Genomic DNA, 576,716 nt, shown 5'->3' on the forward strand with positions numbered 1-576,716 from the left:
CAATAGTCATTTCTGTTCTGATTTTGTTGGCTTGGCTGCTATTTAAGTCTCCCATCTCTAATTCTTTAGGTAGATTTAGCCCTTGATGATTTGCAAAATAATTTCACACATGTCATTTTTTGGGATATTACAACACTGTCACAAGTTAAAATTAGGGATTAAAAAAACTATCTCCATACTACAGAAGAACAAACTGAGCGGCAAACCATTACCACAGTCTATGCTATAAAGCTATCTGTCACCTCAAAATGATTTCTCCTAGTCTATTATTATTATTTTGTGTGCGTGTGTGTGATAAGAACTCTTAACAGATTTAACCTATTAGGAAAAAAAATTTTTTTTTGAATATACACATTCATATAACAAAAATTCTTTGCTATTTAATAACTCTGTGATGTGTTTTTGAGAATATGTTTTGGCTTTTCTAAAATAAATGTAAGACCAGAAACTATAAAACTCCTAGAGGAGAACATAGGCAAAACACTCTCTGACATACATCACAGCAGGATCCTCTATGACCCACCTCCCAGAATATTGGAAAGAAAAGCAAAAATAAACAAATGGGACCTAATTAAACTTAAAAGCTTCTGCACATCAAAGGAAACTATTAGCAAGGTGAAAAGATAGCCTTCAGAATGGGAGAAAATAATAGCAAATGAAGCAACTGACAAACAACTAATCTCAAAAATATACAAGCAACTCCTACAGCTCAACTCCAGAAAAATAAATGACCCAATCAAAAAATGGGCCAAAGAACTAAATAGACATTTCTCCAAAGAAGACATACAGATGGCTAACAAACACATGAAAAGATGCTCAACATCACTCATTATCAGAGAAATGCAAATCAAAACCACTATGAGATATCATTTCACACCAGTCAGAATGGCTGCGACCCAAAAGTCTACAAATAATAAATGCTGGAGAGGGTGTGGAGAAAAGGGAACCCTCTTACACTGTTGGTGGGAATGCAAACTAGTACAGCCACTATGGAGAACAGTGTGGAGATTCCTTAAAAAACTGGAAATAGAACTGCCTTATGATCCAGCAATCCCACTGCTGGGCATACACACTGAGGAAACCAGAAGGGAAAGAGACACGTGTACCCCAGTGTTCATCGCAGCACTGTTTATAATAGCCAGGACATGGAAGCAACCTAGATGCCCATCAGCAGATGAATGGATAAGAAAGCTGTGGTACGTATACACAATGGAGTATTACTCAGCCATTAAAAAGAATACATTTGAATCAGTTCTAATGAGGTGGATGAAACTGGAGCCTATTATACAGAGTGAAGTAAGCCAGAAGGAAAAACATCAATACAGTATACTAACGCATATATATGGAATTTAGAAAGATGGTAACGATAACCCTGTATACGAGACAGCAAAAGAGACACTGATGTATAGAACAGGCTTATGGACTCTGTGGGAGAGGGTGGGAAGATTTGGGAGAATGGCATTGAAACATGTGAAATGTCATGTATGAAACGAGATGCCAGTCCAGGTTCAATGCATGATGCTGGATGCTTGGGGCTGGTGCACTGGGACGACCCAGAGGGATGGTATGGGGAGGGAGGAGGGAGGAGGGTTCAGGATGGGGAACACATGTATACCTGTGGTGGAAAAAAAAAATTTAAAAAGCAAAAACAAACAAACAAACAAACAAAAAGAATTTCAGGCCAGGGGGACCCAGAAAGTACAGTCAATATGGGTTTGGACTCAGGAATCAGAAAAAAAAAAAAAAAAAAGAATGAGGATGAAATATTTTTTGTAAACAAAAGCTAGAAGAGTTTATCACTAATAAATTGTTTTCTAAAATTTTTACTTGTTTATTTTAAAAAAAATAAATAAAAAAAAATAAAAAGACCCTTAAAAAAAAAGGAGGCAACATATGTATACCTATAGCTGATCCACGTTGATATATGGTAGAAACCAACAGAATATTGTGTTTATCCTTCAATTAAAAATAAAGAAAAAATAATAAACATTTATTTTAGAAAAGGAAAATTTTAAGTACACAGTACAGTACTGTTTACTATAGGCAGTATGCTATATATCTCTAGGCTTTCATTCATCTTGCATAACTGAAACTTTGTATTCTTTAGCTAATATCTCCTGTTTCCCCTCCTTCCAGCCCCTGGTAACCACTATTCCACCCTCTGCTTCTATGAGTTCGACTATTTTTGATTTCTCAGTATAAGTGTTATCACATAGTATTTTTCTTCCTGTGTCTGGCTTGTTTCACTTGGCATAATGCCCTCCATGCTCATCCACATTGTCATAAATGAAAGACTTTCTTTCTTTTTAAAGGCTGAATAATATTCCATTGTAAGTACAGAATATATATTTTTTTAACCCACTCATTTGTTGATGGTCAGTTAGGTTGCTTCCATGCCTTGGCTGTTGTAATTAATGCTGCAGTGAACACAGTAGTGTGGTGTCTCTTTCATATCTTGGTTATAATTTCTTTGGTTATATACCCAGAACTGGATTGCTGGACCATAGGTTTACCAATCTCTTGAATGGTTTCCAAAGCATATTGATGTCTGCTTTCAACCATTAACACAAACCATCATGCTAACCATTGCTTAATGGTAAAACCTTAAGTCATCTGATTAAAAGCTCAAGAAAAAGAAATGATTTTGTAAATTCCTTCGTTTGTTTTCAGTAAACCATATTGGACTATAAGGCAAATTTACTAAGCCCAAGATCTTAGGGTACAACTTGTGGTTCTCTTCATGGTTTACAGAGAACAAGTCTGGGAAGAAGATAGATGAAAAGCAATTGGGATTTCCAGAGTAGATGAGCAGAGAAGGCAATGGTACCCCACTGCAGTACTCTTGGCTGGAAAATCCCATGGGCAGAGGAGCCTGGTAGGCTGCAGTCCATGGGGTCTCGAAGAGTCGGACACGACTGAGCAACTTCACTTTCACTTTTCACTTTCATGCATTGGAGAAGGAAATGGCAGCCCACTCCAGTGTTCTTGCCTGGAGAATCCCAGGGACGGGGGAGCCTGGTGGGCTGCCGTCTATGGGGTTGCACAGAGTCGGACACGACTGAAGTGACTTAGCAGCAGCAGCAGCAGCAGAGTAGATGAGATGGGAATTTTGGCTCTGTGAAATATCACTGCCTACTCAACAAGAAAAAATATAAAATGGGGATCAAGGAAATGAAGAGAGAAATAGGCTATCATATTGGTAGCATGACTGTGATTTAAATTCATATTTGGTTTTGAGTTTACTGACAGATATGACATAAATGAAAAATGGCCTGAATTACCTCTTCTGTCTCTGATAATGTGACTAGTGCTGGAGATACATAGGTATTATTTCTTTGAAACATTTGAAAAACTTCGTGTCATTTACTTTATCTACCTCTGAGTCAACCACATTTTTTTTTTTTTTTTTTTGGTAAGAGACATATTTATGTCTCAGGAAAAATAAATAACTGGAATTTTGATGAACCCAGTACTTTAAAAAATACATTGATATGGCTAATTTAATTTATCCATCTGTGCCATTCATTGGCTTGGAATTTACTTTTGGAAGCAGTGAGATAAGATTCTTTTTGTTGCAAAGATTTACTTATGTAAATATGAAAAGTAATATGCATGTTACTTGCAGAGTGATTCTACTTCAAGGGACTAATTGCTGTAATTCTTGTTATTCTGACAATGCTTCTTCACATTGGTGACTCTTTACTGTCTATGTTGTTTACAGTCTCCGTATACCCTTTGCTATATGAGGTTAACACTCCAGAGGCTGTTTATTTCACCCTTGTTTTATCGGCAATTTGAATAAGCTGCTGACAAGTGGAAGGTGTGTTTTGGTTATGGTATCATGTCATGAACAGATCAGCATGATAAACAGAATTAAAGAGAATTTCATGATTTTCCACTAATTTACATTTTTTTCATACAAGAGAACACTTTACTAAATCAACTGTGCATAATGGTAACTAGTATTAGCATAAATACTAAATATAAATAGGATATAATTTAGAGCAAGATTTAGGGAACTACAAACACCTGGGTACAATTAGGGATCTTACGCATCTTTGTTACAAATTTTAATTCTTTTACTTGTTTTGCATCAGGCTGTAATGAGAAAAATATTTAACTCTTTGTCTTACCTGTCTGCCACATATGAAAGGGCTCTGGTCTTGTATTCAGCATTCTAATTGTTGGAATGAAAGTTATAGCCTTCTTCTGGTGTGGGAGATGGCTGCAGGTAATTGAGTGGAAAATTAAGAGAATTCTCTTTGATTCTGTGAATATATCTTAGTGAGCTATTGTTATTTCCCCAAGCTTCCTTTTCCACAGAGATGTTCTTCCTTGTAAACTGCTTTACAAAAATTAGGATAGAAATATTGCAGTCATGGGCCAGATCTCACTATACTTGAGTCCTATATTTTTTATTGGAAGCTAATTGCTTTACAATGTTGTGGCAGTTTCTGCTGTGCAACAGCATGAGTCAGCCATAAGAATACATATATTCCCTCCCTCTTGAGTCTCCCTTCTACCTCCCACCCTATCCCACCCCTCTAGGTCATCACAGAGCACTGAGTGGATCTCCCTGTGCTATGCAGTGGTTTCCCACTATCTATTTTACATGTGGTAATGTATATGTTTCAATGCTACTCTATTTCAGTAAGTGTTAGTTGCTCGGTCGTGTCTGACTCTTTGCTACCCCCATGGACTGTAACCCACCAGGCTCCTCTGTCCATGGAATTATCTAGGCAAGAATACTGGAGTGGGTTGCCATTTTCTTTTCCAGCAGATCTTCCCAACCCAGGGATCGAACCTAGGTCTCCTACATTGCAGGCAGATTCTTTACCATCTGAGCAACCAGGGAAGTCCCTATTTCAGTAAATGGTACCACTATTAATACAGTTGTTTAAACCTCAAACCTAGGGATCATCCTTGATTCCTGCAATTTCCTTATCTTCCCCAGAAAGTGTGTCAGTGTGTCTTCTCAATTCCATTTCTAAACTTTATCTTTAGTTCATCTGCTTCTCTTCATATCTGGTCATCATACTGTGAGAAGGCTCTGGCAACAGCTTCTGGCCTGAGTTCCCTGCCTCCTTCAGATGTTGTCTCAAATATCCTTCCTCAGAGTAGTCTCCCTTCACTCTCTACCACATCCTTCACTTTTATTTCTTTATTATCACTTGCCACAACTTTTATTTACTTGCATCCAGTATATTTACCCCTTACTAGAATGTAGGCTCCTGGAGGAGAAGAACTGTGTCTGTATTGGCACTTCCATACTCCATAATCTTAAATCTTTACCAAGAACTCATGCATACTTAAGCTTTACCAAACTCTGAAGGAAGGAATACAAAATGTTTATCACCAGTAGTATGAATACAATATTTTAAAAAATGAAAAAAAAAAAAAAAAACAATATGAGAGTATGGCCTTTCATCTCTGTAAGCATTTCTTTAGGATGTATGTGATTAAAGTATGCTGAATAAGATCTTTTCTGTTGTGTTCAACTCTGTCGATGATAGCTTCTGAGTAACCCTATGATCTAAATTGCCCTATCTTTGCACACATTCCACAGGACTAAAAATCACTTCCACATCTAAGTAGAAAGGTAGATCCACAGGAGGGAAGGGTTAGTTGTCAGAGGGAGAATCTCTATCTCTACTGGGAGAAGTTTAGCTGCCATTGGCTGAGGAGGGGAGGGTCTGAGATTCAAATTTACAATTGATTGAATTAGCCTGTAATAGAGTTTTTCATGCTGCAAGTGACCTGAATGCTGTGAATTTTACCTGAGATGTTATCAGAAGACAAAGACATCGTCAGGGCAATGGAGGAGGGGAAGGGTTCATGTTTATAGCTCACTGCCTTCTGACTTATCAATAATGAGATTAAAGTTACAAAGCCCATGTTTCCTTAGCACTAAAATGAGAAAGCCAGAGAGGAGCCAAGATGGCGGAGGAGTAGGATGGGGAGAACACTTTCTCCCCCACAAATTCATCAAAAGAGCATTTAAACGTCGAGTAAATTCCACAAAACAACTTCTGAATGCCGGCAGAGGACATCAGGTACCCAGAAAAGCAACCCAACTCTTTGAAAGGAGCACGACTGAACAAGTGAGCCTAAAAAAAAAAAGTGTCCTCCACCATCCCCTTTGTGTCAGGGCGGAAACCAGACACTGACGAGACCAGCAAACAGAAGAAGTTATAACAGAGGGAAACGCCTCGGAGAATAAAACCCTGTGGTTACTACGGACTACATAGGAAGGGGCCTATAGATCTTGAGAAATATAAGTCGGACCAAGGAACTAGCCAAAAATGAACTGAACCCACAATACTCACAACAAAACCAGAGAAAGTTCTAGATATATTTTTACTATTTTTACGATCATTCTTTCTTTCTTTTTTTTTTAATTAAAAAAAAAAATTTAAGTCCTCTATTGTTCCTTTAATTTTCACTTTTATAACCTATTACTTTGCAAAAAAAAAAAAGACCCTATTTTTTTCTTCTTCAGCAAACTTCATATATATATATTTTATAATTTTTTGACCTTGTTTTTTTTTTCTCTCTCTTCTTTTCTTTAACATTGTATTTTTGAAATTCCAAACTCTATTCTAGATTTTTAATTTTAGCTTTTTGGTATATGTTATCAATTTTGTACCTATAGTTTTTTTTATAATTTCTGTGACTTTTTTTTTCTCTGTTTCTTTCTCTTCTTATTTTATATAACATTGTATATCTGAAATTCCAAACACTACTCTAGATTTTTAATTTATGCTTTTTGATATTTGATATCAATTTTGTACCTGTATTTTCTTTATAATTTTTGCGACATTGTTTGTTTTTGCCTGTTTGTTTGTTTTCTCTCTTTATTTTTCTTCTTCCTTTTTTTTTAACATTGTATTTTTGAAATTCCAAACTCTACTCTAGATTTTTAATTTTTGCTTCTATGTATTTGTTACCAATTTTGTACCTTTAAGAACCCAATCTTCAGGACCCATTTTTCACTAGGGAGCGAGATTACTGGCTTGACTGCTCTCTCTCCCTTTGGACTCTCCTTTTTCTCCACCAGGTCGCCTGTGTCTCCTCCCTAACCCATCTCTACTCTACCCAACTCTGTGAATTTCTGTGTGTTCCAGACGGTGGAGAACACTTAGGGAACTGATTACTGGCTGGATCTGTCTCCCTCCTTTTCATTCCCCCCTTTTTATCCTTCTGGCCACCTCTGTCTCCTTCCTCCTTCTTCTCTTCTCTGTATAACTCCGTGAACATCTCTGAGTGGTCCAGTTGTGGAGTGCACATAAGGAAGTGACTACTGGCTAGCCCACTCTCTCCACTATTGATTCCACCTCATCTTATTTGGGTCACCTCTAACTCCCTCCTCCCTCTTCTCTCCTCCATGTAACGCTGTGAACCTCTCTGAGTGACCCTCACAGTAGAGAAACTTTTCATCTTTAATGTAGATGTTTTACCAGTGGTGCTGTATAGAAGGAGAAGTTTTGAAACTACTGTAAAAATAAGACCGATAACCAGAAGCAGGAGGCTTAAGTCCAAACCCCGACTCCAGGGAACTACTGACTCCGAGGAACATTAATTGACAGGAGCTCATCAAATGCCTCCATACCAACACTGAAACCAAGCACCACACAAGGGCCAACAAGTTCCAGGGCAAGACATACCAAGCAAATTCTCCAGCAACAAAGGAACACAGCCCTGAGCTTCAAGATACAGGCTGCCCAAAGTCACCCCAAAACCATAGACATCTCATAACTCATTACTACACATTTCATTGCACTCCAGAGAAAAGAAATACAGCTCCACCCACCAGAACACAGACACAAGCTTCCCTAACCAGGAAACCTTGAAGAGCCACCTGTACAAACCCACACACAGCGAGGAAACGCCACAATAAAGAGAACTCCACAAACTGCCAGAATACAGAAAGGACACCCCAAACTCAGCAATTTAAACAAGATGAAGAGACAGAGGAATACTCAGCAGATAAAGGAACAGGATAAATGCCCACCAAACCAAACAAAAGAGGAAGAGATAGGGAATCTACCTGATAAAGAATTCCGAATAATGATAGTGAAATTGATCCAAAATCTTGAAATTAAAATGGAATCACAGATAAATAGCCTGGAGACAAGGATTGAGAAGATGCAAGAAAGGTTTAACAAGGACCTAGAAGAAATAAAAAAGAGTCAATATATAATGAATAATGCAATAAATGAAATTAAAAACACTCTGGAGGCAACAAATAGTAGAATTACAGAGGTAGAAGATAGGATTAGTGAATTAGAAGATAGAATGGTAGAAATAAATGAATCAGAGAGGATAAAAGAAAAACAAATTAAAAGAAATGAGGACAATCTCAGAGACCTCCAGGACAATATTAAACGCTACAACATTCGAATCATAGGGGTTCCAGAAGAAGAAGACAAAAAGAAAGACCATGAGAAAATACTTGAGGAGATAATAGTTGAAAACTTCCCTAAAATGGGGAAGGAAATAATCACCCAAGTCCAAGAAACCCAGAGAGTCCCAAACAGGATAAACCCAAAGCGAAACACGTCAAGACACATATTAATCAAATTAACAAAGATCAAACACAAAGAACAAATATTAAAAGCAGCAAGGGAAAAACAACAAATAACACACAAGGGAATTCCCATTAGACTAGCAGCTGATCTTTCAATAGAAACTCTTCAAGCCAGGAGGGAATGGCAAGGCATACTTAAAATGATGAAAGAAAATAACCTACAGCCCAGATTATTGTACCCAGAAAGGATCTCATTCAAATATGAAGGAGAAATCAAAAGCTTTTCAGACAAGCAAAAGCTGAGAGAATTCTGCACCACCAAACCAGCTCTCCAACAAATACTAAAGGGTATTCTCTAGACAGGAAACACAAAAACGGTGTATAAATTCGAACCCAAAACAATAAAGTAAATGGCAACGGGATCATACTTATCAGTAATTACCTTAAACGTAAATGGGTTGAATGCCCCAACCAAAAGACAAAGACTGGCTGAATGGATACAAAAACAAGACCCCTACATATGTTGTCTACAGGAGACCCACCTCAAAACAGGGGACACATACAGACTGAAAGTGAAGGGCTGGAAAAAGATTTTCCATGCAAATAGGGACCAAAAGAAAGCAGGAGTAGCAATACTCATATCAGATAAAATAGACTTTAAAACAAAGGCTGTGAAAAGAGACAAAGATGGTCACTAAATAATGATCAAAGGATCAATCCAAGAAGAAGATATAACAATTATAAATATATATGCACCCAACACGGGAGCATCGCAGTATGTAAGACACATGCTAACAAGTATGAAAGGAGAAATTAACAATAACACAATAATAGTGGGAGACTTTAATACCCCACTCACACCTATGGATAGATCAACTAAACAGAAAATTAACAAGGAAACACAAACTTTAAACAATACAATAGACCAGTTAGACCTAATTGATATCTACAGGACATTTCATCCCAAAACAATGAATTTCACCTTTTTCTCAAGCGCATATGGAACCTTCTCCAGGATAGATCACATCCTGGGCCATAAAGCTAGCCTTGGTAAATTCAAAAAAATAGAAATCATTCCGAGGATCTTTTCTGACCACATGCAGTCAGATTAGATCTCAACTACAGGAGAAAAACTATTAAAAATTCCAACATATGGAGGCTGAACAACACACTGCTGAATAACCAACAAATCACAGAAGAAATCAAGAAAGAAATCAAAATTTGCATAGAAATGAATGAAAATGAAAACACAACAACCCAAAACCTGTGGGACACGGTAAAAGCAGTCCTAAGGGGAAAGTTCATAGCAATAGAGGCACACCTCAAGAGACAAGAAAAAAGTCAAATAAATAACCTAACTCTACACCTAAAGCAACTAGAAAAGGAAGAAATGAAGAACCCTAGGGTTAGCAGAAGGAAAGAAATCTTAAAAATTAGAGCAGAAATAAATGCAACAGAAACAAGAGACCATAGCAAAAATCAACAAAACCAAAAGCTGGTTCTTTGAAAGTATAAATAAAATTGACAAACCATTAGCCAGACTCATCAAGAAACAAAGGGAGAAAAATCAAATCAATAAAATTAGAAAAGAAAATGGAGAGATCACAACAGACAACACAGAAATACAAAGGATCATAAGAGACTACTATCAACAATTATATGTCAATAAAATGGACAACATGGAAGAAATGGACAAATTCTTAGAAAAGTACAACTTTCCAAAACTCGACCAGGAAGAAATAGAAAATCTTAATAGACCCATCACAAGCACGGAAATTGAAACTGTAATCAAAAATCTTCCAGCAAACAAAAGCCCCGGTCCAGACGGCTTCACAGCTGAATTCTACCAAAAATTTAGAGAAGAGCTAACACCTATCCTGCTCAAACTCTTCCAGAAAATTGCAGAGGAAGGTAAGCTTCCAAACTCATTCTATGAGGCCACCATCACCCTAATACCAAAACCTGACAAAGATCCCACAAAAAAAGAAAACTACAGGCCAATATCACTGATGAACATAGATGCAAAAATCCTTAACAAAATTCTAGCAATCAGAATCCAACAACACATTAAAAAGATCATACACCATGACCAAGTGGGCTTTATCCCAGGGATGCAAGGATTCTTCAATATCCATAAATCAATCAATGTAATACACCACATTAACAAATTGAAAAATAAAAACCATATGATTATCTCAGTAGATGCAGAGAAAGCCTTTGACAAAATTCAACACCCATTTATGATAAAAACTCTCCAGAAAGCAGGAATAGAAGGAATATAGCTCAACATAATAAAAGCTATATATGACAAACCCACAGCAAACGTTATCCTCAATGGTGAAAAATTGAAAGCATTTCCTCTAAAGTCAGGAACAAGACAAGGGTGCCCACTTTCACCATTACTATTCAACATAGTTTTGGAAGTTTTGGCCACAGCAATCAGAGCAGAAAAAGAAATAAAAGGAATCCAAATTGGAAAAGAAGAAGTAAAACTCTCACTATTTGCAGATGAAATGATCCTCTACATAGAAAACCCTAAAGACTCCACTAGAAAATTACTAGAGGTAATCAATGATTATAGTAAAGTTGCAGGATATAAAATCAACACACAGAAATCCCTTGTATTTCTATACACTAATAATGAGAAAACAGAAAGAGAAATTAAGGAAACAATTCCATTCACCACTGCAACGGAAAGAATAAAATACTTAGGAATATATCTACCTAAAGAAACTAAAGACCTATATATAGAGAACTATAAAACACTGGTGAAATAAATGAAAGAGGACACTAATAGATGGAGAAATATACCATGTTCATGGATTGGAAGAATCAATATAGTGAAAATGAGTATACTACCCAAAGCAATTTATAGATTCAATGCAATCCCTATCAAGCTACCAACGGTATTCTTCACAGAGCTAGAACAAATAATTTCACAATTTGTATGGAAATACAAAAAACCTCGAATAGCCAAAGCTATCTTGAGAAAGAAGAATGGAACTGGAGGAATCAACCTACCTGACTTCAGGCTCTACTACAAAGCCACAGTTATCAAGACAGTATGGTACTGGCACAAAGAGAGAAATATTGATCAATGGAACAAAATAGAAAGCCCAGAGATAAATCCACGCATATATGGGCACCTTATCTCTGACAAAGGAGGCAAGAATATACAATGGATTAAAGACAATCTCTTTAACAAGTGGTGCTGGGAAAACTGGTCAACCACTTGTAAAAGAATGAAACTAGAACACTTTCTAACACCATACACAAAAATAAACTCAAAATGGATTAACGATCTCAACGTAAGACCAGAAACTATAAAACTCCTAGAGGAGAACATAGGCAAAACACTCTCCGACATACATCACAGCAGGATCCTCTATGACCCACCTCCCAGAATATTGGAAATAAAAGCAAAAATAAACAAATGGGACCTAATTAAACTTAAAAGCTTCTGCAGAACAAAGGAAACTATTAGCAAGGTGAAAAGGCAGCCTTCAGAATGGGAGAAAATAATAGCAAATGAAGCAACTGACAAACAACTAATCTCAAATATATACAAGCAACTCCTACAGCTCAACTCCAGAAAAATAAATAACCCAATCAAAAAATGGGCCAAAGAACTAAATAGACATTTCTCCAAAGAAGACATACAGATGGCTAACAAACACATGAAAAGATGCTCAACATCACTCATTATCAGAGAAATCAAATCAAAACCACTATGAGGTACCATTTCACGCCAGTCAGAATGGCTGGGATCCAAAAGTCTACAAGCAATAAATGCTGGAGAGGGTGTGGAGAAAAGGGAACCCTCTTACACTGCTGGTGGGAATGCAAACTAGTACAGCCGCTATGGAGAACAGTGTGGAGATTTCTTAAAAAAACTGGAAATAGAACTGCCTTATGATCCCCACTGCTGTGCATACACACTGAGGAAACCAGAAGGGAAAGAGACATGTGTACCCCAATGTTCATCGCAGCACTGTTTATAATAGCCAGGACATGGAAGCAACCTAGATGTCCATCAGCAGATGAATGGATAAGAAAGCAGTGGTACATATACACAATGGAGTATTACTCAGCCATTAAAAAGAATACATTTGAATCAGTTCTAATGAGGTGGATGAAACTGTCGCCTATTATACAGAGTGAAGTAAGCCAGAAGGAAAAACACCAATACAGTATACTAACGCATATATATGGAATTTAGAAAGATGGTAACAATAACCCTGTGTACGAGACAGCAAAATAGACACTGATGTATAGAACAGTCTTATGGACTCTGTGGGAGAGGGAGAGGGTGGGAAGATTTGGGAGAATGGCATTGAAACATGTAAAATATCATGTATGAAACGAGATGCCAGTCCAGGTTCGATGCACAATACTGGATGCTTGGGGCTAGTGCACTGGGACGACCCAGAGGGATGGTATGGGGAGGGAGCAGGGAGGAGGGTTCAGGATGGGGAACACATGTATACCTGTGGCAGATTCATTTTGATATTTGGCAAAACTAATACAATTATGTAAAGTTTAGAAATAAAATAAAATTTTAAAAAATAAAAAAAAGAAAAGTAGCATGTGAGTGCCTACTGATCAGTAAACATATTTTATTCATCAAAAAAAAATGAGAAAGCCTACTTGACGTTTACTACCTTGTTTCTTAAACATCCATTTTCAGCTACAAGAAGCAAACTCTTCTAGAATATAACAAAAGATAGAGGTTGGATCAAAGTGGGACTGAGTACATGCCCTTTCCTACCTCAAAGTTCTTAATACTTTGGGAAGATTTTTAAAATGAGATAAATTCAAAACAACTACAAAATAAATGTTTACACAAGTAGTGGCCAATAATACAAAATTGCTTTTAAACAGCAATGAAACTTTAAGAAATTGACTGTGTTTTAGGATATCAGAATTTTTACTGCCTGTACTAATCAGAATTGGCTTGACTATGTTGCAATTACAAATAAACCTTGATATCTCAGTGACTGAACAAAGTTAAGGGTTACTTTCTACACAGAACCTGATGTGGGTTGGGTGTCACATTGGGGGAAAAATCTGCCTTGTTCCCCCCTTGAACATGTGGTCTCCATGTCACTAAGGCAGGGGAAGAGAGGGGTATAAACCACCTCAGCCCCAAAGCCACACATACTAATTGATATAACAGTAGATTTGAACCATAAAAACACAATCTCTTTTCTTAAAAGTTGTGTAAAGTAAAATTAGTCAGGTGTGATTTAAAAAGCAAGAGAAACACAAATGATATTAGAAATATCAACTGAAGTGTAGCCACAGACTCTGCTGCTGCTGCTGCTAAGTTGCTTCAGTCGTGTCCAACTCTGTGCAACCTCATAGACGGCAGCCCACCAGGCTCCCCCGTCCCTGGGATTCTCCAGGCAAGAACACTGGAGTGGGCTGCCATTTCCTTCTCCAATGCATGACAGTGAAAAGTAAAAGTGAAGCTGCTCAGTCGTGTCTGACACTTCACGACCCCATGGACTGCAGCCCACCTGGCTCCTCCATCCATGGGATTTTCCAGGCAAGAGTACTGGAGTGGGGTGCCATTGCCTTCTCTGACAGACTCTGCTAGGAATTTTTAAATTTAGAAATTTTAAAAATGTTCAAGAAGAGATATAAAACCTAAACAGGAATAATTCTTGAGTTCCTAACAGAATTTGTGAATAATTGCTCTATGAGAATAACTAAAGGACAAATTAAAAACATAGCCAAAAGTTAACACTACAATAATAATAGGTCCAAGTGTTGGGCTGCATCCTATTGAAAGCCATATTACTGCCTAGCTTCAAGACCAAAGAATGAGCTTGAAGACAGTGACAGAGACATCAGTGGTTTATTGGACAGGGGCATCTTACACGTCCAAAACAAAGGCTCCTGTAGGGACACCCCTCGGTGTATAGCAGACAGCTGGAAGGACATGGCAACCACCTTTACTACTTGGGAGAGAAGGAGGTCACTACCGTTTATAGGGAGAATTGACGTCAGGTGGGGGCTCATCAGTCACCAGGGAAAACACTGACCTAGGGCATGGGGCAAGCCTGTAGGCAGTTATGGACTAAGCCCTATAATTAAGAGGGTTGGATAGTTGCGTGAGTGAAATAGAACTGTTCGAGCTGGGGAAATGTACAGAGAGCAAGAGAACAGTCAACTGGAATGGCCTGACCATACAGTAAGTAATTTTATGGATGAGTTCTATCAACTCTTCAAGGCATAGATAGTCTCTATGTTATATAAAGAGTTCTGGAGGATAGGGAAATATGCAATGCTATACAACTCGTTTTACAAAGCTGTCAGAATCATGATACTAAAGCTGTCTAGGATAACACAAAAAGGAAACTATAGGCTAATTTCATGTCTAATAATATCAGAAACTTATTCAGTACATATTATTGTGCCAGACACAGTTCAAAGCCATTTAGCCAGTATGCTGCCTCCCAAAATAATGGAGAAAATCCACTTCCAGCAATGTTAGACTAGATTATACCCTACCAACACTTCCACTGAAAATAGCTAGAGAAACTGGGTGAAATATTTAAAAACACTTCTTTGAAAGGGAGCTAACAGAGAAGAGAAGATTTTCAGGGCCATGATTCCAGAGAGGATGGAAGCCTGGGGAGGGGAGTCTGGTATCTGGTGGGGCTTCAGCCTTCTAAGAAATTGCTGATTCTGAAAAGCTGTGGATAAGAAGCTAAGCAGTTGAGCTGAGATTTTGGCAGACTCATGGAAATCAATGAATTAAGAGCTTAATGGGTAGGTTTAAGAGCTGATTAAATATATCTGGAGGGAAAACTAGTGAACAAGAAGATAATTCTGAAGAAGAAATCTCAGAATGAAGCACAGAGGAATAAAATGATTAAAAATACAGAAATAAAGGTAAAGAATTATATGTGAAAAAATAGAGCACGTGGGATTGGAATTTCATAAAGGAGAGGCAAGAAAAACAATGTGGAGATAATGATTGTGGAGATAACAGTTGTGACTTTTCTAAAATTCATGAAATTCTTACATTGAAGCAAAAATTCAAGAAGTCTTGTAAAACTTAAACAGAATTTCTCCTACATACATCATAGTCAAACTGCTTAAAACCAAAGACAAAGCAAAAATCTTAAAAGCAGCCAGAAGTGGGGGGGGGGTGGGGCGGGGAAGATACACTCTTCAAAGGAAAAAATATGATTGAAACAATAGAAACCAGAAGCAAACAAAATGGCATCTTAAATGTAATGAAATAAAATAGTTGCCAATCTGGAACTCTCTATTCATGAAGCTATCTTTTGCAAATGAAGGCAAAACAGAGACATTTTATTTTTATTTTTTTAAAGTTTATTTATTTCTTTATTTTTTAACTTTACAATATTGTATTGGTTTTGCCACATATCAAAATGAATCCACCACAGGTATACATGTGCTCCCCATCCTGAACCCTCCTCCCACCTCCCTCCCCGTACCATCCCTCTGGGTCATCCCAGTGCACCAGCCCCAAGCATCCAGTATCATGCATCCAACCTGGACTGGCGACTCGTTTTATATATGATATTATACATGTTTCAATGCCATTCTCCCAAATCGTCCCACCCTCTCCCTCTCCCACAGAGTCCAAAAGACTGTTCTATACATCTGTGTCTCTTTTGCTGTCTCATATACAGGGTTATTATTACCATCTTTCTAAATTCCATATATATGCGTTAGTATACTGTATTGGTGTTTTTCTTTCTGGCTTATCAGTTCTAATGAGGTGGATGAAACTGGAGCCTATTATACAGAGTGAAGTAAGCCAGAAAACAGAGACATTTTAAACTAAAAAAGACATCACCAGGACACTTGCACTAAAGGAAATACCTTAAAGGGTGTTCTTCAGGCAGCAAAACTTTATCCCAAGTGGAAGCTGTTAGATGCAAGAAAAACATACATATTATTATAGGGAAAAATATAAATAAATATTGATTGCATTAAATATAAATGACAATGCCATGTAAATATAAATATTATGTATTATAAATAGCACAAGTAGCAGGAGAATGTAAATGAAACAAGTGTTTTAAGGTCCTTGAATGGTCCTGTACTAATTTCTATTACACTCTGAAAATTCAACCATGCATGTTGCAATCTCTAAACTACTCAAATGAATAAGTAGATTAAAAAATAAGTATATAGAATGTGCAAATATGTTTAACACACTTGATCTAGTTGACATTTTTCATAGAACACGGCATTTAAAAATGGCAGAATATACTTTTTTTCAGTGCATATGGAATGTTTACCAAAAGTGACCATATATTGGGCCATAAAGCAAGTTTCAAAGGACCAAAATTATGCAGAGTACATTGGCTTGACCATAGTAGAACTAAGCAAGAAATCAAAAAACAAAATGATAACTAGTAAATCCCCATAGGTCTGTAAATTAAGCAACACATTTCTAAATAACCAGTGGGTCAAAAACAGAATTACAGTGGAAATTAGCAAATACTTAGAACTAAGATAAACAATATAAAAACATATTGGAAAGGAAGAGGCAAAGTGTCATTATGTGTGTTTCTAATTATAAAATCCAAGAAAATCAACCTGAAAACTATTGGAACTAATAAGCACTCAAAGAGATGGCTGACTACCACATAAAAATCGATGGCTTTTTCATACAGTAGCAAAAGTTAATTAGAAAATGTCATGGTAGAAATATTCCACATCATAATAGCAAGAAATACTATTAATACCTAGGAAGAAACCTAATAAGAAATGCTATAATTTGCTGATGAATAGAAAGACATGAATAAATGGAGAAATACACCTGGAGTCTTAACCCTCCAGAAACTCACCTGAAGGGTTAAGAACACCAACTTAAGCTCAAATTCAAATCCTGACTCTGCCACTTCCTAGTTGTGTGACCCTGGCAAGTTATTACTATTCAATCTCTTTATGCCTCAGTTTCCTTTATCTTTGAAATGGTGATAACATGATAGTCTCTAAAGGAAGTCAACTCCGAATATTCATTGGAAGGACTGATGCTGAAGCTCTAGTCCTTTGGCCACCTGATGCAAAGAGTCAACTCATTGGAAAAGACCCTGATGATGGGAAAGATTGAGGGTGGTAGGAGAAGGGGACGACAGAGGATGAGATGGTTGCATGGCATCACTGACTCAATGAACACGAGTCTGAGCAAACTCAAGGAGATAGTGAAGGACAGAGAAGCCTGGTGTGCTGCAGTCCATTGGGTCACAGAGAGTTGAACATGACTTAGCAACTGAACAACAACCACCTCATAGAGGTAGGACTAAATGAGTTACTTTCCCATGACTAACCTATATAAGGCTGTGACCTGTACCCTGCTCTCCTGGTCCTCAGATCCTAGTCTATCCACTTTTTTCTTTTCTGTAGCATTTTCTACCCTCTAACATGCTGTATATTTACTTATTTCTTACATTGTTTATTGACTACCTCTGCTAAAATATGGGCTTCCCTGGTGGCTCAGCTGGTAAAGACTCCACCTGCAATGCGGGAGACCTGGGTTTGATCCCTGGATTGGGAAGATTCCCTGGAGAAGGGGACAGCTACCCACTCCTGGAGAATTCCATGGACTACAGTCCATGAGGTCATAAACAGTTGGACACAACTGAGTGACTATATGCTCCTTAAGGGCAATTCTGCTATTTTTTTTTTCAATTTTTTGTAAATGTCTATATTTTTTGGCAAATGTATCCCAAATACTTAGAAAATTATTTGGCACATGCCAGGGCACATGGCATAGAATCTGGCACATACAAACCACTATTATTACTGTAAAGATGTCAGTTCTCTAGAAATTATAAATGTAATCCAGTCTCCAGATTTAGGTTTTCTGAGTGGCAGCTGTGTGGCACTGGAGTGGTGAGTGGCAGCTGTGTGGCACTGGAGAGGCAAGCAGCCAAGAGGCGATAACCCATGTCCAAGGTAAGAGAATCCCCAGTAAGACAGTACGCGCTGAGAGAGGGCATCAGAGGGCAGACAGACTGAAACCACAATCACAGAAACTAGCCAATCTGATCACATGGACCACAGCCTTGTCTAACTCAGTGAAACTGAGCCATGCTGTGTAGGGCCACCCAAGATGGACGGGTCATGGTGCAGAGTGGGCAAAACGTGGTCCACTGGAGAAGGGAATGGCAAACCACTTCAGTATCCTTGCCTTGAGAACCCCCATGAATGGTATGAAAAGGCAAAAAAGATAGGACACTGAAAGATGAACTCCACAGGTCAGTAGGTGCCCAATATGCTATTGGAGATCAGTGGAGAAATAACTCCAGAGAGAATGAAGGGACAAAGCCAAAGCAAAAACAATACCCAGTGGTGGATGTGACTGGTGATAGAAGCGAGGTCCGATGCTGTAAGAGCAATATTGCATAGGAACCTAGAATGTCAGGTCCATGAATCAAGGCAAATTGGAAGTGGTCAAACAGGAGATGGCAAGAGTGAACATCGACATTCTAGGAATCAGTGAACTAAAATGGACTGGAATGGGTGAATTTAACTCAGATGACCATTATATCTACTATTGTGGGCAGGAATCCCTTTGAAGAAATGGAGTAGCCATCATAGTTTAGTCAAAAAAATGTAGTACTTGGATGCAGTCTCAAAAATGACAGAATGATCTCTGTTTGTTTCCAAGGCAAGCCATTCAATATCACGGTAATCCAAGCCTATGCCCCAACCAGTTATGCTGAAGAAGCTGAAGTTAAGCAGTTCTATGAAGACCTACAAGACCTTTTAGAACTAACACCCATAAAAGACGTCCTTTTCATGATAGGGGACTGGAATGCAAAGAAGGAAGTCAAAAAACACCTGGAGTAACAGACAAATTTGGCCTTGAAGTACAGAATGAAGCAGGGCAAAGGCTAATAGAGTTTTGCCAAGAGAACGCAGTGCTATAGCAAACACCCTCTTCCAACAACACAAGAGAAGACTGTACACATGGACATCAACAGATGGTCAACACCGAAATCAGATTGATTATGTTCTTTGCAGCCAAAGATGGAGAAGCTCTATGCAGTCAGCAAAAACAAGACCGGGAGCTGACGGTGGCTCAGATCATGAACACCTTATTGCCAAATTCAGACTTAAACTGAAGAAAGTAGGGAAAACCACTAGACCATTCAGGTGTGACCTTAATCAGATGCCTTACAACTATACAGTGGAAGTGACAAATAGATCCAAGGGATTAGATCTGATAGACAGAGTGCCTGAGGAACTATGGATGGAGGTTCGTGACATTGTACAGGAGGCAGTGATCAAGACCATCCTCAAGAAAAAGAAATGCAAAAAGGCAAAATGGTTATCTGAAGAGGCCTTCCAAATAGCTGAGAAAAGAAGAGAAGCTAAAGGCAAAGGAGAAAGGGAAAGATATACCCATTTGAATGCAGAATTCCAAAGAATAGCAAGGAGAGATAAGAAAGCCTTCCTCAGTGATCAATGCAAAGAAATAGAGGAAAATAATAGAATGGGAAAGACTAGAGATCTCTTCAAGAAAAGTGGAGATACCAAGGGAACATTAAATGCAAATATGGTCTCAATAAAAGATAGAAATGGTATGGACCTAACAGAAGCAGAAGATATTAAGAAGAGGTGGCAAGAATACACAGAAGAACTGTACAAAAAAAATATATTCATGACCCAGATAATCACTATGGTGTGATCACTCACCTAGAGCCAGACATCCTGGAATGTGAAGTCAAGTCAGCCTTAGGGACTATCACTACAAACAAAGCTAGTGGAGGTGATGGAATTCCAGTTGAGCTATTTGAAATCCTAAAAGATGATGCTGTGAAAGTGCTACACTCAATATGCCAGCAAGTTTGGAAAACTCAGTAGTGGCTGAGTGACCTTTCCAGTGACTGGAAAAGGTCAGTTTTCATTCCAATCCCAAAGAAAGGCAATGCCAAAGAATGCTCAAACTACCGTGCAATTGCGCTCATCTCACACACTAGCAAAGTAATGCTCAAAATTCTCCAAGCCAGGCTTCAGCAATACATGAACCATGAACTTTCAGATGTTCAAGCTGGATTTAGAAAAGGGAGAGGAGCCAGAGATCAAACTGCCAACATCTGTTAAATCATTGAAAAAGCAAGAGAGTTCCAGTAAAAACATCTATTTCTGCTTTATTGACTATGCAAAAGCCTTTGACTCTGTGGATAACAATAAAATGTGGAAAATTCTGAAAGAGATGGGAATACCAGACCACCTGACCTGCCTCTTGAGAAACCTCTATGCAGGTCAGGAAGCAACAGTTAGAACTGGACATGGAACAACAGACTGGTTCCAAACAGGAAAAGGAGTACGTCAAGGCTGTACATTGTCACCCTGCTTATTTAACTTATATGCAGAGTACATCATGAGAAATGCTGGGATGGAGGAAGCACAAGCTGGAATCAAGATTGCCGGGAGAAATATCAATAAGCTCAGATATGCAGATGACACCACTCTTATGGCAGAAAGCAAAGAACTAAAGAGCCTCTTGATGAAAGTGAAAGAGGAGAGTGAAAAAGTTGGCTTAAAGCTCAACATTCAGAAAACTAAGATCATGGCATCTGGTCCCATCACTTCATGGCAAATAGATGGGGAAACAGTGGAAACAATGGCTAACTTTATTTTGGGGGGCTCCAAAATCACTGCAGATGGTGACTGCAGCCATGAAATTAAAAGACGGTTGCTCCTTGGAAAGAAAGTTATGACCAACCTAGACAGCATATTCAAAAGCAGAGACATTACTTTGCCAACAAATATCCATCTAGTCAAGGCTATGGTTTTTCCAGTAGTCATGTATAGATGTGAGAGTTGGACTATAAAGAAAGCTTAAAAAAAAAAAAAAAGAAAGCTGAGCACCGAATAAGTGATGCTTTTGAACTATGATGTTGGAGAAGACTCTTGAGAGTCCCTTAGACTGCAGAGATCCAAACAGTCCATCCTAAAGGAGGTCAGTCCTGGGTGTTCATTGGAAGGACAGATGTTGAAGCTGAAACTCCAATACCTTGGCCACCTGATATGAAGAGCTGACTCAATGGAAAAGACCCTGACACTGGGAAGGACTGAGGGCAGGGGGAAAAGGGGACTACAGAGGATGAGATGGTTGGATGGCATCACCACTCAATGAACATGAGTTTGAGTAAACTTCGGGAGTTGGTGATGGACAGGGAGGCCTGCCGTGCTGCAGCCCATGGGGTTGCAATGAGTCGGACATGACTGAGCGACTGAACTGAACTGAATCCAATCTCAATAAGTATCCCAGCGAGATACTTTATAGAATCTGAGAAGCTGATTCTAAAATTTGTTAGCAAGTGAGAAAGAACAGCCAAAATTTTTTTTCACAAAGAACATAGTGGAAGGGTTTGTCTTATTATTAATTAACACAATGAGTTATTGACACTGGAATACAAATAGGTCCATGAGATTGTGTGTATTTGAGTGTATGTGTTTTTAAAGATAGTGTGGGAATAATTGGCTGTTGGTTATTTATCTATAAGGAAACTCCCACACTCTGGAAGCTTAAAAGCAATTCCCATTAGTTTACATAGCTTCTGTTTTAAATCATCTACTACCATGTTTTTAAATAAATATTTTCTCATTACTGCTGTCAAGAATTTGTAGGTAGTTATATATGATCTCTGTTGATGTGTTAAGTTGGACCTCAAATCAAGCCCTGGTTTCAACTCTTGCATCTGCTACTACTTTTTTTGTTTCCTTGAGCAAATCACTTTCCCTTTAAGTGCTCAGTTTCATTGTCTACAAAGTGAGGTTTTATGAGATTCCTTAAGATCTTGACTTAGATTCAACTAAATCTCTCATGTTCCTGCAACTGTTTGGTGATTTTAATTATTTCTCACAACTTTATTTTCTCCATTTTTAAAAAATATAGTTGAGGAAACTAAAGTCCAGAGGAAAGAATAGCTTGTCCAGGATCTCACAGGCAGCAGTTGCTTGTTTCAGTTCTAGTTAGGCTCAGCCATTGATTGAAAGGCTTGGTGGGTCAAGATAGAAATTTATTTTCCCTCCAATAACACTGGCACAGTGTTAGACAGTGCAGGGTCTGCATAGCAGCTGCTTGGTCATCAGGGACCCTGGATTCTTGTATTTATGCTTTGCCATCCTGAGTACTGTGTTCCTTCCTCAATGTTGCTCAGAGGCTCAAGAGGGTTACTGTCATTCTGGTGATGATGTGATGAAGGATAGAGATGTAAAGGGTGTCTGTCTCCAAACCAAGTCAATTCAGTCTAAAGGGCTTCCCCAGAGATGTCATCTAAAATTTCCATCACACTGGACACTCCTATCTGCATGGGAGATTAGAAATACAGTTTTTTTGAGCTGGATATATTGCTGCTGTAAGTCAGTTATTAAGGAAGAAGGGGATATCCAAATCAACTCAATAAGTAGTGTTTCTGCTAGAATGCTAAGCCTCACATGCTGGTATGCTGACCCGTATGTGATGCTCTTTTCATTAAATCTATAGGCCTGACTCTCAGATTTGAAGTGACAGCTTGGAGGAAGGATCAGAGTATGTTTCATGGAGGGCATGGCATTTGGGTTGTACTTGCATTGATGCTGAAGGTGGATAGCTGGAGTCAGGATTTGGGAATGCGCTACAGTGATGGCAACAAAATGACCACAGACTAGGAGGTGAGGGGATAGGTGAGGAAACAACATGTGGCTCAGGTTGACTGGAGCCCAAAATGAGTAAGAGGAGGCTGGAAGGAGCCCAGGCTACTAGTTGGTGGGTTTGTAAAGGTTTATTATTGTTCCTGCCTTAAATACATTGTATGCTTGAGGAATGCCCCTCCCCACTCCCCTCTCCCCACCCACACACACACATAAATACTAGAACAGGGTTGGAACAGGAAAGAGGATGGAGGAGATAGTCCTTAATGTGGAGACTTGTCTCAGCTCATTAGGTTAGCTCCTGCTGGTCTGCCCAGGGTTTTTAATGTCTCTTGTTTGGGTTCAGGTAGCAGTTCCCAAACTTTGCTGTAAGTTGGAATAATCTGGAACCATTTTCACAAATATTGCCCACTGACTCATAACCCCAGAGAATCCAGTTTGATTGGTATGGGGTGTTAGCTGGGTTTGGCAAAGCTCCCTAGGTGATCAGAACATTTTAGCTAACCTTTGGGTTAGGGCAGGGGTCCCCAACCTCTGACATCTAACGCTTAATGATCTGAGGTGGAGCTGATGTAATAACAGAAATAAAATGCACAATAAGTGTAATGTACTTGAATCATCCCAAAACCATCCTGCTCCCATCCTTGGAAAAATTGTCTTCTATGAAACTGGCCCCTGATGCCAATAAGGTCAGGGATGTTTGGGTTAGGGCACTAAAAGCCAAATGTTAACAAAGAATGAATTATATTTGACACCATTATACTGTCATTCCACACAACATTATTATGTAATAGTACATGTAATTATTATCAATAAAATTTCCCATTGGTTTCCCCATGGGCAGATGGGCAGGCTAGGAGGCAGTGTTGCAGAAAGGTTTTTTCACACAGCAAGGAGGTTACTGCACTCCTTGCTGGAGGATACCATATTTGGCAATGTTGGACTCAGAGGAGGTGATGCGTTCTGCATTAGCACTTTTACAAGATGCTTTAGCAGACACCTGGGGCCTTCTGGGTGGGAAAGCCAACACAAACAATTGCAAAGATGGATCTTCTGGGATTTAAAAAGTACTTAAAATTAAATCTCATCTACCCCTACCTCTAATTGGTGGATCGAGTGGCCTTGTTGCAGTTCTGTGAAGGATCTGAACAGCACAAGGGTTAAAAGTACAGGTCTGGAGTTGGCACAGTTGGTGGGCAAGACTGGGCCTGCTCTAGGGCCAGTGGAGGGAGACGTGCTGCCACTGGGGTCCTGGGACTTGGCAGACAGAGCCAATTTGGGCACCTGGACCCTTGCCACCTCCCCTCCTTTGCAACCAGCTCCCAGGCTTTTCTTGTGGAGTGCCTGGAGAACTGGATGAGAAGTGATAACCATACATGTAAATTAACTCATTACCAGTAATATTTGCAACACCCTGTGTAAATTTCCCTGAGTTCAAAATTATCGTGCATAAGGATACAGTTAATCAGAAAACCTGCCTACTGACTGCTGGTTAGGGGAAGAGTGTGGGTGAGGGATTGGTAGAGGCCACAGCATGGCTCAGTCTGCAAATAAGAGAAGAGGCTGAGAGTTAGTGTCCTTCTGGCCTTGTCAGTGTTTAGATGAAAATGCTGCTGCTGCCAATAGAGACTGACAATTTGAAAAACTGAAAGTGCCCTGTCTCTTGATTGAACTTATAAATAAGCCCCGTATTTTCGAACATGAGGCAGCTTATCAAAAAGACAGGCATGATGCATCAACTATTTTGTTTAGTTTAGCAAAAGTTGAGGTAAATAACTTTTGTCATTTTGGTATCTTGTCATCAAATCTCCACCAGAACAATAATTCTGTAGCTTGTTCAGAGTGGGCCAGACCAACTACTGCAATAGAAAAGTGAAAGTGAAGTCGCTCAGTGTGTCCGACTCTTTCCGGTCCCATGGACTGTAGCCTACCAGGCTTCTCTGTCCATGGGATTCTCCAGGCAAGAATTCTGGAGTGGGTTACCATTTCCTTCTCCAGGGGATCTTCCTGACCCAGGGATCAAACCCGGGTCTCTGGCATTAGAGGCAGACGCTTTAACCTCTGAGCCACAGGGAAGCCCTACTGCAATGGAAGCCTAAGCAAAAGAGATTTGCTGCTATAGCAGTTCCTTTTTCCTGAGGCATTTCCCTGTCAATGGAAAAGGGGATAAGAAGAGTGAAGGATAAGGTGCAGGAAAGGAGAAGATGATTGTTGCTCTATAGCTGGAGGCCTTCTTGGGCCAGGTTTGTTGAAGAAAGAGGTCCATCTATAAAGGATTTCATCTAAAGGTTAATAGAAGGGTGTTAGGGAAATTAAATGAATTAGGCTTCAGAGACAAAGCAGATCAGGCCTCTGACCTTGCTTCTAATCTGCCTGGACACTGCCCTGTCTGTGAGTGACTGCCTGTTGTGAGTGCAAGACTTGTAGCACCAGAGGTAAGATGGGGGAGGAATCTTGAGAACTGTTGAGACCCTGAGGGGGCTGGCCAACCAAGGCCCAGGCTTAACTACATTCCAAGTTTTACACAAGAAAACAAACAGCATTAATCTGAAACCAGAGCTGCAATTTGGTCCCAGATTGATGATGATATCAGTTTGCCACCATCCTGGGATTATAAGTGGAACCCCGAACTGCAGTCTTTGAAGTCTCACCCACGAAGCAGATGGACATGCTGCCTGGGACCCTTTTCCCAATGGGGACTCCAGATGTGCTGTGACATGGAACTTCCTAGTGCTAATTAAGTACTTTCTGCTGTTTCTATTTCTCTTTTCTTTTAATGTTAGTGTGTTGAGAGTAAGCTAGATAATTCTCTAAAAAATATCTGTATTATTTACTTGCATATAATGAAATGTTGTTGCTATGAGCCATGAACAATACCAGGATTCTTGCCCTCCGGAGGAGGAGAATTTGATCTGGGGTCAGTGACGAGGCTTGATTTCTCAGAGCTTTTGTGTAATAAAGTTTTATTCAAGTATAAAAGAGATAATGAAAACTTCTGATGTAGACATCAGAAAGGGGCAGAAAGAGTGCCCCTTGCTAGTTTTTAGCAACTATATACCTATTCAGTTCAGTTCATTTGTTCAGTCGTGTTCGACTCTTTGCAATCCCATGAACTGCAGCACACCAGGCTTCCCTGTCCATCGCCAACTCCTGGAGCTTATTCAAACTCATGTCCATTGAGTTGGTGATGGCATCCAACCATCTCATCCTCTGTTATCACCTTCTCCTCCTGCCTTCAATCTTTCCCATCATCAGGGTCTTTTCCAATGGGTCAGTTCTTTGCATCAGATGGTCAAAGGATTGGAGCTTCAGCATCAGTCCTTCCAAAGAATATGCAGGACTGGTTTTCTTTAGGATTGACTGGTTGGATCTCCTTGCAGTCCAAGGGACTCTCAAGAGTCTTCAACACCACAGTTCAAAAGCATCAATTCTTCGGCACTCAACTGTCTTTGTTGTCCAACTCTTACATCCATACATGACTACTGGACCTTTGCTGGCAAAGTAATGTCTGTACTTATTGATATGCTGTCTAAGTTGGTCATAACTTTTCCTCCAAGGAGCATCTTTTAATTTCATGGCTGCAGCCACCACTGGCAGTGATTTTGGAGCCCCTAAATGTAAAGTCTGTCACTATTTCCACTGTTTCCCCATCTATTTGCCATGCAGTGATGGGACCAGATGCTATGATCTTAGTTTTCTGAATGTTGAGCTTTAAGCCAACTTTTTCACTCTCCTCTTTCACTTTCATCAAGAGGCTCTTTATTTCTTCTTCGCTTTCTGCCATAAGGGTGGTGTCATCTGCATATCTGATGTTATTGATATTTCTCCTGGCAATCTTGATTCCAGCTTGTGCTTCCTCCATCCCAGCGTTTCTCATGATGTACTCTGCATATAAGTTAAATAAGCAGGGTGACAATATACAGCCTTGACATACTCCTTTCCCGATTTGGAACCAGTCCATTTAATCACACCCACCTGACCATTTTTGCCATGTAAATAAGATATTCACAGACACCTGGGATTAAGGTGTGAATATTTGGGGGAGGCCATTATTGTACCTACCATAGTTTACCAGTTTGTTCTGGATACTTCTGTTTTTTTCCTGCTTCTGCAAATAGGGGTGTGTGTGTGTGTGTATGTAAATCTACATATATTTTTTTTCTTTTTGTTTTTCAGTAAACAAGGATCTTAATAGCATTTTGTTTCACAATTGACTTTTTGTTCACTTAACAGTGTATCATGGGCATCTTTGTAAATCATTACATATACTTTGGCCTCATTCTTTTTAATGGCTGTCTGTGGTCCAGGAGATGGTTTTATCACCATTTCCTTATTATATTGTCATGAATGGATATGTGAGCTGTTTCTATTTTTGTTCTTTTAAATGCAGAGGCAATGATCATCATTGTACATTTCAACATCTTTGCTGTCTGTCGTCCACACAGTAGCCAGTGTATGCTTTTAAAATGTAAGCCTACTCAATACTTTCATCACACTTAGCTAGAATCTAACTTCCTTACCATGGACTACCAGAGCCTTTAGGATGTGGCTACCTGACACTGCAACAGCTGTTATTTTTCTTTTTGCTCATTCCACTCCGGTCACAATGACTCTTACTTAAACACACCAAGCCCCTCAGAGCCTGTGGATTTTCTGGGTGGCTCACCCCCTGCTTCTTCAGTTCTCTCTGATATATCACCTTATTAAAGAAGTGTTCCCTGGCTGTCCACTCAACAAACAATGGCACTGTTGCTTTCCTCCATCAGTCTAGTCCCCTTTTCCTGTTTTCTCTTTTATTCATTATGCATCATTTGATATATACAAATGCATGCATGATAATGCATGCCATGTATATTTTAGTTATGGGTGATTATGAACAAAGCAATAAAGTGAACACCATTGTACTTTATTTTCCATCAGAGCACTGATTACCACCTGATATAGTTTTGTAGCCATCTTCCATAGTAGAATGTAACAACCATGTGAGACTGTGAGGTTGAATCGTTTACTGTTGTCTCTTCAGTGTCCAGCTCAGTGTCTGGCATATTGTAGACCTTTGGTATTTGTTGAATAAATGAATTTGTGAAGATGTATTACTACAAGATATATTACTATATTACTCTGGGTCAAAGGAATTTCAAATTACCTTTTAAAAGGTCATACTATCATATACTCCCACCAGCAGTATATTGTCTCCATTTTAATGAATTTTTATGTCGGCCATTCTTTTTGAAATATGTAGGTTGTTATAAATAAAACTGAATCACAGGATTCTGGCAGTAAAGAATCACTTTTTTTCTTACAGAGCATGGTGTAGAAAGCTGATTCTGGAGTTTATCTCTAGCTTGCTTCCCACAATTTGAGAATAGGAGGACTTCTTTCTCGCAATTGGAGAAAGTCAGTTTCCTATCTGTGAATTAAAGGGATTAGAGGCGAAAGGCAATCAGGTAAAATGTTCTATACTCACAGAAGTCTTCTCAAACTTGTCTACATAATATTGTAACCCCAATCTCATTTTTCAATCAGTTGTATTGAGGCTTCATTTACATAAAATAAAATTTATACATTTTAAGTATACAGAGTGATGATTCTTTGCTTTACATTTTGCAATGTTTGTTAATCCTTTTTACCTCTAAAGTTACATCTAATTGCATCTTTTATTTTGGATCAATATTGTGAAGAAATTTATTCTTATAGAAGAAAGGCTATTTGAAAATCTACTTAGAACAGGTTTTAAAGAGATGCAGTGTAAAAATTCCTGGGTTTTATAGTCTTCTCTCTTCTAAGTTCTCTAGAAATGACACTGCATCACAAAATGTCTGCTGTCACATCTTATTTCTACCTTTCTGTGTTTGTTTTTCAATAATTAATTCTTTTCATATGTTTACTGTATAAACTTGTAGTCCTCTTTTCTGAGGGAGAGACTAATATTCTCATTTATCTGGTGATTCCTTTGACAATGAAAACATTATTCATACTTTGATATGAAGAAAGAGTATTGAATGCAAAAATTGGCAGACCTTGATAGTGTTTTAAATGGTGTATGACTGGGAGACACCTTTCTGGAAAATTAGGTGGAGAATTGTTTCCTCACAGGAGGAACCCACTGGACTTGGTCTTTAATGACTGCACTTTAATATGAGGAGCTTGATGTAGGCAAGATAGACAACTGGAGTAGGAGATAGAAGATCTGGCCTATTTTTCACTAGCTCTTGAATTCATAGACTACTTGTGTGGTTAAGGTATATGACGTACAGCTGTGATACAAAGCAAAAATGGAAACATATCTAGAAAGTTTTTAAGATAGTTAAGATGAAGCAGAGATTAATTCCAGCTGCTGGGATCAAGTGCAGTTTCATGGAGAAGTTGGCATCTGAGCTTAAACTTTGTGATTCTTGGAATCTGGACATTTGGAGATGGAGAAACAACCTAGGCAGAGAATAATGTAAGGGAGCACAGAGGCCAGAAAATATGTGATATGTGTAGAGAGCACTGGGTGATCTTTTTCTGGAAAGTGGATTGGAATGGATGAAGAGTATGACATGGAGATGGAAAGAAAGGTTTGAGTAAGATTGTGGAATGGATTAATATCTTCCTTTAAAAATCCAACCTCCTGATCCCACTCTCCCTTTACCTTGGCTTCTTTTGTTTAGTTGAATCATATTGGTATTTTCAAAACTAACTTGGCTAAATGCTAAGAAGCTAATAAAGAAACTGTCAAAGCCCAAATGACCACATGAAAAGATGTTCAACATCATTAGCCACTGCTGCTGCTGCTAAGTCGCTTCAGTCGTGTCCGACTCTGTGCAATCCCATAGATGGCAGCCCACCAGGCTCCGCTGTCCCTGGGATTCTCCAGGCAAGAACACTGGAGTGGGTTGCCATTTCCTTCTCCAATGCATGAAAGTAAAAAGTGAAAGTGAAGTCGCTTAGTCGTGTCCGACTCCTCACGACCCCATGGACTGCAGCCTACCAGGCTCCTCCGTCCATGGGATCTTCCAGGCAAGAGTACTGGAGTGGGGTGCCATTGCCTTCTTCATAATTAGTCACTAGGGAAGTGCAAATTAAAACCACAATGAGATATCACTATATGCAGTATGTCTAAAATGAAAAATTGTGACAAAACCAAATGCTGGAGAAGGTGCAGAAAAACTGAATCACTCGTACATTGCTGATAGAATGTAGAGTGGTACAGCTATTCCAGAAAACATTTTGGCAATTTCTTTAAAAAAAATTAAACATGCAACTACAATACGACTCATCAATTGCATCTCTGGGTACTTATCCCAAAGCAGTGAAAACTTTTGCTCACACAAAAATGTGTATAAGAATGTTTATAGCCAAATACTGGGAAAAAACACCCATGTGTCCTTCAATGAGTAAATGGTTAAACATTCTGTGACACATTCATACCATGAAATAAATTCAGCAATGAAAAGGAATTTATGCATGCAACTATTTGGGTGGATTTCAAGGCACAATGCTGAATGAAAAGGGACAACCTCAAACGGTTATATGATGGATGATTCTATGTATATAAAATTTTTGAAATAAAATTTGAGAGAAAGAACAGATTAGTGGTTGCTAAGGGCCAGGGATGGGGATAGGAAGGTGGGAAGGAAGTGGATGAGGTTTTAAAAGGGCAATATGAAGAACTATTCAGTTTCTTGACTATCATGGTGTGTGCACAGTTAAGTGCAGATAAAACAAGAAATCTGAATGAGTTTAGTGGATTGAATCAATGTCAGTATCCTGGTTGTGATATCATAGACGCTTGCTCCTTGCTCCTCGGAAGAAAAGTTATGACCAACCTAAACAGCATATTAAAAAGCAGAGACATTACTTTGCCAACAAAGGTCCATCTAGTCAAAGCTATGGTTTTCCAGTAGTCATGTATGGATGTGAGAGTTGGGCCATAAAGAAGGCTGAGTGCTGAGGAATTGATGCTTTTGAACTGTGGTGTTGGAGAAGACTCTTGAGAGTCCCTTGGACTGCAAGGAGAACCAAGCAGCCCATCCTAATGGAGATCAGTCCTGGGTGTTCATTGGAAGGACTGATGCTGAAGCTGAAACTCCAATACTTTGGCCACCTGATGTGAAGAACTGACTCATTTGAAAAGACCCTCATCCTGGAAAAGACTGAAGGCAGGAGGAGCAGGTGATGACAGAGGATGAGATAGCTGGGTGGCATCACTGACTAAATGGACATGAGTTTGAGTAATCTCTAGGAGTTGGTAATGGACATTTTTGCAAAATGTTTCCATTGGAAGAAACCGGCTAAATTGTACATGAGAACTGTGTGTTGTTTCCTAAAACTACAATTTATCAATACAATCTCAATTAAAAAACACCAATGGCACCGGGTTTTTGAACCCAAATTTCTGGCCCAAAGTAACTAACATTAAGCCCTAAAAGGCAGCTGTGTCTTCATAGTTCCTTTGCCTGGCCTCTACCCTCCTAATTAATTGTCATGTGGTCAGAGTCATCTCATTTTCCACTTCTCAGACATTGGTCAATGTGTTCTCTTTTGGAACATGTGCAAAAGTCCAGAATCTGACACTGTCACCTACTTCAGACTCTCCCATTCAGCTTTGGTTTCTAATTTGAGGGAACTGCCTCATTCACAGAGGATTGAAACAATGGATGGCTGTAACTTCCAGGTGCAATTTGACTCCAGGTATGGCAGCCATGGAGGTACACTGCTAGGATCTCCTTTCAAAAAATAACTTGCTGTTCCTCTGCAAGTTGTGCAGTTAGCTGACCCTCTCTAGGTTCAGTACCTTTGTTGCAGAAGTCAGTAATCAAGAAACCAAGCACCACACTCAGAGAGTTGGAGAACTCAGGTTTATTATGCCGTTGAGCCCAGAGGAGTTAACACTTCAAACTCTGAGCCCCAAACAAAGGGATTACAGAGTTTTTATAGACACACTATAGTGGGTAACACTAGCTGCTAATAGGCTGGTTTAAACTAACAGGTTTCATGTGCACGTGAGAACAGTGATCAAGATGGGGAGGGGGATACCTGACCCTTACATGGACAGGCATGATTAAGCAGGTTTGCAGGGGCTGGGCGATTGCAAAGAGCAGGACAAAGGTGAGTGAGATAAGCTCCAGTCCTTAGTATTGTAAGTTCCTACTTTCTGAGACTACCTGAACTATGGGATCCAAACTTTGCAAGGTGCAAGCTGAGTTACAGAGGCAGAAGGAGCAGGAGGCTATGTAAAATTTTAACTTTTCCTCGTCACCTTCAGTGTCTGCCTCAGTGTCTGAGGGGAAGCCATGGGCTTCCCAGGTGGCCTCCAGCCAATGACTGAGAATGGTGTACTTACTACTGCCTGGTCCTTTCTGTCCAATGGGGGTTACTTCTAATGGGATATCTTTGCTCCAGATCTCCCCAGTGGGTTTGCCAAGATTTTCTCAGATCTTTACTTTGACCTTCTTGCTTAACTTCTTGAAACTCTTCTTGCTAAAGATTGCTTCCGTTCTGCTTTCCTTTCACATAGGTCAGATCTGCATCACAACTGGAGGGCTCTTCCTGCTTATCCTGCTTCACTCCTTTTTCATCTTCCATGCATATTACTCTCCAGTAAACCTCTTGCATTCCCAAACTCCTTTTCGTGATCTGCTTCCTGGAGACTCAAGCTTATAAACAATAGAAGTAACTTCAAAAAGTCCTCCAGTTAAAGGCCCACAGTATAGTGATTATTATTTTTTTTAATGTTATTTCTTTTTTTTTAATTTTAATTTAATTTTATTTTTAAACTTTACAATACTGTATTGGTTTTGCCAAATATCAAATGAATCCGCCGCAGGTATACATGTGTTCCCCATCCTGAACCCTCCTCCCTCCTCCCTCCCCATACCATCCCTCTGGGTCGTCCCAGTGCACCAGCCCCAAGCATCCAGTATCGTGCATCGAACCTGGACTGGCAACTCGTTTCTTACATGATATTTTACATGTTACAATGTCATTCTCCCAAATCTTCCCACCCTCTCCCTCTCCCACAGAGTCCATAAGACTGTTCTATACATCAGTGTCTCTTTTGCTGTCTCATACACAGGGTTATTGTTACCATCTTTCTAAATTCCATATATATGCGTTAGAATACTGTATTTATGTTTTTCCTTCTGGCTTACTTCACTCTGTATAATAGGCTCCAGTTTCATCCACCTCATTAGAACTGATTCAAATGTATTCTTTTTAATGGCTGAGTAATACTCCATTGTGTATATGTACCACAGCTTCCTTATCCATTCATCTGCTGATGGACATCTAGGTTGCTTCCATGTCTTGGCTATTATAAACAGTGCTGCGATGAACATTGGGGTACACGTGTCTCTTTCCCTTCTGGTTTCCTCAGTGTGTATGCCCAGCAGTGGGGTTGCTGGATCATAAGGCAGTTCTATTTCCAGTTTTTTAAGGAATCTCCACACTGTTCTCCATAGTGGCTGTACTAGTTTGCATTCCCACCAACAGTGTAAGAGGGTTCCCTTTTCTCCACACCCTCTCCAGCATTTATTGCTTGTAGACTTTTGGATCCCAGCCATTCTGACTGGTGTGAAATGGTACCTCATAGTGGTTTTGATTTGCATTTCTCTGATAATGAGTGATGTTGAGCATCTTTTCATGTGTTTGTTAGCCATCTGTATGTCTTCTTTGGAGAAATGTCTATTTAGTTCTTTGGCCCATTTTTTGATTGGGTCATTTATTTTTTCTGGAGTTGAGCTGTAGGAGTTGCTTGTATATTTTTGAGATTAGTTGTTTGTCAGTTGCTTCATTTGCTATTATTTTCTCCCATTCTGAAGGCTGTCTTTTCACCTTGCTTATACTTTCCTTGTTGTGCAGAAGCTTTTAAGGTTAATTAGGTCCCATTTGTTTATTTTTGCTTTTATTTCCAATATTCTGGGAGGTGGGTCATAGAGGATCCTGCTGTGATGAATGTCAGAGAGTGTTTTGCCTATGTTCTCCTCTAGGAGTTTTATAGTTTCTGGTCTTACATTCAGATCTTTAATCCATTTTGAGTTTATTTTTGTGTATGGTGTTAGAAAGTGTTCTAGTTTCATTCTTTTACAAGTGGTTGACCAGTTTTCCCAGCACCACTTGTTAAAGAGATTGTCTTTAATCCATTGTATATTCTTGCCTCCTTTGTCAAAGATAAGGTGTCCATATGTGCGTGGATTTATCTCTGGGCTTTCTATTTTGTTCCATTGATCTATATTTCTGTCTTTGTGCCAGTACCATACTGTCTTGATAACTGTGGCTTTGTAGTAGAGCCTGAAGTCAGGTAGGTTGATTCCTCCAGTTCCATTCTTCTTTCAAGATAGCTTTGGCTATTCGAGGTTTTTTGTATTTCCATACAAATTGTGAAATTATCTGAACAGTAACCATGACATCTACTGTAAGAATTATAAACACTCAACAATAGAGCAGCTGTCTTCTCATGTTGGTAGTTATATTCAGTACGGGCAGATGTTGTTGTTTATAGTAAAGTTGGTTTAAGGTGATAGGTGCCTGGAGTGAAATACAGATAAAGCAAGGAGGTCAGTAGGATAAAAGACTGCAGAGGAATAGTACAGTTGGTGCACTTACTGGGACACCATTATGTACGTCATAGTTCTAACATCAAAAGTAGAAGATGGGGGGAAGAAGAATCTCAGCAGTTACATGAGATATCTACTTGTTGGATTGCTTATACTTTATATTACTTGAAAATTAAGTGATGAACTCATTAAGGCCCAAGCTCACAATCAACAAAGGGCTTTGCCAAGTTCCCCCATACTGCTCTAGAGAAAGGTTTTGACTTAAGCTAGTAGCCTCATGGCTGTTTATAAAATCTATATGAGCTTAAAGTTATTGCAAAGATGTTACAGGCTCTTGATTTTAAAAAATGCAGAACACCTAGGGCTTCCTGGGCAGCATATATATATATATATAATCAGAAAGTCATATTCATATTTTACAGAAGGCACCCTCCCTGGATACCTCCCCTGCCTTCTTAGGAAAAGGCTCTATTTCTGTGACTTTCTTCAGTGTGTCAGGTTTTCTGACATGTCATTCCAATCCTATTGATCACAACTAGAATTCATGCTGGCAGGTTCTTTGAGCATAGCTGGTCAACTAGAGATAGAAAAGAACTGTATTTGGTTAAGAGGTTTTCTTCTTTGTTCCAGGTGCTGGAGTTGCCACAGTATATTAAGAAGACATCTCTACCCTAATTGAAGCTTATAGATTAGTGGGAGAGGTAGACAAACTACTAGAATTATAATGTTGGAAATTGGCGAGTGTGATGAAGAAAAAATACAGCAGGGTAGTGGGCTAGAGAGATATAAAGCACTCAGTTTTAGAAAGGGTATCTGGAAAGTTTTCTCTGAGGTGTCTGAAATGAGAATAAGCCATGAAGATATCTAGGGCAACAGTGATCCAGGTGGAGGGAAGAGCAAAGGCTAAGGCCCAGATATAGAAGTTGCTTGATATGTATGAAATATAGTGAGGAGAATATATTTGGAGTGTAATGAAGTCAAAGAAATCACCAGGAGCAAGATACTGTGTCTCTAGGCCATGGTAAGGATAAGAGTTGTTTCAGTATGACACTTCCATCAACTTTATCATCTTTATCAGTCAGTCATGTCATTTATCAGCCTTGTCCATTAGTGCCTAATTCTCTCACCCTAAATTGTCTTTGGATTCTCTAACACACATTTGGTAGGCACCTATTTTGAGTTAAGCACTGTCTGTGCTCATTGTGATTGGCTATGGACATAAAAAGAGAAATAATACCTAGTTTCTGTCCTCTGATACTAGCCATCTGATGAAGGAATGCAGAAAAATGCAATATCACCATTTGCCTTTTGTTAGCATTAAGGACCTTCAGAGAAGTATGAGGCGCTAGGGGAATACTTTTTTTCTTATTGTAAAGGAAGTGTTTCAGCATTAATACTCCACAAAAATAATTTCTTACATTTTTACAGTGTTTACTGTTGACAAGGTACTTTGCATTATGGTCATAATCCTTACTGAAATGAGCTAACTTTTAAAAACCTCTTAACAGTGCTGGGTACATAGCAGACACTTAGTAAATGGTGATTTACTTTTTCTTCACAATCATTTAGAGGTTGCTCAGGTTGCTAGATACACTCAGTGATGAAGTAATGAGTAGATGCCACATAGCCCATAAATGGCAAAGCAAGGACTTTGTCACGTGCTTATGTTGTAAGAAGAACAGAGACTTGCTCAGGCTACTTCATATGCAGGAGGGATGAGGTTATCAAGATCTGTGAAGAAATGGGCAGGAATCTCAGTGCAGACACGTAAAATAACTATATAGTTGGATTTTATGAGAATTGGAAGAAGGTTTGCTGAAACTAAAGATATTAAAAATTCAGTACAACTATAGGGAATTACAAGTTGGTGGTAACTTGTTGCAACAGAACTCCGTGGTGGATGCAGGGTGAAGAACAAGCTTGGCAACACCATTGCCTGGCAAAGTGCTTTCCCAAATTATACTACTAGCTCTAGAGACACAACCAGAGGTTACTGGCCAAGAGTTGTATGATTAAATTTGATGGATGCTTCTATTTTTTCAGATTTATTGAGGTACAATTACCAAATAAAATAGTAAGATATTTAAAGTGTGTAACATGATGAATGTGTGTATTGTGAAAGAATATCCTTCCCTGAGTTAATTAACATATCAATCGCCTCAAAGATTTACTTTTTTTTTTTTCATTTTGTGAGGTCATGTAAGTTCTACTCTTAGCAAATTTCAATTATACGATACACTGTTGTCAACTATAGTCACCATGTTATACACTAATTAGATCCTCAGACCTTATTTATCTTATAAATGAAAGTTTATACCATTTTACCAACCTCTATTGTACCTCCCAGCCCTTGCCCTGGTAACCATTCAACCAGTTTTCTACTTACTATTTCTATTAGTTTGACTCTTTTTCTTTCTCTCTTTCTTTCTTTGATTCAATATATAAGTGATACTTTGAAATATTTGTCTTTTTCTGTCTGGTTTATTTAACTTAGCATAATGCCCTCCAGGTTCATCTATGTTATTACAAACAGCAGATCTCCTTCTTTTTAAAGGCAGAATAATATTTCAGTGTTCATAGATACCACCTGTTCTTTATCCATTCATCTACTGACACATACATAGGTTATTTCCATACCTTGGCTATTGTGAATAATGTTGCTATGAATATGGGAGCACATATATCTCTTCAAGATAATGATTTTGTTTCCTTTGTATATATATCCAGAAGTGGGATTGCTGGTTCATATGGTAGTTCTATTTTTAATTTCTTGAGGACCCTCCAGATAGTTTTCCACAGTGACTATACCAATTTATATTCCCACCAACAGTGCACAAGGGTTCCCTTTTCTCCACATCCTCACATCCTCATTAACTCCTCATCACCACCGATACTTATAATCTCTTCTTTTTGATAATATACATCTTTTTTTTTTTTTAACAGATGTGAGGTGATAGCTCTTTGTGGCTTTCATTTACATTAATTGATGATTAGTGATGTTTAACATGGGCTTTTCAAGTACCTGTTGGCCATTTGTTTATCTTCTTTGGGAAAATGTCCATATAGGTCCATTGTCCATTTATAAATTGGGTGATTTTGTGTTTTTTTGCTATTGAGTTATATGAGTTCCTTGTATGTATTGGATATTAACCATTTATTAGATATGTGGCTTGCAAATATTCTCCTATTCCATAGATTGTTCATGAATTGATCCCTACACCCCAGTGAGCATCTTTAAGATCTTTATCTTGAATTCTATCAGGTAAATCATTTATCTCTATTTCATTAAGATTTGTTCCTAAAAAAAAAATCTGCTTCTGTAGATTTATCTTGTTATTTTGTTTGGAACACAGTCCTCTATTTCTTCATTTTCCTCGACTCTCTGTGTTGCTTTCTGTACATCAGATAAAACAGACACCTCTCCCAGTCTTGACAGAGTGGTCCTGTATAGAAGATGAAACTTGTCAGTCTGTCTAAAGCCTGAGCTCCTGGTTGCCACTCAAACCTTTGTGATTGTCCAACTACCTTCTTTGTCCTTTGTGGCTCCTGGTAGTTGAAGGTGTGCCAAGACCCATCAGTGTCCCAGAGGGGAGGAGCGCAGTCAGCACCTAGATGCAGGCTGGTTAGAAGCTGGGCCCTCAGGTGGTAGTTGGGAAAATATATAGTTAAGACCCTTCCAGGAATAAACTGGGAGATGGGAGTTTTTGCTTTTTCCTCTGTGCTGAGCCCTGGAGGGAGAGCCATGAAGGGGTTCTTCCTCTGCCTATGTAAAAACTGCTTCTTTAGTGTAATCCTGTAGGACTTGTGAATGCCAGCCCTATTGGCTATCAGAGCTAGATGATTTGTAGTCCCCTCCATTAGGCAGCAGCTGCAAAAGGTGGGGTGTCAGATGTGTGCATAAGCACTTTCCAGGGAAATACTGGTCATTTGGTTTTATCATTTGAACCAGCCAGAAGGAGGAGGTGGGGGAAGTTCCCACTGGCTTCCCTGGGCTCTGGGGAGGATGGCAGCCAGTCTCTAGACGCATGCTCAAATTAGAAGCCAGACCCTCAGACAGCAGCTTATGAAGTCTGCATTTAGACTCCTTTCAGGGAAAGACCAGGAGATGGGCATTTTTGTCTGTTCTTTCTGCTGAGCCCTGATGGAATAGCCACAGCCATTGCTTGTGTGCTTTGCTGGTCAAGAATTGCTTCTTTGTTTGCTATAGCGTTGTAGGTCTTATGGATGCAAGTTCTGCTGGCTTTCAGAGGTAGATGTTTTGGGGTTCATCCCTTGAGCTAGAGCTGTAAAAGTTGAGACACTAGATTGTGGTCCAAACCTTTGTTTCTCAGGGAGGAGCTGGGGTTTGGGGCCATCCTCCCAATTGTATGGCACTGGACTGGGGTGGGTTTTATGGCACCAGTGTGTCTCAGCTTTTCCTACCTGTTTTTTTTTTTAATTTAAATTTCTTTATTTTAATTAGAGGCTAATTACTTTACAATATTGTATTGGTTTTGCCATACATCAACATGAATCCACCACGGGTGTACACGTGTTCCCAATCCTGAACCCCCCTCCCACCTCCCTGATGTGGATATTTTCTTATTTGCCTGATGTGTAGGACTCACTCAGCTACTTTCTGGATTTCCTTCAGGGGGAATTGCTCCATGTATAGCTGTCCATTTGGTGTGTGTGTGTGGGAAACAGGGAAGGTTAGGAACCTCCTACACCACTATTTTTTTTTTTCAGCCCTCTGGATACTTCCTATTTGGATCAGACAGTCAGCTAATTTACCTGGTTGACTGGAATTGTGCGCACATAGGCACTGCTGGTGGCAGGAATAAGCAACAAAACCTTTCAAATAGCATTACTCTTTTGGTTTGCATGTTAGATTGTCACTGAGGAACTTGGTTCAGGCAAATTTGAGTTAAATAGTTCAGCATATTTGGTCATTTGACACTTGAATGAAAATTTGTACTAGTCCCCAGGGGCAATAGCTGAGAGAGTATTGCCAAGAGGAATTTATTTAAGGCTGAAAATCTATCTTTAAACAGGCATTACACCTCCAGCTCTGCTCTAGATTTGCCATTGCATACAAGCCTGGAAAATTACAGAGTCCAGAGGACCTGGGAGAGTGGCTAAGAAGAGCTTCCAGCAACTGTTCTCTCTGTACTCTATTTCTCTCCCAGAGTTTTACAAGACCATTTGATTTAGAATTCTATGCAAAAGAGGGATACTATTGTATCACGGACGACTTTTCCTTGTTGGATGGTCCTTTTTCTTCTTTTTCTCCTTTTGTATGTATTAAGCATTTACTATGAACCAGCCACTGTTCATCCTCCATCCTTTACAGATACATGGGTTGATTCATCCTCCTAAGGCTGAACTGATTTATGTCACTTACTAATCAGCTTAAAAGTCCTTTTGTCTCTCCATAGCACATAAAAGAAAGATTTATCTCTGCCTGGGTACTAATCTGATGCTGGGAAAGATTGAGGGCAGTAGGAGAAGGGGACGACAGAGGATGAGATGGTTGGATGGCTTCACTGACTAAATGGACATGACTTTGGGTGAACTCCAGGAGTTGGTGATGAACAGGGAGGCCTGGCATGCTGTGGTTCATGGGATTGCAAAGAGTTGGACACGACTGAGCAACTGAACTGAACTGGGTACTAATCTGGATCCTTGTTTTGGGATCTTGGACTACAGGTTATTATCTGAGACATCTCCTTCCCTGGAGTTTCTGTGACTCTGGGCTATGGTGTCCAGTTCAGGCTCTGACCTTATTTTGTTTTATTTTTGTTCAGTGCTGTATCCCTTAATTAATAGAACAATACATGATCCATACTAGACACTCAATCAATGTTGATTGAAAGAGTGAAAACCTAGGACAAAAAGAAATTGCTTGTCTAATTTACCAAGTCACAGCTCCCTGGGAGGATACAGTTCTATCTGTGGTCTTTCATCATTAATCAGAAGAAAATATATTCAAGTTCATTTAAATAAGAAAAATGCAAATTAAAATCACACCAATAGCATTTTCAACTATCAGATTAGGAAGGGTAAAAATGTTTGATAGCATACTGTGTTGGCAAAAGCTTGGGGAAGCAGACTTGTTACATGTGGGAATGTGAACTAAACCTCAGAGGGGAATCTTTCAATATTTAACAAAATTAAAATAGTTGTACTCTTTGTTATATACAGCAGTTCTATGTATAAGAAATGTTTTAAGCAAATGTACTCTCCTGTTACCCTAGTCCTTTCACTAATAAGCTCTTCTGAACAACAGTTTGATTTTTCTCTTCTGGAATGTCTAGCATTTCCTCTCCTACCACACTCTCTGCTGATGACCTTGCTTCTTACTTCCTTGGGAAAACAGAGATAAATGGAAAAAACAGAAGAAAATCTGCACATACTGCTAGCATCTCTTCAACTTACTCACATCTATGCCCAGTAACTCTGTCTTCACTCTGGTTGCTGAAGATCAACTGTCCATACTCCTAACACTGGATTCCTTTTCCTCTAGTCTGTTAGTACAATGGCAGGTACAGCAAATCTACTCTGTCTCCTATATGGTCAAATTTTCCTTCTCCTCTAATCTGATCAGCATACAAAAAAAGCTATAATTTTTAAAAATCTTAAAACAGCTAATGCCTCACATTGCCCTTTTCTCTATTTATCTTCCCCTCAAAAAAAGCTCCCTATACTCTCCTCAGTCGCTCTTTCTCTATTTCCCCTTCAACTACCTTCAATCAGGTTTTCTCTGTCACCATACCACCCAAATGTTCTTGTCCAAAGTTAGCAGTCACCTTCAGTTAACCTTCCCTTCTGGCTCAGCTGGTAAAGAATCCACCTGCAATGCGGGAGATCTGGGTTGGATTCCTGGGATTGATCCCTGGGTTGGGAAGATCCCCTGGAGAAGGGAAAGCCTACCCACTCCAGTATTCTGGCCTGGAGAATTCCATGGGCTGTATAGTCCATGGGGTCACAAAGAGTTGGACACGACTGAGTGACTTTCACTCACTCACTCAGTTAACCAGATTCTAGGAGCAATTCTCAGTCCTTTTTGGACCTATCTGCTATATATTGATCTGGTTGATTGCTCCCCACTCCTTGTAGATTTTCTTCACTTGGCTTTCAGGAAGAGTTCATTTCCCTGATTCTCTTCCAACCTTGCCTCTGGCTGCTCCTTCTCAGAATCCTTTTCTTTTTCCTCATCATCTTCTTGACTTCTAAATGCTGTGGGTGTCCCAGTGATGATGGAAGCTTGCCCTCTGTGCACTGATGTGAATAAAATTTTAGAGACAGAGCTTTGGGTGAAGTAGAAAATAATAGCTTTATTGCTTTGTCAGGCAAAGGGGGCCACAGTGGACTCCTGCCCTGAAAAACTATGCATCCCCACCTGGGAGGATTTGGTGAGGGGTTTCATAGCAATGGTTCAAGAGTGGGGTTGCTGACAAGTTTTGGGTGTCTTCAGGGACTGCACTCCCTTTGATCTTGCCTCAGAGGATTTTTTGGCTGCTCCTCCCTTGATTAGCAAGGTTTGAATCTGTCCTTTGGAACTCAGGGAAGGTCATGGAGGCTGGAGTCTATTCTCTACAGACAAGAAAACTAGGGACAGAAAGGCTTCTGTGCCCAGGGGCTCTGCAGGATCCTGCTCCATTTTACTATGGTTCAGTTAGGTGACCTCTACATTTATATTCACTCCCTAGGTAGTCTCATCCAATCCCATTACTTTCAACAGTGATATATATATATATATATATATATATATATATATATACACACACACACACATATATACACATATATATCACATATATATGTGTATATATAAATATACACATATATACATACATATACATATATATATCACTGATATATATATGTACACTGAAAAGGAGTACATCAAGGCTGTATATTGTCACCCTGCTTATTTAACATATATGCAGAGTACATCATGAGAAACGCTGGACTGGTTGACACACAAGCTGGAATCAAGATTGCCAGGAGAAATATCAATAACCTCAGATATGCAGACACCACCCTTATGGCAGAAAGCAAAGAGGACCTAAAGAGCCTCTCCATGAAGGTGAAAGAACACAGTGGAAAAGCTGGCTTAAAATTCAACATTCAGAAAATTAAGATCATGGCATCCAGTCCCATCAGTTCAGTTCAGTTCAGTCACTCAGTTGGGTCTAACTCTTAGTGACCCCATGGACTGCAGCATGCCAGGCTTCCCCGTTCATCACCAACTCCCTGAGTTTACTAAAACTCATGTCCATTGAGTCGGTGATGCCATCCAACCATCTCATCCTCTGTTGTCCCATTCTCCTTCAATCTTCCCCTTCAATCTTTCCCAGCATCAGGGTCTTTTCAAATGAGTCAGTTCTTCGCATCAGGTGGCCAAAGTATTGAACTTTCAGCTTCAACATCAGTCCTTCCAATGAATATATATGCAGGACTGATTTCCTTTAGGATGGACTAGTTGGATCTCCTTGCAGTCCAAGGGACTCTCAAGAGTCTTCTCCAACACCACAGTTCAAAAGCATCAATTCTTCGGCGCTCAGCTTTCTTTATAGTACAACTTTCACATCCATACATGACCACTGGAAAAACCATAGCCTTAACTCGATGGACGTTTGTTGGCAAAGTAATGTCTCTGTTTTTTAATATGCTGTCTAGATTGGTCATAACTTCTCTTCCAAGGAGCAGGCGTTTTTTAATTTCATGGCTGCAATCACCATATGCAGTGATTTTGGAGCCCAGAAAAATAAAGTAAGCCACTGTTTCCCCATCTACTTGCCATGAAGTGATGGGACCGGATGCCATGATCTTAGTTTTCTGAATGTTGAGTTTTAAGCCAACTTTTTCACTCTTCACTTTCACTTTCATCAAAAGGCTCTTTAGTTCTTCTTCGCTTTCTGCCATAAGGGTGGTATTATCTGCATATTTGAGGTTATTGATATTTTTCCTGGCAATATTGATTCCAGCGTGTGCTTCATCCAGTCCAGCATTTCTCATGATGCACTCTGCATATAAGTTAAATAAGCAGGGTGACAATATCCAGCCTTGATGTACTCCTTTTCCTATTTGGAACCAGTCTGTTGTTCCATGTCCAGTTCTAACCGTTGCTTCCTGACCTGCGTAGAGATTTCTCAGGAAGCAGGTAAAGTGGTCTGGTATTCCCATCTTTTTCAGAATTTTCCACAGTTTTTGGTGATCCACACAGCCAAAGGCTTTGGCATAGTCAGTAAAGCAGAAATAGATGTTTTTCTGGAACTCTCTTGCTTTTTTGATAATCCAACAGATGTTGGCAGTTTGTTCTCTAGTTCCTCTGCCTTTTCTAAAACCAACTTGAACATCTGGAAGTTCACAGTTCATGTACTGTTGAAGCTGGCTTGGAGAATTTTGAGCAATACTTTGCTAGCATGTGAGATGAGTGCAATTGTGCAGTAGTTTGAGCATTCTTTGGCATTACCTTGCCTTGGGATTGTGATGAAAACTGACCTTTTCCAGTCCTGTGGCCACTGCTGAGTTTTCCAAATGTGCTGGCATATTGAGTGCAGCACTTTCACAGCATCATCTTTTAGGATTTGAAATAGCTCAACTGGAATTCCATCCCCTCTACTAGCTTTTTTAGTGATGCTTCCTAAGGCCCACTTGACTTCACATTCCAGGATGTCTGGCTCTAGGTGAGTGATTACACCATCGTGGTTACCTGGGTCATGAAGATCTTTTTGGTATAGTTCTTCTGTGTATTCTTGCCACCTTTTCTTAATCTCTTCTGCTTCTATAAGGTCCATACCATTTCTGTCCTTTATTGAGCCCATCTTTGCATGAAATGTTCCCTTGGTATCTCTAATTTTCTTGAAGAGATCTGTATTTTTTCCCATTCTATTATTTTCCTCTATTTCTTTGCACTGAGGAAGGCTTTCTTATCTTTCCTTGCTAGTCTTTGAAACTCTGCATTCAAAGGGCCCCATCACTTCATGGAAAACAGATGGAGAAACAATGGAAACAGGGACAGACTATTTTCTCTGGTCCAAAATCACTGCAGACAGTGACTGTAGCCATGAAATTAAAAGACGCTTGCTCCTTGGAAGAAAAGCTATGACAAACCTAAACAGTGTATTAAAAAGCAGAGACACTACTTTCCCAACAAAGATCCACATAGTTGAGAGGGTAACAGGCAGGAACGCAAGGGGTCTCCAAACGGAGGAAATAAGCTGCAAGTGTCAGACATTTTTTATCTCTCTCTTAAGAGGCAGGAGGAAACAAACAAGTGTCAGATGTTTTCTCCTCTCTATACAAAATTAAAAGGAGGTTTCTCTTAAAATTCTGTGTTGCCTCTCTGACATAAATCACAGCAGGATCCTCTTTGACCCACCTCCCAGAATATTGGAAATAAAAGCAAAAATAAACAAATGGGACCTAATTAAACTTAAAAGCTTCTACACAGCAAAGGAAACTATAAGCAAGGTGAAAACACAGCCTTCAGAATGGGAGAAAATAATAGCAAATGAAGAAACTGACAAACAACTAATCTCAAAAATATATAAACAACTCCTGCAGCTCAATGCCAGAAAAATAAATGACCCAATAAAAAAAATGGGCCAAAGAACTAAACAGACACTTCTCCAAAGAAGATGTACAGATGGCTTACAAACACATGAAAAGATGCTCAACCTCACTCATTATCAGAAAAATGCAAATCAAAACCACAATGAGGTACCATTTCACGGCAGTCAGAATGGCTGCTATCCAAAAGTCTACAAGCAATAAATGCTGGAGAGGGTGTGGAGAAAAGGGAACCCTCTTACACTGTTGGTGGGAATGCAAACTAGTACAGCCGCTATGGAGAACAGTGTGGAGATTCCTTAAAAAGCTGGAAATAATACTCAGCCATTAAAAAGAATACATTTGAATCAGTTCTAATGAGGTGGATGAAACTGGAGCCTATTATACAGAGTGAAGTAAGCCAGAAAGAAAAACACCAATACAGTATACTAATGCATATATATGGAGTTTAGAAAGATGGTAACAATAACCCTGCATACGAGACAGCAAAAGAGACACTGATGTATAGAACAGTCTTATGGACTCTGTGGGAGAGGGAGAGGGTGGAAAGATTTGGGAGAATGGCATTGAAACATGTATAATATCATGTATGAAACGAGTTGCCAGTCCAGGTTCGATGCACGACACTGGATGCCTGGGGCTGGTGCACTGGGACGACCCAGAGGGATGGTATGGGGAGGGAAGAGGGAGGATGGTTCAGGATGGGGAACACATGTATACCTGTGGCAGATTCATTTTGATATTTGGCAAAACTAATACAATTTTGTAAAGTTTAAAAATAAAATTAAAAAAAATAAAAATAAATAAATAAAAATAAAAAAAGAAAAGTAAAAAAAAATAAATAAAATCTGATATAACTTATCATGTATTATTTCATTAAAAAAAAAAAGCTGGAAATAGAACTGCCTTATGACCCAGAAATCTCATTACTGGGCATACACACCGAGGAAACCAGAATTGAAAGAGACACATGTACCCCAGTGTTCATTGCAACACTGTTTATAATAGCCAGGACATGGAAGCAACCTAGGTGTCCATCAGCAGATGAATGGATAAGAAAGCTGTGGTACATATACACAATGAAGTATTCAGTTCAGTTCAGTAGCTCAGTCATATCTGACTCTTTGTGACCCCATGAATCACAGCATGCCAGGCCTCCCTGTCCATCACCATCTCCCAGAGTTCACTCAAACTCACGTCCATCGAGTCGGTGATGCCATCCAGCCATTTCATCCTCTGTCATCCCCTTTTCCTCCTGCCCCCAATCCCTCCCAGCATCAGAGTCTTTTCCAATGAGTCAACTCTTCGCATGAGATGGCCGAAGTACTGGAGTTTCAGCTTTAGCATCATTCCTTCCAAAGAACACCAGGGCTCATCTCCTTTAGAATGGACTGGTTGGATCTCCTTGCAGTCCAAGGGACACTCAAGAGGCTTCTCCAACACCACAGTTTAAAAGCATCAATTCTTCTGCGCTCAGCTTTCTTCACAGTTCAAGTCTCACATCCATACATGACTACTGGAAAAACCATAGATTTGACTAGACAGTCCTTTGTCAGCAAAGTAATGTTTCTGCTTTTTAATATGCTGTCTACTTTGGTCATAACTTCTCTTCCAAGGAGCAGGCGTCTTTTAATTTCATGTCTGCAGTCACCATCTGCAGTGATTTTGGAGCCCAAGAAAATAAAGTCTCTCACTGTTTCTACTGTTTCCCCATCTATTTGCCATGAAGTGATGGGACTGGATGCCATGATCTTAGTTTTCTGAATGTTGAGCTTTAAGCCAACTTTTTCACTCTCCACTTTCACTTTCATCAAGTGGCTCTTTAGTTCTTCTTTGCTTTCTGCCATAAGGATGGTGTCATCTGCATATCTGAGGTTATTGATATTTCTCCTGGCAATCTTCATTCCACCTTGTGCTTCATCCAGCCAAGCATTTTGCATGATGTACTCTGCAAATAAGTTAAATAACCAGTGTGATAATATACAGCCGTGACACACTCTTTTTCCAATGGAACCAGTCCATTTTTCCATGTCCAGTTCTAACTGTTGCTTCTTGACTTGCATACAGATTTCTCAGGAGGTAGGTAATGTGGTCTAGTATTCCCATCTCTTTAAGAGTTTTATACACATACATAAAAATAAAAGCAGATTAAGGGGAATAGAAAGTATATCAGGTATGTGGTTTAGGAATATATATATATATATATTTATATAAACATATTTGCATATGTATGTATGTGTGTGTGCATATATATACACGTTCTTCTGTGTGCTATTCCCTATTCTCCTTAACCTGCTTTTTTTTTCTATTACACTTAATCACTCTCTGACATCCTATTTACATGCTTGTTTGTTGTCTGTATTCCCTGATTAGAATGTGAGCCCTATGGTGGCAGTACTTTGATACCTGCTGTATCTCCAGGGTCTAGACCAGTGCTTGCCACAGAGTAAGTGCTCAGTGAATATTTGTTGAATAAATAAGAAAAAGCATGATCAGCATACTAAATTCTTTCCCAGAGAATGCAGGCTGCCATACCTAGAGCCTCATCAATAGCTTCTAGCCTGGCCTGGAGACTTATAGTTAGTTCCTGGGATTAAGGTCATAGTAAGGGTTTTTCTGGAAGAATTTAGGAAATTTTATCTTTATAGCCTTTTCTCCCAATACATGTCCCTGTGGGAGGGGAGACTGTGAGTTTGCTAGACATATACCTTAAGATCAGCATCTTTCAGTGTTTGAGTTTCTACTTGTTTTTATTTCTGTTATTTAATGCAGATGGACTTGATTACAAGTGATAAGCTGCCAGACTTTTTCCCACTTTCCATGATTCTATTAAATGTATCAAGTATGGCATGATGTGAATTCTTATGGAGCCATACCAGCCATGGCAACTCATTATAGAGTTCTTTCTAAATAATAATTATTCATTCTTATTTCAATACATTTTTAAGCATGTTTCAAAATATTAACCATTTAATTTTAAAGATGAGGAAACAAGCTCAGGAATATTAAGTCGTCCAAGGTTACATGACTAGTAAGAAATAGGGCCAGGGTTTGATCCCATCAGTCTTATTCCAGAATCCATGTTACACTATACTGTCTCACAGGTTATTACAGAAAGAGCACTGGCTTGCAACTCAAAAATCCTGACTTCTTATCCTAACTTTGCTATTTCTTTGCTATGTGATTTTGGGGAAGTCTCCTTACCCTCTCTGGAACTTAGTTTTTCCACTTGTAAAATGAAAACATTCAGTTGACGGTAGGGACTCCCATGAGGATGTAAAAGGTATATTACAAGACTGAGAATTACTTTTCTTTTGAGAGTTATCTTTTGTTATATATGATTGTTGATGGAGGGAGATTATAACTGAGTATCACTGGTTTTGATTCTCTCTTGGGGGTCCTTCCAGCTTTATGCTTATAGGGTATTACGTGTGACGCAAAATCCAGGGTGACATGTTTAAAACAAGTTCTATTTAAATCAGTATTCAAAATATAACCAAATCCTCAAGAAATATCTTGAAAATTTTCATTTTCTTAATCTCATTAAGGTCCAAGGAAGTTTAGAATATTTAACCAACTTGGAAAATTTATTGCATGGTTCATTTTGCCTGAAGTTCTCTTAACTTTCTTCCCATTTTGTTAACCTTTCCTTCTCTTATTTACCATCAAAATATCAAAATAAATGTCATTTCCTTTGGGAAATCTTCTTGGATTCAGTTTCTAGACTGTATTAGGTTCTCCAGTATGCACTTTCAGAACTACTTTGAGTCAATGCATTTCTATTTGAGGAAAAAAAGTAAACATGTGCTTAATTGACCATCTTGAAAGTGAATGTGAATGTGTTTTAAAAGTTTTCTTAACAGAGAAGCTTTTAAAAATAGCCTCATTGAGGTATAATTGATATAAAAGAAACTGCATATATTTATGTGGTACAATTTTATATGTTTTAAGTATTAACCCATGAAGCCATCACCATAACCAAGAGAAGGAACATATCTGCTAACTCCAAAGGTTTCCTTACTCCCTTTGGTAATCCTTTTCCCCTGTATGATTATTCTTACCTACCCCCATGCTGCCATTGACTTGCTTTCTAGTTTTTGAATATTATGAAGAAAGCTGTTGTGAAGATTCATGTTCAAGTCATGCTGCCATTGACTTGCTTTCTAGTTTTTGAATATTATGAAGAAAGCTGTTGTGAAGGTTCATGTTCAAGTATTTGTATGAACACATATTTTAATTTCTCTTGAGTAAATACCTAGGGGTGGTATGGCTGGGTCATACGGTAAGTGTATATAAAACTGTTTTCCAAAATTGTACCATTGTACCATTCCTACCAGCACTGAACCATTTTATCTTCCTACCAGCAGTGTATGAGAAGTTCAGCTGCTTCACAACCTCAGTAACACTTGGTATGAGCAGTCCTTTTAGTTTAGACATTCCAGTATGCCCAAAGTGGTATCTCAAGATTTTAATTTGCTTTTCCCTCATGACTTATAATGTTGAACGTCATTTTATGTGCTTATTTGCTATCCATATATGTTCTTTGGTGAATATTTTTGCCCATTTTGGAATTGGGTTGTTTTCATATTATTAAACTTTGTTGATTTTAATATATTCTGAATACAATACTTTATCAGATATGTGATTTGTGAATAATTTCTCCTAGTGTGTAGCTCATCTGTTTACTCTCTTAACAGTGTCTTTTGAAGAGCAAAATTTATTAACTTGGATGAAGTTAAATTTATCAATTATTTCATGGGTTTGGCTTTCAGTTTAGTATGTAATAAATCTTTGCATAATCCAAACTCAACAGCATTTTATTATAGATGATGTATACGTTTAGGTTTTTACATTTAAGTTTATGATACATTTTCAGGTAAGTTTTGTATATGCTGTGCAATTTGCGTCAAGGTTTAATTTTTTTGCATATACAATCCAATTATTCCTTCACAATTTGTTGGCAATATTATCTTTTCTTCACTGAATAACCTTTGCACCCTGGAAAAATTCTACTGACCATATGTACACATGAGTCTATTTCTAGACTGTATTCCTCGGTCTATTTGTCTATATTTATTCTAATATCATACTGTCTTGTTACTATAGCTTCCCTGGTGTATACAGGGAAGTAGATAGGTGTATCCAGGGCTTCCCTAGTGGCTCAGACTGTAAAGAATCCACCTGCAATGCGGGAGACCTGGGTTCAATCCCTGGATCAGGAAGATCCCCTGGAGGAGGAAATGGCAACCCACTCCAGTATTCTTACCTGGAGAATCACCATGGACAGAGGAGCCTGGCGAGCTACAGTCGATGGGGTCGCAAAGAGTCAGCTACAACTGAGCGACTAAGCACAGCACTATAGCTTTAGAATATGTCTTGAACTCCAGTACTATAAATCCTCAAACAGTTTTCTTCTCTTTCAAAATTGTTCTGGCTAATCTAGATTCTTTTCCTTTCTATCTAAGGCAATTTTAAAAATCAGCTTGTTGATATTTTATAAAAAGATCTTACTGGAATTTTGGTTGGGATTGCACTGAATTTATAGGTCAATTTGGAGAGCATTGACTCAAAATACTACTGATTTTTACAATCCATAAATATAGTATATCTCTCCATTTTTAATTGTTCTTGGAAATATTTTTGGTTTTCAGACTTGCACATCTTTTTCCAGGTTTATCTCTCATTTCTTTTGGCACTAATATAAATGATTAGTTCATTTAATTTTATTCAACAATTATTTTTTGCTCATATGTAGAAATACAATAGATTTTTATACACTGATCTTTTATCTTATAACATTGCTAACTTTTCTATAACTAGTAATTAGCAACTTCCCTTTAAGTCCTGTATGGTTTTCTATTGATACATAAATGATCATAGATGATCCCATCATCTGCAAATAAAGGCAATTTTATATCTTTCTTTTCAAGCTAGATGAATTTTGTTCCCCCCTTGTTTTGACCGATTGCAATATCTCAAGTTGATGGTACAGTATTTAACAGAAGTGGTGGGTGTGGACATTCTTGTCTTGTTTCTGATCTTGGGGAGAATATTGTCTTTTATTCATAAGTAAAATGTTAGCTGTAAGATTTTTGTGAATGAATTTTATCATGTTGTGAAAATTTACATTTATTCCAAGTTTTCTGAGAGGTTTTTAAAATCAGGAATGGGTGTTTAATTTTGTGAAATGCTTTTTCTGCATTTTTTTAGGTGATAGTATTTTTTAACCTGTTAATACTGTATCTTAGTCCATTTGGACTGATATAAGAAAATACCACATATTGGGTAGCTTATAAACAACAAAAATTATTTCTCACAGTTCTGGAAGCTATGAAGTCCAAGACCAATAAGCTGGCATGTTTGCATTCTGATGATGGCCCTCGTTCTAGTTCATATTTGGTGTTTTCTTGCTGTCTTCTCACACAATGTAAGGGGAGAAGGATCTCTCTGGAGTCCCTTTAATAAGGGCATTCATCCTATTCATGAGATTCTGCCCTCATGACCTAATTATGTCCCTTAGGCCCTTCCCGATAACCATCACATTGAGAATTAGAATTTCAACATGTAAATTTTGGGTGTCAAGAAAATTCAGCCCTTAGCATATCTTGAATTAACCCTGATTGATTTATAAATGTTAAACAAATCTTAAATTCTTGAGATAAATTTTACTTTGTATGGCATTTTAACATATTGTTGGATTTGACATGCTAATGTTTAATTAAAAATTTACACACATGTTCATGGTTGACGTTGGTATGTAGTTTTCTTATAATGTTTTGTATGGGTTTTAATCAGGGCAAAACTGGCCTCTTTAAATAAGTTTTCATTCCTGTGTAAGAAACCGCTTCAAAACTTAACGGCTTACCATATATCCATTAGGATGGCTGCTATTAAAAAACAAACCAGAAAATAATACATGTTGGCGTGGATATGGAGACACTGAAGTCCTTGTGTACTACTGGAAGAAATGTAAAATTGGGCAGCCGCTCTGGAAAACAATGTGGCGGTTTCTCAAAAAATTAAAAACATAGAATTAGCATAAGGTCCAGTAATTCTGTTTCTAGGTATATGTCCAAAAGAATCAAAAACAGTCTTGAAGAGATATTTGTGTACTCATGTTCACAGCAGCCTTATTCATAATGGACAAAAGGTGGAAGGACACAAACGTCTATGGACAAATGAATGGATAAACAAAATGTGATATATACATACAATGCAATAATGCATGCAATGATATGGATGAACCTTGAAGACATTTTGCTAAGTTAAATAAACCAGTCACACTGTAAAACTTCTAATATAGAATATAGGCAAAACATCCACTGACATAAATTGTACCAATGTTTTCTTACATAAGTCTCCTAAGGCAATTGAAATAAATGCAAAAATAAACAAATGACATGTAATCAAACTTATAAGCTTTTTCACAGCAAAGGAAACCATAAACAAAATGAAAAGACTATCTATGGCTTGGGAGAAAATATTTACAAATGATGCAACTGACAACCAGTGCTTAATTCCCAAAATATACAAAAAAATTCATATATTCATACATTCAAACATTCAATAACAATGGCATATTCAGTTCAGTTCAGTTCAGTCACTCAGTCGTGTCTGACTCTTTGCGACCCCATGAATTGCAGCACGCCAGGCCTCCCTGTCCATCACCAACTCCCGGAGTCCACTCAGAGTCAGTGATGCCATCCAGCCATCTCATCCTCTGTCGACCCCTTCTCCTCTTGCCCCCAATCCCTCCCAGCATCAGAGTCTTTTCCAATGAGTCAACTCTTTGCATGAGGTGGCCAAAGTACTGGAGTTTCAGCTTTAGCATCATTCCTTCCAAAGAAATCCCAGGGCTCATCTCCTTCAGAATGGACTGGTTGGATCTCCTTGCAGTCCAAGGGACTCTCAAGAGTCTTCTCCAACACCACAGTTCAAAAGCATCAATTCTTCGGCACTCAGCTTTCTTTATAGTCCACCTCTCACATCCATACATGACCACAGGAAAAACCATAGCCTTGACTAGACGAACCTTTGTTGGCAAAGTAATGTCTCTGCTTTTGAATATGCTATCTAGGTTGGTCATAACTTTCCTTCCAAGGAGTAAGCGTCTTTTAATTTCATGGCTGCAATCACCATCTGCAATGGCATATTACTCAACCATAAAAAACAATGAAATACGACCATTTGCAGCATGGGTGGACCTAAAGATTATCATACTAAGCAAAGTAAGTCAGAAAAATAAAGACAAATAACATATTATATCACTTATGGTGGAATCTAAAATATGACACAAATGAACTTATCTATGAAACAAGAAAGACTTAGAGATAGAGGATAGGCTTGTGGCTGTCAAGTGGGAAAGATTGGGAAAGATAAAATAGGTGTTTGGCTTCCCAGATAGCTCAGTTTGTAGAGCATTCGCCTGCAATTCAGGAGACCCTGGTTCAATTCCTGGGTCAGAAAGATCTGCTGGAGAAGGAATAGGTTACTCACTCCAGTATTCTTGGGCTTCCCTTGTGGCTCAGCTGGTAAAGAATCCACCAGCAACATGGGAGACCTGGGTTCGATGCCTGGGTTAGGAAGATCCCCTGGAAAAGGGAAAGGCTACCCACTCCAGTATTTTGGCCTGGAGAATTCCATGGACGGTCTAGTCCATGGGGTAACAAAGAGTCTGACACGACTGACCAACTTACATTTTTGGTTTAGAACTTACAGATATAGACTACTGTATATAAAATAGGTAAACAAGAAGGGCCTCCTGTGTAACACAGGGAACTATATTCAATATCTTGTAATAAGTGCTGGAGAAAACTCTAGAGAGTCCCCTGGGCAGCAAGGAGATCAAACTAGTCAGTCCTAAAGGAAATCAATCCTGAATATTCATTGGAAGGACTGATGCTAAAGCTGACACTGCAATCCTTCGGCCACGTGATGCAAAGAACTGACTCATTGGAAAAGACCCTGATGCTGGGAAAGATGAAGGCAGGAGGAGAATGGGATGACAGAAGATGAGATGGTTGGATGGTATCACTGACTCAATGGACATGAGTTTGAGTAAGCTCCAGGAGATAGTGAAGGACTGGGAAGCCTGTTGTGCTGTAGTTTATGGGGTCTCAAAGAGTTGGACGTGACTGAGCCACTTAGCATGTATGCATGTAGGATACAAGAGTAAATGCAATACAGCCTTTCTCTTAAGGAATTTAGAGTCTGTTTGGAAAGACCCATGTAGAAAGTTGGTTGCGATACTGAATGATATATATGCTTTGATAACATAAGTACAATATGCTATGGGAGTTTATGAGAGGTATCCATAATGCAATCCTGAGGATGCTGGGAAAGCTTTCAGGAGAATTAATTTCTAAAGCTGATATCTAAATGATAAATAGGAATTACCCAGACAAAGGAATGTGAGGAGAATTTTGTAGGCACAGTTCAGTTCAGTCGCTCAGTCATGTCTGACTCTTTGCAACCCCATGGAGGATTAATTAGAGGGGCAAATTGAAAGCAAGGACACCAAGTAATATTCTTTTGAAAGAGTCCTGGAAAAGGATAATGGTGGCTTGGGCTTGTGAGTAAATGATGATGCTGGGAAGAAGAGAAAAGAATTAAAAGACATTTAGGAGATATAATTAATAGGTCTTGGTATTTTGCAAAACCGTTTACCAGGACTGGGAAGACTGCAGGTGAAATGTGTTCAAGAAAATGAGGGAGAAGTTTTTAGTTCAATATTGAACATGTTATGCTGAGGTTCATTTGGGACATGATGTCAAATAGGCAAATTGATGCATAGGTCTGAAGCTCAGAGCTTGAGATACTTGGTAACAATGGACATATAGCAACTGAAGTCATGGGAAAGAGAACAGTGATAAAAGAAACAGTCAGGAGGCATCCTTGAGGGCATCTATTGGTTATGTAGAAGAGGGGGCAGTTGAGAATTAGAGACTATAGCTGAATAATCCTCACAGAAACCCAGCAAGGAAGTGATGAGATTCCCATTTACAGCTGAGAAAAACGAGGCTCAATGAGCTTAAGTTATTTGTATACAGCAAGTATACTAGTAAGCGGCAGGGTCCAGAATGGCATGCCAGTTCTTGAATTCAAATCCTTTGCTCTGGCTATAGCCCCATGCAGCCTTTCTTGATGCACAGATCTTTCCTACAACTAATTTTTAGTTTTTCTTACGGATGAGTTAAATAAAAAGTGTTTGAAAAGTTTTTATTTCTTTTCTGGCTTTTAGTATGAGCTCCATCTCTGAGAAGCTTTGACTTTTAAACTTAGAAGCTGTGTGTGCCCTGAGTCAGGCAATGACCCATGAGTGGGAGTTACAAAGGATTATGAGAGTTGGACTATAAAGAAAGCTGAGCACCAAAGAACTGATGCTTTTGAACTGTGGTGTTAGAGAAGACTCTTGAGAGTCCCTTGGACTGCTAGGAGATCCAACCAGCCCATCCTAAAGGAAATCAGTCCTGAATATTCATTGGAAGGACTGATGCTGAAGCTGAAACTCCAGTACTTAGGCCACCTGATGCAAAGAACTGACTCATGGGGAAAGACCCTGATGCTGGGAAAGATTGAAGGCGGGAGGATAAGGGGACAACAGAGGATGAGACGGTTGGATGGCGTCACTGACTCAGTCGACATGAGTTTGAGCAAACTCTGGGAGTTGGTGATGGACAGGGAGCCCTGGTGTGCTGCAGTCCATGGTGTTGCAAAGTATCAGACATGACTGAGTGACTGAACTGAACTTGAACTGGACTAAGGAGACCTTAAGTTGTAACTTTTCAGTTCATAAGAGAGGCTATTGTTGTTGCTGCTGCTGCTGCTGCTGCTAAGTCACTTCAGTCGTGTCTGACTCTGTGCGACCCCATAGACAGCAGCCCACCAGGCTCCCCCGTCCCTGGGATTCTCCAGGCAAGAACACTGGAGTGGGTTGCCATTTCCTTCTCCAATGCATGAAAGTGAGAAGTGAAAGTGAAGTTGCTCAGTCGTGTCTGACTCTTAGCGACCCCATGGACTGCAGCCCACCAGGCTCCTCCGTCCATGGGATTTTCCAGGCAAGAGTACTGGAGTGGGGTGCCATTGCCTTCTCTGGCTATTGTTGTTACTGTTGTCTTTTCCCACTGTCTTCCCACTTTGACCGTGTCTCCAAACAAAAAACCGTCCAGATGGTAGCTATAGCTAAGCAGGAAGGCTTAACACCACCTGACTCCATATACAGGTTGGAAATGTATAAATGTTTAGGGAGATGAGTCTCTGGGATTAAGTTGTTAGTTGGTTTCCATGGAAATGCTCATGCCTAACAAGTTTTTATGTAGAACCAAAATGCAACAGCTTCAGGCAGAAAATAATGGGCAATATATTCATTAAGTGTGAGTTGAGGTACAAAGTACATTGCTATTGCCCTTTAAGATGGGTCTTCAAGACATTTATTCTATGAGTAATATTTTAGAGGCTTAAGGAAAATATCATTGATAGCTGACTTGTAGTGCATCTTAATGATAGCTGTCCCCAAGGGATAGCAGGACAAGAACATATGTGTTAGAAAAACTGAGAGAAAGATTATTGAAAGGAGAGCAGAGACTGAAAAGGAGAAAGTTGAAAAATGGTTGATGAGTAATACTAATTCCTTACCTTTAAAAAATAATGAATTTTATCAGTCTTCCATATATATTAGGCTAGAAATTTGGTATTTTCTAGATGAGGAATTTTAGAACTATCTATGTTTCTTAGGTAACTTGTCTAAAGTTAGACTTCTAGTCACTGGCAAGTATTATAGCCCTAGTTTTATTCCATTTCATCAAGCTAGTCAATACTAGGGGTGAAGGAAGTCAATGAATAGCTAAAGGTAGACTTTGCAATTTATGTTTTTAAATGTTATAACAGCTTCTTTTGGGGCATCTCCCAATCACATAGGAACAGGCATATTTTGAGGAGACTCATTTTATGATGCTAGTGTTTGCCATTTTGCTAGAGCAATTACAATTGGAGGTGTCATAAGACAGAAAAATGCTTCAGGGATATACTTGAATTTCCTATTATGGAAAACATCAACATTTATTTCTTAGTGAAGAGGCTTAAAACAGAGATGATCCCAGGGTACTGAGGTCACACTATAGGATTTGGAGCACACTTGTTGAAGCCCCTACTTGAGACTCCTATGTTAAGGTAGAGAGGGATCGGAGGCCAAAGAGAGTATAAAAAGAGTTCAGGCAAGAAGTTTGTGACTAAGGACAGGAATACTGTTGAGAGTATTGGAGGGAGCCTTTTATTTGTTGATTGAATGGAGCTGAGCAGGACTATATACAAAAGAGAGAATACAGTAATTCATTTTACAATGAGGTTTCTATTACTAAGACCAAAGGCTTTCCTCAGTAGTGTCAGACATAAGATAAGAATTAAAGCCTTCGATGTTTAAAAAATTTAATAAAAAATACTTAACATATTGAGAAGTTCAGAAAAATGTAACAAATCATCTGGATACAATAGATGGTAACTTATTGAAAATATGATTCAGAGCTAAGTTCTTGCTGACCTTCCTTCCACTTGAAAAATAAAGATAGAATCTCACATCTCTTTCCTTTCCCTCTCTGAGGGTGTTCTCTTAAAATTAACATGTATCATTCCCATGAAAGCTGCTGCTGCTGCTGCTGCTAAGTCACTTCAGTCGTGTCTGACTCTGTGCGACCCCATAGACGGCAGCCCACCAGGCTCCCCCATCCCTGGGATTCTCCAGGCAAGAATACTGGAGTGGGTTCCATGAAAGCTAGAAAATTATAACTATACAGGTATAGATCCATAAACTATATATAATATTGTATTGTGTATTTAAATTTTTTTATTTTTTAAATATAAATTTATTTTAATTGGAGGCTAATTGAGTATTTTTAATGTACCTGGAAAGTATCAAACTGTATTCTAAAACATGCTCTTGTCAGTTATCAATATGTTTTAAAATATTTATCCAAGTTGATACATGGTAAGTCTAGTTCATCAATTTTGGCTACTGAACAGTGTTCTATTTTATGAAAATCAACAGATTATTTATCTATTATACTAACGGATATTTAAGGGATCTTCTCTTTTTCTCTCCCTCCCTGCTATTACAAACAGGGCTCTAATTAGTATCCTTATATGTGCCTTCTTTTACATATCTTGGAGAGTTTCTCTTAGACCATGATATCCAAAGTGTGGTCAGTGAAACATCAGTTTCATAATCACCTGGGGACTTGTTAGGAATGAGGGAAGGAAGAATGTAGGCCGGAGTATATGAATAAATGAATTAATAAAATTTGAACATACCCCAAGCTTGGTTACCACTTAAGATCTCCTCTTCCTCAATTATTACTTTCCTCTTATAAGTTGCTTAATTTTTTTCCTGTTTAGGAAACATTTATTTATTGGCTACTGTGCTAGAATTTGGCATTAGAAAAACAGTGATGAATAAGATAGATCTCTATTTTTCAGGAAATGTTCCTGTAAATAGTACTATAATTAAGAGAAGTATTTACCTAGTGGCTCTAGATGATAAAGAATCTGCCTGCAATATGGGAGACCTGAGTTCAATCCCTGGGTTGGGAAGATGACCTGAGAAGGGAATGGCTACCCACTCCAGTATTCTTGCCTAGAGAATTCCATGGATAGAGGAGCCTGGCCGACTGCAGTCCATGGGGTTGCAAAGAGTTGGACACAACTGAGCAACTAACACTTTCACTTTCTGTGCCATATGAAGTTAGGTTTCAGAGGAGGGATAGATCATATTTGGTATCAGGGAAAGCCTTTTGATGAAGTGGCATTTGAATCTGTCTCTGAAATGTGAGGATTCAGGGTGGAGGGAAGATGATAATAGGTGAGAAGTCATTTTAGGCATAGAGGACTGTGTAGTTAAAGACACAGAGATGGGAAAATCTGTTAAACGCTTGAAAAATAATAGAGTATCTAGTCTGTATGTAGAACAGAATAAGCAGGAAAGAAACCTGGAAAGTTAGGTTGGGTTAGATCATGAAATACTTTGTTTACTTCTCTTTTCAGCTTGATCAAATTTTGCTTCTCATATATTGAAGCTCTGTTATTTGGTGTATCCACCCTAAAACAATAGGATTGCTATATCTTCTTGAAAAACCATCCTCTTTATTATTCTGAAATGTCCCTATTAGTCCCAGATCAATTCTTTACTGTGAGGCCTACTTTGTCTGATAGCAGTCTAGCTCCTCCAGTTTTCTTTTTATTAGTCCACACGTTACATCTTTGTCCACCTTTTTGCTTTTCATCTATTTGTATTTTCATATTAAAAGTGAGTTTCTTGTAGACAGCATACCATGGGTCTTGATTTATTTCACCTATTCTGACAATCTCTTTTTTTTATTAAATTAGACTGTTTACATTTAAATTGCTTATTGATAAGTTGGCACCTAAATCTGCCATTTTTTTGTTTTGTTTTCTGCTGCTTCTCTTTTTCTTTCCTCTGTTTTTCTTAACTCCCTGTGGGTTACTTGAACATTTCTTAAGATTACATCTTGACTTGCTTTTAGTGTTTTATAGTATGTTTTGTATAATTTTCTTAGTAGTTGCTCTAGGTATTACCCATAGACATGTTTGGTCCACAGCATTGCTATGCATGGTGTTAGTAGTCTTGATTTTTTTGTTTGTTGAACAATTGTAAGATCTAGCAACACAGGATCTAGATTCTAACATAGCCATAATCTACTAGAACCAAGTCATGGCTATTCCTTTTAGATGGGAGATGTGGTTTCCCATTCACCATAGTTTCTACTTCTTTACTGATTCCCAAAGAGAAGCTAGTGTCACTTACTATCTATCACTTTACATACAGTCTGATTCTAATTTAGGCTGTTTCTGACACCTGTGGGCATAATCAGTTTGTGACTTATGACTTATACTCTAACTTTCCCCCAAAAAAGTGTTAGAGAGGATGATTCAGGCCAATCTTCAACCTTCTTCTCTTGCTATCAACCTATACATCTTCTTCCTTTGCTGCCAAACTTCTTGAAATTATTGTTTACACTCACTTTCTTTAATTCTTCATTCCCACTCACTTCTTAGTCCATGGAATTTTTCCCAGAGCATTCCACTAAAAGAGAGCTTACCAAGGTTAACCAATGAGCTGCTGCTGCTAAGTCATGTTAGTCGTGTCTGACTGTGTGACCCCATAGATGGCAGCCCACCAGGCTCCCCTGTCCCTGGGATTCTCCAGGCAAGAACACTGGAGTGGGTTGCCATTTCCTTCTCCAATGCATGAAAGTGAAAAGTGAAAGTGAAGTTGCTCAGTTGCCTTCTCCAAACCAAGGAACTACATGTGGCTAAATGGAGTGAACACTTTATCTTGAATTGATTGAATCTTTATCTTGTAAAGCATTTGGCATTGTTGATGTTGTATTTTTGAAATTCTTTTCCATTTGCTTCCATGATACCACATTTCTGGTTTTCCTCTTGGTTCTCCAGCCACATGTTTTCTGGTCTTCTTTATCTACTGATGTATTGTATGCTTTATAGCATTACTACAAATGTTGCATTCATAATCTCATACGTTTTAGCAACAAAGGCAAAAATATCCATAGGCTAGATTCCTTGAAATTAACTTACTGGGTTAAAATGAACCTATTTAATATTTGATAGATACTGCCAAATTGCTGTCCAAAAAGGTTTTTCTGGTTTACATTCCAATTAAGAGGAAGAGGGAAAGCTCATATCCCTCCCTATATGTCATCATCATTGCTGGATATTCTCAATTGTTAAAATTTTCTCCAATCGAACATGCTTTATTTTCTCATTTTCCTGATTATTAGTAAGGTTGAGCTTATTTTAATAAATATATTGTCCATATATATATAAATTGTCTATTATTATGCTTTGCCATTTTTGAGAGGAGGTGGTTTGAGACACTAGCTCTGGCATATATATACATATATATATATATATATATTGTAAATATTTTCCCCAGTCTGTTATAATTTGTGGTGTTTTTTGGTCTACAGCTAACTTTACCTTTTCACATGAATTTTTCAGTATATTCTTTTTATTACATATTTAAACCATCTGGAATTTATTTTAAGGTGTGGAATGAAGTAGGTCTTAACTTGTTCCAAATGGATAGCCAATTTTACCTCCATTATTAATAAATGGTTCATCTTTTCCCTACTTACCTGAAGTACCAACTTTATTATACATTAAATTTCCATGTGAATATATTTCAGTACAGGTATTCTATTTGACATAATTAGCAAAGTGAAAGTGAAAATGTTAGTCGCTTAGTTGTGTCTGACTCTTTGTGAACCCATGGACTGTCAGACTCCTCTGTCCATGAGATTTCCCAGGCAAGAATACTGGAGTGGAGTGGGTAGCCATTGACTTCTCCAGAGAAATCTTCCTGACCCAGGGATTGAACCTAGGTCTGCTGATTTGCAGGCAGATTCTTTACCATCTGAGCCACCGGGGAAGCCCATCATTAGCAAAGTGACAGCTACACATAGTGGTTAAGAGCTAAGACTATGGAGCCAGGCTACTTGATTCATGTTCAGTTCAGTTCAGTCACTCAGTCATGTCCGACTTTGAAACCCCATGAATCGCAGCATGCCAGGCCTCCCTGTCTATCACCAACTCCTGGAGTCCACCCAAACCTATGTCCATTGAGTTGGTGATGCCATCCAACCATCTCATCCTCTGTCATCCACTTCTCCTCCTGCCCTCAATCTTTCCCAGCAGCGGGGTCTTTTCAAATGAGTCAGCTCTTCACATCAGGTGGCCAAAGAATTGAACTTTCAGCTTCAGCATCAGGTCTTCCAATGAACACCCAGGACTGATCTCCTTTAGGATGGACTGGTTGGATCACCTTGCAGTCCAAGGAACTCTCAAGAGTCTTCTCCAAAAACAAGTTCAAAAGCATCAATTCTTCTACACTCAGCTTTCTTTATAGTATAACTCTCATATCCATACATGACCACTGGAAAAACCATAGCCTTGAGTAGATGGACCTTTGTTGGCAAAGTAATGTCTCTGTTTTTTAATATGCTGTCTAGGTTGGTCACAACTTTCCTTCCAAGGAGTAAGTGTCTTTTAATTTCATGGCTGCAATCACCATCTGCAGTGATTTTTGGAGCCCAGAAAAATAAATTCAGCCACTGTTCCCACTGTTTCCCCATCTATTTCCCATGAAGTGATGGGTCGGATGCCATGATCTTTGTTTTCTAAATGTTGAGCTTTAAGCCAACTTTTTCACTGTCCTCTTTCTTTTTCATCAAGAGGCTCTTTAGTTCTTCTTCACTTTCTGCCATAAGGGTGGTGTCATCTGCATATCTGAGGTTATGGATATTTCTCCCTGCAATCTTGATTCCAGCTTATGCTTCTTCCAGCCCAGAGTTTCTCATGATGTACTCTGCCTATAAGTTAAATAAGCAGGGTGACAATATACAGCCTTGACATACTCCTTTTCCTATTTGGAACCAGTCTGTTGTTCCATGTCCAGTTATAACTGTTGCTTCCTGACCTGCATACTGATTTCTCAAGAGGCAAGTCAGGTGGTCTGTTATTCCCATCTCTTTCAGAATTCTCCAGTTTGTTGTGATTCACATAGTCAAAGACTTTGACATAGTCAATAAAGCAGAAATACATGTTTTTCTGGAACTCTCTTGCTTTTTCTATGATCCAACAGATGTTGGCAATTTGATCTTTGGTTCCTCTGCCTTTTCTGAATACAGCTTGAACATCTGGATGTACACAGTTCACGTACTGTTGAAGCCTGCCTTGGAGAATTTTGAGCTTTTCTTTGCTAACGTGTGAGATGATTGCCATTGTGTGGTAGTTTGAGCATTCTTTGGCATTGCCTTCCCTTGGGATTGGAATGAAAACACTTTTTCCAGTCCTGTGGCCACTGCTGAGTTTTCCAAATTTGCTGGCACATTGAATGTAGCACTTTCACAGCATCATCTCTCTAAGCAGATTTTTTCTTTTGGTTCTGTCATATATATATATATATATATACACATATACATATATATATATATACATATTAGTAAAGATAACTTCAGTTTTTAAATTTTTTTCATTTTATACTGGAGTAGAGTTGATTTACAATGTTGTGTTAGTTTCAGGTGTACAGTAAAGTGATTCAGTTATATATATATATATCCACTCTTTTCCAAATTCTTTTCCCATATAGGTTATTAGAGTGTTGAGTAACGTTTCCTGTGCTATACAGTAGGTGCTTTTTAGTTATCTATTTTATATATAGTAGTGTATATATGTCAATCCCAATCTCCCTATTTATCTCTATGTCTGTCTTTCCCCTTTAGTAACCAGAAGTTTATTTTCTATGTCTGTGAGCCTGTTTTGTAAATAAGTTGATTTACATCATTTATTCAATTCAATGTACAAGTGATACGATATGGTATTTTTTTTTTTGCTGACTTACTTGACTAAGTACGATAATCTCTAGGTCTCTTCACATTGCTACAAATGACATTATTTCATTCTTTTTATGGCTGAGTAATATTCCATTACATATATGTACCACATCTTTATCCATTCATCTGCTGATGGACATTTAGGCTGCTTCTATGTCTTGGCTATTGTAAATAGTGATGCAATGGCAATGATTATTGTGGTGCATGTATCTTTTTAAAGTATGGTTTTCTCTGGATATATGCCCAGGAGTGGGATTGCTAAATCATATGGTAGCTCTATTTTTAGTTCTTTTTTTTGTAAGGAACCTCCATACTTCTCCATAGTGGCAGCACCAATTTACATTCCCACCAACAGTATAGGAAAGTTCCATTTTCTCTACACTCTCTCTGGCATTCGTTGTTTATAGACTTAAATTTTTTAATTTATTTATTTTAATTGGAGGACAATCACTTCACATCACTGTGGTGGCCCCTGCCACACATTGACAGGAATCAGCCATGGCACACATGCACCCCCACCATCCTGAACCCCCCTTCCCCCTCCCTCCCCATCCAAGATGGTAACAACAATCCTATATGTTTATAAACTTTTTGATGATGGCCATTCTGACCAGTGTGAAGTGATAGGTCATTGTAGTTTTTTTTTTAATTGGAGGGTAATTGTTTTACAATGTTGTGTTGGTTTCTATTGTACAGCAACACGAATCAACCATAAGCATATATATATATCCCCTCCCTCTGGAGCCTGCCTCCCACCCACCCACCCTAATTATTGTAGTTTTCATTTGCATTTTTCTAGTAATTAGTGATGTTTAACATAATTTCATATGCCTATTTGCCATCTGTATGTCTTTTGTATGCCATTTGTATGTCTTCTTTGGAGAAATGTCTGTTTAGATCTTCTTCCCATTTTTTGATTGGATTGCTTGCTTGTCTGTTTGTTTGCTATTTAGCTGCATGAGCTGTTTGTATACTTTGGAGATTAATCCCTTGTTGGTCACTTTGTTTGCAAATATTTTCTCTCGTTTTGAGGGTCATCTTTTCATTTTTTTTTTATGGTTTCCTTTGCTGTGCAAAAGCTTTTAATTTTAATTAGGTCCCATTTGTTTATTTTTGCTTTTATTTTCATTACTCTAGAAGGTGGGTCAAAAAAGATCTTGCTGTGATTTATGTCAGAGTGTTCTGCCTGTTTTCCTCTAAGAGTTTTATAGTATCTGGTCTGACATTTAGGTCTTTAAGCCATTTTGAGTTTATTTTTGTGTATGGTATTAGAGAATGTTCTAATTTCATTGTTTTACATGTAACTGTCCAGTTTTCCCAGCACAACTGATTGAAGGGGTTGTCTTTTTTCCATTGCATATTCTTGCCTCCTTAGTGATAGAGTAATTGACATTAGGTGCACAGGTTTATTTCTGGGCTTTCTATCCTGTTTCACTAATCCATAAGTCTGTCTTTGTGCCAGTACCACACTGCTTTGACTACTGTAGCTGTATAGTATAGTCTGAAGTCAGGAAGACTGATTTCTCCAGCTCTGCTTTTCTTTCTCAAGATTGCTTTGACTATTCAGGATCTTTTCTGTTTCCATACAAATTTTAAGATGTGTTCTTCTAGATCTCCAAAAAATGCTATTAGGTAATTTGATATGGACTGCAACGTTAGGTAGTAGAGTCATTTTGACAATATTTTTTCTTTTAGTACAAGAACATGGTAAGTTTTTCCATCTGTTGGTGTCATATTTGATTTCTTTCATCAGTGTCTTATAGTTTTCTGTGTACAAATCTTTTGCCTCCTTACGTAGGTTTATTCCTAGGTATTTTATTCTTTGTGATATAATGGTAAATGGAGTTGTTTCCTTAAATTTTGTTTCTGATATTTCATTATTAGTGTATAGAAATGCAACAGATTTTTGTGTATTGATTTTGTGTCCTTCAGCTTCACCAGATTCATTGATAAACTCTAGTAGTTTTCTGGTAGCATCTTTAGGATTTTCTATGTATAGAATCATGTCATCTGAAAACAGTGACAGTTTTACTCCTTCTTTTCCAATTTGCATTCCTTCTATTTCTTTTTCTTCTCAGATTGTTGTAGCTAGGACTTCCAAAACTATATTGAATAGAAGTGGTGAGAGTGACTATCCTTGTCTTATTCCTGATCCTAGAGGAAATGATTTCAGCTTTTCACTGTTGAGTAGGATGTTAGCTGTGGGTTTGTCATATATTGTCTTTATTATGTTGAGAGGTATGTTCCCTCTATATCCACTTTCTGTAGAGTTATTATAAATGGATGTTGAATTTTATTAAAAGTTTTTTATTTATCTATTGAGATGATTGTATGGTTTTTATTCTTCAGTATGTTAATGAGGTGTATCATACTGATTGATTTGCAGATACTGAAAAATCCTTGCTTCCCTGGGATAAATCCCACTTGATCATGTTTTTTGATCCTTTTAATGTATTGTTGGATTTGTTTTGCTAGTATTTAATTGAGAATTTTTGTGTCTATGTTTATCAGTGATACAGCTTGTGGTTTTCTTTCTTTGTGCTATCTTTGTCTGGCTTTGGTGTCGGGGTGATAGTACCTCATAGAATGAGTTTGGAAGTGTTCCTTCCTCTGCAATTTTTGGAATAGTTTCATAAGGATAGGTGTTAACTCTTATATAAAGGTAGAATTCACCTGTGAGGCCATCTGGTTCTGGACTTGTTTGTTGGGATTGTTTTTGATTCTTTACGTATTGTTTAATTTTCACATATTTGTAAATTTTCCTATTTTCCTCCTGTTATTGATTTTTATTTTCATTCTATTGTGGTCAGAGAAGATATTTTGTATGATTTAATTTTTAAGAAATGTGTTGAGACTTGTTTTGTGGCCTAACATATTTTCTAACAAGGAAAATATTCCATATGCACTTGAGAAAAATGAGCATTCTTCTGTTAAGGGGTAATGTTCTATGTATGTCTGTTAGGTATAGTTGGTTCATAGATTTGTCCAGGTCTTCTATTTCATTATTGGTTTTCTTTTTAGTTCTATCCATTATTGAAATTGAGCTGTTGACATCTACAACTATTTCTGTTGAGCTGTCTATTCCTCCCTTCAGTTCTGTCAGCTTTTATACATGTCCATGTTTATTATTGTTATAACTTACTTGTGAATTCACCATTTTATCAATATATGGTATTCTTGTTTATCTCTTTAATTTTTTGGCCTAAAATCTATTTTCTTTGATATATTAGAGCCATCTCAGGCCTCTTTTTTCTTACTATTTGCATGAAATATGTTTCATTTTATGAATGAAATTCATTTCAAGAATGTTTGAAATGTTCAAGAATGAAATATGTTTCATTTTTTCACTTCTGAACTATTGTGTCTGTGCCTCTAAAGGGAGTCTTCTGTAGACAGTGTATATAATTAGATCACGTTTTTAAAAATTTTGTTAAACCAATGTCTAATCTTTGAATTGGAGAGTTTAATTCTTTTAAATTTAAAGTAATAACTGATAAGTGGTTATTTACTCTTGTCATTTCATGGTTTTTTCTATATCTTACTTATATCCTTTTTTCTCTTAATTCATCCATAAATGCCATATTTTGTCATTAATTATTCCTTTTTTGTCTATCATTTTGATTCTCTCTTCATTTCCTTTGCTGTATATATATTTTTTTAGTTTTTATCTTATTGGTTACACTAAGATAAATTGTAACCTCCCCTGGCATTTACAATTAACATCTTAGCTTTGTAACTATCAAATTTGAATTAATACCAACTTGGTTTTAATAGTATACAAAAACTTTGCTCATTCACACCTCAAGTCCCCCTTCTTATATTGTTTTTTTCACAAATCATGTCTTTTTGCATTGTGTGCTCACATATATAGACTTAAAATTATTGTTTTAAGCATTTGTCTTTTAAGTAGTACAGAAAAATAAAAGAGGACTTAGAAATCAAAGTAGCAAGAATACTGTGTTTTCTATTTCCCTATATAGTAGCTTTACATTGTTTTTTTTATTATTCATATGGCTTTCAGTTGCTTTGTAGTGTCCTTTCCTTTCAGTTTGGAAGCCTCCCTTTGGTATTTCTTATAGGGCAGATCTACAAGTTTTAAACTTCCTTAGTTTAGCTTTTCTTTATCTGAGACTATCTTAATTTTTCCTTCATTTCTTTCATAGAAAAACTGTTTTATTGGAAACAGAATTTTGTTGACAAATTTTTATTTTCATCAATATAAATATGCTGTGCCACTTCCTTCTGGCTTCCATGGTTTCTGAATTTAATAGGCTGTTAATCCTACTGAGAATCATTTTTACAAGAGTAAATTATCTCGAGCTGCTTTCAAGATTCTATGTATTTGACTTTCAACAACTTCATTATAATGGATTTCCATTGAAATCTCTTTGAGTTTATCCTGCTTGTAGTTTTTTAAACTTCTGGGATGTGTAGATTTATGCCTTTCCTCAAATTTGATTAATTTTGGGCTCTTATATCTGTAAATAATCTTTGTTTCTCTTTCTCTGTATTCTCTCCTTCTGAGGTTTTCATTATGCAAGTGTTGGTATACTTGATGTTGTCCCATGGGTCTTTTAGGCTCTGTTCACTTTTTTCATTCTTTTGTCTTTCTGCTCTTCAGACTGGAAGATCTCATTGACTTAGCTTTACGCTGTTGATTCTTTCTTCTGCCTGGTCAAATCTAATATTAAACCTCTCTAGTAAAATTTTCAGTGCAGTTATTAAACTTTTCAAGGCTAGAATTTCCATTTGGCTCCTTTTTATAACTTCCCAGTCTTTATTGACATTCTCAATTTGGTGAGAGATCAATTTACTGATTTCCTGCAGCTCTTTTATCATATTTAAAACAGCTGATTTAATGTATTTGTTTGCCAAGTCCATGCCTGGGTTTCTTTTTTTAATTAAATTTATTTATTTTTAATTGGAGGATAATTGCTTTACAGTAATGTGTTGGTTTCTGCCATACATCAACATGAATCAGCCATAGGTATACATATGTCCCCTCCCACCCCATTTCAACCCCTCTGCATTGTCACAGAGCACTGGGTTTGAGCTCCCTGCATCATACAGCAAATTCCCACTGGCTATCCATTTTACATATGTCTGGGTTTCTTGAAAGACAGTTTCTGTTAATTTCCATTTTTCTTGTGAGTGGGCTATATTTTCTTGTCTTTTTTGCTTGTCTTATTTTTTGGTTGAAATAGCACATTTTAAATACTATTATGTTACAACTCTGAAAATAAGGTTATCTTCCTTTCCCAGGATTGTTGTTTCTTCTTCATGTGGGCTGTTGTTTGTTTAGTGACTCTTCTAAATTATTTTTATAAAGTTTGTATTCTTTATCTTATATGGTCATTGAAATTTAAATTTCTTTTTTTTAAATAAATTTATTTATTTTAATTGGAGGCTAATTACTTCACAATATTGTATTGGTTTTGCCATACATCAACATGAATCTGCTACGGGTGTACACGTGTTCCCCATCCTGAACCCCCTTCCCACCTCCTTCCCCATACCATCCCTCTGGGTCATTCCAGTGCACCAGCCCCGAGCATCCTGTATCATGCATGGAGCCTGGTCTGACGATTCGTTTCACATATGATATTATACATGTTTTAATGCCATTCTCCCAAATCATCCCACCCTCTCCCTTTCCCACAGAGTCCAAAAGACTGTTCTATACATCTGTGTCTCTTTTGCTCTCTCGCATACAGGGTTGCTGTTACCATCTTTCTAAATTCCTTATATATGTGTTCAGTTCAGTTCAGTTCGGTCACTCAGTTGTGTCCAACTCTTTGCAACCCCATGAATTGCAGCATGCCAGGCCTCCCTTTCCAACACCAACTCCCGGAGTTGACTCAAACTCACGTCCATTGAGTCGGTGATGCCATCCAGCCATCTCATCCTCTGTCGTCCCCTTCTCCTCCTGCTCCCAATCCTTCCCAGCATCAGAGTCTTTTCCAATGGGTCAACTCTTCGCATGAGGTGGCCAAAGTACTGGAGTTTCAGCTTTAGCATCATTCCTTCCAAAGAACACCCAGGACTGATCTCCTTTAGGATGGACTGGTTGGATCTCCTTGCAGTCCAAGGGACTCTCAAGAGTCTTCTCCAATGCCACAGTTCAAAAGCGTCAATTCTTCAGTGCTCAGCTTTCTTCACAGTCCAACTCTCACATCCATACATGACTACTGGGTGGTTTTTTTTCTGGCTTACTTCACTCGTATAATAGGCTCCAGTTTCATCTACCTCATTAGACCTGATTCAAATGTATTCTTTTTAATGGCTGAGTAATATTCCATTGTGTATATGTACCACAGCTTTCTTATCCATTCGTCTGCTGATGGACATCTAGGTTGCTTCCATGTCCTGCCTATTATAAACAGTGCTGTGATGAGAAATCTATATTTCATTAGCTTTGTGATTAGATAGTGTTTCTTTAAATGCCTGGAGCTAAAAAATAAAAGCAAAAATACCAAAAAGGAAAAAAAAAAGCCTCTTTAGTTGTAGAAGGTTGACTCTGTGTTGTGGAACTCTTTTAACACTTAGCCAGGTCATTTAGAAGTCTACTTTAACTTTTACTTCATGTTTTCATGTAGTCTGAAAGTCACTCAGAGGTGAAATTTTAGCATCTTCTCAGGCCTTTTCTGAGCATATGTTCAGCCCTAGGCATGTCTGTGGCTTTCTTGATTTCCAGCTATATGCAGGAGATTTAAATGTAGTTATTCCCACTCCCATATCTCCTTTCCCAACCTTCTCCTGACCATGATTTCCAGCTTATTGCTAATGCCTACTGTTATTTCTTGCTCCAGGTTCCTTTGGCCTATTTTGTTTTTACTTTCTGTAAATGCACTTGGGAATCCTCCCCAGCCCTGGGAAAGCTGCAAGTCAGTTGAAACAAGGACAAGTCCTTGCACTGGTCCTTTAGGATGATGACAGAGTTTGAAACAAACACACAACAACAATTCTTTGAGAATAAAGTACATAGTGTTCCCTTTGGCATTAGTAAACCTTCCTAAAGAATGTGGACTGTCATTTTCGTGGTCACTTCTTCATCTGGGGATGGAAGATGGGGAGGCATTCAAAAGTCATAGTATTCTCTTAGTGCAATGTAGCAGCATCTTTCTTCATTAAAATTTCTTCTGGCTTCCTATGTCTCTGGATATGTTCCAGTATCTCCTAGTTTATAGTCTATGGGAACTTAGATAGAATTTGTATCCCACTGTTGTGTGAAAATTATATACATCTTAATTATGTTGAATTGGTTCATACTGCTTTTCAGGTCTACTATATTCTTCTACTTCTCTGTATATTCATTCTATTTATTTCTGAGAATATGACATTGAAATTCCAACTAAAAATCTTCATATATCTACTTAAACAATGGTAATATATAGTGGAACTATATGTAGCTTTGTTCTGTATTTTCCAAGTCTCCTGTAAATGTGCTATCATATTTTCATATTTTAAAAAATAAAAAAGAAATTAAAAAATTAAATAAAGTATGGTTGATTTACCAAAAAAAAAAAATTTTCCTCTGGCTGTTGTAAGTTTTTGACTATTTTCTAGAGTCCCACAAAGTTGATTCTGAAGTTTTGGCCAGTTTATCTGTCACATTGTGGAATAAGGGGGCCATGGATTTCCCTATCCTGCCATTTTCTGGGATACCACTCTCTTTGTTCATTTTTGATATATTTATTAAGTTTCCTTATTCCATTTTTATTCTCAAGTGGCTGGTAATTTTCACTTCCTATTTTTACTCTACCTGTGGTTACTTAAAATTTTTATTTTCATCAATTTTATAAAAAGCAAACACCTGTGTTTATAAAGCAAACACCTGTGTAGTTATGATTCGGCTCAAGAAATAGAACATTACCAACACCCTAAAGGCCCACTGTGTGTCCGTTGGAAATCATGCAACTAATTCTTTCATAGAGGAAACTGATATCTTGAATTTTGTGATTAGAATGTCTTTGTTTTTATTATAGTTTTACCACCTATATGTGCATCCCTACACAATATTGTATAGTTGCACTTGTTTTTAGACCATTGTATAAATGCAATCATAGTGCCCATATTTTATTGTATTGGTTTTTGCTTCTTTTACTCAATATTAAATTTATGAGATTCATACATATTTGGTAAAGTAAGAGCTTAAATTTTTGCCCATTAAAAATTTAGGCTGTTTGCCTTTTTATTCTTCAGGTGTAAGAGTTTGATTTAGTTTCTATATAAAGTCCCTTTTCAGATAGATATTTTGAAAAAAAAATTCAGTTTGTGGCTTACCTTTCCATTTTCTTAACAGTGTCTTTGGAAACCCACTCCAGTATTCTTGCCTGGAGAATCTCATGGATGGAGGAGCCTGGTGGGCTACGGTCCATGGGATCGCAAAGAGTCGGACACAACTGAGCGACTTCACTTCACTTGGAAAAGAAAAAGCCTTTACTTTCAATGAAGTCCGATTCATCATTTTTTCTTTTATATTTTGTGGTGGTTGTCTCCTGTTTAAAAAATATTTTCCTGATCCAAAGTCACTCAATATTTTTTAAAAATTTTATTCTAGAACATTTCTAGTTTTAGCTTTTGCATTTAGTTCAGTGATTGATTTCAAGTTAATTGTTTTATATGGTGAGAGGTCATGGTCAAAGTTCTTTTTTTTGCATATGGATATTTAATTATTCCAGTACCAATTATTGAAATGATTATCCTTTCCCCACTTAACTGCATTTTCATTATTCTGTACATCAATTGGCCACATATGTGTGGGTCTGTTTCTACACACTTCACTGTGTTTCATTGATCTATATATTTATATTTATATTGCTTCTATAGTCTCTTTAAATCTGAGAAGGCAATGGCATCCCACTCCAGTACTCTTTTAAAAAACTATCACTACTCTTTTCTTTTTCAAAATTGTTTAGGTTATTTTACATTCCTTGCATTTTCATATGAATTTTAGAATCAGTTTGTCAGCTTCTATGAAATAGTCTGCCGAGTTTTTGATTGGCATTGGATTGAATATATAGAAACCATATTAACAATAATAAAGTTTCTGATCTGTGAACATAGTTTAGCTCTCCCTTTATTTTAGTCTTTGGTTTCTAAATTCTGTTTTTCATATCATGAAAATCCATGTCAAATTTTTCATTTTCATTTGAACATTTATGGATGCTATTTAGAAATATTTAATCTTTCATCTTTTGGATAGTATTATAAATGGTAATTTTAATAAAATAATGTCAATTTCTGAATATAGCTATCATGTAGAAATGCATTTCATCTTGTATGTTGACTTCATATACTTTCTAAATTTTTCATAATTTGCATGTTAGTTCTAGTAGCTTATTTGTGATTCTCTTAAGATTTTATACACCAGTCAGAATGGCTGTGATCCAAAAGCCTACAAGCAATAAATGCTGGAGAGGATGTGGAGAAAAGGGAACCTTCTTACACTGTTGATGGGAATGCAAACTAGTACAGCCACTATAGAGAACAGTGTGGAGATTCCTTGAAAAACTGGAAATAGAACTGCCATACGACCCAGCAACCCCACTGCTGGGCATACACACCGAGGAAACCAGAATTGAAAGAGACACATGTACCCCAATGTTCATCACAGCACTGTTTATAATAGCCAGGACATGGAAGCAACCTAGATGTCCATCAGCAGATGAATGGATAAGAAAGCTGTGGTACGTATACACAATGGAGTATTACTAAGCCATTAAAAAGAATATATTTGAATCAGTTCTAATGAGGTGGATGAAACTGGAGCCTATAACACAGAGTGAAGTAAGCCAGAAAGAAAAACACCAATACAGTATAATAACTCATATATATGGAATTTAGAAAGATGGTAATGACGACCCTGTATGCAAGACAGCAAAAGAGACACAGATGTATAGAACAGTCTTTTGGACTCTGTGGGAGAGGGAGGGAGGGAATGATTTGGGAGAATGGCAGTCCAGGTTCGATGCAGGATACAGGAAGCTTGGGGCTGGTGCGCTGGGATGACCCAGAGAGATGGTATGGGGAGGGAGGTGGGAGGGGGGTTCAGGATGGGGAACACGTGTACACCCATGGCGGATGCATGTTGATGTATGGCAAAACCAATACAATATTGTAAAGTAAAAAATAATAATAATAATAATAAAAAAATAAAAAATGATTTTATACATAGATGATTATGTCTACTGCTAATAAATAAAATTTTATCTTTTTCTTTTCAAGCCCCATGCTTTTTTCCCCCTCTATCTTTCCTTATTGCACTGGATAGTATCTCCAGCTCAATGCTGAATGGAAGTCTTACCTTAAAATAATATAATACCACTTTTCATGTACTATAAGAACCCTACAGCAATATATTTTCATTTCTCTCCTCAAGTCTTTGTGCTCCTTTTTGTTGCATATTTTACTTCTACTACATAGTCACACAATCATTATGTTGAAATTTTTTATTTAAATAATTATCATTTTTCCTCTTACTTTTAACTGTATTTGGCACTTCATAAGCTTTTCAGTAAGTAGCACGTAGCTCACACAGGATGTTAAAGTCATATACAGTATCCGCAGCAAATTAGAAACAGAAAAAAAAAAGAGTATTGCGCTATAAGTCTTTGTATTTTTTTTTAAGAAAAAGGAAGAATTATGTTAGGTCCAATCTGAACAGGTGAGGGTTTTAAAGGACATCACTTGCCATTTCCTTAAGTTTTAAAATTTACAACTGTGTAATTTTAAGTAACAAAGCAGCTGGTTGTATTCTATGATACCATAGCAAAAGCTTTCAGAAAGGAAACTCATCTCTATTTTCTTAGTGGCATCTAACAGACTTTCAAATACCAAGAATCTTAACTTATGAATGGTAGTATTATTTGATGCTCCAAAGTAATCTGATAAGTTAACATTAGAATAGAATTGTGCCAAGTTGGAATTCTCAAGCTAAATTTTCCATCTTTCAGAACTCCTTCTTTTAATATTAATCTTGGACCTCTGAGTTTATATTTTTTAACAAATTTGTAAATTTTGGCCACTGTATTTTCTTTTTTCTTTTTAGAGGTAGGCTACCATTGCTATTTTATTATTATTTTTATTTTTTTTAATTTAAATTTATTTATTTTAATTAGAGGCTAATTACTTTACAATATTGTATTGGTTTTGCCATACATCAACATGAATCCGCCACAGGTGTACACCTGTTTCCAATCCTGAACCCCCTCCTCCCACCTCCCTTCCCATACCATCCCTTTGGGTCATCCTAGTGCACCAGCCCCAAGCTTCCTGTATCCTGCATCAAACCTGGACTGGCAATTCATTTCTTATATGACATTATACATGTTTTTTCAAATAATTCCACTCACTTCTCAGTTTCCAGTTAAACATATATTAAGTTACTTGCTGTTGTCCAACAGCTCACTGACATTTTATTCATTTTTAAAAGTATGCTTTCTCTATTTTATTTTGGATAGCTTCTATTGCTATGCTTAATGGTTTATTAGTTTTTTCTACAATGTCTAATCTGTTGCTAACCAAAACCAATGATTTCCCATCTAAAATATGTTTTTCTCTAGAATTTTAATTTGGGTCTTGTTCATGTTCTTCTCTACCTTTTTGTAAATATAGTATTTATTTATAATTGTTATTTTATCATCTTTGTCTACTAATTCTATCATCTGTGTCATTTATGGTTCTTTTTCAGTGGAGTTATTTTTCTCATTGTAGATTATATTTTCCTATTTCTTTACATGCCTGGTAATTTTTATTGAATGCCAGACATTGTATTGTAAATTGTTGTGTGTGTTGAATTGTTTGTGTATTCCCTTAAATATTTTTGTGCTTTGTTCTGTGACATAGTTAAGTTACTTAGAAAAATTTTAATCTATTCAAGCTTTGTGTTTCAGCTTTGTTAGTCAAGTCCAGAACAGCCTTTAGTCTAGAGCTAATTTATCCCCACTATTATGATGTTTGTTATAGATTTTTTAGTAACTACTTTTCATCAGATTAAAGAAGTTCCTATCCATTCATATATTTTTTAGACTTTTTATCATCATTGGAACTATTTCTCCAACTATTGAAATGTTATATGATTTTTTCTCTTTTATTTTGTTAATGTGATGAGTTACATTGATTAAAAAATTTTAGCCACTCTTTCATTTCTGAAATAGGCCTAACTTGCTCATGATGTTTTATCTTTTTAATATATGTCTTTATTCCATTTGCTAGTCTTTTGTTTAAGATTATTGCATCTATATTTATAAGTAAGAATCACCTGTAGTTCTATTTTCCTTACTCTTTTTTATATCAGGTTTAGTAGTAAGATTATATTGGCCTTATAACATGAGTTGAAGTATTTCCTCATTTTCTCTTTGCAGGAAGATGTTTTGAAATATTGACCTTATTTCATCTTTAAATGTTTGAATTTGCCAAAGATATCTTGACCTGAAGATTTATCTGTAAGAATGTTTTTAATTAAAAAGTATTTTAAATTGTTATAGGCTTAATGAAACAATGTATTTCATCTATTGTTTTTGTGTTGATTGTTACATTATTTTACTTTCTTAGAGATTTTAGGAGAATATTCTAGCTACATTCCAGTGCTCTTGCCTGGAGAATCCCAGGGACGGGGGAGCCTGGTGGGCTGCCATCTGTGGGGTCGCATAGAGTCGGACACGACTGAAGCGACTTAGCAGCAGTAGCAGCAGCATTCTAGCTAAGTCTTCCAAATCACTAACTTTTAGCCATCTTCTTTTTCTTTATGTACCTTTATTTTGAGATTTTAATATTTTTAACAATAAATATTTCAATTTCTTAGAGATCAGATTGATGCATTTTCATAGCCATGTGTTCTTGCTTTATTGTTTTGATATGCTATTGACTTTCTCTGAGGTTGTTAAATTAACTCATTTTAAAGCCTTTTAAAAATTATCTTTTTCTTGGGGAAAATTATTCAATTTGTTCACTTTTATTACTATGATTTTCTTCAAATATTTGGTGATTCTTGATTGCCTATTCATATTCACCAAAGAAGGTCTTGGTTCATCATTAGCAGCAGATAAGGGTTTCTTCAGCAATTATGGAGAGTACATTGTCTCAATAAACTTCACTGAATGGAAAATTGAGTAATTTTCCCTGTGTACAAGTGGGAGGATATGCTGACAGGCTTTCCTCCAGAGTGCTTTGGTATGAAACTGCTAGGCAAGCCAGGGATTGTTATTATTGCCAAAGTAAGAAAGTCTTCATCTGGGAGTGGAACATTTTAGTGTATTTAACTCCTATGCAGAGCTGTATTTTTCCCTCACTCTCCCATTTTTTTGTTGTGATTTGATGATATCACTCTAGTCCCAATATACATAAGCTCATCATGGAATATATTCCATGTTTTTAAAACTGATAACTAATACTGGGGTCAAAATACTGTATCCAGGTACTATTTATACACAACTTGGTGTTTGGGATGTTTGGATGTTTATTTCAGCTGTTCTACAATATTTTATCACCTTGATGATTTTTCTATGACCTGCTTTTGCTTCCATAAAGCTTGGAGTTTCTTTGAAGCACCACTGTAAACAGTGTCTCTTACCTCTGAAACAGTTGTCTTTCTCCTGTTTCTATTTTACATTGCATAGTCTGTGTGCTAGTTTTAACAACACTATTATACTTATTTTATATCTTGCAGAAATTCTTCAGTGCTTCTGTTCTACTGATAGTTCCCCTATTTGTAGTTTTTTGTTTCTTTATTTTTTCTATTTCAGTGGAAATTTTGGCATTGAAATAGGTAAATAATTGAGCTCATTTCACAGTCTCAAGATAGAAATCCACATTATCTTTCTTTTTTTTAAATTTTATTTTATTTTTAAACTTTACAATATTGTATTAGTTTTGCCAAATATCGAAATGAATCCGCCACAGGTATACCCGCGTTCCCCATCCTGAACCCTCCTCCCTCCTCCCTCCCCTACCCTCCCACTGGGTCGTCCCAGTGCACCAGCCCCAAGCATCCAGTACCGTGCATCGAACCTGGACTGGCGACTCGTTTCATACATGATATTATACATGTTTCAATGCGATTCTCCCAAATCTGCCCACCCTCTCCCTCTCCCACAGAGTCCATAAGACTGTTCTATACATCAGTGTCTATTTTGCTGTCTCGTACACAGGGTTATTGTTACCATCTTTCTAAATTCCATATATATGTGTTAGTATACTGTATTGGTGTTTTTCTTTCTGGCTTACTTCACTCTGTATAATAGGTTCCAGTTTCATCCATCTCATTAGAACTGATTCTCATGTATTCTTTTTAATGGCTGAGTAATACTCCATTGTGTATATGTACCACTGCTTTCCTATCCATTCATCTGCTGATGGGCATCTAGGTTGCTTCCATGTCCTGGCTATTATAAACAGTGCTGCGATGAACATTGGGGTACATGTGTCTCTTTCCCTTCTGGTTTCCTCAGTGTGTATGCCCAGCAGTGGGATTGCTGGATCATAAGGCAGTTCTATTTCCAGTTTTTTAAGGAATCTCCACACTGTTCTCCATAGTGGCTGTACTAGTTTGCATTCCCACCAACAGTGTAAGAGGGTTCCCTTTTCTCCACACCCTCTCCAGCATTTATTGCTTGTAGACTTTTGGATCGCAGCCATTCTGACTGGCGTGAAATGGTACCTCATAGTGGTTTTGATTTGATTTCTCTGATAATGAGTGATGTTGAGCATCTTTTCATGTGTTTGTTAGCCCTCTGTATGTCTTCTTTGGAGAAATGTCTATTTAGTTCTTTGGCCCATTTTTTGATTGGGTCATTTATTTTTCTGGAGTTGAGCTGGAGGAGTTGCTTGTATATTTTTGAGATTAGCTGTTTGTCAGTTGCTTCATTTGCTATTATTTTCTCCCATTCTGAAGGCTGCCTTTTCACCTTGCTAATAGTTTCCTTTGTTGTGCAGAAGCTTTTAAGTTTAATTAGGTCCCATTTGTTTATTTTTGCTTTTATTTCCAATATTCTTGGAGGTGGGTCATAGAGGATCCTGCTGTGATGTATGTCGGAGAGTGTTTTGCCTATGTTCTCCTCTAGGATTCGGCCTACTTTGCCTCCCTTCTCCACTGGACCTTTCTTTTTGACTTTTTCTGAGTTATAAGGAGGTAGTAGATATTCCCTGGTTTTTGTGTTTCTTTTGCTTTATAAAATAACTCTCACCTAGTTTCAAACAGTTGGGCTAATTTAATTTTTTCCTCCAGATAATCCTCTGTAGCCCATGGTCATAGGGAGAGTCTAAGATGTTATTAATGATCAATGATTTTAAAAATAAATGAAAGTTATTAGTTTAAAACCTTCAGTAGAGCTATTTAATATGGACTGTAGATAGATGTCACATATATGCTTGACCAAGGGGAATAGGTTATTTTTTCAATCACATTGTGCCAGATCAAGGTGCACCTTTAAAGACCATTCAGCTTAACTCCTTTGTACATATGTGGGGTAAACTGAGTTAAATTAATTTTTCAACTTCATACAGCTAGCTAAAGACAGAACCAAGAGTAAATCTTAGACCTTTTGTGCCTTCTACAACATTATGCTTCTCATCATAAAATGATGATGACAATAAACCCTGTTCTTTCAGCTTATCAGAGAGATTTAAAGTCCAAATTCAAGTCTTCTAATCATTGCACTCATCTCACATGCTAGTAAAGTAATGCTCAAAATTCTGCAAGCCAGGCTTCAGCAATATATGAACCATGAACTTCCAGATGTTCAAGCTGGTTTTAGAAAAGGCAGAGGAACCAGAAATCAAATTGCCAACATCCGCTGGATCATCGAAAAATCAAGAGAGTTCCAGAAAAACATCTATTTCTGCTTTATTGACTATGCCAAAGCCTTTGAACGTGTGGATCACAATAAACTGTGGAAAATTCTTAAAGAGATGGGAATAACAGACCACCTGACCTGCCTCTTGAGAAACCTGTATGCAGGTCAGGAAGCAACAGTTAGAACTGGACATGGAACAACAGACTGGTTCCAAATACAAAAAGGAGTACTTCAAGACTGTATATTGTCACCCTGCTTATTTAACTTATAGGCAGAGTACATCATGAGAAACGCTGGGCTGGAGGAAGCATGAGCTGGAATCAAGATTGCCTCAAGAAATATCAATAACCTCAGATATGCAGATAACACCACCCTTATGGCAGAAAGTGAAGAAGAACTAAAGAGCCTCTTGATGAAAGTGAAAGAGGAGAGTGAAAAAGTTGGCTTAAAGCTCAACATTCAGAAAACTAAGATCATGGCATCCATTCCCATCACTTCATGGCAAATAGATGGGGAAACAGTGGGAACAGTGGCTGACTTTATTTTTGGGGGCTCCAAAATCACTGCAGATGGTGATTGCAGCCATGAAATTAAAAGATGCTGACTCCTTGGAAGGAAAGTTAGGACCAACCTAGACAACATATTCAAAAGCAGAGACATTACTTTGCCAACAAAGCTCCATCTAGTCAAGCCTATGGTTTTTCCAGTAGTCATGTATGGATGTGAGAGTTGGACTATAAAGAAAGCTGAGCACTGAAGAATTGATGCTTTTGAACTGTAGTGCTGGAGAAGACTCTTGAGACTCCCTTGGACTGCAAGGCAATCCAACTAGTCCATCCTAAAAGAGATCAGTCCTGGGTGTTCATAGAAAGGACTGATGTTGAAGCTGAAGCTCCAATACTTTGGCCACCTGATGTGAGGAGCTGACTCATTTGAAAAGCCCCTGATGCTGGGAAAGATTGAGGGCAGGAAGAAAAGGGGACAACAGAGGATGAGATGGTTGGATGGCAAGACCGATTCAATGGACATGGGTTTGGGTAGACTCCAGTAGTTGGTGATGGACAGGGAGGCCTGGCGTCCTGTGGTTCATGGGGTCGCAAAGAGTCGGACACGACTGAGCAACTGAACTGAATCGTGTAACCGCCATCTATCTTTTATCATATTATCTGCTACATTTATTTGTCTAACCTGGCATTTATTTGTACTATCTGTTACTTGAGAACGTGTCCTTCTGTATACTTATTCCTTCTTTTGTCTCTTTCATGATGAGTTGTTTAATTTTTATTCATTATGCAGGGATATCTTCCCCATGAAGCCTTCTGTGTCTTTCCCTGTCATCAGCAATTGTTCCTACGCGTTCTTATAGTAATTTTTCATGTGTTTGTCATGGTACATATTCCATGATGTTTGTCAAAAGTCGTGATTTGTAACATAGATTAGAGGATTTTCTTTTATGATGATCTCTTTAGATTGACAATAGGACTCTTTCACCAGCAATCTTGTGCAAAGAGATGTGAAGGAGTCATATTACCTTATAATGTTATGATGGAAGGAGGGATACAATATCATTTTTAAAACAGGAGTCAATATTCTTCTCATGAAGGACAGGAAGCTGGAAAAGAGAAGATACTAGAATAGGCGATCTACTAGAAAGAATAGAAATGGACCTGGGAAATTCCTCCTGTGGATGTCAACAATACCCTGGCGAAAGCTTATACACTTTAATTGTGAGGAGACATTAGCTGGGTAAAATACTCAGAGTAGATCTAAGTAGACCATCAAAGAGAAGACACAAACTTATTTGAGCCTGATAATGATGACCAGTTCATTCCTGAGGGAAATTTGTGATTGGTTCAAGTAATGTAACTATGCCTATGATGACACAGAAACTGAGTGTGACAACAGTGAGAAAAATGCTATGAAGAAATTTTACTTTTGAGGCTCAAAGCTTTGTCTGGCACTACTCATTGGGAACTTGAAAGAACTGGGCATATGTATATAATTTTGAAAGAACAAAGAGCATTACAGGAACATTGAGAAACTGGGGGAAATTCAATCTTTATGTATTGGTGCTTTTTTCTTTTAAATCAGATCTCTTCCTACTTTGCCTGGCTACCCAGTGGTAAATTTTTAACATTCTACATGGAGGTTCAGCCAAACAAAGGGTGATAAGTCTCCCAGTATGTAAGTCGTGTATTTCATCCTAAATAAAATGTTCTTATACTTGTGCTATTTCCACTGCTAGAATACAAACACAGATGAAGCTGATATATCAGGGAGCATGTCGCATTTGTTTCAGTGTTCCTTTCCTGGCCTCTTTTTCTACTGCCAAAGCCCTGGCTTGGCACAGAACTTGGTTCAAAGTGTTAGTCACTCAGTTGTGTCTGACCCTTTGTGACTCCGCCAGGCTCCCAAGTCCATGGGATTCTCCAGGCAAAAATACTGAAGCGGGTTGCCATTTCCTTCTCCAGGAACTTTATTCAAGAAGGTGTTTTTAACCAACTGAGTGCATGTGGGAAGTTTCATTTCATGAGCCATGGTTCTGGAGTCCTGGTCATGCTGGAGGCAAGTTGGCTTCCTAGATATTTTTCAAAAAGCTTACTGACTTATTAAGCACTTTCTGTTGAAACCCAGACCAGACCATTCACCCCAGTCCCATTAAATGATGGAGAAAAGTTCAATTTTCATAGCAGTGTAAGATGAGACATCTGTAGCTATCAATAACCTTTCTCAAAGCTGCATATGAACCAAGTAAAATTTGTATTTTAGTGATGCTTACCATAAAATAATTAAACTCCAAGAAAAAAACAGTTTAAAATTTGTTGGATAGCTTTCCTTATGCCTACAAACGAGGGAAAATCTTTTTAAGGCATTTGTCCATTTGGCCCTTATCAGTTCTAGCCAACTGTTTCACTGAAAGACCCTAGTTAAATAGATGAAGCTAGGCAGAAGCTTTGGAGCATTGTCTTAGGAGGAATGGAAGATTCCAAACAATGAAATGAGGACAAAATAGATGTAAAAATTTGCAGTGACAGAGTTAAATGGAGGAACTCTAAGAACTTCAGGAAGCTTCCTAGAGAGATTTTGACTTTTATTGTAGTTGGACAGAAGAATACACACCCAAAGAATATGAAAGCATGAATATACTTATTTGTATAGGGTAGTTTCATGGATACTAAAGAACAGAACAACTTGCTTGTTCTGTGCTCATTACCCTTGTCTTAGTTGTTATTAAAAATTCCACCAAGTTGGGACCTATTCTCAGGCTCACTCTAGTTCTTTCTGTTTTATTTTCTTTGAGGCCCACTCCAATACCACCAGGAATAGAGCCCTACCTTGAACCCTACTCTTTCTTGCTGAGCTTTTAGATGTTCAGTGGAACTCTTGAATCTCCATCTCTTGTGATCTAGATCCTGTCAATCTAGACTCACATACTGCCCTGGAAACACTGATATGCCATCCCCAAACCTATCATAAATTTGAATGTTTAACTCTTTACTTACACTAGGCCTTTACCTGAGAGACTAAATTTTGGCTGGTATCTAGAGAGAAATACACAACTCTCTAGGTTGGTTTCATTTTAAATTCTTAAACTTAGGTGGCCTGCTTAGTGGCATCCTCAGTTCCCTTTCCATTCACTCTCTCATTCAGACAACTGATGCATACTATCACTTTTATTTAAAATTCCAAAATCTCCTCTTTCATTCTGTTTTTACTGGGAAAACAGAAGCAATCAGAAGGTGATTGCCTCATGCTTTCACCACTTTATCTATCACTCATTATTTGCACCCATATAACCTACCTCCCCCCTATTTCTCTGAACTATGCATACTCCTAACTAGTATTAATCTTTCCACTTGTACCTTGAATCCCCCTCAAGGGCAGCACTGTAGTAAGCCTCACCTCTCTCAGCAGACGTTTGGTTCTGTCCAAAATTTCTGTAAGACCTTTGGTCCATGCCAAAAGGTCCTTAAAATTTGTAGTTCTATCCAGAACATTCATGAACATATTTGGTCCATGCCAAACAATTTCGTATAGCAACAAATACCATGGTTCTTTTGATGTTGAGTGTCTCCATTGCACTGCACAATTGCACTCATCTCACACACTAGCAAAATAATGCTCAAAATTCTCCAAGCCAGGCTTCAACAGTACGTGAACCATGAACTCCCAGATGTTCAAACTGGATTTAGAAAATGCAGAGGAACCAGAGATCAAATTGCCAACATCCACCAGATCATAGAAAAAGCAAGAGAGTTCTAGAAAAACATCTGCTTTACTGGCTATGCCAAAACCTTTGACTGTGTGGATCACAAAAAACTGTGGAAAATTCTTCAAGAAATGGGAATGCCAGACCACCTTACCTGCCTTCTAAGAAATCTGTATGCAGGTCAAGAAGCAACAGTTAGAACGAGACATGGCAAAACAGACTGGTTCCAAATTGAGAAAGGAATATGTCAAGGCTGTGTATTGTCACCCTGCTTATTTAACTTATATGCAGAGTATATCATGTGAAATGCCAGGCTGGATGAAGCACAAGCTGGAATCAAGATTGCTGGGAGAAATATCAATAACCTCAGATACGCAGATGACACCACCCTTATAGCAGAAAGCGAAGAAGAACTAAAGAGCCTCTTGATGAAAGTGAAAGAGGAGAGTGAAAAAGTTGGCTTAAAGCTCAACATTAAAAAAATGAAGATCATGGTATCCAGTCCTGTCACTTCATGGAAAACAGATGGGGAAACAATGAAAACAGCAAGAGATTTTATTTTCTTGGGCTCCAAAATCAGTGCAGATGGTGAGTGCAGCCATGAAATTAAAAGATGCTTGCTCTTGGAAGAAAAGCTATGACTAACCTATACAGTGTATTGAAGAGCAGAGATATTACTTTGCCCACAAAGGTCCATCTAGTCAAAGCTATGGTTTTTCCAGTAGTCATGTATGGATGTGAGAGTTCAACTATAAAGAAAGCTGAGCACCAAAGAATTGACGCTTTTGAACTGTGGTGTTAGAGAAGACTCTTGAGAGTCCCTTGGACTGCAAGGAGATCCAACCAGTCCATCCTAAAGGAAATCAGTCCTGAATATTCATTGGAAGGACTGATGCTGAAGCTGAAGCTCCAATACTTTGGCCACCTGATGAGAAGAACTGACTGATTGAAAAAGTCCCTGATGCTGGGAAAGATTGAAGGCAGGAGGAGAAGGGGATGAGAGAGGATGAGATGGTTGGATGGCATCACTGACTCAATAGACATGAGTTTGAGCAAGCTCCAGGAGTTGGTGATGGATAAGGAAACCTGGCATGCTGCTGTCCATGGGGTCTCAAAGAGTTGGACATGAATGAGTGACTGAACTGAACTGAAGTGTCTCCATGGATGTTTTGGACAGGACCAAATATAACCAGATTTCAAGGACCTTTTGGCATGGACCAAATGTCTAATGGACATTCTGGATAAAACAAAATGTCCCACAAGTCCTCTCTTTCTTGCATTAGCAACCTTTCCTTTTCTACTGAATCCTTTCCATCTGTCGACAAACATGCTATAATACATTCTATGTTAAAAATACTGAACAGAACTTGGACCTCATATTTCCCTTCCCTCCTGCTTCCTTAAGTATGTCTCTGGTTCTCTTTACAGCAAAATTTCTTGAAAGAATTTTCTGGACCTGATGTTTCTCCTTTCTGTTCTTGTTCTTTCATAAAGCTATTGTAGTTAAGTTTTCAGTTTCATCACTCCACTGGAACTTCTCTTGTCAAGTTTGCCAAGGAACTTCACTTTATCAAATCTCACTCCTCATCTTACCTGATCTTTCAGAGGCATCTAAATCTGCTTATTTTCCTTTGCTTTTTGAAACTGTACCAGTTATCCAAGTGGAAATGACTGGTTCTCAACCAGGAGAGGTACTATCCCACTAAGGAGCATTTGGAATTGTGTGTATGGGCTCTTTGGTTACACAATAACTGAAGGAAGGGAGCATACTACTGGTATTTAGTAGACAGGACCCAAATGTGCTAAAAGTCCTTCAAATTATGGGATAGTTTCTTATAATAGAGAATTTTCCCACTCCAGATGCCAGCAGTACCCTCATTGCAAAATACTAGAGCGAGTTTTTTTAGAGAAAGAATTATATTCCAAAAGAGGATGGACAATAAATACATAAATTCAATTCATAGAACAGGTAAATTCATTCATTACAGACACTAAACAAACTTTATGATATTATGCTTGAGAGAGTGTCAATCTTCTTTGAAAAGTTAATACAAACAGCAGATGAGAGAGGAGCCAGTTCAGTAGCAAAACAAGAAAATCGATGTGTTATAGACACATCTCATTCTTTATCAAAAGTAGTGTTTCTAAGCCTGATAACTCATTGTATTCTACTTTAGTTCAAATCCAGAAATACTTATTGGGCATCTTTTGCTGCTTAACCAATGGTTACTCTTCTCTCCTGTCTTACTTGACCTATCTGTCAGCAGCATGATCTTTGAAGTTCTGACCTTGAAATGTGAAGATTCTGAAATTCTGAATCTAAATGATAAAAGCAGATAGACATTACTTGAAGATTCCCCCAAGAACTTTCTAGGCAGCAGCTACTTCAAGCACTTCTGTTTGGGTTGGGTGAAGCTATACTTTGCTGTTGTAAAAGTAGTAATTGAATTTTATGTTCACATCCCTTAGGGTGGCTAAGTTAGCAGCATGGGATGGTGGGGCATATGTGTGTCCTGTTAGAGTTTTGTAGAAAAAACTAGGCACTGTCTTCTCTGGCCAGTCTTCTTTACTGATCTGCATGAAGTGCCAGCCTCTGTCATTAAAAAGAAGTATATGGTTTCTATCATGCATGATTCTCCAACTGCCTGTTACCTGGATAGGGAGGATCAGAAGGCCATATGATTGCATTTTGTTTGTGATGTGCTTTCTCCTTTCCCTGCCTGTGCATGCACTTGCTCATATGTCATTTCTATGAAGCATTCCCAAGAATCTACCATAAATAGTTCAGTGATGGCCAGAGCACCAAGGTCTGCTGCTACTTTGAGTAAACAAATCTGTTATAGTTACAGGGAATCTGAAAGTCCTTAGGTTGATGTTATTTTGCACAAAGTCTAGTCACAGTGTAATAAATTGGTGTTTGAATCTCTCTCAAGTGTCCCATATTGTGATAGTTTCTGTTCTGAAATTTTCCCAGGGGTTTTTACATTTCCCTGGAACTTTGATTTTAACTAAGTTTCAGTTGGCTGATTTTTAAGAACTTACTAGGTTATTATGTCACCTCCCAAGCCTGGTAAGTTACTATTACTTTGTCTGGGTTCTTCAATATACAAACATAGTGGTATGGCAGCCATTGTAACAGACTTGGGAGGAGACAGTTCTTCCTAGGGCACAGAAATAGAATTACAGGCCACTTCTTCAAAATGCTCAGGGACTCTACTACTACTACTACTACTACTACTACTAAGTCGTTTCAGTCGTGTCCGACTCTGTGCGACCCCACAGATGGCATCCCATCAGGCTCCACCATCCTTGGGACTGTTGTATATAGCAATGATAAGCAGTTCTTCACAGAAGCTGGTGGGGGAGGAGCAAGAGGCCAGCTCTCAATTGCTGCTAAGAGGAGATCAGAGGCTAATGTACATGTTTATAATCAAAACAATAAAGTAATAATAATAATTGCCACTTATATAGAGCTTACTACATGTTGGATATTTCTCTAAGTATCTTACCTATTATTGTTGTTGTTCGGTTGCTCAGGCATGTCTGACTCTGCGACTACATGCACTGCAGCATGCCACGCTTCCCTGTCCTTCACCATCTCCCGGAGTTTGCTCAAGCTCATGTCCATTGAGTCGGTGTTGCTATCTAACCATCTCATCCCCTGAACACACCCTTCTCCTTTTGCCTTCAATCTTTCCCAGCATCAGGGTCTTTTCCTGTGAGTCGGCTCTTCATATCAGGTGGTCAAAGTATTGGAGCTTCAGCTTAAGCATCAGTCCTTCCAGTGAATATACAGGTTAATTTCCTTTAGGATGGACTGGTTTGATCTCCTTGCAGTCCAAGGGACTCTCAAGAGTCTTCTCCAACACCACAGTTCAAAAGCATCAATTCTTTGGAGCTCAAACTTCTTTATGGTCCAACTCTCATATCTGTACATGACTACTGGAAAAACCATAGCTTTAACTATATGGACCTTTGTCAGCAAAGTGATGTCTCTGCTTTTTAATATGCTGTCTAGGTTTGTTGTAGCTTTTCTTCCAAGGAGCAAGTGTCTTTTAATTTCATGACTGTAGTCTCCATCTGCAGTGATTTTGAAGATGAAAAACTCCAAAGAAAATAAAATCTGTTACTGTTTCTGTTTTTTCCCATTCTATTTTCCACGAAGTGATGGGACCAGATGCCATAATCTTAGTTTTTTGAATGTTGAGTTTTAAGCCAACTTTTTCACTCTCTCCTTTCACCTTCGTCAAGAGGCTTTTTAGTTCTTCTTCACTTTCTGCCATTAGGGTGGTGTCCTCTGTATATTTGAGGTTGTTTATATTTCTCCTGGCAATCTTGATTCCAGCTTGTGCCTCATCCAGCCTGGCATTTCACATGATGTACTCTGCATATAAGTTAAATAAGCAGGGTGACAATATACAGCCTTGCCGTACTCCTTTCCCAATTTTGAACCAGTCTGTTGTTCCCTGTCGAGTTCTAATTGTTGCTTCTCATCTGTTGTTCCATGTCCAGTTCTAACTGTTGCTTCTTGACCTGCATACAGGTTTCTCAGGATGCAGGTAAGGTGATCTGTTATTCCTATATCTTTAAGAATTTTCTATAGTTTGTTATGATCCACACAGTCAAAGGCTTTAGTGTAGTCAATGAAGCAGAAGTAGACGTTTTTTCTGGAATTCTCTTGCTTTGTCTATGATCCAACGGATGTTGGCAATTGATCTCCTGTTCATCTGCCTTTTCTAAATCCAGCTTGTACATCTGGAAGTTCTCTTCTTTAGCAACCTCAAGTCTGTTCTCTGTGTCCTTGATTTTGTTGCTGTTTCATAGGTAGATGTATCTGTGTCATATTTTAGATTCCATGTATAAATGATATCATATGGTATTTTTCTTTCTCTTTCTGACTTAGTTTTTGAGACTAGCACATTGTCCCTTAAACTCCACCTCTAATAGGTATGCCTTCCTCTCTACTAGCTGTATAGCCTTAGGAAATCACTTTATTTCTCTATGCCTTCATTTACTTGGAAGTACAATGGGACTTTTTTGACAGGTCTTCTGTGAAGTTTATAGGAGTTGTGTGTATATAAAAGCATATTGCATAGTTCAGGGCACAAAATGTTTTGTCTTAACATAATCTAAATGTAATCATCTAATTTTGCCTTGAGCATTTATTCCAGGGACTCTCAAACTTTCAGGTACATCAGAATCATCTGATCTGTTATAAAGATCATGTCTGTTGGTTTTATCCAACACTGATTTAGTAGTCTTTTGCAGTGCACAGGAATTTCCATTTTTCAGGAGATTGTACTATAAATAATTCTGGAACTACACTTTGAGAAGCACTGGGTATGATGAATGCCCTTTCCCTCAACACCTGCCCTGTTATTCTCTTTAAATACATGTACATCTAGGCGTATGGATACTGCATTCTGGTACTGTTACATCTATATTTGGCATGGGAATACAGCCTTTATGTAAGGGCAGAATATCATCAGTGAAGGGAGAGAGAGAGTTATGTTTCAGCCTACAAACCAGGAAGCCGGATTTGAGGGGGAGGATTTTAATAGGTCATCAACATAGGAGAATTCAATTGATCTCTTCCTCTCTCTCTCCATACCATGAATAGTATTAGTTTGTCTAGGGTGATCTTTGGGTAGTAGGTTGGTGAAAACAAGATGACTCAGTAGCTATAAGGCAAAGAAAAAAATCAAGGCCAAGTGCTGTAAGATTGTGTCAGCTATTTAGAGCAAGACAGCAGATGGACTTGGTGGTGCATGTATAAACTGAATCATGTCTCCTTTTTGTGTTTTGTACTATCTATGTTTGCTTTTTCTCACTCTCTTAGTATTTGGATTTTTTTTCTTTGAAAAAATTTCAATCTGTCTCCGTTATTCTAAGAGGAAACCATGTGAAAAGGTTTGTTGGACCAAAGTGTTAAGCTGCATCCGTGAGGGAAAAATGAGAGTCAGAGCAATATAGAGTTAGTGCTTTTGATCAGCTGTTCCCGTCCTCAACCTGAGATTCAATTTCTAGTACTAAACTTTTGTCTGTATGAGATTTTAAAATAGAAGGTGCATCAGGGAACTTAATCCTACTACAAAGATGGCTGAAGTATTATCCATTCCACAGCTGTCCCGAGGGCCAAAGAAGTCATGGATAGCATAGTTTAAGATTGGTAATATGTTTAGGAAAGCCAGGTTCTTCAATAGCTTTGTGTAGAAAGCTTTGTATAGAAAGGATCCCAGGTCTAAGGCAGATCATCATCCATCTTTACAGTTATTCTTTAACAATTCTGGTGTCACATGAGTTTGACAAAATTTATCTTAAATGTATATGTATTTTAGTTCTTCAAGTCCTTGCCAGAGCATGAAATATTGTTTTGGTATAGCATATACTTCTGTAAACACTACTGAAAGATATTTTTTAAAACAGAGAAAAGTACACAAATGATTTTAAATGTTTAATGGTGAGCAAAACAGCAGTTATCTCATTGTAAGAATCTGATCAACTAAGATGTAATATCCAGGTTTGAAGACCTCAGATTATTCTGTTGTTAGTGATGGAAGGTGCTCAGTGCTGGGTGGTAGGAAGTCAAACAATGCCACTCATTATTGATCCTTTCCTTATTATAGCCCAGTTATCTTGAGTCATTCACTCCCTTAAAGCATGCCTATCCATTACCATTACAGCAGTGTCTTGATTCTACTTCATATTGTATTCAGGTCACCACATTTCTATCTCCCTATTAGACTTTGAACTCTTTAAAGAAAGAGACCATGACCTTCAACCTGAATTGTCTTCTATAATATGTTCTCAGAAAATGCTCAATTGAAAAATATCAGAAAAACAAAGAAACAGGTCTGTATAGAAATCAACTGTAAAAATCATTTATAGATCTAAAGGTCACCTTTACTTGTAGCAAGTAGAGATGAGACTAGGCTCCAAACAGACCTGAGCATCTGGTCTCAGGAGGAGAGATGATCAGGCCCAACGTTACTCTTTGCACAGAGGAGTCCTATTCATTTTCCTTACAATGAATGATTCCCAGGTGGCTTTCTTTATCCTTGTCTTCAGATAGAAACTATACTTATCTTCCATGGCTGCAGAGAAAGTAAATGCAGCCTGAGTTGCTTAGCAAAGGATTCAGAGATGCTTGTCAATGAAGGTGTGTTAGGCAACAGTGTGGTAGTAGATTCCTCCCTATCCCCATCTTAATGTCTACACAACTAGCATTCATTTCTACCTTCTAGTACCTTTCCAATGCTGGTCTGCATGGGGAGCTCTGCTCCAGTCACTCAGGGACCAGGTTGATGGCACATCACATTCCACACACGTTGAGTTGGCCAGAGCTAGTATCATGATCCTGCTTAACATGAAGGGGGATAGAAAATATATGGGAGAAAAAGGAATATTGGGTGGGCTTCACTGTCTGCCAGAGCAAGGCCAGAAGCATCTGGGAGGTGGAGTGGGTGGCAGTGAATTCTTGCATTAGGGAGGAGCCTGGGATGAATGACGGCTGATGGGTAGTGACAGATACAAACAGTTGGCAGAGAGAGTTTCCTTCTGGAAAATCTTGAATTCTATGCCAGTAGAAGCAGCAGAACATCTTTCTGCCTTCATTATGAAGCAAATTGGCCCAGTTTAAAAAAAAAAAAGAATCCTAGGAGTTAAGAGTTGGAAAACACTTTACTGGTTACCTAATCCAACCTCCTGTTTGATGCACTAATGCTCTGGGAAATAACCCTGTTAAATTGCTGTCTAGGCTCTCCTTTACCATTCATTTAGTGTGTAACTAACATGTATTGGTAGGGAAACTATACAATATATAATCCAAACTGGAATACTTTTCTGATTAAAAGTGGGCAGTATGAATAATTATGGGCTTCCCTGGTGGCTCAGATGGTAAAGAATCTGCCTGCAATGCAGTAGACCTGGGTTTGATCCCTGGGTCAGGAAGATACCCTGGAGAAGAGAAAGGCTACCCACTCCAGTATTCTTGCCTGGAGTATTCTAGGGACAGAGGAGTCTGGCAGGCTACAGTCCATGGAGCTGCAAGGAGTTGAACACGATTGAGGGACTAACATTTACTTATGAAAAATTATGCTGAGACAACAGGGTAGAACCTGGGACTTCTCTGCACAAAATAGAATGTATGGTCACCATTGATGTTGCAGAATATATGGTTACCATTGATGTTGCAGACTTAGTATCTCTTAACGTAATTCATATCATTTGGAATAATTCTTTAATTTTTAAGTACATATAGTTATATAGCACAGCCAACCCCAAACTTAGATAAATGTCTCATTCTGAAGCAGCTGAGCAGCATTGGCAAAAATTACAAAATTGGGTAACTTGGTACTTTGGTGCCAGTAAAGATTCATTTTTTTCTTCCTTTCTTAGCTAAAATGTTAACACTCACTGTCATTGTTTATTTTTGTCTTTCAGCTGGTTTTTCACAGGAATTTTTCTTGTTCAAAAGTCATACAACAAACCATGATGTCAGGCTAAGACCTAGATCCAGACTGTCTTGTAGAGACTTTCACAAAGCCTTTTTCCCCTATCAGCAATATCATAAAACATATACATGTTTTAAAAAACCAAACAGTAATATTAGATTTCTAAAGAAAAACCAAGTTGCCCTCTAATTTGCTTCACTTTTCTCTCTACCCTGACATGATCACTTTAAACTGCACACATTTTTTCTGTTAATTTCATATTCCTAAGTAACATATATAAACTGTTTAGTGTTGTCTGTTTACTTTCTGTGTGAATGACAAGGACCACTTTCTCATCGACGTTCACACTGACTAGTGCATGCACGTGCACACACATGCCCTCTTCCTACTCTCTCAGTAGTTTGGTAACTTATTACAACATGGTGACAGTTCTCCTCTTGTACAACCTATTGCTTTTCCTCGAGTTCGTGGTTATTCATCTGTTTACTTTTTTCTTGATCAATCATGAAGCATAAATATCTTTTAATTATGTTCTGAAATATTAGATAATTGGGTCTAGTGCATTTTTGTTGTTGAAGCCCTCAGTGCTGCTCCAGCTTGGACTAATTGCTGTAATCTTGAGAATATCCATTTTCAGGACAACTTGAGAATTTGCTTTTCTTCCATCTTGGGTTAGAGTTCCTGTGTTTTTTTTTTTGTTTTTTTTTTTTTTTTTTTTACTTTGGCTCTCATTTCCTTTTCTTAAATTATGCACTGTTTTACTACAGCACCTATTCCAGCAGCTCCTGAGAAAGAGTGTGGTGAAGGTAAAATTTTTTTAACTCTTAAATATATATACAAAGATATTTATTTTATCATCAGAATTGATTAGTACTCTGGCTATGTACAAATTTATAAGCTGGAAATAATTATTTTCCAGAATTTTGAAGGAATATCCCCATATTTTCTAGCTTTTAGCATTGATTTGAAGAAGTACTTTTTTCATTCAATTTGTCGAAAATTAAGTGCTCAAGTTACCTGACTTCTCGGTGTCTTAGTTTGCTAATGCATTAAAAATGGAGATAATAGTAACTACCAATTACATAAATAGTGTGACTTTATATGCAGTATCTTATTGAATTCTAATTAAGATGCTGTGTGTAAAGTGCTTAGAATAATGGCCTGGTGCATAGTAAGCAATGTAAATGTTACATATTTTATTTCTTGAATTGTTCTACCTTTTTGTAAGCTGAATAACGGCCCTCAAAAGATGTCCATTTCCTAATCCTGGGAATCTGTGAATATGTTACTTGATATGCCAAAAGAGACTTTGCAAATGTGATTAAGTTAAGGATGTTGAGGTGGGCCCAGTGTAATCACATGGGCTCTTATGAGATGGAGGCAGGAAGGTCAGAATCAGAGAAGGAGCTGTGACAACGGAGCTTTATTCTTCAACTCAACATTATGTTTGTGATATTCATTCATGTTTTTAGAGTTGTAGATCAGTGGTTCTTGAACTTCAGCATGCATCAGAATTACCAAGGGGACTAGTTAAAGCATACATTGCTGGGTCACAGCCCCAGTGTTTGATTCAGTGTATCTGGGAGTGGTTCCCAGGAGTCTGCATTTCTAACGAGTTGTTGCTGCTGCTCCAGAGATCACTCTTGTAAATTATGCATTTTCATTGATTTATAGCAGGGGTCAGCAAACTTTTTCTTAAAGGGCCAGGTACCAAATACATGTGGGCCAAGAGGCAAAACTGATGATATTACGTAGGTAATTATATAACTATTAAAGATATAACATTCTTAGCTCAGAGGCTATAGCAACAGTGGGATGGCCCAATTTGTCCTGCAGGCCACAGTTTGTTCACTGCTGATTTCTATGGCATATTATTATGTCACTAAATTAACAATTTGTTTATCCTTGAAGCTTTGATAGTGATTTGGATAGTATCCAAATCGTTTGGCTCTTACATATGCTACTTATGTGAGACTTCTTGAACACGTCTTTTGGTGAACATATATATGCATTTCTGTTGAGTATACACTCTAGAATAGAATTGCTGGGTAATACATATATGCATATTTTCAACTTTTAGAAGAAACTGCTGAAGAGTTTCCCAAACTGGTTGTATTACGTTATGCTCCCACCAGCAATATGTGAGAATTATTGTTGCTGCACATCAGTGGTGTTCTGGAGCCAGGCCATACTGTCTTTTAAAGAGCTAGTTGTGAGTGTCTCTTTCCGACTTTGTTCCGTGACCTCAGGATGGTTGCTTGAAACTGGCTGTGGTTGTAGTATTTACACTGTGGAAACTAGAAGCTACTACAAATCAGGGCTTTTATTTATTTATTTATTTAATAAATCCAGTTGTCTAATACTTGCGAGCACTGCTAATTTTAACCATTCAAGTGGGGATGTAGTGGTATCGCCTTATGGTTTTAATTTGCTTATTTGCTTCTCTCTGATGAGAATGAAGTTGAATACCTTTTAAAATATATTGGATATTTGAATATCATTTTTTAATATAAATTTATTTGTTTTAATTGGAGGCTAATTACTTTACAATAATGTAGTGGTTTTACCATATATTGACATGAATCCACCACAGATGTACATTTGGTGGACTTCTTCCCAAACGGCACTAGTGGTAAAGACCCGCCTGCCAATGCAGGAGATACAAGAGACACAAGTTTGGTCCCTGGGTCCGGAAGATCCCCCTGGAGTAGGAAATGGCAACCCACTCTGGTATTCTTGCATGGAGAATCCCATGGACAGAGGAACCTGGCAGGCTATAGTCTATAGGGTCGTAAAGAGTTGGACACAACTGAAGCAACTTAGCACGTGCAAACTGTTCAAGTCATTTGCCTATTTCTCTACATGGGTTATCTTTTCCTTATTATTTTATAGGAGACCTTTATATTTTCTTGATATATTGTTTGTTGGATATGTGTATTTCAAGTGTTATTTCCCATCCTGTGGACTGTTTTTTCATTTTTATTGGTATGTTTTGATGAAAAGGTCTTAATTTTAATGTGGCATAAGTAATAAATTTTTTACTTCATCATTAGTACTTTTTCTGTCCTGCTTAAAAAAATATTTTCCTATACCAAGTCATGAGGAGATTTTCCTTAGTTATATTTATCTATAAAACATTGCTTTATATATACATACACACATACACAATGAAATACTACTCATTCATACAAAAAGAATGAAATTTCCTGCCATTTGCAACAACATGGATGGACCTTGAAGATATTAATATGATAAGTGAAATAGGCCAGATGGAGAAAGACAAATACTATATTATTTTATTCACATGTGGAATATAAAAATAAGACAAATGAACAAACAAAATAAAACAAACTCATAGATACAGAAAACAGATTAGTGCTTACCAAAGGGGAAGAGGGTTGGGCAGGGTGGGTGAAATGGATGAAGGGGGTCAGATGTACTGAGGATGGATGGCAACTAGATTTGTTGTGGTGATCACTCTGTAGTGTATATAGATGTCAACTGTATTGCTGTACACCTGAAACTTATAAAAAATTTATTGTTTTAATTTTAACATAAAATTGAAATTCATTTGCAATTCATATGTATGTTTGGGATATAATTGCATTTCTTTTTCCATATGATTATCAGCAAATTTGGAAAACTCAGCAGTGGCCACAGGACTGGAAGAGGTCAGTTTACATTCCAATCCCAAAGCAAGGCAATGCCAAAGAATGCTCAAACTACAGCACAATTGCACTCATCTCACACGCTAGAAAAGTAATGCTCAAAATTCCCCAAGCCAGGCTTCAGCAATATGTGAACCGTGAACTTCCTGATGTTCAAGCTGGTTTTAGAAAAGGCAGAGGAACCAGAGATCAAATTGCCAACATCTGCTGGATCATGGAAAAAGCAAGAGAGTTCCAGAAAAGCATCTATTTCTGCTTTATTGACTATGCCAAAGCCTTTGACGGTGTGGATCACAATAAACTGTGGAAAATTCTGAAAGAGACGGGAATACCAGACCACCTGATCTGCCTCTTGAGAAATTTGTACACAGGTCAGGAAGCAACAGTTATAACTGGAAATGGAACAACAGACTGGTTCCAAGTAGGAAAAGGACTTCGTCAAGGCTGTATATTGTCACCCTGCTTATTTAACTTCTATGCAGAGTACATCATGAGAAACGCTGGACTGGAAGGAACACAAGCTGGAATCAAGATTGCTGGGAGAAATATCAATAACCTCAGATATGCAGATGACACCACCCTTATGGCAGAAAGTGAAGAGGAACTCAAAAGCCTCTTGATGAAAATGAAAGTGGAGAGTGAAAAAGTTGGCTTAAAGCTCAACATTCAGAAAACGAAGATCATGGCATCTGGTCCCACCACTTCATGGGAAATAGATGGGGAAACAGTGGAAACAGCGTCAGACTTTATTTTTCTGGGCTCCAAAATCACTACAGATGGTGACTGCAGCCATGAAATTAAAAGACACTTACTCCTTGGAAGGAAAGCTATGACCAACCTAGATAGCATATTCAAAAGCAGAGACATTACTTTGCCAACAAAGGTTCGTCTAGTCAAGGCTATGGTTTTTCCTGTGGTCATGTATGGATGTGAGAGTTGGACTGTGAAGAAGGCTGAGTGCCGAAGAATTGATGCTTTTGAACTGTGGTGTTGGAGAAGACTCTTGAGAGTCCCTGGGACTGCAAGGAGATCCAACCAGTCCATTCTGAAGGAGATGAGCCCTGGGATTTCTTTGGAAGGAATGATGCTAAAGCTGAAACTCCAGTACTTTGGCCACCTCATGTGAAGAGTTGACTCATTGAAAAAGACTCTGATGCTGGGAGGGATTGGGGGCAAGAGGAGAAGGGGACGACAGAGGACGAGATGGCTAGATGGCATCACTGACTCGATGGATGTGAGTCTGAGTGAACTCCGGGAGTTGGTGATGGACAGGGAGGCCTGGCGTGCTGCAATTCATGGGGTTGCAAAGAGTCGGACACGACTGAGTGACTGATCTAATCTGATCTGATCTGCTTAAAGTAGCATTATTTGTTTGAAAAACTATGCTTTCACCTTTGCACTGCAATATAATCTCAATTAAAACATCCAGTTCCAGTTCAGTTGCTCAGTTGTATTCGACTCTTTGCGACCCCATGAACTGCAGCACACCAGGCCTCCCTGTCCATCACGAGCTCCCAGAATCTACCCAAACCCATGTTCATTGAGTGGGTAATGTCATCCAACCATCTCATCATCTGTCGTCCCCTTCTCCTGCCCTCAATCTTTCCCAGCATCAGGGTCTTTTCAAATGAGTCAGCTCTTCACATCAGGTGGCCAAAGTATTGGAATTTCAGCTTCAACATCAGTCCTTCCAATGAAGACCCAGGACTGATCTCCTTTAGGATGGACTGGTTGGATCACCTTGCAGTCCAAGGGACTCTCAAGAGTCTTCTCCAACACCACAGTTCAAAAGCATCAATGCTTCAGTGCTCAGCTTTCTTTATAGTCCAACTCTCACATCCATACATGACCACTGGAAAAACCATAGTCTTGACTAGACGGACCTTTGTTGGCAAAGTAATGTCTCTGCTTTTTAATATGCTGTCTAGGTTGGTCATAGCTTTCCTTCCAAGGAGTGTCTTTTAATTTCATGGCTGCAATCATCATCTTCAGTGATTTTGGAGCCCCCAAAAATAAAGTCTGACACTGTTCCCACTGTTTCCCCATCTATTTCCCATGAAGTGATGGGACCAGATGCCATAATCTTAGTTTTCTGAATGTTGAGTTTTAAGCCAACATTTTCACTCTCCTCTTTCATTTTCATCAAGAGGCTCTTTAGTTCTTCTTCACTTTCTGCCCTAAGGGTGGTGTCATCTGCATATCTGAGGTTATTGATATTTCTCCCGGCAATCTTGATTCCAGCTTGTGCTTCCTCCGTCCCAGCGTTTCTCATGATGTACTCTGCATATAAGTTAAGTAAGCAGGGTGACAATATATATCCTTGACGTACTCCTTTTCTTATTTGGAACCAGTCTGTTGTTCCATGTCCAGTTCTAACTGTTGCTTCCTGACCTGCATACAGGTTTCTCAAGAGGCAGGTCAGGTAGTGTGGTATTCCCACCTCTTGAAGAATTTTCCACAGTTTATAAGGCTTTGGCATAGTCAATAAAGCAGAAATAGATGTTTTTCTGGAACTCTCTTGCTTTTTTCATGATCCAGCGGATGTTGGCAATTTGATCTCTGGTTCCTCTGACTTTTCTAAAACCAGCTTGAACATCTGGAAGTTCACAGTTATGTATTGCTGAAGCATGGCTTGGAGAATTTTGAGCATTACTTTACTAGCGTCTGTGAAAGTGAAGTTGCTCAGTCATGTCCGACTCTTTGTGACCCCATGGACTGTATCCTACCAGGCTCCTCTGTCCATGGGATTTTCCAGGCAATAGTACTAGAGTGGATTGCCATTTCCTTCTCCAGGGGATCTTCCCAAGCCAGGGATTGAACCCAGGTCTTCCGCATTGTAGACAGACACTTTACCCTCTGAGCCACCGTCTGAGATGAGTGCAATTGTGCAGTAGTTTGAGCATTCTTTGGCATTGCCTTTCTTTGGGATTGGAATGAAAACTGACCTTTTCCAGTTCTGTGGCCACTGCTGAGTTTTCCAAATTTGCTGACATATTGAGTGTAGCACTTTCACAGCATCATCTTTTAGAATTTGAAGTAGCTCAACTGGAATTCCATCACCTCCACTAGCTTTGTTTGTAGTGATGATTCCTGTTGTGAGATACTATATGCCTAAACACTTTACTTTTTTCATTATACCCTGTCATTCCAAATAGTATATCCTTGCACCAATATCACAGTGTCTTACTAACCATAGCATGATATATATACGACCTCCAGATTTGTTCTTTTTCTTCATGATTGCTCTTAACTATTTTAGCTCTTTGTATAAGCATATGATTTTAGAATCATCTTGTCAATTTCTACAAATATCTCTGCTGGCATTTTAATTGGGTCTTGAGGTAGATTAAAGATGCCCAGAAATTATTTCACACCTCTCATAGAGGACTACAATGTCATCATCTTTGATTGATCCCCTTTATAATTATGAAATATCTCACTTTATCTCTTGTACTGCTGTTTGATTTTTCTGATATTAATATAATACAGTATAGTTTTGATAGATTAGTTCATGGTAAATCATTTTTGTCCTTTTATATTCTTTTTTTTTTTTTTTTTGCATCTTAACATTTAAAGTTCACCTCTTGTAACTTGCATGTATTTGGGCTTTCTTAAATCCTATCTGACAACAATCTTAGTGTTTTACTTGGGAATATTTGGTTTATTTATATTTAATCACTCATATAATTTGGTTTAGAATATATCTACCATCTAGCAATACATTTTGTATTTGACTCATTTTTATATTCTGTTTCCCCTTCATTCATTCTTGCCTCCTTTTCGATTTATCAACATTTTTATTTTGCATATTTCCCCCTAATAACTTCTCAGTTATACCTTCTGCTCAATTATATCTTCTTTTAGTGATTACCTTAGCAAATATAGCAGGAATCCATGATTTATTACCGTCTAATAGAAATTATTTGTATCACTTCTCTGATATTGCTAGAACATTTAAACTTCACTCATCCCTTTTTCATCTTTTGCATTATTTTTGTCAAGAATTTTAGTTTTACATATAATTTAAATTCTACATAATATTACAATGATCATAAATATTAGTTTATACTTAACCATATTTCTGTCTGGGATCATTTTCCTTTTGCCTGAATAATTTTCTTTTTTTTTCCCTTATAGTGTTGGTCTGCTTGTGAGGAATTCCTTCAGTCTTTGGTTTTCTGAAAGTCTCTTTATTTCACCCACATTGTTGAATAATATTTTTCTTGGATATATAATTCTATATTGGTAGTTCTGTTTGTTTATTTTTACTTTAGCACTTTAAAAATGCCATAACATTGCCTTCTGACTTGTGTTGTTTCTTTTGAGAAGTCTATCTTAATTTCAATATTATTCCCTTGAATGTAGTGTCTTTTACTCTTCTGCTGCTTAAAGATTTCTTCTGAACCGTTGGTTTTTAGCACCTTGACTATGATGTGCTTAAGTGTGGTTTTCTGTTTATCTTGCTTATGGTCCACTGAGGTTCTTGATTTTGTGGATTTATATCTTTCATTAGTTTTGTAAATTTTTTGGATATTGTCTGAAAGTTGCTTCTACTCCATTCCTTCTCTTCTCTCATTACAGATATTTTAGATCTTGATTGTATCCTACATGTCTATTATTCTCTGTTCTGTATTTTTTTTCCAATTCATTTTTTTTTGTACTTCAGTTTTAGCATTTTCTGTTAATTTAGTTTGGGGTTATATGTCCTGTTCTTTTGTATCCATTATCCTATTAAACCTATGCATTGAATTCCGACATTTTCCCTTCTAGGATATCCAATTGATTCTTATTTTTATTAATTAAAATTCTCTATTGAATTTCTTGATTTTTTTTCATCTCTTTTTCTTATCTTTCTCTCTATTTCTCTTAAAATGCTAAATCACAGCTAATTTTGAACTAATATTCTGATGATTTCAATATCCGGATCATCTTTATGCATCTCTTTTCTATGTTTTCTCTTGAGGTAACATTCTATATCACCTTAACTCTTTGCATATCTTGTGCTTTTTTTGGTTATTTTTAATACACTCTATTATTTTAGAGTAGTTTTAAGTTCACAGTAAAATTGAGTAGGGAAGGCACTGAGATTTACCATATACATTCTACTCCCAGTCATGTATCAGTTCAGTTCAGTTCAGTCGCTCAGTCATGTCTGACTCTTTGTGACCCCATGAATTGCAGCACGCCAGGCCTCCCTGTCCATCACCAACTCCTGGAGTTCACTCAAACTCACGCCCATCGAATCGGTGATACCATCGAGCTATCTCATCCTCTGTCGTCCCCTTTTCCTCCTGCCCCCAATCCCTCCCAGCATCAGAGTCTTTTCCAATGAGTCAACTCTTCGCATGAGGTGGCCAAAGTACTGGAGTTTCAGCTTTAACATCATTCCTTCCAAAGAACACCCAGGACTGATCTCCTTTAGAATGGACTGGTCGGATCTCCTTGCAGTCCCAGGGACTCTCAAGAGTCTTATCCAACACCACAGTTCAAAAGCATCAATTCTTCGGCACTCAGCCTTCTTCACAGTCCAATTCTCACATCCATACATGACTACTGGAAAAACCATAGCCTTGACTAGACAGACCCTTGTTGGCAAAGTAATGTCTCTGCTTTTGAATATGCTATCTAGGTTTGTCATAACTTTCCTTCCAAGAAGTAAACATAGCCTCTCCCATTATCAACATCCCCCACCAGAGTGGTGCATTTGTTACAGTTGATGAGCCTACATTACTATATCATCATTATCCAAAGTCCATAGTTTACATTAGGGTTCATGCTTGGTGCAATATAGTCTATGGACAAATGTATAACACATTAAGTCCCCTACATACAAACAAGCTCCATTCTGAGAGTGTATTAGTAAGTCTAATTTGTTTATAAGTCCAACAAAGTCACAAAGAATCAGACATGAATTAGTGCTGAACAGTAACAACAAAGCAACAAAGTTAGTCTAGGTACCCAACTAACACACTGGGCTGTATAGTACTGTACTGTAATAGAGTTTAATACTTTTCACATAAGAAAAAAGTGAAAGTTGCTCAGTTGTATCTGATTCTTTGCAACCCCATGGACTATAGCCCACCAGGCTTCTCTGTCCATGGAATTCTCCAGGCAAGAATACTGGAGTGGGTAGCCATTTCCTTCTGCAGGGGATCTTCCCAACTCAGGGATTGAACCTGGGTCTCCTGCATAGCAGGCAGATCCTTTACCACCTGAGTCACCAGGGAAGCCAACTTTTCACATAAATAATACATTTTAAAAGGGCTTCCCTGATGATGGCTTAGTGGTAAAGAATCTGCCTGCCAATGCAGGAAACACAGATTTGATCCCTGGGTTGGGAAGATCCCCTGGAGAAGAAAATGCCAACCCACTTCTGTATTTTTGCCTGAGAAATCCCATGAACAGAGGCGCCTGGAGGGCTACAGTCCATGGGGTCACAAAAGAGTTGGACATGATTTAATGACTAAACAACAACAACAACAAAACAGTACATTAAAAATGCAAAAAATAAGGAAAGCATTTTTAATGTGATAGCACAGTACCTTGAAAAGTACAGTAGTATATAGTACAGCAGCTGACATACCAGGGCTGGCATCAAGTGAACTGGCGAAGAATTACTGACTGGAATGGGGAGAGGAGTTGGGGGGTGGTAGAACTGAAGGATCATCAGCAATAGGAGACAGAGGGCCAGCTGCAAAGTCACTCACACCTGACTGAAAATTTGTGACTTGAAGGTTTGTATGTAGGGGACTTATAGTAACATGCCTCTGCCATTATGTGATCATACAGGACAGTTTCACTGCCCTAAAAGTTCTTTGTGTTCTGCCTATTCATGCCTTCCTCCCACACCCCTTAGCAACTGTTGATCTTTTTACTGTCTATATAGTGTTATCTTTTCCAGATTGTCATACAGTTGGAATAATACAGTATGTACCCTTTTCAGATTACCTTCTTCCACTTAGTAATATACACTGAAGTTTCCTTCATGTCTTTCCATGGCTCAATAGCCATTTCCTTTTAGTGCTGAAGAATATTCCATCAACTGAATACATCATAGTTTATCTATCTATTCACCAGCTGAAGTACATGTTGGTTGCTTCCAGGATTTAGAAATTATAAACTGGTTATAAATACCTGTGTGTAATTTTTTTGTGTGGAAATAAGTCTTCAGATCCTTTGGGTAAATAACAAGGAGGATATATGATAAGAGTATGTTTAGTTTTGTAAGAAATCTCCAAACTGCCTTCCAAAGTTGTCATACCCTTTTGCATCCCCATGAGAAATGAATGAGAATTCCTGTGCTTCACACCCTCATCAGCACTTAGTGTTGTCAGTTTTCTGGATTTGGGCCATTCTGATAGGCATGTAGCCATTTTAGTAATTTTTTTTTTATTGCATGCCATGCATGACATACAAAAGAACCATAGTATTTCTAGATGAGATATTCTAGAGAGACTTCTAACTTTCTCCTTTTAGGTGGATAAGGTAAGGAGATGCTTCTCTCAATCCAGTTAGATATGGAGATGAGTCAGGGTTAGATTGCAGTTTTAATAAAATAAGCTACTGTGGTTTGCTCTTCCTCTGTAAGATGCAAAACACTGATGGACTTCTGTCTTTAGATTTCTGAAAGATTGTTGAAAATCAAGATCTGTCATTTACAGTTTGCAGCCTCCTATAACTTCAAATTCTAGCACATGTCTGTTTCCTAAGAACTGGTGGTTGCTGGAGATTTCACTTTACCTTTTAAAAGTATTTGACCTAGCTCCCTGTATTCTTGTGCAGTACCAGAAGTCAGCAAATGTCTGGTAGGGGAAATTTGCTGAGCATTTGTCTCATCAACTTTTCAATTTGTCAACCAGCCCTGTCAAACTGTTAAAACTTTGTTGGTTTTTCTTTCTCTCAGTAGAGGCTTTTTGTCTGGCTAAGGCTGATCCACAGCCTGTTATTAGAGTTGGTACATATTTCAGAGGGGGAAAAACAATTGGAGACTGTCAATTCACATTGAAAAGTATTCTCTTCCTTGAACTGTTATTTAATCCTGTTGTTTCTACCATTATTTGGTACCTTTAAAATGATAATTTTTGTATTCTAGTGAAATGAGTGAAGTAAGTCAGAGAAAGACAAATACCATATGATTTCACTCATATGTGGAATCTAAAACAAAAATGCAAACAAGAAAATGATCAAACAAAACAAAAACTAACTCATAGATACAGAGAGGAGATTAATGATCATCAGAAAGGAGGGGGCTGGGGGCTGTGCAAAATGGGTGAAGGGGGTCAATTGTATGTTGATGAATGTTAAGTAGAATTTTGGGGGTGACCATTTTGTAGAGTTTACAGATATCAAATTAAAATGTTATATATATGAAACTTACACAGTATAGTGTACCAATTTTACCTCAATACAAAATATAAAATTTCCAGTTTTTTCTAGTTGTAAAATATTGTTGTGTCTCATGACCTTTTATTCAGAAGCAATCCAAATAGGTATTCTTGATGCTATTATGACTGGGATCTTTTAATGACATAAACATTTTTTGTTCATTTAAGAAAATTGATTTTTGTATATCACTTTTCTATCCAACAATTTTACTAAAGTACCTACTTAAATGTAATCGTTTATCCATATATTTTTTTATATTTTCTAGGTAATCAATAATACAACCTGTGAATAACAACAATTTTATATTTCTTTTCCTATGTTTATGCTTTCATTTTTTGTTGTATTCTTAATACACTGAACTCACTATTATTTCCACTATAATGCTAAATAGTAGTGATAATGGTAGCCATCTTATCATATTTCCAATGTCAAAGAAAAGTATTTTAATATGTTATAAATAAGTGTGATGTTTTCAGTAAGTATATTTCTAGATACATTGTATCATATTCAGGAAGTTCTCTTATATTCCTTGTTTGCTATTTTTGGGGGGAAAGAATGGATATCAAATTTTATCAGATGCCTTTTTTTTTATCCCTCTTTGCATAATTAAAATATTTTCTCCTCTAAAATGTTAATGTGGTGAATTACATTTTTAAAATTTTTAACCAGAATTGCATTTCTGGGATAAACCCAACTTGGCCATGATATATTACAGTTTGTGTATATTGTTGGATATGATTTACGAACATTTTTAGGGATGTTTTCACTCATGACCATGAATCAGAATGGCCTATAATTTTGTTTGCTTGTTCAATTCTTGTCAGGTTTTGATCTCAAGGTTTTGTGAGCCTCACAAAATGATTTTTGGGAGTGTTGTCCCTTTATCTATTCTATGGAATAGTTTTTATTGGACTGTAATTACTTTCTTAAATGATTGGTAGAAATTGTAGCAAAGCCATTTTGGTCTAGTTTTTCTCTGAGGGAGAATTTTAGTTTTGTATTTTCTTAGTAGAGCAATATTCAGGTGATCCTTTTGTTTTTGTCTTCTACAGTACTTTCTTGTGATATATATGGATATAGTGAAAACCACACACCTTTCATAAACAAAAAGATGAATTTTGACCAAAGGATACATTCATGTAACCATCACCCAGATTGAGATAAGGAACATTCCATGATCCCTGAAAATTTCCTTGTGCCCCCACCAGTCACTGTCCCCACACCTAAGTGATCTAGCTTCTCTTATTGTAGATTGCTGCTGCTGCTAAGTCGCTTCAGTCATGTCTGACTCTGTGCGACCCCATAGGAGGCAGCCCACCAGGCTCCCCCATCCCTGGGATTCTCCAGGCAAGAACACTGGAGTGGGTTGCCATTTCCTTCTCCAATGCGTGAAAGTGAAGAGTGAAAGTGAAGTTGCTCAGTTGTGTCCGACTCTTCGCAACCCCATGGACGCAGCCCACCAGGCTCCTCTGTCCATGGGATTTTCCAGGCAAGAGTACTGAAGTGGGGTGCCATTGCCTTTTCCGTATTGTAGATTAGTTTTGCCTATTCCTGCACTAAATATTGGAGAAGGCAATGGCACCCCACTCCAGTACTCTTGCCTGGAAAATCCTGTGGACGGTGGAGCCTGGTAGGCTGCAGTCCATGGGGTCGCTAGGAGTCAGACACCACAGAGTGACTTCACTTTCACTTTTCACTTTCACTCATTGGAGAAGGAAATGGCAACCCACTCCAGTGTTCTTGCCTGGAGAATCCCAGGGATGGGAGAACCTGATGGGCTGCCATCTATGGGGTCACACAGAGTTGGACACAACTGAAGTGACTTAGCAGCAGCAGCACTAAATATAAATATAATATAGATTGTGTACTTCTCTTTGATCTCACTTCTTTGCTGAGCATCATGTTTTTGAGATCTATGCAGGCTGTTGCATTTATCAATAGTTCGTCCTTTTTAATACTGACTAGAACCCTCACTGTATGAGTGTCAACAGTTTGTTTATCCAGTTATTGCAATGGACTTCGCTTTCCCCCCATTTTTAGCTATTGTGAATAAAGCTGCTATGAACTTTCTTGCATAACATTTTCTTGTGAACATATGAATTCTTTTATATTGGTTATATACCTTTGAATAGAATTTCTGGATTGTAGGTATAGTTGCATGTTAAATTCTATGAGAATGAGTTCTTAAAGTGGTTGTACCACTTTAAACGTTCACAATTCATGTGTGAGAGTTTTATTTGCTTCACATTCTTGACAACAGTGAATATAAATTAATCTTTTATATATTCTAGTGAATGTGTAGTGATACTTGATATGTGTTAATCTGACTTTCTACAATGACTAATAATGCAACATTTCCAGCACCCATTGACCATTTGTGTATCTTTATAGATCTTATTTTGTGCAGTGTAGCTCAGTCGTGTCTGACTCTTTGTGACCGCATGAACTATACAGTCCATGACATTCTCCAGGCCAGAATACTGGAGTGTGTAGCCTTTCCGTTCTCCTAGGGATCTTCCCAACCCAGGGATTGAACCCAGGTCTCCCGCATTGCAGGCAGATTCTCTACCAGCTGAGCTACCAAAGTATTTTGCTATTTTTCTTACTTATAAACCACTTTAAACTCTAGTATAAGTGCTAAAAAATGTTAAAGATAAATAAAACTGCAATAATTGTTTAATGGATCCACAATGTAAAAAATGTAAATTGTGACATTAAGAATATAAAATGTGTGTGGTGGAGAAAAAGGCTGGAGTTTTTATATGTGAGATAAGTTATTAGATTAAAATAGACTATTATATCCACAATAAGTTTTATGTAAGCTTAATGGTAACCACAAAATGAAAATCCACAGAAGATACACAAGAGATAAAAAGAAAGGAATCAAAGCATACCACTACATAAATCATCAAATCATAAAGAAAGATAGTTGGAGATGAAGAATGGAATAATGGGACTACAAAGTAGCCAGAAATCAGTTATGAAGGTGGCAATATTAAGTTCTTACATATCAGTAATTACTTTAAACCCAAAAGGGTTACATTCTCGAATCAAAGGACACAGGAATGCTGAATGGAAAAACGTCTAAGACTCAACTCTATACCACCTATAAAAGATTCACTTAAGCCTTAAGAATACACATAGGCTCCAAGTGAAATGATAGAAATAGATGTCCATGGGAATAGTAACCAAAAAAGAGCAAAATTGGCTGCAGTTACATCAGATAAAATAGACTTTCAGACAAAATTGGTCACAAAAGATGTTATATAGGGATGAAAGGATATATTCATGAAGAGAAGAACAATTATAAGTATATATGTACAGTAAGTCCTGTACATATGAATATTCAAGTTGCAAACTTTCAAAGATGCAAACGTGTTTGTATGTCCAGTCACATAAGTTAGTTTACAAGTCGGGTGTACATTGTCATGTGTGTGCATCCTCTACAAGTGATTGTGCTTTTGTGTATTTTATAGTACTGTATAGAGTATAGTAGTATAGTATCTTTATTTCAAGCCCAGGATATCTGGAAGCAAGTGTAAAAGCAGCAGTGATGTAGCTGGTACTGCTAAGAAGTGTCAAGCAATAATGATGGAGGCACAGAGAAAGGACAAAGAGAGATAAGAGGAGGAAGAAGTAACTGAAGACCTGAAGAGATTCATGACCTAGGAAATAGCAGGGGGATTTTCTTTATTTGAGGAGACATTGTTAGTTCTTGAGGCATAGTATCTGAATGTAGAATGGTATACGAAGGTTGCAGCAGCCCTTCAGGAGGCAATCCAGTGCAAATTTCAGAATGCAGAAAGAGCTACTACCCAGACATCACTGGATCATTTTTTCAAGAGGGTAGACAGAATTGAATCCAGCAAGGAACCAGAACCTGTGCCATCAGTGACAGGCATGAATGAAATTACAGCTTGCTCTCTCTCTCCTATTGCTGATGAGCCTTCAGCTCTACCATCTCCCACCTCCTCTCTCTCCTCCAGTTGGTAACTATCATTCCCTGTTCACTTGATGCCAACTCCTGTATGGCAGCTATTGTACTATACTACTATACTTTTTAAGGTACTACAGTGTAAGATGAAAAATATTTTCTTTATTTTTTGTGCTATTTTATTTATTATTCATGTGAAAAGTATTATAAACCTATTACAGTATAGTACTACATAGCTGATTATGTTAGTTGGGTACCTAGGCTAACTTTGTTGGACTTATGAACAAATCTGACATATGAACAAGCTCTCAGAATGGAATTCATTTGTATGTGGGGGACTTACTGTACCCAATTTTGGAGTGCTTCAATATTTAAAACAAATATAAGCAGAACTAAAGGGAGAAAATAGCAAGAAAATAATAGGACTTCAATACTCTACTTTCAACATTGAACAGATCATCCTGACAGAAAAATCGATAAGGAAATAGCAGACATGAATTACACTACAGAGTAAATGAACCTAACAAACATATCCAGAGCATTGCACCCAACAGCAGCAGAATATTCATTCTTCTCAAGTGCACACGGAACATTCTCCAATACCATATGTTGCACTACAAAGCAAGTCTCAACAAATTTAAGATGATTATTTATGACCACAACAGTATGAAATTTGAAATCAATAAGAGCAAGAAAACTGGAAAACTGACAAATGCATGGAAAACAAACAATGCATTTCTGAAAAGCCAATAGGTCAAAGAAGAAATCAAAAGGAAAATCAAATCTAGAGACAAAAGAAAATGGAAACACAACATACCAAAACATATAGGGATGTAGTAAAAACAATTGTAAGAGGAAAGTTTTATAGTGATAAACACCTACATTAAGAAAAAGAGATCTCAAATGAACAATCTCATTGTATACCTCAAGGAACTAGAAAAAGAACAAACTAAATCCAAAGTTAGCGTAAGGAAGGGCATATACAAATTAGAGCAGAAATAAAAGCAATATAGACTAGAAAAACAAAAGAAAAAATTAAGGAAAACCAAAAGTTAGTTTTTTGAAAAGATACAATTGACAAATATTCATCTAGATTAAATGGGGGTGGTGAGGAAACTCAAATAAACACAATTAGAAATGAAAGAGGAGACAGTAAACATTATGACTGATACTACAAAAATACAAAGGACCATAATACACTATTATGAATAATTAGATTGCAACAAATTGAATAACACAAAAGAAATGGATAAATTCCTAGAAATATACAACCTACCAAGACTGAATCATAAAGAAACAGAAAATCTGAACATAAAAATAATGAGTAGGAGATTTAAGCATTAATTCACTGAATTCTAACAAATATGTTAAAAAGGATTAAGGCCAATCCTTCTAAAATTCTTCCAAAAAACTGAAGACGAAGGAAAATACCAAATTTATTTTTAGAACAGTAATACCATGATACCACTGCCAGATAAGTAGACTTCAAGAAAAGCAAACTATAGACCAGTATCTCTGATGAATATAGATGTAAATCTTCTAACAAAATACTAACAAACCTAATTCAACAGCACATTAAAAGGAACATACAGCATGACCAAGCTAGATTTATACCTGGGAGGCAATGATGATTCAACATATGCAAATCAATAAATGTGATAACCACATTAATAAAATGAAGGATAAAAATCATATGATTATTTCAACAATGCAGAAAAGGCACTCCAATATCCTTTTACAATAGAAACTCACAACAAATTGGGTGTAGAAGGGATGTTGCTGTTCTTCGGTCGCTAAACTATATCCAACTAACTCTTTGCAACCTCATGGACTATAGCATGCCAGTCTCCTCTGGCCTCCCCTGTCTCTCAGAGTTTGTTCAAATTCATGTTACCTAACCTTCTTATCCTCTTTCACCCTCTTCTCCTTTTGCCTTCAATCTTTCCCAGAATCCAGGTCTTTTCCAGTGTACCTCAACATAATAAAACCCAGGTATGAAAGACCCACAGCTAACATAATACTCAATGGTGAAAGACTGAAAGCTTTTTTCTAATGTGGAATAAGTGTGCCCACTCTCACCACTCCTATTCAATATAGTACTGGAAGTTTTATCCAGAGCAAATAGGCAAGACAAAGAAATAAAAGGCATCCAAAACAACAAAGAAGAATGCTTTGTTGTTTGCAAATGCTTCTCTGTTTGCAGATGACATACTCTTATGTGTAGAAAATGCTAAAATTTTCACAAAAAAATTAGAACTAATAATGAATCAAACAAAGTTATAGGATACAAAATCAACAAAGATCAGTTGCATTTCTGAATCCTAAAAATTAACTATCTGAAAAGTAATTTAGCAAGCAATCCCATTTACCAGAGCATCAAAAACAATAATATTCTTAGGATTAAATTTAACCAAGGAGGTGAAAGGTTAATATACTGAAAAGAAATAAATTAAAGACACAAATAAATGGAAAGATAGCTCCTATATATGGATTACAATAATTAATATTGTTTAAATGTCCATACTATAATCTACAGATTCAGTGCAATTCTTATCAAAATTTCAATGGTATTTTTCACAAATAGGAAAAAAAATCTAAAATCCATGTAGAACCATTAAGGTCTCTGATTCACCAAAGCAACCCTGAGAAAGAGAGAACAAAATCAGAGGCATCACAGTTCCTGATTTCAAACTATACTATAAGCTGTGGTAATTAAAACTGGATTTTTTCCTTTATCTTTGATTTTATGTATTTTGAAAATGATATGCCTAAGTACAGTTTTTTTGGCATTTTTTCTTGTGTGGTGTTCTGTGAGCTCCCAAATCTGCGATTTGGTGTATGACAATGTTTTGGGGAAATTATCAGTCATTGTTGTTTCAAATATTTCTTCTGTTCCTTTCTCTCTTCTCCATCTGGTACTCCCATTATGCATATGTTACAGTTTTTGTAGTTGTCTAAAATCCTTGGATATTCTGTTCTATTTTTTTTTAGTCTTTCGCTTTTCAGTTTTGGACAAAGTTTTCTGTTGATATATCCTCTAGCTCAGTAATTTTTTTCTGTGTCTAGTCTACTAATAAGCCCATTAAAGGCATTCTTCACTTCTGTTACAATGTTTTTGATCTCTAGCATTTCTTTTAGGTTCTTTCTTAGGATTTCTCTCTCTGTGCTTATTTGCCCGTGTTATTTTGCATGCTATCTACTTTATCCATGATAGCCCTTACATATTATTAGTAGTTGTTTTTAATTCCTGGTCTGATAATTCCAGCATCTTTGTCATACCTGTTTGTAATGCTTGCTTTGTCTCTTCAAATTGTGTTTTTTGCCTTTTGGCATGTATTACAATTTTTTCTTGATTGTTGGACAGGATATGAGGTATGGGGGGAAGGGGGGAAAGGAAATATTATACATTCCTATGATTAGGTCTCAGTCTTTAGTAAGCCTGTGTCTCTGCACTGTGGACATCACAAATGCTTCTCAGTGTTTTTCACCCTGCTTAGTTGAATCAGGATGACTAGAGCGGGCCGAGGTTGGGTATTTTTCTTTTTCCACACAAAAGACTAGAATTGAGTAAAGTTGGCTATTTCCCTTTCCCCGGGTCAGTTAGGCTTTGATAATACTCCAGAAGACTAGGCTCCAGTTATCTAGATTCTCCTAAGGGCAGGCCTTACACTCAGGTATATTTCAGCATGGTTCCTTTCCCCTTCTCCCCTGGTGAAGGAAGCAGGAGGAATTTTTTTTCTCCAATATTTATTGTGAGAACATAAGTTCCTAGAGATAAATCTTACAATTCTGTGGGGTTCCCTATTACTGGGTGCCCCTGGAATTCTTAATTCTCATACTTGTCCACACTGAGACTCCAGCAATTTATCCATTAACCCCAGCCTTGGATCCCCAGGCAGTTTCAGCTATTGAGTCTCTGCTGTGCTAAGCTTTAGCTCCCTGTATTTACCTCCATGTCTCTCCAGTCTTGGATGCAGCAGTTTGCCTTGTGTCCTCACCTTATGTATGCAAGAGCTATTGTTTTTTCAGTTTGTTCAAGGTTTACTTGTTGGTAAGATGGAGTGGTGACTACCAAATTCCTTACATGGGAAACTGGAAATTGGAAGTCCACCTTTAACTTTTCAAAGTTTCCTTAGAGTCATTGTTGCTAGATGTATTGATAGATATTTTTTTTCTTATATTTCAGCATTTTAAAGATATCTCTTTTTTTCTGATGAGAAGTCAATGGTCAAATATATTATTTTTCTTCAGTGTGTTATTTTTTTTTCTGGATTCTTTCAAGATTTTCCCTTAATATTTGATTTTCATGTAGTTTGATATGATGTACCCATTTATTTTGCTTGGGGTTCACTAAGCTCCTTGAATCTGTAAATTTATGTTTCATTATATTGGGAAATTGTTCAGGCATTATTTTTCAAATATTTTTCCTGCCTCTTTTGTTTTTTTGCCTTCTGGGACTCCAACTACATATATGTTAAAACTTTGATATTATCTAGCAGATCACTGAGGCTCTATTAATCTTTTTCTATCTTTCTCTCTGTGTATTTCAGGTTGAATAATATCCATTAATTTGTGTTCAAGTTAATTTACTCTTCCTTCCTTCACTTTCAATCTGCTATTAGGCCCACCCAGTAAACTTCAGATATTTAATTTTCAATTCTAGAATTTGCATCTGTTGTTCCTTTTTGATTGTTTCTAGACTTCTGATATGATTTTTTATTTATTTATTAAAAGTGTGTTTTCCTTTATTTCCATTAGTGGTTATGCTAGAAGACTTAAAATCCTTTTCTGCTAATTTCAACATCTGGCCCATTTTAAGGTTGGTCTCCACTGATTGCTGGTAATATTTTCCTATTTCTTTTTTTTCCCTAGCAATTTTGGAGTATACCCTAAACTTTGTGAATGATATATGTAGGATACCTATATTCTCTTTCATTTCTCTGTAGAGAATTGCTTTTTTTGTTTGTTTTAGTCAGCAATTAATGTGGCTGAACTGAAACTCAAAACTCTCCTTTGTGATGGGCAGCACTGAAAATTCTGATTAATTTTTTCAGCTATATTTAGGCTCTTTGGAAACTGTCACCACATGTGTAATTGATAGTTCCATCAGCGATTTGGGCAGTTTGTACACAGAATGGGGATCTCCCACTCTGAAGTTCTCTCAATTATTGGATTTCTCTCATTGCTTTCCAGCTTCAGTTGTCATCCTGAACTCTGTATTTTGGTTCTACAAGCCAGGGTGTGAGAATTTACACTATGGAAATTGGGAAATACTATGAATTGGGCTTTTATTTATTTTTCCTGGAGATCCAGTTGTTACACATTTACCAGCTGCAACACTTACTTTCAATTTCTCTAGAGTTTTAGTTATTGCGCTGGCCTGTGGCCCACCCTCAGGCAGACATTTTTAAAAAGGGCAAACTTAATATTGTTCCTTTCTTTCAATTGTCAACTCTTTTCCAATTTATGACTATTTATGATACATTTCCAATGCATCCGGATTGTTTTTTGTCAAGAGTTTATTATTGCTGTCTGCAAGAGGATTGGTTTGATAGAAACTGCTCCAATATCAGAAGTGGTTCTAGTAAAAAAAAATTCTGTGGTTTGCAGTGAACTGAGAACATTTATGAAAATACTATTATTTTTAAAGCTATTAATATAGCTAAAACCATACGATTTAAATTATAGTTTTGTTATGAGAGTATCTTCATCTAACTTCTTTGGATTGAAATATCTTTTCTTTTAAAAATGATGGTTTCCCAGATGGTTTATTTGTTTAGTGGCTTTAACTGACAAAAAGAAAACTTGGCCACTGTAGTTGTTCGTATACTATCTTCCCAAAATTCATGTCTGGGCTTCCCTGGTGGCTCAGACAGTAAAGAATCTGCCTGCAATGCAGGAGACCTGGGTTCAATCCCTGGGTTAGGAAGATCCCCTGGAGAAGGGAATGGCTATGCACTCCAGTATTCTTGCCTGCAGAATTCCATGGACCGAGGAGCCTGGTAGGCTACAGTCCATGGGGTCACAAAGAGTTGGACACAATTGAGTGACTAACACAACAAAATGCATATCCATCAGAACCTAAGGATGTGATCTTATTTGGATGTATATTCTCTGTAGAAGTTGTTGCTGTTGTTTAGTTGCTAAGTCATGTCTGACTCTCTGCAACCCCATGAACTGCAGGAAGCCAGGCTTACCTGTCCTTCACAATTTCCCAGAGTTTGCTCAAAATTGGTGATGTCATCCAACCATCTCATCCTCTGCCACCCCTTTCTTCTTTTACTTTCAATCTTTCTCAGCATCAGGGTCTACTCCAATGAGTCAGCTCTTTGCATCAGGTGGCCAAAGTATTGGAGCTTCAGCTTCAGCATCAGTCTTTCCAATGAATATTCAGGACTGATTTCCTTTAAGATTGACTAGTTTGATCTTCTTGCAGTACAAGTAATTCTCAGGAATCTTCTCCAGCACCACAATTTGAAAGCATCTGTTCTTCAGCACTCAACATTCTTTATGATCCACCTCTCACATCCATACATGACTACTGGAAAAACCATAGCTTTGACTATACAGACCTCTGTTGGCAAAGTGATATCTCTGATTTTTAATATGCTGATAGTTTTGTCATAGCTTTTCTTCCAAGGAGCAAGCCTCTTCTAGTTTCATGGTTGTAGCCACAGTCTGCAGAGATTTTGGAGCCCAAGAAAATAAAGTCTGTCACTGTTTCCATTTTTTCCCCTTCTATTTGCCATGAAGTGATGGGACCAGATGCTGTGATCTTAGTTTTCTGAATGTTGAGTTTTAAGCCAGCTTTTTCACTCTCCTCTTTCACTTTCATCAAGAAACTCTTTAGCTCCTCTTTACTTTCTGCCATTAAACTGGTATCATCTGCATATCTGAGGTTGTTGATATTTCTCCAGTCAATCTTGATTCCAGCTTGTGATTCATCCAGCTCAGCATTTCACATAATATATTCTGCATATGTTAATTAAGAAGGGTGACAATATACAGCCCTGTCATCCTCCTTTCCCAATTTTGAACTAGTCCATTGTTCCATGTCCAGTTCTAACTGTTGCTTCTTGACCTGCATACATGTTTCTCAGGAGGCAGGTAAGGTAGTCTGGTGTTCCCATCTCTTTAAGAATTTTCCACAGTTTGTTGTGATCCACAGAGTCAAAGGCTTTAGCATAGTCAATGAAGCAGAAATGGATGTTTTTCTGGAACTCCCTTGCTTTCTCTGTGATCAGATGAATGTTGGCAATTTGTTCTCTCATTCCTCTGCCTTTTCTAAATACAGCTTATACATATGGAAGTTCTTGGTTCACATATTGCTGAAGCCTAGCTTGAAGGATTTTGAGTGTTACCTTGCTAGCATGTGAAATGAGCACAATTGTGTGATAGTCTGAACATTTTTTGGCATTGTTCTTCTTTGGGAGTGGAATGAAAACTGACCTTTTCTAGTCTTGTGGCCACTGCTGAGTTTTCCAAATTTGCTGACATATTGATCTTTTAGGGTTTGAAATAGCTCAGCTGAGAATTCCATCACCTTCACTACCTTTGTCCGTAGTAATGCTTCCTAGGCCCCACTTGACTTCACACTCCAGGATGTCAGTGTCTCGGTGAGTGACCACACCATTATGGTTATCTGGGTCATTAAGACCATTTTTGAATATTTCTGTATATTCTTTTCATCTCTTTAATCTCTTCTACTTCTGTTGGATTCTTACTGTTTTAGTGCCCATCCTTGCATGAAATGTTCACTTGATATCTCCAGTTTTCTTAAAGAGATCTCTAGTATTTCCCATTCTATTGTTTTCCTCTATTTCTTTGCATTTTTCATTTAAGAAGGCCTTCTTATTTCTCCTTGCTATTCTCTGGAAGGTTGGATTCAGTTGGGTATATCTTTCCCTTTCTCCCTTGTCTCTCACTTCTCTTCTTTTCTCAGCTATTTGTAAAGCCTCCTCAGACAAATACTTTGCCTTCTTGCATTTCTTTTTCTTGGGTATGGTTTTGGTCACTGCCTCCTGTACAATGTTACGAACATCCATCTGTAGTTCTTCAGGCACTCTGTTACGAACATCAATCTATAGTTCTTCAGGCACTCTGTCTACCAGATCTAGTCCTTTGAATCTATTCATCATCTTCACTGTATAATCATAAGGGATTTGATTTAGGTCATACCTTAATGGCCTAGTGGTTTTCCATACTTTCTTCAATTTAAGCCAGACTTTTGCAATAAGAAGTTCATGATCTGAGCCACAGCCAGCTCCAGGTCTTTTCTTTGCTGACTGTATAGAGCCTCTTCATCTGTGGCTGCAAAGAACATAACTAATCTGATATTGGTATTGACTGACTGTGGGAAAAGGGAAATACCTGGAGTAACAGGCAAGTTTGGCCTTGGACTACAAAATGAAGCAGGGCAAAGGATTTGTTTTGTCAAAAAGAACACACTGGTCATAGCAAACATCTTCTTCCAACAACACAAGAGACGACTCTACACATGGACGTCACCAGATGTTCAAATATTGAAGTAATCAGTAAAATTTCTTGAGATGATGTCATCCTAGATTTAAGGATGTAAGATTTAAAGATTTAAGGATTTAAATCCTGTGACTGCTGTCTTTATAAGGGAAAAGGCAGGGAAATTTGGTTACACAGAGGCACAGAGGAGAAGACAATTTGAAGACTGAGGCAGAGATTGGAGTGATGCTTCTATAAGGCAAAGAATTCCAGGAGCCACCAGAAGCTGGAAGAGTCGTGGAAAGATTCCCCTCTAGAGTCTTTAGGGCAAGTGTGACCCTGCCGATACCTTAATGTCAGATTTGTGGTCTCCAGAATTGTGAGACAATAAACTTTTGTTGTTTTAAGCCACCACATTTATGGTAATTTGTTATGGCAACCCCATGAAATAATACAGCAACCTTATGTCAGCTTCTAGTATTTCTTCTTGCCATTTCACTAATCCTCTAAATCCAATGAGAATTTATGCAAACAAATACACACCTGTGCAGGAGGAATTGTACATAGCTATGTGCCCACATATACACTTGCTTTATAGTGGTCTTGGTGTTGTCACTGATTCACTATGACATTGTGTGAGCTATATTTTTTTTTCTGTAGGCAAGTTTCTCTTTCTGCAAAATGAGATGGTTATCTGTTTTTAAATTAATTTATATAGGAGTATAGTTGCTTTACAGTTTTGTGTTAGCTTCTGCTGTACAGCAAAGTAAATCAGCTATGCTGCTGCTGCTGCTAAGTCGCTTCAGTCGTGTCCGACTCTGTGCGACCCCATAGTCGGCAGCCCACCAGGCTCCCCTGTCCCTGGGATTCTCCAGGCAAGAACACTGGAGTGGGTTGCCATTTCCTTCTCCAAAGAATGAAAGTGAAAAGTGAAAGTGAAGTTGCTCAGTCATGTCCAACCCTGAGCGACCCCATGGACTGCAGCCTACCAGGCTCCTCCTTCCATGGGATTTTCCAGGCAAGAGTACTGGAGTGGGGTGCCATTGCATATACATATATACCCTGTTTTTGGATTTCTCTCACATTTAGGTCATCACAGAGCATTGAAAAGAGTGCCCTGTTCAGTAGGTTCTTGTTAGTTATCTATTTTATACATACTAGTGTATATATGTCAATTCCAATCTCCCAATTTGTCCACCCCCTTTCTCCTTAGTATCCATACATTTGTCCTGTATGTCTATGTCTCTATTTCTGTTTTGCAAAGATCATCTACACCATTTTTTCTAGATTCCACATATATGCATTAATATATGATATTTGTTTTTCTCTTTCTTACTTCACTCTGTATGAATTTTTAGGTCTGGCCACATCTCTGCAAATTGCACAGTTCAAAAAGATATACACACCCCATTGTTCATTGCAGCACTATTTGCAACAGCCAGGACGTGGAAGCAACCTAGATGTCCATCAAGAGATGAATGGATAAAGAAGATGTGGTGTGTATACACACACACACATACACACACACACACACACACAGTGGAATACTACTCAGTCACAAAAAGGAATGAGATGGTTATCTCTATGGGTCCTTACAGTTCAGTGACTGAGCCTGTAGATTCCTCTATATAAACTCAGTAAATGGGTATATGCATGTAGTCAGAGTATAGCACATGTACCTCAATGAACAGAAGTAGAGAGTTTTAGGAATTTTTTGGAGGGAGTGGATCCAATAGGATAGTGGTTCAGATAGAAATAGTACACTATTATTATTATTACAATACACTATTATTAAATTATTATTATTAAATAGTACACTATTATTATTATAGTGGGAAGAATTTTAAATGCCTTCCGTGTCCCAGTCTATATATATGTGTGTGTGTGTGTGTGTGTGTGCATATATATATATATATATATATATATATATCAGTACACTTAACATACACAATAAACATATGTTCAATCAGATGCCCTAAAGGACCATTTTGACTCTCTGACTAAATGGGTTAAAAAAATCACATAAGAGGGGCTGAACTCTTTGATAGGAGCATTTCATATTTATGTTGCCCCTTAAATGCTCAAAAGGGAATGCTTTGTCAGTGTGATTTGAGGTCCCATTTGTGGACTCATTTTTGGAAAACCTTTTAAATTTGGTAGTCTATATTTCACTCTCCACAGGTCAACTCCTTCATCTGAGATTTTCCTGTCTTAGAGCCTAGATTGTTAGGTGTGAAAGGGTCTTTCAAAATCATGTCCATCCATCACCATTCATTTTGCCATTGAGGATAATGAGGGTCAGACTTGTCAAAGATAATAATCAAGTAATTTTCAGAGGCAGAAGTCAAAGCTAAGTTCCTTTATTTTACTCTCAGTCTAGGTCTTTTCCTACCCCTTGTTGCATTATTACTATAATTTGTCCAGTTTTTTTCCCCAATGGGAATATTATTCTTTTATACTTTGAGTTAATTAATCTCCCTCCTTCCTTTCTTTCTCCTTGTGCAAACTTACATGTAGGCTCACAAACTTACATACACCAATATTCCCTTTAGAGGTTTTTGAAAGGAAAGCTTTGTGGTTCTGCTGCTTGACTGTTTTGCCTGGAGGTAAGCTCCAGCTGACAGTTCTGTATTGGGTCTACACTTCTACTTGGTTGGAGGTGGGGGTGGCAGATCAATGTGGCTGAACCCTTTCTTCTTAGTGGAGTGGGAATGGCAACCTCTTTGATGTAGTAGTATTATTATTTTTTTAGTTCATTATTGTCCTCAGAGATGTAATGTGAACAGACAGATTTGTCCAACCTTTATATGGAGCCTGGGCTAAGGCGCGCCCATAGGGATGAAAGGGAGACAGACCATTTATCTTCCGTCTAGGAGCAGCTAGCTAGTAAGCATCACACATCAAGTATGGTAATCCATACTTCCTTTATCCTCCTATTCGCTCTTATCCTTTATGCTCTCTTTCCTTTCCCTTTGCTTCCTTTGCTCTTCCCCTTCTCTCAGAGCTTCCCTGTTTCTCTGCTGGATAGCTTAAAGAATCAAATACTACTTTAGTCTTTCCTAAAACAACCACAGATGCAAACCTTTGCAGCGCTGTATTCTGAGCCCCAGCACAGCCGCGTGCTCAGCACCAAGCAGTGGTGAATCCAAAACCAGCAAAGGGGGAGGGGAAGTGGGAAGGGAGGTGGGGGGGGGGAGAGAGAGAGAAGAGAAGGGAGCGAGAGAGGGGGAGAGAGAGAGGAAGGAAGGGAGGGTGAGAGAGAGAGAGACGGAGAGCGTGAGCGCGCGCAAGCTAGCGAGCAAACCAGAGAGACAGACGGGAGAGGGACCAGGGAGAGACCCAGAGAAACAGAAGAGGAAGCCGAGCTCTGTGAGGGCTCAACCTCCAACTTGTTTCAGTTCGTTCATCCTTCTCTTCTCTCCGCTTCGGGGAAGTGACTGTGGCGCTTGGTAAGAAACATAGCTTTCCCTCCTTCCCCCTCCCCCAAGCTCAGGTCTCCTTAAGCGATAACATCTCTCCCCCGTACGGAGAGTCTCCTTGGGTTGGCCAGCGAGGCGAGACATGCTCTGCAGCTGTGATGCTATCCTGGGTTTCCCAGTGGGGCTGGTGGAAGCCCAGAGTCGGCATCTGGGCAGGGAGACACAGGGGTAAAACCTGATTTGAGGAAGAGGGGTTTGCGATGTGGTTGGTGTATGCGCTATTTGCTTCATTGTCAGTGAATTGTTTTGTTCCTTTTAGGAAGCAGGTCAGCATTGACCTTGCAAATTGCTTGGGGGGCCGGCAGCTGCTGCAGAAAGACACCGAGTGGCCCCTAGCCAGAGCAGAAAGCACTGTCATGACCCCCCAGACAGCCCTAAGCACAGGGATGGGGTAATGGCTGGAGCTTCCTTGCTCCTTTAACTCTTTCTCTGCAGCTGCTTCTCCTTGCTGGAAATGAGAAAGGAGAATACATTGTAGTCCCTTTCCCCTCTCCCTATTACCTCCCCCAGATGCAAGTGAGTAGAAAGTTGTAAATAACTGTTTCCTTTGAAAGCAGGTGGAGACCTCCCCCCTTCCCTTAAGAGGCTCTTTGGGCCTGAGTTCCTTCACAAACTTGGGAGGTTTCCCTTGCTTCTCTGTGGGAAGCCCATTGCCTGCCCACTCCCCATTCCAGGTAGTTAAGCTGATAGGCTAGACCCAGGATTCAGATATCCCACCCCATCAACTGGCAGGCTTGGTATTAGGTCCAGCTCTGTCCTTGGGAGGGAAGAAACACCTGATGGTTTGTCTGGAACTGAATTTCCAGTTTGCTGCTCTTCTGGCTGTGGCTGCGGGTGGCTTAGGCAGGAGGACTGGGGGAGGGGTGGCTGTTGGATTTAGAGAGTGCAGGGTGAAGAGCTGATTGGTGTGAATGGTATGATTTATTGAGGGTCAGTAGGTTCTGGGTGTCTGTAGCTATGCAAGGGTTGGCTAAAGCTCTTGTAGTATATCCTCTCTGAATTGGTCGGGGTGAAGATCTGGTTGCTTGATGGGGGCTCTTTGAGTTGGCGACACAGCTGTACCCGTGGTAGTAATTATAACACCTGCAATGCCAATTGCTGACACTGTTGAGTGCTTACAATGTTTCAAATCTTCGGCTGTGACTTTAACATGTATTATTCTTACATTAACCATATGAAGCAAGATACTATCATTTTTCTTAGTGATGAGGAAACTGAGGCACAGAGACGTTTAGCAATTAAATGCCCTGACTGGGAATTAGAACACAGGCAACCTGGTTCCAGAATGTACAGTCTTGACCACTAAGCACCACTGCCTCCCTGGGGAGAATTTTCTACCCTCGTCTGTTAGGCAAGTGTAGGTATACTAGAAAGGGTGCTGCCTGGCAATTCTTTTTTGGAAAGTAGTAGAGTCCTTTGTCATTGAAGGCAATGGCAACCCACTCCAGTACTCTTGGTTAGAAAATCCCACGGACGGAGGAGCCTGGTAGACTGCAGTCCATGGGGTCGCTAAGAGTCGGACATGACTGAGCGACTTCAGTTTCATTTTTCACTTTCATGCAGTGGAGAAGGAAATGGCAACCCACGCCAGTGTTCTTGCCTGGAGAATCCCAGGGAAGGGGGAGCCTGGTGGGCTGCCGTCTGTGGGGTCACACAGAGTCGGACACGACTGAAGTGACTTAGCAGCAGCAGAGTCCTTGTGTAAAGTAACAGGAATTTAGAGTGGGGCATAGTGTCTAGCTATTGTGGAGCCAAGCCTCATCTGGATTTCCTAGAGGGGCTGCCCAAAAGACTTTCCTTGGACAGCCTGCTTTCCTTTGAAAAGAATGCCAGGAAAGACTTCATTTTTCCATTGTCATGGCCTCATCCATCTAACATCCAGCTAAAGACTCCTTTTAGGACCAGCTGTCGCTCTTTTCTTCTGAGAGCTTCGAGTCACCTTGTTCTGAAAATTGTAGAGTACTAAAACCTTGGAACTGGAAGGATCCCTAAAGGTTATTAAGCTTTACTTCTCCACCCAGTACTTGAATTTGTCCTAAGCATCCAATTCTTTGACTAATTTCTATTTGAACTCCCTGGAGTGACAGAGAGCTCATTAGGTGGCTCCTTCTATACTGTCAGGAAGTAATCCCTGTTATAAGCCAATGTCTATCTCCCTGTAACGTCTCTTCGTTGGTTCTTTGGGACTTTCTAGAACAAATTTGCTTCTTAATAATAGTGCCTTAGATAGTTGAAGACAGCTGTATCTCTCCCCTCAAGCCTTGAATCTGACAGGACCACAAGGAAGGGATCATCATGTGTCTCATTTGGGGGACTAGACTTTTATTAATATGGCCTATTATACCATTCTCTTGTTTGTCAGCCACAGACTGATCATACTGAGTTTTGTAAAGCAGCCTTAATCTTGTATGTTCTCTTCCTTGGAAAAGCTTGCTATCTGGTATCAAGTGGACTGATGGGAACAAAGATGGTCTCTGTTCTTTTCCAAAAACCAGAAATCAGTGCTATTTCTTCTGAAGCCCCAGAATGTCCATATAGCAGGCAGAGAATAAGCATGTGGGAAGATTTGGGAAGAAAGGGTTAACCATAATTATAAAGGAAACATTTGGAATCTTGTGATTCAAGATTCATAGTATATAAAAGATAGAAGAATAAATTGTTATATCAGTGTCTCAGGAACAATGACATCACTGAGGGGATGGTACAGAGGGGGACTGGGTGGAATAGGAGTGAGCATGTGGTGTGTTGGAGTGGAAAACTGACCTGGTTGTTAGGAAAGTTGAGTTCTATTGCTAGCTCTGAAAAAATTGCCAGTTACGTTAGACACATGATTTCCTCTGCATGGATCTCAGCTTCTCTGAGGGGTTTTCAGCTCTGCAATTCTCTGTCTGAAGTAAATTGTAAAATCTCAGGGTTCTAAGGGACTTCAGAAATCATCTAGGCCAGTTCTTCTCAAACTTGAACGTGCAAAAGAATCCCCTGAGGATCTTGTTAAAATGTTAATTCCGATTCCGAGGGTCTGGGGTGGGAACCTGAGTTTTGCATTTTCAACAAAATGACAGGTAATCCTTAAACTGCTGTTCCAGTGCTTTTCTTTTTTTTTTAAATTTTATTTTATTTTTAAACTTTACATAATTGTATTAGTTTTGCCAAATATCAAAATGAATCCGCCACAGGTATACATGCGTTCCCCATCCTGAACCCTCCTCCCTCCTCCCTCCCCATACCATCCCTCTGCTGGGCATACACACTGAGGAAACCAGAAGGGAAAGAGACACGTGTACCCCAATGTTCATCGCAGCACTGTTTATAATAGCCAGGACATGGAAGCAACCTAGATGTCCAGTGTTTTTCAAACTATCTAGGTGAAGAACCAGTTTTTTAAAATTTCCCAATCCACCACAGATAGTTTCTTTAGTAAAATACATTAAGTATGAATTACTAGAAAAATAAAAGCCATGCAAAATATACGCTATCATTTTATTGTTAGATTCAACAGACATAAAATTAATTTTTTTCAAGTTGAGTTGCTACATTTTGTAAGTACATATTCTCAATTTCTGCATGTGTGTGCTTCTCAATTTTTATACTTAGGTCATTGCTGTCTAGTAATAATAGTTTGTAGATAAGCAATGATCCTTGGACCACACTTCGAGCAGCACTGTTCTAGGCTACCTGCCCATCTATCTAATTTAAGAGGCTCAGATTGGGCCCAGTTATAGTTTCTAAATAATCCCTGCCAAATGATCTTTCACCCTCAGGTTAGTATCTCCTTTGATGGAAAATTTAATATCCTCTCAAAGTAGCATTAGTTGGGTGTTGTGACTGCAATAACGGGTTTTTAAAAGCTTCTATAAATTCCACTCTTAGATTATATATTTCAAGCTAGTAGGGGGCTGTATCAGTCCAGTTTATTGTAACGTCAGACACTATCATAGTATATGGCATAAAGTAGGTGCTTGTTAAATTAAAGGAACAGACGAGTTGGTGCTAGTGATGACTTTTGGGGCCATATGTTCATTTTAAAAGTAATTTTGTTTTCTTTCCAGCATTTTGGGGGGCAATATTCATCGTATTTTTACAAATTTCTTATGTTGAATTAGAAGGCAAGCTCACCTGTCCCAGATAGCTACCAGGCATCTTAATTTTACTTTGAAGGAATTATAGGAAGATAAGAAAATATTTTTCTACATTCTAGGTCCCAAATTTTTACCTTTAACCCAGTCATTCATCAGTTCAGTCATTCAACAGCTATTTATTCAGTGATATGGTTAAGCACCGTGCAGATGTTAGAAAGGTAAGCTACACAGACATGGTACTTGCTTATTTGGGGCTTGTAGTCTGATGGGGAAGAGGTAATAAATCAGATAATCACACAACTGTGTTATTTCAGTCAGCAACACATGTTTTAAAGGAAAAGTATGGGTGGAGTAGGGCTAGGAAGGTATATAACAGAGGAAATCTGATCTGGTTTGGGGTTTAAGAAAACCTTCCTTGAGGAAGTAATATTAAGGCTGAATAAAGACATGCGGGTGGGGTGACGGTGATAGAAGGGATGGAGTAGTTTTCTAGATGAAGGGAAGAGCACGCATGAGGATCCTAGGATGAGAGAAGCATAGTGACTTTGGAAAATTGAGCAAACTCTGGGATGGCTGGAGTGAGACACTGTAAGGATTTTGGCCTTTATTCCAGAAACAAAGGGACTGATTGAAGGCTTTCAAGCAAGGAGGCTGATATGACCTTAACTGAATCTATTCAGTATAAGGTTATTACGAGCACATTATGGACCAAAGAAAATGTGGGAGACACAGACTGATTTAGGAATAGTCTCTGCCCTCCAAGATGACACAGTCAAATAGGAGAGAGAAGAAATATACAAACAACTATGATACTATGAGAACCACACTCATAAAAGAAGGAAAGGGCTTGCAGCCAAAGAGATCAAAAACAGCTTCCTGGAAGTAGCATTTGAACTGGGTTTTGAAAATTGGACAAACTGTGGAGAGAGTTTGGGGGATGGGAAAGGTGTTCTAGGCAGAGGCCAGAAAAATGTATTGGGAACAGTGAATTCAGTTGCATTGGAGTATGGTAAGTATGTGATAAATGTTTTGTGAGGTACTTGGAGGGCTTCACTATAAATAATATTGAATGCTAGCTTGGAAACTTAGGACTTTGCTCTTTATGTAGTAGAGTCATCTCCCTTATTTTATGGATGAGCAATCTGATCCTTGGAGGTGGAGTGACTTGATTTGAGTGAGGTCACACAGGTAGTACTATTGCTATAGCCCACCAAGAAGTACTGGGCACAGTTGGAAAAAAATATGGGATTGGAGCTCTGGAAAGAACTTATCTGGAGAGAGGGATTTGAGAGTTATCGATAAAGAAGCAAAACCTGAAGTAGAAAAAAAAGGATCTAAGGATTTCTTTGGAGAATGCTTATCTTAGGATGTGTGCATGCTAAGTCGCTTCAGTCGTGTTCGACTCTTTGCGACCCTGTGGACTGTAGCCCACCAGGCTCCTCTATCCTTGGGATTCTTCAGGCAAGAATACTGGAGTGGGTTGCCATGCCCTCCTCCAGGGGATCTTCCCAACCTAGAGACTGAACCTACGTTTCTCATGTCTCCTACATTGGCAGACGTGCTCTGTACCGCCAGCGCCACTTGGGAAGCCCAAAGTGTTAGCTGCTCAGTCCTGTCTGACTCTTTTCGACCCCATGGACTATATAGCCCACCAGGCTTATCTGTCCAAGGAATTGTCAAGGCAAGAAAAACTGGAGTAGGTAGCCATTCCCTTCTCCAGGGGATCTTCCTGACCCCAGGGATTAAACCCGGGTCTCCCACATTGTGAGCAGATTCTTTACCATGTGAGCCATCAGGAAAGGGAAAACAAATATCAGTTTGTATGAAAGCTATGAAGGAGGAGACATCAGACATGTAGAAGGAAAATTAGGGGAGTATAGTATTGTGAATGGAGAAGGCACTGGTAACCCACTCCAGTACTCTTGCCTGGAGAATCCCATGGACGGAGGAGCCTGGTAGGCTGCAGTCCATCAGGTTGCTAAGAGTCGGACATGACTGAGCGACTTCACTTTCACTTTTCACTTTCATGCATTGGAGAAGGAAATGGCAACCCACTTCAGTGTTCTTGCCTGGAGAATCCCAAGGATGAGGGGAGCCTGGTGGCTGCCGTCTATGGGGTCGCACAGAGTCAGACATGACTGAAGCGACTTAGCAGCAGCAGCAGTATTGTGAAAGAGCCAAGAGAAGAGAGGCCTTATCCACTGATTGAACAAATATTTTGTGACTACATAAGATTGACTAAGCATGTCCCATATAATAGTGACCAAAATAGACATGGTTGTTGTCACTTTGGGGCTCATGGTTTAGATGTGGAGATAGACTTTATTCTACAAGCTACTGAACTATATAATTGTATTTTGCCATCAGTGTATAGAGGAAAATGTACTGCTTTAAGAAGGAAGGTGTGGTCAACATGTTAGACTTTTCACAGAAGTTGAATGTACTGAGACACGATACCCTGCTTCTAACAGTCCTCCCCCATTTTGATGCTCACAGTGCTTCCTAACAGTTAAGACTGGGTGATGCGTATCCATTTTGCAGATGTTCAACCGATGATAGTGCTGTAAGGAAAGATTACATGTCGTGTTGCACAGCTGAAACTGTCAATGAGCCAGGACTCTTTCCAGACCTCCCAACTTTCCCCATTCTATAAATTAGAGAAAGAGGCACTTGATTTTAAAAATGATGAATAATTAGATATTAAAGATCTCTCTTAAATAGGATTTTGGATAGCCTACTCCTAGGTTCTAGTCCTGGCATAGAGGCTTAGTTTCTTGTGACAAATCACCTGTCTTATTTGAGCTTCTAACGGTAAAATGAGGAGGGTTGGATTAGACCTGGATGATTTATAAAGACTCCCAACTGTAAGGTTCTGTGGTTCATGCTCTATTCTGTACTATATTCTAATGGTCCTGTGCAGGTAGTTCAGGCCCAGTTATTTATTTAAGGAACACAGGATTTTATATGGAATTCTGAAGGTTGCTAACTTCGGTGGAATAATTCACAGGGTCTGAAAGAGATCACAGCAAGACCCTTTTATTGTTCCATTTATGAGATTGCTGAAATCATGACTGTCTTGTTAGCTAAGGACAGAACTGATTGTATTCTAAAATCTGTAGTAAATCTGGGTATTGGATAATATTTCTACTATTGCTGGTTTGAAATACACTAAGAGTACTGAAAAAAAATGGTACAGTATACTGTGAAATAGAGGCAAGATGATTAACTCATGTTCTTAAATGTTGTCTCTTCCTAGGGGGAACATATATGATAAAGGGAAATATTGGTTGGTAATAGAAAAACACCTTTTATATTTCAAACGTGGCTTTTAAAATATTGACATTTATACACAGTATGTCTCCTCACCATACACAGAAGGAAGAATAAAAATCTCCAGGAAGTATATTTTGAAGGGTGCTTTTTCTCTTTAGAAAATGATTTCTTAAAAGAAATCAAGTATTACACAGATTTTTTTGAAGGGAAGGGGAGGTGGATGGGAATGGATTATGTAAGTGATCATAGCATAAAATAACTTTTTAAAATAGTACAAGAGAAGCTCATATGACATATATTTTGAGTATCTTCTACTTGAGATACTTCAATTTTCAGTATCATACTTAACACACAGTGTCCAAATCTGGAAATCTGGACTCTGTACTCAAGGCATGGCTGATAAGTGCCATCGTTAAAAACATTTTACACATTTATTAATCTACCTTGAGGCTATAAAATCTGCCTTTAAACAGATTTTTTCCAGATATAAAAGTAAAACAGCCTCAGAAAATTTGGAAAATGGAGAGAAGCTAATACAAATCACCTCTGAATACCTAGCCCAAAGATAACTTGTTCTACTTCCTTCCAGATGTTTCCATGTTTACATGATTGAGATCATACCTTATATTCTATTTTATATGTGGTTTCTCCATTGGTATCATATTGTGAGCATTTCCCATGTGATTCAGCAGCCTTCAAACAATTCTAACAGCTACTGTACATAATTTTCAGTTGTAAAATTTATACCCAATTTATTTAAGAGATCCTATATTGGTCATTTAAATTATTTTCACTTGTAAGTTATCATAAATAGCCTTGCAATGTGTATACCCTTATGCATAAATCTTTGCTTCTTTGAACCTTGCCCCATTCAGGTTTTTATTCAATGTCACCTCGATGAGGTCTTCTGTAACAACTGTAACATAAAAATGAAAACTCTTCTCCCTTAACACTTACTTTTTTCCTTTCTTGCCTTATTTTTTCTCTCTGGTCTGTATCATCACCTAACAGACTAGATATTTTATTTATTTGTTACCTGAATCCTTGTATTAAAAGGTAAGCCTGTCAAGTACAGGGATTTTTTTTTCTATTTTGTTTGTTTTATGGGTTTTTATGAAGGCATTACTGTGCCTAAGTTCAGTTCAGTTGCTCAGTTGTGTCTGAGTCTTTGTGCCTAAGGATATTATTGTGCCTAAGGATATTACATTTTCAAAGGTTCTTGACATAAGTGTGAAGTTGTCCTACTGTATAAGATGGCCAATTTCTGCTAGTAATCCTATGCCAGTACTGGGTATTGTTATTCTTTTTTTTTAATTGGAGGCTAATTACTTTACAATATTGTGGTGGTTTTTGCCATACATTCACATGTTTAAATTCTTTGCCAATCTGATAGAGGCAAAACAGTATTCTATAATTTTAATATGTTTCTTTTATTATAGTTAGCATGGATACTTTCCTGTGTTTCCTGGTCACTTTTGTTTCCTTCCTGTAAGCATGTATTGATGACCTATATGCATTTTTCTTTTGAGAACTTAAGTGTTTCTTATTCACTTGTGGGGACAATGCGCGCATTTACTAGACATTAGATCTTTCTTCAGGCAATGGCAGCCCACTCCAGTACTCTTGCCTGGAAATCCCATGGACAGAGGAGCCTGGAAGGCTGCAGTCCATGGGGTTGCTGAAGGTCGGACACGACTGAGCGACTTCATTTTCACTTGTCACTTTCATGCATTGGAGAAGGAAATGGCAACCCACTCCAGTGTTCTTGCCTGGAGAATCCCAGGGACGGGGGAGCCTGGTGGGCTGCCGTCTATGGGGTCACACAGAGTCAGACACGACTGAAGCGACTTAGCAGCAGCAGTAGCAGCAGATCTTTCTTCTGGGGTATATGTGGAATGTATTTTCCAGATTGTGTTTTAATTTAACTTTAATGTACAAATTAGCTTTTATGTAATTATTTATGCCTCTGTCTCTTTTCATTTGTATTTTTTTTCTGATAAATTAGTATTTAAGAAGTTTTTCCTTATCCAAAATGGGATAAGTGTTTGAATGGATTGTGTTTTCATTTTTATTGCTTATGTTTAATTGTTTAATCCCCCTGGAATTTATTGTGGTGTGAGGTACTTTTCAAAATTGTTTTCCTCTTCAGTGGTTTTACAGTACCAAATATTGAATAAAGCATTCTTTCCGACCATTCTGTGATACCATATTATATATTATAGTACAAATTATTATATTTAGTATGTTCTCTTTGGGTTTCTTTTTTCTGTTTTTCATTTCTTCTAGCTTGTCTCTTCTTGATCTAGTTGCAAAGTTTAAATCTTATTGCAGTTGCAGTTTTTATTACCTCAGCTCTTCTACTTAATTTGTATAACTATATAGAGTGTATAGGGGCTTCCCGAGTGGCTCAGTAGGTAAAGAATCCACTTGCAATGCAGGAGATGCAGGTTTGATCCCTGGATTCAGAAGATTCCCTGCAGGAGGGCACAGCAACCCACTCCAGTATTCTTACCTGAAGAATCCCATGGACAGAGGAGCCTGGCAGGCTACAGTCTATAGTGTCATACAGAGTCAGACATGATTGAAGCAGTTTAGCATGCATGCATAGAGAGTATATAATAGCAGTAACATCTATTTTATGTTTTTAATTTTATGAACTGGATCTCTCTATACATACAGAGAAAATGTTATTTATAATTTTAACTTTCATTCCTTCCACTTAACTCAAATTTATTATTATAAATTTTTTACATGTTTGTTTTCTTCTATTTTTTAACTTTGAAGAATTTAAAATATTGACAAGGAGACTCAGAAGTATGTAAAACAATGAGCAAATAACCACATATATGCTTTCTCAGAATGAACAAGTGTTATTAGCATTTTGTTATTTCTTGTTCAGATATGTCTTAATGAAATAAAACATTGCAGATAAACTTTATCTTCCCTTTGAGTCTAGGCCCAGCTTCATTTTTTCCCATATCCTTTCAAAATATAACATGCAGAGCCACCCACATTTGCTTATTTTTTGTTTGGTCACTTTCTACTAACTGATTTGTAAAAGAGTTCTTTTTATATTCTGGATACTAATTATTTGTCAGTTATATATGTTGCATATATCTGCTTCTAATATGTCACCTTGGCTTTCTGTTTGTTTATAGGGTCATTTTTAGTATAGAAATTTTAGATTTTCATTATAAATTTATGAATTTTTTCCTTCATGAATTGTTATTTTTGTGTCATATTTAAGAAGTATTTTCTTATTCCATCAACATAAAAGACTTTCTCCAAATTTTCTTTAAAATTTAAAACATTTTGCTTCACTTTTTAAGAACATCTGGATTTTATTTTTACATGTGATGTGAAATATAGGTCGATTTTTTTCTGTGTCAAATATCATTTGTTAATTTATACACAACTGATTTACAATGTAAAGTCCATCATATAACCTAATTTCCATAGATGCTTGCATCTATTTCTGGCCTGTCTATATGCTCTATTAATCCATTTGTGTACACTTGTGTTGTTTTAATTATGAATGCTTTATATCAATCTTGATTATTTTGTAAGGTCAAGTTATTTTTCATTCTCTGCAGTTACCCACACCCACACCATTTTTCTTGTTCTTTCTGAGTTGTCTTGATTATTTTTGGCCCTTTATTCCCTTTAACTTAATTTTTAAAATAAGATTGTCAAATTCCAATAAAATCATGTTGATTTTTCTTCCAATTTTATTGAATATGTAGAATGAATTCAAGCAGAATTGGCATATTTTTGATAAAGAGATTTACTACTTATGAATAGTGTATCTCAATATTATTTAAATTCTATTTTTATAATCTTTGATAGAGATTTATAGTTTTATTAATACTTTTATGTATAAGATATATTCCTGCTGCTGCTGCTAAGTCGCTTCAGTCGTGTCCGACTCTGTGCGACCCCATAGACAGCAGCCCACCAGGCTGCCCCGTCCCTGGGATTCCCCAGGCAAGAACACTGGAGTGGGTTGCCATTTCCTTCTCCAATGCATGAAAGTGAAAAGTGAAAGTGAAGTCACTCAGTCGTGTCTGACTCTTAGCAACCCAGTGGACTACAGCCTACCAGGCTCCTCCGTCCATGGGATTTTCCAGGCAAGAGTACTGGAGTGGGGTGCCATTGCCTTCTCCGAAGATATATTCCTAGGCATCTTCAATTTTTTACTCAAATTTATTAAGACACACTTCTCATGAAATAAAATGTACCCTTGAGAGTACACATTTCAAAATTTCGACAGATGTATATGATCAGATAACCATGACCACCACTGCAATAAAGATACAGAAAATTTCCCTCCCCTCAAAAAGGTCACTTGTGCCTGTTTGCAGTCAGTTATCTGGGAAAGAATTTATCTGTCTTTATAGTTTTGCTTCTTCTGTAATATATAAATGGAGTCATATAGTATGTAGCCTTTTGTATTTGGCTTCTTTCATTTAGCACATTTTTTTTTTAAATTTTATTTTATTTTTAAACTTTACATAATTGTATTAGTTTTGCCAAATATCAAAATGAATCCATCACAGGTACATGTTTTTATGATTCATCTCTGTAATTGTATGTATGAGCAGTTTGTTCTTTACTATTGTTTTATTAAAATGTTTATTTATTTGGCTGTGCCAGGTCTTAGTTGTGGCATGTGGGATCTAGTTCCCTGACCAAGGATCTAACCTGGGCCCCCTGCATTGGGAGCACAGAGTCTTAGCCACTGGACTACCAGGGAAGCCCCTATTTATTATTGTTGAGTAGTGTATTTATTCATTAGTTGATGGACGTTTGGGTGTTTTCCACTTTTTTGCTATTATAAGTAATTCTGTTATAAATGTTCTTATACAGGTTTTTGTTTGCACATATATTTGCATTGAAATTCTCTCTGAGGATAATTTCTGGGTTATATAGCAATTGAATACTGTTATAAGAAGCTGTCAAACTGTTCTCCAAAGTAGCTATACCATTTTGTATTCCTACTAGCAGCATATAAGAGTCCTAGTTGCTCAACATCCCCACCTACACTTGGCATTTTCAGTGTTTTTTTAATTATTAAACTTAAGTGTTAGAGAAGTTTTAGATATACAAAAAACTGAAGAGAATGTATGGAGAGTTACTTTATCTGTTCCCCCTCAGTTTCCTCTACTACTGACATTTTGCATTAATGTAGCACATTTGTTAAAACTGATAAACTAATATTGATATAATCATGAAATAAGTCCATAGTTCTGAATTTGGGTTCATTCTTTGTGTCCTACAGTTATATGAGTTTTAACAAGTGTATGCCATGTGTTCATTATCACAGTATACAGAATATTTTACCACCCTACATATACTCTGTGTTCTACCTACCCTCTCTCTCTCCTGAACCCCTAGCAACCACACTTATCTTTTTACTGTCTCTTTACTGTTGCTTTTTCCAGAATGTCATACAGTTGGAATCTTACAGTATGTAGCCTTTTCAGACTGGCTTCTTTCACTTAGTAATGTGTATTTAAGGATCTTCCATGTATTTTCAAGGTTTTATAGCTCATTTCTTTTTATTGACAAATAATAGTCCATTGGCCAGATGTACCACAGTCTTTTATTCCCGTTTACTATAGAAGGACATTGTGGTTGCTTCCAAGTTTTGGCAATTATGAATGAAGCTGCTATAAACATTCATGTGTAGGTTTTTGTGCAGATAATGTTTTCAACTCATTTGGGTAAATACTAAGGCACACAATTGCTGGATCACATGGTTAGACTATGTTTAGCTTTGTAGGAAACTGCCAAAGTGTCTTCCACCGTGGCTGCACCATTTTGCATTCCCACCAGCAATGAGTGAGTGTTCTTGTCGCTCCATATTATCATCAGCAATTGTTGTCAGTGTTTTGGAATTTAGTTGCTCTAATAGATTTGTAGTGTCATCTCATTGTTGTTTTACTTTGCAATTCCCTAATGACATATGAGTTGAATGTCTTTTCATATGCTTATTTGCTATTCATATATTATATAGTCTTTGCTCAGGTGTCTTTTCAGATCTTTTGCCTATTTTTAACTGAGTTACTTATTTTCTTATTTTAGAATTTTAAGAGTTCTTAGAATATTTTGGGCACAAATTCTTTCTCATATATATGTCTTTGCAAACATTTTCTCCCAGTCTATCTTGTGTTTCCATTCTCTTAACAGTGCCTTTCTCAAAGCAAGCATTTTTTATTTTAATGAAATCCAATTTATCATTTTTTTTTCTTTCATGGATTGTGCTTTTGGTATGAAATCTAAAAATTCATCACCAAGAACAAGGTCACCTATATTTTCTCCTATTTTATCTTCTAGAAGTTTTATACTTTTGCATTTTACATTTATGTGTGTGATCCATATTGGTATAAAGTCTGGGTCTAGATTCATTTTTGTATTTGTGGATATCCAGTTGTCCAGCACCATTTATTGAAAAGAGTTTTCTTTTTCCAATGAATTGCCTTTGCTCCTTTGTCGAAGATCACTTGACTATATTTGTGGATCTATTTCTGGGCTTTCTATTCTTTTCCATTGATCTATTTGTGTATCCTTTCACCAATACCAAAGTCTCTTGATTACAATAACTTTATAGTAATTTTTGCCATTGTGTAGTATCAGTCCTTTAGTTGTATTCCTCTTCTTCAGTATTGCTTGATTATTTTGGGTCTTTTGCCTTTCCATATAAACTTTAGAATTAGTTTATTGAGATCCACAAAAATCTTGGTGGGATTTTGATGGTGCTGTGTGTGCTTAGTCTCTCAGTGTGTCTGACTCTTTGCAACCCATGGACTGTAGCTTGCCAGGCTCCTCCGTCCATGGGGATTCTCCAGGCAAGAATACTGGAATGGGTTGCCATGCCCTACTCCAGGAAATCTTCCCAACCCAGAGACTGAACCCAGGTCTCCCACATTGCAGGAGGATTCTTTACCATCTGAAGGGACATCCAGTAGTTTTGATTGGAATTGTGCCAAATCTGTAGATCAAGTTGGCAAGAACAGAATCTAATAGTATTATATCTTCATATCCATGAATATGAAACATCTCTCCATTTATTTAGATCTTCTTGATTTCTTTCATCGAAGTTTTGTAGTTTCCTCTTATAGATCTTACATATATATTTTTTTAAAGTTATATATATTTCATCTTTTGGTACTGATTTAAATAGTGTTGTTTTTAATTTCAAATTTCAGTTGTTCATTGCTGGTATATAAGAAAGTAATTGACTTCTGTTTATTAACTTTTTATTTTGGTTCATTTTCTTTTAGCCTAGAGTGAATGTGTAGTGGTAGCTCACTGTGGTTTAATTTGCAGAACTCTGTGACTCATGATGGGCTTCTCAGGTGGCGCTAGTGGTAAAGAACCTGTCTGCCAATGCAGGTGATGTAAGAGAGGTGGGTTCAATTCCTATGTTGGGGAGATCCCCTGCAAGAGAGCATGGCAACCCACTCTAGTATTGTTGCCTGGAGAATCCCATGGACAGAGGAGACTGGAGGGCTACAGTCCTTAGGGTTGCAAAGAGTTGGACATGACTGAGCGACAGCACAGCACGTGACTATAATACTGAACATGTTCATGTGCTTATTGGCCATCTCTGTATGTTCTTTGGAGAAATGTCCATGAAAATCGGGATGTTTGTACTCCTATTATTGAATTGTGTGTGTATATATATGTATGTGTGTGTGTGTATATATATATATATATATATATATATATATATATATAATTCTTTAAAAATATGTTTTGAAAATATTTTCTCCTGTTATGTGACCTTTTAAATTTTTCTATGTAGGCTTTCTATATGACTTTTTTTTTTTGTATTCTGAGAAGTCTTCACCTTAACTAGATTCATAATGATCCTTTCATTTGTTTTCTTCCAGAATTTTATCGTTTAAGTTCTTTGATTTATGTCTTTGATACATATTTAGATGACTTTTGTCTTTGGCGCAAGGGTAAAGTTTGTTTTTGTAGTTTTCAGGATATAGGTTTGAATATATTTTATTAACTTTGTTCTAAGTATTATATTTTTATCATATATAAATGATATAGCATTTTAAACTTTTTTAGTATTTATTTAACTGTAGTTGATTTACAATATTGTGTTGGTTTCAGATACACAGCTTCAAATTCTTTTCTATTATAGGCTTTATTACAAGATACTGAATATAGTTCCATGTGCTGTATAGTAAATCTTTGGTGTTTATCTGTTTTATACATTGTGGTGTGTATCTGTTAATCCCATATGCCTAATTTATCCCCCTCTCCCCTTTCCCCTTTGGTAGCCATAAGTTTGTTTTCTATGCCTGTGAGCCTGTTTATGTTTGTAAATAACTTCTTTAGTATCATAGTTTAGATTCTACATGTAAGTGATATGATATTTGTCTTTCTCTATCTGACTTATTTCACTTAGGATGATAATCTCTAGATTCATCCATGTTGCTGCAAATGGCAATTCATTCTTTTTTATGGCTGAGTAGCATTCCAATGTGTATATATACTACATATTCTTTATCCATTCATTTATTGATGGAAATTTAGGTTGCTTCCATGTCTTGGCTATTGTAAATATTGCTGCTATGAACACTTGGGTGAATTAGAGTTTTCTCTAGATATATGCCAAGGAGTGGGATTGTGGAATCTAATGGTAGCTCTGTTTTTAGTTTTTAGGGACCCTCCATATTCTTTTTCATAGTGGCTGTACCAATTTACATTCCCACCAACAGTGTAGGAAGATCCCTTTTCTCTACACCCTCTGCAGCATTTATTCTTTGCAGACTTTTGATGATGGCTCCACATTCTCACCCATGTCAGGTGATACCTCATTGTAATTTTGATTTGCATTTCTCTAATAAGAAGCAATGTGGAACATCTTTTCATATGACTGTTAGCTATCTGTGTATCTTCTTTGGAGAAAGGTCTCTTTAGGTTTCCTGCCCAGTTTTTGATTGTTGTTTGTTTTGTTTGTTTGATATTGAGTTGTATGTGCTGTTGTATATTTTGGAAATTAAGCCCTTGTTGGTCTCATCATTTGCAAATATTTTCTCCCAGTCCATAGATCGTCTTTTTGTTTTCTCTATGGTTTATTTTGCTCTGCAAAAGCTTATAAATTTGGTTAGCTCCCATTTGATTATTTTTGCTTTTATTTCTTTTGCCTTGGGAAACTGACCTAAGAAAATATTGCTATGATTTATGTCCAAGAATGTTTTGCCTATGTCTTCTTCAAGAAGTTTTATGGTGTTACGTCTTATATTTAAGTTTTTAAGCCATTTTGGGTTTATTTCTGTGTGTAGTCTGACAGTGTTCTAACTTCATTGATTTACATGTTGGCTGTCCAGCTTTCCCAATATCACTTGCTGAAGAGACTGTCTTTTCTCCATTTTGTATGCTTGCCTCCTTTGTTGAAGGTTGACCATAGGTATTTGGGTTTATTTCTGGGTTTTCTATTCTGTTCCATTAATCTGTATGTCTATTTTTGCACCAGTACCATGCTATAGAATTGTCTAAAGTCTGGGAGGTTTATGCCTCCCACTTTATTCTTTTTCCTCAGAATTATTTTGACAATTCTGGGTCTTTTGTGTTTCCATATAAATTTTATAATTATTTGTTCTAACTCTGTGAAAAATGTCACGGGTAATTTGATATTTAATATTATCCTTGATAATATTAAATCTATAGATTGCTTTGGGTAGTATGGCCATTTTAACAACATTAGCTCTCCCAAACCAAGATCATCAGATATTTTTTCATGTTTTTTTGTATCATCTTCAATTTCCTTTCTGTGTTTTGTAGTTCTCAGCATATAGGTCTTTCACATCCTTGGTTAAATTCCTCCCTAGGTATTTTTTTTGACATGATTTTAAATATGATCATTAGTTTTAACTTTCTCTTTCTGATTTCATTGTTAGTGTAAATAAATGCAACAGATTTACGTATATCAATCTTGTATCCTGCTAACTTACTGAATTAATTTATTAGTTCTAATAGCTTTTGTGTGGAGTGTTTCGGGTTTTCTGGACTTCCCTGGTGGCTCAGACAGTAAAGAATCTGCCTGCAATGCAGGAGACCCGGGTTCAATCCCTGGGTTGGGAAGATCCCCTGGAGAAGGAAATGGTTACCCACTCCAGTATACTTGCCTGGAGAATTCCATGGACAGAGGAGCCTTGCAGGCTACAATCCATGGGATCACAAAGAGTCAGTGTATAGGATATCATGTCATCTGCATCCAAAGGCAATTTTACCTCTTCTGTTTCAATTTGGATGCTATTTATTTCTTTTTCTTCTTTGATTCTTGTGGCTGACTTCCAATACTATGTTGAAAAGAAGCGATAAGAGTGGGCATCCTTATCTTATTCCAGAATTTAGCAGGTAGGCTTTCAGCTTTTCACTATTATACTGACTGTGGGTTTGTCATAAATGACTTTTATTATGTTGAGATATGTTTCCTGTATACTCATTTTGGTGAGAATTTTAATCATGAATGAATGTTGAATTTTGCCAAATGCTTTTTCAGCATCTATTGAGATAATCATGTGGTTTTTGTCTTTTCTTTTGTTAATGTGTATATCACATAGATTGATTTGGCTATGTTGAACCATTCTTATGACCCTAAAATGAATCCAACTTGATCATGGTATGCGATACTTTTTATGTATTGTTTGATTCAATTTGCTAGTATTTTGCTGACAATTTTTGTATCTATGTTCATCAAAGGTATTAACCTGTAAAATATTTTTTTGGTAGTGTCTGGTTTTGGTGTCAGGGTGATGGTGGCTTCATAGAATGTCTTTTGGGAGTGTCCCTTCCTCTTCGATCTTTTGGAAGAGTTTGAGAAGGTTTGGAATGAGTTCTTCTTTGTATGTTTGGTAGAATTCCCCATGAGGCCATCTGATCCTTTTGTTTGCAGGGAGTTATTTATTTATTATTTTTGTTTTAACAAATTCTATTTCATCTCCAGTTATAGATCTGTTTATCTGTTTCTTCTCGATTCAGTTTTGGCAGGCTGTATGTTTGTGAAACTTGTCCATTTATTCTAGGCTGCCTATTTTGTTGTCATGTAACTGTTCCTAGTAATTTATTAAGATTTTTTTTGAATTTTTGTGGTATTGGTTTTATTTTCTCCTCTTGAATTTCTTAATTTTTTAATTTTTAAATTTAAATTTCTTAATTTTCTTAATTTTTTCACCTCTTTTCTTCTTGGTGAGCTTAGCCAGAGGTTTGCTGATCTTGTTTAACCTTGCAAGGAACCAGCTCTTGACTCAACTGATTTTTTCCTATTGTTTTAATTTTTAAAAATTTTTATTGGAGCATACTTGCTTTAAAATATTGTGTTAGTTTCTTCTGTACAGCAAAATGTATCAGTTATATGTATCCATATATCCCCTCTTTTGTAGATTTCCTTCCCATTTAGGTCAACACAGAGCACTGAATACAGTTCCCTGTGCTATACAATAGGTTCTCATTAGTTATCTATTTTATATTCCATTGTTCAGTCACTAAGTCATGTCTGACTCCATGAATTGCAGCACACCAGGCTTCTATGTTCTTCAGTGTCTCACAAGTTTGTTTAAAGTCATGTCCATTGAGCCAGTGATACCATCCAACCATTTAATCCTCTGTAATCCCCTTCTCCTTTTGCCCTCAATATTTCCCAGCATCAGAGTCTTTTCCAATGAGTTAGCTCTTCTCATCAGGTGGCCAAAGTATTGGAGCTTCAGCTTCAGCATCAGTCCTTCCAATGAATGATCAAGGTTGATTTACTTTAGAATTGACTGGTTTATACATAGTAATGTATACATGTCAATCCCGGTCTACTAATTCATTCCCCCTCCTTGGTATCCATACATCTCTGCATCTCTGCCTCTGTTTCTGCTTTGAAAGTAAGTTAATCTAGATTCCATATACAAGCGATATTATATTAGTTTTTCTATTTCTGACTTACTTTACTCTGTATGACACTCTCCAGGTCTCTCTGTGCCTCAGCAAATAGCACGATTTTGTTCTTTTTAATGGCTGAGTAATATTCCATTATATGTATGTACCACATCTTCTTTATCCATTCCTCTGTTGATGGGCATTTATGTTGCTTTAATGTCCTAGATATTGTAACTATGTTGCAATGAATATTGGGGTGTATGAATCTTCTTGAATTATGGTTTTCTCTGGGTATATGCCCAAGAGGGGGATTGCTGGGTCATATAGTAGTCCTATTTTTAGTTTTTTGAGAAACCTCCATACTGTTCTTCATAGTGGCTCTACCAATTTACATTCCCACCAATATTATAGGAGGGTTCATTTTTCTCCACATCCTCGCCAACATTTATTGTTTATAGATTTTTTTTTTTTTTGATGATGACCATTCTGATTGGTGTGAGATGATACATCATTGCAGTTTTGATTTCTCTAATAATGTGTGATACTGAGCATCTTTTCATGTGTTTCTTCTTTGGAGAAATGTCTATTTAGGTCTTTCATTTTTTCATTCAGTTTGTTGTTGTTTTTTTTTTTTTTGGTATTGAGTTTCATAAGCTGTTTGTATGTTTTGGATATTAATATTGTTTTTTTTTAAATTTTCTATTCTATTTATTTCCTCTCTGATCTTTATTATTCTCTTCCTTCTGCTGAGCTGAGGTTTTGTTTGTTCTTTTTCTAATTCTTTTAAGTGGTGGATTAGGTTGTTATTTGAAGTTTTTTTCATTTTTTGAGGAAGTCCTATATCACTATGAACTCCCCTCTAAGGACCTCTTTTGCTGCATCCCATAAATTATATATGCTTATGTTTTTAATGTTGCTTGTCTCAAGGTATTTTAAAAAAATTCCTCCTTGATTTCATTATTGACCTGTTGGTTTTTAGTAGCATGTTGTTTAGTCTCCGTGTAGTTGTATATTTTTTTCTCATTTTTCTTTCTGTGGTTGATTTCTAGTTTCAGGCCACTGTGGTCAGAGAAGTTGTTTGAAATAATTTCCATTCTCTTAAATTTGTTAAGGCTTGTTTTGTTCCCTAGTATATATCAGTAGTGTGTTAAAATCTACTATTATTGTGTTCCCATCAATTTCTCCTCTTATGTCTGTTAGTATTTGTTTTATGTATTTGGGTGCTCCTATATTGGGAGAATATATGTTAATGATTATAATATTCTCTTCTTGTATTGATCCTTTTATCATCATGTAGTGCATTTCTTTGTCTTTATGGGTTGGGCTTTGTTTTAAAGTCTGTTTTGTCTGATATGAGTATTGCTATCTCCACTTTCATGTTATTTCCATTTACTTGAAATAATCTTTTTCCATTCCCTCACTTTAAATCTATGCCTGTATTTTTCCCTAAAGTGTCTCTTTTAGGCAACATACTGTAGGTTCATTTTTTTAAATTATTATCCAGTCTGCCACTGTTTGTCTTTTGATTGGATCATTTAGTCCATTGACATTTAAAGTAATTACTGATATGTATGTATTTATGACTATTTTAAACCTTGTTTTCCAGTTGAATTTGTATTTCTTCTCTGTTCCTTTCTTCTTTTTATTTTTCCTTTTATGGTTTGATGACTTTCTTTTGTATTATACTTGAGTTCTTTCCTTACTGATTTTTGTGAGTCTATTATATGTGTTTGATTTGTGGTTACCCTGGTTATCAAGTATGTTAACCCATAACTATATCTACTTGCTTTAGACTGATAGTCATGTAAGCTTAAACACATTCTCAAAAATATACATTTTCTTATTCTCCTCCCCCATATTTTGTGATTTTGATGTCCTGTTTTAAATCTTTATGTTTATCCTTTTGCTGATAATTGTAATTATAATTGCTTTCACAATTTTTTGATTTTTTAAGCCTATGTGCTGAAACTCCAATACTTTGGCCACCTCATGTGAAGAGTTGACTCATTGGAAAAGACTCTGATGCTGGGAGGGATTGGGGGCAGGAGGAGAAGGGGACGACAGAGGATGAGATGGCTAGATGGCATCACCGACTTGATGGACATGAGTTTGAGTAAACTCTGGGAGTTGGTGATGGACAGGAGGCCTGGCGTGCTGTGATTCATGGGGTCGCAAAGAGTCGATCACGACTGGGTGACTGAACTGAACTGGCTTATTTAAGTAATCTTCAATCCTTTTATATATTTGCCTTTCCTGTTGTGATAGTCCTTTTCCTGTAGAGTCACACTTCTTTTCTATTTTGAAAAGACCTTTCAATATTTCTTTTAAGATAGGTTTAGTATTGCTGTATTGTTTTAGTTTTTTGCTTGTCTGAGAAATTCTTTCTCCTTTTCTAAATGATAATCATGCTGTGCAGTGTATCCTAAGTTGCAGGTTTTTCCATTTCAGGACTTTGAATATATCCTGCTACTCCGTTCTGGCCTGCAAAGTTTCTGCAGAGGAATCAGCTGGTAACCTTATGTTGTTGTCATTATTTAGTAACTAAATCATGTCTGACTCTTGCAACCCCATGAACTGTGGCCCACCTGGCTCCTCTGTCCATGGGATTTTCCAGGCAAGAATACTGATGTGGGTTACCATTTCCTTCTCTAGGGGATCTTCCTGACCCAGGGGTCGAACCTGTGTCTCTGGTGTTGGCAGGTGAACTCTTACCACTGAGCCACCAGGAAAGTAGTAACAACCTTATGGGGATTCCCTTTTAACTGATTGTTTTTCTTTCACTGCCTTTAGAATCCTCTCTTTATCTTGAACTTTGCCACTTTAATTTTGATATATCTCAGGGTGGGTCTGTTTGGGTTCATCTTGTTGGGGACCCTTGTACTTCCTATTCCTGGATATCTATTTCCTCTTTTAGGTTTGGGAAGTTTGCAGCCATAATTTCTTCAAATACATTTTTGATTCCCTTTTCTCTTTCTTTACCTTCTGGTATCAGTACTAGTCCCTCATCCTGCTTGGCAGCAAGTCAACCCATGTACATTCTTCTGGGCAAATTCCAGGCCCCGGCACCTCCCTATACCTGGCTAACCTACTAGACAGTGAAGGAGGTTCCCAAGGTGAGCTAATCTTTCTTTCCTCATTCTTGGCTTTTTCTTAGGGGTGCAGGTCTCATCTTCATTTTCTTCATTTCCTTTTTTTTCCTCCTTTAGTCCTGCCCAGTTATGTGAGGTTCTTTTTTTTTTTTTTTTTTTTCTGTTATTTTCTTTTTTTTTTTTTCTCTAATTTTATTTTATTTTTTAAACTTTACATAATTGTATTAGTTTTGCCAAATATCAAAATGAATCCGCCACAGGTATACATGTGCTCCCCATCCCGAACCCTCCTCCCTCCTCCCTCCCCATACCATCCCTCTGGGCCGTCCCAGTGCACCAGCCCCCAGCATCCAGCATCATGCATCGAACCTGGACTGGCAACTCGTTTCCTACATGATATTTTACATGTTTCATTGCCATTCTCCCAAATCTTCCCACCCTCTCCCTCTCCCACAGAGTCCATAAGACTGTTCTATACATCAGTGTCTCTTTTGCTGTCTCGTACACCGGGTTATTGTTACCATCTTTCTAAATTCCATATATATGCGTTAAAATCAGGAGCAAGGCAAGGAGCTCTGCTCTGACCATTTCAATTCAACATTCTACTGGAGGTCCTATCCAGTTCAAATACAGCAAAAACAAAACAAAATAAGAAAAAATATACAAATTAGAAGAGGAAATAAAACTGTCATTATTCCTAGATAACATAATCATCTACATAGAAAATCCCAAAACTCTTTTAAAAAAAAAAAAAAAAAGCTACTAGAATAATTGAGTCTTTTAAGGTCATACTATACAAGGTCAATATATAAAAATTAACTGTATTTATGTATACTAACAATAAATGTTGAAAAATTGTTAAGGTCATACTATACAAGGTCAATATATAAAAATTAACTGTATTTATGTATACTAACAATAAATGTTGAAAAATTGTCAGGGAGGAGTTCAAGATGGCAGAGTAGAAGAACGTGGAGTTCACCTCCCCCAATGCAAGTTGCAGCTTTAGTTGCATGAGATCTTCTGCCCACTTTCAGTTGGTATTCTGTGAGAACTGTTCCAGATTTAGATGTATTTTTGATGTACTTGTGAGGGGAGGTGAACTCCACGTTCTTCTACTCTGCCATCTTGAACTCCTCCCTGACAATTTTTCAACATTTATTGTTAGTATACATAAATACAGTTAATTTTTATATATTGACCTTGTATAGTATGACCTTAAAAGACTCAATTATTCTAGTAGCTTTTTTTTTTTTTTTTTTTAAAAGAGTTTTGGGATTTTCTATGTAGATGATTATGTTATCTAGGAATAATGACAGTTTTATTTCCTCTTCTAATTTGTATATTTTTTCTTATTTTGTTTTGTTTTTGCTGTATTTGAACTGGATAGGACCTCCAGTAGAATGTTGAATTGAAATGGTCAGAGCAGAGCTCCTTGCCTTGCTCCTGATTTTATTGGGGGAAATATTCAGCCATTTACCATTCACTGTGAAGTCAGTTTTAGATTTTTCTTACATGCCATTTATAAATTTGGGAGAATTCTTTTCTATCAATAGTTTGCTGATGGATTTTATGATGAATATATGCTGGATTTTTTTTTCAAATGCCTCTTCTGTATCGATTGAAGTAATCATTTAAAGTTTGTTGATATGGTGAAAAGTGAAAGTGGCAGTCACTCAGTTGTATCCAACTCTTTGCAACCCCATGGACTGTAGCCTGCCAGGCTCCTCTGTCCATGGACTTCTCCAGGCAAGAATACTGGAGTGGGTTGCCATTCCCTTCTCCAGGGGATTTTCCCAACCCAGGAATCGAATCCAGATCTCCTGTATTGCAGGTGGATTCTTTACCATCTGAGCCACCAGGGAAGCTCTTAAAGCTATACCTACTCTTCCATTATTTTTAATCTATTGGCATAATGTTTTTCCCCTACTGCTCTAGTTATATTTTTATTTTATTTTTTATCTATACTTTTGCCTCCTTGTTCATTCTTAATACTGTTGACTGGTGCCAGTTCTCTTATTGCTGTTGTTGTTGTTTAGTGTCTAAATGATGACCAACTCTTTGTGATTCCATGGACCATAGCCTACCAGGCTCCTCTGTCCATGGGATTTCCCAGGTAAGAATACTAGAGTGTGTTACCACTTCCTTCTCCAGGGGATATTCCCAACCGAGGAATCGAACCCAAGTCTCCTGCATAGCAAGTAGATTCTTTACTGTCTGGGCCACCAGGGAAGCCCCAAGTGTTAGTTTTCTATTGCTGAATTATAAATTACCAAATACTTAATGGGTCAAAACAACACAAATTTATCTTCTTACAATTCTGGAGATTTTCCTGGGTTAAAATCAAGGTGTTTGCAAGGCTGTGTTCCTTTCTGGAGAGTCTGGGGAGTATTCATTTCCTTGAATTTTCCAGCTTCTGGAGGCCACTACGTTCCTTGGTTCATGGCCCCTTCCTTCTTCTTAAAGTCAGCAATGTCTTTTTTACATCTTATTACTCTGACCCTGACTCTTCTGCCTCCTGCTTCTACGTTTAAGAACCTTTGTGATTATATTGGGCCCACCCAGTTAGTCCGAATACTCTACCTATTTTAAGGACAGCTAATTAGCAACCTTAATTCCATCTGCTACCTTAATCCACTTTGCCATGTAACCTAACACAGTCACAGGATGCACACATTTTTGTTTTGTTTTCCTTGGAATTATTGTAGTTTAAAAATATGCTTATTTTCCATGTTGTCACCACCAATCCAAGTTCACACTGTCAGTTGTCTACATTTCTTCTCAGTAATACAGACATATATGATGTGAGTATGCTAAGTCACTTCAGCTGTGTCCAACTCTTAGTGACCCTACGGATGGTAGCCTGCCAGACTCTTCTATCCATGGGATTCTCGAGGCAAGAATACTGGAGTGGGTTGCCATGCCCTTCTCTAGGGGATCTTCCCCACCCAGGGATCAAACCCACATCTCTTATGTGTCCTGCATTGGCAGGTGGGTTCCTTACCACTAGCACCACTACTTTATTTTTATTATCATCTTTAAATTGCTCCTTGACTTTTCTGTCCTACTACAGTCTAACTGGTTTCTCACTTGGCTTTGTTTACAACTGTCATCCTGGAATAATTTATTTCCCTCAGAAGGTTATTCTACTCCCTTGTAGCTTCCAAAATCGCTGTTAAGAAGTATGAATCCATCCTGATTGCGAACATTTATACTTTGTATCTCTTTCTCATATTCTTTCATCTCTAGTGTTCTGATGATGCTGTGTTTTCTTGTGGATCTATTTTCATCCACTGTGCCGAGAACTCCATTTGCTCTTCCATTCTGAGATTTTTTTTTTTTTTTTTGATTATTGTATTGGTGAAGTACTTCCTGCCACCCCCCATCTCTATCTCTGTCTCTCCTTCCCTCCTACAATTTAAATGTTGGCTTTCCAAAACTGGTTTTTATAATTTCTTAACATTTTTTTGTCTTCTATCTTCTTGTCTAATAATGTCTATATTTCAGAGGATATCTTCAACATTATCAACCAGTCCCTCTACTGAGTGTTTTATTTCCTCTATCATGATTTTAATTTCTAATGTTTTTAAAAACTATTCATTGAATTTTCTTTTCTTATAGAAACTTGTTCTTTCTTTTTCCTGAATGCAAAATCTTATCTGCTATTTCCAGTGATATTAATGACATAATTTTTGTGCCTTTTATCTTTAGAGTCTTTTCTCTTGAAATTTATTTTAATTTTTAAAAAACTTTTTTATTTTGTATTGAGATATAGTTGATAAACAGTATTGTGACAGTTTCAGGTGGGCAGCAAAGGGTTTCAGCCATATATATATATATATGTATTCATTCTCTCCCAAATTCCCCTCCCATCAAGCCTGCCACATAACATATAGCAATTTCTTGTGCTATACAATAGGCTTTTCTTGGTTGAAATAAATATTTAAAAATATTTGTTTTGTTGTTTATATTTTATGTCAGAGGCTTTCTTCATGGGTCTTCTGTTCCTTGATTGTTTCCTTCTATTTGAAAACTGATTGGGAATGCTAAGTGAGGAGGTGGAGTATCTGCTGAGGTTGTTTTGTTGAGAATTATGATGTCAAAGTTTTTCAGTCTTTTCTCTTGTACTGAGAAGATTTAACAGAAATTTATATTCTAAATGTCTTCCTTCAGTTCAGTTTAGTTCAATTGCTCAATCGTGTCTGACTCTTTGTGACCCCATGGACTGCAGCATGCCAGGCTTCCCTCTCCATCACCAACTCACACAACGTACTCAAACTCATGTCCATCACGTTAGTGATGCCATCCAACCATCTCATCCTTTGTCATCCCCTTCTCCTCCTGCCTTCAATCTTTCCCAGCATCAGAGTCTTTTCGAATGAGTCAGTTCTTCGCATCAGGTGGCCAGAGTATTGGAGTTTCAGCTTCAACATCAGTCCTTCCAAAGAATATTCAGGACTGATCTCCTTTAGGATTGACTGGCTGGATCTCCTTGCAGTCCAAGGGATTTTCAAGAGTCTTCTCCAACACCACAGTTCAAAAGCATCAATTCTTAGGTGCTCAACTTTCTTTATAGTCCAACTCTCACATTCACACATGACTACTGGAAAACCCATAGCTTTGACTAGACAGACCTTTGTTGGTAAAGTAATGTCTCTGCTTTTTAATATGCTGTCTAGGTTGGTCATAGCTTTTCTTCCAAGGAGCAAGCATCTTTTAATTTCATGACTGCAGTCACCATCTTCCTTGGAAGATGCAAATCTAATTTCTTATATTCTGGATGGCAAATAAGGTTGAAGGTATCTTGTGAAATGTTTTTTGTCATATCTCCCTGTATCTTTGACCTTGTTGGTTTGTGAATTAATATTTCCTTTTACTCCCACTGTTAAGGCCTCAGAACAAAGCAAGAGCAAGTGCTTACGTTTGGCTATTTTAATTGGAAGAACTCTTAGTATTTAAAAAATATTATAGTTTTATAAGTTCTTATGTATTTCTGTATAGTTTTTTCTTAATAGTTATTTACTTCCTTTCAAAGTCAGTAGGTGGTAAACTCTTTTAGTTTAGTATGCATGCAAGTGGCTTTCTTGTGCCACCACTATGGTTTAAATTTGTTTAAGATTTTATTTATTTACTTATTTATTTGCAATCATCATTATTCTATACTCAACACTTTCTACCTCTGGAATTATGCCATTAATCTTGGCTGGAGTTTCTAAATCTGTTCTCTAGGTCTTTTAACTTCCCTTTTATTGTATCGATTTCTTTTGTCTCTTGGTGTTTCATTCTGAGTCTGTTTCTCAAATTTTTTCTTTGGCCATAGCCAATCAAGAGCTTATGCTGTCTTTTGAGCTTTTATTTCAGAGTTTACAGCCTTGATTTACAAGATTTCTATTTTTTTAATGTCTACCATTTTTGATTCACAACTTTTTAATAAACTCTTGTTCTTGCTTTTCATAACCTTAATCCTTCAGTTCTTTGTGGATGCTAGGCATTTATTTACCAAGTCCTTTTTCAAATTACATTATTTCTCTGAGACTGTAACCTCGTATTTGTTGAATTTGTTTACTTTATTTTCAAAATTGCTTTTGTAGTCTCAGAATTTTAACTTGTTACAAGTTTACCATAAATAAGGAAAATCATAGTTATTCTGTCTGCTTTTCTTATCCGTTTTAATTCTTGCTGGATTATGTTTTATTTGTTCAATCTCCAGTTCAGGACCAGTTCTTATGTTGGCAGCTTGAGCTATTGTTCCATGAGGATATCAAAGGTCTAATTTTCAAGCCAGTGGGTGGTGTGATACAAGTCTTGGTTTGATAGCTACTGATAGGAAGTAGCTACTACTTCCTACCACTTTGGCAATACCCTAGTTGCCAAGCTGAGCTGCTACAGTCATCATAGCATATGAAAAGTCACTCTGCATAGACAGGAAATCCCTGCCTCACCGCATGATTTCCTGGCATGACCTAACTTCACTATACTGCCACACATTCAATACTATTGGTTTATGTTATCCCCATAGGAGTCGAGCTCCTGGATGCCTCTGTGTGTTTCCTAGTAGGTGAGTGACTTTAGTCTCCTCTGTTGCTAAGTTTCTTTTTATTTTTTTGTTTCAGCTCTATGAGCATGTTCCTCTTTTTCTCTTATTTACTATTTTAAGCGATTATGGCTATATTTTTATATTAAAAGTATGTTTTGTAATTTAGCTGTCATTACTATATTTTATGTTTGGAGCTTAGACAGGATGTTTTTCCCATGTGAACCTACAGTGCTAACTTGACATGATGATCCCTTGGAATTTTTAGATGGCTTGTTGTTCAGTCGCCAAGTCGTGGCCAAGTTTTTGTGACCTCATGCACTGCAGCATTCCAGGTGTCCCTATCTTCCCTTCACTATCTCCTGGAGTTTGCTCAAATTTATTTTCATTTAGATGTATACTAATGTTTTTTTTTTTTTTTCCCCAAAAAAGTGACTACTCACTGTTTGAGACCATGGTTATAAAGAGTTTTCACTGATTAGTTTTCCATCCTTAATCTGTAATCATAGATTCTAACATTCATATATCAGTATATGGGTATCACTTTTAGTTGTGAAGCAATGGAGACATGGATCCACTCAGGTTGGGTGAGGCAAGCAGATATTTTTGACTGTGAAGGCAGGAACATTGGACTTGCCTAAAACTGGGGCCCCAGACTGATAGTAAAGAAATTTCTGTAGGACAGATGGGCAGCAATGGTTACCTCAGCAGGAGAGAATTTTTGTGAAACTAGGTGGAAGAGAGACTAGGAATGTGAAAAAAGTCAGTCACCAGGTTCATGTTGGGAGAATGGCAATCCTTGTCTTGTTCCTGATCTTAGAGGAAATGCCTTCAGTTTTTCACCATTGTATATGATGTTTGCTGGTTGGTCATATACGGCCTTTATTATGTTGAGGTATTTTGCTTCTTTGCTGGCTTTCTGGAGAGTTCTTATAAATGGATGTTGAATTTTATCAAAAGCTTTCTCTGTTTCTATTGAAGGCAGTTGGTAAAAAATCTGCCTGAAGTGCAGGAGATCCTGATTCGACTCCTGGGTCAGGAAGATCCCCTGGAGAAAGGATAGGTTACCCACTCCAGTATTCTTGGGCTTCCCTTGTGGCTCAGCTGACAAAGAATCCACCTGCAATGCAGGAGACCTGGGTTGGGAAGATCCCCTAGAGAAGGGAAAGGCTACCTTCTCCAGTATTCTAGCCTGGAGAGTTCTGTGGATTGTATAGTCCATGGGGTTGCGAAGAGTCGGACATGACTGAGCAACTTTCACATTGAGGGCAGACTTGCTGCCCCACCCCACACCCACAACTGGCTAGGAGCATATCTAGCAGCCATGGGAGGAGACTGCACTGTAAAAACCCAAAGAACATCAGAAGTGACACATCAGTGCTCACAGACTCATAGGCTCCAGCTGACGCCAGTTCCCTGCCCGCCCTGACTGATGTCTAGGTGACATCATTTAGCTGAAACAGACCTGGTGAGGCTGCTGTGGCAGGGGCCATACCCTGGATGCTTCCAGAGTAGCCAAATGAGCAGCCCTGGCAGCAGGGCTACTGTGGCCATCTCTAGAGTGAAACAAGGCGGGGACCCATTGGAATCTACCGAGCATCATATCCGTGTCTGGAGTGAACAAAGGCGGACCCAGAGAATCTGCCCAGTATCATTGGCTGTGCACTGCTGCATCTGGAGTGACCCTAGGGGGGTCCATTGGCATCTTCTGGGCATTAACCCTGGTGTGGTGGAGTGTAAGCTACTCTAGAAGTGAACCCAGGTAGTGGATCCATCCACAATCCAGCTGGCCATCACCTGCACCCAGCAGGTGGTGGCAGTAGGAACCGGCCAGTGACCTATAGCAGACCAAAACAATTTCCTGACAAATGGCATTGTGACCTTTTGGACAGAGATTTGAAGGTGGTGCTGGTGTGGATACTGGTGAATTGCTAGTGTCAAATCGGGACATTTAACACCAGCAAATGTGGACATTTGACACCACCAGATTTTGGAGTGTCCCACTGCTAATACTCAAAAACCCTTAGCGGAATTTGGAATTCTAAAGAAGGCGGCTGCGCCATACTGCCCGTAGGTTACAGTTTCCAAATAGCTGAAGTGCTCTCTGAGTGGAATGCAGATCCACCAAAAGCTATGAAACTGTACAGTGGTGTCCCTTTGGATGGCTGCCCCAGGAACATTCAGCTTATTGCCTCACAGATTGACATGAAGCACAGATCTGTGCAGAGTGTAAATTAGATGGATAACTAGAAACCATGCTTTGAGAGGTTTCAGTGGCAGTAGTGGCACCAGTGTTGCTGAATCCAAGCTCTTACTGTTCACCATTGCACAAGACAATGAATCGAAAGAAGAGCTGTTAGGGGAAGGAAGAGCTGCCTTATTTCAAAAGCCAGCAAACCAAGAAGATGGTTGACTAGTATCCCAAAGAACCATCCTGTGGGGGTTGGGTGCTTTTTTTTTTTTTTTTTTTTAATAGATCAAAGAGGGAGAGGTGAGGCAGTAAAGTAGGAAAGATGATGAGTTGTTGTAAATATTTCCTAGTTCCAGCTAGACTTCAGAGAGGATGTGTTCATTTCTTCTTTTCTGTAGTCATTCACTGGTGTGCCTTGTCAGGATACTTCCTGTGAGCTTAAACAAAGGTATTTTAACTTAACACTCAAGCACAGGAGGCAGAGATGTTGGAGATGAGCCATTATGTATACTTTAAGTTATAGGCAATATCCTTTTAGTGATTAACTTGTAGTGAATGCAGTAAAACACAAAGGTTAAAGTAGAAGAAATGGATCCACTATGGAGTCAGACCTGGGGTAGAGGCAGATGCATTGTCGGGAATTCAAAGCAGCAATTTTTTATAGAGAAGTTGGATGCCCAGCGGGATACGTAAAATACAAGAATGGACACCAATTAATCAAACCGGCAAATCTGGGTGTGGTCCAGGACCCAGATGTCTCAGTGGTGCTCCCTGGTGGGAGGGGGTGGCAGACTGGGGCTATGTGGCCAATGATGGATTTATTTCTTTTATATTTTAAAATAGGGTTTAAAATTCATGTAAAGTCTTCTTTTCTGTACTTTTCTTTAATTCTGAAACAGACTTGTTTTGTACTGATTTATTTTTGGAGTAAATTTTTCTGGTTGCTGTTGTGGCAAAGGTGGTGTTTTCACCTTTGCCATAATAGAATATGTGCTCAGTTGCTGCAGTCATGTCCAACTTTTTTGTGACCCTATGGACTGTAGCCTGCCAGGCTCCTCTGTCTGTGCGATTTCCCAGTCAAGAATACTGGAGTGGGTTGCCATTTCCACCTCCAGAGGATCTTCCTGACCCAGGGATTGAAGTGTCTCCTGCATTGGCAGGCAGATTCTTTACCACTGCACAAACCTAGGAGGCCAATAATACAATATAAATGTATGTAATGAAATTAACAATACATTAAAGGATCATAAACAATGATCAAGTGGGATTTATACCAGGGTTGCAAAGAGTTCAGAATAACTGAAAACGCCCAACATGGAGTCAGAAACAAATACTTGAATGGCACCCAGTGGAGGGCAATATGGAGAACAAGAAAATAAAAGGGAGAGGAGAGTATTGGCTTCAGATTTAAACTGATGGAGACATGGGAATGATGCCTGAGCTGGGAGCAGGGCCAGCCCAAATGTTGCTGAGGGCGCAGAGGTGATTGCCCTGGGCATAGATAAAGAGCAGGTGGGTGATGCACCCATGAACATGTGAACCACACACAGTGCCATTAAGTCCAAGAGGAGAACCCCTTTGCTTGATGTGATCGTGCTGCCTGGACTAGTAGCCTGCGAGCCTGAGGGTGAAGAGGCTGATGCAGAATGCCTTGAAACAGACCATGAGGCCTTCATGAAAAGCAGTCCTGCCGAACGAAAATGGATGATTAAGTGATTAAAACCAGAGTTAAAATTAGAAGAAGCAAAACTAATTTTATTGAAAAAGTTATAGCAGAGTAAAATATAAAAGGAAACCAAGAACCAAACAGATATTTCTGCAAAGAACACATGCAGATGGCTAATAAACACATGAAAAGATACTCAACATCACTCATTATCAGAGAAATGCAAATCAAAACCACAATGAGGTACCATCTCACAACGGCCAGTCAGAATGCCTGCCATCAAAAACTCTACAAACAATAAAGGCTGGAGAGGGTTTGGAGAAAAGGGAACCCTCTTACACTGTTTGTGAGAATGCAGACTGGTATAGCCACTCTGGAGAACAGTGTGGAGATTCCTTAAAATACTGGAAATAGAACTGCCATACTACCCAGCTATCCCACTGCTGGGCATACACACTGAGGAAACCAGAATTGAGAGAGACACGTGTACCCCAATGTTCATCGCAGCACTGTTTACAATAGTTAGGACATGAAAGCAACCTAGATGTCCATCAGCAGAAAATGGATAAGGAAGTTGTGGTGCATATACACAATGGAATATTACTCAGCTATAAAAAAGAACACATTTGAGTCAGTTCTAATGAGCTGGATGAACCTGGAGCCTGTTACACAGAGTGAAGTAAGTCAGAAAGAGAAACACCAATACAGTATACTAACGCATATATATGAAATTTAGAAAGATGGTAACAACGACCCTATGTGTAAGACAGCAAAAGAGACACAGACATAAAGAACAGACTTTTGGACTCTGTGGGAGAAGGCGAGGGTGGGGTGATTTGAGAGAATAGCATTGAAACATGTATATTATCATATGTGAAATAGATTGCCAGTCTAAGTTTGATGCATGAGACAGGGTGCTCAGGGCCACTGCACTGGGACGACCCTGAAGAATGGGATGGAGAAGGAGGTGGGAGGGGGTTTCAGGATGGGGGGACACAAGTGCACCTGTGGCTAATTCATGTTGATGTATGGCAAAACCACCACAATATTGTAAAGTAATTAGACTTCAATTAAAATAAATAAATTAATTAAAATAAAATAAAATGTTTACAAATATGGGGGAAAAAAAGGAGGTTCCACAGAGAGTTCCCTGACTACCCCTCCCCTACTTGTACAGGGGACCCAGATCATTCTTTCTGGCAAGCCATTGCTTCAGACCTCTTTGATTCAGATGCTGTGGTCATGACAACCCAAGACCCCTGGGTCCACTGTGGGCACAGATGTCCTTGTAGTTAGGACCATAGGGCACCTGCTCATCAGAAAGGTGACAGCAAATTCACAAGAAACAACATTCCAGGGTGGGCCACAGTGAGTCCTTGCTGGCTCCCCAGGCACCCATGCCCATTCAGGGACAGAGGATCCAGCAGGGCCTCTCTGTGTCTCCAACGTCCCCAACGCTAGTCCGCTTGTCAATATCCCACAGCCCTCCTCACCATCCCTATACAACAGCCACCTCTGCTCAGGCCAACTGCACCCTCATCCGCGTACCTCCGTGGTCGCTTCTGCTGATTTTGCAGTCAGCCGGTAGGTGGCAGCCAAGCTTGCATGGGAGTAACCACTGCTTTAAGTCCCTCCTCCCCCCACCCCCCAAACGAACGTCCTGCCCAGCGTGGCCAACAACGGATCCATCTAGGTGGTTGGCCTTGAGGAGGTGGTGCCCAACCTGCTGGAGATGCAAGTGGGCAGGTTGTGGTGCTGTCCTGTGTGCCCTACTTATGTGAACACTCTAAGATGGACTTCTCGTGCCGCTGGTGGGAGAAGGGTGGCGCCATCATGTATGAGGACTCCATGGCGTCCAACCGAAAGGCACTCAACTTGGAGCAGCACCCCAAGACCGCCTTCCATAAAGCCGTCTGTATTGTTTCACCCTGATTCCTTTCTTCAGGGGTCCCCAGCCTCCAGGCTATGGACAGGCACCTATTCCTGGCAAGGTAGGAACCCACGCTGCACAGCAGGAGGTAAGCAGCCACGGGAAAGCTAAGCTTTTCCATTTGCATTTACAGCCACACCCTTCTCTCTCCCCTAACTCTAATTATAGCCTGAGCTCCGCCTTCTATCAGATCAGTGGGGACATAATAAATATAATATGAAATGTGCTTTCTGCTTGAATAATCCCACCCCCCTCCATGAAAAAATTGTCTTGCATGAAACCAAGTCCTGGTGCCAAAAACGTTGGTGACCACTGCTATTCAATCCATTTTTCTCAATTTTGAGAAAGAAACTGTCTTGCTCTTCTGGAGTGGGTGTATCTATGCCATGTGTTTGCAAAAAGTATCTCATTGTCATAAGTGGCATTTTAGCTGCATTAATATCCCAACAGAAAAAAGTAAATAGTCTTAGAACTCAGTCTCCTCTCTACTGTGGGAGCGATTTACCTCTCCTTTCTGAATGCCTCTTCAGATATGTCAATAAGTGGTATAGTCTCAGAAGTATTTGGGGATCCTGGGCCATAACCATGCTATAATGCTCCTAGTTATTTGCTGAGTGGCAGCTGGAAGCTGAAATTGATGAATATAAAGATAACTTTCCTCTGTTTTTGTGTCCAGTCTCCAGATTTCCCATTTTTAAATACAGGGAGGTTGGCCAAACAGTGTGCATTGCATATTCCTGTTTGTAAATCCTGCATCTTGGGGACAGACTACAAATCTTCCAATCCTTCATCTTTCTGCCTGCAGCCCCAGGGACCTCTATTGAGAGTAGCTCTTTGGATGGGAGGCAGGACACCACAGTCGACAAGGTGCATGTTTTTTAGTCTGAGTTCTGAGTTGGAAGGGGATATGAGTTAGTGAACTCTTAGAATACTTGTTGTTCTTCAGTTGCTACATTGTGCTGACTCTTTGTGACCTCATGGACTGCAGCACAGTAGGTTTCCCTTTCCTTCACTATCTCTCAGAGTTTGCTCAAACTCATGTCCATTCAGTCATTGATGCCATCCAACTATCTTATCCTCTGTCTCCCCCTTCTCCTCCTGCCTTCTGTCTTTCCCAGCATCAGGGTCTTTTCCAATGAGACAGTTCTTCGCATCACATGGTCAAAGTTTTGCAGCTTCAGCTTCAGCATCAGTCCTTCCAAGACTATTCAGAGTTGATTTCCTTTAGGATTGTCTGGCTTGATCTCCTTGCTATCTAAGTGACTCTCAAGAGTCTCCTCCAGCACCACAATTTGAAGGCATCAGTTCTTCAGTGTTCAGCCTTCTTTATGGTCCAACTCTTACATCCATACATGACTACCAGAAAAACCATAGCTTTGACTAGAAGGACCTTTGTTAGCAAAGTGATGTCTTTGCTGTCTAGGTTTGTCATAGCTTTCCTTCCAAGGAGCAAACATCTTTTAATTTCATGGCTGCAGTCAGCATCTGCAGTGATTTTGGAGCCCAAGAAAATAAAGTCTGTTACTGCTTCCACTTTTTCCCCTTCTATTTACCATGAAATGATGGGACCAGATGCTGTGATCTTAGATTTTTATGTTGAGCTTCAAGTCAGGTTTTTCACTCTCTTCTTTCACCCTCCTCAAGAGACTCTTTAGTTCCTCTTCGCTTTCTGCCATTAGAGTGGTATCATCTGCATATCTGAAGTTGTTGATATTTCTCCTGGCAATCTTGATTCTAGCTCATAATTCATCTAGCCTGGCATTTTGCACGATGTATTCTGCATATAAGTTAAACAAGCAGGGTGACAATATATAGCATCGTACACCTTTCCCAATTTTGAACGAGTCTGTTATTCCATGTCCGGTTTTAACTGTTACTTCTTAACTCACATACAGGTTTGGCAGGAAATAGGTAAAGTGATCTGGTACTCCCATCTCCTTAAGAATTTTCCACAGTTTTTTTGTGATCTACAGCATCAAAGGCTTTAGCATAGTCAGTGAAGCAGAAGTAGATATTTTTCTGGAACTCACTGGCTTTCTCTGTGATCCCATGAATCTTGACAATTTGATCTCTGGTTCCTCTGCCTTTTCTAAACCCAGCTTGTACATCTGGAAGTTCTAAGTTCATGTATTGCTGAAACCTAGCTTGAAGGATTTTGAGCATAACCTTGCTAGCATGTGAAATGAGTTCAAATGTATGGTAGTTTGAACATTTTTTGGCATTGGTCTTCTTTGGGATTGGAATAAAAACTGAGAGCTTCCAAGGTTTAAACAAGGAAAGATATGATAAAATTTGCCTTTTCTAAGGTAATTCTGACAGCAGAGAATGAATTAGCTTTCAAGGAAGTCAAAAGTAGATATGGAGGGAGAATTAGGTGATAGAGAAATAGCAGTGGGTCTCACTCCATGGCAGTTTCAGAGGGCATGGAGAAAAGTGAGTAGAGTAGAGAGGTATTTAGAAGATAAAGATCAGTCCTGGGTGTTCACTGGAAGGACTGATGTTGAAGCTGAAATTCCAATACTTTGGCCACCTGATGTGAAGAGCTGACATTTTAAAAGACCCTGATGCTGGGAAAGATTGAGGGCAAGAGGAGAAGGGGACAACAGAGGATGAGATGGTTGGAAGGCATCACAGACTCAATGGACATGAGTTTGGGTAAACTCCAGGAGTTGGTGATGGACAGAGGCCTGGCGTGCTGCAGTCCATGGGGTCGCAAAGAGTCAGATACGAATGAGCAACTAAACTGAAGATCAGAGAGAACTGATCAAGAGGTAGGAAAGTATACCTCCCTCAGAGGGTTGTTATGCAGCTTAAATAATTTAATAAAAATACAATGCTCACAACAGTGCTTGATATAAACCACGTTTCTTTAGTTTTAAGAAGCACATTTTTCTCCCCATATTTTAATATTTCAGGACAAATCTTACCTATCAGTGATGTACTGTTATTTACTTGGTGGCACTTCTATTTTCTTTGTCGTATGTAAAATATTGGTGTGTCAAAATCAATGGCATCTTAGATTGAATGAAATATAGTAATGTTTGCTGCTAACAATATTGTTTATTATTATTACTAATATTCTGAAAAAAATCTAGGAGGAGCTAAGCTCAGGCACATAGATATATAACGAATACAAAACTGCCTAAAATAAGGGATATAATGGAGTGACAGAGTGTACAGAGAAAGTACCATCAATGAACATATACTTACCAGTTGGGAAAAACTGACTTTCATTATGGGAGTACTTCTTAGAAGTGAGATAGAATCCTGTCCATTCCTTTCCATTCCTTTCCTGTCCATTAGCTTTCCACCGGGCTTGGAACAGAGTAAAACTGAGTGTAAAAACATTATTTAAAAATTATAAAAAAGAGCTGAGTGTGAAAATGGGAAGAGTTGACTATGAAAGACTTGACTTCCTTTGGGAGTTAATCAGTTCACCTGTACTTGTGGACACATAGCAACCTAAGCAGTTTGATGTTAGAGTGCTTCTTGTAAAGACTGAATATCTCTTAATCCCAGAAGATTAACCCTGTCTTCCCCGCAGCTTCCTTTACACACTAAGCCTAACTATAGTTTCGTAACAAGAATTTAATCCTCACAATCAGTAAAGTAACTGACTATATGACCAATTTCACTTTGATGAAAATATAAGGTCACACCTGCATCTGCATGACTCCAGAATCTTTCTCCTATACCATGCTATATCTTAAAATGCCAGTTCTTTAGTTAAAGGGTAAAATTTGATCTGTTTTTGAACATCCTTAAAGCTTTTCAATTACTCAACCACTATTTTTTGGTTGCTTATATGCCAGGCATTATGTAGGGAGCAGGAGATGAAGGAATGAACTAAATAGAACAAAGATCTTGTTCTTATAGAATTTATAATCTAAAAAAAAAAAAAAAAGAATTTATAATCTAGTAGGAGAAGATAGAGGAGACATAAAAGAGGTGAGTTCGATCCCTGGGTCAGGAAGAGCCCCTGGAAGAGGGCATGGCAACCCATTCCAGTATTCTTGCCTGGAGAATCCCATGGACAGAAAAGCATGGTGGGCTACAGTCCATGGGGTCACAAAGAGTTGGACATGACTGAAGTGACAGCACACATGCACAGGAGAAGATAGACTATGTGATGTTAATTGCACAAATAAAGTAATTGAAAATTATGAGAAGTAATAGGAAGGAAACACAAAATTCTTTGATAGAGGAAAACAGAGGACACATAATTAGATGGGACAACTCAAGATAGCCTTTCTAAGAAGACGGCAAGATAGGGGCATAGAGTAGGAATACAGAGATTTTAGTGCAGGCAGATTTCCAACTGGGGAAATAAAATCAGAAACCAGGAGAGCAATTTAAAGGGCATTGCACTACACTGGAGAACCTGGCAATCACCACTTTAGCAAATTGATCAAACTTAACATCACAACATAAAAAATCATGTGTTCCCTGTTGTGATACATTAGAAAGGACACAAAATTGGTTATGTGCTGTTCTTGCCAAAACCCCATAAACCCAGTATATTCATGAAAAAACATTAGACAAACTCAAACTGAGAAACATTCTACAAAATAACTGGTCTTTTTTTCTTCAAAAATGTCAATGTCATGAAAAATAAAGACAGTTTAGGAAATATTCCAGATTAAAGGAGAATAAAGAGATATGACAACTAAATGTGAATATGATACTAGATTGGATCCTATACTGGGAAAATAACTGTAAAGGACATTATTGGGACAATTGGTGGAATTTGAATATGGACTCTATATTAGATAATAGTATTTTATCAATGATAAATTTCTTCATTTTGATAATTCTATGTAAGTTGTAATGTGTGTGTATGCACGTACTCAGTCATGTCTGACTCTTTTGACCCCATGGACTCTAGCCCACCAGGCTCCTCTGTCCATGGGATTTTCCAGGCAAGAATACTGGAGTGGGTTGCCATTTCCTACTCCAGGGGATCTTCCTGACCCAGGGATCAAACCCTCATCTCCTACATTAGCAGGCAGATTCTTTACAAATAGTGCCACCTGGGAAGCCCAGTAAGTAGTAATATAAGAGTATGATACTGCTCTTTATGAAGCATGCAATGAAATATTTATAGATATAGAGGTCAGTTCAGTTCAGTTGCTCAGTCATGTCCGACTCTTTGCGACCCCATGGACTGCAGCATGTCAGGCCTCCCTGTCCATCACCAACTCCCAGAGTTTACCCAAATTCATGTCCATTGAGTCTCTGATGCCATGCAACCATCTTGTCTTCTGTTGTCCCCTTCTTCTCCCGCCTTCAATCTTTCCCAGCATCAGGGTCTTTTCAAATGAGTCAGTTCTGTGCATCAGGTGGCCAAAGTACTGGAGTTTCAGCTTCAACATCAGTCCTTCCAGTTAACACTCAGGACGGATCTCCTTTAAGATGGACTGGTTGGATCTTGCAGTCAAAGGGATGGATTCTCAAGAGTCTTCTCCAACACCACAGTTCAAAAGCATCAGTTCTTCGGCACTCAGTTTTCTTTATAGTCCAACTCTCATATACCATACATGACTACTGGAAAAACCATAGTCTTAACTAGATGGACCTTTGTTGGCAAAGTAATGTCTCTGCTTTTTAATATGCTGTCTAAGTTGACCATAACTCTCCTGTCAAGGAGTAAGTGTCTTTTAATTTCATGGCTGTAGTCACCCTCTACAGTGATTTTGGAGCCTCCCCCCCCAAAAAAAGTCTGTCACTGTTTCCACTGTTTCCCCATCTGTTTGCCATGAAGTGATGGGACCAGATGCCATAATCTTAGTTTTCTGAATGTTGAGCTTTAAGCCAACTTTTTCACTCTCCTCTTTCACTTTCATCAAGAGGCTCTTTAGTTCTTCTTCACTTTCTGCCATAAGGGTGGTGTCACCTGCATATCTGAGAGTATTGGTATTTCTCCCAGCAATCTTGATTCCAGCCTGTGCTTCATCCAGCCCAGCGTTTCTCATGATGTACTCTGCATATAAGTTAAATAAGCAGGGTGACAATATACAGCCTTTACCTGGGGCCAACTATGGTGGAGGTAAGGAAGATAAGGGTGACCTCCTTCAAAAAGTCCCATGCATATACTGCTACACTCAGTGCCCCCAACTCTGCAGCAGGCCACCACCAACCCACACCTCCACTGGAGAGAGGTACAGTTTGGCAAATGTTTATAATTGATGACTCTGGATAACCAGTATGTTCTCTTCTTGGAAGTTATTGAAAATTTTAAGTTATTTCAAACTAAAAAAGTAAAAACAAAGAAAACAGTTAAATAAAAGTGGAGTAAGGAGGTTGTGCCTGAGTAGTTTGTGCTGGTGTTGTGGCAACAGCATGGGAGTGGAGCAATGGGAAGGTAGAATTTGACCCATTTGGGGCACCATTTAAAAGTAAAATGGGCAGAAATGGTTGATGGTGTACATATCACAGATAATATAGAAGGAACTGAGTAACTGGTATTGAAAGAGGCAGTAATGGCATAGAGTTCACATTTATAAAGTCATTTATGTGTTTTTCGACCATGGCCAAGTAACTGAACCTGTAAGACTCAGTTTCTAATGTATAAATTGGGGATAATGCTATGTATTCATGGAGATATGACAAGATTAAAATTACATTGACAAAACATTTGTATGTTAGTATTCATTGAGTCTGGGGATGCTGCAAGGAAAAGCCTTTGACATTTTGCCATTAAGTGTGACATTTGCTGTAAATTTTTGGTTGATTTATCAGATTAAAGAAGTTTCTTTCCATTTCTAGTTTGCTAATGGTTTTAATTAGAAATGGCTATTGCATGAAAAGCATTTGATAAAATTCACCAATTGAAATGATAATATGAATTTTCTCTTTAAGGCTATTATTTTGAATTATATTGATTTTTCAAATATTAAAGCTTGCATTCTTGAAAGGAATCCAACATAGTTACAACATATTATTCTTTTCATATACTGTTGGATTTGGTTAAATAATGTTTTGTTTAAATATTTTACATGTATGTTAGAGGTATTGGCCTGTAAAGCCTTTTGTTTTTTTTTGATGGAGCAAAGGTGCTTTATTAGAAATGCAGGCTTATATATCTTTATTCTATTTTTTTTAACAGATTTTTATTTATTTATTTAATTTTATTTTATTTTTAAACTTTACATAATTGTATTAGTTTTGCCAAATATCAAAATGAATCCGCCACAGGTATACATGTGTTCCCCATCCTGAACCCTCCTCCCTCCTCCCTCCCCATACCTTATGTTCTGGTCAAATTTTGCTGTGAATGAAATTCTGATCTCAGAATACAGTTTTATTCTATGGATTTGGCTGTATAAGGATGATGTTATATCTTTGTTCAGTGTTTGGTAGAAAGTGATAGTGAAGTCATCAATGCCTTACTTTTTTAAAAATTTATATTTTGAGGTATATTTGATTTATAATGTGTTAGTTTTCAGTATACAGCAAAGTGATTCAGTTACATATCTATGTATCTCTATCTCAGATTCTTTTCCCACATAAGTTATTATAAAATATTGAGTATAGTTTCCTGTGCTATACAGTAGGTCTTTATTAGTTACCCATTTTATATATAGTAGTGTATATATGTCAATCCCGATCTCCCAATTTATCCCTCCCCCCTCCTTTCCCCTTTGGTAACCATAGGTTTGTTTTTTGTTTGTGAGTCTATTTTGTAAATAACTTCATTTGAACTTTTTTTTTTTTAGATTCCACATGTAAGTGAAATCATATGTTATTTATCTTTGTCTCTAACTGATTTCATTTACTATGATAATCTCTAGGTCTATCCATGTGGCTGCAAATGGTATTATTTCATTCTTTTTTATGGCTGAGTAATATCTTCTCACTCTGTCTATCCATTCATCTGTTGATGGACACATAGGGTTGCTTCCATGTCTTGGCTATTGTAAATAGTGCTGCAGTGAACATTGGGGTGCATGTATCTTTTCAAATTATGATTTTCTTCAGATATATGCCTAGGAGTGAGCTTGCAGGATTGTATGGTAGCTCTATTTTTAGTTTTTTGTGGAACCTCCATACTGTCCTTCCGGAGAAGGCAATGGCACCCCACTCCAGTACTCTTGCCTGGAAAATCCCATCAATGGAGGAGCCTGGTAGGCTTCAGTCCATGGGGTCGCTAAAAGTCAGACATGACTGAGCGACTTCACTTTCACTTTTCACTTTCATACATTGGAGAAGGAAATGGCAACCCACTCCAGTGTTCTTGCCTGGAGAATCCCAGGGACTGGGGAGCCTGGTGGGCTGCCGTCTACGGGGTCGCACAGAGTCGAACATGACGGAAGCAACTTAGCAGCAGCAGCAGCATACTGTTCTCCATAGTAGGCAGCACCAATTTACATTCCCACCAACAGGGTAGGAGGGGTCACTTATTCACACCCTATCCATCATTTATAGTTTGTAGACTTTTTGATGATGGCCATTCTGACTGGTGTGAGTTGATACCTCATAATAGTTTTGATTTGCGTTTCTTTATTAATTAGTGATATTGAGCATCTTTTCATGTGCCTTTTGGTTATCTGTATGTCTTTGCAGAAATGTCTATTTAGGTCTTCTGCCCATTTTTTATTATGATTTTTGTTTTTGAGTTTTATGAGCTGCTAGTATATTTTGGAGATTAATCCCTTGTTGGTTGCATCATTTGGAAATATTTTCTCCCATTCAGTAGGTTGTTTTCCTTTGCTGTGCAAGTTTTTAAGTTTAATTAGGTCCCATTTGTTTATTTTTGTTTTTATTTCCATTACTCTAGGATGTAGATCCAAAAGTATATATTGCAGTGATTTATGTCAAAATGTTCTGCCTATGTTTTCCTGTAAGAGTTTTATAGTATCTGGTCTTACATTTAGGCCTTTAATCCATTTTGAGTTTGTTTTTTGCATAACATTTTGCATTACAGAATGTTCTAATTTCATTCTTTTACATCCTGTCCAATTTTCCCAGCACCACTTATTGAAGAAGCTGTCTTTTCTTTATGGTATATTTTTGCCTCCATTGTATAGCTTTTTAAATGTTTTTTTTTTAATTGAGATATAATTAACACATAATTTAAAGTGCATGATGCAGTGGTTTTATACATGAATATATTGTGAAATGGTTGCCAATGTAATACTCATTAACATATCCTTCACCTCACAAAATTACCATTTTGTTGTTTTGTTATTATGGTGAGAACATTAAAGCTCTCCTTTCAAAGCAACTTTCAAGTGTACAATACAGTATTGTTAACTATAGACACTATGCTGTACCTTAGATCTCAAAACTTTCTATAACTGAATCTTTACCCTTTGACAAACATCTCCTCAGTTCCCCTTCCTTAAGTTCCAGCCAAACACCATTCTACTATCTGTTTCTCTTAGTGCAATGATTTAGATTACACATATTAATCATGTGTGTGTGTGTGTGTGTGCTCAGTCGTGTCTGACTCTTTTGCACCCCCATAGACTGTAGCCCGCCAGGCTCTTCTGTTCATGGAATTATCTAGGCAAGAATACTGGAGTGGGTTGCCATTTCCTACTCCAGGGGATCTTCCCGACCCAGGGATCAAACCCTTGTCTCCTGCATTTGCAGGTGGATTCTTTACCACTGAGTCAAGCGAAGTCATCCATAAATCATATCATATAGCATTTGTCTTTCTCTGTCTGAGTTATTTTACTTAGCTTATGTCTCTAAGGTCCACTCATGTTGTCACACTCCAGTACTCTTGCCTGGAAAACCCCATGGACGGAGGGGCCTTGTAGGCTGCAGTCCATGGGGTCGCTAGGAGTCGGACACGATTGAGCGACTTCACTTTCACTTTTCACTTTCATGCATTGGAGAAGGAAATGGCAACCCACTCCAGTGTTCTTGCCTGGAGAATCCCAGGGACGGGGAAGCCTGGTGGGCTGCCATCTATGGGGTCGCACAGAGTTGGACACGACTGAAGCGACTTAGCAGCAGCAGCAGCATGTTGTCACAAATGGCAGAATTTCCTTCATTTTTATGCTGAATAATATCCCATTTTACGTATAAACCATATATTCTTTGTCCATTCATCTGTTGATGGAAAACTTAGGTAGTTTCCATGTCTTGACTGTTGTGACCAATGCTGCAAATGAACATGGGAGTGCAGGTGTCTCTTCAAGAGTAATTTCATTTCCATTGGATATATGCAGAAATGAGATTGCTGGATCATATGGTAGTTCTATTTTTAAGTTTTTGAGGAACCTCCATACTATCTTCCATAGTGGCAAAACAATTTACATTCTCACCAACAGTGCACAAAGCTTCACTTTTCTCCACATCCATGCCAACATTTGTCTGTCTTGTCTTTTTTGATATACTAACAGATGTGAGGTGATATCTCCTTGTGGTTTTGATTTGCATTTCCTTAATGATTAGAGGTGCTGAACATCTCTTCATGTACCTTTTGGCCATTTGTGTTTTTTCATTGGAGAAATGTCTGTTGAAGTCCTCTATTTTTTAATTTGATTTTTCTTTTGCTATTGAGCTGTATGGGTTCCTTATATATTTTGGACACTAATTCCATGTCAGATACACAATTTGTAAATATTTTCTGCCATTGTACAATTTGCCTTTTTATTTTGTTGAATATTTCTTTTCATGTGCATAAGCTTTTTAATTTGGTGGAGCCCCACTTTTTCATTTTTGCTTTTGTTGCTTTGTGGTTTTGGTGACATTACAAAAAAAAAGTCATTGCCAAGACTAATGTCAATAAGGTTTTAACCTTTATTTTTTTTCTAGGAGTTTATCCGTTTCAAGCCTTATATTTAAATCCTTAATCCATTTTGAGTTAATTTTTGTAAATGGTATCAGATAGTGACTCAGTTTTTCTGCTTGTGGTCGAACTTTGTGGAGAGACTGAGCCTGGTCTTTCCTACTTTGCCATCTTGATGACATCCTTGAAAGGGTTTTAAGTTACAGGATCAATTTCTTTAATATTGTGTACCGTTCTGATTTTTTATTTTGATTTGAATCCATTTTGATAGCTTGAACCTTGCTATAAATTTGTACCATTTAATTATATTTTCAAATTAACAGCATAAAATTTTTGTAGTATCTTAATGATATTTTCAACATCTGTAGGACCTGTAGCTTACATTCTTTTTCTTTTTTTTCTTTTTTCTTTTTTTTTTAATTTATTTATTTTAATTGGAGGCTTATTACTTTACAATATTGTATTGGTTTTGCCATACATCAACATGAATGGATACAGGATGCTTGGAGCTTACATCCTTTTTAAATTTCACATGTTATTTGTGCTTTCTGTTTTTTCTTCATTGGTCCTTCTAGAGGTTTATCAACTTTCTTATTTTTTTCAAAGAAACAATGTTTGGTTTTGTTGATCCCCTTCATTGTATATTGTTTTCTGTTTCACTTATTTCTGGCCTTTCTAATTTAATTTTTTCTCCTTTCTTTGGGTTTAATTGGCTTTTCTTGTTTTACTTAGTAAGATGATGCTTAGCACAGTGATTTCCAACTTTCCTTCTTTGTTAATGTATGTTTCTAGGGTCACAAATGTTCCTCTAAGCATAACTTTAGCTGTAGTCCACAAGTTTTTGTATGTATTATTTTCAGTATTATTCAGTTTGAAATATTGTCTAATTTTTAATGTGATTTTCCCATAGAACCAGGGTTATTTGAAAGTGTATTTCTTCCCCCACCCCATTTTTAACAGCTTTATTGAAGCTAAATTGGTATATAATAAATTACATATGTACAATTTGGTATGTTTCAGAATACTTATATACCCATGATTAAGATAATAAACAATAATAAATATAATGAACATGTTATATCTCCCAAAGTTTCCTCCTATCATCCCCTTCCTCTCCAAAACCTAAAATTAAGTGTATTTCTTATTTTTCAAATGATGGAGATTTCCTAATTGTCATTTAATTATTTATTTCTTGCTTAATTACACTGTGGTCAGAGAACATACTCTATAGAATTTTTAGTTCCTTGAAAATTGTTGAGAGTTGCTTCTCAGTCTATAAAAGAGGTCAGGAAATTATGGTCCACATGCCAAGAATTGCTTATTAGACTATTTTTGTATGATCCTCAATTAAAAAATGTTTTTTATATATTTACAAGGTGGTTTAAAAGAAAAATATGTGATGATGATCTCATGAGGCTCACCAAGCCTAAAGTATTTATTATCAAACCCTTTACAGAAAGTTTGCTGACCTCTGGCCTAAAATACGTTCAGTGTATGCAAATATTCCATGTGTTTATGAAAAGAATATATATTCTGCAGTTGTTGAGTATAGTGTTCCACATATGTCAGCTAGGTTCAATTTGTTAATGTTATTCAGATGTGGTGTATCCTTACTGATTTTATTTTTCTTCTTCCATTCCATCCATTACTGAGAAAGATGTATGAAAATATCCCAGTAAGATCTTGTATTTGTCTCTCATTGTGGTTTTTTGTAGCTTTTCTTCATCTGGTATCTTACTTCATATCTTTTGATGTAATACTGTTGCATACAGATTTAGAATTGTTATATCTTTCTGGTGAATAGAATCTTTTATCATTCTGAAGTGTGTCTTTATTGCTGCTTATGACTTTTGCCTTAATGTCTATTTTGTCTGATACTGATTTAGCCACACCAGCTTTCCTTTGATTAATTTTGTTTGGTGTATTTTTTTTTTAATTGTATTCTTTTTTTTGTTGTTTTATTCTTTTTTTTAAATCTCAGTTTTATTTATTTATTTTTTTACTTTACAATATTGTATTGGTTTTGCCATGCTACTGCTAAGTCACTTCAGTCGTGTCCAACTCTGTGCGACCCCATAGACGGCAGCTCACCAGGCTCCCCCGTCCCTGGGATTCTCCAGGCAGGAACACTGGAGTGGGTTGCCATTTCCTTCTCCAATGTATGTCTGCCATGGGTGTACATGTGTTCCCCATCCTGAACCCCCCTCCCACCTCCCTCCGCATCCCATTCCTCTGTGTCATCCAAGTGCACCAGCTCCGAGCACCCTGTATCATGCATCGAATCTGGACTGGAGATTCGTTTCACATGTGATAATTTACATGTTTCAATGCCATTCTCCCATATTATCCCACCCTTGCCCTCTCCCACAAAGTCCAAAATACTGTTCTATACATCTGTGTCTCTTTTTCTGTCTCAGTGTATCTGTTTTCATTCTTTTATTTTCAACCTTTATGCATCCTTATATTTTATATGAGTATCTTGTATGTAACAAAGTTTTTGTATATTCAGTATGATAATATTTGCCCTTAATCAGAACATTTAATCAGTTTATATTTAAAATAATTAGTATATTTGATTATAAATACATTATTATAGAATGTCTTCCATTTGTTCTGACTTTTTTAACAGTTTTCTAGGAAAATGGGTATTGAGTTTATGGGAATATGATGTCTTTGCCAGATAGACAACATGATGCACTGTGGGATCTCATGTGATTTGAGATTGGTAGATGTGAGCCTAATGTAAATATAGGGCTGAAGAAGTAGTTTGGACCTGACCATGCAGTTAATCTGTGCCTTGGTTAATAATTTTAAATTTCCTTAAGATTAATCTGAAGTCGTTGAAGTATTTAAAGTGGTGAGAGAGCTACTGACAAAATGAGATTTTGAAATGCTAAATTTGGCTACAGTATGTAGAATGGATGAGAAGGAGACAAAAGTAGATTGCAGTAAACCAGTTATTATGATCAGATTCAAGGTAGATGCTTAGCAAATATTTCTTGTGTGAAATGGTCAAGAATGAGTTTATGACAGCTTGCACTAGGGTTGTGGTGGAACATGTGAAGAGAAGCAAATGTTTCTGAAAGAGGTTTTTGTTCAGTTGCTCCATTGAGGCCGACTCTTTGTGACCCCATGGACTGCAGCATGCTAGGCTTCCCTGTCCTTCAACTGTCTCCTGGTGTTTGTGCAAACTTATGCCCATTGAGTCGATGATGCCAGGCTTAGAATGTGTTGAAGAGGGAGATGTGAAAGATGACTTCTAGGTTTCTGATTTCTGCAGTTGGATGGGTGATGGTACCATGCACTGAGATAAGGAATAATGGAAGAGTATTTGGTCCTGGAAAAGTGCTGGGACCCAGAGAAAATGAATTCAGTTACATGGTTCAAAAATAAAATAATGATATACAAAATAAATTTTGCTCCTACCACAGTCTTTAGCAATCCTGTTTTCTTCCCCGAATCTTACAAGAGCTAACAGGCCATGGGGTCACAAGGAGTTGGACACAACTGAGCGACTGAACTGAACTTTTAAATTAATGTATTATTCTTCTATAGTTTTAAAAATGCAAACATCTTCTTTTTTTTCTTTTTTTTTTTGTTTCAATGCCATTCTCCCAAATCTTCCCACCCTCTCCCTCTCCCACAGAGTCCGTAAGACTGTTCTATACATCAGTGTCTCTTTTGCTGTCTCGTATACAGGGTTATCGTTACCATCTTTCTAAATTTCATATATATGCGTTAGTATACTGTATTGGTGTTTGTCCTTCTGGCTTACTTCACTCTGTATAATAGGCTCCAGTTTCATCCACCTCATTAGAACTGATTCAAATGTATTCTTTTTAATGGCTGAGTAATACTCCATTGTGTATATGTACCACAGCTTTCTTATCCATTCATCTGCTGATGGACATCTAGGTTGTTTCCATGTCCTGGCTATTATAAACAGTGCTGCGATGAACATTGGGGTACACGTGTCTCTTTCCCTTCTGGTTTCCTCAGTGTGTATGCCCAGCAGTGGGATTGCTGGATCATAAGGCAGTTCTATTTCCAGTTTTTTAAGGAATCTCCATACTGTTCTCCATAGTGGCTGTACTAGTTTGCATTCCCACCAACAGTGTAAGAGGGTTCCCTTTTCTCCACACCCTCTCCAGCATTTATTATTTGTAGACTTTTGGATCGCAGCCATTCTGACTGGTGTGAAATGGTACCTCATAGTGGTTTTGATTTGATTTCTCTGATAATGAGTGATGTTGAGCATCTTTTCATGTGTTTGTTAGCCATCTGTATGTCTTCTTTGGAGAAATGTCTATTTAGATCTTTGGCCCATTTTTTGATTGGGTCATTTATTTTTCTAGAGTTGAACTCTAGAAAAAAACATCTTATTTTAAAGTGTATTTATCTGATTACTCTTGAGGTTGAATATGTTTATATGCTTGCTATCCATTTGTAATATTCTGTTGTTAATTTTTTGTCCATATCCTTTGCACAATTTTGTATTTTGTGACATCTTTTACTTTCTGACTCAAATAGCTCCTTATGTGTTAGAAATATTAATATTTGTTTCCAAATCCGAGTCTGTTATTTATTTCTAACTTTATAGATGAAGTCTTTTTGTTATAGTGAACTTTAGTGTGTACTTAAAACTCTTTCTTTTCATGGCTTATGAGTTTTAGGCATTACTTAGCAAACTCTTCTCCGCCTCAAGAGTACATTCATTGATTGTTAATTACATGTAGTAGCATTATATTCCATTGTGCACAATGAATTTTTTTCTAAATGGATTGCAATTAGTTCAATGCAATTTATTGAATAGTCTATAATTTCCTCATTGGTCATAAATTGTTCCTTCATCTTACTCTAAATTCCTATATATACATATGGATCTGTTTGGGGGACCCTCTGTTTAATTACAGTGATTCTTTTTTCTATTTTTACCTCAGTACTAAATTTTAGTTTTTTAAATTTGCTTTTTGAATAAATAACTCTTATGCAAAGATCATAATTGAAAGAGTAAAAAGTGGTATACAGTGAAAAATAAGTCTCCTTCTCATTTTACCCAAACAGCCACCCAGTTTTCCTCCTAGGAGGCAATTCCTTTTACCAGTGTTTTCGTGCATCAACCTATCAACATGAAAATATTCTAATACTACAATGTTTTATTTTGTTAGATTTATAGTATATTCTGTTCTTTGTTAGATCAAATGACCTCTTACAGTTTTTTAGGTAGTTGCAAGCAATTTCTTATAAACCTTAAAATAAACTTGACAAGTTTTATTTTAAGAAAATGGTGCTGAGACTTACTGGGATTTCATCGAATTATGAATAAACTTGAGAACATTGGTATCTTTCAGTTAACTAGCTCTCCTCAGCCAGAAACATTCTATGTTGCCATTTATTCAGATCTCTTCAGTAATTTTGTTTGAAGTACATATAGGATAAAATAAAATCATAAGTACATTGCTCAATGAGTATTTTTCAAAGGTACAAACCTGTGTAACCACCATCTGGATCAGGAAATTAAAAAAAATAATAACATCTTGAATCATGCCTTTACGCCTTTTCTAAGTCACTGTCCACACTCCCCTCCCCAAAGACAACTAATATCTTGATTTTTTAAGCTACAGATTAGTTGCACCTGTTTGTGAACTTTATTCAAAGTTCAAAGTAAGTGGGATAATACAGTATAATATATATACTCCCTTGTATATGGCTTGTAGCACTCAATATAATGTTTTTGAGATTCATTTATGTTGTTATACTAGCTATAGTTCATTAATTTTCAGTGCTGTTTAGTAATCCATTCTATAAACCACAATTTATATTTCCATTCTACTGTTGATGATGGAATTTTTATTGTGTCTAATTTTATAGTATGAAAAATGTTTAGTAAGATATTCATTTACAATTTGTTGTTGAACATATGTATTCATTTCTATTGTTTGTATAACTAGGAATGGGATTGCTGGGTCATAGAGTATGCCTACATTCAACTTATTAGAAACTGCCAAGGAATTTTACAAAATGTTTGCAACAATTTAAATGTCTCCCAGCAGTGTATAGGGGTTCCTGTGACTCTCCATTCTTTCCATCACTTAGTACTGTTAAGCTTTTAAAATTTAGCCATCATAATATGCACATTTTAGAGACTTTTAGTAGTTTTAATTTGCATTTCTTAATACCTTATGAGCTTGATCATGGTTTCATATGCTGTATATACCTTTTGTATGTCTTAAATTTTTTTGAAAAACCTTTTTCAAATAATTTGTACATTTGTCTAATTTTAATCAATTTTATGTTATATTTTAATGAATTGTCCATTCTTCTAAATTTTCACAATTATTGACATAAAGTCTTTAAAAAATAACATCCTCTTATATTTTTGGTTTCTTTTGTATCTTTATTGATATACACATTTTCATTCCTAACATTTGGTATTTGTTTTCTCTTCTTCATTATTTGTCAGTCTTGTTAGCAGTCTTTGTTTTCATTTTATCTTTTTTAAAATTGAGGTATAATCGACACACAACATTATATTAGTTTAAGGTGTACAACATAATGATTCAACATTTGTGTATATTGCAAAACGATCACTACAATAAGTCTAGTTAACATTCATCAACACATAGTTACAGGTTTTTTGTTATTATGATGAGATCTTTTAAGATTTACTCTCTTAGCAACATTCAAACATACAATACAGCATTACTAACTATAGTCACCATGCTGTACATTTCACCCTTGTGACTTACTTATTTTATAACCAGAAGTTTGTAACTTTTGACTACCTTCAACAATTTTGCCTACCCCCAACCTCTGCTACTAGAAGTCCCCAATCTGTTCTGTGTATCTGTGAGCTTGTTTGCTTGTTTTTTTAGATTCTATGTATAAGTGAAATCATATGGTATTTTTCTTTCCATGATTATTTCACTTAGCATAATTCCCTCAAGATCTATCCTTGTGGTTGCATATGGCAACATTTCCTTATTTTTATGGCTGAATAATATTCCACTGAAGAAAAGCTATGACAAACCTAAACAGCATATTAAAAAGCAGAGATATTACTTTGCCAGCAAAGGTCTGTCTAGTCTAAGCTATGGTTTTTCCAGTAGTCATGTATGGATGTGAGAGTTGGACTATAAAAAAAGCTGAGTGCTGAAGAATTGATGCTTTTGAACTGTGGTGTTGGAGAAGACTCTTGAGAGTCCCTTGGACTGCAAGGAGATCCAACCAGTCCATCCTAAAGGAAATCAGTCCTGAATATTCATTGGAAGGACTGATGCTACAGCTGAAGCTCCAATAATTTGGCTACCTGATGTGAAGAACTGACTCATTGGAAAAGACCCTGATGCTGGGAATGATTGAAGGCAGGAGGAGAAGGGGATGAAAGAGGATGAGATGGTTGAATGGCATCACCAACTCGATGGACATGAGTTTGAGTAAGCTCTGGGAGTTGGTGATGGAGAGGGAAGCCTGGCATGCTGTAGTCCAAAGAATGCTTTGAGACTCTTTAGGATCTCAAAGAGTTGGCCACACGATTGAGCGACTGAGCTGAATATTCCATTGTATCTATATATATTACATTTTTTGTATTAAAAACTTTTTTCAAATTTATTTATTTTAATTCAAGGCTAATTACAATATTGTAGTGATTTTGCCATACATTGGCATGAATCAGCCATGGGTGTACATGTGTTCCCCATCCTGAGCCCCCTCCCACCTCCCTCCCCATCCCATCCCTCTGAGTCATCCCAGTGCACCAGCCCTGAGCACCCTGTCTCATGGATCGAACCTGGATTGGTGAGCTGTTTCACATATGATAATATACATGTTTCAGTGCTATTCTCTCAAATCATCCCACCCTCGCCTTCTCCCACAGAGTCCAAAAGACTGTTCTATATACATCTGTGTCTCTTTTGGTGTCTCACATATAAGGTTAAAAATTTTATTATCTTTTTTTTTTCAGACCATGCAGCAATGTCTTTTATTATGTACAGGTTTTTAAAATTATTTTTGAATATCTCCCTACACAGGCAAAAAAAAAATATTGTGTAGAATATTTGAACTTGTAAACCTTATCACTGCATAGAGATGGCAAAATTATCCCTACAGCACACTTAACCAGGAGGCCAGTTCATCTGCTGACCTCCAAGAACATGGAGATGAACATGATAGACAGAGTGTCCCCCATCTGAACCTTCATTCACCACCATTTGAGAGCCCTTCTTCAGGCCCAGATTAGCAGCACATTTCTTGCCATCAAATGCCCAAGAAGACTTTTATCATCATCATCTACTGCAGAAATCTGGGATATATCTTTCTTGGGTATCACCAGAAACTGTGTTGGTACTTGAGGGGATATGTAATGGAAAGCAGGACACTGTGGCCAGCCAGGGAAAAGGTCGGGGGGCTTACTATTATCTTTTAATTGAAGTATAGTTGATAGTTCAATTCAGCCGCTCAGTCGTCTCCAACTCTTTGCGACCCCATGGACTGCAGCACGCCAGGCCTCCCTGTCCATCACCAACTCCTGGAGCTTGCTCAAACTCATGTCCATTGAGTTGCTGATGCCATCCAACCATCTCATCCTCTGTCGTCCCCTTTCCTCTCCTGCCTTCAATCTTTCCCAGCATCAGGGACTTTTCCAATGAGTCAGTTCTTTGCATGAGGTGGCCCAAGTTTTGGAGTTTCAGTATCAGTCCTTCCAGTGAATATTCAGGACTGATCTCCTTTAGGATGGACTGGTTGGATCTCCTTGCAGTCCAAGGGACTCTCAAGAGTCTTCTCCAACACCACAGTTCAAAAGCATCAATTCTTCAGCGCTCAGATTTCTTTATGGTCCAACTCACATCCATACATGATGACTGAAAAAAAAGCCATAGCTTTGACTAGACAGAACTTTGTTGGCAAAGTAATGTCTCTGCTTTTTAATATGCTGTCTAGGTTGGTCATAGCTTTTCTTCCAAGGAGCAAGCATCTTTTAATTTCATGGCTGCAGTCACCATCTGCAGTGATTTTGGAGCCCCCCAAAATAAAATCTCTCACTGTTTCTATCGTTTCCTCATCTCTTTGCCATGAAGTGATGGGACCGAATGCCATGATCTTAGTTTTTGAAGGTTGAGTTTTAAGCCAGCTTTTTCACTCTCTCCTTTGACTCTCATCAAGAGACTCTTTGGTTTCTCTTTGCTTTCTACCATAAAGCTGGTATCATATGCATATCTGAGGTTATTGATATTTCTCCTGGAAATCTTGATTCCAGCTTGAGCTTCATCCAGCCCAGCATTTTGCATGATGTACTCTGCATATAAGTTAAATGAACAGGGTGACAATATACAGCCTTGACATACTCCTTTCCTGATTTGGAACCAGTCTGTTGTTCCATGTCTGGTTCTAACTGTTGCTTCTTGACCTGCACAGATTTCTCATATAATGCTATATAAGTTAGAGTTGTCCAATACAGTGATTCATAATTTTAAAGATTATACTCCATTTATGGAACTTCTCTGGTGGCTCAGACAGTAAAACATCTGCCTACAATGTGGGAGACCTGGATTCAATCCCTGGATCAGGAAGATCCCCTGGAGAAGGAAATGGCAACCCACTCTAGCACTCTTGCCTGGAAAATCCCATGGATGGAGGAGTCTCGTAGGCTACAGTCCATGGGGTCGCAGAGAATCAGACATGACTGAGCGACTACACTTTCACTATACTCTTTATAGTTATTATGAATATTGGCTGTATTCCCTTTGTTCTACAATATTGAAAGGTTGTTGCTGAACCACAGAAGATGATGGGAATTTTGGCCTCTGGAGGAGAAAAATTCAATCTGGGACCAGAGATGAGGCTTGATTGCTCAGATCTTTTGTGTAATAGAGTTTTATTAAAGTATAAAAGGGATAGAGAAAGCTTCTGACATAGACATCAGAAGGGGGCAGAAAGAGTACGTCCTCACTAGTGTTAGCAATGGAATTATATACTTTTTAATTACTTACTACAGTGAATCAAAGAATGTCTGAAGGTTGTAAAGACTTTACTAGACCCACTCCCATAATTTACATTTTAAGATAACAGGATTAGCCAGAAAGTTTTTTTTGTTTTTCCAGAAACTGTCCTCAAGCAGGATACATTATTATTATGTAATCCTAAGGAATGTAGAAGGAAAAAAAGTTTGTCCTTTCTTCCTCCTTGAGAATTCCAGAACCCTGTCTCTTTGGGGACCCCCAGACTTCTTATCGACCTGCCTAGGAATTGACTCTCTCAATATATCTTTGTATCTTAGGTTAAATAATTTGTTTGTTAATCATTTATTTAGACTCTTACATATATCTTTATTGATTCCTGATGGCCTAAAATATCAGTTATAGTTACTACTTCCTAAAATCCAGTTATTACTTTTTTAAGTTCTAGAATATCTGTTCTATTGTGTGATATTTTCCACTGTATCTATTTTCTTAGGTTAATCATATTATTTTATAGTTTGTGCTGGCATGTCCAGTATGTGGATTGCATCTGGGACTTTTTTTAGTTTGTGTTTTCTTTGGGAATTTTAGTTTATCTCATTCATGATAATTTTTTGTTTGCATGCTGGGCATATTAAGTGAAAATGGAAAAGGCTTTGATTGATGCTATCTTTTAAAAAACTTTTTATTTTAAATAACAATCAACTCATGGGAAGATGCATAAAATAGTATATAGAGCCCTGTGAACCCTTTATATAGCTTCCACAAGTAGGAATTCTGGTATGATTACAGTACAATATTAACTAGACCACAGACTTCATGAACATTATTGTACTGCAATCATATAAGCATACTTTTGTGTGTGTGCATACGTGTATGTATTTGTGTAGTTTTATGCAATTTAATCCCATGTGTAAATTTGTATAACTACCACCATGACAAGCAAGATACAGAATTGTTCAATCACCACAAACTCCTTCATGTTGCCTGTTTCTTATAGCACCCACTATTTCTGACCCCTTTCTCATTCCCTAGAAACCACTCATCTCTCTATCTTTATAGTTTTGTCAGTTTGAAAATATAAAAATGTGTTTGTATACTATGTAACCTTTTGGGGATTGGCTTCTTGAAAATTAATGGACTTTATTTTTTAGTGAAGTTTTACGTTTACAGGAAAATTGAGCAGAAAGTACAAGGAGTTTCTTTGTACCCTTTCCCCATCCCCTACTGATTTCCCCTATCATTGCCAGATTAGTGTGGTACATTTCTTGCAATTGATAAATGAATATTGATACATTATTTTTAAAAATTTTATTATTTATATTTTGGACTGTGTTTGGGTCTTTGTTGCTGTGTGGGCTTTTCTCTAATTATTGCAAGTGGGGGTTACTCTCTCGTGGTACACAGGCTTCTCATTGTGGTAGCTTCTCTTGTGGTGGAGCACAGACTCTAGGTCAGTGGGCTTCAGTAGTTGCAGCACGTGGGCTCAGTAGTTGCGGTTCCTGGGCTCTAGAGCACAGGCTTACTATCTGTGGCACATGGGCTTAGTTGCTCGTGTGAGATCTTCCCAGATCAGGGGTCGAACAACCCATTTCCTGCATTGGCAGGCAGATTCCTTATCACTTAGCTACCAGGGAACTCTTGATACATTATTATTAACTAAAGCCCATAGTTTGCATTTGGGAGTTCTATGAGTTTTGACAAATGTATAATGTCATGTACTCACCATTAAAGTATCATGCAGAGTAGTTTCACTTCACTAAAAACTCTCTGCATTTTACTTATTCATCTCTCCCTTTCTCCTCCCTAAATCATTGGCAACCACTGATCTTTTTAGTCTTTGTATTTTTACCTTTTCAAGAATATCATGTAATTGGAATCATACAGTATGTAGCTTTTTCAGACGGGCTTATTTTACTTTGCAGTGTGTGTTTACAATTCCTCCATGGCTTGATAACTCATTTCTTTTCACTGAATAATGTTACATTGTATGGATGTACCATTATTTGTTTATCCACTCACTTGTTGATAGAAATCTTGGTTGCTTTCAATTTTTAGCAATTATGAGTAAAGTTGCTGTCAATATTCATGTGTGTGTTTTTGTGTCTACATACATTTTCAACTCATATGGATGAATACTATGGAACACAAGTGTTAGATCATATGGTAAGATTATGTTTAGCTTTGTATGTGCCTATCAGACCATCTTCCAAGTGGCTGTACCGTTTTGCATTCTCATCAGAATGAGTGCGAGTTCCCTTTGCTCCACATCATTTTCAGTATTTGGTGTTGTCAACAGTTTGAATTTTAGCTGTGCTAACAGATGGTAGTGGTATTTTATTATCTTAATCTTCAACTTTCTAGTGATAAGATGATATTGAGAATCTTTTCATGTACTTATTTATCATCTATATATATTTTTTGGTGAAAGACTGGCATTTTTACTACATATGATACATGTGAGATCCACCCAAGTCATTACATGATCAATAGTGTGCCTTTCTATTGCTGAGTAGTATTCTGTAGTATGGATGTACCAGAATTTGTTTAGCAGTTCACCAATTGAAAGACTTTTGTGTTGTCTCTAGTTTGGGGCTATTATGTAAAAAGATGCTGTGAACTACAAAATGCAGGTTTTTGTGTGTGCATAAAAATTTAGGAGATGTGATTGATATTTTTGTGGTATGTACATGTTTACTTTTTAAAGAAACTCCCCAACAGTTTTCCAAAACTACCCAACAGTTTTCCATAGTGCTTAAACTATTTTATTTTTCAACTAGAATTGTTTTTTAATTTTGTTTTCTGTACTTTTTGGTGGTGTATGAAGTTTCTAGTATTGCAACTATTTTAAAAATCATGAATGGATGTTGGATTTTGTAAAATTCTTTTTCTGTGTCAATTGATATGATCATATGCTTTTGCTTCTTTAGCATGTCATTATGGTGGATTAAATTGACTGATATTCAAATGAACCAACTTTGTATAACTGGAATAAATCTTATTCTGTATTCATGAATGGTATCAACCTGTAGTTTTCTTCCTTCCTCCCTCCCTACCTTCCTCATTTGTTAGTTCATTTGTACTACCTTTGTCCTTTGTTTGATTTTGTAATTAGGACAATTCTGCTCTCATGAAATGAGCTTGTTAACTTTTCCTCCTCTTCTAATTCTAGAACAGATTTTGTCAAATTTGTGCCATATCTTCTTTAAATATTTGGTAAATTCTCTAGTGAAGCCATCTGGCTAAGATTTCCTTTTTCAAGTTTTTTTTGATGAAAAATCAACTGATGATCTTATTAAGGATCCTTTACATGAGATGAATCACTTCTCTTTTGATGCTTTCAAGATCCTCTTTTTCTCTTTCAGCAATTTGATTACAATGTGTTTTGGGGTGGATTGCTTTGAATTTAACCAACTTGGCTTTTGTTGAGGTTCCTGGATGTGTAGATTAATGTCTTTCTTTGTATTTGGGAAGATTTGGGCCAGTATTTCTTTAAATGTTCTTTCTGCTCCTTGCTGTCTCCTTTTTCTCTGGGACATCTATTATGCAAATGTCCCACAGGTCTCTTAGACTCATTTATCTATTTATTGCCATCTTAAAGTGTACACTTCAGTGGCATTTAGTAAATTCACATTGTTGTGCAACCATCACACTATCTAGGTCCAATATATCATGTCATCTCAGTAGGAAAGCCCATACCTAGGGCTTCTAATCTCCCTTTTCCCAGGCTCGTATCATCTGCTAATCTACTTTCTGTGCCTATGAATTTACCTATTCCTGATATTTCATATCAGTGAAACCATACAGAATGTGGCATTTGTGTTGGTTTCCTTTCATTTAGCATGACGTTTTTAAGATTCACCCATACTGTAGCATGTATCACTATTTTATTTTTGTATATGGCAATTTCCTTGTATGACAAAGCTTCATTTTATTTCATTCATCTGTTTATAGATATTTGGTTTGTTTTCCTCTTTTGTCTATTGTGAATACTGCTGCTGTGACAATTCATGTAATTTTTAATTTAAACCCTGGTTTTGAATTCTTCCAGTTTCCCAAGACTGTAATTGCTGAGTTTATACTAATTTTTTGCTTATTGTTTTCTACAGCAGCTGAATCTTTTTGCATTCCCACCAACAGTATATGAGAGTTCCAATTTCCTCACACCATACAAGCAATTGTTATTTTCTTTCTTTCTTTTTTTTTTATTTATAGACATCTTAGTGGGTGGGTGAGAGATGTTATTTTATGGTTTTGATTTGCATTTCCCTAATGACTATTTTTGTGTGTTGTTTGGTCATCTGTATATCTTCTTTGGAGAAATGGCTATTCAATTCCTTTGCTCATTAAAAAAAAAGGTAGAAAGCAGGAAACTTACGTGATTTTTTTTTTTTTACAGCATAAAGCTGTTCAATGAAATATAGTTTGCATTCCATAAAATACACCCTTTGACCATCTTTTAATTGGATGGCTTTTCTTTGTTATTGAGTTGTAAGACAGCTTTTTATATTTTGAGGATACTAGATCATTATCAGATGTATTATTAGCAGATATTTTCTCTCATTTGTAGACTGTCTTTTCATTCTCTTGACTGTGTCATTTGATAAATAAATGGTTTTAATTTTGATGGAGTCCATTTTTATCTATTTTCCTTTTGTTTCCTATGCTTTTTGTGTTTCAAAGAAACCATCACCTAATCTATGTTTGTGACGAGTTACCACTATTTTTTCTTCTAAGGTTTTTATAGTTTTCAGTCAGTTCAGTCGCTCAGTTGTGTCTGACTCTTTGTGACCACATGGAGTGCAGCATGTCAGGCCTCCCTGTCCATCACCAACTCCCGGAGTATAATCAAACTCATGTCCATTGAGTAGGTGATGCCATCCAACATCTCATCCTATGTCATCCCCTTCTCTTCCTGCCTTCAATCTTTCCCAGCATCAGGGTTCTTCATATGAATCAGTTGTTCACATCAGGCGGCCAAAGTATTGGAGTTTCAGCTTTAGCATCAGTCCTTCCAATGAATATTCAGGACTGATTTCCTTTAGGATAGACTGGTTGGATCTCCTTGCAGTCCAAGGGACTCTCAAGAGTCTTCTCCAACATCACAGTTCAAAAACATCAATTCTTTTGCACTCAGCTATGGTCCAACTCTCACATCCATACATGACTACTGGAAAAACAATAGCCTTGACTAGACGGACCTTTGTTGGCAAAGTAATGTCTCTGCTTTTGAATATGCTGTCTAGGTTGATCATAACTTTTCTTCCAAGGATAAGCATCATTGAATTTCATGGCTGCAGTCATCATCTGCAGTGATTTTGGAGCCCCAAAAAATAAAGTCAGCCACTGTTTCCACTGTTTCCCCATTTATTTGCCGTGAAGTGATGGGACCAGATGCCATGATCTTAGTTTTCTAAATGTTGAGCTTTAAGCCAACTTTTTCACTTTCCTCTTTCACTTTCATCAAGAGACTCTTTAGTTGTTCTTCACTTTCTGCCATAAGAGTGGTGTCATCTGCATATCTGAGGTTATTGATATTTTGCCTGGCAATCTTGATTCCAGCCCAGTGTTTCTCATGATGTACTCTGCAGATAAGTTAAATAAGCAGGGTGACATGCAGCCTTGATGTACTCCTTCCCCTAATTGGAACCAGTCCATTGTTCCATGTCCGGTTCTAACTGTTGCTTCCTTACCTGCATACAGATTTCTCAAGAAGCAGGTCAGGTAGTCTGGTATTCCCATCTCTTTCAGAATTTTCCAAAGTTTGTGGTGATCCACATAGTCAAGGGCTTTGGCATAGTCAATGAAGCAGAAATAGATGTTTTTCTGGAACTATCTTGCTTTTTCGATAATCCAACATATGTTGGCAATTTGATCTCTGGTTCCTCTGCCTTTTCTAAAACCAGCTTGAACATCTGGAATTTCACAGTTCATGTACTGTTGAAGTCTGGCTGGGAAAATTTTGATCATTACTTTACTAGCATGTGAGATGAGTGCAACTGTGCAGTAGTTTGAGCATTCTTTGGCATTGCCTTTCTTTGGGATTGGAATGAAAACTGACCTTTTCCAGTCCTGTGGCCACTGCTGAGTTTTCCAAATGTGCTGGCATATTGAGTGCAGCACTTTCACAGCATCAGCTTTTCAGATTTGAAATAGCTCAACTGGAATTCCATCCCCTCCACTAGCTTTTTCATAATGATGCTTCCTAAGGCCTACTTGACTTCACATTCCAGATGTCTGGCTCTAGGTGAGTGATCATACCATTGTGATTATTTGCATTGTGAAGATCTTTTTTTGTATAGTTCTGTGTATTCTTGCCACCTCTTCTTAATATGTTCTGCTTCTGTTAGGTCCATACCATTTCTGTCATTTATTGAGCCCATCTTTGCATGAAATGTTCCCTTGGTATCTCTAATTTTCTTGAAGAGATCTCTAGTCTTTCCCATTTTATTGTTTTCCTCTATTTCTTTGCACTGACTGTCAAGGCTGTATATTTTCATCCTGTTTATTTAACTATATGCAGACTACATCATGAGAAACGCTGGGCTTGAAGAAGCAGAAGCTGGAATCAAGTTTGCCAGGAGAAATATCAATAACCTCAGATATGCAGATGACCTGACCCTTATGGCAGAAAGTGAAGAGGAACTAAAAAGCCTCTTGATGAAAGTGAAAGAGTAGAGTGAAAAAGTTGGCTTAAAGCTCAACATTCAGAAAACTAAGATCATGGCATCCAGTCCCATCACTTCATGGCAAACAGATGGGGAAACAGTGGAAACAGTGTCAGACTTTATTTTTTGGGGCTCCAAAATCACTGCAAATGGTGACTGCAGCCATGAAATTAAAAGACGCTTACTCCTTGGAAGAAAAGTTATGACCAATCTAGATAGCGTATTCAAAAGCAGAGACATTACTTTGCCAACAAAGGTCTGTCTAGTCAAGGCTATGGTTTTTCCAGTGGTCATGTATGGATGTGAAAGTTCGGGTGTGAAGAAAGCTGAGCGCCGAAGAATTGATGCTTTTGAACTGTGGTGTTGGAGAAGACTCTTGAGAGTCCCTTGGACTGCAAGGAGATCCAACCAGTCCATTCTAAAGGAGATCAGTCCTGGGTGTTCTTTGGAAGGACTGATGCTAAAGCTGAAACTCCAATACTTTGGCCACCTCATGCGAAAAGTTGACTCATTGGAAAAGACTAATGCTGGGAAGGATTGGGGGCAGGAGGAGAAGGGGACGACAGAGGGTGAGATGGCTGGATGGCATCACCGACTCGATGGACATGAGTTTGGGTGAACTCCGGGAGTTGGCGATGGACAGAGAGGCCTGGCGTGCTGTGATTCATGGGGTCACAAAGAGTTGGACATGACTGAGCAACTGAACTGAACTGAACTGATCACTGAGGAAGGCTTTATTATCTCTCCTTGTTATTCTTTGGAACTCTGCATTCAGATTGGTATATCTTTCCTTTTCTCCTTTTCCTTTCACTTCTCTTCTTTTCACAGCAATTTGTAAGGCATCCTCAGACAGCCATTTTGCTTTTTTGCATCTTTTTCTTGGGGATGATCTTGATCCCTGTCTCCTGTACAATGTCATGAACCTCCGTCCATAGTTCATCAGGCACTCTATCAGATCTAATTCCTTGAATCTATGTGTCACTTCCACTGTATAATCATAAGGGATTTGATTTAGGTCATACCTGAATGGTCTAGCGGTTTTCCCTACTTTCTTCAATTTAAGTCTGAATTTGGCAATAAGGAGTTCATGATCTGAGCCACAGTCAGCCACCGGTCTTGTTTTTGCTGACTCTATAGAGCTTCTCCATCTTTTGCTGCAAAGAATATAATAAATCTGATATCAGTATTGACCATTTAGTGATATCCACGTGCAGAGTTTTCTCTTGTGTTTTTGGAAGAGGGTGTTTTCTATGAACAGTGCGGTCAGTCTCTTGGTAAAACTCTATTAGCCTTTGCCCTGCTTCACTCTGTACTCCAAGGCCAAATTTGCCTGTTACTCCAGGTGTTTCTTGACTTCCTACTTTTGCATTCCAGTCCCCTCTATTGAAAAGGACATCTTTTTTGGGTGTTAGTTTAGAAGGTCTTGTAGGTCTTCATAGAACTGTTCAGCTTCTTCAGCATTACTGGTCGGTGCATAGACTTGGATACCTATGATAGCAATAGGTATCACCATTCTGTGATATTGAATGGTTTGCCTTGGAAACGAATAGAGATCATCCTGTCATTTTTGTGATTGCATCCAAGTACTGCATTTCGGACTCTTGTTGACTATGACAGCTACTCCATTTCTTCTAAGGGATTCTTGCCCACAGTAGTAGATATAATGGTCATCTGAGTTAAATTCACCCATTTCAGTCCATTTTAGTTTGCTATTTCCTAAAATAGTTTATGGTTTTAGTTCTTTTATTTAGGTCTTTAATCCACTTTGGATTAATTTTTGTATATGATGAGTGGAAAGGATACAACTTCCTTCTTTTCTATGTGGATATCCAGTTATTCCGGCATGACTGAGTTCAGTTTTCTTCAATTTTCTCTCTTTTCTCTTCAGACTAGAAAAATTTATTTGAACTATCTTCAAGTTTGATGACTCACTTTTTTTGCTGCTCAAATCTTGTGTTGAACCTCTCTAGTGAATTTTTCAGTACAGTTGTTATATTTTTCAACTTAAGAATTCATATTTTCTATTTCTTTATTGATATTTCTCTATTTGGTGACACATTGTTTTCCTGATTTTCTTTGTTTTTTTGAGCAGTTGATTTGAATTCTCTGTCTAGTAAGTCCAATTTATAGGCCTTGTCAGGGACAGTTTCTATTAATTTCCTGTTTTCCTGTGACCAAGTTATACTTTCTTGTATCTTTATATTCCTTGTAGTCTTTTTTTTTTTTTTTTTTTTTTGGTAAAAACATTTTAAATATTATAATTTGTTAACTCTGAAGATCACATTCTTGCCCCCTCCCCAGGATTTATTTTTCTTCCTTTTTGCAGGGTTATGGTGTTTTGTTTCGTGGCTCTTATAAACAGTTTTCAAAAGACTGTATTCTTTTTCCTTATGGTCACTGAAGCTTCTGTTTTCTTAGCTAGTCAGCTAGTAATTTCACAGAAATTTACTTAAGGAGTAACCGAAAACTGAGTAACTGAGCACTGAAAAATTAATGTTCTGGCTCTCCTGATTTCCCTGGATTTGGAGTTCAGACTCCTCACTCAGCTACTGCTGATGCCCTGACCCTAGCAAAGTGGATCATTGTATCAGACTGGATGGGAGTTCCAACTTTTTATTTGGTTTCCCCTGGCCAGCCAGTACTGCTGGTGGTGGAGTGTTTGTAGAGCTTTGCTAGGGTAGGGCAGGTATTGTCAGTAAGTTTTCTGTATTGTTAAGCTGTCCCTTTTCTAGTTCCTTGTCTAGAGAGAGCAGGCTTATGGGTGGGGCGTTTTTTGTCTACTTCTATTGGTTGTTCTTTGTTGCAGGCTTTCCTGGTGCCTAGTTTGGAATAATTGGGAGGTAAAAAGAAAATGCAGGAACTCACTGCCATTTTGGTCTATAAGTCCCAAAGTCCATAGGCAGTCTGCCTTTTTCTTTACAACTTTCAGTGCCTTCCAGTAATTTTCTGTTGTATTAATGTTTAGTGTTTTAATTGTAATGACTTGGGAGAAACTAATCTATTTTTGTCTGGTCACAGAAATTCTCTGTTATATTTTTTAGAGAGTATTTACTGTAGTATTTACTTTCTGGTAGACTATTAAAGTCGGAGAAGGCAATGGCACCCCACTCTAGTACTCTTGCCTGGAAAATCCCATGGATGGAGGAGCCTGGTGGGCTGCAGTCCATGGGGTCGCTGAGGGTCGGACACGACTGAGTGACTTCACTTTCACTTTTCACTTTCCTGCATTGGAGAAGGAAATGGCAACCCACTCCAGTGTTCTTGCCTGGAGAATCCCAGGGACGGGGGAGCCTGGTGGGCTGCCATCTATGGGGTCGCACAGAGTCGGACATGACTGAAGTGACTTAGCAGTAGCAGCAGACTATTAAAGTGGAAGCAGATCACTTTAATCTGATCAGAGATTGAGATACTTCAAGAATGAGGTTTTTTGTTGTTATGGCTGGTTGTTTGTTTGCTTGTTCATTTTGCTAAGGCTTTTTATGTTTGTGACTCACCCTTATTCTTTGTGTAGTTCTTCAGAATTCTAGTTGAAATTTGGGGGTTTTATCAGGAACTCTTCACCTTCTTAGACCTCAAACTCCAAGAAACTACTTAAAACTCTGCTTTGCTTGTCATCATTTTAGCATCCCTTTTCTGCTTGTATTCTCCAGTTCAGCCATTTAGAAATCAGTAATTACTTCCTCCAGGGGATCTTTCCAACCCAGGGATCAAACCCAGGTCTCCCGCATTGTAGGCAGATTCTTTACAGTCTGAATTACCTCCATAGAAAAATTTGGCTCCAAATATCAGATCCAATTTCTCTGTTCTTCTCCCTTTTCCTAAATCTTGTTTTTTAAATCTGAGTTACTTAAATCCCTTAACTTTGATTTTTGTCTCACCATTTCCATGAGACTGTGGAAAAGTTTCGTTCAGCTTCTTTATCTATCTCTTAGTAGCTACTTTCTGCCTAATTTTTAAATGTCTCTTAATTTTTTGGTTTCTCTCTTAACTATCAGTTAGCTAATTCCTACAGGGGCTAAAAAGTGTACTATATCAGGTTCACCTCAGTGAGTTTTCCTTCATTCCAAGATCTTTGCCCCTCAAATTCTGTTTGCCTTATTAGCGCTCAGATGGAATAACACGCACATATTTTACCCTAATTTTCTAGATTTTCTTGGTGGGTGAGTTGATCTGTTATATAAAGTTTTTTCTCACAGTGAAGAAATTCTTAATAAATTTTTATACCTTCCCTGAAATAGATTTAAAAATATGTTTTGTTATATGTATTTCTCAATTTTTATACTTTGCTGCCAGTATGAATGGTCCTTCTGCCAGTATGAATGGTCCTTTTATCCAATTACATTTTCTAACTGGTTATTGCTAGTATTTATAAAAGATGTTGACTAAGTGTATTTGGATCTACTATTGGTCCATCTTATAGTAAACTTTTTATTTATTCCATTGCAAACTGATAGATTTTTCTCTTCTTCTCTGTTATTTATTCATCTTTTCCTTAACTTAATTCATTGCTATGATTTTATAATAACATACTAAATAGTAATAATGTGAACAATCAATTTTATTTCCTTCCTCAATTTATTGAGAATTCATTTAATGTTTCATTATCAAGTATGGAGGCTTCTGTAGACATCATGTGAATATCTTTTGCTGAATTGGGATTTTTCAAAAAATATTCTTGCTTAAGACAAGTTATTTCTTTTAACAGGTGTTAAGTATTAAGTCTTATAAACATTATCCCATTTCTTCTTGAAATCTTTTTCAAATTTTCACTAAAATGCATCCTTCTTCTCCAATTTTATAGTTTGTTCTTTCTAAATAATAATTAATTTCTCATTCTTCAATTTGACAACAGCATAGTAGTTATAATGCTGTTTCAGTTATTTAGTTCTTCCTTAAAGTAAATGTTAGCTATTTTTTGTCTATGTCTTTGAGAACTTTTTGTCTTTCAAAAATATCTGTATTCCCATTCTTGGTACAGTATCTGTCCCAAGCTACATAGTCAATTATTTTCATAGAATTAATAATCTCAATACTTTTGTCATATTTAACTGTCCACGTTCTTATATTCCTTTGCTGTTTATCCAAGAATTGGTCAGTTTGGGAGTTTCTGGTCCTAAGCAATGTTTAGACCTAGGGAAAGAAAAATAAACATGGTCCCAGTGCTGCTTATGCTCCTACTTTGTTCTCAGTTGATATTTCTCTGAATTGAATATTGGATCCAGAACTTTAGTCATCATCTAGCTCAGCCCATTCATATTACAAATAAGGGAACTGAGGTCCAGTATAAGAAGTCAGTTGCCCCAAAGTCAGAGCTAATAGGAAATTTATTCCATGAATTTATCTGTGTAGAAAAAAGAGATGACACCATACAGACATTATTTTGTCTTTGCTCTGTGGTAATTGCTATGAATTCCCTACTGTCAGTCCTCTTCTTGACATGTAGAAAATGTGCAATGGGTAGATAAAGATCAACATGGGCTTAGGGCATCAGGACATTCTGCAGGAGAGAAAAAAGAGGTTTACTTTAACCAGCTTCTGGAATAGCAGATTCTGCCTTGGTTCACTATTTATATGGATATAGACAGTATTCCTTAGAGGGATACTGTACTATTTGTTTCTGGATTTGAACATATGAGAGTACCTTGGCCAGACTTTGTTTTTATTACCTGTAGTTGCTTTCTAGCTTTATGTATAATATTGGATTTATATCTGAGTTTCTTGCACTTTGAAATAAAGCTGAGTTGTAGAACTTTGGGGAGGGGCTTGCAAGTGAGCTGAAGAAGCAGGAAGCAGAGAGGATTAATGGATTTGGCTGAAACCAGAACACTCTGGATTTAAGAACTACATGGTTTTTGCACTTTAGATAGCGGTATCAGATTTCTAAATCCCTAAGTGCTGGTTTATACATGGCCTTATCCAAATCTCTCTGTCCTATAGTCTCCATTGCTCTATTTGAGTGGTTCCCAAGCAGACCCATTGTGAAATTATATTTCTTGTAAATACTCAGTATTCATTTCCAGAGCATGGGCCAGCCCTGTGCAACATCAGAGGCATCAAATAACAGCTGGGCCAAAAAATACTTCTCTCTAACCCAATAGTATAACTAAATTCTCACCATTATAGTAACTCCTTCAGGAAGTATTCACATTTTAAGTAAGCTATGGAAATAACACTTAACCAGGAATCAGAAGTTTTGGATTTAGTCCCTCTCTGACACTTATTAGTTATTGGTTTGTGACCAATAAGTAGTAAAAACCTCTTTGTGTTTTAGATTCTTATTCATTATGTAGGTTGAAAAATTCTTACCCTGCTTACCTGAAAGGATAGGGATAAAGTTAAAAGCTGATAATGAAGGCATCATAAGTATACAGATAGAATTTACTATTCATTTGCAGCTATTTATTCATTGCCCATTATATGCTGTATGCAGTAATAAATGAAGTCTCTCATTTTATATATACCTTATATTAATAGTAGACTAGGAAATTGGCTTCTTGGGAGAATAATATAATATGACCAAAGTTTAGTTCACTCAAAACCAGCATTCAAACTTTTCTTGTATCTTCTGAGACTTGTAAAAGTTTCCCCTTTGCAGGATGCCTATATATTGGTATATTATGGCTATCTTCACAAGTGTCTTGGAGATAGTTTCCTACACCATGTTTCTTCACTTCTTTTTTATGTTCTTTACTGTGGTCATCTGATCCCCTTCCATGTTTGTTTGCTTGTGCACAGTGGTATTCTGAGCATACAGCGTAATTGTATACTTTTATACTTAGGGCCACCTACTCCTGCAACCATGGCCACTTGCTCGTGTACCATGACTGTCTAAACATGTCTTCATATATTTTGGCCACCTGCTTATGAATTTCTGATTTATTTAAAATATTTGTTATCATCCTCTACTTCTACCTAAGGACTATCTGCTCCAATACCATGCTTGTTTGTTTCAGCATTTTGGCTCTCTCTATGGAATTGTGGGCTTAGGTTCATATATGGTGATCATTTCATTTTAATTTTCTGATTCTGCACCTTTACTCTGGCCCGTTATTGCCTTCTGTTTTTTTTTTTTTTTTTTTTTTCTTTTTTTTTTTTAACCCATGATTACTGTTAACACACCTTATCTTTGACAAAGGAGGCAAGAATATACAATGGAGAAAAGACAATCTCTTTAACAGGTGGTGCTGGGAAAACTGGTCAACCACTGGTAAAAGAAAAACTAGAATACTTTATAACACCATACACAAAAATAAAGTCACCATGGATTAAAGATCTAAATGTAAGACAAGAAACTATAAAACTCCTAGAGGAAAACATAGGCAAAACACTATCCAACATAAATCACAGCAGGATCCTCTATGACCCACCTCCCAGAGTAATGGACATAAAATCAAAAATAAACAAATGGGACCTAATGCAACTTAAAAGCTTTTGCACGATGAAGGAAACCATAAGCAAGGTGAAAAGACAGCCTTCAGAATGGGAGAAAATAATAGCAAACGAAGCAACTGACAAAGTATTAATCTCAAAAATATACAAGCAACTCCTGTAGCTCAATTCCAGAAAAATAAACGACCCAATCAAAAAATGGGCCAAAAAACTAAACAGACATTTCTCCAAAGAAGACATACAGATGGCTAACAAACACATGAAAAGATGCTCAACATCACTCATTATCAGAGAAATGCAAATCAAAACCACAATGAGGTACCATCTCATGCCAGTCAGAATGGCTGCTATCAAAAAGTCTACAAACAATAAATGCTGGAGAGGGTGCAGACAGAAAGGAACCCTCTTAAACTGTTGGCAGGAATGCAAAGTAGTACAGTCACTATAGAGAACAGTGTGGAGATTCCTTTAAAAACTTGAAACAGAACTGACATACGACCCAGCAATCCCACTGCTGGGCATATACACCGAGGAAACCAGAATTGAAAGAGACACGTGTACCCCAGTGTTCATCGCAGCACTGTTTATAATAGTCAGGACATGGAAGCAACCTAGATGTCCATCAGCAGACGAATGGATAAGAAAGCTGTGGCACATATACACAATGGAGTATTACTCACCCATTAGAAGGAATGCATTTGAATCAGTTCTAATGAGGTGGATGAACCTGGAGCCTATTATACGGAGTGAAGTAAGCCAGAAAGAAAAACACCAATACAGTATACTAACGCATATATATGGGATTTAGAAAGATGGTAAGTATGACCCTATATGCAAGACAGCAAAAGAGACACAGATATAAAGAACAGTCTTTTGGACTCTGTGGGAGAAGGCGAGGGTGGGATAATTTGAGAGGGTAGCATTGAAACACGTGTATTATCATATATGAAGTGGATTGCTAGTCCAGGTTCGATGCATGAGACGGTGCTCAGGGCTGGTGCACTGGGATGACCCAGAAGGATGGGATGGGGAGGGAGGCGGGAGGGGGGTTCTGGATGGGGAACACATGTGCACCCATGACTGATTCATGTCGATGTTTGGCAAAAATCACTACAATATTGTAAAGCCTCCAATTAAAATAAATTTAGAGGAAAAAAAAAAGCAGTGACTTTAATGTTCCTGAAGCATGGATATCAAGGCAAATAAATGGCATGTTTGATTGTATAACATTGTCAGCTGCTAATACATTATAGTCATTTGAGCATTCATTATAGCTACCTACTCCTGCACCATAGGTACCTTCTTCTGTAACATGGTGATCAGAGCACATGTTGAGGTTTATGTGTCATGGCAGTTCGAACTTAATCATTGTACGAGTTTCTATACTATGACTTGAGCAGATACTGTGATCCTCTTGGCATAAATCATAGGAAATGATCCTATATTTAAGTTATATCTATGGTTTTCTTCCCCTGCAGTATGCCCACTCTGAGTCTCTATACTTTAGACATCCAAGCAAGCATTGAAGCCTTCTGTTCCTGAATCATTAGTATCTGCTCCTATTTAGTAGGAACTTATCCACACACATCTGACCCATGATCATGATGTCATTATCATGATTTTTAAGAATATGTCAGTTATGTTTGCCCATGCATCATGGTTATTTGAGCATTTACCATGGTCATCTCTTGATATCATGATTCTTTGAGTAGAGCCAGGGCCTATAACTTTCATGTTATCAGTTCAGTTCAGTTGCTCAGTTGTGTCCGACTCTTTGTTACCCCATGGACACCAAGCACGCCAGACTTCCCTGTCCATCACCGCCTCCCAGAGCTTGCTCAAACTCATGTCCATTGAGTCAATGATGCCATCCAACCATCTCATCCTCTGTTGTCCCCTTCTCCTCCCACCTTCAATCTTTCCCAGCATCAGGGTCTTTTCCTATGAGTCAGTTCTTTGCATTAGGTAGCCAAAGTACTGGAGTTTCAGCTTCTGCATCAGTCCTTCCAATGAATTTCATGTTATATACAAGTTGCATTGTTTATAGTTTAAATTGGCATTCACTATGACACTGTATACTTACATAGGAGTGTTAGGTCGCTGTCATGTGATTAATTGTTCAACAATCTTTATTTTCTTGACATTCTACACTATACTTATATGTCAATGAAGTCTTCTCATATACAATGTTAACTACAGTCACAAGATACATACTTGTAAATGACTACCCTCTACTTCTGATAAGTGAGTGTCAGCACACTATGCTCTGGCTATCTACTCATGGATCATGGCTGACTGATAATATTTGAATGTTTTATAAGTGTATTTTATTCAAGTGGTAAAACTACAGAGATGTTTATATACCATACAGTCATTTAAGCATGCACCGTGACATTTCTTTTTGTAATAATGCCACTTGTATTACTTTTCTAGGGCTACTGTAAGAAAGGATGGCAAACTCAGTAGCTTAAAACCCAAAGAAATTTATTTTCTCACAGTTTTGGAAGCTAGGAGTCCAAAATCAAGGTGTTGGAAGGGCTGTACTGCCTTTGAAGACTCTCTAAAAAGATCCACCCTTGCCTCTTCCAGTTTCTGGCAATTGCAGTGTTCCTTGGCTTGTGAGGTCATCAGACCAATCCCTGTCTCCATCATCCGATGGCATTCTTTTCCTTTTCTTTCTGTGTCTAAATTTCCCCCTTCTAATAAAGACACCAGGGGGCGCTAGTGGTAAAGAACCTCCTGCCAACGCTGGAGACCTGAGACTCGGTTCCATCCCTGTGTCTGGAAGATCCTCTGGAGAGGGAATGGCAACCCACTCCAGTATTCTTGCCTGGAGAATTCCATGGACAGAGGCTGGAACCCATGTGATTGCAAAGAGTCAGACTCAACTTAGCCTCATTAGATTTAGGGTCCACTCTAATCCACTATGACCTCATCTTAACATGATTATAGCTTCAAAGCTCTTATTTCCAAATAAGGTCACACGTGCAGGTACCAGAAGTTAGAACTACAATGTCTCTTTTTTTTTTTTTTTTTGGGGGGGGGGACATAATTAAACCCATTACAGTATCTATACTTGAAGATGTTTGCTTAAAAAAAAAAAAACTTTTCAATAATATTTATCATTTACTTAAAATACCCTAAAATTTTTAGACATAATGAAGCATTGAATGGAATTTTTTAAAGTACCGGAATTGATAGATTGCTATGATCTTCCTGCTATAAGATATGATGTATCTACTAAAGTGAGAAAACAATATTTTAGAAAATATGGTGATTAAGAGAATGAAATTCTAATCACTATCAACTAATATTCAGCTGTTTAAACATTTGCTTTTATACTATGGCTTTTTAATTAGGCATTAGGTCCATCTGGGTAAACACCATAGTTTGATTATCTTTTCATATACTACTGCTTTTTGGGCTAGATCTGTAATTGTCTGCCTTCTATGTCATAATTATCACTTTGGGCAGCATTGTTACAAACTCAGGGGCTTCCCTAGTGGCTCAGTGGTGAAGAATCTGCCTGCAATGCAAGAGACTGGGTTTGATCCCTGTGTCAAGAAGATTCCCTGGAAAAGGAAATGGCAGCCCACTCCAGTATACTACCCTGGAGAACCCCATGGACAGAGGAACCTGGCAGGCCACAGTCCATGTAGTTATTAACTCATGTATTAGTCACATCTGTCTCATATTTCAACATTGCTCTTTACTCCTATACCATGTCCAACTACCCTTGTGTTTTGGATATTTTCTTGGGATATGTCCTATATCATCATTCATGCCTCATATTTTGGAACTATCAGAATATGCATTATGATCAAATACTCATACATAAGATGTGGCTGTTCATGTACAATAGGCATCTGAGCATACGGCCTGTAGTCTCATTTTGCAGCATTGTCATCTTATCCTTGACTATAAGAACTTGCTTCTATATTGTGATAGATATTGGATATATTGAGCTTGATCTGTAATTGTCTACCTTCTATGTTATAATTGTCACTTTGGGCAGCATTGTTACTAACTCAGGGGCTTCCCTGGTGGCTCAGTGGTAAAGAATCTGCCTGCAGTGCAAGAGACTGGGTTTTGGATATATATTGGATATTGGATTGTAATATGCATCTGAATGAGTTGGTTGATACTTACTTGCTCCTGTCCAACTGTTTGTATATTGTATGTGTGTATATGTATATGTGTGTGTATGTGTATGTGTGTGTGTGTGTATATATATGTGTGTGTATATATATATATATATATGAGATGGATGTTGCTCATCCATTATGAGTTTGTAAAAAAGAAGCAGCATGATGACTTTTCTAACATGGATATTAGCTCTTGGATTGTGGTCATTAGCTCCTGCATAACAGTTGTTTATTCCATATGTGCTGTCTGCTCCTATACTATGTCTGCTAAGTGTATCACAGCTGTTAGTTCATATAAGGACATAGTTTAAGTGTACAGTGGTATAAAACATGAATTCTGGCTAGTTATTCACCATAATTACTTAAAATTAGGCATTATGTCCATCTGAGTCTCCTTTTGTACCATTGTCATCTTCTCCCAGACTAAGATCATTCATTGCTTGCATTGTGACTTTTTTTTATTATACACCGTATCTATTTGAGTAGGAATCATAGCATAGTTTATTTCTATATCATATGCATTTATTCTTGTATCATACTTGACATCTTATGTCCTATAGTATGTATGTATGCTTCATGTACTAAAGACATGTAGGTGTGATTTGCTCTCAGACCAATGCCATACATTCTGATAATTAAAAACAACCATCTGAGTAGTTTTTTACTCTTTTGTCCTTTCCTGGTGTATCATATCAGTCCCCTCTTTCATATATGAATGGATTCATCCTTCATGATAGCCTAAACATGCTTAATGGATTTCTGTCCACCTAATGTTTGAAATTGCACTATGAATTTCCACTTAAATACTATGCTTGTGTGATAATACACTATCATTTTCTACTCTTGTACTAAGAATACTTTGTACCATGTGTATTAGCTTGTGCAACTTGGTTTGCTATTGCAATGAATTCTCTCTCCTTTGTCATCATTGTCTGCTCCTATAATGTGGGTATGAGCTCACGTTGCAGGATCTTCTGTGTGTGCATCGTGGTCAAATGCTCAGACTCCTTGGTGGCTGCTTATGCACCATGGATGTTTGAGCATGTGCTATGGTGTCTACTTTTGCAACATTGCCATCTGCTTCTGGAATAAAGCCATTCATTATTCTGTTTGTAATGTATCATGTCTGTCAGAAGAATCATGGAATATTGTCGTTCATTGTACTGTTTAAGAGAATGGATAGTGGAGCCAAAAGAACTGGATTTGAATCTTGAATTATCTACTTACAAGATATGAGATCTTGGGCTTACCAGTTTGCATCTCCATGTTTCATTTTCTGCAAGATTATAAAAAGAACTCCTCATAAGATTTTTGAGAATTATATGAGCTGTTATACATAAACATTTCAAACACTGCCTATCATGTAGTAAGATATATGTGGTGATGATAATGATGATGGTAATACTGTGTCCTTTGATTCTGTATGGTGATGCCAGCTCAAAATATGGGGTTCTCTAAGTTTGAATTATGGTAAACTGCTCATATATTTGTGATAGTGTTTAAGAAACCATTATATGAGCATATGCCATGGGGCTTCCCTTTGAATCATTGCCGTCTGCACTGTCCTATTAGCTTTTGTATTACTGTTTCTTTTCTTCCATCATCACTATCTTCTCTAATGTACTAGTTCCTCTGCCCCTATATTGTTGTCATCAACTCATTTTCTTGGAATATCTGGGTGTACATCACAGTAAAATGCTCAAATATCATTGGTAGTTGTTCATGTACCATGATCTTCTTATATGTGCCATGTTATCCCCTCTAGTATTATTCCCGTATACTACTGGCCTAGAAAATGTACTTATGCCTTATGTTTCCTTTATTCATATGCTCAGTCCATTTGAGCATATTCCATGGCATGTTTTTTGCTCCTGTGTCACATCCACATGTCTTTGTATTATAGGTTTTTGCTCATGCACCATGGTTGTCTGAGCATGCAGCATGCTTGTCTGCTCATACCCCATGGTTCCTGAGCAGGAACCGTCACTGCTTACTGTTCTAGTAAGGGAAAGAGTGTCTTGTGTATTATGTATGTCAGTTTGCATTTTATGGTAATTTGCTCCTATTTCGTGGTTCTCTATTCTTTGATCACTCCTGACATTTCCTGTACCATGTCTGTATATTTCAAAATGATAGCTTGTAATCTCATGCCATTGGTTTGAGTGTGCATCATAGTCAAATGCTCAACCACCTAGTGTGGCTGCTCATACACCTGATGGTTTAAGCTTGTACTGTGATTTCACATGTTTCATCATTGCCATTTGTTCCTAAACTAAAGGAATTTGTTGTATCTTTTAAATTACTAACCATATCCATTTCAGGAAGTATAGTGGCATCTCTGCCTGCTTCTGTATCTTCATTTTCAATCCATGTCATGAAGTTATATAGGTAAGTATAGTAATCAAAAGCTCAAATACTAATTGTGGCTATTAATGCAACATGCTTCTCTAAATACTTGATGTCTAGTTTTTTTTGTTTTTTTTTTTTTGACCTTCTTGATATTTGCTGCTGCTGCTGCTAAGTCACTTCAGTCGTGTCTGACTCTGTGCGACCCCATAGACGGCAGCCCACCAGGCTCCCCCGTCCCTGGGATTCTCCAGGCAAGAACACTGGAGTGGGTTGCCATTTCCTTCTCTAATGCATGAAAAGTGAAAAGTGGAAGTGAAGTCGCTCAGTTGTGTCCGACTCTTAGCAACCCCATGGACTGCAGCCCACCAGGCTCCTCCATCCATGGGATTTTCCAGGCAAGAGTACTGGAGTGGGGTGCCACATGCACAAAGCTATTCACTCCTATATCATGAATTTTTTGTAAGGCACAATATCTATCTAAATACCAGATATCATGAGCATTACAACATGGTTTTCTTCTCAGTAAACAAGTTTGTGTACCATATCCTGTCTCATAGCTCCTGTGTCTTGACTGCTATGACATATTGTAGTGATTTTGTTTACTTGTGTACATCATGATCAACTGATCAAACACAACTGATGACTTTCATCAACTATTGTTATCTGAGCATGTTCCATGGTTTCTATCTTGCCATCTGCTTCTGAAACAATCATTCATAATTGAGGTGTTTTGGTCATGTACCATATCCATCTGTGATGTTTGCACACATAATTATTTTCTATTGTACCTTGTCTCTTGGCTCTAAATTGGTGTTGGCTCATTCTCCATAATAGTATGAATGTGCACAATGCATTTTACTACTATTTTACTGTGTTTGAAATTTTACTCCAATCTTCTGTTCATTTTTTATGTGTGTGAAAATGTATATCATCGTCTGCTTTTTAATAATGGAAATTTCTGTACCATAAATATCATTTTGTACACCATGATTATTTGTTACTTCAATGTGTTTGCTTCCTCCTTCGTCTTTAGTATCTACTCCTATACACTGGATGTCAGCTCATGTTGCAGGACCTTCTGAGTGTGCATCGTAGTCAAATGCTCAGACTCCTGTGGTGGCTGCTCATGCACCACGGATGTTTGAGCATGTGCTACGGTGTCTACTTTTGCTACATTGCCGTCTCCTTCTGGACCAAAGCCATTTGTTCCTGCACTCTGTGTTTTTAATCTGTACCACGTTCATCTGAGGAAGCATGGCGCCATCAGTGTATATGCAAAGTGCTGACCCTGAAGTTAAAATGCTTGTATTTAATTCCACTCCTGCTGTTTAGGTTTGGTGTCCTTGAGCAAGTCATTTCACCCCTTTGTGTCTGTCTGTTTTCTCAACTGCAAAGTAATGATAATAATACCTACTTTGTAGGATTGTTGTGAGGATCAAAGTGTTAAATGTAATATGCTTAGATTAGTGCCTGTCACGTGGTAAGTGGGTAAGTGAAAAATATATACTGATAATAATTACTGTGTCTCTTTGTTCTTTATGGTGATTGTCAGCTTGTATTCTGAGATTTTCTAGTCATGCCTCTCAGTCCCATGCTAAATTACTGGTGGTGGCTGTCCTTTTAACGTGGTCATCTGATGTTATGCCTTGATTTCTCCTTTTACAATACTGGTTCCACTCTTATAACAAAGCCAGTCATTGCTTTGTTTTGTTCTTCATTACACATCCATCACCTCTCCCCTAGCAAGAATAGCATAATAGTTGACTACCATTTCTACCTGTACTTGTATTATGATTGATAACTCACATTTCAAGATATACTGGTGTGTATGTATCATGTTCAAGTACTGTAACACCTGTACTTTTTTTGTATTGTGATCATCTGAGTATAAATCATGGTATGTCCCATCATTACCATCTGCTCCTGGACCAAGTAATTCATTTACATATTCTGGCTTCTTGATCATATATTCTGACTACCTATGCAATATCCACCATGTGATTGTTTTCTTTGTACCATCTGTCTTCTCTTACATATCGGCTTTGTCTCATTTTTCCATGGCAGTCTGGACATGCATAAGAAATTTATGTTCATATATAGTGTTTGAGGTTATACTATAGATTTATACTCATACACTGATTTTGTGAAAATTAAGTAATTGTCTACTTGTGAATTGAGAATATAATCCTCTGTATCATGAATAAGCTTATTAATTGTGACAGTATTGAGTTTGCTTATATCTCCATCATCTGGGATATCAGCTCATTTCTCAGAATCATTGAAGTATGCCTTGTGGTCAGATGTTTTGACTACCATGGTAGCTGCTCATGTACCAGATTTTTGATAATGGACTGTGTATCTACTTATGGAATAGGAGGTGGTATCTGTATCAGCAATATAGCCATTAATTCCTTTGCTCTGTGTGTGCGTCCTCTTGATCTCCTACCATGTCCATCAGAGGTAGCATAGCAATACTTATGTATAATGAGGTTAGACTGTTTGATGGACAAGTCACTTCCTATCTTTCTGCCTTAGTTTACTCAGTCCTAAAATAATGATTGTTATGAGAGTAAATTAACTATATGTAAATATAATATGCTTGTTATGTGAGTAAAATAGTTACTATAGGTAAAGTTCTTAGTTGCTGGCACACAAGAAGTACTAAGTATACTAGTACCATTTTCCTTTGTTTTCTATCATGAGTGGTAGGCTATATTCTGAGATTATCTTGGTTTACATTACAGTCAAATGCTTAAGCACTGGGGATATCTTTAAAACCCACAAATGTACTCTGAACATTGGCTGTGATGTCATTTAGTGGGTCATTGCTATCTGCTCCTGGACCACTCTATGTCATTATTTTATAATTTCATAAATATTGTTTAATCAAGTATTGTTCTGTATGATTTTGCCACTTATCATTTCTGTTCCTATAACATACTTATATTGCATCACCATGTTATCTGGTATGCTCACATACCATGGTTTTCTGCATATGACATAATCACATCTACTGGTGTAATGAGGTTGTATTTTCCCATGTTATAGAAATAAGTTTATGTAACAAATTTATTTCTTTTTATGGTTTCCCATTGTTACTGTCAGTTTCTCAATCATATCCTTTTGCTTTCAGCATATATTTTAAACTTATTTGATTGTGCATTAAAAACTCCCATGAGCAAATGTACTCCAATCTCTTGCAACTACCTGCTGGTCTCCACTGACACAGACACTTAACATACTCTCCAGCTGTGGCCACAGTATCACTCTCTGGCCTCAGTTCAGTTCAGTTCAGTTGCTCAATCATGTCCAACTCTTTGCGACCCCATGAATCACAGCACGCTAAGCCTCCCTGTCCATCACCATCTCCCGGAGTTCACTCAAACTCACGTCCATCGAGTTGGTGATGCCATCCATCCATCTCATCCTCTGTCGTCCCCTTTTCCTCCTGCCCCCAATCCCTCCCAGCATCAGAATTTTTTCCAATGAGTCAACTCTTCGCATGAGGTGGCCAAAGTACTGGAGTTTCAGCTTTAGCATCATTCCTTTCAAAGAAATCCCAGGGCTGATCTCCTTTAGAATGGACTGGTTGGATCTCCTTGCAGTCCAAGGGACTCTCAAGAGTCTCCTCCAACACCACAGTTCAAAAGCATCAATTCTTTGGCGCTCAGCCTTCCTCACAGTCCAACTCTCACATCCATACATGACCACAGGAAAAACCATAGCCTTGACTAGATGGACCTTTGTTGGCAAAGTAATGTCTCTGCTTTTGAATATGCTATCTAGGTTGGTCATAACTTTCCTTCCAAGGAGTAAGCGTCTTTTAATTTCATGGCTGCAGTCACCATCTGCAGTGATTTTGGAGCCCCCCAAAATAAAGTCTGACACTGTTTCCACTGTTTCCCCATCTATTTGCCATGAAGTGATGGGACTGGATGCCATGATCTTAATTTTCTGAATGTTGAGCTTTAAGCCAACTTTTTCACTCTACTCTTTCACTTTGATCAAGAGGCTTTTTAGTTCCTCTTCACTTTCTGCCATAAGGGTGGTGTCATCTGCATATCTGAGGTTATTGATATTTCTCCGGGCAATCTTGATTCCAGCTTGTGCTTCTTCCAGCCAGGCATTTAAGCCGGTTTTAGAAAAGGCAGAGGAACCAGAAATCACATTGCCAACATCTGCTGGATCATTGAAAAAGCAAGAGAGTTCCAGAAAAACATCTATTTCTAATTATTGACCATGCCAAAGCCTTTGATTGTGTGGATCATAATAAACTGTGGAAAATTCTGAAAAAGATGGTAATACCAGACCACCTGACCTGCCTCTTGAGAAATCAGTATGCAGGTCAGGAAGCAACAGTTAGAACTGGACATGGAACAACAGACTGGTTCCAAATAGGAAAAGGAATATGTCAAGGCTGTATATTGTCACTCTCTGGCCTAAATGTGCCCAAATCAGCCGCCACTTTTGTCCCTCTTGCCTGGTTGGGGAACAGATGCCTGAGGGTGGCCCACACAAAACCAAAGCTGAGCCCCAGGGGCAGTGTGGCTAAAGACGAGGAACGAAAACCTCTCTGTGTAGCTGCACAAACCATGGATTAAATATCCACAGTTGACCTGATAAATCTTGGCATCTGTGGGATATTTGAATAGAAGATGAGTGTTCCCACAACAGAGACTGGTCTAGATTTAGCAGCAGTGGATTGTGGGGACAAGTACATGCAGGAGTTGGGCCAGGACAGACTCTAAGCTGCCCCACAGTGCCCACAGTGGATCCAAAGATGTACCTAGAGGAATTGGAGAGCCTCCTGGGGAGATATGGTATGGCTAAGGCTCACTGAGGGAGCCAGGACACTGATAGTGGAGGCCCCAGGAACATATCCTTATTACTAGTATTCTATTTCTGTTTGTTTCATTTTGTTCAGTTGTTATCATTTTTAATTTTTTAATATTTAATTTTTTAATTTTTATTTTACTTTTTTTGTTTTCTTGTGTTCTTTATTTTTTTAAATCATTTGTATGCATTTGTTTCATATTTTCTTCACTTTTTTTAGAATGCTTTTTGATTTGCTTTTTTCCCCTCATTTATGACTGTTAGTTTAGTCTTTATTGATTGTTTTTATTTTTGAGTTCTTTTTTCTCTTGTTTTTGGTTTTCTTATTTCTTTGTCTATTTGTGTTTGGTTTTCTTTCTATCATTTTCTTGGTTTGGTTCTTGGATTTTTGTTTCTCTGTTTTCTTTTCCTTCTTTTTTCTTTTTTCTCTGGCCATGCTTGTGGGCTTGTGGGCTCTTGGTTACCAGGCCAGCGTTTGGGCCTGTGCCTCTGTGGTGGGAATACTGAGTCCAGGACCCTCTACCAGAGAATTTCCAGGCCCAGGGAGTATTAATCAGCATGTACTCTCCTGGAGTTATCCATTTTAACACTAAGACTTGGCTCCACCCAACTGCCTGCAGGCTCCAGAGCTGGACACCTCACACCAAACAAGCAGCAAGATAGGAACACAACCCCACCCATTTGCACACAGGCTACCTAAAGTCATACTCAGCTCATAAACCCCACAAAACACACCACCTGATACAGCCTGGTGCATCAAAGGGAAAAGACTCAGTTTGACCCACCAGAGCACAGGCAGTAGTCTCTCCTACCAGAAGCCTCTGCAAGTCAGTGGATCAACTTCACCCACTGGGAGCAGAGACCAGAAACAAGAGGAAATACAACCCTACAGCCTGGGGAAAGGAAACCATAAACACAGTATATTAGACAAATTGAGATGACAGAGAAATATGTTGCAGATAAAGAAGCAAGGTAAAAACCCACAAGACCAAATAAATGAAGAGGAAATAGGCAATCTACCAGAAAAAGAATTCAGAGTAATGATAGTAAAGATGATCCAAGATCTCAGAAATAGAATGTAGGCACACATTGAGAGGATACGAGAAATATTTAACAAGGACCTAGGAAAACTAAAGAACAAATGAACACCAATGAACAATATAGTAACTGAAATGAAAAATACACTGGAGGGAATCAAAAGGACAATAAATGAGGCAGAAGAATGGATAATGAGCTGGAGGATAGAATGGTGGAAATAACTGTTGAACAGAATAAAGATAAAAGAATGTGTGGGAGAGGGAGAGGGTGGGATGATTTGGGAGAATGGCATTGAAACATGTATAATATCATATATGAAATGAGTCGCCAGTCCAGGTTCGATGCACGATACTGGATGCTTGGGGCTGGTGCACTGGGACAACCCAGAGGGATGGTACGGGGAGGGAGGAGGGTTCAGGATGGGGAACACGTGTATACCTGTGGCGGATGCATGTTGATATATGGCAAAACCAATACAATATTGTAAAGTTAAAAATAAAATTAATTTAAATTAAAAAAAAGATAAAAGAATGAAAAGAAAGGAGCACAGTCTCAGAGACCTCTGGGACAACATTATATGCACCTCAGTCCATAAGGCAAATGCTGACAGCCATAAAAGGAGAAATAAACAGTAATACAATAATACCGGAGGACTTTAACACCCCACTTACACCAATAGATAGATCATCCAGACAGAAAATTAATAAGGAAACACAAGCCTTAAATGACACATTAGACCAGATAGACTTAATTGATATTTATAGGGCATTCCATTTGAAACCAGCAGAATACATTTTCATCTCAAGTGTACATGGAACATTCTCTAGGATAGATTACATCTTGGGTCACAAATCAAGCCTCAGCAAATTTAAGAAAATTGAAATTGTATCAAACATCTTTTTCAACCACAACGTTTTAAGGTTAGATATCAATTACAGGAAAAAAAAAAAAAAAAACTGTAAAAAAACCCCACAAACTCATGGAGGCTAAACATTATGCTACTAAATAAGCAAGAGATACTGAAGAAATCATAGAAGAAATAAAAAAAAAAATACCTAGAAACAAAGGGCAATGAAAACACGACCCAAAACCTATTGTTGTACAATTGCTCAGTCATGTCCCACTCTGTGACCCTATGGTCTGCAGGACGCCAGGCCTCCCTCTCCTTCACTGTCTCCCAAAGCTTGCTCAAACTCATGTCCATCGGAGTTGATGATGCCATCCAATAATCTTATCCTCTGTCACCCCCTTCTCCTGCCCTCAATCTTTCCCAACATTAGGATCTTTTCCAGTGAATCAGCTCTTCACATCAGGTGGCCAAAGTCTTAGAGGTTCAGCTTGAGCATCAGTCCTTCCAATGAATATTCAGGGTTGATTTCCTTTAGAATTGACTGGTTTGATCTCCTTTCTGTCTAAGGGACTCTCAAGGGTCTTCTCCAACACCACAGTTTTAAAAGCATCAGTTCTGCAGCACTCAGCCTTCTTTATGGTCCAACTTTCACATCCATACATCACTACTGGAAAACCCATAGCTTTGACTATATGGACCTTTGTCAGCAATGTGATGTCCCTGCTTGTCCCTATAATGTTATCTAGGTTCATCATAGCTTTTCTTCCAAAGAGCAAGTGTCTTTTAATTTCATGGCTGCAGTCACCATCTACAGTGATTTTGAAGCTCTAGAAAATAATGTCTGTCACTTTTTCCATTTTTTTCCCCTTCTATTTGCATGAAGTGATGAGACTGGATGCCATGATCTTTGTTTTTTGAATGTAGAGCCAGGCTTTTTACTCTCCTCTTTCACCTTCATCAAGAGACTCTTTAGTTCCTCTTCGCTTTCTGCCATTAGGGTGATGTCATCTGCATATCTGAGGTTGTTGATATTTCTCCTGGCAATCTTGATTCCAGTGTGTGCTTCATCCAGCCATCATTTCACATGTTATAGTCTGCACAGAAGTTAAATAAGCAAGGTGACCGTATACAGCCTTGATGTACTCCTTTCCCAGTTTTGAACCAGTCCATTGTTCCATGTTTGGTTCTAACTGTTTCTTCTTAACCTACATGCAGGTTTCTCAGGACACAGGTAAGGGAGTCTGGTATTCTCATCTCTTTAATAATTTTCCACAGTTTGTTATGATCCACACAGTAAAAGGCTTTAGCGTAGTCAATGAAGCAGAAATAGGTGTTTTTCTGGAATTCCCTTGCTTTCTCTATGATCCAACGAATGTTAGTGATTTGATTTCTGGTTTGTTTGCATATATGTCTGATAATTCAAAATCTGAAGTATGTGAGGTTTGCTTTCTGTTCTCATTGTTTCTTTTTTACAATTCCTAGACTCTGTGTTCTTGGTTTTCTTTGTATGTATACTTATCAGTTCCTCTGAAAGATATTATTTGTGGTCATTTCACAAAACCAAATAGAAAGATATTTTCCAGAGATATTTGTGTTTGTTTTTGTAATTCTGTTTTTTTCCTTTAACTTTTCGTTGGGTTATTGTTTTTATTTTATTTTCTTGAGATATTTTTCATTCTGTTTTGCTTAATTAAAGGTGTTGAAGAATATTGGTTTATGAATTTATCTATCTGTTCAGCTCTGGGCACATCCCTCTCAAAATAAAGTTTTATTCTGTAATTTTACCTGTTTATTTTCCTTGAGATGGTGCTTGAAAAGAAGTAGTATTATGTGTTATGTAGAGAACAAATGTCAGTTTATGTTTATCAGTTGTATTAATTATGGTGTTTGAATTTGTTTTCATCTTTTTCAGCTTAATCTGTTGCAAACTGGTGTGTTAATTTACCTCAACAAGCCAATATCTTTTTTTTTCCAATATCTTTTTTTATATATTTTATTTTATTTTTTACTTTACAGTATTTCTTGTTTTATGTATTCTGTAGTAGTGTTATTGAAAGTAGAAAGTATTAGGAATTGTTGCTTCTAGTAGGGATGGGAAAGAATACCATCTATATGCTTCAAAGAACAGTACAATACAAAATATATTATGTCACCATATACATTTTTGGCTAATTCAGCCTTTAGGTTTCTAAGTTGTAGTATTGATGTGACATTGGCTTGTCTTTCCCAACAGCTTTTGGGTCTATGTATTCTATTTTAAAGGATGGAACATGTGTTGTGTAATTTATCTTAATTCATTCTTAACAGCAATATATATAATTAAATTTCCTTTAGACATTGAATTTTGTCTCTTTTCCATTAATTTTGACAATTATACTCCCCTTCCCTCACTGTTTTTTGTTGCTATCTACCTCTTTTAATGAGAAATTGAGAAGAGATATTTTGAACCGTGTTATTAGTCCAGAGCCAGGGAACCCCAAATTTTAGAGGTATCCATATAGAAGCCCTGGAGCAGGCAATGGCACCCCACTCTTGCCATTTTCCAGTACTCTTGCCTGGAAAATCCCATGGACAGAGGAGCCTGGAAGGCTGAAGTCCATGGGGTCACTGAGGGTCGGACATGACTGAGCAACTTCACTTTCACTTTTCACTTTCATGCATTGGAGAAGGAAATGGCAACCCACTCCAGTGTTCTTGCCTGGAGAATCCCAGGGATGGGGAAGCCTGGTGGGCTGCCGTCTATGGCGTTGCACAGAGTTGGACACGACTGAAGTGACTTAGCATATAGAAGTCTGCAAAGGAGATGGATTAGAAATGGACACAGGTCTATAATAACTAGGATGGTAACATGGAATCCAAAGAATTTTAGAGGAGGTAGTTGTGGTCATTGCTATCAAAAAGAAAAAAAGAATGAGAAAATGAAAAGAAAAAAAAGAGAAAAGTTCAATCTAATGTATGCTAAGTATGGGTTATATTTTTAATAACACCATTAGTGATGATCACTGACGTAGTAGTACATAGTTTCAGTGAAATGATCAGGGAAGAAGGTAGAATGTATTGTAGTTGATAAAAGAATGAATAGAAGGTAAGTAATGTGGAGTTAACGAATTACTTGAGCAATAAGCTTGATTGATGAAGAAAGGAAAGAAGGTAACTAGAAAGGAGCATATGAATAGAATCTTTTTTTTCAGATGAGAGAAGCTTGATTATGTTTATAGTCTAAGAGAAAGGAGTCATTAGAGAGGGGAAATCTAATATAGTCAAGTATGAGTAGGAAAACTGATGGAGGGGAAAGGAGCTGATGAGACCAGGAGCTTATATTACTGGATTATCCTTAAGGTGAACAGGTTAACCTTGTTTTATGAAATAAATAGAAGAGAAAGTAAGGGTAAATATAAAAGTGAATATATTAAAAACATTTATTTGGTTGCATCAGGTCTTAGTTATGGCACACAGAATCTTCATTGTGTCCTGAAGGATTTTTTGTTACAGTGCAGGGACTTTCTAGTTGTGGTGCTCAGGCTTAGTTGCTTTGCAGCTTGTGGGATCTTAGTTTCCCAATGAGGGATCAAACTCATGTCCCTTGTATTGCAAGGTGAATTCTTAACCATTGGACCCCCAGAGATATTTCTTAAAGTAAATATTTTTGTAGGTTGGGTCAGGGTTAATGTCTCAAGTTAGGTTCCACAGAAGCAGACTCAGATTAGGATTCATGTGAAAGTGGCTTATTAGGAAGTAGTCTCAGGAAAAACCAATGCAGAAGTGGAAAGTGGGGCAAGGAAGGTAAGGAGGCCAAGCAAGGATAATATGTCAAGCAAAGTGTAATGGAGACAGTGTGGCTCACACCTCAGCGTTGTCCCCACCAGGGAGCTGCAGTATTTGTACCTCTGTACCTGTTAATCCTGGTTAAGGGCTACCCAGGTGTGGGGACTCAAATTCTCAGACACTTCTGATTCTCTGTTAGCACAGACAAAAGTGGGTTTCAGCAGCCCGGAGACAGCCATCAGACAAAGGAATGAAGATTCTGATGTTTGGAGAGAAGGCACAGCTGAGTCAGTATAGAAGAAACCGATTAAGGAATACAAGGGTATATGAGTAGAAGCACTGTTAGTATGTGCTGTGGATATTTTGTCTTTCCTGAGCATCTTGACTTTTTATTAAGAACCATTGTAAATTTCCTTGAATAGGCAAATTGAGATGAATGACAAAAGTTTAGAACAAATAGTTGAGAGAAGTAGTGGAGAGTGCTCTTGCTGTTTTCAGTCGCTAAGTCATAGGCACTCTTTGCGACCTCAGTGGAGAGTGTTGATTTATGACAAATCAAAAAATTGAATGGTTCTGGCATTGTTGTGGGGCTGTTTTGCATGACTGGAATTTTCTTCAGCAGCATTCTTTAGTCTAGGATAAAACAGATTTCTTGCTTGATTGATCCAAGAAAGTATTTCTGGGCAAATATTGTGGAAGGTCATGTATGCAAGGTTCTGGTGAAAGAGTAATTCAAGTGATTTACTCTTGGGTTCAGCCTTGAAATGAAAGGAAGTAGCACTTAAGCAACTCCAAGGGAATAGGAGACAATAGAAGGATCAACTGAAAGAAACACTAATTTCAAAGAGCAAGTGGAATAGAAGTAATAGTTTAAAAACTAGAATAACAAAAACAGAAATTAAAGATACTGTGGTTTAAGCTTTTTCGTGCAATTATGGAGCAGTTACATATAAGATACAGAAAATGTGGCTATGGATATAGATTGCTAAAGTGGAATACATAGATATATTATCAACACCAACAATGAAATACTGAAGATGATAGAAGGACATAAAAAGTGTGAGTTGAGTACTGGTTTTGAGTGAATGTGAAGAGGCTTTAAGGAGGTCAATGTAAGAATAATGAGGGCAGAGGGTGATACAGATAAATGGTGTAAATCTCAAAAGAGGAGTGTATGCACACAGGAGAGGAGTAGTTTCAAAGTGGCATTAAAGAGATGAGATAATTCTGATCCTGTCTCTCAGTTGCATAATGTGTGGGAATATGCACATGCTACACTTCAGAGGAAAGTTAATGAAGTAGTGTCTTTGACGTAAACCCAATTTATTTCAGGCAGAGAGAAGGAGACTTTTCTGTTAAGAGGCTGAGGACACGGAACATTTGTTTCCCATAAAATGAAGGGTTGAAAGGCATGAGGGAAAGGTTTTAGAAGGGAATGTTAGTCTTGAGAATATATCTCTGAGAGCGAAAGGATCCCTGAGTAGTGTGGGCATGAACACCAGAAAGCATTCACTCTTTTTTTTTTTTTTCCAACAAATATTTTACTGAGTAGCTTCCATATGCCCGGTACTGTTCTATGGCTCAGAAATAAAGTCCCCATTCTAATGAAACTTACATCTAGTGGGAGAAACAGAAAGTAAACAAGTAAATATTGTATATAATGTAATTTTAGGTAGTGCTATATAAGAAAAATGCTACTTAGGGGATAGAAAGAGATGAGGAAGGAGTATGCAGTTTTAGATAAGAGTGATCAGGAAAAGTTTCTCTGAAGCAATGACACAGAACTAGAATCCTAAGGAAAGTAAAAGGGTGAACCAAAATGGTATTTGGAAGAAGAGCATTTATGACAGAGAGAAGAGCAAAGCCCTCTCAGGCAGGAGCATGCGGTATGTTTTCAGGGAACAGTAGGAAGATCAGTTTCACCTGATATGAGTGTTGGAGAGGGAAAGTAGAAAGAGGTGAGATTCAGGAGTAGCCAGTGGTCAAATCAAGTAGATACTTATAGGTCATGACAAGTACTTTGGATTCTATGAAAATCCACTGGAAAAACTTGAGAATGGAGTGATATAATATAACTTACACTTTTTGAAAACTAACTCTAACTGTTGTGCGGATAATGGAGTGTAGAGTACGGGAGAGGAAGGAGAGAAAGTTAGGCGGCCATTCATTGCCATCATGGTGATGTGAGATGATGGTTTAGATAAACTTGTGGGCATTGGAGGTACTGAGAAGTGGTTAGAGTCTGATTCTGTTTTGAAATCAATACGTTAAGCGGATAGTTTGTATGGAAGAGATGAATCAAGGTGTAGATATGGACTGGGTTTGGGTGGATTTGATATGAGTTATGTGAGGAAGAAGAATTCTTGGTTTAGTGTTTTCACTTCATTGATTCCCTTTTAGTCTGTTTTGTTCACTACTGTAGTCCCAGCACCTAGAACAATGCCTGGTAAGTAGATGAGGCTTCATAAATTCTGAATGAATGAATGAATGAATAATAAGAGTGGTTTAGTTGGAGTGATAGGTGAAAGTACTTGATTGGTATAAGGGGAATAAAAAATGAGAATTGAAGAGGTTGAGATAGTGATATCAAAACTTATTGAAATGAGTTACATAAATGGAAGCAGAGAAATTAGGAAAGAGTTGGAGGGATATGTCAGGACAAGTGAGGGCTTTCTTTTTTTTTATCATGGATGATAGTTACATCATTTTATATGCTGCAGGGAATGAGCCAGAAGATAGGGAAAAGCTAACAAGTGTGGGAGAGAGAAGAAAATCACTGAAGTAAAATCCTTGAGCAGGAGAAAGGGAATAGGATCCATGGCACATGCAGAAGGAATAGCATTAGATAAGACTAGACACCTCTGGTAACAAGGAAAGGGTAGAGTATATGGCAGAGATTTGGGTAGCTTTAATAATTGATATTATGAAGATAAAATCTTCTGATTGTTTCATTTTTACTGGAAAATAGGAAGCAAAGCCATCTGTTGAGAATCTGGGAGAAGAGTTACTGGAGAATTAAGGAGAAAAGAGAAAGTAAAAAATAGTTGTTTCAGAGAGTGGGAGAATGAATTGGTTTGGCAAATGTAAAAGGATCATGGAACATTTGAAGTATGTTGAGAAAATTTAAAGACAGACCAGTCAGGCATAATTATGGATTTTTCTCCAGCTATATTTATCTGCTCAGTTGCAAAGAGATGAATTTAACCAGGGCTTATGTTTTTTTTCAGGCAGTCACAACAGAGTTAGAGAGAGGCAAGTGCATGGAGAGTTCATTGCAGACAATGATTATAATGATTTTAATTATGGTGTGTGTGTGTGTATGTGTGTGTGTGCTTACTTCTGTCTGACTGTTTGTGATCCCAGAGACTATAGGCTGCCAGGCTTCTCCGTCCATGGGATTTTCCAGGCAAGAATGCTGGAGTGGGTTGCCATTTCCTCCTCCTGGGGATCTTCTCGACCCAGTGATTGAACACATGTCTCCTGAGCCTCCAGCATTGGCAGGCGGATTCTTTACCGCTGAGCCACCATGTAATTCAAGGAGAGTAAGAAAGAAAGTAAGGGCACCAAGGTGATGATGGGTAATTTAAAGGTGGCAAGATCAAGTGATCACAGATAGGATAGAAGAGTTGACAATATGAAAGTACTACATGAAAAAAGTTGGAAACATATGATCAGATAGTTATTTGAAATCATAGATTTGTAATGAGAGGGTTTACATATGACCATGGGAATGAGTGGCTGGATTAGGGTGGAGCTGAGACTCATTGGAGGGCAAGAGATCAAGGAATCTATATGTAGGTTCCAGTGACCAAGGATTACTCTGTCAAATATAATGCTAAATTGTGTACATGAATTATGCCATTTAATTCTCATAAAACTCCCATATGCCAGTATTATCATTCAGTTCAGTTTAGTCACATCTGACTCTTTGCAACCCCATGGACTGCAGCATGCCAGGCTTCCCTGTGCATCACCAACTCCCAGAGTTGCTCAAACTCATGTCCATTGAGTCAGTGATGCCATCCAACCAGCTCATCCTATGTTGTCCCCTTCTTCTCCTGCCTTCAGTCTTTCCCAGCATCAAGGTCTTTTCAAATGAGTCAGTTCTTCACATCAGGTGGATAAAGCATTGGAGTTTCAGCTTTAGCATCACTCCTTCCAATGAATATTCAGGACTGATTTCCTTTAGGATGGATTGGTTTGATCTCCTTACAGTCCAAGGGACTCTCAAGAGTCTTCTGCAACACAATAGTTCAAAAGCATCAATTCTTTTTTTTTTTTCTTTTTTTAAAAATTTTATTTTATTTTTAAACTTTACATAATTGTATTAGTTTTGCCAAATATCAAAATGAATCCATCACAGGTATACATGTGCTCCCCATCCTGAACCCTCCTCCCTCCTCCCTCCCCATACCATCTGTGTACGAGATAACAATAACAAAAGCATCAATTCTTTGATGCTCAGATTTCTTTATAGTCCAACTCTCACATCCATATATGACTACTGGCAAAACCACAGCTTTTATTAGATGGACATTTGTTGGCAGAGTAATGACTCTGCTTTTTAATATGCTGTCTAGGTTAGAGATAGCTTTCCTTCCAAGGAGCAAGCGTCTTTTAATTTCATGGCTGCAGTCACCATCTGCAGTGATTTTGGAGCCCCCCAAAATAAAGTCTCTGACTGTTTCCATTCTTTCCCCATCTATTTGCCATGAAGTGATGGGACTGGATGCTGAATGTTGAATTTTAAGTCTACTTTTTCACTCTTCTCTTTCACTTTCATCAAGAGGCCCCTTAGTTCTTCTTCTCTTTCTGCCATAAGGGTGGTGTCATCTGTGTATCTGAGGTTATTTCTATTTCTCCTGGCAATCTTAATTCCAGCTTGTGCTTCATCCAGCCTGTAATTTTGCATGATGTACTCTGCATATAAGTTAAATAAGCAGTATGACAGTATACAGCCTTGACATACTCCTTTCCCGATTTGAAACCAGTCCATTGTTCCATGTCCAGTTTTAACTGTTGCTTCTTTACCTGCATACAGGTTTCTCAGGAGGCAGATAAGGTGGTCTGGTACTCCCATCTCTTTAAGAATTTTCCACAGTCTGTTGTGATCCACACAGTCAAAGGCTTTAGCATAGTCAATGAAGCAGAAGTAGATGTTTTTCTGGAACTCTTTTGCTTTTTCGATGATCCAACAGATGTTGGCAATTTGATCTCTGGTTCCTTTGCCTTTTCTAAGTCCAGCTTGAACATCTGGAAGTTCTTGGTTCACATACTGTTGAAATCTTGATTGGAGATTTTTGAGCACTACTTTCCTAGCATGTGAGATGAGTGTAATTGTGCGGTAGTTTGAACAGTTTTTGGTTTGGTATTGCCTTTCTTTGGGATTGAAATAAAAACTGACCTTTTCCAGTCATGTGGCCACTGCTCAGTTTTTCAAATCTGCTGACATATTGAGTGCAGCACTTTTACAGCATCATCTTTTAGGATTTGAAATATCTCAACTGGAATTCCAACACCTCCACTAGCTTTGCTTGTTGTGATGCTTCCTAAGGCCCACTTGACTTCATAATCTAGGATGTCTGGCTCTAGGTAAGTGATCACACCATCTTGGTTATCTGGGTCATCAAGATTTTTTTTGTATAGTTCTGTGTATTATTGCCACCTCCTCTACTTCAGTTATGTCCATACCATTTCTGTCCTTTATTGTGCCCATCTTTGCATGAAAATTATCATTTTTAACATTTTATAGATGAGAAATAATGTCGGATTTCTATGTGGTATGTCCAGGATTGGAACTAGGATGTTTCCTACTCCAGAACCTTTAATACTGACAGTGTCTTGAGACAGAGTAGAGTTAGATGGCACCAAATGAAATTCCAGTGACAAATTGAGGCAAGAAAATGGCAGACTTGGCTTTGTAGTATGTGGGTACAGGACTTGGGATACCTCTGTTCAGGTAAAGTTCTGGCAGATAGTGCCTGATAGCATCCAAGCAGAGGAGTTGGTAGGCAGACTGTTAATATCTCATAGATTCCAAGGACTGAGGTAAAGGAATTTGGGGAATTCTAATAGAAGAATGTATTGTATCAGTGTCTTGTACATACTAGGTGCTCAAATGTTTGTGATTAAATGAATTTATATTTGGACACGATATAGCAGCAGAGTCACCCTGGTAGCAGGTTTTTAGCCAGGCATTTTATGTATGTTCTATGATTTAATTTTTAGAATTCTGATAGGATGAGTATTATTATTACCAGTTTATGTTAAATAAGGAGGTCTTTAAAGCCTAACACGAGTAGTATTTGGTAGTTCCAAGTCATCTCTTAATTTAGTGGGTTCCAAAGCCCAACTTATACCCTATCCTTTATACTCTCTTACCACATTGAGAGATGTGACTTTTTCAAAATAGCATTCATTAACTATTTATTAAGTATACATTATTTCCAGGCAGGTTTCTATGCATTGAACATATATCTATAAATAAACCAAGCAAAATTCCTTGTTGCCATTGAGCTCATATTCTACTGGGGAAACAGCTGATAACAAAAAATATAAAATACATGCTAGAAGTGAACAATGCAAATAAATAGAGGAAAATAATAGAATGGGAAAGACTAGAGATCTCATCAAAAAAATTAGAGATACCAAGGAAACATTTCATGCAAATATTTTCACAATTAAAGGCAGAAAAAATATGGACCTAACAGAAGCAGAAAATATTAAGAAGAGGAGGCAAGAATGTACAGAAGAAATATACAAAAAAGATCTTGGTGACCTTGATGGTCATATATAACCATGATGGTGTGATCACTTCATGCAAAGAGAAGGGGAAACAATGGAAACAGTGACAGACTTTATTTTCTTGGGCTCCAAAATCACTGCAGATGGTTACTGCAGCCATTAAATTAAAAAACACTTTCTGTTTGGAAGAAAAGCTATGACAAACCTAGATCATGTCTTAAAAAGCAGAGATATAACTTTACCTTCAAAGGTCCATCTAGTCAAAGCTGTGGTTTTTCCAGTAGTCATGTATGGATGTGAGAGTTGGGTCATAAAGGCTGAGTGTTGAAGAACTGATGCTTTTGAACTCTGGTGCTGCAGAAGACTCTTGAGAGTCCCTTGGACTGCACGGAGATCAAACTAGTAAATCCTAAATGTAATTAACCCTGAATATTCATTGAAACGACTGATGATGAATCTGAAGCTCCAGTATTTGACCATCTGATGTGAAGAGCCAACTCATTGGAAAAGACCCTGATGCTGGGAAAGACTGAAGGCAGGAAGAGGAGGGGATGACAAAGGATGAGGTGATTGGATGGCATCACTGACTCATGGACATAAGTTTGAGCAAACTCCAGGTGATAGTGAAGGACAGGGAAGCCTGGTGTGCTGTAGTCCATGGGGTTGCAAAGCGTTGGACACGACTGAGTGACTGAATAACAGCAGCAACAACAGTGCAAGAAGTGCAAAGGAGAAAAATTAAACCTGGAAACTACATAAGGAATATCTGGGGTGTATTCAGTTCAGTTCAGTCGCTCAGTCATGCCCGACTCTCTGCGACCCCATGAATCACAGCACACCAGGCCTCCCTGTCCATCACCAACTCCCGGAGTTCACTGAGACTCACGTCTATCGAGTCAGTGATGCCATCTAGCCATCTCGTCCTCTGTCGTCCCCTTCTCCTCCTGCCCCCAATCCATCCCAGCATCAGAATTTTTTCCAATGAGTCAACTCTTCGCATGAGGTGCCCAAAGTATTGGAGTTTCAGCTTTAGCATCATTCCTTCCAAAGAAATCCCAGGGCTGATCTCCTTCAGAATGGACTGTTTGGATCTCCTTGCAGTCCAAGGGACTCTCAACAGTCTTCCCCAATACCACAGTTCAAAAGCATCAATTCTTCAGTGCTCAGCTTTCTTCACAGTCCAACTCTCACATCCATACATGACCACAGGAAAAACCATAGCCTTGACTAGACAGACCTTTGTTGGCAAAGTAATGTCTCTGCTTTTGAATATGCTATCTAGGTTGGTCATAACTTTCCTTCCAAGGAGTAAGCATCTTTTAATTTCATGGCTGCAGTCACCATCTGTAGTGATTTTGGAGCCCAGAAAAATAAAGTCTGCCACTGTTTCCACTGTTTCCCCATCTATTTCCCATGAAGTGATGGGACTGGATGCCATGATCTTCATTTTCTGAATGTTGAGCTTTAAGCCAACTTTTTCACTCTCCACTTTCACTTTCATCAAGAGGCTTTTTAGATAGAGTGCCTGATGAACTATGGAATGAGGTTCGTGACATTGTACAGGAGACAGGGATTAAGACCATCCCCATGGAAAAGAAATGCAAAAAAGCAAAATGGCTGTCTGGGGAGACCTTACAAATATCTGTGAAAAGAAGAGAAGGCAAAAGCAAAGGAGAAAAGGAAAGATATAAGCATCTGAATGCAGAGTTCCAAAGAATAGCAAGAAGAGATAAGAAAGCCTTCCTCAGTGATCAATGCAAAGAAATAGAGGAAAACAACAGAAGCGGAAAGACTAGAGATCTCGTCAAGAAAATTAGAGATACCAAGGGAACATTTCATGCAAAGATGGGCTCGATAAAGGACAGAAATTGTATGGACCTAACAGAAGCAGAAGATATTAAGAAGAGGTGGCAAGAATACACAGAAGAACTGTACAAAAAAGATCTTCACGACCCAGATAATCACAATGGTGTGATCACTCACCTAGAGCCAGACATCCTGGAATGTAAAGTCAAGTGGGCCTTAGAAAGCATCACTGGGGTGTGTAGAAGGATTTAATTTTTATTTAGGATATTCAGGGAGGGCCTCAGTGAGAAACATGATGTTTGAATAAATATCTGAAGTGAGGAAATGAATAAAATATCTGGAAACTGGATGGAAGAATACTCCAGGTACAGGCAATATCATCTTCAAAGGCTCTAGAACTGAAGTATGCCAGGCATATCCAATGAGCTGCAAGGAGGCCATGTGGCTGAAATGGAGTGTGTAAGATAGGAGGGTAGCAGAGATTAGCCAGTTACTTGGGGATAAGATCATGTAGGTTCTTTTAGCTCATAATAAGGATTTTGAAATGGGAATCAATTGGAGGATTTTTGAACAGATGAGAGGCATGATCTGACTTAACACTTTATCATTTCACTGTCTGCTATTTAAAGAACAGACCACAGGGGACCAAGAGCAGAGGCAGCAAGACCAGTTAAGAAGCTTTTACAATGATCTCAGCAAGAGATGATGAGCCAGAGTCATAGCAGCAGAGGTGATGACCAGTGGTTTTGTTCTGAATATGTTGCCTTTTGAGTGGAATGCCCATGAGACTTGTTTATGGATTGAGTGTGGGTGTGAGAGCAAAAGTGGAATCAAGTATAACATCAGAGTGTTAACTCTGAACAAATGGAAAGTGGAGTTACCATTATATGTGATGAAAAAGATGACAGGTGATCCAGGTCTGTGTGTGTGTGTGTGTGTGTGTGTGTGTGTGTAAGTAGATATCTGAACCTCAGATATGAACATGTTAGGTTTAAGATGCTTCTCGGACATCAAAGTGCAGATATGGGTTACAGGAGAGTTGTAGGATGGAGATATTAATTTGTAAGTTATCAGCTAATGGAGATTTCCTCTTGTTAGTTCCTTGTAACTTCCTTTATCTCTGGAGAAGAGTAAATTGGTTGAATAACCATTTGCTAAATTTTGGCTGTGCAGTGCCATGTTATGGTGGCTTGGGCATGTGTCATAATTGTGTGTTCCTGTACCGTGGATAATTTGTTCTAACACCAAGATTATCTGAGCCTGCACAAGGGCTGTTGCTTCTTGTATTATAGCCAGTCTGCACCTACCAAAGGGATCTGCCGTTGTGGCCATGGTTATCTGAATACACCCAATGGTTTTAAGTTCATATGTCATTGGTGTTTAATTTGCTGTACTTATATGAGCATACACCATGGTTGTCTAGTTTTGCAATGTGAACTGGCTTCTTTATACTAATTTTAAACAACTATTATTAGGTTTTACATTCTACTCAACACTGGAGAAGGAAATGGCAACCCAATCAAGTATTCTTGCTGGGAAAATCCCATGGGCTTGCAAAGAGTTAGACATGACTGAAGCAACTGAGCATGAGCTTGCAACATACTTGTTTGAATATTCATGTCACTATATGATGTTCTTTTTCTATAATTTTCAGTGTATTTACCATGAATATGTGAATTATATTTGTTCACATGTTATAAATAATAATTTATTCACTGTGGTCATCATTACTTGAAAGATGTCTATTCTTCATTGTGAGCTCTTGCATCTATATCTTAACCTTTCTTACCCAGTGAAAAAAAGTACAGCATGTCTGCCTACTCTTGGACCATGGCTTCTGTTCGTACCTCGTGGCAGTCTAGCATGACCATCTCCTCCTAAACCATGTCACTTAATTCCTGTATCATGGTTGCCATGATGCACACATTGTGTGTGCACATATCCCAGTTAAGGACTAATATACCAAATGCTTCTTCACATTCATCATGGTTGTTTAAGTATATACCATAGATGTCTCTAGCTTCATAGATGTTTTATTATGTTTGAAGGGTCTTTCTTTAAGTGTCATGGTTTTCAGTTTATGCACTGTGGTCACTTGAAAATTCAGCAAGGTTGGCAGAAGAATTTTAAACATCTGGCCTTCTACTGTCCTTATCTGCACTTGTTTGATGATCATCTGAGGTTGATCATTTACATGGATTTACATCATTTACATGTACATGATCATGTACATGGATTTATGTTCATTTAATGCTGATAACAGCTAAAGTGCCATATTTCTCTGTACACGTATCAGAGTTGGGTCCTGTTTTACAGATATGTGCTATCTTGCTAAAGCTACCTGTTCCATGTTGTTTTTAATTAAAAAATTAATTCTGGTTAAAAACACATAAACAACTGTTTTAATGGTACAGTTTAATGTTACTAAGTATGTTCACATTTTTGTAAAGTACTCTAGTGGCATTCTTTTGATCACATGCAATGTCTTAATGAAATATGTACCAAGGACGTCTTCTCTTGGTCAGTGTTTACTAGGCTTATTATAGTTTTCTGACATATACCCTGGCCAAATGGTTTTATATCATAAATGTTCACATGAATTATAATAATTTGTTTGCTAACAAGTGTCATGGTAGTTGGAGGGCACACATTATGTCCAACTTCTTTTATATGTTATGAATGTCTTCTCATGCATAATGGTTATTTAAACATGTATTAATATCTTAGTCATGAGTTCATATAACATTTTTGTCTTCTTATGCATCATAGTTTTCTCCTTCCAAATCATGGGCATTTGCTTCTGTGTCATTGGCATCTATGCTTAGTGTGAAGGTTTGCGGCTTGTTTACCGTGATCATTTGATCGCAAACCATAGTTATATACTAGAATAGCATAGATGAGCACACACTACTGGTATCTTTGCCCATGCAGCGTGGCCACCTTCTCCTAAATCCAGGATTGTTACTCAAATACTCATGTTTTTTGAGTATGCATCATAGTTCTGTCCTATATTCCATGGATGATTTCTACAATTTGGACTTCATATCCTGTACCAACTCTCTTTTTTCCTGTAGAGTATTTATCAATCATGATTATCTGAGTATTAATCTTTCTCATGTGATTTTCAAACTTTGGGTCCTATGAAAGTTTGAACATATGTCAAAGTTATTGCCCATACTACAGGTGTTTCTCTTGCCTTAGAGTTGTCTCTTTATGCACTGTATTTTCTTCCTCATATGCTATGATTTTCTTAACTGTACTGTTTTTATTGATTTGTAAAATAGCCATCAACTCATACAGCTCATGAATCATGATCATCACAGGACTTATTAGGTTGAGCATTAGAAATTGATGTTTTATGAAAGAAAAATTGTCAAATACTGGCACATTTATATGATGCAACTTAATACTGTGACTATTTCTATCTATGCTGTGGACATTTTCCCATGTCAGAAATCTGTCTTCTTGAATATCATAGTATTCTATGCCTGCACCAGATTTAAGAAGACAATCTAAAGCAGAACCTGAGTGAGTGAGTGAAAGTTGCTCAGTCATGTCTCACTCTTTGTGATCCCATGGACTGTAGCCTGCAAGGCTCCTCTGCCCATGGAATTCTCCAGGCCAGAATACTGAAGTGGGTACCTGATCCCTTCTCCAGGGGATCTTCCCAACCTAGGGATCGAACTCAGGTCTCCTGCATTGCAGGCAGATTCTTTACCAGCTGAGCCACCAGGGAAGCCCCAATATAGAACCTACTGGGTGCTTTGGGACAAGGAGAGTGAGGATCAATTTAGAAAGACTTTTTTCCTTCATCTTCTCATCAATCAGAATAGTTCTTCAGCATGTATCTGTTTTACATATTAGTCTCTTGTATAAGCTTTCCTTGGGAAAAATGTTCCATATCCTTCTATGCCTTCTGAAAATTAAACCACCTCTATGACTGAAAAAGAGTATGGTGCTGGGTCAGAATTAGGTCTTCTTCAAGTGGTCAATGTCTCAGATTCTAAGAGGCCATAAGGATACAAGCAAGTGGCTCTTTACACTGTTTTCTTAACCCCATGTCCTGTGTAAACCTCCACCAAGCCAGGGTTCATAAAACAGCCTTGCATATAGACAACTCTAAATCACATAATCAGTTTAATCTGCTGACCATGGAGGGACTTCTATACCAGGAGACTAGGCTTGGATTTCTTCTTTATGTTGTGGCCCTATTTTGGGCTGGCTTTGCCCTCAAATATTTCTTTATGGGAAAACATCATGTCTCATCATTCAGCAGTTTCTTAATCTGATTTAGAGGAAACAGTCCCTCTACTCCAGGCCTTTTTATATTTTGAAAAACCATCTAACCATATCAAGATGAGAATCAATCCCAAAAATTCAAGAAAGAGATTCCAGGTCTTAATATCCTAAGATTTTCTACAATATTACAAAATTACTCATGAAAAGACATTTGTGATAGTAAGAAATCAAACAGGATTGGGGGGAAATAAAGTGAAGATGAGAGATTATTTTAGGATCTTGGATTATAAGAGGTAACTGAGGCTGAGAGAAGTTCTGTGACTCACCTAGTCAGAAGACAGGGGAAAAGATGAAATTGTAATCTAAGACTTCTGATTACTGATTTAGAGTCTTTACACTATGCCTTCTATTGGATGGGCTCTGGTATAATCAAAAGAAGGGTATGCCAGAAGTGAATTTTGGTGGCATTGGAGAAGGAGAACTGTCACAGTAAGCATTTAGTAACTGTATATTATGAAAATTAAATGGTTCTGAGTTGAATAAAATCTTCTTTTTTCATCTCTTCTTTCTCCTTCCCTTTGTCTTCTATTCCTTTCCTCTTCCGCTGAATATGGAACTCACAGGTCTCTCCAAGTTGGTGCCTAAGAAGATGATAATCACACAAATGAGTCAGTTCTACATGGCTGGCCTTGGGCTTCTCTTCCTGATTAATATTCTCCCTGGAACAACTGGCCAAGTGGAATCAAGACGACAAGAACCTGGGGACTTTGTGAAGCAGGATATTGGCGGGTAAGTACCTAAACTCCTAGAATAAAAGAAGACTGTGATAAATTATTGACTTTGGTCAAAGTATTTTTTTTTAATTGAAGTATGGTTGACTTACAATATTGTGTTAGTTTTAGGTATAGAGGAAAGTGATTCAGTTATATGAATATTCTTTTTTCAGATTATTTTCTGTTATAGATTGTTACAAGATATTGAATATTGTTCCCTGTGATATACCAATAAATTCTTGTCACTGTGTATCTGTTAATCCCATAGTCTTTTATACCTCCCCCATCCCTTTCCCCTTTGGTAACCTTGAGTTTGTTTTCTGTCTGTGTGAGTTTGTTTCTCTTGTGTATCAGTTCAGTTCAGTCGCGACTGCGTCCGACTCTTTGCAACCACATGAATAGCAGCACGCCAGGCCTCCCTGTCCATCACCAACTCCTGGAGTTCACCCAAACTCATGTCCATCGAGTTGGTGATGCCATCCAGCCATCTCATCCTCTGTCGTCCCCTTCTCCTCCTGCCCCCAATCCCTCCCAGCATCAGGGGCTTTTCCAATGAGTCAGCTCTTTGCATGAGGTGGCCAAAGTATTGGAGTTTCAGCTTTAGCATCAGTCCTTCCAATGAACACCCAGGACTGATCTCCTTTAGGATGGACTGGTTGGATCTCCTTGCAGTCCAAGGGACTCTCAAGAGTCTTCTCCAACACCACAGTTCAAAAGCATCAATTCTTCAGTGCTCAGCTTTCTTCACAGTCCAACTCTCACATCCATATAGAGAGTCATTTTATTTTTTGGATTCCACTTATGATACATAATATTTGTCTTTCTCTGACTTATTTTACTTAGTATGATATTCTCTAGATCCATTCACATTGCTTCAAGTGACAATATTTTATTCTTTTTATAGCTTAGTAATATTCCATTGTACATACATACCACCTCTTTTTTAAATTTAATTCTTTATTGGAGTATAATTGCTTTACAGTGTTGTGTTGGTTTCTGCATACAACAACATGAATCAGCCATAAGTGTATGTATCTGTGTGTGTGTGCGTATATATATATCTCCTTACCCTTTTGAATCTCCCTCCCAGTGCCCCCACATCCCACCCCTCTAGGTTATCATAGAGCACCGAACTGAGCTTGCTGTGCTATACAGCAGGTTCCCACTAGCTAACTATTTTATGCATGGTAGTGTATTATATATGTCAATCCCAATCTCCCAATTCATCCCACCCTCCCCTTCACCCCTTTTGTCCACAAGTCCATTCTCTATGTGTCTCTATTTCTGCTTTTCAAATAGGTTCATCTGTGTCATTTTTCCAGATTCCATATATATGCGTTAATGTGCAATATTTGTTTTTCACTTTCTGACTTACTTCAGTTTGCATAACAGGCTCTAGGTTCATTTGCCTCAGTTTAAGTGACATTCATTGCTTTTATGGCTGAGTAGTATTCAATTATCTTAGTGTACTCTAAGTCTTTCCATCTTCTATCAGCATTTTCAACGATAATCTCTGGGGCTGAGGGCTATAGAACTAGACCAATATGTCCTTAGAAACTTGGCCCACAAGGCCCTTTTTACTCTTTATTCCAGTGTGGAAGAAAAAAAAAAGACTAATTCTATCTTATTAACTTCTCATGTATCTGATTTCATTGGGCATGATAGATATTCTAAATAAGATGGAAGTTCTACATAAATGAAGCTTACCTCATCAAATGTTAAAGGCTTTTTAATTTTAACTGAGAGTAAAGTTCTCTAAAAGATATATTACATGTTATCTAATAATACTAAAGAAGGATTTTGAGCAGAATAGTCCTTCTTCATGGTGACTTTCTGATCATCATAAAGAGCATTCATTATGTTTATTCTATATCTGCTTTTTTCTTTTTGTGTCTCCATCCTCAGTGTAGCTGTCACCTCTCCTGTTTATATTGGTTTGCCTATATCCTGTTGGTGCTTTGAAAGTCAGATAATTGAGCCTTTTGAAAACTATATTAAAGAGAAGGCCAAGATATCCTGCTTGGAAAAGCAGAGACAAGTGCTTGTATTTAATACAGAGATATTAAAAACTTTTGGGGGGGACTTTATTTTCTTCCACGTCCAATACAATTCATGCTTTTTAGTAGATAAAACTACTAAAAGTCTGGCTCTGAATATTAGTGTTGGCATTATATTTGTATTTGCTGTAAATATAGAAACCAATACAACATTAAAATGTATATGCTGGTAGCTCTAATACTTAACAGCTGCTGCTTTTTGTTTGCTTGTTTTCATACCTTATTAATGATGTTTCTGTGTGTTGAATAAAATCCATTTGCTGCATTATTTTATCCACCTTTAGTGGATTATTCAATTAAATCACGTGGTTGGCTACCCAAGCAGCTTCAACAAACAACAGTGGTTTATTAACCAATACTTTATTTAAATCATGTTCTAAATGCAATAGCTCTCTGTAGGCTTAAGCAAGGAAACAGGTTGCACACCTGGAGAATTTGATTTAGTAACTTATATGCATAGTACATCATGAGAAACGCCGGGCTGGAGGAAGCACAACCTGGAATCAAGATTGCCAGGAGAAATATCAATAACCTCAGATATGCGGATGACACCACCCTTATGGCAGAAAGTGAAGAAGAACTAAAAAGCCTCCTGATCAAAGTGAAAGAGGAGAGTGAAAAAGTTGGCTTAAAGCTCAACATTCAGAAAACTAAGATCATGGCATCCAGTCCCATCACCTCATGGCAAATAAATGGGGAAACAGTTGGACACAGTGGCTGACTTTATTTTTCTGGGCTCCAAAATCATGGTGACTGCAGCCATGAAATTAAAAGACTCTTGCTTCTTGAAAGGAAAGTTATGACCAACCTAGACAGCATATTAAAAAGCAGAGACATTACTTTGCTAACAAAGGTCCATCTAGTCAAGGCTGTGGTTTTTCCATTGGTCATGTATGGGTGTGAAAGTTGGATTATAAAGAAGGCTGAGCGCCGAAGAATTGATGCTTTTGAACTATGGTGTTGGAGAAGACTCTTGAGAGTCCCTTGGACTGCAAGGAGATCCAACCAGTCCATCCTAAAGGAGATCAGTCCTGGGTATTCATTGGAGGGACTGATGTTGAAGCTGAAACTGCAATACTTTGGCCACCTGATGCGAAGAGCTGATTCATTGGAAAAGCCTCTGATACTGGGAAAGATTGAGGGCAGGAGGAGAAGGGGACGACAGAGGATGAGATGGTTGGATGGCATCACTGACTTGATGGACATGGGTTTGGGTGGACTCCGGGAGTTGGTGATGGACAGGGAGGCCTGGTGTGCTGCTGTTAATGGGGTCACAAAGAGTTGGACACGACTGAGTGACTGAACTGAATTGACTGAACTTGGGGGTAGTGCCTAAAAATCTGCATTTCTATCAAGTGCCTACCTGATTCTGATATAAGGAATGTTTGGACAATACTCTGGGTACACAGTCCTTGTTTTCCAAGAGCTTACAGTATATTTAGGAATATGGGCTTCAGAAATTTTAGAATAGCAGACATGGAAAAACCCGTTGAGAGCATCTTATCTGATCCCTTATTTTGTGCATGACAAAATTGGCTTCCAACAAAGGACATTTACTTTTCTAAGACTTTACAGAAAATTAATCATAGGGATAGGTTAAAACGCCAGTCTATGATTCCTAGTTCCATCATTTTTAAAGAAAAGCTGCAAGGAACAATTTCAGCTTCCTGTAATATATTTCTTATACTCCTGTTCCCTGGCTCAGTATTTTGACCATTAACAACTGAGAACTGTATTTGTGGAAAGTGTTAGGTTGGACCGTTATGAAAATATCCTTCAGTTCAGTTCAGTCACTCAGTCGTGTCCGACTCTTTGCGACCCCATGAATCGCAGCACGCCAGGCCTCCCTGTCCATCACCAACTCCCGGAGTTCACTCAGACTCACGTCCATCGAGTCAGTGATGCCATCCAGCCATCTCATCCTCTGTCGTCCCCTTCTCCTCCTGCCCTCAATCCCTCCCAGCATCAGAGTCTTTTCCAATGAGTCAAATCTTCACATGAGGTGGCCAAAGAACTGGAGTTTAAGCTTCAGCATCATTCCTTCCAAAGAAATCCCAGGACTGATCTCCTTTAGAATGGACTGGTTGGATCTCCTTGCAGTCCAAGGGACTCCCAAGGATCTTCTCCAACACCACAGTTCAAAAGCATCAATTCTTCGGCGCTCAGCTTTCTTCACTACTCTGGGTCAAAATTGTTGAATATAAGCAATTTAATGATGGGTCAAGCTAAGTAGCAAGTAAATGCCAAATGGATCTTCTATCCCAGTCTGTATACACGATTGCAGGGAGAAATATCAATAACCTCAGATATGCAGATGACACCACTCTAATGACAGAAAGCAAAGAGGAATTAAAAAGCCTATTGATGAAGGTGAAAGAGGAGAGTGAAAAAGCGGACTTAAAACTCAACAGTCCAAAAATGAAGATTATGGCATCCGGTCCCATCACATCATGGCAAATAGATGGGGAAACAATGGAAGCAGTGCAGACTTTGTTTTTTTGGGCTCCAAAATCACTGTGGACAGTGACTGCTGCCATGAAATTAAAAGGCCCTTGCTCCTTGGAAGAAAAGCAATGACAAACCCAGACAGTATACTAAAAAGCAGAGACATTACTCTCCCAACAAAGGTCCAAATAGTCAAAGCTATGGTTTTTCCAGTAGTCATGTATGCATGTGAGAGCTGGACAATAAAAAAGGTTGAGCACCCAAGAATTGATGCCTTTGAACTGTAGTGCTGGAGAAGATTCTTGAGAGTCCCTTGGACAGCAAAGAGATCAAACCAGTTAATCCTTAAGGAAATCAACCCTGAATATTCATTCATTGGAAAGGCTGATGCTGAAGCTGCAATACTTTGGCCACCTGATGCGAAGAACTGACTCATTGGAAAAGACCCTGATGCTGGGAAAGATTGAAGGCAGGAGGAGAAGGGGGCAACAGAGGATAAGATGGTTGGATGGCATCACCGACTCAGTGGACATGAGTTTGAGCAAGCTCTAGGAGATAGTGAAGGACGGGGAAGCCTGGTGTGCTGCAGTCCATAGGATCACAAAGAGTCAGACATGACTGAACAACAACTATCCTTGTCTGACTGTAATTTGTTGAAACCTGAGATGTGTATCAGTCAGGATCCCAAAGAAAACAGATGGGGAATTTCAATGAAGACTATTTGAGGAGAATATGTTTGCAAAGGGACTAATTGTGAAGGTATGATCTGGGTATAGGTATACTCCAAGGAATAGAGCAAGAACCTAAGGCCAGCAGTAGATATGTCATATAAAACAAGTCTTTTTAAGAGTGCAGAAATCTTTAGTGGAGGAGCTTTCACAGAGAGAGAGAGAGCTAAAAGATTGCATACCCAGACTTGCCCTTCTTCTTCCCTCTGATCTTCTGCCTACTTGAAGACAGAGGCTGTGGCAGCCCTGCTGAGATAGTTCATATAGGTTATCCTTATAAGAAAGTGAACAGGTTGAACACGAGTATATAATATATCTAGAAGAAGGAATGACAGACATTGGGCACAAGGCCTTACATTTACATGAACCCAAATCACTTTTTCTGCATCAAGATTCCATAGTAGTGGCAGTGGTGAGCAGATATTTTGAATTTAAGAGGAAATGGTTGAATTAATTATCTCCTTGTCATATTCATAGCCTGACTTGGTGCCACTGTTCCAAAGGTTCTTCTAAGTGTCTGCTTTCATCATGAAATATATTTTCTCAGTTCTCTTAATCTCAGAATAACTGTGGCTACACATGTATTGGGTTGGCCAAAAAGTTTGTTTGGGTTTTTCCATATCATCTTACAAAAAAACCCAAATGAACTTTTTGGCCAACCCAATAAATACTAAGTTACTAAGAGAAACATTAAGGATTTGGTTTTTATTTTACTTTAACTCAGTGAATAATGTGAACAGGTAGGGCACATGTTGAGTGGGTATATGTCAAGCTAATTTTGATTGAAGTGCAAGTATGTAAAATCCAGTCTCTTCTTTGTGTATATAATCTCTATTATGGCATCAATACATTAATACTCTTACCATTCAATCTCCAAATCTTAAATTTTAGGAACCAGATGTGGGACCTGAGAAGCCATAAGTCCTAAGCTCTTATCCTGACCAAGAATCCTTCTTGCATTATGCTTTATGATTGACCTACCAGTTTGAATCCCTCCAGTAGTAAACTGCATTACTACCATGGGCATATAGCTCTAGGGATGGGAAAGTGCTTCCTATATTGAACAGAAGTCCACCTTCCTCTAATGCCTACCTATTTTAGGCTTCTGTGACACTTCCTTCCTATTTCATACTTCTTCCTCTCAGAGCTACTCCATGCTTTCTTGTCTACTCTCATCACTTTCAACTTGTCTCCTCACATGATACAGTTTTCCAGACAGTGCTTAGAACTTGGTATTCTCCTTTGCTCTCTAGATTTTTTTGAAACTTAGTTCAATACTTTATTTTTAGTTTTCATATTCTATCATGTTCCTTTAGAGCTTATACTTAAATAACTCTTACTATGTGCCAAGCACTATTCTAAGTGCTTTACATATGTTAATTCATATAATCCTTAAAACAGATCTGCTAACTAGGTGCTGCTATTATTACTGTTTCAGAGATAAAATATGGAGACACCGAGAGGTCAAGTAACGTGCCAAAGCTCACACAGTTTAAAAGCGGCAGAGCCAGAACCAAAACCCAGTCTGGCTTCAGAGTACATGCTATTAATTGCTACAATGTTTTGGTTTTCATGTGTTTGGTCACCTTTAAGTAAAAATTAGGCACATGTCCATATATTTTGTGTACATGAACATTTACTTATATATAGTAATCCCTCAACCTCTGAATATTTAATATCTCAGCTACATGACTGCCTGGCCAGTGCTACAATTGGGCAAGTATAATTTTCTTATAGGACCTAGAGAAATAAGAAGTATAATTTTCCATTTTGAGGTAGAAATACAGAATTTGTAACACAGGGCAGAGCTGGACATTTGAAGCCAGGGTCAAGAATACTTGGTAAGTGATGCTCTGACTTCCTATTGTATCAGGTCAGGAGGTAACAGTGTCTCAGTATTACTGATGGTAAAATGAATCTCTTGGTTAAGATGATGACTGTCAGGACTCTCCACTGCAAGGATACTAGCCACCAGGATTGACTGAGAGATTTGAGCTCATGACCACCTCATTGCTTTGGTCATGGCCATGGATGTGGGATAGAGAGTAAATAATAATAGTGTAGAAGAGAATATTCCTAGTACTGTAGTGTGCCTTCATTTGTATCATAATTCTTTTCTCCACATAGGCAGTGTTATAAATGGTTCTCAGGCTGGCCTATGAAAGTCTGCTTAATGAGAAATGTTGCTGAAATAGTGCTTGTGCATTGGCAATTACAATCATTCAGACAAATTACAAGAAATAAGGACTTGTGTAGCTTTGCCTGAAAGACTAATTGCCTTTTATGGCATTGTTCCAAAGGAAGAATGGACCTTTATTTCTTTGCAAATTTAGAATACAACCCATTTTATGTTGAGGTATGTCTGCTTACATTCACGTATGAAATCATATCTCTAAGGTATAGTACCTTGGTATTTAATCATTCAGAACATACAATAGTCAGATCTTCTTGTGTGTTTCTGTGAAGTGGTGGCTTTTAGTTACTAAGAAGGTAGAAAGGACTTGGTTTTTATTTTACTTTAATTCAGCAAAGAGTGTGAATAGGCAGAGCACATAGTGAATGTGTGTGCCTTAAAATAATACTTCTTTAGTTTCAGAACAAATCTATAGTTGCCATTTAAGAAAAGCACAGCTGTCTGAGATGGATTGTGCGTATTCTAGCCAAAAATACGTTTATTCTTTTTTCTTAAGTGGCTTCTGTAAAAACATTAGAATGTGTGTTACTGAGTTCCGAGTATATAGCTGGCATCCCTAGTGCTGAATTTTTAGCTTGACCCTTTCACTTATTAGAATGACTGGACCTGGACAATAAAAACATGAGGGGTATGGGGAAATGGTAAATAATCTGATATGGCTATGGTTTCTGGTCAGAAAAAGTACTAGAATTTGCAGCTGTAAAAGTATATGGGGAATGGAATGCAGAGTCACAGAAAACCACATAATCTGAACAGGAATTTTTAAAACATACTTTTTAAAAAAATTGAGATATAATTTACACATATTGATAGCATTGTACTTAAGGTGTAAAATGTTATAGTTTGATACATTTATATATATTGCAATATGATATAGTAGAGTTAGTTAATGTCTCTATCATGTCACATAGTTTCTTAGTAACTTTGAAGTTTACAATATAGTATTGTTGACTGTAGTCATTGTGTTGTATCTCACACCCCCAGAACTTTTCTACTACTTGTAAGTTTGTAGCCTTAAACAAAATCTCCCCAATTCCTTACCACCCCAATCTCTGGTAACTACCATTCTAGTGTTTATTTGCACAAGTTCAGTTTTTTTTTTTTTTTTAGTTCCACATAGAAATGATTTTACACAGTGCAAAAGGTGGCTTAAAACTCAACATTCAGAAAACTAAGATCATGGCGTCCGGTCCCATGACTTCATGGTAAATAGATGGGGAAACAGTGGAGACAGTGACAGACTTTATTTCTGGGGGCTCCCAAATCACTGCAGATGGTGACTGCAGCAATGAGATTAAAAGATGCTTGCTCCTTGGAAGAAAAGTTATGACCAACCTAGACAGCACATTAAAAAGCAGAGACATTACTTTGCCAACAAAGGTCCGTGTAGTCAAAGCTATGATTTTTCCAGTAGTCATGTGTGGATGTGAGAGTTGGACTATAAAGAAAGCTGAGCACTGAAGAATTGATGCTTTGTGGTGTTGGAGAAGACTCTTGAGAGTCCCTTGGACAGCAAGGAGATCCAACCAGTCAATCCTAAAGGTAATCAGTCCTGAGTATTCATTGGAAGGACTGGTGCTGAAGCTAAAACTCCAATACTTTGGCCACCTGATGTGAAGAACTGACTCACTGGAAAAGTCCCTGATGCTGGGAAAGATTGAAGGCAGGAGGAAAAGGGGATGACAGTGTATGAGATGGTTGGATGGCATCACTGACTCAATGGACATGAGTTTGAGCAAGTTCTGGGAGATGGTGAAAGACCGGGAAGTGTGGCGTGCTGCAGTCCATGGGGTCGCAAAGAGTTGGACACGGCTGAGGGACTGAACTGAACTGACCTGGGACAGTTAATCCTCATTGTCCACTGAGTTGGACAATAATAGCTCTAGCAATTTACATTCTCACCAACAGTGCATGAGAGTTCCCGTTTCTTCACATCCTTGCCAACATTTGTTATCTCTTGTCTTTTTGATAAAATGTCATTCTAAAAGGCGAGTTGATATTTCATTGTTGTTTTGATTTGCTTTTATCTGATGATTAGTGATGATGAACAACAACAATAAAACTTGTTAGCAATTTGTGTCCTCTTTGGAAAAATGCCTACTCAGTTTCTTTGACCATTTTTTAATTGGATTATTTTTCCTTTTGCTATTGAGTTGTATGAGTTCCTTATATATTATAGAATCCAATATATATATATTTCTTTATATATTATTAATATATCTTGTTAATATTACTTTCTGCATAGTAACTTTGAATTTTCTTTATTTTTAAAATCTGTTCTCCCCCAGGAGATATACAGTATTAGAAAAAGATGCCAACCTTTTAATGAAGTAAATTTCTCCTGTCTTTGGGTTGTTTTATGAACTGCATCAGCGACTCCACATTCTGTGACTCTTTTGCTTCCCCTGGGCATAAGCACATTAAGGTGCTTCCTCAATGTGGTTGAACTGATACTATTTACTTATCCTGAACTTAATTGCTCAGTGAGTTTAACTTTAACCATAGCATAAAAATGCATGTCTTTCAAAGGTGTCTGGAGAAGGCAATAGCAACCCACTCCAGTACTCTTGCCTGGAAAATCCCATGGACGGAGGAGCCTGGTAGGCTGCAGTCCATGGGGTCATGAAGAGGCGGACATGACTGAGCGACTTCACTTTCACTTTTCACTTTTATGCATTGGAGAAGGAAATGGCAACCCACTCCAGTGTTCTTGCCTGGAGAATCCCAGAGACGGAGGAGCCTGGTAGCCTGCCGTCTATGGGGTCGCAGAGTCAGACACGACTGAAGTGACTTAGCAGCAGCAGCATTACATTTTCAGGAGTCTGGGGAAAAAGGAATGATCATCCTCAATGTATGTTGAGTTTTACCATTTACAAAGTAATTTTATGTTTATTATCTTCTTTACTTATTTCTTCCAACAGCATTATAAGTTGGGGACCTATCCCTATTTTACATGCAAGGAAATAGTTCACATGGTCAGTTAGTGGGAGTCAGAACTAAAACTGTTCATCTGACCCTAGTTCTTTGGATTTACCACTTTTCCATTTTTCAGTTCAGTTCAGTTCAGTCGCTCAGTTGTGTCTGACTCTTTGGGACTCGATAAATGACTAAACTTGTCTAACCTATAGATAGTGTCTTAGTAACATCATTTTCATTTTTAATGATGCATTATTAATATATTTTGTCCAGCCAGTAATGATGGATATAAGGCAAAGCAAGCATGGTTATTGCATCAGTCTCATCAACTTAATAAGCACATGGCTTTAAACAATCCCTTTCTTTTGGTGTCTCAGGCCATCCGTCTGTAAAGTGAAGGGAAATACTTACATGATCTCTAAAGTCCTCCATAATCCTGACATACCATAATGCTTTGTTGTTCCTCCAAACTGTTTTGAATGGACCCAAACTATAGAATCTTCAGCTTGTTGCAGTTCAGATATTTAAAAAGAGAGAGTTCTAACTTGGGTTCTAAATTAAACCAGCTTCCAGCTGCCCATGCAATAATTAGAGTACACTGGGAGAAAATTTTATTAGTAATCAAGTCAAGTAATCAAAATCATAGAGCAATCTATTGAAAATTGTTTTGGAATGACATTAAGCATTGATTTTTGACTTAAAATTTTTAAAGTTATTAGTGACTAATGCTGCTAACATATCAAAACAGAGTCAGCAGGGGGTAGAAATGCATCATCAAGGAACTTATTATTTCAGTAAAAGAGGTAGCACAGTATATGGGCCTTATATTCAAGAATTCTGGACCGAAATTAAAAGTTATGTTCAGGGGCTTTACAATTCCCATAAATAGACCCGCCTGGAGTAGGTAATCTCTGAAGCCCTTTATAGCTTGTCTATGACTCTCTGATGTTTCTGCTTTTCACCTGCTTCCAGTAATCCAAAAAATGGCTTTTCATTCAATTCATAGACCTGTTTCCCAGAAATCAAATTAGGCTAAACAGGGTCAAGATTCCCTGCAGTGAGAGTTAAGGGAAAATGCGAAAGAGGTTTTCACAAAATCAATTAAGCTCCCACAGCCTCTCTCCCCACAGCCCATGCAAGATGGATTCAGAATATTGAAGATTAAGCCAAATGTGAGCTGAGAACTGACAGGGTGTCTGTATTTATCTCCTCAACATATTGATGTCAGTTTGTTAGCTCTGCACTATAGTTTCCTTCTTTTTTCCGCTTCCAAATAAGGTGTGTGTATCTTTTCTGGTACTCTTTTCACTAAAACAGCCAATCATCTCTAGTCTCACTGGTTTCCAGTGCCTCTTGGCAAAAGCTTTCCTTATGGCTTTGGCGGATGAGGGTGCCTATATTTTGTCATTATTTACATTTGAATACTGTATTTGAGTCCATGGGGTCGCAAAGAGTTGGACACGACTGAGTGACTTCACTTCACTTCAGTGTATTTGAGTGCATAAACTACTATCTTAAAGAAGACAAAACAAATTTTGAATACTTTTAGATATTAAATATTAAATCTGGAAATTTTAATACATTATTTAATATTAATACAACATATCTGTGAAGTTATTTTAATTTTCAAAATTAGAAAGCTGTTAGAGAGGTGTTATGTGACTTATGGTCACTCAACTAATAAATTCAAATTCATGTCTCCAGTCTAGTTAAACCTAATTCCCCTTTTCATTCCATGTATATCTACTTTTATCATTTGATTCTCTCAGCAAACCTGTAAGCAAGGGAGAGATTACTTGCCTTATTTTACCTTTTGTTTCTGCTCTGTTTTTTTCTATAGGCACATAGTTGATGCTCGTTAAAGATACATTGAATGATTACGTAAATTGAGTTAGGTTTATGAATTAAGGAAATTTGTGTTCAAAATGGCTTTTGACAGTTTACCAGCTAGCGAGTGGCAGTGTAGAGTGAAAACTATTTAGTTTAGATGTTCCTACTATTCCGTGGGCTTCCCTAGTGGCTCAGATGGTAAAGAATATGCCTGCAATGCGGGAGAACCAGGTTTGACCCCTGGGTTGGGAAGATCCCCTGGAGTAGGAAATGGCAACCCACTCTAATATTCTTGCCTGGAGAATTCCATGGACAGAGGAGCCTGGGGGGCTACAGTCCATGGGATCGCAAAAAAGTCAGACACAACTGAGCAAGTAACACATGCATACATAATATTCTGTAGATTTTTCTCTTTAAGGAAGACATATTGACTGCCTCTCAAGATTCCTCCCAACTGTTATTCTATGTCTTTTATTGCTCTGATTAACTAGATGCTGCTGCTGCTGCTTCTGCTGCTAAGTCGCTTCAGTCGTGTCCGACTCTGTGCGACCCCATAGACGGCAGCCCACCAGGCTCCGCCGTCCCTGGGATTCTCTGGGCAAGAACACTGGAGTGGGTTGCCATTTCCTTCTCCAGTGCATGAAAGTGAAAAGTGAAAGGGAAGTCGCTCAGTCGTGTCCGACCCTTAGTGACCCCATGGACTGAGGCCTACCAGGCTCCTCCATCCATGGGATTTTCCAGGCAAGAGTACTGGAGTGGGGTGCCATTGCCTTCTCCGAACTAGATGCTAGGAATAGTTATTATATATCTATTAATGGCAACCTTCTGGATCCAAAGTAAGAATGGGTAAAACCAAGACCTACAGTGATACAGGTTTTAATGGACTACTCCAAATCACGAATACAGCTGGCACTTGGACGTAGGATTTCTGACTTCTAGTTTATTACCTGATTCTACACCATGCTTCTTGACCCTGGGCAACAGCCATTTCCTTCACTATATCTCTCTTTCCACTAAACTACCCAGGTCCTTTCTTTATTTCTAGACTTGCCAAACCACGCCAAGCTTCTCCTCATAAAAGCATGAAAGCATTTGTCACAGCTTTAGCCAGATTTTTTTTTTTAATTTTTAAATTGATTTATTTTAATTGGAGGCTAATTTGTTGTTGTTGTTCAGTATCTCAGTCTTGTCTCACTGCTTGTGACCCCATGGACTGTAGCACTCCAGGTTTCCCTGTCCTTTACCATCTCCCAGAGCTTGCTGAAACTCATATCCATTGAGTTGATGATGCCATCAGCCTGATCAGTTGTACAGTGGTAAAGAGTCCGCCTGCCAGCGCAGGAAACATGGGTTCCATCCCTTGGTCGGGAAGATCCTCTGGAGAAGGGAATGGCAACCCACTCCAGTATTCTTGCCTGGAGAATTCCATGGACAGAGGAGCCTGGCGGGCTATAGGCCACAGGGTCACAAAGAGTCAGACATGACTGAACATAGCACACCAGCACAAAGAACCTACTGCTTGGAAAGGCTTGCAAAAGGCATCCACACTGGATAAGCAGGAGATAGCTGGGGGTCTCCAGAAAATCAGCAATTTTTGATTATAGTTCTGTCTGATCCTCAGTAGCAATGTGACTGTGGGAAAATTTGGTATCTTCTCTGAGCTTATTTCCCCATGTATAAAATGAGAGAGTTTAGGGAATCTCTTAAGAGTTCTGGTGGCTTTAACATTTAATGGAATGCTTTTGCTTTGTTGTTCTATCTCCACCGGGTGAGATATAGGTAGATTATATGCAATTCAAGGGTTTTTCTGGCTTTGTTGTTCTGTGAACATACTCTAGATTAGAAAGAGGGGTAATTTAAAATTTTCCTTTTTTGTTTTGGGGCCCTCTTGTTCCTGAAACAAAATTTGATAAATCAACTTTATGCCAGGTATTATTCCCACAGACATTTGTCTAAGATTTCTACTGGTTTTTCTCTACTGCTGGGTTCAGTTCAGTCGCTCAGTCATGTCCAGCTCTTTGCAACCCCATGAACCGCAGCACTCCAGGCCTCCCTGTCCATCACCAACTCCCAAAGTTTACTCAGACTCATGTTTATCGAGTTGGTGATGCCATCCAGCCATCTCATCCTCTGTTGTCCCCTTCTCCTCCTGCCCCCAATCCCTCCCAGCATCAGGGTCTTTTCTAATGAGTCAACTCTTCGTATGAGGTGGCCAAAGTATTGGAGTTTCAGCTTTAGCATCAGTCCTTCCAATGAACACCCAGGACTGATCTCCTTTAGAATGGACTGGTTGGATCTCCTTGCAGTCCAAGGGACTCTCAAGAGTCTTCTCTAAGACCACAGTTCAAAAACATCAATTCTTCGGCGCTCAGCTTTCTTCACAGTCCAACTCTCACATCCATACATGACCACTGGAAAAACCATAGCCTTGACTAGATGGACCTTTGTTGGCAAAGTAATGTCTTTGCTTTTTCATATGCTATCTAGGTTGGTCAAAACTTTCCTTTCAAGGAATAAGCATCTTTTAATTTCATGGCTGCAATCACCATCTGTGGTGATTTTGGAGCCCCCAAAAATAACGTCTCTCACTGTTTCTACTTTTTCCCCATCTATTTCCCATGAAGTGATGGGACCAGATGCCATGATGTTAGTTTTCTGAATGTTGAGCTATAAGCCAACTTTTTCACTCTCCTCTTTCACTTTCATCAAGAGGCTTTTTAGTTCCTCTTCACTTTCTGCCATAAGGGTGGTGTCATCTGCCTTCTGTCATCTGTCATCTGCCTGGTCATATCTGAGGTTATTGATATTTCTCCCTGCAGTCTTGATTCCAGCTTGTGCTTCTTCCAGCCCAGTGTTTCTCATGATGTGCTCTGCATATAAGTTAAATAAGCAGGGTGACAATATACAGCCTTGACGTACTCCTTTTCCTATTTGGAACCAGTCTGTTGTTCCATGTCCATTTCTAACTGTTGCTTCCTGACCTGCATATAGGTTTCTCAAGAGGCAGGTCAGGTGGTCTGGGATTCCCATCTCTTTCAGAATTTTCCACAGTTTATTGTGATCCACACAGTCAAAGGCTTTGGCATAGTCAATAAAGCAGAAATAGATAGGGATGGACCATATTTTGCTAAAGCTCATGCCAAAGTACTTACTGGTTTGGGAGGTACAAAGCCATTTAACTGGCCCAATCAACTGATTGACATTTTCTTGAATTAAAGTGTTTAGACATGTAAATATTTGCTATTAAGAACTATTATTTTGTGTCTTGTTTTCTTTCACTCCCTCAGACTCTCTCCAAAGCATGCTCCAGATATTCCTGATGACAGCACCGACAACATCACTATCTTCACCAGAATCTTGGATCGTCTTCTGGATGGCTATGACAATCGGCTGCGACCTGGGCTTGGAGGTCAGTTATTGTTTTAAGATCTTCTTGGGTATTTTCTTCTAAGAAGAGTCTAAAGGTACCTTTAATAGTGTTTTGATTAATGAGGTTAGTATCAAGTTGAGTCTCTTCCCTCTGAGTACTGGAAATGTGTCCTAATCCTTCATTTCAATGGTTAGTCTCTCTGGTGTGGTTTTGGAAGGTTCTGAATTTCACTTAGGTAAATGCATATAGGGTGTTAAACCACATTTGGCCACACTCATTTCTGGTAATAAAATAGCAATCCCTGCCTGGATGGCAGATGTATCTCAGGAACAGCTGGGAAACATGTCTTTGTTCTAAAAACCCTGATCACACATCAGCCTGATATTCTGAAGAAGAGAAATCTGATGGCTAGATGGGATCTCATAAGGAAGTAAACATATTACAATACTTCATGGGCCATATTGAAAGGGCAAGTATTCAGATGTATATATATTTAAATTTTTCCTGAATCATTTGAAAATTAGATGCAGATATTATAACCCTTTATCCATAAATACTCTAGTGTGTACTTTCTTAGAACATAGAAGTTATTTTATAAAATTATAATGAAATCATAAATTCAAAAAATATAACCTGACATAATACTATTTTCTGATCTGTAGTCCATATTCTTTTGCCAAATCATCTACATTTATTATATGACAGTATTATAAGAAATCTCTTTCCTTCTCTTTAGTTAATTAGGCAACTATCAGCATGAACAGATGGATTCTTTTTTTATTCAATGAATTGTAATCCATTAATATTATTATTTGTTATTATCTATTTTGATTAGAATTATTGCTCCTAATTTCCCATATTTGCTTAGTGAGAGCCTCTTCAAGCTGACTTTTGATGTATTTTCATTTTTGAGCACTTTTTGGGTCTATCAGATCAGATCAGATCAGTTGCTCAGTCGTGTCTGACTCTTTGCGACCCTATGAATCACAGCATGCCAGGCCTTGCTGTCCATCACCAACTCCGAGTTCACTGAGACTCACGTCCATCGAGTCAGTGATGCCATCCAGCCATCTCATCCTCTGTCATCCCCTTCTCCTCCTGCCCCCAATCCCTCCCAGCATCAGAGTCTTTTCCAATGTGTCAACTCTTCACATGAGGTGGCCAAAGTACTGGAGTTTCAGCTTTAGCATCATTCCTTCCAAAGAAATCCTAGGGCTGATCTCCTTCGGAATGGACTGGTTGGATCTCCTTGCAGTCCAAGGGACTCCCAAGAGTCTTCTCCAACACCACAGTTCAAAAGCATCAATTCTTCGGCGCTCAGCCTTCTTCACAGTCCAACTCTCACATCCATACATGACCACAGGAAAAACCACGGTCTTGACTAGACGAACCTTTGTTGGCAAAGTAATGTCTCTGCTTTTGAATATGCTATCTAGGTTGGTCATAAGTTTCCTTCCAAGGAGTAAGCGTCTTTTAATTTCATGGCTGCAGTCACCATCTGTAGTGATTTTGGAGCCCAGAAAAATAAAGTCTGACACTGTTTCCACTGTTTCCCCATCTATTTCCCCATGAAGTGATGGGACCGGATGCCATGATCTTTGTTTTCTGAATGTTGAGCTTTAAGCCAACTTTTTCACTCTCCACTTTCACTTTCATCAAGAGGCTTTTTAGTTCCTCTTCACTTTCTGCCATAAGGGTGGTGTCATCTGTATATCTGAGGTTATTGATATTTCTCCCGGCAATCTTGATTCCAGCTTGTGTTTCTTCCAGTCCAGCTTTCTCATGATGTACTCTGCATATAAGTTAAATAAGCAGGGTGACAATATACAGCTTTGACGAACTCCTTTTCCTATTTGGAACCAGTCTGTTGTTCCATGTCCATTTCTAACTGTTGCTTCCTGACCTGCATATAGGTTTCTCAAGAGGCAGGTCTGGTGGTCTGGTATTCCCATCTCTTTTAGAATTTTCCACAGTTTATTGTGATCCACACGGTCAAAGGTTCTATAGCATAACCATATTCCATACTTAACTTGTACTCTCCCTTTTCAGCCTTACAGTCAATCATTTTTTCCAAGAAGAAATGGGATCTTTCTGTGTGGGAAATTATATTTAAAATCTAACTTCTATGTGCCAAGTATTTTCATTGCTATTGTGTTTCTTTGTTTCTAAGATCTTTCAGCGGACAGAATTGAGAAAATAGAAAATAATATATATGTATTTATACATACACACACATATATATACACACACCCATATATATGCATATTTATACATATAAAGGTAGGAGCTTCCCTTTTAGCTCAGTCAGTAAAGAATCTGCCTGTAATGCAGGAGACCCATGTTCGATTCCTGGGTTGGGAAGATCCCCTGAAGGGCGAAATGGCAACCCATTCCAATATTGTTGCCTGGAGAATCCCATGGACAGAGGAGCCTGGCAGTCTACAGTCCATGGTGTCATGAGTCAGACACGACTTAGTGACTAAACCACCACATATAGACACAATGTAGACATATATATGTATGTGCATGTGTAATGGGTTTATACTGATACCACTAATTCCAGTCTAAGTATTACTCATTGACTTACTAATTTGCTTAATTATACAATATACATAAAATAATGTTGAAATCACTATACCTATACCACTGTAATAAATACACTTATTAAGTAAAATTAAAGATAAATTTTCATGGTCTTTTTTTGGGTGTTGTTTGTTTTAGATGAAGGCTATATGGCTCTTGCTTTGGTATAAATAATAGATCGGAGCAGGGCAGTATTGGAGGAAGAAAAGGCTAGTCACAAATTGATTTGTTATCCAGGAGGAAGGTTGTGATTGTGGGGATGTAAGAATTTGGTGACTGATAAAATTATGGGATTAGGGAAAAAAGGAGGAGAAAATGATAGCAGACAAAATTCCCCTGTGAAGCTGTCAGGTTTTAGAATTTTTTCTGGACATTTTTGATTACTAATTCAACTTCAGTACTAGTGATCAGTCTATTCAGATTGTCAGTTTCTTCCTGATTCAGTCTTGTAAGATTGTATGTTCCTAGAAATTTATGCTTTTCCTATGAGATGTCTAATTACTTGGTATATGACTGTTTCATAGTATTCTGTTATGATTTTTGTGTCTTTGAGATGTAATGTGCAATTTCTACCCTTTCATTTCTAGCTTTGTTCAATTGAGTCCTTTCTCTATTTTTCTTAATGAGCCTAATTAAAGGCATATCAATTTTATCTTTTTAAAATAACAGCTCTTGGTTTCATTGATCTTTTCTTTTTGGTCTCTCTTTAGTTTATTTCCATTCTGATCTTTATTATTTCTTTCCTTTTGCTGACTTTGGGCTTTATTCTTCCTTTTATAAGTACTTTCTATGGTAGGTTGCATTGTTTATTTGATTTTTTTCTTCTTTCTTGAGGTAGGCCTGTATTGCCGTAAGTTTCCCTCTTAGAACTGCTTTTGGTATGTTCCATGGATTTTGGAGTGATTTGTTTTTATTTTTACTTTTATCAAAGTATTTTTTCATTTCCTCTTTGATTTCTCTATTGACTGATCAGTTTTTTAGTAGCATGTTGTTTAGTGTCTACATGTTTGTGTTTTCCACAGTTGTTTTTTTTTTTTTTTCTGTATTTGATTTCTAGTTTCATACCATTGTGGCCAGAAAAAAATACTTGATATAGTTTCTATCCTCTTACATTTGTTGAGACTTATTTTGTGGCACATTATCTATCCTGGTAATGTTCCCATTAATTGAAATAATATTCTGCTATTTTTAGATGGAAAGTCCTATATATATCTAAGTCCAGCTGGATTAATATGTCATTTAAGGCAACTGTTTCCTTATTGATTTTCTGTCTGTATGATCAGTCCATTGATGTAAATGGGGTGTTACTGTTATTGTATTATTGTCAATTTCTCCCTTTATATCTCTTAATATTTGGTTTATATATTTCAGTTCAGTTCAATTCAGTTCAGTCGCTCAGTTGTGTCTGACTCTTTGTGACCCCATGAATTGCAGCACACCAGGCCTCCCTGTCCATCACCAACTCTGCTCCTATATTAGGTGAATATATGTTAGCAAATATTACATTCTCTTTTTTAGTGACATCTTTATCATTATATTTTGCCCTTATTTGTGTTTTGTTATAGACATTATTTTAAATCTACTTTGTCTAATATTTGTATTATTACCCTAGATTTCTTTTTGTCTCCATTTGTATGCAATATAATTTTGTGTCCCCTAACTTTAAGTCTCTATTTGTCTTTACCACTACAGTGTGTCTCTTATAGGGCAGCAAATAGATAGGTCTTGCCTTTATGTCCAGTTGGCCACTCTGTGTCTTTGACTGGAGCGTTTAGTCCATTTACATTTAAAGTGTATATGTGTATATATATATGTACTTATTGCTATTTTGTTACTTATGTTCTGGTTGTTTCTGTAGTCCTTCTCTGTTCTTCTTATTTTAGTCTATTTTCTTACGGTTTGTTGATTTTCTTTAGTGGTTTGTTTATGTTCCTTTATTTCTAGTTTTTGAGAATCTATAGGTTTTTTCATTTGTGGTTACGGTGGAGTTTATATATGTTGACTTATATCTACATATTTTAAACTGATAATCATTTAAGTTCAAACACATTCTGAAAATCTATATTTTTTACTTCCTCCCATATTATATGCTTTTGATGTTATATTTTACATCTTCATATTTTTCACTTAACTGTTTTTTTTGTAATTATACTCAATTTTACAACTTTTGGCTTTTAATCTTCATACTAGCTTATTTAAATGGTTGATCAATAACCTTTACTATGTATTTGCCTTTAGTGTTGTGATTTTCTGTCCTGTAAATTCTTACTTCTTGTAGCTTTACCTTTCCCACTTAAAGAATACCTTTTAACATTTCTTTTAATGTCAGTTTTTCTTTTAGAAGTTTAAATATATCATACCACTGCCTTCTGGTCTATAAAATTTCGGCAGAAAAATCAGCTGATAGCCTTATGGAGATCCAGTTGTATGTGACTCTTTGTTTTCCTCTTGCTGCCTTTAAAATTCTCTTTATATTCAACTTTTGCCATTTTGATTATGATATGTCTTTTGTGTGTGTTGGGTCCTTCTTGTTTGGGACTCTATGCATCCTTTACCTGGATATTTGTTTCCTCTTCTGGTTAAAGAAATTTTCAGTCATAATTTCACTAAATACATTTTCTACCCCTATATGTCTCTCTCTCCGTCTTCTGAGAACCCTATAATGTACATGTTAGTATGCTTGATGTTGTCCCAGAGATGCCTTAAGCAATCCTCATTATTTTTTTTTTCTTTTTGCTGTTCTGGTTAGGTGATTTCCAATATTCTACCTTCAAGATCAATTATGCTTTCTTCTGCATCAGCTAATCTGCTGTTAATTCCTTCTAGTGTGTTTTTTCCTTCAATTATTGTATTATTCAGCTCTGATTGGTTCTTTTTTATATTTTCTGGTCTTTGTTGAAATTCTCACTCAAGTTCAGTTAGCATTCTTATTACTATTGGTTTGAATTGGATCAGATAAATTATTTAGCTCTGTTTCATTAGGGTTTTTTCAGGGGTTTGGTTTTATTCTTTCATTTGAAACATACTCCACTATCTTATTTTGTTTAACTTTCTCTGTTTGTCTCTATGAAATTAGGTAAAATAGTTACCAATCCTGGTCTTGAGTATGTATCCTTGTGTGGGAACATCCTTTGTAGTCTGTGTATGATCAGTGGCTTTGGTGTGAAAGGTGGGCATGTGGTGGCCACAGGTTGCATCTTCTCTTGGTGTGCTCTATCAGCTACAGTCTCTGTGGAAGGTAAGGCTTGGAGTGCCTGGAGCCAGAGCTGGATTTGAACTGGGGATTGTCCTAGGCTCAATGGTGGGAGTGGGGCTGGGGCTCAAGAGGCTGGAACATGAACTCTGAGAGAGTTGGGCTTCTCCCAAATATGATAGTCTCTGTCTTTATTGAGGGTATGGCCAGGATATGAGGACTTAAGCCTGCACTTCTGAATTCATTCCACTTGTTCCACAGTGTGTGCACCTTGGTTAGAGGCCAGGTTGAGCTAGGAAGTGTTGTAGCTCCACTACTGAGCTGCCTCCACTTCTTTCCCAGTGTGTTCATACATGTGTGTGTAGGGAGTGGTGGTCTCTGCCAAGGCCAGAGGCAGAGTCAAGAACTGAACTGTCTCTGTTTCCTCACTGGTGCCCACATGTGTACACACACATGCACACACACACACACACACACACACACACACTGGGAATGGATGTCTACCTTACCCAGAGGCAGGACTGAGGCCTCAGCTGGCTCTGTTCCCTCTAGGCACGCATGTTCATAGGCAATGACCATCTCTGCCTTAGCGAGGAGCAGTGCTGAAACAGGATGGGTTGGAGCAGGAGCCTGGTTCAGTTTGGGGTGTCTGCTGGGGCAGTCCTGGCTGGTCAACCAGAGAACAATTCAGTTTTCAGCTGATATGTCTGTGCTAGAACTGGGAGCAAGCAAGTTGGTTGCATGTGCTCCTCACAAGTGGAGTCTTAGGTTTCCTACAGTCCTCTAATAAGCCAAGTTGTTTACCAAACCAGCTAAGTGGGCTCTTTTTCCGTCTTAGTCCTCAGGATTGAGATGCCTAATATGTGGCTTGAACCACTTGCTCTCCAGGGAGAATCCTCAAGCCTGTGATTCCCCCCTGCTGTTTGGGGTCACCCATTCCGGGTGCAGGACCCAACCAACTTGCTTCTTTTCCCTACGTACCAGACTTGAGTGTAGTTCTTTCTTTACAGCCTTGCTTGTAGAAGAGCCATTCTTCCTAGTCTTGAACTCATTCTATGTGAGAGTTGCTCTATATGTAGTTATAGTTTTGATACATATCTGAGGGGAGCTGAGTTCAGGGTCTTCCTACTCCACCATCTTGATCCCCTAGAAAATCCATTTTTAAACTCAACTTTACAATAATAGCTCTTGTAATAGCTTGTGTTTCTATAAATAAGTATCTTTTATAGTCTTTCAATGGATCTGAGACCTACCTGTTACCACAGATTAGCTACTAGTATAGCACCTTCCTGCTCTACCTCTTCTCTCGACCATTTTTTTCCTGGGATCCTATTAGTATGGAGAAGTAGATAGCTACCAACCAGTGTAAAGAAGGCATGGGGCTCGATAGTTGGAATATATTCAAGGTCAGGACTGCAGAGATTTAATTCATTGCCTGACTTTTGCACCAGTTTATTACATAACATCTAAAAAGTGCCTTGTCTTATAGCACAGCATTTTTCAAACTTACCACTTGAAAAAAAAAAACTAATTAAAAAATACATAAATCATTTAAAGTTCACTTTTAAATAACCAGAACAATGTTTCCATTGTCATGGTGGTTATTTAGTACCTCCGGACAGTCACCACTGTCTCTGAAAACATGACAGGATGGAATAACTACAGGAGGTATTTAGGGTAGACCATGGGAAGAACTTGGAGTATCGAGATATTCTTCTTTATGCCCCTCTAATGAGGGTATATAGACTTAGTTAGCATTAATTAAATAGTCAAGCCCTGGAGAGATTTCCCAATGGGATTTTTTGTCAGACCTTTCTTGCTTTTCTCTCACTGGAATCCTTTGGCTTTAGCTACAAATAGTCAGCAATGTGGAAGCCTTCACACGGAAATAGTGCTAGCTACAGACTGGGCGATAACGTGGTCCTATGCTTTGTCTCCTTTGTTCTTCCTCTTCCCTAGCAAGTTACTTGAAGGCAGAAACCATGTTCTATTAATTGCTCTCTTCCCCTGGAGTGCTCAGCACAGAGCTTTGCCCATAGAAGAGGTATAGGAAAACCATGAATGGGATATAATTGACAGGTTCTCCTTGTGATCCCTTACACCTTGATTTTTGTCTCTGCTTTCTTTTCTGCTGATTCATATCTTTTGGTTTGGCACAAAGTTATTATACAAATAATTATTTTCTTCTGTGGCATCAACTTCTTATTCTGCCTCATTTACCAAGAGTTGTAAACCAGCTTCTAGTACCTGACCCCTTGTTGCTTTCTGTCTTGAACACTTCATCATTTCACTGTGTGAACTGTGGAGGAATACCTGATTTTCACTAGTTCCTATTCACTGTGCTCAACTTTCTTCAAGAGCTCTGTATACAATTGTGATCTCTCACTGCTTTTGTCTGATCTCGTTTGTCCTAGTGTCTTTCATTTGAATATCACCTTTTGATTTCATAACTCTTTTGCCTTCTTTCTCTTCTTTTAGTCATTAATCTCTTTGTTCCCTGCCTTGAGTGCTTAGCACTCATAATAGAGGCCTATGTCTTAGTCTAGCAGAAATACCGTCAGCAGTTTAGGAGCCCAGCAATGGCTTTATTCATATTATGTCCTTAGTCTAGCATGCACTCATAACTCTACCATTTAGGGTCTTGTTCTTTCTTCACAATCTAAATACCCTTTCCAGCATGCAGTCTTCAGGCCTAGGCTAGGAGACCTAAATTTACAATTTTATTTTGGCTCATTCTAGATGAGTGACATTAGAAAAGTCACTTGACCTCTCTAAACCATCACGTCAGACCTTTGGCTACAAAATAAAGGTAACCAGCACACATTATAGGAAACTTGACTCCTTCTAAATCCAATCCAGTAACAAATTCTGCCATCAAAACACCCCAAAATTTAACCAGTTCCCATCAACTCTATAGCTACCAGCTTGGTGTGAATCACCCTTATCTCTCACCTGAATTATTATATTGGCTTCCTCTTGCTTGTATGGCACCTGCTCAATGAGGCCTTTTTGGCAATTGTATTTAAAATTTTACATCCAGATTGCAGCTTTTATTTTCCCTATAACATCTATTGCATTACCATAGTTTACAAGTATTTTATCTGCTTCCCCCACCCTCGAGTATAAGTTTTAGGAGTGTGGGGATTTTTTGACCCTGATTTGTTGCTAAATTGCCAGTTACTGCTTAGTCCATAGTAAGTCCTCAGTATTTGCTTAATGAATGAATATTTGCCTTCCAGGTTTATTGTGAGAATCAAGTGAAATAAGATATACAAAAGTATTTTTTATAAAATCTAACACCATAAATATATTATCACTTTCATTGTTTCCGTCAGTTGGAATTGACCACTGCTTATCTAAACCTCATGTCTTTAGTAGGATCTCTGTAGCATTTACTTCTTTGCCTTTGGCAAGGGGTTAGTTATTTAGGTGCTTGTATCATGATTTTTGTCTGTCTGGAAAAAGCAAGGGCCCAGTGTCTCAAACTCAGGCTGGAATTCTTGGTGTTAAAGCTAGGTGGTGAATGATTAATTTGCAGGCTGAAGAATGTGCAGATGAGAAATATCTGAAAGAAAATACTCAGGAGTGAAATTGGAAGTGAGAGTCCAAGTAGACAATCCAACTGGTGTAGAGACTATGCCAAGAGTAATAAACCACTTACCAGGCAACAGTGTGGAAATCATAAGAGGAGTGCAAGAAAAGTTGATTTGCTGGGTGAGAAAAGAAAGAAAAGTAGAATATACAACTTGGAGAGTTTTCTGAGGCATTGTTGCAAAACTACATAGATACATTACCTTTGGCCTTGCCTGTGAGAGCTAGTCACAGTTTTGAGCTGGTTCAGACACCACCTTTCTGTAACCCTTGCCATAGGTGGAATAAGACCACTGTTTCACCAGGGACACTAAGTGGAAGGCTTGAAAAGCCTTTGAAACATCCTGAAGGTAGGAGACATACCACTGTGATGGCTTTTTTGGATCTAATCTCCTGAACCAGGTATCAGAGCGGGCCAAGGTATTGTGTGTTTAACAACTCTTTTAAAAAAAACTCCACTTTTCTGGATTATCCCAACTGATTCCCAAGAAAGAGAGAGAATCTAGCAGAAAATAATGAAGTGTGGAAATGTCTATAAGCCAGCTGTAGAGTCAGAAGGCAACTAGATTGATGATTACTAGAATCTTGAAAGACACAGGAGGAGTTAATGGTCATCTGGCTTTGAATACTGAGCTGAAATTTAGGCTGGTAATTCATATCTGTTGAAAGGAGGATCAAGTGTCATCTTGTTTCCTCTCAAGGTCCAGTATTGGTCAATACACTTTGGTCAATATACTCTTTATCCTAATCCCTAGTCCAGGAGACGTAATGAAGTTTCTTTTGGGAAACCTTGTTTGTTCAGAGAATGATCACCTACCAGAATGCTCCACTCATGGTAGTCGTTGAGAGGAAAGTTACTGTTTTTATGGAAAGGGGTATTTTGCCTGGAAGAGTGCAGCAATGTAAATTGATCTGTGGCAATATCACTGGGACGTATAAAAAGTGTTGAAATTTTCAAAGACCCAGCTAATATACTCAAAACTCAGAGGGGAGTGTGGACAGAAATCAGGTAATTTGGTTGTCCATGGAGGTAGAAGAGAACTTTGGCAAACAGGCTAAGAATAAGCAGCAATGGGTGATGTCTTAACCCATTGGAATAAAAGATTAAATCCAATAATTCTCAGGGGATATTGAGGGTTAGAGAAGGTTGCAATAATCTCTCAGGCCACATCGGTGCCATAGATAGTGATATAACATAAGGTGATTTTTCTGATTTGGGGACACCAAAAGTCCCTCCCTGAGAGCCCTACTAGTTGTTATAAATGAGATTTGACTTGATAGAATGACATTGTGAGTGAAATGCCTAGATATAGTCTTCCTCTTTTAGAATTTACATTGTTTAGCAGTTTTGCATACTGTGTTTCCAGGTACCGTCTCTTATATAAACCTGAATATTCAGGTGATTCCACTGTGCATTGCTATGCATCGTCTGCACGCTAGACTACTTTAAATAGACATGAAGGGTTAAAACCAAATTTTCTATGACTACATAACAATCTGTCACATCAACATTCCAGGAGAGGCTGTCATGGAGATTGTTAGTGGAGAAAACTGAAAATTAAACCATCCATCAACAGTATTGATCAAACCCAAGAATTGCTGAGTGTATTTAATTGAATGTGGATGGAAAGCTCTCAGTTCAGAATCACTGACACCTTGTTCAACATCATGCAGAAACTGTGAAAGATAAAATGTGACTCAGAAATTCCATCTCAGCACTAACAGATATGTATTCTGGTTGGCCCAGAGAAAATGCTGACATGAGTAGTTAATATAATTTAAATCAGGTATCCAAGGGATTTTGAGTTTGGAATGACAGACAGGAAGCTGTTGAAATATATTGTTGTATCTAGAAGCACTTAATATGGCATTTATCAAGACTAGAAAACAGCTGGGGTGTTACACAGATTGTTATTAGCATACTCCTCTTGGTGAAGATCTACTGGGAAGACTGTCTTCCAATATCACTTTTCCTCATGCATAAGATGGCAAGTGCATTGACGTCCAATTTGGTTAAGGACAGTTAGTTTACTGTGAGGTTTCTATAGGAAATGAGATTCCTGCAGTGTTGGCAGAAGTGGAGTTACCTGTGTATTAAGCATGAAGCCACCTACCAGGGAGGTACAAGGATATTGAACCCTGAGTCATAGATTGGGATATAGATCATTGGGGAGACTCTTGGTTTTGAGAGTGAAGAAGTATATTTGCTTGGCAGAAAGTTGAACTTAGGATGCCAGAATTACTGCTAAGTCTTATTTATGATGAGAATGGCAAAGTGAAAGGTAAGAAAAGTCAGGAAGCAGGTTTTCTGCCTTCAAATATTTTAACACCTCTTTTTAATGTTATATTGGTCTAGAATCCTTTGCAGTAGGATAATAGGCAAATCTGGCCTAGCATGGGAACTTTAGCAGCAGAAGCTCAAAGTGAAGTAGAGCCAAATATGTCTTCCAGTCCTGCATCCAGAAAAGGCCAGGACCAATAATAAATGTAGACATTGAATGACAAATAATAGCAATCTCCCAGCATTATTATTGTTTTATTTTGTCATTTCCTCATCCTCTAATGGGGATGGCTATCAGCAGTGTCTACTAGGAGGTAGCCTTAGATCAGCTGGGGATCAGGGACAAGGTTTAGTCAAGGAAGTTGGTGTCCCTGAGTCTCCCATTGATTTTGTTGCTGTGTTCAATCACTAAGTTGTGTCCGACTCTGAAACCCCATAGACTGCAGCATGCCAGGCTTCCCTGTCCTTCACTATCTCCAGGAATTTACTCATATTCATGTACTTTGAGTCAGTGGCCTCCTTGTCCTCCTTTGAGTCAGTGGCCCACTTCTCCTGCCCTCAATCTTTCCCAGCCTCAAGGTCTTTTCCAGTGAGTCAGCTCTTTGCATCAGGTGGCCAAAGTATTAGAGCTTCAGGTTCAGCATCAGTCCTTCCAATGAATATTCAGGAATGATTTCCTTTAGGATGGACTGGTTTGATCTCCTTGCAGTCCAAGGGACTCTCAAGAGTCTTCTCCAACACCACAATTCAAAAGCATCAATTATTCGGTGCTCAGCTTTCTTTATCATCCAACTCTCATATCTGTACATGACTACTGGAAAAACCATAGCTTTGACTATATGGATCTTTGTCAGCAAAGTGATGTCTCTTTTTTTTTATATGCTGTCTAGGTTTGCCATAGCTTTTCTTCCAAGGAGCCAGCGTCTTTTAATTTTATGGCTGCAGCACCGTCTGCAGTAATTTTAGAGCCCAAGAAAATAAAATAAATAAAATCTGTCACTGTTTCCATTGTTTCCCCATCTATTTGCCATGAAGTGATGGGACCAGATGCCATGATCTTAGTTTTTTGAATGTTGAGTTTTAAGTCAGCTATTTCACTCTCCTCTTTCACCTTCATCAAGAGGCTCTTTAGTTCTTCTTTGCTTTCTGCCATAAGGGTGTTGTCATCTGCATATCTGAGGTTATTGATATTTCTCTTGGCAATCATGATTCCAGCTTGTGCTTCATCCAGCCTGGCATTTTGCATGATGTACTCTGCATAGAAGTTAAATAAGCAGGATGACAATATACAGCCTTGCCTGTTGATTTTACCTAACTCAAAACTCCGTACTCAAGATCCTTTACTATGGGTGCCCTTTTACAACTTCCAAGTATTTTTTCACATCTAGCGTCTGTTACTTAATTCTCACAATGGAATTGTGAAGGCAGATACAGATACTGATATCCCCATTTCACAGTGTAGAAACTAAGACTAGAATGATTAAGGTAACTTAGTCAACAAACAGTAGAGCCGGGGCCCAGTCTCAACGGTACTGGTTCTAAGTACAGGGCTGTTTGTTTCTCATCACTGCTGTGTTTGAGAGAAAGAGTGTAACAGGGTAAAAATGAACAGCACACCCTCACAGACCCAGTCTGAATCTGTGAATGTCAGGGTTTGGTGGGAGATAGTATGTTTAGTAGAATAGAAACTTACATTACCATATGTAAAATTGATAGCCAATGGGAATTTGTTGTGTGTCTCAGGGAACTCAAACAGGGGCTCTGTATCAACCTAGAAGGGTGAGATGGGGAGGGAGATGGGAGGGAGATTCAGGAGGGAGGGGGCATATGTATACCTATGGTGATTCATGTTGAAGTTTGACAGAAAACAACAAAATTCTGTAAAGCAATTATTCTTCAATTAAAAAATAAATTAATGAAAAAAAGAGTACTGAAAAAAGCTATAACAACTTCAAAGCTGAATATCAACATAGAGGATGGTTCCTCATAAGAAAAATTAAAAAGAACAGATGATGGCTAATACCGATGGAAAAGGAAATATATGGAAGATTTCTGGTTTAACACCAAGATTAAGGAAGGTCAGCTTGGCAGACAGTGTGTTTGGAAGATAAAATTCTTAGTGGGGTCAAAAGGATAGGAAAACTGTAACAAAGACATGGGAGGAAAAACTGCTTACTTTGAGTTGCAAAGTGAAGGTGTCTGACTTCAGGCAGAAAGCCTGGGTTCTGCTCAGCTTGGCCAGGACCATCACATTAATTTATTCCACAACAAAGGAAATATGACCACATCTCACTTGGAAAGTGTTAATCTACAGTGATTGCAAAGGAGTCCCTATAGGAGATTTCTGAGGGAAATAAATAATTTTATTTGCTGAAAGATGCCTATTACAATGCCATTAAGTGTACATAGGATCACATTTCAAACCCCAAGTGGACATACTTGTACATGTCTCTTTGTGCACATGGGTAGGAATTTCTTTTGAATCTGTCAGTGGAATAACTGGATTATAAGATATGCACCTCTCAGTGCCAGCAAATATTGCCAAATAGCTCTCCTAAATGGTTGTACCAATTTTTACTACCCCCACCCCCGCCACAACACTGTATGAAACTTTTTTTTGTTTCAGTTCTTAACCTATACTCGGTACTCTCATGCTTTAAAATTTTTGCTGATAGCTGTAAAGTGGTATCTCTCTTTAATTTGCATTTCCCTCATTATCTGGTGATGTTGGATATCTTACATTCATTGGTTTTTCAGTTTCCTTCTTTCATGAATTATGTTTCCTATTTAAGTTAGTACACTTGTAATTGATGCTTATATGTGGTATGAGGTAGAGATGTACTTTTTGTGTATGGATAACTTGTAGTTTGGTACATTTTTCATTAGTAAATGTTTTTCTCACTGATATATAATGTCTGTCCTCCCATACATCAACTTTTCATGTATTCATAGGACAGTTTCCAGACATACTGTTCTGTTTCATTAGTTTTGATGTGTAGACTCATTTTAAATGGGGGTCTTTATGCTTTTTTCACTTTTGTTTAATTTTAATCAAATTTTATATTTTTAAAACTTAATATGCAGCTTATATTCAGTATAATTCACTCTTTGTGATATACTATCATGTAACTAATATCATGTAGCTCAGATACAAAATAGTTCTATCAACTGGGAAAATCCCCTTATAGCTCTTCTGACAGGTTACTAATGGTATCATATTGTGGTTGTAAATTGCATTTCCTGATTGCATATTTTCATGTGCTGAATTGCCACCAGTATATTTTCTTGGTTGAAATATCTGTTTAGATGCTTTGCAAAAATTTTTGGCTTGTTTTATCCCTTATTACTGAATTTTGAAAGTTTTTTATATATTCTGTGTACAAATCCTTTGTTAGAAATGTGAAATGAAAATTTTTCTTCAGTTTTTGACTTGCCCTTTTATTCTTTAAATAGCATCTTTGAAAAAGAGAAGTTTTAAATTTTGATGAGTCTAACGCAATAATTTGTTCTTTTATAGTTTTTGACTTTTACTGCTACTGCTAAGTCACTTCAGTCATGTCCGACTCTGTGCGACCCCAGAGACGGCAACCCACCTGGCTCTGCCATCCCTGAGACTCTCCAGGCAAGAACACTGGAGTGGGTTGCCATTTCCTTCTCCAATGCATGAAAGCGAAAAGTGAAAATGAAGTCGCTCAGTCGTGTCCGAATCCTAGCGACCCCATGGACCACAGCCCACCAGGCTCCTCTGTCCATGGGATTTTCCAGGCAAGAGTACTGGAGTGGGGTGCCATTGCCTTCTCCATTTTGACTTTTATGTCCTATCTAAAAAAAGATTTTGCATGACCCAAGTTCCTGGACATTTTCTATGTTTTTTTCCTAGAAATTTTATAGTCTTAGGTTTTACAAATAGGTCTAAGATCTATTTTGAGTTAAACTTTGTATAAGGTGTGATGTAAGGATTTGAGTTCATGTTCAATGCAAAGAAATAGAGGAAAACAACAGAATGGGAAAGACTAGAGATCTCTTCAAGAAAATTAGAGATACCAAGGGAACATTTCATGCAAAGATGGGCTTGATAAAGGACAGAAATGCTATGGACCTAACAGAAGCAGAACATATTAAGAAGAGGTGGCAAGCATACACAGAAGAACTGTACAAAAAAGATCTTCATGACCCAAATAATCACGATGGTGTGATCACTGACCTAGACCCAGACATCCTGGAATATGAAGTCAAGTGGGCCTTAAGGAAGCATCACTATGAACAAAGCTAGTGGAGGTGATGGAATTCCAGTTGCACTATTTCAAATCCTGAAAGATGATGCTGTGAAAGTGCTACACTCAATATGCCAGCAAATTTGGAAAACTCAGCAGTGGCCACAGGACTGGAAAAAGTCAGTTTTCATTCCAATCCCAAAGAAAGGCAATGCCAAAGAATGCTCAAACTACCGCACAATTGCACTCATCTTACACACTAGTAAAGTAATGCTCAAAATTCTCCAAGCCAGGCTTCAGCAATATGTGAACCATGAACTTCCAGATTTTCAAGCTGGTTTTTGAAAAGGCAGAGTAACCAGAGTTCAAATTGCCAACATCCGCTGGATCATCAAAAAAGCAAGAGAGTTCCAGAAAAACATCTATTTCTGCTTTATTGACTGTGTTTGACTGTTTGGATCACAATAAACTGTGGAAAATTCTGAATGAGATGGGAATACCAGACCACCTTCCCTGCCTCTTGAGAAACCTATATGCAGGTCAGGAAGCAACAGTTAGAACTGGACATGGAACAACAGACTGGTTCCAATTAGGCGAAGGAGTACGTCAAGGCTGTATATTGTCACCCTGCTTATTTAACTTCTATGCAGAGTCCATAATGAGAAACGCTGGGCTGGAAGAACCACAAGCTGGAATCAAGATTGCCAGGAGAAATATCAATAACCTCAGATATACAGATGACACCACCCTTATGGCAGAAAGTGAAGAGGATCTAAAAAGCCTCTTGATGAAGGTGAAAGAGGAGAGTGAAAAAGTTGGCTTAAAGCTCAACATTCAGAAAACGAGGATCATGGCATCTGGTCCCATCACTTCATGGGAAATAGACGGGGAAACAGTGGAAACAGTGTCAGACTTTATTTTTTGGGCTCCAAAATCACTGCAGATGGTGACTGCAGCCATGAAATTAAAAGACACTCCTTGGAAGGAAAGTTATTACTAACCTAGATAGCATATTCAAAAGCAGAGACATTACTTTGCCAACAAAGGTCTGTCTAGTCAAGGCTATGGTTTTTCCAGTGGTCATGTATGGATGTGAGAGTTGGACTGTGAAGAAAGCTAAGTGCCAAAGAATTGATGCTTTTGAACTGTGGTGTTGGAGAAGACTCTTGAGAGTCCCTAGGACTGCAAGGAGATCAAACCAGTCCATCCTAAAGGAAATCAGTCCTAGGTGTTCATTGGAAGGACTGATGCTGAAGCTGAAACTCCAATACTTTGGACACCTCATACGAAGAGTTGACTCATTAGAAAAGACCCTGAGGCTGGGAGGGATTGGGGGCAGAAAGAGAAGGGGACGGCAGAGGATGAGATGGCTGGATGGCATCACTGACTTGATGGACATGAGTTTGGATGAACTCTGGGAGTTGGTGATCGACAGGGAGGCCTGGAAGGCTGTGGTTCATGGGGTCGCAAAGAGTTGGACAGGACTCAGTGACTGAACTGAACTGAACGGATTTGAGCCGATTTTTCTCGTACAACTTATTGAAAAGGCTGTATTTTCTACACTGCATTATAAACACTGTTGAGATTCAATTGACCGTATATGTCTGGCCATATTTTTTAACATAGTACTCTGTTCCATTGATTGATGTATACTCTTTGACTCTTTTGATCAATGTATGTTTATAGTAACTCTTGAGACACTCAAATCCTATAATGGAGTCCTCCAAATTAAGAACACATTTAAAAAATTAGTTTTGGCAATTTTATTTAGCTCTATTGCCTTTCCATATAAATTTTAGAATCAACTCATGAATTTCTTAAAAAATACCCTTAGATTTTATTTAGGACTGTATTTAATTTATAGATTTGTTTAGGGAGAATTGACTCTGCCTTATCGTCCACTTCTCATTTCTAGTGAGGTCTGAAATTTAGCCAAATGTGAAAGTTTAGGTTCTTCTCAAGCCTGAGTGTGTGTTAAGCCCTGGGCCTATGCGGGAACTTATCAATCCCTTGGTATATGCTGGAACTTTATAAAAATTTTTATTCACCCAAGTATCTCCTTTTCTAAACTTTTTCTTCTCAGACTTTTCAGTCTGTTGTTTGTCTCAACTGTTTACTCCTAGCTTCAGGCTGCTGCTGTCAATATTTGTGTCTTCAAATGCTTTTGGCTATGCCTCTCAGGAAGCCTCCACAGCTCTGGGAATGCTCCCAGTTGGGTGAAACAAAGGTAAGCCATTGCATCCCTCTTTGAGGGAGCTGCCATTCAGGTCAAAACCCTTAACCACAATTTTTTGAGAATAAGATTTGTATTACTCCTTCAGGCAATGGGAACCTGTAACAGGCGTGTGGGCTGACATCTTTATGGCTGCAGTAGCAGTTTTCTTCATCACATATTCCCTTGGTGGTTATAAGTTTTTTACTAGATTGTAGAGTTCTGTAAAAGTTGATTCTCACAGTTTTCCCAAGCTTATTAATTGTCTTTATGGAGAGACAAAACCCTGAAGTTCCTAACTCTGCCCGTCTTGGTGATATACTCTTATATTTTTCCTGATACTCATAGATTTTTTTGTCTTTTCTTTTTGGTTTCTGGCTAGAGTTTTGTATATTTTTCCATTTTTTTCAAGGAGCAAGTTTTTAATTTCACTGATTTTCTCAATCGTTTTTCTATTTTTGATTCCACTTGTTTCATTTTTAGTGTTTCTGTTTTTTATATATTTCTAGTTCTTGAGATGGAATCTTAGGTTTTGGATTTTTAGAGTCTTCTTTTTCCTGGACATTCAGTGCTGTCAATTTCCATCTTATGTATTTCTCTGTGAGCATCCCACAGGTTTGATGTGTTGTATTTTTATTTTTATTGAGTTCACTATATTTTGAAACATCACTTGTGACTTCTGTCTTGATCCATGGGTTATTTAGAAGATTGTTCTTTAATTTCCAAATGTTACCAGATATTTCTCTGTATTAATTACTATTTTTATTCTTTGATGGTCACTGATCATAGTCTATATGACTTCAATTCTTCTAAATTTGTTAAAGCTTGTTTTATGGGATATCTTGGTGAATGTTCCAATGTCCTTGAAAAAGATTGGGTATTCTTCTTTTGCAGGTAGAGTGTTCCATAAGTATCACTTAGGTGACATTAGTCGAAAATATTGTTTAGGTCTTCCATGTATTCACTGGTTTTGTCTGTACACATTCTATCAGTTGCTGAAAGAGAGATGTTACAGTGTCCAACAATAATATAGGATTTGTATATTTCCTATTTGAATTCCATCAGTTTTTGTGCTTAGATTCATCATTTTATTATTTATTTGTCCCCTCTGTTTTTCTGCTAATATATTTTCCTTTTTCTGATTTTTTGACATATTTGACTATCTTTATTTTATTGATTGCCTTTTTAGAAATATTTCTTTGTGAGATTCATTGGTTGCTATAGGGATTGCCATCTTCACAGCTGAGATTTGACACTCTTCTTAGAATTAATATTGTTCCACTTATAGTAAATTATGTAGCCTTGTAACAGTATACATCCATTTCCCATCTAAATGACCTTTATGTTATGGATGTCTTAACTATTATATCAACAGCCAATTAAAAGCCACATGAGACAATGTTTTAATTTTTTTCCTTCAGCAGTAATAACTATTTTAAAGAGCTTAAAAATGAAAAATGTTTTTATATATATCCAGAACTTCCATTTATGTTGTTCTTACTTTATTCCTGATGATCTAATTTCTGCCTGGCATTATTTCCCTTAAATCTGAAGAATTTATGTAGAATTCCTATAGAACAAGTCTGCTGGTAGCAAATTCCCTTGTCTTTTTAAATCTGAGAATGTCTCCTGAAGCTTATTTTTACTGCATATAGAATTCTGAGGTTAACAGCTGTTTTCCATAAGCATATTAAAGATTTTGTTTCACTACTGTCTGTGAATTGATGATATATCGTCAGTCTTTCAAGTAATTATTCCCCTTCACAGACTGTGTTCTTTTCTAATAGCTTCCTTCAAGATTTTTCTTCATCTTTGGTATTTAGCAGTTTGATTATGATATGTCTAAGCAAGCTTTCCTTATTTTTCATTCTTTTCTGTTTGGAGTCTGTATAATAGTTTGTTTCTGTAAACTTGTGTGTTCTACCAAACTTGAAAAGTTTCTGAGCACTATTTCTTCAAGTATATTTTTTCTTTACTAGTTTGTTTCCCCACTCCCTCTTGAATTCAAGTGCTCTATGTGTTGGAGAGTATCACATTGTTCAGAGTACCCCTGAGGTTCTTTCCATATTTTTTTCAGACATTTTTGTTGCTGTTCTTCACATTGGATAATTTCTATCACTCAAATTCACTAACTTTTTCCTTTGTCATCTCTGTTCTGCTATTGAGACCATACAGTGAATGTTTTTATTTTGGTGACTGCATTTTTTCACTTCTCAATTTTCAAATTGGTTATTTTTGTATTTCCTAATTTTTCTGTGAGAACTTCATCTTTCTGTTTATTTAAAATGTATTTTCATTAACCTCATGTAACTTAGTTATAATTGGAGTTAAAAATCTTTGAAATTTTCAACATCTGTATTGTGTTATATTTCACCTTTGTTGTCTTTTCCCTTCAGAATTGGCAATATTTTTCTAGTTCTTTCTAAGTAAAATAATGCTGAATTCTATTCTAGACATTTTGACTCATATTATGTGGAGCCTCAGCCTTGTCATAATGCTTTGGAGAATGTTGATTTTTTGTTTGTTTGTTTTAGCAGAGAATCAGCTTGGTTAAGCAGCAAGGTCTGCCTTGCTTTCTCTGGGTGGTGATACCCAGATCTTTACGTTTTCAAGATCTTTGCTATACTGCACTTGGTGTATCTCACACATGTTATCACTGAGGGGATAGTCTCAAGACTTGGGCTGTGGATTACATATTACTTCATAATTCAGTTATCAAAACCTTTGCTATATGGCTTTGAGTCTGTCCTATACTTGTGTAACTCAGGACTAATGTGAAATTTTGTGTGAAATCATAGTGTACTTGTCAAAGCCTTTGCGCATGCTGCCTTGGGTCTGTCCTAGGGGCATGTTGTTGTTGTTCAGTTGCTAAGTCCTGTCCAACTGTTTGCAACTCCATGGACTGCAGCATGCTAGGCTTCCCTGTCCTTTACCATCTCCCAGAGTTTGCTTAAATTCATACCCATTGAGTCAGTGATTCTATCCAACCATCTCATCCTCTGTTGCCCCCTTCTCCTGTCGTCAACCTTTTCCAGCATCAGGGTGGGAATTTTTCCAATGAGTTCACTCTTCCCGTCAGGTGGCCAAAATATTGGAACTTTAGCTTCAGCATCAGGCCTTCCATTGAATATTCAGGATTCGTTTCCTTTGTTCTTAATGGTAAACCTATGTTTTTTGAGGGAAGAATTATTGGATCTTCTTGTTTAACCCTCTGTACTTTGGGATTCCCCATCCTCTGGTCTGCAGTTGCCTTTTCCCCTGATTCTCTGGTAGGACAGATGTTTTTTTGTCAGGAGTTTTGGCTGTTTGTGCCACTATCCCACCATGTAGCTTTGCCTTTGAAGCAGAGCTACAAGAGAAAAGAAGAAGAGAAAAAAAAAAAACACAGGAAATGTATTTCCCTGTGGGTTGCTTCTCCAAGTTTTGGTTTCCTTCCATAAACCACCTGTTCTTTTTCACTTTTCAGAGTGCTTAAATAGTTGCTTTTGTATTTTATCCAGAAATCTTATTTATAATCAGTGGGAAAGAAAGGCTGTAATGCTGTTACTCCACTATGCCAAAAACCAGTTTAACTTTGTTTGAATTTGTGTTTTTCACCCTCTTTTTCTTACTGTCTTGTGCTTGTATAATATTGTACTTCCAATTTCTCCTTTTGTACAAAGAAATATTTTAGTTTCTTCACTCTACCTCTTCTTTTCAGACCAGAACTCTGGCTTCAATATTGTGTACATCTTTGATTTATTTCTGTTCCATGACATTTTGATCTTTTATCTGAAACAATTATATTTTTTATGTTTTATGTCTCATTATTGTGTGTTTATTACCTGTGCCATCTTATCTGGAAGTTCCAAACAATAACAGTGACAGTATAAGTCCCTCTGGTAGCCTCTTTTAATTGATTACGGCCAGTGATTTTAGTGTTGGAATCATAACAAAATCGATTCCATTTTTTACAGATAAAGAAACTAAGGTATAGTTAACTTGAGGTTGGACCAGGATTAACCCAAGTTTCCAGATTCCATTTACCATTTATTAATTTTACGCATAAGGTCAAAATCAGTAGGCCCTGGAAAAATATCAGAATGTCCTTGTAACATTTTAGAATATTTCAGCTGTTTTAAAAATTATATTGCTTTTCCCCTGGCTTTCAGCTTGTTCTGGCTTAAGGATGTGTCTCTAGAGTGGAGAACACATCATGTAGTCATTCTCCAACTTATTTCTTGGTAATTTTTTGGGCAGTGCTTCTGCTTCCCTCTCTAAATTTCTCATAATTTTGCCCCAAGGAAATCCTACTGGCTCTTGGGAGTGGCCTCTATTTTCAGCAAAGGGTTATGAACCACTGAAGAGGCTGCTGTCTGATGGTTTTATTTGTTCAATACATGTTACAGAAGAGAGGACCAGTGGCAAAAGCAACAAATAAGCACCAATGTAGTAAAGAAATGGGTCGGAAAAAAATAATTAATATTCAGGGTTTGGCCCATGTAAAGAAAATACTCAAATGGTATTTTGACTTTTCTCAAAACTGGTTACAGTGCTCAGTGCTTCTAGTGGCATTAATATGGTCTTATGGAAGGACATTCCTGCAGTATCTTTGCCCTCCAACCTCCCTTGTGATAGGGTTCTTGTTGTTCAGTCTCTTAGTCATGTCCGACACACTGCAACCCCATGGACTGCAGCATACCAGGCTTCCCTGTCCTTCACTGTCTCCCAGAGTTTGCTCAAATTCATGTCCATTAAGTCAGTGATGCTATCTAACCATCTCATCCTCTGCCACTCTCTTCTCTTTTTGCCTTCAGTCTTTCCCAGCATCAGGGTGTTTTCCAGTGAGTCAACTCTCTGCCTCAGGTGGCCAAAGTATTGGAGCTTCAGCTTCAGCATCAATCTTTCCAATGAATATTCATGGTTGATTTCCTTTAGGATTGAGTGGTTTGATATTTTTGCAGTCCAAGTGACTCTCAAGAGTCTTCCCCATCACCACAACTTGAAAGCATCAATTCCTGGCACTTGGCCTTCTTTATGGTTCAGCTCTCACATACATACATGACTCCTGGAAAAACCATAGCTTTGACTAGACAGACCTTTGTTGGCAAAGTGATGTCTCTGCTTTTTAATACACTATCTAGGTTTGTCATGGTTTTCTTTTCAAGGAGCAAGCATCTTTTAATTTCATGGCTGCAGTCACTGTTTGCAATGATTTTGGAGCCCAAGAAAATAAATCTGTCAGTGTTTCCACTTTTTCCCCTTCTGTTTGCCATAAAATGATGGGACTGGATGCCATGAAGGCAATACTTGGATTTGTAGCTCCAGAGAAAATAAGAACAGTTGTGTGTTCTATATTACCTTTGTGAGCATCAAGATTCTAGCAATAGTAGAGTTAATGAGAACCCACAGTTGTTAAGTTGGTAGTGATTGTGGTCTCTTTTAAATCTTGTGGTATTTCTTACTGATGTTTTGTTATAAACATATGTTGCATGCAGCTAGCTATTAAGAGTTGCTGTACATTCCAAGTGTCAGACACTAGATGGAGTAGCATAAACGTAGTGCTAGACCTCTAGCCTACCAAATGTCAAAAGTTATGAGCTGTGCCCAAACACTCTGCAAAAGGGTTATTACTCAACAGCAGAGTTTAGATTAGAGCTTAGGATCTCTAACACAGACTTTTGTTATATCTGCTTCCCTAAGCCATCTGTTTGTGATTCCTCTGAAGAGCTTATCAGTGATTAATGCTGTTGGGAGAGGGGTGTGTCACTGAGTACTTACAGTATCTCTGTCCCCAAGGATTATCAAAGAGAAATGAGAAGGCCGTTAACAGAACAGAGCACTCCAACTCTCAGATCTCTGAGAGCCTGTCCATAGCCCACTCCCTAAATCCATGTTGCTAGCAGACCCGCTAGTCACATGGAAACTCATTTCTAGTAGGTTAGTCTCTCCTCACAATGAAAAGCATGCACAACAAGAAGCAATTATTCTCTAAAATTTCCAGTGATACAGAAGTAAGAATACAGAAAAGTCAGGGCTTTGTTCTTTTAGTCAAAGTTCCAGTCCTTAAAACCTCACTATTCTCAGAAAGACTGTTACTGGGAAGAATTGAAAAGTCCATCATAGCCTATAATGAAATAAAGGGGGTATGGTTGGCTTTTGTTCATATTGTTCATTTTATAATCCTGTCTCTAATAGAATTGTGACAGTTTCATCATAAAACATATTTCAGAGTGCCAGTTAAAAAAAAAATTAGACCCAAGCCAGAGGAAAGTGAATGGGAAAAGTGAGGGTGCTTAAAATCATGACATGGAAAGGAATAAAAAGATCAGACTTAGGGGTAGCATGATCAATTTTTTTCAATCTCTGAAAGTCTTTAAGTCTCAAAAGAACTGGAAGCAGACTTTGTTGAATGGATCCAAAGGGCAGTACTAAGACAAATGTTTATATGTGTGCTGGAGTGGAGAAGCTAGAGTTGGGGAACCTACTCTGGTTTGTGCTCAAAGAACAAAATCCACAGCTTAATGGGGATCTATTTTAATTCAAACAAGGAAATACAGTTAATTGTGAGATGACAGTGGGTAAAGAATCACCTGCAATGCAGGAGACTCAGGAGACGTGGGTTCAATCTCTGGGTCAAGAAGATACCCTGGAGGAAAAGTCAGGCCACTCCAGTATCCTTGCCTGGGAAATTGCATAGACAGAGGAGTCTACTGGGTTACATTCCATGGGGTCTCAAAGAGGCAGGCACAACTGAGCGACTAAGCACACAGCACATACATGAGCCTCATAGTTAACATAAACATAGTGATCTCTTGCTATTTGGCTTATCTTTACTCTTTCAGATCAAAAGCAAGTTGGAATGACATTAGGAACTGGTTGATAAGTTCCCCACCAATGGGAGTCCTGCTGAGGGCTAAAGGCATGTGTGTTTATATAAATATAAATTTCAAGTTTATATTTTACTTCCAATTTATTTTATTGGAATTTTACTTGCAATACCACAGTAAATTTGCAAAAGGAAAAGATAATTCTGTTAACCTTTAGTTTCAGAAGGTAATATTTGAAGGAAATTAGATCTTCAAAGTAATTTAAAAAGAGCCAAGGAACAAAGAAAGTATTTGTTTAAAAATAAGAAAGAATTCCACTCATCTCCCAATTAAATAATTTCTTACATTTGAAAAAGGAGAAGGCTGTCAACAGGGGCTAGACTATGAATTGTAGCCCTCACTAATTTTAGTCTAATTCACTGGTCTTTTCATTTAATTAAATGAAATAGCAAACTTCTAATTATTCCTTCGCACAGAGGAGCTGGAGTGGTGGGTGGATACTCTCTTCTTTGTCTGGAATTGAGGACCTTAGACTTCTGGGTGAGTTCTGTGTCCACCTGGCCTTATGGGTGGCTCATGTGGCCTCGCCTCTGGAATAGTATTAAGCTGCAGCAACAGCTAACATATAGTGAGCACTGGATTTGTTCTAAATACTGGCCTCAATACTGTCTCCTTAAATCCTCAGAGCAATTCTGAAATATGTGGTATCATTATCCTAATTTTCCAGATGAAGAAACTGGCATAAAAAAGTTAAGTGACAAACGCACACAAAGAGTAAATGACAGAACCTAAATTCAGATCCAGTTAGTGATGCTGTTAATCACTGTACAATACTTCTGCAGGGTACTTCTGTGTGTTGGCACATATACTGCTCCAAAGCACCTAGATTTCCTAGTCAAAAGATGGGATTTAGTAATTGGGGCTTTGTGGTCCCTGTATGGGACACTGGAGAAATGTCAAATATCCATGTGTTTACCTGCTCTTAGAGTAGAGGGCTAGAGATCTAAGGATGGTAACATAAATTCAGAGCCCTCCGTCACTTGTGCTGCCATGATACAAGTGACAATCCCTATCTTCACACCCTACTCCTTGAGAGATTTCTGGCTTCTTTGGTGACAAGAGCATTACTTCTCTTTTTCTTTTAGCATTTTTCTCTTGCTTTGTCTTTCTTTAGTTCTGTTAGCTCTTGCTATCTCTTGCTGTCTAACTGTTTTAATTTCCTCTTCTCACTCTTGTCATTCATCCTTTCTAATTCTGCTTTTCCCTCTAATCAGATTCTAATTACCTTCCTCCCTCCCCTCTCTTTTTCTTTCTTTCTTTCTCCCCACTTCTTTACCTACCCTTCATTTAGTATCAATTCCCCTAATTCTCTCACCTACCAGATTCTTTCAAAATGGGACAGAAATAGAGTAAGAATGAATTTGTGTCCACTGTAATAGACCAAACTTCCTAAGTCTTTCCCTGCTTCCAAGTCAGAGAAAGTTCTGAAGCTTGGCTGAGACCTAGTTCATTGGGAAAGCAGCCTCTTCTTAGCAATCAATGGGTGGGAAGGAGGTTACCAGTAATGGGGGGAATTGATGTTAGGTTGATGCTTATCAGTTGCCAGGGAAAGCAGTAGAGGGGTGCACCCCTCACTGCCACTGTGATGAATCATCATAGTGGAGATAGTTCTGATCTTAAGATTAGATCAGTCACTAACTGGGGCCAGAAGTGAGTAGGCATTTACTTATCAGCCTCTATGACTAAGAGAGAAGATCAGTCATGGGAGTGGGCTGTAGGTGAAGCAGAGACTGGTCCAGCAGGTGGATGTACAGAGAACAAGAGAACAGCCATCTTTGGTGGTCTGATCATACTGACCTACCTTCTTCAGGCAGCAGAATAAACTTGCCTTTTGCTACCACTGGACACTTTTAGTCACATGCTTTTTGCACTGTCAGAGTTCCTAGTCAGAGCAGAGAGAAAATTCAAATGTGTTTGGTAACAAACCTCCTGTACAAGAGAAAAGCCAAAAGGAAAAAAAAAAAATCTTAACGCATTCAGAAAGTCAAGGTCAGATCCAGAATGTAAGTAAGCCTTCCTATCCCAGCCCAAGACTCTTCTTTTCTACCTACAGTGACTCCACTGTCCTCTTGGAACTAAAGCAGTCTCCTGACTTTATCACTACTAATTGTCTTCTCCTTTTTCTTTTATAAGATTCCCTGGTGGCTCAGATGGTAAAGCATCTGCCTACAATGCGGGAGACCCAGGTTCAATCCCTGGGTCGGAAAGATCCCCTGGAGAAGGAAATGGCAACCCACTCCAGTACTCATGCCTGGAAAATTCCATGGATGGAGAAGCCTGGGCTACAGTCCATGGGGTTGCAAAGAGTTGGACACGACTGAGCAACTTCACTTTCTTTTCTTTTATAGTATGGGTGCCTGTTTTTAATCTGCATAACTATCTTGCGTGCTAAGTAGCTTCAGATGTGTCCAACTCTTTGTGACCCTATGGACTGTAGCCCACCAGGCTCCTCTGTCCATGGGATTTCCCAGGCAAGAATACTGGAGTTGGTTGCCATGCCCTACTCCAGGGGATCTCCCCAACCCAGGGGTCAAACCAGCATCTTATATCTCCTGCATTGACAGACAGGTTCTTTACCACTGAGCCACCTGGGAAGCCCACTTTTACAATTAAATTGGTTTAGAAAGTTGTTCTGTGTCTAACTATGTCCTGCCTGGAATATTGGATTCAACTGTAATTGTGATCTCTCCCATTAATTAATTGTGTTTTATGTACTTTGGGGTAGGGCAATGTTTCTACAGCCAGTGAATGTGGCAGTGTATCTGAAGGGACAAATCTTTAGGGTGTATGTTCTGAATTCTGAAGTATTGTCTCTTGTTCTTGAAGCACAGAAATAGGGGGAAGACTGTGCTCTAGATGAAAGTCCAAATACTTAAAATACAACTCTAGTTTGAGACATGTTATTTGCTGAATAAGCTTGGAAGTAAATTGTGTGTTTTGGTGAATTGACTATATCTTTGATGATTATTAAATGATACTCATAGTCTCTTTTGAAAATGGAATGTTTGTGGATGTGTGCAGTGTCCTTGAGTATAATATGTGCCTGTATAGAGGAGCAATGTATTAAGCCTAAGGGATGGCTCTGGAAAATGGGAAGTCAACAAGATATAAAGTAAATCTGGGCTAGGACCCAGGACTGGATGGATATAGTAAACATGCTATAAATGGAGTTGCTTTGTCCATTACCTTTCCATGAGGTAGAAGAAATAGTGTAATATACAGCACAGGGACTACAACCAATATTTTATAATAACTTTAAATGGAATATAATCTATAAAATATTGAGTTGCAATATTGTACCCTTAAGATGAACATAATATTTTAAATCAACTATAGTTCAATTAGAAAAGGAAATATAAATTTTAAAATTAAGAAAATAGTGCCATTGACTGCAGTAACCAACCTGATTATCAAGTCCTATGTGGGCTTTATGTGTACTAGCTGTGCTACTGACATGCGCTGCTGGGGTCAGGTATGCTGGGCTGGAGGGAACCTCAGGTGGTTCAGACAGTAAAGAACCTGCCTCCAATGTGGGAGACCCAGGTTCGATCCTTGGGTCGGGAAGATCCCCTGGAAAAGGAAATGGCAACCCACTGCAGTATCCTTGCCTGGAGAATCCCATGGACAGAGGAGCTTGGTGGGCTACAGTCCATGGGGTTGCAAAGAGTAGAGCACGACTGAGTGACTAACACTTTCACTTTCATGCTGGACTGGAGTGAGCCTTGCTTGAGTTAACTGTAATGATGAGGTGTTTGGTAGGGTCTCATTGACTTTGAGAAGCTGAAGAAGGCTATCCTGTGCTCTGTTTGAGGTATGTTGGAGTGGGTTGGCTGCAATGCAGTAAATAGGGCTGACAGAAGGAGGAAAGGGGAAACTTAGCAGTGTAGTCATTTCACTTCTCTGAGTATCATTTTGCAACTTGGCAAATATATATGTGATAAGATTCATCCATTAATACCAAAAATGTTCAGTGAGCACTTTCAGAGTTAACAGGCTCCTTTTCTATCTACTGAGTACAAACAGGTAACAAAACAGGAACACTGCCCTTTAGGAGCTCTTGCGTTTTGTGGGAAAGCAGACAAGTAAACAGACAGTTATAATGGAAACATGCAAAGTGTATATCAGGGGCTATCATCATCTCCAAATCTCAGTCACTTAACCCCACAGAAGTTTACTTCTCATTGATGCAAAATCTATTATAGGTCCAGGCAACTTTCCAGGGCACTTATCCTCCAAGTTCTGGATCATCATTCCAGGCCATTTCAGTCTTATAGTAGCTCCATGTAAACATATGTTTCCATGATTACCATGGCAGGGAGTGTCTTGCATTGGAAATTATTTGTTCCAAAGGAAGGGACACATATTTCTTCTTCCTATAACCAAAACCAGTCACACATCCCCTCCCTACTTTAAGTGGGCTAGGAAGTGGCAGTGCAATCATCCTATGTCCTGAACATCTGTAATGTGCCACAGGTAAGGGTAATCCTGGTGTGACATCCCAGCTTGTGTGAGTGTTGGAGATCTCCAAAGGCCCTGGAGTTTGGGAATTCTGCTGTTACTCTCAATGGTATTTAAAGGGATGGACTTTGTTCCTATACTGAGCACATTCTCTGTGAAGAAGTAGTACAAATGAGAGTTTTTTGAGGGGTTTTCCTATGATTTTACCAAATATTCTTTCTTAGAAGTAGTAAGTTCGCTTTCTTTTGGAGAACAGCACTGGACTCTATGTGAGCTAAGGCAACAGGCTTTCCTAACACTCTGCTTTTCTATTTTCTTTCAACCAGATGCAGTGACTGAAGTGAAGACTGACATCTATGTGACCAGTTTTGGCCCTGTGTCAGACACTGACATGGTAAGTATGGTTTCTGCAAAGGTAAAAGTGAAAGATTATGCAACAGGTCAAAGTAAACCAATTGGGGTTTTCCTGTGGCAGGGCCTTGGAACTATATTCTGAGGAGAAGTCTTATCTCATGAATTCCCTACCCTCACTGTCCTACACTTAACTAAATGCATCTTTTGCCCTGCTCTCCCCGCCTATTCACATATCAAGCATATAACCCCCCCCCCATTAGGAGTACCATTCCCTTCTTTCTACAACATGTCTTTCAAAATTCAGCTTGGCTCCCTATTCTCAATTAAACTTTCTCTGACCCTCACCCTTTATATTTGGTCCACCACACACAAATTAGCACAAATAGGTCATATGAGAAGGGCAGGTGGTGGAGGACTCTCAGTCTAGCAACTGGTGGTATCATTTAAGACGTCCACTCCTTGCAAACAAGCACTCACTGGGGAAGTGGACAGACCACAGCAATGCAAACCATTTGGGGGAAGAGTCAAACCTACTTCTAGACACTGGTTCTTCTATAGATGTGAGTAGGTGTAAGGAGGAGGAGAGCTTCAGAGCAGATTCAAGGAATAGGGCAGGGCACAGCAGAACTGGGCTTCCCAGGTGACTCAGTGGTAAAGAATCTGCCTTCCAATGGGAATGCAGGTTTGATCCCTGGGTCGGGAAAATCCCCTGGAGAAGGAAATGGCAATCCACTCTAGTCTTCTTGCCTGGAGAATCCCATGGACAGAGGAGCCTGGTGGACTGCAGTCCTTGGGGTTGCAAAGAGTTGGACATGACTGAGTTACTAAACGATGACTATAGCAGAACTAGCAAGGGGATGATTCATGAGCCATCTACGAGGACTTCCCCTGCTACTACCTTTCTCCCTTGCTGCCAAAGTAAAGAATGCAGTGGAGAGTTCAGACACGAGACCTTGTCATAATGGAGGACCTGATAAATACCTACTTCAGATTCTAAATATTAGATTTTTGAAAGATTATCATGATGCAAGACAAAGAAGCTATTATCTGCTCAGAATGTCTGAAGTTATTAGATGGTCCATAAAGTCTTGTTGAATGCGTGACTTTGGGTTGAAAAAAAAATCTTAAAATCAGAAAAAAAATATGTTCAAAAATATGAAATGTCCCTGCTCACTATATAGATATTTTTCTTTATCTTCAGTGGGACTACTACTTAGCAGGGTCAAAGCTTATTTAGATCTTTTGGGTAAACACAAATGGTTGTGTAGTGTCATGATAGATTTTCCTACAGGTAATGCGGAGCCATTATTTTAGAATGATTCATCTGGCAGTCTGTATAGGATGAACTACAAGGGGGAAAAGACTGGGAGCTGAGAAGTGGTTTAGGCATGTCTTTACTGGGGTCTTCCTTCAATCAGGGAAGGAAGGAGTGTAGGAGTGTAGGAGTCAACTGGAGAAACAAGCTAGTTCTCAGGAGAGGAAGTCATAAGTGGTTGTGAGGCCAGCCAGAGTGATAACCAAATTCTCCAGGCAGGTGCAGCTCTCTTTTTTATTACTGGGAATTAGTGATTGATTAATATTTTCATAAGAAAGGAACTGTAGCTACTGTTTGAACACACACACACACACAACATAATCTACATCCATAAATACATTGAGGCAAAATAAGAAAGTATATGCAGAATAATAAAAAAAAAAAACAGCTTACACACTACCCCAGGCACTCCACAGACACACATATACAAACAGATACCCCAATTCTGAGATACTACAGAAATATTCACATAGCCCCTGCCCAAACCAGCTTGTCTCCTTGCTCTTTTCCCACCCAAGAAGGCACACATGGGTATGCATAGGCTCTGGAGACACTTCAAACAATCCAGACGTTTTATCTTCTGAAGTTTCATCTTCCACTTGTCTGTCCCCTGCACTGACCCATGATTAAGCAGAAATAACAGAATGGTCCTTTCCTGATAGAGCAGCCTTTGGTCAAATACATTTCAGGTTATTTTTCGCTGAACTTCCATCCTATCACAAGGCAGAATAGCTATGATCAGTCTGGCTGGGAAACAAATTTCTGGTGTTTTAAAAATTTTCTTCCCATACTACTTAATAGACTGTGGCAATTGTGGCAGGATCAGGGATGACTTCGGAAGAAACATCAGATAGTCGTGTGACTTTAGTAATTAATTGAATCAAGAAAGCAAGCTCCCCTGAGCCCACATACTACTTGGAAAAGTAAATGAAAATTAGGGCTGGCTAGCTGGGTTCTTGACTTTCTTTCACTCAAACAGGGAGCTTTGGTGCCTGATTGTCTAAGGAAATAGAGACAGTCTTTTATTCACAAAGTGGGAAAGTTGTGGTGGCAGTTTGAGCACTGAACCAGCACCAGCCATAGCCCTTTGTAGCCATTGCGCTCCTTGGTCAAACACTGCCTCCCACAGACATTGATCCTGAGTTTGACAGCTCAATGAAGAGTCATGTCTGTTTTGTCAATCTCAGTACCACCAATGCCTAACTTGGTGTTCGTCAGTTGGCAGACTCTCAACTATTTGTTAAATTTAAGAATGAATGAGATGAAACAAATTAAATTTGAGGGGAAAATAATGACTGTGTTCCTCCACTTGGATGAAAGTTCTTCAGAGGCAGAACACATGTCAAATACATTTCTTTTTTATTTTTTATTTTATTTTTTTTGAAGTAAAGACTTCCCCAGAATTTTATTTTTAAATAGAGGAAAACAAACCTAACCCCAACATATAAATACTATTAAAAGACAATCATTTATGTTTATATCTAATTTCTTTTTTAAAAATTTATTTATGTTAATTGGAGGCTAATTACTTTACAATATTGTAGTGGTTTTTGCCATACATTGACATGAATCAGCCATGGGTGTACATGTTTTCCCCATCCTGAACCCCTCTCCCACCTCCCTCCCCATCCCATCCCTCAGGGTCATCCCAGCGCACCAGCCCTGAGCACGCTGTCTCATGCATTGAACCTGGACTGGCGATCTGTTTCACATATGATAATACACATGTTTCAATGCTATTCTCTCAAATCATCCCACCCTCGCCTTCTCCCACAGAGTTCAAAAGTCTGTTCTTTACATCTGTGTCTCTTTTGCTGTTTCACATATAGGGTCATTGTTACCATCTTTCTAAATTCCATATATATGCATTAATATACTTTACAAGCATTATGAATAAAAACATGTGTTGACCATTTGTAGCAAATGGAGCTGGATGATCACACAATACATAGTTTTTCAGCAGTAATATTAATCCTGTGTTGATAGTCTCCCAGAAAAGAAACAGAACAAGGGATATAATGTCAATTTGAATGAACTGAAGTCATGTGACTATCTATGATTTTCTATTTTTAGGATATTTTAGACTTTTCTCAGTCAATATATGGAAAGATGGCAGAGGTGGCAATGACAGGGAGGTATAATGAAAAATGCAGTTTCATTTCTACTTGTCTCACAAATTGAATCTGTCTATTCCTTACCAGTGAGCAGTGGTTCTTGACCAATGGTAGTTTTCCCTGGTCAAGATCCTCTGAATTAGAATGAAGAAAAAGTGGGATGCTGGTTTAACAATGGTAGGGTATTCAAATGGTCAGTGATTGGAAAGGAAAGTAGAAAGTTAACAGCTAAATTTTAAAATTTTATTTATTTTTAATTGAAGGATAATTGCTTTACAGTATTGTGTTGGTTTCTGTCATACATCAACATGAATCAGCCATAGTTAGACATATGTCCCCTCCATCTTGGACCTCCCTCTCACCATCCACCCCATTCCAACAGCTAATATTTTTAAAGAGAGTAGCTATTAAATGTTCTCAACACACATACATGCATGCACACACATAAACAGTGACTACATGAAGTGATAGGTGTGTTAATTTGATTGTGGTAATCATTTCACAATGTATATATTAAATCATCATGTCATGGACCTTTAAAAATCACATCGTATAACCAAAATATGCCATTTTTATTTGTCAATCATGCCTTAATAATCTGGGAGAAACTTCCTAGGCTATATAGTGGACAGCCAGGTAATGATGAAAGTAGACAATACACTAACAGAACTAACCACCTAGCTTAACCAAAATAAACTAATTTATTTAAAAAATGGAGGCATGGGAAATGAGGACCCATAAGATATATTATAATCTTAATTCTTTTTAACAGATTCGGGTGATATACATTTTAGTTGGACTTCTGCTTATGAAAGTCATGCAGTTATCAAAGTATCGAAAGACTGCATGGGAAAAAATGGTGTTAAATAAAAAGAAAGTCCACATAGGGACTTTTTTCCCGTGGTAGTGGGCTTGAAATTATTGGACCTGTTTCTTCCTCAACACTGGAATAAAGTGGCTGTGTCCACTTCAAGTCCTCCCTTACTGGTGTCCTCATGCATAGAGTGAAGGGGAGCATTTTGAAAGCCTCATAAGCTGTCGGTTTCCTCTTTTTCTATAGTATACCATATTCCCAGATGCAACATTGAAAGGAGTTCGTGTCTGTAGTGTTTTGCCTAGGAGTCCATGATCATGAATCTCCTGGACTACTCTTTTGTAGACAGGCAGAACACATAAACAATACCAGTAAGACTATGTCAGAGGCTAAATACAACTGAAAAGAGGCATGTAGATTGTGGTTTTCCTAAATAGAGAATAGAGAGGAGGCAAAGAGCAAAGCGAGGACTGGATGGTCCCGAGACCCGGCTAAATTGATCCAGCCACACACGCCCTTTCTGGAAGCCTGCACTGATACACAGTGCAGTGTTAGAGAGTTGAAGACATTCAAGCTTCAACACCAAGCCAGAAATTCTTCCCCTTGAGCTTTGTGTCATCTCTGAGCAGTGTAGGAAATGTATTAAGTACCTTTCCCAGGAGGCAGACTTAGGCTTATTATCTGGAAGATTTGATTTAAATGCCTCACAAAACAACAGAATTCATTTGTCAATTTGGAGGCAATCATCCTTGGAGAGTATACAAAGGCTCAATTTGCAAGGAAGGAATTGATTGCATTTCTAGAAGGTCAGGTCAAAATTGAATTGCTTTTAGCCAAAAGTCATGCGATACTTATAGAGCAAATAATTACTATGTGATTTTCCCCAGTAGTTTTGACTGTGTAGAGAATAACACATTAAAAAACTGGGTAACCATCACCCAGCTTTTTTAAGCCTGGTGTGCTGTAGTTCACGGGGTCGCAAAGAGTTGGGCACAACTGAATAACAACAACTTTTTTAAATCTTGAAATTTTTCCTATATTTATTTTCATATTAGAAATATAATCTTTAAAGGTATAAATAAATCCCCTGTGTATCCTCCTGATCCTATTTCTCTCCTTCCCTTCCTCCTCAGAGATAATAATAACCATGAATTTGCTTTTTTTGGCCATTCCAATGCATACTCTAGACCTATAACTGAGGATGTATTTGTTGTTCAGTCACTAAATTGTGTCCAACTCTTTGCAACCCCATGGACTACAGCACACCAGGGTCCTCTGTCCTCCGCTATCTCCTGGAGTCTGCTCAAATTCCTGTCCATTGAGTTAGTGATGCTATCTAACCATCTCATCTTCTGCCACCACCTTCTCTTTCCCAGCATCAGGGTGTTTTCCAAAGATGGCTCTTTGCATCAGGTGGCCAAAGTATTGGAGCTTCACCATTAGTTCTTCCAATGAATATTCAGGGTTGATTTACTTTAGGATTGACTGGTTTGATCTCCTTGCTGTCCAGGGGACTCTCAAGAGTCTTTTCCAGCACTGCAGTTTGAAAGCACCAATTCTTCAGTGCTCAGCCTGCTTTATGGTCCAACTCTATATATATATCACATGAAATAGCAATATTATAATGAATAAAATAATAGTGGTTTTCATGTTTTCAAACTATAATAATTAAAAAGTGTCATAGCTTGTTTATCATTTTACAACATATCTTTTACTGTACTGAAAGTTATTTTTGATGCTCTTAACCTAGTTCATTTAACTGCTATAGACTTTTAAAGCATATGAATATTTATTCATATTAATACATTCAATTCTCATGTCAATGTGCATTTAGACTGTTTCCAGCTTTTTTCTATTAAAAACAATGGTTTTTTGCTATTAAAAACAAATGTTCTTGTACACATCTTTTTGTGAACACATTTGAGTTTCTGTAGGGTGTGTACCTACAGATAACATTTCTGATTTGCAGGGTTTGCAAACATTTCATGTTTTTCAGATAGGGTCAAATAATTCTTGTGATGAGGTTGTACCAATTTCTTATCCTATTAGAAGTGTATGAGTTCCATTTCTCTGCACTTTTGATAATGATTCATATTGTTGCACTTTGTTTTTGCCATTCTGATGTATATGAAATGACATCTAATTGATATTATTTGCATTTTTCTGATGAACTTTGAAGTTAAGCATCTTTTTATGTGTTTAGTAGCCAATGTATACCACTAAAGACAAGATACTTGTTACCACCTGAATTAGCAAAAGTAGAAACTCCATGTAGATCCTGTTTACTCATGCTGTAACTTCTGAATTGAAGTTTCTTGTGGCATTTGTGTGCTTGGTGATAACTAGGGCATTTAGTCTGATTCTAACTACAAGAAAAGCTGGGAATTTTGAGTTTTGGCTCAATTTAGGAAGGCAGAACTTATAATATGGGAATTTCTGTAAGATATCCTAGAAAGGCCAAACAAATGACTATGGGCAATAATGAATATGGCAGATATGCACTCTGTTCTAGTTCTAATTTTCTAAAAAGTATGTGTTTAATTGAAAAATTTTCAACTTCTGTTTTGTCCCCTATTAGGATGATTGTGTGATTTTTTTTTCTTTTAATCTGTTAACATGTCTAATTAAATTAACAGGTTTTTTTACTTATTAGGACACCTTTACATTTTCTGGAAGAATAAAACTTGATAATGATATTTAAAATATTTTATTTCTTTATTTATTTGACTGTGCTGGGTCTTTGTTGGGAGGGAGGTCAGAGAGGGATGGGATATATATATATATGTAGCTGATTTACTTTGTTGTACAGCAGAAACTAATACAACAGCAGAAAAATTCATGCAGTATCAATTAGATGTCATTTCATATGAAGTATTGAATATAAGATTTCATTTTGTGAGTGTTTTCACTGTTATTCAGTTCTAAGTATTTTCTAATATCATTTATGATTTCTTCTTTTTTTTGGAAAATTTTTAGTGTTTTCTAATTTTCAAATGTAAAACTTTGTTATTAATTTCTAATTTAATGCCTCATATTAAAAGAAGATGGTGTATAGGATATGAAATCTTTTTTGTTTCTTTGATTTGCTTTATGACAGCATATGATCATCTATTTTTGGTGAAAAAGATATGTTAACTAATTGTTAAGTAGATAAGTATATGTGTATTCCTTAGTTCATGGTTGTCAAAAGAATTCTTTACATGCTTTCATCATACAAATTATTGGCCTGATTGGTCTTCCATTTATTGAAAATCTATGGGTTTGTCATTTTCTCCTTGCAATTAAGATTTTGCCTTACATATTTTGAATCCATGTTACCCATACATAAATTTTTTTTTTACCTGATACACATTTTTAGTGTAATAGTTTGTCCTGAAGAAAAGTGTTTATCTTACAATCCATGCTATTTGTATTTTATAGTTCTGTGATTTATCTTGATCAAAATTTGCCCATATATGTTTCCATCACTTCATTTTCAACCTGTGTTTTTATGCGCCCTTAAGTTGTGACTCTTCTATATATAATACACAATAAATAACTACATTATTTATTTATCATTAGATTATATTGCTTATTTCTATTGTCTTATGTATTCTTTCCCCTCATATTCTTATATGCTTTATTTTTTCTTTCCTTTCTGTGGGACTGAAGCATTTTTCTACATTCCCATTTGTGTTTCCTCTTTTGTAAGTTTTACATTCTGTTTCTAGTATATCCTTGGTGATTACCTTATTAATATGTATACTTGACCTTAAATTTAATATCTCCACTCTTCTCCAAATAATACAAGAATACGTCAATCCACATCTCTTTGCTTTCTCCTTCCATTTGGTTGCTGTCGTTATTTATTCTACTTTGTTTTCATAGCCCTTATCATCATTTGTAGAGAGCCATTATTTGTTTAGTTTACCCATAAGCTTGTCAGCACTTTTGCTCACCATTCCTTCTTGTGTCTTCCTGCTGGTTTCATTTTCAACCACATGAAAAATTATTTTAGCAGTTCCTTTCCTAAGGATTCAGTCATTTTTTAATTCAAAAATATTTATAGATTAGCTACTATAGATCAGGTAGGGTTTTAGGTGCTAGGGATATAGCAGTGAACTAAATAAAGTCTCTGTTCTTGTGCAGCATCCAGGCTAGTGGAATGAAAGAAAGAGCAAGCAAATGAAAGTGCATTTTTTTCAGAGCTATCTGACAAAATAATGCATGAAAAAACATAATGCATAGTAAGGGGAAGAGGGATTACTCTTTATGATAGGATGGTCAAAGAATACTTCTCTGATATGGAGATTTCTGAAAGAGGCCTGAATTCTGTGAGTGACCCAGCCATGAGAAAAAATGTATTTTATTTACCTAAACTCATCTTTATTTTGAAACCGCTCTTACATGTTAATCTAGTTGGCTATACAATTCTTTTGACTTCTATTGTTGCTTTCAAGAAGTCTGCTATCAAATTGTCACCTCTTTATAGATAATATGCCTATTCTATTTTGTTGTTTTTAAGATCTCCTCTTTGGTATTTTTCAAATTCATTGTGTATTGGCTTGGATATATTTTATTATACTAAGCTCACAACTGATTAATGTTTTTTTATTAATAAATTTATTCATTTTAATTGGAGGCTAACTACTTTACAGTACTGTAGCGGTTTTGCCATACATTGTCAGGAATCAGCCACGGGTGTACATGTGTTCCCCATCCTGAACCCCCCACCCACCTCCCTCCCCATCCCATCCCTCTGGGTCATCCCAGGGCACTAGCCCTGAGCACCCTGTCCCATGCATCGAACCTGGACTGGCGATCCATTTCACATATGATAATATACATGTTTCAAAGCTATTCTCCCAAATCTTCACACCCTTGCCCTCTCCCACAGAGTCCAAAGACTGTTCTATACATCTGTGTCTCTTTTGCTGTCTCGCATACAGGGTTATCATTACCATCATTCTAAATTCCATATATATGCGTTAGTATACTGTATTGGTGTTTTTCTTTCTGGCTTACTTCACTCTGTATAATAGGCTCCAGGTTCATCCACCTCATTAGAACTGTTTCAAATGTATTCTTTGTAATGGCTGAGTAATATTCCATTGTGTATATGTACCATAGCTTTCTTATCCATTCATCTGCTGATGGACATCTAGATTGCTTCCATGTTCTGGCTATTATAAACAGTGCTGTGATGAACATTGGGGTACACTTGTCTCTTTCAATTATGGTTTCCTCAGTGTGTATGCCCAGCAGTGGGATTGCTGGGTCATATGACAGTTCTGTTTCCAGTTTTTAAGGAATCTTCACACTGTTCTCCATAGTGGCCGTACTAGTTTGCATTCCCACCAACAGTGTAAGAGGGTTCCCTTTTCTCCACACCCTCTCCAGCATTTATTGCTTGTAGACTTTTGGATCACAGCCATTCTGACTGGCGTGAAATGGTACCTCATTGTGGTTTTGATTTGCATTTCTCTGATAATGAGTGATGTTGAGCATCTTTTCATGTGTTTGTTAGCCATCTGTATGTCTTCTTTGGAGAAGTGTCTGTTTAATTCTTAGGCCCATTTTTTGATTGGGTCCTTTATTTTTCTGGAATTGAGCTGTAGGAGTTGCTTGTATATTTTTGAGATTAGTTGTTTGTCAGTTTCTTCATTTGCTATTATTTTCTCTCTTTGTGAAAAAGCTTTTAAGTTTAATTAGGTCCCATTTGTTTATTTTTGCTTTTATTTCATTACTCTGTGAGCTGGGTCATAGAGGATCCTGCTGTGATTTATGTCAGAGAGTGTTTTGCCTACGTTTTCTGCTAGGAGTTTTATAGATTCTGGTCTTACGTTTTGATCTTTAATCCATGTTGAGTTTATTTTTGTGTATGGTGTTAGAAAGTGTTCTAGTTTCATTCTTTTATAAGTGGTTGACCAGTTTTCCCAACACCACTTGTTAAAGAGATTGTCTTTTCTCCGTTGTATATTTTTGCCTCCTTTGTCAAAGATAAGGTATCCAAAGGTGCATAGATTTATCTCTGGGCTTTCTATTATGTTCCATTGATCTATATTTCTGTCTTTGTGCCAGTACCATACTGTCTTGATGAGTGTAGCTCTGTAATATAGCCTGAAGTCAGGCAGATTGATTCCTCCAGTTGCATTCTTCTTTCTCAACATTGCTTTGGCTATTTGAGGTTTTTTGTATTTTCATACAAATTGTGAAATTATTTGTTCTAGTTCTGTGAAACAGAGAAGGCAATGGCAACCCACTCCAGTACTCTTGCCTGGAGAATCCCATGGATGGAGGAGCCTGGTAGGCTACAGTCCATGGGGTCTCAAAGAGTCGGACATGACTGAGCAACTTCACTTTCTTTCTTTCTTTGTTCTGTGAGCAACCCTAGCAGTGCCTCAGGTTAGGGCTTTTCGCAGGATAGTTCTCTCTCTCTTTCTTCTCTCTCCCTATCTCTGGCTATCCCACAGTTTGGGTTGCTATCTCAGATTAGTTCCTTCATATTGCCCTCAGGGCATTCCAGCTGGTCCTTACCCTAAGCAATGCAGCGGGCACCTGCCTGTTCAGCGCCTACTTGCTGGTGGTGGCTGTGAGCACTGGGAGTTGCCGTAAGGCATGTGGTCTGTTGGTTTTTAATTGATTATTTATTTATTTTTCCTCCTGGTTATGTTGCCCTCTGAGATTCTAAGATTCCCCACAGACCCGCCAGTGAGAGTGTTTCCTGGTGTTTGGAAACTTCTCTTTTAAGACTCCCTTCCTGGGATACATCTCCTCCCTACCTCTTTTGTCTCTCTTTTATATTTTGTCCTACCTCCTTTCAAAGACAATAGGCTGCATTTCTGGGTGCCTGATGTCCTCTGCCAGCACTGAGAAGTTGTTTTGTGGAATTTTCTCAGTGTTCAAATGTTCTTTCGATGAATTTGTGGGGGAGAAAGTGGTATCCCTGTCCTGTTTCTCCACCATCTTAAGACTGCCCCCTGATTAAGGTTCCTGAAACTAAGATACTTATACTAATATTTCAACAATTCTGAGAAACTTTCATCCATTAGTATTTTATTGTTCCTCATTTTCTCTATTCTCTAACTTTGAGTTCAGTTCAGTTCAGTCACTCAATGGTGTCTGACTTTTTGCAACCCCATGGACTGCAGCACGCCAGGCTTCCCTATCCATCACCAATTCCCGGAGTTTATCCAAACTTATGTCCATAACTTTAGAACTTTGCTAGAAATATACACTGAAAAAAGTTTTCTTCACATGTATTTTCCAGTTCACTAATCTCTGTTCAATAATATTTAATCTTCTATATAACATATCCATTGACTCATTATTTTTGTTTCACAGAACATTTACTTCAAATAGATCTTTTTAAAATCTGTGTTTTCTCATTCCTACCCCATAATGTTTTTATCTTTTCTCATATTCTCAATCTCTCCCTTGATACTTTTATCATTTTAATATATTCAGTAGTTCCTTTATAATATATAATTGATTCTGTTGTGTGAGGTTCTTGTGAAGTAAAAGTTGATCAATTGTGTCCGACTCTTTGCAACCCCATGGACTATACTACAGACCATGGAATTCTCCAGGCCAGAATCTGGAGTGGGTAGCCATTCCCTTCTCCAGGGGATCTGCCCAACCCAGGGATCGAACCCAGGTCACCTGTATTGTCAGATCAGATCAGTCGCTCAGTTGTGTCCAGTTCTTTGCGACCCCATGAATCACAGCACGCCAGGCCTCCCTGTCCATTGCCAACTCCTGGAGTTCACTCAGACTCACATCCATCAAGTCAGAGATGCCATCCAGCCATCTCATCCTCTGTCGTCCCCTTCTCCTCTTGCCCCCATCCCTCCCAGCATCAGAGTCTTTTCCAATGGGTCAACTCTTCACATGAGGTGTCCAAAGTACTGGAGTTTCAGCTTTAGCATCATTCCTTCCAAAGAAATCCCAGGGCTGATCTCCTTCAGAATGGACTGGTTGGATCTCCTTGCAGTCCAAGGGACTCTCAAGAGTCTTCTCCAACACCACAGTTCAAAAGCATCAATTCTTCAGTGCTCAGCCTTCTTCACAGTCCAACTCTCACATCCATACATGACCACTGGAAAAACCATAGCCTTGACTAGAAAGACGTTTGTTGACAAAGTAATGTCTTTGCTTTTTAATATGCTATCTAGGTTAGTCATAACTTTCCTTCCAAGGAGTAAGCGTCTTTTAATTTCATGGCTGCAGTCACCATCTGCAGTGATTTTGGAGCCCAGAAAAATGAAGTATGACACTGTTTCCACTGTTACCCCATCTATTTCCCATGAAGAGATGGGACCGGATGCCATGATCTTTGTTTTCTGAATGTTGAGCTTTAAGCCAGCTTTTTCACTCTCCACTTTCACCTTCATCAAGAGGCTTTTTAGTTCCTCTTCGCTTTCTGCCATAAGGGTGGTGTCATCTGCATATCTGTGGTTATTGATATTTCTCCCGGCAGTCTTGATTCCAGCTTGTGTTTCTTCCAGTCCAGCGTTTCTCATGATGTACTCTGCATATAAGTTAAATAAACAGGGTGACAATATACAGCCTTGATGTACTCCTTTTCCTATTTGGAACCAGTCTGTTGTTCCATGTTCAGTTCTAACTGTTGCTTCCTGACCTGCATACAAATTTCTCAAGAGGCAGATCAGGTGGTCTGGTATTCCCATCTCTTTCAGAATTTTCCACAGTTTATTGTGATCCACACAGTCAAAGGCTTTGACATAGTCAATAAAGCAGAAATAGATGTTTTTCTGGAACTGTCTTGCTTTTTCCATGATCTGGTGGATGTTGGCAATTTGATCTCTGGTTCCTCTGCCTTTTTTAAAACCAGCTTGACCATCAGGAAGTTCACAGTTCACGTATTGCTGAAGCCTGGCTTGGAGAATTTTGAGCACTACTTTACTAGCGTGTGAGATGAGTGCAATTGTGTGGTAGTTTGAGCATTCTTTGGCAGTGCCTTTCTTTGCCATTGGGATGAAAACTGACCTTTTCCAGTCCTATGGCCACTCCTGAGTTTTCCAAATTTGCTGGCATAGTGAGTGCAGCACTTTCACAGCATTATCTTTCAGGATTTGGTATAGCTCAACTAGAATTCCATCACCTCCACTAGCTTTGTTCGTAGTGATGCTTTCTAAGGCCCACTTGACTTCACATTCCAGGATGTCTGGCTCTAGGTGAGTGATCACACCATTATGATTTCTGGGTCGTGAAGCTCTTTTTTGTACAGTTCTTCTGTGTATTCTTGCCACCTCTTCTTAATATCTTCTGCTTCTGTTAGGTCCATACAATTTCTGTCCTTTATCTAGCCCATCTTTGCATGAAATGTTCCCTTGGTATCTCTGATTTTCTTGAAGAGATCTCTATAGTCTTTCCCATTCTGTTGTTTTCCTCTATTTCTGCATTGATCGCTGAGGAAGGCTTTCTTATCTCTTCTTACTATTCTTTGGAACTCTGCATTCTGATGTTCATATCTTTCCTTTTCTCCTTTGCTTTTCACTTCTCTTCTTTTCACAGCTATTTGTAAGGCCTCCCCAGACAGCCATTTTTCTTTTTTCCATTTCTTTTCCATGGGGATGGTCTTGATCCCTATCTCCTGTACAATGTCACAAACCTCATTCCATAGCTCATCAGGCACTCTATCTATCAGTTCTAGGCCCTTAAATCTATTTCTCACTTCCACTGTATAATCATAAGGGATTTGATTTAGGTCATACCTGAAGGGTCTAGTGGTTTTCCCTACTTTCTTCAATTTAAGTCTGAATTTGGCAATAAGGAGTTCATGGCCTGAGCCACAGTTAGCTCCTGGTCTTGTTTTTGCTGACTGTATAGAGCTTCTCCATCTTTGGCAACAAAGAATATAATCAATCTGATTTTGGTGTTGACCATCTGGTGATGTCCATGTATAGAGTCTTCTCTTGTGTTGTTGGAAGAGGGTGTTTGTTATGACCAGTGCATTTTCTTGGCAAAACTCTATTAGTCTTTGCCCTGCTTCATTCCATATTCCAAGGCCAAATTTGCCTGTTACTTCAGGTGTTTCTTGACTTCCTACTTTTGCATTCCAGTCCCCTATAATGAAAAGGACATCTTTTTTGGGTGTTAGTTCTAAAAGGTCTTGTAGGTCTTCATAGAACCGTTCAACTTCAGCTTCTTCAGCATTACTGGTTGGGGCATAGACTTGGATTACTGTGATATTGAATGGTTTGCCTTGGAAACGAACAGAGATCATTCTGTCGTTTTTGAGATTGCATCCAAGTACTGCATTTCGGACTCTTTTGTTGACCATGATGGCTACTCCATTTCTTCTGAGGGATTCCTGCCTGCCGTAGTAGATATAATGGTCATCTGAGTTAAATTCACCCATTCCAGTCCATTTCAGTTCGCTGATTCCTAGAATGTCAACATTCACTCTTGCCATCTCTTGTTTGACCACTTCCAATTTGCCTTGATTCATGGACCTGACATTCCAGGTTCCTATGCAATATTGCTCTTTACAGCATCGGACCTTGCTTCTATCACCAGTCACATCCACAGCTGGGTATTCTTTTTGCTTTGGCTCCATCCCTTCGTTCTTTCTGGAGTTATTTCTCCACTGATCTCCAGTAGCATATTGGGCACCTACTGACCTGGGGAGTTTCTCTTTCAGTATCCTATCATTTTGCCTTTTCATGGGGTTCTCAAGGCAAGAATACTGAAGTGGTTTGCCATTCCCTTCTCCAGTGGACCACATTCTGTCAGATCTCTCCACCATGACCCACCCATCTTGGGTTGCCACACGGGCATGGCTTAGTTTCATTGAGTTAGACAAGGCTGTGGTCCTAGTGTGATTAGATTGACTAGTTTTCTGTGAGTATGGTTTCAGTGTGTCTGCCCTCTGATGCCCTCTTGCAACACCTACCGTCTTACTTGGGTTTCTCTTACCTTGGGCGTGGGGTATCTCTTCATGGCTGCTCCAGCAAAGCGCAGCCAATGCTCCTTACCTTGGACGAGGGGTATCTCCTCACTGCCGCCCTTCCTGACCTTCAACGTGGGATAGCTGATTCTTTACCAGCTGAGGCACCAAAGAAGCCCAAGAATACTGTAGTGGGTAGCCTATCCCTTCTCCAGTGGATCTTTCTGACCCAGGAATTGAACCAGGTCTTCTGCATTGCAGGCAGATTCTTTACCCACTGAGCTATCAGGGAAGCCCTCATATGTGAGGTTCTTGAGGGGTGAGCTATATATCGTATTGGCTGACTCTTGCTTATGACCATTTCCTTAGGTGTTTTATTGTTGTGAATTACATATATTTTTTCAGCAAGCATTTATTTATGGCTATGCCCCTCTAGAGTATTTGCTTTTGTAAGTCAGTCTAGGGGTATCCTCATCCTGAGACCTATTTTTATGTTAATTTCTCAGTTTGTAAGACCCAAACCAGGTGTACATTTAAATATTTAGCTCAGATTAAATTTGAAGTTGCTAAATCTCAGTAGAAATGCTTCCCCTTACCCCTTCTCTATTTCATAATTCATGCTTGGATAAGTTTCCTTTCTTCATTTTCATGCTGTGGATTGGTTTTGTCTAGTTCATTTTATTTAATTCACCCTTATGCTGAGGGGCTTCCCTTGTGCCTTAGCTGGTAAAGAATCCACCTGCAATGCAAGAGACCTGGGTTTAATCCCTGGGTTGGGAAGATCCCCTGGGGAAGGGAAAGGCTACCCACTCCAGTATTCTGGCCTAGAGAATTCCAAGGACTATACTGTCCATGGGGTTGCAAAGAGTCAGACATAAGTGAGCGACATTCACTTCACTTCACTATGCTGAGGTCAGAGCCCTTCAGGGTGTTGGTTTTGTGTGGGAATCTAATTCCAGTTTTAAACCTGGCATAGTCCTGGCTTACACCTGTCATTCTGATATAATTATTGATAAAGCCTCCTCTCATTCTCAAAAATGTTCCAGTTTAGATAATAGATTATATAATATCTTAATCCTTAAGCAGGGGTTTTCTTAATGTTCTGCTGCTGCTAAGTTGCTTCAGTCGTGTCCGACTCTGTGCAACCCCATAGATGGCAGCCCACCAGGCTCCTCTGTCCCTAGGATTCTTCAGGCAAGAATACTGGAGTGGTTTGCCATTTTCTTCTCCAATGCATGCATGCATGCTAAGTCACTTCAGTCATGTCCGATTCTGTGCGACCCCATAGATGGCAGCCCACCAGGCTCCACTGTCCATAGGATTCTCTAGGCAAGAACACTGGAGTGGGTTGCTATTTCCTTCTCCTCTTAGCGTTCTAGAGAAGGAGAAAAGCCAGACTGGCTAATTTATGGAGGTACAGTGGTTGGAGAAGAGCTTAGAGAAAATAAGGGCCAGTTTATGAAGTACTTTCTAGGTAAGGAAAAGGTATTGGTATTTATTCCAAATATAATTAGAAGCCACTGAGGGGGCTTCCCTAGTGGCTCAGTGTTAAAGAATCCTTATATAATGCAGGAGACGCAGGTTTGATCCCTGGGTTGAGAAGATCCCCTGGAGAAGGAAATGGCAGCCCACTTCAGTATTCTTGCCTGGAAAATACCAGAGACAGAAGAACCTGGCAGGCTACAGTCCAAGAAGTCGCAAAGAGTTGAATACGACTTAGTGACTCAACAACAACAACATATTTTAAGCAGCTGCTGACTGCCTTGTTTTACCTGACTACCTAGATGTGTCCCCTATCCCTTGTGTAGTTTAGTGACCAGTCAAAGATTTGGGCAGAGTTTGTACTCAGAATTTCAGACTTACCCTTTGAATGGTTTTGGTTTTTTCTCAAGGCTTCCCCCTGAATTTTCAGTTCTTTGGTCAACTTTGAGCTCTTTCTTCTGAGGTATATTAAGCCAATAATTTTTCTGATTTCTGCCAAATACACAAACATCACCCACCACAGATTTGTCATCTTTCATTTACTGGAGGATTCCCTTATTGTTTCTGTCTGCCTTTTTCCCAGAGCCCCAGAGTTTTCATTTGTATGTAGTGGTCAGCCAGGGTTTGGGGCAAAGTATATACTGGGGTTTGAGTTCCCATCCCCTCAGTGACTCTCTTGCTTCCAGGATTCCTACCCCCTAAGATTCCAGATGATTATCCACTTTGAGCCATTAAGGCTGTGATATTGGACATAGAAATTCTAGGTTTGGGAGATCACCTTTAGAAAAGAAAGCCACAAACCCAATTTTAACCCGTTGCTGTTGCTATCTTTCAAGAGTAAACTTTCTTCAAGTTTCTGTCTGCTTTCAGTCATTTCCCATTGATTTCAAATTGTCTATCTATCTATGTTTTGGTTCAAATTTTATGATTAATAACTACAAGAAGATATATCCAAATGATTTAGTCTGCTGTTACCAACATCAGTAATGTTTATTGTTCTTTGAGTTTGTATTTAGATGAATGGCAATTTTGAAAATTTTCTCCATGTTTATTAACAATTTCTATCTGTTTCATGAATTTTTCTGTTCATGTCATTTACCCATTTTTCTATTTGTGTGTTTGTTTTTCCTTATCTGTAAAGATGCTTGACTTATTGAAGATAAGATATTAACTCATTAGATACACTGTTAGTTTGAGAATCAAATGAAATGTGTTTTAAAATTTAAGGTTTTAGTTGTATGGCAGTTGTTATATTGGCTTTTGATGTTCATATGGGATCATTTAGTAGAAGAGACAAGGTTAGGAGTTTGCACTTATTAGAGATGCCACTGCATAGAGAAGGGAGCTCTTGCCTTTTCATAAGGCAAAGTCTTGTGTTCAGATTGTATGATGTGCAGGGCAGCATTGGCAGTGATCTTCCTAAGTGAAATCTTCTCGGACATATTATTTATGTACTTATTGATTACCATGACATTATTTCTCAATCATAGTCATTTGCCCTACTTGCCAGTAACTACTGTCAATAGATTGCTGCTTCTCTGCATCAGAGGAAATACTGCAAAGTAATTAATATTTGCTAAGGGCACTGTGGATCCTCACCAGAATTCTGCTGAAATGTTGTTCTCTCTTTTTGTCCTTAGGAGTACACCATTGATGTATTTTTTCGACAGACATGGCATGATGAAAGACTGAAATTTGATGGACCCATGAAGATCCTTCCACTGAATAATCTCCTGGCTAGTAAGATCTGGACCCCTGACACCTTCTTCCACAATGGCAAGAAATCAGTGGCCCATAACATGACCACACCTAACAAGCTGCTCAGACTGGTGGACAATGGAACCCTCCTCTACACAATGAGGTCAGAGAGTGCCCTGGCTCATCTAAAGTATCATGGGGGTAGGAACAGGGTTGAAAGCAAACTTACAAATTAGAAATGCACATAGAGGCATACATTTCCTAACATAGCTACAGGCATGTGTACTTACAGACCTAATATTATATATACACATATAAATACAGAGTTGGCTAACAAGCACATGAAAAACTGCTCATCATCACTCACTAATTATCAGAGAAATGCAAATCAAAACCACAATGAGGTATCATCTCATACTGATCAGAATGGCTATCATTAAAAAGCCTATAAATTAATAAGTTCTGTAAAGGGTGTGGAGGAAAGAGAACCCTCCTACACTGTTGGTGGGTATGTATATAGGACAGCTACTATGGAGAGCTGTATGGAGGTTCCTTAAAAAACTGAACATAGAGCTACCATATGACCCAGCAATCCCACTCCTGGGCACATACCTGGACAAAACTATAATTTGAAAAGATACATGCACCCCTATGTTTATAGCAGCACTATTTACAATAGCCAAAACATGGAAACAACACAAGTGTCCATTAATAGATGATTGCTTTAAGAAGATGTGATACACACACACACACAGTGGAATATTACTCAGCCATAACAATATAATGAAATACTGCCATTTGCAATAGCATGGATGGACCTAGAAAATATACTAAGTGAAGTAAGTCAGACAAAGATGAATATTATGTACTATCACTTATATGTGGAATCTAAAAAATAATACAAATGAATCCTATACAAAACAGAAATAGACTCACAGACATAGAAAACAAACATGTTTACCAAAATGGTTGAAATGGAGGTGAAAGGGATAAATAAGGAGTTTGTGTTTGAGATTAACAGATACACACTACTATATATAAAGTAGATTTAAAAAAAAAACAAGGACTAATTGTTACTGCATGGGAAACTATACTCAATACTTATCATAAAGGAAAGTAATCTGAAATATATATATATATATATATATATATATATATATATATAACTGATCACTGTGCTGTATACCTGAAACTAACACAATATTGCAAATCAACTCTATTTCAATGAAAAATAGAGAATTGTCCATATGAACATTTTCAGACACACAGAGATATACTTTCACAATGTATAAATGTTTATGTGTACTCAAAGACATGTAATACACAGGTGTATACATAGTCAAAGTGAAAGTGAAGTGAAAACGAAAGTTTTTCAGTCATGTCCAACTCTTTGCGACCCCATGGACTATAGCCCACCAGGCTCCTCAGTCCATGGAATTCTCCAGGCAAGATACTAGAGTGGGTTGTCATTCCCTTCTTCAGGGGATCTTTCCGACCTAAGGATTGAATCAGGGTCTACTGCATTGCAGGCAGATTCTTTACCATCTGAGCCACCAGGGAATCCCTATACAAAGTCAAGGGTACTTAAATACAGACTCACAACCACATACACAGGCATGAACATGGTGACAGAATAGCATCTAGGTTTAACTGCAGCAATAGTCTATCTGTATGGTGCAGAATGATGAGAATCAAGTGAGATGTTAGCTATTTTCTGAAACATACAATGTAAGATATATATAAATGCAAAATTATAGCAACAAATATGTCATGCCACATTGCATGGGAATGCTGAGAAATAAATGAATTTCCAAACAACTTGAGAATATATCTTTTTATAATATATATATTTCCATATATGTATGTGGAAATATATATATTTCATACTTTTCTACTCCTAAAGTATAAAAACTATAACAATTTTTACATTTTTCGTGACTCATTATTATCATTAGAATTTTTAGGTAAGGAAATTTTGCTTTTAAAATGAATAACTTTATTTTTAATATAAATTTATTTATTTTAATTGGAGGTTAATTACTTTACAATATTGTATTGGTTTTGCCATACATCAACATGAATCCGCCACGGGTATACACGTGTTCCCCATCCTGAACCCCTCTCCCTCCTCCCTCCCTGTACCAAAATGATTAACTTTAAATACCTTTCCAGTTCAGTAAGATTCTTTGCCCCAACATTGAAAAACTTCCTTGGTTCTTGTTTTTTGATTTTTCTAGTTGCTCTGCTGTCATTTGTCACTTCCTAAAGCTCTCTCCTACATTAATGAGTATCAATCTTAAGTAACGTAGTGAACATTTATTGAATGGGAAAAATATGATCTTTCAGTGCAGACTCTGTGGTATTTCAAGTTTATGCATTTGTTATTATACACAGTGAATCTCAAATAATACAAGGCTGATAAACATGTGATGAATATATGAAATGTGCTTGCCTATATGGTATATGCTATTCTTTCTTTACTTTAAATTTACTATTTATTTTTTCTGAGAGACAAGAAGATGGACAAGGAAAAATAGATAGTAAGTGAATTGTTAAGAGAAGAGTTGAATTAATGAAGAAGAGCTGAGAGAGTAGAGGAGAGAATCATGGAGAAAAGGGAAGTGGATAGAAGTGGGAAGAATAATGTGGAGATGAGGTCAATAAAATTAACATATATTTATTTTATTGGTGTACTCCCAGATCTTTTCTACACACACACATAAATCATTCAAGAACAAATGAGTAAAGAAAAGAGAGACTATGAGAGGAGCAAAATAGAATAGAAAATTTGGTTTTAAAAAAAGGAGAAAATAAAATTTAAAAGCTAGATATTAGAATATCCTAAAAGTAAAAGGAAAATTTGGAGAAAAGTATGAAGTAAATGAGAAGAAAGAAAAGAAGACATAGAGAAGTAGAGCAAGAGACAGTGGAGGGAGCAAAATTTTTGATGGAAGATTAGTAGTATTCATTAATTCATTTATTTATTCACCAAACATGTTTGACCTCCTAATACATACATGGCCCTGGACTAGGTTCTGGGTATGCAAACATTGATGATAAGATTTTAAGACAGTAGGGAGATGCCTAGTAGATAATCACAAAAAAATTAAATGATAAACTTATGAGTAATTATGAAAGAAAAGGTCATCTAACTCATTTTTTGGATCAACTTGAACAAAGAGTTGCTGGATGAGGTTAACACCCAAGTTCCTGATTATTAGTATTGGCATTCAGTTTTGTTTTATTGCCAATGTAGTCAAGAAAATTGTAGGTGGAAAGTGGAGCGAAGAGAGGAGGGACATCCAGGCAGAGAAAACCAATTGAGCAGTTGGAGGAAATTCAATGGTATATTATAAGCAAGAAAATGAGGTGGTCAGGTTTTTTAATGCTATATATGGTACCCTAGTTACTGAGCAAAGGATGCATTTTAAGGGAACAAGAGTGGAAATAGGGAAGCTGGTTAGGAGACAGCTTAAACAGTTTAGATGAGGAGTGGTGAAACTCCAACACAGAGCAATGGATTAAAATGGAGAAAGGGAGGTACACTGAGGAAATAGTAACAACTACCAGTGTCAGAATGAGAGCAAAGAGGAGGAGCCAAGGCAGAAGGTACCTGAGGAAAATGGTGAATGATGGTGTTACAAACTGGGGGACATGACGTGAGATTTAGGAAAAGTTTAGATAGAATAAATCTGTGAGGTTAATTTTGGGCAAGATAAGCTTAAGACGATTGTAAATTATCCACAGGCAGAAGTCTAATCAGTTCAGTTCAGTTCAGTTGCTCAGTCGTGTCTCTTTGCGACCCCATGAATCACAGCACGCCAGGCCTCCCTGTCCATCACCAACTCCTGGAGTTCACTCAGACTCATGTCCATCAAGTCAGTGATGCCATCCAGCCATCTCATCCTCTGTCGTCCCCTTCTCCTCCTGCCCTCAGTCCCTCCCAGCATCAGAGTCTTTTCCAATGAGTCAACTCTTTGCATGAGGTGGCCAAAGTACTGGAGTTTCAGCTTTAGCATCATTCCTTCCAAAGAAATCCCAGGGCTGATCTCCTTCAGAATGGACTGGTTGGATCTCCTTGCAGAAGTCTAATAGCAGTTGAATATTCAAGTCATAAGACCAGAAGAGAGACACAAGCAAGAGAGGTAAATTTTGGTATTGTCAGTATGATGGTACAACCATGTACGTGGGTGTGATCACTTCAGGAAAGTATATTCAGCGAGAGGAAAATCATGCCAAGCATTCAATCATGTACCATTACTATCATTAAAGCAGAAGGGAAGAAAGAAGAACCTATGAAGGAGAACAAGAAGAAAAAGAAAGGAAGGTGTTAATATAACTACTAGTGTGTAGTATCTTCAAAGTTAAGTGTGGTAGTCAATACTGCTACTTCCACTATTTCCAGTTCACTTCCCTCTGGATATGTGTTAGTATTTCACTTTCATAGAACCTTGGACAAATGACTGGCTTTGGCTAACCAAATGTGAGTGGAAATAACATGTGTGATTTCTGAGGAAGGATTGGAAACTTTATTTAAGGTGTATGTTTTAAAATTTTCATCTCTGTTCAAAAGTTTTGTGGTTAGTGGAAACTATTATAACTGCTTCCATATCAATACACTTTGGAAACACTGTGATCACTCAGGAACTAGAATATTGTACTTTTTAATTCATACAATTAAGTATCATTGACATTGTACGGGAGGCAGGGATCAAGACCATCCCCATGGAAAAGAAATGGAAAAAAGAAAAATGGCTGTCTGGGGAGGCCTTACAAATAGCTGTGAAAAGAAGAGAAGCAAAAAGCAAAGGAGAAAAGGAAAGATATAAGCATCTGAATGCAGAGTTCCAAAGAATAGCAAGAAGAGATAAGAAAGCCTTCCTCAGTGATCAATGCAAAGAAATAGAGGAAAAAACAGAATGGAAAAGACTAGAGATTGCTTCAAGAAAATTAGAGATACCAAGGGAACATTTCATGCAAAGATGGGCTCGATAAAGGACAGAAATGGTATGGACCTAACAGAAGCAGAAGAGATTAAGAAGAGGTGGCAAGAATACACAGAAGAACTGTACAAAAAAGATCTTCACGACCCAGATAATCACGATGGTGTGATCACTCACCTAGAGCCAGACATCCTGGAATGTGAAGTCAAGTGGGCCTTAGAAAGCATCACTATGAACAAAGCTAGTGGAGGTGATAGAATTCCAGTTGAGCTATTTCAAATCCTAAAAGATGATGCTGTGAAAGTGCTGCACTCAATATTCCAGCACATTTGGAAAACTCAGCAGTGGCCACAGCACTGGAAGAGGTCAGTTTTCATCACAATGGCAAATAAAGGCAATGCCAAAGAATGCTCAAACTACTGCACAATTGCACTCATCTCACATGCTAGTAAAGTAATGCTCAAAATTCTCCAAGCCAGGCTTCAGCAATACATGAACTATGAAATTCCAGATGTTCAAGCTGGTTTTAGAAAAGGCAGAGGTACCAGAGATCAAATTGCCAACATCCCCTGGATCATGGAAAAAGCAAGACAGTTCCAGAAAAACATCTTCTTCTGCTTTATTGACTATGCCAAAGCCTTTGACTGTGTGGATCACAATAAACTGTGGAAAATTCTGAAAGAGATGGGAATACCAGACCACCTGACCTGCCTCTTGAGAAACCTATATGCAGGTCAGGAAGCAACAGTTAGAACTGGACATGGAACAACAGACTGATTCCAAATAGGAAAAGAAGTATGTCAGGGCTGTATATTGTCACCCTGCTTATTTAACTTCTATGCAGAGTACATCATGAGAAATGCTGGGCTGGAAGATTCCACAAGCTGGGATCAAGATTGCCCGGAGAAATATCAATAACCTCAGATATGCAGATGACACCACGCTTATGGCAGAAAGTGAATAGGAACTAAAAAGCCTCTTGATGAAGGTGAAAGAGGAGAGTGAAAAAGTTGGCTTAAAGCTCAACATTCAGACAACAAAGATCAGGGCATCTTGTCCCATCACTTCATGGGAAATAGATGGGGAAACAGTGGAAACCATGTCAGACTTTATTTTTGGGGGCTTCAAAATCACTGGAGATGGTGATTGCAGCCCTAAAATTAAAAGACACTTACTCCTTGGAAGGAAAGTTATGACCAACCTAGATAGCATATTCAAAAGCAGAGACATTGCCAATAAAGGTCAATCTAGTGAAGGCCATGGTTCACCCAGTGGTCACATATGGATGTGAGAGTTGGACTGTGAAGAAAGCTGAGTGCCGAAGAATTGATACTTTTGAACTGTGGTGTTGGAGAAGACTGTTGAGAGTCCCTTGGACTGCAAGGAGATCCAACCAGTCCATTCTAAAGGAGATCAGTCCTGGGTGTTCTTTGGAAGGAATGATGCTAAACTGAAACTCCAATACTTTGGCCACCTCATGCAAAGAGTTAACTCATTGGAAAAGACTCTGATGCTGGGAGGGATTGGGGGCAGGAGGAGAAGGGGACGACAGAGGATGAGATGGCTGGATGGCATCACTGACTCAATGGACAAGAGTTTGAATTAACTCCAGGAGTTGGTGATGGACAGGGAGACCTGGTGTGCTGCAATTCATGTGGTCACAAAGAGTCGGACCTGACTGAGTGACTGAACTGAACTGAACTGAAATGAAATATCATTTTGTTCAATTAATTTGCAGCACTGGTGTTAAAGTTCATTTATCTTTTTAAAAAGTATAGTTGATTTATAATGTGTTAGTTTCAGGTGTGCAGCAAAGTGATTCATATATATATATATATATATATTCAGATTCTTTGATACTATAGGCTGTTACAGGATATTGAATATCATTCCCTGTGCTGTTCAGTAGGTCTTTTTCTTTATCTATTTGAAAGTTTGGAAACTTTTAAAAGCCAGTACATGAGTTTCTATGTTCCTCTCCCCTGGCCATGGTGAGTAGCATTATGCCAGATGATCTTGGCTCTATTATTCTGTGTCCCTTATTAAAGATAACAGAAGAGAACATCCCTCCCCACAACCTGAGATAGATAAATAGTATGAATGAGAAATAAGACTTTGTTTTTTTAGGACACTGATATTTTATGATTAGTACTACATACTGATAGAATCCACTTTGACTAATAAATCAAAGGAGTAAAGAGTTTCAAAAAGATGAAGTGATCAATACTAATAACACAATAATAGCATAATAACTACAATAGTTGCCATCAATATAGTGCTTACAATGTGCCAGTGACTCTTATACTCATTGTACTTACTGTTATTCCAACATTACAAATAAGGAATCTGAGACACAGAGCTATTAAGAACATTTTCCATTATCACCTAGGTAGTAAATGGTTGATCCTTCATACTTTGGCAGTTTGGTTGCAAGTTTATGCTCCTAACTATTACTTATACATCTCTACAATATTGTTGGCTATTACAAAGATATCTAGTAATATAGAGAATTGAAAGTATGTATTAGGTTTGGTAACATGGAAGACATTGGTGTTCTTCACATACAGTGTTTCAGTGGAATGATTAGTGCAATGATGAGTTTTTAGGACTTGGCATAGAGGTAGCAAACATAGAAAATACTTTCTGGGAATGTTCTTGAAAATGAAAGGGATGCATATATAATTAATATATGCAGGAGTAAAGGAAATAGTTATTTTTTGAATGTAGAGACTGGCACATATTTGTGAGATAGCTGAAAGTGGCTACTAGAAAGTCAAAGATTGAAGATACAGTGGAAATAGGGTTTTTCTGACATCAGGTTTCCAGAGAAAATTGTCAGGAGATGGTATCCAAACTTTAGTGAACATTTTCCTTGTAAAGAAGGAGGGATACCTCTTCTTGCACTTCATGAAAAATTTCAGACATGAAATTAGACATAAATGTTGAAAAGGAGGTGGGGAGGACTGGACAGAGTAGAAATATGAGTAGTTATAATCTATGAAGGAGAATTTGAAGAGATAGAGATAAGTGGAGAAATAGAAGAGAGATACACTTGTAATAAAGTGCATGAAAGAGTTTGAAGAGGAAATGGAGTGAAGTAGGTGTAAATAGAAGAGAGAATGTATGGAATGAGGTGGTTGGAGAGATTTAAAGATGATGAGATATGGATGGATAAAAGGCAGTAAGAAAATGGAAGAGAAGCTAGAGGGAAGAGTGATAGGCAAAAGGGAAATGAACAGATACAGAGATTGAGACCAACAGAGGAGAAAGAAAACAGAAAGAATGAGGAGAACAGGATAGGGGGAAAGCTAAGTAATAAAAGGAAATTAGAGAATAAGTTTAAGTTTTGGAGGAGGAATAGAAAAGAGAAGAAAGGAGAAGGGAGGATGAGAATATGAAATATGAAGAAGGAACGGTGCTGATTAAGGAGGGCAGAAGGAGAAGCAGACCAAGAGATTACTCACCTGAAAATAGACTTGGATGAATAGAAAAAGATGGCCATTAGATCTTTCATTTTAATCTGAATTGGACAAAAAAGTGGAGTTTAATAAGACAGGAGTCTATGCGGAATGCCCTTGTGCTTGTTTTGAAGGACAGAACAGAGGAGGTACAGATATTCAGAAGCATGATGAAGTTAGTGGTTCCCTTACGCAGTAAATACTTCACGGTGGACCCAAGAACATGGGTACAGAGGGAAACCTAGGCTCAAAACTTAAAATGAAAGCTTGACACTATTTATCACCCCATAATTTATTCATCTAGTGACTGTTAGAGCCTCGCTTGGAGAATTTTGAGCATTACTTTGCTAGTGTGTGAGATGAGTGCAATTGTGCAGTAGTTTGAGCATTCTTTGGCATTGCCTTTCTTTGGGATTGGAATGAAAACTGACCTTTTCCAGTCCTGTGGCCACTGCTGAATTTTCCAAATTTGCTAGCATATTAAGTGCACAATTGCACTCATCTCACATGCTAACAAAGTATGCTCAACATTCTCCAAGCCAGGCTTCAACAGTTCATGAACCATGAACTTCCACATGTTCAAGCTGGATTTAGAAAAGGCAGAGGAACCAGAGATCAAATTGCCAACATCCACTGGATCATCAAAAAAGCAACAGAGTTCCAGAAAAAACATCTACTTCTACTTTATTGACTCTGCCAAAGCCTTTGACTGTGTGGATCACAACAAACTGTGGAAAATTCTGAAAGAGATGGGAATACCAGACCACTTGACCTGCCTCCTGAGAAATCTGTATGCAGGTCAAGAAGCAACAGTTAGAACTAGACATGGAACAACAGACTGGTTCCAAATTGGGAAAGGAGTACATCAAGGCTGTATATTGTTATACTGCTTATTTAACTTATATGCAGAGTACATCATGAGAAATGCTGGACTGGACTGGATAAAGCACAAGCTGGAATCAAGATTTCCAGGAGAAATATCTGTAACCTCAGATATGCGGAGGACATAACCCTTATGGCAGAAAGCGAAGAAGAACTAAAGAGCCTCTTGAAAGTGAAAGAGGAGAGTGAAAAAAGTTGGCTTAAAACTCAACATTTAGAAAACTAAGATCATGGCATCTGATCCCATTACTTCATTGCAAATAGATGGGGAAACAATGCAAACAGTGTGAGACTTTATTTTCTTGGGCTCCAAAATCACTGCAGATGTTGACTTCAGCCATGAAATTAAAAGACACTTGCTCCTTGGAAGTAAAGTTATGACCAACCTAGACAGCATCAAAGGTCCATCTAGTCAAAGCTATGGTTTTACCAGTAGTCATGTATGGATGTGTGAGTTGGACTATAAAGAAAGCTGAACACTGAAGATTGATGTTTTTGAACTGTGGTGTTGGAGAAGACTCTTGAGAGTCCCTTGGACAACAAGGACCAGTCCATCCTAAAGAAAATCAGTCCTGAATATTCATTGGAAGGACTGATGCTGAAGCTGAAACTCCAGTACTTTGGCCACCTGATGCAAAGAACTGATTCATTGGAAAAGACCCTGATGCTGGGAAAGATTGAAAGCCGTAGGAGAAGGGGATGATAGAGAATGAGATGGTTGGATGGCATCACCAACTCAATGGACATGAGTTTGCATAAACTCTGGGAGTTGGTGTTGGACAGGGAGGCCTGGCGTGCTGCAGTCCATGGGGTTGCAGAGTCGGACATGACCAAGTGACTGAACTATACTGAACTAAGTGCAGCACTTTCATAGCATCATCTTGTTGACACATGAAAAGCACAAGTTGGATTAAGTCTAAATAACACTCAATTTCTCAGGAAGTTTCATTCTACAGCATTCCTATTGTTATTTTGACCCTTAAAAACAGTATCTGGGTTCCATAGGAAAATTAAAGGACAACTTTTTAGAAATATCTGACCAAAGTTTGCAAGGCTATTTTTTAGGACAATTTAGAATCAAGCCTTCCCTTGCTTCATCTTGTGATCTCAGGATAACCATAAAAATACAGGCCAAAGCTCATTACCTGCTTTTTCAGTTTTGGAACAATACAAAAGAGATAATCAGAGTCCAACTCAAGATAATGTAAACATTTATGAGATATTTTCCATTTTTTTTCAGACATGGATATATAGGAAACTTTATTTCTATTAATGACATCTTACTGATTAATGAAAATATGGGTAAATATGTTCATTGTTATATTCATTGTCTTTATATATAAATGTATAATATATAATACAATAATTATTTAAATAGGAGCAAAAAGGACTATTTGAATTTAGCTAGATTTTATCTCATTCAGTTGAATCATTCAACATATTTATACTAGTACTATTATATACTTTGGGATATGTGCTGAACTACAGAGATAAGATACAACTCATGCTCTTAATGACTATTCGATCTAGTAGTTAAAGAAGACATATGCACAGATAGCTGCACAATAATATAAAAGTCCTTAAATAGAGGCAGGTACAAAATATGATGAGATTACAGGATAAAAAGCATCTAAAATCATATGGAGACATCAAGAAAAGTTGTACAAAGAAGATAATGCTTATCCTATATCTTGAATTTTGAAGGAAGTATAGGTAACTGTTAAACAGATGAGGGGCAGATTAATATACTGAAGGATATTCCAGGAAGGGAAATAGCATATGCAAAGGCAAGTATTTATAAATTGACATTGTGTGTCAGAAAATTCATGTCTCTTATTAGAACTTTCATTTGTTGATTCTTTCCAAAATATTTCTTAAGGGCTTAACAAGACCCAAACAGTGTTTGGGACACTAGGGATTTAAAAAAAAAAAAAAAAAAGTGTTAAAAATTAAAAGTGTTAGTTGCGCAGTACTGTCTGATTCTTTGCAAACCCATGGACTGTAGCCCACCAGGCTCCTCTGTCCATGAGATTTCCCAGGCAAAAATAGTGGAGAGTGTTGCCATTTCCTTCTCCAGGGGATCTTCCAGACCTAGGGATCGAACCTGGGTCCCCTGCATTGCAGGCAGATTCTTTACCGTCTGAGCAACCAGGAAAGCCACTAAGGATAAAGTGGTAGGCAAAAAATAGACGTGGTTTCTGTTGTCATATTGTTGTAAGGAAAAGCCAATTTTGACTCCATGTTGGAACTGTTTGTTTGACTTACTATTCACTGCTTTTGTTATTATAATCATACATGATGACCTGCCTCAGAGAACCCTGCCCTTCTGCCTGAATATTAATTCAAAGTGCCTATGTTAAGGGAGACATCTTGACCCTGTCCATCTGTGGATGGCTGCAAGAAAACAGAAATTAACACATCCCCTCCCTAAGGCTGCCATTTTAGGAAATATTTGCAAGATTAATGGCCTTTTTACTTTGTTTCCTCACCTCCCTCCATCTCTGATGTATAAAAGAATCTGGCATCCAGACCCCAGTAAGATCATTATTCTGAGACATGAGTCTGCCATCTTGGTCAGCCAGCTCTCTGAATAAAGTCATATTCCTTGCTTCAACACCTCATCTTCAATTGTTTGGCCTGTGCTGCAGCAAGCAGAGTGAGCTTGTACTTGGTAACAGTATAGGTACATTCTAGTAGATCCCTTGGAGTAGGGAGTGTCTACCCAGTCCACTATTCTTGCCTGGAGAATTCCATGGACAGAGGAGCCTGCCAGGCTACAGTCCATGGGGTTGCAAAGAGCTGGACATGACTGAGCAACTAACACTTTCACTTTAGTGGGGAAAACAAACTGTTAATGCAAGTTCATGTGCCCAGTGCAAAGTGAGACCAAACAAACTGAAACATTGGAGTTTGCAGCAGAGAAAGGTTTATTGCAATCTGTGTGGTGCTGAGTTCAAGTTCACTCTGCTTGTCACACATCAGGCCAATAAGTCAGGAGATGAGGTAAGGAATAATGACTTTATTTGAAAAGTCAGCAGACCCAGAAGATGGAAGACTAATGTCTCAAAATAACCATCTTATTGGGGTCTGGATGCCATTTTTTAAAAATAGAACACAGAGCAGGAAGAGGTGAAGAAGTAAAGTAAGACGACCATTAATCTTACAAATATCTCCTGAAATTGAAGCCTCAGGGAGTTGTTGTTTAGTCGCTAAGTCGTGTCTGACTCTTTGTGACCCCATGAACAGCAGCATGCCAAGTTTCCCTGTCCTTCACTATCTCCCAGAGTTTGCTCAAACTCATGTCCATTGAGTTAGTGATGCCATTCCAACCATCTCATCTTCTGTCACCTCCTTCTCCTCCTGCCCTCAGTCTTCCCCAACATCAGGGTCTTTTCCAATGAGTCAGCTCTTTGCATCAGGTGGCCAAAGTATTGGAGCTTCACCTTCAGCATCAATCCTTCAGGTGAATATTCAGGGTTGATTTCCTTTAGGATTGGCTGGTTTCATCTCCTTGCTGTCCAAGAGACTTTCAAGACTCTTCTCCAGCATCACAGTTCGAAAGCATCAATTCTTTGGTGCTCAGCCTTCTTTATGTCCCAACTCTCACATCCGTACATGACTACTGGAAAAATCTGTAGTCTGGTTTTTCTAGAACTACTGGAAAAACCATTGACTCTATGTACCTTTGTTAGCAAAGTGATGTCTCTGGTTTTTAATATACTGTCTAGGTTTGTCATAAGTTTTTTTTCCAAGAAGCAAGCATCTTTTAATTTCATGGCTGTAGTCACTATCTGCAGTAATTTTGGAATGCCAAAAAATAAAATCTGCTACTGTTTCCACTTTTTCCCCGTCTATTTGCAATGACGTGATGGGACCAGATGTCATGATCTTGGTTTTTTGAATGTTGAGTTTTAAGTCAGCTTTTTCACTCTCCTCTTTGACTTTCATCAAGAGGCTCTTTAGGTCCTCTTGGCTTTCTGCCATTAGAGTGGTATCACCTACGTATCTGAGGTTATAGATATTTCTCCCAGCAGTCTTAATTCCAGCTTGTGCTTCATCCAGCCCAGCATTTTGCATGATGTACTCTGTGTATAAATTAAATAAGCAGGGTGACAGTATACAGCCTTGATGTACCCCTTTCCCAATTTTGAACCAGTCTGTTGTCCCATGTCTTGTTCTAATTGTTGCTTCTTGACCTGCATATAGGTGTCTCAGGAGTCAGATAAGGTGATCTGATGTTCTCATCTCTTTAAGAATTTTCCACAGTTTGTTGTGATCCACACAGTCAAAGACTTTAGTGTAGTTAATGAAGCAAAAGTAGATGTTTTCCTGGAATTCCCTTGCTTTCTATATGATCCAAGGGATGTTGGCAATTTGATTTCTGATTCTTCTGCCTTTTCTAAATTCAGCTTGTCCATATGGAAGTTACTGGTTCATGTACTGTTGAAGCCTTGAGGAGGGGATTTGCACATTTCTGTTTTCTTGCCATCATCCACAGGTGGACAGAATCAGTATGTGTCTCTGAACATAAGCCCTTTGGTTTAACATTCAGGCAAAGCAGCAAGGGTCCTTGAGGTAGGCCATTATGTATAGACAGTATCCTTTTAGTGAACAAAAGCAACTGGATGCAAAGTTTAAAATAAAGGAAACAGATCCAACTTGTAGTCAGATTTTGTTCTTCCCTGTAATACTTGCAAGGAGACAGGTTGCTCAAGCCCTCAAAACCCTGGAACTCCCCAAAGGTTTTTGACAAAACATTTTTAAAATCCAGATGAGGGAGGGAGGTGGTGTCACAAGGGTAACTTCATCAATCCTTCGCTCCAGGAGGCCAGGGGCTGTGTCCTTATGGTCATCAAGTAGTTAACTTCTTCGATTTGGTGGGAGGTTTCTCCCATCTGTGAAACAGCTCAGGAAGTTTGCATCAAATACTGTTTTCTAGGTACTTCAGAAAGGAGCTAAAGCAGAGGATTTGGGGGAGGGCCTGTCCCTTGGGAAGAACCCATAGGGTCCTGTTTGGTTACATTATCAAGAAGAAAGTGGTATTTTTTGACCACTTAAGAGAGGCTTATTGTCATATTCAGACCTGCATGCCATCCTTTATTCTTTGATCGTATGATTGGGTCAGTTTTGCTCATGTACTTGGGATGTTTCAATGACATTTTTGAAAAGTAAATTGTGCATGATACCTGGACATTCCCCAGCAACACACAGAAATGTTAATAATAAAGCTCTTCTCTTCTTGCTTTAGATGCAAATAACTTGCATCTGAGTCTAATGGCAGGAACCATGGAAGGCATTTGGGTCACATTGTTAATTCTATAGGACTTAATGTAATGAAACCAACCAAGCATTGATAGCTTTGTTTCACACAACCCTTTTTTGTAATGGCTTTTGCTGTAGGGGATTCCACCTATAGTTTCTTCTTCTTCTTTTTTTTTTTTTTCCAAATTACAAATTTTATTTATTTATTTTTTGGAGGCTAATTACAATATTGTATTGGTTTTGCCATAACTGACTCACAGAACCTCACTTAGTGTGTCTCACTCGAATGAACAGAAGTAAGAGCACAGAAGAGATATAGTGGCTCATTTTGAACTCTGAGAAAGATTACAATGAGGTGGGAAGCAAGTAACATTACGAGTATTCTGTTAATCACAAATTATGCTATGTATTCCATGTGGTGATATCAAACCCTACCCTCCAAGAGCTCGCATCTTAGCAGGAAAGATAGGACATAACCCTGTGTACGAGACAGCAAAAGAGACACTGATGTATAGAACAGTCTTATGGACTCTGTGGGAGAGGGAGAGGGTGGGAAGATTTGGGAGAATGGCATGGAAACATGTAAAATATCATGTATGAAATGAGATGCCAGTCCAGGTTCGATGCACGATACTGGATGCTTGGGGCTGGTGTACTGGGACGACCCAGAGGGATGGTATGGGGAGGGAGGAGGGAGGAGGGTTCAGGATGGGGAACACATGTATACCTGTGGCGGATTCATTTTGATATTTGGCAAAACTAATACAATTATGTAAAGTTTAAAAATAAAATAAAATTAATTAAAAAGGAAAAAAAAAAAGAAAGATAGGACACATAATTTACTATACTATAGGGCATAATCAAAGTTTCAAAAAAGCCAACAATGAAGTGCTCTAAGCTAAAAATGATAGGTTTCCATACAACCTGGATGTGGTGACCCAACGACGAAAGAACAAATAACCAAGGAGGGTCTTGGAATGCAGGAATGGAAAAATCAGACCCTTATCGTCCTTCCCTCATCCATGTTGTAACTATTAGTGGAACGGTATAACCTGTCTCCCCTCCTGCCCCATAGGGAGGAGGTATTTACCTTACTCTTCCCCACCCAGTATACGTGTCTCATGCAATAAGCAAATGACCCATAAGACCCCTATCCAAACTCCTTGTACCCTGGGTATAAAAGTGGACTAAGGACCCCCATTCAACACTGGTTCTCTCTTGAGCTGGCCCACTGTTCTAACAGCATTTTCCACTCTAATAAACTTTATTTCTCTCTCATTCTGTCTCATGTCTGGAAATTCTTTTAAAACCTGTGCCAGGACCATGACACTGGAGGCATGGGCCCAGATGTGGAAAAGCATCATAGGGAAACTAGCATTTGAGCTGGAGAGAGGGAGGGAAGAATGTATTCCCAAGAGGTCTTCTCACATTTATTTCATTTTTGCCAGATGCAAAAGGAAATTAGGACCTTGAAATAACAAAAATTACCTTTATTCTCAAAGGCAAGAAGCTGAACCCCAGGCAGACTTAGTTTGTTTAAAAGATCATTCTAACACAGATCAGAAGGGTCCCTCTAGTTCCAAAGAACCCAACTATTTTAGATGCTACTGTTTTTAAACACAAATTAGCGTGTTCAATGCCCAGTGAGGCCAAACAAGGTGAAACATTGGGGTTTAGAGCAGAGAAAGGTTTATTGCAGAGCCATGCAAGGTTTTGAGGTGGATCATGCATAAAAATCACAAATTCCCCAATGGAGACAGGGGACACAGAAAAGATTTGTACCTAGGAGGACTCCACAGGGTCCTGTTTGGTTTTACTACCCCTAGAAAAATGAAGACTGCCTGTTGTAGTGAAGAACTTTAGAGTAGGAATTAGGCGCTCTAAGTGTGAGTCCTAACTCTGACCCAGATCAGCAGTTTAACCATGAACAAGGCATTTCTGTTCTCTGGACCTCAGTTTCTTCTTGTGGGAAAAGGGACTGAAAATACCTGCTCTACTTATCTTGCAGAAATATTTATTAAACCAAGAAATATTTATTGACTACATGCTATGTGCCAATCACTATACTATGGATGGGATTACAATAATACATAGAGACCCTTCTCTCAAGTTTCTCATAGTTCTGTGCAGAAGATAGACACATAAACAGACTGATAATTCTGTGTGGTATTAAAAAATGATTAAAGAAAAGAATTTAGATGATACAAACAATTTCACTTCATGAGGTGAACAGTCTCCTTTTGAAGAACCTCAGAATGGAGAGGAAGGAAGGAAGCTTTTATAAAATAAAGAATAAACAAAGAAGAGAAAAATAGGAAATAATAGAAAATATCTGATTGGGTAGAGCCATATAATCTACCTTGCTTAGGGTATGAGATGGCCCAGAGTTGGTTTGGCCATTGAAAATAGTTGACTGGATATACTGTGTTTCTCTGTCAAGTAGAGAATTTATAGGAACACTAAGGTCATCTAAGTTTTTGTTTTCTGATGTAGCACTCAGGCAGCAGTAGCTCCATCTTGAACCTAGCAAGTTATTTGAACAACATTAAGCACTAAGCTATTTGTACAAACTGCTCTGGAATTTCTGTGAACTGCCTATAGGGCACATACAAAGTATCACAGAAAAGGTAATATTTGAGCATGAACTTGAAGGAAATTTGTTTCACATATGAAGAGGAAAGGGTGTTTCTGGCAGGACAAAAAAGAACCCAACAATTTGTACAAAGACTCAAAAGCATTAAACCTTTGTTTGGCAAAATCATAAGTATTTGCAGATGGCTGAAGAGTGGGAAAAACTTATGAACATCAGAAAATGAGGATAGAACAACGCATGTGAGGTAATTGTTAAAACCTAGATGTGTTACATATAATGGTTAAATGCAGTGGTAAAGAGGTAAAAATTATATACAATATTATATAGGTTTCAGGTGTACAAATAATTCACAATTTTTAAGGGTTATACTTTAAAGAGTTATACTATAAGAATAATTATTATAAAATATTGGCTGTATTCCATGTATTGTACAATATATTCTTATAGTTTATTTATTTGAAGATAGTACTTTGTACCTCTTAATCCCTTACTCCTGTCTTTTCCTTTCTCCTTTCATCTACCCACCAATAATCACTAGTTTGTTCTCTGTATCTTACACTATCCAGCCCATTCCCCATAGTTTCCTCTTTGAACTCATCATCTGTTAATCTTCCCCCTTGGCCTCTCCACTACAGCCGCAGTGGTCTAGTTGCTATTTTTTTTTTAATATATTGGGCACCTTTCTACCTCTGGGTCTTTGCATTTGCCACTTCCTCTACTTTGAATATTCTTTCTCCAGCTATTCATAAGGCTCACTCACACAACCTTCAGGATCATTGCCTAAATGTCACCTACTCAGTGAGATATTCCCTGAATACCCTATGGAAATTGGAATCCCTTGTCAATACTTTCGCTCACATCTTATTTTTCTTCCTGAGGCGTATTGCCTTTTATTACATTATATAGTTTACTTATTTTACTTGTTTGTTTGGTGTTTTCCCTCTACTCAAATATAAGCTCTAAGAGGGAAACAACCTTGGTGTGTTTGCTGATGTACTTATATTGCTTAGAATAATACCTGGCATATAGTAGGTGATCAAAAATTATTTGTTGAGTATAATAAGTAGCAAACTTTTAGTCAGCTCCATCCCAGACTTGGGTGACTTGAGAAATGTTCTTCCCTTCTGCTTTATCATATGTAAAATATGTGAGGCCTTCCTTGGTGGCTCAGATGATAAAGAATCTGCCTGCAATGCAGGAGACCTGGGTTTGATCCCTGGGTCAGGAAGATCCCCTGGAGAAGGGAACGGCTACCCACTCCAGTATCTTGCCTGGAGAATTCCATGGACAGAAGAACCTGGTGGGCTACAGTCCATGGGGTTGCAAAGAGTTGAACACTAGTGAGCAATTAACACTTTCACACTTTCATTTTTAAAATATATGAGGGAATAAAACTGGATGCTTTCTGTAAGGGTCTTTCAGATATGAAATTCTAGGAAAGAGGCTAGATGATCACTCAAGAGGATAGGCTGAGATATTGTGCTATTAAGGAATCATATTAAGATGCTATTTTCCTAGAAGCCTAGGAATACCTGAACCCTACCTTACTCTATCTATATCTTCTCTCTGCAAGCTCCGTGTAGAAGTACATGCTTTTAGGAAAGCAAAAATCATTCATTAGTTAATTGATTCAGTGGATATGTATTGAACACCTACAATGTGCTAGGTAGTGTGCTATGCTGCTGGCACACATCAAAGAGAATCCAAGACAAAAATCCATAGCTTTACAATAAGGAGGAAAAAATGATGAGAAGAAATAAATTATACGGCATGTTATAAGTTAGGTATATGGGAAACTGTGGGAGTTGGTGATGGACAGGGAGGCCTGGTGTGCTGTAGTCCATGGGGTCGCAGAGTCAGACACAACTGAGCAGCTGAACTGAACTATGGGAAAAGAAAGAGCATGGTAAAGTTTACTAAGCGTAGTGTGGATAGTAAACTGAGTGGAAGTCAGGGTAGGCTTCATTCAGAAGATAATAATTAAGCAATGACTTGAAAGAGGCACAAGAGCATAACAAGTGCACAGGCTATGACACAAGAGAGACACGCATGTTGGAAGAATAGCAAGGAAGCCAGGGTGACTGGAACAGAGACAGCAAGGGAAGGCACAGTAGGAGATAAGCCATAGAGGAACAGAAGATAAGATCATGTAAGAGCCTGTAAGCCATGGCAAGGAGTTCAGCTTTTACTCTGTATAGGATGAGGAAATACTTGATGGCTATTGTGTAGAAAATATAGTATGCAGAGAAATGGTAAAAGTAGAGATACAAGTTAGGAGGCCATGGAAGTAATAAAACTTTAACTTATTACTGTGGTGGAGTAAAAACCAATTGTTGAGAAACAAAGATTAGGGTGACAAGGGAGCCAGGGTGCTACAGAACAGTAGAATGAGGACAATACCTGAAGAGGGTGTGCGTATGTATATGCATGTGTGAAGGGCTTAAACACATCTTCCCATCTGTATTCACATCTGTATCTTTCATCCCCAAAGAAAATGATTTCCTATATTGCCTTTTACTTCCTGTTTGCTTTCTGCATAGGAATCAAAACAGATCAAAACTTGGTTGGGACTCAGTTCCTGTAATCTGATTGTCACATTTTGAGGGGTCTTGGACCGTTTTTGAAAAGCCAACTGAAAAGTAATTGTTGTTCACTCGCTAAGTTGTGTCAAATTCTTTGCGACCCTGTGGGTTGCAGCACGCCAGGCTTTCCTGCCCTTCATTGTCTCCTGGAGTTTGCTCAAACTCATGTCCATTGAGTCAGTGATGCCATCCAACCATCACATCCTCTGTCATCCCCTTCTCCTCCTGCCCTCAGTCTTTCTCAGCATCAGGGTCTCTTCTAATGAGTCAGCTCTTCACATCAGGTGGCCAAAGTATTGGAGCTTCAGCTTCAGCATCAGTCCTTCCAATGAATATTCAGGGTTGATTTCCTTTAGGATTGACTGGTTTGATCTCTTTGCTGTCCAAGGGACTCTCAAGAGTCTTCCCCAGGACCAGTTTGAAAACATCAGTTCTTTGATGCTCAGCCTTCTTTGTGGTCCAACTCTCACATCTATACATGACTAATGAAAAAGCCATAGTTTTGACTATACAGACTTTTGTTAGCAAAGTAATGTCTCTGCTTTCTAATACACTGTCTCGTATATCTGTAAGTCTCATTCATCTTGTGTAACTTAAATTTAGTACCCTTTCACTAATACCTCCCAGCTCACTCCAGCTCATGGCAACCACCATTATATTCTCTGCTTCTGTGAATTTGACTATTTTAGATTCTGCGTATGAGTAATATCTTACAGTATTTGTCTTTGTCCACCTTATTTCACTTAGCATGATGTCCTACAAGTTCATCAGTGTTGTTGCAAATGGTAGGATTTCTTCTTTCTAAGGCTGGATAATATTCTATTGTATGTAGGTACGTTTTCTTATCCACTTATCTGTTAATGGACATTTAGTTTGCTTCCATGTCTTGGCTATTGTGAATAATTTTGCAATAAAACATGGGAGTACAGATATCTCTTTGATATCTTGATTTCAATTCCTTTGGACAGAGAACCAGAAGTGGGATTGCTGGATCACATGGTAGTTCTATTTTTAATTTTTGAAGAGCCTCTCTACTGTTTTCCATAGGGGCTGTACCAATTTACATTCCCACCAACAGTGTAGGAGGATTCTCTTTTTTTCCACATCCTCACCAACACTTGTTATCTCTTATCTTTTTTGATGACAGCTGTTCTAACAAATGTGAGGTGATATCGCATTGTGGTTTTAATCTGCATATCCCTGATGAGTAGAGATGTTGAGCATCTTTTCAAGTCCCTGTTAACCATTTTGTATGTCTTCTTTGGCTAATATCTATTCGGGTGAATTAAAAATACTGTGTTAAATTCTTAAAATTTACTAAGTGGGCAGATCTTATGTTAAGTGTTTTGTCACAAAATAATAATTTAATTTAACAACATAATAATAGTGCTTCCCTCGTGGCTCAGCTTGTAAAGAATCTGCCTTCAGTGTGGGAGACCTGGGTTGGGAAGATCCCCTGGAGAAAGGAAAGGCTATCCACTCCAGTATTCTGCCCTGGAAAATTCCATGGACTGTATAGTTCATGGGGTCGCAAAGAGTCAGACACGACTGAGTGACTTTCACTTTCAACATAATAATAAAAGAGGGTAGAAGCAAAGTTTTGAAGAGGATGGATATTTTGTGGCATAGATTGTGGTGATGAGTATATTAGCCTGAATTTAGTCTGGGTGCTTTCTGCTGCATAAAAAGGTTGAAGGGGTCTTAAAAGTTGTACAAGGTGGAGAGAAGGCATTAGGATGCATTTAAGTACCAGTGAAAAGACCACAGCATAATCTGGCTTTTGAAGTACCCTACTCCCACCAACACCTGCTTTATCATTACTTATCTGTGCTTAGGTAAAATGGGTATAAAGTGGATGGGAATGAAAATAGGAAAGCTATTATAATTCAGTTCTTCTAAACAGAAATCAGTACCTTTTGCATCTTGGCTTTGATAATCTATTTGTTGTAGTTATATTTGCCATGTCCTCAGGACAACAGGGTAGACATAAAGTAGTTTCCCCTTGGCATTACTCATAATAGGCAGTATCTTGGAAATACTAATAATAAGTGGATAAAAGGAACACAGTTTTCTTTATTAAGCCCTCATGAAATCTTTTATGTATCCAACAGGAGCAGGCTTCTCAATGAAGGATATTTCTCTTGTATCAGGTTCTCTGAGTCCTGAAATTCCCTACTTATGCCTTAGGAATAAAGAGTAGATTGGTGGAATATTGCAGGCTGACTTGAGAATTGAGCTTTTGTCCAAGACACATGGGAAATTTTATAAATATCCAAGGGATTAGTTAGAGCTGCAAGGATACTTGCCATCTAGTTTTAACCTCTTACTATTTAGATAAGGAAATGGAAAATAAGAGGTGGGTAAATATTTGCTAAAGGGCACACACTTGGTTTCTGCCTTCCAGCCTAGAGTTCTTGCTAATAAACACCTGAGCATGTTTGCTTTAGTCAGCCTGATTTGAGCAGTATCCAGTATTGCTACTGTGATCATTTATGAGGTGGTACACATTTATCAAGTTTAACAGTTAGCCAGGATAAGAGATTATTGCCAGTTGGCCACCTAAAACTCTTAAGAGGATGGCAGGGATTGAATCCAGTATAACCAGGGGGTATACAGGTTAGCTAGAAAAAGCTCATCAAAGTTAGCTGTCAAATAATTATGAATTTTTGCAATTCCCATTTCCACATAGCAGGTTACTTCCTAGGACAAAGAAAGTTGAGGCTCAAAATATATGAAGGAAAAAGACAGGAAATTTTAGAACTGATTATTTAGACAGTAATGCTAGAGATTGAGTATGTGGGTATGGCAAGTCTTACCCAGTCTAGATTTCGATTGAGGAATCTGTGAACAGTCTCTCCTACATGTTGTCCCTATTAAGAGCACATGAGTTCTTCATACTTGACCTTTAAGGTGTTTGATGTCCTCCATAAACTTTGTAATTTTTTTTTTCTTGCCAGCTGCTGTGTGTGTACATGAATGTGCAAATATGTGTATGTGTTCTGCAAGAATCACCTTCAGCAGAGCCATCTTTTGTGCTTATTATCAGGTTAAAGGTATCCTTTCTACACATCCCTCCTCTCCAGTGCAGTCTCTCAATTTTTTTAATTCACATGATAGCCTGCTGAGGAGAATTATTTCAGAAATAAACTGCTGGGCTTCCAAGGTGGTACAGTGGTAAAGAATCTGCCTGCCAATGTGGGAGATGCAAGAGATGTGAATTCGATCCCTGGGTGGGGAGATCCCTGGAGAAGGAAATGGCAACCCACTTCACTATTCTTGCCTGGAAAATTCCATGGACAGAGGAACCTGGCAGGCTACAGTCCATGGAGTTTTAAAGAGTCAGACACAACTGAGTGACAGCACACACTCACACAGGCAATTAAACTGCTATCAGGACTGAATGACTCAGAACCTGGTGTTTCCATGCTGCTTTGGTGGGCAGGTAGCTAAGGGAGCTCAGCTAGGGCAGATAAATGATATTTGTTTTCCTAAAGGTGGTAAAATGGATTCATATCTGATCTAAAAATCTGAATACTGAATGCTGCTTTGAGAGGCTCTCTAGTCCAGTTAATCCATCCCTTGTGTTCATAAAATCTTAGATCTCAGTGAACCTAAACAAACAAATTTTTGTTTTTTTTTAGCAGCACTCCACTGTTGGTGAATGGAAACCTATCTCCATGTTTAATACCATTCATTTTAGCTTAATTTCATGTTCTGTTCTTCCTTTTAGGTTAACAATTCATGCTGAGTGTCCCATGCATTTGGAAGATTTTCCTATGGATGTGCATGCCTGCCCACTGAAGTTTGGAAGCTGTATGTATTTTCTTACTTTCTGTTTTCTGATCTCCCCTCCTCCAAAAAAAATGACATAGTTCCTATTCTGTCCCTTAGTAATTTCAAAAGCTGAGAGTTTTAATTTGGGCTAGTATGTAAGTGGGGAAGGGGAGTGGGGTGGAGTAGTACTAACTGATCAGGAGGAGATTTAACCTTTAATAGAGTTTTCATTTTAGGAAGCAAACGTTATTTCACCATTTTAGACTAATTTCTTTGTCATTAGCTTATAACATTAACATCTGTTTCCTAAATTATCCATAAGACAAGCCAAGACAGAGCTAATATAAAGCACAATAATATGTTCCTAAAGACAAGATCCTTCTAACAGAAGGTGTTTATATTTTTAAAATTCCTATTCTATGTGCATCTTCGTATACTTCTATCTAATTCTCTACAGCGAATGATAAACAGTAAGAGATGGGAAATTTTCTCCTTTTAATAGAGTATTGCCCTTGCCAATAGCTGTAAATCTGGCAGAGAAATAAGTACATACATAGCCCATTTTCAGATAATTAGAAAAATCAAAATCGAGTAGAATTTGAGTGAGTTTCTGACTAAGAATTTCAGAGTAAGTTTAACTTGGGAGTCATCAGAGCAACAGTGGCAGACTTTATTTTTTGGGCTCCAAAATCACTGCAGATGGTGACTGCAGCCATGAAATTAAAAGACGCTTACTCCTTGGAAGGAAAGTTATAACCAACCTAGACAGCATATTAAAAAGCAGAGACATTATTTTGCCAACAAAGGTCTGTCTAGTCAAGGCTATGGTTTTTCCAGTAGTCATGTGTGGATGTGAGAATTGGACTATAAGGAAAGCTGAGTGCCGAAGAATTGATGCTTTTGAACTATGGTGTTGGAGAAGACTCTTGAGAGTCCCTTGGACTGCAAGGAGATCCAACCAGTCCATCCTAAAGGAGATCAGTCCTGAGTATTCATTGGAGGGACTGATGTTCAAGCTGAAACTCCAATACTTTGGCCACCTGATGCGAAGAACTGACTCATTTGAAAAGACCTTGATGCTGGGCAAGATTGAAGGCAGGAAGAGAAGGGGACGATAGAGGATGAGATGGTTGGATGGCATCACTGACTCAATGAACATGAGTTTGGGCAAACTCCAGGAGTTCATGATGGACAGGGAGGCCTGGTGTGCTGCAGTCCATGGGGTCGCAAAGAGTCAGACATGATTGAGTGACTGAACTGAACTACACTTGGAGCAATATATCATAGTCTGTGTTTATCATCTCTAAATTATATTTATCTCTGTATTTTAATGTAGAAAGTGCATTTGAAAAGACCCAAATAATTACGTGTGACATATTTTTTTTCAATCATTGTCCAAATTTACAAATTATCTCCTGTAGGCCAGGCTCTATTATAGGAGCTTGGAATGCATCCATGAATAAAACAAAGACCCTGCCCTTGTGGAGCTTATATAGAGGAGAGAGTGATGGCAAAAGAGAAAATAAACACTAGATTAAAAATTAAAGTATAAAGTATGTTGTAAAATGAGACACACCATAAGAAGACATAAAAGTACTGCAGAAGAAGGTGGAGTCAATCATGTCTAGGTGGAAGATAGGCATTGCCATTGAAATTTAAAATAAAGTAATCAGTGTAGTCTTCTTTGAAAAAGTGACATTTGGGCAGAAAGTTTGAGGAGGCAAAAGATTTAACAAGACAGATATTTCTGGAAATAATACTGTAGTTATAGGGAACAGCCAGGGACAAGACCCTGAGTCAGAAATGTATCTGACTTGTTAAAGAACATCAAAGTGCCAGATGTGAGATCAAAGAGGGGGTCAGGTCATCTGCAGTCTTGATGGACAGTAAAGCGCTTTGAATTTTATTCTGAGGGAAAGTGGAGTTATTGGAATATTTAGATATATTATCTGATTTTGATTTTTCAAGAATCATTATGGATACTCTGTTAAAAATAAGTATGAGAAAGATAGAAGCAGGGAGTCCAGTTAATAGATTATTGTAATATTTCAGTTGAGAGATGATGATGGCTCATATCAGAGTGATAGTGGCATAAGTGATAAGATTCTAATTCTGGACACATCGTGAAGGACAATCCCAAAGCATCCTCCAATGAATTAGATATAGATTATCACAAGAAGAGAACTCAAGGATGACTTATAGATTCTGTCCTAATGGATTTACTATCAAGTTAGGTAAGTATTACTTCCATTCTATGTAGGATAGAGTTGTTCGTGAGTGAACAAGCTCCCCTCACGAACAATTAGGAAACCTAGAACTGTTGAGCAATAAGGATTGAAAAGACTAAAGTTCTGGAGATAGGGTACAACCTCCTTTATTCTTGGTGTGTGTGTTGCTCAGTTGTGTCTGACTCTTTCCCACCCCATAGACTATAGCTTGCCAGGCTCCTCCTTCCATGGGATTCTCCAGGCAAGAATCCTGGAATGTGTTACCATTCCCTTCTTCAGGGGATGTTCCCACCCCAGGGATTGAACCCAGGTCACTTATATTGCAGGCAGATCCTTTACCATCTGAGCCACCAGGGAAGCCCCTTCATTCTTGGTGGTACTTTCCAATTGTGGCCACGGATTGCAGCTTGGAATTCAAGTTTTGCCCTGACCATAGGGCTGCTGCTGGATGATATATATAAAAAAGTAATAGAAAATGAATTTATGGTTGCTGGGGTTGCCAGGAAGAAGGGACAGTTAGGGGGGTTGGGATAGACATTTACACACTACATTTAAAATAGATAATCAACAAGAACTTACTGTATAGCACAGGGAACTCTGCTCAATGTTACTTAGCAGCCTGGATGGGAGGGGAGTTTGTAGGAGAATGGATACATATATATGTATGGCTGAGCCCCTTTGCTGTTCACCTGAAACTATCACAACATTGTTAATCGGCTATGCATGCTAATTCACTTCAGTCGTGTCCAACTCTTTGTGACCCTGTGGACTATAGCCAGTGAGGTTCCACTGTCCATGAGATTTCCCAGGCAAGAAGACTAAAAATGACTCACCATTAGCAGTATCAGTTCAGTTCAGTTCAGTTCAGTCGCTCAGTCATGTCCGACTCTTTGCGACCCCATGAATCGCAGCACGCCAGGCCTCCCTGTCCATCACCAACTCCCGGAGTTCACTCAGACTCACATCCATCGAGTCAGTGATGCCATCCAGCCATCTCATCCTCTGTCGTCCCCTTCTCCTCCTGTCCCCAATCTCTCCCAGCGTCAGAGTCTTTTCCAGTGAGTCAACTCTTCACGTGAGGTGGCCAAAGTACTGGAGTTTCAGCTTTAGCATCATTCCTTCCAAAGAAATCCCAGGGCTGATCTCCTTCAGAATGGACTGGTTGGATCTCCTTGCAGTCCAAGGGACTCTCAAGAGTTTTCTCCAGCACCACAGTTCAAAAGCATCAATTCTTCAGTGCTCATCTTTCTTCACAGTCCAACTCTCACATCCATACATGACCACTGGAAAAACCATAGCCTTGACTAGACAGACCTTTATTGGCAAAGTAATGTCTCTGCTTTTCAATATGCTATCTAGGTTGGTCATAACTTTTCTTCCAAGGAGTAATGGCTATAAACATACACTTATGATAAGCAAAATCAAGTGATCAGATCAACATATATTCCTGTGCTGATACTTGGAATTTCAACACTTTTGACTCAGTGTGCCAGCATTTCCTGTTCTTGCTTTGACTTGACATTAGTAGATTTCTTTAATCCAGTAATGATTCTATGTCTATTGTTAAGCTTTAATTTTTATAGGAGAATTATGTTTCCAGTTTGCTTATTTCTCAACTATTTTTCTCATTATTTGATTTTCAATAAAATATATACATTTCCCAATAAATGCCAGGAAGGAAATTACACACACATAGAAACAATAGTCAGGATAGTGGTTACACTTGATGGGGTTTATGCTTGATAAGGGACACAACTAGTGCTTCTGGGCGCTGAATATATGGAATGTAAGTCTGGCTTCAGGAAAGATATCTAGTATGTATTAGTCTCTCAGTTATGCCCAACTCTTTGGGACCCCATGGAATGTAGCCCACCAGGCTCCTCTGTCCATGGTTTCTCCAGGCAAGATTATTGGAGTGGGTAGCCAATCCCTCCTCCAGGGGATCTTCCGTACTCAGGGATTGTTCATGGGTCTCCTGCATTGTAGGCAGATTCTTTACCATCTGAGCCAGCAGACTGGATATTTAATTGAAGTTTCATCCATTTAGATGGTATTTAAAGCCATAAGGCTGGAGGAGTTGACTGCATGTAGATAAGAGTGTCAAAGACTGTTTCCTGAATCACTATAACATTTAGAGGCTAAAGAGAAGAGAATAACTCAGTAAATGTGAAGGATAGGACAGGTGTAGTAAGAGGAAACTTAAGGGAACATACTGTCCTAGAAGCAAATTAAGTATATTAAGGAGAGAGTGGTTTAAATTCTTAAGTGGGCAGTTAATATTGACTTTGAAAACTAATAAGGAAGCAATTCTGGAATGGTAAAGTGAGAACTTCTGAAAATCCACTCTTCAATAAAAGCAACAAGAGCATTTTCAAAAGTTGTCAAAATAAACTTTCTCCAAACTCTAAGCAAAGGCTCACAACAGTCTGAGGAGTGTTGTTAGTCAAGAGAAATGGCTGATTCTCAATAAGGCGAGAGAACCATGTTCTGATCCTCTTCACCCCCATTCTGAAGAAGCCTTGAAGATTTCATAATGATAAAAAGGATCAATTCATCAGGAAGATATAACAATTGTAAAGATGATTGCACCTAGAAACCCAAAATGCACAGAGCAAAACTGACAATAATAGAAAAGGGAAATAGAATATTCAATAATAAAAAAAACTAAACATTTTAATATTCCACTTCCATTGAGCAACTAGACAGAACATCAACATAAAAATAGAAGACTTGAACACAATACAAACCAATTAGGTCTAATTAGCATTTATATTGGAGAAGGCAATGGCACCCCACTCCAGTACTGTTGCCCAGAAAATCCCATGGATGGAGGAGCCTGGTGGGCTGCAGTCCATGGGGTTGCACAGAGTTGGACACGACTGAAGCGACTTAGCAGCAGCAGCAGCAGCATTTATATTGCACTCTACCAAATAATAACACCCATTATTCTGAGGTGCACATGGAATATTTTCTATGGTAAACTGTATGTTAGGCCTTAAAACAAGGTGCAGTCAGTTTAAAAGTACTGGAACCATATGAAGTGTGTTATCTAGCCTCACTTGAATGAAATTGAAAATCAATTATGAAAGAGAATTTGGGAAATTCACAAATATGCTGAAATTAAACAGCATATTCCTAAACAAAAAAAATGTGTCAAAGAAAAATTCATAAGGGAAATTAGAAAATATTTTGAAATTAATGAAAATTATGTACAATGTAAATACAGCTTAAAGCAGTGTTTAGAGGAAAATTTATAACTGTAAAGACTGTATCAAAAAGAAGAAAGATCTAAAATCAATAACCTGAACTTCCACCTTAAGAAACTAGAAAGAGAAGAGCAAACTAAATTCAAAACAAGCAGATAGAAGAAAATAATAAACATTAGAGTGAAATTAAATGAAACAGAAAATAGAAAAACATTAAACAGAATCAAATAATGTAAAAGTGTTTTTTTGAAAAAATCAATAAATTGATAAACCTTTAGCTAGACTGATGAAAGAGAGAATACAAAACACAGACGCACAAAACAAGAGAATAATCAAATCATGAAATAAGGACATCACTACTGATCTTACAGAAATAAACAGGATTATAAAATAACACAAGCTGCAAATTACATGTCAACAAATGAGAGAGCCTAGATGAAATGGAAAAATTACTACTAATACACAAACTACTGGAAGTGACTGAGAAAAAAGTAGACATTTTTACTGGACCTATAACAAAAGACTTAATTAGTAATTTTATAACTTCCCACATGCAAAAACCCAGACCCAGATGGTTTCACCATTGAATTTTATCAAACATTTAAAGACTAATGAACACTAAGTCTTCCCAAAGTCTTGTATAATACAGATGAGGAAGAACATACAGTCAGGTCAGTATTACCATGATACCAAAACCAAAGATCACAAGAAAACTACAGACAAATATTCTTTATGAATTCTTTAAGACTATAGACATAAAAGTCTTCAACAAAATAAATAAAATAAAAAACAAATAAAAAAGCCTATAAATGAATTACCCACTATCTTCAAGTGAGATCTATTCCAGGGATATAAAGTTGCCTTTATATCCAAAAATCAATCAATGTAATACACCATATCAATAAAGTAAAGGACAAAAAAGCCACATGATCATTTCAATAGCTGCATAAACACATATACCTCATGCCAGAAGTCCAAATTTGTCCTGATTTGCCAGTAACTCTCTGACAGAGGAGCCTGGTGGGCTACAATCCACAGGGTTGCAAAGAGTCAGCCACAACTGAAGCAACTTGGCACACATGCATACTTGCCTATAACTTACCCTGTAACTTTGGATATTTTAAAATCTTGACAGTTTTAAGTATTTGAATTAGTTATAAACCTATGGAGTGTTTATTTCCACTTGGTTTCATAGTATGCCAACCTTAGGCTGTAGTTGTTATGTTCATCAGAACTCTTGTATTCTTACTGAATATGCCCAAACCAAGCTGGGTATTTTTTCTCTGAAACCTTCTGTGTTTTGTGTCTTGGTTTAGATCTTGTGATCAGGTTGTCGTTAACCTCTTCAACCTCATCTCATATCTCTTTCCCCTTTCCATTGGCTTTCTTCCAGTTCCTAGAACACTGTGACACTGCAGAATATTTCCCACTCGGAAGAGTTTACACTTTCTGTTTTTTGTTTGTTTGGCGCATGAAATATTCTCCATCGAACTCTGGCTTTTGCTCATCTTCCATTTTTCTGCTAAAAAGCCACCCCCTCAAAGGGATCTGCTCTGATCACTGTATCTAATTAAACTCCTCCCCACCTCATAAACTCTGTTTCATTTTTTATAGCACTTATCACTGTACGATATTATCTTCTTTATTTACTTACATATTTTCTTTCTGTACTAGACTTATAAGTTCAATGAAGGGTTGGGACCTCAAATGTCTTATGACTTCTGTACATTAACCATCTATTATAATGTCTCAGTATATGAGTGACTGAATAAAACAAGCAAGCAAGCAAGCAGTTTCTGACAGTATGAGTTCAAAGGGAATTCTTGCTCATTTGTGCTACTGTGGCAGGACTGATTTTTACTTCTCATATTCCTGGAGCCTGGCACATACCAAGGCTCAAGTAACAGAAGGAGGCATTTGGCAAAGCAACCAAAGGCAAGCAGATGCTTGTGGCATCATAGCCAATACAATATATGTTAAGGGGGCCATTCTAGGAGTGCTGTAGTTCTTATTGTCTGATAAGTCTCCTTTCTGCAGCATCCATTCCCCACACCTCTCTAAGTCTGCTCCTCCATGGGGGAAAAAAAAAGATCGAACTTGAGGAGAAGGACTCGACTGGGAGGGAAATTGAGGGTTTAAAGAAACCCATGGGACAGGCAGGGAGAAGAGAAGAAAGAGAAGGCCTGAAGGGAAAGATTTCTATTCCCCGATAGGTGAATGAATTCCATCATGAGTCAAGTACTTGCAAAAGCTACAAACTCATGGTTATCTAGAATCCTTCCTTACACTTCCTCCTTTCCTTTCTTGAAAGTGAAAGTCACTCAGTCATGTCTGACTCTTTGTGACCCCATGGACTATACAGTCCATGGAATTCTCCAGGCCAGAATACTGGAGTGGTTAGCCTTTCCTTTCTCCAGGGGATCTTCCCAACTCAGGGATCAAACCCAGGTCTCCCGCATTATAGGCTGATTCTTTACCAGCTGAGCCACAAGGGAAGCCCAAGAATACTGGAGTGGGTAGCCTATCCCTTATCCAGGGGATCTTCGCAACCCAGGAATCCAACTGGGGTCTCCTGCATTGCAGGCGGATTCTTTACCAACTGAGCTATCAGGGAAGCCAAGCCATAGTTATAACCTGCCACTGAGATCTCCTCCCCGTTCCACTCAATTCATCCCACTAATACTATATATTTTGTCCTAAATGCCATTCACACAAAACATTGTGATGGCCTTTGTAACTACTGTTTTGGCATTAGTTTCATTCTTTCCAACCAGTCATCCATACTGCTGGTTGAACAGTCTTTCTAGAGCATACGTCTGGCCATGTCATCTCTATTTGAGTCATGCCCACAGACCTTATAGCCTATGTACTAAAACCCTTATTTCATTTTTTAAAAACTTATAGTTAATTTAAAATATTATATTACTTTCAGATGTATACCCTAGTGACTCAATATTTTAATAAATTATATTCTATTTAAAGTTATTATAAATTATTGGCTGTATTCCTTGTGCTGCACAGTATTTTCTTATAATTTATGTACTTTATACATAGTGGTTTGTGCCTCTTAATCCTCTACCCCTATCTTGCCATTGCCTAGTTCCTCTCCCCACTGATAAGCACTAGTTTGTTCCCTGCATCTAGGAGTCTGTTTCTGTTTTCTTATATTCATTAGTTTGTTGGAATTTTTAGATTCTGTATATAAGTGATTACAAATAGTATGTGTCTTTCTTTGTCTGACTTATTTTGCTGAACATAAAAGCCTCAAAGTCTATCCATGTTGTTGCAAATATCAAAATTTCTTTCTTTTTATGGCTAATATCCTATTTTAGGCTTCCCTGGTTGGCTCAGTGGTAAAGAATCTGCCTGCCAATGCAGGAGATGTGGGTTTGGTCCCTGGGTCAGGAAGATCCCCTGGAGAAGGAAATGGCAACCCACTCCAGTATTCTTGCCTTGAAAATCCCATGGACAGATGGAGCCTGGCGGGCTACCGTACATGTTGGTCACAAAGAGTTGGACATGACTTAGTGACTAAACAACAGTATCCATTTACACACACACACACACACACACACACACACACACACACACACACACACTATATCATATACATTCATCTGTTGAACATTTAAGTTGGCTTCTGTATCTTGCCTATTGCAAATACTGCTGCTATGAACACTGGGGTACAGATATCTTTTCAAATTAGTGTTTTCATTTTCTGCAAATATATTCCCAGGAGTGGAATTGCTGGGTCATATGGTAGTTCTGTTTTTAGTTTTTTGAGAAACCTCCATACTATTTTCCACAATGGCTACATCAATCTACATTCCCACTAACAGTGTACTAGTGTATAAGTGTTCCCTTTTCTCAACATCCTTACCAAGTCTATCCATCCTTTCCAAATTTATTATTTGGGATCTTTTTGACGACAGCCATTATAACTCATGTGAAGTGATATTTTATTGTGGTTTTGATTTGCATTTCTCTGACGGTTAGTAATATTGGGCATCTTTTCAGGTGACTAATTATTGAACATTTATATGTCTTTGGGGAAATGTCTATTCAGGTCTTCTCTATATTTTTAAATCAAGTTTCTTAGTTGGTTTCCTTTGCTGTGCAAAATTTTTTGTTTAATTAGGTCCTATGTGTTTATTTATCTTTTTGTTTCCTTTGCTTAAAGGGACAATCCAAAAATATATTGCTAACTCTTATGTCAAAGACTGCTCTACCTATGTTTTCTTCTAGGAGTTTTATGATTTCCAGTCTTACATTTAGGTCTTTAGTCCATTTTGAGTTTATTTTTGTATATAGTGTGCAAGGAGTGTTCTGATTTAATGTTTTGACATTGTAGCTGCCAGTTTTCACAGCACCACTTATTGAAGAGGCTATCTTTTTTCCACTGTATATTCTTGCCTCCTTTGTCATAGATTAATTTGCCATAGGTGCATGAGTTTATTTTTGTGCTTTCTATACTGATCCATTGATCTATATTTCTATTTTTGTGTGGTATCATACTGTTTTGATTACTGGAGCTTTGTAATACAATCTGAAGTCAGAGAGCATGATGCCTCAAGCTTTGTGGTTTTTTTCTCAAGATTGCTTTAGCTCTTCAGGGTCTTTTGTGCTTCCACACAAATTTTAGGACTATTTGTTCTAGTTCTGTGAAAAATGGCATGTGTATTTTGTTAGGGATTGTGTTAAATCTGTGAATTTCTTTGAACAATGCGGACATTTTAACAATATTAACTTTTCTAGTCCATCAATATTGGCTACATTTATATTTGTTTGTGTGATCTTCCATTTCCTTCATTAATGATTTATAGTTTTCAGAATATAGATCCTTCATTTCCTTGGTTAAATTTATTCCTTCATATTTTATTCTTTTTGATATAAATGGGATTGTTTATTTGCCTTTCTATGATAGTTTCTTAGTGGTGTATAGAACAGCAACAGATTTCTGTATATTAATCTTGAATCCTACAACTTTGCTGAATTAATTTATTAGTTCTAATACTTTTCTGGTGGTGACTAGCATTTTATATATATAGTATTATGTCATTTGTAAATAGTGACCATTTTATCTCCCTCCTTCTAATGTGGATGCCATTTTTTTCTTGTCTGATTGCTGTGAATAGGACTTCCAATATTATGTTAAATAAAGATGGTGAGATTGGGCATCCTTGTCTTATACCCTGATTTTAGAGGAAAAGCTTTCAGCTTTTTACCATTGACTATAACATTAGTTGTGGGTTTGTCCTAGATGGCTTTTATTATTTTGGGATATGTTGCCTCTATGCTCACTTTCTGGAGAGTTTTTGTTATGAATGGGTGTTGAATTTTGTAAAATTTTTCCACATCTATTGAGATGATCATGTGCCTTTGTCTTCTTTTTGTTAATGAGGTGTACCACATTGATTGATTTGTGGATACTGAACCATGATTGCATCCTAGAATAATTTGCACTTGACAATGGTATATAGTTCTTTTTTGCATATTGCTAGATTTGGTTTGATAATATTTTATTGAAGATTTTTATATCTATATAAAAGTCAGAGATATTGGCCTATAATTTTCTGTTTTGTAGTGTCTTTGTCTAATTGGATATCATGGTAATAATGACCTTGTAGAATGAATTTGGGGATGTTTTCTACTCTTCAATGTTTTGGAATAGTTGAGAAGGATAGATATTAATTCTTTATATATTTGGTGGAATTTCCCTGTGAGACTGTCTAGTCCTGGACTTTTGTTTTTTTGAGAGTTTTTTGATTACTGATTTAATTTCCTACTAGTGACCAGTCTGTTCAGAGTATCTGTTCCTTCCTGACTCAGTTTTGGAAGAGTTTATGTTTCTAGGAATTTATGCATTTCATCTAGGTTGTCCAATTTGTTGGCATATAACTGCTCATACTATTCTCTTATGATTTTCTGTATTTCTGTGATAGTCATTGTAATTTCCCCTCTTTCATTTTTTAATTTGTTTATTTGGGTCTCCCTCTCTTTTAATGAGTGGCTTAAAGTCTTAGCAATTTCATTTATCTTTTCAAAAAAGTCAGCTCTTGCCTTCATTGATCTTTTCCATTGTTGTGGGGGTTTTTTTGGTCTCTACTTAACTTATTTCTCCTCTAATCTTTATAATTTCCTTCCTTCTGCTGACTCTTGGTTTTCTTTGCCCTTTTTCTAATTCCTTTAGATGGTAGGTTAGGTTGTGTATTTGAGAGTTTTCTTGTTTCCTGATACAGGCTTTTTTTGCCATAGATGTCCCTCTTAGTATTTGCTGCATCCCATGGATTTTTGAATCAGTTCAGTTCAGTTTAGTCGCTCAGTCATGTCCGACTCTTTGTAACCTCATGGACTGCAGCACAACAGGCCTCCCTGTCCATCACCAACTCCTGGAGTTTACTCAAACTCATGTCCATTTAGTCAGTGATGCCATCCAACCATCTCATCCTCTGTCGTCCCTTTCTCCTCCTGCCTTCAATCTTTCCCAGCATCAGGGTCTTTTCAAATGAGTCAGCTCTTCACATCAGGTGGCCAAACTATTGGAGTTTCAGCTTCAGCATCACTCCTTCCAATGTACATTCAGGACTGATTTCCTTTATGATGGACCTCCTTGCAGTCCAAGGGACTCTCAAGAGTCTTCTCCAACACCACAATTCAAAAGCATCAATTCTTCAGTGCTCAGGTTTCCTTAGAGTCCAACTCTCACATCCATAAATGATACTGGAAAAACCATAGCCTTGACTAGACAGACCTTTGTTGGCAAAGTAATGTCTCTGCTTTTTAATATGCTGTCTAGGTTGCTCATAACTTTTATTCCAAGGAGTAAGTGTCTTTTAATTTCATGGCTGCAGTCACCATTGGCAGTGATTCTGGAGCCCCCAAAAATAAAGTCTGCCACTGTTTCCACTGTTTCTCCATCTATTTGCCATGAAGTGATGGGACTGGATGCCATGATCTTCATTTTCTGAATGTTGAGCTTTAAGCCAGCTTCTTCACGCTCCTCTTTCACTTTCATCAAGAGACTCTTTAATCCTTCACTTTCTGCCATAGGGGTGGTGTCTGCATATCTGAGGTTATTGACATTTCTTCTGGAAATCTTGATTCCAGCTTGTGCTTCATCCACCTCATCATTTTGCATGATATACTCTGCATATAAGTTAAATAAGCAGGGTGATAATATGCAGCCTAGATGTACTCCTTTCCTAATGTTGAACCAGTTCATTGTTCCATGTCTGGATCTAACTGTTGCTTCTTGACCTGCACACAGGTTTCTCAGGATGCAGGTAAGGTAGTCTGTTTATTCCCATCTTTTTAAGAATTTTCCACAGTTTTTTGTGATCCACACAGTCAAAGGCTTTAGTATACTCAATGAAGCAGAAGTAGATATTTTTCTGGAATTCCCTTGCTTTTTCTGCAATCCAGTGGATGTTGGCAATAGTGTCCACAGTAAACTATTAATAATTATTCAACAAGTACTTAATACAAGCATGGATAAATGTAATTCATTTCAAGACAGACCACATATTAAAAAGTCTTTTGGGATGAGAGTTGTATTTCAATCTCATATGAGTTTACTATCAAAGATAATCATTTTTTTTCCCTTCCGTTTTCCTTGTTGACTTTTTTTTTTTTTTTTTGCCTTAGATGCCTATACAACAGCTGAAGTCGTTTATTCTTGGACTCTTGGGAAGAACAAATCTGTGGAAGTGGCGCAAGATGGCTCTCGACTGAATCAGTATGACCTGCTGGGCCATGTTGTTGGGACAGAAATAATCCGGTCTAGTACAGGTATTTATTTATTTAACAAGTATTTTGTAACCTGTAGCACATATCCATCACTGTTTTAAATGCTTATAATAACTTATGATAAGAAAACATTCTTGTGATGTAGGTAGCATTAGGTTAAGGAAACTGAGGCATGCAGATATTTAGTAATTTGTTCTGTCACAGTTATGTAATGTCAGAGCCAAGAGCTGAACTCAAGCAGACTGGCTTCCAAGACCATGCTTTTAACTGTGATGCCCTGCTGTCTCATGGTGAGTTGGAAGATCAAGGTCTTTAAGGCTAGCCTGTGATAGAAGAGAAAGCAAAGGGAAGCCACAATGTTGGGAGAGCTAAACTTTGACCTAAAGGTTTCATGAAAATATTGCTTAACTCCGCCAATACAAAGGTGGCAAGAACACAGCCAGGAGGTCCAGGAATGAGCCATGGAATTATTTTCTTAAGTGAATCTCCCATTTCAGAAACAAGTGTGTCTGGCAAACATTGCCAGGTCCTCTCAATGGCTATTCCTAGGATATTGATAAATGGAACTTAGAGACTTGTTCTGTAGCCTTCAGTTCAGTTCAGTTCAGTTCAGTTGCTCAGTCATGTCCAACGCTTTGCGACCCCATGAATTGCAGCACGCCAGGTCTCCCTGTCCATCACCATCTCCCAGAGTTCACTCAAACTCACGTCCATCGAGTCAGTGATGCCATCCAGCCATCTCACCCACTGTCATCCCCTTCTCCTCCTGCCCCCAATCCCTCCCAGCATCAGAGTCTTTTCCAATGAGTCAACTCTTCGCGTGAGGTGGCCAAAGTACTGGAGTTTCAGCTTCAGCATCATTCCTTCCAAAGAAATCCCAGGGCTGATCTCCTTCAGAATGGACTGGTTGGATCTCCTTGCAGTCCAAAGGACTCTCAAGAGTTTTCTCCAACACCACAGTTTAAAAGCATCAATTCTTCGGCGCTCAGCCTTCTTCACAGTCCAACTCTCACAACCATACATGACCACAGGAAAAACCATAGCCTTGACTAGACAGACCTTTGTTGGCAAAGTAATGTCTCTGCTTTTGAATATGCTACCTAGGTTGGTCATAACTTTTCTTGCAAGGAGTAAGTGTCTTTTAATTTCATGGCTGCAGTCACCATCTGTAGTGATTTTGGAGCCCCCAAAAATAAAGTTTGACACTGTTTCCACTGTTTCCCCATCTATTTCCCATGAAGTGATAGGACCAGATGCCCTGATCTTCGTTTTCTGAATGTTGAGCTTTAAGCCAACTTTTTCACTCTCCACTTTCACTTTCATCAAGAGGCTTTTTAGTTCCTCTTCACTTTCTGCCATAAGGGTGGTGTCATCTGCATATCTGAGGTTATTGATATTTCTCCTGGCAATCTTGATTCCAACTTGTGCTTCTTCCAGCCCAGCGTTTCTCATGATGTACTCTGCATAGAAATTAAATAAGCAGGGTGACAATATATATCCTTGACGTACTCCTTTTCCTATTTGGAACCAGTCTGTTGTTCCATGTCCAGTTCTAACTGTTGCCTCCTGACCTGCCTACAGATTTTTCAAGAGGCAGGTCAGGTGGTCTGGTATTCCCATCTCTTTCAGAATTTTCCACAGTTTCCTGTGATCCACACAGTCAAAGGCTTTGGCCTAGTCAATAAAGCAGAAATAGATGTTTTTCTGGAACTCTCTTGCTTTTTCCATGATCTACCGGATATTGGCCATTTGATCTCTGGTTCCCCTGCCTTTTCTAAAACCAGCTTGAACATCTGGAAGTTCACGGTTCATGTATTGCTGAAGACTGGCTTGGAGAATTTTGAGCATCACTTTACTAGCATGTGAGATGAGTGCAATTATGTGGTAGTTTGAGCATTCTTTGACATTGCCTTTCTTTGGGATTAGAATGAAAACTGACCCTTTCCAGTCCTGTGGCCACTGTTGAGTTTTCCAAATTTGCTGGCATATTGAGTACAGCACTTTCACAGAATCATCTTTCAGGATTTGAAAGAGCTCAACTGGAATTCCATCACCTCCACTAGCTTTGTTCGTAGTGATGCTTTCTAAGGCTTAAGTCATGTCTATTTAGAAACTTACCAGTTGTAGGAGCCTTAGGAAGGAGACACCCTGAATCCCAACTAACTTTAGGGTATTTGGCAAAATGGAGTATATCTTAGGAGCCCACATGTCTTACAGTACTTTTTACATAAAAGGGTGGGAACTTTCAACACTTGTCTCCATGGAAGTTACAAAGTAGGATACTCTTGTCCTTTTTTTCATTAGCTGGACACTGCTGTTCCATCTCCTTGTGGTGTTACAGCATGTCTGTGTTTTGTTCTCCCTCCATCCTCAGACCAGGGGAGGCAACCTAAAAAAAGCAATATTTGAAAAGAATTAAAGGACAACAGGGGACTTCCCAGGTGGCTCAGTGGGTAAAGAATCCTCCTGCAATGCAGGAGATGCAGGAGACACTGGTTCAATTCCTGGGTCAGGAAGATCCCCTGGAGGAGGGCATATCAACCCACTCTAGTATTCTTGCTTGGAGAATGCTATGGAAAGAGGAGCCTGGTGGGCTACAGTCCATAGGGTCACAAAGAGTTGGACGAAACTGAAGTGACTGAGCATGCACGCATGCAAAGGACAACAGGATTTAGAGATTCAGAATTTGGTGTGGGAAAAGGCTATTCTTGAGAATGGTAACACTGAGTTTCGAAAGACTAGAGGTTTGTGAGAACATGACCTTTTGGAGAAGGTCAGTTGTTCTGTGAAGGTGGGAGGGAAGTCTCCGCCTGGCTAGTCTAGCTCTCCCCAAGCAGAGGGAGGGAGGAGGACCTTCACTGCCTGCATGTGCAAAGTGTACTTTCATTGTCCTACTGTGATGCTTTCATTTTTGGATGGAAGTTACCTCCTGCTCTGGGGTGCTCCTGCTGCTGCAACCAACCTCCTCTCTGAGATCAGTCGCCCCACTTCTTCCCACCACAGCCTGTGGGCAGAGAGTACCCAGGCTCCTGATCAAGGGTCTGTGCATCCCAGCACAGCAAGGCAAGCCCCTAAAGACCAAGGGCATCCCAGGCACCCCAGAGGTCCACCCAGCAGAATGGAGAGAGTTCCTGGGGCTACAACATCTGTTCATTCTCCTGACTTCTCCATCCCTCCTTGGTACTGCTCACCTGATATCACCTTTTGAGACCCATCATTAGCCATTTCAGCAGTCCCATCTTATTTCATTAAACCACTATTTGTTTAGCCTTTATCACACAGGCAATGCACGTTCATAATAGAAAAATTAGAAATGTCAGAGAAGCAAAAAATGTAAATTAAAATATTCTTAAATTCTATCTAGAAAAAAACTTTTTAGAGGAATTTAGTGCATTAACTGATTATTATACAGTTTGGTGTGTAACCTTTAAGAAGGTTCTGTTTGCATTTTTAATCATAAATATATCTTTATATTAATGGGACCATAATATTGATACTGTCTTACAAGCTGTTTTTTATGTAACTTTATATTGTAGGCTTGTTTTCTTGTCACTATGTACATGATTCAAGTAAAATGTACACACAAGCTAGTAATATTTTTTTCAGATATAATTGACATATTAGTTTCAAATGTACAGCATAATGATTCAATATTTGTCTGTGCTGTGAAATGATCACCACAGCAAGTCTAGTTAATATCCATCACCATACATAGTTACAGAATTTTTTCTTAACGCTGAGAACTTTTAAGATATACTCTCAATAACTTTTACATATGCAGTAGAGTATTTATAGTAGTAGTAATTATAGTCTCCATGATGAACATAACACCCTAAAGACTTATTTATTTTATAACTGGAAGTTTGTACCTTCTGATTCCCTTCACCCATTTCACCTAACACCTACCCTTGGGTTCTGGCAACCACCAATCTAATCTTTGTATCCGTGAGCTTGATTTTTTTGTTTTGTTTTTTGGGTTCCACATATAAGTGAGATACAATATCTGTCTTTCTCTGTCTGACTTGTTTCACTTAGCATAATGTACCCAAGGTCATTGCATGTTGTCTCAAATGGCAAAAATTTCCTTCTTTTTGTGGCTGAATAATATTCCATTGTATATCTATATATCACATCTTCTTTATCCATTCATCCATGGATGGAAACTTAGGTTGCTTCCATGTCTTGGCTATTGTAAATAATGCTGCAGTGAAGATGGGGGAGTATATATCTTTTTAAGTTAGTGTTCTTATTTTCTTCAGATCAGTAAGTGAAATTGCTGGATCATATGGTAGTTCCATTTTCAATTTTTTGAGGAAACTCGATACTGTTTTCCATAGTAGCTGCACCAATTTACATTCCCACCAAGAGTGCATGAGGGTTACCATTTCCACACATCCTCACCAACATTTGTATTTTGTTGTTAGCTGTAAGTAGTTAGTAATAATATTTTAATAATCACAATAGACATATATTATTTATTATCTGTTTTAGTTACTCTAAAAAGAAAATGCCATCCTCTGAGGCCATAGCCAGCATTCTTGACAGTGACAAATGTTGCTATCAGTGGGAAATGTAGCATTTCATTATGAAATTCAATGATATCTTCATCTTAATGGCTTCATACTTGTGGATCATAATTCATTTAACAAATTATTTATAATTATTTTCTATTTTAATGCTATAAACAACACTGCAAAGACCTTCTTTTTCCACATAGAATTTTCAGTTCAGTTCAGTCACTCAGTCATGTCTGACTCTTTGTGACCCCATGAACTGCAGCACGCCAGGCCTCCCTGTCCATCACCAACTCCCTGAGTCTACCCAAACCCATGTCCATTGAGTCGGTGATGCCATCCAGCCATCTCATCCTCTGTCATCCCCTTCTCCTCCTGCCCTCAATCTTTCCCAGCATCAGGGTCTTTTCAGATGAGTCAGCTCTTCACATCAGGTGGCCAAAGTACTGGAGTTTCAGCTTCAGCATCACTCCTTCCAATGAACACCCAGGGCTGATCTCCTTCAGAATGGACTGGTTGGATCTCCTTGCAGTCCAAGGGACTCTCAAGAGTCTTCTCCAACACCACAGTTCAAAAGCATCAATTCTTCAGTGCTCAGCCTTCTTCACAGTCCAACTCTCACATCCATACATGACCACAGGAAAAACCATAGCCTTGACTAGATGGACCTTTGTTGGCAAAGTAGTGTCTCTGCTTTTTAATATGCTATCTAGGTTGGTCATAACTTTCCTTCCAAGGAGTAAGTGTCTTTTAATTTCATGGCTGCAATCACCATCTGCAGTGATTTTGCAGCCCAGAAAAATAAACTCAGCCACTGTTTCCACTGTTTTGCCATCTATTTGCCATGAAGTGATGGGACCAGATGCCATGATCTTCGTTTTCTGAATGTTGAGCTTTAAGCCAACTTTTTCACTCTCCTCTTTCCCTTTCATCAAGAGGCTCTTTAGTTCTTCACTTTCTGCCATATGGGTGGTTCATCTGGATATCTGAGGTTATTGATATTTCTCCCGGCAATCTTGATTCCAGCTTGTGCTTCTTCCAGCCCAGTGTTTCTCATGATGTACTCTGCATATAAGTTAAATAAGCAGGGTGACAATATACAGCCTTGATGTACTCCTTTTCCTATTTGGAACCTGTCTGTTGTTCCATGTCCAGTTCTAACTGTTGTTTCCTGACCTGCATACAGGTTTCTCAAGAAGCAGGTCATCTATTTCTGCTTTACTTACTATGCCAAAGCCTTTGACTGTGTGGATCACAATAAACTGTGGAAAATTCTGAAAGAGATGGGAATATCATACCACCTGATCTGCCACAGAATTTTGTTCCTATGTAATTACCTGCCTAGGATCAAAACAGAATATTGAGATTGCTATTTCAGAAAGTAGACACATTAAAAATTTTTTAATACATATTGACAAATTGCCATTCTAAAAGGTTAAACAACTCATGCTCTCATTATCAGTGTATGAGAATGCCAGTTTCCCTTCACTCTTGGCAATGCAGATTTTATGGATTGAATTATGTGTCCCCCAAAGGTATTACCCCCAGTACCTCCAAATATGACCTTATTTGCAAATAGGGTTATTTCAGATACTAGATTATAGTCACAAATTAGTTTTGAAAACATGATATAGAGTACATCAATGAAGAGATGATTTAATGTTAAAATTCATTTGTAAACTCCAATAATATGCAGGTGTAAGAAGGAATGAGGAAGTTCTATGGGAATATCTACAAGATATATCATTGAGTAAAAAAGGCAAATACAAAACCATAAAAGACTATAGGATATATATTTGTATGTGGGCTTCCCTGGTGGCTCAGAGGTTAAAGCGTCTGCCTCCAATGCTGGAGACCTGGGTTCGATCCCTGGATCAGGAAGAATCCCCTGGAGAAGGAAATGGTAACCCACTCCAGTATTCTTGCCTGGAGAATCCCATGGACAGAGAAGCCTGGTAGGCTACAGTCCACGGGGTTGCAAAGAGTTGGACACGACTGAGCAACTTCCCTTTCACTTTACACTCTAGGTGTGGAGAGCAGGGGCTGCTCTTTGTTGTGTTATATGGGCTTCTCCTTGTGGTGGCTTCTCTTATTATCATCACAGTCTCTAGGTGTGCAGGCTTCAGTAGTTGCAGCACATGGGCTCAGTAGTTGCAGCCCACAGGCTCAGTAGTTGTGGCTCACAGGCTCTAGAGCACCGACTCAGCAGTGGCACATGGCTTAGTTGCTCCATAGCATGTGGAATGTTCCTGGACCAGAGAGAGAAACCATATCCTCTGATTTGGCAGGCAGGTTCTTATCCACAGTGCCACCATGGAAGTCCAACATGCAGTAATTCTAAGTCGAGGACCCTTCTTTGTTCCAAAGTCAAGCATGAATTAAATAAATAACTTAAATTTGTCAAACTCTCTGGCCAGTTCTTCACACCGCTCCCTACTTCAGCCCTGATTTCATTTTCCCTTGTTTGCAACTTTTACATTAATATTCTAAGAGGAACATTTGAATGTATGATCTTAGTTTTGCATCTTTCCTAGAAATTTGAAGTTTGTTAGAAAAATTTTTATTACTATTATTGTGTATATTATTTATTTAGACATGGAACATAGGTAAGTGAAGATAAATTAGAAAATAAGAGCAGTGCAGCAGGTGTTTTGACCAATTCATAGACACCACTTTGTGGTTGGGGCACCAAAACACCACAGTTGCTTAGCCAGAGAGACAGTTAAGCCCTGAGGTCACCATTTTGGCATGGGAGGCCACTGACACCAAAGGGCATGTCCAGTTTGTGGACGGGGGCGCCAAAACCCCACTACTGCATAGCTACAGAGGCGATCAACTGCTGAGGTCGCCATTTTGTTGCAGTGTGGCAACAGGCACCAGGGGGCGTGGCCTTTTTTCCTGGCTGGTTGCTGCTGATAGAGGGATCTGCTGGAGTTTCGCTGTTGGCAGTGAGCTTCACTGTTGGGTGGAGCCTCTGTGTGTTCTAGTCTGTTTGCCAGAGCTAGGGGCTAGTGCTCAGAGGTTGGGTTCTCTCAGATGCTGCTCTCAAAGGTTGGGTTCCCTTGCAGGTGAGATTAGACTGCTGACTGTACTTTTGACGAGGAGATGTTACTGGCAGGGGTCCTAGTACCACCTCCAAGGTTTGCTCACTGTTGGCTGTAAGTTATACTACATCCCCTTGTGCAAGCTGACCTGAAATGATCTGGTCTTGCAGTTCCCAGAGCCTTCCCATGACACATGGCAGAAGTGGGCCTCTGGGGAACAACCAGGAAAGCTCGGTATCTGCCTTGGGTTCTCATTTCCCCACTGGAGAAACCATAGATTCAAAGGTACCCTCTTAGGTGCTGCAACTGAGCTGGCCTGGGGGAGGGAAGAAAGCAAAAACTGATACCACTTCTGTTATCCTTCTAATGTGGCTTTTCTTGCTTTTCATGCCAGGGGTTGGTGGGAGGGAGTGCTGCTTCAGCTTTATTTCTTGGATCTGGGATTTTCACAGATGTGTTCTTTTCCGTGGTTAGCTGCTAAACCACATTTTTATGACAGGGTTCTAAAGCTGGGACTGTCATATTCCACCACCTTACTGATCTTAAGTCACCCTCTTTGCTTCTTTGGAAGAGAGACAATTTCTCTGAAAGAAATTGAAAGAAAGAATAGAAAATGAGAATATATTTTAAAAAATATATTCAGTTATATAAAATAATGGCTAATTTGGTAAGTTTTTGAAAAGCCCACTTGCTTTCATTTCAGCTCTACACAGTATAACTTATATAAAACCTATAATATGTATTATTTATAAATGTTAAGTATTTTACATGATCAGATGTAGGATTAACAGACAGGAAGGAATTTAGAGATATGAGACTAACATGCAGAAGGAGGAAATTCCCCAAGCTAGTCAAAGTCCAACTGTTGTTAAAAATAAATCTTCAGTGCTTCACCAGCTAAGAGAAAGAGTGAACAGAGTACAGGGAAAGAAAGCAGTAGAAATGTATACAGATAGGAGAGAGGGAGAGAATAAGGAGAGAGTGGGAGGGGGTAGGGAACAAAGAAATAAAAAGATTGAAAAAGAGGCAGAGAGAAAGAAAAGAAACTCCAATGTTATACTGAAGAAATTCTATAATTTGGTATGAAAATTCTTTGCTAAATTAAAAATAAGCATACTTATATTTTTCATGTTCACATAAACAAGCTAGAAAGTGAACACACACACAGTATGGATTGCATATTGAGCTTTGGCTGACCAGATGGTTCTTTCTAGGCTTAGGTACAAGGGAGTGGGTGAGGTAGGAAAGTGGGAAATTACCTCATTTGGGAGACATGCTGAAACTAAATGAGGGTGGAGAGACAGAGAGGTGAAAAATAAGAAGCCTAACAAGAAAGGTAGAAATAATCAGATTGCATAGACATTTGGAGGCTCTTTGGAGAAGTTTGGATTTTACTCTTTGAGAGATGGGAAACTTGGAGAGTCTTAAGCAAAAGAGAGACTGAGTCTGACTTACATTTTAATAGATTCATTTTGGCTGCAACTCTGAGAATACATTTAAGGGGACAAGTACATAAGCAAGTCAAGTTAGAAAGCTATTACAGACTCTAAGAAAGAGATGATGGTAGCTTAGTCCAGAATGGTAACAGCAGAAGTGGTGGGAAGTGGTCAAATTATAAATATTAATATATTTTGAAGAAAGAACTATCAATGTATCTGAATCTGTGTCTACATTTGTGCATGCACACATAGAAACATGCATGAGGGAGGAAGAGGGAGCAATCGATGATGTTAAAGATTTTGAAGCATTTTGATCCATGCTTCTGAGAGTTACCATTTACTGAGATAGGAAATCTGTTGGAGGAGATATTTTGGAGGGCAAAGGAAATGGAGAGAATAAGAGTAAGATTTGGACATATTAGGTCAAGATACCTATTAGGTCCCCAAATGGTGATGTCTAATGGGTAATGAAATATATAGGTGTAGAGCATTATCAGTTCAGTCGCTGAGTCATGTCTGACTCTTTGTGACCCCATGGACTGCAGCACACAGGCTTCCCTGTTCATCACCAACTCCCAGAGCTCGCTCAAACTCATGTCCATTGAGTCAATGATACCATCCAACCATCTCATCCTCTGTCGTCTCCTTCTCCTCCTGCCTTCAATTTTTCCCAGCATCAGGGTCTTTTCCAGTGAGTCAGTTCTTTGCAGCAGGTGGCCAAAGTATTGGAGTTTCAGCTTCAGCATCCGTCCTTCCAATGAACATTCAGGAATGATTTCCTTTAGGGTGGACTGGTTGGATCTCCTTGCAGTCCAAGGGACTCTCAAGAGTTTTCTCCAACACCACAATTCAAAAGCATCAATTCTTCAGTGCTCAGTTTTCTTTATAGTCCAACTCTCACATCCATACATGACCACTGGAAAAACCATAGCTTTGACTAGACAGACCTTTGTTGGCAAAGTAATGTCTTTGCTCTTTAATATGCTGTCTAGGTTGGTCATAACTTTTCTTCCAAGGAGCAAGCCTCTTTTAATTTCATGGCTACAGTCACCATCTGCAGTGATTTTGGAGCCCCCCAAAACAAAGTCTGTCTTCCCTCTGTTCAAATTTGGGCTCCTTTTATACAGAAGATTGGGAGGAGCTCACTGTGGCACCAACCCATGGCTCAGCAGGACCACTAATGTTGGCTGGTTGACAGTTGCTCACTAACAGTGGCTTGCTTGGGGGAGGGACCCACTGCAGTGCTGACCAAGAGCTGAGTGGGGCTGCTGTAGCCTGCACCTGCCTAGCCCATATTACATTTCCCCACTGTCAGTGTCCATTCCACAGTCTTGTAGGAAAAGGGGTGGTGATATTTCTGGCTATCTCTCACTGAAAAGGGGAGATGCGGGAGTGATTGTGAAATGGAATTGATCAGCGTCAGGTTGGGAATATTTCTTAAAATTTTTGGTAAGCAATACAATTCTCTTTATCTACAACTATTTGAACCTGATGACATTCCTTCTACAATCAGATTTTAATCTCAACACATAAACTTTCTGAAGAGCAACCTTAACCCTTCTAAGGGTTCATAAACCCATTGCTCTCTGGCTTCTCAGGAGTTGAGTCATTTTCTAATGACAGTGAGGCTACTTTAAGCAGTGTGATATATCCATGGCTTTACTTCAGCTAACTTGACAGACGAATGCATGGTGAATAATACCATGTGTGGTCCTGTCCACCTTGCAGTCAGCTGGTGCTGTGGCCGCTGTTCTCTCCACGTTTTACGGAGGATTCCGTCTCCAGGTAGGAAAGGATGTAAGGCTATTTCCATTGGATAGGCAGACCTGCTGGAAGCAAATACCTGAACAGTTAAAACTGTGAGATCTTTCACAGCATTTATAGATTCTCACACCTGGGCAGACACCTGGAATGGCAAACTATAGAAGATTTCAAAATGGCTTAAATTAAGCCTGTTTCTGGGAGCCGCTCTGATCGGTAGCATGGCAGCTGGAAAGGCCTTGTTGTTCAGTTGCTCACCTATGTCCTTCTATTTGCTACCGCAGTGGACTGTAACTCACCAAGCTTTCCTGCCCTCCCAAGTTTGCTCAAACTCATGTCCTTTGAGTCAGTGATGCCATCCAACCATCTCATCCTTTCTCTCTTCCTTCTCCTCCTGCCCTCAGTCTTGCCCAGCTTCAGGGTCTTTTCCAAAAATTCAGCTCTTTGCATCCGGTGGAAAAAGTACAGAGCTTCAGCTTCAGCATCAGTCCTTCCAATGAATAGTCAGGGTTGACTTCCTTTAAGATTGACTGGTTGGATGTCCTTGCAGTCCAAGGGACTCTCAAAAGTCTTCTCCAACACCACAGTTCAAAAGCATCGATTCTTTGGCACTCAGCCTTCTTTATGGTCCAGCTCTCACAGCCATACATGACTACTGGAAAAACCATAGCTTTGACTCTATGGATCTTTGTCAGTAAAATGATTTCTCTGCTTTTTAATATGTTGTCAAGGTTTGTCATAGCTTTTCTTCCAAGGAGCAAGTGTCTTAATTTCACTGCTGCAGTTCACTGTCTGCAGTGATTTTGGAGCCCAAGAAAAGAAAATCTGCCACTGTTTCCACTTTTTCCCCATCTATTTGCCATGAAGTGATGGAATTGAATGTCATGATCTTTGTTTTTGGGATGTTGAGTTTTAAACCAGCTTTTTCACTCTCCTCTTTCACTTTCATCAAGAGGCTCTTTAGTTCTTCTTTGCTTTCTGCCATAAGGGTGCTGTCATCTGCATATCTGAGGTTATTGATGTTTCTCCCGGCAGTCCTGATTCCAGCTTGTGCTTTGCCCAGCCAGCATTTCACATAATGTAATCTGCATATAAGTTAAATAAGCAGGGTGATAATATACAGCCTTGTCATACTCCTTTCCCAATTTTGAACCAGTCTGTTGTTCCATCTCTGGTCCTAACTGTTGCTTCCTGACCTGTCTACAGGTTTCTCAGGAGGCAGGTAAGGTGGTCTGCAATTCCCATCTCTTAATTTTCCACAGTTTGTTGTGATCCACACAGTCCAGCATAGTCAATGAAGCAGAAGTAAATGTTTTCCTGGAATTCTCTTCCTTTTTGTATGATCCAGGGGGTGTTCGCGATTTGACCTCTGATTCCTCTGTCTTTTCTAAGTCCAGCTTATACATCTGGAATTTCTCAGTTCACATACTGTTGAAGTCTAGTTTGAAGGATTTTGAGCATTACTTTGCTAGTGTGTGCTACTACTGCTGCTAAGTTGCTTCAGTCATGTCTGACTATGTGTGACCCCATAGACAGCAGCCCACTAGGCTCCTCTGTCCCTGGGATTCTCCAGGCAAGAATACTGGAGTGGGTTGCCATTTCCTTCTCCAAGCTAGCGTCTGAGATGAGTGCAATTATATGGTAGTTTGAACATTCATCGGCATTGCCTTTCGTTGGGATTGGAATGAAAACTGACCTTTTCCAGTCCTATGTCCCCTGATGAGTTTTCCAAATTTGCTGACATATTGAGTGTGTCACCTTAACAGCATCATCTTTTAGGGTTTTGAATAGCTCATGTGGAATTCTATCACCTGCACTAGCTTTGCTCATAGTAATGCTTCCTAAGGCCCATGTGAGTTCACACTACAGGATATCTGGCTCTAGGTGAGTGACCACACCATCATAGTTATCTGGGTCATTAAGTTCTTTTTTATACAGTTCTTCTGTATATTCTTGCCACTTCTTCTTAATCTCTTCTGCTTCTGTAGATCCTTACCATTTCTATCCATTATTGTGCCCATCTTTGCATGAAATGTTCCCTTGGTATCTCTAATTTTCTTGAAGAGCTCTCTAGTCTTTCCCATTCTATTGTTTTCCTCTATTTCTTTGCATTATTCACTTAAGAAGGCTTTCTTATCTCTTGTTGCTATTCTCTGGAACTCTGCATTCAGTTGGTTCTATCTTTCCCTTTCTCCTTTGCCTCTTGCTTCTCCTCTTTTCTAAGCTATTTGTAAGGCCTCCTGAGATAACCATTTTGCCTTGCATTTCTTTTTGGGGGGGATGGTATTGGTTACCTCCTCCTGTATAAGTGAGTTAATGTCTTGACATATTTTAGCAATGCTCCTTTTTAATGTATGATTCAGTTTCTCAGTTTCTCATGTTGTTTCTGATCCCCAGGATGAATGTAACTTCCAATCAGTTCAGTGTTTTAGACACTTGTTGGGTTATGCTAGAGACAAAAGCAGGCCTGTTATCACTTTGGAGGATATTAAGTAGTCCAAAGCAGGGAATAATTTCCTTAAGGAGGACTTTAACCACTTCAGAGGCCTTTTCTGTCTGGGTAGGATAGAATCCTACCATCCTTAAATAGTGTCCACACATACCAGCAGGTTCTGAAGTTTCCTACAATTTGAGGCATTTGAATAAAATCTATTTGCTAGACCTCAGTGGGGCAAGTTCCTTTGTTCTGGGTCCCCATCTGAGGCTGTCTGAAAGAGGTTTTGGGGTTAATTTTAGCACAAATCATACAATTCTGAGTGACTTGCTAGATGGTCCTTTGTAGGTGAGGTTCCATTATATGTTTCCAAATCCACTGTAACTTGGCATCTGTCCCATAATGGGTGCTGTCATGAATGTGCTGCTGCAGCACAGTGTCCAGGAAAGTGACAGGGATCAAAACAATTCTTCCTTGTGCATTACATTTCCAATCAGGTGAGTTATGGTCAAGAGTGAAACCCACTCATTGGCCCTCTCCTCGTCCTTTTCTGAATATGCTGGGTGGTATTTTGACAAGTCAGTCTGTGGAAGGGGTGACCTTATCATGGCTTGCTTTCTTTGCAGCTTGGTCAGCTAACCAATTCCCCTTTATTATATGAGTCTCACCCTTATGGTGGCCTGGGCAGTGCTTTATGGCCACTTGTGAAGGCTTATGGACTGCTTCTAATAGTAACAGAATTTCAGGAGCATGTTTTAGGTCTTTATTGTTCGAAGTGAGGAGCCCACTTTATTTCCAGATTGCCCCGTGAGCATGCACTACAGAAGATGCATAGCAAGAGTCTGTGTATATATTTACTTGTTTCTCTTTAGTAAGGAGCAGGGCCCTTGTTAGGGTCTTGATTTCTGCCTTCTGAGCTGAGCTCCCTGGGGGCAGGGCTTCTGTTTCCATAGTCTCTGTGAGGGTTACCACTGCATACCCAGTGCATCGCCTACCTTTGTCCACAAAGCTGCTTGTGTTGGTGAACAGTTCCACATCCAGCTGAGCCAAGGGTTGGGCCATTAAGTCCAGTCTGCTGGAGTACACTAGCTCGATGGTGTGTAGGCAGTCATGCTCGAGGATTGGGCAGCATCAATCCGCAGCAATATGGCTGGCTTTAGGGCTGAAGTGACTTGAATTCTCACATTAGGATTGTCCAGTAGAATGGCTTGGTACTTTCCCATTTTCCCAGAAGTCAGCCAATAACCTTCTTTCTATTCCAGCAAAGTGAGGACATGATGAGGAACATACACAGTGGTGGGTTGCCCCAGGGTAAAGTTCTCAGCTTCTTGAAGTATGTCACAACTAGCTGCCACAGCTTGAAGGCAAGAGGCCACCTCTTGACAGTCTGTTCTAGTTGTTTTGAGAAGTAGGCAAGCAGTCTGGGGATATTCCCCAGGGTTTGGATTAGCACCCCAAGGTTTATGCCTTTTCTCTCATGTACATACAGTTTGAAAGGTTTCTTTAGATCCAGTAGTCCCAAAGCCAGAGCTGAAACTTTGCTCTTAATGTCGCAAAAGCTGTTTGGCACTCTCGTCCAAGTAAGGGACTGAAGATCATATCCCTTCAGTGCCCCATAAAGGGGATTCCCTATGACCCCATAGTTTGGGATCCAAATCCAACAGAGCCCTGCCATTCCCAGAAAACCTCTATGTTGTCTATGAGTCTTGGGTGTTCTCAAGCCTGCAATTGCCCATCTTCTATCAGGCAAGACCTCCCTGTCCTTTGGAAATGTCAAGACCTAGATACTTGACTTTGTTGCTTACATATTTGGACTTTTTTCTGGGAAACCTTATATCCACAACTGGCCAAATAGTTCAGGGTTCTGATGGTATTTTGTAGACACTTGTCATAAGTAGGATTTGCTATGAGCAAGTCATCCACATATTGGAGTATGAGTCCTTCATCCAATATTAAGTTTCTAAGGTCCCTTGCCAACATTTCCTCAAACAAGGTCAAAGAATTCTTAAATCCTTGAGGCAGGACTGCACAAAAATACTGTCGGATTATTTGTGTTTCGGGGTCCTGCCATTCAAAAGCAAAAAGCTGCTATGATTCTTCTGCAATAGGAATGCAGAAAAATTCATCCTTCAAGTCCCAAACTGAGAACCAACTGTATTCTCCCAGAATAGTTGTGAGCAGAGTGTATGGATTGGGTACCACAGGGTGTAAATCTTGAACTATTTCACTAATAGCTCTCAAGTCTTGGACAAAGTGATACCCTTTGAGTTGGACTTTTTGACTGGGAGGATAGGGGTATTATACAGGAACCTGCAAGGTTTAATCACTCCTGTTTTCAAAAACTTTTCAAGAATTGGCTGAATTCCCTTTTGAGCCTCTTGTCTCAGAGAGTATTGTATTAGATTAGGTGTCCCAGCATCAGTTCTTAATGTTGGCCATGCATTTTGGGGCCTTCTCTGGGGTGCCATTAGCCCACACTTCTTGTCTTACCTTTCCATAGACTTCAGAGGTAAAAGCTCAGTCTCCTTTTCTGGGCCATCTGTGACTGCCATCTGCAGGCTTATGGTGTGTTCTAGTGGGACCCTGACGTCAAACTGTCCTGATAAGTTACTTGAGCATTTAATTTACAAAGGAGATCTCAGCCCAAAAGAGGGATTGGACACTCTGGCATATACAGGAAACTGTGTTTCAGGGTTCGTGCATGCATTCTAAGTTGCTTTGGTCATGTCCAACTCTTTGTGACCCTATGGACTGTAGCCCACCAGGCTCCTCTATGCATGGGATTCTCCAGGCAAGAATGCTACAGTGGATTGCCATGCCCTCCTCCAGGGAATCTTTCCAACCCAGGGACTGAACCTGGGTCTCTTCTGTCTCCTGCATTGACAGGCAGGTTCTTTGTACTTGCACCAATTGGGAAGCCTGTGTTTCAGGGTAAGGTCCCCTAACTGGCATTCTAGAGGTTGTAAGAAAGAATAATTTTGCACTTCTCCAGAAACACACATGATCGGGATGGACTGAGATGTTTTCTATGCTACTTTGATGTTTACCACAGAGTATGCTCCATTCGCAGATGTATCAGAAAGTCAATCAACTTGTCTCCCATTGTCAAAGTTACCTGGGGCTCCTGTGGGGAAATTAGAATTGGATGCCTCGGGTCCAAGGGAGACCCCAGGCCTCTTCATTCTTCATTAGAGTGTTCCTCTCTTTCTACCAGAGGAGAGGCACCTGTCTTTCTTTTATTGTTTTCCTTCTTATTCCTTAGCCTAGGGCAATCTGTTTTCAAAAGTCCTTCCTACTTGCACTAAGTACATTGTTCCTTCCACAGTGGTGGCTTATCTCTCTCTTCAGGATACTTGCCTTCCAGAAATCTAGTGCTGCTGCCAGGAAAGTGGCATTCCATCTTGATCATCTTAGTTCTCTCTTTGTTCCATGTTATTCAACTCTTTAAAAGCAATATTTACTGATTGATAAGAGTTCATTCCAGATGCACGATCTAACGTTTGTAATTTTCTTCTTGTGTCTGAAGCATTTTGCCCAATGAAGGCCATATTTACCATTCTCATATTTTTGGACACCTCAGGGTCTGTATCAATGTAGCACCTATAAGCTTGAAAAATTGTTTCTAGAAACTGTGATGGATCTGTTGCAGAAAGGGGGACCCCTTCCAGGGCCTGAAATTGGGCTCTTGTCTAACACTCGGAAAAGAATTGTCCGAGGAGACACGTGCTGACAAAGCAAGAGATTTTATTGGGAAGGGCACCCAGGTGGAGAGCAGTAGGGTAAGGGAACCCAGGAGAACAGCTCTGCCGCGTGGCTCGCAGTCTTGGGTCTTATGGTGATAGGATTAATTTCAGGGTGGTCTTTGGCCAATCATTCTAATTCAGTCTTTCCTGGTGGTGCACACATTGCTCAGCCAAGATGGATGCTAGTGAGCAGGATTCTGGGAAGTAGATGGACACCCTGTGTCTCCTTTTGACCTTTCCCGAACTCTTCCGGTTGGTGGTGGCTTATTAGTTTCGTATTCCTTACCAGGATCTCCTGTCATAAAGCACCTCATGCAAATGGTTACTATGGTGCCTGGCCAGGGTGGGCGGTTTCAGTCAGTGTGCTTCCCCTAACAGATCCTTATAGGGTTTTTGGTGTATCTCCTGAATTTATTTTAAGGTCTTTTGCTTAGGTACTCCCTTTCAAAGAGCTGCTAAGATACACTTCCTAGAATGCTTTAGGTGTGTCACTTCTCCATTGTTAGGATCCCAGTCAGGTTCAGCAATAAGAACTGCCAGACTTGCTTCTGAAGTTCCACTCTGGATCTGCTAGATGAAGCTGCTATGCTTCCTCTCTAGCCTTGTCAGTGAGCATCCTCCTTTCATCTCCAGTAAGCATCAACTTCATACAAATGTGAATGTCTGCCCAAGAGGGATGGTGAATGACAAAGGTAGAAGTGAAAAGTTCAGTCATATGGAGGGGGTCCTCTCAGTATGTAGGGTTATGGTTTTTTCCAACTAAACAAATCTGAAGTTGAGAATGGCTTGTGCATCCATGGAAACCCAGCTCTTTGGCCATCTGCATTAAGGCCTCCTATAGGATATGTGCACAAAGAAGATTGCCCTGCTCCAGAAGTGGCTCCCAGTCCAAATTGGGTGCCCTGTCAGTTCTTAGATGGTGATAACAAACCAGGCTCCTGTGACCTGGAGGTTAACATAGAAACTTCTAATTGATTCTCATAAGTAGGGGAGACAGGAGACAGTGCGTATGTTAGTGCATCCTGCTCGGCCAATGGGGGAGCTGGGTTGGTCGGAGGGGGTTTTAAGTTTTGAAATAGCATGTCCTCACTCTTGCTTTCTCCCTCTCCCTCTCGGAGAACAGGTTTTCCCTTCAGACCACTGTACCATAAGGCAGTAGCCATTTGACTGCTTTTCCTCTTAATGCAATAGCATAAATGCTTCTCCATATAGAATCTCATCATTTTCACCTGCTCTTTCACAAAACAATTCTAATTGCAAGACTGTATAATTAAGTGAGCCATTCAAAGGCCATAGCTCTCCTGATCCTAACATACTGGGACCGCACACTATGACAATAGAATATCATCTGTTCCTTAGTCATAGGCTCACAACTATTTTTTGCCCATTTACTTAAGGTACATCCCAAAGGGCTTTTCTTAGGGACAGATGGAGTATTTCCCATATTTATAAGTTCAAGAACAACAAAACACAAAAAGGACAAGCAAATTCCAATGCCAGAGGCACAAATAGGGTCCATCGTGAATGAGGGCAGAACAGGAACAAACAAATACAAAACAAAAGCAAGTGAACACAAAACAAAATGGAAAGAAATGGTTCAAAAATCAGATAGAGTTCAACAATTCATGTGTGCATGCATGCTGAGTCACTCAGTTGTGTCCAACTCTTTGCAACCCCATAGACTGTTGCCTACCAGTCTCCTTTATCCATGGGATTTTCCAGGCAAGAATACTGGAGTGGGGTGCCATTTCCTTCTCCAGGGGATCTTCCTGACCCAGGGATCAAACTCTCATCTCCTACATTGGCAGGCAGATTCTTTACTTCTGTACCACCTGGGAAGCCCTCGAACAACTGCCCTCTCCAAAAGGGTACCATGAACAAATGGGCTTTTCCTTTAAGGAAAAAAACACAAATTGAGAAGGGAAGATGTTTCCAGTTGTACATACCTGAGCAACTCACCCTACCATATCAAGCCTGTCGGTTCCCAAACGTTGATTCTTTGCTCCAACGGCCAAGCTCTGAGGCACCCAGTGCCGCTCTAGGGAATTTTGAAGAGAAGATCCTCAGGACAAATGGTTCTGGCAGCTGCTAGGGCCTTACGCTAAAATTCCCCAAGCAGGGCTGGTTGGTCACAAGTATCAAGGCTCCTGGGTGGTTTCACCAAAAATTTGTTACTGAGCCTAAGATTGTTCTGCTCGCTGCACAATAGGCCAATCAATCTGGAGACGAGTTGTTGGAGCAAGGAATGACTTTAATAGAAAAGCTAGCAGACCAAGAAAATGGCAGAGTAGCGTCTCAAAAAAACCATTTTCCATCAGTCCAAATTTAGGCTCCTTATATATAGAAGAGGGGAAGGGGGAGGGACCCACTGTGATGCATACCAGTGGCTGAGTGGGGCTGCTATAGCTCGTGTCTGCCTCACCCCTATTACAATCTCTGCCTCTGTCATCACATATTTCCCTTTGTGTCTTTCTTTTTATAAGAGAGCATCAATCATAGTAGATCACGTCCATCCTACTCCGGTATGAACTTATTTTAACTAGCTATATCTGCAGCATGCCTCTTTCTAAAGAAAGTCACATTTTGAGGCATTCAGGTTTATGACTTCATATATTTCTAGGAGACACAATTCAACCCACAACCATAACAAGTAGGAAGCCCAGGCAGAAAATACACATTGGGGAGTTATCAAAGTTAAAGGTATTATTTAAAGATACAGACCTGGATAAGAATGCCAAGGGAGTGAGACAAGCTCGTTTGTGTGCTCTGTGCCTTCGCCCAGGCAGTTGCCAAGCAAGGCCTGGCAGAGTAGTGTGCTGTGGAAACATGAGGTGTGCACACATACATTGCACCTTCTTGCCTTGGGCAAGTCTGAGTTGTTGCAGATCACCAAGACAGGTAGAGGCAGACTCACTGACAGGTAGACCAGCAGATCAGTGGATATGGCGCTGCTCTTGACCATGAATTGAGGAGACCCTCTGCTGGCATGAAAGGCCAGTTGAAAATGCTTCAGCTAGAACATCATGACCTTGTAATAGAAGTGGTCATGCTCTAGCAGGGTTTATTGGGTCAGATGCATGTAGGCTCCACTGCACGTGCAGTAGGGGCACCTCCAACAGTGAGGGGAGACCAGGAAGCAAGGCCATTTGCCCTCCTGAGGTCAGGGAGGGAATGAGGAAATGGCCCCAGAGGCAATATTGCAGCTGCCTGATCTGCCTGCTCCTATCAAACCCTCTGCTAGGTGGGACAGTACGTGCCTGGACAGATGGGCCAGCTGGGGCTACCCTACTAGGATCTAGGATGTGATACCTCCCGCAGATTTTCCCTCCACCTCAATACAAGTGTCTGGATTTGGGGCTGGAGATGCTAGCCTCTGCTCACTCACACACCAGGCACCTGCTATTGGATGGTGCAGACCCCTCAGTTCAGCTGTCATCCAGGACCCTACAGTGCCCTTCTAGGATGTAACAGGAGCAGGACAGGCACACAGCCATTAGCATGAGACCTTTACCAGGGTGTTTAGAGAGCCTGCTCAGCCAGTAGTCAGCTTGCAGGTGTCCTTGTGGCAGAGAATACAGTGAGAGGCGGATCTTGGCCTTCTTTCCAGGCCCTCCAGGCACTTCAGCCTCAGGCCAGTGGGTGAGCTGGGGGCCCCCTGGGGACAGGCAGAGGGCTGTGTCCTACAGAGCTCCAAGTCATCGCTACAGATACCCATTTTCCAAGCCCAGGCCTCAAAGCAGCCATAAACCTCTTCCCCTGTCTGCAGCCTAATGGTGGCAGTGTCTTCATAGGTTGCAGTCCATGGAGTTCTCAGATTCCCTTCAGTTTAAATAAAAAGTTTGAGGGCCAGTTCAGTCCTGTGCATTTTGGCTCCCTCGGTGATGATGGCTGGGCAGGGTCTGAAGACTTGGTCCTGAGGGCGCCTCCAGCTGAGATCTGCCTCTTCAGCTGGGCCAGGGCACTAGCAAGAGGATGCACACTGGGGGCTGGATGAATGCTTCTGGGCACAGTAACCGATCCATGCAGTGACCCCTTCCTCTTAGCCAGGCCTGGAGCTTGACGGGTGAAGGTTGACCTTGGGACCTTGCCTGTTTTTGTTAGAACAGAGAATAACATTTGTTTTGGTGAAGGTTTACAGGAACATGGTGACCTGACTGTGACTTCAGCTCAAGAACAAAGGATCTGACAACAAGAAGTTTGTAACAACAAACCATGGCCATCCCTCACCTTTCCTATAAAAGGGCTTTGCTGAAAGCTTTCTGGGAGTTCAAGGTTTTTAGGGCATAAGCCACTCATCTCCTTGCATGGCCCTGCAAGAAACCTTTCTTTGTGCCAAGTTCCGACATTTTAGTATTGTATGGCCTCACTGTGTGTTGGTCACATGGATTTGTGTTTGGTAACATTTTCACCAAAAAAAACAAAAACAAAAACCCACCTCTGTACTTCTTCATGATTATTAAAGAGATCTGGTTACGTGGACCTGAGAGGTACTGGAATGTCTTATTCTGAGTATAAGGTTAAGGAGCTTTGTGAACTGAATTGGGGCCCACCTTGATCCAACAATGTTTGACTGCAATAATGTCTAATTTTTACTCTCTAGGAGAATATGTCGTCATGACAACCCACTTCCACCTCAAGCGAAAAATTGGCTACTTTGTGATCCAGACCTACTTGCCATGTATCATGACTGTCATCCTGTCACAAGTGTCTTTCTGGCTCAACAGAGAGTCTGTCCCTGCCCGCACGGTCTTTGGTGAGTGTTGTTTTATGAAGAATAGGGTCAGGGGACATTTGCAAAGTGTTATGATGAACAGTCAGAGTAGGGGTAAGGATGGTAGAAGAATCATTACTGTAGTGAATGGGAGAAACACCTGAGCCTAGCATTAGTAACTAAGTCATCATACCTTGGTATGTTCAGCAACTGAATTATTAAAAGTGGGAATAAGAAGAGTATTGTAACATTAAGGTTTACTGAAATGCTTCCTATCTCAGTCAGGTTTGCTTCCAGAGCTGGAGAGGGATGGAACTTTCAGTGAAATGGAGAGGAAATTAGTGGGCAGAGCTGGAGAAAGGGAAGGGGAGAAACTAAGCTGAAGACAGAGAAGTAGATTGGGGCTTTTTAATAACCCAGCTTTTTATATGACCATCTGACTTTGCTGCTTCCTCTCTAGCCTTTTTCAAAGTATGAATTGTCTGATATTCAGTAAGAGCTACAAAGTTGGAAGGTTTTTACAAGAATACCTATAATTAGAGAAATTTTTTTCACTATGAATTGACTGTTGTCTAGGAAGAGATTTGCATAACTTTAGCACTTTTCCATGAGAGACTTAAAGCACATAAACTGTTTTCTGTACGTTTTTCTCATTGTAAGATTTTTTTTAGGAGATAAACATTAATTGACTCTTAATCCACTAAATTGTATTCACATACTTTGATATACTGAATATTCCCAAAGAAGGCCAGTATTTCCTACAGAGATATTGAAGCTATACTGTGTAATTAAAGAATAAATGATGTTTCAGAAAGAAGAAGCATTTTAGGTCAGGTAGAAGAGGAGACAGTAGTGGAGAAAGAAAGAGAAATAATCTGTAAAGTAAGAAAAAAATGAGAAATGGTGTGATATCATGGAAATCAAGAGGCGAGCATTCAAGAAGCAGGGAATAATCAACTGGGGTGAATTCTGTATGTTTAGGTAAAATGCAGATAAAAACTATATTTGGGATCATGATATGCTTGGTTGCTAGTGATTTGAAAAGAACAGCCCTAATGAAGTTGAGGGGTGCATAATCTATATAGGAGTAGATTATATTTGCCCAATTTTTGGAAATGTTGCAAACTAGATACCTTGAAAAAAATCTTCCTGTACAAAATCCTTAAAAAAAAAAAACAGAACATAGAAAACATTCTTTTTTAATATCTGAGCTCATAAATCAAACACTCAGTGGCCCAAATGGAAGAAGGAACTGAAAACTGGAATGTTAATAACATGAGCTGGTACTGTTGTAGCAGGAAAATGGATCGATGGATGGACTACTTATCTTGGTAGATAAGAGTTTGAGTTTTAAGGTTACACAAGAAAGGCTTTTAGCTTGAGTGAAATTAAGGGTTAGAACTAGGATTGTGGTAGGCTTAATAATGGTCCCTAGTGATACCTATATTCTAATCTCTGGAATTTGTGAATGTTACATTATATGACAAAAGGACTTTACAGATTTGTTCTAAGTTAAGAATTTTGAGATGGGGAGATTATCTTGCATTATCTCTAGCAACTTTAGTTGGGTGGGACAGACATACATTATCAAAGAAGCATATTAGACTTTTAGAAGTACTCAGAGGAAGGAAGAGGGCAGGCACAGAACAGCTTTGTAGAAGAGTCTTAAAAGAGAAGCCCTGGGTGGCAGGCCTGGATCTTTTAAAATGCCAAACCTCTTTTTCCATCCATGAAGTACACCAGATGCTTGATTGAGGGCCCTACCAGCTCTGACTAGCTAAGAACTCTTCACAAGATGACAGTTTTAATTAAGCCTTGGAGGCTAGAGTTCTAAACATCTCCACTGAGATATGGTACCTAAACACTTGTGTTGCAGTATGGTTCTCTTGATCCGTGCTTTGGCACTGTTAACAATGTACCAGTGTGGACAATTGCATTTGCTGATAACCATAAATTAGATAACTTGTTTGTTCCATGAATCACTTGCTGGGTGTGATCAGAGGATTACTGAGCTTTAGATCCATTCTCAGAGCTTACCAGGCTACAAATTCAGATTTTGTTATGAGGTCCTAGCTGTATGGCTTGTTCCTGACAGAGCTTAAATTGTCTTGTCACTAATCAGCCTTGACAATTCTCTGCTCAGTTTGTGTAAAGGTGCTCCTTTAGGGTCTCTTTGTTGAAACTGTATTAAGTTTTTGCCAGTCTGGATTTTGACTTATATAGTAAATGTGTAAGTAAGGTATTCAAAGAATCAAGATATGAAAGGAGGCTCCAGAGACTGCAGCACACATGGCTGACTCTCTGGGTAGAGTTAATAGTTAATAGGCCTCATCTGCTTGCTTTTTGATATAACATATCTCACCCCATTAGGACTACGTTCCATACCCTACTTGACCCAGGCTCATAAGGGTCACACTCTCCATCTTCTTGAGGAATCCAACACTTAGAAAGAGGTTCTGACTATTCCTTCTTACTAAATTCTGGATGGATTTGGGTACACAACTGCATCATCAAAATTCTGGAGGAGACTGTAGGGAATATTTATATAGATGGGAAGAACGAAGGCAAGGAGATATTAAGGAAATTTCCCAAGATACAAAACCAGTAAGTAGTAGAACTCAGGACTTCCTACTTCTAGTGTAGGTATTCAAGACTGGGGCATCCCAGGTGGCTCAGCAGTGAAGAATCCGCCTGCCACTGCAGGAGACATGGGTTTGATCCCTGGTCAGGAAGATCCCCAGTAGAAGGGAATGGCTACCCACTCCAGTATTGCCTGGGAAATCCCATGGACAGAGGACCCTGGTGGGTTGCAGTCCATGGGCTTGCAAAAGAGTCAGACACAACTTCACAACTAAAAAACAATAACATTTAAGACTGGAACTCTTACTAACAATGACAAAATTAGTGTTATAATATTATTGTTAAAATGTGACAATAATTCAGTTCAGTTCAGTCACTCAATCGTGTCTGACTTTTTGTGATCCCATGAACTGAAGCACACCAGGCTTCCCTATCCATCACCAACTCCTGGAGCCTACCCACACTCATGTCCATTGAGTTGGTAATGCCATCCAACCATCTCACCCTCTGTCGTCCCCTTCTCCTGCCCTCAATCTTTCCCAGCATCAGGGTTTTTTCAAATGAGTCAGTTCTTCACATCAGGTGGCCAAAGTATTGGAGTTTCAGCTTCAGTATTAGTCCTTCCAATGAACACCCAGGACTGATCTTTAGGATGGACTTGTTGGATCTTCTTGCAGTCCAAGGGACTCTCAAGAATCTTCTGCAACACCACAGTTCAAAAGCATCAATTCTTTGGCACTCAGCTTTCCTTATAGTCCAACTCTCACATTCACACATGACTACTGGAAAAACCATAGCCTTGACTAGATGGACCTTTGTTGGCAAAGTAATGTCTCTGCTTTTAAATATGCTGTCTAGGTTGGTCATAACTTTCCTTCCAAGGAGTAAGCGTCTTTTAATTTCATGGCTGCAGTCACCATCTGCACTGATTTTGGAGATCCCCAAAAATAGTCAGCCACTGTTTCCACTGTTTCCCCATCTATTTGCCATGAAGTGGTTAACAATATGTTAATATGTTAACCACAACACTATATAGTTCATGTGCATATCTAAACTATGAACAGATTACAAAAATTTTTTTAATATAATTTAAAAATGAGTAAAAGAAAGTCTTAAATTTAGGTTAATAAATACCACCAAGAAAAAGAATCAACTGATTTAAAACCAAGCTCTGGTTTGGCAAAAACTCATAAGAAATAGATGTGAGAATAGTTTTGGTTGCTCATGAATTCAATAGGACCTAGACTGTGATGTAGCTAAAGGACAGTTTTTCTACAATAGTTTGTTGTGTTATTAGGGGAATAGTGTCCACAATAAATTAAATGAATCTCCAGCTAATATCAGACCATGTCCTGAGTCTTAGCCTAAGTTCTGGTCTGTTGAGAAGGCATCTTACCAGAATGGAGAAGGAGGAGAAACAAAAGAAGGAGCTTGTCATGTTCTAGAGATGAACAGACTCACAAGGAACCACGGCCACTCTCTCCAACTTTCTGAAGTCCTGTCCCAGAAAGAAAAAATCAGGGTTTCTTTTCTTACGTCTCCAGACAGAACCTCTGAGATCAATCAGTGGATTAGGAGTTAGAGGAAGGCAGGTTTCAGCATAAGGTAGACTTTTCTAATTAGAAAGCTCTATTACACTGAAATAGGTTACCTTCAACCTAGTCTTCAATGGAAATGTTTAAGCTGAGGTTAAAGGGCAACTCTTAAATGCTATACTGGAGATTCCTATTCCTGTGATAATTGGGATGGGGTGGTTACTACGTAGAACCATTCCATTTTGACATTATCTGATTTTTTTTTTTTTTTTTTTTACTTTAAAAGAGGGCATTTTGGGTGGGTTTAGCTCCTCCTTTCAAGGAGGAAGATGGTGATATCATCAGGTACACTCAATGTCTTTTAGTGGCAACTAGTTCTTATTTTCTCTCTCCCTAGGTGTCACCACTGTTCTCACCATGACCACCTTGAGTATCAGTGCCAGAAACTCCTTACCTAAAGTGGCATATGCGACGGCCATGGATTGGTTCATAGCCGTGTGTTATGCCTTTGTATTTTCTGCGCTGATTGAGTTTGCGACCGTGAACTACTTCACAAAGCGGAGTTGGGCTTGGGAAGGCAAGAAGGTGCCAGAGGCCCTGGAGATGAAGGTAAGATACAGGAAAGGTGGGGGCTGGGAAGCATTCCCTGAGAGAACTGTATTGGAACCAGGAGTGGGCAGCCTGCAGCCTGTGGGAACTGGCCAGGGCTGTGTGCTATTCACTGGGGTCATCAATCCAATTCTCAACTGGAGTGCTTCTTGGCAGTGTGGAGTGTTTGCTGGGGGCAAAGAAAAGAGGGTTGGTATCATGGAGGGCTGATGCCTTGTGGTGAGGGATCAAACCTAAGTGTGATACTGCTGAACCCAAGGGGAATATGTTGTACTTACAAAGTCACCCAGAAGAGTGGTCTTTATCTTCCACCCAGAGAACAGTCTCTAGGGCCACTTTTGCCCCTCATTTTGGCAATATGTTCCCATTACCATCAAACAAAAATGATCATCATTCCTTCTGTGTCTTTGCTAATTTTTACTCTCTACCTGGAATGTTCTTTTCTTATTTTCCTGCCTGATAAAGACCTGCTCAGTCTTTAAGAACCAGATGAAATGCTATTTTTCTCCATAGAAGCTTTCCAGAATCATGAGATAGCTTCAGCTTTTCTGGGGGTGGGTAAGGTTGCTCATGATATGAAAAGCATTTATTTGCATTAGAGCTATTTGTCTGCTTCCTCACTAGACTGAACTTCTTGAGGGCAGGGACTTGCCTGCATTTGTCTAACTAGCTAGCATCTGTGTACAGCATCTGACTCATAGTAAAAGCTGAATAAATGTTAATTGGATTAATGGATGAGAAGAAAGAAAAAAATCCCAGTAAACCACTGGAGTTGGTAGGAATAGAAAAACATAAATACAGTAAAATCAGGTTTGGTATCCTTGACTGCTTTAAAAGAGTTGAGATCTCTAGCTGTAGATGAAGACTAACCCACGATGCTAAAAAGAATGGGCAGATGTGGCCCCAGAATCATGGAGAAGAGAAAACATAATGAAGATTTTTCAAACTGGAGGAATAGAATCCATAGAATATAGACTGGTGAGTTGGAAAATTTTTAGAATAGATCTTAACTATTTATTTAGATAAAATGTATTAACTCTTTGCTATAAATCATGGAGAAATAAGTATATTTCTTCTTCCTCCATCTACTCTACCATAGGGATTTCTTGGTTGGTTTTATTATTATTCTTAGTCTAGTTGTTAACATTTGTATCCTTAAAATATATTTACCCATCTAATGCTTGATTCATCATTTATAAACCAGGTCTGTTGATCCCTCACCCACTGCAAGATATAAGGAAATTATTATACTTATCCTGCTTCTCACCTTTGCTTTCTACCAGTTCCTGTCATTGCTCAACTTTTGTTATACAACTGTTTCCACATTGTCAAGTTTTATAGTATTTACATGCTTTTATGCAGTCATAATTTCTGTATTTTACTACTCACAGTTCTATATTTAAAAAGATTCTCTTCTCAAAATAGTCCTCTTATCCATTTTTATGTTCATCGCTTAGTTACCTCAAGGCTATCCTCTGGAAGTTTCTTTAGGAAGTGTTCGTGGGAACCATATTTCCTACTATCTTATGTCAGTAATGCCTAACATTACTGACAATCTTACATGTATAAAATTATCTGTCAGTTGTGTTTATACTTGAATTATATTTGGGCTGTTGTACAATTTGTGGGTTGCATTCTCTTTCTCTAACATCCACATAGACATTGGTTGCTATTTTCGGTTCTAGAACTGAATATTGTTATGAGGAAATTTAAAACCACCCTGAGAAGCTTTCACATAATGAGGAGATGATTTTATGGCTTAGAAACCCATATGCATGTGTCTTTTATTTACAAGGATAGATCTTGATCTATCTGTATGAATTTTTCCTAGGACAGCATGTTGCCCTTAACTCTATAGATTCACAACTGTCCTTGTTTCAGGAAAGCTTTCCTGAAACACATCTTTGCTCTGTTACCTTCCTAAAAGCACAGATTATACATATAATATAACTTTATAATCCTTATTTACCATTATTCTCTGGTAATTTCCAACTGTTCTTATCCATTTTATTTTTCTCAAGCCTGTCTTCTGTGTCTCTGAACATTTTCACCGTGTCCTCCTTCATTTCTATAGTAGTAGTATTTTTCCTTATATTAATTTTACGATTTCTGCTGACTTAGCTTTTAATGTATTCTGTTTGTTTTGTGTGTTGTTATGCAGTTCTTTATTGGTTCTTTCCCCTCATTGTAACATGTTTTGCATCAGTAACATATTCTTTTTCAACTGTTACTTGAAGTTGTATTAGAGGACTTCTTTACTAACACTGCTATGTGTGAAAGTATCATTTTGGGGAGGGACTGAGACAATGAATAGGATAGTTGTGAGTGGTTGAGAATAAGTAGTTTAAACTTAATAGTTTGACCATCATCCGTTATCTATATAAATTCTTATAAATAACCCACAAGAAAGGCCTCTATGTATGGTGTGGTGTGTGCGTGCTTGTGTGCATATGTGTAATATTGTACCCTTTAATGTTTCCAGTCTCTACCTCCTCACTACTATGTGGTAATCAAACAGTATTCCAGGATGTTCTCACTACCAGCCTGAAAACCATTTGTTTCAAAACAGAGGTCATTTGTTTTTCACTCAGGTCCTGCCATCCACATTTTAGGACTCTGTTCTTGGCCTGAAATCTAGAATATTAGGCATCCTCAATGTCTTCTTCACCCTGATCCAATTTTTACTGCATTTGGGAGCCCTTACGTTTTGGGGTGAGGGTTAAAAATACTTCCAATTTTCATCAAAGATGGAGTTTTGGTTTCATATATCATTTTCCTTATTTTGGTTGGTTCCAGAGAAGAAAAGGAAGCAAAGATGTCCTTATTCTGACATATTAAACTGAAAGACCCTTATTAAACAAATGTTTTAAGAGCAGTTTGCACTAACTACTGACATATAGCCTGATTTAACTAAGAAGAAATAGTGCCAAACTAACCTTAAGAAAATTCATGGAAAGTTTACTAGACTGGTAAAACAGGAAATATACAGACTTTATCAAGACATCTAACTTTTTAAAATTATGTCTTCATGAAGAAGAAATAGCAGTTGAAAAAATATTACAATTATGCTGATGTAATTGGTTGACCAATTGAAGTCAAATATAATCTGATTGATGGATGGACATCAACCTGAATGGATATTGCTTTAATAAGCCACAAGGCTTTATCTTTGACCCTCCACAGATTCTTTACCATCTGAGCTACCAGGGAAGCCCTCTTAAATTCTGTCATCTGTGACTTAAATAAAGATACATAATATAGGAGATTCAAATTTGTAAGCTGGCATTAATAAAAAAGAGTATCTTTTGAAGTAGAGTCCAAGAGAATTTCTGAAGTTTGAAAGAATAGACTGAAACCAAAAGGTTAACATTTCTAAATACAACAGATTTTTACACATATATTCCAAAAAAGTTCACAGATAAAAAAGGTTAACAAAGATTTGCATGTTATAAATAAGATGCTATGATATAGGGAAAGAACACATTTAATGTAGGCCATCCATGTGGTGTAACTCTTGAAAAGCCAAATTTGATTTGAGTCTGAGTTAGGAGTTACCTAGAACAAATGAGATGATAAACCCCTTTTATTCTGTACAGGTTGTACCATGTTTAAAATATGCTGTTCCAGTTTGGCTACTACAATGGAGAAAGGACAGATGCATTAAGGCAATGATGATTGCTAATTTCAGATATCTAAAAGGCAGTCATAAATACCTTATGAAATATGTGGTAGACTTGTTTTTTGTGATTGGAAAGAGATGCAGTGGTGGCTTGAGGGTAGAAAGAGCACTTGAACAGTGTAGCTGTCAAAAATGATAACCGTTTCTCCAATTCCAAGGAGTGCTGAAAATGAAAAAAAAAAAAAAGAACAAAAAGAATCATCTAAAAGTCTTCTGCAGAGATGGTGATCTTAGTATTCCTCCTTAGTTCTGTCAATCAATTTAAGTTATTGAAAGGATGTTGATGAGAGTTGAAAAAAACTATGAAATGTATAAAAATGGATTTCTAATATGCGGGTACTATGTTTTGTGCACGCTGCTACAATATGAAGGAACTAACAGAACCACTGACCCACAGAAAAAAACGAAGTGCATTAAAAGTAAAAAACAGTGCAATTTAACTATAACTTATTTGCTTCCTTTAGAGAGACATATTAAGCCTTATTTGCCTCATAAAACTAGAATAGGGGAGCATAAAACTGTTTAAAACTAATATAAATTATCCAAAAGTCTATTTCTGATCTGTACTATGGTCAAGGATTAGACAGAATGTGAGGGGAAAGATAAAGGATAGGAAAAGAAGGGATAGGTAGGAACAAATACCTCATTTTCAAATGAAGACAAATGACTACCTTATAATAGCACTCAATGAACTGTGGGCTTCTGAGGAACAGCTACACATTTTATCACCACTTCCTTTAAAAATCCCACTAAAATGAGGGTAAAGAAATAAAACAGGTATAAACCCACAAGTACCAGGAGCACTGAAGAGGACTTTCAGTCAGACAAGAGATTGTAATGCATTTTTTTAAGAAAAATGAATGTGGAAAGACGAATAAGAACTGATTTATCAAGTTGGAGAGAGATATAACCCTGGAGAAACTCAGCATTCAAGGTGCTTCATACAACAGACAATAAACCATGGGGGTGCAATTAAGGGGACTGAATAAAGGCCTGTGTACAGAGTAGTCAAGACCCCAGAGCCTGCCAGCATTTAATATGTCAACAGCCAGATGTATAGTTTCCTAAAGACCAGCAGACGTTTCTTTTCTAAAGAAGCTGAATGTCTCCATAGAAAAGACCTTAATACAGTGACATTCTGGGGTATCCCATAAAATGACCTCCCTCCAGATAGCATAGTTTACCAGTCAACAAGCCCAGCTCAGGCACACTAAACATACAGACATCTTTTATGTTGCCAAATAATACTATGATATGAAGCATTATCAAAGTGAAATTTGTAATAGAGAAAAGTAAAGATTCAAAAAAAACTCATCTTGGCAGGAACAGAAATAATTTAGGGAATTAAAGAGAACCTAAGAAAAACAAAAGTAAATCTTATCTTATATTTATAAATATAGCATATACATAAAATAAGGAGGATGCTAATATAAAAGGAAATCAGAGAATAAGGAAGAGCTTCTGAAATGAAAAATAACCACCAAGTGGTAATGAAGCCGATCCAATAAGGAAGGGCAACAACCTCCATGAACACAGAAGACAAGCCACACAAGGGGTTCCAACCCCAAAACAAAGGCTGTGCCAAAAACCAAGAGGCTGCTTTGGGGACAAAGACCCCAGTGAAGGCAGTACTCTGCAAACAACTCAGAGGCCAAGCCTTTCTGGGGAAATGTCTCCAGGGTTTCACAGTGTAACAAGAAATAGAGGTTTCCATAGATGCTGCGGTTCTCTCTGTCCCAGCTGTGGGGTTGGTGGCCTGAGCTAGGAGAGGAAAAAAAGCAGTTTTCACTCAGTTTCAGTTCCCTGCTCGAGGTGCTGACCCAAATCCCTGCCACAAGAGGGTCAGTCTGAATATACAAACCCTATTTGGTTGTGTGATCCTCTCAATAATTTGTGAAAAAAAGTGAAATTGTTAGTCACTCAGTCGTGTCTGACTCTTTGCAACCCATGGACTGTAGCCCATCAGGCTCCTCTGTCCATGGGATTTCCCAGGCAAGGATGCTGGAGTGGATTACCATTTCCTTCTCCAGGGGATCTTCCCAACCCAGGGATCAAGCCTGGGTCTCCTGCATTGCAGGCAGATTCTTTACCATCTGAAACACCAGGGAAACCCCAATAATCAGCTCTAGCTTGTTTCATAACTTTCCTGGCTTTGCTTGATCTGTTAGCACTTTTTCTCAAGACATTGCAGCATTTCTGCCAGGCAGTATTTATGCATTTGTTAACGAAAATCAAGATGTGACTAAAGATCAGAAGCTCAGTAGCAACCTATGTTGTAGCAGTGATGTCAGTCCATTGTCTTCAGAGAGTTAATGTTGAAAACAAAATTCTTATTGATCAGACAAACATGGTCTGCTGAAGACACATGCACTTTTGTAGAGTTTAACATTTTGTGTTTTTCTGAAGAAAATATACATATATACATATGTTGCTTTATTTGAAACAAAATATGATGCATTTGAAAAAATAACTGCCAAAATGAAAGTTTCAATAGACATGGGAAAATAAACTGAAAAAAAAAAAATCTTTCTACAAGTAAGGTAAAAAGGAAATAATTGACAAATGAAAAGAAGAGGTTAAGGGACTTAGGGATGAATCCAGGAAATTCATCCAACTCAGAACCTGCAGAATGAGTGAACAGAGAAATGGGAACAAAGGAAATTAGCAAAGAACTAATATAAGACATGTTTACAAAAGGAAAGATATAAGCCTCCAGATTGAAAGTGTTCTCATAGGCCCACATAAAGTCACGTCATCTTGAGATTTTAGAAAACCAGGGATAAATGGTAGACTAAAGAGATTCTAGAAAGGCAATAAGTGTTATTTACAAAGAAATGATTAGCAGAATGGCATCAGACTTCCATTGGATGCTGGAAGACAGTGGAGCTGTAAATCTAGATCTGAAGGACAAATGATTTTCAACCTTGAATCCTATGCCTAGCCAAAGTATCACTTACATGGAAAGGTAGTTATTTTCAGACCTGCTAGAACTCAGAAATGTCACTTCTCATGGATTCCACCTTAGGAGAATACAGGAGAATATGTTCTATTAAAACGAAAGTAGAACGAAAAAGATAAAGACACTGGACCAGAGAAGAGGGTATCCTACAGAAGAGATAGATGAAGGGAATTCCTAAGATGAAAGCTATGTAGCAAGCAAACCTGGAGAAGAACCCAGTGCAATTTGTAGCAAGAGGCTAGAGGTATTTATCCAGTCGTTTATAATGATGTTACCATTGATTATTGATTGCACTAGAAAGATTGCTATAATTGTATGGAAGATGGAGGAAGGGTTGCATAAGTGAGATAAATCAGCATGAAAATATGAATGGTTATGTATAAAACTGATAGCAGTATAAGCATATTACTTAGAAATATATAAATATTAGAAAGTTTAGAAAATTAAAATAAAGATAGAAAGTTAAAAATAATTATGTTGTAGGACAAGGTTGGGTTACAGGCATTATAAGTTTTTACATTTATTTCTTTTTAACTATGTGCATTATTACCTAGATTATATTTTTTGAAAATTAAAAGAGCAAATTAAAATGAAGAAATAAAACTATATTTTAAAAAAAGACAATTATTATTCTTAGAAGTTCTTTTAAAATATAAATTCTTACCTAAATTTTGGAAACACAGTAATTCTTATGCTTTTTTCTTATTTTCAAATAAGAAATTTGAATGCTCTAGAATAACATTTTATTTTACATTAGAAAATACTCAACTTCCACCCATAATTTAGAAAAGTTTAGTTGTTTATCATTAATGGCTTTTTAAAATTTCTAGCATTCCTGTAAAAACAGCCATAAATCAAGTCACCACTTGGTATGTTCTCTCTGGGGTGAATGATATTCACTCTGGGTTAATTTGTATTCATAAAGTGGTAGCCTTCTCACCCTTTTCTACAGTAGATATAAATGCCCTGACAACACACATACTCTATCAGTGGTGAGTTGATTGAAACAGAAACAAACGGGGATCAGTCAAGATGGCAGAGAAGAAAGACCCAGCGCTCACCTCCTCTCAAAAGCACACCAAAATCACAACTATTTGCAGAACAACCATCCATGGAAAAGATCAAAATTTACCAGAAAAGACCTTCTACAACTAAAGATATGAAGAAGGAACCAAACAAGACAGGTGGAGTTGTGATATAGGCAAGTCTTATACCTTGGGTGGGCAATCCACAAACGAGAGGAATATTACCATTACAGAGGTTCTCTCCTAGGAGTGAGGGGTCTGAGCCCCAAGGTGGGCTCCATAACCTGTGGGTCATATGCCAGGAAAATGAACCCCCAGAGCATTTGGCTTTGAAGACCAGTAATGCATACAATTGAGAGTCCCAGAGAGCTGGGGGAAAATAGAGACTTCACTCACATGCTCTGGGATTCAGGGCAAAAGCAGTAATAGGAGGCTGGGTCAGACCCACCTGCTGATCTTGGAGAGTCTCCTGGAGAAACCAGGGGCAACTGCAGCTCCCCCTGGGGACATAGACACTGGTGGCAGCCATTCTGGAGAATTCATTCTACCATGTAGACACTGGTGCTGGCAAACTCCATTTTGGAATCCTCCCTCTAACTTATTAACCTCAGGACCCAGCCCCGCCCTGGCCCAACAGTCTATAGGTGCCAGTTCTAGGACACCTCATACCAAGCAAATAACTGGGCATGGACACAGGTCTACCCACCAACAGATAAACACAGAGTCGGACATGACTGAGCGACTTTACTTCCACTTTTCACTTTCATGCATTGGAGAAGGCAATGGCAACCCACTCCAGTGTTCTTGCCTGGAGAATCCCAGGGACGGGGGAGCCTGGTGGGCTGCCGTCTCAGGGGTCGCACAGAGTTGAACACAACTGAAGCGACTTAGCAGCAGCAGCAGCAGATAATATTTGAGTCTCATCCGCTCTTTCCTTTCTCATCCACTAGCCCCAGGTCCATCCCCACATATGGTCTGGATATCCCCTACCCTCTCTCGCACCTGCATTTTCTCCCCATTCTATTGGCTTACTGACCTCTTCCTAATCCAGCATGTTCCCTTCCTCTTTTGAATTCACTTGACTCAGCATTTGTGCCTTTCTGTGTTTTTTTTTCGTGTTCTCCCTTATATTTTAGTTCTCTCTTATTTTAATTAATCTTCATTAGACAGCCTAAAATTTATCATCTTAACTGTTTTTAATAAGTATGTTCACAGTATTGTACAAGCAACTTTCAGAACTTTTTCATCCTGCAAAACTGAAACTCTATCCCCATGACACCAGAAATTCCAATCCTCCTCTCCACTCTCCCCCTGGCAACCTCCCTTCTACTTTCTGTCTCTAGCAATCTGACTTCTCTAAGTACTGAATACAACTGGAATCATATTTGTCTTTGTGACTGGCTTATTTTATTTAGCATAACATCCTCAAGGTTCATTCATGCTATAGCATGCATCAGAATTTCCTTTAAGGCTGAATAATATCCCATTATATGGATAGACCACATTTTCTTCATCCATTCTTCTCTCTATGCATACTTGGGTTGCTGTCATCTTTTGGCTAGTGAGAATTATGCTGCTATGAACATGGGTGTACTCATATCTCTTTAAGACCTTGCTTTCATTTGAGGTGGGCAATATACTCCAAAGTAGAATTGCTGGGTCATATTTTAATTTTCTGAGGATCTGATGTACCATTTTTCATAGCAGCTGCACCATTTTACATTCCCGACAGCACATAAGGGGTCAAATTTCTCCATATCCTTGTCTACACTTGTTATTTCCTTTTTTTATTGTTACTGTTATTGTTCTTATTTTTAATAGTAGGCACCCTAATGGGTATGAGGTGGTATCTCATTTTGACTTTCATTTCTATTATGATATTAAGCATAATATTAAGCATCTTTTCACATCTTTATTGGCCATTTCTATATCTTCTTTTGAAAAATGTCTGTTTTAAAACCCATTTTAAAAATTGGGTTGTTTGGGTGTAAAAATTGGGTCTTTGTCTGATTTGTCTTTGAATCTAACATAGCATACACTCCATTACTTTACCCACTTCTGAAAACTGGGGTTCAGGAAAGTTGGATGGATGTTAGGTTAACACAGTCATAGGACTTTATCTGCATATACTTTGAGGTCCTGGAGGTCTCAAGTACATTCACGGCTTCAGCTAACCCTCTAATTAGCACTTCTGAAAACAATTAACATGAACGTCATCTGAGAAAAACTCTAAAGTTGTTGGACATGCATTAGTCCATAAAAGTTTTCACTACCTCATCCCCAGTCCACATGAGGTAGCTTTCTAGAAGGAAAAATGTCCTGCCCTGAGGTCAAAATGCTTGGAGGAATTTGGAAGAGTGAGTTTCAGTTTGGTGGTATGGGAATTACTCCAGGATGAACTATAGAGATATTCTATATATCTTTGTCTGTATAGGAGAAGTCATACTAGATAGGAGAGGTCATACTTCTCAAAAGTTGGAGAAGACTCTTGAAAGTCCCTTGGACTGCGAGGAGATCCAACCAGTCAATCCTAAAGGATATCAGTCCTGAATATTCATGGGGAGGACTGATGCTGAAGCTGAAGCTGAAGCTCCAATACTTTGGTCACCTGATTCGAAGAACTGACTTGTTGGAAAAGACCCTGGTGCTGGGAAAGATTGAAGGCAGGAGGAGAGGGGATGATATAGGAATAGATGGTTGGATGGCATCACCGACTCGATGGACATGAGTTTCAGCAAGCTCCAGGATTTGGTGATGGACAGGGAAGCCTGACGTGCTGCAGTCCATGAGGTTGCAGAGAATCAGACACAACTGAGCAACTGAACTGAACTGATAGGAGAGGTCAAGACTCAGCAGGAATAAATTAGAAATCACATGAAGAATCTTCAGCTGGGGGGTCAGGTTTCATTCTGTAAACATCTATAATGCAGCTAAGAGCCCAGCATTGGCTCAAGAGGTAGGCACAGAATCATAGCTTGGTCAGAGTTCAGTGACTCTAGTTTGTGTCTATCAAATTCCAGGGTGTAGAGAAGTATTAGAAAACTAGATGCAGAAATGTGAATTGTTAACCATTAATCTCTGCTTCCTGTTTCTGTCTTCTCAGCACTACAACTTTTGCTTTGATTTCCCTTCTTTGACAATTTAGGTAAAAATTATAGTGGCTGATTAAAAAGTTCCATGATGGAAAGGGCGAGGGAAATTAAAAGGTAATTTTCTTTTATTACTTAAAAAATCTGTGATTAAATCAACTGCTGCTTCTCTACGTATAGAACACAAAGTGCCTACAGAGCTAAAGAAAGTGTTTGCTGTTCAGAATGATTATTTCAAAGACTTGGTCATAACCAGCTTATAAGATGACTAAATGAAATAATATATGTGAGTGTGAAAGCTTCTAGCAAAGTCAGGGTAGTGGGTTTTTTTCTTTCTTTTATTTTATTTTATTTTTTGTCTAACCATGAGAAAAAAAGAGATTAGTAAGCAAATGAATAAGTAAGTAGGCAAACAAGCAAAGTGCTCCTTTATTTAATAGCAGAGGCATTTAGCAGCAGGCCTCTATTCACACAATGAATTTGCTAATTATAAGTGAGTCCCATGTAGTATTTAAAGCATTTACAAGGTTGTTAGACTCCCTTAGAGTTCTGTCCCCCTTCCACTTGTAGCAATGTAACTACAATCCTCAAAGAGAGAATGGTTTTGCTTTTTAAGTGTCCTATTAGTCAGACTGTTCATTTACTTAAACCAGCACCCACTTCTTTGTCCCTCTTACCCTCCCTGATGAAAACCCTGAAGCCAGCACAGACAGGCCTTTATTATGTACACTCTCATCTACCTACAGCAGACTCCTTGTCATTCCTCAAAGTAGCAGTGCCCTTGACCTGTGCATTGCCTTGGCTACATCTTCATCTGGTGAGCTCCTGCTCATCTTTCATGACCCAGCTCGCCATCCTCATTGCCTTCTCTGAGCCACCTTTTCCAGCACCTGAAGGTACTTTGCCCCTCCCTCTACTGAATTCCCATCACCCTTTTATTCATATCTCTTAGAATTCTGATCACATTATATGGCAATGGTGTGTTCACAGGGCTCTCCCGCTACACCACCCCCCCCCCATCACTGGACTGCAAATTCCTACAAAACAAGGAGTGAAACGGACAACTTTTAACCTTCCCACCTATCCTGAAACATCTAGCGTAGTTCTTGGCCCAGTAGATACTCAGTAGCTGTTGGGCAAAAGTTATTATTAGGACCAGGAAGATCAATGGCAGTGTGGTCTAAAGAAAAATAAGTCAGAAAATGGGGGGGACTCAGAAGTAAAGAAGAAAGGAAATAGATTAGGAGAAAGGGGGTCAGTAGGAGAGGGCGGGAGTAGAGAAATCCAGGAAGGAAACACGTGCAAAGAAGTAAAACAGATGCTGGGAAGCAAAGTCACGTTGAGAAAGAAAAATTCGAGGTATGTGAAATCAGGGCAACACATTGGTCATCACTTTCCATCAAATACTCTTGGGTATTTTCAAAGCTCATCTGTCCCCACTTTTCCCTTAAAACAAAGAGGGATAAAAGGAAGAAAAGGCCAGAGTGGGAAATGAGGCAGTGAGCTCAGCACTCAGACTATGTCCTCAGCCACTGCCTTTGGCCTCTCCTGTTCCTCAGCCTCTCTCTTCTGACCCAGGCCTGAACTTTGTCACCTTTTCTCTTTTCTACATGGAAGGTCCATGTATATACAAGTCATATATGTGAGAACAAATGGACACATTTGTGTATGCTTATTTATCATTGAGGTTTTTTTTTTTTGTTTTTTTTTTATAATCTGGAAAAGCAAAGATCAGAGTCATAGCAAGCCCCCAGGATCCCTGCCTGTGCTGTCAGAGGGAAGCAGACGGAAGTTCCCTAGAGAGGCTGTCGCAGAGTCAGACACAACTGAGTGACTGAGATGAACTGAACTAGAGAGGCTGTAGCTCCTGCCTGCATGAAGGGTTATAATGATGCATGTTAACATGCTGTAGAATGTATGTCTTTAAGACAAAATGACTTTCAGACTCACCAAGCTCTCTTCCTCACAGGAGATGTGCCACTTGATGGTTGAAGCCTTTTGGAGTTATGTCTCGGGTAACCAAACAGTGTCTCATACCTATAGAACAGTACAGTGCAGCCCTGGTTAAAAGTTGGGAGCCCAGATGGCTAGTGTGGGCTCTGCCACTCAGTCTGAAGCTAAGTTTTCTCATCTGTCAAATGGGAGTAATTTCACACACTTAGGTCGTACGGTTACTGTGAGGATCAAGTCACATGATTGCATAGGATCCTACACATGACCAAGATTTCAGTTTTCCAGTTATTTCTACCACCATTCTTTCATCTGATCCTCTCAACAACCCTGCCAAATATTTTGATCCTCATTTTACAGATGAAGAAACTAAAGCTCTAAGGGGAGAAGTCACTTGGCCAAAGGCACAATAGCTAGTAAACCAGGATGATGCAGATTTTGTTTTCAAAGTCATCTTCAATTTATTCCTTTGTACAAAGCTGGCTACTCAGTGCTATTGGCTTCATGGCCCCTCTTTCCTAACTTCCCTCATGTCTCCTCCTCCCCACAGCCTTTGAAGGTGTTCTATATAGTGAATTAATTAGCTTTCCTTTTGTCCCCCCATTCTCCCCTACTTTTTCTGGCCCTTAGAAGAAAACACCAGCAGTCCCGACCAAGAAAACCAGCACCACTTTCAACATCGTGGGAACCACCTATCCCATCAACCTGGCCAAGGACACTGAATTCTCTGCCATCTCCAAGGGCGCTGCTCCGAGCACCTCCTCCACCCCGACAATCATTGCTTCACCCAAGACCACCTGTGTGCAGGATATCCCGACTGAGACCAAGACCTACAACAGTGTCAGCAAGGTTGACAAGATTTCCCGCATCATCTTTCCTGTGCTCTTTGCCATTTTCAATCTGGTCTATTGGGCTACATATGTCAACCGGGAGTCAGCTATCAAGGGCATGATCCGCAAACAGTAGATAGTGGTGGCGCTGCAACCAGAGCACTATATACCCTAGGAAGCATCCAGGCACCCAAACCCCAGGGCTCCCCTTCATGTGTTTCAGGATTCTTCTTTTATAACCCTCTTACCACGCCATGACTCTCAGTTAATATTTAGTAATCTCAGTGAAGAAACAATAACAGAAAAAATTACTTGTCCCTCTAACATTGCTGAGTATGTCCCAATTGGAGCCAAACACTGCCATTTGTCCAGTTGCTTATCTTAATCTGCCAGTCTCCCTCAGCTGAGGGCATGGCATGTAATTTACTGCACTCTGCCCACTACAGCACTCTACAGCCTGCAGTGAGAGCCTTGGCTATTGGATAGGTCCAGACTAAGGTGGATTGTTGACTTGTCCAGATCAGATGATTCTGACTCACTAGGGAGCTAGCCTGGGTCTCCAGTGGTCCTGCCTGCCACCTCTCCTGCCCACAACAGGGCCCACTAGGCATAAGTACTGATAACAAAGGCAGGAGCCAGTGCTAACCTCTGAAGATGGCCTGAAACCCCTTTATTGGCTTAGAGGTTAGTGTGGACGATTGAGGCTTACTGCTGTCTACCATGTATTGCCAAAACAGATGGAACCAGTTAGGTCAGCCTGGCACCAAGATGACGAATACCTGCCAGGTCTAGACCCTCAGGAAAATAGTACCGTCTTTGGTATATCTCTCCTCCAGAAAGCCCTTTTAAGCCCTTTGAACCTGTTGTAGCCAGTTGGACATGGCTTAGCTTGGACTCATTACTGCTTACAAACTCTTTAGTAAAAGGATCAAGTATTTGTTTTAATTTATACTAAGAAGGGACATATGCAACAAAATGAGATCAAATGTCTATTTTTTTTTAAAGATTAGAAAGATATGAAAGTCATCTCCTAGCCAAGGCAACTCATCAAATACTGGATGGAGTGAGAAATTTGGGCTTGGTGGTAGTTGAGGCTTGAAGACTGGCTTGGAAAAGAGGGCTACTGGCAGGTGAAAATCAAGTTCTTCTTTCCATACCCTCCACACTCCAGACCCTAGCCCAAGATCTTTTCTCCTACTTGTCAGGGACCTCTGGTCCTCTCTTGATGCCAATATTAAGAGGGATGAATTGGAGTCTAGTTTACTTTTGAGTCAATTAAATCATTAACCTTATTATCACTTTGATAATATATTATTTAAAGGATTCAATCTCATTTGTTCTTAGCATGAATAAAAGGGACAGTTATAATTGTAAATTTTGTATGAAGTAGACAAACTCAGTTTCAGATGTTTGAATGACTCACCGAGGCTCCTTACAAGTGTCCATAATAGAGAACTATCATGGACCCCTTTCCAAAGGCCAACATGAAGATAGGACTGAGAATTCAGGTCCATCTAGACCTCAGAATCGGCACCATCTCAACAGGCATGCTGGGTCCTCAATGCAGTTTGGTTGGACACCAAAAAGATTTTTAGAAAGTCACATTGTGTTATCCAAGGAGACCACTTCTCGTCGCCATGGTTCAAGAGAATGAGATGAAGATGGCAGCCCCAGCCACTAGTCCAAAGTATCTGGGAGCCCCTAAGTAATGCCACAGAGGGCACCGAAAGGAGATTCTCCCTGCCCACGCCCTGATCCGTGCTCCTAAGGGGTCTATCATTAGCTGCTGGTTGCCTTTTCACCCATCCTTCCCCCATCTCCTGCTTCCTTGCCATTGCTGGGATAATGCATGCCAGTCCCATTATTCCTAAGACTGTGTCTGTAGGTAAATTCATGACTATAAGAGTGTAGTGTCGTGGCTATGTGGGGATGGGGGGTGGGGGGGTGGGGCTGTTAATGATTGTCTTGTTCATGATTGTCTTAAGGAATTTAGAATGGAAGCCTGACCTTTACCTCTCTGTAGAAATTGTGTTTCCAAATGCTTTGGTGCAATGTTTAGTGGCTGTTTATTAAACTCTTTCTGAATTGTACTCAGGCTAAAGAACTTTTTTTGGACACTCTTTGACTAACACAAGTCGTAGTCTGTTTTGGGCTTTCACTCCTATTCTCGTGCCACCCTTACTTAACACCATTGGAATATGCTGGGAAAAAGGTATCCCAAGAACAAGAGATCTGTTACAGCAATCCAAAATGGAACCCATGTGAAAAGACTGCTTTGATTGACTCAGGGGTCTCATTACCCAGTATGACAGAGAAGGAAACACTTGTGTTGGTTCCTCCACTAAATTCACCCACTCCCAGGAAATAAGAGAAAGGCCTTTTCTTTGTAATTGAAAAGGCTTTTTTCCCCCCTTTTCCGTTGATTATTATTTTCCTTAGGCAATAGTTCTCTACAGGTAATAGTTACTAGGCAGAGAGAGAATAAGTGTCTAATTGGTTAGTCTATGTGTTGGGAAATAGATGATGACCTTTATCTGTTACAGAGTTAAGAAAAATCTGGGAAATTATCTTATGAGATGTGCTTGAGGAAATCACTGGGCTTCTAAGGGATGGGGAAAATTTCCTTAGGAGAGCATTTTGAGTCATATAAAAGGTTTTCTTGGGTGAAATAAGACCAGAGACTTGAACAATTTAACCCTCAGTGCATGTTCTAGCCATGTGGTCATCTGATTGATGCCGTCATACTACAGCAATTTCATAATCCTTGACCAATTCAATCATACCCCCCGAACAACCATGAGATACAGGCTCCCTACCAAAGTTGCCTGCTACCCATATTTAAATGTTGTTTCCTTGAGAAACTTCTAGGACCAGTTTTCCTCTGAAAAATATTCCTTGAGTTTTATGGGAAAGCTGAAGCTGTTCCCATCAGTAATTCTGTTGCTGAGGTTCCCTAGAGTTTGAAACCTTACCCCAAACTGGGACCAATATTGTGAACTTAAGAATCTTATGGTAATAAGAGCTTCAGAGACATACCCCTAGCAGTTCTAGAGGCTACTACAAGAATGTCTAACAAAGTGTAGGCACTTAATACGTATTTTTGAATTGTTGTTGTTCAGTCTCTCAGTCATGTCCGACTCTTTGCAACCTCATGGACTGCAGCACACCAGGCTTCCCTGTCCTACACTATCTCCCAGAGTTTGCTCAAATCCAAGTCCATTGAGTCAGTGATGCCATCCAACCATTTCATCCTCTGTTACCCGCTTCTCCTCTTGCCCTCAATCTTCAGAAGAGCCTGGTGGGCTACAGTCCATGGAGTCACAAGAGTTGGACATGACTGAGCAACTAAAACCTTATTTGTGAATAAATAAATGCTAACCTAGATGAAAGGTATGTGGGGTGGGGTGGAGGTTCTTCAGGGTGATGTTGGAAAGGAGACTAAACCATGATCAGTGGAGACTGATGGAAGCAAACAAATGCAATATGCAGCCCTCTAAAGCAGCATCCAAGTGTTAATAAATGTACACTATCACTTAAAATAGCTTTTTCCCCCTACTGAATAATTGTTTGCTCCTATGGACTTGTAAATCTGAGGTGTTCGTGTAATGACCTTTTAGTTCCTCATGCTAAAGTATGGCGGGCAGGAGAGCAAGGCATGACTGGGCACCAGGATGCATCTGTGTTATGATACCCTTCAAAGGGCTTCTCACACTGAGCTTGGGAAGGAGGCCCTCTGGAAGTCTGACTCCTTCCTAGAGATCTAGCAGGAGATGGGATGAATGAGAAGGGAAATGGAAGAGGAAGAAAGCATTGGGGAAAATTCTGTCAATGGGGTCTAGAATTGCAGCAAGAATCTCTGTTCAGTCTCAATAGCATCTAATTACACAGGCTCCCTTTTCCCTGGAAACATCATTCATGTGACCGTCCGCTGCACTGAGGCTAAAGGCACCTGCCCTTGTTTACCATGCAAGCTACTGTCTGAAACCTCCTGCCTTTTCCATCACAGAGTGCCTGGGCCTTGTCTACCTTGCTTCTGCCTAAGCTCCAACAATTTGATATTATGAGAAAAACATTGAGACGAATGAACACCTGAATTTCAGTCAGGGCTCAATTCCATGTCAATTGCTACATGAAATCATGCAAGTCCCTCCCCTGAGTTGAGAGTTTCCCTATTAGTAAACTGGGGTTCTGATGAGAGCCAAGTCAACGTAAGCGTACCCTTTCTAGCAGCTTCCCTGGTGGTCCACTCTGCCCCGAGTGTCACCACATCCTGGGCACACCCTTCCCCCCACCCCCACCCAGCTCACCTGGGGAACAGAAACACCACCCTTTGATTGCCTATCGTGCAACTCTAGATGGATTGGCCGCTTCAAAAGAATTTGATTAAACACCAAACAAGGAAGCTAAGAGACTAAACGTTGGAATGCAGGGGCCAAACTCTCAGGTCTAATCAGATCAGATCAGATCAGTCGCTCAGTCGTGTCCAACTCCTTGCAACCCCATGAATTGCAGCACGCCAGGCCTCCCTGTCCATCACCAACTCCCGGAGTTCACTCAGACTCACATCCATCGAGTCAGTGATGCCATCCAGCCATCTCATCCTCTGTCGTCCCCTTCTCCTCCTGCCCCCAATCCCTCCCAGCATCAGAGTCTTTTCCAATGAGTCAACCCTTCGCATGAGGTGGCCAAAGTACTGGAGTTTCAGCTTTAGTATCATTCCTTCCAAAGAAATCCCAGGGCTGATCTTCAGGATGGACTGGTTGGATCTCCTTGCAGTCCAAGGGACTCTCAAGAGTCTTCTCCAACACCACAGTTCAAAAGCATCAGTTCTTCGGCGCTCAGCTTTCTTCACAGTGACCTCCTTACCACTACCACTGCTACCCTCATCCTCGGGCTGAGCATGTGGTGGAGTCCTGCATCATGATGCACAGTGCTATTAATGGTCCAGCATTAGTCCCAGCATGGGAAAAGTTGGGTCCTACCTTGACAAAATTAAGCAGGTGCTGCTACCAGGCAAGGAGCCCCTAGGGATGCCAAGAGTACAGATTGGGAATGTGAAACACCCCATCTTCGTTTTTTTCCTCCAAAAGTTCAGCTTAGTGGAGAACAGGAACTCTTAGATGGGAACTCCCTAGACTTCAACAGAACTCATAGGATCTGCACACACCATCTCTTCCTTCCCTTGAGACAGGCAAAAGGTGGCCTTCCTCGGTCTCAGGCCAGTCCCTCTTTTATTCTTCATGTCAGCTCCTCTTTTCTAAAGGAATTCTATGCTGTTATCTTCTTTCAATGAAGCTGTTCTTGCTGAGTCACCACTGCCCTGGTTACTAAAACTTAAAGGCATGTTTTAGTTATCTTACTTGACCTGTCAGCAGCACTTGACACTGTTGAGAATGACTCTAATAGCCTTGCATTTTCCTCCCTGCTACCTCTCCATTTCTGTTTTTCCTGTTCAACTTCTCCCATCCCTTCCTACACTGTTTTTTCTCTTGTCTCCTCACTCTACACACTCTCCCTGAATGATCTTATCTGTCCTGATAGCTTCAGTTACCACATATTTCAAGTATCTTTTGTTGTGTAACAAACCAGCCCCAAATGTAATAGCACAAACGACAATCATTTAGTATTCCCGTGGGCCAGGAATGTTGACGGGGCAACTGACACATGACTTATCTCTATTCTGTGATGCCTGGGACATCAGATGGGAATACTCAAATGAGCCGGGGGTGACCCAACTGACTGGAACATATGAGGATGGAGGATCTACTTTCAAGCTCCATGTGGCAGGGGATTTGGTGGTGAGATGAAGGCATATTAGTTACCCAGTTCTTGTCCTATTCAAGAGGGAAAAGAGTCCTAAACTGAGAAGAGGAGGGCATTCTGTGTGCCCTTCCATGGGGTGGGGTCCTTCATTCACATGTCTAGCAGCTGGGCTGTGATGGTTGAAGGACAGTTCAACTAGTACTATTGACTAAAGCATCTATATATAGCCTTTTCTTATGTCTTCCAACAGCATGGCAACTAGGTCCTGAAAGGGAGCATCTCCAGAAGGGGCCTCCAGAGTACAAGTGTTCTAAGAAAACCAGGTAGGAAGCCACATGGCTTCTGCCATCCTCACATGAGGGGTAGCTGCATTCTGTTGGTTACAACAGAGTCACTAAGGCCAGGCCCAATTCAAGAGTTTGGGCACAGACCTCATCTCTTAATGGGAGGAGTGTCAAACAATTTGCAGACATGCTTGAAAACCACCACATCTACTTCATGATGATGACTGCCAAGTCAATATCTCTAGCCTAGTTCTTTCACATCAAATTTAACCTGTTAAAAGCAGTACTCTTTAATTCCTCAACCCACATAATTTTTCCCTTGGACATTCCTTTATCAATAAGTAGAAGCATCATTCACCTAGATGCTCAAGTCAAAAATTTAGCAGGAGTTACTTACACCTCTCTCTCATCCCCATATCTAGCACATCTGACAATCTTTTGTACTCAGCTTCTAGTTTAAATCCCATGTTGTACCCCCTTGTCTTCTCTTCCAAACTAGAACTCTAGTCTAACCTTCCATCATGATCTCTCACCTAGATAACTATATAGCCAGCATTTTAAGGGAGGTGGGAGGGGGGGTTCAGGATTGGGAACACATATACACCTGTGGCGGATTCATGTTGATGTATGGCAAAACCAATACAATATTGTAAAGTAATTAGCCTCCAATTAAAATAAAGAAAGAAAAGAAATGAAAAGAAATGTAAATTGGTTCACATCACTTGCCTGTTTAATACATTTCAATGGCACCCTGCTGCATCTAAACTAAAATCCAAACTCTAATCCAGGCCTTAAAAGTCCTATTCAGCCTCCTGTTACCATAATCCCTAACTCACTCAATGCATCAGCCATATCAACTGAACATCAAGTACTAATATGTCTCAGGACCTTTGTGCAGGGTGTTTCCTAAGTCTAGAATGTTTCTTCCCTTCCTGCCTTGACCTGGCTAACTGCTACGTATCCTTCAGTTCTCACTGGAAAGGTCATGTCTCTCATGCCTTGTTCTCCATGTTAAAAAAGCTGTGTGCTTGCTTCCACTCTACTCTGTTGCTCTCACTGTCCCCATATTCACTACATTTCATTGCACTCTCCTACTACCCTAAGCTCTGTGAGGAAGAGCTGCCCATTTACACCACAGTGTAGGGTCAACACCATAGTGTAAACTCAGGAAAATACTTACTGAATCAAATAACTTCTGAGCTGGACTTTAAAGGATGATTCAGAATTTGCCCAGCAAAAAGGAGAAGGGCATTCAACCTGAATGTACAAAGACCCAGAAGTGACAGAGACCATAATGGGGTATATGGCCAAAATTTATTTGTCCTAACTTTCCAGGCATTCTACCCAGTAGGATGGATGGTGAGTATGGTGGTTCTGGACTTAAGAGTAAGTTGTGAGGGGCCATAACCTATCGTCTACCTGAGAACCTGGTTGCATGCCACCATCTTGTGACTTGCGATCCCAGAAAGTTGGCTTCTATAAGCAAAGATAATAGCAGCACATGTGAGCTGATTTGGGAATACCCACTTGTTGGCCCCTAGGCTTGATGGCTCCATTCTAGGCCAACTTCCTAAAGACCCAGAGTCTTAGGATTTCCCATCCACGTAGCTGCATTCCAGCCTTCCGACACAACAGGCACATTTATTCACAGTATTTCAAAACCTACAGACCCTTTCTTAGATCATTAAAGGGTCACATGAAGTTAACATAAGTTCATGAAGAATAAAATTAACACTGCTAGGTCCTGTTGTAGGCCACTTAGCTATATTAAAGTCTCAGAATAACCATGGTGTGGCCTTCATGGGGGTTTAGGACTCTGTATTCTAGCAGATGGAGCTTTAATGCATGCAGGTGTTATGTTTGGTAAGAGCTCTATGATCTTTGTCCACTTTAAGCTGGGTCCTCTTCCTGAAATACATATCTAACCTTGCATCATACCAGTCCCTTCCCTGCCTCTTAATGAGAGGAGAACAAAGGAAGTTCAATGAATGTCTATTGACAGAGAGCTAGTGAACAACTAGTAGAAATAGTATAATTCAGAGAAATCCAAGGTCTTATTAATCACTACCTTCTCTGCATACTAATGTGAGGGACAGATGCTACTGACCCTGAAACTGTCTAATCTCCTCAAGCCACATCCATACTGAGCCAGTCTCCTATGGTGACCTGTAGCCAATTTTTCCAGGTTTCTATGGCACCAGCAGGTCCCCTCAAGGTTAAAGTCAATAGGAAATGGTGCTCAGAATGGTGCAATAATTGGTGGTAATTCAGCTGGTAATCTGTTCTAGGCACTTTGGTTTTTGGTTTTCTCTATGCTATAGTCCTGTTGAACGGGTTATGATGATAAATTCAGCATGGCCTGAATTTTGCGTAGATGGCCATCTCCTCTTATAAGTATTAATATGTGGCCATGAGAGTGGCTTTTATTGGGACTGGTCCCCACCCAAATGCATGAGAAGAATGAGATACCAAAATGCTTGCAGGGAAAGCTGCTAGTGGTTAGAGCAAATGTGAATGGTAAATAGACATAGCAACTCAGAAGCAAGAACACTGAGTTCTAATCTGGCTTATATCACTGTCTCTTGGGGATGGTCTTGCTCCCTGTCTCCTGAACAATGTCACGAACTTCCGTCCATAGTTCATCAGGCACTCTATAAGATCTAGTCCCTTAAATCTATTTTGCTTCCACTGTATAATCGTTAGGGATTTGATTTAGGTCATACTTGAATGGTCAAGTGGTTTTCCCCACTTTCTTCAATTTAAGTCTGAATTTGGCAATAAGGAGTTCATGATCTGAGCCACAGTCAGCTCCCAGTCTTGTTTTTGCTGACTGTATAGAGCTTCTCCATCTTTGGCTGCAAAGAATATAATCAATCTGATTACAGTGTTGACCATCTGGTGATGTCCATGTGTAGAGTCTTCTCTTGTGTTGTTGAAAGAGGGTGTTTGCTATGATCACTGCGTTCTCCTGGCAAAACTCTATTAGGCTTTGTCTTGCTTCACTGTGTACTCCAAGGCCAAATTTGCCTGATACTCCAGGTTTTTCTTGACTTCATACTTCCAGTCCCCTATAATGAAAAGGACATCTTTTTTGGGTGTTAGTTCTAGAAGGTCATGTAGGTCTTCATAGAACTGTTCAACTTCAGCTTCTTCAGCGTTACAGGTTGGGGCATAGACTTGGATTACCATGATATTGAATGGTTTGCCTTGGAAATGAACAGAGATCATTCTGTCATTTTTGAGATTGCATCCAAGTAATGCATTTCAGACTCTCTTGTTGACTATGATGGCTACTGCATTTCTTCTAAGGGATTCTTGCCTACAGTAGTAGATAATGGTCATCTGAGTTAAATTCACCCATTCCAGTCCATTTTAATTCGCCGATTCCTAAAATGTCAACGTTCACTCTTGTCATCTACTGTTTGAGCACTTCCAATTTGCCTTGATTCATGGACCTAACATTCCAGCTTCCTATGTAATATTGCTCTTTAAAGCATTGGACCTTGCTTCCATCACCAGTCACATCCACAACAGGATGTTGTTTTTGCTTTGGTGCTGTCTCTTTATTCTTTCTGGAGTTATTTCTCCACTGATCTCCAGTAGCATATTGGGCACCTACCGACCTGGGGAGTTGCTCTTTCAGTATCCTATCATTTTGCCTTTTCATACTGCACACGGGTTTCTCAAGGCAAGAACACTGAAGTGGTTTGCCATTCCCTTCTCCAGTGGACCACATTTTGTCAGCACTCTCCACATGACCCACCCCATCTTGGGTGGCCCTACATGCCATGGCTCATAGTTTCATTGAGTTAGAGAAGGCTGTGGTCCATGTGATTAAATTGGTTAGTTTTCTGTGATTGTGGTTTTCAGTCTGTCTACCCTCTGATGGAGAATGGTAAGAGGCTTATGGAAGTTTCCAGGTGGGAGACAGGGTGGGAGACACTGACTGAGGGAGAAACTGGGTCTTAGTCTGATGGGTGGGGCCATGCTCAGTAGATCCTTAATCCGATTTTCTATTGATGGGTGGAGCTATATTCCCTCCCTACTAGTTCAGTTCAGTTCAGTTGCTCAGTTGTGTCCCACTCTTTGTGACCCTATGAATCGCAGCATGCCAGGCCTCCCTGCCCATCACCAACTCCCGGAGTCTATTCAAACTCTTGTCCATAGAGTCGGTGATGCCATCCAACCATCTCATCCTCTGTTGTCCCCTTTTCCTCCTTCCCCCAATCCATCTCAGCATAGGGTCTTTGCCAATGAGTCAACTCTTCACATGAGGAGGCCCAAGTATTGGAGTTTCAGCTTCAACATCAGTCCTTCCAATGAACACCAAGGACTAATCTCCTTTAGGATGGACTGGTTGGACATCCTTCCAGTCCAAGGGACTCTCAAGAGTCTTCTCCAACACCACAGTTCAAAACCATCAACTCTTTGGCACTAAGCTTTCTTCATAGTCCAACTCTCACATCCATACGTGACCACTGGAAAAACCATAGCCTTGACTAGATGAACCTTTGTTGGCAAAGTAATGTCTCTGCTTTTTAATATGCTATCTAGGTTAGTCATAACTTTCCTTCCAAGGAGTAAGTGTCTTTTAATTTCATGGCTGCAATCACCATCTGCAGTGATTTTGGAGCCCCAAAAAATAAAATCTGACACTGTTTCCACTGTTTCCCCATCTATTTCCCATGAAGTGATGGGACCAGATGCCACGATCTTCGTTTTCTGAATGTTGAGCTTTAAGCCAACTTTTTCACTCTCTTCTTTCCCTTTCATCAAGAGGCTCTTCAATTCATCTTCACTTTTTGCCATAAGGGTAGTGTTATCTGCATATCTGAGGTTATTGATATTTCTCCCAGCAATCTTGATTCCAGCTTGTGCTTCTTCCAGCCCAGCGTTTCTCATGATGTACTCTGCATAGAAGTTAAATAAGCAGAGGGACAATATACAGCCTTGACATACTCCTTTTCCTATTTGGAACCAGTCTGTTGTTCCATGTCCAGTTCTAACTGTTGCTTCCTGACCTGCATATAGGTTTCTCAAGAGGCAGGTGAGGGGTTCTGGTATTCCCATCTCTTTTAGAATATTCCAGTTTATTGTGATCCACACAGTCAAAGGCTTTGGCAGTCAATAAAGCAGAAATAGATGTTTTTTCTGGAATTCTCTTGCTTTTTTGATGATCCAGCGGATGTTGGCAATTTGGTCTCTGGTTCCTCTGCCTTTTCTAAAACCAGCTTGAACATGTGGAAGTTCACGGTTCACGTATTGCTGAAGCCTGGCTTGGAGAATTTTGAGCATTATTTTACTAGTGTGTGAGATGAGTGCAATTGTGTGGTAGTTTGAGCATTTTGAGTACTTTGGCATTGCCTTTCTTTGGGATTGGAATGAAAACTGACCTTTTCCAGTCCTGTGGCCACTGCTGAGTTTTCCAAATGTGCTGGCATATTGAGTGCAGCACTTTCACAGCATTATCTTTTAGGATTTGAAATAGCTCGACTGAAATTCCATCATGTCCACTAGCTTTGTTCATGGTGATGCTTTCTAAGGCCCACTTGACTTCACATTCCAGGATGTCTGGCTCTAGGTCAGTGATCACACCATCGTGATTATCTGGGTCGTGAAGATCTTTTGTGTACAGTTCTTCTGTGTATTCTTGCCACCTCTTGTTAATCTCTTCTGCTTCTGTTAGGTCCATACCATTTCTGTCCTTTATCGAGCCCATCTTTGCATAAAATATTCCCTTGGTATCTCTAATTTTCTTGAAGAGATCCCTAGTCTTTCCCATTTGGTTGTTTTCCTCTATTTCTTTGCATTGATCACTGAGGAAGTCTTTCTTATCTCTACTTGCTATTCTTTGGAACTCTGCATTCAAATGGGAATATCTTTCCTGTTCTCCTTTGCATTTCGCTTCTCTCCTTTTCACAGCTGTTTGTAAGGCCTCACAGCCATTTTGCTTTTTTGCATTTCTTTTCCATGGGGATGGCCTTGAGAACCCCATGAATCCCTGCTATATACCTCAGGCCAAACTATGGTGGAGGCAAAGAGTTGGACAGGACTGAGCAACTGAACTGAACTGAATGAGGATAATGGTGACCTCCCTCAAAAGATCCCACGCATATTCTGCTACACTCAGTACCCCCAACCCTGCAGCAGGCCACCATTGACCCACGCCTCCACCAGAGTCTCCTGGACACCCACAGGCAAGTCCGGGACAGTCTCCTGTGGGTGATTGCTCCTTTCATCTGGGTCCTCATGCACAGGGTTCTGTTGTGTCCTCCAAGAGTCTATTTCCCAGTCCTGTGTAAGTTCTGGCAGCTCTACGGTGAGGTTAATGGTGACCTCCTCCAAGAGGGCTTATGCCATACCCAAGTCTGCTGCACCCAGAGCCTCTGTCCCTGCAGCAGACCACCACTGACCTGTATCTCCACAGGAGATGCTCAAACACAGTTCTGTCTCAGATCTGTGCAAGGAGATCCAACCAGTCAATCCTAAAGGAAATCAGTCCTGAATATTCATTGGAAGGACTGATGTTGAAGCTGAAACTCCAATACTTCGGCCACCTGATGCAAAGAGCTGACTCACTGGAAAAGACCCTGATGCTGGGAAAGATTGAAGGTGGGAGGAGAAGGGGACAACAGAGGATGAGATGGTTGGATGGCATCACTGACTCAATGGACATGAGTTTGAGTAAACTCTGGGAGTTGGTGAGGGACAAGGAGGCCTGGCGTGCTGCAGTCCATGGGATTGCAAAGAGTTGGACACGACTGAGCGACTGAACTGACTGAACTGATACCACTGTCTCAGCTGTCTTACCTTGGGTAAATCACTTAACCTCTGTAATATAAATATAACAAGAAAATTTTTCCACAAACACTGGATTAAATAAGCTACTGCCCATGGAAGATCATTGGAATCCTTTATTGCTACTCACATGTAGGGAATAAACCTAATCCAAACGCTGTTACTGAGAGTGAAGTCACCAAGGTGGTGACAAAGAATTCATTCCTGTCTTCTCCCCATGTCATGAGAAGAGCATCTAAAAACTGTTTATGGAGAAGACACCCACTGAGAGAACCCTAGAACATAGCAGTGAGGGTGACTGCAACCCCAGTATCACGGAGGCCAAGACAGACTACACTAGAAAGGGAAAAGGAGTGACAGCATTCCCCTCCCCTAGGCCAATGCAGCACCATGCAGAGAGGTCTCTCTTGAGCCGATAGTCTAGTGAGAAGAGAGAGCCCAGCGATTACATCCAGCATGCCCCAGTACTGTAGGTCACTTTGTGGGAGCCCCTACTCTAGTTTTTCCTCATAGAGATTACAGTGGAATCCGTGGGGCTCAACCACTTGAAATATGATTGTGAAAGAGAAGTGAGGAGAGACAACAACCAGTACACGGATCTTGGCAAACCATGTTCCTACCTGCAGAGATCAAGTAAGTAGTCCCAACCAGTGGCTTTGCTCACCTGGAGAACAAAGTCGGTGGTGTAGTCTGAACAGGGAACTCAGTGGGGGTGCAGCTCTCCTAGATTTGGGCCCTGAAATAAGGAGTTTTGTCAGCCCTGGAGCTAGGTCTTCCCATACTCAGGCAGGAGAGCTGAGTCATAGCTGCACCCACTGTGGAGTATGGTTCACATCCCCATCTGACAGGAAAGGGTGATGAGAATACCTGGAAACTGTAACACAGCAGCGCTCTAGCTCAAAGGAGGATGGGCAGAATTCATTCATCCCGGAGCAAAGCCAGTGGCCCTGCTCTGTGACAATCTAGAGAGGTGGGATGGGGTGGGACGGAGGTTCAAGAGGGAGAGGATATATGTATTCCTATGGCTGATTCATGTTGATGTATGGCAGAAACCAATAGAATGTTGTAAAGAAATTATCTTCCAATCAAAAATAAATAAATAAATAATGACTCTTAGCATACACATGCACACAGAAAAAGCCAGTGGCCCTGTTCAGACAAGGAACTTGTGGCATGAGTTTGCTGGAGTCAAGACTGCCGAGAGCCTTAGTGGCCTTGGAGATGCTTCACCCACTGTACCCGGTATGAAGGGAAACTAATTTTAGTTCCACTTATTACTGAATACAGCCTTTAGCTGCCTGATCAGGGAACCTAATCAGAGCACATGGGGAGCTCTGATACATGGTCCATCTAGCAACTCTGCGTGTAGTGGCACTTGAACTGAAAGCACAATCTGTGACTTTCCCTATCTGCAGACAAAAATCAGTGGCCTTGATGACCAGGATATTCAGTCCCCATTCTTGCTTGAGCTGGGTCCCCAAACAGTGACCCAAACAGACCCTGGGTCCTATCCTGCTGATGAGCCAGGGCAGGAAAGATAATTCACAGCCTTACCTACTACCAAGTAGCAGCATAAAAAAGACACATAGGTCATTAGAACTGAATCAAGAGCCCAGAAATAAGCCCAAGCATATACAGTCAAGAGGAGCCAAGAACACTCAGTGGAGAAAATATAGTCTCTTCAATAAAGAGTGCTGGGAAAATTGGATATTCACATGTAAAAGAATGAAACTAGACTCCTTTCTCACACCACTAGCAAAAATTAACTCAAAATGGTTTAAAGACTTTAATATGAGACCTGAATCCATGAACACCTAGGAGAAAACAGAAATAAAGCTCCTCAACACAGGTCTTGGCAATGATTTTTTTGGATACTACACCTAACACATAAGGAACAAAACCAAAAATAAGTAAGTTGAACTACCATACACTAAGCCACTTTATACAGCAATAAATAAATAAACAAAATAAAAAACCTACTAAATGGAAAAAATATTTTCAAACCACTTATCTGGTAAGTGGTTAACATCAAAAATATATAAAGAATCATACAACATAACAAAAAAGCAATAATCCAATTAAAAACTGTGCGAAAGACCTGAGAAGATATTTTTCCAAAGAAGATACATCAATAGTCATCAGGTACATGAAAAGATACTCAACATCACAAGTTACTAAGATAATGCAAATCAAAACCCCAATAAGATTGTTAGAATGACCATCATCAAAAATTGAAGAGATCCTAACAAATACTGGTGAGGATATGGAGAAAACGTAACACTTTGTACTTCTGATGGGATTGTAAACTGGTACAGACACTATAAAACAATATGGAGGGATTAGTCTCCAAAAGAGTCAGACACGACTGAGCGACTGAACTGAACTGAACTGAGTCTCCAAAATATATAAGCAGCTTATACAGCTCAGTATTGGAAAAACAAACAGCCAAATCAAAAAATGGGCAGAAGACCTAAACAGACATTTCTCCAAAGAACACATATGGATGGCCAATAAACACATGAAAAGATGCTCAGCATCACTCATTATTAGAGAAATGCAAATCAAAACTACAATAAGTATCACCTCACACCAGCCAGAATGGCCATCATAAAAAAATCTATAAACAATAAGTGCTGGAGAGGATGTGGAGAAAAGGGAACCCTCCTATGCTGTTGGTGGGAATATAAATTGATACAGCCATTATGGAGAATGGTATGGAGATTCCTTAAAAAACTAGGAATAAACCTGCCATATGACCCAGCAATCCTATTACTGGGCAATACTGGGCATATACCCTGAGAAAACCACAATTCTAAAAGACACACATACCCCAATGTTCATTCCAGCAATATTTACAAGAGCCAGGTCATGGAAGCAACCTAGATGTCCATCAACAGATAAATGGATAAAGAAGATGTGGTACACTATTCATTCATAAAGAAGAATGAATTTCAGTCAATCCTAATGAGGTGGATGAACCTAGAGCCTGTTATACAGAGTGAAGTATGTCAGAAAGAGAAAAATAAATATTGCATATGAATGTATATATATGGAATCTAGAAAAATGGCATTGATGTACCTATTTGCAGGGAAGGAATGGAGATGCAGATGTAGAAAATGGACTTGTGGGCACAGTGAGGGAAGGAGAGAGTGGGATGAATGAAGAAAATAGCATCAACATATATACACTATCATGCATAAAACAGCTGATGAGAAGTTGCTTTGTAACACAGGAAGCCCAGCTTGGTGCTTTGTGATGACCTAAAGGGACAGGATGGGGGAGCAGGAGGGGTTATAGGTATAATTACGGCTAATGTGCGTTGTTGTATAGCAGAAACCAATACAACATTGTAAAGCAATTTTTCTCCAATTAAAAAAAATAAACTAAAAAACTGTATGGAAGATCCTCAAAAAATTAAAAATAAAGCTATTATATGATTCAGCAATTCCACTTCTGAGAATATAGACCCCCTAAAATGAAAACACTAACTCAAAAAGATACATACACCACCACGTTCATAGCAGAATTATTTATAATAGCCAAGACAAGGAAACAACCTAAGTGTTCACTGATTGATGAATGGATGAAGATGTGATACACACACTTACATACACATACACACAAATAAGATATTATTAACGCATTAAAAAAAAAAGAAATCCTGTCATTTGCAACAGCAAAGATGAACTTTGAGGGCATTATGCTAAGTGAAATATGTCAGACAGAGAGAGACAAATATTGTATGATTTCATTTATATGAGGACAAACAAACAAACACATTCCTAAAAGTAGAGATCAGAATTGTAGTTTAACAGAGCTGGAGCATGAAGGGAGGTAAAATTGGAGGAAGGTAGGTGGCGCTAGTGGTAAAGAATCTGCCTGCAAACATCGGAGATACAAGAGAAGCGGGTTTGATTCCTGGGTCGGGAAAATCCCCTGGAGGAGGAAATGTCAACCCACTCCAGTATTCTGGCCTAGAGAATCACATGGACAGAGGAGCCTCGTGGGCTACAGTACACGGGTTCACAAAGAGTCAGACACAACTGAAGCGACTTAGCAGTAGCTGTCAAAAGGTACAAAATTCCAGTTATGAGATAAATAATTACTAAGGGTGTAATGTACAACATGACAACTGAATTAACACTGCCATATGCTATACATGATACTCCAGTATTCTTGGGCTTCCCTTGTGGCTCAGGTGGTAAAGAATCCACCTGCACTGTGGGAGACCTGGATTTGATCCCTGGGTTGGGAAGATCCCCTGGAGAAGGGAAAGGCTACCCACTCCAGTATTCTGTCCTGGAGAATTCCATGGACTATATAGTCCATGAGGTTGCAAAGAGTTGGAAACGACTGAGTGACTTTTACTTTCACTTTCATGATCAGTTAAGTCGCTCAGTTGTGTCTGGCTTTTTGTGACCACATGAACCACAGCACGCCAGGACGCCCTGTCCATCACCAACTCCTGCAGTCTACTCAAACTCATCCCCATTGAGTCTGTGATGCCATCCAAACATCTCATCCACTGTCGTCCGCTTCTCCTCCTGCTCTAATTTTTACCAGCATCAGGGTCCTTTCAAATGAGTCAGCATTTCACATCACGTGGCCAAAATACTGGAGTTTCAGCTTCAACATCAGTCCTTCCAATGAACACCAAGGACTGATCTCCTTTAGGATGGACTGGTTGGATCTCCTTGCAGTCCAAGGGACTCTCAAGAGTCTTCTCTAACACCACAGTTTAAAAGCATCAATTCTTCAGCACTCAGCTTTCTTTATAGTCCAATTCTCACATCCATACATGACTACTGGAAAAACCATAGCCTTGACTAGATGGACCTTTCTTGACAAAGTAATATCTCTGCTTTTTAATATGTTGTCTAGGTTGGTCATAACTTTCCTTCCAAGGAGTAAGCGTCTTTTAATTTCATGGCTGTAATCACCATCTGCAGTGATTTTAGAGCCCCCCAAAAAATAAAGTCTGACACTGTTTCCAGTTTCCCCATCTATTTCCCATGAAGTGATGGGACCAGATGCCATGATCTTCATTTTCTGAATGTTGAGCTTTAAGCCAACTTTTTCACTCTCCTCTTTCACTTTCATCAAGAGGCTCTTCAGTTCCTCTTCACTTTCTTCCATAAGGGTGGGGCATAACCTGCATATCTGAGGTGATTGATATTTCTCCTGCCAATCTTCATTCCTGCTTGTGCTTCTTCCAGCCCCGCATTTCTCATGATGTACTTTGCATATAAGTTAAATAAGCAGGGGGACAATATACAGCCTTGATGTACTCCTTTTCCTATTTGGAACCAGTCTGTTGTTCCATGTCCAGTTCTAACTGTTGCTCCCTGACCTGTATTCAGGATTCTCAAGAGGCAGGTCAGGTGGTCTGGTATTCCCATTTCTTTCAGAATTTTCCACAGTTTCTTGTCATCCACACAGTCAAAGGCTTTGCCATAGTCAATAAAGCAGAAATAGATGTTTTTCTGGAACTCTTGCTTTTTCGATGATCCAGCAGATGTTGGCAATTTGATCTCTGGTTCCTCTGTCTTTTCTGTATCCAGCTTGAACATCTGGAAGTTCACGGTTCATGTATTGCTGAAGCCTGGCTTGGAGAATTTTGAGCATTACTAGCCTGTGAGATGAGTGCAATTGTGTGGTAGTTTGAGCATTCTTTGGCATTGCCTTTCTTTGGGATTGGAATGAAAACTGACCTTTTCTAGTCCTGGCCACTGCTGAGTTTTCCAAATGTGCTGGCATATTGAATGCAGCACTTTCACAGCATCATCTTCCAGGATTTGAAATAGCTCAACTGGAATTCCATCACCTCCACTAGCTTTGTTTGTAGTGATGCTTTCTAAAGCCCACTTTGCTTCACATTCCAGGATGTCTGGCTCTAGGTGAGTGATCACACCATCATGATTATCTGGGTCGTGAAGATCTTTTTTGTACAGTTCTTCTGTGTATTCTTGCCACCTCTTCTTAATATCTTCTGCTTCTGTTAGGTCCATACCATTTATGTCCTTTATTGTGCCCATCTTTGCATGAAATGTTACCTTTTTATCTCTAATTTTCTTGAAGAGATCTCTAGTCTTTCCCATCCTGTTGTTTTCCTCTATTTCTTTGCATTGACCACTGAGGAAGGCTTTCACATCTCTCCTTGTTATTCTTTGGAACTCTGCATTCAAATGGGTATATCTTTCCTTTTCTCCTTTGCTTTTCACTTCTCTTCTTTTCACAGCTACTTGTAAGGCCTCCTGAGACAGCCATTTTGCTTTTTTTGCATTTCTTTTTCTTGTGGATGGTCTTGATCCCTGTCTTCTATACAATGTCATGAACCTCCGTCCATAGTTCATCAGGCACTCTGTCTATCAGATCTATTTCTCACTTCCAGTGTATAATTATAAGATATTTGATTTAGGTCATACCTGAATGGTCTAGTTGTTTTCCCCACTTTCTTCAATTTAAATCTGAATTGGCAATAAGGAGTTCATGATCTGAGCCACAGTGAGCCCTTGGTCTTGCTTTTGCTGACTGTATAGAGTTTCTCCATCTTTGGCTGCAAAGAATATCATCAATGTGATTTCAGTGTTGGGCACCCAGTGATGCTCATGTGTAGAATTTTCTCTTGCATTGTTGGAAGAGGGTATTTTCTATGACCAGTGTGTTCTCTTGGCAAAACTCTATTAGCCTTTGCCCTGCTTCATTCTGTACTCCAAGGCCAAATTTGCCTGTTACTCCAGGTGTTTCTTGACTTCCTACTTTTTCATTCCAGTCCCCTATAATGAAAAGGACATCTTTTTGGGTGTTAGTTCTAGCAGGTCTTGTAGGTCTTCATAGAACTGTTCAACTTCAGCTCTTCAGCATTACTGGTCAGGGCATAGACTTGAATTACCATGATATTGAATTGTTTGCCTTGGAAACAAACAGAGATCATTCTGTTGTTTTTGAGACTGCATCCAAGTACTGCATTTTGGAGTCTTTTGTTGACTATGATGGCCACTCCATTTCTTCTTTGGGATTTCTGCTCACAGTAGTAGATATAATGATCATCTGAGTTAAATTCACTCATTCCAGTCCATTTTAGTTCACTGATTCCTAGAATGTCGACGTTCACTCTTTCCATCTCCTGTTTGACCACTTCCAATTTGCCTTGATTCATGGACCTAACATTCCAGGTTCCTAGGCAATATTGTTCTTACAGCATCAGACCTTGCTTCTATCACCAGTCATATCCACAAATGGATGTTGTTTTTGCTTTGGCTCCATCCCTTCATTCTTTCTGGAGTTATTTCTCCTCTGATCTCCAGTAACATATTGGGTACCTACCAACCTGGGGAGCTCATCTTTCAGTGTCCTCTCTTTTTGCCTTTTCATACTGTTCATGGGATCCTCAAGGCAAGAATACTGAAGTGATTTGCCATTCCCTTCTCCAGGGGAACCACATTCTGTCAGACCTCTCCACCATTACTAAGAGAGCAAATCCTGAATTCTCATCAGAAGAGACATTTTTTTTTTCCTTTGTGTTTTCTTTTATTGTAACTATATGAGATGACAAATGCTAACTAAGCTTATTGTAGTGATCACTTCTCTCTCTATATATATATATGTCAAAACATTATGCTGTACACCTTAAACTTATACAGTGATGTACATCGAGTATATATTGATAAAACCAGAAAAAAAAAAAAAAAACACTGTTACTGACTTAGGATAAGCCCTCTCATTTCTAGGTCTCAAATATTCCCCTATATAATGGGGATCTTAAACTATGTGATATTTTAGGGAGCTCCTGTGCCTGATAATCCAGGATTCTAGCCAAACTAATTATTGGAGTTGAAGTCAAATGTGTCTGTGTGCAAATCGAGAGTCTAAATTAGCTTTTATTGTTTACATGAAGAAGTGTGCTCTGTGCATTTAGGGTGTGAATTGCAGCAAGGTAGGCATTGTGGGGAGGGGAATTCAATGCTCCTGATGCCCCAGATTCCTGGTGCCTGCTAGGATCAATTTTTACTGCCATACTCATATATATCCCTTGAGCTGTAATCAGATCAGAATAAAACGTAAGGTATTATCACATTTCTCAATGCAATTATATGCTTTCCAAGATGGATTGGTAATTTATGGCTTTAAATTTTGATTTTTTTTAAATTTTCACCTTGGTTGTTTTCTGGGAACAAAATATATTCCTTGGGGAAAAGTCTTCTTCTAAATGAGGAGGGATACTGGTGTTTCAACGGAACAAATATGTATTCAATACCTGACATGTCATAGACATTTGAGTTTCCTCCTTTTCACCTCCTTCTCATCTCTCCACATTCATAGACACTGGCTCAGTGCATGAAAGAGAGTACAAGCCTCAAGAAATGACCATGGGATAAATGAATGAATAGGGTGGGAACCCTTTCTGCAAAATCCTAACCCAGCATAATTTGGCAGAGGATGAAAGATTTACAGAGGATTATGAGACCAAATTATGTAAGTGAATGGGCTGTAAATGACAGTGATAATAACAAGACTAATACTGAGAGCTTCTGAGGCACCAGTCACTATGCCAAATGAGATGGCAGGTCGGGAAAAATTAGAGTAGTGAAACTGTGAGTAGAGAAGAGGGGGTGACCTAAGAGAGATTTAGAAGCTGAGATTATTAATACATGAGAACTGACTGGATATTGGGCCTCGTAAAGAGGAGGCATCAAAGATGAAAACCAGGCATCTGACTTGAGTGACAAGAGGATATAGGTAACATTTCTGGACATGGGAAAGACTGGACGAGCAGGCTTGATTGGAAGATGATGAGTTTAGCACTGGACATATGACGATGTAGGTGTCCATGGAACATGACTGGTGGTGCGTCCTGGAGGCAACTGGACATCAAGGTTCTGGAGCTCCATGTTGAGGCCTGGACTCAAGACAGCAATCAGGGATCAAGGCTTTGTTGATGTAGTGAAGGTGGTAATTGAAAGTTTAGGACCTCCTGCAGCCCCCATCTCTGCCCCACACCCCCAGACATGGGACATGAGAACAGTAACACATTACTGGCAGGAGCCATCATGGGAGACTGCAAATGGGCAACAAGACAAGTACAGGAAAGACCAGGAAGAAGTGGTGCTATGCACAGAAGCAGAGGGCATGTTTCTAGAAGGGTGGAGAGGTGGGAATGTTCCAGGCTGTCATCTGCTGCTGCTGATTTCAGAAAGGACAAGGACTAACAAAATCTCTTTTAGATTTATGGACAAAGAAGTCTTTGGTGACATTTGTAACGGCACTTTGTGTGGGGTGATAGGAGAAGTGGACAAATTGCAATGGACTGATAAGTAAGGAAGGAGGGAAGAAAGACAATACATGTGAAGAACATTTTGTTTATGAAAAAGAGACAGATGGAGCTGGAGGGGATTTGGGGTTGATAAAGGTTGTAATAAGTTGTTTTTCATGTGGGAAAAACTTAAATCAGCTTTTAGGCCAAGGAAAAGGAAACAATGGACAAAGTGAGGAGAAGAAAGGAGAGAAAGAGGGAAGGAGGGAGGACAGGAAGAAAAATGAGACCCAAGGATTGGGGGTGGGTGGCACTGGGCACAGTAATGCTCAGAGGAAAAGAGGCAAGTATGGCTGTCATTCAGGAACATGAGAGTTTGGGGCTTCAGAATCCCTCCTGAGGTAGGCAGAATAATGGGCCCCCAGAGATATCTACACCCTCTTCAACTAGAACTTGTGGACATATTGTCTTAGATGTTAAAGGGAATTACATTTTCTAGTCTGCTGCCCTTCAAATAGGGAGATGACCCTGAATTATCTGGGTGAGCCCAGTGTGATCACAAGCATCGTTATAAGTAGAAAAGGCAGGCCAAAGAGAAAACCAGAGATAGGGTAGCTTGAGAAGGACTCAGTCCAGCACTGCAGGCTTGGATATGGAGGAAGGGGGCCAGGAGCCAAGGGATGCAGAAAGACTGTAGAAGGTGAAAAAGGCAAGGAAACAGATTCTTCCCTAGAGCCTCAGAAGAAGCAAACCCTGGTAAGACTCATTTTGATCTAACATCAAAACGTAATGATAACCCTGTAAGCAAGACAGCAAAAGAGACACAGATGTATAGAACAGTCTTTTGGACTCTGTGGGAGAGGGAGAGGGTGGGATGGTTTGGGAGGATGGCATTGAAACATGCATAATATCATATATGAAACGAATCACCAGTCCAAGCTCGATGCATGATACTGGATGCTTGGGGCTGGTGCACTGGGATGACCCAAAGGGATGGTATGAGGAGGGAGGTGGGAGGGGGGTTCAGGATGGGGAACACGTGTATACCTGTGGTGGATTCATGTTGATGTATGGCAAAACCAATACAATATTGTAAAGTAATTAACCTCCAATTAAAATAAATATATATTTTAAAAATGTGTTAAGTCCCTAAGTTTATGTTCATTTGTTATAGTAGCCACAGGGAACCAATACACCTCCATTCACCTTTATTTCCTTCCAGGGTTCTCAGTTCAGTTCAGTGCAGTTAGTCATGTCCGACTCTTTGCGACCCCATGGACTGTAGCACGCCAGGCCTCCCTGTCCATCATCAACCCCTGGAGCCTGCTCAAACTCATGTCCATTGAGTTGGTGATACCATCCAACCATCTCATCCTCTGTCGACCCCTTCTCCTCCCGCCTTCAAACTTTCCCAGCATCAGGGTCTTTTCCAAAGAGCCGGCTCTTCGCATCAGGTGGCCAAAGTATTGGAGTTTCAGCTTCAACATCAGTCCTTCCAATGATTATTCAGGACTGATTTCCTTTAGGATGGACTGGTTGGATCTCCTTGCAGTCCAAGGGACTCTCAAGAGTCTTCTCCAACACCACAGTTCAAAAGCATCAATTCTTTGGCGCTCAGCTTTCTTTATAGTCCAGCTCTCACATCCATACATGACTACTGGAAAAACCATAGCTTTGACTAGTTGAAAGACACTGGGGAATAATCAAGGATCACCAGCTGAATATGAGTGTAGGTTTATTAATTTGGGCAAACATTTAAGCTCACAGAATACAAGCTCCTGTTCAAATTCTATTGGAAAAATCTGACTGAGGGTAGCAAGAAATCCATCCCACAAATATTTATTACACACAAAGTACTATACTATGTGCTAGGAATACAACAGACAAAAACTAAACAAGGCTAAACATTAGTGGCACACAGGGAGGTCTCTAGTAACATGCAACAGGAATGAGGTAACTGTAGCACTAAGTCTTCAGTCCTTAGTTTTGCTTCTTTGGAAAAGTCCTGTCCTAGTTCAGTGATTTTGCCAGCTGTATTTTTGTCCCCAGAGGTGACCAAACAACACCTTAGGTCAGAATAGAAAAGGATTGGATTGCCTGGGCCTTTCTCCAAGAAGTGCTTAGGGAAGAACATGTGTGGGTAGGGAGAAGCTGTACAAGATGTAGTTTTGACAAGTGTCAGCAAACGAACGAGGGGCCAAAAGCATTTGGAATCTAGGTAAAGGCCATGGAGGTGGCTATGGGCTTAGACGGCAGTGATGCTAGGGAGGCAGTGCCACTCTGGGAGAAAGTGTAGGTACTGATGGTCTGAATATCTGAAGACAGGCCCAGTCCCCGGGGATGCTGTAGCCCTGTCCTCGCTTTCCCATCCCCCACACTATGATGCTATAGTGTGTTGTCAGGGCTGCTGACTTGGCTGTCTCCCACAGAACCGTGAACTCTTTGAGGGGAGGGGCTGTTTCTGTCCTTTCTTCCCAGGTGCATGCATGTGCCAAGCAGAGAAATCACTGTTTCTCTGCTTCTGGGAGGGGTGGGGCAAAGAGACACACAGAGACTACAAGCCACAGTGTAAGAAACAGACAACCCTGAAAGCGAGGCAAGGAGGGAGAAAGGAAGAGGGGAAACACGCATCCTCTTTACTTTTTTCTCTGTTGCTGCCAGCCCACCAAACCTCCTCCTCCAGTATTCACCTTTTCATTCTCTCCACCCACCTCCTTGAAAGATTGACAACTAAATGAAACTCATTTCAGAGATGACTTCAGCAAACAGTCAGGGAGAGGAATCCCAGGAACGAATGGGGGATGTGGGAGCATGGACAGCTGCATTTAAGGTTCTGTGAGCCTTTGAGCCAGCCCCTGCTCTCTGGCTTCTGGAAAGGATGCTAACATCTTAGAGACTCAATTAGGGCCTCAGATGCCGACTTTACAAGAGACCCAGAGAGCAAGTAGAGACAAGCCCAGGTGGCAGTGTCTCAGCAGAGACTCCCTGAAATCTTGGTACAGGGAGAACCCTGAGTTTGTCACAGTTTATCAACCAAGAAAATGAAACACATCTTTCTTTCCACATCAGAGAAAGGGATTCCCAGGGAAGAGAGAACTGGTTCTGGTTCTTTCCCAGGACTTTGTCATAAGTAGCAGCCTTCATCTGCGGCCTTGCCTCATCAGCTGAGTTCCCAGGAAAACATTACATTGAAGCTAATAACTGTTGCATTTTATGACATCTGCTCAATTTATTACAGTTATTCACATCTGAACATTTTTGATAGTACAGCCTTCCCCAATATAAACAGATTTTTTTTCACAGAATGAATACTTAAATTGTTTCTTCTAGGGTGTGTAAATCAGCAAATGAGATCAAGCCTACAACATTAATGATTCTTTTCTCATCAGCCTCTGTGGATCTCACAAGCAGAAGTTGCACTTTTTTCCTGAGGTTTCAAGTTAAGAAGAGAGTATTCAGAACCAGGGATAAAGGATGTAGTGTGAAATCCAGGAAGAGAAGAGTGGTACAGTCTTGTCGAAGAGCTTTGTGGGAACATCTTCACCTTGTAATGATACCCCTAATCACTGGTATGTTAGGAATTCGGTGCTCCTTCCCAGGCTGCCCCCTGAAGCCATCTTTCAAGTGGACTTCATCTACTTGTCAATCATCTGAAGGAATGGCAGAAATGAATGAAGAAGAAGGCTTGGGAGGCTGGCAGCAGCAAAGCAAAAGATCAAGGAGGACAGGATGATCTGTTCTTCCCTCTCCCCTTTCAAGGCTGTCTAGATTTATCTCTTTTCTTCTTGTTGCAAAGATGCAACAAGACAAAACTTCAGCTGAGTTTCTCAAATTGTGATTCATTGTCCTGTGTGCCCCTCCTTCTTGACTCTGAGATTAACAGGGGAAAGGATATTCTACATATAGGAAACAACATGTGCAAGGTCCCAGAGGCTCAAGAGAGCTATTGGGGAACTGTTAGTCAAGTGTGGCTCTAAAGGAGAGTACTGGGGGTTGGGGAGGGCAAAGAACAGAGTATAGGGGCACATGATAGAGATGTGTGTACAGAGATAAGTAGAAATCAATTGTGCAGAGTTGTATGGGCCAGCATGAGAACTTTGAACTTTATCTGAAGATCAAGGGGAGTCCACTGAAGGACATTAAGTAGGAGAATAGCAGGGTCTGGTGAGATTTAGTAAGATCTTTTTTAACTGCTGCTGGTAGAAGTGAATGGTGAGGAATAAGACTGGTAGCAGGGAGGCCATTTAGGTCATTAAAATAATTCAAGCAATATATCATGTCCTGGACAAAGGTAATGAAAACGGGAAGTCCAGTTTCTCTAACACCACAGCCAAAGACAAATTAGGATAAAACTTTATGAAACAGATTTCATAGGAATTGGTTTGTGATTAAATATGGGGATGTGGAAGAGGAAGGGATATATCTTGATAGGTTTCTAGCTTGAATGTCTAAATGGATGGCTGTGCCATTTGTTAATTATGGTTATGGTTTGGTCTTGAGAATGAGGGTTGTGATGAATTTAGTTTGGGGAAGTCCAATTAGAGATATTCAAGAAGTTGGATATTATAGATCTCAGGTTAGCAGAAAGACCGGAACCAGAAATGTATATTTGGGAATGATCACATACAGATTATAATTAAATTTAGCAACAAAGAAATCATTGGTAATTTTAGAAATATCACCTTTAATAAAGTTGCAGGTAAGTTTTCAATGGGGTGGAAGAAAGTACACAGGATCCTATCTGATGAATTTTTAGAAACCACGAATTTTCACTGAAGCCAATCTACCTACTGGTGAGATTTTTCTCTAGCAGCCAGTTTTCATCAGACTATGTGAGTGAGGACAATGGAAGAATAGCTTGTATAAATTGGACTTGAGAATGACAGAGAAAAGGAGATGAAAATGTTGACAAGAGAGCAGGAAGTCAAAGGAACTGAAGTTCTAAAAGAGTGTGAAAACCAAGTATTTTCATAATAGATGAGTAAGTAAGCTATAACAACAGCAGTTGCAGTTAGAGAATTGAATGTTTAAATTTAAGGTATCACAGTGGATTAATTGTAAGTATAATCAGTGGCGCAGACAGCTGAAGTCCAGTGAAGGAGGAAGCCATTTCTGGTGAGAAAGACAAGGGTGTTGGATGGATCTTCATAGGGATATTGTAGTTACCCCCAAAGAATACCAGATCTCAGAATAGAGAGGAAGAATGTGGGCCTGGAGACATAATCTCCAGTGAAGAGAAGATTAAAGACATCAATGTTGAAATGAGGAAAATAATTCAAGCCATTATTACATTTTATTTTCCTAGCCCTGGGCCTGACACAGAGTAACATCATGGGTGAACAAATGAATGAACTAATAATCTAAGGGATTCTGAGTCTTAGAAAAACATGGGGCCCAGTCAAGGTGATTTTTGTTGCAGACACATGTTTAGGCTCAATAGGGTGAAGACAGAGACTTCCCTAAATTCCCAAAGTCATCCTAAAAGAAGTAGGTGGAGTCTCTAGAGATTCATTCCACATTAGCCTTGGAACTAGTCACTACTGCTCTGAATCCTACTCAAGAGATTTTTCCGCAAGCCTGCCATGGGAACATTGATGAGCCTAGGTCTATGGAGGCTGGACTCTGGAAAAAGATGGTGACATCTACTGTACCACCCTGGACACTTCTACTCTCTATGTGCACACACAATTTGGCCTGGCTAGAGCCCAGGGCTTTGGAGTGTTTGCTCTTTGAGGACCCCTTAGAGAACCCTCTGAGGATGGAGCTGTTCCTCCACAGATCTCATTATACAAGAATGTGGGGCCTCCTGGTCTGAGCAGACTTTTAACACACCCTAAATCTTTGCTGCTGCATACAAGGGCACTCCAAATTTGGAACATAAAGACTGCATTTCCTAGTAGGAGAGCCTTCTATTCACTGACTTCCTATTATTCTGATGTCACTTTGTATAAGGGTTATAGATATAAATAATTGCAACAGAATTTTCAAGAGCAAACGTTATTGCTACAGATTGAAAACACAAAACAAAAATAATTCTATTAGTGGGTTGAAATAATAATATTAGGCTATGTAATTTTTTTTGTAATTTATGCTGGGAGGGATTGGGGGCAGGAGGAAAAGGGGACAACAGAGGACAAGATGGCTGGATGGCATCACCAACTCGATGGATGTGAGTTTGAATGAACTCCAGGAGATGGTGATGGACAGGGAGGCCTGGCGTGCTGTGATTCATGGGGTCGCAAAGAGTTGGACACAACTGAGTGACTGAACTGAACTGAACTGAATGTTTTTTTTCCTATGGCAATGGCACCCCACTCCAGTACTCTTGCCTGGAAAATCCCATGGATGGAGGTGCGGGGTAGGCTACAGTCCATGGTGTCGCTAAGAGTTGGACACGACTGAGCAACTTCACTTTCACTTTTCACTTTCATGCATTGGAGAAGGAAATGGCAACCCACTCCAGTGTTCTTGCCTAGAGAATCCCAGGGACGGGGGAGCCTGGTGGGCTGCCATCTATGGAGTCGCACAAAGTCAGATACAACTGAAGCAACTTAGCAGGAGCAGCATGGTAACTACAGAATGAAAAATAACAAATACAATATTAAAGGTGGACATGAGGACTGGGCAGAGCAAAACTTAGTCATCATTGTGAAAAGCTCACTTCCCACTCTAACAGTCTTTGACCCCACACAGACTGAAAGCAAATGTCTGAAGTCAGTGTACCTTACACTGCAATGTGCCTGCAACTACCCTGAGGATCTAGGGAAAATGCAGATTTTAAATCAGAGAGTCTGGGCCAGACCTGAGATGCTGCCTTTCCAACAAGTTCCCAAGTGCTTCTGCTGCTGCTGGTTCCTGGCCACAGCTGGATTAGCAGAGACCAAGCAAGTCTCAGGCCCAACCCTAAATGGGCCAGGCCAGGGCAGCTGCCTGGCTCTCGGTGGGAAATGCCCAGGTGGGAGTGCCATTCCTGGGTGCCAGGTAAACTATGGTTGCAATAATGATCACAGTTGAGGCTCAGAGTGGGGATTCCAGGGCCGATCTATAACACCTAGATGTCTTCCCTTGTGGAGTTCTGGACTAGAGAGGTAGGTGCCTGAGTCATGCCAGAGGAGACGGAAACCACAGCTCCATTACTGGTAATATCTGAATGAGAGACCTCCGCTGAGATGAGCAGTCACCCTGGCTGGCTGGCTCCTCATGCCAGTTCTGCATATGGGCCCACCCTGGCTGGTCAGGCCCCTGACTTCTCCTGAGGGTCAGGCCCCTTTCTGCTGGGCAGAGAGCAGATTACAAAAGCTGCACTGAGTCCTAAATCTGGGCTGCCCCCGAAACACAGCCCGGGGAGGAGAGAAGGAAATTATTTTCCATGCTTATCTTCCTCCCCCACTGCACACATTCTCATACCCACATACTAACTAAGCAGCAAGCTTTCTCAGGGTAGGGATTTAATCTGCATTATTCAGCATAATAGTTACTGCTAGAATATTGTCCAATGCCTAGTAAATGCTCAAAAATACTTGGTGAATGAATGAACTTTCAGACAACTCTATGAGGTAGATATTATTTTATCCCCATCTTTCCAATGAGGAAACAGAAGCACAGAGTGGTCAAATAACATGCACAAATAACCTGCCTTCTTTCAGTCAATGAAACATTAAATCACATTGCCCTTTTCTCATAGGTTTCCAAATGCCACCACCTGGAAATGTCCATTCAATCAATAATGCCCAGCATGCATTTTCCCTTCCTCCTTTCTAACAGAACCCTACATTTTCTTTATAAGACTATTCCTTCCACATTGATTATATTGGGCATTGGGTGAACCTGACCCTTTTTAGCATCTGAGAATTGATTGGTTTGAGATAATCCATCCTCTTTGCCCATAACTAGTTCAGAAATAGGAATGAGAAATGAAAAATTGACTAACAGGTTCCAAGAGAGTTTTAGTTCATTCTTTTGGCATAATTCTCACCGGTAATGCTCTCCCTGCTTGTGAAAGCAAGAGAGAAAGCAAGTAACACCATTTGATGGTGTAATCTGTCACATCACCCAAGAGGAACAGCAATAGGATGAAGCCTATGGACAGTAGAGTGGAAAGAACTTGAGCTCCTGATGATATTAGTAAGCTACTGGATCAAGCAAATTTTGGAAGCTAGAATTCAAATGGGAAAAAATTAATGGTGGATCTTAACAGAACTGAATAAACGAAAGCTCTGTGTAGGTATGAAAGAGACCTCTGAACTCAGGAAGACCTAATGATAAGAGGCAGCTATAGGTGAGAGTGGAAGAAAATCCACAAAGAGAATATTTAAAGTGAGTAAGAGTCAGGGAGCAGCTTTCAGTGATAATTTTTCAAAGCAACTGATTGTGTTATTTTCTTCAGTTAGAGTGTGAGTCTGTTCTGGGAGAGTTCCACAGGTATCTTCAAGGTGTTCAAGCGACACTGTTGTTGTTCAGTCACTCAGTCGTGTCTGACTGTTTACAAACCCATGTACTGCAGCACGCCAGTCTTCCTTGTCTTTCAACATCTCCTAGAGCTTGCTCAAACCCATGTCCATTGAGTCCAATGCCATCTAACCATCTCATCCTCTGTCGTCCCCTTCTCCTCCTGCCTTCAATCTTTCCCAGCATCAGGGTCTTTTCTAATAAGTCAGCTCTTTGCATCAGGTGGCCAAAGTATTGGAGTCTCAGCTTCAGCATGAGTCCTTCCAATGAATATTCAGGATTGATTTCCTTTAGGATTGATTGGGGCTTCCCTGGTGGCTCACTGGTTAAGAATCTGCCTACAGTGCAGGAGACCTGGGTTTGATTCCTGGGTTGGGAAGGTCCCCTGGAGAAGGGAAAGGCTACCACTCCAGCATTCTGGCCTGGAGAATTCCATGGACTGTATAGTCCATGGGGTTGCAAAGAGTTGGAAATGACTGAGCAACTTTCACACACACACACACACACACACACAGGATTTATTGGTTTGGTCTCCTTGCAGTCCAAGGGACTCTTAAGAGTCTGCTCCAATACCACAGTTCAAAAGTAACAATTTTTCAGTGCTCAGCCTTCTTTATGGCCCAACTCTCACATCCATACATGACTACTGGAAAACCATAGCTTTGACTATATGGACCTTTGTTGGCAAAGTAATGCCACTGCTTTTAATATGCTGTCTCGGTTTGCCATAGTTTTTCTTCCAAGAAGCAAGGGTCTTTTGCTGCTGCTGCTAAGTCGCTTCAGTCATGTCGGACTCTGTGCGACCCCATAGATGGCAGCCCACCAGGCCCCGCCGTCCCTGGGATTCTCCAGGGAAGAACACTGGAGTGGGTTTCCATTTCCTCCTCCAATGCATGAAAGTGAAAAGTGAAAGTGAAGTTGCTCAGTCGTGTCTGACTCTTAGCTACCCCATGGACTGCAGCCTACCAGGCTCCCCCATCCATGGGATCTTCCAGGCAAGAGTACTGGAGTGGGGTGCCATTGCCTTCTCAAGAGCTCCCTTAATGCTTTTTCCCAGAATCCTGAGTCAATGCACAGGGAATAGGAAATTTTACTTCAGATCTGTTAATACACACATCTATTAATTTTGATCAGTCAGTGTATATTGTAATCACTTGGATAGCTTTAAATACTGACAATAAACAGAGATTATCTTTGGAAGAGTATTAACTGGGAGGGGCAAGGAGTTTTACTGGAGTGCTAGAAATGGCTTCTATCAGGGGTCAGATATGCTCATTCATTTACATATTATCTTTCATTGCTTTTGTACTACAAGAGTTCAGTAGTTGCAACAGACAGTGACTGGACCATAAAGTCAAAAACATGTGGCCCTTTACAGAAAAAGTTTTCCAACCTTTGGTCTATGTCTTTATCTGACTCACAATGTGTTGTATATATATGTATATGACTCAGGTAAAGGTCTATTGAGCAGTACACTTACAATTTTTGTACTATACTGTGTGTAAATCAAATCCCTAAAAAAGAAATAAAAAGAGAAAAATTCAAGTGCTAGGGCACTGATGCCAAAATCTTGGTTCTCTGTGCACTAATGCCAAACAGCAATATGGAGACAGAGTTATGGAGAAGAAGGGAAGAGAGGGTTTGTAACCTTGCCAGGCAAAGGGGGAACACAGTAGGCTAGTGCCTCAAGAGCTGTATCCCACTTCCTGGTAAGTAGGGAAAGGTTATATAGTCAGGCAGGAGTAAGTGATAAGGATCAAGGCAGTAATAGTCATATTCTTTCTTCTGCAAATTTTCAAAAGGGCAGGGTTTTTGACAAGATTAGGGTCTGTGCAGGGTCTTAGGTGATCTGTTCTCCTAATATTGATGAGCCTCTCTGGTCTCTTTAATCTTGCCTCAGGTGGCTTTGTAGCTGCTCCTCGCTTGATTAGTAATTGTTCTGCCCTTTGGAACTCAGGAAGGTCATGGGGATTGGAATCCTGCCTATAAGAAGTGAGGGACAAAAAGGCCTCCATACTTACAAGGCCCTGCTTGGCATCAATACGGCTTCTAGATAGTCTTATTTAATTGGTCTATGGTATGGTATCAGGGTTTTTTAAAGCTCCCAAGGCAACTCTATTGAGTAAACAAGATTGAGAATATGGTTATATCCTTGTTTATATGAACAGATAAACAAAGATCACCAAATACATAACGATGAGCAACTTCACCTTTCAACCACATAAATGAAAGACACCAAGTGCACACACTAGAGGTCTCTTCAAGAAAATTAGAGATACCAAGGGAACATTTCATGCAAAGCTAGGCACAAAAAAGGACAGAAATGGTATGGACATAACAGAAGCAGAAGATATTAAGAAGAGGTGGCAAGATACACAGAACTGAACAAAAAAGAACTTCATGAACCAGATAACTACAATGGTGTGATCACTCACCTAGAGCCAGACATCCTGGAATGTGAAGTCAAGTGGGCCTTAGGAAGCATCACTATGAACAAAGCTAGTGGAGGTGATGGAATTCCAGTTGAGCTATTTCAAATCCTAAAAGATGATGCTGTGAAAGTGCTACACTCAATATGCCAGCAAATTTGGAAAACTCAGCAGTGGCCACAGGACTGGAAAAGGTCAGTTTTCATTCCAATCCCAAAGAAAGGCAACGTCAAAGAATGTTCAAACTACCACACAATTGCACTCATTTCACACGCTAGCAAAGTAATGCTCAAAATTCTCCAAATCAGGATTCAACAGTATGTGAACTGTGAACTTCCAGATGTTCAAGCTGGATATAGGAAAGGCAGCAGAACCAGAGATCAAATTGCCAACATCCACTGGATCATCAGAAAAGCAAGAGAGTTCCAGAAAAACATCTACTTCTGCTTTATTGACTACGCTAAAGCCTTTGACTGTGTAGATCACCACAAACTGTGGAAAATTCTTAAAGAGACGGGAATACCAGACCACCTTTTCTGACTCCTGAGAAATCTGTATGCAGGTCAAGAAGCAAGAGTTTGAACTGGACATGGAACAACAGATTGGTTCCAAATCGGGAAAAGAGTACATCACAGATGTATATTGTCACCCTGCTTATTTAACTTATATGCAGAGTACATCATATGAAATGCTGTGCTGGATGAAGCACAAGCTGGAGTTAAGATTGATGGGAGAAATATTAATAACCTAGATACGCAGATGACATCACCCTTATGGCAGAAAGCGAAGAAGAACTAAAGAGCCTCTTGATGAAAGTGAAAGAGGAGAGTGAAAATTTGGCTTAAAACTCAACATTCGGAAAACTAAGATCACGGCATCTGGTCCTATCACTTTATGTCAAATAGATGGGGAAACAGTGGAAACAGTGGCTGACTTTATTTTCTTGGGCTGCAAAAATCACTGCAGATGGTGACTGCAGCCATGAACTTAAAAGATGCTTTCTCCTTGGAAGAAAAGCTATGACTAACCTAGACAGCATATTAAAAATCAGAGGCATTACTTTGCTGACAAAGGGCCATCTAGTCAAAACTATGTTTTTTCCAATAGTCATATATGGATGTGAGAGTTGGACCATAAAGAAAGCTGAGTGCCAAAGAATTGATGCTTTTGAACTGTGGTGTTGGAGAAGACTCTTGACAGTCCCTTGGACTGCAAGGAAATCCAACCAGTCCATCCTAAAGGAGATCAGTCCTGGGTGCTCATTGGAAGGACTAATGTTGAAGCTGAAACTCCAATACTTTGGCCACTTCATGTGAAGAACTGACAAACCATCTCATCCTCTGTTGTCTTCTTCTCCTCCTGCCTCCAATCTTTCCCAGAATCAGGGTCTTTTCCAATGAGTCAGCTGTTTTCATCAGGTGGCCAAACTATTGGAGCTTCAGCTTCAGCATCAGTCCTTCTAATGAATATTCAGGGTTCATTGCCTTTAGGATTGACTCGTTGGATCTCCTTGCAGTCCAAGGGACTCTCAAGAGTCTTCTCCAACACCACAGTTCAGAAGCAGCAATTCTTTGGTGCTCAGCTTTCTTTATGGTCCAACTCTCACATCCATACACGATTACTGGAAAAACCACAGCTTTGACTAGTAGCAAACTTTGGCAAAATAATATCTCTGCTTTTTAATATGCTGTCTAGGCTTGTAATAGCTTTTCTTCCAAGGAACAAGAGTCTTTTAATTTTGGCTGCAGTCATGAATGATTAAATAGCAGAAAGATAATACATGTGTCATAAAATTGTGAATTGGAAGATTAATTGATGACATCCTCCCCAGATTGGGTGCAAAAGAAAAGGATAGGAAGATTATTGGAGAGAAGTTAGGAGACTTAGAGGACAGATCTAAAAGAGTAAAGTTAAAGTCTCTCAGTCATGTCCGACTCTTTGCGACCCCATGGACTATAGTCCATGGGATTCTCCAGGCCAGAATGCTGGACTGGGTAGCCTTTCTCTTCTTCAGGGGTTCTTCCCAACCCAGGGATTGAACTCAGGTCTTATGAATTGCAGGCAGATTCTATACCAGCTGAGCCACAAATGTCTATATAATAGGAGTCCCAGAAGTAAGTAACACAGAGAATGAAATAATAGTGAAACAAATAATAGTGAACTAAAAAGTCTCTGTATTAGTGAAAAGTGAAGAACTTGAGTCTTAAGATTGAAAGTGTTCACCTAATTAGTGCTGATCTGAAAGAAATAGATCTGTTTGAGAAGGGAAATGGGAAAGGTATAGTTAACAAAATTGGAATGTTATATTGGTATTTCATGAGAGAAACAGAGGTGAGCTATAATGTGTCTTTATTCCAGTGACCAAGACAAGTCAGGAACACAATTGGAGTTCAACTTGAGTGTCCAAGCAAAACTTAATTATACAGGTATGATTACCAGGTGTCCCAGTTTTAGGCTCCTATATGTAAATTATATTGCAGTAAGAAGAGCCATGTATAAGTAAAATAACCAGTAATTGGGGAAGGAATCATGATCTATCTAGCTTCCACTTAAAGGAAGGCCAGGGGAAGAGGTTTGGAGGGAACTGTGCAGTGGAGAGAGGATAAGACCACATGAATATATTCTTGGACTAATAAAAGGATTTACTGGGCCTGTCTGGGCCTCTAGAGAAAATAGCTCATGTTTCTGCACAATTAGGGCTTGCTGAGCAAATCTTACTGAAACTTGGGACCTGGGATAAAAGGGCAAGCCTGGGAAGGTAATTTACAACTATATAGTAAGAGGACTCCAGACAGATTTATGACTACAAGTATGTGCTGCATTTCATTCCTCGATTGTAAAGCTGGAGACAATGGTCTTTATCTTTCCCCTAGAAAGATTTATTTACATTCCAAAAGGTTAGAGTAAGACCACCAGATCCTTCCGAAGGAGCAAAGATTTTCCTCCTTCCTTTCAACAGGAACAGCCACTCCCCTTCTAAATAAATGCCCTGAATCACTTCTTCCGCATTTCTTTTCGGCAATATAAATTTTGTTTGTGTAGGGTGACTCACATCTTGTTGTCCAAAATATGAGAAATTCGGGCATGGGGAACTACAGAATTGTTATTTTCTTGAAAGGAAATAATGATTAATCTATGCTGCTCCAGAAATCTCATATGTGCTTTCAGGATAATATTAATAAATAAGAATATTAAAAACAGCCTGCAAACTCTGGACTTTTTTTTAACCTCTCATTAATGTGGTTAGAGTAGGTATAAGTAGATCAAATGTTTGTGCATCCATATTATGTCATGTTTTCTATCAGCTGATTTACTACACAGAAAGAAATCCCAGAGATAGAAGATGGGAGATATCATGCTCCTCATACTGTCTACGGATTGCCTTGGATAAAAAACAAACAAACAAAAAGCAAAAACAAAACAAAACAAAACTGTGGCACCTTGCTGCCTTGATTGCTTAACATGTTCCTAACTGCCATTAAGGAGAATCATGCTTACCCAAAGAGTCAGAATGGATAAAATAGCCAAACTGAAGAGCAAAGGACAGCCCAAAAGGTGAGGAGTATTAAAGAAAAGACAAAAAAAAAAAAAAAAAAAAAACAAACAACAAATTGCATTAGTCAGACTAGGCTCTGTTTTGCTGTGGGAGTAAAGTATCTCAAATCACAGAGCTCAACTCAACAAAGGTTTATTTCCTTTTCAACTTTGTGTCCACTGTAGGTCAACAAACGGATCCTGTTTATTATCATCAGGAACCCAGGCTGACTTCATCACAATACCTACTTCCATGAGCACAAAACAGGGTAAAAGAATGTGGGAAATTGCACATTGACAATTTAAACTTGTCTTTGGGCAAAACATAACTTTGCTTCACATTTCTCAGGTAAAGCAAATCACGATGGCCTTATCTAACTTTAAGGGCTGGGAAAGAGTGATCCTACTATGTGCTCAAGAAGAGAATGGAAACATTTGGTAGATGGCACTAATCACCATCCCAGCCTTCCTTTTTTGTCACTGAATATTTTGTCTACTTTTTTTTTCTTCATACAGAACACATTTACCCCCTCCTCCTGGGAGGAATCAAGAAGATTCATTCAATCACTTTTTCACTCCCCAAATCTAGGACCTCTAAATGGTGTTTGGAAGTTTCTTTATATATTCTGGAAGTGTCACCTCTTAGTCCAGAAGACTAGGAACTAAAAAAAAAAAGAAAAAAGTAATTTGTCCCCTCATATCCAGTATTGGCTTCCCAGGTCGCTCAGTGGTAAAGAACCTGCCTGCCAATGCAGGAGACACGAGTTCGATCCCTGGGTCAGGAAGATCCCCTGGAGGAAGTCATGTCAACCCATCCCAGTATTCTTGCCTAGAGAATGCCATGGACATGGCGGGCCACAGTCCACAGGGTCACAAAGAGTTGGACACAACTGAGCGACTGAGAGATGCACTCACACATGCATACAATATTCCCGGAAAGACAGTCACAAAAACAATCCCTTCTAGAAAGATCAGGAATCACAATACTGCCACTGGTTAATAGCAATGCTTAAATTCTACTAGACATAGGCAGAAAGAGTGCTCCACCCAGGGAGTGAGAATGTTCCTTGGTAAGTCTTGATTCTGCTCCCTGGAAAGGGGTATGCTGGGTCAGTTTTTCACTATGGACGTTGATTTTGCCCTCAGAGGGTGTCTTTCTTTTGTCATCCTCCTTAACCACATCTGGATTGAGTATCAGAAAATATTTACTCCTTGGGGGCTGAAAAACTCATAGCCTGCTTCCTCTTTATAGTAGATATTGGAGCCCAAGGGTCATTTTAAGTTTCAAACAGTCACAGTAATTTTGTTCAGGCTTCTTAGCTATTTAGTTTGACTCAGCTCCAAATGTCAATAACCATACCCACAATTCATTACTAAACACATTTTGCATATATACTATATTTGCTTTCTCAGGCTCATGTTTCTTGCAACTTAACTGTGAGTATCTTGAGCTTATCAGACTTTTATGGGAGAACTGGACCGTAAGTTTATTTTCCCTCAACTATTCTTTTCAAAAGAAAATATTTACTATGGCAACAGTTCTAATTTGTCTGTCCTTTGAAACACTGCAGTCCATTCAGAGATTTTTACAGTGGTTAAATGACCATCCCCTTGATTTTCTCCCATTATAAGGGCTGCAAGGAGATCCAACCAGTCCATCCTAAAGGAAATCAGTCCTGAATATTCATTGGAAGGACTGATGCTGAAGCTGAAACTCCAATACTTGGGCCACCTGATGCGAAGAACTGACTCATTTGAAAAGACCCTGATGCTGGGAAAGATTGAAGGCAGGAGGAGAAGGGGACGACAGAGGGTGAGATGGTTGGATGGTATCACAGACTCAATGAAGATTGAGTTTGGACAAACTCCAGAAGTTGGTGACAGGGAGGCCTGGCATGCTGCAGTCCATGGGGTTGCAAAGAGCCAGACACGACTGACTGACTGAACTGAACTGAATTGAAGGCTGTTTTAAGAAGCCATTGTCAACAAAAAACCTCCTTGCCTTTATCTTTTACTCATTGAGGCTAAGAAGCAATTGTTTCTCCAATTTTACAAGTCCTCACATTTCTGGACTCTATATTTCCTTTTATCACTGCCTGCAAACCAGCCAATTCTTTTCTGACTTCAGAACTTTTTTTTTTCTTTTTTTTTAAATTTTATTTTATTTTTAAACTTTACATAATTGTATTAGTTTTGCCAAATATCAAAATGAATCCGCCACAGGTATACATGTGTTCCCCATCCTGAACCCTCCTCCCTCCTCCCTCCCCATACCATCCCCCTGGGTCGTCCCAGTGCACTAGCCCCAAGCATCCAGTATCGTGCATCGAACCTGGACTGGCAACTCGTTTCTTATAACTTTCCAAATGTGGACAAGAGTGACTAACACATAGTGTCAATATTCTCTATTCCAATCTCTTCTCCTAGAGCTAAACATTCATTAGTTAAAGTATCTGCCTTACAAATTAATGCAGGCAAAAGTTTCAGTAAATATTTCACTACTACAAAACATGGATCACCATTCTTCCAACCCTTGATAACAGTTTATTTGGTATCTATCATCTGGTAACTCAACCAATGCTATTAATATTATATTATTATTATTAATTTTATGGGGTTTTTTGTTATGGCAATAACCTCCTGTTTCAGTCTGGATAGGCTAGTTTATGCTCTAATAATAAACAATTTAAAATATCAGTGGCTTGAAACAACAACACATTTTTTTTTCATATTGCCTATTCAATGTTGGGCAGCAGGAGGGCTTTGCTCATTGTAGTTACTCACTCAGAGACTAGACTTACAGAAGCTTTAGATCAATGTGGGTTTCCACATTCACTATTACAGAGGAAAGAAAATGTTACAAATTATGTACTGTTATTAAAGCTTTCATGGAAGTGATATGTCATGTCTTCTCGAATCTTACTAGCTAATACATGTCACAAAGCCACAAGTAACTTTAAGGGGTGTGGGAAGTACAACGTGCCAGGAAGAACTGGAAATATTTGGAAAACAGCACTAATGAATTATCACAAGAAATCTAGATACATTCCAGATCGTTTTTCAAATTCTGTAGATAAAGAGAAGCACTGTAGTTTTCTACAGAGAAAGAAGAAGTTACCTACAAAAAATGTGAACCTGACTTATATCAGACCTCCCATTAGCAATGCAGGATGTTTAAATTATCAACAAACTATGATAGCAAAATAAAGACCTTCTCAGCCATGCAAAGACTCAGGAAACTAACAAAACATGCCATACCACTGAAATAATTATTCTGAGCCATACTCTGGCAAAAGGAAAACAGAATCCAAGCAAAAAGAAAGCAACTATAGGAAACAGTGGTGAATAAAAAGTAAAACTTTAAGTTTACAGTAAATAGCTCTTGATAATAAGGCTACAAAATTAACACAATTTGAAATGTAATGGCCTATAAAACAGCACTGACATACTATTGAAAACAATGATTTGAAATAAAAATTCAGTTGAATAGTGTGGTAGGGGCAGAAAATAAGCAAAAGCTTACTAAAAGTCTTGTTTGGGAGAGAAGCTATATTTTGATTAATAGTCTTTGTTGACAGGAGGTTGAAAGTTTAAAATGTATTTGCTAGAAGTTTGAAAGTAACAACATGCAGAATTAAAACAAAATCAGAGCTTACAAAACAGTTAATTATGGTAGAGCAGAGAAATACAATGCTATCCATCTAATAAAAATGAGAGAATAAGAAAATGGAGAAAGAAATCACAAGGAAATCAAGATAAACATAAAAATTAAAGCCTTGTGACCAAAACTACATCATGGAAGTTCTGCTTCTTCTACTGGCAATGAGAAGAGCTCCGTGGATGCACTCCCAGTGAAATCTGTCTTCATTATTTTTTAAACAATCATATAGAAATCATATAAAATATCAAGCTCATTTTAGAAAAGGCAGAGGAACCAGAGATCAAATTGCCAACATCTGTTGGATCATCGAAAAAGCAAGAGTTCCAGAAAAACATCAATTTCTGCTTTATTGACTGTGCCAAAGCCTTTGGCTGTGTGGACCACAAGAAACTGTGGAAAATTCTGAAAGAGATGGGAATACCAGACCACCTGATCTGCCTCTTGAGAAACCTATATGCAGGTCAGGAAGCAACAGTTAGAACTGGACATGGAACAACAGACTGGTTCCAAACAGGAAAAGGAGTACGTCAAGGCTGTATACTGTCTCCCGGCTTATTTAACTTATATGCAGAGTACATCATGAGAAACACTGGGCTGGAAGAAGCACATGCTGGAATCAAGATTGCCAGGAGAAATATCAATAACCTCAGATATGCAGATGACACCACCCTTATGGCAGAAAGTGAAGAGGAACTAAAAAGCCTCTTGATGAAAGTGAAATAAGAGCGTGAAAAAGTTGGCTTAAAGCTCAACATTCAGAAAACTAAGATCATGGCATCTGGCCCCATCACTTCATGGGAAATAGATGGGGAAACAGTGGAAAGAGTGTCAGACTTTATTTTTCTGGGCTCCAACATCACTGCAGATGGTGATTGCAGCCATGAAATTAAAACGCTTACTCCTTGGAAGGAAACTTATGACCAACCTAGATAGCATATTAAAAAGCAGAGATATTCCTTTGCCAACAAAGGTCCACCTATTCAAGGCTACATTTTTTCCAGTGGTCATTTATGGATGTGAGAGTTGGACTGTGAAGAAAGCTGAACGCCGAATAATTGATGCTTTTGAATTGTGGTGCCGGAAAAGACTCTTGAGAGTCCCTTGGACTGCAAGGAGATCCAACCAGTCCATCCTAAAGGAGACCAGTCCTGGGTGTTCATTGGAAGGACTGATGTTGAAGCTGAAACTCCAATACACTGGCTACCTCATGCGAAGAGTTGACTCATTGGAAAAGACTCTGATGCTGGGAGGGATTGGGGGCAGGAGAAAAAGGGGACGACAGAGGATGAGATGGATGGATGGCATCACCAACTCGATGCACATGAGTTTGGGTGAACTCCAGGAGTTGGTGATGCACAGGGAGGCCTGGCTTGCTGCAATCCATGGGGTCAGAAAGAGACGGACACAACTGAGTGACTGAACTGAACTGAACTGATAAAATATCTGGAAATTGTCCTAAGGGAATATGCAAATTAAGAAGCACTTATTCAAAAAAGTTTACTGACAGTTGGTAAGAACAGTGAGAGTCTATGGTATTTGAACCATGACCCACTTACTTCCTCCTCCATCCCAGCACAGTGTTAAAGAAACTCCACCCCAGGTGGATACAGCCAAGAACATAGAGTTCCTTCTGTCTCCAGCTCCCAGCCAAGGGCTTTGGGTATCTTCCTGGGAAGTATGGGAATCAGCATTTCTCATCCTATCCCAAGCTACTTGTTCCAAAGACTAAGTTTCAGGAGAGTAATGCTGAGAAGTGGAGAATCCCTTCTTTCACTTAACCCCTCACTTATGGGACAGAGTTCCTTCCTTAGGAACAGTGCACTGAGAATATGGAACCCTAATTTTCCTCACCCTGGCAGAGTTAACATGCCAGGAGTAGCAAGCCATAAAAGACTTGAGGCAACTGACCACTTCCCCTCCATGCCAAGCATCCCACTACTAAAGCAGGGGTATTATTTAGAAAAAAATTCCACTCACCCTGCTTCTAGCTCCAGAGCCATGGCTCAGAGATTTTAACCAGGAAGATACAATCCATAAAAACAAAGATCTCTGAAAACTACCTAAAGGAACTGACTTCATTTTGATATGGACCAGGGTTCTTGGCCTTCCCCAATCAATATAAATTGACTAGAGGACAGACAAGAAATTCAAGCAAGGCTTTATTGGGGCTCCGGCTGAAGCATGGGGAGCAAAAACAAGTAACAGATGCCCTTGCTTGCTCACTGAAGCAGAGCAAGCTTGTTCCTTATATGTGGTGAGGGTAGGGGTGTGTCCAGGGGTCAAACTGGAGGGCTGACACTTGGTAACAGTGAGAGTCTATGGTATTTGAACCATGACCCACTTCCTTCCTCTTCCATCCCAGCACAGTGTTAAAGAAACTCCACTCCAGGTGGATACAGGGGTGGTTTAGGTGGTTTGCCCTCCCCTTTCTGGTATTGAGTGCAGGGGGCATGTGTAGTACCCTGTTTTTGCTGCTGACACTCTGTTTTTGCTTCAGGCTATTCAGAAATGGTAGTTGGGTTTTTTTGTCTTTTTGTATGGTGTGGTCCAGAATTTTCCCCAACTGTGCATGGACACAGTTGTTTTAATTCCCATAAATTTCTTTGCATTTTGTAGCTTGAGGAGTGGTATATCCAGGTGTAAGCTTTGCAGAAAGCTTTGCAGCAACACAGGAAAGGGTCCCAGGTCTCAGGCCTGTCTCAATAATATTATAGAAGCCTTTTTCCTGTCCCTTCCCTCTACATCAACATGTCTCCTTTATAACAACAGTAGGTTATAGCTGAAAGAACTGCAAGGCAAGAATCTATTTAAGATGCAGTTCCTAGGGAAACCCAAGAACAACAGAAGAGGGAAAGAAAGGGTGTAGGTGAATTTTAAACCCCTGACACCAAAAGGTCCAATACTAGCCAGACTGACATAAAACCTCACAATATAAAGGCCAATTTACTTCAGTTCTATTGTCTAATATAACATGTCTGGCTTTTCAACAACAACAAAAAATTACATGGCATGCTAAAGGGCAAGAAAAAATACAGTCTGAAGAGACAAAGCAAGCCTCAGAAACAGACTCAGATATGACAAAGATGTTGAAAGTATCAGACAAGGAATTTAAAATAATTATGACTTATATGTCAAGGGCTATAATTGAAATAGGAGACAATATTCAAGACAGATGGGTAAGTGGATGTAAGCTGTGACGTGGGAACTCTAAGAAAGAGTCAAAAGGAAATGCTGGAAAAAACATAAACTGACGTAAACTAAGAAAGCTTTTGGTGAACTCATCAGCAAACTAGACATAGCTGAGGAAAGAATAAGCAAGTTTAAAAATGTCAACAGAAATTCCCTAAATTGAAATTTTATTGAAATTCTAAATGAAAAAACTAAAATGGAAAAAAAAGAATGCAAACCCAAAATGAAACAGAATATCTAAGAACTGTGGGACAATTTCAGAAGGTGTAATATTTAAGTAACTAGAATATCAGAAGAAGGAGAAGAAACAGAATTTAATTTGTAAATTAAACAATATACATCTATATATCTCTGGGTCAGGGAATAAGCGCCAATATAAATGTTTTAATTTTTTAAATAAGATACAAATGGTAATAATAAAAAATTGTGGAATATAGAAAAAACAGTGCTTAGGGATAAATTTACACCACTAACTGTATTAGAAAAATAAGTTCTAAAATCAAAACCTAAGATTACAACTTAAGTCTAGAGAAAGAAGAACAAATTAAGTTGAAGGCAAGCAGAAGAAAAGAAATAAGAATTTCTGCAAAAATCAATGAAATTAAAAACAGGAAAACAATATAGAAAATCAGTGAAACCAAAAGTAGTCATTTGAAAAGATCAACAAATTGATAATCTTCTAGCAAGGCTACAAAACAAAAATTAGATGACACAGATGACCAATATAAGGAAATGAAGGTGTATTATGACAGCTCTATGTCCACAAATTTAATACATTAGCTAAAATTATCTTCAGCGACATAATCTATAAAAATTCACACAAGGATAAAAAGGTAATCTGAATAAATCTATATCTACTAAGTAAACTAAATCAGTAATTAATATTCCTAAAAAGAGAAATCATTAGGCCCATATGGTTTCACTGGCGAATTCTACCAAGCATCTAAAAAGAATTAACAACAATCCTCCAAAGGGTCTTCCAAAAAATAAAGCAGAAGGAATACTCCTAACTTATTCTGTGAGACCATTACCCTAACACCAAAACCAGTAAAAGATAATTACAAGAAAGGAAAACTACAGACCCATAACTCTCATGAACATAGATCTAATGATCTTCAATAAAATATAAGCAAATCAAATTCAACATGTATAAAAATAACTATACACCATGACCAAGTGAGATTTATTCCAGGTACACAAGTCTGGCTTAACATTAAAAGACCAATTAATGAAATTTATGACATCAATAAGCAAAAGAAAAAATATCATATTATCATATCAATTGATACAAAGAAAGTATTTGATAAAATCCAACACAGATGCATGATAAAAAAAAAAAAAGGTCTCAGTAAACTAGGAATATAAGGAAGTTTCCTCAATGCTTGCCACCTATGATCAGGAAAAAGGCAAGGATATCTCCTCTGAGGCCTCCTATTCAACACTGTACTGGAAGTTCTAGCTAGTAAAATAAGAAAAGAAAAGAATAAGACGTGTAACTGGGGAAGGAAAAATTTTGTCTCCCTTTGTTCACTGAAGAAATGTTTGTCTACATACAACAAAAAGAATGAGGGCTCTTTGGAGAAATGACTGATTCTAGAAATAAGGCAGTAAATATACAAAATGAGCCTGGGGTATCTTGTAGTGTCAGTAAGTTCTGAAGAACATGTTAAGGGACACCACAAATGTTGCATTCAACAAAAGCCATACTTTTGGAAACTAAACAAAACACAAATTTTGTTTTTTTTTTCCCCCCAAAATATTTAATTGCAAGGAAAAAGAGGTAGGAGGGGAAGAAATTACAGATTTAAAAAAGACTTGAGACATAAAGAACAATTGTAGTGATTAGATCCTATTTGGACACTGATTCAAAGAAACTAATTTTTTTAAAGTATGTCTGCCATGCAAACATGAAAACTACCTGGCATTTGAAGATTACTTATTTAAATTTTTTGAAAAGAATTAGATTTACACATAAAAGAATCTATATTTTAGGAAGACATGAAATATTTGACATGTACATGAAATTGGGCAAACTTTAGGAGATGGTGAGGGACAGGGAAGCCTGGCATGCTGCAGTCCATGGGGTTGCAAACAGTTGGACACGACTGGGTTACTGAACAACATGAAATATTTAGAAATAAAATAGTATGATGTTTTGAATATGCTTCAAATTATTCCAGTAGCAAGAAATGGGAGAAGGTGAAGGTATAACTGGAACCAGATTGTGTTGAAGTGTGTTGATGCTGAGTGTCAGGTATACTGGGTTCATTACATTATATAACAAAGAGAAATGGATTCTTTTTCTTGTGTGTATGTTTGATAATTTCTTTAATAAAAAATTATTATAAATATCATGCCATTAAACTTGAAATCCTAAGTGAAATTGACCACCTAAAAGTTTAATCAAACAATACAAACTGAAACTGTATTCAAAACTCAAGCCACTATCACATGTTCCAAAACAAAGCAGTTTTGGAAGCCAGTTTTACCAAATAGTCAGGGAGAAACAAATTATCACCTTATGTAAACTCCTCCAAAGCATACAAAAACAGTCAATTACTCAACTCATTTTGCCAGGTTATTGCTCCTCAATTCAAAAACCAGATGAGAACATCCCATGAAAAGAACACTTTAAGCCATGCTCACTCACAGAGCAGCAAATAGTCTAAATAGTTTAATAGCATATTCAACATAGCAGTGAATTAAATGAACAAATGGGCTGTGTCTGAGGAATAAAAATATGATTTAACATTAGAAAATACTTTCAATTATAATTCCCTGTACAAATTAGAGGAGAAAAAAAACACTTGATCACATCAATGGGTATATTAAAAAGCCTTTGAAAGAAATTCAACACAAGTTTATGATTAAAAAAGAGTAAGTTAACATTAGAATAGAACTTCAATTTCCTAAAGTCTATTGCAAACACACTTATATGTAAAATATTAGAATTTCCATTAAAGCCAGGGCCAGACAACACAAAAATGAATGCTCTCTCCTCTACTGTTCAAAATTGCGCTGGGACACATAGAGCAGTGAATATTGAAATAAATAAGAGGTATGAATATTGAAAAGAAAGATAATATTTGGTGACAATATTGTTATCTGTAAAACATGTGGAGTATTTGAATAATTGAGAGATTTCAGGAAAATATATATGGAAAATCATTATAGCAAAATAAAGAACCTTGCCATCTAAAAGCAATAACTAATTAGAACATGAAATAGGAAATACCTCATTCACAATGGCAAGAAAGTCAAGAAAATTACCTAAAAAGAATCTTAAAAGACATGTACAAGACATTAATGGAGGCAAATATAAAAGCTTTCTGATAGATTCAGCTAAAAGTCCCAAATAAATAAAGCAGTAAAACATATTCATTAATGAGGAACAGCATTATTACAAAGATATTAATTCTCCTTAAATTATTTATAGGTTTAGTGCCTTACCTGTAAATGCCAAGACGACCATCAGGTTCAGACCACTGACTTCCACTCCCCAAATCAACTCTCAATAACTATAGAAAGGAGGTGGGGGTGGGGGAATCAACAACAAAAGCTAAACAACAAAACACGAGAAATCCCTAGGGAAGACTGATGACTGTGGGGAGCTGGTTCTTGTGTTTTGCAGGGTGGGCGCAGTGGGGAAGTTGCAGAAGGGCTGTAGGCCACAGAGATGCAGATGGCAGGATGGGTAAGGAGAAGAAGATTTTAAATTTCTGACCTATTTCATTGCACAAACCAGAGGCAGGCCCTCTAACCACAGATACCATTAGCTCTGGGATAGTAACAGGACAGCTGGAAAGATGAGATGACTGAGGTTGTAGGACCCCAAAGCCTGTGCTAATGACCACCTGAAACCATTTTAGTCTGTTACAATCAAAAACAGAGACTAGCCTTGAAAAACTCCCTGAGCAGACAAAACCAATTTAGTCATACAAACAAAGCTTAATTTAGGTTTTATTGCAAGGCTAACTTGATCTGGGTCATTTCTTGCTTATGCCTCTGGAAATCATCAGCAAAACTTCAGTTGTTTCCCCAAATTGATATGAGGTAATCACTAACCAATTCCCTATCATTTAAGAAATTCAAATATTATAACCAACCACTGTGAGAATAGTCACTGCCTTCCCACAGTATAAGCAGCTTTATAACGATATACCCCTGAGCCTCATTCCATGTTTGGTTTGAATGCTCTGTGTTCAAACTGTCTTTTTGGCATGGGCAAAATAAACTATTACTAATTATTACTTTAGCCATTCATTGTTTCTACTCCTGTTACTTCTGAACTTTTGACAAGAGACTGAGGACTGGCCTTTCCAAAATAATATTTTTAATTTAAGTTTATTTATTTTAATTAGAGGCTATTTACAATATTGTATTGGTTTTGCCATACATCAACATGAATCCGCCACGGGTATACACGTGTTCCCAAACAAAAGATAAAGAATGGACTGGAGGTATTATAGAATAGGAGCTATTAAAGCGATCCACACACAATAAGTGTAGGTATTCTTTCATGAAATTTTATATGTATTCTAAACATACACTTGGCAGAGATGTATATGTTTTTTGAATATACTAGGAATGAGGGTTAAGAAAATGAAAATCAGTTCTCTGAACTATGAAATGTTAGATAATTTCAAATGAGCAGGACCTCCCCAAATGCTGCTGCTCAGCCTCTTCTGTGCAGAAAATGAATCTTTTAGAACAAAATGTTTCTGAAGTCTGGCTGGCTGGTCAAGAGATTCCATTGAAAAGGTTGCTTTTTCTCTGACTCTCCCCCATGCTCATGGGCACTGCAGCTCCCTATCTAGAAACTAGTTCGTGTTGCAGAATCATTCTCTACAAGGGATGCAGCTGGACAAATGCTTGGAGCTGACAGTGAGGAGCCTCTCCCAGCCAGGATTTCATCAAGGACCCAGGACCTCAGAAGTGAGGACTGAGCCGGGGCATCCTCCCAGAAGGTCCAGATAATCCAGCTCTACTCCTGATAACAGCTGTGGGAGATCCCTGGCAGAGCTGTCAGACTGTGAGCCTCCCTCGATATGCCCTGGGGGTCATCAGAGAGGTGAGAGCCTTGGCTGGAAGGGGACAGGCTCACAAGAGGAAAGAGTCTCAGGCCCTGTCACAAGTCAAGGTGAGGATATTGAAGGAGCAATGAAGGAATCTCCCAGACTGGAAGAGAGGGGTCCCAGCTTTACCCTGTCCCTGCAGTCAGCCCCCATAGGTGCCAAGTCAGAGAGACATGGAAGCCTCTGACTTCCTTCTGGGGAAGTAGAAAATGAATGTCTCAGGGAAGTGAGGCTTGGATAGAGGGATATGTCTTCAGATCAGCAAAGAAAGGAGTTCCAGAACCTGCCAGGAGTCAAGACAAGGACCCTGAGGAAAGACTGGAGGCACCTTGAACCTCAGAACAGAGGTCAGCTCCACCCTGCCCCTGCTATCAGTGTATGGAGGCCCCAACAAGCTGTAGCCTGATACGGTGGCCTCTGTATTCTGCTGGGTGAAATGGTCTAAAAGAAGGAAAGACATCGAGCTGACAGGGCTGGACTCAGGTAAGCAGAGGAGAGGACCCAGGAACTGTCAGTATTTGAGGTGAGGACCCTCAGGGAGGACTGAGGGGACACTAGACTCCAGAACAGAGGGGATCCGCCAACAGATGTGGTGCGGTCAGCGCAGGCATCAGACTGGATTTAGTATTACATCACTTTGCCTTGGGATACTGAAATAGGGTTGGTTTGGTCTTGGGTGTGCATCCTTCAGTCAGCAGATGGAGGAATCCCAGGCCTTGACAGACATGAAGGTAAGTAAGGACCTGAAGGAAGACCCTGAGGGACCTTGGGGTGGGATGACCACATGCATCATCCATTTCTGACATCCAGGTCTCAGAAAGACCAGGGACCTGGTATACGGGGTGGGGGCTCAGCAGGGCGGAGAAGAGAATCCCATGTCCTGCTGAGAGTCAAGGTGAGGACCCTAAGCAAGGACTGAGGGGACTCTGGGCCCCAAACAGAGGAGACCCCCCAAATTCCTGGCCCTGGGAGGCCTATGTGGGGGGGATAGGCACCTTGGCAGCAAGTCCTGACTTTCACATCTGAGTCTCAGAGAGACCGGGGCCTCAGATGGGCAGAGGGGAGGATCTTAGGTTCTGCTGAGAGTCAAGCTGAAGCCCCCGAGGGAGGACTGAGGGGACCCTGGACCCCAGACAGAGGAGACCTGAGAGAAGCCCATTCCTGTTGTCGGCCCTGGGCAGCCCAGGAGTAGAATGAGCCCACAGACACGGTCTAACTTCCTGACATCCGGGTCTCAGACTGAGGACCTGGAGGGGGCGGGCTTCCTGACAGCCAGTCTCAGACTGGGGACCTGGCACAGGGGGCGGAGTTCCTGACATCCGGGGCTTGGAGAGACTGGGGAACTGGTATAAAAGACGGGGCTTCAGTTGGGTTGAGGAGAGAATCCCGGGTGCTGCCTGGAGACAAGGTAAGGTCCTGAGGGAGGACTGAGGGGACCCCGAGGGAGGACTGATGGAAGCCCACAGATCCCCGACCCTGTTGTCGGCGCTGGGAGCCCCTGAGGTGAGAAGAGCGCATTAGGCCTTTCTGACTTCCTGACATGTGGGTCTCAGAGAGACTGGGGACTTGGTGTGAGGAACCGGGCCTCAGGTAGGGAGAGGACAGAACCCAGGTCCTACCAGAGGTCAAGGTGAGGACCCCAGATTCCCGCCCCTGATGTCAGCCCTGGGAGGACCCTAGGGGGGGTAGACCACTGAGGGAGGACTAAGGGGAGCTGGACCCCTGAATAGAGGGGACCTTGTAGTCCTCAGGCAGGACGGCCACATGCAGCATTTCCTGACATGGGGTCTCAGAGACGGGAGACCTTGTGAAAGCTGCTGGGTCTCAAAATGGCAGACGGGACAATCCCCAGTCCTGCCTGGAGTCTAGGTTCCATGTGAGGAATGACTGAGGTGGTTATACCACAATAGGGAGGCAGGGATCCTGGCCCTTGTGGGGGCTCATGGAGGCCCTGGAACGGGGTGAGCCAGGGTGAGCATTTTCTTGACCTCTGGCTTAGGGTCTCAGAAGGTGAGGTGTTTGGGCAGAGGGCGGAGGCTTCAGATCCACAGAGGGTGGACTCCCCGGACCCCAAGAGAGGACTGAGCAGACTCCCTCCCCTGTGGTCAGTGCTGGGAGGGCAGGCGGGAGGTGAGGAGGAGTTGAACCGAGCATCTCCCCAGCCTAGGACCTATGGGAATCCCTGGGCAGGTGCGGCCACATATGGGGGCTCTCAGTGCTTTCTGTTCAGACTCAGGTCTTGTTCTGAGTTTCCCTGCAGGCCCCCAAAGGGGAAGGTCCAGGCCATGCCAGAGGAAAAGTGGGCACTACAAGGGAACCCCGATGGGACCTCCCAGTGCACAACTGGGGAGACCTCACAGAGTCCACCCTTTGGACTACCCCCGAGATGTCCCCTCCATTTCTGTCACAGGAGCTCCAGGAACCAGGAGGTGGAGGTCTGAGGCTGGTGTCCTGAGGTCAGAGAGCAGAGGAGGTCCAGGCAGAACCAGGAGTCAAGGTGAGGAGGGTGCCCTGAGTGTGCACCAGAGGCCCCCTATCCCAGAACAGAGGGGAACCCACAAGGCTCAAATCCCCCCACCGTGTGAACCCCAGAACCTCAGGATGGGCTGACTGCATCCTGGGGAGCCCCTGCCCTTCCGGTAGCCAGCAGACAGGCCGCCCAGGAGGAGTGCCCCTGTTCCGTCCAAGAGCACCCCTCGAGAGGAGACCTGTAAGTGGCCTGTGTCATACCACCCAGAATTTGTTTCTCAGCTGAAGCTGCTCTCATCCTCTCTCTCCCCCAGGCCCGTGGTCCCCCATCTGTCACCTCTGCCCACACTCCTGTCTGTTGCCGGAAACCAGTCATCATGTCTCATGCTCCAAAGCGACGGCGCTGCGTGCTTGAGGAAGGCAGTGAGGCCCAAAGCGTTCTGGCAGTTGTGGAAGAGGATACGTCCTCATCCTCCACCTGCTCCTCCTCATTTCCCTTGTCCTCCTCTTCCTCTTCCTATTCTCTGATCTCGAGCTCCCCAGGGGAGGAGCTTAATGTTATTCCTGGGCCCCCAGGTCCTTCCCAGGATCCTTCCCAGGGTCCTTCCCAGGATCCTTCCCAGGGTCCTTCCCAGGATCCTTCCCAGGGTCCTTCACAGAGCCCTCCAAGTTCCTCTCTCTCTCCCACTGCTGTTGCCTCTCCAATGAGCGAATCCGGGGATAGCCCCAGCAGCCAAAAAGAGGAGAGTCCGAGCACCTCTCAGGCTCTGCCAAATGCTGAGTCCCTGCCCAGAAATGTGATTGATGACAGGGTGGCTGATATGGTAGAGTTTCTGCTCCTCAAGTATCGCACTAAGGAGCTGACCACAAAGGCGGAAATGCTGAATGTCGTTATCAAAGATTACCAGGATCACTTCCCTGAGATCTTCAGAGAAGCCTCGGAGTGCCTGCAGCTGGCGTTTGGCGTGGATGTGAAGGAAGTGGACCCCAGCGACGACTCCTATGCCCTGGTCACTACCCTGGGCCTCACCTGTGATGGGCTGATGAGTGATGGGGAGACCATGCCCAAGAATGGTATTCTGATAGTTATCCTGAGCATGATCTTTATGGAGGGTGGTTGTGTCTCTGAGGAGAAGGTGTGGGAAGTGCTGAATGTGATGGGGGTATATGATGGGACAGAGCACTTTATCTATGGGGAGCCCAGGGAGCTTATTACCAGAGTGTTGGTGCAGGAGCAGTACTTCGAGTACCGACAGGTGCCCAACAGTGATCCGGCCCGCTATGAGTTTCTGTGGGGTCCCCGGGCCCACTCGGAGATCTACAAGATGACTCTCCTGGAGTTTTTGGCTAAGATCAGTGGAAGTGACCCTAGAGCCTTCCCTCTGTGGTATGAGGAGGCTTTGAGACAGCAGGAAGAAAGAGCCCAATCTGGGCTTGCCACCATGGATGATACCAGTGCTGTGGCCAGTGAAAGTTCTAGTGCCCCATCTAGCAGCTTCTGCCCTGAGTGAAGTCCAAGGCAGATTCTTCACTGTGTTTTAAGAGGGCAGTCAATGATCTAACTAGTAGAGGGACAGACTAGGGGCAAGGGAATCGTAGTAAATAGCATCTTTGTGTTTCTCTTCCACTGGGGTGACTTAGAACTTGATCTTCTTTTATTTTTTGGCATTTTAAAATGTAGTTACTCAACTAGAAAGTCTGTTATTCTCAAAATCTAGGTTTATGCATGACATTGGCACATTTAGCATTTGTTTTTTTTTTCAGTTTAGAAGAAAGAATTTTGCTATTTTAAGACAAATCTGGAAACCTTTCATTTTATTTGTACTCTGTAATAAGATAAGATGGCATTAGAATAAGAATGTCCTTGAAAATGTGAAAGAACTTAGTAAAATAGAGAAAAAAATTAAGTGGTTTACTTTTTAGTTCTCACTTTTAGTCTATTCTGTAACATTAAGATTTGTACTTGGATTTTCTTAGCTTATTCAAGGATGTAGAAGAAATAAAATAGTAATAAATGAAATCTCTGCTCACTGGTTCATTTATTCCAAAAACCTTCATGGATCCTCCGCTCTGTGGAAGGCCCGGTGTTATCAGTGGGAACAGTGGGAGAATCAGGGCACCCCCACACCTAGAGTGATGGTCTAGGAGCCGCAGTCACACAAGGAAGGTGAAGAGACATCCCCTAGTCCCACTGAACAAGGAAACATAGGGCAGGGCGGTGGGGTTCCAGGAGGAGCCCTCGCATGTCGGTGCCTGAGCCAGGGCGGTTTGGGGCTTTGGGAAGCTGGGGTTTCTTCTATGGGAGGTGATGGAAATGAACCTGGGTGGTGGCAGCCCTCAGACCTATAGATGGTGTGTCTTGCTGCTGCTGCTGCTAAGTCGCTTCAGTCGTGTCCGACTGTGCGACCCCATAGACGGCAGTTTACCAGGCTCCCCCGTCCCTGGGATTCTCCGGGCAAGAACACTGGAGTGGGTTGCCATTTCCTTCCCCAATGCATGAAGGTGAAAGGTGAAAGTGAAGTCACTCAGTCGTGTCTTACTCTTAGCAACCCCATGGACTGTAGCCTACCAGGTGCCTCTGTCCATGGGATTTTCCAGGCAAGAGTACTGGAGTGGGGTGCCATTGCCTTCTCCGTGTGTCTTAGGAATGAGAGAAAAACCTGGATAACAAAACTGCTCTTGGCATTTCCTTTTGGATCATGGATAAACCATAGAGAAATCACTTCCTGGGGCAAGTAAAGAAGTTGTCCTGTACTCTTGTCCCAGTTCAGCTGAACACAAGACCTAGGTATTTTATAAGTATCGTCTGCAAGAGTTTCCTGAGAAATAAGGATGAATATCTTTTGAATGATGCTGGGAAGTTGCTGTCCAGGCACCCATTTCACTGACCTAGGAAAGCCAGAGGTAACATTATTAGAAGACATTTTAATTAGATTACCTTTAACGTAATTTAGCGAATTCTGAGCAATATATACCTTTGGGTGGGGAGGAATTAATGAAAATAGTGATTCGGATGAAAATGCAGCTGGGACGAAGGGACTAAATTGGTCTTTGGCTCAAATTCTAGCAGCTTTGAGTTGCATCCAGCTGGGGAAGACCCCCCTCCACCTAAATTTAATAATATACCCTCTAAGAAGAAAATTTACTGATTTTTGTTTACAAAGTCCCTGTAGCTCAAATAGTAAAGAAACTGCCTGCAACGCAGGAGACCCCGGTTCAATCCCTGGGTCAGGAAGATCCTCTGGAGAAGGGAATGGCAGTCCACTCCAGTATTCTTGCCTGGAGAATCCCATGGACAGAGGAGCCTGGCAGGCTACAGTCTGTTGGATTACAAAGAGTTGGACACAACTGAGCGACTAACACTACTATCCCCTATTTACAAAGCCAGCAGTATAGTTGAGTGATTTTGGTATTACGTGTCCTATTGAGATTTCTCTAAGATATACTGGATAACAACAACAACTTCTAGAATACAGGGTAGAAGAGCCTGGGGTCAAATTAATGATAGAAACACAGAAGTACCCGTTATCTGCCAGTGATTATGTTCCAAGACCTCCTGTAGGTATCTGATACCATGGAGAGTGCTGACACTACAATGTTACATTTTTTCCTATACTAATGGGTAGGTAGCATATATAGTGTGGATATGCTGAACAAAAGGATGACTCATGTTCAGGGCAGGACAGAGTGGGATGGTGTGATTTAAAACTTAATGAATTGTATATTTCTGGAATTGTCTATTTAATATTTTAAGACCCTGGTTGATCTTAGGTAGCTGAAAATGCAGAAAGAAAAACTGTGGATAACAGACAGTTCCTGTAACTGTTAATCATTAAAGACTGAGCCAGGCACTGTGCAAGGTGCTTTACATTGCGTACATTACCTACATCTCAGCCGCCCTAACAAGACAGGTCTCATCAAGCCCACTTGCTTCACAGATGAAAAACCTGAGGCCATAGGGCTTGGTAATCTACCATGGTTACATGGTTAATAAGTGACAGGGCAGGGACTAGATCTCTAGTCTAAATTCATTGGGAACCTATGCCTTTCCTACTCAACCCCAGCCTGATACCAACCTTCTGACTCTAAATCATTTCTTTTCTCAATACTCCATAAAGTCTCTAAGGTGACCAAAAGGAGGACCCCATGCCCAAGACACTGAAAGCAGGCTTAAAGAAGGAAGGCAACAAAGTGAAGCAGACAGGGTTTGGGTATTGTTTGTGGGCATTATTAACATAGAGTCCTCCTGCCTGTCAGGGTCCCCTGAGAGCTGAGCTTCCAGGAGTCTGGCTAGTCCCAGCACCTTCCCACATGACAACACCCATCCCCTGGTCTTCCCCTATGTACCCTCTAGTCCAACTCTGGAACCTGACCAGCTTACCAGCTCATAACTGCTGCCTCTTCTGAAATCTGTGCCCACTCCAAATGGAACAGCCTAAATCTCTTGCCCTCCCTCTGACACAAAGCATTTCAACTCCCTGCAGAAGTCCCCAGACTGTCTCAACCCACTGCCCACTTATAGTGCTCTTGTGTTTACACTGGATAGTGATGTTAGACATTGGTCATTACCTCTCCCCCCCTCCACAGGTATCTTCAGCAAACTCTCTGCTTTCTAAATGAGTTTATGTGTAGAGTCTAACTTGGCACATAATCTACCAGTTCTTTGGATAAAACCCTGAAGTTAAGAGTTTTTGAAACCAGCTCGATGCTCTGTGGTGACCTAGATGGGTGTGATTGTAGGGAGGGCAGTGAGAGAGAGATCCAAAAGGGAAAGGATATATGTATACATACAGCTGATTTACTTTGTTGTACAGCAGAAACTAACACAACATTGTAAAGCAACTATAGCCCAGTTAAAAAAAAATCCTATAATAAAACCATAAAGGAAAAGAATATGAAATATATAGATAGATAGATATTTGAATCAGTTCACTGTATACCAAAACCTAACACAACATGGTAAATCAACTATACTTCAATAAAAAAGGAAATTCTCCAATAAGTGAAGGTTGTTGTCATAGCAAATTATAATAATTGCTTTTTGTTCAGCATCTACTATGTAACAGTGTATGAGAGAGACCATATGGTCTTATCCATATTTTGTCTTCCTTTCCTTCACAATATATTACTGTATTGTAGTAAATGAAGTACTACATTGTAGTTGTATTACTGCAAGTACAATCCACTTGTAGTTAGGAATGATCATATCACTACCCATTGTCCCTGAAATATGAGTAGAAGCATCATCACATCCAGACATTTGAGAGCCAGCATGGCATTTCCATGCTTTCTATTTCATTTGACAGCAAACCTGGCATCTCCCTGTTGAGATGGCGGAACTATAGTCTCGAAGTATTGTGGATCCTTGGGTCACCTGAGAGCAGAGGACTCCTGCCCAATGCATCAGAATTTATATGAACAAAAATAAACTTTTCTTATGTTAAGCCATTTAAATTACAGTTTTTGTTTGTTACATCAACTTGCACTTACTTCAACTGACAAATACATAGGTAAGTGTATTTAAATACTTTATTACAATAAAGTATTGTATTACAATAATTACAAAGTTATTATTAGTGCATATAGTGTGCTTACTCTTATTGCAAAAAACTTGTAAAAATAGATAATTGCCCCATTATTAACTTCCTCCAAATTTCAGCCCCTTATCCAGAGGTAACCATATCTAACATATTAATGTGATTTTTTGGTTAAAGTTGAAAGGGTATAAATATTTTACATTTTCATAAATATTGCTGGAATTTTATTCTAAAATGCTGTACCATTCATAGTCTCAAAAACTATTGTATGTGAATATCCTTCACTCTCAAAAATATTTTATCATTTTTTTAAACTTTGGTCAAAATTATGGATAAAATATTGTCTCAATGTTGTTTTAATTTGGGTCTCCCCAGTTTTCTAATTTGGAGTAGGAAATGGCAACCCACTCCAGTATTCTTGCCTGGAAAATCCCATGGACAGAGGAGCCTGGCGGGCTACAGTCCATGAGGTCGCAAAGAGTCAGACATGACTGAGCACGCACACATTTTCTAATTAGGTTAAACAAAGCATTTATTTAATTCCTCATCCGTGTAAAACTGGATTGATGCAGTGATGTCCAAAGTGACAGGATTCCTACGAGCATGATTTTAATGAAATGCCAACATGGAGAGCCTCCTGGTCCTCTTCTCAGTGAGGAGCAAGGATTCAGTCAGGAGCTAGGGAAGGAGACCAGAGGGGGCGCCCCCAGCCTGCTAGGGGCATTGAGAGCATCCTGGGGACAGTTGTTGCCAGAGTACACGAGAGAGACAAGAGCAAAGCCAAATCCAGAGAGCCCCAGGCAGGCTGACAGTCAGGACTCTGAATCCAGAGTTCAGTGTAGGGGGCACAGGACCCCAAAGGAGAGAAACTGGGGAGAGGAAAGGGTACAGATCAAGGAATGTGAATAGGCTGGGAAAATCTCTAGACTCTCCTCCCCAGCTGGAGGTTGTAGGGTGGTCTGAATAGTCAGGTCTATTGGATGGCTGGACCAGGGGCGTGCCAGACAGCCCACCCTGCCCTCAGAGTCCCCCACCTCTGTCAGGAAGAGTACACCTGGCTCTGTGCCTCACTGAGGGGAGCGTCATCTCTTGACTACACACAGGTCCAGTGCACCCTTGCCAGTGTTTCAGGGCTGGGCTGGGAGTGGTCATGATCCCGGCTGGAGGCTGGGGCCTCTTCCCCTGGGTATAGAGCAACCCTCCTTTGAGGTTGGGGCCATCTGAATGAGTGGGGTTGGTGACTAGGGGCAGACAGCTGAAACAGGCCAGGAGTACCCATGAGCCGGGGGAGGGAGTGTGTAGCTGCCAGAAGGGTGGAATTGGAACAGTGAAGCCCTGGGAAGTGGTTTCTGAAAGAGTTTCTTATTCAGTAAGAAGAGAAGAAAAATATGAGTCCGGAGTTCACAGCAGACCCTCCAGTCTCATCGTGTTCACATTGAAGTAATGAGGGCAATTTAAGTGCCTGGTGTATATGGGCTCATCTGGTCAGTGTGCTAGGACCTGTGGTACAAAAAAGAAAACAATCAGCATACCCACTGGATCTCAAGAGAGTCAAATACAAAACCCCAACAGTATTCTTCCATTTCTCCCCTGTCAGCCTTTTGCCTAATCTTGGCATACATTTACTCCTACATATGCTATAAACTCCACCATACATTGTTATTATCTTTACTTTATATAGTCAATTATCTCTTAAAGACATTGACACAAATAAGGAAATCCTCATGTTCACACATAGAGCTCCAATTCAGGTGCTCTTCATTCATTTGTGTAGATTCAGATTTCTATCTGGCATCATTTTCTGTCAGCCTGGAGGAATTTAGCATTTCTTTAAAGCATTCTTTAATATTTATTTTAGTGCATGTCTCTTGGTTATTAATTCTTTAAGGTTTTGTATTTCAGAAAAAATCTTCATTTAACCTTTATTTTTGCAATATATATTTCACTGACTGTAGAATCCTAGGTTGACAGTTTAATTTTTCAGGACTTTAAAGATAGGGCTTCACTCATCTCTCGCTTTCATTGTTTCTGACAAGATTCTCACTCTCATCCTTATCTTTGCTCCCCTGTAGTACAGTACCTTTCCCCCCGCTCCGGGTGCTTTTAAGATTTTCTCTTCATCACTGATTTTTGGTAATTTGAATATTGTGGGCCTTGGAATAGTTTTTTTTTTAATTTCATATTTCTTAGCATTCTTTATGGTTTTTGAATCTGTGGATTTATAGTTTTATTTATTTTCATCAATTAATTTTTATTGGAGTAGAATTGCTTTACAACATTGTATTAGTTTCTACTGTACAGCAAAATGTATCAGCTATACATATACATATATCACCTCTCTTTTGGATTTCCTTCCCATTTAGATCACCACAGAGCACTGAGTAGAGCTCCCTGTGCTACACAGTAGGTTTTCATTAGTTATCTATTTTATACATGGTGGTGGTGGTTTAGTCACTGAGTCATGTCCAACTCTTTGCGACCCCATGGACTGTAGCCCACCAGGCTCCTCTGGCCACGGGATTTTCCAGGCAAGAATACTGGAGTGAGTTGCCATTTCCTCCTCCAGGGGATCTTCCTGACCCAGGTATCGAACCTGCGTCTCCTGCATTGGCAGGCGGGTTCTTTACTGACTGAGCCTCCAAAGAATAGTGTATATATGTCAATCCCAACCTCCTAATTCATCCCACCCACCTTGTAGCTCTTATCCAATTTGGAGATTTCTCATTCAAATGCTTTTTTCTATCCTCTCTTCTTCCTTCCCTTTGGGGTTTCCAAATATATGTACATAGATCACTTGAAGTTGTCTCACAACTTGCAAATATTCTATTTATTGTTTTCAGTATCATTTTCTCAGTGTGTGTTTTTTCTAAAAAGGTTTATTGCTATATCCTCAAGTTCAGTGATCTTTTCTTCATACAATTCAAATCTGCCATTAGTCAAAACCAGTGTATCTTTTCAATTCAGGCATTGTGGCCTTCATATCTCAAAGTTTATTTAGGCTCTTTTTTATGTCTTTCATGTCCCTTCTTAGCATGTTTAACCTTTCCTCTTTTGCACGTATGGAACACAGTTATATATAATGCTGTTTTAATGTCCTTGACTACTATCATCTGTCTCATTTCTAGGTCAGTTTTAATTTATTTTTCTCCTCATTTATGATCCTACTTTCCTGCTTCTTTGAATGGCTAGCGATTTTGACTGGATGTCAGAAATTGTGAATTGTACTTTGTTAAATGCTGGGTATTTTTGTGTTTCTATAAATAAATATTCGTAAGCTTTTTGAAGGGACACAATTAAGTTACTTGAAAACAAGTCACTGGTATTTTTGAGTCATGCTTTTAAACTCTGTTAAGTGAGTTAAAAGCAGTGGTTAGATTATGGCTAATAATTCCTCTTTTCTCAGGCAAAACCACTCTCTATATTTTAACTGAAGCCCATGAACTATGTGATTTTCTACTCTGATTAATGGGAACCAGAATAACTCCCAGACCTGCATGATGTCTGGAAATTGCTGTCTGTGGAGCACTCTCCCCTCTGAGATTTTGTTCTGCAAGTTCTTGCCACCAAGCACCCCTTAGACCCTCAGTTCCATCTCCCCAACTCAAGAAGATGCCCAGCCTCCTCCATTATACACTGTGGCCTACAGTCTTTCTCTAGGCTGTAAGTTTGAGCAATCTTAGGACTCACCTCATTTATTTCTCATCTCTTAGAGAACTCTGTTCTTTGCCTGATGTCTAATAAACTGAAAACCATTGTTTCATGTGTATTGTCTGTTTTTATAGTTGTTTGAGGTAGGTGTGTATATTTGGTCCCTGTTACTACATCATGGCCAGAATGAGAAGTCCTATAATTCAAATGTAAAACCAAAATTGTCTACATAGGACAGTGTCCCCATATTTTGACTTATTCAAATTAACACCAGATTGAAAGACTGTGGGACACATATATATGTTAATATAGACATTCCTACAAAAACCCAAAAGTATATAGAGCAAAATAGCAACAATATTTTTTCTTGCTTGCAGAAATATAACTGATTTTTAAATTGTCTCATTTGTGCTTTCAATATTTCTAACTCTTCTAAGACACATAAGAATTACCAAAGGACACATGTATATGTGAGGCTTCCCTGATGGCTCTGCAGGTGAACAATCTGCCTGCAATGCAGGAGGCACAGGAGATGTGTGTTTGATCTCTGGGTCAGGAAGAAACCCTGGAGAAGGAAACGGCACCCCACTCCAGTATTCTTGCCTGAAAAATCCCATGGATGGAGGAGCCTGGTGGGCTGCAGTCCATAGGATCACAAAGAGTCGGACACAACTGAGTGACTAAGCACACACATGTGTATGTATGGCTGAGTCCCTTGGCTGTCCATCTGAAACTATCACAAAATTGTTAATCAGCTGTACTCTAATATGAAATAAAAAGTTTAATTAAAAATAATTACCATTATAATAACAAAATACTTTAAATATTTTAAAAATATGATTTAGGCTACCAAAAATAAACACTCATTATCTAGATGTTTTGTTTGTAATATTGATTAACTTCATGCTGGATTCTTTTCAGCCTCTGGCATGCTGATTGATTATGTAACTGTAAAGAAACAAAAAAATACAATTAGTAGACTATGTGTAGTCATCCAACTTCTCTCAATTTCAAATACAATCCTTCACAGTTATCTTTAAAACCATCTTTTAGAAAAACTAATAATGTTTTTAAAAGTGGAAATTAAATATTTATATTCCTGAGTCAATCACTGGATTGGGAAACTTCTGGAGAAGTGAATAGCAACCCATTCCAATATTCTTGCCTGAAAAATTTCATGGACAGAGGAGCCTGCTGGGGTACAGTCAAAAGGGGTCACAAAGAGTGAGACATGACTGAGCATGAGCAAAAACAAAGATATTTATATCTAAGTCATACGCCCAATGCAAGCTTCCCAGGTGACACTAGTGGTAAAGAACCCACCTGCCAATGCAGGAGACGGCAGAGATGCAGTTTCCATTCCTGGGTCTGGAAGATCTCCTGGAGGAGGGCATGCCAATCCACTCCAGTATTCTTGTTTGGGAAATTCCAAGGACAGAGGAGCCAGATGGGCTGCAGTCCATGGGGTCACCAAGAGTTGGATGCAACTGAGCATGCATGCACGCATGCATATTCCCAATGACATGATATTGGATCCAATATCTACAGGAAGGATTGTATGTAGGCAATATGGGCAGGTGGAATTATCATGACTAATTTCACTGCTCTAAGTGTTGTTTATATGTCCCTTGTCAAAACTTGTTTATATGTCTCTCGTAAACCTCATAATAAATAAATTGTTATTTAAAATGTTTTCAGTCTTTAATGTCATTAATTCTGAATCATCAGTAAAAATGTACTTTTAAAAATACTGATTGTCCTAAGAATGAAGCAATATTTTCATAACAATGACCCATATTTCTTTAATTCAACACATTGGAAAAGGGAATGGCAATCCACTCCAGCATTCTTGCCCGGAGAATTCCATGAACAGAGAGAAGCCTGGCAGGCTACAGTCTGTGGAGTCGCAGAGTCAGAGCCGACTGAGCGACTAACACACACACACACACACACACACATGCACACACATTCATAGCTTTAAGTTAATACATGCTTATCTTTCAAAAACTGAACACTATGTAAAAAGAACTATAATTTTTAATTTTGTTAAAACTTCTCTGCAGTAGATAATACACGCTTAGTTGTTAGCTATATCTCTCATATTTCTTTTGTGCATTGACAATTTCTCCATTTTAATGTTTTAATTCAAACACTGTACTAGTTAAGCCATGAATGGTTTCTCTCATATTGATATGATTTCATATTCTTGTGCCTTAGAAATTTTCTTACCACTTTTTAATTTATTCTTTGCTCTTTTTGCAACTCATCAATCCCTATTTTTTACCAAATTATTTTGTTCTAAAGATGTTTCTATAAATTTTTAGTTACAAAAAAATGGGCATGTAATTTATTTGCAATGGAATTATCTTATGGTTGGGCTTCCCTTGTGGCTCAGTGGTAAAGAATCTGCCTGCCAATGCAGGAGACCCAGGTTTGATCCTTGGGATGGGAAGATCCCTTGGAGAAGGAAAGGGCAACCCACTATATTATTTTTGCCTGGGAAATCCCATGGACAGAGAAGCCTGGTGGGCTGCAGTCCATGAGGTCACAAAGACATGACTGAGTGACTAAACAACAACACAGTCTTATAGATTTTTTATTTTCCCTTTTAAAAATATAGGTTCATATTCTCCAAAAAGGAATAAAAGAGAATTAATAAATACAAATATCTTTATCAGTGCTTTTTCAAACCAGTCTTGTTTTATAACCAGAATTTTCCCCTAGCGAAACGGTAACTGTTCCTTGTGCATGCTATGTTGCTTCAGTTGTGTCCGATTCTTTGTGACCCCATGGACGGTAGCCCACCAGGCTCCCCTGTCCATGGAATTCTCCAGACAAGAATACTGGAGTGGATTGCCATTTCCTCCTCCAGAGGATCTTCCCGACCCAGAGACTGAACCTGTGCCCCTTATGTCTCCTTCATTGCAGGCAAGTTCTTTACCACTAGTGCCACCTGGGAACCCAACTGGTCCTTATTTTGGTATAATATCATTTTGTCCCTTTACATACGTTTTATGTAGATCTACATGATTTACTGGTTATTCCAAATTTTTAAACATTACACATTACTACTACATTCAAGGGAGCTTCCCTAGTGGATTAGATGGTAAAGAATCTGCCTGCAATGCAGGAGACCTGGGTTCAATCCCTGGGTTGGGAAAATTCCCTGGAAAAGGAAATGGCACTCCTGTATTCTTGCCTGGAGAATGCCATGGACAGAGAAGCCTGGCAGGCTCTAGTCCATGGGGTCACAAAAAGTGGGACACAACTGAGCGACTAACACACATATAGTTTCCACTTAGGGTTCAACTTACTTTTCTTTTCACAGTTACTTACAGTGGAAACTTAGATTATTGAGTTGTGCTGTGTCTTGCTTTGTAATCTTACGCATTTAATGACATAAATTTCTCTCTACATACTGCAATAGCTGAGTCCCACAAACTCTAATATGTTGTATTTTTACATTAATTCACTTCAAACTATTTTCTAATTTCCCTCAAGAATTTATTGTGAAACATGAGTTAGGCAAAATGTGCTTAATCTCTAACTACTTGGCGAATTTGCAGATATCTTGTATTCTGTAATTCCATTATGAGGAGAGAATATGCTTTGCACAATGTAAATTCTTTTACATTTGTTAAAGGTTGTTTTATGGTCTGTCTTGGTGAATATTCCACATGTACTTGAAAATAATATTTATTTTTCTGTTGTTGTGTGAAGTAGTCTCCAAATGCCAATTAGATGAAGTTGGTTGATAGTGTTATCTGAGTCCTTCAATATTTTCTGTCCTTGCATATTTTCTGTCCATTTTTTTTTAACATTTACTCAGAGATGAGTGTCATGGTCTGCAAACATTAGTACAACTGTAGATTTGACGATCTGTACTTTTAGTTCTATCAGTTTTTATTTATGTATTTTGCAGCACTGCTTTTATTTTTTTAATTTACTTATTTTAATTGGAAGCTAATTACTTTACAATATTGTAGTGGTTTTGCCATACATTGACATGAATCCACCACAGGTGTATATGTGTTCCCCATCCTGAATCCTCCTCCCACCTCCCTCCCCATCCCATCCCTCTGGGTCATCCCAGTGCACCAGCCCTGAGCACCCTGTATCAAGCATCGAACCTGGACTGGCGATCTGTTTCACATATGATATTATACATGTTTCAATGCCATTCTCTCAAATCATCCCACCCTTCCCTTCTCCCACAGAGTCCAAAAGACTGTTCTATACATCTGTGTCTCTTTTGCTGTCTCGCATACAGGGTTGTCATTACCATCTTTCTAAATTCCATATATATGCGTTAGTATACTGGATTGGTGTTTTTCTTCTGGCTTACTTCACTCTGTATAATAGGCTCCGATTTCACCCACCTCATTAGAACTGATTCAAATGTATTCTTTTTAATGTCTGAGTAATACTCCATTGTGTATATGTACCACAGCTTTCTTATCCATTCGTCTGCTGATGGACATCTAGATTGCTTCCATGTCCTGGCTATTATAAACCATGCTGCGATGAACATTGGGGTACATGTGTCTCTTTCAATTCTGGTTTCCTCAGTGTGTATGCCCAGCAGTGGGATTGCTGGGTCATAAGGCAGTTCTATTTCCAGTTTTTTAAGAAATCTCCACACTGTTCTCCATAGTGGCTGTACTAGTTTGCATTCCCACCAACAGTGTAAGAGGGTTCCCTTTTCTCCACACCCTCTCCAGCATTTATTGCTTATAGACTTTTGGATCGCAGCCATTCTGACTGGCGTGAAATCATACCTCATTGTGGTTTTGATTTGCATTTCTCTGATAATGAGTGATGTTGAGCATCTTTTCATGTGTTTGTTAGCCATCTGTATGTCTTTTTTTTTTTTTTTGCTGTTTCTATTTTATTTTTTTATTTAATTTTATTTTTTAACTTTACAATATTGTACTGGTTTTGCCATATATCAAAATGAATCCGCCACAGGTATACATGTGTTCCCCATCCTGAACCCTCCTGCCTCCTCCCTCCCCATACCATCCCTCTGGGTTGTCCCAGTGCACCAGCCCCAAGCATCCAGTATCGCGCATCGAACCTGGACTGGCGACTCGTTTCTTTGGAGAAATGTCTGTTTAGTTCTTTGGCCCATTTTTCATTAGGTCGTTTATTTTTCTGGAATTGAGCTGCAGGAGTTGCTTGTATATTTTTGAGATTAATTCTTTGTCAGTTGCTTTGTTTGCTATTATTTTCTCCCATTCTGAAGGCTGTCTTTTCACCTTGCTTATAGTTTCCTTTGTTGTGCAGAAGCTTTTAAGTTTAATTAGGTCCCATTTGTTTATTTTTGCTTTTATTTCCAATATTGTGGGAGGTGGGTCATAGAGGATCCTGCTGTGATGTATGTCGGAGAGTGTTTTGCCTATGTTCTCCTCTAGGAGTTTTATAGTTTCTGGTCTTACATTTAGATCTTTAATCCATTTTGAGTTTATTTTTGTGTATGGTGTTAAAAAGTGTTCTAGTTTCATTCTTTTACAAGTGGTTGACCAGTTTTCCCAGAATCACTTGTTAAAGAGATTGTCTTTTCTCCATTGTATATTCTTGCCCCCTTTGTCAAAGATAAGATGTCCATAGGTGCATGGATTTATCTCTGGGCTTTCTATTTTGTTCCATTGATCTATATTTCTGTCTTCATGTTAGTACCACACTGTCTTGATGACTGGAGCTTTGTAGTAGAGCCTGAAATCAGGCAGGTTGATTCCTCTAGTTCCATCCTTCTTTCTCAAGACTGCTTTGGCTATTCGAGGTTTTTTGTATTTCCATACAAATGCAACCCTGCTTTTAGGTGCATACATATTTAGGATTGTCATGTCTTCTTGATGAGTTCTTATGTGACTAACGTTCCAGTTTATTTATGATAAATTTTCTTCTAATGAAATCAATTTAATCTGATATCAATGTAGTCACTCCATGTTTTTAATTTCTTACTTTAATATTTTAAAATTACTGAACATTAAAATTATCTTTTTATTTCAATGTACTGTTAAAGTTCCTCTATAGATTCATGTAACCACAACTACAATTAGGACTCAGAATAGTACCATACTGTCCTCACACACACACACACACACCCCTCTTATGCTGTTCTTTTATGCTCTTACCCTCTTTGCACATCTAACTTTGACAACCACGCAACTGTTCTCCATCACTGTACTTTTGTCTTTTCTCGAATGTCATATAAATGGAAGAATAGAGTAAGTAACTTTTTGAGGCACTTTCACTCAGGAAAATCCCTTTGAGTTTCATTCAAGTTCTGTGTATCAAAAGCTCATTTCTTTTTCTTGCTCAACGGTAGTCCATTGGTTGGATGCACCACAGTTTGTTTATCCATTCAGCCCATGAAAAGACACTTGGGTTTTTTCTAGATTTTGGCAAATATGGATGGAACTCCTACAAACTTTCATATGTAGGTTTTTGTATGAACATAAGTTTTTATTTCTCACAGGAGTTGCTTTGCTGAGTTATATAATAAGTGTATCTTTATAAAAAATTGCCAAATCATTTTCCACAGAGCTGTGTTATTTTATATTCCTCACTTATGTGTTAGAGTTCAAGTTGTTCTTCATCCTTGATAGCACTTCGTAGTGTCATTTTAAAAACATTTTTAGTCTTTCTCAAATATGTGTTATGATATCTCATGATGGCTTTAATTTTCATTTCTCTTATGGCTGATGATGCAGAATAACTTTTCATTGCTTATTTTCCATTCATATTTCCACTTCACTGATGTGTCTACTGGCATCACTTGCCCATTTCCTTAACTGAGTTGTTTATTTTCTAATATTTGAGTTTTGAAGGCTGTTTATATTTTCTGGCTATAAGTCCTTTATTGGGTATCTAATTTGCAAATATAATCCTTCCAGCTTGACTTTTTATTCCGTGTTTCTCAGAGTGAAAATTTAAAATTTTGAGGAAATCAACTTTATCATTTTTAGAATTTTATGAATCATGCTTCAGGTGTCATGCTTAAGACCCCTTTGCCTAACCTCAGGTCATAAGGTTTATATTTTTCATTTACCCATTAGATTTATTATGTATTTATATAAATTATGAAGTTTTGATATTCATTTTTAACATAAGATTGTCTAACTGTTCCAAAACAATTTATTAAAAAGCCCAAATTTCTCAATTAAATTGTTTTAATCCTTTATAAGGGCTTCCTAGGTGATGCTAGTGGTAAAAAATCCACCTGCCAATGAAGAAGACACAAGAGATGCAGGTTCGATCCCTGGATCAGAAAGATCCCCTGGAAAAGGAAATGGCAAACAGTATTCTTGCCTAGAAAATACTGGAAATGACACTCCAGTATTCTTGCCTGGAAAATTCCATGGGTAGAGGAGCCTGGCAGGCTATAGTCCTTGGGACAGCAAAGAGTCAAATACAACTGAGTGAATGCACATACACATAATCCTTTATAAAGTCTCCATGGGTCATATTTATATTGGCTTATTTTGGACTGTCTATTCAGTTCCCTTGATCTATGTGTCTCTTTCTTAGCCAAATGTAAATTGCACTATTACTATAGCCTTATAGGAAAATTTTAAATCAGCTAGAGTGACTTGAGTGTGATTTTTCCAAAATTATTCTCCTTTTCCAAAATTGCTTTAGCTAGTCTAGTTCCTTTGCCCTTACATAACTTTTTTTGAATCATTTTGTCTATGTAAGCAAGAATTACTGCTGTGATTCTGACTAGTATTATTTTGAATCTATATTTCAATTTGGTAAAAATTGAGTTCTTTACTATGTTGAGTTTTGAAGTCCATGAACAAAGTATGTATTTATTTAAGTATTATTTGGTTTCTTTTATCAAAATTTTACTGTTTTTAAACTACAGGTTGTATATATGCTACATTTGATTTATATTTAAGTCTTTTGAGGGAGCTATTGAAATGGTATTTTTAAAATATTTTTGTTTTCATATTTTGTAATTATATGGAGAAGGAAATGGCAACCCACTCCAGTATTCTTGCCTTGGAAATCCCATGGATAGAGGAGCCTGGCGGGCTACAGTCCATGGGGTCACACAAGTTGGACACAACTTAGCAACTAAACCACCATATGGAAAATGATGGGTTTTGTGCATTGACTTTGTATCCTGAAAACTTGATAAACTCATTTATTAGGACTAAGAGTTTTTTTTAGTTTCTTTGGGATTTTATTGTAAGACAATTATGCCTCTGAGAATAGGGATAGTGCTATGTGATCCCTTCCTATCTGTTTGCTTGTTATTTATTTTCTTCCTTCATTCCACTTGCAAGAATTCCATTAAGTCTTCAATAAAGCTGGGGAAAGTGTACTTCCTTGCCTATTTATTGCTCTTAGAAGGCATTCAGTCTGTCACTGTAAACCTTGATATTAGCTGTAGTTTTTGTGTATATACTTTATCAGGTTAAATTCCTATTCGTTTCTTGCTTTGTTCACAAACCAAGCTGTAGTCTGGCAAATGCTTTTTCTCCTTTAATTGATGTGATCATAAAATTAGTCTGTTATACTAGTATTTTACACTCATTGACTGTGAAATATTGAACTGGCCTTCTGTTCCTCAAACACAGCTTGGCCATGTATTATCCTTTTTATGTATTTCTGGGTTCTGTTTACTAATATTTTATTGCAGATCATTGCATCTTATGTTCATGAAGTTTATCGACTGGTAGTTTTCTTGTACTGTTGTCACACAGTTTTCATATTAAAGGTAATGCTAAAGGGCTTCCCAGGTGGCTCAGACAATAAAGAATCTGCCTGCAGTGCAGGACACTTGAATTCGATCCCTGGGTGGGGAAGATACCCTGGAGAAAGGAATGGCTACCCACTCCAGTACCTTGCCTGGAGAATTCCATGAACAGAGGAGCTTGGTGGGCTACAGACTATGTGGTTGAAAAGAGTCAGACACAACTGAGTGATGAACACTTTCACTCATTCAACCTCATAAAATGAGTTGGGAAATGTTCCTTCTCCTTTGATTTTCTTAAAGAGATTTTATTAGAAATAGTGTTAAATCTTTTAAAATATTTGGGAGTGATCTCCAGTTGTCATCTGTTTTTGTTCAGTTGCTCAGTCGTGTATGAGTCTTTGCAACCCTAAGAACTGCAGCAAGCCAGGCTTCCCTGTCCTTCACCATTGACTGAGTTTGTTCAAACTCATGTCCATTGAGTCAGTGATGCCATCGAACCACCTCATCTTCTATCACCCCTTTCTCCTTTTGCCCTCAATCTTTCTCAGCATTAGGGTGTTTTCCAATGAGTTGGCTCTTCAAATCAGGTGGTCAAAGTATCGTAGGTTCAGCATCAGACCTTCCAATGAATATTCAGGGCTGATTTCCTTTAGGATTGACTTCTTTGATCTCCTTGTTGTCCAAGGGACTCTCAAGAGTCTTCTCCAGCACCACAGTTCAAAGGCATCAGTTCTTTGGCACTCAGCCTTTTTTACTGTCAGCTCTCACATCCCTATATGACTACTGGAAAAATCATAGCTTTCACTAGATGGACCTTTGTAGGCAGCTAATGTCTCTGCTTTTTAATAGGCTGTCTAGATTTGTCATTGTTCTTCTTCCAAGGAACAACAGACTGGTTCTAAATTGGGATAGGAGTACATCAAGGCTGTATATTATCACCCTGCTTATTTAATTTATATGCAGAATACACCATGAGAAATACCAGCCTGGATGAATCACTAGCTCAAGATTGCTGGGAGAAATATCTTAAAGGAGTAAGCATCTTTTAATTTCATGGCTGCAGTCACCTGGAACTCTGCATTCTCCAGAACTCTTAGAGCCCAAGAAAATAAAGTCCATCAGTTTCCATTCTTTCCCCATCTATTTGCCATGAAGTGACGGGACTGGATCTTCGTACTTTGAATGTTGAGTTTTAAGCCAGCTTTTTCATTCTTCTCTTTCACCTTCATCAAGAGGCTCTTTAGTTCCTCTTCACTTTCTGCCTTCAGGGTGTGTCCTCTGCATATCTGAGGTTATTGATATTTCCCCCAGCAATTTTGAGCTAGTGATTCATCCAGCCTGGTATTTCTCATGATGTATGCTGCATATAAATTAAATAAGCAGGGTGATAATATACAGCCTTGATGTACTCCTATCCCAATTTAGAACCAGTCTGTTGTTCCATGACCAGTCCTAACTACTGCTTCTTGACATGCATACAGGTTTCACAGGAGGCAGGTAACATGGTCTGGAATTCCCATTTCTTTAAGAATTTTCCACAGTTAGTTGTGATCTACACAGTCAAAAGCTTTAGTGTAGTCAGTAAAGCAGAAGTAAATGTTGTTTTTTTTTTTTTTTAAACTCCCTTGCTTTTTCTATGATCCAGTGGATGTTGGCAATTTGATCTCTGGTTCCTCTGCCTTTTTTAAATCCAGCTTGTACATTTGTAAGTTCTCAGTTCATGTACTGTTGAAGCCTAGCTTGGAGGATTTTGAGCATGACCTTGAAATCATGTGAAATTAACACAATTGTGTGGTAGCTTGAACATTCTTTAGCATTGCTCTTCCTTCGGCTTGGAATGAAAACTGACTTTTTCCAGTCCTGTGGCCACTGCTGAGTTTTCCAAATGTGCTGGCATATTGAATGAAGCACTTTCACAGCATCATCTTTCAGGATTTGAAATAGATCAACTGGAATTCCATCACCTCCACTAGCTTTGTTCATAGTAATGCTTCTTAAGCCCATGTGACTTCACACTCCAGGATGTCTGGCTCTAGGTGAGTGATCAAACCATCATGGTTATCTGGGTCATTAAGATCTTTTTTGTATAGTTCTCCTATATATTCTTGCCACCTCTTCCTAATATCTTCTGCTTCTGTAAGGTCTTTGCCATTTCTATCCTTTATTGTGCCCATATTTGCATTAAATTTTCCCTTGGTATCTCTAATATTCTTGAAGAGACCTCTAGCCTTTCCTAATCTACTCTTTTTCTCTATTTCTTTGCATTGATCACTGAGGAAGGCTTTCTTATCTCTCCTTGGTATTCTCTGGAATTCTACATTCAGCTGAGTATATCTTTTCCTTTCTCCTTTGCTTTTCACTTCTCTTCTATTCTTAGCTATTTGTAAGGCTTCCTAAAACAACTGTTTTGCCTTTTTGTATTTCTTTTTCTTGGGGATGATTTTGGTCACCACCTCCTGTATGTTATGAACCCCCATCCATAGTTCTTCAGGCTAATATATCTAATCCCTTGAATCTATTTGTTATTTCCACTGTATAATCATAAGGGAGCTTTTGAACTGTGGTGTTGGAGAAGACTCTTGAGAGTCCCTTGGACTGCAAGGAGATCCAACCAGTCCATTCTGAAGGAGATCAGCCCTGGAATTTCTTTGGAAGGAATGATGCTGAAGCTGAAACTCCAGTACTTTGGCCACCTCGTGTGAAGAGTTGACTCATTGGAAAAGACTCTGATGCTGGGAGGGATTGGGGGCAGGAGGAGAAGGGGACGACAGAGGATGAGATGGCTGGATGGCATCACTGACTCGATGAATGTGAGTCTCAGTGAACTCCGGGAGTTGATGATGGACAGGGAGGCCTGGCGTGCTGCGATTCATGGGGTCGCAAAGAGTCGGACACAGCTGAGCGACTGATCTGATCTGATACCTGAACGGCCTAATGGTTTTCCCTACGTTCTTCAATTTAAGTCTGAATTTTGCATTAAGGAAGTCATTATCTGAGCCACAGTCAGCTCTGGGGCTTGCTTTTTTCTGACTGAGAATGTACTCAGAATCATTTGTATTTGTCATAATTTGCTGTTTGTTTTATGACTTAGGATGTATTTCAGTGAATATTCCATATGTACATGCAGTGATTTTGGTATTCACAGTTTTTGTGACCACCCACAACCATGACTAAGACCTGTGTAGTGGTCTACCATGATTACAGTTCTCCAAGTTTTGGTATCTTGCTTTTTGTAATATTCCTGCATAAGCATCTCAGACTGAGCCCAGTATTTGATACACAAATTGTATCCCTTTCACACATTTCCTTCTCCTGGCAATCTTCATCATATTTTCTATTACCCAGGTGACCCCATTCTGTTCCTTTAGCCAAAAAGTGGATCTTTATTCTAACCACTGAATTGTGTGGTTTCCCTAAATCAATCTACACTGATGGTCAAGTGGCAGGAGAACAGAGAGACAAAGATATCAACAAGGATCCATCTCGTATATTCTAGACCAAAGATCTCCTGACAGAAGGATTTTTCACTCCAATTCTAGATGCTTTTGCATCTTTTGCTGATGTAGCCACCACCTAGATCACCTGCACCTACCTGCACCTAGGTGCAGGGCCAGCAGAAAAATAAGGGGATTTGGACCCCTCTCTGTGTCTCATAAGGATCCTAATTCCTATTCCTTGACTAGAAATAGAGACAGTTTTTAGTGCTCATTCTGACTTCACCTCATGTGCAGTTATTAAATTTGAGCTGCATTTGAGTCTAGACTTGTTGATACAGGAAGAAAAAAAAGCACAAGAAACTCATAACCATACTGACTTTACTTCAAATTCTGATTCCCTTTCTCAATCTTCTTGCTAATATTTAATCTTTTTATTAACTTTTTAAAAGAAAAGTTTTCATTTCACAGAAGTATTGTGAACATGCCAGAGTTCCCATTTACTTAACCCTGTTTTTCCTTTTTACTAACATTTTATATTATTATGACATATTTATCACAAATAACAAACCAATATTTTCATCAGTTCAGTTCAGTTACTCAGTCGTGTCCGACCCTTTGTGACCCCATGAACCGCCACATGCCAGGCTACCCTGTCCATAACCAACTCCCAGAGTCCACCCAAACCCATGTCCATTGTGTCGGTGATGCCATCCAACCATCTCATCCTCTGTCGTCCCCTTCTCCTCCTGCCGCCAATCTTTCCCAGCATCAGGGTCTTTTCAAATGAGTCAGCTCTCCGCATCAGGTGGCCAAAGTATTGGAGTTTCAGCTTCAACATCAGTCCCTCCAATGAACACCCAGCTCTGATCTCCTTTAGGATAGACTGGTTGGACCTCCTTGCAGTCCAAGGGACTCTCATGAGTCTTCTCCAGCACCAGAGTTCAAAAGCATCAATTCTTCGGTGCTCAGCTTTCTTCACAGTCCAACTCTCACATCCATACATGACCACTGGAAAAACCATAGCCTTGGCTAGACAGACCTTTGTTGGCAAAGTAATGTCTCTGCTTTTGAATATGCTATCTAGGTTGGTCATAACTTTCCTTCCAAGGAGGTTTTGATTTTATGGCTGCAATCACCATCTGCAGTGATTTTGGAGCCCAGAAAAATAAACTCAGCCACTGTTTCCACTGTTTCCCCATCTATTTGCCATGAAGGTATGGGACCAGATGCCATGATCTTAGTTTTCTGAATGTTGAGCTTTAAGCCACCTTTTTCACTCTCCACTTTCACTTTCATCAAGAGGCTCTTTAGTTCTTCTTTGCTTTCTGCCATAGATCAGATCAGATCAGTCGCTCAGTCATGTCCAACTATTTGTGACCCCATGAATCGCAGTACGCCAGGCCTCCCTGTCCATCACCAACTCCCGGAGTTCACTGAGACTCACGTCCATCGAGTCAGTGATGCCATCCAGCCATCTCACCCTCTGTCATCCCCTTCTCCTCCTGCCCCCAATCCCTCCCAGCATCAGAGTCTTTTCCAATGGGCCAACTCTTCGCATGAGGTGGCCAAAGTAATGGAGTTTCAGCTTCAGCATCATTCCTTCCAAAGAAATTCCAGGGCTGATCTCCTTCAGAATGGACTGGTTGGATCTCCTTGCAGTCCAAGGGGACTCTCAAGAGTCTTCTCCAACACCACAATTCAAAAGCATCAATTCTTCGGTGCTCAGCCTTTTTCACAGTCCAACTCTCACATCCATACATGACCACAGGAAAAACCATAGCCTTGACTAGATGAACCTTTGTTGGCAAAGTAATGTCTCTGCTTTTGAATATGCTATCTAGGTTAATCATAACTTTCCTTCCAAGGAGTAAGCGTCTTTTAATTTCATGGCTGCAGTCACCCTCTGTAGTGATTTTGGAGCCCAGAAAAGTAAAGTCTGACACTGTTTCCACTGTTTCCCCATCTATTTCCCATGAAGTGGTGGGACCAGATGCCATGATCTTCGTTTTCTGAATCAAGATTCAGAAAGTTGGCTTTAAGCCAACTTTTTTACTCTCCACTTTCACTTTCATCAAGAGGCTTTTGAGTTCTTCCTCATTTTCTGCCATAAGGGTGGTGTCATCTGTGTATCTGAGGTTATTGATATTTCTCCTGGCAATCTTGATTCCAGCTTGTGCTTCTTCCAGCCCAGCATTTCTCATGATGTGCTCTGCATATAAGTTAAATAAGCAGGGTGACAATATACAGCCTTGACATACTCCTTTTCCTACTTGTAACCAGTCTGTTGTTCCATGTCCAGTTCTAACTGTTGCTTCCTGACCTATATACAGATTTCTCAAGAGGCAGGTCAGGTGGTCTGGTATTCCCATCTCTTTCAGAATTTTCCACAGTTTATTGTGATCCACACAGACAAAAGCTTGATGCTTTTGAACTGTGGTGTTGGGGAAGACTCTTGAGAGTCCTTTGGACTGCAAGGAGATCCAACCAGTCCATCCTAAAGGAAATCAGTCCTGAATATTCATTGGAAGTAGTGATGCTAAAGCTGAAGCTCCAATACTTTGGCCACCTAATACGAAGAACTGACTGATTGAAAAGTTCCTGATGCTGGGAAAGATTGCAGGCAGGAGGAGAAGGGGATGACCAAGGATAAGATGGTTAGATGTCATCACTGACTCAATGGACATGAGTATGAGCAAGCTCCAGGAGTTGGTGATGGACAGGGAAGCCTGGCGTGCTGCAGTCCATGGAGTTGCAGAGAGTCAGGAACAACTGAGTGACTGAACTGAACTGATATCTTTGTAATAACCCCTTTGATTAAGAAGTCAAGCACTCCCAAGACCCTAGAATTCCCTCATGTTCCCTCACAATCCCTATTTCCCTCTTCCACTCCAAAGGAAAGAGCTATTGCATCTCATAACACTACAGATAAATTTTCCTGTTTTTTTTTTAAGTAAATATAAACAGAACCATACAGTATATATTATTTACGTTTGATTTTCTTGCTAAAGTTTGTGTTTTTGACATCCATCTGTATTGCTGAGTGCAGCTTTAGTTCATTTTAATTGCTGCACAGTATTCCATCTTATTAATACACCACGATTTAATTTATCCAGTCTCTTCTTGATGGGCATGTGGAATGGTTTCAGTCCTTGGCTTGAATGAATAACATTTTTCTGAACATTTGTGTACACATCTTAAAATTTCTGCTAGAAACCTAGGAGTGGTGTTGCTATTCACCAGATGCACGATGCATATTTTTAACTGGAGAAATTACTGCCAGTTTTTTGAAAGTGCTTGAATGAACTTAAATTCCCACTAACAGTTCATGAGAGTTATCTCACTTATACATACATTTGTTGTATTTTTATTTTTACCCATTCCAGTGGGTGAGAAATGGCATCTCTTTGTGGTTTTAATTTGCATTTCCCTGATGACTAATAAGCAATGCCTTTTCATGTGTGTATTGGCCATTTCAATTTCCACCTTTGGATAGTGCTTGCTTGAATTCTCTTGTCCATTTTTCTCTTCAGTTTTCCAGGGTTTTCCTAATAATTTTTGAATTATTTATATATTTTGGATATGAATATTCCAGTTATCAAATGCTATGTAACAAGACATCCCAACCTAGGAGCATAAAACAAAAACCAATTTATTATGGTCACTAATTCTATGGGTCAGCAATTTGGATAGGGTGCAGCGAGGATGACTTATCTCTGTACTCAATATTCAAGGCCTCAGCTGGGAACACCTGAATGGTTTCGAAGTGACTTGAATGTTTAGGATCATCTGAAGGCTTCTTTACTCACATGTCTGTCGCCAGGGACAAGATGACTAAAGTCTTGGCTCAGTTGATTCTGTTATATCCAGAGCACTTGCAAACGGCTTTTTCATGTGGTTTGGACTTCTTCACACTGCGGATGCCTTCCTCACAATGGATTGTTGGATTTTTTACATCCTGTCCTTGGGCTTCAAAAGTGAATATTTTAGCAGCAGAAGGCAGAGGCTCGCATTGCTTTCTATGACCTAGCCTTAGAATAACATAACTTCCATTTTACTTTGTTGGTTGAAGCAACCTCAAGCCTGCTCATTTTCATAAGAAAAGAAAGTAGTAGCTCCTATTGATTGAAGGAGAGTTAAAGAATTTGATGCCATATTTCAAAACCACCACAATCCAACCTCTGGCTACACAGTATTTATATTCCTCCCATAGGCAAAATGTACTCTATCTCCACAAAGACCACCTCAAACCAAACCGAAGTCTAGTCCCTTTATGGCTTCAGGTATAAGATCTTGTTATCTAAATCAAGTCCAGATATGAATGAGACTCCTATGTTTAGCTTCTCTAGTATGGTTCTTGTTGATCTGAAGACTTGTGAACTAAAGTGAAAAGTTATCTACCTCACAAGATACAATTGTGGGATGGCATGGGATACTCACAATAGATACTCCTTTCAAAAAGGGGGGAAATGAGAGCATAAAGGGTTCACTGCTCCATGGGGATTCTCAAGTCAGTGGGGGTAAATGACGGCATTTAAAAAAATTAGGCCCAAGTTCTGCTTCCTGGGAGAGATTTTCCCTGCCTCTTGGCTCTGCTGTCTTTGCCCTTTGTTCAGTTCTGAGTCTTCCTTTTCTGTGCAAAGTAGTCTGTGTTTGCAGCTGAAGATTTTACATCCTGTTTCCTGCCAATATAATTTGGGGTAGGGTCCAGAGATGTTTTATTTTACATTCTCTCTACCACTTGCAAAAAGCAAAATGGCTGTCTGAGGAAGCCTTACAAATAGCTGTGAGAAGAAGAGAAGCGAAAAGCAAAGGAGAAAAGGAAGATATGCCCATTTGAATGCAGAGTTCCAAAGAATAGCAAGGAAGGATAAGAAAGCCTTCCTCAGTTATCAGTGCAAAGAAATAGAGGAAAATAATAAAATGGGAAAGACTAGAGATTGCTTCAAGAAAATTAGAGATACCAAGGGAACATTTCATGCAAAGATGGGCTCAGTAAAGGACAGAAATGGTAAGGACTTAACAGAAGCAGAAGATATTAAGAAGAGGTGGCAAGAATACACAGAAGAACTGTACAAATAAGAGCTTCATGACCCAGTTAATCACGATGGTGTGACAACTCACCTAGAGCCAGACATCCTGGAATGTGAAGTCAAGTGGGCCTTAGGAAGCATCACTATGAACAAAGCTAGTGGAGGTGATGGAATTCCAGTTGAGCTATTTCAAATCCTGAAAGATGATGCTGTGAAAGTGCTGCACTCAATATGCCAGCACATTTGGAAAACTCAGCAGTGGCCACAGGACTGGAAAAGGTCAGTTTTCATTCCAATCCTAAAGAAAGGCAATGCCAAAGAATGCTCAAACTACTGCACAATTGCACTCCTCACATGCTAGTAAAGTAATGCTCAAAATTCTCCAAGCCAGGCTTCAACAGTATGTGAACCATGAACTTCCAAACGTTCAAGCTGGTTTTAGCAAAACCAGGGGAACCAGAGACCAAATTGCCAACATCCACTGGATCATAGAAAAGCAAGAGAGTTCCAGAAAAACATCTTCTTCTGCTTTATTGACTATGCCAAAGCCTTTGACTGTGTGGATCACAATAAACTGTGGAAAATTCTGAAAGAGATGGGAATATCAGACCATCTGAGCTTCCCCTTGAGAAATCTGTATGCAGGTCAGGAAGCAACAGTTAGAACTGGACATGGAACAACAGACTGGTTCCAAATAGGAAAAGGAGTACGTCAAGGCTGTATATTGTCACCCTGCTTATTTAACTTATATGCAGAGCACATCATGAGAAATGCTGGGCTGGAAGAAGCACAAGGTGGAATCAAGATTGCTGGGAGAAATATCAATAACCTCAGATACACAGATGACACCACCCTTATGGCACAAAGCAAAGAAGAACTAAAGAGCCTCTTGATGAAAGTGAAAGAGAAGAGTGAAAAAGTAGGCTTAAAACTCAACATTCAGCATCCGGTCCCATCACTTCATGGCAAATAGATGGGGAAAGAATGGAAACAGTCAGAGACTTTATTTTTTTGGCCTCCAAAATCACTGCAGATGGTGATTGCAGCCATGAAATTAAAAGACACTTACTCCTTGGAAGGAAAGTTATGACCAACCTATTAAAAAAGCAGAGACATTACTTTGCCAACAAAGGTCCATCTAGTCAAGGCTATGGTTTTTCCAGTGGTCATGTATAGATGTGAGAGTTGGACTATAAAGAAATCTGAGCACCAAAGAATTGATGCTTTGAACTCTGGAGTTGAAAATTTCTTGAGAGTCCCTTGGACTGCAAGGAGATCTAACCAGTCCATCCTAAAGCAGATCAGTCCTAAATGTTCATTGGAAGGACTGATGTTGAAGATGAAACTCCAAGACTTTGGTCACCTGATGCAAAGAGCTGACTCATTTGAAAAGACCCTGATGCTGGGAAAGATTGAAGGCGGGAGGAGAAGGGGACGACAGAGGATGAGCTGGTTGGATGGCATCACCGACTCGATGGACGTGAGTTTGAGTAAAGGTGATCGACAAGGAGGCCTGGTGTGCTGCAGTCCATGGGATCGAAAAGAGTCAGACATGACTGAGCAACTGAATTGAACTGAAATACCACTTGCAGGGCATGCTGGTATAATTCCTTTAAAAGACTTTGTAGAGTTTACATATCAATTTATAATTAACTCCATTCAGTCAGTTCAGTTCAGTTCAGTCGCTCAGTCGTGTCTGACTCTTTGCGACCCCATGAATCGCAGCACGCCAGGCCTTCCTGTCCATCACCAACTCCCGGAGTTCACTCAGATTCACGTCCATCGAGTCAGTGATGCCATCCAGCCATCTCATCCTCTGTCGTCCCCTTCTCCTCCTGTCCCCAATCCCTCCCAGCATCAGGGTCTTTTCCAACGAGTCAACTCTTTGCATGAGGTGGCCAAAGTACTGGAGTTTCAGCTTTAGCATCATTCCTTCCAAAGAAATCCCAGGGCTGATCTCCTTTAGGATGGACTGGTTGGATCTCCTTGCAGTCCAAGGGACTCTCAACAGTCTTCTCCAACACCACAGTTCAAAAGCATCAATTCTTCAGCACTCAGCTTTCTTCACAGTCCAACTCTCACATCCATACATGACCACAGGAAAAACCATAGCCTTGACTAGATGGACCTTTGTTGGCAAAGTAATGTCTCTGCTTTTGAATATGCTATCTAGGTTGGTCATAACTTTTCTTCCAAGGAGTAAGTGTCTTTTAATTTCATGGATGCAGTCACCAACTCCAGTGATTTTGGAGGCCAAAAAAATAAAGTCTGACACTGTTTCCACTGTTTTCCCATCTATTTCCCATGAAGTGATGGGGCCAGATGCCATGATTTTCGTTTTCTGAGTTTAAAGCCAACTTTTTCACTCTCCACTTTCACTTTCATCAAGAGGCTTTTGAGTTCTTCCTCACTTTCTGCCATAAGGGTGGTGTCATCTGCATATCTGAGGTTATTGATATTTCTCCTGGCAACCTTGATTCCAGCTTGTGCTCCTTCCAGCCCAGCGTTTCTCATTATGTACTCTGCAGGGGGACAATATACAGCTTTGATGTACTCCTTTTCCTATTTGGAACCATTCTGTTGTTCCATGTCCAGTTCAAACTGTTGCTTCCTGCCCTGCATACAAATTTCTCAAGAGGCAGGTCAGGTGGTCTGGTATTCCCATCTCTTTCAGAATTTTCCACAGTTTATTGTGATCCACACAGTCAAAGGCTTTGGCATAGTCAATAAAGCAGAAGAAGATGTTTTTCTGGAACTCTCTTGCTTTTTCGATGATCCAGTGGATGTTGGCAATTTGGTCTCTGGTTCCTCTGCCTTTTCTAAAACCAGCTTGAACATCTGGAAGTTCACGGTTCACATATTGCTGAAGCCTGGCTTGGAGAATTTTGAGTACTACTTTACTAGCATGTGAGATGAGTGCAATTGTGTGGTAGTTTGAGCCTTCTTTGGCATTGCCTTTCTTTGGGATTGGAATGAAAACTGACCTTTTTCAGTCCTGTGTCCACTGCTGAGTTTTCCAAATCTGCTGGCATATTGAGTGCAGCACTTTCATAGCATCATCTTTCAAGATTTGAAATAGCTCAGCTGGAATTCCATCACCTCCACTAGCTTTGTTCATAGTGATGCTTCCTAAGGCCCACTTGACTTCACATTCCAGGATGTCTGGCTCTAGGTGAGTGATCACACCATTGTGATTATCTGGGTTGTGAAGATCTTTTGTGTACAGTTCTTCTGTGTATTCTTGCCACCTCTTCTTAATATCTTCTGCTTCTGTTAGGTCTGTACCATTTCTGTCCTTTACTGAGCCCATCTTTGCATGAAATGTTCCCTTGGTATCTCTAATTTTCTTGAAGAGATCTCTAGTCTTTCCCATTCTGTTGTTTTCCTCTTTTTCTTTGCATTAATCACTGAGGAAGGCTTTCTTATCCTTCCTTGCTATTCTTTGGAACTCTGCATTCAGATACTTATATCTTTCCTTTTCTCCTTTGCTTTTCACTTCTCTTCTTTTCACAGCTATTTGTAAGGCCTCCCCAGACAGCCATTTTGCTTTTTTGCATTTCTTTTCCATGGGGATGGTCTTGAGTTCATAACTCCATTAGACAAATGGAAAACCCACAAATCTGTTCAAGAGATAAGTTTTCCTTAGCTTGGGGACCCCATCATGCAATGATTGCCTCTCAGGGGCCCCTAGCTTTTCTAGTTCCCAGTTCTTCTCCAAAGCCAGTTCCTCCTTTGTCTTTCCCACAGGTTTTTTAATAGTATATGTCTTCCGAGGTATACTATTGGTTTTTTAAGTTAGTGGTCAAATTTTTGGAAATCCTGCTGTTCAACAAAGATATTCATACTGTTTAGAGGCCTTATAATAATTCTAAAAAAGCCCTTTTTCCCCATTGGACAAGGTTTATAGAGCTCCATTTAATATTGTCTGATATCTTAGTGTGTTAGTCACTCAGTCATGTCTGACTCTTTGTGATTGCATGGGCTGTAGCTTGCCAGGCTCCTCTGTTCATGGAACTCTCTAAGCAAGAATACTGGAGTGGATTGCTATTCCCTTCTCCAGGAGATCTTCCTGACCCAGGGATCAAACTGGTGTCTCCTGCATTGCAGGCAAATTCTTTACCATCTGAGCCACCAGGGAAGCAGTCTGATATCTTAACAAAGGATTCTTTTAGTCACACCCTTGACTTCATCTAAATGTTGAGACCTTGGTTTCCTGGGGCTTCCCAGATGGCACTAGTGGTAAAGGTCCACCTACCAACGCAGGAAACATAAGAGACACAGGTTCGATCCCTGGGTCAGGAAGATTCCCTGGAGGAGGGCAGGGCAACCCACTCCAGTATTTTTGCCTGAGAAAGCCCATGGACAGAGGAGCCTGGAAGGCTACAGTCCATAGCATCACAAGAGTTGGGCACGACTGAAGTGACTTAGCACTCATGCTTTCCTGACAACACTCTGAATTGCTCTGAGAACACACAAGTGTCTAGAAAGACTTAATTGCCTCCTCTATACTTTCTCCAAACTATTTTTTTAATTTTATTTTATTTTTAAACTTTACATAATTGTATTAGTTTTGCCAAATATCAAAATGAATCCGCCACAGGTATACATGTGTTCCCCATCCTGAACCCTCCTCCCTCCTCCCTCCCCATACCATCCCTCTGGGTCGTCCCAGTGCACTAGCCCCAAGCATCCAGTATCGTGCATTAACCTGGACTGGCATCTCGTTTCATACATGATATTTTACATGTTTCAATGCCATTCTCCCAAATCTTCCCACCCTCTCCCTCTCCCACAGAGTCCATAAGACTGTTCTATACATCAGTGTCTCTTTTGCTGTCTCGTACACAGGGTTATTGTTACCATCTTTCTAAATTCCATATATATGCGCAAACTATTTTTTACAAGTGCATAGTTGTTAACTTCCTCCTTGCTTGATTATGTCCTAGCCCAGGCCATAATTGAAATTCTAACTTGCTATAAATAATTGGCCATATTTATTAACTTTGCACACACACACAAAAAAAACATTATTTCTAACAAAACATTTGCTGTTTAGGAAGCTGAGATGAAATGAACATAGAACTGAATGGTACCAAATGGACTATGGGACATAGTCTGAAGGGACACACAATGGAATGAGAATTTAACTAGCTCTCTCCAGAAAAAGTTCACAAGAAAAACATTGTAACTTTCACTATTCCCTTTTCCATCCTGCCCTGCAAACCTTACACCCTGACCCTTCACATGTGGGAGGTATGAGCTGGCATTATACTTGAAAGAGAACATTTCTTTGTTTGTAGGCCTCTGGGCGACCCCATACCCAGCACAAGTTCAGATAAGTCCAAAGCCTAGAACCTCTCACCAACTATGCTCCTATGGAGGGACATAGAAGGAAGGCCATGAAGATGACTTAGCAATGTCTGGCAGGCAGTTTTAAATAGTTTCACCCACAACTGAAACCTGTGGCTTGCCTTTATATTCTCTTAATAATGTCTTTTGATGGACAGAATTCTTTATTATTACTGAGGTACACTTTGCAGATCTTGTACTTTACAGCTGTGAAATTTTCCCCCAATCCAAGGTCATGAAAATGTTGTACTATGTGTTCTTTTAGCAGCTTTATTGTTTTACCATTCTCATTTAGATTGCAAATATATCTGGGATTGGGTTTTTAAGTTAGTGGTCAAATTTTATATTTTTGCACATTGACATCCAGTGTAGCCATACTGGTACATTGAAAAACCTTTCTCTGTAGGCCAGCATTTTCAAATTAAAATTCTCCAAATATGCATGGTACTGCTTTTAGACTCTACTTGTGTTACATTTATCTGTTTGTTTGTGAAAGCATTAGTTGCTCAGTTGTGTCCAGCTCTCAGCGATCCCATGGCCTGTAACCTTCCTGGCTCCTCAGTCCATGGAATTCTCTAGGCAAGAATACTGGAATGGGTAGCCATTCCCTTCTCCAGGGGATCTGCCCAACCCAGAGATAGAATCCAGGTCTCCTGCATTGCAGGCAGATTCTTTACCATCTGAGGCACCAGGGAAGCTCCATCTATCTGTTTATCCTTGTGCTAATGTCAGTTTCTAAATTACTATACCTTTTATAAGTTGTTTTAATATATCAATTTTATTGATATATAATTTACACTCAATAAAGTTCACCTATTTTAAGTACATGATTTGATTAGTTTGGAAAAAACATACAGCTGTATAAACCCCACAGTTACAAAATTGACTATTTCCATCACACCATGTCCACTTATGCAGCCAATTCTTCTCCCTCCACAGCCCCATGAACTCACTGATCTTTCACTTTTAGAACTTTGTATGAATTGAGCTATACAGTAGGTAGCCTTCTGTATCTAACTTCTTTCACTTAGTGCAGTGCTTTAAAAATTCATCCATGCTGCTATGTGCACCAGTAATTTCTTCATTATACCATTGAGCAATATTTCATTGTAGGTATATGTCACATTTAATTTATCCATTCACCAGTAAATGGCCATTTGAATTATTTCTAATTTTTTATTTTTATGATGAAAGCTGGTGCATGGTCATTTGTGAGTTTTTTGTGTGGGCATATATTTTTATTTATCTTGGGTAAATATCTGTGAATACAATTGATAGATTTTTAAGGTAAACATATATCTAACTTGGGGTTCCCAGGTAGCACTAGTGATAAAGAATCCATCTGCAATGCAGGAGACATAAGGGATGAGGGTTTGATCCGTGGTTTGGGAAGATCCCCTGGAGGAACAAATGGCAACCTACTTCAGTATTTTTGCCTGGAGAATCCCATGTACAGAGGAGCCTGGCGGGCTATGGTTCATGCAGTCGCAAAGATGAAGTAGCTCAGTTGTGTCTGACTCTTTGCAACCCCATGGACTGTAGCCTACCAGGTTCCTCCACCCATGGGATTTTCCAAGCAAGAGTACTGGAGTGGATTGCCATTTCCTTCTCCAGGGGATCTTCCCGACCCAGGGAGCGAACCCAGGTCTCCCACATTGCATGCAGACACTTTACTGTCTGAGTCACCAGGGAAGCCCCAAAGAGTCAGACACAACTGAAGCGACTTAGCACTCACATATGCATGCATGCATGTCTAAATTTGTAGAAAACTACCAATCCATTTTCCAAGGTGGTTACACAATTTTGCATTTTCATTAATAATATATGAGATTCTGGTTGCTCCACATCTACACCAAAACTAGATATTGGCAATCTTTTAACCTTTAGTCACTGAAATGGGTATGCATTATGGATCTGATGGCTAGTGATACCGAGCATCTTTTCATGAGCTTATTTGATGTTTGCATGTCTTTTTTGGCTGATGTTTCTGCTCAAAACTTTTAGCACTTTTAAAAATAATGAACTTTATTTTATTAAAATAGTTTTAGGCTTACAGAATTGGAGAAGGAAATGGCAACCTACTCCAGTGTTCTTGCCTGGAGAATCCCAGGGATGGGGGAGCCTGGTGGGCTGCCGTCTATGGTGTCGCACAGAGTCAGACACGACTGAAGTGACTTAGCAGCAGCAGCAGGCTTACAGAAAATTGAGAAGAAAATTGAGAGTTCATATCTGCGCCTTTTCCTCTCCCCACAGTTTTGACATTTTGCATTGGTGTGGTGCAGTTCTTACAATTGATAAACTAATATTAACAGATTTTATTGATTAAAGCCCATAGTTTACACTGGGGTTCACTCAGTTCTCTGGGTTTTGACAAATTCATAATGTCAAGTATCCATCAACACAGAATGGTGTAGTTTTACTACTGTGAAAATCCCTTTTGCTCCACTTAGGTTCCTACGTCTTGTGGCTCACATGCCACTTAGACGGGTGGGCTGTATGTGTGTAGCTCTGTGGGCTGTAGGAGAGAAATGAACCTATATCTTGATGTAGGAATGACAATTCAGACTGAGATAAAAAGGCAAATTAACCCTTTTGTTAGCCTTCTGAACCCATAGCATCTCCTTGTGACCTGCTGAGTAGCAAACAGAGTTAGAGAATAGAGTGACAGAGAATAGACGTTCATTATTCAAGTTGCAAGCAATCAAATCTCACTTAGGTTTATATAAGCACAAAAAGAATTAGCTAAAAGGGAATTGGGTAACTCACATACTCTGGGGAGAGCGCTTGTGAACCAGATATGGAAACTTCCTGGATAAGACCAAGGCTCCAGCTGAGCTGGAGAAGGCAGCCATGTGATTCTCTACCATGTTGGGGCACAATTACTGATGCAAGACAAGGAATGTTCGTACTAGAGCCATAGAGGCAACTGCTAGCTTAGAAAACAGGTGATGCTATCTCTGTTGCCATTACCTCCAGTCAAGGGGATTCCACACACACTGCTTCTTCCCATCTCTATCTAGCCTTAGATTTAGAGTCAGGGCAGCCATTAAGGTTGATCACTTTGACTTTTTAATATCTACCTTCCATCTCACATATAATACATACATCAATTTTTTCTCCTATTAAAAATAATGCTATTTAATACCCTTACAACTGAAAATACATTCAGCCCTATCCCAAAAGGCGTAAATCCAAAGGCTCATCAGTTCCTGCGACAAGCTACAAGTCAAGATCTCTAGATGGCATCCATTTCTCCCTTACTCCCCATTAGTACCCTGTTTTAGTACTGTTGTTGTTTAGTTACTAAACTGTGTCTGACTCTTTTGTGACCCCATGGATGGTAGCCCACCAGGCTCCTCTGTCCATGGAATTCTCCAGGCAAGAATACTGCCTGTATTGGAAGGCAGATTCTTCACCACTGAAGCCACATATGGACTAAATTTTAGAAATAACCATCCCTAACACTCCTTATGTGTATCAGTTTCCAAGTAGGATTCAGGAACCACACCATTTTTTTAAGCAAAGAGAATGTAATATAAAGAATTTTTAACCAGGCATAACTATTAATTAGGTAACTGAAAGGGTAGAAAGTAAACTCTAAACTATCATGGAGGTAATGACTTCACATAGTAGGGCTGGTGGAACAGAGAAAAGGTTGAAATTATTGAAACTCAGAAACTTATAGGAGGAACCCACTGTTGCTGAACCCCAGACCTCTGAGGATAGAGCTCCACAGGCTGATTCTGCTGTCTTTGAGCTCAAAGGAAATACCTGGGACTGGAACCCACACTTCTAGGAAAGTGTGCTGGCAGCAGGTGCTGGTGTCTCTGAGCTCAGAAGATCGTCTCATAGGGATAGAACTCAGATCTCTCAGGGAGAGATAGCAGGACATGGATTACGATGTCTCTAAGATGGCAGGATTGGTTTCCCGGGTGGCTCAGTGATAAAGAATCCAACTGCCAAGCAGGAGATGCGGGTTTGATCCCTGGATCAGGAAGATCACCTGGAGGAGGGCATGGCAACCAACTCCAGTATTCTTGCCTGGAGAATCCCGTGGGCAGAGGAGCCTGGCGGGCTACAATCCACAGGGTCACAAAGAGTTGGACATGACTGAAGCAACCTAGCATGCATGCATGCACTGGTGTTATTGATTGATTTACATTTCTTCAAAATTAATCTGTTGGAACTCTAACCCTTCATGTGACTGTATTGGATTTAAGACCTTTAAGGAAGTGCCTAATATTAAATAGTATTTCCTTCTGGAAAAGGAAATGGCAACCCACTCCAGTACTCTTGCGTGGAGAACCCCATGGATGGAGGAGCCTGGTGGGCTGCAGTCCATGGGGTCGCAAAGAGTCAGACACAGCTGAGCGACTTCACTTTCACTTTTTTTTTCAATAATAAATTAGGTCATAACAGTGAATACTTAATCTGATAAAACTGTTATCCTTATAAAACAGGAAGAAACACTAGATATCTCTGTCTCCACTATGTGAGGACACAGTGAGAAGGTGGCCTTCTGCATGCCAGAAAAAAAGCTCTCACTAGAAACCAAATCCTGTTGGAAACTTGCTCTTGGACTTCCCAGCCTCCAGAACTGTAAGAAAGTAATTTTCTGGTGCCACCCAAGCTGTGGTATTTTGTTATGCTAGCCTGAGAAGACTGAGATAACTGGTCCCTGATTCAAAGCACATACCATATTCTATAAAACAAAGCTCTATCATTTCAGGTTGTTTTATCCCAGCATTATACATTTTTACTATCTTTATGTCAAATACTTCTGAGTAATGAGCTATATGGTAAAACACTGAATTACATGTGCATGAGCCTATTGTTACCCCTTTTTTTTTTTTGCAGTGAAATTATTTCTTTGATCAGAAGCGAATGCCATGTTGAATACCATTACAATGGATTAGGCAACCAAACTCATGACTTGTGACACTGGCAGAAGTATTTCAGGTAGAGAAGGCAAATCCATACTTTTACTCCAGTGGGGATGAACCCTCTTCCTCTTCCATGATGGATTAGAGCCATTATAACCAAGATCCCACCAGCTAGCTAGATGGTATCCTCCAAGGTAATTTTGCCCTATCACAGACTTAATGTTCTCTGATATTGACAGATAAAGTGCTTAAGTGTAATGGTAGCCAGATAAATTGTTTAACCCATGCACAACTTCCATACCTGTCACCATGGTCACTCTGTTCAGGATTACTGAATAAGGATTTGGATAGCTGGAAAACAGGTTGGCAGAAATTGACAAAATGTATCATTTGGTCTACATAATTACCATGTGCAGTATGCCTTTTAGTGTGCAGTGAGCATTCACATGATAAACAAATACCTTCATACTCTGTGACAATTCTAAGAGTTCTCTCATTGTCTCCAATCTTCCAGTTCCATTTCTTCCAAGTCTCTGGCTAGAGAGCTAAACCCTTGAGAAATGGCTATGAATCAGCATATATTTGTACATCTGGCTATCCTTCATTCCAGATCAAGTCAACAACAAAATATATAGCTTGAAACTTTGTCCACTGGGAGATTTCCCCTTCACCACTGTCCTTCAAGGTCATCCTTGAGAGGGGCTTTAATGCTGCAGATGTCCACATACAGAATATCATGCAGAAGATCTATAAAAATAGGCCTGATGTTTCCTCCTCAGTCACTGATATGAGACTCCCTATGAGATCATAGATGTTATTAGAGTGAGAGGAATCAGTGCAGCTGGTGAGAGTTTGAGCCATATGCTCATGCAAATTACCTGTGTCTTCCAGACCTGCCTTACCTGTTAGATATCATTTTCACCTGATGATACTTTTCTTGTGTGCATGCTCAACTGTAAGGCCTTCTGGGTCAGATAACAACTAGTTTATGATAGAAAGTGAGCTGCATAGTCACCTGACACCCCATAATTAGATATTCATTCTATACTAAGGCCTAGAAACAATCTAGAGTCTGTTTATCAAAAGATAATTTATCTTCAGAAAAGAACATAGATTTTTCTCCCAAATCCTAGAAATATGGTATTTGACTCTGGTATTCATGCTTTCCAGAAAGTCCATATAGCACTCCTGATTACCACAGATATTTTGAGTATCACTGAATGTGATGGAATATAAGGCCAAAATGGAAAAGTAGCTTGCAGTGTTTTACTGCAGCTGGCATTTGCTACTTAGTCTTTTCATGCTCTAGTCCTCTCTCAACACACAGTTACCTTATGGATTATTGAGTAAATGGTACAATTAATATATGCAAATGTAGTATGTGTACATGCGTGCAAAGTAGCTTCAGTTGTGTCTGACTTTTTGTGACTCCATGGACTGTAGCCTACCAGGCTCCTCTGTCTGTGGGATTCTCTAGGCAAGAGTACTGGAGTGGGTTGCCATTTCCTTCTCCAGGGGATCTTCCTGACCCAGGGATCAAACCGTGTCTCTTAGGTCTCCTGCATTGGCAGGTAGGTTCTTTACCACTAGCACCACCTGGGAAGTCCCAAATGTAGTATATATTGGGGATATATACACTATATTATTAAAAAAAAATAAGAAAGTCAAATTGTGCCTCTCATTCATTAGCAAATGGTAAGAAGTGCAAAGATTTGTCTTTTACTACAAAGACAGTCTATCTCAAGATGCTCCAAACCATCAGACCTCCAGAAACTTCACTGCAATTGTGGACCCCTGAGCTTTCACGTTTCTTCTCCCATCTCTAGTTCACCTATGTCTTACCAAGGCAATTAAAGCACAAGCTATCCCCTGTACTTCCCACTCATGTCTGTAATCAGCATGATGTTGTCAATATAGTAGACCAGTATATAATATGGAATGTGAAGGCAATCAAAACTTCTAGGCTTTATATTTTGGAGGAGAGCAAAAGAATCAATATCATCCTGAGGAAAGTCTGTGAAGATGTACTCTTGGCCCTTCTAGATAAAAGAAACTCTTCTGGTGGTCTTTATAAATTAGTATGGAGAAAAAGCATTGTAAAGGCCAGTAGATGAATATCAAATGTCAGAAGCTTTGCTGATTTGCTCCGGTTGAGACACTATATCTGCAATAGGAGCTTAATTGAAGTCATCACCTGATTAAGATAACAACAATCATCAGTTATTCTCCAAGGTCTAACTATCTTCTGCACAGGCCAAAAGAGTGAGTCAAATGGAGACTTAAAAAGCATCCTTGAATCCTGGTAAGCCTGTTAAATTTAACTAAAAATTACACAGCCTGAACAATTAAGTTTAGTGGTTTATTTTCAGTAATATTGGCCCCATGGCTACAAGAAATAAGTTATGATAGCAGCTGTTTTTCTGATTATGATTTGAATTGAGAGGTTACAGACTCGAGCTTGTCATTTTCATTATGTACAGTTCCAATGTACCTAAAAGAAGACATGGTCTTTTTATTCATAATTATTCTCATAAAAGTCAACATGGCAATAGTTTGGGCTCCAAAAGCATGTATGTCAACAAGAACTTCATGACAATCAATCAAAGATGTACATGGATTACTACCATCCCAGTTTCCATTGACTCAGAGCTCAGCATCATGTTCTATCCCAAGGACACAGGCAAACTAACCCTTAAATCCTATTCTAGGGCATTTCCTGGAAGCACTTCTGTTACCACTTTATAGATCAGGAAACAAATAGTACAAGTAATTTCAATAGAGAGGATTTAATATAAATAATTATTTACTAGATATAAAATTGTGAACTCCATGATGTCAGGTGTAAAATGAGAGAGCTCAAAAGGGCCATGGTGGTAAGAACTAGAGAGAATAGCAGGGCTGGTAGAACAAACGGAAGAGGTTGGAATTACTGGAACTTATTAAAGACATTGAAACTGAGAGGTAAGGCCTTGTGGAATTGAAGCATAGACTTCTGACAAAATTTCTCTGCTAATGTTGGTGTCCCTGAGCTAGAGGAGCCTGACAACTGGACTTCTGAAGAGTGGGCACTACTTCTGTTATTTCTCTAAGGAGAGGTCAATGAAATTAGTTCTGCAAATGTTAGAAAAACTGCAAACGATTCATTTACTTCTATAGAAAGGAATTTTATCTGCTTAGGTGGAGAAGACTTGCTGAACTGATCCCCAGAGGAATTTCAAGTACATAGAAACAAATAAGAACCAGTCCTTTCTTCCTTCTCCAAACTTAGTCTGTCTTTCTGTTGGCAGAGACTCAAGGCAAATATGAGAAGAAAATCTTCATTTCTGAAACAGGTCACGAAGCTGTGAGTGACATTTAAAACATTTTCTTCACTATCGTTTTCTATTCTCATTTTAAAGTATTTTGATAGAATTACTGTGCACATACATAGTATGTACAAATAATACGCATAAATCCAGAAATTTTTCTAACTCTATCATACTAGGGTCATAAAGAAACAGATCAAGAAATACAACATAACCAGCATCCCAGATGTCCCCTTGTGACTTTTCTAATAAATTCCCCATCCAAACAACCCAAAGATAACCACCATTCTGATTCTTAACATCATAGTTTTACCTGTTTTTACCTTTATAATACTGGAATCATGCAGCATGTAGTCTTCTCTCTTTAACTTACTTTGTTCAAATTATGTTTCTGAAATTCACTTATGTTCTTTCCTTTAACAGTAGTATATTAATTTTCACTAATGTATTAGTCAGGATTTCACAAAGAAACAGAACGCGCACGTGTGTGTGTGCGTGCGTGTGCATGCACGCACATGCAACCTTTTCAACTACCTCTTCTGTAGTCCCTTTACCTTTAAGTAGGTACCTCAGCTGGCTATGGTTCTTTATCTGGTGGGGTCTGGGTCATTAGTAGTCCTGTCTGGGTCGGTTGGTATAGTTTTCACCTTAATCATTGGGCATAGTAAGTGATACTCAGAGACACCCTAGGGGGTGTCCCATAATCCAGACATTGTCTTTCTTACCTTCAGTGGAGTACCAGTTCACTTTCCTATTGGTGGCCAGGAGCTATCACCCCAGCCAGCACAGGAACTCTGCTCCTTGCCTGTTGATTCAGAGGCATGAGGAACCCAAAGAGACTGAGTTGACAGTTTTAACTTTCAGTTCAATGGAATCATTGTGGTGTTTCTTTGTAGAAGCAGCCTCCCCCTGGAACTAAGACCTCGAGGCCGGTGGAGCACGATGCTACAGAGACAGGAAGCATTTTTCACAGGCTACTGGTGGTAATAGAGACTGGTGCCACCCCCATTTCTAGCCCCTGATGCACACACCCGTGAATCCGGGCTGCGGGAGAAATAGCACTGTAGAGTGAACACAGAGTCAGAACGTAGGCAGACTTCTGTACATAGCTTTGGTCAGAGCCTGGCCCTGCCTTAGAGGTGTCAGCACCCAGCTGGCACTACAGCTGAGTCTGAAAGAGGGCCTGCCACCCTTCTACCTACCAAGCCAGCAGCTTCATGATCAAGGGAAACATGGTAAGAACAGTGAATTCCATGAGTATTGGAATTCATTCTTTTTTTCCTGCTGCTCTTCAGGATGATTTCGATTACCCTGAATTCAACATTATTGAGTCTTCTGCCTGCTCAAATCTGTCATTGAACCCCTGTAGTACCTCTTGTATTTAAGTGACAGTAGTTTCAGTTTCAGAATTTCTGTTAAGTTCCTTTTACAATTTATCAATTCAGTTCAGTCTCTCAGCTATGTCTGACTCTTTGCGACCCCATGGACTGCAGCTTACCAGGCCTACCTGTCCATCACAAACTCCCGGAGTTTACTCAAACTCATGTCCATTGAGTCTGTGATGCCATCCAAACACCTCATCCTCTGTTGTCCCCTTCTCCTCCTGCCTTCAATCTTTCCCAGCATCAGGGTCTTTTCCAAAGAGCTGGCTCTTCGCATCAGGTGGCCAAAGTATTGGAGTTTCAGCTTCAACATCAGTCCTTCCAATGATTATTCAGGACTGATTTCCTTTAGGATGGACTGGTTGGATCTCCTTGCAGTCCAAGGAACTCTCAAGAGTCTTCCCCAACACCACAGTTCAAAAGCATCAATTCTTTGGCACTCAGCTTTCTGTGTAGTCCAACTCTCACATCCATACATGACTACTAGAAAAACCATAGCTTTGACTAGACGGACCTTTGTTGGCAAAGTAATGTCTCTGCTTTTTAATATGCTGTCTAGGTTTGTCATAACTTTTCTTCCAGTGAGCAAGCGTCTTTTAATTTCATGGCTGTAGTCACCATCTGCAGTGATTTTGGAGTCCCCAAAATAAAGTCTGTCACTGTTTCCATTCTTTTCCCCATCTATTTGCTATGAAGTGATGGGACTGGATGCAATGATCTTAGTTTTTTGAATATTGAGATTTAAGCCAGCCTTTTCACTCCTCTTTCACTTTGATCAAGAAGCTCTTTCACTTTCTCCTATAAGGATGGTGTCATCTGCATATCTGAGGTTATTGATATTTCTCCCAGCAATCTTGATTCCAGCTTGTCTTCATCCAGCCCAGCTTTTCGCATGATGTATTCTGCATATAAGTCAAATAAGCAGGGTGACGCAGTCCTTTCCCGATTTGGAACCAGTCCATTTTTTCATGTCTGGTTCTAACTGTTGCTTCTTGATTTGCATACACATTTCTTAGGAGGCAGGTCAGGTTGCCTGGTATTCCCATCTTTTGAAGAATTTTCCACAGTTTGTTTTGATCCACACAGTCAAAGCTTTGCTGCTGCTGCTGCTAAGTCACTTCAGTTGTGTCTGACTCTGTGCAACCCCATAGACGGCAGCCCACCAGGCTCCCCCATCCCTGGGATTCTCCAGGCAAGAACACTGGAGTGGGTTGCCATTTCCTTCTCCAATGCATGAAAGTGAAAAGTGAAAGTGAAGTTGCTCAGTCGTGTCCTACTCTTAGCGACCCCATGGACTGCAGCCTACCAGGCTCCTCTGTCCATGGGAGTTTCCAGGCAAGAGTTATGGAGTGGGGTCATAGCTTTAGTGTAGTCAATAAAGCAAAAGTAGGTGTTTTTCTGGAATTTTCTTGCTTTTTCTATGATCAATGGATGTTGGCAATTTGATCTCTGGTTCCTCTGCCTTTTCTAAATCCAGCTTGAACATCTGGAAATTCTTGGTTCACATACTGTTGAAGCCTAGCTTGGAGAATTTTGAGCATTAGTTTGCTAGTGTGTGAGATGAGTGCAATTGTATGGTAGCTTGAACATTCTTTGGCATTGCCTTTCTTTGGGGTTGAAATGAAAACTGACCTTTCCCAGTCCTGTGGTCAGTACTGAGTTTTCCAAATTAGCTGGCATATTGAGTGCAGCAGTTTCACAACATCATTTTTTAGGATTTATAATTTCTCTTTATTCATATTCTCTATTTGGTGAGACTTTTTCCCTTTAGCTTCCTTTAGTTTAGTTTTAGTTTAGGTTTCCATTAGTTCTTTGCACATTATTTCCTTTAGTTCTTTAAGCAAAATGAAGATAGTTAATTTAAAGTCTTTCTTGAGTAAGCCAAAACTTTCTTGAGGACAATTTCTGCTAATTAATTTTTCCCGTGAACGTCCCATACTTTCTTGTCTCTTTGTATGCCACATAATTTTTGTTCGAACTGGATGTTTTGAATGTTATAATGTGGTAACTCTGAAAATCGTATTCTCTTGCCCTCCTCAGGGTTTATTCTTGTTGCTCATTGTGGGTTGTAGTTATTTAGCTTTGCAAATTGGCTTTGAGTTAGGTCACTTCTTCAATGCTTAGCCAGGTGCTATAATTCTGCCTTAGTCTTTACTTTCTGCTTATTTGGAGCCCAGAGATCAGTTAGAGGTGAAAGCTGAGGGTTGTCTCAGGTCTTTGCTGAGCATGGATATATCCCTGGGCATGGGCATGCCTCTCTGGATTATGGAAAATACATGGCAACTTCACAAAGCTGTTATTTTCCTGTGTATTTCTACCCCTGCTCCTCTATTCCTAGATTTCCTGTTCTGCTGCTGCTTGCCTCATCTGTTGTCTCTTGCCACATGGAGCTGTGGGTAGTCTATGCCTGTAAGTGCTTTCTAAAAATGCTATACAGGAGGCCATTCTCATATGAGAGAGTTCTGAGGGGTGTAAAACAAAGGCAAGCCCCTTAATCAATCTCTTAGGGAGTTACCAGACAGGAAAAATTCACAACCACAATTATTTGACAATAAGGTCTGTACCCCTCTTGCACCAACAACACTCATCATGTAGGTGGATGATGACCAGCTGGTCCTGAATAGGGCAGTGGGGATGGTAGGTAGGTAAACAAACATCCTATAACAACCTTTTGCCAAAATTTATCAGCCTTTTTCTTTCTTTAGCACTCTCCTGATTGTTATATGTCTTTGATTAGAATCTAAAATTCTAAAAAATGTTGATTCTGAAAGGGTTTTTTTGTCAGATTAATGGTTGCTTCAGTAGAGGGGATGGACCCTTAGAATTCCCTACTCTGCCATTCTCCTTTCATCCTGTAATATGTGGAAAAATCACAAGCAGAGACACTGGGTTGTGAAGTTTTATTTCAGAGAATATTCCATGCACTGCCAGTCTCCTGCAACCCCCATCTCGCAGGCAAAGGCTGTGATTCAGGGCAGGTCTCCACAGACCAATGGTAGAAGAATTTGCATGGGGGGCAAGCTCAAAGAGAGACTGACCAATTTTGAATATGTCCAGCGATCGTGGGAGAGACTGGTCAGTGGAACAGCAAATGGCAGTAAACTTGGCTATGACCACTTGCAGCCCACACAAAAGAGGTATGAAGAGTAAGGAAAGGGTAAAGGGGGATTCTCAACCTCAGCACCCAGGAGATCAGACAATCAGCCTTCCTGACCTCACCTTGTAGGAAGAGCTCCTGACCTGGTTAGAGCTCAGATAAGCTTCACTCTGAAAGGGCACCCACTCTCACCCATGTGTGTCGTACTCCAGTTTTATCACAGAAGGAAGAGGTGAATTCCACTGAGGAGAGTAAGCAGCAAGAAGAGGGCAAAAATTTTCCCAAGGGATGGTGTGTGTGAACAAGTCTTGTAGTTGAATTTCAACAGGCAGAAGAGGACTGACAGCCCCAGAAGGAAAAGAACATACTCACGTAAATAGATAATAAGTGCCATAAATAAAAATGACTGGAAATGAAGGAGGCAAAGTAAGGGACACATTTTAGAGACTGCACACTGGTCAGTGTGAGGGAGTAACATTTGAACAGAGACCCGAGGCAAGCCCCAGTGGCTGGAATGTTAGGGATCAGACTATGTTGGGCCTTATGGGCTGTGCTGAGGGATTCCAATTTCATTCCTTATGCACTTAGAAGCCACTGGAAGGTTTGAAACAGAGGGGTGATGTGATCTGATTATGAATTAGGATGCCCTTCTGGTGACTGTGAAGTGAATAGATTGCAAAGAGAGCAGGGGAAAGCCAGGGGATGAGAAGGCACCTGCTTCTCTAATCCCACAGAACATATTCAAGGTAGACTGTGCATGCGTGTGTGCTTGCCAAGTCCCTACAGTTGTGTCTGACTCTTTGTGACCCTATGGGTTATAGCCCGCCAGTCTCCTCTGTCCATGGGATTCTCCAGGCAAGAATACTGGAGTGGATTGCCATGACCTCCTCTAGGGGCTCTTCCTGACTCAGGGATCAAACCTGCATCTCCTGTGTCTCCTGCATTGGCAGGTGGGTTCTTTACCACTAGTGCCACCTGGGAAACCTGTGGGAGCAGGAACTCTCAAATCTTTGGCTTCATGGCAACCTGTTGAGGAATTTCAGAGCTGACACTCATGGCCACTTTCTTTTTCTTCTCTCCTTCCCAAGGGTAGAAGAATTAAGAGAAGGAGCTGAACACATTTCTTCCTCCTAAAGAGCTCCTCCTCCCTGGGCTGTGTTTCAGGGGCAGCCCAGATTCAGGATTTAGTGCAGCTTTTATAATCCGCTCTCTGCCCAGCAGAAAGGGGCCTGACCCTCAGGAGAAGGCAGGAGACTGACAAACCAGGGTGGGCCCATCTGCAGAACTGGGATGAGGGGCCAGCCAGCTCAGGGTGACTGCTCATCTCAGTGGAGGTCTCTCATTCAGATATTACCAGTAATGGACCTGTGGTTTCCATCTCCTCTGGCACGACTCAGGCTCCTCTCTACCTCTCTAGTTCAGAATTCCACAAAGGAAGACATCTAGGTGCTATAGATCGGCCCTGAAATCCCCACTCGGAGCCTCAACTGTGATCATTATTGTGACCATAGTTTACCCGGTACCCAGGAATGGCACTCCCACCTGGGCATTTCCCACTAGGAGCTAGCCACCTGGCCCATTTAGGGTTTGGCCTGAGACTTGCTTGGTCTCTGCCAGTCCAGCTGCGGCCAGGAACCAGCAGCAGGAGCAGCATTTGGGAAATTGTTGGAAATGAGCATCCCAGACTCCCTGAGTCAAAATCTGCATTTTACCAAGATCCCCAGGGGATCTCCAGGTACTTTATAGTATGAAGTGAACTGCAAATCTAGTGTTCCTCCGTCAAGAATTTATCAAACCAAGCTGGTTCATGTTGGAAATCTTGCAACTCCTTTCTCATGAAAATCTGGGAACACATTGCTAGAAAGGAAAAGATGTGTAACCATCTGGCCTCAGGCACAGATTAGGAGCTGCTAGGCCCTGATGGATAAGGCACAGATGTGTGGTTGTTGGCAAAATGCAAGCTGGCTTTCCCCCAACTGAGTGGCCCCATGGTGCCTTGCCTGGTTAGTGGCCTTTCTATGGGAAGCCTCTTAAGTTACTCTGCCCCTGGAGCCTAACTTGGCAACTGTTTTCTCTCACACACAGTGCTCTCAGAACTGTAAGTCAAGCAAGCTCGCCAGATTTTACTGTAATCAACAGAACAGCCAGTACACGCCTTCCAGTCGAAGCCACATGAGGAGTAGAAAATCTAAGCCGTGGGTATCCTGAGTTCTAGAACTGGGGGACACCTCAGGTATCTCTTTGCTTTGCCTTCAAGAGTGGATTCTTGAGCTAGAGTGAAAAATGTGGGCTCTAGCACTCTCATGGTTTAAGGTCCTTGAGAGTTTAGGACACACACCTCTTTTGCATTCAGGGTATCTCCCCAGTGGACACTACGGAAGTTTTCCTCCACTGAAAAGCTCAGGTTGACAGCTACTTCCTTCCAACAATGCTGATCTCTGCCTCCAGGACTCCATCCAAATACCCATCACACTGACCCTAGATTGGCCCCTGGGCCTCTCTGAAAAATTGTCACTGGAGGAACCTAATTGCTTCCCACACAAAACGCTAGGCTTGATAGGTTCCTGGCCTGGGTGCTTTCTTTCTAGTAATGCTACAAAAGTGACAAAAGTTTGGATTTTCTAAAGCTGAAGCAATCACAACAGACTAACAAAGTTTTTCAGTCTTTTAGAATTCCCAGTTCTAACTTCCTCAAAGTGCTTTCTTACACATGGAACCAAGGGGTCTGGAGACCCTCTCTTCTCCTTGTAAGGTCACCGCCATGTATCACCTGTTGTCTTGTTAATTGCACATTGTCACCTTCACACCCTGGGTGCCTCACAGGGATTAAAAAATCCATCCAAAAGCTATTAATTGGCTGCATCAAATCATGACTCAGTAAATAAGTATATTGGACATCTTGGACTGTGATTATCCTACTATTAATTGGCCTCTGGCATGACCAAGTAGAGGGGGGTCCCGATCTGTCCTTGGAAACTTGCCAACGCCCAGTTCTGTGGGGTTTCCAGGAGCCACAGCCTCATCACTTCCAGCTACTGATGCTGGAAGCAGGGCAGGAGAAACCCTGAAATACAGCCAGCTGAGGCACCCCAGTTGACAGATGAAAAACCAAGATCCTGACTTGTTCAGAGCATGTGAACAAGTCAGACTGCCACATCTGGGGGGGTCAGGTGGAAAGTTTGACACTTCCTCATTGCATCCTTGGGTAGGCACAGGTTTGTTGGGAGGATTCAGAATCCATGCCACAGTGTGCACCAGGTCCCCAGGCCTGAGACATCAACTGGGGGTACCGAGCCTATTAATGCAAATGTTACAGTGCAATAGAATTCAGTAATTCTCTCTCCCTCTCTCCACATCCTGCCATCTCTCAGAGTTTTATTGCTCTTTGAGCCCATAACCTTCAAGCCAGGATTTCCAGACCCATATATTTGAGCTTGAGAGCTCATTTTAGACTCATCAGGTGGGGGCCTATATGAAGGGCCATGTCAAACTTTTAACCAGCTGGTGGTACACTGTGGTACATTCCCACACCTGCCCACTTACTCTGAACTATCAGCTGTGAGCACCCAATCCCTTACCAAGTAGAACGCTGTGAACTGCATGTTAAAAATGGGACATTCTCTGAAGAAGGAAAGACATATTCTACAAGGAATCCACTTCTTCAAAAGCCTCCATCCATGATTCCTGCTCTTTACCAAATCCTTAGAGAAGGCTCTTCATTCATATTGGCCATGATTAACCACTCTGTACACAGATACCCTGCTACTCCTATAAACAAACTACAAAGTGAATCTTACCTCACCATGCCATAAATTCTACTTCCCCCTACCTGAGCGGCCTCCCTCTAGGGAATGGGGCTTGCTCCATCAAGGCCTCTTACCTATCTATCTTACATTCTGGAAACTCACTTGGGAAACATATTTGATCCTGGAGGAGATGCCTCCAAGATAACAAGACCTACTCCTTGTCCTCAAGGAGCTCTCAGTCTAGACATGGAGACAGGCAGACCACAGAAGTTCATGACTTTGGAAAAGGTGTAGATTGAGAGATAAGCAAGAGAGAACCACAGGAATAGGAGCTATCAAACCCTCCAAGGCAATCAGGAAAGGAAGCATAAAGGAGCTGACCACAAAGCTGGGTCTCGAGTGCTGAGTATGAGTTCAGTTGGGGAGATGAGAAGAAAAGTTTAAATGGGTGGAATAGCAAGACCAAAGGCAGGAGAGTGAAAAATATGCTCAGAGAATGCCCGAAAGTCCTGTATGTCAGCAGCAAAGTATGGAATAAGGGTGGGAGTAGGTGGCAGGGGATAAGACTAATAGGAGGATGCAACTGAGTGTTTATCTCTTCCAAGACTAATAGGAGGATGCAACTGAGTGTTTATCTCTTCCAGGTCTGTGTTCTGGTTAGTTATTGCTGCACAGCAAACTAACCCAAAACTTACTGGCTTAAAACAATAGTCATCTTATTATATCTCACAATTTCATGGGTTGGGAATCCAGGTAGAGCTGAGCTAGGTGATTCTTTTGCCCACATGGCTTTGATAGAGTTCACTCAGCTGTGTTCAACTAGAGGATGGGCTGGTCTGGTGAATGCACCTCACATGCCTGGTGCCTTAGCAGGGATGGCAGGAAGTTTAGGGTCAACTGGGCCTGTTAACCAGAATACCTATATGTGGTCTTACTAGCATGGTGTTCTTAGGGCAGTTGGAATTCTTAGCAGCTCAAGGCTCTAAGAGCTAGTATTTCAGTGACCTAGGTGAAAGGTGCATGGCCTTTTATAACCTAGCCTCAGAAGTTATAATAGCATTGTTTGTCTGGCACTCTATTGGTTTTAGAAGTCACAAGCCCACCGGGATTCAAGTGGGGCAGGGATATATAGACCCCACCCTTTAATGAAAGGAATGTAAAAATTTGCAGTCATATTTTGCAACTTCCACACATCTTACTGAAATAAACCAGGCATAAAAAAGGGCTCTAGGCTTTCCTGGATCTTGGCTCTCTCTACTTTGTGGATCAAAAGTCAAGTGGAAAAAAATGTCAAATCTCAAATGAGTTGAACTAGAAGTTGGTTCATTTTAAGGAATGTGCTCTAAGAGCATAGAATAAATAAGCCACAAAGCCCCCTTGCCGTACCTGTGCACATCTCATATCCTGGTGACCAAAAAAAAAAAAAAGAAAGAAAGAAATGAAAGTGGTGACTAACTCTTCTGGCATCTTTCAGGCACCATTGGAAAGGATCCAAGGAACGTAGTCTGCTACAGGGAAAACATCTTGCCCTATGAATCAGACATTGACTTTCTGAGGAATGTGGACAAATCTCGTCCTTTCTAAGCTTTCCTTCTTTTCTTGTGTTGTGGTGATGGCTCCTATACTACATCCAGGGCAGGAAATAGAACCTGCAGTATATGGCCTACATTGTGTGCTACCTATTGACTGTGAAACATCCTCTGGAGATAGGATGCTTGCTCTTGCTCAAAATGTTCACAATTTATTATGTTTTTTTTTGTTTGCATTCTCATGACAAATTATGAAATTTTTTCTGCCTCCTCTTTGCTGTTCCTCCCTCCAGGGTTTATCAGTATGGCTTTGAGGCTCCCTCTGAGAAATCCCTTTCCCACAGCTGTCTTAAATGCAAGCTGGGATTGTTTATTTTCTCACACCTCATATATCTCAGTCTAGAAATGGCATTAATGACCTTTTTTGCTCCAGATCATGACTCTCCCACTTTCTTGTAAAACAAAACAAAAAAACCAGGAAACTTCCACTTATCTGAGTCCTATGCCATTTACTTATATCGTACTCTCCTGCTGATCCTGCTCACAGTGCTAGTTGTCTCACTGTATCTTACTGTGCGCACTCTTCATTGAACCGGGGAAGGCAAGGTGCGAGCTAAGAAGCTGGAAGAAGAAGTGAGGAACCCCAGGAACTACAGACATGTTTATTCTCTCCTGACTGGCACAGCAGCCATAACAGCAGACACACTGTATTCTCTCCTCTCCTGGCTGACCCAGCGGACACAGCTGTAACACAGCCTCACCTCCATAGCGCAGCCATGATAACATAGCCCCAAGGACTTTTCACGTGAAGCTTTTATGCTTATAGAACAAAAGTAGCCCATGGCCAAGCGAGCACCTTGTGACACACATGTGCAGTACTATAAGTGATCTCAGCTGTTACATAATTCTTTACAAAACATGGGGTGAGAGAGAGAGGCCATGGGGCAAGAGTGCCTGACCACCTCCATCTTGGCTAATTTGCTCTTTCCATACACACACTCTCTTCCCTTACTTTTCTAATGTCCAGATCTCCTAGTCATTTATTTATTGAAGACTTGGCACCTGATTCACAGTGTTCTTTGTACTCTAAGTTCTGCCATCATTGTGGATGACTTTGTCTAACTTCCCAAATTCCCCATTCCTTAGCCTTTTTATTTCCAAGGAACCTCTCCTCATTTCATCTCAGCCACATGCTCCTGCCATCATACCAGAGACCCTGTCATTTCCTGTTATTGCCCCACCTTCAGAACCAGTGTTTCAAACATTCTACTCTCTGACCACAAACTTTTCTATTTCTCAATTGCTTGCTCTACTCTCCACCATGACAGTTCTTCACCATTTTGGGGCTCACAAACTAGTGACTCTTTTTGTCTCACTCAATCTTTTAGCCCTTTCCTTTCTCTGCCTGATTCCTTATCCTATTTGGATGGAATGGCTAATCAGTTCAGTTCCACCTTTCCCAATGCCTTGCCTAAATTATCTTGCCCCCCCACCTTTTTTTGGTAACCCAACTCTGCATGAACTCAATCTCTGTGCTTGAGTCTCAGCAGCTGCATAATGCTGGAGAAAACTGCACTTCAGGAAGGTTGATTCCATTCTAAAGGCACGATTATCAACTTCCATCCTCCAACACCAACCGCCTGGCAATTCTACCACATGCCTCTGATCAACTTACCCACCCATTTTATCCACAATAGCTATTTCAAACCTCATCTACTATCCGCAGACCTTTAACTTTCTCCCCTAACTGCCTCTTGCTCTCAGCATAGGATCTCACTTCCTAGTTCACACACGTACACAAAATGAAATCCAACAGAAGGAAATTTCCCTATGCTATGTTTGTCAAACCTACAAAGTTACCTGTTCCATTCATTTGAGTTAGAGAAAGTGATCGTTCTTCTGTCTTGGTTGAATCCCTCCCCCTCGCTTTGGATCACACTTGGTCCCAATTTCTTATAGCTTTACTCTATCAATGATCACTTCTCCAGATTGTATGTTCAACTGCTACTTCTTGTCAATAATTTGAGTAATAATAGATCTTGGCCTCTGCTAAGTTGGTCAGGCTACTGTGTGTAACTGGCTTTTACTGGAAAAAAATTTAGTGCATTTCTAGAACACGGTTTAGAACAGTAGTATCTAATATGAGATGCATGGGAGTGATCCATTTCTTTGTGAGAAAGAAAACACTACAACTTGTTCTATGTCTTTAAATTTTAAAAGTGAAATGGGGAATTCCCTGGTGGTCTAGTGGTTAGGACTCCATACTTTCACTGCCAAGGCCTCTGGATCCATTCCTGGTCAGGGAACTAAAATCCCACAAGCCACATGGTGCAGCCAAAAAAAGAAAATGAAGAGCTGAGACAGAAATTTGTTTCCCATTTTGGAGTATGCTTGGTGACCTGTGATCCTCATCTCATTTTATTCACTCACGTGGCAGACAGTCCTAGGCCTGCATTGTGGAGAAGTACTCTGAGATAAGAAGAAAGATGCACAGTGTTCTAGCATTTACTGCAGGGCCCTCATGGAGGAACACCAGCATTTTGAGCAAGCCATGGGTGCTAAGTTAAATGAACTTAGACATATCAACCCTTATATGATAGCTTCATTGAATTATAATCCAATTACCATAAACTTCATTCCTTCAAAGTATATAATTTAGTGAGTTTTAGTATATTCACAGAGTTGGGTTACCATCACCATTAATTCCAAAACATTGTGTGTGTGTGACTTTCTTTCTATGTAGATGTATGTTTCCATTTCTCTTGAGTGAATACCTAGTGGTGGAATTGCTGGGTCATATGCAAACTATGTTTAGCTTTTTGATTAACTGAAAAAGCTGTTTTCCAAAGTGGCCACCCATTTTACAATCCCATTAGCAATGAATGAGCATTCATTTCTTCACATCCTTTCCAACATAAAGAATGAGAGAAAATAATTCCAATATATGTGATATAGGACTTGTATTTAGAGTATAAAAAGAATGCTTAAAACAAAACAGACAAGTGACCTAAAATGAGCTAAGGATCTGAGTAGACATTTCTCAGGATGATATATAAGAGGCCAGGATGATATATAAGAGGTCAAAAAGCACATGAGAAAATGCTCAACATCACTAGATATTCAGTTCAGTTCAGTTCAGTTCAGTAGCTCAGTCGTGTCCGACTCCTTGCGACCCCATGAATCACAGCACGCCAGGCCTCCCTGTCCATCACCAACTCCCGGAGTTCACTCAGACTCACGTCCATCGAGTCGGCGATGCCAACCAGCCATCTCATCCTCTGTCGTCCCCTTCTCCTCCTGCCCCCAATCCCTCCCAGCATCAGAGTCTTTTCCAATGAGTCAACTCTTTGCACGAGGTGGCCAAAGTACTGGAGTTTCAGCTTCAGCATCATTCCCTCCAAAGAAATCCCAGGGCTGATCTCCTTCAGAATGGACTGGTTGGATCTCCTTGCAGTCCAAGGGACTCTCAACAGTCTTCTCCAACACCACAGTTCAAAAGCATCAATTCTTCGATGCTCAACCTTCTTCACAGCCCAAATCTCACATCCATACATGACCACTGGAAAAACCATAGCCTTGACTAGATGGACCTTTGTTGGCAAAGTAATGTCTCTGCTTTTGAATATGCTATCTAGGTTGGTCATAACTTTTCTTCCAAGGAGTAAGCGTCTTTTAATTTCATGGCTGCAGTCACCATCTGCAGTGATTTTGGAACCCAAAAAAATAAATGACACTGTTTCCCCATCTATTTCCCATGAAGCAATATTAGGATTATGCAAATCAAAACCACAATATTATCCTATTCACATGCACTAGGATGACTAAAATCAAGAAGATATCATCCAACTTTAACTCAACTCACCCCCACAAAGTAGATAAGTGCTTTAAAAAGTTTTTTTTGCAAAGAAACAGCATTTTGAAGGTAACACTAATGATACAAGCATAAGTGAATGACAAGAAAATGACACCACTGACACTTTAATCTGGGAACAAACCCTTTGTAAGCTACATGACAAGTTAATAATATGTGACAAAAAATGGTAAAGAGTTGAAATTATCAAGACAATATGAAATGTGATATTTCATCACCGTTGTTGATGAGGAACCTCACATTAACTGTATATTATTTCCTGAGAAATTAGCAAATTGCAGGGTAAAGCCACCAGGATTTATAAGATAGTTACATAGATAGGTATTTTGAAGCTCATATTTATATTATCCTACTAAAATATATTATATCCTACTAAATTTAAATATGTTTTGTAGTATATTTATAATATAGAAATAGTCTCATGGTACATGCATATCAGCTGCAAGTAACTATTCATATATTGGGAGAAGATAATGGAAAATGTTTAACTGATGGGATGGGCAATCACAAAAGTATGAAGATTACTGTTACAGAGCATAGACCTGGACTTAAGCACTAATTGAACCCATTCTTGGATGATTCACTTTGGGCCAGTTATCTAGCCTCTTTGTGCTTGTGAAAGCACAGATGTTCTGCATCTGAAAAATGACAATATTGGTAACCTGTTTTATGGAATAGTTGTAAGGATTAAGTGGTATGAAGCACATTAAAAAACACAGTGCCTATGTGTAGTACATGCTCATTAAACATGATGGTAGTGATGATGATTTGATGATGGAAGAAAAGAAAAAGAAATCTTGGTGGGAGGAGGGAAACAGAGAGAGATTACTGCTGAGCACAATAACCTGACTGCCCTGAAGCCCCGAGGTGTGTACAGTGTACTGAATCACCGTATTTATGATGCCCTTTCTTATGGCCCTGTCTGCTACTTCTCTAAATTCTTTCTCCTCCCTCCAAGGTTCCCTATCACTTCTAGTTTCTATAACCTTATTTTTCCTGGCTCACTAAAGAAAAGGGGAAAACACCTGTTACTTTATTATGCTGAGGAATTAAATTCTTGTTGATCTCGCCTCTTCCACCTTCACTTTGCCCACTGGCTCTGTCCCTCATGGCTGCAAGGCCCTAATAACATGATTTTATAAACCAAAGGTTTTTTCCCTAATAAAATTCTGCTTTCCTCCAGAGCCAACACACTCAGACTGCAGACAGCTCTTAACATAGCAACTGTTTTCCTTCCACCATAAATGAACAAATGAATAATCCAATGAATGACCCATTTCCTCTCCTCACTGAAAGACCTCAGGGCCTCCTTTCCAATCAAGTCAGCAGACTTACTCTGTTACCACCCACTTCTCCTAGAAGCTGCCCCTCACTGTGCTACTCCAGGTTGATTTGACTTCTTTAAACTCTCTTCAAGTCACTTGGCATTGGCGGTGCACGGTAGCGGGGTGGGGGCAGCCATGGAGATTGTCCAGTTTACAGAGGAGGAAGCAGCCAGAGGTAGAAATTTCAGGGAATAGGAAACCTGGGTGGTAGATTAAATTCTCATAAGCAATAAGCAAACTTTTCTGTTTCAGATTTTTGTCTGTAAAACAAAGGGATAGAACCAGATAAGAGAGAGAAGACCTTTTAAATCATGCAGGGGGTTGTTTTATATTTCCTTGGTGTGGGGGACAGGAAAGGGGCTAAACACTATTGAATTTGATTATCTAAGAATAAACCAGACACAGAAACTCCAGCCTCTTAAAACTGGCCACCCACAGAGGTTATCTTTGGATGGGGAGATAAGTTGTTATATTTGTATGCTTTTCAAAACTTATATAACTGTCATGTGGTAATTTTCTAATCAGTCACCACAGTAATGTCAAGTGTAAAACTTAGGTAGCAACTTTATATACACAGTCTGATCTCACTTTTGCATATACATTTGTATGCATGTATAAGAAAATACCTGAAAGGAAAATGCAACCGTGTTTTTCTTTGCGTGGTGGTATTGTAATGATTTTATTTTCTCTATACTGATATACAATAAATGTTATACAACAAACACAACTTATTTAACAGGAAGATTTTTTTAAATTAAAAATTACATCTAAAAGCCCTTTTTGCTATCAAAATGGTGATCAAAAGGACTCCAGCCTTTTTCCACTTCCTCCTAAGCAGTGGTTGAGTATCTTTGTGTTTGACACTTGGTTTTGGTAGTTGTCTCCTCCTCAGGTCTGGAACCTACCAAGCCTGTGTCTTCCACATATTTGTAGAGTCCTGGAGAAGTCCAACAAGTGCACACGTACCCCCTTACCTTTCTTCAGGCTCACCCAGATATACCACAACACAAAGTTGGCGCTTGCTGAAGAGATGGTAGGCCGAGATTTGGCCGTTCGGGTCCCCATGAGCCCTGAGGCCATTATCAGTCATTCAAGTGTGCTCTTCTGTCTGCAAATTATATATAACAGCTGTATCACTGAAGGAGGCAGACACTGTAGCACTCATGTAACACTGCCTTCCACCTTCTGAACGTGTGATAAGTTACCTGCAGAGGCCCTCTAGAACTGGAGAAGCTAGGTCCTCAGATACTGGCACTGTCCCTGATGCCCTGAAATCCCCTTCTTTTTCTCCTTGGACCCTCTGGCCTGGTGCTAATGAAAATGCAAGCTTAGAGGGAGCTTAGGTGTTGAAATGAGCCTCAACCCACTCTGGTTCCCTTGTACTTGCAATTGTACTGGTTTGTGGCCTCACTCTCAGCTCCAACCATAATTCCTATTTCACTCAGAAGAATAGAAGTCATCCGAAGAGAACTTCCATATGCTACCCTCACCATACCCACAACTACCTGTACCAACATCTGTTAGTCTAAATTAACTGTCCACAATTCTACCTAATGTCTTTGTTCCTACTTGTGTCCTGGATTAATTTCTCTCTCTTGTGCATTATCAATTATTCACTGTCTACTTATTCTTTCCCATAAATAAATAAACATGCTATTATTTTTCCAAGACCAACAAAACATTCTCTTGACCTACTTTCCCTGCCAGTTACTGCCTTATTTCTCTGCTTGCCTATACAGAAAAACTACGTGTCTACACTGTCTACAGTGTTGTTTGACCTCCTTGTCTATACCATCTAAAAATCCTCATATCTGGTTTCTTTTGAATCTATTCCAATCAGTCCTTGTTACCTCCTTACCACATTGCACAGATACATCCATAGGAATTGCTCTTAATAAGATCACCAGTGACTGCTATATTGCTAAATCTATTGATTAACACTCAGTATTTATAAGACTCATCAGCAGCATTTGTTACTGTTAATCACAACCCCCTCCTTGACTTGCTTTTGTAACTCAGTTTCTGATTTTCAACACAAACTTGGTTTTCCTTGCTATCTCATTGGTGGCTCCTTCTTAGTTTCCTTTTCCTATTCTTTGTCTTCAACATGAATTTTTATTGTTGGAATAACTCAGGAAATAGTCTCTGAACCATTTGTCTCTATCTACACTCACTTTCAGTCTCATGGCTTTAAATACCATCTATATACCACTAACTCCCATATTTGTATCTCCAGTTCATTCTTTGTGTACAAACTACACACCCATAATTTTCATGCCTATTCAACATCAACACTTGGAGGTTTAACAGACATCTCAAATTCAACGTGTCTAAACTGATTAACTCCCACAGAGCTTTCCCTATCCACAGACTTCCTTATTTCAATTGATAGGAATTTCATACTCCAAGTCACTCAAGCCAAAACCTTGGAACACTATTTGGTTCCTCGTTTTCTGTCATACTTCATATATAATCCATCAAGAAATGTTGTTGAAATCGTTTTCAAGTACATCCAGATTCCGATGATTCCTTCACATCTACATTGCTCTCACCTTGGTTCAAGCCACCATCATCTCTCTTGTACTGACACACTATCCACCAGGCTTGTCTCCCTAATGCCACTCTACCCTTTTGTAATCCATTCTTATACAGCAGTCAGAGTGGTTTTTTTCAGAAACTAAGTCATAGGTCCCAGCTGTGATGGAGTAACTGGTAGTTGACAAGCTTTCTAGTTGTTAACAACCATGGAACTGTACAAAATATATGACACGACTGTTTTCAGCCATTAGAGAACAGGAAGCACATGGCTCAAATAACTAAAACAAAGTAAACTCACAAGGTAAGCCTCAGAGTCACCTAACTTTCAGCCTGGAGAAAGTTTCCCCCTCACAGTACAGTGAGCTAGAGTCAAGGCAAAGCATGGCACTCCCATGGATTGAGAAGAAGGAATACAGTGGTAAGGGGATCCGAAATGACTGGAATTCGTGGGGCAGGGTCCTATAGATAAGGGATCTGCAGGAAGTGTAGTACTCCAGGAGTCCATGTGGAGGTCTCCTAAGAATGTGAGGTGGTTTTGATTTGCATTTCCTTGATGATTAATGATCTTGAATACGTTTTTATATGCTTATTGGTCATTTGTATGTCTATTCGGGTCCTTTGGCCATTTTAAAATCAGGTTAGCTTTTTTTTTTTTTTTTTTTGGCCATTGAGTTTGGTTAGTTTCTTATATATTTTGGATATTAAACTCTTATCTGATATATGGTTTGCAAATATTTTCTCCCATTTTGTAGGTGGCCTTTTCATTCTGTTGATTGTTTCCTTTGCTGGACAGAATCTTTTTATTTTGATGTCATCCTGCTTGTTTACTTTTGCTTTTGGTGTCTTATCCAAAAAATCATTGCTGAAACCAATGTCTGGGAGGTTTTTTCCCATACTTTCTTCTAGGAATTACATGGTTTTAGGTCTTATGTTTAAGTCTTTAATCCCTTTTGAGTTGATTTTTGTGTATGGTGTAAGATAAGGGTTCAATTTTATTATTTTGCATGTTTTCCCAACATCATTTATTGAAGAGACTGTCTTTTTCCCATTTAGTATTCTTTGTTCCCTTGTCAAAGATCAATTAACCTTATATGTAAGAATTTATTTCTGGGTTCCCCATCCTGTTCCATTGGTGTATATGTCCTTATGCAAGTACTTTTCTAGTTTTTGGTTACTTTGTAGTATAATTTGAAATCAGGAATTTGTAGTATAATTTGAAATCTTGTTCTCCTTGCTCAAGATTGCTTTGGCTATCTGAAGTCCTTTGTGGTACAGTGTTGGCGGGAATGTAATTTTGACACAGTCATTATAGAAAACAGATTGGAGGTTTCTCAAAGATTAAAAATAGAACTACCATGTGATCCAACAATCTGGATATATATACAAAGAAATTGCAATCAAGATCTCAAAGCATTCTGTACTCTCATGTTCACTGCAGCATTATTCACTATGGCCAAGATATAGAAACAATCTAAATGTTGATTGATGGAAGAATGGATAAAGAAAATGTTGTGTATATGGGCAGTGGGATATTACTCAGCCTTAAAAAAGAAGGAAATCCTTCCATTTGTGACAATATAGATGGACCTGGAGGGCACTGTGCTAAGTGAAATAATCCAGACACAGAAAATAAATACCATGTGATCTCACTTATATGTGGAATATAATCTAGTCAAATTCTTAGAAGCAGAGAATAGAATGATGGTTTTCAGGGCCTGGCAAGAGGGGAATATGGGGAGGTGATGGTTAAAGGATGCAAATTTTTATTAATGAAAGGTAAGTAAGTTCTTGAGATCTGCTACTATACATCATAATGCATATAGCAAACAGTAATATTGTGTTATATACTTAAAATTTGCTAAGAGGGTAGATTTTATGTTGAGTTTTTAATACCCTCCCCCAAATAGTAAAGGGGCAGGTGGAAACTTTGGGAGGTGATGGATATGTTTATTGCCCTGATATTGGTAATGGTTTCATGGGTATATTCTTATCTCCAAACCCATCAAGTTGTATACATTAAATATGTACAGGTTTACATATGTCAATCAAACCTCAATAAAGTAGTTTAAAAAATAAAATAAATTTGTAGCAAAGTGGCAGTGCAGTAGTAACATAAAAATTAGACACAAAAATTGTTAGAACAGAAATGTCTAGAAATAGATTCCTGTACATACATTTAATTGACACAAGACTAAGGCATCTGGTCGAAGGAGAAACTCTTTTTAATAAATGTTGCTATAACAATTGGATATCTTTATGGGAAAAATGAGTTCTAACCCCTACTCCACAGCATATAAAAAAATTCATTTGAAATTGCACATAACATATAAAAGGCTTCCCTGGTGGCTCAGATGGTAAAGAATCTGCCTGCAATGCAGAGACACAGGTTCCATCCCTGGGTTGGAAAGATCCCCTGGAGAAGGGAATGGTAATCCACTCCAGTATTCTTGCCTGGAGAATCCCAAGGACAGAGGAGCCTGGCAGGCTACAGTCCATGGGGTTGCAAAGAGTCGGACTTGACTGAGTAACACTAGTAGCATATAAAGGCTAATACTTTAAAACTTTAGATGGAAACTTTGGGATCAAAAAACACTAACCATAAAAGAATAAATATGATAAATTGATCTTCATCAAAGTTTAAAACCTCTGCAAATAACAAAGTCAGATGTCTTACACTATTAGCAGATTTCAAGACCTATTATCAACTTACAGTAATCAAGACAGTAAAGAAATATCACAAGGATTGCCTCATAGATCAATGGAACATAATTCAGAGCCCAGATATAGATGCATGCTTATAAAATTATTTGATTTTCCACAAAGGTCTCAATGCTATCCAAGTGGACAATAAAAGACTTTTGAACAAATGAAACAGCTGGATATCTATATTTAAAAAATAAGCCTCAACCCAAAACATATACTGCAAATAAAAAATAATTCAAGACAAATCATAGATCTAAATGTAAAAGCTAAAACCCTAATGATTTTCGGGGACAACCTAGAAGGATAGGGTGGGGAGAGAGGTGGGAGGGGGGTTCAGGATGTGGGGAGGACGCATGTGTACCTATGGCTGATTCATGTTGATGTGTGGCAAAGACCATCACAATATTATAAAGTAATTATCCTCCAATTAAAATAAATACGTTAATTAAAATTTAAAAAAGTGGAGAATATCTTTGAGAATTGGGGCTAGGCAAAAGTTCCTTAAGCCATGGAAAATAATAACTATAAACAAGAAATTAATAAAATATACTTAATCAAAATTTAAACTTCTGCTCATAATAAGACACTATTAATGGAAGGTCATGGACTGGAATAAAATATTTACAAAATATATATCTGACAATAGACTATTATTTAGGGTATATATATATAAAATAAAACCCTATAGCTCAATAAGAAAAAGACAAAAAAAAATTCACCTTAAAAGTGGGCAAAATATTTGAATACATGCTTCACAAGAAAAAATATATAAATATCCCAAAAACACATGAAAAAATATTCATTATTAGTAGTTAACAAGGAAATGCAAAATTAAGCCAAAAGAACATACCACCACACACACATCAGAATGGCTGAAATTTAAAAAGACTTGGGGAAAAGCTGGTACTATTGTATATTGTTAATTGGAATGTAAAATGCTACAGCTACTTTGGAAGAAGTTCTAGAAGTTTCTTATAACTAAACATATTCCTATCATATGACAGTCATTCTATTCCTAAATATTTATCCAGGAGAAATGAAAACATATGTGCACAAAAAGACTTCTACAAAAGTGTCCATAGCAGTTTTATTCATAATAGTAAAAAACTGAAATAAACAAATGCTTATTAATAGGAGAATGTATAAGCAAAATACAGTACATCTATACAATGGAAGACCACTCAGCAAGAAAAATGAAAGCTCTATTGATGAACACAAAAACATTAATGAGTCTTGAAAATAGAGCAAAAAAGGGCAATCTCAACCAAAGCAAAAGAAGAATTACATGGCAGAGTACATACTGTATGACTCTATTTGTATGAAGGTATAGAATAGACAAAGTAGTTGTCTTAGAAGAATTTTAAACAGTAGTTGCTTCCAGAGGATGGTATAGACAAGAATTGATGGCAAGGAGCGTGGGAACATAAGGTAACAGTAATGGTGATGTTCTATGTCTTTCTAACGATTTGACTTACTCAGGTGCAGGCATTTGTCAAAACTCACATGATATCTTTAGATTTGTGCATTTCATTGTAAAGTTTTGGTAAAGTTTTAAATTGAAAGAAAAAAACTGTAGAAAAATGTTTAATTCTAGTTAGTGAAAGACCTGATAAAATATTTGTGAGGACAATAACTGTTATATCTAATTTGCTTTGAAATATACACAAATAATAAAGTAGATTAATAGCAGGATGGACAAATATGATAATGCAACTATAATAAAACTGATAGAATCTAGGTGGCAGTATAAAAGTGTTTGCTGTATGCTTTCTTTTTTAACCTAAAAAAATTGAAAATATATGTTCACACAACAATTTGTACCCAAATTTGCATAGTATGTTTATTCATGTTTCCCTCAAACTGAAAATGATATGAATATCTCAACAAGTGACCAGATAAACAAACTATGGTATATTTAGTACTCTGTATTAAAAATGAAAGAACTACTGCTACACATAACATGGATGAATTTCATGGACATACTTTTTAGTGAAAGAAGGCATTCATAAAATAGTCCGTGAAGTATGACTCTACTTATATCAATTCTAGAATAAGCAAAGCTAATGCACTGTGATTGATTAGGTAAGTGGCATTACCTTGGATTGGAGGCAAGAGTGGAAAGGAGACTTTAAAACTGGGTGCTGTAAATATTCTGTATCTTGATTGTGATCAAGATTACATAACTGTACATTTAAATTATCTCATGTAACTGCATTATGATTAAACTGGGTATATTTTATTGTATGTTAAAAAAAATACTCCAGAGAAACAGATTATAAAAATACCTGAGCAGATCATGATTTTCTCCTGTCATACAATGGGTATCATTTTCCTTCCAAAGGCTTAAAGTCTTTAATGGTCTACTTCTCCTTCCCTACTCTAACCTCTCTGACTTCAGCTCTTAATAGCTCTTGGCTTTGCTCAGTCTGCTTTGGCCACACTTGGTTCCTTGCTCTTCCTAGAACATACCAAACACACTCTCACTTTAGGGACTTTGTACTCACACTTCTGTCTGTCTGGCATGCTCTTTTTCCAGTTGTGTACAACATGGCTCATTTCTCATCTCTTCTGGGTCTTTATCAACTGTTAAACTTCTAAATGAGGCTTTCACTTGCCATCTATTTAACATCTCTCTCTCTCATACACACACACCCCTAGCAATCACCATAAACCTTACCCTTCTTTTTTATCTTTCTGCCTTAGCACTCAGCCCTTTCAACTGTAGTATATATTCTATATATTTATGTTTCAGGCATTGGAAATAATACCCCCTTATATATTTATGTTTCAGGCATTGGAAATAATACCCCCTTGTTTGAATATAATGTTCAGAACAGCAGGGATTTTTATCTGTTATTATGTTCACAGCTATATTTCCAGAGCTTGCTGTAGTGCTGAGGATATATCAGACTCTTATTAAAAATTCGTTAAATAAAGAAATAATCTTCAGACTGAGATGAGAATCTTCTTGGATAGATAAATGTGTGAGAAGTCAATTGGCAAATTGTCTCCTCAGACCTGATAGCTGTAACATTAGCTGGGCTTCTGTGCATCTACCCAATGAGTTGAAACAAGATACAAAGATTTCTCCCATAAGCAAATTAGACATCCTGCATGGGAATGGATAGGAGAGACTTTAATTCCCTCAAATCTTGGCAAGGGGACTTGGGGGTTCTGGATCCTACTCTGGGGATCCAAAATATTAAAATATAGGGTGGATTGAAAGTTTGCAAAACATGATGGGAGGCAGAGTCCCTGGCCCTGCAGGATGGAAAAATTGCCCCCCTTACAGACTAGTCTGGGCTTTAAGTCAAGCCTCCTCACTTTTCCTCACCTTGGTAAACTAGTGTGCTCCATTAGACTTAGTGATTCTGGGGTAAGGAGCCCAGTCCAGGACAGTAGACTCTGATGGAGAGAAGGAAGGAGAGGTATGGGAGATGGTGCCCTGTTCAGTGAGAGCAGCCTTGCTAGGGATTAAGACATCTGATGGAGAAGGATGCAGAACTCTGTATTGGACCTCAGGTAATGAGAGGGGTATTGGCACACTAGTGATAAGGGAGCATTTTCCTGAGATTTGGCCTTTGCTTCCCTTGTGGCTCAGTTGGTAAAGAATCTGCCTGCAATGCGGGACACCTGGGTTCGATCCCTGGGTTGGGAAGATCCCCTGGAGAAGGGAAAGGCTGCCTTCTCCAGTGTTCTGGCCTGGAGAATTCCTTGGACTGTATAGTCCATGGGGTCGTAAAGAGTAGGACATGACTGAGCAACTTTCACTTCACTTCCACAGTTGTCTCTGCCAGGAGTACCCTGAGTCTAACTTTCAGAATCACTTGTCACATTCTTGAGGGATTAGAATAAATGGCAATACCTCCTAAACACCTGTTACACTGGAATAAAATTAGAAACTCAATGCCTCTTGGTTGAACAGGTTGGAGCAGGACACTCCCTGAGCTAGATTCTGAATATTAAGGTTTGAATAATAGCTTGGCAACTCTGGCTCTGAAGCCTTTAGGCAAGTCACTTTCCTTCACCGAGTCCCAATTTCCTCATTTGTAAAATGGGATACTCATGCCATCATGACCATTCCACTCTAGAGTTAATCTGAGGATCATAGGAATGTATGGCCAGGAGACATTTTGGAAACTGAGAAGGTCTGTAGAGTGTCAGAGGCTATTGTTTGCAGGTTCCAAGGACTAGCTGGTCAATTGTAGCAATTGAATACATAAGAATCTTCCAGCTCACCAGAGTTGGACACGACTGAAGCAACTTAGCAGCAGCAGCAGCAGCAGCTTACCAGATCCTTGCTCAAGTGAAGTAATTGAGAACAATTATCAACATATAATCCTCCCCTGAGCCATCAGCAACAGATTCAGCTTCTCCAGGTCTGCTGCTGCTGCTGCTAAGTCGCTTCAGTCGTGTCCGACTCTCTGTGACCCCATAGACGGCAGCCCCCCAGGCTCCTCCGTCCCTGGGATTCTCCAGGCAGAACACTGGAGTGGGTTGCCATTTCCTTCTCCAATGCATGAAAGTGAAAAGTGAAAGTGAAGTCGCTCAGTCATATCCGACTCCTAGCAACCCCATGGACTGTAGCCTACCAGGCTCCTCCGTCCATGGGATTTTCCAGGCAAGAGTACTGGAGTGCGGTGCCATTGCCTTCTCTGTCTCCAGGTCTACTGTATCAGTATTTACAAGGCAGGACCCAGGAGCATGCATTTTAACATACCTTCCAAATAGTTGTGATGGCCGTGGAAGTTCAAAACCTGCTCTATCTGTCTGTGTACTATGGAATTTTCCTGTCCTTTGGGCTGATTTATCTCCAAATCTGCTGATGGTCTTACTAAAAAGAACACCTGTTCCTGAAGGAGTTAGGTGGGTCCCACTTCCTTAAACCCATCTGGAACCACAACATGAATGATCTTGCCTACAACTAGGAATACACAGGCTATACTATTAATTACAAATAAATGGTCTGATTGATTGCTAAACAATTTGTGTACTAGGTCTCAGTCATAGGTGAAACTATTCAGAACTGCTCAGCAGACATTGCTGAATCATCTGCATGATCTTTGTCATATGTCCCCTTAGAGAGTCATAGTTGGTGAGAGGTTCCAGCCTTCAGACTTTGCTAGGTTCCTGTTGGGGGTCATTAGAGACAGATTAACAAAGAAATGCTCTCTGAATTTCAAACACAGTGCCAGCTCACCCCTCCCACTTGTGCAGGCTCAATACCAATGGGGGTGGAGGAGGGGACAGGAGTAGTGAGAGGCACTAGGCACAGTGCTTTTAAGGTGTTTTTGAAGAAAGAGGATGGTCAGCAATTTTGACTCAGAGGGTTAGCAGACTGGAGCAAAGTCCATTCTCATGTGTGCCCCCTCAGCATTAGCCTCACTGGTTAGAGGCAATTCCATGGCCTTTGCTCAGCAATAGTTCTAAGCTTCCTAAGCAGCAATAATCTGGTAGAAGGAAAATTTGTTTGCAAAATGCATAGACACAATAATTTCCAGAAAGCTAGATTTTCTGTTTTGATCCAGGCTATGGCAATGATTAGACTAGCAGTTGGTCAATATTACTTTTTATCCCAACTCTACCACACTTGGCATCAGGTTCACAAAGAGTCGGGCACAACTGAAGTGAATTAAGCACAGCACACACTAAAGCTACATGGACTTACCAGTTGGCACTAGTAGTAAAGAATCTGCCTAACAACACAGGGGATTTAAGAGACCAGGGTTCAATCCCTGGGTTGGGAAGATCCCCTCCAGGAGGGCATGGCAATCCACTCCAATATTCTTGCCTGGAGAATCCCACAGACAGAGGAGCCTGGCAGTCTACAATCCATTGGGTTGCACAGAATCAAACACAAGTGAAGCGGCTTAGCATGCACTCACACACTAAAGCTACATATATGTATACCCTTTGGTCCAACAATTCTAGTTTGTAGAGTGTTTGTTGTTGTTCAGTCGCTAAGTCATGTCCGACTCTTTTCAACCCCATGAACTGCAGCATGCCAGGCTTCCCTGTCCTTCAGGGAGTTGGAAAAGACGATGAGTTTTTCAAATTTGCTGACATATTGAGTGCAGCATTTTGACAGCATCATCTCTTAGAATTTTAAATAGCTCAGCTGGAATTCCATCCCCTCCACTAGCTTTTCTTGTAATGATGCTTCCTAAGGCCCACTTGACTTCACAATCCAGGATGTCTGGCTCTAGGTTTTAGAGGAAAACCAACAGGAATGTATATACATATATATATGAATTTTACAGATTTATTCATAATAACCACCCAAACTGAAAACTATCCAAGCATCTAATAAAAGCACAATTTTTAAAAATTTAGTAAATTTATAAAATGAATACTACACAATGATTAAAAAACCAAAACATTCTTGAGAAAGAAGAACAGAGCTGGAGGAATCACGCTCCCTGACTTCAGACTACACTCCAAAGCTACAGGATGGTACTAGCACAGAAAAAGAAACATACATCAATGGAACAGGCCATCTCTTTTTGATTGGCTGCGAAGTTTCACTGGAACTCTGAGAAAGCCAATCTTCTCTCTAGATACTTGGAATTTCTTAAGGAGTTCCCTTTCCCAAACCTGGCAAGGGGGCATATCTTTGGACTATATTTATTCCCTTCCATTTCTGATTGCAAATTGGGGAAATTCTCAGCTGAGATCAACTCTTTCTAATACTTGTCTAAAAGCATTAAGGAGCAGCAAACATAAACATTCTGAGTCTTCCCATTTTTTCTAGCACTGTAGTCTCAGTAAACATCAGATTGTATTCCAAGTTAGTATAAGTGACAGTTTTACTATGCTTTGTCATAGCATGAAAGAAGTTACCCATTTTCAACTTGATAGTATCAATATCTCTCTCCCCACCACCTATCTGCCAGGCTTTTGTTATAATAGCACCTTATTTAAGATACAATTCTACTTTCATTGTTACAATAGAGATCCACCAATAGAATGGCTGAGAAAACGAAGGAGTTTATTTTTTATTATTTAATAGCCCTGTGGTTAAGTTAGTTCAGTCACAGTCATGTCCGACTCTTTGCAACCCCATGGACTGCAGCACACCAGGCCTACCTGTTCATCACAAACTCCCAGAGTTCACTCAGACTCATGTCCATCGAGTCAGTGATGCCATCCAGCCATCTCATCCTCTGTTGTCCCCTTCTCCTCCTGCCCCCAATCCCTCCCAGCATCAGAGTCTTTTCCAGTGAGTCAACTCTTCGCATGAGGTGGCCAAAGTACTGGAGTTTCAGCTTCAGCATCATTCCTTCCAAAGAAATCCCAGGGCTGATCTCCTTCAGAATGGACCGGTTGGATCTCCTTGCAGTCCAAGGGACTCTCAAGAGTCTTCTCCAACACCACAGTTCAAAAGCATCAATTCTAAAAAATAATACCAAACAACTCCTGAAAACCTAGACTTGTAATAAGATTACTACATGATAAAAGGGAAGGCATGAAATAAACAGCTTCCACTATACTTTCTTTTAAGAGCCAGGGTGCATACTGATAGTTTGGTCCTGACTCCTAAAATGATTTGACTTCATTTCTGCACTGCCCACACATCAGAGACTATAAGCAGTATAAAAAGGACAGATACCCTAGATCCTATCCATAGGATTTTTGATATTTTTCAGTCAGGTATTAAAAAAAAAACAAAAAATCCACCCCCCCCCAAAAAAAAAGCATCAATTCTTTGGCGCTCAGCTTTCTTTATAGTCCAACTCTCACATCCATACATGACTCCTGGATAAGTGGTTCTTCCCGTGAAGTCATTTAGGAATCGAGGTTCCTTCCAAGTTGCTGCTTGCCTATTCATTGGGGCATTGGTATCATTTAAATGTGCATGGTCACTATAAAGGGATCTAGATGACGGAAAAGAGGGAAAAGGACAAGGAGGAGGCACACTGTGGTCTTAAGGTGAGTATAATGTAGTCACATGACAGCATATGACAGCATCGAAGTGAGGGAGATTCTTAGAAATGTGGTCTAATTGGGCAGTTATGTACCCAGCCACAATGTTGTTATTATGGAAGAAAAAGAAACTAAATTCCAATGCACATCTAGCAATCTTGACCACACCTATTTCTGCTTGCTTCTTCCACACCCAGAAGCTAGGTTGAAACCTTCTTTTGTATTTAAACCCAAGGATCTCTGTGTTGCATAACATTTTCCATCTTCTAATATATCTTGTACTTATTTTTAAAGTGTCTCTTCCCATGAAATGCAAGCTTCGTGAGGCCAGGGACTTTTTTAGCTTTGTTTATTTCTGTATTCCCCAGCCTCTAAAAAATCTCTGACATATAGTAGGTGCTCAGAAAATATTCACTAAAAGAATGAATAAGCTGTGATTAAAGAGAATACAACTAAGAAGGGGGGAAAAGGAAAGCCTCAGAGCAAATTGGGCTTCTCTGGTGGCTCAGACAGTAAAGAATCTGCCTGCAATGTGGAAGACCTAGGTTTGATCTCTGGATCAGGAAGATTCCCTGGAGAAGGGAATGGCAACCCACTCCAGTAATCTTGTCTGGAGAATTCTGTGGACAGAGGAGCTTGGCAGGCTATAGTCCATGGGGTCAGAAAGAATCGGACACAACTGAGCAGTTAACACTTTCAGAGCCAACTAAATCATGATCATGAAGCCCAAACTCCACACTTTTATTGGAGTAGGAGGTTCAGGATTTCAGTCAGAGCTCAGAAACTTTAGTTTATATAAAGGTCTATGAAATATATGTATATAACTTCCAATCTCAAAGCAAATGATAAATAGCAAAGTGATTTCATGCAAGAAGCAGACTCACTGACAATCATGAGAAGTGGCAGTTGACACATTGACAGCAAAGGAAAAGAAAAAACTCTGTAACATGCTAACTCAAAAAGTACATCCATTTGCTGTTGGAATAGAGTGCTACATCTAAGTAGCAACCAAGAAAACAACTGTCATGGCCAAGAACAGAACATGAAATTCATAATAAGAACCTAGAATCATTAGAAAGGAGTTACCTATGAGTGGTGTGATATGCTTCGTTTTGCTAAGATAGAAAAAAGCACCATAGCCAGATGTGTTTTTTACCTCCTGATAAATAGATTAAATAACCTTTTTCAAAAACCTTGATGTTTAAAGTGGTGAACTTCCTTTAGACACGTTCATGCAGATTCCTCACTACCCAGTCTGGAAAATGTGATATAAGAAGTGCCATTGTTCTTAGCACAGTTCTGCTGCTTACTGTGTCCTGATCTGAGGATGGGAATAAATTGTCTCTCATTTCCCTGAAGACAGGAACCAGAGCTTCCATTGCCTTCCCTAGCACCCTCCCTCCTCCAACTCATGCCCCAAGTTGACTCTTGCCTTTTGGATTTTCCTCACTGCCTCCTCACAAGGAGGAGAATTGCCCCCTAGTTTACAAAGTCCTCATTTCTGTCTAACGTGCCATGTGAACCTTCATAGGGGTTTGTTTGCCAATCAGGCAAATCACAGCCATTCCTTTGTGACCTACTGGGCAAGAGAGCAAGCCTGAGAGGGGATGCAGAAGCATGTCTGAATTCATTCTTCCTCTGTAATGCTCCCTGGGCTTATATCCAGAACCTGAAGCCCAGCCAGCCCAAATCCTGGACAGAGTACAAGACCCAAACAGGGAGACCTGCGGTGGGTGCAGTGAGTCAACAATCTAGGGATTCAGCCAAGGTTCAGAACCTCAAGGCACAGTTAACAGAGCCAAAAACACAAACTGAGTGACTTCAGTAGAAACACAGGAGGAAGGGGGAGCTAGACTAGGTATAGGAAGAAAACTGGGAAGGGCAAAGTTGCAGTAACCCCAGGGCCAAGAGTAAGGTCTAAAGAAAAGTGGAATCATAACATCTCACCTATTAGAATTCTGCAGGCCCAGCTGCAGTCAGTTATCTCCTTCCATGAAAATGCCAGGATCTCATCTGCCAAATGCTTTTTGCTCTCCATAAGCTTTATAAGGGACCTCAGCAATGCTTGTGGCTTCTCCTACCATCTCTGTGCAGCTGACTTTGCTATTTTGAAGAACAGTATTTTGAAGAACATGTAGCATTTGGTATTAGGAGACTAGCATTCTGGCTCCAGCTCTATTATTTCCTATTGTGTGATCTTAGGCAAGTCATTTAATTTCTGTGGGACTCAGTTGCCTCAGCTGAGAAGTGGGAAAATAATGTATACCTCATAGAATTGGGGTAAAGATAAAATATAATCATGATGATGAAGATGCTTTGTAAAACACAGTGCCATATAATATCACTGATAATACTAAGTCAATCTCTAACCTGACTTCTGTCCTAAGCTCCAGTCTGATATATTCAACTGCCTCTTGGAAATTTCCCACATAAACTTCAAAGCCAACATATCTGAAACTACCAAAACTTTTACCTTCCACTGCAAGGCATCCTGTTTTTCCTGGGCAGCCTATGTCAATGAAAGCACTGGAGGCACTAGGGGGCCACACCTGAAAGATAGGCTGAACTCTTCCTCACCACACACATCCAATTTATCACCAACTGCCAGGCTAAGACTAATACTTGAAGGACTCTCAGCACTTTCTATCTCCTCTGCCCTGACTTACATCATATTCTCAGTATTTCTGTCCTGTAATATTGGAACAGCATCTTAAGAGATCCAACTACCTCTGGTATCACCCATCAACTCTCCAAATCCATCTCTGCCATCATGGCCATACAAATCCTCAAAAACCTAAATTTGATCATGTCAAATTCCTCTCCTTAAATTATGTAATGGCCCCTAAGAATGTAGTCTTACACCATGATATTAGAGATACATGCTAACTTCACTTTCTAGCCTAAGTATCCAATATTCTTACCACTCCTAACCAGAAGCATCTTAAACATATAATTTCCTCTCTAACCTTCTTCAGCCTTTTCCATTCTGATATACCTTGAACATTTTCATGGAATTAGACCCTTCCTACAGTTGTGGAACTTTACAGCCAATTGGACACAAGTGCTCCCCTGAAATAGCTTCCTTTAATTTCCAGTGCTTTTCCCAACACAGCCTTATGCAGAAGACTATTGGAATATCTACAATCCTAAGACAGCATGAACAGTGGACAGAACTCTGGGTTGTCAATTGACTTTAGGTCCAGCTCTTGTCCTAGATCAAGTTCTTCCACTAAAGGAAAGAGCCAACACAGACAACACTGTGTTGTCTTTGAAATGGTCCTCAGTGACATTGTTGAGCTACTGAATTAAGCAATCCAGTAGCTCACATAGCCCTGGACTTCCTGTTATAAATGTTTTTTGTTGTCTGAGTCAATCTAAGTAAAGATTTTCATTACTTGCAGCTAAAAGCACTGTAAATGATCCAACACAATAGCTGACGTGAGCAATAACATTGGCTTGAAGCAGGCACAGGAGCTATCATCTTTCTCACATCAATTAAACAAAAATAGAAACTGTGGCTCAGAGCTGGAAAGTCATTTCCCCAAGAGTACATTGAACATTCTATGGCTAATTGCATTGATTGTGACAATACTGAAAGCTATTTGCACCCTGGATTATCAGGTGAATAAGTCCTATTCCCTTCTAATTGTGCTGTTAAGCTGCTTTGAGTTTGGTAACCTAACTTTGGAACTGTATGTAGACTAAGTATAAACAGGCTCTGAATAAAGTCCTAAGGGCTTGCCTATGAAAAATTGGCAGAAGTTTTACTGTTGACTCTGAGACATTCAGATGATTGTGATGTCTCTAAATTACCGGCTGATCTTTGGTCCAAATAATATCAGAAGTATTATGATAACATGTCACCTATTTAGTTTTAGTGTGTGTGAAAATGATTACTGAATGTCACCGAGCACATATCCATAGAGGAGGGAATCAAACCATGCCTGCCTATGTGGGCAGGGCAAAACAGTGGTAGGGACAGGCTCTATAATTTCAAGTTTAAATGGTTTGTCCTGGATAATTTAGGGTTGTAAACAAAGGGGAGTCTGATTGGCCCTTCTACCTTCTTTTAGGAAATTCTTTATTTACTGTATCAAGGGAGTTCTTTGTCGTAGAGCTCATCTGAAAGTGACACAGGCTGCCCTGAGTACTGGGCTCCCCACCCCTGCTTCAGTCTAAGGTTGAACACCCTATTTGTGAGGGAGACTGTAACAGGTACTCCTATTTTGAGAGAAAGTTAAGACCCATTTCATCAAATTATAGTTCCTTCCAAATCCTGATTCCTCTTCTATCCCATCATACTAGACTCTTAAGAGATCAAAACATATTTTTACTGTCAAAATTGCCCATAGAAATCAGAAGTCTCAAATGTATCTAGTCCACCACAGAGCCCTTTCTATTATACATAAGATCCCAAATACTTTTGAAACCAAGGCCCAACAAACAATGTTATAGATGATGCATCTACATTGAAAGCACATACTTCCTCAGTAAACTCACCTCCCAATATATTGGGAGCAAATATCTTGTAGAACAGGCTGATAGACTCAATGGTGGAGCTTCCATCCATGGAGGCTCCTAGAGCACTTGACCAAACCCAACAATCCCAATTGTTACGAATGATTGGCAGCTGGGCCCAGCAGGCATAATGAAATTATTAATTGGTTTTCCACAGGCTTGGGAGGAGACATGGCTTTCATTAAATACATGTGTCCAGAGCACCAGGGAAAATATGCTCCTCCTGGGAATTCCAACAAGCAACTCTGTAACCTACAAAAGGCATGGAAGTGTGCCTGCTGAGAGATGGCAAGAGAAACACAGACTCCTCCATCTATGTGCCTATCTCCAGCCCCACCAGGAAACCACCTGCTCCCAATCTTTGTTGAAGCCTTTGTTGGTTCCCTTGGGACCTTTCACAGTTGGAGTGAAAAAAATACAGTTCTTCAGCGATATTCATGCTCCAAAGCCCTGTCCCCTGAACTTTAGACTTGGGAAAACAGGAAAGCCAGTAAACCATCAAGACTGGTGAAAAGTCCTGCAGCTCTGAAGGATGAGTCATCTGCTTTTACCACCACTTGAAATAAATGATAATGGCTTGGCAGCCTCTCATATATTAATAGCCTTGTCATTTTACCTTCCTCTCGCTCCCTGTATTTCACATTGAAATTAGAAATGGCAAAAATGGTTTCAGGGCTGATTGCCCTGTGTTTTCAAGCTGCCCAGAAAGTCCAGAACATTCCCGTCACCCCAGCCAGACTGACACTCCACTGTTCTCCTATAGTCATCCTGGGCTGTATTACCAAGTTTAACTGCTTCATGACACTTCATACTGGATATTATCAGATTTGTTTCCTTGTCTGTGTATTGCCCATTTTCTCACATAACAATGTGTCTCACTGTTTACACTGTTTGCTGACCCCAGGGTAGGCAAGATGTAAGTGGGGAAGATGTAAGAAAACTCGAGGAGCCATAGGAACTGCAGACATGCTTATTTCTCTCCAGGCTGGTGCAGCAGCCATAGCAGCAGACATGCCGTATTCTCTCCTCTTGTGGTTGACCCAACAGACACAGTCATAACACAGCCACGAGGGCTTTTTAGGTGTAGCTTATATACGCTTACAGAACAAAAGTATCCCATGGCTAGGCGGGTTCATCGTGTCGTGCATGCACAGTGCTATAAGTGGTCTTAGCTGTTACATACCCATGCATTTACAAAAGGTGGGGGGAGAGCGAGAGTCTGTGGGGTAAGGGAGTCTGACCACTGCCATCTTTGCTAATTTGCTCTTGCCCTACACAATAAGCTTCATGAAGGCAGAGACTTCTCTGGCCTGTCACAGTATCCCCAGCACCCAGAACAGCATTTGTGAGAAAGGAGAGGGAGGATGGAAATGTGATTTACTCTCTATGCAAAGATACACAAGGGGGGCATGGGGTGGTAATGGGGGAAGGGTCTCATGAAGGGGAGAACAGGACTCTCTGTAAATATGTGCTTTCTGATATACTGGCCATTCCCCCCAATCCCCACTACAAACATGAGTGTCACAGCCCCACTGCTGGTTAATCTCAGACTTAATCATTAAGCTTAAGGGGTTAAAATAAATAAAACCTGGAGACTGTAAGTGAAATGTTGTTGTTTAGTCCCCCAGTCTTGTATGACTCTTTGCAACCCTATGGACTGTAGCCCACCAGGCTCCTCTGTCCATGGGATTTCCCAGGCAAGAATACTGGAGTGGGTTGCCATTCCCTTCTCCAGGGGATCTTCCCCATCCAAGGATCAAGCCTGCATTTCCTGCATTGACAGGTGGATTTTTTTGTTGTTGTTGTTGTTGTTTTTTATAACTGAGCCACCAGGAAAGCCCAAGTGAAATGATTTCTCCTCTATTTAGTGTCTCCATTTTCCACATATAGTAGCAAAGATCTATGCGACAAACATACTTCTCTTCCTTCTCTTGGAGAACCCGTGGCTAATCTAATTGAGTGTGTGTATGTGTGCCCAGTTGCTTCAGTCGTGTCCGACTCTTTGAGACCCCATGGACTGTAGCCCACCAGGCTCCTCTGTCCATGGGATTCTCCAGGCAAGAATCCTGGAGTGGGTTGCCATTTCCTTCTCCAGGGGATCTTCCTGACCCAGGGATTGAACCTGGGTCTCCTGCATTGCAGGTAGATTCTTTACAACTGAGCCACCTGGGAAGCCCAACCTGATTGCGAAGACAGTGCAAAGGAAATGCAGCAATCTCAGTTCCCTGGTGTTTCTGTACTGGGATTCTGAGGTCCACAAGAGGGTCTTCTGCCTTTTGTAGCTGCCTGTCCTCAGAAAGAGCTGCTAAGTTTAATGTGAGGCAGGGCAGAGGGATGAGGTGGAAGCCAATTTGGAGCCTCTGTCCACTTTATTAGGAAATGTGGGGAAGTATCTGTCCTTTGGTATCTGTCTGACTCTTGAATCTTATTTTTAAATTACTCTGAATTTGGAGGGAGGGGTGGGGGTGTGGCTAATCATTTCTCTCAGACTCCAACAAGACCCGACACGCTCCATACCCCAGTCCTCCACCTTGCTCTCTAGTATACCCATCCCTGCACTGCTCTGTGCTTCTACAGCTTCCACTGAACTACTGACCACTCTGGCACCCCCTCTACATCTTCAGTACCCCCCACTAGCCCACCAGCGCCTTTCTCCCACCTCTTGGTGAACTCTACCTCCACTGCTTTATCCAAATCCTACTGTAGCTCTTCCACCTGGAGGACAAGGTTTCCCCTACAAGGCTCTCATTTATGCACTCAGTCATTAACTCAGTCAATGCACAGTGATTGGGTACCAGGTCTGTGGACCAATCAAAGGCAAGTATTCTCCGGTACTCTGTGTCCTTCAGGGTCTGATGTAAGGTTGTCACATTCACTAATGTTGCTTCCAAACCATTACATCTCATCCTCTCTTACTCACTCAGTGACATCCCAGGAAGCCTCACCCTTACTCCCCTAAAGTATAATGTTTTACTCTTACTTGGACATTTCCTTCAGCATATACACAAGATATCACTTCTCCCACATAACCTTCTCTGATCCTCCTTCCTTGTCTAATAACTGCCCCATTTAGCTACAAACAAAACTCCTTAATGAGTTGTCTATGCTCCTTATCTACAGTTCCTAGTCTTTTTTGAAGCTATTTCAATCAATCTTAGCTTCTCTTTCCCATGCCTTCCCAAAACCACACATACCATAGAAACTTATTTTATATGACTTGCATGCTGCTCGCTCCAATGCTCAGTTCTTAACCTTATCCCACTTGACCTGTCAGCAGCAATTGCAAATTGAATTCCTCCCTCCTTAATGACTCCCACAATGCTTCACTCTCTTGATTGTCCTCCCTCCTCACTGACCACATTTCTATCTTTGTGCTGACTCCTTCTCTTCTCCCTGGTCTCTTAATATTGGAGTACCTTAGAGCTCAGTCCCAGAGAAGGCAATGGCACCCCACTCCAGTATTTTGCCTAGAAAATCCCATGGATGGAGGAGCCTGGTAGGCTGCAGTCCATGGGGTTGCTAGAGTCGGACACGACTGAGCGACTTCACTTTCACTTTTCACTTTCATGCATTGGAGAAGGAAATGGCAACCCACTCCAGTGTTCTTGCCTGGAGAATCCCAGGGACAGGGAATCCTGGTGGGCTGCCATCTATGGGGTCGCACAGAGTCGGACACGACTGAGGCGACTTAGCAGCAGCAGCAGCAGAGCTCAGTCCTTTATTTTTAAATTTATTTTTTAATTAGGGGGAAATTGCTTTACAATGTTGTGTTGGTTTCTGCTGTACAACAATGTAAATCAGCCATAATTATACACATATCACCTGCCTGTTGAGTCTCCCTCCTCTCTGCTCACCCCTCCCCTCTAGGTCATCACAGAGCACCTGGCTGAGCTCCCTGTATTATACAGCAGCTTCTCATTAACTATCTACATTACACATGGTAATGTATATATGTCACTGCTACTTTCTCCATTCATCCCACTCTTTCTTTCCCCCACTGTGTCCATAAGTCCATTTGCCATATCTGTGTCTCCATTCCATCCCTACAAATAGGTTAATCAATACCATTTTTCTAGATTTCATATGTATGCATTAATATACCATAGTTTTTCTTTCTGATTTATTTCACTCTGTATAACAGGCTCTAGGTTCATCCACCTCACTAGGACTGACTAAAATTCATTCTTTTTTATGGCTGAGTAGTATTCCTTTGTGTATATATATGTATGTGTATATATATATATATATATATATATACTGCATCTTTTTTATGCATTCATCTGTTGATGGACATCTAGGTGGCTTCCATGTCCTAGCTATTGTAAATAGTGCTGCTATGAACATTGGGGTACATGTGTCTTTTTCAATTATGGTTTTCTCAGGGTATATGCCCAGTAGTGAGATTGCTGGGCCAAATGGTATTGGGAAAACTAGACAGCTATATGTAACAGAATGAAACTAGAACATTTCCTAAAACGAAACACAAAGTAACTCAAATGTATTAAAGATAAGGCCAGAAACTATAAAGCCCTTAGAGGAAAACATAGGCATGATACTCTGACATAAATGACAGCAAGATCCTCTTTGGTCCACCTCCTAGAGTAATGGAAATAAAAACAAAAATAAACAAATGGGACCTGATTAAACTTAAAAGCTTTTGCACAGCAAAGGGAACAATGAGCAATTTTAAAAAGACAACCCTCAGAATGGGAGAAAATAACTACAAGTGAAACAACTGACAAATGATTAATCTCCAAAGTATATAAGCAGCTTATACAGCTCAATATCAGAAAAACAAACAGCCCAATAAAAAAATGGGCAGGAGATCTAAAACAGACACTTCTCCAAAGAAGACATACAGATGGCCAATAAACAGAGGAAAAGATACTCAACAGCATGCATTATTAGAGAAATGCAAATCAAAACTACAATGAGGTATCACCTCAGACCACTCAGAATGGCCATCATCAAAAAATCTACAAATGATAAATACTGGAAAGGATGTGGAGAAAAAGGAACACTCTGGCACTGTTGGCGGGAATGTAAATTGATACAGCCACTGCAGAGAACAGTATGGAGATTCCTTAAAAAACTAGGAGCTCAGTCCTTGATTCACTTCTTTTCTCTAGCTACACTTATTCTGATGGTCATCTCATTCAGTCCCATGGCTTTAAATGCATTCTCTATGCTGATGATTCTCAATTTTATTTATTTGCTGCTGTTATTCTTTAGTCACTCAGTTGTGTCCAACTCTTTGGGACTCCATAGACTGCAGCTTGCCAGATTTCCCTGTCCTTCACTATCTCCCAGAGTTGGCTCAAACTCATGTTCATTGAGTCAGTGATGCTATCCAAGCATCTGATCCTCTATCAACCCCTTCTCTTCTTGCCGACAATCTTTCCCAGCATCAGGGTCTTTTCCAATGAATTAGTTCTTTCCATCGGATGGCCAAAGTATTGGAGCTTCAGCTTCAGCATCAGTCCTTCCAATGAATATTCAGGGTTGATTTCCTTTAGAATTGACTGCTTTGATCTCTTTTCTTTCCAAGGGTCTCTCAAGAGTCTTCTCTAACATCACAGTTCTAAAGCATTGATTCTTCAGCACTCAGGTTTCTTTATGGTCCAACTCTCACATTCATACATGACTATTGGGAAAACCATAGCTTTGACTATATGGACTTTTGTCAACAAAGTGATGTCTTTTAATATGCCATCTAGGTTTGTCAACTGTGAAAAATTCTTAAAGAGATGAAAATACCAGACCACCTGACCTGCCTCCTGAGAAATCTGTATGCAGGTCAGAAAGCAACAGTTAGAACTGGACCTGGAACAGACTGGTTCCAAATTGGGAAAGGAGTTCATCAAGGCTGTATATTGTCACCCTGCTTATTTAACTTATATGCAGAGTACATCATGAGAAATGCTGGGCTGGATGAAGCACAAGCTGGAATCAAGATTGCTAGGAGAAATATCAATAACCTCAGACATGCAGAGGACACCACCCTTATGGCAGAAAGTGAAGAAGAACTAAAGAGCCTCTTGATAAAAGTGAAAGAGGAGAGTGAAGATGTTGGCTTAAAACTCAACGTTCAGAAAACTAAGATCATGGCATCTAGTCCCATCTCTTCATGGCAAATAGATGGAGAAACAATGGACACAGTGAGAGATGTTTTTTTTGTGGGAGGGGGGGCCCCAAAATCACTGCAGATGGTGAGTGCAGCCATAAAATTAAAAGACCCTTGCTCTTTGGAAGAAAAGTTGTGATCAGCCTAGATAGCATATTGAAAAGCAGAGACATTACTTTGCCAACAAAGCTCCGTGTAGTCAAAGCTATGGGTTTTCCAGTAGTCATGCATGGATGTGACAGTTGGATTATAAAGAAAGCTGAGTGCCGAAGAATTGATGCTTTGGAACTGTGGTGTTGGAGAAGACTCTTGAGAGTTCCTTGCACTGCAAGGAGATCCAACCAGTCCATCCTAAAGAAAATCAGTCCTGAATATTCATTGGAAGGACTGATGCTGAAGCTGAAACTCCAATACTTTGGCCACCTGATGCAAAGAACTGACTCATTTGAAAAGACTCTGATGCTGGGAAAGATTGAAGGCAGGAAGAGAAGGGGACGACAGAGGATGACATGGTTGGATGGTATCACTGACTGAATGGAAATGAGTTTGGGTAAACTCCAGGAGTTGGTAATGGACAGAGATGCCTGGTGTGCTGCTGTCCATGGGGTTGCAAAGAGTTGGACTCGACTAAATGACTAAACTGAACTGAACTGAGGTTTGTCATAGCTTTTCTTCCAAGGAGGAAACGTCTTTTAATTTTGTGGCTGAAGTCACCATCCACAGTGATTTTGGAGCCCAAGAAAATAAAATCTGTCACTGGTTCCATTGTTTCCCCATCTATTTGCTATGAACCGATGGGACCAGATGCCATGATCTTAGTTTTTTGAATGTTGAGTTTCAAGTCAGCTTTTTGACTCTCCTCTTTCATTGTCATCAAGAGGCTCTTTAGTTCCTCTTTGCTTTCTGCCTTTAGAGTGATATCATCTGCATGTCTGTGGTTGTTGATATTTCTCCAGGCAAACTTGATTCCAGCTTGTGCTTCATCCAGTCTGGCATTTCCCATGATATACTCTGCATACAATTTAAATAAGCGGGGTGAAAATATACACCCTTGATAACTCCTTTCCCAATTTGGAATGAGTCTATTGTTACATGTCCGTTTCTAATTGTTGCTTCTTGACTTGCACACATGTTTCTCAGGAGATAGGTAAGGTGGTCTGGTATTCCTATCTCTAAGAATTTTCCACAGTTTGTTGCGATCCACACAGTCAAAGGCTTTAGTGTAGTCAATGAAGCAGAAATATATTTTTTTCTGGAATTCCCTTGCTTTTTCTATGATCCTGCAGATGTTGGCAACTTGATCTCTGGTTCCTCTGTCTTTACTAAATCCAGCTTGGACGTCTGGAAGTTCTTGGTTCACAAACTGCTGAAGCCTAGCTTGAAGGATTTTGAACATTACCTTACTAGCATGCAAAATGAGCACAATTGTACGGTGGTTTGAACATTCTTTGGCATTGCCTTTCTTTGGGATTGGTATGAAAACTGACCTTTTCCAGTCCTGTGGCCACTGCTGAGTTTTCCAAATTTGCCGACATATTGAGTGCAACACTTTAACTGCAGCATCTTTTAGCATTGAAGAAATATCTCTGCTGGAATTCCATCATATCCACTAGTTTTGTTTGTAGTAATGCTTCCTAAGGCCCACGTGACTTCACACACCAGGATTTCTGGCTCTAGGTGAGTGACCACACCATCATGGTTATCTTGTTCATTAAGACCTTTTTTGTACAGTTCTGCTGTGTAGTCTTGCTACTTCTTCTTAATCTTTCCCGCTTTTGTTAGGTCCTTATCATTTTTGTCCTTTATCATGCCCATCCTTGCATGAAATTTTCCCTTGATACCTGCAATTTTCTTGAAAAGGCCTCTAGTCTTTCCCATTTTATTGTTTTCTTCTATATCTTTGCACTGTTCACTTAAGAAGGTTTCTTATTTCTCCTTTCTATTCTCTGGAACTCTGCATTTGGTTGGGAATATCCTTCCTTTTCTCCTTTGTTTTTCCTTTCTCTTCTTTTCTCAGCTATTTGTAAAGCCTCTTCAGACAAACACTTTGCCATCTTTCATTTCTTTTTCTTGGGGATGGTTTTGGTCACTAACTCCTTTACAATGCTACAAACCTCTGTCCATAGTTCTTCAGGCACTCTGTCTACCTGATCTAATCCCTTGCATCTATTTGTCACCTCCACTGTATAACCATAAGGGATTTGATTTAGGTCACACCTGAATGGGCTAGTGGTTTCCCCTACTTTCTTCAATTCTAGCATGAATTTTGCAATAAAGAGCTGATGGTCTGAGCCATAGTCAGCTCCTCGTTTTGCTTTTGCTGACTATATAGAGCTTCTCCAGTTTCGGCTGCAAAGAATATAATAATTCTGATTTCAATAATGACCATTTGGTGATGTCCATTTCTAGAGCCATCTCTTGTGTTGTTGGAAAAGGGTGTTTGCTATGACCAATCTATTGTCTTGGCAAAACTCTGTTACCCTTTGCCGGCATGCTTCATTTTGTACTCCAAAGCCAAACATGTCTGTTATTCCAGGTATCTCATGACTTTTGCATTCCAGTCCCCTGTGGTGAAAATTACATCTTTCTTTCTTTCTTTCTTTTTTTTTTTTTGATGTTAGTTCTAGAAGGTCTTGTGAGTCTTCATAGAACTGATCAACTTCAGCTTCTTTGACATCAGTGTTTGAGGCGTAGACTTGGATTACTGTGATGTTTTATGGTTTGCCTTGGAAATGAACTGAGGTCATTTTGTCATTTTTGAGATTGCACCCAAGAACTGCATTTTGGACTCTTTTGTTGACTATGTGGCTGCTGCATTTATTCTAATGGATTCCCGCCCACAGTAGTAGATATACCGGTTATCTGAATTAAATTCACCCATTCCCGTCCATTTTAGTTCACTGATTCCTAAGATGTTGATATTCGCTCTTGCTATCTCCTGCTTGACCATATCCAATTTACTTTGATTCATGGACCTAACATTCCAGGTTCCTATGCAATACTGTTCTTTACAGCATCGGACTTTACGTTCACCACCAGACACATCCACAGATGATCTTCATTTCAGCTTTGGTCTAGTTGCTTCATTCTGCCTGGAAGTATTGCTAAGTGCCCTCTGCTCTTCCCCAGGAGCATATTGGACACCTTCCCATCTGGGGGGCTCACCTTCCAGTGTCATATATTTTTGCCTTTTCATACTGCTCATGAGTTCTCACAGGAAAAATACTGGAGTAGTTTGCCATTCCCTCCTCCAGTGGATCACATTTTGTCAGAACTCTTCACTATGACCCATCTGTCTTGGGTGGCCCTGCACAGCCAGGGATCAAGACCATCCCCATGGAAAACAAATGCAAAAAAGGAAAACGTCTGTCTGAGGAGGCCTTACAAATAGCTGTGAAAAGAAGAGAAGCGAAAAGCAAAGAAGAGGAAAGATATAAGCATCTGAATGCAGCATTCCAAAGAATAGCAAGGAAAGATAAGAAAGTCTTCCTCAGCGATCAATGCAAGGAAATAGAGGATAGCAACAGAATGGGAAAGACTAGAGATCTCTTCAAGAAAATTAGAGATACCAAGGGAACATTTCATGCAAAATGGGCTCAGTAAAGGACAGAAATGGCATGGACCTAGCAGAAGCAGAAGATATTAAGAAGAGGTGGCAAGAATACACAGAAGAACTGTACAAAAAAGATCTTCACGACCCAGATAATCACTATGATGTGATCACTCACCTAGAGCCAGACATCCTGAAATGTGAAGTCAAGTAGGCCTTAGGAAGCATCAGTACGAACAAAGCTAGTGGAGGTGATGGAATTCCAGCTGAGCTATTTTAAATCTTGAAAGATGATGCTATGAAAGTGCTGCAGTCAATATGCCAGCAGATTTGGAAAACTCAGCAGTGGACACAGGACTGGAGAAGGTCAGTTTTCATTCCAATCCCAAAGAAAGGCAATGCCAAAGAATGCTCAAACTACCTCACAATTGCACTCATTTCACACACTAGTAAAGTAATGCTCAAAATTCTCCAAGCCAGGCTTCAATAATATGTGAACCGTGAACTTCCAGATATTCAAGCTGGTTTTAGAAAAGGCAGAGGAACCAGAGATCAAATTGCCAACATCTGCTGAATCATTGAAAAAGCAAGAGAGTTCCAGAAAAACATCTATTTCTGCTTTATTGACTACGCCAAAGCCTTTAACTGTGTGGATCACAATAAACTGTGGAAAATTCTGAAAGTGATGGGAATACCAGACCACCTGACCTGCCTCTTGAGAAATTTGTATGCAAGTCAGGAATCAACAGTTAGAACTAGACATGGAACAACAGACTGGTTCCAAATAGGAAAAGGAGTTCATCAAGGCTGTATATTGTCACCCTGCTTATTTAACTTATATGCAGAGTACATCAGGAGAAACACTGGGCTGGAAGAAGCACAAGCTGGAATCAAGATTGCTGGGAGAAATATCAATAACCTCAGATATGCAGATGACACCACCCTTATGGCAGAAAGTGAAGAGGAACTAAAGAGCCTCTTGATGAAAGTGAAAGAGGAGAGTGAAAATGTTGGCTTAAAGCTCAACATTCAGAAAACGAAGGTCATGGCATCTGGTCCCATCACTTCATGGCAAATAGATGGGGAAACAGTGGAAACAGTGTCAGACTTTATTTTTTTGGGCTCCAAAATCACTGCAGATGGTGATTGCAGCCATGAAATTAAAAGACACTTACTCCTTGGTAGGAAAGTTATGACCAACCTAGATAGCATATTGAAAAGCAGAGACATTACTTTGCCAACAAAGGTCCGTCTAGTCAAGGCTATGGTTTTTCCTGTGGTCATGTATGGATGTGAGAATTGGACTGTGAAGAAAGCTGAGCACTGAAGAGTTGATGTTTTTGAACTGTTGGGTTGGAGAAGACTCTTGAGAGTCCCTTGGTCTGCAAGGAGCTCCAACCAGTCCATCCTAAAGGAGATCAGTCCTGGGTGTTCATTGGAAGGACTGATGCTAAAGCTGAAACTCCAATACTTTGGCCACCTCATGCGAAGAGTTGATTCATTTGAAAAGACTCTGATGCTGGGAGGGATTGGGGGCAGGAGGAGAAGGGGGAGACAGAGGGTGAGATGGCTGGATGGCATCATTGACTCGATGGACATGAATTTGTGTAAACTCCAGCAGTTGGTGATGGACAGGGAGGCCTGGCATGCTGCAATTCATGGGGTTGAAAAGAGTCGGACATGACTGAGTGACTGAACGAAACTGACACTTTTTTTCCTCATATGAACTTCAGACTCATAAATGCATCTATACTAGGAAATTGGGGGATCCAACTCATATTCAATGTCTAAAACTAAACTTCCTACCTATCTACCAAAAACAAAACAAAATGAAACAAAAAAACAAAATTCCAGCAAAACAAAGTAAGCAACAAACACTGTTCTGTCCATAGCCTTTCCTATTTCAGCAGATGGCAATTCTATCCTTCATCTTTTTTCTTCCTTGCACACCTTATATATCTTATCTGTCAGGAAATCCTATTGGTGCTACATTTATGATATATCGAGAATCTAAACACTTCTCACTATATGTCCATGCCATCACCCTGTTCTAAGTCACCATTATCCCTTTTTAGGATGACTACAATGGCCTCCTGTTTTTATCTTTACTGTTTTCACTTTATTCTAAATACAGTGGTCCTTAAAAAAAAAAGTAAGCCATATCATGTCACTCTCCTTCTCAGAACCCTCCCAATGGCTCCCATTTTCAGCAGAATTAAAGTGAACATTCTTTCATTGACTATATGGTGTCCCGTGATTTGCTGGCCCCATTTTGTTATCTCTCTGACCTCATCTCCTACTATTTTAATATTCTCTTTGTTCACTCTACTCCAGCCACACCAGCTTTCCTGTTGTTCCTGGAATGCTCAGTATATTCTGACCTTAGGTAATTTTTACTGTTTGTTCCTTTGTACTAGGTCTCTCCCCTCAGACATGTGCATAGTCCAGTGCGACCTCAGTGATGCTCTTCCTGACCATCCTGTGTAAAATTGTAACCCACTCTCCAGTCTGACTTACCTCAGTCTGCCTGTTATTTTTCTCAAAGCCATTAGGCTATGTTATAAATTTGCATATATATATATATATATATATATATATATATATATAGTGGTTGGTCTCATATATATGGGTTTCCCTCATAGCTCAGTGGGTAAAGAATCTGCCTGCAACGCAGGAGACCTGGGTTTGATCCCTGGATCAGGAAGATCCCCTGGAGAAGGAAATGACAACCCATTCCAGTATCCAGTATATTTGCCTGGAGAATCCCATGGACAGAGGAGCCTGGCAGGCTGTAGTCATATATATATATAGTGATTGGTCTCCTCTCTCTGGAATGTATGCCCTACAAGGGCAGGAATTTTCATTTACTTTTTGCTTTTCTTAGCACACACATAACAAATGTTACTTGAATGAATGAATGAGCCTGTCTCTTCCCTTTCCTTTCCTTCCCTCCCTTCCTCCTGTAAGGAAGAGGTGTCCATCTGAACTGGCACACCAGTTCTGCACACTAGGATGTGATCATTCCCAACTACCTCCTTAAGATCAGCCTTGTCTCTCTCTTTATAGTTTCTCGCTCTTCCTCTCAATTGGTTTCTTTCTCTCAGCCAGTAAACATGCTTGTGTCTCATTTGTCTTTAAAACACCAAAATCAAAATGCTTCAAATATTTGCTTCCCTCTAATTGTTGCACTCTGTACCCCTTCATGGTAAAATTCTTGAGAAGCTGTCTATGTTTTCTGACCCCACATCCTTACCTCCTATATTCACTTCTCACAGAAAACAATTTCTGGACCCCATTATTCTCAACTGCTGCCCAGTATCATTTGCCAACATTGTTAGTCCCTTCCTTGAATTTCATTCTCTTCCTCTCCAAGGCCTTGGTCCAGGCCCTAGTAGCTCAGAGAAGAAGAAGACATGACACCCACCACCCCTTATGTTTGGTTCCTGCTTTCTACCCATACTTATTTGAGTCATCCAATGCCCCACTGCAATAGCTTATGCCAGGTTCCCTGTTGATAAACTCAATGAACACCATTCAACCCTCCCTTACAAGAATGTTGTTGAACATGCCATCCAAGTAGAAATGTCTGCTCTTCTGTTGGCTGCTATGACAGCCTTCTCAGGACTCAAGCTTAAGCCACTTTGCTTTCTTCTTAGATGACTTCATCCGGACAAATAACTTTGAACAGCATCCATGTGCTGGTGACTCTCAGTCTTCATCCCCAGGCATGCCTCTCCTCTCCCATGTAAACTGGGCCTGAGTACCACCGGCCTGAGATTCTCAAAGAGTGGTCCAGTTTTCTGAGGTCTAGAGTCCTGTTTTGTCCACTCCATTTCTACTATCTTGGGACAAGGCTTTGCTCTGTGGTGTTTATCTGGGGCTGGCCTCTTGCTCCTTGGTAAGATCTTCCTAGGTGATGTTCAAGACCCCAGGGATACCAACTGTGCCTACACTGGTATTTACCAGTTATTAACTAATTATAGTAATGGTGAGAATGGCACATAAGTTTTGCTGCATTGCTGGAACCTGTGCTAAAGGCTTTACATGATCTATGCCATTGAATCTTCATAAATTCTATGTAAACTGGAAAGCATTGCATCTCCCATTTTACACATAAGAAATATGGCATTTGGGAGCGAGAGCGAGGCTTCAACAGTGTGTGAACTCAGAACTTCCAGATGTTCAAGCTGGATTTAGAAAAGGCAGAGGAACCAGATATCAAATTGCCAACATCCGTTGGATCACAGAAAAAGCAAGAGAGTTCCAGATTAACATCTACTTCTGCCTTATTGACTACACCAAAGCCTTTGACTGTGTGGATCACAACAAACTGTGGAAAATTCTTTAAGAGATGGGAATGCCAGACCAACTTACCTGCCTCCCGAGAAATCTGTATGCAGGTCAAGAAGCAACAGTTAGCAATGGATATTTTTAATAAAATAAATAAATAATATAAAAAATAAAATAAATAAAATAAAATAAAAATAATATTTTTAATAAAAACAGACTGGTTCCAAACTGGGAAAGGAATACATCAAGGCTGTATATTGTCACCTTGTTTATTTAACTTATATGCAGAGTACATCATGTGAAATGCCAGACTGGATGAAGTACAAGCTGGAATCAAGATTTCTGGGAGAAATATCTATAACCTCAGATATGCAAATGACACCACCCTTATGGCAGAAAGTGAAGAGGAACTAAAGAGGAGATTGAAAACGCTGCCTTAAAACTCAACATTCAAAAAACTAAGACATGGCATCCAGTCCCATCACTTCATGGCAAATATATGGGGAAACAATGAAAACAGTGACAGACTTTACTTTCTTCGGCTCCACAATCACTTCAGATGGTGACTGCAGCCATGAAATTAAAAGATGCTTGCTCCTTGGAAGAAGAGCTATGACCAACCTAGAATGAATGAGTGAGTGAAAGTTGTTCAGTTGTGTCTCAGTCTCCAGGCCAGAATACTGGAGTGGGTAGCCTTTCCCTTCTCCAGGGGATCTTCCCAACCCAGGGATCGAACCCAGGTCTCCCCCAGGTCTCCTGCGTTGCAGGTAGATTCTTTATCAGCTGAGCCACAAGGAAAGCCCGAGAATACTGGAGTGAGTAGCCTATCCCTTCTCCAAGGGATCTTCCCGACCCAGGAATCGAACCAGGATTTCCTGCATTGCAGGCAGATTCTTTACCAACTGAGCTCTCAGGGAAGCCAGCATATAAAAAGCAGAGACTTTACTTTGCCAACAAAGGTCCGTCTAGTCAAAGCTATCATTTTTCCAGTAGTGATGTATGGGTGTGAGAGTTGGACCATAAGAAAGCTGAGCACCAAAGAATTGATGCTTTTGAACTGTGATGTTAGAGAAGACTCTTGAGAGTCCCTTTGACTGCAAGGACATCAAACCAGTCAATCCTAAAGGAAATCAGTCTTGAGTATTCATCGGAAGGACAGATGCTGAAGCTGAAACTCCAATACTTTGGCCACCTGATGCAAAGAACTGACTCATTTGAAAAGGCCCTGATGCTGGGAAAGATTGAAGGCAGGAGGAGAAGGGGATGGCAGAGGATAAAATGTTTGGATGGCATCACCGACTCGATGGACATGAGTTTGAGCAAGCTCTGAGAGTTGGTGATGGACAGGGAAGCATGGTATGCTGCAGTCTATGGCATCACAAAGAGTCAGACACGACTGAGTGACTGAAGTGAACCGAACCATGCACAGTAATTTCTGAGAGAAATCCCCTCTCCTCTCTTGAAACACATGTGACTGTGTTTGAGGCCTTGCTATATATCCATCATCACCAAGTCTAAGACCTGGCAAAGAGCAACACATGGCAAATACTTGGAGAATCCCAGAGTGTCCAAAGGTCCTTGCAGTCATCCAGTGGATGAGCTTTATAGGGGGATGGCAAAGTGCAACAGTCTCAGTCCTTTGAAGAGAAAGGTGCCCTGGCTGAGTGGTCTGATGGGAAGCTGGAACCGTCTGCCTCTTTTGGTGCCTGGATTCAGTCATCATTCAGCAAATACAATTTTTAAGTATTGGGGCACTGCTCTCAACCCACAGGAATCCAGGTAAATCAGAGAAACCTCTGATTCTTGGAGCTCCGGTGTCAGTAGAGAAAAAGATGGAATACACGCATAGAAGACATTTCAAGTCCAAGACTGGGTACAGTAGCTGCAAAATCACCTCTCTCTGCAGCAGTGTGGTGCTGAATAGAAAGGCAGATTTCTCCTTCTCATAGGCTTAGGAATGCTCTGTGCTTGCTTGTTCCCTGCTCTGCAGCATGTGTTCCTAGAGCAAGTTCAGTTCAATTCAGTTGCTCAGTTGTGTCTGACTCTGCGACCCCATGAACCGCAGCACACCAGGCCTCCCTGTCCATCACCAACTCCCAGAGTTTACCCAAACTCATGTCCATTGAGTCAGTGATGTCATCTAACCATCTCATCCTCTGTCATCCCCTTCTCCTCCTGCCTTCAATCTTTCCTAACATCAGGGTATTTTCAAATGAGTCAGCTCTTTGCATCAGGTGGCCAAAATACTGGAGTTTCAGCTTCAACATCAGTCCTTTCAGTGAACACCAAGGACTGATTCCATTCAGTATGGACTGGTTGGATCTCCTTGCAGTCCAAAGGATTCTCAAGAGTCTTCTCCAACACCACAGTTCAAAAGCATCAATTCTTTGGCACTCAGCTTTCTGTATACTCCAACTCTCACATCCATACAAGACCAGTGGGAAAACCATAGCCTTGACTAGATGGACCTTTGTTGACAAAGTAATGTCTCTGCTTTTTAATATGCTCTCTAGGTTGGTCATAACTTTCCTTCCAAGGAGTAAGTGTCTTTTAATTTCATGGCTGCAATCCCCATCTACAGTGATTTTGGAGCCCCCCAAAATAAAGTCAGCCACTGTTTCCCCTGTTTCCCTATCTATTTGCCATGAAATGATGGGACCAGATGCCATGATCTTAGTTTTCTGAATGTTGAACTTTAGTCAACTTTTTCACTCTCCTCTTTCACTTTCATCAAGAGCTTCTTTAGTTCCTCTTCACTTTCTGCCATAAGGGTGGTGTCATGTGCATATATGAGGTTATTGATATTTCTCCCAGCACTCTTGATTCCAGCTTGTGCTTCATCCAGCCCAGCGTTTCCTAGGGCAAGAGCGGCTACATAACTTGCAGGGCCCTGGGGAAACACAAAAATGCAGGGCCACTTATTCAAATATTATTAAGAATTTCAAGAAAGTGACAAAGCATGAAAGTGTGAGGCACCTCCGTGTGTAGGGCCGTGTTGCGCTGCACAGGCCGCATGCCCATGAGGCTGGCCCTGCCGCATGGCTGGGAAGGATATACATAGGATGCCTGAATGTGTCCTACAGTCTCTTCTTTCTTGCAAAGGCTGAGGGAGAAGATACCAGTGAAATCAGTGGCACTAAGACACACAGAACTGCACATAAGCCAGTAACAAATCTTTGTCGGGTGCCTACTGTGTGCCCAAAACTCATCTTAAGTTTCAGGGATATGGTGAAAAACCAGACAGACTCTTTGTAAGGTTTTGTTTTGTTTTCTTTTTTGGCACTGAGCTTACTCCAGAGGCAAAACGTTCTATAAACAATCTCACAAACAAATGCCCAAGAACATCATCAGTAGTGAGCACTGTCTTGAAGATGACAAAGTATAGCGATGAGATGGGGGTGGGATGATGGAGAAAATGTGTTAGATTAGCATGTGACAGCGAAGTCAGGACTTCCCAGGTGGCTCACTTGTAAAGAATCCTCCTGCCAATGCAGGAGATGCAAGAGACACAGGTTTGATCCCTGGGTCGGGATTATCCCCTGGAGGAGGAAATAGCAACCTACTCCAGTATTTTTGCCTGGAAAATTCCATGGACAGAGGAGCCAGGTAGGCTACAGTCCACAGGGTCGCAAAGAGTCAGACATGACTTAGTGACTGAGCCCAACAACAGCAAAGCCTGTCCAAGGAACTCACAATCCCTTGTACAGCAGCACCTGAGGATGCTGCTAGTGTTTGGCATCAGCTCCACAGGCAGATCTCTGCTATCCCTTCCCCTCCGAAGTGAATCATGAGCTTCTAGATGAGAAAGACAAAGTCCAAGGATGCTTGAGAGAGACTTGAGATGTTCCCTGTGAAAGGGGTTAGTGATCCCACCCCCCACCTCTAGGGGCTTCTCACTTCCTCTGGAGGTCACCAGGAGCCAAGTCTCTGAAAAGATAGGGGCAGTCAATCTGGGAAAGGGGGTTTCCAAGCTCCGTCCCCCCTCCTCCAGGTGCTCCCTCTCACACCCAGGCCCCGGCGCTAAACTGGGAGCCAAATTGCCATCAGTTTCCTTTGGGTTCAGAAAAAGTCCTCCAGTGGATGCCTTGGACTGGTCCTTTGGTGGTGGGTCCGCCTCCACCCCAAATACTTGGGGAAATGGCCCACGGAGTAACTAACTCAGATCAGAGTTTCCTGGGGAGACTCTCAAGTCTCTTCTTTTTCCCCCTGTGCCAAGGAAGGTGCTAAATTACCCAGGTTCCTTTGGACGCCCAGGAATGCGCTCTGAAGGGCTGGAAGGCGTGGAGTGAGGGTGGGGGAAAATCTCAGAGGCCAGGGGACTTGGGAAAGTGATGAGGTGCAACAGGTTCTGGCGAGGGGCGCGGAAAGACAGGGGCTGGAAACCACAGTGCGATCCCATGGCGCACCAGCGGGCTGGCAGGGGCGGGGGTCGCAGCACCCGCATCTTGCCCCTGCCGGGCCCAGCCTGCAGTCTTTCTCCCAGCAGCAGCGTCGGCCCGCCGGTTTCCCCGCCTGGGGCCCGCGCACCGCCTGCTCGCCTCCTCCTCCCTCCCCCACGTCCCCCGCCCCTGGCTGTCTGGCAGCGCCGCAGCGGTTGCGGTGGGGGGCGGGGGGCCTTGGCGACCAGGCTTCTTCCTTGTCTCCCTCCTCCTCCCCGCGCCTGGCCGGAGCCACCCCTCCCTCTGCCGCAGCCGCGTACACGTCGTCGGAGATTTCCATCGGGGCTTAGGGGGAGGAGCCAGGATGGGGGGCGCGGGGCGGGGCGAGTGGGAGGAGTGAAAGTTGGAGCCCGACAAAACCCTCCACGCCGCGCTCAGTGCGGCCAGACCGCGCGCAGCGACCTCCGCACAGGTGGTCGCGCCGGTCCCCGCCGCTATGTCGACCAAAGTTCTCCTGATCCTCATGGGCACGCTGGTAATCCTTCCGTGGTGAGTCTCCAGCCCTGGACCCAGGAGTCCCCGCCCAGGCCCCACTCGCTCTCCCCGGGAATGAGGCCGGCTCCTGAGACCCCCGCACCCCGTGTTCCTCGAGCCCCACTCCCCGCCTGCCCCAGGCCCTCGCATGATCTACCCTGGTCCTGCATCCGCTCGACGCACGCGGCCAGCCTTCGCCCCGCTTCCCCTAGGATGGGAGCCCCGGGCCCCTGAAGGGGCGCCCAGGAAGGAAGACGGGACGCCTGTCACCTGGCCGCTCCCTTGCCCCATCCCTTTACCCCCGGGGACCCCCCTTTCCAAACCACTGCAGCGGCCTGGGACCGATCGCGTCCTCCCCCCACCCCCCACCAGCCCCCCAGCCTTCCCTGGGAAGAGGTGACCGGCCTGGGCAGGTTCGTGTCTCTGGGGACTGGGGGGATTTTGGGAACGTGGCGCCCAGAGAGGTGTGCGGGCAGGGGGAAGAAACTGCGCTTAAAATGTTTGAGTGTTGGCTAGTGTGTTCTCTCGTTCGAAAAAAAAAATTTTTTTTTCTCCTTTCTGAGCGCCTAGTGAGTACCAGGCACCGTGCCAGACAACTCTGACTTTATTTGCTTCCCTTCCCGCCGCTCCTTTTGGTGCCAGTCCCAGGCAGGAGCCTTGGTTTAGTCCAAGAGTTCCCATCCCAGCTGTCCACTCCATCCCCCTCTACCGCCGGGTTCCCTCTTCCTCCCTAAAGCCCCCAGACGCCCTGCCGGGTCTTGGCTGACTGGAGCCAGGGGTCAAGAATGGTCATCTCGGAGGTCTGTGGTTTTGGATCCTGCATTTCAACCCCTCCCACTCTTCCAAAGATCAACAGCAGGTTTTCCCTGGAGCAGCCGGCTTCCCTCACACCTTCCTGGGGTCCTGGGACTTTGCAGGGGAAGGTTATCCCCTGCATCTCTGGCTTCTGAGAGTGAAAGAGGACTGCTTCACATTTTTTAGATGGTTTCCCATTCAGCTGCAACTGTCACAAGTTCCTAAGCTTCCTGATCTTTCTAGAAGCCTCCACCACTAGACTTGTCTTGCTTTTTGTTTTGGGGAGAGGTATTGGGGAGATGGCTTCTCTCCCCACCCCAGAATACTTCAACTCATCAGGGGCAAGGCTGTGTAACTGGTTGCTGGCTCATTGGTGCCCTGGCGAGAAGGGGGGGCTGGCCTCATCAGGGGGCTTGGTAAATATTTCTGAATGCGTGCTAGGAATTTCCAGTCATCCACATCCCTCCAGATGTGAACTGGACTAGTTGGGAGAGATGACGTGGTGACTGGGGCAAAAGAGGGATATAGTCGTGCAGATGGGGGGAGGAGAGCAGAGAGGAAACCAACAAGGAAGAGGGGCTGTTGTGATGAAAACTACCCTTCCAGCCTAGGGGGGAGGACTGCAGTAACTCACTCTGTCAGTTCAGGCACTGTCCACATGGTAACCTGTGACGTCATTAAAGAGCTGGGGAGGTGGCAGTGGGGTGTGCTGGCACGGGCCATCTTGAACCACCTAGCTCGGGTCCAGGCTTAGCTTGAAACCACTTGTATGACACTGGGCACAGCTCCTTCCTCCATCTGGGCCTCAGTTTCTCCATCTGTAAGGTGAAAAAGAGGACTCATATGGGGGAAAAAAAGCAGTCCAGTGGCCCTTCTCATATTCTCTTCCCTTTACCCAGCCAGCTGCCTGAGCATCCTCTGTGGGGGAGGGGTTGCAGAAATTCAGCTCCATCTTGGACAATCGCATCAAGAGGGATGTGATGCCTGAAAAGCCCCATGGGAAGATCCCCACTAGTTTGTGCATGAGTGTTTTTCATGTTTTTATTATTTCTAGCTGTGAAAGTTGGCTTAATGGCGAGCTGAGGAAAGGTGTATACATTGTCAGCAACTTCTTAACCCCAAGATCCCAGGATGACGGGGCTTTTTGATTTGTTTGAAATTTTTTACTGGCAAAATCTATTTGTCAGATGACAGCAGCCTCAAGACCCTCTGATCTCATTTTCATGGCAGACATAGTCTTGGGCCAGAGAGGCTGTGGTGGTCTTTGGGCCTTTGCTTGTTTGTTTGTTTGCCTCTCGAAACTCAGGGGTTCTTCTGGTTGGCTGTGGACTTCTGGGAGGGGTCATGGCAGGCTCTGGCTAACAGTCCTGATCATGCCACGCTCCCAGTCAAGTCACACATTTTGCAGTCCCCTAGTTCTCCATCCCCCCGCCCCCCTCTCCCCTGCCCTACGGAGGCTGGCATGATCTATTCAGAGGACAGAGGGAAGAGCCTCAGGGAAAGAGGGCATCTCTGGATATGCTATTAGAAATGGAAATTGCTTTCCCCAAGCCCAGTTCTTGCCTTGCCCACAGTGGGAATTAGCCACCTCAGACATGAGAAATGGCATCAACTTGGCACATCTGGACACCACTTAAGCAATTCTAAGAGTTTGAAATACTCCAAGAGCATGCATTGTGCTGCTCAAGTTGGCCTTCCCTTGGTCTGCAGTACAGAGGCCATACCCACATCTCCTGCCCTGTTAACCCCTTCTTTGAAGGAGCAAGTTGTCTAATTGATTTTGTAAACTATAAAATAATTTTGTAAGTGTAACTGAGATATAAGAGTGTAGAAATCAGGAGTGGATTTTCACAAAGGAAACATGCCCATTTAACCAGCACCTAGACCAGGAAACAGAAAGTTGCCTGCCCCCTCCCCCACCTCCACCAGCTTCACCACTCTACCCCCTCCAAGTACACCCTCTTCCCCAAAGAAAAACACTCTCCTGCCTTCCAACATCACAGATTAATTTCAATGATGGCTTTTGAAAAAGCTTTTAATTATAAATTTTTTCAAAGACATAGAAAAGTACAGGGAACAGTAGAGTGAATCTCCATGTACCCATCACCAGCCTCATTAATTATCCGCTCATAGGCAGTCTTATTTTCTATGTATCCCACCCACTCTCTATTTCCAGCTTAAAATCTTTTAAAGCAAATCTCAGACATCATATCATTTTATATGCAATTATTTTAGTATGTATTTCTAATTGTAAGGACTTCAAAAACAGAATAAAATACCACTATTACACTAAAAATGTTTAGAATGTTTTCACGCTGAAGAAACTAACCAGTCAATATTCAAATCTCCCTTAATGTATCATAATTTTGTTGTTGTTGTTGTTGTGTTGTGTTTGGTTTGTTTTGTTTTTTATGGTCTGCCCTTTAAAATCAGGGTTCATATAAGGTCCATATATTTGCAGATTTTATTAGCATTTTAATTTTTCAAAATGCTTTTTTAAAAAATTAGAACATATATGCAGAAAACTGCTCAAACCATAAGTGCACGGCTGACGAGTTGTCCAAAAATGATTCACACTGATATCAAAACACCCACATCAGGGACTGGAATGTGACCAGAACCTCAAGCTGCCTGGTGCCCCCTCCCTCACTGCCTCCCAGCAAAGGAAGCATGACTCTGATTTCTAACACCATATCTCCTGTGTTTTATACATTTGCAAGTGGCTTTTTTAAGTTTTTAAAATTTGTAAGTTTAATTCTTTGTGTAATATTTTGGCTGTGGCACTCAGGCTGGATTCCTGTTGACCATCTATTTCCTAAATGATAGTCTTTATTTTCTCTCAGTTCTCAGAGCTTCCCCCATCCCTGGCCCCCAGCTCCAGTGTAGTAGAGTATCACTAAAGCAAAGACATGCTGTGTTCTGACCCTCTCTGGGAGAGAGTGCTCGGGCTTTCCTGAGCATTCCTCACAACCCTGGCCCTGTGCCTGCCCATTTGCTCCCAGGTGGCACTGGTCAGGCAGACTGGAGACCAAGACTAGTAACGGCAGCTGATTGGCTAGAGCTTATGCACCCACGTCCTCTTGCTTTTACCTTGAAAAATTATTTTAAAATCTCAAACTTGCTTTTGATATTGATTTTTGTTAAATAAAGAATGACCATTAAAGATGGATAGCATGGGAAGTTCCAATGGAGAGTACAAGTTTTAGAAGAAATTAACAAGAATAATCTGGCTCTTGATTTACTGTTACCAGGTACTCTTCAACTATGCTGTGGGTTGCCGACTTATTCACTCTGTCCCAGGAGGCACCAACTGGGCCCCCTCAGAGTGGAGGACAGAGGCTCACTTGTTTGTTTTTATGTTCTAGCATTGAAGGACCTCAAGTTGAATCAGAGGAGGGATCCTCTGGCAGTGATGATAAGGTCTATGGCCCTAAGCCCCAGCCTCCTGAAAAGGAACTCTCCTCTGAAGAAATAAAGCCCACTGCTGTTGGTACCCATAAGAAACTTGGCAAAATGCCAACAGCCACGGAAATCCTGGATGGCATCTTCCATAACTATGACTACAAACTGCGCCCTGGCATTGGAGGTGAGTAGCAGGACATAAATCTCCCAGGCCCCAGAGGGTAGGAGGGTTGAGGGCCTAAGTGTGGAGAATGGGCCTGGGGTGTAGGTGGTGGTGCCTGCATGGGGGCAGGAACAGCTGTTGCTGATGTATCAAGTAAGAGATGTCAGTGCTGGTCTCAGCAATGCCATTGACTTTGGTCTAGACTTTTCTCTCACCCTCAGTTTTTCCAACTATAAAATGAGATGACGGGACTAGATGATTGACCTTTGAGGTATGTCCAATTCTTAACAGCCTATAAATTGGGCCTTTTCATGAGAGAAGAAAGAAAGAAATGGTATCAGATCTTGAAACCATGTAGTCCAATCCTTACCCCCTTTATTCACCACTGACCACACCCTCCCTTGCCCCACACTTCTGTTTGACACTTACCTCTGCCACTTCTGCTTACTTTACAGAGAGACCCACTGTGGTCACTGTCGAACTGTCTGTCAACACCCTTGGGCCTCTCTCTATCATGGACATGGTGAGTACTGAGGTTTGATTTATAGTATCTTCTAGCCTAGGGAGCTGACCCATGAGGCTTTTGAGTACTTGGTTCTTCTGTGTCTGTAACAAAAGAGGTTTTTTTTTTCTTTTGGAGGGGGGGATTTTAATCCATAAGGACTTGAGAAGGAGACTGAAAGTGGTAAGTCCCTTGCTGCCTGAAGAGGACCTTCGGAATCCTGACTGTATCTTTCAGTATTTCATTCAAAATAAAAATAATAAAGCAACTTTAAACAACACAGTGGAATGGTTCTTTTATTCTGATAATGATTTTTATGGACTTAATCTTGTTGTTACCAACTGTTGCTCTAGGACTACTTCTCTAATTCTTCCCTAGTTTCTTATCTCCTTTTGTACTCCCCAGTTAGCCTCCATGAGCTCCTATTTGATATACACAAAATGCAAGGTTTCTGCCTGCCCCAGGCAACCTACTAACCCAGCCTCCTGCATGACATGCCTCTTGTAGTCCCAGCCCTGCTTAAAGCATGAAATTCAACCCCACACTCTAGCAGCCAAGGCTCTCCATGTCTGCAGCCAACCCAGGGCTCTAGTTTTATTTATTTTTTTTTTCACTCCTTTAGAGATCATGTGCCCTAGTCACACTAGCGTATGGTGTTCCCAGGCTATCTTGTGCTTCTGAACCTTTGTTCAAGTGACTTCCACTTTGGGATGGCATTTTTCCAATTTTTCACCGTATCCTTCAAGATTTAACTCTAATGACATCTCTTTCACGGCATCTTCCCTGACTTCTACAGCTATTAGTTGCTCCCTTTTTTACTCACACCACACTCCTTTCTCTGACTCTCAGACCTTTCTAGCGTATATCACAGTTGTTTACCTGAACTTCTCTACATCATTGTATTGTAATTATGTACTCTGTGTCTGCCTTGCTCTCTCAACTATGGGTTCCTTGATGTCAAGAACCCAGTATATGTTAGCTGAGCAAATGAATTATAAAAGATGTTCTGCAAATGTCACTTTCATCTGTGGAGCCTGATAATGAGGAAGACTGGAGTAACCAACTCCATCACTGCCATAGCCTCAGCCTAGCCCAGGGCAGACAGTTTTAGCATACACCTTGGTACCCAACAAGCACCATGTGACTGGGTGAGCTAAGCGTCTAGGCTCTGAGATAGTACTTGCAGATACACACTCAAAGGTAAGTAAACATTCATGGAAGCTCAAGGTGTTTACATAGGTTAAGTGCAAGAGTGGGGTTCCCCACTGTGATGCTTTGTTTGACTGCCTTATTCTTGGGGCACAATGTACTTATGTATTGGCTATGCAAAAATTAGGACTTCCTTGGTGGCTCAGAAGGTAAAGCGTCTGCCTGCAATACGGGAGACCCAGGTTCAATCCCTGGGTCGGGAAGAACCTCTGGAGAAGGAAATGGCAACCCACTCCAGTACTCTTGCCTGGAGAATCCCATGGATGGAGGAGCGTGGTAGGCTGTAGTCCATGGGGTCTCAAAGAGTCAGACACAACTGAGCGACTTTACTCACTCACTCATGCAAAAATTAACCCCAAAGCATAGTATCTTAAAATGACAAATAATCATTAGGTCACAGCTCATGTGGGTTAGGAATCCAGGCATGATTTAGCTGGATTCCCTGTTTCAGGGTCTCCCAAGGCTGCAGTTAAGGTGTCAGGTGGGACTGGGGTGTCATCTGAAGACTTGACTAAGGGAGGGTCCACTTGTAAGTTCTCATGTAGTTGTTGTCAGGGCTTAGTTCTGTGGCTACTGTCTCGAGGCTTTCCCCAGTCCTTGCCATGTGGGCCTCCCCACAGGGCAGCTCACGTGTGGCAGGTGGCTTCCCTCAGAGCAAACAAGAACATGAGAAAGAGTGCTCAAGATTGAAGCCACAAATTTGGGGGAAGTAAGAAGGAAGAAGAGAAATGTGAGAGCAGTCAGATCTTTTTTGAGTTTCTGTTGACATTTTAAAGCTTTTTTTCCCTCTTCCCTTGATGTCACATTTATTCTTTGCTGTCATCAATGTGCTTACCACTAAAATGAGTATGAATTTAGCAATTAGTTTGACTAAAATTGTTGATAAACCAAGAAATACTGGGTTTTGAGCCAGAGTTTGATGTCCTCTGGTCCCACCATCATAGCCACCATTTACTCTTAATAAGAAAGGCACCTTTCAGATAATTGGTGGGAGCATGGCAAAAGTGGCCTGAAGAGTAGTAGAAAATCTGTGGCTACCACTTCCTTGTTATGTGTGTAAGATGTAATTTGGGGAAATCTGTTTCTAACATCTGCAAGAGCCTTTGCTGTGTGCATACTCTTGTTGGCAGCACTGATTTCACAGGGAGGACTGCTACCTGACAAGCCTGAGTGAAAAGTGAAAGTGAAGTCACTCAGTCGTGTCCTACTCTTTGGGACCCCATGGACTGTAGCACACCAGGCTCCTCCCTCCATGGGATTCTCCAGGCAAGAGTGCTGGAGTGGGTTGCCATTTCCTTCTCCAGGGGATCTTCCCGACCCAGGGATCGAACCTGGGTCTCCCTCATTCCAGGCAGACGCTTTAACCTCTGAGCCACCAGGGAATGACAAGCCTGAGGGATACAGTTTAATGACCCAGCCCTCACCAAACCTGGCATGTAGCACAGAACTGGTCCAAAGAGGAGCCAATAACTTGATTTTCTTTGGCTGGTAACATCTTGCTTTAGCCTGGGCCAAGTGCCTTTAGAAGATTCCGAACACTCATGTGGTATTAAATTTACCAGAGAAGTCTGGCCATCTGCATAGTTCCCCATAGTTCTTTAAAGCTGTTGTAGGTCCCAGTCCTTGTACATGCCTGTTTTTCTCTGGTGATACTGTAGAGTGTGGTGCTTGGTGAGGAGGAGTTCCAATACCCTTCAGTCATAAATCAGAGCTTGTGGAGAGCACAGGATTTGTCCTCAGGGAGAGAAAACAAGTCCCCTTGTCAGACTGGGGAAAATTGAACCGTTAGTTATCAGTTGGTGTGTCCTGAACTTACAGTTGGAATCCGGTTAAATGGAAATGAAATGCTTATTTGAAACCCGAGAGTGTAGCACAGGAGCAAGTGTGCACCATAGTGGGGAGGCTTCTTCTGGTTACTCAGCAGTTCTGTAGGCCGGTTTGGAGCTGCCAGCCACTCAAGAGAGCAGAGCCACCCTGAAGGCACTCGTGAGGGCTGGTGTGGCTTGGCAGGGCAGGGCTGGGGGCTCTGCATGTGAATGGTAGTCAGGCTTTTTGCTGTGTGATTCTCCGTACTCCTCCAGGGAACATTCTCAGTCTTGGGGGGCTGGCTCCCTGTAATTGGGCAGTGGCTCTCACCACCTTGTGTCCTGAGTAGCAAAGGCAAGCAGAGATGGCCTTGACCGCTGCTCCCCAAACTCGAGGGCTCTACAGGCCTCCTCGTTGTGGGTTTCTGGTTGGTGGTGTTCATTATTTGATGCAGAAAACTCACAGGAAAGGCTTAGGGGTCCTGCAGAGGAAAACTGGATCTTGACCCCCAAAGGGATTCTTGGAACAAGTGGAGTAAGCCCTGGAGGGTAAGGCAGGTGGAGGTGGTCCCAGGGCAGGGCCATGGCAATGGTGCTCTGAGCATCAGAGCCAGTATGTTCCCATTAACTATTTGATTTCGAACAGACTCCTTTCTCTCTGACCTCTAAAGTAAAGGAGATTGAACTAGCCCTAAAGGTTGTACCTTGGCCTTGTTCTGGTACTTGCTGTTCAAGCTACTTGCAGTTCTGTTATAATCTGTTTGTTTTTTTTTTTTTTTTTCCTCCTTTCAATACCAGTGGTGCAGATCTCTAGCTTCTCCTACTTCTTCCTCTTAAACCTTCTTTTTGATATTTAACAATTTATGTGATAGACCATATCTAGAGACCAAATACTTATGGGTTAATTAACATCTGTGCTCCCCAAATAAAAGGTGAAAGGGGCAACTTTATTGTATGCAATCAAAGGTGCATATGTTTGTAAATGTTTAGAATGATTTTGACCTGACATCTTTGATTTGCTATGGAAATGTGGGAGCCCAGATGGTGTTAGCCTGACTGGAGTAGCATCATAGTCCTACAAGGGAGTATTGACGTGATGAGCCCAGCCTTTTCAATTAAGCCACCATTGTCTGTCTGTTTCTGGGTTAAATATGTCTTCCCAGATTGCTGTTCATTTGGGATTTTTTTTTTCTTTCTGGAATACATGGAAATAGAGAATGTCCTTCAGCCAAACCCATGCTGTTTTCCTCTGTGCAAACCTAAGTGGGCTCCTGTCTACTAGATAGGTCCATCACAAGATGGCAAGGGGATGTTCTTTGTCTGCTGCTGCTGCTGCTGCTAAGTCGCTTCAGTCGTGTCCGACTCTCTGTGACCCCATAGACGGCAGCCCACCAGGCTCCCCCGTCCCTGGGATTCTCCAGGCAAGAACACTGGAGTGGGTTGCCATTTCCTCCTCCAATGCATGAAAGTGAAAAGTGAAAGTGAAGTCGCTCAGTCGTGTCCGACTCTTAGTGACCCCATGGACTGCAGCCTACCAGGCTTCTCTGTCCATGGGATTTTCCAGGCAAGAGTACTGGAGTGGGGTGCCATTGCTTTCTCCCGTTCTTTGTCTGCACAGCCCCAAATGTGTGCTTTTCTATCCTTGCCACCAGGAATACACCATTGACATCACCTTCTGCCAGACTTGGTATGATGAACGCCTTCGTTTCAATGGCAGCTTTGAGAGCTTTGTTCTGAGTGGCAACTTGGTGAGCCTGCTGTGGGTCCCAGACACCTTTTTTAGGAATTCTAAGAGGACCTATGAGCACTCAATCACCATGCCCAACCAGATGGTCCGCATCCACAAGGATGGCAAGGTGTTGTACACCATCAGGTATGTCAAGCTTCTAGAGTCTTGCCTCCTGCAACTCTTCTTCCCCCTCTGAGAATTTTTGCCAAAGAAACACGGACTGAGGTTTCATCCTGAATGATACTTCTAAGGGCACCCCCCCCAGCTTTCCCAAACCATGAGCTCAATCCTTTGGTGTATAGACATACATACTAAAGCCTCAGAATAAGAAGATATTGCTTAAGGCCACAGCCTGACTTTGTGGCATAGCTGGGACTGATATCTGGGTGATATGGGGCCGGGGAGGTGGTAAAGAGTGGGGGAGTGTTGGCAGGTCCTTGAAGCTGGGATGGGCAAGAAACACAAGCCCATCTAAGCTAGTCCATACATTTCTCTGATGATGGAGGCCAGAGTAGCCAGATACATCCAAGCTGTTCTTCCACTCTTTTTGTCTCTCCTTTGAGCTCTTAATCTCAAATCCCACCATTGCCACTCATTGGCGGTGGTCCCCAGGCCCAAGCTGGGTGGATACCTAAGTATTCAGGGCCAGCCTAATGAGGCTCCTTTCTCCCTTCCAGGATGACCATTGAGGCTGGATGCTCACTCCACATGCTCAAATTTCCAATGGACTCTCACTCTTGCCCTCTGTCTTTCTCTAGCTGTGAGTACATTCTTAGGTTTCTGGGACCCCAGAGTCATCACACTGGGCCCCTTCTTTTTCTCATCCTTGCCCCTTACATTTTTCTGCCTTTGTTTTTCCCTTAAGATGGTACCAAGATTGCCCAGGGCCTCCCAGTCCATCCTCATCTTTCCTGCTGACAATGCTGTGTTGCTTAACCTGGGCTTCGTGTTGGCTTCCTCCTTCTCCTTTCCACCCCATTTCAAATCAGTCACCTCTAAAGTGTATCTCAAGTATGTCTGCTCTCCATCTTCACTGTCACTACTACCTTGGTTTAGATCTTTGTCATCTTCCACTTGGACTTTGAAACATCTTCACTTTGAAGCTGACCATGTCTAACATTAAATACACGGTCTCCTCCCAACCTCTACCCTCAAAACAAATGCATTGCTTCTGTGTTCCCATATGTCTCATTGAAAGGCACCATCAAACACTCAGTTTTCCAAGCCAAGAACTTTGATGCTTCTTTCTTCTTTACCTCCTACATCTATCCAATCACCACATCCTGTTGATGTTCCCTCCAGAATCTCTATTGATTTTATTTCTCTGCATTCTCTCTGCCACAGCTTTGGCTCCTGCCTTTGTTCATTTTACTGTGCCTGAGTTACTGCACTGGGCTCCCATAACTGATCTCCCTGTCAACAGGCCATCCTCATATAAGAGCTAGAGTGACCTATCTAGACTAGGTTACTCCTTAGTTTCAAATTCTTCCTGAACTCTCAAATCAATTCCAAATTGCTTAAAGTAGCACTCAAGGCCCTTCATGAACTGGCCCCTGCTATCCACTCCTACATACCTCATCCATCTTCTGTGAGCCGGCCATCCTGAACTTTTAATGTTTCCATAATACATCTGGCATTTTCACCTTTCTGTGCATAGAACACACTCCTCACCCTTTCAGCCTCATCCGTACAGAGAATATTTATACTGGATTTTAAGACTTACTGAGCATGTCACCCACTCTATAGAATAGTCTTTTCTGGGTGTGTCCCCAACTGATCTTTCCCTCCTTTGTTTCCCCACTGTCCCACGGGCAGAGGTTTCTCAGAGGAATTCCAACAATTACAGATGTGTACTCACTGTCTTATTCAATAAAATGTGAATGCTTGAAGGCAGGGCTCCTGCCTTGCTCACCTCTGTGTGTCTAGCACAGAGCATGGTACTGAGGAATGCTCAGTAAATGCACTTACTGGATGGACTTCAACAATGAGGTAAGAGAGGTAAGGCCCCACAGCTGGTGCAGCCAGAGTCAGGACTCCAGGGCATTGCTCAGACACCATGACATTGGAGGCCTCAGCTCAGCTTCCCAGTCTCACATGACTCGTCTTCCCACATTGCCTTACAGTTTCCTATCCTGAGAATGACCTAATCTACAAGTGGGAAAATTTCATGCTTAAAATCAATGAGAGTAATTCCTGGAAGCTCTTCCAGTTTGACTTTACGGGAGTGAGCAACACGACTGAAACTGTCACAACCCTGGCTGGTAAGTGCACCTTTGAGCCAGGGCTAGCCAGAGGCCCAGGAGGGTGGTAAGGATGGCTGAAGGTAGCCATCCATTCGTCCAAATGCTATGTACTCATTCCATGACAATATTGTAGACCATGGCTCCTGTCTTATAAATGCTAAGCACTTACAACTGTTTGCAGAGGAAACTGAGACTTTGTAACTATATCTCAGTCTCATCTGCAAAGAAGTAAGTGCTTTGCCAAGCCCCGGAGAGGGTAGGTGAGTAGATAAAGATTTGTTGCTGTCAGAATTTGCAACTAGCCTTGTCATGCAGACTTTTTGGTTTCCAGAGCTTTGTTACAACTGACCTACTTGGACACTTGGGGAAATGGAGGTCATGTGAGTTTTCCATACTCAGAACAATCCAAGTGGTTCCAGTTGAGTGGGATGCAGTCTGTCCTGATGGGAGGTTGGAGGCTGGAGTTCTGTCATCAGCTATGTGAGGGCTGGGATAATCTGGAAGAGGTTTCAGCAGCTACAATACCTGCCGTATCAACATTTATTTTAAAGGAGCAGCCCTGACACGCACAGATTCCCGTCAAAGGCTTCGTGGTGGATTCAACTTGGATGGTGATCATTGGTTTTCTGACCTTGTCCCTCACAAGGACTAAAGGGGAGGGTCCTGGGTCTATTATACTTTAGCTCCCAATTAGGTGTGAGTGTCTTTGCTTGTGTTCCTAGGTGATCTGAATGAGGAGGAGCCAAGGGGCCTCCCTGGGGCTGCTCTGGGAGCAGCCTTTTCACACACACTGACCAGTCAGGGCAGTGGCGGCTCTGCCCTCACCGTTTCCAGCCTGCGGATGGAACCAGTCACCCAGCCAGCCATTTGCCATGGAAGATGTCTTGCTTGGCTTCCATGTGGCTAGGCAGAAAATCTGCTTTTGCTTTACTCGTTGAGTTGGTCCCTGGGTGAGGAATAGCCCATGCTCATCTCGCTAGAGCTTTGCTTGCACAGTACTAGGCAGGGGTAGAACGCTGCTTTACAAGTGCTTTCTTTTTCTTGGGGGCTCTGGGTAAGCTATTTTACTCCCTTTGACTTGGGACCCTTGCTCTTCTGCCGGCTGACCATTGGCATGCCTCTTACCTTTCTGCACCTTGGTTTCCCCAGACAGGTGGGGACCCATCATCAAAAGCGGCAGGAGACAAGGCCCATGGGCTTTCAAGTCACTAGTGGTTCCGTTTAGTAGATGGTTGTACATTGTTTCAAAATGGTACCCTAGTGACTACAAAGCCCCAGTGGCAGCATCATCACCAATGACAATAGGTAAGCACCCTGCCCTCCTTGGAAGAGAGGAGAGTTCTTGAGAGAAAGGAGAAGGCCTCCTTTATCTTCTGCAAGAGATGAGCTGATCTTGAATCATAGTTTCTTCAGTATCATAATTATCTTTGGAACTTTCAGATAAACATAGTTATCTTTCAGTCGGTCCCTGGGCAGTTCTCTCTGTCTGGAATAGACTTAGGTCCTAAGCCCCTAAGGGTTCAGAATGCAGTGCTAGCTTGGTACCCTGGCTACCTTGGGCCTTCAACCAGAGAACCTCTGCTTCAGGAGCCTTACCCCCAGTGAGTGAGGCATCTTTCACTGCTGGCTGTTGAGCCTTTGATACAGAATTCACCCATGATTAGGATTTTGCTTTCTTGCAAGGGAGTTTCTTCCTTCGCGAGACAACTCTGTTCATCAGAAAAACCTCTGTGTTCATCTGAAATTGAAATCTCTGGAACTTTCACCCGTTAGACTTAGCTCTTTTTCCCTAGAACTACTGAGCTTCCAGTAAGTCTAGTCAGTCTTCCACAGGGTCAAGATCAAAGAGCCAGTATTATAGTTCCAACCCTGGATCATATTCTTTTATAGACTATACAGCTGTAGTTCTTTTCCCTCCCCTTTGTTCTTCAAAGCTTTGGCTCCACTCATCCTTCTAGTCTCAGTCCCCTGGACACGGTCTTTTTCATTGTGTTCCTCTGACAGTGCAGTGACCAACTGTGCTCTGGCTGAGGCAGATAAGAGCAGAAAGCATCTTTAGCTTTTCTCCCCCTCTGGCTCCTCAGCCCCAGATATCTTTTTTCCCTTACCCATGCTCCTCCATTCCTCAGAAATAAGAAAGTGTGTGTTAGTACCTTCACTTGGCCTTAAAGGATAAGTTCCCATCTGTTAAAAAGTAGAGAAGGTTCTTCTTATTGGTGAAATAGACAAAATAAAAATAGAAAAAGCCAATAGGATAATCAATCTTATTGCAACAAGAATATATAAACTCAGCAAAGTTTTGTGCAGAGTGGCTATAGCTGAGTAGGGCCATTTTAATTGCAGTTGAGACCCCAGGAGAAGGAGCTAGAATCTCAATAAATAACATTCTGGCTAGTAGGCAAGGATGAGTGGTCCCTGCAGCAGCCCCGGAGGAGGACTTCTATCCGCAAAGCTACTATTCTGGACACAGGTATTCAACTGGCCCCAGGCAACTCCCTGGCCTTTTCCAGAAGATTCTGAGAAGTCTTGCCCCTTGAGTGTCAGTGCTGCCAAGGTGAGTAGGAAAGGCTGGTCTTCCCATTCAGTCCCAACATACCCAGACTTGCTGGGCAGGTGATCTATTTTCTAAAATAGGAAGACACATGGACAGGTTAGTGTTCTGGTCTGTTGTACAGAACTGTTGCTGGGCAGCACCAAGAGTTGCTGTGCATCTGCTGGGTTCTAGGCTATGCTGGGCTGGGCTGGGCAAGAATGTAGCAATGGGGCTCAGATGAGACCTGCCCTGAAGGTGTTTAAAAACCCACCTAATAAGGCCAGCGAATTCTACAGCATCACTGCGGTGGAGAGTTGGAGCTTAGTTTCACTGAGGAGCCAGAATTTGAACTATTGTAAACCCAACATGATGTTGAGAGTAAAAAGAGATATTCTGGCCTCAGAAAGGCCTCCAGAATCCCCAGGGGTCATGATAAGCATGCAGAGTGTTTGGGCATGTCAGAGTATAAGGCAGCATGAAGGGTCCAACAGAAGATGCCAAGTGGAGATAGAGGCTGTCCTCAGGTCCTGCACAAGCCATCACTGCCTAGGCTGAGAGCCAACATCAAGGACACGATACCCAATGAATGCGAAAACCTCAGTCAGCCTTGTGGATGTATGTTCTGCAGACCTGACATCTAGAGGACTGACTGAAATTTTCACTTTCAGCTAATTCTTCTATTTTCTTGAAACACTCATTTTGGGCTAGGGTAATAGACTAAGAACAGGAGTCCAGGGTTTGGATATTGGTATAAATATCCACACGCTATCTCAAGGAAGCTGAGTACATAGGGTTAGTTTAGAGTAAGGTGTGAACGTGGAGGCCTCAGTCAGCCACCTGGACATTAGCCATATGGTTCTGATATCTAGAGGGCTAACTGATTTTATTGCTTTCACTTGACTATTCTGCTCCCTATCCTAAAAAGATGGATACGGGGTGTGTGACAGTGAATTGAGAGAGAACTAATGAAGGTTCTAGCCCTGGCTTGACTCTTAACTGACCATGGACCTGGCAGTGAGTCTCCTCTTGGGCTTCCTCTATGTCTCTGTGTGTGGCATTGCCTTAATGTGCCTCTGTCCAAGGACCGTGGTGGGCATCCCATGAGCCCCTGTTGGGCCCTTAGTATGCATGTCTTTCTGCATGTAGGACACCCTTGTGGCAGTGCTGTAGTGAGGAAGTATTTTTTAAATATCTTCCAGGTGATTTCATAGTCATGACACTTTACTTCAACGTGAGCAGGCGGTTTGGCTTTGTGGCCTTTCATAACTATGTTCCTTCCTCTGTGACCACAATGGTCTCCTGGATTTCCTTTTGGATCAAGAAAGAGTCTGCTCCAGCCAGGACTTCTCTAGGTAAGTGGGTGAGGTAGGCATCTCCTTGGGCACAGAATTGCCTTCTCCGGGGGCCTTTCCAAAGTGTAATATATAAGCTAGTGGTGCCGTCCACCTCCACTCGTCTCCTTTCACAGGGATCACCTCTGTACTCACCATGACCACTTTGGGCACCTTCTCGCGGAAGAATTTCCCACGTGTGTCCTATATCACAGCCTTGGATTTCTACATCGCCATCTGCTTCGTCTTCTGCTTCTGTGCTCTGATGGAGTTTGCTGTGCTCAACTTCCTGACCTACAACCGGACGGCGCCTCGTGGTTCTCCCATACTTCGCCATGTATGAGCTGGTATGGGAGTGGTGGCAAGGCTTTGGAGGATGGAGGCATGCAAGTAGGGCACCGGTACTCATGACACATGGGTGGCCAGCTCACCAAGTAATGAGGGGTAACCTGGGACTCTGGGGGGCATTGGGTAAATTTTCTGGTGTGATGGTGGAAATTCTGGAGTGGGGGGTGCAGGAAAAGAAACAGGGTGCCAAGCACTGAATCCTCAGGAATCCTTGAGACAGCACCTAGGCTTTGTTCATCTTCCCTTGACTCGTTCTGACTTCTTTGCTCATTCCTTTCAGCCTCGTGCCACGATCCGTGTCCGCATCCCTGTCGTTGAGCATCCAGAAGCTTTTGTGTGCGACATTGAGGACTCTGAGGAGGAGGAGTTGGGGGAGAGTGAGGAAGATGAAGGCCCATCCTGCCCAGCCCGGCAGGCCACCAGGCCAAGCCGCCTCCAGCGCTCTGCTGGCTGCAGCAGGTGGTGCGATAAGTACTGCTGCATGGTCCCCACTTGTGACGCCAGCAGCTGGCAGCAGGGCCGCCTCTTCATCCATGTCTACCGCTTGGATAACTACTCGCGAGTGATTTTCCCGGTCACCTTCTTCTTCTTCAATGTGATCTATTGGCTTGTTTGCCTTAACCTGTAGGTGCCAGCTGGTACCCTGTGGGGCAGCCTCCCCAGTTCCCCAGGAGGTCCCACAGCCTTTGCTAAGGGAGTTGGAGGAAAGCAGCAACCAGAGAATGTCTTTCCTTCCCCTTCCCCAGCCAGCAGCTGGCAGGGCATCCCTCCTTGCCAGTCGCACCCCACCTGGCCCATTCACCAAATCTCCTTAGCGGTCCATCTCAAGTAGAACGGCCCCATCTCTGTTCTTCCTGGGGCATGTATGACGCTCAGGCTTTGAAACATAGACTCAGCAACCAGCTCCCTAAGATGGTGTCCATATGTGAGCGGATTAGCCATCTCCCCAAAGGGCTAACACCCACTGCCTTTTCCCAGAAACCCAGCACTGCCTTTGTGGTGCTCTGGGCCCAGCTCTGGCCTCAGCCTCAAAGTGCATATACCAGCTGCTTGCCTGATCCTGGCACCTCCTAACGATGTTGGGCAGCAGTGTAACAGGGGGAGGGGATCTCCATCCTAGGTCCAATGATTATATTCTTGACTCTTGTCTCCCTGCCCTCCCTTCCCCTGCAGATAGATGGGCACTGGCATGATTCCTTTAGGAGGAGGGGAGCCAGCAAGTGAGGACAGTACCCCTCCCTCTGCTGCTGTGATACCTCCCTCTCTCCTCCCTGCGGGCCTTCATTACTCATCTGCACCACCAGTTCAATGCCTTGCATCCAGTGGGTGTCTATTTTCGTGTGTGATGATAGTAATGACCCCCTGCTTTGTATGCCCCTTTCGTCCTCCCACTTGACCCCTGTGACTTTTCTGTGACTTCCCCAGTGACTTTCCCAGCCCCAACCCAGGTGCTAGGCCATGGTGACTTCCTGGGGCCAAGAAACTAAGGGAATTCTGCTCTCTGCAGCAGACATTACCCGCATTGATTGGTGCCCAGCTGAGGCACAGCATAGGAGTTCTGCCACTTCCTTGGCCCGTGGACCTGTGAGCTGGTCCACTCCTATTTCTGGGGCACTCTGACAATCACAATCAATCAATTGAATTCCCTTAAATTTGTACAGCACTTTACCTTTTGCAAAAGCACTTTTGACAAATTATTTCTATTTTGAGCCTCATAGCCCAGTGATATATTCAGGGCAGGATTCTTATCCCCATTTTGCAGATGAGAACCCTGAGGCACAGATTTCTATGGGACTGTGGATCTCACTGGAAACTACCCAGGAGCCCACTGTCACGTGACAGGGCTAGGCAGCTCTTTCCACCATGATTTGATTCTATAGCCTCTGCTGACACCCCAGTGGCAGGGCCCAGAGTGGCAGCCTCTTTTCAGCATTGGCCTGCTCAATTCCTGGGCCCCAGGTGCTCAGACTGCCCCAAAGATCTAATCTCTCCTGGCTCTAGTAACCCAGTGAGGTGAATTTGGACACGCCCCAATGCTTGTATATGCTGAATGAAATCTGTGTCTGTATTTTATTGTGGGGGGGGGTGGGTAGGGTAGGGCTCCATCTGCTTTTTGTCACCATCAACTGTAAAGGGGGAATATATCAATAAATATATCAGCAAAGCATAAAATTGTCATGGCTGGTTTCTTGGGTGTTCAAGTTTGTTCTCTGCTGAGGTTTTATTTTTTTTAATTTTACTTATTTTTGGCATCACTGGGTCTTTGTTGTTGTGCATGGGCTTTCTCTAGTTGTGGAAAGCAGGGGCTACTTTCTTGTTGGGGTGTGAAGGCTTCTCATTGAGGTAGCTTCTCTTGCTGTGGAGCTGTGGAGCACGGGCTCTAGGGGGTGGGTTTCAGTAGTTACAGCTCACCGGCCCTAGAGTATGGGCTCAGTAGTTGTGGTGCACAGGCTTAGTTGCCCCGTGGCATGTGGAATCTTCCTGGGCCAGGGATCAAACTTGCGTCCCCTGAATTGGCAGGTGGATTTTTAACCACTGGACCACCAGGGAAGCCTTCTGCTGAGGTTTTAAATCTTAACGCAGTGACTCAAATCTTTGTTATACTCCCCCATCCATGACTCCTAGACCTACCATGCACTTGCCATGTACTTTTCTCTCAGTGGAGAACTTAAGGGAAGATACTGACCAAGTGGGCGCCCCCCCTTTACTGATTCCCTTACTTATTCCTATACCTCTTCTCCTCTCCATGTTTCTTTTGCTTTGCCCATCATTCTAGCTTCATCTAGTTAGCTTTCTAAAGATCATCAGACTCAGAACACTCCCTATTTAAAGATGGGGATGCTGAGGCAACTATCACACAACCAGTCAATAGTGGAGTGGGACAAAGTCAATTCCCTGTCTTGGCTTACAACAAGCCTGGAGATCTTGGTTGATTACCCTTCAAATGAACTTTCTAAAAAGGTATTGGGAAGTGTTGGCCCTGGCATCCTTTGACACATCCAGCTCTAAGGAAAGTCAGAAACAATAATAAGAACAAAGCAGGAGACAAAATGTTATCTGAACAGCCAACAGTTTTGCCATAAAGTTCTTGAAATGATTTCCCTGTAAGAAATCATTACATTACAGTAAATGCCTTTACTGTATATTTTCTGATGTCCTAACCCACGACACATTACAATTAATAATAATAAGTAACAAGGAAAATAGTTGCTCACTTTTAGTTATATTAGATGCAGAGATGGGGGAGAGAAAGCCTGGCTCCTGAGCAATGAGGACATGCAAATTTGTGAGCACTCATATTTAAATGCATTTTGAAACAGATAGTGCAAACCTGATTTCTTCAACACATTACAGTAACACTAAAAACAAAATTCCTACCATTAGTAAATTTTAAGATGCTCATGTAAACAGTTCTTTTAAAATGAATAAATTAAAACCATAATTGGGTGCATAATATCAAAAAATCAAATTAATGAAGAAAAAACTCCATATGTTTAAAAACACATGAGATGCAGCCAGTACCACATTCAGAGAAAAATCCATGATTTAAGCATTTCAATTACTGAGCACAATGGAAGATAAATAAGTTATGCATGGAAACCTAGAAACTGGAAAAAGGATAAAAGCACATTATATCTTAGAAAAGTTTGAGGGGAAGAGGGAGTTAAAAATTAATTAGTGTCAGGAGAACTAGCTACTCATTTAAAAGTAAATAAAACTGGGTCTCTGTTGCTTTCTTTACATCAACATCACAGATGAATCAAACATTTTAAAAGTTTTTAAGAAAGTCCTAAAATAATATGGGTGAATATGTTTTCTTGGGATGGGAAAGGCCTTTATAAGCATGACATAAAACACCAGAAACTGTAAAGGAAAGTGCTGAAAAATTTGTTCATACTAAGAAATAGTAACTAATGGAAAAGCAAAAAAAAAAGAAAGAAAAGTATAACAAAACACACTGTCAATGGTGAGTTTTTCTGGGAAGCAATCTCTGAGACTGAGATTAGCATGTAAGGAGTTGATTGGGGAGTGCTCTTAGGGTCATTGCAGCCACCATTAGGTCTTCAGCTGTATACGTAAGGAGTTTTAGAGTTGGGGTGGATTTTCCAAATTGTCACAAATCAGGGCAAGGAGGCTAGGCATTTATACTCTTGCATTTATCAGTTACTGGATGTGAGCATGAACTTGCAAGGGATATGAACTTGGGTGTGTCTGAAGAAGGACTCAGTTGAAGTAGTCAGCCTCCAACAATCTCAGCAGTTGGAGAAACAAGAGCTTCAGGGTCAAAGAGGTAAGGATGTGGAAGGCCTTGGTAACACACCACAGCATCCTCCACAGTTCATTCCTCACTTTGTTCAGGCTCATTTGCTTCAGATAAATAAAATCTGGAGTAATTCACCTATGTTGAGTTTCTTTCCCTGAGGAAAACTTAAAAGATCAGTGAAACACTCTCTAGCACCTCCCACTGGAGCTGGTCTTAGGACCTCATAACTGATAAGCATCATGTCTATGTTATACTTCAATTCTGGATTTCCTCTCACTCTCAGCTAGTATCTCTCCTGGTCTAGGTGGCTTACCTGGTTGAGTGACTATGCCTCGTCCTGAAGAGTCTGAGATCTGGACACCTTGCTCATCTCAAGCCACGAGCTGGACTTGTTTATCATTTCTAAGGGATACCTAAGTGGGTCATGGAAGATGACCTGTCCCCATTGTATGCAGTGCCCTTATCTTCTCCCAATTATTAGGGTCAATTTCCACTGTCAGGAAGGAGATTTGTGATTTGGTGCCAAAAGTGACTGGGCACTAGCCATGAATTAAAATTTAATTTGTTGTCCTCTGGTGAAGGTGCAATCTGGGAGCCAAGAACTAAACCTGTAGAACCCAGAATTATGAGGATAAAAGTACGAATTCTTCCAGTGGGTCACTGGGAGTGATGACTCCTATTCCTACTCCTTAGTTCCCAAACCTCTATATCTCCTTTATAATGGTTGTTGATATAGGATATATAATGTTTTCTGGTGGGTAACACCCCATCCTCTCAAGGTATCATCTACAAGCTGAAACGTTAGTTGTGCTTTCAACACACCATTTCATCATTTTATGATGATGTGGTATGTAATAACATCCCAGCTATGTGCCCAATGTTGGACTCCTTTGGCCACAAAGTGGATCTCTGGGTCCATTTCAAGTTATATATAATCCTGTCTCAGCGCTCTTGACTAGTGGAGTTGTCTGAGATCCTCCAGAAAAGAAAGGCAAACCCATATCCATAATGTGCTGATTGCAACTGAGAGGCATCATTGCCCCATGAAGTCTGAAATGACTCACTGTAGTCAACTTGTCCCCAAGTCACCTGTCGATTCTCTTGAATGGTCATATATTGGGACTTGCCATTGATCTCTGTTTAGCATGATCAATAGCCAAATCAGCCTTAGTGAGTTGGTGACTATGCTCTTATGCCTACGTAAAACCTCAACCCTGTCATTGTGGTAGGGTTGCCAAATTAAGAAAATGAAAAGTCAAGATATCGATCAATTTTGAATTTTAGAAAAATAACACATAAATACTAGCATAAGAATGCTTTATTTGAGGTTACACTGTGCCCCAAACTCAGGTTAGGTTGCTCCTTGACAGCCAGGTGATGAGTAATCCCAGAACACCATCTTTTTTTTTTTTTTTGGAGTGTAATTGCTTTACAATATTGTGTTAGTGTCTACTGTACAACAATGTGAATCAGGGACTTCTCTGCTGGTCCAGTGGTTAAGAATCTGCCTTGCAATGCAGGGGACACAGGTTTGATCCCTGGGTAGGGAAATAAGGTCCCACATACTGCAGAGCAGCTAAGCCCACATATCACAACTACTGAGCCTTCAAGCTCCAGAGCCCATGTGCAACAGCTAGAGAGCCCATGGGACACAACTAGAGAATCCATGCACCACAACAAAAGACCCCACAGGACACAACACAGATCCCATATGCTGCAACTACACCCATGGTGGATGTATGTTGATGTGTGGTAAAGCCAATACAATATTGTAAAGTAAAAAATAATAATAATAATAAAAATTTAAAAAAGACCTGATGCAGCCAAATTAATTAAAACAAACAAAACCCAATGTGAATCCGTTATATGTATACATAGTCCCCTCCCTCTTAGACCTCCCTTGCACCTCCCATCCCACCCCTCTAGGTCATCACAGAGCACTGAGTTGAACTCCCTGTGCTGCACAGCAACTTCCCACCAGCTATCTATTTTATACATGAAACTGTTCATGGTATCAACTGGGTCAGTTTAGGTTGTCTGGGACCCAGATGTCAAAGTGGGATTAGAAGAGCAAGAGATTTGCTGAGGGAAGGTTTGTGAAAAACAAAGAAGGAGCAAGAGTAACCTGGGAAACCTTCATGTGGGAATGAGGTCAGACATCTAAAAGGAAAGTGAGAAACAAAGAAAAATAGAAGGAAGACCCTTGAACAGTAGAATAGGTTTGATGAAGTCTCACTGACTTAAGGGGAGCCCTGGTGTAAAGACTGCTTGGATGGCTGATAGCAACAAGAATGATGGTGCCTTGAAGCAATGGGGACCATGTGGCAGTGCTTAATCACCAGAAGTCAGAGTCTGAAATTATCTTAGCCAGCAAGGTTGGAGGGATAGCCAAGGGAGCTTGATTAACAGGAAGTTGTAGAGATGGTTAACAGAATAGGCAAAAATACATGATATTTTACATGTTTCAATGCCATTCTCCCAAATCTTCCCACCCTCTCCCTCTCCCACAGAGTCCATAAGACTGTTCCATACATCAGCATCACTTTTGCTGTCTCGTACACAGGGTTATTGTTATCATCTTTCTAAATTCCATATATATGTGTTAGTATACTGTGATGAAGAGTCAATGAGTGCTACTGAAAATCTATGATCAGAGACAAGACTGCAGGAACAGAAAGTTGAGTGTGACTGCCCAGATAAAAAAGTCATGGTACTTTGCTAAGTTCTTGCCCCTAAATCAACCCTTCAGAACTGGAACCCATTGACTGGATAGATTTCCAGGTCTCTAAGAGGAAGTACTATGCAATTCCATGAAAAGTATATACTATGGCTATATCCTCACTCCTTTGCCAAAGGGTTTTCCAGGCATTTACTCAGATGATTGTCTACTTGGGAGGGTGGGGAATATCAGCACATTTCTAGGACTATGGTCTTCCCTGGTGGCTCAGAGGTTAAAGCGTCTGCCTGCAATGCAGGAGACCTGGGTTCGATCCCTGGGTCAGGAAGTTCCCCTGGAGAAGGAAATGGCAACCCACTCCAGTAATCTTGCCTGGAGAATCCCATGGACAGAGGAGCCTGGTGGGCTACAGTCCATGGGGTCACAAAGAGTCAGGCATGACTGAGCGACCTGACTTACTTACTTACTCTAGGACTATTGGACATAGATCTGAATTAACATTGATACCAGAGGACTAAAGCATCATTAGACTTCCCAGTTAGAATAGGGGTTTATGGAGACCAAGTAATAAATTAAATCTTAGTTAGAGTACAGTTCACAGGGGGAGGACTAGGTCCACAGACCCATTCAATGATCATCTTGCCAGTCCTATAGTGCATAATCAGATTTGATATACCTGGAAGTTGGGTAACTTCCACAGTGAGTCTTTGATCTGTGTGGTAAGAGCTAGTATAGTGGGAACGGTGAAGCGGATACCTCTGAAAATACCCTTCCCCAGTCAAGACAGTAAAGCAAAAACAATATCACAAACCAAATGGGAGAAACTAGTGCCACCCTTCTAGATCTCAAGAAAGTCCCCATTATATCTCCATTTAATTCATCAATCTGATCCCCGAAGAAACTAGGTGGATTCTAGACAATGACTGTATGTTGTCACAGGCTTCAACAAGTAATAGTCCAGGTTACAGCTCCTTTACCATATTGTAGCTACTGCTGCTGCTGCTAAGTCACTTCAGTCGTGTCCAACTCTGTGTGACCCCATAGACGACAGCCCACCAGGCTCCCCCGTCCCTGGGATTCTCCAGGCAAGAACACTGAAGTGGGTTGTCATTTCCTTCTCCAGGGGATCTTCCCAACCCAGGGATCAAAGCCGGGTCTCCCACATTACAGGCAGACGCTTTAACCTCTGAGCCACTGGGGAAGCCCCCATAATCTTCCTTACCTCCACCATAGTTTGGTCCCAGGTAAATACCAGGGAGGGAACACAGCTCCACCCATCAACAGAAAATTGGATTAAAGATTTACTGAGCATGGCCCTGCCCATCAGAACAAGACTTAATTTCCCCTTCAGTCAGTCTCTCCCATCAGGAAGCTTCCATAAGCCTCTTATCCTTCTCCATCAGAGGGCAGACAGACTGAGAACCACAATCACAGAAAACTGACCAATCTGATGACATGGACCACAGCCTTGTCTAACTCAATGAAACTATGAGCCATGCCAATTAGGGCCACCCAAGACAGAGTCATGGTGAAGAGTTCTGACAAAATGTGGTCCACTGCGGAAAGGAATGGCAAACCACTTCAGTATTCTTGCCTTGAGAACCCCATGAACAGTATGAAAAGGCCAAAAGATAGGACACTGAAAGATGAACTACCCAGGTTGGTAGCTGCCCAATATGCTACTGGAGATCAGTGGAGAAATAAATCCAGAAAGAATGAAGAGATGGAGCCAAAGCAAAACAACACCCAGCTGTGGATGTGACTGGTGATAGAAGCAAGGTCCGATGCTATAAAGAGCAATATTGCATAGGAACCTGGAATGTTAGGTCCATGAATCAAGGCAAATTGGAAGTGGTCAAACAGGAGATGGCAAGAGTAAACGTTGACATTTTAGGAATCAGTGCGCTAAAATGGACTGGAATGACTGAATTTAACTCAGATGACCATTATATCTACTACTGTGGGCAAGAATCCCTTAGAAGAAATGGAGTAGCCATCACGGTCAACAAAAGAGTCTGAAATGCAGTACTTGGAGGCAATCTCAAAAACAACAGAATATTTCTGTTCGTTTCCAAGGCAAACCACTCAATATCAGAGTAATTCAACTCTATGCCATGAACAATAATACAGAAGAAGCTGAAGTTGAATGGTTCTATGAAGACCTACAAGACCTTTTCAACTAACACCCCCAAAAGATGTCCTTTTCATTGTAGGGGACTGGAATACAAAAGTAGGAAGTCAAGAAACACGTGGAGTAACAGGCATATTTGGCCTTGGAGTACGGAATGAAGCAGGGCAAAGGCTAATAGAGTTTTGCCAAGAGAACACACTGGTCATAGCAAACACCCTGTTCCAACAACACAAGAGAAGACTCTACACATGGACATCACCAGATGGTCAACACCGAAATCAGACTTTTTCTTTACAGCCAAAGATGGAGAAAATCTATACAGTCAGCAAAAAAAAACAAAAAAAAACGACTGGGAGTTGACTGTGGCTCAGATCATGAACTCCTTTTGGCAAGTTCAATTCAGTTCAGTTCAGTCACTCAGTCGTGTCCAACTCGTTGCGATCCCATGAATTGCAACACGCCAGGCCTCCCTGTCCATCACCAACTCCGGGAGTTCACTCAAACTCACGTCCATCGAGTCAGTGATGCCATCCAGCCATCTCATCCTCTGTCGTCCCCTTCTCCTCCTGCCCCCAATCCCTCCCAGTATCAGTCTTTTCCAATGAGTCAACTCTTCACATGAGGTGGCCAAAGTACTGGAGTTTCAGCTTTAGCATCATTCCTTCCAAAGAACACCCAGGAATGATCTCCTTTAGGATGGACTGGGTGGATCTCGTTGCAGTCCAAGGGACTCTCAAGAGTCTTCTCCAACACCACAGTTCAAAAGCATCAATTCTTCGGCATTCAGCTTTCTTCACAGTCCAACTCTCACATCCATACATGACCACTGGAAAACCAAAATTCAGGCTTAAATTGAAGAAAGTAGGAAAAACCACTAGACCATTCAAATATGACCTAAATCAAATCCCTAACTATTATACAGTGGAAGTGAGAAATAGATTTAAGGGACTAGATCTGATAGACAAAGCGCCTGAAGAACTAAGGACAGAGGTTACTGACATTGCACAGGAGACAGATCAAGACAATCCCCAAGTAAAATGAATGCAAAAAGAGCAAAGTTTCTGTCTCAGGAGGCCTTACAAGTAGCTGTGAAAAGAAGAGAAGCAAAAAGCAAAGGAGAAAAGGAATGATATACCCATTTGAATGCAAAGTTGCAAAGCACGGAGAGATAAGAAAGCCTTCCTCAATGATCAATACAAAGAAATATCAGAAAACAATAGAATGGGAAACACTAGAGATCTCTTCAAGAAAATGAGAGATACCAAGGGAACATTTCATGCAAAGATGGGCTCAATAAAGGACAGAAATGGTAGGGACCTAACAGAAGCAGAAGAGATTAAGAAGAGGTGGCAAGAATACACAGAAGAACTGTACAAAAAAGATCTTCACGACCCAGATAATCACGATGGTGTGATCACTCACCTAGAGCCAGACATCCTGTAATGTGAAGTCAAGTGGGCCTTAGGAACCATCACTATAAACAAAGCTAGTGGAGGTGATGGAATTCCAGTTGAGCTCTTTCAAATTCTGAAAGATGATGCTGTGAAAGTGCTGCACTCAATATGCCAGCAAATTTGGAAAACTCAGCTGTGGCCACAGGACTGGAAAAAGTCAGTTTTAACTCCAATCCTTAATAAAGGCAATGGCAAACAATGCTTAAACTACTGCACAATTGCACTCATCTCACATGCTAGTACGGAGAAGGCAGTGGCACCCCACTCCAGTATTCTTGCCTGGAAAATCCCATGGATGGAGGAGCCTGGTGGGCTGCCATCTATGGGGTTGCATAGAGTCAGACATGACTGAGCGACTTCACTTTCACTTTTATGCATTGGAGAAGGAAATGGCAACCCACTCCAGTGTTCTTGCCTGGAGAATCCCAGGGACAGGGGAGACTGGTGGGCTGCTGTCTATGGGGTTGCACAGAGTTGGACATGACTGAAGTGACTTAGCAGCAGCAGCAGCACATGCTAGTAAAGTAATGCTCAAAATTCTCCAAGCCAGGCTTCAACAATACATGAACTGTGAACTTCCAGATTTTCAAGGTAGTTTTAGAAAAGGCAGAGGAACCAGAGATCAAATTGGCAACATCCACTGGATCATCAAAAAAGCAAGAGAGTTCCAGAGAAACATCTATTTCTGCTTTGTTGATTATGCCAAAGCCTTTGACTGTGTGGATCACAATATACTGTGGAAAGTTCTGAAAGTGATGGGAATACCAGACCACCTGACCTGCCTCTTGAGAAACCTATATGCAGGTCAGGAAGCAACAGTTAGAACTGAACATGGAACAACAGACTGGTTCCAAATAGCAAAAGGAGTACATCAAGGCTGCATATTGTCACCCTGCTTATTTATCCTATATGCAGAGCATATCATGAGAAACGCTGGGCTGGAAGAAGCACAATCTGGAATCAAGATTGCTGGGATAAATATCAATAACCTCAGATATGCAGATGACATCACCCTTATGGCAGAAAGTTAAGAACTAAAGAGCCTCTTGATGAAAGAGACAGAAAAAGTTGTTCTAAAACTCAACATTCAGAAAACTAAGATCATGGCATCTGATCCTGTCACTTCATGGCAACTAGATGGGGAAAGAATGGAAACCATGACAGACTTCATTTTTTTGGTTTCCAAAATCACTGCAGATGGTGACTGCAGCCATGAAATTAAAAGATGCTTACTCCTTGGAAGGAAAGTTATGACCAACCTAGATAGCATATTCAAAAGCAGAGACATTACTTTGTCAATAAAGGTCCATCTAGTCAAGGCCATGGTTTTTCCAATAGTTATGTATTGATGTGAGAGTTGGACTATAAAAAAAGCTGAGCACCAAAGAATAGATGCTTTTGAACTGTGGTGTTTGAGAAGACTCTTGAGAGTCCCTTGGACTGCAGGAGATCCAACCAGTCCATCCTAAAGGAAATCAGTCCTGAATATTCATTGGAAGGACTGATGCTTAAGCTGAAACTCCAATACTTTGGCCACCTGATGGAAAGAACTGACTCGTTGGAAAAGACCCTGATGCTGAGAAAGATTGAAGGCAGGAAGAGAAGGGGATGACAGAGGATGAGATGGTTGGATGGCATCATCGACTCAATGGACATGAGTTTGGGTAAAATCCAGGAGTTGATGATGGACAGGGTGGCCTGGAGTGCTGCAGTTCATGGGGTCACAAACAGTCGGACAGGACTAAGTGATGAACAAGAACAAAAACAAGAATAAAAAAGATTAATATTGCATTGCATTAAGAGAGGTAATAAGCTTACTCTATATGGTTGCATAAGTCGGTGCAATCTTTCTGGAAGGATATCTGTAACTAATATGTATCAAAATATAAAATATGCATAACTTTTTATCCAGTTGATCACATTCCTAAGAATTTGTCCCATAGAAATTACAGGACAAATGAGCAAAGAATACATACAGACTATATATCGCAGCCTCATGTATAAGAGACGGCTTTCTAAATGATTTAATTGTTAATTAAGTGATCAGTAATTTGACTATATGATATGGTGACACAAAGGAATATTCTGAAGTTATTTTAAAGATCTAAGATATGTCTGTATTGATAGGAAAGACATTCACAGAATTACTGAGTGAATAAATCAGATTACAATGTACCAGGTTTAGTATTATCCCACTGGAAAAAAGCTGTTAATGTAAATAAATTATATGTAATTTATATGTAGATAGATTATACATTTGTGTATAATTTTTATCTTGTTATTTACACTTTTCTGTATTATTTCTATTTTCTAAAATGAACATTTATTTTATTTAGAACCAGAAATATATTAATTTCACTGCTAGTGTAAAAATAAAATAAATCAGAAGAGATGTCAAAAGACAGCCCCAAACCACAGGCACAATAAGAAAAGCAAGAAAAAATAATAGCCAAACTATGAGAGAGAGGGGAAACCAAAAAAAAAAAAAATACACACACACATACAAAAAAAAAACTAGAAGTGAGCAATTATTCAACAGTACAGTAATAATCTAGGAGTATTTTGTGCAGAAGCAAATATAACATAATATTATAAAGAATAAGTGATTTTCATAGGATGACTGTGAGTCACAAAGAAAGCATTAAGGCCCATTTAATATTGTCTACTAAAGAAGACAAAAATGTGTACTTTTAAAATTGAGTTTCTACCAGAGAGTCAACACAATAAAATATGGTAGTGCCCATAGGAGCAAGCTCAAGTTCTGTAGCAAATACCATTTTGTGCAGCTTCTATTCACCTTCGAACATTAGAAATGTTGATGAGTAATCCCACCTTGAATAGAATATTGAGCTAACTCTTGATTATCCATGTGCGTGGGAAACAAGAACATTTGAATCATTAAATATTGTGAGGTTCCAGTCAACTGGAATAGAGTGCCTTAAGTTTTCTTTTTTGGCCTGGGGTGGAGAGTGGCTCTGGATGCTGCCAGTGGAGTAAATGGAGAAGGCAAGACAAACAGATAATAACCTACAGAAGAAGGCATCCCCCTCTGAATAATCAGGAGCTAACTCTAGAACCAAATTAATCATATCCTAGGTGGTCTGAGAGGGAAGAACCATGAGTAGAGATGGGGGCGAGGTCCCTGAGAGGGGCAATATTGGTCCTTCCTAGTGAGCAGTGAAGGGTCACACTGAGTGCTCTCCAGGGCTTCTCTTTCACTTGCAGCTTGTGCAGGTTCAGTATCCTGTACTTTCCTCAGAATCCCAACAATCTGGGGCCTCCAAAACTAGCTGGGAATGATGGGAGATACATGGGCCTGGACTGAGGAGATCAAGAGTCCTTCGGTACCTTCAAGCAGAGAGCCAAGAAGGCCACTATGGATTAATGCCAGTCTTGTATGGCTTCCGGTACCATCACATACAATAGATATAAAATAAGTAATTGGTGAAAAGAATCAAGCCCACGTGGAAAATCTGAGTTGGCACAGAAATGTGCAGAGGGAAGTCTTGAAAAAGTCAACAGCATTATCGATTAAGTACAATATGGTGACTGGCATCTCATAAATTTAGATGTGACCTGACTTTGTATTTGGACAAAAAGGTAACTCTTCAATGCTCTCCAGAAGCCGTCTGTATTAGTTTTTCAGGGCTTCCATAACAAAGTACCTGAGATTGAGAGGTTTAAAAAACAGAAATTTAAAACAATGAGGATTTACTGTATAGCACAGGGAAGTACATTCAATATCTTGTAATAACTTATAATGGAAAAGAATCTTCATATATATGTGTATATACATATATATCACTGACTCTGAATCACTTTGCTGTACACCTAAAACTAACACAACATTATAAATCAACTATAGTTCTATTTTTTTTTTAAGTTTATTTTGTCATAGTTTGAGAGGCCAGAAGTCTGAGATGGAGGTGTTTGTTGGCAGGGTTCATTCATCTGAGGCATCTTTCCTTGACTTGGAGATGTTGTCTCCTCAGTTCTCACATGGTCTTCCTTCTGTACCTATCTATGTATCTTTCTTCATAAGGACACAGGTCATATTGGATTAGAGCCCATCCATATGGCCTCATTTCACCTTAATGATCTCTGTAAAGGCTCTATCTCCAAATCCAGCCACATTCTAAGGCATTGATGGGTTATAGCTTCAACATATGAATGGGGGGATACTCAACTCAGCCCATAACACCATCCATAGAACTCCTCTTACTTGTATGAACAAAGTACACTGTCCCTCCTGCTCTAGCTCTGAACCTCAGAGGAAAACATTGACGAGACCAGGGAAAACATTTGTCTCCCCTTTCAGACTGTTTACTCCTTCTCAAAGTGAAGATTTGCACCACTCCAGCCTATCACATATTTGCCACAGAGCATTTAATAACAATCCAGCACTGTGTTTGTGGGGAACACAAAGAGGAAGATGGCACTACAGTGGCCCTCAAGGTATTCATTGTCTTGTAGGTTGCTAAGAGACAGATGAATCCCCAAAGAAGGAAATGTAGAGAAAAAGTGCTGGGGTCACTCAGAACAGGGAGACTGCAATAACTTCCAAGACCGGTCATGCTCCTGAGGACCCTAGACCCCTGGAATAATGTAATTGAATAATGAGACAACTTGAGTGACAGAAATACAGTTGATTTTATTGGCAAAACATCTATCATTACAATTGGCGTCCAGCAAAAACACCTTTCCTAAGCTGACTCTCAGAGAAAGAAGCTTCCACAAAGATTTTAAAAGCTTTGAAATGAAAACAATTTTCCATGGTCTCTTCAATAGTTCTGTGCCCCTCTCATTGTAATAGTCAGACACAACCAAATGCCATGGGAAGAGGGTGGCTGGCCACTGAGGTGAATTGACATGAAGAGAAACTTGTAAGACCTATTGCTACAAGTTTTGTCTTCTTCTGATCTTGTGAATATTCTGACATTCTGTTCATATAAAATAGAACATACATTATGATTCTTTCCCATATACAGCCTTTTTAACATTGAATAGAAGAGCTGACTGTACCCAAGACCTGGAGACTAGTGGAATGACTGGAAACATGACTCAGCTAGGTGAGAACGACAGTTAAGGAAAACCAGAATGAAAATGTCTAGTTATCTCTGGCTACACTAACTTGAACGGTTTGGATGTAGGATAACATATTTGGAGTTTCAAGAATGACTAAGTGGCCAATTTTATTTAAATATTGGATCTCCGTATGATTTATAATGTTATACCTCTAACAGAGAAACACCATTGTCTCTGCATATACAAACTCAGGACAGGCTTTCTTTGGCTTTGGCTGGAGAGCAGGAGTGGTGCCAAAGCAAGTCCAGTGGTCCCACTGCTTTGAACGATATGAAATTCAAAGACTACCTTAGCATCTCAACATCATCATGCACAGATTTTCACTGTTTCTCTGATACGGGTTTGTTTTTCTAACAAGATCATTAAGAAAATTAGAGATACCAAGGGAAAACTTCATGCAAAGATGGGCTCAATAAAGAACAGAAATGATATGGACCTAACAGAAGCAGAAGATATTAAGAAGAGGTGGCAAGAATACACAGAAGAACTGTACAAAAAAGAGCTTTATGACCCAGATAATCACAATGGTGTGATCACTCACCTAGAGCCAGACATCCTGGAATGTGAAGTCAAGTGGGCCTTAGAAAGCATCACTACAAACAAAGCTAGTGGAGGTGATGGAATTCCAGTTGAGCTATTTCAAATCCTGGAAGATGATGCTGTGAAAGTGCTGCACTCAATATGCCAGCACATTTGGAAAACTCAGCAGTGACCACAGGACTGGAAAAGGTCAGTTTTCATTCCAATCCCAAAGAAAGGCAATGCCAAAGAATGCTCAAACTACCACACAGTTGCACTCAGCTCACATGCTAGTAAAGTAATGCTCAAAATTCTCCAAGCCAGGCTTCAGCAATATGTGAACCGTGAACTTCCAGATGTTCAAGCTGGTTTTCGAAAAGGCAGAGGAACCAGAGATCAAATTGCCAACATCCACTGGATCATCGAAAAAGCAAGAGTTCCAGGAAAACACTTATTTCTGCTTTATTGACTCTGCCAAAGCCTTTGATTGTGTGGATCACAATATACTGTGGAAAATTCTGAAAGAGATGGGAATACCAGACCACCTGATCTGCCTCTTGAGAAACCTATATGCAGGTCAGGAAGAAACAGTTAGAACTGGACATGGAACAACAGGCTGGTTCCAAATAGGAAAAGGAGTACATCAAGACTGTATATTGTCACCCTGCTTATTTAACTTCTATGCAGAGTACATCATGAGAAACGCTGGGCTGGAAGAACCACAAGCTGGAATCAAGATTGCTGGGAGAAATATTAATAACCTCATATATAAAGATGACACCACCCTTATGGCAGAAAGTGAAGAGGACCTAAAAAGCCTCTTGATGTAAGTGAAAGAGGAGAGTGAAAAAGTTGGCTTAAAGCTCAACATTCAGAAAACGAAGATCGTGGCATCTGGTCCCATCACTTCATGGCAGATAGATGGGGAAAACAGTGGAAAAAGTGTCAGACTTTACTTTTTTGGGCTCCAAAATCACTGCAGATGGCGATCGCAGCCATGAAATTAAAAGATGCTTTCTCCTTGGAAGGAAAGTTATGACCAACCTAGATAGCATATTCAAAAGCAGAGATATTACTTTGCCAACAAAGGTCCGTCTAGTCAAGGCTATGGTTTTTCCAGTGGTCATGTATGGATGTGAGAGTTGGACTGTGAAGAAAGCTGAGTGCCAGAGAATTTATGCTTTTGAACTGTGGTGTTGGAGAATACTCTTGAGAGTCCCTTGGACTGCAAGGAGATCCAACCAGTCCATCCTAAAGGAGATCAGTCCTAGGTGTTCATTGGAGGGACTGATGCTGAAGCTGAAACTCCAATATTTTGGCCTCCTCATGCGAAGAGTTGATTCATTGGGAAAGACCCTGATGCTGGGAGGGATTGGGGGCAGGAGGAAAAGGGACGACAGAGGATGAGATGGCTGGATGGCATCACCGACTCGATGGACATGAGTTTGAGTGAACTCCTGGAGTTGGTGATGGACAGGGAGGCTTGGCGTGCTGTGATTCATGGGGTCGCAAAGAGTCAGACACAACTGAGGGACTGAAATGAACTGATTGTGATCCACACAGTCAAAGGCTTTGGCATAGTCAATAAAGCAGAAATAGATGTTTTTGTGGAACTCTCTTGCTTTTTTGATGATCCAATGGATGTTGGCGATTTGATCTCTGGTTCCTCTGCCTTTTCTAAAACCAGCTTGATCATGTGGAAGTTCACAGTTCATGTATTGCTGAAGCCTAGCTTGGAGATTTCCCAGTAGAGTAAGTGTAAACTCAAGGAGGAAACACAATGTTATGACTTCTTCAAGATCAAATATGCATATTTCAATGGAAAGACTTGGAGGATATATCATAAAATGGACTAGAAGGATAATCCAAAGCACACGATAGCCTCATAAGCACTTCCCAAATCACAGGATCTGTCCTGCCAGGACTTTGGGCATGGCAGGGAGTAACATTAATAGTAAATGGTTTCTTTGCCAGAAAAATGGGTTTTTAGAACTTTTGGGAACTCCTTTAAAAAAGATTGCCTCACAATAGAGGCCTACAGTTGGTATGGATTTCAAACCTGTTTCATATTTTATTTTATTTTTTTAATTTAATTTTTTTACAATACAGTACAATTTTACAATATTGTTTTGGTTTTGCCATATATCAAAATGAATCCGCCACAGATATACATGTGTTCCCCATCCTGAACCCTCCTCCCACCTCCCTGACCATACCATCCCTCTGGGTCGTCCCAGTGCACCAGCCCTAAGCATCCAGTATCGTGCATCAAACCTGGACTGGTGACTTGTTTCATACATGATATTATACATGTTTCAATGCCATTCTCCCGCAGCCTACAATGAGATCAGTTAAATATTTCCCATTTTCATCCCCAAGTTTGACTGACAATAAAGGTTTTCCCAGGTAGAGCTAGTGATTAAAGAACCTGCCTGCCAATGCAGGAGATGGAAGAGAGGCAGCTTCAATCCCTGGGTTGAAAAGTTTCCCTGGAAAAGGAAGTGGCAACTCATTCCAGTATTCTTGCCTAGGAAATCCCATGGACAGGGAATCCTTGTGGGCTACAGTCCATAGGGTCACAAAAGTCAGACACGACTGAAGTGACATGGCAAGCATGCAAAGGAACTACTAATACCCAGCCACATGGTGGTCAAAGTTCAACTCCAACCTATCATGTGCGATGTGATATTAACTCTATGCCAGGGAATATTGGATCTTCATGAGGAACGTGATTACATTTTATTTCTTAGATCTTGACTAGATCTCAATCCAAGAGGTAGCAAGAGAAGAGGCAAACAGTTTAGGTGGCAGCTGATTTAAGAGCAAACTTTTGGTCAAAACTCTGAAAAAGGAAGAGCATTGATGTGCATGGCCTAAGAGAGGACTGGGCAAAAAGTAAAGATTTGAGGACCCTTCAGAGTTTTGGTAAATTAAAAAGTAAAGGAGAAAGATCACCTTCATGCATGATGGGACAGAGTTTTGCTAACCCACTCACCACTGAAACAGTAAAAGCTATACAATCAACAAAAGTAGTAATCATTTAAAGACTCTGAAAATGGTCTTAAGGGTGAACAACAAATCAAGAAACACCTATCTGATAATACGTACAAAGATTTCATGGGCTTCCCTGATAGCACAGTTGGTAAAGAATCTGCGTGCAATGCAGGAGACCCTGGTTCGATTCCCGGGTTGGGAAGATCCCCTGGAGAAGGGATAGTCTACCCACTCCAGTATTCTTGGGCTTCCCTGGTGGCTCAGCTAATAAATAATCCACCTGCAATGCAGGAGACCTGGGTTAGATCCCCAGGTTGGGAAGATCCCCTGGAGAAAGGATACACTACCCACTCCAGTATTCTTGGGCTTCCCTGGTGGCTCAGCTGATAAAGAATCCATCTGCAATGTGGGAGGCCTGGGTTACCTCCCTGGGTTGGGAAGATCCCCTGGAGAAGGGAAAGGCTGTCCACTCCAGTATTCTGGCCTGTATAGTCCATGGGGTCGCAAAGAGTCGGACATGACTGAGTGACTTTCACTTTCACTTTCAAAGATTTCATAAGACCGGAATCTGGTATTTAAATGAAGACTGCTTCCTCTCTCCCACCTCCCAGTTCAGTGCAGCAGAGACTCCTGACACAGACGATAATAACAATAATAATGACAACATCAACAAGAACTGGGAAGGACAACTAAAGCAGACTCGGAGGACTCCAGGTTTAGGAGTCATTAGTCACAAATTTTAAGTAACAATGTGTAATATGTTCAAGGAAATGAAACAATAGATTGAGAATTTTATTTTTAGGAAACTACTAATAATTAAAATTCTAAAGCTGAAAATACAATTACTGATAGTGAAGATAAATGAATAGGTATAACAACAAATTTGTCACTGTAGGAAAGAAAAGTAGGTGATATCAGGAGAAAATATCTAGAGTAAAGTAAAGACAGAAAGCTGAAAAATACATAAGATAGGGTAAGAGACATAGAAGATACAGGGGCAAGGTACACTGTAGTGTAAAAGGAATCCAGGAGGAGATAGAGAGAAAGGAGCAAACACAATATCTAGAGATCAAGGTAATAACTTTCCTACAATGACCAAGGATATTAAAGAATGCCTATGAACACAAGCAAGATAAAAATATATTCTATGCATACTACTTTAAAACTATTGCAGACCAAAGCAAAAGTTTGAAAAAAGAAAAAAAACCAAGTATTAATATCCAATGGCCACTGTGACAAATTACCATGAACTTGGTGGCTTAGAACAATAGAAATTTATTCTCTCACACTTTTGGAAATCAGAAGCCTGAAATCAATATCACTAAGCCAAAATCTAGATGTCAACAGGACTATACTCCCTCCAGATGCTCTAGAGGAGAATGTGTTCCTTGCCTCTTCCAGCTTCTGGTGTCAGGTAGCATTCCTTGTTTGTAGCCGCATCATTCTAGTCTCTGCCTCTGTGATCACATCGGCTTCTTCCTTTCTGTCTGTGTCAAGTCTCTCTCTGCTTCTCTCTTATACAGACGTTTGTGATCACAGTAGGGCCCATCTAGATAATCCATGATAATCTCCCCATCTCAGGATCCTTAAATTGCCATATAAAGCAGTATACACAGGCTACAGGGTTTGAACATGGATGTCTTTTCAGGGAATGGGCACATTATTCAGCCTGAAAAGTGAAAGTGAAAGTCACTCAGTCATGTCAGACTCTTTGCAACCCCATGGACTATACAATCCATGGAATTCTCCAGGCCAGAATACTGGAGTGGGTGGCTGTTTCCTTCTCCAGGGGATCGTCCCAACCCAGGGAACGAACCCAGGTCTCCCACATTGCAAGTGGATTCTTTATCAGCTGAGCCACAAGGGAAGCCCTCATTCAGCCTACCATACTTCAAAAGAGCAAGAATTAGACTGACAGCTGGACTCTCAACAGAAATTATGAAAATCACAGTATAATGATATGATGTCTGCAAAGCACAAAAGAAGCATAGCTTCCAATTTAGAATCCAATATCCAGAGAAAATATACTTCAAGAATGAGGGAAAAAGAAGGCCATTATCAGACAAACAGAAACTGAGCAAATTCATCACCATTAGAACTCTCTGAAAAGCAATAATAAAATAGAGTTTCCTGGCAAAATGAAAGTGATCCCAGTTGGAAGCTCAAAGACACAAAGCATAACAATGAGCAAAAGAAATGGTAAATATGTGGTAAATTTAAATGAATACTGACTGTGTGTGTGCATGCTAAGTCGCTTCAGTCGTGTCTGACTCTTTGTGACCTCGTGGACTGTAGCTTGCCAGACTCCTCTATCCATGGGATTCTCCAGGCAAGAATACTGGAGTGGGTTGCCATTTCCTCCTCCAGAGGACCTCTGTTGTTCAGCAAAAATAACAGGAAAATACCCATCTGGAAATTAAGAAGCACACTTCTAAATAACTCAAAGATCAAAAAACAAATCACAATGGAAAGTAGATAACAATTCAAATGAAATAAAAATGAAAGTACTACATATGCAAACTTGTGAGATACAGCAAAAATAGTCATTTGTAAAGAAAAAAATTCAAAGGTTAAATGTACATACCAGAAAAGAAGGAAGGCTGAGATCAATTAGCTGAGCATTTATCTAAAAAGACTAAAGAAAAGATAGAAAATTAAACCCACTGAAAATAAGAAGGATGGAAAAAATAATAATAAAAGTATAAATTAACTAAATAGTAAATAAGCATGCTATAGGAAGGAGACAAAAGCCAGGTTGGTTCTTGGAAAAAAATACTAAAATTGATAAAATTACTGTTAAGACATACTGAGAAAAAGTCAGAAAAGTTACAAACAACTGATACCAAGAATGAAAAAAGAAAATTAAAAGACCATGAAATAATAGAAAAGACTACAAAAAAAGAATGTATATGTTCATATAACTGAGTCACTTTGCTAACAGCAGAGATTGGCACATTTTAAATCAACTATACTTCAATAGCTTCCCTGGTGGCTCAGATGGTAAAGCATCTGTCTGCAATGTGGGAGACCTGGGTTCGATCCCTGGGTTGGGAAGATTCCCTGGAGAAGGAAATGGCAATCCACTCCAGTACTCTTGCCTAGAAAATCCCATGGAAGTAGGAGCTTTGTAGGCTACAGTCCATGGGGTCACAAAGAGTCAGACATGACTAAATGACTTCTCTCTTCTTTCTGGAGAAACTTCAATAAAAATGTTTCTATATAAAAAAATTTTTTAAGCTCATGAAAAATATTAAAGCCAACTTTTGTTAATAAATTTTAAAATTTACATAAAATTCTCAAATTCCTGATGAATGCAATTTATCAAAATGTATGTTAGAAGTAATTGTTAAGCCTCAATAATTATGTAACTATTAAAGAAATTAAATCAGTAATTTAAAATTTTCCCAGAAAGAAGCCCAGACTCAGGTATTGTCAGTAAATTTTACCAAATATTTAAGGAAGAAATAACATTAACCTAACACAAAAATCTTCCAGAACAAAAAAAAAAAGAAGAAAAGAGAACTCTCCCTATGCCTTCCCTTGTGGCTCAGCTGGTAAAGAATCCGCCTGCAATGCAGGAGACCTGGGTTCAATCCCTGGGTTGGGAAGATCCTCTGGAGAAGGGAAAAGGCTACCCACTCCAGTATTCTGGCCTGGAGAATTCCATGGATTGTATAGTCCATGCGGTTGCAAAGAGTCAGACAAGACTGAGCGACTTTCACTTTCACTTCTCCCTATGCCAGTTATTAGCCTGTTTGCTTTCACATGCTTTCTGTTGCTTGAGCATGTACTGCTCTGCATTGCAATGGACTATATTTCTCAGGTTACCCTGCTACCTGGTTTTCAGATAGGTTTGGTCAGTAAGAGGCACTGATGATGATGCCAGCTTCTGAGCTCCATTCTCACCACTTTCTCCATGGTCCCCCTAAACCTGGAGATGGTAGAGATTTCTTACTTTCTTCATGGAGTTGCCTCCCTTGGTTCGTTCATCAGCTGTGTAACAATTTTCTGTACTTAGTACGCTTTTGTCTTTTCCAGGCTGGCACTGCCTGATACAATTCTTGGTATGCCCCCAGGGGATATGCCCTCACAATGAGTTTCTGGAAATAACTTTTGAGCATAAATTCAATGAGGACTTCCTTGCAGGTGGAAAAAATGGCATAGTATCAATAGTAATCTATACTAAAATTATCTTTGATACAGCTTGAATGAAATGCCTATCTCAAAGTTTTGGGAAATCACATATCTTCACTATATGATCAGTGTAGGAGTAGTAATGACTATGTCTGTGAAGAATGGTTAATTTTATTTTACCTCTGAAGGAAGAAATTTATTCTTGCCTCTGACTTCTTTCTTTATACTATAATGTACCCAATATAGAATAGTGAGTGACAATGAAGCTTGCTTTCAATGTTTCATTATAATAAAAATTTTCAAATGCACAAAAAAAGTTTAAAAAAGTGTGTTATGAATGTGTGTTTACCCACCACATAGATTCTACAAAATTTATGAAATTCTACAACTTCATCCACTAACAAGACATCATAATATTGAAATGTGCAAGAGACCAGAACAGACTCTTCATAAGAAAAGATAGACAATAAGCACATAAAATGGTGGTTAATCTATTTAGTAAACACAGGAATACAAATTTAAGATATTACAACTTAAGATACTCATACTTAAGTATCTTAAGTATTAAGATACTACAACATGGAGGGAGGGCTTTATGAACAAGGAGATTCTTATTTGCATGGCATTGTTATTTGCAAGTCTGAAATAAGTTGAGTGACTCCCTGTCCAAGTTTTTTGTTTCTTTCTAGTTCACAAACAGTAAGCATATGGAAAGCTGAATCCAGCAAGAAGTGATCACTATTGGAAACAAACTATCTAGAGAATGCAAACTTATTTTTGATAGTCTAAATCACATTTAACATATTTATAATGTTTTAAAACTATGAAGAGCATTCATATGTGTTTCAGAGGGTTATAAAATATTGAAAGCATAACTAAGTAAATAAATTATATTTCTGTTAGCAAGAGTATTATTGCTATTTTTATATATACTCTCAGTTTTGTGTATGTCTACATGAACATAGACGTGTGTATGCCTGTGTGTATGTGTGTCCAACAGTCTTCCAATTCTGGTTTTATTCCGAATTAGTTTGATATATTGGGACATTTGTTATGTATAGATAATTTGAGTTTTAAAATCAGAATACAGAACTTCTGCTTTTGGCCAAGATGAAGTAGGAACCAGATTTATACACCTACCCGAAAAAACTAAAAAATATCTGCACAAAATAGATGAGACAAAACTTGACAAATGATTGGAATTAGGCAACAAAGGATGGTGATTTCTGATAAAAAAAAAAAAATGAGGCAAGTAAGTAAGTCCTACAACTTAGTTCCTGGAGAGACTGCAGACCATCGTGCACAGTGGGGACCCTGTCTTCTTCTGTTGAGAAGATGGAGCTGGGAGATCAGGGGGGCCATGGTGGCCAGATAGCTCTCATAGGGTTGGGGACCGTTCTTGTTCCCAATGGTCAGAATAGAAAATCTCCTAATTCATTGTGCATTGTTAAGAGTACTTAGAAGGATTTTGCCTTAGGACTGAAGAAATACTGACCGTAGATTATAAACACTGCTCTCATCTCACCTAACAAAGCTTAAATCAATACTCAAAAGGATCTTTGTTGCTATTTTTGTAGTTCAGTTGCTAAGTCATGTCCGACTGTTTGCTGTTTTCAAATAACTTAACTATGTCCCAGTTAGCTTTTACAGGAATCACTTCAACTGTTATTAAAGGGGATTAAGCTATACAGTATTAATAGATGGTATTTGCTTCCTCTTGCCACAGAAATAAATTACCAATATTATCATGACTTAGCACAAATTTATTTTCTGACAGTTTTAGAGGTATAGCAGTTTTGAGAAAAAAAATCAGAAATATTTATAAAATGTTAAATTATCCTCACTCTTTCCACATTAACCCAACTTCTATATTAGTATGCATGAAAATGAAAGTTGCTCAGTTGTGTTCAACTCTTTGTGACCCCATGGCCTATACATTCCATGGGATTCTCCAGGCCAGAATACTGGAGTGGGTAGCCTTTCCCTTCTCCAGGGGATCTTCCCAACCCAGGGATCAAACCCAGGGCTCCCACACTTCAGGTGGATTCTTTACCAGCTGAGCCACCAGGGAAGCCCAAGAATATTGGAGTGGGTAGCCTATCCCTTCTTCAGGGGATATTCCCGACCCAGGAATCAAACCAAGGTCTCCTGCCTTGCAGGTGGATTCTTTACCGACTGAGCTATGAGGGAAACCCATTAGTATGTATATCTTATAAGAAAATGTCCACATTTACTCAAGAATTCTAAGATTCTAATTTCATTTTATTTATCATACAACAAAAGCAAAGCAACTTAGGGATGTTTAATTACGATGCATACATACCTCACCATTCCAAGAGGTAGTTTCAAAAGTGATGTGGAGCTATATATGCTGTCATGGGAAGATCCTGCATCTTTTTAATTCAAAGGCTAGTGGCACATCAATATGTGCATCATAATCTATGTATGTCAAGTCAAATCAATATATTTTATAGGATGGAAAATGCATATCTATGAAACAGCCCATAGTCTGCTTTAAAGCAACTCACACTACATTTTTAGTTGTGGTGACCTCTGAGTAGGAGGCTAAATCATGGAAAAAACTTTGTAAAGGGGATTCTGCGATTTTTCTGTAGTTTTAGAAATTTTTGCAGTAGGAACATATACACTACTACCTTTACAATTAAAATATTTATATAAACCTAACAACAGAAATAGTAGCTGTGTCTGTTAAAGTTACTGCAACCTGATGAAACAGGCAAACCTTGACGTTTGAAAGACTAACACAAGAACAGTGCGTTTTTGTGCAGGTAAATTTTCATGTGGTTTAGCAGGGGCCCTCAGCTCTAGGGGGACCCAGGGATGCAGGCTGCTTCTGTCTTGTCGTTTCAGCACCTCAACACTGGATCACCATGTTTGCTGGTGAATCGAGGGAGAGAGTGTGGAACCAGCATTCTGCTTCTCAAGTGCCTCCAGGTGACAGTAAACACCTGCTTGTGTCTCAGTGGCCAAGGGTTGTCACGACCCCTCTTAACTACAAGCAGATTGGCAGCATAGTGTCCCTCATGTCCAGAAAGGTGAGCAAGACAAGATGTGGATGGGCACTGGAGCCCCTCGCATGTACCATTACAAAGTAGATGCTCAAGAAAAAGCAATTATTATGATTTGCTGAGACCAAAACCATCTTCAATGCTTGGAGGAGTTTCTGAGGTCAGATCTGCCTTGAAATGCTCTGCAATTTTCAAGCATCTACTATATGACAGATGCTTTCAAATACAGGATCACATCTAATTGTTAAATGGTTCTGTAAATCTCAGCAGGGAGAATTCACTTTCTTCATTCAGTGGCCCCTTTCTGCACTTTTCTTTGCAACAACCTCTATAATCTCATAAAACTGAAAATGCACTTCTTCCTCTTAATGCAAGCTCACACTTATAACCCTCTGAGTCTCTGCTCACCTTCCACGTGACTAAACTTGCCTGAGTACCTGGATAGGTGCCATGAGGCACATTGAAAGCTGGTACTTTCCTGGTGGTATGTACTGCAAGAGACAGTGGGAGGATGGGTAATTATTCTATTTTTCATCAGAGCTGACATGTCTTCCAAGGAACCATCTTTATCTCCTAGGAAACTCCAGGGATTTAGGAATTCAGCTTTAGATGTTTGTTCCACAATCACTTCTGTCATCTTTCCTCATCTACAACTGAGAGAGTCTCTGGTTTCTTAGCACTTACATAAGTTAAGTATTTGATCAGCAGTGAATTTAAAATCACTGCAGATGGTGACTGCAGTCATGAAATTAAAAGACGCTTACTCCTTGGAAGGAAAGTTATGACCAACCTAGATAGCATATTCAAAAGCAGAGACATTACTTTGCCAACAAAGTCAAGGCTATGGTTTTTCCAGTGGTCGTGAATGGATGTGAGAGTTGGACTGTGAAGAAAGCTGAGTGCCGAAGAATTGATGCTTTTGAACTGTGGTGTTGGAGAAGACTCTTGAGAGTCCCTTGGACTGCAAGGAGATCCAACCAGTCCATTCTAAAGGAGATCAGTCCTGGGTATTCTTTGGAAGGAATGATCCTAAAGCTGAAACTCCAATACTTTGGCCACCTCATGTGAAGAGTTGACTCACTGGAAAAGACCCTCATGCTGGGAGGGATTGGGGGCAGGAGGAGAAGGGGACGACAGAGGATGAGATGGCTGGATGGCATCACCGACTCAATGGACATGAGTTTGAGTGAACTCCGGGAGTTGGTGATGGACATGGAGGCCTGGCGTGCTGCAATTTATGGGGTCGCAAAGAGTCGGACATGACTGAGCGACTGAACTGAACTGAATTTAAGATAAGACACCTCATTGAAATCCTATTTAAAATATCATGGTGGTTTCAATAACCCTCTAACTTTAAGGTTATATTCCAGGAACCAATAGATGATGTGCCAAATTAGATGGCACTTACCACCCCATTTAGAAAACACTTGGAGACTGTGTTAGAGATACCAGGGCTGGTGACCAGGTGTCTTAAAGCAGCTGTCCCCAGGTGAATTCTTACATCAACGGGGCTGTTGATATCATAGGCCTTCTAGGGTGAGTCATGGGACAGCCAGAGGACTAATGCTTTATGTTGGGGGAAGGTAGGTGATTCTGGGCTTCCAATGGAGACCAATGACGAGCTGGTTAGTAGGCTAGGTTTGAGAGTTAGACAGGAGAGCATACAGAGGACCAGGGAAAGGGTGCTATAATTTGGGAAAGTTCTGGGTCTGAAAAAAATGCTAGCACCCAGGCAGAGTCAGTTCTCAAGGAACTCTGGGACTCAAGTGGGTGGACCCTAGGTTAATAAAGTCCATAGACAGTACTCAAATTGCATTTAAATCTCATTTTCATCTTTCTTCTTTAGGCCTGCTTTTAGTACCTTAGACACAACATCCTCCTTGTCACCTCAGAGACATTGTGTAGTAGAGAGAACAGAATTGAATTACAAGTCAGAAGGTCGGCCACAGGCTGGGGTAGGTGGGAACAGCATGGGCTCAAGAGGAATTCAGGCCAGGGTCTAGTCCCTATCCTGTCTCCTAGTAACACGTGATGCTGGGAAGATGCCCAAGTCCCACAGTATTGGCTTCGTCATCTGTGAAGCAAGTGGGCTCGATGAGCTCTGTTTTGTAGGGCTTCAGGGATGTGGGCAATGTATGTAAGGCATCTCACACAGTGCCTATCATATCTTGGAACTTTGATGACTGGCAGTCACTTCTAGTATTCTTTTGCCCACAAACCATACTACCCCCTCTTCTGAGAACCTTGTTTGCTTTTTATTTTTCAGATCTCAGAGAATATGCAAAGCAATAGGATGAAGAATAACAAATCAGCCAACAATATTGCTTTGTAAATAAAACTCAGTACAGTTGCCCTCCTAGAAGATGCTATTTAATTTGGGGTGGGGGGGGGTCTCCCTCAGCTGGATGCTACTCACAGCTCCTAGAATTTGAGTCAAAGACCAACTCCATTCCTCCCTCCCAGCTGCTTTTCCATCCAAACGATGTCTTTCATTCATTCTACCCCACCAAAGATCTAGCTCTTGCTTAGAGCTGTCCAAATGACACTCAAGATCATCTAATTAAAATGTTTTTTAAATAGTGTGTTCTGGCTTTCCACGGCCAGAGAAAAGAGTGTCCCTTGAGAGGCTTCTGGGCACCACTTCAAAGTCATATCACTGTATTTCTCAGGAAATTCTTACAGATGATGAGTATAAAGCGTCTAGTCTATGTACTGTACTCCACAGTACTGAGACACGCATGCAGGGCTTCTTCCCTACCTGCTCCAGGAGGAGATTCTTCTTTGGTTTTTCAATGACCCAAAGGTAACTGCTAAGTGCAGTTTTCTATTCCAGGCTTTCCTCTTACCTCGAAGACACACCGTGAGTCTGGTCACGGCCACCACCCAGCTTCATCATCCCTAGCTCCTCCAGAACTGAAGTTTCCCAAAGCTCCAAACTGCCCTGACTCGGGGCACTTACTGTTATCCATAGTCCTCACCTCCTCTTCCTTTCTTTTACTGGTTATTTAGTATCAGGTGGGCCAAAAAGGTAGTTTGGGTTTTTCCATGCTGGCTTATGGGAAAATCTATACGACCTTTTGAAAGTGAAAGTCGCTCAGTCATATCCGACTCTTTGCAACCCCATGGGCTGTACAATACGACCTTTTAGGCTAACTCAATATTTAGACCTTAACCCTTAGAAAGTATTTAAAGAATAGCTCATTATCTTCCTGATGTGACTGTTGCTCCTGGACTCTACAATTTTATAGCTAGGGGGTGTATCACCCTTATCTTGGTGCCCCCCTACTTCTACAGGGCCTTTAAAAGAGTCAATCTCTAATTAATGATTGGAGAATAACAGAGCCAGTGAACAGGGGATCTTGTTTATTTAGATTTAATACTGTATACATTCTTGAATAAGCAAAGCATATCCAGGTACATATCTTTTAATGTTACAGAAGAACACAAGAAAAGGGATAACAGAAGACAAAAATTAACTATTTTTCACTTTTCTCTCTATTTCTCTATTTTCACATTTCCAAGGAAAGTAATTTTCCAATGCCATGTTTTCTTATTCCAGATCACAAAATATAATGAAAAGTTTCCCAATTTGTTACACAAAATAGCAAAATGCAGAAATTCTTAAAAGCAGCAAGAGAAAAACAACTTGGTACATTTGAAGGAGACCCCACAAGAGCATCAGCAGACTTTTCAGCCAAAATTTTGCAGCCAGAAGAGAGGGGCACGATATATTCAAACGGCTAAAAGAAAAAACTTCCAACCAACAATATGCTCGTTACCCTACAAAGTTATCATTCAGAAAAGGATAGATAAAAAATGCTCCAAACAAGTAAAACCTAAAGGAGTTCACCATCACTTATACAGACTTATGACAATAACTGTAGCTACAAAATAGGTAAAATGTTCACTTCTTAAACTGGATAAACAGCAATACATTTTTGATGAATGTCATTTGTAAACTTAGAACTTGAAGTTAATTAAGCCTTTTGTTAATAGGAACAGCATTTGAAAAGTACCAAAAATAAAAAAAAATAAAAAAAAAACAATCTCCAAATCACCCTTACCCAGCAGGAACACAAAGATAAAATATATTCAATACTCCCAAGGCCCATCTTGCCTCTCCACTACTTAGATAAGGGACTGTTCTCGTCAAACAGAATGAAATATTTGCCTCCACTTCAGTTGGGGCAAGAGAAGCTGTTGGATGTGGCCCTGGAATAGACCCTGGTCCTGGCACAAGTCCCATCCCTGGCCCTGGCCCTGGCCCTGGCCCTGGCCCTGGCCCTGGCCTTGGCCCTGGCTACAACTGTGGCTTGGGGTCCCGTTTTTTCACTTTGCAAAGCTTCTTCATACAAGCTAGGAAAGGCACTGGGGGTGGTATCATGGACTTTGGCCAAAAACTCTAAGACTTTCATCTTAGTGGTCTCTGCATACGTCCGGGGACCCCACAGGAACTCGTAGCAGGCAGGATCACTATTGGGCACCTGCCGGTATTCCAGGTACCCATGCTGCACCCACACTTGGGTCAGCAGCTCCCTGGGGTCCCCATAGATGGAATGGTTCATACCAGCATACAGCCCCACGATACCCAGCATTTCCCAGATCTTTTCCTCAGAGGTACAGTTGCCATCTATGAAGATTATACTCAAGGTATTTACAAGGAGGCCAGCCATGGGCATGCTCTCCTCATCACCACGCAATGAATCATTGTAGGTGAGACCCAAGGTGTTGACCAAGACATAGACGAGACCTGTGGGGTCCAACGCCTTCACATCAATACCAAAGACCAGAGTCATACAGTAAGTGGCTTGGCTGAGGATCATAGGGAAGAGGTCTTGGTAATCTTTGATAACGCTAAGCATTTCTGCCTTTGTGGCCACCTCCTTTCTGTGATATCTGAGGAGCAGGAATTTCAACAGATCCCCCACCTTATCATCTATTGCATCTCTGAGCAAGTACCCACCATCTGGCTGGGCCTGCGAAGTGCTTGGCCTCTTTCTTTTTGTACTGCCAGATTCCTGATCTGATATGATTGATGGAGTGGTTGCTAGGGCAGTGGGTAAGGTCCAAACTCTCTGAGAAGCCTGAGAAGGACTTGGTGTCCCAGCAGTACCAGGAACCTCAATTATGGTGCCTTGGGTCACAAAACAGGAGGAGGAGGTGGGGTGGGGAGAGGAAGAGGAAGAAGAAGAAGAGGAGGAAGAGGAAGAAGAGGAGGAAGAGGAAGAAGAGGAGGAAGAGGAAGAAGAGGAGGAGGAGGAAGAGGAGGAGGAAGAAGAAGAGGAGGAGGAAGAAGAGGAGGATGAGGAAGAAGAGGTGGAAGATGAGGAAGAGGAGGAGGAGGATGAGGAGGAGGAAGAGGAGGACGAGGAAGAGGAGGATGAGGAGGAGGAGGTGTGCTCCCTCTCCTCCTCACATTCAGGAACTTCTGCACTCCGAAGTCCCCATTTCTCCCTCTGGGACTGAAAGTTTTCCATAAGCATGCAGGACCAACACTTCATGTAACACAAACGCTTTGGAGGTGGAGGCATAATGACTTCTGATAGCAAGAGTACAGACAGACAGTGCAGAACTGGATCCACAGGCCTGGGGGAGAGAGGGGGTGTGAGTGGCCTGGACTGAGAAATCCACCCTGGGCAGTCTGACTCAGGCCACTGACAGGTCTCCTCTCGAGGGATGCTCTCGAGCCTCATAGAGGAGCTCCTCCTCAGTGGCCTGACCTCTGGCTACCGAAGGAGGAAGTGAGGTGGCTCCCCAGGGTGCAGGCAGCACAGCCCGAGGTTCTGGGGATGAAGGGGGAAGGGATTTGGGTCTTGTGGGGTCCTGTCTGTTCTGGGGTGGGGAGTCCCTGCCTGGTGCATTCTCAAGGCAGGCACCTCACCTCAGCTTGACTCCTCGTGCTGCCTGGACCTCCTCTGATCTGTGACCTGTAGACACGAGCTTCAGACCTGGGCTTTCACCTCCTAGTTCCTGGAGCCCCTGTGAGAGGAAACAAGGGGGCACCTTGGCTGTAAACTGTGGCACAGTGTTGGGCCCCTTGGTGCTGGTAGGAGGGTGGACTTTGTGAGGTCCTCACTCTTCTGGGATGGATGGTCCCATTTGTGCTCACGCAGGGCTCTCACCTTTTCCCTGGAAGGATGTGGGCTCTCCTCACTGCAGGCCTGAGACAAAACTCTCAAAACAGGATCCCTAGACTGAACAGAAGGAAGTTATGGGGCTTCACATCTAACTATGTCTGCCCAGGGCCTTCCCAGGGGGAAGAGCAAGGGGTGGCCGAATACTGTGGGGTCCATCTGTCCTGGGATTGGGGGGGAGGTCTGCTCAGTTCTAACCTTAATGCCTGGCAGAGCTTCCTTCTGTTTACCTCAATCCACCTTCCTTAAATGAAGTGTCTCACCTTTATGTAAGAACAAAGATGGAAATGAGAGGGCACCACATGCAGTCAAACTGCTTCAGGTCCTCCTGTGGCCAACAGAAAGGGCAGGGATAGCCGGGGTTTAGTACATTTTCGCATGAGTTCAGCCAGTCCTCTCTCAAGGTCCTCACCACTACTCTTGACAAAGCCTGAGCCTCCTACCTCTGTGCACTTGAGTACAATACCATATGCTGATACCTCACCTCAGGTGGCCATGCAGGAAGTCAGGAAACAGCACATTTGCAACCCCTCCCCCATCCCATCTGGGGCCTCTTGGGGTTGACAGCAGGGGCATGTTTTTGTGAGGTTCCCTCTTTCCTGGGGTTCAGGGTTTCCAGTCTCTCTCAGACCCCAATGCAGAAGTAAGTACAGGCCTAATGTTCTCATCCAGCCCCTGGGGCTTCCCGGGGCTGTCAGCAGGGCTGGAAATCTGTGGGGTCCCCGTCTGTTGTAGGGTACAAGTTCCCCTCAGTCTTCCCTCAGGGGTTTGACTCCTTCCCTTGACTCCTGTTACGACACTGGAGTCTCCCCTATCCCCACTGAGGCCTCACCCCTTTCACCACATTCCCAGTCTCTCTAAGACCTGGATGTCAGGAAATGCTGACTGTAGTCATCCCACCACAGGGCCTCCCAGAGCCCAATCTTGTCTGGAGCCCAAGTTCCCCTTAGTCCTCCCTCAGAGTACTCATCTTGACTCCCTGCAGGACCTGGGACTTTTCTTTCTGCCGACTAAGGCCCCTGTCCTTTATCCCAGGTCCCCAGTGTTTCTGAGACCTGGATGTCAGGAAAAGCTGTCTGCGCATATCCCATGCCAGGGCCTCCCGAGCCCTCTCTGTTCTCAAAGGGTCTCTTCAGTCATCCCTCAGGGTCCTCACCTTGGTCCACGAAGGGTCTAGGATGCGGCCTCTGTCCACCCGAAGCCACGAACGTTGTTAAAGTAACACTTGATCTCCAAGACCTGGATGAGGAAGTCAGCATAGGCTGCCACGGGCTCATGGCCCAGCGCAGCTTACCAGAGCTGAGGGCAGGGGTGAGTTTCTCTGGGACACCTCAGCCTCCATCCCTGTTCTGGGGCCCAGGATCCCCTCAGTCCTCCCTCAGGGGCCTCACCTTGACTCCTGTTAGGACTCTCCACTATCCCATCGGGGACCTGCTACTTAGGATAGATTCCCAGTCTCTCCGGGACCGGGTGGCAGGATATGCTGCCTGTACACATCCCACGCCAGGGCCTCTCAGAGCCTCACAGGGTCCCGTCAGCCCACCCTCAGGATCCTCACCTTAGTCCACGAAGGAGCTAGGATTCCGCCTCTGCCCACCCGAGGCCCAACTGTTACCACAGTTCATCCCTACTCTCTAAGACCCGGATGAGGAAGTCAGCACAGGCTGCCACGGGCTCACGGCGCCCCGCACAGCTTACCAGAGCTGAGGGCAGGGGTGTGTTTCTCTGGGACACCTCACACTCCATCCCTGTTCTGGAGCCCAGGATCCCCTCAGTCCTCCCTCAGGGGCCTCACCTTGACTCCTGTTAGGATTCTCCACTCTCCAACCGGGGACCTGCTACTTAGGCTAGATTCCCAGTGTCTCCGGGACCGGGTGGCAGGAAATGCTGCCTGTACACGTCCCATGCCAGGGCCTCTCAGAGCCTTCTCTGTGCTCACAGGGTCCCATCAGCCCTCCCTCAGGGTCCCATCACCCCTCCCTCAGGATCCTCACCTTAGTCCACGAAGGAGTTAGGATTCTGCCTCTGCCCACCCGAGGACTCGACTGTTACCACAGGTCACCCCTACTCTCTAAGACCCGAATGAGGAAGTCAGCACAGGCTGCCACGGGCTCATCTCGTCCCGTGGCTCACCACAGCAGAGGGCAGGGGCGGGTTTCTCTGAGACCCGGATGAAGAAGTCAGCATAGGCTGCCACGGGCTCATGGCGCCCCGCGCAGCTTACCACAGCTGAGGGCAGGGGTGGGTTTCTCTGGGACACCTCACCCTCCATCCCTGTTCTGGGGCCCAGGATGGCCTCAGGCCTCCCTCAGGGGCCTCACCTTGACTCCTGTTAGGATTCTCCACTCTCCAACCGGGGACCTGCTACTTAGGCTAGATTCCCAGTGTCTCCGGGAACCAGTGGCAGGAAATGCTGCCTGTACACTTCCCACGCCAGGGCCTCTCAGAGCCTTCTCTGTTCTCACAGGGTCCCGTCAGCCCTCCCTCAGGATCCTCACCTTAGTTCACCAAGGAGCTAGGATTCCGCCTCTGCCCACCCCAGGACGCGACTGTTACCACAGGTCACCCCTGCTCTCTAAGACCCGGATGAGGAAGTCAGCACAGGCTGCCACGGGCTCATCTCGCCCCGCGGCTCACCACAGCAGAGGGCAGGGGCGGGTTTCTCTGAGACCCAGATGAAGAAGTCAGCATAGGCTGCCACGGGCTCATGGCGCCCCGGGCAGCTTACCAGAGCTGAGGGCAGGGGTGGGTTTCTCTGGGACACCTCACCCTCCATCCATGTTCTGGGGCCCAGGATCCACTCAGTCCTCCCACAGGGGCCTCACCTTGACTCCTGTTAGGATTCTCCACTCTCCAACCGGGGACCTGCTACTTACGCTAGATTCCAAGTGTCTCCGGGAACGGGTGGCAGGAAATGCTGCCTGTACACTTCCCATGCCAGGGCCTCTCAGAACCTTCTCTATTCTCACAGGGTCCCGTCAGCCCTCCCACAGGGTCCCGTCAGCCCTCCCTCAGGGTCCTGACATCCCTCCCTCAGGATCCTCACCTTAGTCCAGAACGGAGCTAGGATTCTGCCTTTGCCCACCCGAGGACGCGACTGTTACCACAGGTCACCCCTACTCTCTAAGACCCGGATGAGGAAGTCAGCACAGGCTGCCACGGGCTCATCTCGCCCTGTGGCTCACCACAGCAGAGGGCAGGGGTGGGTTTCTCTGAGACCCGGGATGAAGAAGTCAGCATAGGCTGCCACGGGCTCATGGCGCCCCGCGCAGCTTACCAGAGCTGAGGGCAGGGGTGGGTTTCTCTGGGACACCTCACCCTCCATCCATGTTCTGGGGCCCAGGATCCACTCAGTCCTCCCACAGGGGCCTCACCTTGACTCCTGTTAGGATTCTCCACTCGCCAACCGGGGACCTGCTAGTGAGGCGAGATTCCCAGTCTCGCCGGGACCGGGTGGGCGGAAATGCTGCCGGTACACTTCCCAGTCCAGGGCCTCTCAGAACCTTCTCTGTTCTCACAGGGTCCCGTCAGCCCACCCTCAGGATCCTCACCTTAGTCCACGAATGCTAGGTTTCCGCCTCTGCCCACCCGAGGCCGCGTCTGTTACCACAGGTCACCCGTGCTCTCTAAGACCCGGATGAGGAAGTCAGCACAGGCTGCCACGGGCTCATCTCACCCCGCGGCTCACCACAGCAGAGGGCAGGGGCGGGTTTCTCTGAGACCCGGATGAAGAAGTCAGCATAGGCTGCCACGGGCTCACGGCGCCCGCACAGCTTACCAGAGCTGAGGGCAGGGGTGTGTTTCTCTGGGACACCTCACACTCCATCCCTGTTCTGGAGCCCAGGATCCCCTCAGTCCTCCCTCAGGGGCCTCACCTTGACTCCTGTTAGGATTCTCCACTCTCCAACCGGGGACCTGCTACTTAGGCTAGATTCCCAGTGTCTCCGGGACCGGGTGGCAGGAAATGCTGCCTGTACACTTCCCACGCCAGGGCCTCTCAGAGCCTTCTCTGTGCTCACAGGGTCCCATCAGCCCTCCCTCAGGGTCCCATCATCCCTCCCTCAGGATCCTCACCTTAGTCCACGAAGGAGTTAGGATTCTGCCTCTGCCCACCCGAGGCCGCGACTGTTACCACAGGTCATCCCTACTCTCTAAGACCCGAATGAGGAAGTCAGCTCAGGCTGCCACGGGCTCATCTCGTCCCGTGGCTCACCACAGCAGAGGGCAGGGGCGGGTTTCTCTGAGACCCGGATGAAGAAGTCAGCATAGGCTGCCACGGGCTCATGGCGCCCCACGCAGCTTACCAGAGCTGAGGGCAGGGTGGATTTCTCTGGGACACCTCACCCTCCATCCCTGTTCTGGGGCCCAGGATGGCCTCAGGCCTCCCTCAGGGGCCTCACCTTGACTCCTGTTAGGATTCTCCACTCTCCAACCGGGGACCTGCTACTTAGGCTAGATTCCTAGTGTCTCCGGGAACGGGTGCCAGGAAATGCTGCCTGTACACTTCCCACGCCAGGGCCTCTCAGAGCCTTCTCTGTTCTCACAGGGTCCCGTCAGCCCTCCCTCAGGGTCTCATCATCCCTCCCTCAGGATCCTCACCTTAGTCCACGAAGGAGTTAGGATTCTGCCTCTGCCCACCCCAGGACGCGACTGTTACCACAGGTCACCCCTGCTCTCTAAGACCCGGATGAGGAAGTCAACACAGGCTGTCACGGGCTCGTCTTGCCCCGGCTCACGACAGCAGAGGGCAGGGGCGGGTTCCTCTGAGACCCGGATGAAGAAGTCAGCATAGGCTGCCACGGGCTCATGGCGCCCCGCGCAGCTTACCACAGCTGAGGGCAGGGGTGGGTTTCTCTGGGACACCTCACCCTCCATCCGTGTTCTGGGGCCCAGGATCCCCTCAGTCCTCCCTCAGGGGCCTCACCTTGACTCCTTTTATGATTTCCACTCTCCAACCGGGGACCTGCTACTTAGGCTAGATTCCCAATGTCTCTGGGACCAGGTGGCCGGAAATGCTGCCTGTACACTTCCCACGCCAGGGCCTCTCAGAGCCTTCTGTTCTCACAGGGTCCCGTCAGCCCTCTGTCAGGATCCTCACCTTAGTCCACGAAGGAGCTAGGATTCCGCCTCTGCCCACCCCAGGACGCGACTGTTACCACAGGTCACCCCTGCTCTCTAAGACCCGGATGAGGAAGTCAGCACAGGCTGCCACGGGCTCATCTCGCCCCGCGGCTCACCACAGCAGAGGGCAGGGGCGGGTTTCTCTGAGACCCAGATGAAGAAGTCAGCATAGGCTGCCACGGGCTCATGGCACCCCGGGCAGCTTACCAGAGCTGAGGGCAGGGGTGGGTTTCTCTGGGACACCTCACCCTCCATCCATGTTCTGGGGCCCAGGATCCACTCAGTCCTCCCACAGGGGCCTCACCTTGACTCCTGTTAGGATTCTCCACTCTCCAACCGGGGACCTGCTACTTACGCTAGATTCCAAGTGTCTCCGGGAACGGGTGGCAGGAAATGCTGCCTGTACACTTCCCATGCCAGGGCCTCTCAGAACCTTCTCTATTCTCACAGGGTCCCGTCAGCCCTCCCACAGGGTCCCGTCAGCCCTCCCTCAGGGTCCTGACATCCCTCCCTCAGGATCCTCACCTTAGTCCAGAACGGAGCTAGGATTCTGCCTTTGCCCACCCGAGGACGCGACTGTTACCACAGGTCACCCCTACTCTCTAAGACCCGGATGAGGAAGTCAGCACAGGCTGCCACGGGCTCATCTCGCCCTGTGGCTCACCACAGCAGAGGGCAGGGGTGGGTTTCTCTGAGACCCGGGATGAAGAAGTCAGCATAGGCTGCCACGGGCTCATGGCGCCCCGCGCAGCTTACCACAGCAGAGGGCAGGGGTGGGTTTCTCTGGGACACCTCACCCTCCATCCCTGTTCTGGAGCCCAGGATCCCCTCAGTCCTCCCTCAGGGGCCTCACCTTGACTCCTGTTAGGATTCTCCATCTCCAACCGGGGACCTACTACTTAGGCTAGATTCCCAGTCTCGCCAGGACGGGGTGGCCGGAAATGCTGCCTGTACACTTCCCACAGCAGGGCCTCTCAGAGCCTTCTATGTTCTCACAGGGTCCCGTCATCCCTCTGTCAGGATCCTCACCTTAGTCCACGAAGGAGCTAGGATTCCGCCTCTGCCCACCCCAGGACGCGACTGTTACCACAGGTCACGCCTGCTCTCTAAGACCCGGGTGAGGAAGTCAGCACAGGCTGCCACGGGCTCATCTCGCCCCGCGGCTCACCACAGCAGAGGGCAGGGGCGGGTTTCTCTGAGACCCGGATGAAGAAGTCAGCATAGGCTGCCACGGGCTCATGGCGCCCCGGGCAGCTTACCAGAGCTGAGGGCAGGGGTGGGTTTCTCTGGGACACCTCACCCTCCATCCGTGTTCTGGGGCCCAGGATCCCCTCAGTCCTCCCTCAGGGGCCTCACCTTGACTCCTGTTAGGATTCTCCACTCGCCAACCGGGGACCTGCTAGTGAGGCGAGATTCCCAGTCTCGCCGGGACCGGGTGGGCGGAAATGCTGCCGGTACACTTCCCAGTCCAGGGCCTCTCAGAACCTTCTCTGTTCTCACAGGGTCCCGTCAGCCCACCCTCAGGATCCTCACCTTAGTCCACGAATGCTAGGTTTCCGCCTCTGCCCACCCGAGGCCGCGTCTGTTACCACAGGTCACCCGTGCTCTCTAAGACCCGGATGAGGAAGTCAGCACAGGCTGCCACGGGCTCATCTCGCCCCGCGGCTCACCACAGCAGAGGGCAGGGGCGGGTTTCTCTGAGACCCGGATGAAGAAGTCAGCATAGGCTGCCACGGGCTCACGGCGCCCGCACAGCTTACCAGAGCTGAGGGCAGGGGTGTGTTTCTCTGGGACACCTCACACTCCATCCCTGTTCTGGAGCCCAGGATCCCCTCAGTCCTCCCTCAGGGGCCTCACCTTGACTCCTGTTAGGATTCTCCACTCTCCAACCGGGGACCTGCTACTTAGGCTAGATTCCCAGTGTCTCCGGGACCGGGTGGCAGGAAATGCTGCCTGTACACTTCCCACGCCAGGGCCTCTCAGAGCCTTCTCTGTTCTCACAGGGTCCCGTCAGCCCTCCCTCAGGGTCTCGTCATCCCTCCCTCAGGATCCTCACCTTAGTTCACCAAGGAGCTAGGATTCCGCCTCTGCCCACCCCAGGACGCGACTGTTACCACAGGTCACCCCTGCTCTCTAAGACCCGGATGAGGAAGTCAGCACAGGCTGCCACGGGCTCATCTCGCCCCGCGGCTCACCACAGCAGAGGGCAGGGGCGGGTTTCTCTGAGACCCAGATGAAGAAGTCAGCATAGGCTGCCACGGGCTCATGGCGCCCCGGGCAGCTTACCAGAGCTGAGGGCAGGGGTGGGTTTCTCTGGGACACCTCACCCTCCATCCATGTTCTGGGGCCCAGGATCCACTCAGTCCTCCCACAGGGGCCTCACCTTGACTCCTGTTGGGATTCTCCACTCTCCAACCGGGGACCTGCTACTTACGCTAGATTCCAAGTGTCTCCGGGAACGGGTGGCAGGAAATGCTGCCTGTACACTTCCCATGCCAGGGCCTCTCAGAACCTTCTCTATTCTCACAGGGTCCCGTCAGCCCTCCCACAGGGTCCCCTCAGCCCTCCCTCAGGGTCCTGACATCCCTCCCTCAGGATCCTCACCTTAGTCCAGAACGGAGCTAGGATTCTGCCTTTGCCCACCCGAGGACGCGACTGTTACCACAGGTCACCCCTACTCTCTAAGACCCGGATGAGGAAGTCAGCACAGGCTGCCACGGGCTCATCTCGCCCTGTGGCTCACCACAGCAGAGGGCAGGGGTGGGTTTCTCTGAGACCCGGGATGAAGAAGTCAGCATAGGCTGCCACGGGCTCATGGCGCCCCGCGCAGCTTACCACAGCAGAGGGCAGGGGTGGGTTTCTCTGGGACACCTCACCCTCCATCCCTGTTCTGGAGCCCAGGATCCCCTCAGTCCTCCCTCAGGGGCCTCACCTTGACTCCTGTTAGGATTCTCCAATCGCCAACCGGGGACCTGCTAGTGAGGCGAGATTCCCAGTCTCGCCGGGACCGGGTGGGCGGAAATGCTGCCGGTACACTTCCCAGTCCAGGGCCTCTCAGAACCTTCTCTGTTCTCACAGGGTCCCGTCAGCCCACCCTCAGGATCCTCACCTTAGTCCACGAATGCTAGGTTTCCGCCTCTGCCCACCCGAGGCCGCGTCTGTTACCACAGGTCACCCGTGCTCTCTAAGACCCGGATGAGGAAGTCAGCACAGGCTGCCACGGGCTCATCTCACCCCGCGGCTCACCACAGCTGAGGGCAGGGGCGGGTTTCTCTGAGACCCGGATGAAGAAGTCAGCATAGGCTGCCACGGGCTCACGGCGCCCGCACAGCTTACCAGAGCTGAGGGCAGGGGTGTGTTTCTCTGGGACACCTCACACTCCATCCCTGTTCTGGAGCCCAGGATCCCCTCAGTCCTCCCTCAGGGGCCTCACCTTGACTCCTGTTAGGATTCTCCACTCTCCAACCGGGGACCTGCTACTTAGGCTAGATTCCCAGTGTCTCCGGGACCGGGTGGCAGGAAATGCTGCCTGTACACTTCCCACGCCAGGGCCTCTCAGAGCCTTCTCTGTGCTCACAGGGTCCCATCAGCCCTCCCTCAGGGTCCCATCATCCCTCCCTCAGGATCCTCACCTTAGTCCACGAAGGAGTTAGGATTCTGCCTCTGCCCACCCGAGGCCGCGACTGTTACCACAGGTCATCCCTACTCTCTAAGACCCGAATGAGGAAGTCAGCTCAGGCTGCCACGGGCTCATCTCGTCCCGTGGCTCACCACAGCAGAGGGCAGGGGCGGGTTTCTCTGAGACCCGGATGAAGAAGTCAGCATAGGCTGCCACGGGCTCATGGCGCCCCACGCAGCTTACCAGAGCTGAGGGCAGGGTGGATTTCTCTGGGACACCTCACCCTCCATCCCTGTTCTGGGGCCCAGGATGGCCTCAGGCCTCCCTCAGGGGCCTCACCTTGACTCCTGTTAGGATTCTCCACTCTCCAACCGGGGACCTGCTACTTAGGCTAGATTCCTAGTGTCTCCGGGAACGGGTGCCAGGAAATGCTGCCTGTACACTTCCCACGCCAGGGCCTCTCAGAGCCTTCTCTGTTCTCACAGGGTCCCGTCAGCCCTCCCTCAGGGTCTCATCATCCCTCCCTCAGGATCCTCACCTTAGTCCACGAAGGAGTTAGGATTCTGCCTCTGCCCACCCCAGGACGCGACTGTTACCACAGGTCACCCCGCTCTCTAAGACCCGGATGAGGAAGTCAACACAGGCTGTCACGGGCTCGTCTTGCCCCGGCTCACGACAGCAGAGGGCAGGGGCGGGTTCCTCTGAGACCCGGATGAAGAAGTCAGCATAGGCTGCCACGGGCTCATGGCGCCCCGCGCAGCTTACCACAGCTGAGGGCAGGGGTGGGTTTCTCTGGGACACCTCACCCTCCATCCGTGTTCTGGGGCCCAGGATCCCCTCAGTCCTCCCTCAGGGGCCTCACCTTGACTCTTTTTATGATTTCCACTCTCCAACCGGGGACCTGCTACTTAGGCTAGATTCCCAATGTCTCTGGGACCAGGTGGCCGGAAATGCTGCCTGTACACTTCCCACGCCAGGGCCTCTCAGAGCCTTCTGTTCTCACAGGGTCCCGTCAGCCCTCTGTCAGGATCCTCACCTTAGTCCACGAAGGAGCTAGGATTCCGCCTCTGCCCACCCCAGGACGCGACTGTTACCACAGGTCACCCCTGCTCTCTAAGACCCGGATGAGGAAGTCAGCACAGGCTGCCACGGGCTCATCTCGCCCCGCGGCTCACCACAGCAGAGGGCAGGGGCGGGTTTCTCTGAGACCCAGATGAAGAAGTCAGCATAGGCTGCCACGGGCTCATGGCGCCCCGGGCAGCTTACCAGAGCTGAGGGCAGGGGTGGGTTTCTCTGGGACACCTCACCCTCCATCCATGTTCTGGGGCCCAGGATCCACTCAGTCCTCCCACAGGGCCTCACCTTGACTCCTGTTAGGATTCTCCACTCTCCAACCGGGGACCTGCTACTTACGCTAGATTCCAAGTGTCTCCGGGAACGGGTGGCAGGAAATGCTGCCTGTACACTTCCCATGCCAGGGCCTCTCAGAACCTTCTCTATTCTCACAGGGTCCCGTCAGCCCTCCCACAGGGTCCCGTCAGCCCTCCCTCAGGGTCCTGACATCCCTCCCTCAGGATCCTCACCTTAGTCCAGAACGGAGCTAGGATTCTGCCTTTGCCCACCCGAGGACGCGACTGTTACCACAGGTCACCCCTACTCTCTAAGACCCGGATGAGGAAGTCAGCACAGGCTGCCACGGGCTCATCTCGCCCTGTGGCTCACCACAGCAGAGGGCAGGGGTGGGTTTCTCTGAGACCCGGGATGAAGAAGTCAGCATAGGCTGCCACGGGCTCATGGCGCCCCGCGCAGCTTACCAGAGCTGAGGGCAGGGGTGGGTTTCTCTGGGACACCTCACCCTCCATCCATGTTCTGGGGCCCAGGATCCACTCAGTCCTCCCACAGGGGCCTCACCTTGACTCCTGTTAGGATTCTCCACTCGCCAACCGGGGACCTGCTAGTGAGGCGAGATTCCCAGTCTCGCCGGGACCGGGTGGGCGGAAATGCTGCCGGTACACTTCCCAGTCCAGGGCCTCTCAGAACCTTCTCTGTTCTCACAGGGTCCCGTCAGCCCACCCTCAGGATCCTCACCTTAGTCCACGAATGCTAGGTTTCCGCCTCTGCCCACCCGAGGCCGCGTCTGTTACCACAGGTCACCCGTGCTCTCTAAGACCCGGATGAGGAAGTCAGCACAGGCTGCCACGGGCTCATCTCACCCCGCCGCTCACCACAGCAGAGGGCAGGGGCGGGTTTCTCTGAGACCCGGATGAAGAAGTCAGCATAGGCTGCCACGGGCTCACGGCGCCCGCACAGCTTACCAGAGCTGAGGGCAGGGGTGTGTTTCTCTGGGACACCTCACACTCCATCCCTGTTCTGGAGCCCAGGATCCCCTCAGTCCTCCCTCAGGGGCCTCACCTTGACTCCTGTTAGGATTCTCCACTCTCCAACCGGGGACCTGCTACTTAGGCTAGATTCCCAGTGTCTCCGGGACCGGGTGGCAGGAAATGCTGCCTGTACACTTCCCACGCCAGGGCCTCTCAGAGCCTTCTCTGTGCTCACAGGGTCCCATCAGCCCTCCCTCAGGGTCCCATCATCCCTCCCTCAGGATCCTCACCTTAGTCCACGAAGGAGTTAGGATTCTGCCTCTGCCCACCCGAGGCCGCGACTGTTACCACAGGTCATCCCTACTCTCTAAGACCCGAATGAGGAAGTCAGCTCAGGCTGCCACGGGCTCATCTCGTCCCGTGGCTCACCACAGCAGAGGGCAGGGGCGGGTTTCTCTGAGACCCGGATGAAGAAGTCAGCATAGGCTGCCACGGGCTCATGGCGCCCCACGCAGCTTACCAGAGCTGAGGGCAGGGTGGATTTCTCTGGGACACCTCACCCTCCATCCCTGTTCTGGGGCCCAGGATGGCCTCAGGCCTCCCTCAGGGGCCTCACCTTGACTCCTGTTAGGATTCTCCACTCTCCAACCGGGGACCTGCTACTTAGGCTAGATTCCTAGTGTCTCCGGGAACGGGTGCCAGGAAATGCTGCCTGTACACTTCCCACGCCAGGGCCTCTCAGAGCCTTCTCTGTTCTCACAGGGTCCCGTCAGCCCTCCCTCAGGGTCTCATCATCCCTCCCTCAGGATCCTCACCTTAGTCCACGAAGGAGTTAGGATTCTGCCTCTGCCCACCCCAGGACGCGACTGTTACCACAGGTCACCCCGCTCTCTAAGACCCGGATGAGGAAGTCAACACAGGCTGTCACGGGCTCGTCTTGCCCCGGCTCACGACAGCAGAGGGCAGGGGCGGGTTCCTCTGAGACCCGGATGAAGAAGTCAGCATAGGCTGCCACGGGCTCATGGCGCCCCGCGCAGCTTACCACAGCTGAGGGCAGGGGTGGGTTTCTCTGGGACACCTCACCCTCCATCCGTGTTCTGGGGCCCAGGATCCCCTCAGTCCTCCCTCAGGGGCCTCACCTTGACTCCTTTTATGATTTCCACTCTCCAACCGGGGACCTGCTACTTAGGCTAGATTCCCAATGTCTCTGGGACCAGGTGGCCGGAAATGCTGCCTGTACACTTCCCACGCCAGGGCCTCTCAGAGCCTTCTGTTCTCACAGGGTCCCGTCAGCCCTCTGTCAGGATCCTCACCTTAGTCCACGAAGGAGCTAGGATTCCGCCTCTGCCCACCCCAGGACGCGACTGTTACCACAGGTCACCCCTGCTCTCTAAGACCCGGATGAGGAAGTCAGCACAGGCTGCCACGGGCTCATCTCGCCCCGCGGCTCACCACAGCAGAGGGCAGGGGCGGGTTTCTCTGAGACCCAGATGAAGAAGTCAGCATAGGCTGCCACGGGCTCATGGCACCCCGGGCAGCTTACCAGAGCTGAGGGCAGGGGTGGGTTTCTCTGGGACACCTCACCCTCCATCCATGTTCTGGGGCCCAGGATCCACTCAGTCCTCCCACAGGGGCCTCACCTTGACTCCTGTTAGGATTCTCCACTCTCCAACCGGGGACCTGCTACTTACGCTAGATTCCAAGTGTCTCCGGGAACGGGTGGCAGGAAATGCTGCCTGTACACTTCCCATGCCAGGGCCTCTCAGAACCTTCTCTATTCTCACAGGGTCCCGTCAGCCCTCCCACAGGGTCCCGTCAGCCCTCCCTCAGGGTCCTGACATCCCTCCCTCAGGATCCTCACCTTAGTCCAGAACGGAGCTAGGATTCTGCCTTTGCCCACCCGAGGACGCGACTGTTACCACAGGTCACCCCTACTCTCTAAGACCCGGATGAGGAAGTCAGCACAGGCTGCCACGGGCTCATCTCGCCCTGTGGCTCACCACAGCAGAGGGCAGGGGTGGGTTTCTCTGAGACCCGGGATGAAGAAGTCAGCATAGGCTGCCACGGGCTCATGGCGCCCCGCGCAGCTTACCACAGCAGAGGGCAGGGGTGGGTTTCTCTGGGACACCTCACCCTCCATCCCTGTTCTGGAGCCCAGGATCCCCTCAGTCCTCCCTCAGGGGCCTCACCTTGACTCCTGTTAGGATTCTCCATCTCCAACCGGGGACCTACTACTTAGGCTAGATTCCCAGTCTCGCCAGGACGGGGTGGCCGGAAATGCTGCCTGTACACTTCCCACAGCAGGGCCTCTCAGAGCCTTCTATGTTCTCACAGGGTCCCGTCATCCCTCTGTCAGGATCCTCACCTTAGTCCACGAAGGAGCTAGGATTCCGCCTCTGCCCACCCCAGGACGCGACTGTTACCACAGGTCACGCCTGCTCTCTAAGACCCGGGTGAGGAAGTCAGCACAGGCTGCCACGGGCTCATCTCGCCCCGCGGCTCACCACAGCAGAGGGCAGGGGCGGGTTTCTCTGAGACCCGGATGAAGAAGTCAGCATAGGCTGCCACGGGCTCATGGCGCCCCGGGCAGCTTACCAGAGCTGAGGGCAGGGGTGGGTTTCTCTGGGACACCTCACCCTCCATCCGTGTTCTGGGGCCCAGGATCCCCTCAGTCCTCCCTCAGGGGCCTCACCTTGACTCCTGTTAGGATTCTCCACTCGCCAACCGGGGACCTGCTAGTGAGGCGAGATTCCCAGTCTCGCCGGGACCGGGTGGGCGGAAATGCTGCCGGTACACTTCCCAGTCCAGGGCCTCTCAGAACCTTCTCTGTTCTCACAGGGTCCCGTCAGCCCACCCTCAGGATCCTCACCTTAGTCCACGAATGCTAGGTTTCCGCCTCTGCCCACCCGAGGCCGCGTCTGTTACCACAGGTCACCCGTGCTCTCTAAGACCCGGATGAGGAAGTCAGCACAGGCTGCCACGGGCTCATCTCGCCCCGCGGCTCACCACAGCAGAGGGCAGGGGCGGGTTTCTCTGAGACCCGGATGAAGAAGTCAGCATAGGCTGCCACGGGCTCACGGCGCCCGCACAGCTTACCAGAGCTGAGGGCAGGGGTGTGTTTCTCTGGGACACCTCACACTCCATCCCTGTTCTGGAGCCCAGGATCCCCTCAGTCCTCCCTCAGGGGCCTCACCTTGACTCCTGTTAGGATTCTCCACTCTCCAACCGGGGACCTGCTACTTAGGCTAGATTCCCAGTGTCTCCGGGACCGGGTGGCAGGAAATGCTGCCTGTACACTTCCCACGCCAGGGCCTCTCAGAGCCTTCTCTGTGCTCACAGGGTCCCATCAGCCCTCCCTCAGGGTCCCATCATCCCTCCCTCAGGATCCTCACCTTAGTCCACGAAGGAGTTAGGATTCTGCCTCTGCCCACCCGAGGCCGCGACTGTTACCACAGGTCATCCCTACTCTCTAAGACCCGAATGAGGAAGTCAGCTCAGGCTGCCACGGGCTCATCTCGTCCCGTGGCTCACCACAGCAGAGGGCAGGGGCGGGTTTCTCTGAGACCCGGATGAAGAAGTCAGCATAGGCTGCCACGGGCTCATGGCGCCCCACGCAGCTTACCAGAGCTGAGGGCAGGGTGGATTTCTCTGGGACACCTCACCCTCCATCCCTGTTCTGGGGCCCAGGATGGCCTCAGGCCTCCCTCAGGGGCCTCACCTTGACTCCTGTTAGGATTCTCCACTCTCCAACCGGGGACCTGCTACTTAGGCTAGATTCCTAGTGTCTCCGGGAACGGGTGCCAGGAAATGCTGCCTGTACACTTCCCACGCCAGGGCCTCTCAGAGCCTTCTCTGTTCTCACAGGGTCCCGTCAGCCCTCCCTCAGGGTCTCATCATCCCTCCCTCAGGATCCTCACCTTAGTCCACGAAGGAGTTAGGATTCTGCCTCTGCCCACCCCAGGACGCGACTGTTACCACAGGTCACCCCGCTCTCTAAGACCCGGATGAGGAAGTCAACACAGGCTGTCACGGGCTCGTCTTGCCCCGGCTCACGACAGCAGAGGGCAGGGGCGGGTTCCTCTGAGACCCGGATGAAGAAGTCAGCATAGGCTGCCACGGGCTCATGGCGCCCCGCGCAGCTTACCACAGCTGAGGGCAGGGGTGGGTTTCTCTGGGACACCTCACCCTCCATCCGTGTTCTGGGGCCCAGGATCCCCTCAGTCCTCCCTCAGGGGCCTCACCTTGACTCTTTTTATGATTTCCACTCTCCAACCGGGGACCTGCTACTTAGGCTAGATTCCCAATGTCTCTGGGACCAGGTGGCCGGAAATGCTGCCTGTACACTTCCCACGCCAGGGCCTCTCAGAGCCTTCTGTTCTCACAGGGTCCCGTCAGCCCTCTGTCAGGATCCTCACCTTAGTCCACGAAGGAGCTAGGATTCCGCCTCTGCCCACCCCAGGACGCGACTGTTACCACAGGTCACCCCTGCTCTCTAAGACCCGGATGAGGAAGTCAGCACAGGCTGCCACGGGCTCATCTCGCCCCGCGGCTCACCACAGCAGAGGGCAGGGGCGGGTTTCTCTGAGACCCAGATGAAGAAGTCAGCATAGGCTGCCACGGGCTCATGGCACCCCGGGCAGCTTACCAGAGCTGAGGGCAGGGGTGGGTTTCTCTGGGACACCTCACCCTCCATCCATGTTCTGGGGCCCAGGATCCACTCAGTCCTCCCACAGGGGCCTCACCTTGACTCCTGTTAGGATTCTCCACTCTCCAACCGGGGACCTGCTACTTACGCTAGATTCCAAGTGTCTCCGGGAACGGGTGGCAGGAAATGCTGCCTGTACACTTCCCATGCCAGGGCCTCTCAGAACCTTCTCTATTCTCACAGGGTCCCGTCAGCCCTCCCACAGGGTCCCGTCAGCCCTCCCTCAGGGTCCTGACATCCCTCCCTCAGGATCCTCACCTTAGTCCAGAACGGAGCTAGGATTCTGCCTTTGCCCACCCGAGGACGCGACTGTTACCACAGGTCACCCCTACTCTCTAAGACCCGGATGAGGAAGTCAGCACAGGCTGCCACGGGCTCATCTCGCCCTGTGGCTCACCACAGCAGAGGGCAGGGGTGGGTTTCTCTGAGACCCGGGATGAAGAAGTCAGCATAGGCTGCCACGGGCTCATGGCGCCCCGCGCAGCTTACCACAGCAGAGGGCAGGGGTGGGTTTCTCTGGGACACCTCACCCTCCATCCCTGTTCTGGAGCCCAGGATCCCCTCAGTCCTCCCTCAGGGGCCTCACCTTGACTCCTGTTAGGATTCTCCATCTCCAACCGGGGACCTACTACTTAGGCTAGATTCCCAGTCTCGCCAGGACGGGGTGGCCGGAAATGCTGCCGGTACACTTCCCAGTCCAGGGCCTCTCAGAACCTTCTCTGTTCTCACAGGGTCCCGTCAGCCCACCCTCAGGATCCTCACCTTAGTCCACGAATGCCAGGTTTCCGCCTCTGCCCACCCGAGGCCGCGTCTGTTACCACAGGTCACCCGTGCTCTCTAAGACCCGGATGAGGAAGTCAGCACAGGCTGCCACGGGCTCATCTCGCCCCGCGGCTCACCACAGCAGAGGGCAGGGGCGGGTTTCTCTGAGACCCGGATGAAGAAGTCAGCATAGGCTGCCACGGGCTCACGGCGCCCGCACAGCTTACCAGAGCTGAGGGCAGGGGTGTGTTTCTCTGGGACACCTCACACTCCATCCCTGTTCTGGAGCCCAGGATCCCCTCAGTCCTCCCTCAGGGGCCTCACCTTGACTCCTGTTAGGATTCTCCACTCTCCAACCGGGGACCTGCTACTTAGGCTAGATTCCCAGTGTCTCCGGGACCGGGTGGCAGGAAATGCTGCCTGTACACTTCCCACGCCAGGGCCTCTCAGAGCCTTCTCTGTGCTCACAGGGTCCCATCAGCCCTCCCTCAGGGTCCCATCATCCCTCCCTCAGGATCCTCACCTTAGTCCACGAAGGAGTTAGGATTCTGCCTCTGCCCACCCGAGGCCGCGACTGTTACCACAGGTCATCCCTACTCTCTAAGACCCGAATGAGGAAGTCAGCTCAGGCTGCCACGGGCTCATCTCGTCCCGTGGCTCACCACAGCAGAGGGCAGGGGCGGGTTTCTCTGAGACCCGGATGAAGAAGTCAGCATAGGCTGCCACGGGCTCATGGCGCCCCACGCAGCTTACCAGAGCTGAGGGCAGGGTGGATTTCTCTGGGACACCTCACCCTCCATCCCTGTTCTGGGGCCCAGGATGGCCTCAGGCCTCCCTCAGGGGCCTCACCTTGACTCCTGTTAGGATTCTCCACTCTCCAACCGGGGACCTGCTACTTAGGCTAGATTCCTAGTGTCTCCGGGAACGGGTGCCAGGAAATGCTGCCTGTACACTTCCCACGCCAGGGCCTCTCAGAGCCTTCTCTGTTCTCACAGGGTCCCGTCAGCCCTCCCTCAGGGTCTCATCATCCCTCCCTCAGGATCCTCACCTTAGTCCACGAAGGAGTTAGGATTCTGCCTCTGCCCACCCCAGGACGCGACTGTTACCACAGGTCACCCCGCTCTCTAAGACCCGGATGAGGAAGTCAGCACAGGCTGTCACGGGCTCGTCTTGCCCCGGCTCACGACAGCAGAGGGCAGGGGCGGGTTCCTCTGAGACCCGGATGAAGAAGTCAGCATAGGCTGCCACGGGCTCATGGCGCCCCGCGCAGCTTACCACAGCTGAGGGCAGGGGTGGGTTTCTCTGGGACACCTCACCCTCCATCCGTGTTCTGGGGCCCAGGATCCCCTCAGTCCTCCCTCAGGGGCCTCACCTTGACTCCTTTTATGATTTCCACTCTCCAACCGGGGACCTGCTACTTAGGCTAGATTCCCAATGTCTCTGGGACCAGGTGGCCGGAAATGCTGCCTGTACACTTCCCACGCCAGGGCCTCTCAGAGCCTTCTCTGTTCTCACAGGGTCCCGTCAGCCCTCTGTCAGGATCCTCACCTTAGTCCACGAAGGAGCTAGGATTCCGCCTCTGCCCACCCCAGGACGCGACTGTTACCACAGGTCACCCCTGCTCTCTAAGACCCGGATGAGGAAGTCAGCACAGGCTGCCACGGGCTCATCTCGCCCCGCGGCTCACCACAGCAGAGGGCAGGGGCGGGTTTCTCTGAGACCCAGATGAAGAAGTCAGCATAGGCTGCCACGGGCTCATGGCACCCCGGGCAGCTTACCAGAGCTGAGGGCAGGGGTGGGTTTCTCTGGGACACCTCACCCTCCATCCATGTTCTGGGGCCCAGGATCCACTCAGTCCTCCCACAGGGGCCTCACCTTGACTCCTGTTAGGATTCTCCACTCTCCAACCGGGGACCTGCTACTTACGCTAGATTCCAAGTGTCTCCGGGAACGGGTGGCAGGAAATGCTGCCTGTACACTTCCCATGCCAGGGCCTCTCAGAACCTTCTCTATTCTCACAGGGTCCCGTCAGCCCTCCCACAGGGTCCCGTCAGCCCTCCCTCAGGGTCCTGACATCCCTCCCTCAGGATCCTCACCTTAGTCCAGAACGGAGCTAGGATTCTGCCTTTGCCCACCCGAGGACGCGACTGTTACCACAGGTCACCCCTACTCTCTAAGACCCGGATGAGGAAGTCAGCACAGGCTGCCACGGGCTCATCTCGCCCTGTGGCTCACCACAGCAGAGGGCAGGGGTGGGTTTCTCTGAGACCCGGGATGAAGAAGTCAGCATAGGCTGCCACGGGCTCATGGCGCCCCGCGCAGCTTACCACAGCTGAGGGCAGGGGTGGGTTTCTCTGGGACACCTCACCCTCCATCCCTGTTCTGGAGCCCAGGATCCCCTCAGTCCTCCCTCAGGGGCCTCACCTTGACTCCTGTTAGGATTCTCCATCTCCAACCGGGGACCTACTACTTAGGCTAGATTCCCAGTCTCGCCAGGACGGGGTGGCCGGAAATGCTGCCTGTACACTTCCCACGGCAGGGCCTCTCAGAGCCTTCTATGTTCTCACAGGGTCCCGTCATCCCTCTGTCAGGATCCTCACCTTAGTCCACGAAGGAGCTAGGATTCCGCCTCTGCCCACCCCAGGACGCGACTGTTACCACAGGTCACGCCTGCTCTCTAAGACCCGGGTGAGGAAGTCAGCACAGGCTGCCACGGGCTCATCTCCTCCCGTGGCTCACGACAGCAGAGGGCAGGGGCGGGTTTCTCTGAGACCCGGATGAAGAAGTCAGCATAGGCTGCCACGGGCTCATGGCGCCCCGGGCAGCTTACCAGAGCTGAGGGCAGGGGTGGGTTTCTCTGGGGCACCTCACCCTCCATCCGTGTTCTGGGGCCCAGGATCCCCTCAGTCCTCCCTCAGGGGCCTCACCTTGACTCCTGTTAGGATTCTCCACTCGCCAACCGGGGACCTGCTAGTGAGGCGAGATTCCCAGTCTCGCCGGGACCGGGTGGGCGGAAATGCTGCCGGTACACTTCCCAGTCCAGGGCCTCTCAGAACCTTCTCTGTTCTCACAGGGTCCCGTCAGCCCACCCTCAGGATCCTCACCTTAGTCCACGAATGCTAGGTTTCCGCCTCTGCCCACCCGAGGCCGCGTCTGTTACCACAGGTCACCCGTGCTCTCTAAGACCCGGATGAGGAAGTCAGCACAGGCTGCCACGGGCTCATCTCGCCCCGTGGCTCACCACAGCAGAGGGCAGGGGCGGGTTTCTCTGAGACCCGGATGAAGAAGTCAGCATAGGCTGCCACGGGCTCACGGCGCCCGCACAGCTTACCAGAGCTGAGGGCAGGGGTGGTTTTCTCTGGGACACCTCACCCTCCATCCCTGTTCTGGAGCCCAGGATCCCCTCAGTCCTCCCTCAGGGGCCTCACCTTGACTCCTGTTAGGATTCTCCACTCTCCAACCGGGGACCTGCTACTTAGGCTAGATTCCCAGTGTCTCCGGGACCGGCTGGCCGGAAATGCTGCCTGTACACTTCCCACGGCAGGGCCTCTCAGAGCCTTCTCTCTTCTTACAGGGTCCCGTCTGCCCTCTGTCAGGATCCTCACCTTAGTTCACCAAGGAGCTAGGATTCCGCCTCTGCCCACCCCAGGACGCGACTGTTACCACAGGTCACGCCTGCTCTCTAAGACCCGGGTGAGGAAGTCAGCACAAGCTGCCACGGGCTCATCTCGCCCTGTGGCTCACGACAGCAGAGGGCAGGGGCGGGTTTCTCTGAGACCCGGAAGAAGAAGTCAGCATAGGCTGCCACGGGCTCATGGCGCCCCGCACAGCTTAACACAGCTGAAGGCAAGGGTAGTTTCTCTGGGACACCTCACCCTCCATCCGTGTTCTGGGGCCTAGGATCCCCTCAGTCCTCCCTCAGGGGCCTCACCTTGACTCCTGTTAGGATTCTCCACTCTCCAACCGGGGACCTGCTACTTAGGCGAGATTCCCAGTGTCTCCGGAAATGGGTGGCAGGAAATACTGCCTGTACACTTCCCACGCCAGGGCCTCTCAGAGCCTTCTCTATTCTCACAGGGTCCCGTCAGCCGTCCCTCAGGGTCCCGTCAGCCCTCCCTCAGGATCCTCACCGTAGTCCACGAAGGTGCTAGGTTTTTGCCTCTGCCCACCGGAGGTCGCAACTGTTACCACAGGTCACCCCTACTCTCTAAGACCCGGATGAGGAAGTCAGCACAGGCTGCCACGGGCTCATCTCGCCCTGTGGCTCACCACAGCAGAGGGCAGGGGTGGGTTTCTCTGAGACCCGGGATGAAGAAGTCAGCATAGGCTGCCACGGGCTCATGGCGCCCCGCGCAGCTTACCACAGCTGAGGGCAGGGGTGGGTTTCTCTGGGACACCTCACCCTCCATCCCTGTTCTGGAGCCCAGGATCCCCTCAGTCCTCCCTCAGGGGCCTCACCTTGACTCCTGTTAGGATTCTCCATCTCCAACCGGGGACCTACTACTTAGGCTAGATTCCCAGTCTCGCCAGGAACGGGTGGGCGGAAATGCTGCCGGTACACTTCCCAGTCCAGGGCCTCTCAGAACCTTCTCTGTTCTCACAGGGTCCCGTCAGCCCACCCTCAGGATCCTCACCTTAGTCCACGAAGGAGCTAGGATTCCGCCTCTGCCCACCCCAGGACGCGACTGTTACCACAGGTCACGCCTGCTCTCTAAGACCCGGGTGAGGAAGTCAGCACAGGCTGCCACGGGCTCATCTCCTCCCGTGGCTCACGACAGCAGAGGGCAGGGGCGGGTTTCTCTGAGACCCGGATGAAGAAGTCAGCATAGGCTGCCACGGGCTCATGGCGCCCCGGGCAGCTTACCAGAGCTGAGGGCAGGGGTGGGTTTCTCTGGGACACCTCACCCTCCATCCGTGTTCTGGGGCCCAGGATCCCCTCAGTCCTCCCTCAGGGGCCTCACCTTGACTCCTGTTAGGATTCTCCACTCGCCAACCGGGGACCTGCTAGTGAGGCGAGATTCCCAGTCTCGCCGGGACCGGGTGGGCGGAAATGCTGCCGGTACACTTACCAGTCCAGGGCCTCTCAGAACCTTCTCTGTTCTCACAGGGTCCCGTCAGCCCACCCTCAGGATCCTCACCTTAGTCCACGAATGCTAGGTTTCCGCCTCTGCCCACCCGAGGCCGCGTCTGTTACCACAGGTCACCCGTGCTCTCTAAGACCCGGATGAGGAAGTCAGCACAGGCTGCCACGGGCTCATCTCCCCCCGCGGCTCACCACAGCAGAGGGCAGGGGCGGGTTTCTCTGAGACCCGGATGAAGAAGTCAGCATAGGCTGCCACGGGCTCACGGCGCCCCGCACAGCTTACCAGAGCTGAGGGCAGGGGTGTGTTTCTCTGGGACACCTCACACTCCATCCCTGTTCTGGAGCCCAGGATCCCCTCAGTACTCCCTCAGGGGCCTCACCTTGACTCCTGTTAGGATTCTCCACTCTCCAACCGGGGACCTGCTACTTAGGCTAGATTCCCAGTGTCTCCGGGACCGGGTGGCAGGAAATGCTGCCTGTACACTTCCCACGCCAGGGCCTCTCAGAGCCTTCTCTGTGCTCACAGGGTCCCATCAGCCCTCCCTCAGGGTCCCATCATCCCTCCCTCAGGATCCTCACCTTAGTCCACGAAGGAGTTAGGATTCTGCCTCTGCCCACCCGAGGCCGCGACTGTTACCACAGGTCATCCCTACTCTCTAAGACCCGAATGAGGAAGTCAGCTCAGGCTGCCACGGGCTCATCTCGTCCCGTGGCTCACAACAGCAGAGGGCAGGGGCGGATTTCTCTGAGACCCGGATGAAGAAGTCAGCATAGGCTGCCACGGGCTCATGGCGCCCCACGCAGCTTACCAGAGCTGAGGGCAGGGTGGATTTCTCTGGGACACCTCACCCTCCATCCCTGTTCTGGGGCCCAGGATGGCCTCAGGCCTCCCTCAGGGGCCTCACCTTGACTCCTGTTAGGATTCTCCACTCTCCAACCGGGGACCTGCTACTTAGGCTAGATTCCTAGTGTCTCCGGGAACGGGTGCCAGGAAATGCTGCCTGTACACTTCCCACGCCAGGGCCTCTCAGAGCCTTCTCTGTTCTCACAGGGTCCCGTCAGCCCTCCCTCAGGGTCTCATCATCCCTCCCTCAGGATCCTCACCTTAGTTCACCAAGGAGCTAGGATTCCGCCTCTGCCCACCCCAGGACGCGACTGTTACCACAGGTCACCCCGCTCTCTAAGACCCGGATGAGGAAGTCAGCACAGGCTGCCACGGGCTCATCTCATCCCGTGGCTCACCACAGCAGAGGGCAGGGGCGGGTTTCTCTGAGACCCGGATGAAGAAGTCAGCATAGGCTGCCTCGGGCTCATGGTGCCCCGGGCAGCTTAACAGAGCTGAGGGCAGGGGTGGGTTTCTCTGGGACACCTCGCCCTCCATCCATGTTCTGGGGCCCAGGATCCCCTCAGTTCTCCCTCAGGGGCCTCACCTTGACTCCTTTTAGGATTTCCACTCTCCAACCGGGGACCTGCTACTTAGGCTAGATTCCCAATGTCTCTGGGACGGGGTGGCCGGAAATGCTGCCTGTACACTTCCCAGGCCAGGGCCTCTCAGATCCTTCTCTATTCCACAGGGTCCCGTCAGCCCTCCCTCAGGGTCTCGTTATCTCTCCCTCAGGATCCTCACCTTAGTCCAGGACGGAGCTAGGATTCCGCCTCTGCCCACCCGAGGACATGACTGTTACCACAGGTCACTCCTACTCTCTAAGACCCAGATGAGGAAGTCAGCACAGGCTGCCACGGGCTCATGGCGCCCCGCACAGCTTAACACACCTGAAGGCAAGGGTGGGTTTCTCTGGGACACCTCACCCTCCATCCGTGTTCTGGGGCCCAGGATCCACTCAGTCCTCCCTCCGGGGCCACACCTTGACTCCTGTTAGGATTCTCCACTCTCCAACCGGGGACCTACTACTTAGGCTAGATTCCCAGTCTCGCCAGGACTGGGAGGCCGGAAATGCTGCCTGTACACTTCTCACGGCAGGGCCTCTCAGAGCCTTCTCTGTTCTCACAGGGTCCCGTCAGCCGTCCCTCAGGATCCTCCCCGTAGTCCACGAAGGTGCTAGGTTTCCGCCTCTGCCCACCGGAGGCCGCGACTGTTACTACAGGTCACCCCTACTCTCTAAGACCCAGATGAGGAAGTCAGCACAGGCTGCCACAGGCTCATCTCATCCCGTGGCTCACCACAGCAGAGGGCAGGGGCGGGTTTCTCTGAGACCCGGATGAAGAAGTCAGCATAGGCTGCCACGGGCTCATGGCGCCCCGGGCAGCTTACCAGAGCTGAGGGCAGGGGTGGTTTTCTCTGGGACACCTCACCCTCCATCCCTGTTCTGGAGCCCAGGATCCCCTCAGTCCTCCCTCAGGGGCCTCACCTTGACTCCTGTTAGGATTCTCCACTCTCCAACCGGGGACCTACTACTTAGGCTAGATTCCCAGTGTCTCCGGGACCGGCTGGCCGGAAATGCTGCCTGTACACTTCCCACGGCAGGGCCTCTCAGAGCCTTCTCTCTTCTTACAGGGTCCCGTCTGCCCTCTGTCAGGATCCTCACCTTAGTTCACCAAGGAGCTAGGATTCCGCCTCTGCCCACCCCAGGACGCGACTGTTACCACAGGTCACGCCTGCTCTCTAAGACCCGGGTGAGGAAGTCAGCACAAGCTGCCACGGGCTCATCTCGCCCTGTGGCTCACGACAGCAGAGGGCAGGGGCGGGTTTCTCTGAGACCCGGAAGAAGAAGTCAGCATAGGCTGCCACGGGCTCATGGCGCCCCGCACAGCTTAACACAGCTGAAGGCAAGGGTAGTTTCTCTGGGACACCTCACCCTCCATCCGTGTTCTGGGGCCTAGGATCCCCTCAGTCCTCCCTCAGGGGCCTCACCTTGACTCCTGTTAGGATTCTCCACTCTCCAACCGGGGACCTGCTACTTAGGCGAGATTCCCAGTGTCTCCGGAAATGGGTGGCAGGAAATACTGCCTGTACACTTCCCACGCCAGGGCCTCTCAGAGCCTTCTCTATTCTCACAGGGTCCCGTCAGCCGTCCCTCAGGGTCCCGTCAGCCCTCCCTCAGGATCCTCACCGTAGTCCACGAAGGTGCTAGGTTTTTGCCTCTGCCCACCGGAGGTCGCAACTGTTACCACAGGTCACCCCTACTCTCTAAGACCCGGATGAGGAAGTCAGCACAGGCTGCCACGGGCTCATCTCCTCCCGTGGCTCACCACAGCAGAGGGCAGGGGCGGCTTTCTCTGAGACCCGGATGAAGAAGTCAGCATAGGCTGCCACGGGCTCATGGCGCCCCACGCAGCTTACCAGAGCAGAGGGCAAGGGTGGGTTTCTCTGGGACACCTCACCCTCCATCCGTGTTCTGGGGCCCAGGATCCACTCAGTCCTCCCTCAGTGGCCTCACCTTGACTCCTGTTAGGATTCTCCACTCTCCAACCGGGGACCTGTTACTTACGCTAGATTCCCAGCCCCTCCGGGACCTGATGGGAGGAAATGCTGCCTGTGCACATCCCACACCAGGGCCTCTCAAAGTCTTCTCTGTTCTCACAGGTTCCCTTGAGTGCGTCCTAGAGTCTTCACCTTGATTTCAGGCGAAACCCGGGATTCTCCCTTATGCCGACCTCCCCCCCCCCACCCCTTTCACCAAGTCCCCAGTTTTTCTGAGACCCAGATGTCAGGAATGCTACATGGTGTCATCCTGCCTTAAAGCATCCCAGGGATCACCTTGTTCTGGGGTCCAGGTTCTCTCAGTCCTCTCTCAGGGTCCTCACCTTTACTCCTAGGAGAACCTGATATTCTCCCATCCGCCCACCTACATCCCTGCCCCTTTCACTGAATCCTCAGTCTCTCTGAGACTGGTAGGTCAAACATTCAGAACATGCCTCCTGTGCTCATCCAGTTCCAGGTCCTTGCAGGGCTGACAACAAGGGTAGGAATCTGGGGTGGGGGTGGTCCCTTCTGTTTGAGGTCCAGGATCCCCTCAGTCCTCCCTCAGGGTCCTCACCTTGACTCCCAGCAAGACCTGGGATTCTCTTATCTGCCCCTCTGAGCCACCACCCCTTATACCAGGTCCCCAGTCTTTCTGAGACTCGGATGTCAGAAAGTGCTACAAGTGGTCATCCCACCCCAAGGTCTCACAGGACCAACTCTGTTCTGGGGTCCAGGATTCCCTCAGGGCTCTCCTTCAGGGTCCTTATTTACTTTCATATCTGTCAAGTCCTGGGACTCCTACCTTTGCGGATTTCAGCAGAGCTTTGACTTCCTGCCCTTTGTGGACCTGAGCCTGAAGCATTCAGACTAAGACTCTGAATCTCCAAGTTCCCTGAGGAGGTGGTGGGCAAGGAAGAGTGCAGTTTCCTACATGCAAACATCCAGCACAATATCTGGCAGGTTAATATCTGCCTTATTCACCTTACCCTGTTAAAACTCATCTGGGTACTATGACTTGTGAGGTGCACTGACCTCCCTCTCAGATTTGAAACAAAACTAAGATGCCCAGTTGGGAAAATATGTATACTAAAAACAGACTTGAGGCAGTGATTTCAATCTGGAAAGTGGAAAAGTGAGGAGAGCTATATGGGTCCTCAGAAAAGGAAGTGGGATGGAAAGTTTCTTTGGTGATAGCC

The 576,716-nt window shown here is 40.7% G+C and overlaps 3 protein-coding genes across 3 annotated transcripts; all 3 read left to right on the forward strand.

Annotated features, from left to right (window-relative positions):
* Positions 1-119,777: 119,777 nt before the first annotated feature.
* On the forward strand, positions 119,778-361,785 carry GABRA3 (gamma-aminobutyric acid type A receptor alpha3 subunit). Its single transcript, XM_027534361.1, has 10 exons — positions 119,778-120,036; positions 219,361-219,526; positions 234,968-235,089; positions 264,778-264,845; positions 283,062-283,282; positions 306,570-306,652; positions 319,692-319,835; positions 341,329-341,481; positions 345,952-346,163; positions 359,496-361,785. The coding sequence occupies exons 2-10, from the start codon at positions 219,387-219,389 to the stop codon at positions 359,829-359,831; spliced, it is 1,479 nt and encodes a 492-aa protein (XP_027390162.1). The 5' UTR covers positions 119,778-120,036; positions 219,361-219,386; the 3' UTR covers positions 359,832-361,785.
* Positions 361,786-410,929: 49,144 nt separating this feature from the next.
* LOC113887529 (melanoma-associated antigen 10-like) lies at positions 410,930-412,522 on the forward strand. Its single transcript, XM_027534707.1, has one exon. The coding sequence runs from the start codon at positions 410,977-410,979 to the stop codon at positions 412,108-412,110; it is 1,134 nt and encodes a 377-aa protein (XP_027390508.1). The 5' UTR covers positions 410,930-410,976; the 3' UTR covers positions 412,111-412,522.
* Positions 412,523-501,880: 89,358 nt separating this feature from the next.
* GABRE (gamma-aminobutyric acid type A receptor epsilon subunit) lies at positions 501,881-520,231 on the forward strand. Its single transcript, XM_027534215.1, has 9 exons — positions 501,881-502,019; positions 506,165-506,385; positions 506,820-506,887; positions 511,533-511,753; positions 512,287-512,369; positions 513,733-513,870; positions 517,585-517,737; positions 517,854-518,053; positions 518,345-520,231. The coding sequence occupies exons 1-9, from the start codon at positions 501,967-501,969 to the stop codon at positions 518,690-518,692; spliced, it is 1,485 nt and encodes a 494-aa protein (XP_027390016.1). The 5' UTR covers positions 501,881-501,966; the 3' UTR covers positions 518,693-520,231.
* The last annotated feature ends 56,485 nt before the right edge of the window (positions 520,232-576,716 follow it).

Source organism: Bos indicus x Bos taurus, chromosome X (assembly GCF_003369695.1).
Source record: "Bos indicus x Bos taurus breed Angus x Brahman F1 hybrid chromosome X, Bos_hybrid_MaternalHap_v2.0, whole genome shotgun sequence".
NCBI lineage: Eukaryota > Metazoa > Chordata > Mammalia > Artiodactyla > Bovidae > Bos > Bos indicus x Bos taurus.

Bases quoted from the DNA above. Each gene is read 5' to 3' on its own strand.
- GABRA3 (XM_027534361.1), top strand. From the start codon at position 219,387: ATGATAATCACACAAATGAGTCAGTTCTACATGGCTGGCCTTGGGCTT. The intron at 283,283-306,569 runs GTCAGAGAGTGC...TCTTCCTTTTAG, and splicing joins ACCCTCCTCTACACAATGAG to GTTAACAATTCATGCTGAGT. The intron at 346,164-359,495 runs GTAAGATACAGG...TCTGGCCCTTAG, and splicing joins CAGAGGCCCTGGAGATGAAG to AAGAAAACACCAGCAGTCCC.
- LOC113887529 (XM_027534707.1), top strand. From the start codon at position 410,977: ATGTCTCATGCTCCAAAGCGACGGCGCTGCGTGCTTGAGGAAGGCAGT.
- GABRE (XM_027534215.1), top strand. From the start codon at position 501,967: ATGTCGACCAAAGTTCTCCTGATCCTCATGGGCACGCTGGTAATCCTT. The intron at 506,386-506,819 runs GTGAGTAGCAGG...CTTACTTTACAG, and splicing joins ACTGCGCCCTGGCATTGGAG to AGAGACCCACTGTGGTCACT. The intron at 517,738-517,853 runs GTAAGTGGGTGA...CTCCTTTCACAG, and splicing joins TCCAGCCAGGACTTCTCTAG to GGATCACCTCTGTACTCACC.